This window comes from Capra hircus, chromosome 27, assembly GCF_001704415.2.
Source record: "Capra hircus breed San Clemente chromosome 27, ASM170441v1, whole genome shotgun sequence".
NCBI classification, from domain to species: Eukaryota; Metazoa; Chordata; class Mammalia; order Artiodactyla; family Bovidae; genus Capra; species Capra hircus.
Genome location: NC_030834.1, coordinates 5,045,594 through 5,561,908, shown reverse-complemented (window position 1 = coordinate 5,561,908; position 516,315 = coordinate 5,045,594). Strand labels below are relative to the sequence as shown.

Below are 516,315 nucleotides of genomic sequence, written 5' to 3'. Positions count from 1 at the left end.
TTCCATCTGATGGGAGTTTTAGTATAAGACAGCTCACAGGAAACGGCGTAGAAAATTTATCTGTCGCCCTTCGTGTTGGTATGTTAGTCGCTCAGTTGTGTTTGACTCTTTGGGAACCTATGGACTGTAGCCTGCCAGGCTCTTGTGTCCATGGGATTCTCCAGGCAAGTATACTGGAGTGGGTTGCCATCTCCTCCTCCAGGGGTTCTCCCCTCCCCAGGGATTGAACCCCGGTCTCCCGAATTACAGGCAGATTCTTTACCGTCTGAGCCACCAGAAAAGACCCTTGGACTGCTTGTTCTGGAGGAAGATCATTGCTGTGCTAGGAGGCCTCTCAAGCAGGTGTGGAGAGGAACCAAGGACTCCCTCCAGCCCCCTCCAGACTTCAGGGACGCCTCAGGAGAAGGCGTCACACAGTTAGACCTGCCCAGCTGAACCACTGCTGAATTCTTAATACACAGAAACCAGATCTAGTGAGTGGTTTTTTTAAAACGTGTGTTTATAAAGCTTGAGGTTGCTGTCATGGACTGAATGTTTGTGTACCCTCCCCCAAACTCATGCATTGAAATCCTAACCCCCAAGTGTGATGGTGTTAGGAGGTGGGGCCTTTGGGAGAGAATTAGGTGGGACCTTCTTGAATGGGTTTCTTGCCCTTAGGAGAAGAGAGGAGAGAACCTCAAGAGAGGCCATCCGGAAACCAGGAAGAGGGGAGGGCGTGCAGCAGGGACTCGGCCCGATCTCAGAGCTCCCAGCGCTGTGAGAGACGCGTGCTTGCTGTTGAAGCCCCCAGTCTATGTGATTTGTTACTGCAGCCCAAAGTAGACCAGTTAATTAAAACAGCATTGCTCTTTTTGCCAATCTGATGGGTGAAAAATACCTAGTTTTAACTTCCATTTCCTTGATTACTGTGAGATTTCAATTTTACTGTTCATGAGCCAGTTTGGCTCCTTCTTTAAATGTTACCTATGTACAGTCGTCCCTCAGTATCCACAGGGATTGGTCTAGGACTGTCTACAGGTACCAAACGCAAGGATACTCCTCAGTTCCCTTAGATAATATGCCATGGTATTTGTACACAACTTACACACATCCTCCTGTATACTTTTAAGTCATCTCTAGATTGCTTATAATGCCTAATACAATATAAACATGCTATGCAAATAGTTTCTGGTATGAGGCAGATTCGAGCTTTGTTTTTTGGCACTTCCTGGAATTTTTTCAGAATTTGAAGAGGTTTTTTTTTGTTGTTTTTTTTTTTTTACTGTTTTTATTGAATGAAAGATTCTTTACATTTATGGTACTTTAAAATTTTCCAAAGTTTCACACAATGATTTCATAGAATGCCATAGTAACCCTTCTTTCATTCCCTACCTCTGTATTGCCCCTACCTGCTTCTCTCCCCGCTGGTAGCCACTAGTTTGTCCGCTGTATCTGTGAGTCTGTTTCTTTTTTTTGTTTTATTCACTAGTTTGCTGTATTTTTTATATTCTCCTTAGACGTGATATGTGATACATCTGTCTTGCTCTTTCTGACTTGCTTCACTTGGTATGATCATCTCTGGCCGCGTCTGTGTCGCTGCAGATGACACTGTTTCATTCCTTTCTGCGGCTAACACGCCACTGTGTGTAGGTACTGCATCTTCTCCGCCCATCCCTCTGCTGGTGGGCGTTCAGGTTGCTTCCCTGCCCTGGCTGTTGTGCACAGTGTTGCTGTGGACACTGGGGTGCCTGTATCTTTTTGAATTATCCTTTTGTCTGAATATATGCTGGCGAATGAGACTGCCAGATCATCTGGTAGTTCCATTTTTCGTTTTTTAAGAGACCTCCATGTTGTCCTCCATGATGACTGCACCAGCCTCCATTCCCACCAACTAAACTTTGTGATTTTTGCCGTTACGGCCTGTGTGAGACAGTACTCTGCCGCTTCACTTTGTGTTTTTCTGCTGACTGGTGGCTGGAGCGCCTTTTTACATTTATTGATCGTTTGAGCTCCCTGCTCTGCGGTTGCCTGTTTGGATAGCTTGCCCCCTTTCCTATTGGATTCTTTGTCCTTTTCTTACTGATGCTTAGTTCTTTATATATTGGGACAAGAGTCTTCTGCTTGCTTTATATCTGTCTCCATCCGTGATCCATCTTTTAAATAAATATGTTGATGATCCTTGTCCAGACGGAAACAACAGAGGGCCCTCTTCTCTGCAGGATCTATTTAGGAAGATAACAACCTTTGACTGTATACCCTTTTATAAGCCCTCAAGCCAGTCATGCTAGAAAAAGGGCTTTGTGGGAAGAACAGGAACAAAGCTATATCTGGTGACAATAAAGAATGGTGTGTTGAATTCCTGATGTTCTTGAAACATAACACTGAATGAAATTCCATGTGTGATGGCAGTATGCTTACAATCGGAGAACATTTAGAGAGCTTAGAGAAAAATGCTTGAAGGCATTCTCATGCTAAATTCTTTGGTGGAAAGGAAAACTGTCATCTGAAATGTAACGGTATCCCTTGCAGATGTGTAAAAACTAAAAAAAAAAAAGCAAAGAAGACTTTTGATCTTCACTTAATAAATATGGAACCATCAAACGTTTGTAGTCCTCGTAAGCTTAAATTTGAAACAGATTAAATGCCAAGGGAGAAGGATGGCAGGGAAGAATCACAAAGTAGTTGAATTAAAAAAGAGGCCAGCTGAGGAAATGTATACTGTAATTTCAACTGGATTCAAATCATTTCTCAGGATAAGGAGTGTCCGTACCAAATGGTCACACAATCAAGTCACGCATCTTTGCCACTAAAGGGAAATTAAGGTAATTTTTCATTAATAAAATACTATTATTCTGAAAATGCTGGGTGACAGAGGAGTTGCCCAAAGAGGGTGGTGCAGACCTGAGTACCATTTTTCCTTGTCCAGGCCTGGTGGGAAGGGGCGGCTCCACTGAGGTGTCACTAGGTAGCTGTGCTCTCCAGCCCACCAGCCAGCAGCGGCAGGCACTGCCCCTCCCGCCCTCCTCCCCCTGGTCCGTAGGGCACTCCCACCCAGCCCTACACCCCCAGGAGCCGCAGGACTGGCTTGCTAACCAACAGGCAATCAACTTGCTAACCAGCCTGCTTGCTAACCAACAGGAAACCATCACTAATTTTAATACACATGCTCAGTAAGAGAATGGAATAGCCTACATTAGATTTCTCATTCTCCACATCATAATTCATAAATCAATATTTGAGGGAAACTTTTCATTTTGCTTGGAGAATACAAGTTAAAAAGTTTTCTTAGTGGGAATGCAGTGTTGCCTTGCAGCCTCGTCTTCTGAAAATATAATTTTGATTTCACTGAAGAAGGAATTACATACAGATTAAATTATACTGTTTATGAAATAATTCCTGTTTTAAACTGTTTGTGATGTATTACAATGGGAACATATAAATGGAAGCAGAGAGAAAAGAAATGGCAAGTTGCATATTTAATACTTCTGTTATTTCCCTTTTGTACGGTGATACACGGCACACAGGATCTTTCAGGCAGTGTTTCCCAGAGTGAGGGATATCTTCCACCATCTGAGGGCCCCCCTTAAATGCAGACTCCTGGGCCTTGTGCAAGAGATATTAAGTCAAAACCCTGGGGTTAAGCCTAGAGAATTTGGCTTATTAACAAGTCCCTGATTTTTTTTTTAATTAAACTTATTTGAACTGGAGGATAATTACAATATTGTGATGGTTTTTGCCACACATCAACATGAATTGGCCACCACATACATGTGTCCCCCCATCCTGAACCCCCTTCCTCCCCACCCCACCCCTCTGGGTTGTCCCAGAGCACCGGCTTTGGGTGCCCCACCTCATGCATTGAACTGGCACTGGTCGTGTATTTCACAGATGGTAATGGTTTCTCTAAGTCATCCCACCCTCGTCTTCTCCCACTGAGTCCGAAAGTCTGTTCTTTACATCTGTGTCTCCTTCATGTAGGATCGTCAGTACCATCTTTCTAAATTCCATATATATGCATTAATGCACAGTATTTGTCTCTCTTTCTGACTTACTTCACTCTGTATAATAGGCTCCAGTTTCATCTACCTCATTTGAACTGACTCAAATGTGTTCCTTTTTATAGTTGAGTAATATTCCATTGTGTATATATACCACACTTTCCTTATCCATTCATCTGCCAATGGACAGCTGGGTTGCTTCCATGTCCTAGCTATTGTAAACAGTGCTGCAATGAACATTGGGGTACACATGCCTCTTTCAATTCTGGTTTCCTTGGGGTGTATGCCCAGCAGTGGGATTGCTGGGTCATTTGGGAGTTCTATTCCCAGTTTTTTAAGGAATCTCCACACTTTCTCCAAAATGGCTGTAATGGTTTGCATTCCCACCAACAGTGTAAGAGTGTTCCCTTTTCTCCACACCCTCTCCAGCATTTATTGTTTGTAGACTTTTTGATGATGGCCATTCTGACTGGCGTGAGATGATAGACACCTCATAGTGGTTTGGATTTGCATTTCTCCAATAATGAGTGATGTTGAGCATCTTTTCATGTGTTTATTAGCCATCTGTATGTCTTTGAAGAAATGTCTGTTTAGGTCTTTTGTCCACTTTTTGATTGGGTTGTTCATTATTCTGGTATTGAGTTACATGAGCTGCTTGTATATTTTTGGAGAATAATTCTTTGTCAGTTGCTTCATTTGCTATTATTTTCTCCCATTCTGAAAGCTGTCTTTTCACCTTGCTTATAGTTTCCTTCATTGTGTAAAAGATTTTGTTTAATTATGTCCCATTTGTTTATTTTTGCTTTTATATCCATTGAAAATAAGACAAGAGTGTTCACTCTCAACTAATATTCAATATAGTTTTGGAAGTCCTAGCCACAGCAATCAGAGAAGAAAAAGAAATAAAAGGAATCCAGATAGGAAAGGAAGAAGTAAAACTCTCACTGTTTGCAGATTACATAATCTTCTACATAAAAAACCCTAAAAATGTCACCAGAAAATTACTAGAGCTAATCAACGAATATAGTAAAGTTGCAGGATATAAAATCAATACATAGAAATCCCTTGCATTCCTATAGACTAACAATGAAAAATCAGAAAGAGAAATTAAGGAAACAATCCCATTCACCATTGCAGTGAAAAGAATAAAATAACTTAGGAATAAATTTACATAAAGAAACAAAAGACCTGTATATAGGAAACTATAAAACACTGATGAAAGACATAAAAGATGACACGAATAGATGGAGAAATATACCATGTTCTTGGATTGGAAGGATCAATATAGTGAAAATGAGTGTACTATCCAAAGCGCTCTATAGATTCAACGCAACCCCTAGCAAACTACCAATGGTATTTTTCACAGAACTAGAACAAATAATTGCACGATTTGTATGGAAACACAAAAGACCTCGAATAGCCAAAGCAATCTTGAGAAAGATTGGAGGAATCAGCCTTCCTAACTTCAGACTATACTACTAAGCTACAGTCATCAAAATAGTATGGTACTGACACAAAGACAAATATAGGTCAATGGAACAAAACAGAAAATCCAGAGATAAATCCATGCACCTATGGATGCCTTATCTTTGACAAAGGAGGCAAAAAAGTCCATGATTGTTAAATGGACAAACATTTGATATCTTCTGTGCTAGCCTAATTCTCTCATTTTTATGAGGAAATTGAAGATCAGGGAGGTTGAAACATTAGTCCAGGACCACATAGTGAGTTAGCAATTCCTTACCCAGTGCCTAGTGTTTGGAAGCTTCAGCTATTGCTAACCTGTCTCATTCTCATTTTTACCAAGATTTTACTGTTGTGAGATTCTTTTGTTCTTTCCCTTGCATTATTATGTACTAGCATCATTATCATTTGCATCGTTATGTTCATTTTTTAAAATTTAATAGAAAATGAATTTTTTTGCTGGTTCTCTCAATTCTTAGAGCAGACCAAGGTTACCTCCAATGGGAGAGAGGAAAAGAGAGAGAAAGAAAAAAAACTGGTGTTCTAGATTAACTGAGGCTACTTCTTTGCATCCTGTTTCACTTTGGACTCAATGAAGTTTGTCCTCTACCTCTCTGCTGTTCGGCAAGCCCCTTAATTCCAGGAACAATGTGCTATTCTTTTTTGTTACTCCAGCACCCAGAAGGGGTGGAGTCAGGCTGCAAAGGATAAGCAGATAAACTCCAGAGTGAAAGGAACCCCAAGTGGGTTGTTCCAGCCTCTCCAGGGAACTGCTACTCTTAGGATATATTTAGCAGTTTTGCCCCAGGACACTCACATGTTTTGCACCCACTGTGCTGTGCACTCACTGAAGCTCTGCTCCTCTGCTTTTCTGGATCTTTACTAGTCTCCACATGGGTATCTTCCCATCCTCCCTTCGTCACCAGGGACTCACTGTCAACCCGCATTCTGGTTCTTTTTCTGTTTGGCTCTATCAGCATAATCCACATTGGTTTTCTGTTACCCTAATCATTTCAACCAGTGCTGGTATTATTGTTATTTAAATTAAAATCTGTGGTTGAAATAATCACTGGGGAGGTTTGGGAGCTAGTGGCACATACCACATCCTAAAACTTTTTTTTTTTTTTGTGGGGGTCAATCCTTATCCATCTTTTAGTCCTCTTTTACCAACAAGATCCTTTACTCAAGCTCCATCTTGAGCCCTCTTTCTAATCCCACTATTCCCCTCTTATTTATTTACTTTTGTCTGTGCTGGGTCTTTGCTTTCGTGTGGGCTTTCTCTAGTTGTGGCTACTAGTGTGACGGCTATTCTATTTGCCGTGCGTGGGCTTCTCATTGCGGTGGCCTCTCTTGTTGTGGAGCCACGGGCCCTAGGGCTTGAGGACTTCAATAGCTGCAGTACATGGGCTCAGTAGTTGCAGTTCCCAGGCCCTAGAGCACAGCCTCAGTAGTCGTGGGGACTGGGCTTAGTTACCCGGCAGCCTGTGGGATCTTCCCAGATCAGGGATCAAACTGATGTCCCCTGCCTTGCAAGGTGGACTCTCTGCTGCTGGACTTCCAGGGAAGCTCTGTTATAGAACAGTGCATATCTCGTGGTCTCACTGATCAGCCTGGACATAGCTGACTCCCATGGTTGGACTTCATGCTGACACCTAGGGAATGTCTGAGCTCCCCACCTCCAGCCACAGAGGTTCCTTTCTGTGCAGCCACACCATTTGCCCTCCTCAGACCCAGCCTAATCTGTACCAGGAATTATTTCAGGTATGGGAAACACAGCAACAAGACAGCACTCTCGGACCTCACGGCATTTGTATTTTGGAGAAGGAGGTCGCTTTTAAGCAAGATACACACACACCTTTAGATAGGGATATGCAGACAAACAGATTTTTAAGTAGTGATAAATTCCAATGAAAAATGATTATGTTACCAATACACAAAGTGAGTGTGATGCACCAAGAGTGACTTGGCTGTAATGAACCGAGCTGCCTCCCCAGCCGCTGAACAGAATGACCGACAGTTGGGTCTGTCTGTCCTGCCTCCCCTCACCTGCACCTGACAGGTGATGGTTACAGAGAGGGTATACTTCCGTCCGTGACCACCGCTCACTGTAAGCAGTGAGCAACTGATTTTGCACAATTCCTTGAGCTGGCCACAAACATCTCCTGCCTCTCTGTGTCCTTGGGATAAGCCCGACACACTTTGTCTTCATACAAGAAACTTCACTCCCCCGTGTATCCTGTGAGTGGTGTTAACCGCGGCCCCCATGTGTGGATGGACTGGCAGTTGGCTGAGTGGTACAGGAGTAAATGTTGATGAGGAAACTGCAGCAAAACAGCCCTTGTCAGCATCTCTCCATCTTTACTTGGGCCAAATCTGCACCTTCGCTTTGGTCACACTGTTTTCCAGTCGTCATGTATGGATGTGAGAGTTGGACCATAAAGAAAGCTGAGCACTGAAAAATTGATACTTTCAAACTGTGGTGTTGGAGAAACTCTTGAGAGTCCCTTGGACTGCAAGGAGATCCTACCAGTCCATCCTAAAGGAGATCAGTCCTGAATGTTCATTGGAAGGGCTGATGCTGAAGCTGAAGCTCCAATACTTTGGCCACCTGATGCGAAGAACTGACTCACTGGAAAAGACCCTAATGCTGGGAAAAATTGAGGGCAGGAGGAGAAGAGGACAACAGAGGATGAGATGGTTGGATGGCATCACCAATGTGATGGACATGAGTTTGAGTGAACTCTGGAAGTTGGTGATGGACAGGGAGGCTTGGCGTGCTGCAATCCATGGGGTTGCAAAGAGTCAGACACGACTGAGCGACTGAACTGAACACTTAATACCTTGTCAGCCCCATGCAGCCACTCGATCACATAGTCATATGGGTTTAAGTAAGTTCCTCCTGAGTCTGTTTTATTGTGTGCCACATAGAGACAATTCCAGCATCTCAAGAATGTGGTGAGAGCTGGAGATATTTCCTGTAAGGTATTAGCACAGCACCTGGGTATACTAGGACCCAGGGCATGCTAGTGGTGAGTGTCATTGGTCTGCCCTCTCCCTAGAGAGCCAGGCCTGGCCAAGCTGTATCTTCTTCCTGAATTTTGGCCTTGGCCCCACCCGCTTACATACCTGTCTCCTCTCCCTCATAATCTGGCTTCATGTTTGTCATCTTTTGTAAATTTTCAGTTCCTGTTTTCAAAAATGTAGCGAGAAAATGAGCAGTATTGAAGATATGTAGTAGAATGCAGTATTATTTAATTGAAAGCAATAAAAATTGGGGATTTTTTCGTAAAAGTTTTTCTTATATGTTCACCACAGGAAAAAAAAACCTAAAATACAGATAAGCAAAAATCACCCATAACCCCATTGCTCAGAGATGATCACTTTTTAGATTTTGATACTTGTCTTTTCATACATAGGGATACATATTTTAAAGTTCATGTTATCTTTTTTTTTTCCAAAAATAGAATTTCACTATACATCCTGTTTTGTAATGTAAATGTGAATCATAATGCGCTTTTCGGTTTATAACCGTTTTATCACGGGCTTTTCTCTGGTTGTGGCAAGAGGTGGCTACTGTCTAGTTGCAGTGCACGGGCTTCTCATTGTGGCGGCTTCTCTTGCTGCAGATGTTGCCAAGTGCAGACTCAGTAGCTGTGGCGCAGGGGCTTAGCTGCTCCACAGCACGTGGGATCTTCCCCGACCAAAGGCTAAACCCGTGTCTCCTGCATCGGCGGGCAGAGTCTTTACCGCTGAGCCACCAAAGAAGCTCTTCTCACTGTGCTTTATGATTGCATAGTAATCAACTATACAAAGTCGTTGTCGTTAGATTTTTAATGGTTTGATTAGTTCGTTGTTCAGTCTTGATTCTTGTCAGGGTTTTTTAAGAGAAAGAGATACATAAAAACGAAAAGATGGCTCTTAGCTAATATTTCCCCCCAAAGATCAAGATCCCTGGAACATGTCCTGAAATGATGCAGATTCAGTCTAGTTTTCCATACTTTTAGTAACATCTTAGTGATGGAACTGGTGCATCGTGACCAACACAAAGCACTGAATTCCCCTCTCCCTCCTATACATGGAGCGTGATAGTGGGAACTGAGGTGGCAGGACAGCGTTCAAGAACCTGCTCGGCTCCTCAGCACAGAACTAATACTTTTGGAGGAGAAAATACTTAAGCCTGGGTTTTATAAAGACCTTTTTGATTTACTCTAATATAAATTAAATCAGCCAGATTTTGTGGTTTGTGTCATTGCTACAGAGATGCTCTTTAAATTCAAATCTCAAATTTATTAATATCTAAACACATGGGACATCAAGCATACCATTTCCCGAACTTCTGGTTTCTGACTTCCTTATCCTGTGCTTAAAAAAAAAAAATTCAATTTCCTTGCTTATTCTCTTGTAATGTAAAGATGGACTGAACGTGCTCACAACTGGAAAGGACTTCCATGATCTGTGGCTGATACAGTTGGCATTACAGGACACCAGTCATTCTGAAGAGGATGTGAGACTGAAACAGAGGATGAGGGATTCCCTGGTGGACCAGTAGTTAGGAATCAACTCTTCCACTGCCAAGGGCATGAGTTCAGTCCCTCGTCAGGAAACTAAGATCCCACGAGACATGTGGCAGAGCCAAAATATTTAATAATAGTTAATTTAAAATGGAAAACATTTCTTCAGGTCAGTTCAGTTCAGCTGCTCAGTCATGTCCGGCTGTTTGCGACCCCATGAATCACAGCACGCCAGGCCTCCCTGTTCATCACCAACTCCCGGAGTTCACTCAGACTCATGTCCATCAAGTCAGTCATGCCATCCAGCCATCTCATCCTCTGTCATCCCCTTCTCCTCCTGCCCCCAATCCCTCCCAGCATCAGAGTCTTTTCCAATGAGTCAACTCTTGGCATGAGGTGGCCAAAGTACTGGAGCTTCAGCTTAGCATCATTCCTTCCAAAGAAATCCCAGGGCTGATCTCCTTTAGAATGGATTGGTTGGATCTCCTTGCAGTCCAAGGGACTCTCAAGAGTCTTCTCCAACACCACAGTTCAAAAGCATCAATTCTTCGGCTCTCAGCCTTCTTCACAGTCCAACTCTCACATCCATACATGACCACTGGAAAAACCATAGCCTTGACTAGACGGACCTTTGTTGGCAAAGTAATGTCTCTGCTTTTGAATATACTTCAGTTTAGTTCAGTTCAGTTCAGTCACTCAGTCATGTCCGACTCTTTGCGACCCCATGAATCACAGCACCCCAGGCCTCCCTGTCCATCACCAACTCCCAGAGTTCACTCAGATTCACATCCATCGAGTCAATGATGCCATCCAGCCGTCTCATCCTCTGTCGGCCCCTTCTCCTCCTGCCCCCAATCCCTCCCAGCATCAAAGGTACTGGAGTTTCAGTTTTAGCATCATTCCTTCCAAAGAAATCCCAGGGTTGATCTCCCTCAGAATGGACTGGTTGGATCTCCTTGCAGTCCAAGGGACTCTCAAGAGTCTTCTCCAACACCACAGTTCAAAAGCATCAATTCTTCAGCACTCAGCCTTCTTCACAGTCCAAATGTCACATCCATACATGACCACAGGAAAAACCATAGCCTTGACTAGATGGACCTTAGTTGGCAAAGTAATGTCTCTGCTTTTGAATATATTATCTAAGTTGGTCATAACTTTTCTTCCAAGGAGTAAGTGTCTTTTAATTTCATGGCTGCAGTCACCATCTGCAGTGATTTTGGAGCCCAAAAAATAAAGTCTGACACTGTTTCCACTGTTTCCCCATCTATTTCCCATGAAGTTATGGGACTGGATGCCACGATCTTCATTTTCTGAATGTTGAGCTTTAAGCCAACCTTTTCACTCTCCTCTTTCACTTTCATCAAGAGGCTTTTTAGTTCCTCTTCACTTTCTGCCATCAGGGTGGTGTCATCTGCATATCTGAGGTTATTGATATTTCTCCGGCAATCTTGATTCCAGCTTGTGTTTCTTCCAGTCCAGCGTTTCTCATGATGTACTCTGCATTTAAGTTAAATCAGCAGGGTGACGATATGCAGCCTCCACGTACTCCTTTTCCTATTTGGAACCATCTCTTCCATGTCCAGTTCTAACTGTTGCTTCCTGACCTGCATACAAACTTAAAAGACCATAAAAACTTAAAAAATAAAAATAAAAAAACCCACCATAACATAAAATGGAGGCTGATGGTTGAGTACAGGCCAGGTGGTCCTGGAGCTGTGGACAATAAAGCATAGACATGGATGTTCCCATTCTTAGAATTCCAAGGTCCACAGTGAGATAAACACACTGGCTTCTGTGATCTACTTTAAAGAGAACAGCAGACTAACTCAGCAGTAGGCAAGAGAGGCGTAGCCCCAGTCTCCTGACAAGCTGCCCACAGGGGCAAAGTTTGACTCTGCCGCTACTGCTGCTGCTAAGTCGCTTCAGTTGTGTCCAACTCTGTGCGACCCTACAGACAGCAGCCCACCAGACTCCCCCATCCCTGGGATTCTCCAGGCAAGAACACTGGAGTGGGTTGCCATTTCCTTCTCCAATGCATGAAAGTGAAGAGTGAAAGTGGAGTCACTCAGAAGTTTGACACTATTGACTGTCAATTGGCAAGATGTAGACAGTATTTTGGAGAAGGCAATGGCACCCCACTCCAGTACTCTTGCCTGGAAAATCCCATGGACGGAGGAGCCTGGCAGGCTGCAGACCATGGGGTCGCTGAGAGTCAAGCACGACTGAGCAACTTCACTTTTGCTTTTCAGATTCTCAGTTAATCAAGTCAGTCCAGCAATCGTTTAGAGCAGCAGTCCCCAGCTTTTTAGGCACCATGGACCAGTCTCACGGAAGAAAAGTTTTCTGCAGACTCGGGTAGAGGGATGGTTTCAGGATGATTCAAACACGTTACTTTTATTGTGCACCTTATTATTCTTACATAGTGGTATATAATAAAATAAGTATATAACTCATCATATTGTGCAGTTCACAGTGGGTTCCTACTCCTATGAGAATCTAATGCTGCCCCTGTTCTGACAGGAGGCAGGGCTCAGGCAGGAATGCCCGCGATGAGGAGCAGCTGTAAGTGTAGCTGAAGATTTGCTGGTCTGCCCACTGCATGCCTCCTGCTGTGCGGCCCGCAGACCAGTACCTGTCCATGACCCAGGGGCTGGGGACCCCTGATTTAGAGCCACTATCATCTTAACCTGAAGGTACTCTGTCTAACCAAAATCCAACTCCTCATCTCTGGGTGGTTCCCTTTCCTTTTTTTCCATTTTCTACCAATAATGCCACTTTATCACGAAACTTTATCAGGTCCTCCTTGCTGATTATTCCTTTAAAATGTCTCTCTCCCACTCATTTCTTTGTCTTCCCACAACAGGACCCAGGCACTTATCCCTTCCTCATTGGTTTTTGTGCCTCTGGTTTCCCTTTTTTAAGATATTCTGTATATCACTGCCTGCTAACACGCTATGTGATCTTTCTAAATTATTCATTTCATCGGGTCAGCCCTTGATGTCCCACAGATTTAGTTCCTGGCACACAGTAAGTTGTTAAGAATTGTTGAGGGAACTCGATGATTGGTGAATATGAGGTTTCAGTTTTGTTGTAGCTTAAACATGTGATTCACTAAACTTGAACTCGTAACTGTAGAACTGTACTTCTTTTAGGTTTATTTTACTTACAACTATTAAGTGGGGCATTGTGAAACCACTGCTGATAGTGAAATAAACTAAGGAGATGAAAGCTTTAAGGACATGTCTACCTTGTGGAGTAATTTGAAGTCACAATCTAACTTTCCACAAAAACTTGGATCATTCACAATGTGTGTCTTAAGTTGAAAACACTGATTTTCATAATCCTCACTTGCAAATCAGCTTCATTATTTTCTCCATCTCTACGTGTGCACAACCGTTCTTCCCATTCTTTTATTTTTAGATCCAGCCAACCTGCCAATTTCCTGTGAGCTGCTCATGAACAAGACCATCCCTAAACAGAATTACAGCATTAGGGGTTTCGGCTTCTGCACAAGTGTTTGTAAATTACCTAAATTCATTGAACAAGTGGAGTTGAATGATTTTACATCAAAAAAAAGTTTTACATGAAGTGTTCGGTGTTTACATTTGGGTTGCAAGTGCTTTCTCTTCTTCTGCATCCCCCCATCTTGGATTTGTAAAAGTTGTGACAATGTAACTTTCAACAAGGTTTCTAAGAACTTCAGATAAATCACAGAGCCCAAAATGATACATGTAATCCAAATTCACAGATTGAACAAAACCAATGAGTTGGTTAAAACAGTTCCTGAGGTGATTCTGGTATATCATCTCTTCTCATTTATCCCAGTTCTTTAGGAGAATTATGTCTTAGAGCCCAAAGTATCAGCTGATAGGAGAGTTTCCTTTTCTCTCTCAGCTTAATTTTTATAAGTACTCCTGAAACTCCACAACTTGCTGATAAGTGACTGAAAATGAGGCAAATGAGGTAGATTCCCTAGGTCTCCTCTGGCAGCTTTGGATGAATGTGGATAATTAGCTCCTGAATGACTGGCTGCAATCTGCATGTTTCTTTGGGTCATAGCTGGAAGGTCTTTTAGCTCCCCTGACTGCACTCTGCACTTTCTAATTGTGCGCTGGGGGTCAAGTTGCCCATGTTCCAAGCAGACTGAGAAGAAATGTGGGAAGTTCTCTTCTGTTTCAGAGTTATTTAAAACCTGTATGGCTCTTCAGCTGTGGTAGGCTTTTCTTGCCAATAAGCTAAATTTAACACTTCTCTCAATGTGCTGCAATGAGGTTGCTACTATAAATTGCTGTTGTGTAAACTGCAACTTCAGAGAGTGATTCTATGTGCCGAGGGCTCCAAGCCGACTTCTTGACAATCTTGCCTGCAGCCAGTGTGATAATACTAGAAATTACTTACTCTTCAGCACAAGACAACACCTGTAGCAGAGTCTGAAAAGAGCCAACAACGACCTACGAGTCAGTCCCAGCTGAAGCGGAAATCAGCAGGAATGAATGACGTAAAAGGTGAAAAATGCAGGCACTTCCTTTGTATGCCTGATGGTGGGCGTTATTTTAAAAACTGAAGGATTATTTTATGCGGGAGCACTGTTTCCTTCTAAGGGCTTTTTGAACATTCAATTTAGTATTATGAAGGTTTTGTTATTTGAATTAGGAAATGTCCAATGAGTATATATTGTAGATTTGATTCAATCTGTACCATATAATGATGAGTCTTAAGTGTGGAAAACTGAGGCACATTTTATAGAGATTTTTTGGGAAAATGCAAGGTTTTTTTTTTTCTTTTATAAAATGAGTTAATGCTTCTGATATTCATAAGCACAGATTTTAGTTTACTGTTGGCTTGTGTTCCATAAGTCTGATTTGAGCAATTAGTTATAGTGAAAATGCCAAGGACTTGTAAAAAAAAAAAGCCAAACCTGGTTAAAATTTGGTCTATTATTTCTTAGCTGGATAAAGTCCCTTAACCTTTCAGAGACTCATTTTACATGTGTGGGGGACGAACAATATCTCCCTGAGTTGTTATAAAGTTTAAAGGGAATATATGTAAAATGCAAAGCATAGCACTTGAGACATAGTAAGTATTCAATTAAGTTCAGTAATAGATTAGCACTAGCAGTTGTCAGAACTTAGAATTAATAGCAGAAAGGTAGGTTACTTCTGCTATGCATTAAAATGAGATTTTGTGGATCAGCCTAAAAATCCCATCTAATTTTAAAACCAAAGTGAACAAGATTTTCTTCTTAAATTAAGGTTCAATTCCAAGATTCAAAGCTGTTTCAGACCAACTTTTAAAAAAATCTCATGAGGGAATTAGCCTTTGGGGGAAGAAGCTTGTAGTTTTACAAGCTAAAGAAACTTGTGGATTAAAAGAAAGCTACTGAAAATACTGGCAGTGTTCTTGACCTGAAAGCCAGACACCTGCCAGTCTTTGAGAAGAAGCAAAACAGAGACAAATTTTACTCCTCTTTTTCTGTCTCCAGAGCTTCTGAGTTCATCAGTGTGTCCTTAGGGGCTCTCTCTGGGGTCAGCCCCACTTCACAGATGCAGAAACTGAAGGTCAACCAGAATCACTTGTCCAAAGTCACACAATGAGTTAACAGCAAAGTGGAAACTAGAATTAGTCCATTCTAGTTACGGAAACACGTGCGGAGTGTGTGCCAATAGTGGGCATATGGCCACAAGGCCTCCTCCCCAGCCCCTCCTCCCACACCACACACCCTCTAAGCCTCCCTCTCCAAGATTGCAACTGTCCCTTCTGTTTGGACCAAGTAGGGCTCCATCCCCGTCTTTGTCCATTTGCCTCTATAATAAAACATCAGTACCATAAAGCGGGTGGCTTGTAAACAAGTTATTGCTCACAGCCCTGGAGGCTGGAAGTTGGTGCAGCTGGGCCAGGAGAAGGCTGGAAGTTGGTGCATCTCTGGGCTGCAGGCGTCTGGTGGTGTCCTCATGGGGAGGAGCTCTCTGGAGCCTCTTTCAGGAGTCCCTAATCCCTGCTATGAGTGCTCCACCCTGGAGACTGAAGCATCTCCCAACGGCCCCGCCCACTGAAACCATCACATCAGACGTTAAGATTTCAACAAATTAACCTGGGGGTGAGGCACAAACCTTCGGAGCATGGCATGCCCTTTACCCAGTGCTCCTGTATCCTGGAAGTCCTCAGAAAACAGGAGCGATTTCTTGTTACAAAGCAGAGAGGTCCTGGGAATTCCAGAGAGTCAGCATCACACAGATTTGAATATTTGTGTTGTTGACTGCATACTAGTTGACAACTAACAAACTGTCAGTTGGGTACCTCTTGAAGCACCAGAAGTTAAAGTGTCTGATTTTCTACAATTCGGTAACATTCTATTGTTCTCTTTAAAAAGGCTTTTTAACTGTTTGTTTGGTTTTGTGGGGGTTTTTTTAACATCTTTTAAAATTGAAGTTTAGTTGATTTACAAGTGTTTCAAACTTATACACACACAAGAAACACTCTCATTCCAGTTTTGGAGAGCTGTAGGGCAAGGCCTAAACAGACACAGACATGTATCTGAACGGATGGTCAGGTTTCAAGAGCAGACATACGGCTTCATTTTTCTCCCTCCTGCAGTGTTCAAAATATTTTAAGAAGAGAATGTCTGATGAAATAAATTGAGGTATTGAAGTTTTCAAGATTCAGATCATGAGTGGGTTTTATTACTTTCCTCCAAAGCATAATATATTGCTGGGTTTCTCAGCTATTAGCTTTGTGGAACTGTGTTCTCTTGCCCAAAGAGGAAATTCTAATTAACTCAAAGCACTTTGATTCAACCTCTAAGCCATTTACAGACTGGGGGTTGTGCTACAGTTAGTTTTTTTTTTTTTTTTTTCCTCAAGTCCTTTGTTAGCTTCATAAAACTTCTATGGATATGAATCTTAATAGATTTCAGTCTTGTTCTATTTTCACATTCCTGCTTGTCCTAGGGGAGTAGTATAGTGTGCTTAGTGTTGGTCTGGCATGCAGCTGGAAAAAGAATGTCAAGTTTATGGGAGAGGGGGGTGGGGTCCCTGCTTGTTTCTGCTGCCAGAAATGTGTGTCTTGCAACTCCTAGCGTTTGTGCAAGACATGATATGAAAGGAAATGAAACAGCAGAGGCTAGAGCCTCGGCGCATGAAATGGGCGAGTTTGGGGAAGGATGTTAGGGGACAGGATCGAGGCTTCACAACTCGTAAGCCCTTTGATGTCTTCCTTTTGTTCAGGCCCCTCAGCCTGCTCCAGGTGTTGCTTCCCTTCCCGCCCGACCGAGCCTCTGGGCCGCAGCATTTTGGCTCCTGCCTCACTCACTCTACCACCCTCATCCTTCGCTCAGTGGTCCAGTGCCCCCCACACCCCTGCATGTGGTGAGTTAGGCAGGTGGCCTGTTCTGCAGCCTCGTCCTGCCTGGCACGCTCTGCCTGGGCCCCTGCTTTGAGGCTGCACCCAGCGAACCTGTGCTGGCGTGCTGCAGAGCTGGGCCTGCGGGCCAGATCTCTGTCCTGACTTCCAGCCCCATCTCCTCCCATTTAGTGCAAATACTCAGATGTCCCAGGCGGAGTTCACCTATGTCTCTCTTAAATCTCCAGCTCTTTTGATGACTGCCAAGACCCTAAGGTCCTTGGGGGGTGGGGGGGGGAGCGGGGGAAGCGAAGAAATCAGAAGCCAAGAACCTGGAGTCTTTCGCCTCCCCTTCTCATCCAAAGCTAATCAGAGCTAGTGCATCAGAAGGCGGGCTCTGTCTGCTTTGCTCTTCAGTAACCTGGTGATCTCAGTCACTCTGTGCAGAAGGTCAAGGCTTCAGGATGGGACATGTTCATTTGTTCATGGTGTCAGCAATGATGCCAGATATGGGCCTGGAATATGAAGATCTCCTTAGATAAATAAAGACAGGTTGTGCTATCGTCTTTACATGCACTGCACGATTGTAAACATTTCCAGAATAACCAGTTTCCCTGGGGAATCCACCTTTCTTCTAAACGTCTGTGCACTGCCCACCCCTCCTTCCATGGGAGGAGTTTGCATTTAGAGCCTTATCTCAATGTATAACTTTCTAAAGGGGCTATAAAGAAGGCCATAGATTTCCTTTGGGTTCAATATAAAGCCAACGTCACATTGCATAGGAAAAAATCATATGCCTCATCTTCCCTGGTGGCTCAGATGGTAAAGAATCTGCGTGCAATGCAAATGTGGGTTTGATCCCTGGGTTGGGAAGATCCCCTGGAGGAGGAAATGGCAAACCACTTCAATACTCTTACCTGGAGAATTCCATGGACACAGGACTCTGGTGGGCTACAGTCCATGGCGTCACAAAGAGTCGGACATGACTGAGCGACTAACATTTTCAACACTTTTTGGCCAGGAGAGAACTACGGGATTAGGAATGATTAAATCTTACCTGCAGGGCTGAGTGTTGGGAAGGACTGAGTTGTGTAGCAGGTTCCAGGGGCCGTTGATGGCTTGGCCCTTGGCTCTCTCAAAAAGGACATGATGATTTGGGTTTTACTTCTTCAACCAACAAAAATCATCAAAAAATTAAGGTGCCCATGTTGAGGTTTGGCTTCTCTGCAGGGATTTGTTCAAGTAGAAAGAGCAAGGAGCCGCGAGAGAGCTTGAGTTCCTCTGAGCCGTGTGATCTGAACCAGGTGACTGTTTCCCCGGCTTCAGTTTCCTCTGCTGTTAATGATTCCTGTATTGCATGTGAAATCATCTTAGACCTCTAGTGAAACACTCAGGAAAGTCATGTTTGGGATAAATATGTTTCTATAGCACAGACAGACCATATCTTTAAGACCCTGTGATTCTGATTCTAAGAATTCCTGTATTGGTGATTTTTTAAAATTTATTTTTTAATTGAAGGATAATTGTTTACAGAATTTTGTTGTTTTCTGTCAGAGGGGGTATATACACACCTATGGCTGATTCATGCTGTATTTTTGTTTTTGAGAGCAATGCTTGGATTTGAAGTACTTTTATTGTTGGATGTGAAAAATTAATTTTAAATGAATAACTTCAGGATTATTGGCTGTGAGCTCCTAGTTGCCAGGCCCCCTTACACAGAATAATGGTATATGTGAAACTGGAGTGTTGTATCCTGGGGGCCTACGAACCCTAAGGAGAGGAGGGGTGTGTCAGAGTCAGGACGAGGGACGGGCCTTTCCTGGAGACGGAACGGGTGGCGGGGCAGCTGGGGAGGGTGGCCGGGCTGGAGGCCCGTCAAGTCAGAGCAAGCCACTGGCGCTGAGACTCAGGCGGCTCCACCCCGGGGCGGACCTGCGGCGCCCCCGCAGCGTGCAGGACCCGCGCGCCGGCCGCGCCGCTTCTCCAGACCCGGCGCCACCCTCCCGCCGCCGCCTCCCCGCAGTCGGCAGTTGTCCTCCCAGCGCTCACGGCCTCGCTTTCTTCAGGCTTCTACCCAAATGCTGGCTTATGGGGGGACCTTCCCTAGCCACTGCAGCGTCAAGAGCACTCCTGCTCCCGCTTCCTTGGCTCCTGGTCCCTTCCTTTCCCTTACCTGCCTTTCTGGTTCTCAAGCCCCTGCATGTATGCGAGCGAAGTCGCTTCAGTCGCATCCAACTCTGTGAGACCCCATGGACTGCAGCCCACCGGGCTCCTCTGTCCACGGGATTCTCCAGGCAAGAAGACTGCAGTGGGTTGCCCTGCTCTCCTCCAGGAGATCTTCCCGGCCCAGGGATCGAACCTGCGTCTCCTACGTCTCCTGCTTTAGCAGGCAGGGTCTTTACCACCAACACCTCCTGGGGAGCCCTCTCATGCCCCTGCCACCACCTCAGGTCTGACTGTTTATCAATCTGTCTGTCCTCCTCAGATGAACATCGAATGCAGGGGAGAGGGGATACATAACCATTATGGTATCCTCAGCACCTAGAAATGGCCCATGGCAGATGCTCAATAGACCATTTTTTCCTTTTATTTTATTTCTTAATTTTTAGTGGAGTATAGTTGATTTATAACGTTATGTTGGTTTCAGGTGTATAGAAAAGTGAGTCAGTTATACATACACGTATCTGCTCTTTTCTAGACTCTTTTTCCATATAGGTCGGTACTGTGTAGGCTCCCCTGGCGGCTCGGCGCAAGAATCCACCTGACATTGCAGGAGACGCGGGTTTGATACCTGGGTCGGGAAGATCCCCTGGAGAAGGAAATGGCAACCCACTCCAGCCTTCTTGCCTGGAGAATCCCATGGATGGAGGAACCTGGCGGGCTACAGTCCACGGGTCGCAGAGTCAGACCCGACTGAGTGACTAAGCAACAGCATTACAGAGTACTGAGACGAGGTCCCTGTGCTGCGCACTGAGTCCTTATCAGTTCTGTCTTTTATATTCAGTACTGGGTGTGTCGGTCCCAACCCCTCAGTTCCCTCCCCCGCCCCTGGCCCAATAAGCCATTATTGAATGAAGAAAAGCAATGCCTCTGAGACTTGCGGAAACAGAGGTGTCTGGGTTCCATCAAAGAGGAACCACACGGAAGGAGCTGAGCACCGCAGGTCCCACGGGGAGGCCTGGGGGCAGACGGGGTCTTTGGCATTTGGGGGGAGCGGGTGAGGAGTGAGAGGAGGCAGAGCCAGGCCTGGGTCCCGGGGACACCAGCCCTGAGGCGCGGGGGACGGGGACAGACCCGTGAAGGGGACTGAGGAGGGGCAGTGACTGAGGGCAGAACAGCCCGGCTGGGCGAGGGCAGCGCTGGGAGCAGGGCGGGCCGCGGCGCCGGGCGGTGCGGCGGGGTCCTCGGCGGGCTCCCTCGTGCCCAGAAGGCAGAAGCCGGCGGCGGCGGGCTGAGGAGCCTGAGACCAGAGAAGCAGCCGGTGGTGCAGGACTGCGCCGAGGCAGGAACAGCGGCCTTCTTCAGTGAGAGGGGAGGTGAAAGGACGGAGCGAGAGCCGGAGGTGGGTGCAGACCCGGGGGCACAGCCCGTGTGGGCAAGCCGCGCGGTCTGAGGTTGGCACAGGGCGGGGGCAGGGGCAGAGGTGAGCCGGGCCCGACGGGACCTAGGCCGGGGCGGCGGCGGAGGACCGGCGCCTTCGGTCCCCCCGCCCGGCATCACCAGCAAATCAAGGCAGAAGGGGTGCTCTCGGGCTGGCGAAGTGGGAGAAGCCAGGGATGGACTTGCAAACAGAAGGTCAGCTTTGGGGAAGGGGATGGCATGGGTGCCCAGCGGTGGCCAAGACGACCTGGGACTGGAGACCGCGTTTCTTTCTTTCTTTTTTTAACTTATTTATTTTATACAGAACACTTCAGCAATCTGTGTGTCATCCTTGCCGGGCGGCCGGGGACCGGCTAGTCTTCTCTGCATCGGTCCGCGGTGAGTGCGTTTGCTGCTGCCGAAGCGAGCCGAGACCGCGAGTCTCGAGCAGCCCCGGTGTTCCGTGTCTGGCCGGCCAATTTTCCGGGGCGGGGGGATCACCTGGGGATCTTGCTAAAAACCGTGAATTCGGACTCTGCGGGCCCAGGAGCTCCGCGGGAGGCCGAGGCGGCGGGCTTCCCGTGGAAGGCGCTGGGGGATGTTCTTCGCCCGCATCCAGCGGCCCGTCCTGCGTCAGAGCGCGGGGCGCGGGGGTCTGGGGGTCGCCAGGTGGGTTCCGACAGAAGGGAGGGGAAGGGAGGCTGAGGCGGCTGGAAGGCCAGGCCGAGGCGAGGCGCTTCGGCCTGGAGACGCTGGAGATGGACGCGAGCACCACGGAAGCAGGCGCCTGAAGGGTGAGCGCGGCGGACCCAGAATCGGAGGTGAGTGCGCACCCGGCCTGCGCTCGCTGGACCGGACCGGGTCCTGGGCGCCGGGGTGTAAGTGCATCCCCCCGGGGCCGGTACACGCGAAACGGGAAAGGAAAAATGCCAGCAGTTTACAGTGCCTTCTAAGCACACACGAGTTAAGCCAAGGGCGTTAAAGTTCTTACCCTCTTTCTTCGTAATTAAACTTCTCTTCTTTTTCCTGTTATTCTTGTTCCGGATTTTAAATGTCAGCTGAGATTTTCCTTTCAGGTTAACACGTATACCCTGATGCTGGGAAAGATTGAGGGCAGGAGAAAGGGATGACAGAGGATGAGATGGTTGGATGGCATCACCGACTCAATGGACATAGGTTTGGGTGGACTCCAGCAGTTGGTGATGGACAGGGAGGCCTGGCGTGCTGCGGTCCATGGGGTCGCAAAGAGCCGGACACGACTGAGCAACTGAACTGAACTAACAGGTGTACAGCCCTACATGGCACAGGGAGCTGGCTGGTCAACATGCTGAGGGAATTCCCTGGCCGTCCAGTGGATGGGACTCGGGGCTATCTCTGCGGTGGCTGATTTCAATCTCTGGTTTGGGAGCTAAGATGCCGCAAGCCCTGGGGAGGCCAACAATAAAAACGAACCAACAAACAAAAAACCCAAGTGCTGAAATACTTTTCTTCTGGGCAAGCACATGGACTCAAATGATCCATGACTGTGATCATTCTTTATCAGGAAAATCTGTTACCATCATCCTCACATTATTTCACAGTTATTTTTCTTTGGAATAGGGCATCCCTCACATGCCTAGAAACACAACTCCGGTGAAACATTGCAATATGTGGCAAGCCCATGAGTCTTAAGAATTACACTGACCAATTATACTGTGTTTTAAATTACTTTTTGTTGACATACAGTTGATTTACAATGTCTTAGATTTCTGCTGTACAGCAAAGTGACTTAGTTATACACATATATATGTTCTTTATTTTCCGTTATGATTTATCCCAGGAGATTGAACATCGTTCCCAGTGTTACACAATAGGACCTGGCTCTTGATCCATTCTCTATAGTAGTTTGCATCTGCTAATCCTAACCTCCCTCCCCTCCCCTCCCACAGTCACCAGTCTGTGACAGGTTCGTTTGTGTCGTATTGTAGATTCCATGTAAAAGTGATATCATATGGTGTCTGTCTTTCTCTGGCTGACTTCACTTAGTGTCATCATCTCTTGGTCCATCCATGTTGCTGCACATGGCCTTATTTTATTCTCTTGTGGTTGAGTAATATTTCATTATCTATACACGCCTTCTTTATGCATTTCTCTGTCCATGCACACTTAGGCTGGCTCCATGTCTTGACTGCTGTGCATAGTGTTGCTGTGAATATAGGGGTGCATGTCTTCTAATGATACTTTTTTTTTTTCCCCGGTTATATGCCCAGAAGTGGGACTGCTGGAACATAGGGCAACTCTGCTTTTAGTTAGTTTTCTGAGGGACCTCCATACTGCTTTCCATAGTGGCTGTGCAGATTTACATTCCCAGTTATACTGTTTTATACCAAGATCTCTTATATTTGAAGGATTCATTATTGACAATCTTTAGGACATGGTAGTGCATGATGGGAATACAGAGGCCTAAAGTAGGGCCCCTCCCCTCAGCTCTAATCAGAAACTAAGATGCACATGTATGTGGGGGTGTCTTGCAAGCAGCATCAGGCTGTATGGTTAATTAAGTACTAGGATGAAAAAACTTAAGAACTTGTACTAAAGGCACCTTGAAAGGAAAGGTGCTTGCTTAGCCGCTCAGTCAGGTCCAGCTCTTTGCAACCCCATGGATTGTAGTCCACCAGGTTCCTCTGTCCATGGGGATTCTCCAGGCAGAATACTGGAGTGGATTACCATGCCCTTCTCCAGGGGATCTTCCCAGCTCAGGGATTGAACCCAGGTCTCCCACATTGCAGGCATATTCTTTACCTTCTGAGTCAAGTCCAAGTAATTCAAAACAGAAAGCAGTTACCAGATTTTTCTGCTTTCGGATCAATTTGAAGGTATGATTTCCAATTAGCATTAATCCTAACTCCGCCTTGATTGCTAGGTATTTTTCAAAAGCTGAAACCAATATTGGCAGTTGTTACCAACCAAACTAAAACTGAACGATTTTAATTATACTCCTTTAAAAGCATAAACTCTTTCAAGCATACACAAAAGCATAAAGAACAATATACAAAATAACTATTCTCTCATACTCGCCAATCTTTATCCTGATAGGTACTCAGTAAATGTTTGTTGAATGAATAAAGGATTCTCATTTATTATTAAATACCTTGTCTCCATATTTATTGCATCCTTGGAACCAAGGACAATGTTTTACATTTGTTTTCTTTTCCATAGTGCCGTTCAATGATGCTTACGTGGTTGTTCAGTCAGTACTTGTAGACAGGCTGATTATTTAAGGTCTAGGCTCCCTATGTTTGTAACTGCTTTTACACTTGAGCCCTAACTGGTAGCTTTTTTTTTTTTTCCCCACTCTAAGCCAATTTTAACTTAATTGAAATGATTTCAATTCTAACACATTATTGATGAAGTACACCTCTAAAACTTGAAAGTGAGAGAAGCTGAAAATCATTTAAGCTATAGCTTTTACTGAATTTTATTATAACATCCTAACATCTTTTATTGCTACCTTCTATTTTTAATGTTCGAATTAGCAATTTGTTTAAAGCCCTGAGTTTTAATTAGAGTAAGAATAACTCAAAAGCTGATATTGCAAAATGCTTAAACACAGGTTTCTCTTGTAAGGGGAAGAGGAAGACTTGGTTTTTTCAGGGTCCTCTTGTGACTACTACAGATGCCACAAAATCCCAGAAATTATTTCTACGCTGCCACACGCATTTATTTTCGGCTTCTTTCTCTGTCTGGTTCACTGTTTCAGCGTGGCTGGAAATCTCTGGGGCCCTTGTGGTACAGGTCCCCGACTCTCACCTCAGTCGTCCTGTGTCCCAAGCAGGACGAGGGGTAGCAGGCTGGCGCCAGCATCTTTAAAGGTTCCCTGTGCTTCTTCAAGGTGCTAAACTTGGATGAAGTGTTAACTGCTGCTATCTTAGCTCGGCTTTCTTGTTTGACTTTCCCTCTCACAGTAGCTCTCCGTTTCTGTTCCCATTTCCCCCTTTCTGCTGATCCTTCCATACCCCATCCCTGCCCCCACTCCGGCCCCTCCCTCAAGGGTCTCTTCCCTCCTCCAAGGCCCCCATGATCCACCCCCCAGTTCAGAAACTTTGCGGTAACCTGGCTAACAGAATCACTACCCCGCCTCACCTAAGTCTCAGGGGATGTAGTCACCAAAGACACTGGAAATCATTGTTCTGTTTCAAGTGTGATGGGCTGTAGATCAGAGCTATTCAAAGGAGCCTGTTCAGGAGATAACCTCAGGCTTAGATAATCAATGCACACTTTCCTTTTGAGGAAAGTCTTGCTACAATCTCATATTTTGGTGCAAGCTCAACTCTTCATGGACTAACAAAAGACAGCTCATGGAAAGCACAGTTCCACTAACCACATCTGGAGTATTTGTGCTATAGATTATTTTTTGGGAAAAGCTCTACTGAGATATAGTCATATACCATAGGACTTCCCTGGTGGCTCAGACAGTGAAGGATCCACCTGCAATGCGGGACACCTGGGTTTGATCCCTGGGTTAGGAAGATCCCCTGGAGGAGGGCAGGGCAACCCACTCCAGTATTCTTGCCTGGAGAATCTCACGAACAGGAGACACTGGTAGGCTACAGCCCATGGGGTTGCAAAGCGTCAGACGTGACTGAGCAACTAAGGACACCACAGTCATGTACCGTGAAGCTCATTTCAGTACATAAAAAGTGACTCTCAGAGTTCGCAACTTTCACCACAATCAACTTTGGAACATTTTCATCTTCACTGGGAACTTCAGAAAGAAACGTGATGCTCCTTTAGCTGTCGACCACCTGCCCTTCCATCTCTTTCCCCAGCTAATCACTAATCGACTTTCTATCACGGTATCCTTTTCTGGATATTTCACTTAAAGGGAGTCACAGAATATGTGACCTTCTGTGACTGGCTTCTTGCACTTAGCATAATATCTTAAAAGTTCCTTCATGTTGCAGCATGCATTAGTAGTTGATCCCTTTCACGGTCGAATTCCAATGTCTAGATATAATTTGATTATTCATTTATCAATTGATGGACATAGTTTCCACCTTTTGGGTATTATAAACAACACCACTGTGAACATTCATATGCAAGCTTTTGTGTGGATGTACATTTTCAGTTCTCTTGGGTATATAATTAGGAGTGGAATTGAGAAGTCAAATGATAATTCTGTTTAAATATTGGGAAGCTGTCAGATGGCTTTCCAAAAAGTGACTGAACTGCTTTATGTTCCTATAGCTGAGTATGAGGATTCTGATTTCTCAATATTCTGCAAGCACTTCAGTGACTTTTACGGTCATCTTCCTGGATGTGAAGTGGTACTGTGGTTTTGGTTTGTCTTTCCCTAATGACTGATAATGAGTATCTTTTCATGTACTTATTGGCCATGTGTCTATATTCTTCAGAAAAATGGTAATCCAGATTTTTTTTTTTTGCCCTCCTTAAAATTGGCTTATCCTTTTTATTGGAATTATAAAAGTTCTTTATTCTGACAACAAGCCCCTTATTAGCTCTGATTCGCAATTTTTCCCCCTCTTCTGTGGCTTTTCTTTTCACTGTCTTGATAGTGTCTTGTTGCACAAGAGTTGTTAATTTTGATGAAGTCTGCTGCTGCTGCTGCTGCTAAGTCACTTCAGTCATGTCCGACTCTGTGCGACCCCATAGACGGCAGCCCACCAGGCTCCCCCACCCCTGGGATTCTCCAAGCAAGAGCACTGGAGTGGGTTGGCATTTCCTTCTCCAATGCATGAAAGTGAAGAGTGAAAGTGAAGTCGCTCAGTCGTGTCCGACTCTTCATGACCCCATGGACTGCAGCCCACCAGGCTCCTCCGTCCATGGGATTTTCCAGGCAAGAGTACTGGAGTGGGGTGCCATTGCCTTCTCCGTTGATGAAGTCTAATTTTGTCTTTTTTTGTTAATGCTCAAGCTTTTGGTATTTCAGAATTCATTCCAAATTCAAGGCCATGAATATCTACCCTTGTGTTTTTCTCTAATAGTTTATAGTTTTGACTCTGCATGTAGCTCGTTGATCCACTCTTTAATTTTGCACATGGTGTGAAGTAAGGGTCCACCTCCAGTCTTTTGCACGTGGCTATCCAGTGTTCCAGCACCATTTGTTGACTAGGCTACTCTTTCCCTATTAAATGATCTCGGTACCCTTGTTGAAAAATCTACTGACTATAGATACAGGATTTACTTCTGGATTTTCAAGTGTATTCCACTGACCAATATGTTTATCTTTATGCCAGTTCCTCATTGTCTTGATGAGTGTTGCTTTTGTAATAAGTTTTAAAATTGGGAATTTGGGGGTCTTCCAACTTTGTTCTTCTATTTCAAGATCGTTTTAGCTGTTTTAAGTCCTTTGAGTCTCCTGTGAATTTTAGGATCAGCTTGTCAGTTTCTACAAAGAAGCTGGCTGGGATCCTGCTAAGGATGGCATTAAACCTGTAGATCAATTTGTGGATTATTGTCATTTTAACCTATTGTTTTCTAATCCTTGAATATGAGATGACTTTCCATTTATTTAGATCTTATTTGATTTCTTTCAACAATGTCTTCTAGTTTTCAGAGTATGGTTGGTACTTCTTTGGTTAAATTTATTCCAAAATATTTTATTTTTGATGCTATTGTAAATAGAATTGTTAATTTCATTTTTGGATCATTCATTGTAGTTCTTACTCATTAGGGACACATAGAGGAAAAAATCAGCTATTGCAGGGAAAACTTGGCTAGTCTTCTGTGAACTAACATTTCCTAAAAGAAATTGCTTGAGATTCTATGTAGAGAAAAAGTATTCCATCTCAAGTAGTCTTGGAAGATGTTTCCTGTCTGAAAGCTTCATGATCTCTGTGAACATATAGAATAATCTGAGAAATCAGGCAGAAGTTTTAAATCCTAAGGAAGCAAAGTCTTTTGTCTGTTTTGAAGTACTTAATCCTGAATGATTTTCAGACCCTTCTTAGGATGTGATGAGACAAGAATTTATGTGGCCAGTGTCTTGAAAGACAAAGTTCAGTTCAGTCACTCAGTCATGTCTGACTCTTTGTGACCCCATGAATCGCAGCACGCCAGGCCTCCCTGTCCATCACCAACTCCCGGAGTTTACTCACACTCTCGTCCATCGAGTCAGTGATGCCATCCAGCCATCTCATCCTCTGTCGTCCCCTTCTCCTCCTGTTCCCAATCCCTCCCAGCATCAGAGTCTTTTCCAATGAATCAACTCTTCACATGAGGTGGCCAAAGTACTGGAGTTTCAGCTTTAGCATCATTCCTTCCAAAGAAATCCCAGGGCTGATCTCCTTCAGAATGGACTGGTTGGATCTCCTTGCAGTCCAAGGGACTCTCAAGAGTCTTCTCCAACACCACAGTTCAAAAGCATCAATTCTTCAGCACTCGGCTTTCTTCCCAGTCCAACTCTCACATCCATACATGACCCCTGGAAAAACCATAGCCTTGACTAGATGGACCTTTGTTGGCAAAGTAATATCTCTGCTTTTGAATATGCTATCTAGGTTGGTCATAGCTTTCCTTCCAAGGAGTAAGCGTCTTTTAATTTCATGGCTGCAGTCACCATCTGCAGTGATTTTGGAGCCCTCCAAAAGTAAAGTCTGACACTGCTTCCACTGTTTCCGCATCTACTTCCCATGAAGTAATGGGACCAGATGCCATGATCTTCGTTTTCTGAATGTTGTTATGCTATTCCATAATTTTGCCTAGAGTAGACATTGTCATGGTTGGTCATAATATTCTAAAATGTACTGTTAATGCTCACGAAAATAGTTCTTTTTGAAAGTGACATTTAAATTCACCCAGTAATATACTGTCTTTTGTTGAATTGTTTCCCCCTTGGATTAAGTATCATAAATGTTCATAATCAATACTGTATAATGATAAGGATAGAGTATTCAAGACTGAAGAAAGGGGCCTTGGGGAACTATTAGATGAGTAAGCTTTGGGGAGCTATTAGATGATTAAGCATACACAGTTTGGAGTTTAGGAAGGTAAGGAGAAAAGACAACGTGGCCTGGGAGTTGGACATGCTTGTATTAGACTCTCAACTCTGTGTGTGTGACCTGAGTGATAGTGAACATGTGTAAAACTGAATCTCAGTTTTATCACTTAAAAAAATGGCCTTAAGAGCTGTATCACTTTATAAAATGTATAGTACGGTATGTACATAACTCAAACATAAAATGGCTTTGTTCTCTAAAGTGGGGCTATAAACATTTATATCCCATTTTGCATATGCTTTACCTATAACCTTCAGATTTGTGTCTGATTTGAAAGAATGCTGGGGACTGAATTCCTGGAACAAGTTTAGGGCCTTGCTTCAAGACAGTGGACCCAAGCACTCCATCGACGTGAACTACACTCCAAGCTGGCTGCAGGCCAGCTTTGTTACTGTTGTTGCTTTAAAATTGTCTGTCTTTCTTTTGGCTGTGCTGGGTCTTTTTTGGTGCGCAGGCTTCTCGATGCGGTGGCCTCTCTTCTTGTGGAGCACAGGCTCTGAGCCCGTGGACTCCGGAGCTGTGGCTCACAGGCTCAGCAGTTGTGATGCCCACACAGGCTTAGTTGCTCTGAGTATGTGGGATCTTCCTGGATCAGGGATTGAACCCGTGTCTCCTGCATTGGCAGGCAGATTCTCTACCACTGAGCCCCTAGGAAAGCCCTGCAGGCCAGCTTTGAATCAGGCAACCTACCTGGAGTGTTCCACCAACATTTTTTTCCATCTTCTTTCCCTCCAATTCATTCCCTCCTCTCTGAAATATGTCTGTCCTGACAAAACCAACTTTCTGGAAAAGTAATGTCTTTGTCTGAGCTGCTGTAACAAAATGCCGGACTAATAAACAAACATTGGTCTCTTAATTCTGCAAGCTGGGAAGTCCAGTATGATGGGACTGCCAGACTTAGCATCAAGCTAAGCCTCTTCTGGGTTCCTGTGTCTTCGTGTGGTCGAAAGGGCCAGGGAGACCTCTGTGTCAGGCCTCCCATTGCCCTCCCCCTCCCTGATGCCTTCATCTCCCTTAGCATCTAGCTTATTTCTGAGCAGCATCAAGTCACCTTGGAAACAACTGCTCAGTCTCAGTTTCCTTGTACTTACTGTTTTCTTCCATAATTTCAAATGCCTAATATACTGCACCAATGGATGATACAGGAAAACTTGTACATTTTCTTTTATTGATAAACATATGATTTTAACACTATAACTAGTGTTACAGATTGTTCTCCCCTGATTTGTGATTTCTTCAAGGGCAAGGCTCTACCGTATTCATGTTTCTCAGCCCTTTTTAAAATAAGGGCATTAATCTCTGAGAGTAGACCCTTAGGCTAAAAACTTCCACAAGGCCCCACCTCCTAATACCATCACATTGGGCATTAGGATTTTAGTATGATGTTTGGGAGGAACACAAACATTCCAACAAAAATATGTAAAGTATCATCTAGTTAAGTTGCTGGTAGCAGTGATATTTGGTAACTTTTCTGTCTTCTCTAAATATGACCGAAAGGCATGGTTTCCCATTAAATATTGCAACTTTGTCATGGAGGGCGGTGAGAAAGTACGGAATTCTGTTTTGAACAGATGACCCTTTCCTGATGCTTCTGGTTTTATTATGTTTGCCTGATGACTAATTCCATTATACTTCTTCTACTGGGCTCTGAATCACCAGTTAACTTCCTGGGGAAGGAAAGCACCAAATTTGGGGTTTTGATGCTTTTTTGGATTTAGATCTGGTCCTATAGGAAGTTGGTGTGGAAAAGGAGAGAATAGCTAGTTACAAGAGATGGAGTAGAGAGAGAGAAAATATCAACAGAATTCATGTCCGACACCAAAGCATAACAGTGCAGGGGCTAGACTTGGTTTTTACTTTCTCCAAAACAATTTTTTTGTGCTGGAGATAACAACTCTCTAAGCATAACTGTTGACAGGATGATTGAATGATAGCAAGTTACCAGGGGCCATAATAGTGCTTTTGTTTTTTATTCTTGAGTTTGTTACAATTTAAGTTTATTAGCAAATGATTTGGGGACTTGTTTTGAGCTGATTAAAATTAAATGTAAAAAATCAGTCAAGGGGTAGAACAAGGGAATTCTGGAAATAAAAACAACTCAATTCAATAGAACTTCACCCAGTGCATGTAGAGGCCATTGAGGGTTTGGAGAAATCTAGGTGGATCTTCCTCAGTAGAAGTGAATGAAGAGTGAGCTCATTTAGGGTCTGAACAGCCTGAGCAAAAGTTTCTGTCTCGTTGTGTTCCACTCTCTCCAGTGGAAGAGGCTGGCTGATGACATGACGTGAACCTATCATTTCCAGAAGCATAGCTTCTTCCTCCATGGTCTTTGAAGAGGACATTTTAATGAAAGGAAAATATACCAAAATAACATTTTAATAGCAAAGCACAATTTTAAAAAATGCTATTGGGCTTCCAGATGGCTCAGATGGTAAAGAATCTGCCTGCCATGCAGGAGACCAAGGTTTGATCCCTGGGTCAGGAAGATCCACTGGAGAAGGGGATGGCAGCCCACTCCAGTATTCGTGCCTGGAGAATCCCATGGACAGAAGAGCCTGGAGGGCTACAGTCCACGGGGTTGCAAAGAGTAGGACATGACTGAAAAACTGTCACTTAGACTTGTAGTTGATTTACAATGTTATGTTAGTTTCAGGTTACAGCAAAGCAAATCAGTTATACATACACACACACACTATTTTTCGGATTCTTTTCCCATTTAGGTTACTACAAAATATTGAGTGGAGTTCCCTGTGCTATACTGGAGGTCTTTATTTTACATATAGTGATATGTACATGTTAATCCCAAACTCCTAATTTAACCCTTCCCCTTACAATTCCCCTTGGGTAACCTCAAGTTTGTTTTCCAAGACTGTGAGTCTGTTTTGTAAATAAGTTCATTTGTATCGTCTTTTTAGATTCCACATGTAAGTGTTACATGTGATACTTGTCTTTGTCTGACTTACTTCACTGAGTTTGAGAATCTCTAGATTCGTCCATGTTGCTGCAAATGGCATTATTTCATTATTTTTTTATGGCTGAGTATGTATTATGTACGTGTATGTTGTTGCTGTTCATTTGCTAAGTCGCATGTGACTCTTTGCAATCCCATGGACTGCAGCACGCCAGGATCTCCTGTCCTTCACTATCTGCTGGAGTTTGCTCAGATTCATGTCCATTGAGTCAGTGATACTATCTAACTGTCTCATCCTCTGCCACCCTCTTCTCCTTTTCCCTTCAATCTTTTCCAGCATCAGAGTCTTTTCCAATGAGTTGGTTCTTCCCATCAGGTGGCCAAATATTGGAGCTTCAGTTTCAGCATCAGTCCTTCCACTGAGTATTCAGGGTTGATTCCCTTTAGGATTGACTGGTTTGATCTCCTTGCAGTCCAAGGGACTCTCGAGTCTTCTCCAACACCACAATTCAGAAGCATCAATTCTTCGGTGCTCAGCCTTTTTTTAAGATCCAACTCTTATATCCATGCATAACTACTGGAAAAACCATAGCTTTGACTATACAGACCTTTGTCAGCAAAGTGATGTTTTTGCTTTTTAACGTGCTGTCTAGGATTGTCATAGCTTTCCTTCCAAGGAGCAAGCATCTTCCAATTTCATGACTGCTGTCAATATTCAAGGTGATTTTGGAGCCCAAGAAAATAAAATCTGTCACTGTTTCTACTTTTTTCCCTATTTGCCATGAAGTGATAGGACCAGATGCCATGACCTTAGTTTTTTGAATGTTGTGTTTTAAGCCAGGTTTTCACTCTCCTCTTTCACTTTCATCAAGAGGCTTTTTAGTTCCTCTTCACTTTCTGTCATTAGAGTGGTATCATCTTCATATCTGTGGTTGTTGATATTTCTCCTGCCAATCTTGATTCCAGCTGGTGGGTCATCCAGCCCAGCGTTTCTCATGATGTACTCTGCATATAAGTTAAATACGCAGGGTGACAATGTACAGCCTTGATGTACTCCTTAACCTGTCAGTTGCTCCATGTCTGGTTCGAACTGTTGCTTCCTGACCTGTATACATGTTTCTCAGACAGGTTAAGTGGTCTGGTATTCCCTCTCTTTAAGAATTTTCCATAGTTTGTTGTGATCCACACAGTCAAAGGCTTTAGGGTAGTCAGTAAAGCAGAAGTAAATGTTTTCCTGGAATTTCCTTGTTTTTCCTATGAGCCAACAAATGTTGGCAATTTGATCTCTGGTTCCTCTGCCTTTTCTAAATCCAGCTTGTACATCTGGAAGTTCTGGGTTCACTGAGAACCTATATTATCTAAAGCCTAGCTTGGAGGATTTTGAGCCTTACCTTGCTAGCATGTGAAATAAGCACGATTACATGACAGCTTGTATGTTCTTTGGCATTGGAATGAAAACTGACCTTTATCAGTCCTGCGGTCACTGCTGAGTTTTCCAAATTTGCTGACATTTTGAGTGTGGCACTTAATAGCATCATCCTTTAGGATTTTAAATAGCTTTGCTGAATTCATCACCTCCACTACCTTTGTTTGTAGTAATGCTTCCTAAGGCCCACTTGACTTCAGACTCCAAGATGTTAGGCTCTAGGTGAGTGATCACCATTGTGGTTATCTGAATCATTAAGACCTTTTTTGTGTAAGTGAGTGAAGTCGCTCAGTCGTGTCTGACTCTTTGTGACCCTATGTACTGTAGCCTACCAGGCTCCTCTGTTCATTGGATTTTTTAGGCAAGAGTACTGGAGTGGATTGCCATTTCCTTCTCCAGGGCATCTTCCCAATCCAGGGGTCAAACCTGGTTCTCCTGCATTGTAGGCAGATGCTTAACTGTCTGAGCCATGAGGAGTTGGAGGTTAGATTTCAGAGACCTGAAGCTTTTTGAATAGTTCTGTGTAATCATGCCGCCTCTTCTTAATCTCTTCTGTTTCTCTTAGGTCTTTATTGTGTCCATCCTTGCATGAAATGTTCCCTTGGTAGCTCCAGTTTTCATGACATCATTTCTAGTCTTTCCCATTCTATTTTTTTTCCTCTACTTCTTGGCACTACTCATTTAAGAAGGCCGCCTTATCTCTCCTTTCTGTTTTCTGGAACTCTCATTCAGTTAGGGATATCTTTCCTTTTCTCCCTTGCTTTTTGCTTCTCTTCTTTCCTCAGCTGCGTAAAGACTCCTCAGACAACCACTTTGCCTTCTTGAATTTCTTTTCCTTTGGGATGGTTTTGGTCACTGCTTCCTGTACAATGTAATGAACCTCTGTCCATAGTTCATAAGGCACTCTGTCTACCAGATCTAATCCCTTGAATCTATTTGTCAGCTCCACTGTATGTATAATCATACGGAATTTGATTTAGGTCATACCTAAATGGACTAGTGGCTTTCCCTACTTTCTTCAATTTAAGCCTGAATTTTGCAATAAAAGCTGATGATTTGAGCCACAGTCGGCTCCAGGTCTTATTTTTGCTGACTGTATAGAGCTTCTCCATCTTTGGCTGCAAAGAATATGATCAATGTGATTTTAGTATTGACCATGTGGTGATGTCAATGTATAAAGTCAGTCTCTTGTGCTGTTGGAAAAGGGTGTTTGCTATGATCAGTGCATTCTCTTGGCAGAATGCTGTTAGCCTTTGACCTGCTTCATTTTGTACTCCAAGACCAAACTTGTGTGTTATTTGGGGTATCTCTTGACTTCCTACTTTTGCATTCCAAACTCCTATGATGAAAAGGAATCTTTTTTTTTTTTTTTGGTGTTAGTTCTAGAAGGTCTTGTAGGTCTTAATAGAAATGTTCAACTTCAGCTTATTTAGCATTCGTAGTTGGGGCATAGACTTGGACTGTTGTGATGCTGAGTGATTTGCCTTGGAAACAAACAGCAATTATTCCATTTTTGAGACTGCATCAAGGTACTGCATTTCAAACTCTCTTGACTGTGAGGGCTACTCCATTTCTTCTAAGAGATTCTTGCCCGCAGTAGTAGATATAATGGTCATCTGAATTAAAATTTCCGGTTCCCATCCATTTTAGTTCACTGAATCCTAAGATGTCAGTGTTCACTCTTGCCATCTGCTTGTTGTTCAGTCGCCCAGTCGTGTCCAACTCTTTGCGACTCCATGAATTGCAGCATGACAGGCCTCTCTGTTCCTCACCATCTCCTGAAGTTTGCCCAAGTTCATGTCCATTGCATCGGTGATGCCATCCAGCCATCTCATCCTCTGATGCCCTCTTCTCCTTCTGCCTTCAGTCTTTTCCAGCATCAGGGACTTTTTCATTGAGTCAGTTGTTCACATCAGATGACCAAAATACTGGAGTTTCAGTTTTAGCATCAGTCCTTCCAGTGAATATTCAGGATTGATTTCCCTTAAGGTTGACTGGTTGGATCTCCTTGCAGTCCGGAGAACTCTCAGTCTTCTCCAATGCCACAGTTCGAAGGCATCAATTCTTAAGCTCTCTGCCTTCTTTATGGTCCAGCTCTCACATCCATACATGACTACTGGGAAGACCATAACACTGGCTATACAGACCTTTGTTGGCATGGTTTGTTGGACCTTTGTTTGCTTTTCAATGCACTGTCTAGGTTTGTCATAGCTTTCCTGCCAAGATGCGAACGTCTTCTGATTTCATGGCTGCAGTCACCATCTGCAGCGACTTTAGAGACAAGAAGAGGAAACCTGTCACTACTTCCACCTTCCCCCTCTATTTGCCATGAAGTAATGGGGTCGGACAGCATGCTGCTGCTGCTGCTAAGTCGCTTCAGTTGTGTCCGACTCTGTGCGACCCCATAGACCATAGCCCGCCAGACTCCCCGTCCCTGGGATTCTCCAGGCCAGAACACTGGAGTGGGTTGCCATTTCCTTCTCCAATGCAGGAAAGTGAAAAGTGAAAGTGAAGTCACTCAGTCGTATCTGACTCTTAGCGACCCCAAAGACTGCAGCCTACCAGGCTCCTCCACCCATGGGATTTTCCAGGCAAGAGTACTGGAGTGGGGTGCCATTGCGTTTTCTCAGACAGCATGATCTTAGTTTTTCTTTTTAATATTTAGTTTTAAGCTGGCTCTTTCACTCTCCTCCTTCTCTGTCATCAAGAAGCAACGTTCCTCTTCGCTTTTAGAGTGGTATCATCTGCCTATCTGAGGTGGTCGATGTTTCTCCTGCTTGTAACTCACCCAGCCCAGCATTTCTCATGTGCTCAGCGTATAGATTAAACAAACAGGGTGACAGCAGACAGCCCTGTCGTACTTCTTTCTCAGTCTTGAACCAATCAGTTGTTCCATATAGGGTTCTTAACGGTGGCTTCTTCACCCACATGCAACTTTCTGAGGAGACTGGTAAGATGGTCTGGTATTCCCATCTCTTTAAGAGCTTTCCACAGTTTATTATGATCCACAAAATCAGAGGCTTTGAGGTAGTCAATAAACAGAGGTAGATGTTTTTCTGGAATTCCCTAGCTTTGTCTATGACCCAGTGAATCCTGGCAATTTGATCTCTAGTTCCTTTTCCTTTTCTAAATGCAGCGTGCGCATCTGAAGTTCTTGGTTTGCATAATGCTGAAGCCTAGCATGCAAGATTTTAAACATGACCTTATAGCATGAGAGGTGAGTGTAACTGTCCGATGGTTAGCACGTTCTTTAGCACTACCCTTCTTGGGAATTGGGATACGGATTGACCCTTTCCAGTCCTGTGGCCACTGCTGGCTCTTCCAGATTTGCTGACATAGTCAATGCAACACCTCGATGGCATCACCCTTTAGGGATCTGAATAGTTCTACTGGAATTCCATAGCATCCACTAGCTTTATTAACAGCAGTGCTTCCTAAGGCCCACTTGACTTCACTCTCCAGAATGTCTGGCTCTGGGTGGCGGAGCATACCGTTGTAGTCATCCGGTTCATTTGGATCTTTTTTGTGCAGTTCTTTCCAGCTTTCCTTGATCTCTTCAGCATCTACTAGGTCTCTCCTGTTTATGTCCTTTATTGTTCCCATCTTTGGGCAAAATGTTCCCTTGATATCTCCAATTTTCCTGAAGAGATCTCTAGTCTCTCCCCTTCGGTCGTTTTCTCCTAGTCTTATACACTGTTCGTGTTAGCAGGGCTTCTCTTCTCTCCAGGCCATTCTTTGGAACTCTGCACTTAGTTGGATATACCTTTCCCTCTGTCCCTTGCTTTTTGCTTCTCTTCTTTCTTCAGCTGTTCGTAAGCCCTCCTCAGATCACCTGCTTTGCCTTCTTGCTTCTTTTTTCCTTTGGGATGGTTTTGTTTGCTGCCTCCTATACAATGTTACAGACCTCTGTCCATAGTTCTTCAGGCACACTGTCTACAAGTTCTAATCCCTTGAATCTACTTGTTACCTCCATCTCATATGGGATTTAAGTCGCACCTGGCTGGCCTAGTGGTTTTCCCCGCTTTCTTTAGTTTAAGCCTGAATTTTGCTACAAGAAGCTGATGATCTGAGCCACAGTCAGCTCCAGGTCTTTTTTTTTTTTTTTTTTTTTTGGCTGATTGTATAGAGCTTCCATCTCTGGCTGCAAAGAATGTAATCAATATGATTTCAGTATTGGCCATTTGGTGATGTCCATGTGTAAAGCCATCTCTTGTGTTGTTGCAAAAGGCACATTCTCTTGGCAGAATTCAGTTAGCCTTTGCCCTGCTTCATTTTGTTTTCCAAAGCCAAACTTGGCTGCTACTCCAGGTATCTCTTGACTTCCTACTTGAGCATTGCAATCCCCAGTGATGAACAGAACATCCTTTTTTTTTTGGTGTTAGTTTTAGGAGGCCTTCTAGGTCTTCATGGTCTTCTGTGTGACCATGTCCAGTTTACCTTGATTCATGGACCTCACATTCCAGGTTCCTATGCAATGCTGGTCTTTACCGCATTAGACTTTAGTTTCACCACCAGACACACCCACAACTGGGCATCGTTTCTGCTTAGGCCCAGCTGCTTCACTCTCTCTGGAGCTGTTAGTAAGTGCCCTCTGCACGCTGGACGCCTTCCAGCCTGGGGGCGGGCACTCATCTCCCAGCGTCATCTCTTTGCCTTATCACACTGTTCCTGGGGTCTTGCGGCAAGAACACTGGCGTGGTTTGCCATTCCTTCCTCCAGTGGACCATGTCTTGTCAGAATTCTCCACTATGACCCATCCATCTTGGGTAGCCCTGCATGGCATGGTTCTTCGCTTCATTGAGTTGTACAAGCCCCTCCAGCACGACAAGGCTGAGATCCATGACGTGTGTGTGTGTGTGTGTATCACGTCTTCTGTGTCCGTTTCTCTGTGGATGGGCATTTAGGTTGCTCCCTTGTCTTGTCTCTTGTAAATAGTGCTGCAGTGAACATTAGGTGCACGCGCCTTTTCAGATCACACTTCTGTCCAGACACACGCCCAGGAGTGGGGTCATACGGTGGCTCTTCATTTAGTTTTTAACAAATCTCTGTACTGTTCCTGATAGTGATTGTACCAATTTACAGTCCCACCAACAGTGTAGGACTTTTGTCCACACATGCCCTCTACAGCATTTGTCAAACTCATCTTTGACATTACCAAAACCAAGCACAAAATGGAGAGAGTCACACGTCTCTCTCCCGTTTAACTAGAATATTTGATTTTTGAGCCCTACTCCAAACAATGGATGCTCTCATTCAGTGCTGCTGAAAGAAGCCTGGTTGTATTCATTTTCTCAAAAACCAACAGTGTGGGCAAAGTATGCAACGTTTGGTATCAAGTTACAGAAAAGAAGGTTCTGTAAAATCATGAAGGGGTAAATGCAACTCACTGGTCCTATTTCTCAAATTATTCCTACATTTGAATAATGAGAGAACTAAAGGAAATGATGGAAACACTCAGGAGTATCAAATCCAAATTCTTTACATTTTACAGGGGAAGAAACCAGGCACCCCGAGAAATTACGCTTTGAAACAAATGACTTAACCAACAAAACCTGTAAAATTGAGGCCAGGGAATTAAAAACAGCTGTGAAAAACATTCTTCACGGTTAGTTCCTGCAGCTCATTGAACAAACGAGATGTAACATGACCAAGTGAAGATGAGAGATAACTTAATTAAAGAGCAAGAAATGTGTGATAAGTTTCTGAGAGAAATGTACAACCAGGGTAACGGGCAAAACATTTCGGGTTCTCACTCCTCTGTATTATCAGGTGAAGCAGTCATCCTGTGGTTGTCAGACGACAGTCTGATGTCTAGGTTGCTTCCCTGTCTTGGCTATTGCAAATAACGTTGCAATGAACATTAGGGTGCATGTGTCTTTTGTGATTTATAATTTTGTCCTGATATATGCCCAGGCTTCCCAGGTGGTGCTAGTGGTAAAGAACCTGCCTGCCAATGCAGGAGACATGAAATGTGGGTTCAGTTCCTGGGAAGATCCCTTGGAGGATGAATTGGCAGCCTACTCCAGTGTTCCTGCCTGGAAAATCCCATGGACAGGAGTCTGCTCGGCTAGTCTATGGGGACACGAAGAGTCGGACACGACTGAAGTGACTTAGCACAGATACATGCCCAGGAGTGGGATTGCTGGATCAGATGGTAGCTCTGTATTTAGTCTTTTAAGAATTTGAATGTTGACCCTCTGGAAAGGGTCAGCTCAGATGCTGTGGAGACTACTTCATCACCAGTGAAATAAGAAAGCAGTGACTTTCCGGATGGTGTCTTTAGGAGGGCAGATTTTAAAATGACGTCTCATACCTGGTGCTTGCCTGGACTTAGAATCACTGAGATTTTTTTTCTTCTTAGAACTTTTAATAGCAATCAATATTTATTCATATTATTCTCCCACCAGGTAATTCATTAGAAGGAATATTTTCAGTTTACAGGTATGAAAAGTAAACAAACCAGAAGCAGAGAATCAATAGCAGCACATCATCCGTTAAGCTTTTGAGGACTTGGTTCATTGTTTCGCCAGAGGTCCGAAAATCCCCAGTAAGGGGGAAATTTTAAGGTCACTGCTGTGAAGGAGCCATTACTTGTTAAAAAGAGGAGAACAACAACCCTGACCCGCTTTATCTTATTTTTCTCGGGGGGAGAGAATTTGTTATAGTAGGCAAGTTAGCCTAATCTTAGAGATTAGATTTGGGCTCTGATTTGACAGGAAGGCCTGGCATGCTGCGATTCATGGGGTCGCAAAGAGTCAGACACGACTGAGCGGCTGAACTGAACTTCCTTTTCTGTAAGAGTAAGATAACTGTAATAATATTCAAACAAAAAGACTTAGGAAACTCCAAATGTAATCGTGAGACTCCACTGCTCACAAAACCGCCATTGATTCCCCCCCACCTTGGACTGTGTCGGAGCAGAGAGTAAAATCTGTGACGTGACCGCATGTGCCCTGTTTTGCCTAACCCTGGCGCTGTTCACCTTCTCTCATTTCCCCAGCTACCTCATGAGCCAGCATCAAGACAGGCCCACTCGTGCCGTGGCCAGTCTTGAGTGTTCACTCATACTTCATTCTCAGAGCTCAACATGTGTCTGAAGCTTTTTATTTTGTACTGGTGTACAGTTGGTTGGCAGTGTTGTGTTTCGGGTGTGCAGCAAAGTGATTCAGTTCTGGATGTATCGATTCTTTCTCAAATTCTTCCCCCATTTAGGTGGTTTTCTAATATTGAGAAGAGTCAACATGTTTTTAAGGGAGCCTCTCCCGTCTGCCTACCTTGCCATGTTCACCACTGATTGGTTATTTAAGCAACTAGTTATCAAATGTGTCTCACATGCTTAACCCAAGGCAGGCTTCATGCCGCTGGTTTGCTCCTGTAGCACCTGGTGCCCCATCTGATACCTAGGAGAGGCTTAAGTATGTGTGGAATGGAAGGCAAGAACAGCTGATTGCAATATGCAGTCGACATTGACAGCTGTTAGTTAACAGATTGAGTCTGAATTTGTGTCTCACTCCCTCTGCTGCTTGATCCGCCTGGTTCGCAGCTGCTCAGGGTTCTGAGACGTCGGCCCAGCTCTGGGGACTAGCGGTTTGCTGCTGTGTGCTGTAGGAACTTTGTATATGTCTGCGCTTACTGCTATGAGGACAGGTCTAGGATCCTGACCTTGGATCTGCTACCGGCATAAACTTGCTTAGCTTTCAGGGCACTTCATCATCGTTGGATATATTAACTGTGGTGATACTACCTCAGCTCTCGCTTTATAAAATTCATGAGGTTTCCTGTTCAAATGTTTATTGCAGATGACTTGTTCTGCTACGGGCACGTTTTAGAAAGCAGAAAGAATTTTAACTCCTGGTTCTGTCTGAAAAAACTGAAAGATGTCTGTGAGAACTGCTTTTCTATTTATTTCACTCTCAGCAGTTAGTGATACTGTTCAGACAGTCTCCTTTAGAGTGGCTTCTAAAACAACCTCTGGATGTCAACTTAAGTAGAGCTAAAGATTAAAATCACAAACTCTGGTGACAGGAACAGGCTGGGTTCCTATCTCCCCTTTGCTACTTAGAGCAGTGGGACTTCAGGCCACCAACCTTCCTAGCCTTGGGTTTTCTATCCTGTAAAAAGTAGTGTATAATCACACCAAGTTGTTAGGTGAATCCCTTTCGCATCGTCGAAAATAACCATGTGAATATCCTATGCCAGCGGCTCTCACTGGTGGTGGGAGGGAAGGAGTTTTGTCTCCCAGCAGACAATATGTCTGGAGATGTTTTTTCGTTTGTCATGATGTGGGTGGGTGGGTGGGGGAGAGGTGGTTTGTTACTGGCTTCCAATGGGTGGAGGCTGGGAATGCTGGTAAACATGCCACGATGCATGGGGCAGCTCTTTTGTTTTTTTCAATTTATTTTTATATTTTTATTTATTGGTGAAGGAAAGTGCAGTGTTTGTTTTCTGGCCATACAAGTAATCTGGGACAGCTGGTGTTCAAAAAGCCCACTCTCCCATGGGTTTCAGGGAAGGGTTTTTACTTACCAGCTCTATGACCTTGATTCTTTTACTTAATCTCACTGTATCTCAGTTACTTAATAAAATGATGGCAGCCTGTATGGGAGAGAAGTTTGGGGGAAGAATGGATACATGTATATGCATGGCTGAATCCCTTTGCTGTGCACTTGAAACTCTTCCAACATTGTCAATAGGCTGTGCTGTGCTTAGCTGCTTCAGTCATGTCTGACTCTTTATGACCCCATGGACTGTAGCCCACCAGGCTCCTCTGCCGATGGGGCTACTCCTGGCGGGAATACTGGAGTGGGTTACCATGCCCTTCTCCAGGGGATCTTCCCAACTCAGAGATCAAACTCAGGTCTCCTGTGCTGCAGGTGGATTCTTTACCTTCTGAACTGGTGGCAGGGGGCAGGGGAGGCAGTTAATAGGCTATACTCCAGTATAAAATAAAAAGAAAAAGGATGGAGGTGAGGGAAGGGGGTCACAGGGGTTAACATCATCAGTCCTCAGACTATAGGAGACCTGGGGGCTGTGTGCTTGTGGTCATCAAGTAATTAAACATCTTCCACCTGATGGGAGTTTCAGCATCTGTAAAACAACTCAGGAATGGGCATCAGATGGTGTTATCCAGGTTCTTCAGGGAGGAGCTACAGCAGAGCACAGAGGGGAGGGGTCTGTCCCGGGAAGACCCCGTAGGGTCCGCTCGGTTATAGAAGGACTGTTGAAATCCATGCCTCTGCCATCCCCTCTCTGGGCCCCTCTGGGCACTCCAGAGTATGGGGAGTCACCTCCAAAGTGAGGCAGTGCTGGGAGGGAGCTTGTTGTGAAGGCAGCATCAGGAGGCCGTCTCTAGGGTGGAGCTGAAACCGCACGGCTCAGATGGGGACTTGAACCCTCTGTCTTTTTAACTAAAATCACACACCTGGTCTCAGGTCTTAATGCAGCTCAGGCGCCGTGTGTCTCATCGCAGAAAGAATGCAGTGAAAAGCAAAAGTGATGGGGAAGAGGTGGGTTTATTTAGAGAGGTACACGTTCCATAGACTGCCGGGAGCCAGCGTGAGGAATCCCGCCCATGGCAAAGGTCATGAGGAAGGAAGCCCGACAAAACGCAAAGGCATGATCTGGCTTCAGGGGTTCCTCCTGGGTTTTCCTGAACATCTACCCCCCAAAACCAGAGTCTGCCTGCCTTATTGTACTGTGCTTTCCACACACCACCACCTTTCTCTGGAAAACGTTAACTTAGAGCTCCAGTTAGTCTTCTGCATACGAAAAGAACGTTTCAGCTCAAACCCCTTTGATGGCTCTCTAACTTGCCTGACAGGTTCCCCTGGACTTTTTGCAGCTTGTGAACTGCTTACAGCCCTACAACCGCGAGAGGCACAAAGCTTAAAGCATCTTAGAGATACAGAGCCTTTTCTAAAGAGCTAAAAATCATGTTGGTGATGGGTTTCACTGTTGAGTCAATGACTGCTGCCAGGCCTCCATATTCTTTATCTTTTAGGCACCTGAAAGATATTAATCAATGTAATTGGGATATAGGAATAGGAATATAGTAGTTTTGATGTTAGCAACACTAGACTTTTGAGTTAATTACTTTTCTTTGTTATATATCACTGCACTCCTCTTGTGTCCTTGCTATGTAAGAATGTAACTTTATTTAGTGCTTTCTGAGAGTGGCACCAGACTTTGGGAAGAGCAACATAAATAAGTCTTCTGGTTGACAAACTCTTACCAGAAAAGGGCAGTAAAATGCTAATTGGCCTTCTGGCCAGAAGATGATGTAAATCACCTAAGACTTGTATATACGACTAAGTATGCAGAGAGAAAGCCTGGTCTCAATAAGAGTCAGGGCTGCTGACGCGGCATAATTTTATATTATCCATTGATCTCTATGTACAAAAAAGGTATAAAAGACCTTTCTGAACAATAGAGGAGGGGCCAGTTATTGGAAAGACTGGTTTCCCCTATGTCGTCTTTTCTTACTCTATTTTCTGGCTGAATTCCCATCTGGGGCGTGGAGGCTCACCATGTCTACTTACTTTCCCTGGCTTCTAAGATCCATGAGAGAGGGAGCCCAATGCGGGGCACCCCCCGCTATTCAAGAGGACACTGGTGGCCTAACATAGATGGTGCAAGTTCCTTGTCTTGGAACTTTATTGGTTTTCCATGTAAACCAAATTATTCAGCCTCTTTTCTCCACTAAATTTTCCTACTACACTATTTCTTCCTAATCTCTCTTTATATTTCTAATTAAATAAATAAGTTTTCCTCGCCTACACCGTCTCCCCTTTGAATTCCCTGGATCCACTGGGACAGGACCCCGGCAGTAGACAGATTGCAGTCTGACTCAAACGGTGAGAGCACCCCCAGGGCGTGGGGTCATCTGGGAAGTGAGAGTGACCCTGGGAGAAACACCCCCAGACAGTGTGGACTGGCTCAGAAAGTGGGGGGCAGGATGAGCCTGTAAAGAATCCTCCAGTCCAGGGGCCTCGCTAGTGGTCCAGTGGTTAAGACTCCATGCTTCCAATGCAGGGGGTGTGGGGTTGAGCCCTGTTTCAGGGAACTAAGGGGCTTCCCTGGTGGCTCAGCTGGTAAAGAATCAGCCTGCAATGTGGGAGACCTGGGTTTGATCCCTGGGTTGGGAAGATCCCCGGAGAAGGGAAAGGCTTCCCACTCCAGTATTCTGGCCTGGAGAATTCCATGGACTGTATAGTCCATGGGGTTGCAAAGAGTCGGACATGACTGAGCAACTTTCAGGGAACTAAGATCCAATATGTTTTGTGATGCAGTAAAAAAAAATTTTTTTTAATCACCCTATCCAAAAAGTCCATAGTACTCCTGGTTGAGTGCCTGCTTAGTGTGAATGGTTAAATAATTTCTGCAGCTATTAAAAAAAAAATGAGGTCTATGCACAGACAGACATAGAAGAATTTCCAGGGGTCACCAAGTAAGTAAAGCCAGTCAAAGGCATGTATTTATACTATGATCTCTTAATCACGGCCTCTCTTCCATGCACACGTGTGTTTCCACATACATACGAAAGATCTGGAAGGGCAAACACCAATGTGTTAATCACGGATATCTATGGGGGAAAGACATGTTAAGGAGTGTCTGTATTTCTTACTGGACACACTTTTTACTGGATTTTTATAGCCAGAAGCTACTACCTTTATAATTTGGAAAATTCCTAGCTCATACTGTTCCTGTAAGAATTAAAGTAGATAATGAAAGTAAAATGTTGGTACTGTGCCAATATATAGTAAGCCAATAATAGTTAAAATTGTTTATTAGGACAATTCTATATTTCTTGAAAACTGAGGGAGTTTAAGAAGTGAATATGGTAGTTAAAAGATTTATTATTGATTTTTCCAGAGCTTCACATGTGGCAGCAAATTCATTTTTTTTATCACAGAAATTTCCTTTTCTGCTTCCTGAAAGAGCTGTTCAACCTTACATCATTTTGGGGGGCACACATAATAAAGGAAACCATGAAGTAAGTTAGTGAGGGTACTCATGCTCAGGATACGAAGCTTCTAAATCAGTGATCAACCCAGAGGCATCAGTGAGCCTGTCTTCCCCATATACTCTCATCCTTGTTTCTTTCAAGTGTTGGTGATACAGTATTTGTAAATTTTATCTATTCTTTTGTGGTGCACTTGAAGGATCTTAGTTCCTTGACCAGGAATTGAACCAAGCCCTTAGCCATGGAGGTGCCAAGTCCTAACAACTGGGCCGCCAGGGAATTCCCCAAAGTAAACTTTTTAATTAACATTCATTTAGCAAGGTACAAAATTAAAATCTGCACACTGGGATGAACTTTCAAAATGAACATAATCATGCGCTCACCTTCTAGTTGAAAAGATAGAAATTACCAGCACCTAGCCTCCTCCTACAGGCAGCCGCATCCTGACTTCTAACAGCACAGGTTAGTGTTGCCTGTTAAAGGGAATCACGCAGTATGTACTCTTTGTTTGGCTTCTTTAGCTCACCATCCGTTTGTGACACATTTCTGGTGGGTGAAGCGGTGGTCATTATTATTGCTGGGCTGTTTCCCACTATGCGCACATATGACCCAATATACCATTGGTTGTGTCTGGTTCGGGGCTCATACAGAGTGTTGCTTTGTACATTCTTGTCTGTGTATGCATTTCAATTTGTGGATAACCAGGACTAGAATTTTCCATTCATATTCTATATAAGTGTTTAGCTTTGGTAGATACAGTTTGGTAGTCAACTTTTCCAAAGCAGCTTTGCTAAGCTATACACTACTCACAATATATGAGACTTTTTGTTGTTCCATATCCTCACCAACAGTTGATATTTTAATGTTAGCCCGTCTGATAGGATGGAACTTCTTTTTAAATTTTAAAGAACTCACTAGCACTATTGTTGTCCCCTTAAAAAAATATGAAAGTATGTTTTTGAGTATTCACAAAAGGAATGAATGATTGTCACCAAATTGTTAATAGTGATGGAATTGTGGGGTCGTTTTGTTGTTTGCTTTAATACTTATACTTTCTAAACTTGTAAAATAAACATGTTACAATAACAGAAATAATATCAAAAGTAGTTGCATTTCTGAAAGTATTTCCATTGAAACAAAAATTCAGCAATGTTACTAGATATCTCTGTAAATAGGTTCAAGGCTAAATAAGTTTGCCTTTGTTCCCAACAGGGTTGCTCAGAGACCTACAGGGCTCGTGTATCCGATGGATCTCTTATGCATGGGTACTACGCAGCAGTGTGTGTGGTTTCTGGGAGTTACAATTTCCAAAATATCCGTGAATGATTCAAGGAGCTAGTATATGACAAACATTTGAAAAATGCTGGAATGGGAGATGAAAAAAATGTAATACCTAAGAATTATTTGCCTTAAAAAAAAAAAAGTTTTTGGTTGAGCTGGATCTTCATTGCCATGCATGGGCTTCCCTACCTGGGTAGGTGGCTACTCTCTAGTTTATGGCGCGTGGTGGTGGGTTTCTCGTGGTGGTGGGCTTCTCGTGGTGGCCAGCTTCTCGTGGTGGCAGACTTCTTGTGGTGGAGCACGGGCTCAAGGCATGCAGGCTTTAGTAGTTGCAGTACTTGGTCTCAGTAGTTGTGGCTCGTGAGCTTAGTTGCTCCAAGGCATGTGGAATCTTCTGGACCAGGGATCAAACTTGTGTCCCCTGCATTGGCAGGTGGATTCTTATCCACTGGACCACCAGGGAAATCCAGTTTGCCTTTTTGTAATTTACTCTTATCATAGATGGAGTGTCCATAAGCAAGTCTTCCCTGGATGACTGAACACTCTTGAGGATTTTTAATGCTGCTTAAAGTATCTTTTACTAAATGAATTTGAAGTTCTCCAGACTGTGAATCCGAGTCCAGCCCCTTTGTACTTCTATATTTCCCTCCTTACATCTGAAAGTTAACTATTTGAGAGGCTTCTATGATTACAAGACTGGATTTCTATTATAAGGTTTAAAATCATGTAGATGGAGAGATGTCCCAGGACTCACAGGTCCAAGATCTCAGGTGTTGATGCTTTGGACTGATTCCAAAAAGCAACTTATTTTGTAACAAGGTAGGATAAAGCAGAATCAGGCTAGTTTCCAAAAGCGCTCATCAGTCACACAAATTGTGGATGCTTGTCACCGTAGTTCAACAATAAAATGTAACAACGGAAGGGTTTTACCAAGGGCCAGATTTGTTCACCAGTATTGCCAGCTCCCTAACACTCTGCCAAGTGGGCTCTCTTGCCAAGTATGTTAGCCAGCTTGGCAGTGTGACCAAAGGGTGTGGTTTGGACCAAGACAGACTTGGGTTTGAATTTCAGTTCCATCATTTATTCAGCTCTGTGGCTTTCTATGACATTTAATTTCCTCGACCGTGAAATAGGAATGCTAATAATTCTCTTAGGGTTGTTGAAAGTTAACTAATATGTGTGAAAGTGCCTGCCCAGTACTGTCCTAAACAGATAACAGGGTTCACGATAGATGGGGTCTTCCTTCTTCATAGGATCAAGCATGAGCATCGGCTGGGCTGCAGCTGAGCTTCCATAAGCGGAACATAGTCACTTTCTCCACTCAAGTTTCAGTCAGTCTTCTGCCCCCACCCCCCAGTTCTTTTTTCTGGTTCCATAATCTCACTTCTTTCCCTCTTTGTACCATCCTGTTCTTCATTCCTAAAGAAGAGCAATGCTTTAATCAATATTTTTAGAAAACATTTCTGTTTATTTATTTGGCTGCAGTGGGTCTTAGCTGTGGCTCCTGGAATCCTCAGTTTTTGCTGTGGCATGTGAGATCTCTAAGTTGCATCCTGTGAACTCAAGAGTTGCTACATGTGGGGTCTAGTTCCCAGACCAGGGATGGGACCCAGGCCCCTAACTGATAAAGTGTAAGCAACTTTCTCCTCTCTGGCATTCAACCAAGAACACTTAAAGAAACAAGACTTCAGGATCCAGGCTAAGTGTCAGCATCATCGTAAGGTGGGTGAGATGTTCTGCTTTGAGGAACTTTTTGATATGCCTCAAATTCATTCTTTGAGAAGTTGTTTATTGAATACCTACAATGTGCTAGGCTTTGTAGGATTGGGTAGCTCTGTGTAATGTACCATTTACTGATCAGACTGGTCTTTCAGTTTTTCCAAACAACGTTTAACCCAGAATATATTCCTTAAAGAGTTAGCATCCTTAAAGAGTTAGCATTCTTGGGTTTGCTTTGGGATTTTTCCACATTCAAACAGCACTCTCAAAGTGAGGAAGAAAGCTATTAGACAAAGGTATCAGTTACATAAGATATCTGGGTTAATCTGGGCTTAATTGTTTCAGAAATAGGGAACAGTTGCTTTTTGTTAACTGGTACACTAAACGGTGGAATGTTTTCAAAGTTCTGACTTTTAATTATCACCTTAGGTAACCTATGGGTATCTTTATTGTTCTGTTCCAGAAACCCCTCTAACTTTTGACAGTTTTCCATCTTAGATTCTTTTGGTGTAGAAATTTCTCACATTTCCTTGCCCTGACCCCCGGCTGCCCGTGCTACTTCCATTACATTAAAAAAATATACTATAGGATATTTTAAAATATATCCTATACATTAAAAAATATACTTTAGAACTTGACAACTCCAGCTTTAGAGTTCCTAGCTCTTCTGAAATGCAAATAGTTGATTTAGGAAAGCCACTGCTATCTCATTTCTTTAGATCTGAATCTTAGAAGCTTACTAAGTCACTGACTTTGATTCTCCAGAGATTTCTAGTGTCAATACAACATAGTGATACACACGTTAGGATCACATCATGTTCTGTGGGTGAAGGTCAGGTGAATGATGGTTTCCCCAAGACAGAGTTTGGGCTTCCCTGGTGGCTCAGTGGTAAAGAATCTGCCTGCCAAGCAGGAGATGTGGGTTCAGTCCCTGGGTTGGGAAGATCCTCCAGAGAAGGAAATGGTAACTCACTCCAGAATTCTTGCCGGGGAAATCCTATGGACAGAGAAACCTGGTAGGCTATAGTCTATGGGGTCGCAAAAGAGTTGGACATGATTTAGCAACTGAATAACAACATAGATGGAGTTTGCTCAGAACAAAATGCTGTTTTGAAAGCTTGAACCTAATGTTATTCCCTTTCAAAGCCCAAGTACAGTCTTTTAAATGATATACTAATCACATGCTAATTAGATTTTTCATATTACACAATTTAGTAGAGTATTTAAGAGGTCTCATCTATACCATCTGAAATAAGTGAAAATGTCCATTCTGTCTGTTCAAGTAATTAAAGATGTCTGTCACCAGAGGATCAGCATAGTTTGGCTTGGCCAAAACCAATCAAAATAAACTTCTTCAAAGCAAAATGTCAGACAAAAACGAACCTCCCAGAATTATTATAGGTAGAAATCAAAGACCATTAGCCTTTATCTGTCTTCCCAGTGGTGGTAATACTCAGGAATGTGGTGGTCATTAATGTTTTCCACCATCAATAAACACCTGTTATCTTTGGTGCATAAGTATCTTTTTAAAAATAAAAATATGCTTAGGAAATACTTGGAGCAATTGGTCTCAGAATTAATAATCATTATAATATTTAGGATAGAAATGCTAAAATACAAACGGCTACACTGATGGTAGCTTTCTTCTTTAACATGAGCATATCCTTAAGAAATACAACAAAGTAAATTGCATTGAAAACAACAGTCATTATCTAGAAAATCATTTATTGGGTTTACTGAATTGTTCTTATTCTTTGCCCAGCAACTTTGTATATGTTATTGGTCTATAAAAGCTAATATGATGAGAGGAAGGGAGCGGTAACGTTGCAGATGCTGAATTTTGAGTCAAATATTAACTTCTTTAAATGTGACTGAGTGAAAGCTTAGCACCTCTCCCCTCACCTCCCAACTGAACCTCAGTGTTGGAACCAGATATGATTTGAGTGGAAACTTTTGAAATTTTGCCACGTATCTCAAAGTATAGTTTTGAGTTACTCTCTTAGTAAAACTATTGTATTTACTGACTAACAAACCTGATGAAAGGTTTGAAACATCAGGTCAACTGTCTACTGACAAGCAAATGAATACATATAAGTTTTTTTTTTAAAGTTTCTCTCAAAACTATCAATATATTACAAAAGGTGTAAACTCAAGGCCAAGACTACATCCTCATAACCTTTTTGAATTATGAGGTCCTGAGTACCTAACATATAGTAGGCATTAATTTTTTGTATTGCTATAATAGGGGAGCATAAGATCTAAGACTAAAAATTCTAAAGTAGTTAGATTACGGAAGCTACTCAGAAAGCTTGATTAAATAAAGGACTTTATTTTGACAGTTAATGGTTTTGATTTGTACAGTTTTTCATTTTGTCTAGTGCTAGCTATGAGGTGGAACGTAAGTCTTTAAATGTAATAAACACATGAATAAAAAGCAGTATTACAAATGAGACAAACCTTGACCCAGAAGCTTTTTAAATTGAAATGTTGTTGATTTACAATGTTGTTAATTTCTGCTGTACAGCAGTGATATACATATATACATTCTTTTAAATATTCTTTACATTATGGTTTATCATAGGATACTGAATATAGTTCTGTGCTATACAGTAGGACCTTGTTTATCCATTCTCTATATAACAGCTTATATCTACTAATCCAACCTCCCATCCCATCACTCGCCCAAACCCCTTCCCCTTGGCAACCACAAGTCTGTTCTCTGTGAGTCTGTTTCTATTTCACAGATAAGCTCATTTGTGTCATTTTAGATTCCACACATAAATGATACATGATATTTCTCTTTCTCGGTCTGACTTCACTCAATATGACAAGGACCATCAATGTTGCTGTAAATGGCATTATTTCAATCTTTTTTATGGCTGAGCAATATTCCACTGTATATGTGTACCACATCTTCGGTGGCTCAGATGGTAAAGAATTTGCAGGCAATGTAGGAGACCCAGGTTTGATCTCTGGATTGGGAAGATGCCCTGGAGAATGAAATGGCTACCCACTCCTGTATTCTTCCCTGGAGAATTCCACAGACAGAGGGGACTGGTGGGTTCTGTGACCACAGTCCATGGTGTCACAAACAGAAGGACACAACTGCGCAACTAACACTTTCATTTTTTCACCACGTCTTTATCCATTCCTTTGTCAATGGACATTTAGGGTGTTTCCACGTCTTGGCTACTGTAAATAGTGCTGCTTGGAAATAGGGATGCATGTATCTTTTTGAATTAGTTTTGTCTGGATATATGCCCATGAGTGGGCTTCACTGTGGCTCAGCTGGTAAAGAATCTGCCTGTAATGCGGGAGACCTGGGTTCGATCCTTGGATTGGGAATGTCCCCTGGAGAAGGGAAAGGTGTACCACTCCAGTATTCTGGCCTAGAGAATTCCATGGACTGTATAGTCCATGGGGTCACAAAGAGTCAGACTTTCACATGCCCAACAGTGGGATTGCTAAGTCATATGGTCATTCTATTTTTAGTTTTTTAAGGAATCGCCATACTGTCCTCCCTAGTGGTTGTACGAATTTACATTCCCACCAACAATGTAAGAGGATTTCCTTTTCTCCACATCTTCTTCAGCATTTGTTATTTGTAGAGTTTTTAACGATGGCCATTCTGACCTGTGTGAAGTGGTAGCTCCTTGCAGTTTTGATCTGCACTTTTCTAATAATTAGCAATGTTGAGCACTTTTTCATGTGCTTATTGGCCAGTTTTATTTCTTCTTTGGAGAAATGTCTACTGAGGTCTTTTGTCCATTTTTAGACTGAGTTTTTTGTTGAGGAATTTGAGCTGTTTTTATATTTTGGAAATTTAAGCCCTTGTCAGTTGCTTTGTTTGCAAATATTTTCTTCCATTTTGTAGGTTGTCTCTTTGGTTTTGTTTTTTTTTTAATTATTGTTTTTATGGTTTCCTTTGCTGTGCAAAATCTTGTAAGTTTGATTGGGTCTCATTTGCTTATTTTCATTTCTATTGCCTTGGGAGTCTGACCTAAGAAAACATTGGTACGATTTATGTCAGATAATGTTTTGCCTATGATCTCTCATGGAAGCTTTTTAATACGGCAATTATTGCTATGATTACTCAGTAAATGGAAGTTATTTGACAAAGTCCCAGAAGGGAATGCTGTACTGAAGTTCAATACAATCACTTTTATCATAAATACATGTTGTTGGCTGCTTGAGGTTAAACAGGTCATTGTGTCTTCAGGAGCTGAGAAGCTTGTGATCTAGGTACTTTTTCCCATTTATTGTGAAGCTCTGCTTTAAACTGTTGATTTGCATTTCTATTCAACAGCTCCTTTATTTGTGATTTTTTTTTTTTAGGTAAGTCAGTATTTTCAAGAGAATAATCTTGCTACATTTACTAGAGGGTCAAGCTACATTTATTATAGGGTCTTCATGCTTAGAAGGCTAAAGACCTCAGTACCTCACATATGAAGCAAGTGAAAAGATGAATATGAATTTCCATTAAGCCATCTGGCTTTTGAATATATGATTTTATTCATTTTAAAATTTGCAATTGAAGAGCTTTGAAAACTGAGGCTTAAGAAAAAGATATGGGTATAAATTTTATAGCTTGGCTTCTATTTAATGCATATATCTTTATTAACCTCAGGGCCCTTATTTACCCCTTTTCAAACCTGTAGAATATATGTGTACTTTGAAGAAGTAAGGACACAGTAAATACAAGGGCAAAAATCCTCAATTTAAGGAGGTGCAAGCAGAGAGGTCCATGAAGGTAAAATAACAAGGCAGGTATACTTAGCTGATCTGGCTCAGCCCAGACTAGACCCTGGTCTGATTTACAAGCTGGCACCTCAAATTCAAGGTAAAGAAAGGCTTCACTGTTCTGGACTAAAGTCCCAGATATGCCAAACTTACATGGTCGCTAGAGAGCTAATTAAGAACAACTATGTTTAAATTATTTCCACCTTTCCGAGTTCTCCACCTCTTCAGATTCTGAAGTCAGTTGAAAGCTGTGACCCGAGACATTTTTGTTTCCCCTCGAGGGGAAACACACAGTTGGAAGTTCACAAAACACACCGTTTCGCCAGGCAGCAATAAGGTTTTCACCTTCTCAAAAAGCTCTCTTGTCCCAGCTATTTGGTGGCACATCGCGCCCTCAAGTACTCATGCTGGATGATAGCTCCCTTTAGCCTGTCTTTCGAGCCAGGTTATAAACGACTTGAAACCAAGGCCCGGGTTTTATCTTGAGCCCTTGGCACAGCCTGGCACAGGGTGGCATGGATTTCTCCCCAAGAGCAGGACCCGAAGTCAAGCCATTTTCGTCGGCCAGGCTGAGGTGCAAGCCATGTGTGGGTGATCTTCTTAGAAAGCTTAAAGGTCAGTGACACGGTTCCTCGGAGGTGCGCTGGGACACTGAGAGGTTAAACGTGCTCCCTCTTAAAGACAGGAGGCGGCGCGGCTGTGGACCGAAGAGGCTCAGAAGTGACAGATACATGCTCTCATTGTTTGGAGGAGAGGGAAGGTCACCGACGAGGCGAACCCTCACGCCGCCCGGCCTCCTTCCCCTGGAACGTTCTCGGCGCGCCCCTTTATCAGCTACGTTCCTTCGGAGCGGGTTTTTTTCTCCAGACGGACCGGGTGTCTTTCGGGGAGAGAGAGAGAGGAGGTGGAGGAGGGGCAGGTCTGAGCGGAGGCGCCTCTCACCGCGGCGCTCCCCCGGGGCCTCGGGGCCCCTCCTCGCACCAGCGCTCTGCAACGTCCTGCCGGCGGTCACAAGCGCTCTTTAAAAAATACTTTCCCTCCGGGACGCCCCCGGCTTCTTCCGGCCCCCACCCGCGGTCCCGGGCCGAGGAGCACCCCGCTTCGCCCGCCGGTCTAGAGGAAACGGCAAGCTTGGCGGATTCAAAACCGAGCCGAGGCCAAGTCGACCCTAATCCTCCGCCGCCCTCAGGTGACCCCTGACAGCAGCCCCTGTGCAGCCTTCAAACCGAAAACCCCCTCAGAGACACCACACCACACACACACACTCACACACGCACACACAACAAAAACCCCAAGTCTTCCCTTCGGTTGCTACCCGCAATGACGTTTCCCCCCCTCGGGTCCCGCCCCTCCGGGGGGGCTTGGAATTTTGGGATAGGGCCCCGATTGGGCGCCGCGGCGTGAGTGACAGCGGGGCAGGCCGCTCGCCCGCCCTCTCCCCGCCGGCCTTCCCCAGCCCTCCCTGGGTGCGAGTGTGTGTGCGGTGTTATGCCGGACAGGAGGGAGGCGACCGCGGCCGCGGCGGCTCCGCTTATTGTCCGTCTCGGCGAGGGGCTGTGAGGAAGTCGGGCTGCTACGCGGCCGACATACGCAGCTTCGGCTTCAGCGGCGACCTCGCTCCAGCTCCCCGAGGGGCGGCCTCCGCGGAGCCCGAGGAGAGACAGGGCGCCGCCGCCGCCGCGTCCCCGGCGCCGCCGCGTCCGGACGCCCGACTGCCGGCCGCGCTCGCCGCCCGCACTCGGGGCCTCGGCCCGGCGGGGAGGAGGCCGCGCCGCCGCCCACCGCCGGCTTCGGCGCTTCCTGCTCCGGCGCCGCCTCCTCAGGGCCGCGCTAGGCCCGGGCGCGGCGGCCGCGCGCCTCGAGTTTGAGGGCGGCGGGCGGCGCGGCCTCCTCAGCGGGCTCGGCCGGGCGTCCGCCCCGGGCTTGGCGATGGGGCGCGGGGGGCGGCGCCGCTAGGAGCGCGGCGAGCGCGCGGTCGGTGCGGAGCGGAGCGGGGGGCCGGCGGGCGGCGGAGCGGCGGCCTCGGGCCCGGAGCGGAGGAGGCGCGCCATGGCCAAGGCGGGCGGCGGCGGCGGCGGCGGCGTGGGAGCCGGCGGCCACGGGGCGCTGACCTGGGTGGTGAGTGGGGCGGCGGGGCGGCGGGGCGGGCGGGGGTCCGGGCCGCGGCATTGTTCCCCGCCCGCGGCGCCGGGGGTGGCGGGGAGAAGGGTCCCCGCCCGGCCGGAGGAGGGCGGGAGGACAGGGAAACCCGGCCTCCCGGACGCGCGCCCCGTCGGGGCGGCTGCCAGCCGAACCCCCGCCCGCCCCTTTCTTTCTTCTCTGCCTCGGCGGAGGTTCGAGCGTGCAACGCGCACCTGAAACTTGGGGCGACTAGCTGTCCGTCAGCAGCGCCCGGGGCTCCGGGCCTGGGGGCGAGGGGCGGCAGTGGTGCGTGTGTGTCCGTGTCCTGAGATGTGTCCTGAGAGCCACCGGAGAGGCGCCTGGCCGCGAATGTGTGTGCGCGCGCGCGCGCGCGCGGGTGTCTGTGTTGTAAATGCTGGACCGCGTCTGACGCCCTCCTCTCGGAGGAGAAAGGGTTTGGCCGGGGCACTCGGCTCGGGCCAGTTTCCTTCGGTCCCGAGAGGCTCGCCGGGTGGAAAGCGCGTTCAGGATGCCGTCCGCCGCAGTGAATGTTACACTGTAGGGCGTCCATCTGTCACAGCGGGATTATTAAAAGAAGCGCTTACCTGTGTCAGCATAGCAGGCCAGACGGGTGGGGGCTGCGCGGGGAGTGTTGGAGAGGTGACCCGAGTGGTTCGACCTGGAGTTGAAGGCTTGAGGCGGCGCTCAGTTCCTGCTGGCAAAGTAGTAGAGCAGGGAAGACCTTAGAGGGTTCCGATTCCCACGGCAGATCGATAATTCACCCGCATTTCACTTGCTCAGCACAGAGTTCAGACCAGGGTCACTTCCTATACACACAGCCCAGCTCAGCCAACTGGCTGTGTATCCAGGAGAAAAATAAAAAGCGTTCCGTTTTCCCAGGGACTTTTTCGATGGACCTTCCCTTTTGCAAAACACCTAAGGAAACTTTCGTATTGGCGGTTTTTTTTTTTTTTTTTGAAAGTTCTTCATTGGTTTTTTTTTTTTTTTTTTTTTGATTGGGTGAGGGTTAGGTGAGGTGAATAGCATTTTTGCTATATTGACAAGCATTCCTTGTAAAAAGGATGTTACTGATAACAGGAAACTATATATTTATGTTTGCATGCCAACGTGCAGACTGTTATTGCTGGATCTCACCAAACTTTGCATGTTTTACTTCAGTAATGTATAGTATGCATGAATAGACTAGAGCCAGGAAAGAGAAAGTGTTGATAATAAAATAAGTTAGCCATCCCTGTGAACATAGGGGTTGGGGGCCTTTTGCCCTTGTTACTAAAATCAAACAACTTCTGAAAATAACAACACTTCTATGTTGGCCAGATGGTTCTCATTCCTTGTTTGGAACTGTTGAGGCCCGATCAGTGTTTCCTCTTAGAACTGCTGATTCTCTGTAATGGTAAATATTTTGCTCCAAGATTGAATTGGTTAGCTCTAACAGTTAAAAGCAGCATTTTGTTTACTGTTAGTTAATTTTGTAGATGTTTAAATGACCACTTTTTCATTCACGCTCAATGGAAAAATTTCTTTTCATTCATATAAAAAGTTTGATGAAACTTAGAGGATATCATTCAAAATCAGAAAAATTCATTAAAACTAAAGTTGACTTACTGATTAAATATTTTCTCATTATAAAAAGTATTAAGGGAAATAGAGTAAAATTAAAGTAAAAATCACTTACTCTTTTATTTATAAATTATTTCTTCCTGTTGAATTAGAACTTTATTAAAAAGGTGATCACTCCATAAGTTCACTTTAAGATTTGATGCTTGCTCTAAATTTAAGTTGGATTATGTGGGCATCTTTATGTCCATAATACACCATTGACCATAGGCCATAGTGGTCATAGTTAAATTTTATCGGGGGCAGTATAGGGAAGTGGTTGTGAGCATGGACTTTGTCAGATTGAGGTAGATTTGGAACTCATGTCTTTAACTGTCACTGAGACTTTGCAGAAAGGGGCCTAATCTTTCTAAACCTATTTCTTCATCTGTAAAATAAGGTTGCATTGATAATTAAATGAGACAGTATATGTAGCACATTGCTGAGCTTAATAAATGTTTGCCTTTGTCATTGAAGCTCAAGAAGCACACATTAAGAAATGTAAAGTTGCTTTCACACAGAGTATCTTTGAGCCAGAGTGAAAGCATTTTATTTCTTTGCAAGAGTTCAGGGATTTGTTGTGGAGGTCATCTATTTCTGAAGATGGTTAATTTTGCTTGCTTTATTGAAACATGTTATGTTGCTACCTCTTTGTGGGTAACAGGAAGAAATAAAATGGAATCAGTCCCTGATACTGTGGTTCTTTTCAGGGAGCTGGGGGTGTGGCAACGCCAAGGGTTGGGATGTGTGCTGCCAGGCAGTGTGAACATGGTCAAACTTCACCGAAGTTTACATTTCAGTATCTGAAACCACAAAGCACAGTGGTTGAACATTATTAATTTCTTTTAATAGTGTGCTGGGTTTACGTTTGATTTACAGTATCTTAAGATTTTTTTAAAAATTAATAAGTGACAAATATAAGTACTATAGTAGAACTATTTTGAGTAAAAATTGACAACAGCTGTGAAGGCTTCTCTGAAGCAAACAGAATTTCTTGAATTAATTTTTAGTTTGTAAAGTTTGATTTGTAGACTAATCTATTTCATTCAGTCTTTGATCATGTTTAAGTGGTTGCAAAAAATAAATGTATGGAAATATTAGAATACAGTTAATCTCTTTATGAATATTCATCTTTTCCCAGTACTAGTCTAATTTGGTAGGTTAAAAAGAACATTATCATGGAAAATATTAGGCCTATACAATTATGATGGCCAGAATGATGCAGAGGCTCATCAAGCTTCAGTGGTCATCAGCTCAAGGCCACTCGCCTTTCCCTTTCTCATAATTTGAAGCAAAGCAAATCTACTTTATTTGTAAATATTTCAGTATTTCTAAAATGTAAGTTTCTTAAGTATAAAATTACTGTTAACCATGGAGTTTATAAAAAGTAAAATTGAAATATAAAACTTTTTTGACCAAGAATATTTCTAGTTTAGGAAACATGACTGTGTATATAAATAGTTTAAATATTTGTATTAAAAATTTTGCTTTCGTGGCTTATTTTTTAAGTCTAAACTTCTCAACCAGACTTTCAAGTCAATTTTTTATAAACTATGTTCCAATTGACATTTATTCCATATTGTCATGGACGGAGGAGCCTGGCAGGCTTCAGTCCATGGGGTCGCTAAGAGTCCAACACGACTGAGCGACTTCACTTTCAATTTTCACTTTTGTGCATTGGAGAAAGAAATGGCAACCCACTCCAGTGTTCTTGCCTAGAGAATCCCAGGGACAGGGGAGCCTGGTGGACTGCCGTCTATGGGGTCGCACAGAGTCAGACACGACTGAGGCGACTTAGCAGCAGCAGCAGTCCTCATAGTTAGATTTAGCTCTTCACTTGTACCCTGGGCATCACGCTTGTTTTTGTCACTTTGTGTTCTTGTCTTCCAATAGGACTGCCTCTTGCTCTTCTCTTTACCAGGCTAAATAACACTTCAAGGCTAGCTCAAAGTCTCATCAAAGTTTTGTTACCCTTATGGATCATAAAACATAAATGTTCTTCTTTTTAATGTAACTTTCACAGTGTGATACTTTTGTTTTAACAATTAGATTATCAGCTCTTAAAGTCAGAGACCATGTATCCTTTATAGTTTTTAGCAATAAGCTGGATACTTAGTCCAAACTTAGTTATTGTTAACCAATTAGATAGTTACATTCTAACTTCTGAAAAGTCTTCTGCCCCTAGGACAAGTGATGAGGTTGCAATGTTCTTTAGATACATTCTCAAGTAACTAATTGCAGTATTTAGAAACAGTTTTTATAGACTGTTCTAACTTTTCTGAATACAAGTGTGTTTACCAGTAGTTTCAGATACATTAAATACTGGTAGCAACAGTTGCATTTTACTAAGTATGTTAAAAAAAAAGACACCTCTTCTGTATTTTAAAAAATCTTAATGTAAATAGGACCCAGTTTTAAAGAAGAGGGGAGATCAGTAAAATTATAGCCATTTCCAGAGATGGAAACAAGCTTACAGATTAGGTAATAAAATGTGCATTACATGGCTAAGGTAAAGGTGGTATTTAAACCATCCCTATGGGCTTCCCTCATAGTTCAGTTGGTCCTTCATAGCTCACTTGGTAAAGAATCTGCCTGCAATGCAGGAGGCCCTGGTTCAATTCCTGGGTCAGGAAGATCTGCTGGAGAAAGGGACAGGCTACCCACTCCAGTATTCTTGGGCTTCCCTGGTGGCTCAGCTGATAAAAAATCTGCCCGCCATGCGGGAGACCTGGGTTTGATCCCTGGGTTGGGAAGATCCCCTGGAGAAGGGAAAGGCTACCCACTCCAGTATTCTGGCCTGGAGAATTCCATGGACTATACAGTCCATGGGGTTGCAAAGAATCAGACACGACTGAGCAACTTTCACTTCACTTTCACTATTTTCTTAACCATCCTTTACACATTCCCCTGCTTAAAAAGTTACAACCAAAGCAATTTGTCTTTGATATGATGATATCACAAGGTAAAAACAGAAAAGCCTCCTGAGGAATATGTGTATACCTCTTTCTAATAACCTTTCTTTTACTTTCACATGAAAGACTAGGGAGTACACTTCCTTTTCAAGGTATATGTATTTTGAATAATATTGTAAGCATGATGCCTTTTAAGAATATGGGCTACAAAATCATACTACCTGGTTTCATAACTCAGCTTTTTCCATACTAACTTTGTTAGCTTAAACTCTTCAAACCTCAGTTTCCTTGCATAAAAAGGGAATAATTATTAGTAGTGTCTACTTCCTGGAACTTTTATGAGGCTTGAGAGTATTCATTTAATTCCTGCAATACTTTGCATACAGTAAACTCTTAGATGAGTGCCCATGTGTGTGCATATGTGTGTGTGCACACACATACACACACACTTGTATTCCCCTTCTTTATATTAAAAAAAAATCCAGTGAGTAGTATTTTCATTTTTGAGTCAGAGAAAATTTTTGTATTGTGAAATGATCGTCACAATGAGTCTAGTTAATATCACCTTACATAGTTACATATTTTTTTCCTTGTGATGAAAATTTTTAAACCTACTCTTAACAACACAGTATTATTAACTATACAACATGGTGCTGTTAACTATAGTTGCCTTTCTGTACATTACATCCCAGGACTTAGTTATTTTATAACTGCAAGTTTGTACTTTTTGACCACCTTCACCTATTCCCCTCCCCGCCCTCAACTCTGGCAACCACTAATTTGTTCTCTGTATCTATGAATAAATAGATACAGATTGGTTTTTTGTTTTGCTTTAGATTCCAAATATAAGTAAGATTGTACAGTATTTTTGTCTTTCTCTGACTTATTTCACTAAATGCGAATCCTCTTTAAATCTACCCATGTTGGTCCAAATGCCAAGATTTCATTCTTTTTTATGACTGAGTAATATTCCACTGTATGTAAACACCACATTTTCTTTATCCATGCATTCACTGATGGACATTTATGTTGCTTCCTTGTCTTAGCTTTTGTAAACAATGCTGCAGTGAACCTGGGGGTGCATATATCTTTTCAAATTAGTGTTTTCATTTTCCTTATGTAAATACCCAGGAGTGGAGTTGCTGGATCGTATGGTAATTCTATTTTAAATTTTCTCAGGGACTTTCATGTTATTTTAGATAGTGACTACAGCAGTGTACAGAATGTACACCAATGTACACAAGGGTTCCTTTTCTCCACATTCTGCCAATACTCGTTATTTCAATAATAAGCATTCTAACAGGTATGAAGTAGTGTTTCACTGTGGTTTTGATTTGCATTTCCCTGAGATTAGTGGTGTTGAGCACCTTTCATATACCTGTTGGCCATGTGTCATCTTTGGAAAAATGTCTATATCTGCTGCCCAGTTTTTAATGAATCTATTTTTTGCTCTTGAGTTGTGTGAATTCTTTATCTATATTGAATATTAACTCTCTATCAGGTACATGGTTTACAGGTACTTTTTCCCAGTCAGTGGTTTGCCTTTTAAGTTTGATGGTTTTCCTGTGCTGTGTAGAGCTTTCTAGTTTGTTGTGTTCTTACATGTTTGTTTTTGCTTTGGGGGTCAAGTAAAAAAACCATCGCCTAGACTGGTGTCACAGCGTGTACTCCTGGCTTTCTTCCAGGACTTTTATGGTTTCAGGTCTTACATTCAAGTCTTTAATCATCTTGTGTTATTTTTTTGTATGGTGTAAGATAGGGGTCCAGTTTCATTTTTTTGCATGTGGCTGTCCTTTTTTTTTCAACACCACTTATTTGCAATTTTATTTTTGGCTGCGCTGGGTCTTCGTTGCTGTGAGCGGAGGCTCCTGTCGTTGCTGTGTGGCTTCTCCTTGTGGTGGCCTCTCTTGTTGTGGAGCATGGGCTCTGGGGTGCCTTGGGCTTCAGCAGCTGTGGGTCCCGGGCTCTAGAGCGCAGGCTCAGTAGTTGTGGCTAATGGGCTTACTTGTTCTGTGGCATGTGGGATCTTCCCAGATCAGGGATCAAACCCTTGTCTCCTGCGCTGGCAGGCAGATTCCTTACCACTGAGCCACCAGGGAAGTCCCTCAACACCACTTCTTGAAGAGACTGTCCTTTTCCCAGTGTACATTCTTGCCAACTTTGTCGTAAAGTAATTGCCCATATAGGCGTGTGTTTATTTCTGGGGTCTGTTCTGTTCCACTGATTTGTCTTTTTTTTTTTTTAATGCTATTACCACACTGTATTGATTACTATATTACTTTGTAAATAAGTAATACAGTTAGTTTTTGTTTCTTTTTTTGCCTGAGCCATGGGGTATGTGGCAGCTTAGTTCCCCTGTGCTGGGAGTGCAGAGTCATAACCACTGGGCTGCCAGGCAGAAGTAAAAGTTAGTCACTTGGTCAAGTCCAGCTCTTTGCGGCCCCATGGACTACAGCCCACCCGCCTTCTCTGTCCATGGGATTCTCCAGGCAAGAACGCTGGAGTGGGTTGCCATTTCCTTCTCCAGGGGATCTTCCCGACCCAGGGATCGAACCTGGGTCTCCTGCACTGCAGGCAGATGCTTTACCAGCTGAGCCACCGGGGAAGCCCCCAGGAAGTCCCTATAATAGAGTTTTGAATCTGGGTGTGTGGTGCTCCAGCTTTGTCCCTTTTCAAGATTACTTGGGCAGTTCAGTTATGTGGTTCCATATGTATTTTAAGATTCTTTATTCTATTTCTGTGAAAAGTGTTGGAATGTTGATGAGTTACATTGAATCTGCAAGATTGCCTTGGGAAATTGGACATTTTAGCAATATTAATTCTTCTATTCCATGAACATAGAATTTCTTTCCATTTATTTTTGTCTTCAATTTCTTTAATCAGTGTCTTACAGTTTTCAATATTGAGGTCTTTTTCCTCCTTGTTTAAATTTATTCCTCGGGAGGGACTTACCTGGCCCTCCAGCGGTTACGACTCCAGAGTCCCACTGCAGGGGGTGTGGGTTCAGTCCCTGGTTGGGAAACTAAGGTCCTGCACGTGCTGCACAGAGTATGCGTGATATATATGCATACCATATTATCATATGTTATATAGATTATTATAGATTATGTATAACATAGATATATTCCTGGTATTTTAATTTTTGTTGTTGCCATTATAAGTGGGATTGTTTTCTCAATTCCTGACAGTTCACTGTTAGTTTACAGAAACAGAGTGGATTTTTGATTTTGTATCTAACAGCTTTCCTAAATTTGTTAGTTCTAATAATTTTACAGTGGAGTCTTTAGGGTTTTCTCTACATAATATCATTTCCTCTTCAATTAGTGACAATTTTACTTCTTTCTGATTTGGATTCTTTTTAGAGAAAGTATGTTTTATTTTCACTGTGGACATTTCAGCATTTCTTATGATATTAAAGTATCCCTCATCTTCTAACTTCTGTCCTGTCCCTTGGTTTGGGAGGGCATTTCTGGAGACACATTGTGATTTTTGTTTTTATTAATGGTGGGTAGATAGCATGGCCCTCTCCATGGTTATATGGGTGAGGGTTATATGGGTGATAAAATGAATTATCAAAGCCTGGCAGCCTTGAGGGAGAGAAGAGGAGATGCTGTTATTAAGTTGTGATATGGATGCTGAGGGAGTCTGTAGAAGATATAGGAGGCTTGTTGCTAAGCTTTTGCTGGTCCACCTCCTGTTGGCTTGGTGATGGTGAGATTTCTCTGCCTCTAACCGACTCTAGTGTTCTTGCCTGGAGAATCCCAGGGATGGGGGAGCCTGGTGGGCTGCCGTCTGTGGGGTCGCACAGAGTCGGACACGACTGAAGCGGCTTAGCAGCAGCAGCAGTGTGAAGGAGTGGTTCAATTCCTTTTTTTTTGCACCAACTGGCAAACCATCTCCTTTCCCCTCTTTGGCAGCAGTTGTTTCTCCCACAGAAAAACAAACTATGAGTGACTGCCCCAAATTGCTGTGTATCAGGTGACCACTCTGTAAATGGAAGAATCTTTCTTTTTACAGAATGATCTTGGTACATACTTTCTGAAATTAAGAGTTTGTTTTATTGAAAATTTTTCCTTGCTAGTACTTGAGAAATATTCTTGATAAAGGTTGTATCTTTGATAATTATTAAATCTATATTGTTTTATTAGAAGTTAGCAATGTTGCAAAAATGCTATAAATATATTAATATTTTAAAATAGATTTTTATATATTTTGACATTTTCATTATAATTTAAAAATTCTGAATGCATTAGTGCATTGTTTAACAAGGCAGTCAGCTTTTGAACTTTAGAAAAAGTCAGTTATGGCATCATCATGTATAAATCACAAATGATTAATCACAAATCAAAATTGTAGATATATGGAGAATGTTTTAACATGGGTTTTCTTTGCACTTTCATTGTCTTTAGCTATATGTGGGAGTGAAAATGTTGCCCTCAGTGCTTAGGTTCCATTATTTACTGCTATACTGCTGCTGCTAAGTCGCTTCAGTTGTGTCCGACTCTGTGCGACCCCATAGACAGGGTCCCACTGTCTCTGGGATTCTCCAGGCAAGAACACTGGAGTGGGTTGCCATTTCCTTCTCCAGTGCATGAAAGTGAAAAGCGAAAGTGAAGTCGCTCAGTTGTGCCCGACTCTTAGCGACCCCATGGACTGCAGCCTACCAGGCTCCTCCGTCCATGGGATTTTCCAGGCAAGAGTACTGGAGTGGGGTGCCATTGCCTTCTCTGATTTACTGCTATAAATAGTTTTATTTGTCCACACAAAGACAATAAAATAAATTGCAGATAAACTTAACTCCTAACATTTCAATTTTATCAAACCCTAAAGAAAATTTATTCAGAATGCTCTCAGTTGTTGATTATTTTCGAGGGCATACTGTTAGTTTTTATTCAATGTGAAATACTTAGTGTAGTTACTATAGTATAAGATATTATAAAACAATACTTTACATAGTACAAATACTGTGAGCATACAGGATAAGAAAAGGTTGAATCATTTTTTAATCTGAAGACCCCTTGTTTTCAGTGTTGAAAATAAGCCTAATTCTCTTAGCCTATAGGTATTGAAGGGGCTTCCCAGGCGGCACAGTGGTAAAGAACCTGCCCGCCAATGCAGGAGATGTAAGAAACACAGGTTTGATCCCTGGGTCTGGAAGATCCCCTGGAGTAGGAAATGGCAACCCACTCGAGTATTCTTGTCTGGAGAATTCCATGGACAGAGGAGCCCGGTGGGCTTCAGTCCGTGGGGTTGCAGAGAGTCGGAAATGACTGAAGTGACTCTGCATGCATAGGTATCGAATATGTATCATTCTCCTTTTCATGTGTGGATTGAGAGTACTTTTTATAAATGTAGGTGTGAGCTTGCTGGACTATTTTTGTTGAAGCTAATTTCTTGATCTTTTTTCTGAATATTATCAGCAACAGTGTTTAAACTGAATTTCTACTCAGAGTGACTTTCTTTTTAAGAGCTTGAGATAGTGGTAATAATTACTGTGGGGAAAGTGATCAATGAACTTTTTTCATTTAATTTCTCTGTTCTCAGGCTAAGGATGTTGTATTTACATCTGTTTGTTCAAGGGATCAGGTCATCCCATTAGAGTGTATAGAGTTGCCCTCTCTTCCCTTCTCCTCAGATTTTGATTTTTAGTGTCTTGGACAATATTCAAGGGGCAACTTTCTAATAATAAACAGGAGCTGCTAGAGACCATTAATCCAGGCTTCTCTCAGAAAAGCTGACAGACCACACAGGGGAGAGCCTCCTGGGTTTACTGCCTGGAGTCAGTGAGCAGTGCAAGCTGCTGTTTGTGGAGGGTAGGAAGGTACAGATAGGTCCGACAGCGGTGTGGACCCCATTGCCGGGACCCCTGGGCTTGCTTGTTCTGGCTTCTCTTACCTTTTTGCCAAGATCCTGGTGAGAAAGTGGGGGCTGCAGAAGCAGTGAGTAGGACAGACAGTGCCTCTAGAAGAAAAGGACACCTTCAGCATTGCTCTCGCTTAACTGTGTCTCCATATACATGGATTAATAAGCTTTGAAGGCTGTAATATATGCTCACTGTACATTAGAAAATGTCTACCAGGAGAGAAAATGAAAAGCTATTCTACTTCTCACTAGTAATTTTTGTGGATATTCTGTTGGGTATATTTCATATTTTCCCTAGACATGTATATATTGTGTACGATTTTTTTCTGATGAAAAAAAATTTTTAAATTTTTTTTTGTACTTTTATTCTCTAAACACTATAGTTTTATAAAAAAGCAATTTGTTTATGGCTGTGCAGGATTTTCTCTAGTTGCTACGAGCAGGGCTACTCTCTAGCTATGGTGTGCGAGCTTCTGATTGTGATAGCTTCTGTGGTTGCAGAGCACACCCTCTAGGGCATAAGGGCTCAGGAGTTGTGGCTCGCAGGCTTAGCTGTATTCCATGGCCTGAGGGAGCTTCCCAGACCAGGGATCAAACCCATGTCTCATGCACTGGCAGGCGAATTCTTTACCACTGAGCCATCAGGGGTGCCCTAAACAGTATAGTTTTAATAAGCTACTGACTTAAAAATACTTGATCATGTACAATTTCATATAAAAGTTATAGTAAGAGAAATTTATAATTAACATACTTATTTTTTGGTATAAGCAATTAAGTATTTACTCAATGAAATAGTCAGGTTTAAAGGTTTGCATGAAGTTTTGAAATTATTTAAAATCTTCATTGTGAATTGATTTGAAATATCTACAAGCCATCTGTTTTATTGTGATATTCTATAGATGTGTATTTCTTAATGCTTTTCACTACTTTAGATAGAATGATACCTTTTTTCCTTTCCTCAACATCTGTTGTATGATATTTAGGAAGAAATATTTTGGCATAAAATGCTTTAAGTATATCATCACACTTATTTTTTAATATTTATGTATTATTCCTCTGGAAAATTGCAAATAATAATCTGACAAAGGTGACTGCTTTTTGCATAGTCTCTGACTTTTGAGAGTTTATTCTAGCAAAAATGACAACTTTTTGAAATTGATAGGGATCTGGTAGGTGCAAACCAAACATTCCCTATTCTCATGCACCCACTCGGGTGGACGAGTGAGGTAGGTTTCACCCTGTTTTCCATACCTGTGTGCCGCTTTGCGTGTCTGTGTACATGCTAAGTTGCTTCAGTCAGGTCTGACTCTTTGTGATCCTCTGGGCTGTATCTCAGTGTTATCAGGGCCAAATGCAGAGCCCAGATTAGGTAACCCTGGGCCTTTGTGAGAGTCTAATCTTACAAATGTTTTCTTTGTGGTGGGATTTGTTTTGGAAGAGTAGCCTGAAATAGGAAAGCCTTACTTGCATGGTTATTATAAGTTCCATATAACTTTATGCCAAAATTGCAAACAGTTCTAAGTTAATGGTAAGAGGTTACTGTTATCCACCTTTGAATGCATGGTATTTATTATTCTTAAGCACTTAAAGAATGTGATCTTAGTAATTATGATATTCTAACTATTCTGAGGATCCATTAATATAATCAGTTATGTTTTTATTGTTAAATTAATTGCTATGAATTATCTAAAAATGCGAGGAAATCTCATTGAGATTTGGAGATTGACATTTTAAAAATATAGTTCATTTTTCTGGCCCGCTAGTTCATCATCCAACTAACTTGACATAAACAGAATATGAAGACTATGAAATAATTATTTTCTTATGTCCAAAGCTATTTTTAATTGACTCTGAGCAGTGTTAATGGGTAACCATATAAATCAAAGAATATGTAAGAAAATCTCTTTAATTTTATGTAAAATTTATGGCAATCAAAGATTATAATTGATGCTTGGATTTCCATAGGTTTTGTTTGTTAAAAGCTTGCAAAGGTTAGGTCTACTCAGAGGTCATGTATTTTGATTTTTAAATGTACATTTGCCGTGCTTTTAAAAATAATAACTTTAAAGATGATGGTATGGATATGTTTAAGTCTCAAATTGAAGTGGTGTGTTGCTTGCTTGTTGAAATGCACAGAATCTCTCCATCTCCCGTTGTTTGTTTTCTGTTTCATTTCTACTAAAATTCAAAGACCTATGAAAACTCATTGTGTCTTGAGTTACTTTGGGACTCAAAAAGATAGGCCATCATAATAACTCTCTCTTAGTGAGATATCTAATTTGTCAGCATTAGGGAGTTCTAGAAGTAGAAAGATGTTTTCCTTGCTGGTATTAAAAAAAAAAAGGGAAATCTGCAGCCTGCAGAAATTTTTTTTTTTAATCCCTATCTGCTGTAAGTGTTAGAATTACAACTTCTACCTCCATGGAATTGGCAAAGAAGAGAATTACATACATAGGCTACTATTTCTGGCCCCCCTTTACTGTAGTCTTCAGTGGCTTAATGGGGGGGGAACTTGTATCTGTGAGCTTTTGGGACCCCTGCTGTCAGCCAGCTTCAGTCCTTGCCAGCCTATAACCTGATAAGAATGGACATTCCTTGGAAAGTTTTTAAAAACTAATTACTGAGCTGACTTTGGGCAGTGCTGGGTCATCGCAGCAGCGTGGAGGGCCTGTGCTGCTCTCTAGCTGCAGCGGGTGGCTCCGCACCGCACGGGCTTCTCTTCTGCAGCACTGGGATTAGCTGCTCTGCGGGATGTGGGATCTTCTGGACCAGGGATCGAACCCGTGTCCCCTGCATTGGCAAGTGAATTCTTAACCTGGGACTACCCGGGAAGTCCTTCCCAGGGAAAGTTTTGAGGACTGCAACATTAATCTGGTATCTTATAGAATTGGGAAATATTTATTTCTTGATTGAACAGTTGTTGGCTGTTCTAGCAGCTCTGGTGTCTATGTAGACCTACTTTCTGGGTTCGGTCAAAACTGCAGTTTCACACTATATTACAAAATAACTAAACTGTCAGTGAATAGACCTGTGTTCTTTCTGTTGTTTAGTTGCTAAGTCATGTCCAACTCTTGGCGACCCCATGGACTGCAGCGTGCCAGGCTTCCCTGTCCTTCACTGTCTCCCAGAGCTTGCTCAAACTCACGTCCATTGAGTCAGTGATTCTATCCAACCATCTCATTCTTTGTCGTCCCCTTCTCCTCCGGCCCTCAATCTTTCCCAGCATCAGCGTCTTTTCCAGTGAGTCGACTCTTTGCATCAGATGGCTAAGTATTAGGGCATCACCATCAGTCCTTCTAATGAATATTCAGGGTTGATTTTTTTAAAATAACTTAATAAAAATGAGCCTGAAGGATAGGTTTTCTCTTTAACAACAAAATAATGTCATGTGTCCATATACATTTTATTTACCCTTTGGTAGGTTATTTAAATTTGATTTTTTGGTTAATTTTAGACTCTTTTTGATCAGAACAATGCTACAAAAAAGGAAGAGTCAGAAACTGCAAACAAAAATGATTCTTCAAAGAAGTTGTCTGTCGAGAGAGTGTATCAGAAAAAGACACAACTCGAACATATTCTCCTTCGTCCTGATACGTACATTGGGTCAGTGGAGCCATTGACACAGGTAGTTATTAAATTTTACTGAAATTAGATGTATATCTGTATCTACTGAATACCACTTTTGTGATTATATGGCTTGTGAATACATAATTTCATGTCTCTGGTAATAACACAAAGCAGGGAGAGCGATCTGAGAAGCAGAAATGTCTCCATTTCCTTCTAGAGGGTATAAAACTAGAGGTAAAAACAGAAGTGTAGAGTGTGGGGATGTGTATAGTAAAGTGGTGCTGTATGAACTTCTTAAAAGTTCTTAAGTTCTGGCTGTGGTTTATTTTAAATTATAGAATTTGTATGTACACATTGACTATTGTTTAATACTTACTTGGCTTACAGTTAATATCTTATTTGATTCTAGCAATTTTGGAAAGCAGGCACTGTTTTCTCCATTCTATAAGACACTGAAGTTTAAATAGATTTCTGTCTTTTTTATTTAAGTGACTTGCTCAGATCCCTCAACTAGTGAGAGCTGGGATTCATAGCTAGGTATCTTTGACTCTAACATCATGCTGCATTCATGTTGTTTTACTCCATGCTGCTTATTTATTAGAAAATATAAAACGGGAAGCAAAAGTATAAAGTAAATATGATTTGGTTTTTTACCTGTTTTATTGGCCAAAAAGTTCGTTTAGGTTTCATAACACCTTGGGGAAAAACCTGAATGAACTTTCTGGCTAGTTCCATATTTAAATACTTATTAATAATTTTTGGTGCCTTACATTAAAGCTGACTTTATGAGTAAGAAGACAGACTTGATATAAAACAAACGATTTCTCAATTTATAGGCTATTTAAATTGAATATGGATTCAGTAAGGTTGCTTGTGACTGAAGTAATATGTTTTTCTACTTTGAAGACCTAAGTATTTACAGTGTAAATGACAAATACAGGTTTATGTTTTGTAAAATTTTACTCCATAAATTCTTTTGAATGTCTTTCTCAATGCAGCTCATGTGGGTATATGATGAAGATGTAGGAATGAATTGCAGAGAGGTTACCTTTGTGCCAGGGTTATATAAGATCTTTGATGAAATTTTGGGTGAGTATTTGTTTAAGATTTAATGAATTTGTTTCTATTGATATCATTTATAATGTTCCTATGTATGTAAAGCCAAACTTATAAATTTTAGAGGCATATCTCAGGTTTTTATGTTGAGTATAAATATTCTTCAGAAAATCTGTTACCTGCTGTAATATGTTCATATTTCTGGACATTATGTCTTTGTGTTTGGTCTGTTCATCTGTGAAATGCGTGTATTGTACTTGGTCAGTAACCCCAAGGTTAGTGTGTGGTCCTGTCTGTGCAGTTGTCTTGGGGTTGAATGCATCCCAGTCACCAGGGAGGGGATGTTAAAGATAGATTCCAGGGCCTGATCTTTGCAGATTCAGTTAGTTTTGGGTGAGACACATAAAATCGTGTTTCTAAACAGCACATTAGGTATTTATTTCTGTTGGGCAACCAGGTTTAACAACCCTTGTTCCAAATACCTCTGTGCTTTCCAAATCACACAGTTAATTCAGTCACAATGAAATGTTGATGTGAAATTGACTCCTGGGGAGTACTCAGACTTTGGGAATGTTTTTAGCCTCACAGATGCATCAGTGCCACTGGGTTTCCTGCCAGGGTTGTGTGGGTCTCTCGAAGCTGCTTTTCATCTTCGGGAAAAAGACAGGAGAGTAAAACTGGTTACTTAGTTTTGTAAGTTTTGTACTTTTGCTCATCTCACAACTATCTGCCAGTTTTACTTTTAGGTTATACAGTGTTTATCAGGAACATATTCCTTCTGTGATTGAAGTTCAGTTTTACAGCTAGCTTGTGTTCAAATTTTACTGAAGCCATGATTAATGTATGCAAATATTATCAGTTATAGTTCATAGCATTTAGTATTTTGATTTCTGTGGATGCTAAAGAGTGCCTTTCTAATTCAAAAACAACTGGTTTCAGCTCATTCTATCTATAAAATCAGTAGTTTATTGAAGGAGATCAAGAGAAAGTAGTTATTTGTTACCAAGATAAAATATAATTAAACCCGATTTTTAACTTTTAGGCCTGGATAGGGGATTGTAAACTGCAAATGTTTGTTTTTATATATCACAAAATCGTTCCCCCACCTACCCCACACCTTGTTTTGTAGAAGACATAATAGTAATTTAGTGTGACATAAAAAAATTTAAGAATATTATTTGGAAAATAAGGTTTTGTAATAGAAGTTACCAGTAGTTATTTTCTTTAACTATTACCATATGTAAATATTTATATTCAGTAGTGATGCACTTGCAACCATATGTTTATTTATGTCATGTGTGTCTGTTTATTATGACTTTTTATATATTACTTACCAAAATATTTATTTTTGTAGTTAATGCAGCTGATAATAAACAGAGGGATAAGAACATGACCTGTATTAAAGTTTCTATTGATCCGTAAGTATATTTCAAGTTTAATTTTTTATGCTAAGCTGTTTTATTCAGATAGTCCCAGTTTACGAACATGTCTCAAATGAATAATTCATATAGTTAGTTTCCTATTGCTCGAGACCCTGTTATTCTTACCTCTTTTAGCCAGAATGCTGTCCTCTTAGATTCCTCTGTTGTTCAGAGTCTTTTTCTCCAAAGTACTTTCTGATGGGAGCTCTCGGAGACCATTTTTCTCCTTCTCTGGTGCTATGGATGCTGTTTCAGCTGCTAGAATAATCACTGGGTATTTTTTCCTTTTGCTTTGGTACTCAAGGTCAAGTGCACTATCGTTAGTACTATTCCAGTTACATTATGGATTAAATGTATTCTTTCACAACCAACATTTAGGCTTTTCCATTATTTATAACATCATTTGTAAATTGGGAACTGCTGGTAGTATAGAATATGTACTGGGTATTCAGCTAATCACTATGGTGACTTTTTTCTTTTTGGAGGACTGAGGGACGTGTGAAAATAATAAAGTTCTAAGTTCAAAATACAGTTTTTATGTTTATGCTAGTTTCACCAGTATGCCTTTTGTAAGATATTATATTTATCCCTTGTAATTTCATTAGTAGGTTAGCATGATTTTAAGATTTTTTTCCTTAATATGAAAGTTTAATAATTCAGTTACAACTTTATTGTCAATAATCTAATTTCAGAGGGCATGGTTAAGATAAATGATATAATAAAAATATAATTTATATTTGGTTATACAATGAAGTTGACTATATCTTATATGAAAATATTACTACATAACTATACTATTAAAGTTCTTGATTTTCTTTTTCTTCCTTTCTTATTTTTTACTTTCATCATTTCTATAATGAATACACTATACTGAGAATTTATATGGTAAGATGCATACTTAAAAGTAAGTGGTATGGTATGATGGACACTTAAAATTTACAACTTATGCAGACATTTAAGATAGTTTTAAGGAAGTTTTAGCTGTCAAGATTTCTTTTCTTCCATAGTTAGGAAATTGTCAGTTAAAAATGATTATATTTTAGGAGGGTAGTATGGAGTAATAGATGTTTAATGTTTAATATCTTCATGCTTTTTTAAAAATCAGAACTGACTGAAAACTAAGGAAGTCCTTTTTAAAAATACATTCTTGATGAACATGGTTACAGTTATTTGATTCTTTTATCTTAATTGTTTTGGCCACATTGATCCAGCAATGTGCAGTTAAAAAACAGCTTAGACAGAATCCCATTATAGCGAAGTGATTAAGAAGTGAGCTATAAAATAGTTATGTAGACCAAATAGTGGCTCATAGTGACAAGCTTTACTTTATTCCAGATTCTGGATAAAGTAATTCTGGGTAACTAGTGCTCTTTCTCTTTTGCATTCTTTTATGTAGCAGATTTTATTTTTCTTTGTGCATGTGTGTTCATGAACTCTTTGTGTAAAAGAAAGGTTACATTTTAATAGTGAATGGGTCAAATGTAGAGTATACCCCGTCTAGGTTAGCTCTTACTATTCCTCTTTCAATAGTACTCTGTGACGTGGAGATAAAGTTTAAGTACAAAGCCATAGTTGTAAAAGACACAGGAATAGGTCAGCAAGGGATGCTGTACAGGATTTGGACTGCAGTTCTAAGAAGCTAGAGAATTTGAAGCAACTTCTCACAGGGGAGTTTAAAACCCATTAAATAGTATAGTGTGATGGTTAGTATTGAAACAGCTTACTTGATGGCATCAATTTGATTAAAAACTAACACATGTGAAAAGCACAGTAACCAGAGTTCTAATTATTTCTCTAGCTTAGGTATTCTTATTTATTTAGGGTTGAAATTCTTAAAGCTGTAGCTTTCCAAAAAATGTACACTCATAGAGAATATACAGTATGTATACATTTTAAAAATTGCTTTCTATATACTATTTTGTACCTTTCTATTTTACATACTGAGGACAGCCTTCCTTATTAACTTACATAAATCTACTTAATTCTTTTAACTATCCTTAAGTATTATGTCAGTATATCATAATTAACCTCTTTCCAGTTGATGAATATTGGATATTCAGCTTGTTTCCCAAGTTTCTTTTTAGCTTTAATTATTCTGGAATTTTATTTGTAGCTTATTCAAGCACATCATTCTTTTAATACTTCTGTGAAGATTATTGATGGAGCGAAAAATGCAGTTATATAATTCTGAATCATTGTTTAGAGATTATAGAAATAAGTTCCAGACCTCAGAAGTTAAATAAACTGAAATTTTTTAATAGAGAGGTGACTTTGATAGAAAGTTTTAGTTTCATACTCATATAGGCTTATAGAATGTATGAGGTATCGTCTTATTTTTTTGAAACTGTGAAGATAATGAATTTACAAAGTGCCTTATTTTAATTATAGTACTATATATACTAAGGATGAAAAGATTTTAAGGATTTTTTTCATGAGTATATTGACTTTAGTGTCATTCTGAGATGTTTAAGATCTATAATTTTCCATCCATTATCTTTCTTTGTTTCCTTCAGAATTGTTCTCTATTAGTTTTAAACTCCATGAAGTGTCTTGTGTAAAAAAAAAAATTAATAAGTTACAGGTTTTAAACTCAAGCTAGGAACTATTTCGATATTTAAAAAAATAATGCAATACAGGGCCCTTGTTTTCAAGACTTCACTCTTGACCTTAGGATATGGGACATGCAAGGTAAAGTACAGTAGCTCATTTGAACTGTTACATATTTAAATATTTAGCTGTATATTCTGTAAAGAGTGTATACCCACACATTAGATAACCTAATTATGTCCTGAGGTCCCTAGTAAATAATTTAGATTTTTTTATTGGCCAGTTTCAATATAAGGAATGTTGGAAAACATTTTAGCCTGGGAGGACAGAAGTCGTAAATTGATTATTGAAGTTAAAGTAAAATTTGGCTAGACAGAGAAGAAAAGGATTTTATAGGCAAAGGAAAGACGATGAAGAAATGAAAGAATTGAGACTGAGTAAAACTGTAATAAAGTAATAAAACTGTATTGAAGGAAAACTGACTTGAAGGAAAATATGATGCATGTTGGAGAACAGTAGTTCAGTTTGACTGCAAGTAGGGATATGCATAAGGGCCTTAAACATGCAATAGAGGACTGCTAAGCTTGATTTCATAGAAAACATGGAGCTACTGCTGTGTCCTGGTGCAAAAAATAGTGTTATGAAAGCTGTGGTAAGTCCATCATTGTTATGAAGAATGTATTTAAAGGGAGTGGCTAGTTCTGTTCTTAGCTGTGTTGCAGTAATCAGTATTTAAGGTGATAACTAATTTAGACTCATACAATGGCATTTGGAATGAAGGAAGATTGGATAGTGATGAAACAAATCTAATAGGACAAACTAAGTTTAAAACATTAAACTCATCTCTTAATGATCAGGAGATATGAATAAAAATAACAAAATCTGAGTCCACATGATTCGGAGAGTTGAACCCATATTGTTAAAAGTGAGGGAAAGAAAAGTTGAGTCTCTGTGATTCAGAGAGTTGAACCTGTATTGTGAAAAGTGAGGGAAAGAAGAGTTGGTTTGCTGATTTTGGGAAAGAAAATGATGTGCTTTTTAGTCTAACAGTGATTGCTACAGTATAAGGACCCTCTAACATTTAGATGGAGAGTGGGACATATTCTAGGCTGCTTTCCTTTGCTGTCTGCACTCCTCAGCAGTCTGGTGGGAGGTGAAAGTGGCTGTGGCTGCTAGCCCCGTAGAGCCTGTGGTCACAGGGGGTCGACTGGCGGGAAGAAGCATAAAGGTCATGGCTCCTATGTATGAAGAGAAAGTGGAATTGATAGCTGGCTTCTTATACAAGCTTCTCTGCTTTTACTGTTGAGAAGAGTTTTGTTTTCTTGGGAGACTTTTGCAGTATCACCTGCAGAACTTATTGACCCTAGTTAGACTTACGACTCAGGGATGGTAACGTGTGTCCTCAGCAAGGGTTTTCTTGAAAGATGAGTGAGTGTCTTCCAATTGGTAATGGCTGGCCTTTTGCTTGTAATCATTCATGTTTATTCTGGGTCACTTTAATTTGATGGAAATTAATTGATTTATCTTTAAACTATTTTAAGCTCCAAACTCTGCTTGTTTATTTACAGTGAATCTAACATTATAAGCATTTGGAATAATGGGAAAGGCATTCCAGTAGTAGAACACAAAGTAGAGAAAGTTTATGTTCCTGCATTAATTTTTGGACAGCTTTTAACATCCAGTAACTATGACGATGATGAGAAAAAAGTAACAGGTAAAGTCTGAATGGCTGATCGGAATTTTTATTGAAAAATACTGCTCTCTTAACGTAGAAGTCTGTTACTATTTCTATATGATATTACAGAAAAGGGAGCTTTTCTAGTTTTGTTGTGAGAAAATCCTTTTTAGAATTAATATCTATAAAAACTATCATGTATTACTGTTGTCTTGATTATAGACGCTTACCTGGTAGTACATTGACTTCTGCTAGAACTCCTGGAACTCTGTCTAACCTGGCTGATAGTTTGGGTTTTGAATTAGAGTACTGATGAGAGTAAGATGCATATGATTCCTGTATGTGTGAATTTGTTTTTACATAAGCACCGTGTCATCAATCAAATTACTTTTGAACCGTTTTCTTTGAGTCAAGATTGAAAGTCTAGACTCTATAGAGTTGAAAGTGCTTTGATCATAGCCAGTTGTTTTGCAACTTACTTAAATTTCCCCGAAGATGATTTTTTTCCAAAACCAAAGTTCTAGAAAGTTCATAGATTAGAGTTTTGTAATAGAAGTGACTGTGATAGAAAGCTCAGATTCACACTCACGTAGACTTACTGGATTGTTTGAAGATACAGTGCTTAATTTTTTTTAAATTGTTATGAAGATAATCTACAAAATGTGTATTTTTATTATATTACTGTATGTGCTAATCTTAATTGTATGTTTCTTTAAATGAAAAATCTAAATATGCTTTGAAATATTCAATCAGTGATTAAAAAGTGGAAACTGTTTTGCAACAGACGTGCCCTATGGTACGTGAGTTAACAAAGTCCCTTTAAAATTGTTTTCATTAAACCTTTCACATTTAATTGTTCTTACAGGTGGTCGCAATGGTTATGGTGCAAAACTTTGTAATATTTTCAGTACAAAGTTTACAGTAGAAACTGCTTGCAAAGAATACAAACATAGTTTTAAGCAGGTATGATAGAAGTGTGACCAATTCTTTCTTAAGAATAATCATGTTTGTTGCTTTGCCAAGGTAATACCTGTATAATACCTTAGATACCTATATAAATTATTATTTTAAGTTAAGCAAGTCATCAGAGTAAAAAGGCTACAGAATGCTTGGGAGATTTTACGTAAATCCATTTTCCTCCCATTCCTTTAAGACAAAATGCTTTATTTGACAGACTTCTTTTTAACGTGTTTAACCAATAGGGAAAATGTCTTGAACCTTACAGTCTAATTGAAATGCACCCACTTAGCATGTTTGAAAATTTCCTTGTTGATTAATCATTATATTTCAAATTTTTATATTTCACTTTTGTAGACCTTTGAAAATTTTACATAAGCTAAAATAATTTTGTGAGAAAAGCATTGTACCTTTTTATTTTTGTATAATTCTGTGTATGGTCATTTGCAGATTTTGAAAGATTTAATTAACAATATATAAAGCTGTTCAGTTGATTTTGCTTATTTTCAGCATGAGGTTGTTATAATAGTTTTATCTAAAATTTCTTCATTTATAGTATAGTTTTAAGGATTGGTTTGTTGTGAAAGTTGGAAAATTATTCTAGTTGTGGTAAATGAATGTATTTCATTAGCTGAGTCTTTATGTATTATCTAATATAGAAGCACAATAGAAATATTTAAATATTTTTTCTTTTAAAAGACATGGATGAATAATATGATGAAGACTTCTGAAGCCAAAATTAAACATTTTGATGGTGAAGATTACACATGTATAACATTCCAACCAGATCTGTCCAAATTTAAGATGGAGAAACTTGACAGGGATATCGTAGCTCTCATGACCAGAAGAGCTTATGATTTGGCTGGCTCCTGCAAGGGGGTCAAGGTCATGTTCAATGGGAAGAAATTGCCCGTAAGTGTCTTCCAAAATAACTCGTGCTTTGTTAATTTGTAGACAGCCTATAGTTAGATCTTCCTTTTTAAATTGTTAGTCTCTTTTAACAAGCGTGTTTAGAGATGATTGACATTTAAAGTAATTATTGATACATTTGGATTAAAGCTTACCATCTTGTTATATGTTGATTTATTGTATTTGTTCTTGGTTGCTTATGTCCTTGTATCCTGCCTTCTTTGGTTTTAATTCAGCATTTTTAAAAAATGATTTCATTTTATCTTCTCTATTTACTTATCATGTGTGTGCGCATGTTCTCCGTTGCTCACGTATCTGACTCTTTGAGGCCCCGTGGACTGTAGCCTGCCAGGCTCCTCTGTCCATGGGATTTCTCAGGCAAGAATACTGGAGTGGCTTGCCATTTCCTTCTCTAGGGGGTCTTCCCAACCAGGGATTGAATCCATGTCTCCTGCATTGATTGGCAGGCAAATTTTTACCACTGTGCCCCCTAAGAATCCTCTTTACTTATTATTCTTATTTTTAAAACTTCTTTAGTGATTGTCTTAGGGTTTATAATACTCGTTTGTAAATAATTTGAGTCCACCTTGATTTGTCACTTGGTGTGTAGAGCGAAAACTTTATGACAGTGTATCCCCAGGTCCTCCTCTCTGTCCCTGTGCCCTCTTCATCATACATTTCGCTTTGGCATATTCTCTAAACAACAGAAGAAGAGAGAGAATGAGGAGGAAGAAATATTTGAAAAAGTTATGGCAGAAATATTTCCATAGTCAAGTTCATTGATTTTTTTTTTTTAAACTGCGTCAAGTTTCTGACTTGATGATGTCGCTACTGCTTTAAGCAGTCAGTTATACTTTAGAGCAATAAAAAAAATAGTTTACCTTCTTTTATTCCATTTCCACTGCTCTTAATTTCTTGTTGTAGGCCTAAGTTTCTGATCTATTTCATATTCCTTCTGGCTGGAGATTTTTCTTTAACATTTATTTCCTGTGGATACCTTTGCTGATAATAGTTTCCCTCAGTTTATGATTGTCTAAGAGAATTTTTTCCTTCACTTGAAAGGATGCAGAGTTTCACTGAGTATAGAATCACAGTCAACAGCTGTTTTTTTTTAGCACTTAAAAATGCCACTCTGTTGTCTTCTTGCTTGCATGGTGTCCGCTGTGACCCCTATCCTTCCTCTGTTGGTAAGGTTTCTTTTTCCTCCCCCTGCCTTGAAGATTTTCTATTTGTCTTTCGAGTATGATATACTCAGTTGTATATATAGGTTTTGTTGTTGTTGTTTTGGGGTTTTTTTTTTTTTTTTGGTACTTAATTCTGTTTGGCGTCTCCTGAGCTTATTGGATCTGTTGTTTGGTGTCTGTCACTAATTTTGGGAAAATTTTGGCTGTTATTTCTGAATGTGCTGCTCTTCCTTCTCCTTCTGGGAGTCTAATTATGCATGAATTGTAGGACCCATGCTCCTGGATGCTTTACTCCGCTTTACTCACTCTGTTTTCTCTTTGAGTTTCAGTTTGTTTGATTTCTATTGCTATATTTTCAAGTTCATTGACTTTTTCCTCTACTGTGTCAAGTTTACTTCTGAGCCTGCCAAAGGCATTCTTTGTGTCTTCTGCTTTTCTTAATTTCTAGCATTTGCATTTGATTCATTCTTAAAGGTTCTCTCTGCTGAAGTTGCATATTAGACAATATATATTAGACAATATGCAACTTCCACAAGAGCCTTTAACCTGTTAGGCATTGTTGTTGTTCAGCTGCTAAGTTGTGTCTGACTCTTCGTGAGTCTATGCGCTGCAGCATGCCAGGCTTCCCTGCCCTTCACTCTCTCCCGCACTTTGCTCAGACTTGTGTCCATTGAGTCAGATGCCATCCAGCCATCTCGTCCTCTGTCCCCTTCCTTCTCCTCTTGCCCTTTTAGTCTTTCCCCACATCAGGGTCTTTTCTAATGATTTGGCTCTTTGCATCAGGTAGCCAAAAGCCCTATCTGATAGCTAAAACATCTGCGACATATCTAAGTTCTGATGATTGATTTGTCTTTTCAGACTGTGTTTTCCCCTTGCTTTTTGGGATACCTTTTGAGATTCTGTTGAACACCAGCTATGTCGCATAGCATAGTAAATATGGTGTGAATAGGCTTTAGTAGGAGGATTTATGTTAATCTGTACAGGGAGCGGGCCGTGTTTGCAGGCTGTTGTTGCTGCAGTTACTAGTGGTGAGGTCTGTTGTTGCTGTGGGCACCAGATACTTCAGATTCTATCTTGTCCTTTCTCTATGCTTTCGGGCTTGCCTTGGAGCTGCTGGTCTTCCAGCTGGAAACCGCTGTTACAGTTGGAGGCCTGCTGGCCTGGGTATAGGTTGTGAGAGACCCCCATGTCTGATTAGTCTCAGGCTTTGGACTGCTCAGGGCCTGTGTCTCGGGGTTTAGCCTTCTCAGGAGTGTCTATGCCTCCGCTTGAGGTGGAGACGTTCCCTTTGTCCTCTGTTTTCCTCTGGTTGCATCAGGTCACACCAGTGCTCTCCTCCTGTGCCCTGCAGGATAAGCCTTTTTAAGATGTAAATAAGATGGGCATAGGAGGTGTGGGGCTGGGCAGAAGTACTTTATCCCAGCTCTGGTGGTATTTCACCACTGCTTTCCAACAGTGTCCTTCCCCCTGTGAAGTAAGCCATTCTTTTTTTTTTTTTTTTTTCTGATAAGGGTGAAGGGTCTGGGTTGAATTCCTAGTGGCTGCTGTTCTCCACCTGGCCCCATGAGGGTCACTTTTTCTAAATTCTTTCTGATCTACTCTGTGAGGAAAGACCTGCAAAAGACTAGGAACCCCTTCTGACCACAGACTTCAGGTGCTTCACACACACACACTAGTCCACACTTGTCTATAGAAAGAAATTCATCAGAAGCTCTGGTTCCAGGTTCCTATGGGCTTATAGCACACCAAGCAGCTTCTGCCCAGATAAGCAAACGATTTAGGTTCTGTGTCTCCTTACAAACACCTGTCTCTCTTCAGACTTTGGATGCTCAGCTGTCCTGTGATCTCAAGTTTTTGCAGATGCATAGAAAATTTGTTGTTTAACCAACTTTTCTTATAAAGGAGAAGAAAACTTCTTTGAGCCTTCCCTTCTACATGTCTAAACTGGCTGGCGTTCACCTAGTTCAGCTGCCAGTGCAAGAGGAATTGTTCATTGTTTTTGTTTTCCAAATTTTAGGTAAACGGATTTCGCAGTTACGTAGATCTTTATGTGAAAGACAAATTGGATGAAACTGGAGTGGCCCTAAAAGTTATTCATGAACTTGCAAATGAAAGATGGGACGTTTGTCTCACATTGAGTGAAAAAGGATTCCAGCAGATCAGCTTTGTAAATAGCATTGCAACAACAAAAGTAAGTACACTAATTCTTTGTTTCCAAGTCAGTTGTAGAACAGTCTTCATTAAAAACAAGATAAAACAACAAAGAATACCCCTCCACCCTGCTTTTGCGAAATCAAAATTGACTTATGAAAATAAAAGTGTATTTTCTATGAAATATCTGTCTTACAATTTATTTAAGCGTCCACTGAGAAATAAATTTACATGATTAGAACTTATAGTTGAATACATTTGTATTTTATGGAATTTAGAATGATAACAAATTCCTTGTTCTGTGTTCTGAATTTTGAGTGTAAAAGAACAAATAATAAGAGATGAGTCTGTTTTGAGATCACATCGTGAAATTCCTTATCTGTGGTTCTAAGGAGTTTGAACCTTTTTTGTAGGCTTTTAAATTTCCAAATCAAATGAAATTCTTCTCATCTATATGCGTTTATCCATTGACCATAATGAAATATTGGGCAATATAAGTGTGTATTTTAGAATAAAGCCATGAGCTATCACTTTGTCACTCTTGTTCAAGTTTGAGCTTATTTTTTATCATCTAGCATCACTTTTTCTAGTCAACAGAAATCCTGTATCAGATTTGATTGCATTTTATTATGTGTAATAGAAACCTAGTATCCAGTGGTTTGTAGACATGTGAAGGTTTTCCTTTTCCTCTTCTGGGGACTGATGGCATGCAGTCTTAGTCTGGTTCTGTGACTTTACAGTGTCAACAGGGTCCTGTTCTCTTCCTGGCTTGCTTTCTTTTCTGCCTCTCTTAGCATGTGGCTTTCATTTTCATGCCTTTAATATGTCTGCTGCACCTTTCCAAGTCCTAAGGAGAGAATGAAGTTGGGCAAATGCATATGTGAATTATATCTCTCTGCTTTTATCAGGAATTCAGTATTGTTCCTGGAAACCTGATCCAGTGGACCTCTGCTAGCTTCTCTGGCTAAAACTGGGTCAAGGGTCCCTTTACCTGCAAGGGAGTCTAGATTGGTAAATCTTTGTAACTGGACATGTTGCCAGTTAAAAACACAGTTGGATTTGCCCATAATATGAAAGGGAAGACGCTGTTGATGGCTACCATGGTCCCTAAGTGGCAGTCTTGTGAGCGTCATTGCTACCACCAGGCCAGTGTTCATCCTCACCTCCGTGTCTCTTTTTCGTTGTTTTCACTTGGTGGGGAGTTATATAGAGTTGCTAATTAGCTAGCTCTGTGGCCAAAAGGACTATGTTTTAAATCCCAGCTCTTTCCTTCTGAGACTTATCATATTACCTCTGATATATAGGGTGAGTAATATAGTCATACTAACTTAAAAAAGTTGTGTTGAAGATTAAATGCTCACTCTAGAAAAATGTGAATGTTACTGTTCTGCTGCCTTAATTATAGAAGATTTTGTATTCTTTTTTTTTTTTTTTTCCTCTTTAGGGTGGACGGCATGTGGATTATGTAGTAGACCAAGTTGTTGGTAAACTGATTGAAGTGGTTAAGAAAAAGAACAAAGCTGGTGTGTCAGTGAAACCATTTCAAGTAAGTGATGTTTTATATGTTCTGTTGAATTGTTAAGTAATAATCAATTCTGATATTGACCTTTCTTTTGATATGTTTTCAACAGGTAAAAAATCATATATGGGTTTTTATTAACTGCCTTATTGAAAATCCAACTTTTGATTCTCAGACTAAGGAAAACATGACTTTGCAGCCCAAAAGTTTTGGATCCAAATGCCAACTATCAGAAAAATTTTTTAAAGCAGTGAGTAAAACGTATATTACTTTTCAGTGTTTTTTGTTTAATTTAGAGTTGATTAAGTAGTTTTCTTGATTTATTTATTCTGATTAGTTTGTTATTTTAACTGCAGATACAGGCATACTTATCCTAAAAACCAAAATGCTTGATTCTGAAAACTTCAAAGGTTAGATAGACACTGTTTCATAAAACAGTTGATTATTTTGCCAAGCTTTAAAGTAGGGAATCATGTAACTAATTATGTTTTCAGTTTGCATTGGTCTTTAAAAAGCCAGTTTTGCCTCTAAAAAATGTACAGGTCCTCACAGGGCTCCTGTCTTCATCTTTTCCATTCCTTTCAAATTCATCTACTGATTTTGTAGATGTAACTTAAAAAATTATGGTAACATATGTCTAACATAAAATTTACCATATTCTACATATTTTTTTTTCATTTTACTTAGCACATATTTATTTAGGCTGCCTTAACCTTTCTGAAACAAGATGAAAATATAAATAATAAATCTTAGATTTATAACTGAGCCTTGTGGCTGCTCTATACAGTCAACAAAAACAAGACCAGGAGCTGACTGGCTCAGATCATGAACTCCTTATTGCCAAATTCAGACTTAAATTGAAGAAAGTAGGGAAAACCACTAGACCATTCAGGTATGACCTAAATCAAATCCCTTATGATTATACAGTGGAAGTGAGAAATAGATTTAAGGGACTAGATCTGATAGAGTGCCTGATGAACTATGGACAGAGGTTCGTGACATTGTACAGGAGACAGGGATCAAGACCATCCCCGTGGAAAAGAAATGCAAAAAATGCAAAATGGCTGTCTGAGGAGGCCTTACAAATAGCTGTGAAAAGAAGAGAAGCAAAAAGCAAAGGAGAAAAGGAAAGAGATAAGCATCTGAATGCAGAGTTCCAAAGAATAGCAAGGAGAGATGAGAAAGCCTTCTTCAGTGATCAATGCAAAGAAATAGAGGAAAACAGAATGGGAAAGACGAGAGATCTCTTCAAGAAAATTAGAGATACCAAGGGAACATTTCATGCAAAGATGGGCTCGATAAAGGACAGAAATGGTATGGACCTAACAGAAGCAGAAGGTATTAAGAAGAGGTGGCAAGAATTCACAGAAGAACTGTACAAAAAAGATCTTTACAACCCGGACAATCACGATGGTATGATCACTCACCTAGAGCCGACATCCTGGAATGTGAAGTCAAGTGGGCCTTAGGAAGCGTCGCTAAGAATAAAGCTAGTGGAGGTGATGGAATTCCAGTTGAACTATTTCAGATCCTGAAAGATAATGCTGTGAAAGTGCTGCACTCAATCTGCCAGCAAATTTGGAAAACTCATCAGTGGCCACAGGACTGGAAAAGGTCAGTTTTCATTCCAATCCCAAAGAAAGGCAATGCCAAAGAATGCTCAAACTACCACACAGTTGCACTCATTTCACACGCTAGTAATGCTCAAAATTCTCCAAGCCAAGCTTCAGCAGTATGTGAACTGTAAACTTCCAGATGTTCAAGCTGGTTTTAGAAAAGGCAGAGGAACCAGAGATCAAATTGCCAACATCTGCTGGATCATGGAAAAAGCAAGAGAGTTCCAGAAAAACATCTCTTTCTGCTTTATTGACTATGCCAAAGCCTTTGACTGTGTGGATCACAATAAACTGTAGAAAATTCTGAAAGAGATGGGAATACCAGACCACCTGACCTACCTCTTAAGAAACCTATATGCAGGTCAGGAAGCAACAGTCAGAACTGGACATGGAACAACAGACTGGTTCCAGATAGGAAAAGGAGTACATCAAGGCTGTATATTGTCACCCTGATTATTTAACTTCTATGCAGAGTACATCATGAGAAATGCTGGGCTGGAAGAAGCACAAGCTGGGATCAAGACTGCCAGAATAAATATCGCTAACCTCAGATATGCAGATGACACCACCCTTATGGCAGAAAGTGAAGAGAAACTAAAAAGCCTCTTGATGAAAGTGAAAGAGGAGAGTGAAAAAGTTGGCTTAAAGCTCAACAATCAGAAAACGAAGATCATGGCATCCGGTCCCATCACTTCATGGGAAACAGTGGAAACAGTGTCAGACTTTATTGTTTTGGGCTCCAAAATCACTGCAGATGGTGACTGCAGCCATGAAATTAAAAGACACTTACTCCTTGGAAGAAAATTTATGACCAACCTGGATAGCATATTGAAAAGCAGAGACATTACTTTGCCAACAAAGGTCCATCTAGTCAAGGCTATGGTTTTTCCAGTGGTCATGTATGGATGTGAGAGTTGGACTATGAAGAAAGCTGAGCGCCAAAGAATTGATGCTTTTGAACTGTGGTGTTGGAGAAGACTCTTGAGAGTCCCTTGGACTGCAAGGAGATCCAACCAGTCCATTCTGAAGGAGATCAACCCTGGGATTTCTTTGGAAGGAATGATGCTAAAATGATGCTGTACTTTGGCCACCTGATGTGAAGAGCTGACTCATTGGAAAAGACTCTGATGCTGGGAGGGATTGGGGGCAGGAGGAGAAGGGGATAAGATGGGTGGATGGCATCACCAACTCGATGGACGTGAGTCTGAGTGAACTCCGGGAGTTGGTGATGGACAGGAAGACTGGGCATGCTGCAATTCATGGAGTCGCAGAGTCGGACATGACTGAGCAACTGAACTGAACTTGTGGCTGCTAATAATTTTTTATAGTTTTTTCTGAATAAGCTTTGCCTCGTTTCTCTTGTTCACCAGTGCCACCAAACATATATATATATTAAGTGCCTTTATGTTTGCCCTGGGAATGTAGAGATAAATATATTACAGCCCCTCCTCTTTGAAAGTTTTAAGTTTTTTTGGAGGAATATTGTGTAATATTTCAATAGAAATAACATTTTTATCAAATTTTGGTATTGGAATTTCAAAGGTAGGGTCTCATGAACAAAAACAAAAGTTGATTTTTAGGTTTAGCTAAAAGCCTATAGAATAGTACTTTTGGGTCTGATTGTAATAAATTCTGAATACTGCTGACCTGATGCTAATCATTTCCCAAATTTCTCCCCTCTTCACAGTTGTTCTTTTTATAAAGTAATTTGATTTTAATTTTTATGCTTTTTCATTTTTGGGAAAGGAGGTTTAGATTTGATAACATAGTTCACTTCTTTTTTTATTTGAAATGTTCCAGAAAACTTATTTCATACACCTATAATCAAACTACCCAGGTTGATGAAAAATAAATAACTCAAACTTGGAGACGCTTTACTTTTTCAGGGAGTAGAGTTTGACATCGTATCACCCGTTAACTCACTGCAGAATGACACACATGTATAATGTTAGAATCCTTATCACCAAGCTCTTTAAAGAATAAGGACTATTCATAAGTTCTTAAGTTTATCTTGATACTCCCTTCATGTTAATATTTTTTTGTCATAGTGAATTCCAGATTCATGTTTTTGTGTTGAAGGATATCAGAAATGTCAGTGTCTATAATTGCCCAGGTAGTAAATTCATAGGTGGATCAGCCTTTACTGTGTTCATTTTAACAAAATTAACTTGTAACAAAAGCTGTGTATATTTCTTATGGAGTTTATTCTAATAAAATTTTTTTCACATGTGGTAAAGTTGCCTTTTTCTCATGTGTTTACATTTCCATATAATAGGTTATGGTGATTAGCTGCCTCAATTAATTTACTGTAATTAGAATAATTTGCCGTCATATATTATTATCATTTTGCATTACAACTGCCCAGATTCCAGGTATTACATTAGGTGTGAACTTCTTGCTTGCTTCTTTGATTTTTAGGCCTCTAACTGTGGCATTGTAGAAAGTATCCTGAACTGGGTGAAATTTAAGGCTCAGACACAGCTGAACAAGAAGTGTTCATCAGTAAAGTACAGTAAAATCAAAGGTATTCCCAAATTGGACGATGCTAATGATGCTGGTAAGGTTCAGTTTTTGTTTGGTTTTTAGATTTTAAGTTTTTATTCAGTTATAGATGGTTTTAATTTTCCACATATATAGGATTTTATTTTCAGAGGATAATTTCACTAAAATTGTCACATATAACACATATTACAATTTTGGGGGGATAAAACTTCAATAAAATGTGCCTCATTTTTACATTATACTGAGCATAATATAAGATGACTCTTTACAATGTTTTACTATCATTGTGATTGTTAATTTTTTGGTTTCATGCTTTTCATTGGTAAGATTAGGAGATTTGGAGTATGTATCGTTGCTCATCTCTCTTAGGTGGCAAACATTCCCTGGAGTGCACGCTGATCCTGACAGAAGGAGACTCTGCCAAGTCCCTGGCCGTGTCTGGATTAGGTGTGATCGGGAGGGACAGATATGGCGTCTTTCCCCTCAGGGGAAAGATTCTTAACGTGCGGGAAGCTTCTCACAAACAGGTGTGTATCTACATATGTACCCACATGTGTATATGACAATTTATTACTTTAACTAAAATTGTGTTTTTATGTGTCAATTCTGACTCATCTTTTGTATATTTTGACACTTTAAAATACTTGCAATTCTTTTCATTTTTGCACAGATCATGGAAAATGCAGAAATAAACAATATTATTAAAATAGTTGGTCTACAATATAAGAAAAGTTATGATGATGCAGAATCTCTGAAAACTTTGCGCTATGGAAAGATTATGATTATGACTGATCAGGTTGGTTAAAAGTTGCCACATAATAAAACATCTCTTTTTCAGAATGTCCTTTGGATATTTGTTTCATGAGATTTGTTCCAAGATAGTAAATTGAAAATGATTATACTTCAAGGGGAATAATATTATTTAATGGCAGGGTTTGTGTGAAGTATATTTTACATTATCTAATTTATGGTAGCGACCTTTTTGGTTAGTTATTTTAAACTGTTTTTAAATTCAGTAAATCTGGAAAGAGTGGAACACACTGCAGTATTATGACGTTGAAGCTTGCCTGTAAACAGGAAGGAAATGGTGAAATTTAGGAAGATGTCTAATATTTGTTTATGATAGCATAATTGGGGGTTCACAAAAAACTAGGAGGGTTTGAATAGTAAAATGGCAATAATTAGGCAAGAACTAGAAAACTGAAGAGTTTCATATGCTTCCCTGGTGGCTCTGATGGTAAAGAAGCCGCCTGCAGTGTGGGAGACCTGAGTTCAGTCCCTGGGTTGGGAAGATCCCCTGGGAGATCTTCCAGTTTTCCATTCCAGCATTCTTGCCTGGAGAATACCCATGGCAGAGGAGCCTGGTGGGCTACAGTTCAGGGGGTCGCAGAGTTGGACATGACTGAGTTACTGAGCATACACATAAAATTGAATAGTTTCATATCCATCCAACTGCTTGTGTCTCATGTACTCTAACTGAAAGCATTTGTAGGAAAATCTTCAACTGAGAAGCTGCTGTGTAGTTTTAAGCAGAAATTTATCAGTTTTTATGTTAAGAGAAGACTTGTGAATACTTGTATTCCATAGATTTCTCCTTTCAGTGAAGTGGCATTATAACTGTGTTTCTTGTATTTCTGTCTTCTAGTGAAATCTGGGGAAACTATAAAAAAGATAATGGTAGTATGTCTTATAGTGACAGAAAGATTCAGTTTATCACATAGCTATATTCTTTATTTGAATTTTAAGAAAGAAATTCTTTAATCATCCAAAGAATAATCTGTTTTGTACAATGCAGTTCTAAAATGTGAACGGAATTTTGCCTCATTGCTGCATTCATATGTTTAAAAATTTGATTATATAAGTAATTATATTTCATAAAATTATCATGACATTCTTTACTGATACTTATTTAGGATCAAGATGGTTCTCACATAAAAGGCCTGCTTATTAATTTCATCCATCACAATTGGCCATCACTTTTGAAGCATGGTTTTCTTGAAGAGTTCATTACCCCTATTGTAAAGGTACTATTTACATTAATATACTTTTATACTATGGTCTTAAATGGTAGCAGAAAAACTAATTTTTTTTATTATTCATTTAAGGCTAGCAAAAATAAGCAGGAACTTTCCTTCTACAGTATTCCTGAGTTTGATGAGTGGAAAAAACATATAGAAAACCAGAAAGCCTGGAAAATAAAATACTACAAAGGTCTGTATTCTAAAACACTTAAATTTTGTGAACTTAACTATTGACATAAATTTCCTGTTAAGAGAGCGTTATAAAATATTTTGAAAGTTTATCTCTTTTAGCTTTCAAAAACAACTATTGCTGATTTTTAAAGAGTTATGGAAAATTTTATGTAAGTAGAATAGGTTAATGGGCTTCCCATGTACTTAAGTGTCGTCATTTCATGAACAATCTTGTGTCATCTGAACTCTTCTCATCGCCTTCCCATTAGTTTGAAATATTACGTTGGTGCAAAAGTAATTGCAGTTTTCCTTTGTTGAACTTTGTCATTTGATATTGGAGTACATTCTTAAATAAATGTGGTTATATTATACATCATTTTACTGTGCATTTCTTGCTATATGTTCTTTTCGTTAATGACTTGTTACTTGTTATTTATTATATATTGATTTTGGACTGTGGAAATGATGTTAGACAAAAAGCAAATTTGAGCAGTTTTCTTATTCAAGTTCAAATGGGTTGTAAAGCAGTGGCGACAACTTGTAACATCAATAACACATTTGGCCCAGGAACTACTAACAAACGTACAGTGCAGCTGTGGTTCAAGAAGTTTTGCAAAGGAGACGAGAGCCGTGACGATGAGCACAGTGGCCGGCCGTCAGAAGGTGACAGTGACCAGTTGAGAGTCATCTCTTAAGCTGATTTTCTTACAACTACATAAGAAGTTGCTGAAGAACTCAACAATGACCATTCTATGGTCATTTGGCATTAGAAGCAAATTGGAAAGGTGAACAAAGCTCGATAAGTGGGTGCCCATGAGCTGAACAAAAATTTTAAAAATCATCATTTTGAAGTTGTCTTCTCTTGTGCTGTGCAATAAGAACTAACCATTTCTTGATCGGGTTGTGACGTGTGATGAAAAATGGATTTTATATGACAACTAGCGACGATCAGCTCAGTGGCTGGTCTGAGAAGAAGTTTCAAAGCACTTCTCAAAGCCAGACTTGCACCAAAAAAAAAATGTTCACTGTTTGGTGGTCTACTGTCCATCTGATTCATTACAGCTTTCTGAATCCTGGCAAAACCATTACATCTGAGAAGTATGCTCAGCAAATCGATAAGCTGCATCAGAAACTGCGATGCTAGCGGCTGGTATTGGTCAGCAGAACGGGCCCGGTTGTCCACAACAGTGCTCAACCGTTGTCACACAACCAGCGCTTCAAAAGTTGAACAATTTGAGCTATGAAGTTTTACCTCACCCACCATATTCACCTGACTTCTCACTAATTAACTACCACTTCTTCAAGCATCTCAACAACTTTTTTGCAGGGAAACTGCTTCCACAACAAGCAGGAGGCAGAAAATGCTTCCTAAGAGCTTGTTGATTCCTGAAGCACCAATTTTTACGCTACAAGAATAAACAAGCATTTCTTGTTGGCAAAACTGTGTTGATTGTACTGGTTCCTATTTTGATTAATAAAGATGTGTTTGAGCCTAATTACAATGATTTAAAATTCATGGTCTAAAACCTCAATTACTTTTGTACCAACCTAATAAATTCCAGGCATTAATAATATAATTAATTTCTATAGTACTTTGGTATGTATTTCTAAACGAATTTTTTGTTGCCCATCATACCATTATCATACCTTTCTTTAATAACCTTAAATATTCAATCTGTTAAAATTCTCCTGACTATATTAAAAATGTTCATTTACATATATATATATATATATATATATATATATATATATATATTTTAAATCAGGATCCAAACAGAGCCCACACAGTGAATTTGGTTGATAGGTCTATTAAATCTTATTATATTGTTTTTCTGTTTTCCGTGTAATTTATTTGTTTAAAAAGTTGGATAGTTTGTCCTATATCATTTCCCACATTCTTGATTTTGTTAATCATTTCTATAGCTTTTTTTTTTTTTGAGAGAACATTTAATGTCTATTCTAAGTAATTTTCATATATGCAGTATGGTGTTATTAACTATAGGCATTATGCTGTAATTAGATTCTCCAGAATTTATTCATTTCATAACTGAAAGTTTGTACTTTTGACTGACATCTCTCTATTTCCCTCTTCCCTCAGCCCCTGGTAACCACTATTCTACTCTGTGTTACTATGAGTTTGACTTTTTGTTTTTTTAGATTCCACATACTAGTGAGATCATACAGTATTTGTCTTTTTCTTTCTGTCTGGCTTATTTTTACTTTCATTTTAAAAATTGTGCAGGGTTGGGTACCAGTACAGCTAAGGAAGCCAAGGAATATTTTGCTGATATGGAAAGGCACCGTATCTTATTTAGATATGCTGGTCCTGAAGATGATGCTGCCATTACCTTGGTAACAAAGTTAATTAAGAAATCTCTCTAGACAGAGGGGTGGGGAATGCATTGAGAGAGAGTCACATTGACTTGCATGTACTACCACGCGTAAGGTAGCTCACTGCTATAGAGCACAGGGAGCCCAGTTCGATGCTCTGTGAAGGGGGAGGGAGGGAGGGAGGCTTCAGAGGGAGGGCATACCTGTATACTTATGGCGGACTCATGTTGTACAGCAGAAACCGACAAAGCATTGTAAAGCAACTAAACTCCAATTAAAAATTAAAAAAGAAATCTCTCCCAGTATCCTTTTCCTCTGTCTGCCATCCTCCCCCTCCCAGTCTTGGCTTGCTGTGGTATGTCTCTTTTTAATTCTAAGCCCAGCCTAGTTAATCTTAGTGTCATTCCCCATCACCTCAGATTATGCTCTGCTTTCATAGTTCTTTAATTCAGAGACCTCTATTCAAATGTATTTTTGATAGAAGTGTATTGGAAAAGACTGTATAATTTCCCAGAAATTAATAATTAATTATTTGCTTTTATAAATTTTAATTCTATAGTGAAATTAATTTTTTTTAATGTATTAAATTATCTGGAATGTTTCAGGCATTCAGTAAGAAGAAGATCGATGACAGAAAAGAATGGTTAACGAACTTTATGGAAGATCGGAGACAGCGTAGGTTACATGGCTTACCAGAGGTTAGTCATAAAGAGCTGTGATCTGGGGAAAGAAAGAGAAAGGCTAAAAATCCATGTAGTAATAATGACATAATTGCTATGTGACTTTTCCCTTAGCAATTCTTATATGGTACAGCAACCAAGCATTTGACTTATAATGATTTCATCAACAAGGAATTGATTCTTTTCTCAAACTCAGACAATGAAAGATCTATACCATCTCTTGTTGATGGTAAGTAGCTTTTGTTTAAGAAGCTTTTTCATTTTTGAATGTTATTGAGTGTATTTTAATTTCATGTATTTTAACCCATCCTTATAATAATTTTTAAAATTCTAAAGTTGCTTTTGAGATGTTTTAGAAGTTTTGAAATATTTTATAGTCTTTAATTTGAATCTTAAGCCCTTTTTGAGTTTCTAAATAAATTATTAATAGCTTGCAAATTTTTAAAGTTTTAGCTCCAACTTATTGGAGACTTTTTAAAATAAAAAGTAAAATGTGATTTTGATAAGTTCTAGAGTATTTATCAGACCAAATTTTAAAAGTACCTTTACTCCTCAGTACCCGGAACCTCCCATCCAACTACTAACCAGGCCCAACCCTACTTAGTTTTCAAGATCAGACAAGATAAATCTCATTCAGGGTGGTATGGCCATAGACCTCAGTTCCCCAAATTTAATGCTTTAGCTTATCTAACGTGACAAAAAAATTAGACTGCTACCGAGTAGTTGGAGCAGATTTTAGTCTTTTATCTAGAGTGTTTTGATTTTATAACTTTTAAAAAATTAGTTTATCTTTATGTCCCTTGGTTTTTCAGCTAAAACAGATGGTTCTGTAATCTATCTAATTCTAGCTTTCGGTCACATCCAGTCTCTGAAGTCTTCGTTAGAAGTTGCAGTCGAAATTGGTCTCAGGTGCTGTCAACTTCTATGCCAGTAGTTGTGTGCCTCTTACTTTACTTATGCTAGTTTTGCCTCCTCAACTAGATTATAAAATTCTCAAGAAAAGTGGCCATGTTTTATTATCCTTTTGCTTTTGCTATGCTCTGGGCCCATGGTAATGACGACAGCTGGGATCCACTGGAAAGTTCACCACTGTGCTCCTTGGTCTACAGCAGGAAGAGTGATCAGGAAGCAGAGTGCTTTGCTTACATTATCTCTTGTAATCTATGGTCACCCTATTAAGAGGGTAATTATTTATGTTACACTGAAGAGACACTGAGACTTAATGGTTTAGTAAGGTGTAGAAAGTCATGGCTAAGTTGAGAAGAGTATCCAGATTAGTGAGATTCTAAAGCCTGCATTCTTAATTACCAGAACATATCTCTACTTTATAAGAGCATTCCAGATTTAGGGTATTCTAATAATAGTTTTTAGGCTATTTGATGACTCGCTGATACTTTCATCACAACTGGCATTTTGGGAATATGAGTGTTGTGAAAGCTCCTGTGAAAGGAATTTGGTGCCACCCGGCAGTTCTTTAAGACTAGAAGGGGTTTTTCAATTGGTTCTTCACTTTCAGAATAGCTTAAGATGATATAAAAATATGTTAGTAGGTACTCATTTTGTTAGAGTCTCAGCAATTTTAGTGATTTTTAATAAGCAGACTATATCTTTGCTTTTTTCTCTTGAATATATAGAACATTATTGTCACTAAAAGAAACATTGCAACTCAATCTTGAGTAATATTTTTAAAAGAGGGTTTTTCTTTTTAAAATCAGGTTTTAAACCAGGTCAACGAAAAGTTTTATTTACCTGTTTCAAGAGGAATGATAAGCGTGAAGTAAAAGTCGCACAGTTGGCTGGGTCTGTTGCCGAGATGTCTGCTTATCACCATGGAGAAGTAAGCAAGCATGGAGACTGGGATTAATTGAGAGCTATACTTATTGGCATGAAGAATGATAATAGGAGGATAATTCAGCATAATCAAGTGTTTTTCCTTTTATGAGGTCTTTGGAAATGTTAAAGAATTGAGGATTTGTGTTTTAATAAGAATGAGGTTCATGGAGGAGCTTTGTGAATGTACTCTGTGTCTGTCCTGCAGCAAGCGTTGATGATGACTATTGTGAACTTGGCTCAGAACTTTGTGGGGAGCAACAACATCAACTTGCTTCAGCCTATCGGTCAGTTTGGAACTCGACTTCACGGGGGCAAAGATGCTGCAAGCCCTCGTTATATTTTCACAATGTTGAGGTAATAATTTGCAGATATAATGGCATAAATACTATTTGAAGGTTATTGGAACTAACAAAATGTGTAATAGAAGTGTAGCTATGGAGAGAGAGCCATATTCCCTGGTGGCTCAGACGGTAAAAGCATCTGCCTATAATGTTGAGACCTGGGTTCATTCCCTGGGTTGGGAAGATCCCCCTGGAGAAGGAAATGGCAGCGCACTCCAGTATTCTTGCCTAGAAAATCCCATGGATGGACAGAGTAGCCTGATAGGCTACAGTCTATGAGGTTGCAAAGAATTGGACACGACTGAGCATCTTAACTAACTTAACTATGGAGAGAGAAGCTTGAGTGTCATGTTCAGGGTCAGTGTTCCAAAGTATTTGATAACATACAGAATGAAATTTGTTGATCTCGGTTTTTATGAATTATTGGTGAAGCCAGTCCTAATGAATGTAAGGATTTTTCTGATCTAACTATTTAGGCTGAAAGTGGGTTTTGTGGTTTAGTCAGAATAAGAGGAAATCCTTATCAGGTTATATATCAATATGAAGAATTTAGGCAGGTTAGTCAGTAAGTAATATAAGTAAAACAGGGCTGTTTTATTCTGGCTTTGTGCCTGAGAGAAACACATTTGGTAATAAAGTTAAGTAAATTTTATTAAGTTTAAGGACTTGTAACCAAAATTTTTAATTGCATTCTTTTAAAAGATTTCTGACATGTAATTACGTATAAAGTTTTTTTTTTCTCAAACTGTGACATTGCTGCATGTTTCTCTTTTTCCTTTTATTAGCACTTTAGCAAGACTGCTTTTTCCTGCTGTGGATGACAACCTGCTTAAATTCCTTTATGATGATAATCAGCGTGTGGAGCCTGAGTGGTATATTCCCATAATTCCCATGGTTTTAATAAACGGTGCTGAGGGCATTGGCACAGGATGGGCCTGTAAGCTGCCCAACTATGATGCCAGAGAGATTGTGAACAATGTCAGGCGAATGCTTGATGGCCTGGATCCTCATCCCATGGTAATGATGCAGAATTTACTGCTTATATTGGTTTTATTTGTATGTAACAAATGATATTGTGTGAACTACAAAGTCAGTAATTTTAGAAAAGTAATGGAACCATTTTCATATTAGAACGTATTTTAGACAGTAAGGACCTTGTTAGTATAGAACTTGATGTGTGCTTACAGTAAAAGATAAAGTTTGCAAAACCTGCAGATAACGCTTATGGGGAGAAACTTTATTAAAATTTTAATGTAAAAGTATTTCAGACTTTCAAATGTTTAAATTATATAAAGAATAAGGCTTATATGATAAAGTTATATGCAACTTTTTATTGTTCTTCAACAACTAAATCAGGTTATAGAGTCATGAGGATACTTAAAAACACACTGCAGGTGTTTTAATATGTCTCCATATTTACTTTTCCCCTTTCCTACATCATTGATTGTTCAGCCCCAACTCCCTCTAAGGGAAACCTTTCGACATGGTTTACCCTCTTCTACATGGTTTAAAATCATCTAGATTCATAAGCAAAGAGGAAAACATACTCCATGTATATAGAAACTTAATATTTTTATGTATTTCACTCCAAATTTTATTTCACTTTTGTATTTAAAAAAATTAGATTGAGTGTGATTTAAAATCTGTTTCTCCCCTAAATAAAGTACTTTAAAATATTTCTAACAGGAGTATCAAATTACTTATAATGATTATAGCATTTTATTTTAATTATTTCAGATACATTGAGTATTAAGTTAATATGTTTCTTACATATACATATGTGTATATGTATATATACACAGATATATATAATCTTCTATATATGATACTGTGCTAAGTGGTGAGATAAAATATTATCCCTATCTTCAAAAAGTTAATCTTTTGTCAAGGCAAGACATCTGGGCTTGTAGTTTACAGTGACAGAAGATAGTAATAGTTGCTCAGTGTGCCAGAAGAAATGTCCTGTGCTGTGTACCTAACTGCTTAGTGATAATAACAAATAGGAATTAGAGAAGCGGGGGGTGGCTTGTCGTTTGGCTGAGGGGCTGAGTGAGATTCATACAGGTATATAGGGTGTGAGGGCATGCTGGGTAGAGGAAAGTGAGAATATTCAAAATATTCAAGACGTATAAGTAGTGACCTGGAAGGCAGATCATTGGCTCTGGACTGCAGAGCTAACATAACATCTGAGGAATCTGAATTTAGAGAATTTTTTAATCTACAGGAGAAGGAAGGATTTAGGTAATACACTGGGGAGAGAAAAAAGGTAATATTCTTGGAAGACTAGGAAAGATGATGCCAAGGTTTCGAGGTTAGGGAATGCTGGGCCTTTGAGAACAGAAGCTGTGAATTCAAGCCCGAGTGATTGTATGGAGAAGGCCTGCTGTGGACGAGAGGAATTTTGGTTCAGTCGTGTGAACCTGAGCTAGCAAGAGCTCCTGACTGGGGGCGCTCAGAGGTGATGCTGGCACTCGGTGAGGAGTTGGGCTCTTAAGGGATTTTTATTTGTCTCTTCAGCTTCCAAACTACAAAAACTTTAAAGGAACGATCCAAGAACTTGGTCAAAACCAGTATGCAGTCAGTGGTGAAATATTTGTGGTGGATAGAAACACAGTGGAGATTACTGAGCTCCCTGTCAGAACTTGGACACAGGTTGGTACAAGATGCAAGCTGCCCGTGAGGAGGGCGGTTGCATCAGGCAGCGTGTTCTGGTTTGAATGGGACCCCATCTCTGTCTGCCTGAGTCTGTAGAGTGTTTGAACATTCCTGCATGCATTTTTGGCACATTCATGTGAATATTCAAATTGTGATAAAATGTTTTTTAACTTGTCTAAATGTAGAATGACTGAAGCTAACTTTTAAAAAGACTGTTATCTTGTTTACACTGAAGTGAGTAGAATATGAAATGAGTAAGGAATAACGTTTGGAACCCTTGCAAGTGTGGTCAGTAAATTCACGTCAGTCAGTGTAGGTGGGTGTCAAGCTGTCAGCTCTAGCTGATGCCATCCTGTTTGTACTCTCAGCCCCTTTCCACCCTTCGAGCAGGTCAGAACCGTGCCCTTGTCTTCTTTCTCCATTAAGATCCCTGTATGTTGTTGACTGCAGTGGCTGGGCTGGAGATGGTGAAGCTGGAGGTTTCCCCTTTTTCTTCCGACTGGAACTGAGAATTTTTAGAAGAGTGTGACTTGTAGTTTAAGAACATGAGTGTGTGTCATGAAAGAATTACTTATTTTTTAATCTTTTGTAGGTATACAAAGAACAAGTTTTAGAACCTATGCTAAATGGAACAGATAAAACACCAGCATTAATTTCTGATTATAAAGAATATCATACTGATACAACTGTGAAATTTGTGGTGAAAATGAGTGAAGAGAAGCTAGCACAAGCAGAAGCTGCTGGATTGCACAAAGTTTTTAAACTTCAAACTACTCTCACTTGTAATTCCATGGTACGTGAACTAGATTTACTGTGAATTTAACCTTTTATTATGTAAGTGGGGTTTTTGCAGCTGGCTTCGTGACACCAGTGAATGTAATGAGTCTGAATGCTTCTCCCCTTGGATGTTTGCTAAGGAATCCAGAGGTACTTTCCGTTTCCTCTAGTATTATCCTCTGCTCTTAATCCCAGCTCTGCATTTTGAGTGTGGGGTTGAACACACAGGGTACACATACTTTCACACACACTGACTTGAAGTTCTGGGAGGGATTATTGCAGGATTTCTGTGTGCCTTATTGTCTGTCTCTATTAGCACTTTAATTGTGAAGTACTTATCTTCTTGTAACTATAATTTGCTTTATTAAGCTTATAAATAATTGAGGAGGAAAATAAAAGTGAGTATGTATGATTATTCTCGTTCCATTCCAAGTTAGCTTTTAAACTTAAAAAAGAAAAATCCAGCAATAGCACAGTGACTGAGAAAAAGTGCCATCATTGATAGAAAAAGGATACAAAGGATAGAGAAGTAAGATTTCTCTGTAAATTGAGGTTTGAGTGAATTATAGCACATTTCAAAAAACCAAAAGCGAGGCAAATGCACACCCACTGAATATATGGGAAAGAGAGAACCTTAAATTTAACATTTAAAGACTTACAGAGAGAATGCATTTCTTTTTGGTTTGAAAAAAATATTAGGTGGTTTTATAGCCATAGTTTATATAGTTTTAAATAAGAACCTTATTTTAAGGTCCTATCTTAAAAATTTATTCCAACTTAACATATTTTCATAGTTCTGAGAATTGAATTTTATCCATTCTCAAAGTTACCAAAGGAATATTCACAGAAATGTGCTGAATTTTGGTTCTGGCTTTTAGGAATGGTATGTATTCATGTAAGTGTATTATGGTTATTTTAAATACTGTAGGACATAATTCAAGCTAAAAATACCAACACAGATTTATATAATCTTTGAAAATTTTGTGTTTTGCATAGGTACTCTTTGATCATATGGGATGTCTGAAGAAGTATGAAACTGTGCAAGATATTTTGAAAGAATTCTTTGATTTACGATTAAGCTATTATGGTTTACGAAAGGAGTGGCTTGTAGGAATGTTGGGAGCAGAATCTACTAAGCTTAATAATCAAGCCCGTTTCATTTTAGAGAAGATACAAGGGAAAATCACTATAGGTAAGATGCAACCTTTAAAAATTTGAACATTAGTTAAAATGGAAAAAAAAAAAACTTTATTAATAGAAGACATTTTTATCAGTAGAATATAAACAAATACAAATTGAATCTCTTTTCTTGATCCTAACTTTATTTTTCCCTCACATAGAGAATAGGTCAAAGAAAGATTTGATTCAAATGTTAGTCCAGAGAGGTTATGAATCTGACCCAGTGAAAGCCTGGAAAGAAGCACAAGAAAAGGTAATCATTTGCAGAATGAGACATTCAGAGAAGCTTTTAAAAGCAACTTCCAAAGCGAACCAAAAACCCAACCCCTGAATTTTGAATTTAGTACTGCTAACGGTGCTGAGTGGTGTGTTTGGAGACTGAAGTCTTCTGTTTATCCACGAAACGGATATGGTACAGGAATTTGCAGTGACACCCGCCGCAAAGCACGTGGCCAGTGTGGCTCTGCCTGGGCCTGGGCTGTGACTCCAGGTCTGAGGAGGTAGCTAGTCTCCTCGGCCTTCTTTTTGTGAGCTGCTGTTAATGGACGGTGGTGGTGTGTGGTGCAGGTCACTCTGGGAACTGCTCTGGTCGTGCGTAAATGATTCCCCCCGGGCAGTCTGCAGTCATAGTGTGGAGTCACCACTCCCTCGATCTGGTTTTGCTGTACTCTGGGGATATGAGAGATGGAATGGTTCATACTTACCAGTATTTATTGAGCCCCATGGTGTGCTCTGACCTTGGCTTTAGATCTTTGGCTGGAAATTTAAACCCTGGGACTTCAGATTAAAAGTCTGGTGTTTTGTTAATTGTCCATTTTAGATCATAGAGTACTAACACTAATTCAGTGAGTGGAATATTGAAACTGTGAGAGTTCTCTCAAAAATTAGCTTCTTGCTGTTGTGGATAATTTAAAGAGGTGATACCACATTGTGATTGAGAACACAAATGTACAAAAAAGAAGAAACTTGGAAATGATTAGTTTTCAGATACTTAATTGAATATTGTATACATATATAATACTGATAATGTTTGCATTAAAAAATAGTTATGATTATGTGATATAACTTGCACTGAAACATTAAACTTCCCAGCATTTGAGTTCTCAACCATAATGTTTTTCATATATTTCAAACTACATATAAATACTGCTTTCATTTACATTTAAGTTTTTTTCAATTTTGAACTGTCCTTAGAATGACATATACTAGAATGAGTAGAACTAAAATGAATTATGTATCAATTTACATATTGAGATAATAGGTTGATTCATTGAGGGAAGTGGGTAGGACAAAGTAGGAGAGTATTCAAAATTAAGATGCCTTAAGCACTTGCTTTCCTTTCAGTGTGTTTTAGTGCATTCTTAAACCCCAAGTTATGGTTTATACACTACTTGCCCATCTGCATCACTGTTGGTTTAAATTATATCTTAAAAAATTTTGCTAGTAAGCTAATAAATTTAATGTTTAATTTTTAAAAATAAAAGTGTTTAGGGTTTGAGAATGCCCTTCTGGTGGAAATAGACCTCATGGGTAAAAGCTCATGCTTGCTTCAGTACTTTCATTGTTACCCTCAAAAATCTCTCAGCATCTTGACCATGCGTTGTTCACTTTGGGGATTTCAGAAACAGAAGGAGCTGCTCTTACAAGAGTGTCTTGTTATGTAGAGTTGGAGGAGATAAAATTATAAAGCAGATAATTAGAAGCTCGAAAGCATGGTAGAATTGTCACTGGAACTTGAAAAGCGGTGTTTTTTTTTCTTTTTTCCCCTGAAAGTATCCTTAGTCATCTTCATGTTAACAGTGATAGATACACACATTTATGGAGCACTCATTAACAATACTTGGTGTGTTATTAAAACCTAGAGCAAATAGACTTCTAAAGTGTGGGTCTAAATAGGATTTTATGACACCTGATGCCCTAATAGGATTTTAATAGTAGTGTAAGAAATTCCATAGCAGCACACTATTTCATGAAGAAATTTTAAAAGCTGTAGACTGTATTAATTTGTCCTAAACTATCTAGGTACTTATATAATCTATCAACTGAACAACAGCATTCCTTACTTGGATAATGTTACTTAACTGAGTTTATACTTTGAATGCAATGAAGCACCTTTCTTTGTAATTTTTATTTTTGTCTCTTCTAAAATAAACTTAAACTTTAATTTTTGTATATATACATTATTTTATTGAAAAGTTAAAATTGTAAAACTTTTTTTAAATTGTAAGGCTTTTTTTCTTTTCTTTTTTGATTACTGGAAGTGAACTTTTTGTTTTATGGAGTGTCATGGTTAACTCAGTCATTTTTAATGATCTGAGTGCCTTTAACAATTGAGATTCAATTTTATTTTAACAGCTGTTGTTATTTAAAAAATTTTAAAGATGATGTCACTTATAATAAATTCATTGGATTTTGAAATTTAGTATTAGTGTAAGAAGATTGTTTTAATTGTAACTATTTCTGTGAAAAAAAGACCTTATGAATACAATTTTTGAATAGCCCTTACAATTCTTACTCTAACCTACCAGCTCTTCAACTCTTAAGTGAATTTTTCTTAGTCCTTACTTGAGTGTTCTTGCTTGAGAAAAGAATTTACCCTTAGTGACTGACTATCTTAGCATATTTATTATAACTGTAAAACATTTTTTTACATTTGAAATTGTTCATTCACTCTCCAGTGCAAAGATCTGACAATCACATGATAGAATATTGCTTCTGCTCTGTTACATTTAGGATGTGGGGTCTTCTCAAGCAGTTAATTTTTCACCAGATTCCTGAATAGAGGCTGAATATACTGTTCCTTTGGATGACATTATTTTGCATTTTTAGAAAATTTAAACTTTTTATAGGAAATATATTTTCATAGATAATCTTGTAGATAATCTAAAATCCACCACCCTGAAGATATAGCTTTAAGAGTGTAGCATGTGTGGAATTTTAAACTTAGTATTCAGTAAAATTCAATGTTGATTTCATATTATACAGGACTTTAATATAAAGTTTATTATTTTTTGCAGGCAGCAGAAGAGGAAGAATCACAAAACCAGCATGATGATAGTTCCTCTGATTCAGGAACTCCGTCAGGCCCTGATTTTAATTATATTTTAAATATGTCTCTATGGTCTCTAACTAAAGAAAAGGTTGAAGAGCTGATTAAACAGAGAGATGCAAAAGTATGAACTTCTGTGGGTTAAATAATTTGAAATTATTTCAGTGTTTTCCATATATTTATTTTTCTTTTCCAAAAATAATTTTATATATCCTTTATCCATTTTAAAATTATATGTTTATAATTGAATGTTTAAATCACACTACCTTTTTATTATAGGGGCGAGAGGTCAGTGATCTTAAAAGGAAATCTCCTTCAGATCTTTGGAAAGAAGATTTAGCAGCTTTTGTTGAAGAACTGGATGTAGGTTAAGTCTCCATTAAAATATATTTGAAAGAGTAATGTTTGTCAAACAAAATGAAAGTTTTTAAAATTAAATTATCTCAGGATTTCTTTTAGCTCTACAGAGGTTAATGTGTTTATAAGCTGCAGAGGATTAAGCTTCTAGCTATATGAAGTCATAGAAAAGTTATGTCTGATGTAGATGAATAAAAGCTATGGAGTGGGATTTTAGAATGAGTTGAGTTCTAATACTCTCTACTAGTTAAATTTGCTTAACTGACTTCAAATTAGCTTATTGCTTCAATTTTAATGTTTTCCCCCAAAAGAGGAAACCATATATATATGTGATTGAATATAGGTATTTGATTTTTAAAAAGTAGAATGATAGTCTCTTTAGACTTTCAATAGAAAAATTTTAAATTTTTTAAAATTTAGTTTTCTCCAAGTAGAATTCCATTTTAAAAAATAAAAGAAAAAATGTAGAGAAAGATATAAAATACAAACTTTTCCTAAAATTGCCTAATTTATTTTTAAGCAATTAACTCACTTAAAATTTCACGGTAGCAATATGATCGTCTAATTTTGAGTAGTACAAGGTAAATTGCTATTTATTATTAATCATGATATTACTTATATTTATTGGTTTTAGTTGTTTCATTGATTTATTGTCCACATGCTCTAGTTTTATAACCTAAGTCAGAATTCGAACTCTCAGGAATGAGTGTGGTATATTAGTTGCCTAATAAAATTTCTGGAATTTTAATGATCTCTCAAGTATCACAGTATCACGTGTTGCCTTGATTTATACTTTTCTTCTGTTGTTATGAATTAGATTTTTTAAAAATTTGAGACTTTTCCCTGCTGACTTATACATTTGAAAATTAATATCCATTAAGATTGAAGCAAGGTAAAGCAAGAGTAAAGAATGGCTTCATATTTGTTACCAGAACTGGCTTTTTGTATGATTTGCTAGGCATCTGATGATACCAGGTCATCAACAGTCCTGATGCCATAATATGTCATAGGGTTCTAGAGGTGGAAGGGACCATGTAGGTCATTTAGATACAACCCCCTTGTCTTACAAATGAGAAGCTTGTTAGATAGAACTGGGACTACAACCCAGGCCTTCTGATTTAGAATTGTTTTTCCCTTAGGTTAGATCACCTGAGTGAATAAAATGAGATTTGACTTCTTCTGAAGTCCCAATTGTCTTTTCTGATGAGTTGTTTATGCCCCACCCTCCTCCCCATCCTTAATGATTCCCCTCCAGAAAGTGGAAGCGCAGGAACGAGAAGATGTTCTGGCTGGGATGGCCGGAAAAGCAATCAAGGGGAAGGTTGGCAAACCTAAGGTGAAGAAGCTTCAGCTAGAAGAGACGATGCCCTCCCCTTACGGCAGGAGAGTGGTTCCTGAGATCACTGCCATGAAGGCAGATGCCAGCAAGAAGCTGCTGAAGAAGAGAAAGGTAGAACACTGCCCGTGGGTGGGCTCCACCTCAGTGATGGCGTTTGTAGGAATCGAAATTTTACTGTTATGAAATCATGCTGTATTTTTGTTTCAAATGCATCTCTATTTCACTGTGATAGGAAGTCATTTGTTCATGAAAGCAGTTGATCCATACATAGGATGAAGACATATTAGTCAAGGACCCACATATATGTAAAGAGTGACTTAACTTGGTCCCATTTCTAAAAAGAGAGAAATATTCTACTCAGTATTCTAAATTAAAATCATGGAACAATAGCAACAAGAAGTATAAACCATAAACTTTAGATTTGTATCATGACCAGTTAAGGAAGTCTTACAGTAGAAAAGGGTCTGTTTGGCTTTTGAAGTAAACTGTCATCTTTTACTATTTGTTTTTACCTTTAGTTAAAAGATCATTAGACACAGCCTATATCATTGGGTTGATTGATGTTATAGTGGATTTAAAAGCCTCCCGGAGAATGGGGGTCAGTTAGCCAGAGGAAGGAAACATCTCAGAGGTGAGGAAGCAGGAGCCTGATGGTCACAAGGAGAAAGGCCGACTTTTCTCGGCAGGCTGAGTTTAGAAGCAGAGCGTGCCAGGTGGACCTGGGAACTCGGGAGACAAGCCTGGGCGCTGGGTGAGGCTGGAGGGTTCTCTGTGCAGAGAGAGAGTGGAGCCCCAGGTGGGACACTGGGGTGCAGGGGAGCCCTCTTCTGCTGTGCTGAGGACCAGGGTCTCACACGTTCACCTACACACAGAGCTTTCTCTTCTCAGAGATGGCTTCTCGTCTCTCCATTTCCCATGGTGTTAGTCAGGATCTGTTTTCAGCACATTTCTCTGAGCCTTTTGTACTCCTTGAGTGACTGCGTTTGTGCCCAGAGAGTTCATCACTTGACTCTTGAATCGATGTCCTGAAGCGGTCATGGTTCCAGGAGAGCTGGACTAACACAGCCATCAGAACACTCCCAAGCCCCATACACTCAGCATGCTTGAATTAATTCCTGGTTTTAAAACTCCCCTCCTGCCTCTGCCTGATCTAGCTTCTGGCATGATCAGCCATCACTAACACAGGCCAGAAGCTGGCAGGTATCTCATTTAATCAGTAACTTAGTCCTACTGACTGACTATAAAAGAGTCCCAAAATCCACGCTGTTATCTTGGTCCCCACTGACTCTGTTTTAGGATTCAGTCTATTTTCTCTGAGGCAGTTTAAGGTCAGCCATGTGGCTCCAGCAGTCCTGTCTGTAGTCAGCCAGTCCTGACTCTACCTATTCACTTCATTCCTCTGTCTTATCTCTTTCCACCAGGGTGATGTTTCCAAAATACAAGACTGGTTATTACACAGTGACCCCTTGTGTGCAGTGATTGAGCTTCCACCTGGCTGCCCTCACGCTTCCCAGGTGGCGCTAGTGGTAAAGAACCCGCCTGCCAATGCAGGGAGACATAAGAGACGCCCGTTCTATCTGTGGGTCGGGAAGCTCCCTTCGAGGAGGGCATAGCAGCCCCCTCCAGTACTCTTGCCTGGAGAATCCCACGGACAGAGGAGCCTGGTGGGCTGCTGTCCATGGGGTCACAGAGAGTCAGGCATGATGGACCTTTCCTCTCAGCTGTCCTCGAGTCCCAGCAGACTGAGGCATCATCTTTTCCCTCGTCACTGCTCACTTGGTGGATGTACCCGAGTCACTCTGCTCACTTGGTGGATGTACCCGTCTTCAGTACCCAGCAGAAAGGGCTCCTTTTCCCTGTTGTCTGTCCTGCCCTGGGCAGGATTGCTCACTTCTCCTCACGGGTCACTGTTCTTTCTCCGTTTCAGGGTCAGGGGACTTTGTCTTATGCTTAGCAGTATATGACATGTCATGTTTTATTCTCATAATAATAAAGATTATTTTTATTATCGTCAATAATCTGAAGGATTTTTCCTAGTGGATAGAGGCCTGAGCTATAGCAGTGAAATTTTTTCAGGTGCCTTTTGGTACCTTGTCCTTAGCTTTGAGTCTGAAAGTCCCTTGGATAATCAGAAGCTGCCGCCTTATTTCTTACAGTTGGTTTTAAGTAGCTATCATCTCACAGAATGCACTAATAGATTAGAGTGGTAAGCAAGATCATTTTCCATAGCTACATAAAAAGCTTGGTCTGATCAATGTCATCTCTTAGGGCCTCAGTAGACCCATGCATTCTTTTTATTCATCTGATACAGAAAATCTATCTATTGACTGGAAATGTACCTCTAAAGCACATATGATATTAGTTCAGCTTGTATTTTTCCTGATGGTTTGGCTTTCTTTTGAATGTGTAGGGTGATCTGGATACCTCAGCAGTGAAAGCGGACTTCGATGAAGAGTTCAGTGGAGCAGTGATGGAAGGCGGAGAAGAAGCATTGACCCCACCAGCTCCTGCAAACAAAGGTCCCAGACCCAAGAGGGAGAAAAAGGAGCCTGGTGAGTAATCATTACACAGTGTTTTGTTTGTGAGAAAATGTGTATGTTCAGGGCATTAGTAGATTCTTTGTGCTTTTTTTCTGGTAGGTGAAGTGATATCTTCAGTTCTCACAAACATTATAATGAACTTTTAGTTATAATAGTTTTATTTTTACTGATGATATTTAGATGAGTATTGATACATACCTTATTGTTACTCATTTGTTTTTAGGCACCAGGGTGAGAAAAACACCTACGTCGTCTGGCAAACCCAGCGCAAAGAAAGTGAAGAAACGGAACCCTTGGTCAGACGATGACTCCAAGTCAGAAAGTGACTTGGAAGAATCAGAACCTGTGGTTATTCCAAGAGACTCTTTACTTAGGAGAGCGGCTGGTATTCTGATATATTTTATACTTATTTTATCATTTTTTTGTGGTTTGACAAAGTTAGTATTACTTATAAGTTGGTATTGTTAGTATCATCAATATTACTGAAGTAGTAAACCATTAGTATTTCAGAAGTTAGTTCACAAAGACCAAAAAGCCTTCTTTATAGAATGATCTTTTCTAGCAAAGTTGGACATACATTTCTCCAAAGTGAAATCTGGAGAAAGTGTTTTCTTACTGACTTTTACGATAAAGTTTGGGTTACATTCTGTCGATAGTTTGGAGATGTTTGCTAGAAAATGTACCTTGATATGGGCTCAGTGGTAAAGAATCCACCTGCCAATGCAAGGAGATGCGGGAGACGTGGGTTTGATCCCTGTGTCGGGAAGATCCCCTGGAGGAGGGCATGGCATCCTACTCCAGTATTCTTGCCTGGAGAATCCCACGGACAGAGGAGCCTGCTGGGTTACAGCCCAAGGGAGTTGCAAAGAGTTGGATGCAACTGAGTGAGTGAGCTCACACGTGTGTACCTTGGTGTAGGGCACTAGCAGCGGGGGGTCCACAGGCAGCGCGGGGTCCACAGGCCGTGCTGGGTCCATAGGCCGTGCTGCGTTGGTTTCCTTTTGGTGTGTTGTCTGTCATATCATGAGAAACCCCCCACTTTATCGGCTGGTTCATATGCACACAGCATTATTTAGATAATTGCAGTGCCAGAGCTCAGGTTGTAGAAGCCCATTTGCTAGTGTATATTAGTGTTAAGCATGTGATTTGATCCTCTTTGAATATTTATTAATTTGAAGTCTTCAAATACTTAAAAACTGATGAGTGTCCTATTTTATAGTTTCTTCTCAAATTTTAAGTCCTAATTTACATAAAATGAAAAAACATTCTGATTGTTTTCTTTGGGAGATACTTTTATATTTCAGGCCTTCAGTCACTAAGTAATTGAATTTCTTTCCCTAAAGTACATAGGTAGTATAACAGGGGTAAAATTTTTTTTTGTTATAGTTGATTTACAATGTTGCATTAGTTCAGAGGTGAGTTTTAATACTGTATCAAGTTACATGAAAATTAATTTATTAACAGCTTTAAAATTGTATTTAGGCTTTCCCCATACATTTAAAATGAAGTATAAAGTTGCATAGCATCCAAATGAGTTTAAAATTTTATTCCATAGTATATGCTAGAAATTATAGTAAAGCTTATTTGCATTATACCAGTGTGCCCTTCTCCATAGTGGGTGCTTTTTTATGTGTTATATTATTTTGCTAATATATTGAGATCTTAACTCTGTTTCTCCTCATTCATCTGAAAAATTACTATTTCTATTATTTCATGGTAAAACTACTGTGAAGAGAGATGAGAAGTTTTTATGTAAGAAGTTAAGAGAAAGCACTTTCTAAAGATATACAGGTTGTCTTTTGTAATTGCAGAAATGGGGGAGTCGCATATTAGTAGTCACTTTTACAGTGGCCATGTCCCCTTTCCTCACTGTTTGGAGTAACGTTTAAGTGTGAAAAGCAGCATCCTGATGCTCTCATCAGGATCATGTCGTGTTCTCTGACAGCTGAGCAGGACCCCAGAGCCTCCTGGGAGTGCAGGCTAGACGTTAAGACCATCCGAGTAACTGAGGCCAAACTTGGGCACTTTTATTCTCTAATGCTTGTCTTTTTCTCTTGCATGTGTTCAGAGACTGCTGGATTATTTTTCAAGTGTATGGTTTGGAATAATATTTCACTTTGATAAAGCTGGGTTTAAAGTCATTTTTATTTTTGTCCTAGCTGAACGGCCAAAGTATACATTTGATTTCTCAGAAGAAGAGGATGAAGACGCCGATGATGATGATGACAATAATGATTTAGAGGAATTGAAAGTTAAAGCATCTCCCATAACAAATGATGGAGAAGATGAATTTGTCCCTTCAGATGGCCTAGATAAAGATGAATACACGTTCTCACCAGGCAAATCGAAGGCTACCCCAGAGTAAGTAACACAGCAACAGCTCTTCAGTGACACGGCGCAGTCAGGTATCTTGGCATCACAGGAAGCACCAAGAAACTGTTACTGTTCTGGGGAAGGCCCTCCCCATGAAGGAATAAATCTGGTTAATATTGTAGCTGTTTCCATAACTGTCCTTATAGTTGAGAGCATAGGGTGGCAAATGTTTTCCATACAAATTTGAAATAGTAAACATTTTAGGCTTTGCAGGCCGTATGGTCTCTTGACTACTCAATACTGCCACTGTAGCAAAAAAGCAGCCATAAATGATATGTGAATGGATGCGTGTATTTGTGTTCCAGTAAAATTCCATTTAAAAAGTTATGCAGCAGGTGTATGGGACATCCCTTGACAACCCTGGTTCGAGGAAAGTTAGGGTGTCGCTAGAATCGGGAGGTCACTTTGCCTCCTTTGCTTTGGTCGTGGTTGACTTTTCTTGCTCTGCTGTGTGGCAGCAGGGACATGTAGGATATGAAGTTTGCAACTATTTCAGATTTTTAAGGAAGTATTTTACCACACGCAGTAAAGTATGAGAAATCAGATTATTGCCTCCTCTGATGGAGATGGACTTTCTTCTTGGATTTTTGCCAATTTACTGGTGTTAAATTCTGAAGTGGTTCTGTCAACCACAAAACTTAGTGGTATTTTGATTAACTTGGAACTTTTGCTTTTCTGTTAAGTAATTGCTTTTTCTGGTGTCTGTGTATGCGCACTAATGCTTATGAGAGAGCAAAAAGGAGTATGGTTGCCCTGGTTTTACAAGAGAAACACGAGAGGGCTAGACTGTTCTGTAGTTATAACCTTGCAGTACATATATTATATATAAACTCAAGGTTGAGATAGCGACTGATAGGTGATTGATTTCTTTTTCTTTAATAGAAAGTCTTCCCACGACAAGAAGAGCCAGGATTTTGGCACCCTCTTCTCTTTTCCTTCATACTCTCAGAAGTCAGAAGATGGTATGCTCATTTCATCTTTTCACTGTCTATTTACATATTATTGCTATGGCTTTTTTTGAGTAGTAAACTTACTTTCTCTTTACATTTTCTTCAATGTAATAAGGTTTATTTTTTCCTGATGTGATTTCTAACTGAATGGTCAGTATTGGCATTATGGAAGCACTCAGGTGGAGAGGCAGGTGCTGACATGGATGTGTGGGTGAGGGGTAAGGAGTGTGAGTGTTTTAAGGAGACGAAAGTATAGACAGAAACATTGGAAGGCTGAAAATTTTCACGGCAATGAGAGTAGGTTTATGACAGGATTTTTAAAGCTACAGGCCTACCGATATGCCAGTTCGTTTTACTAAATTCTAGTAGCTATAAGACAAAACCTTCATAGAAGCAAATTTAATCAATGTGCATACTTTTAAAAATTGCCTACATTTGTGTGTAGAATTTCTAAGGTCAAAACAAATCTAGTTATATTTGAGTTACTATTTTCCATTTTTTAAATACACATCCATGTAGCTAGACAGACACGTAGGCTGTCATCGTTCCGTTGCTGAGTGTGTCTGACTCTTTGTGACCCCAAGGACTGCAGTGCGCCAGACTTCCCTGTCCTTCACTAGGTCCCAGAGCTTGCTCAAACTCATGTCCACTGAGTCAGTGATGCCATCCAACCATCTCATCCTCTCTTGCCCCCTTCTCCTCCTGCCCTCAGTCTTTCCCAGCATCAGGGTCTTTTCCAACGAGTTAGCTCTTCACATCATGTAGCCAAAGTATTGGCGCTTCAGCTTCAGCCCTTCCAATGAATTCCTTTAGGATTGACTGATTTGATCTCCTTGCTGTCCAAGGGACTCTCAAGAGTCTTCTCCAGCACAAGTTGAAAGCATCAATTCTGCAGTGCTCAGCTTTCTTTATGGTCCAAGTCTTACATCCATACATGACCATTGGAAAAACCATAGTTTGACTATATAGACCTTTGTTGGCAAAGTAAGGTCTCTGCTTTTTGATATGCTGCCTAGGTTTGTCATAGCTTTCCTTCCAAGGAGCAAGTGCCTTTTAATTTCATGGCTGCAGCCACCATCCACAGTGATTTTGGAGCCCAAGAAAATAAAATGTCTGTTTCCACTTTTCCCCATCTATTTGCCATGAAGTGATGGGACCGGATGCCATGATGTAAATTTTTTGAGAGTTGTTTCATGCCAACTTTTCCCATCTCCTCTTTCACCCTCATCAAAAGGCTCTTTAGCTCCACTTCACTCTGTCATTAGAGTGGTATCATCTGCATATCTGAGGTTATTGGTATTTCTCCAGCAATCTTGATTCCAGCTTGTGCTTCATCCACCCCAGCATTTCACATGATGTACTCTGCATGTAAGTTTAAGCAGGGTAACAATATACAGGATTGACGTACTCCTTTCCCAATTTTGAACCAGTTCATTGTTCCATGTCTGGTGCTGACTGTTACTTCTTAACCTGCATACCTGTTTCTCAGGAGACAGGAAAGGTGGTCTGATATTCCCATCTCTTTAAGAATTTTCCAGAGTTTGTTGTGATCCACACAGTCAGAAAGATTTAGTATAGTTAGTGAAACTGAAGACATTTTTCTGGAATTCCCTTGCTTTCTCTTATGAGCCGACGAACATTGGCAGTTTGATCCCTGGCTCCTCTGCCTTTTCTAAATCCAGCTTGTATATCTGGAAGTTCTTGGTTCATACACTGCTGCCGCCTAACTTGAAGGATTTTGAGCATAACCTTGCTAGCGTGTGAAACGAGTGCAGTTGTGCAGCAGTCTGAACTTTCTTTGGCGCTGCCCTTCTTTGGCATTGAAATGAAAACTGGCCTTTTCCAGTTCTGTGGCCACTGCTGAGTTTCCCAAACTCGCTGACATACTGAGTGCAGCACTTGCACGGCATTATCACTTAGGGTTTTAAGTAGCGCAGCTGGGGTTCCATCACCTCTACTAGCTTTGTTTATAGTGATGCTTTCTAAGGGGCACTTGACTTCACATTGCAGGATGCCTGGTCCTAGGTGAGAGACCACACACCATGGCAGTTATCTGGGTCATTAAGGGTCATTTTTTGTATAGTTCTTCTGTGTATTCTTGCCACCTCTTCTTAGTCTGTTCTGTTAGATCCTTACCGTTTCTGTCCTTTATCATGCCCATCCTTGTATGGAATGTTCCCTTGATATCTCCAGTTTTCTTGAAGAGATCCCTAGTCTTTCCCATTCTCTGGTTTTCCTCTATGTCTTTGCACTGTTCACTTAAGCCTTTCTTAGCTGTCTTTGCTGTTCTCTGGAACTCTTCACTCAGCCGGGTGTCTTTCCCTTTCCCCCTTGCCTTTTGCTTCTCACATTCTCTCCGCTGTTTGTAAGGCCTCCTCAGACAGCCACACTGCTGTCTTGCATTTTCCTTTTGGATGCTTTTGACCACTGCCTCCTGTACAGGGTCACGAGCCCCCATAGTTCTTTAGGCGCTCTACCAGGTCCAAGCCCTTATATGTTTGTCACCTCCACTGTATAATCCTAAGAGATTAGATTCAGGTCCTACTTGAATGGCCTAGTGGTTTTCCCTGCTTTCTTCAGTTTGAGCCTGAATTTTGCGATCAGGAGCTGATGATCTGAGCCACAGTCAGCTCCCGCTCTTCTTTTTCTGGATGCAGAGCTGCTGCTTCGGTTGCAGAGCATCATCAGTCTGATTCCAGTGTGACCATCTGGTGATGTCATATGCGTAGACAGACATACACAGATCTGGTACATGTTCTAAGGTGTATGTAGAGAAAGCCTGTCAGAACAGCCATATAAAAGTCTCACATCCAAGTTGCCATTTTAAGAGTACCTTTTTGGTTTGAGGAAAGGAAGGATGGAGGGAAAAACTGATTAAATTGAGTGTAAAAGTAAACTGAAGGTACCTACTTGCCTTTTAAGTTAACCTTTAAGGATGTAAGATTGTTGAATGTTGTTACTGATATTCATGAAATAGTTAATTAGCTGTGTATATACTAAAATAATCACAGTGAGAACTTTTATTAAATACCTCATTTTAAAATCAGTATTTTTGAATTGACCAGTTTAAAATGATTAGCATTTGGGAGTATTAAGAATTTTTATTACTCTGTGCATTTCTATGTGGTTTTACAGAGTTAACATTTTTGAAATACAACACTGTAATATTTTTATTTCTGCTGTTTGTATATTGTGGACTATATGATCACAAAATAGAAACATATATTATCTAGCTAGAGATGTCATCAGTAAAAATAAAGTTTAACTACTTAGTGGTCCTTACAGAATCTCTTTACTTAAAAAAATGACTAATTTTTAGATTCAGCTAAATTTGACAGTAATGAAGAAGATTCTGCTTCTGTATTTTCACCATCATTTGGTCTGAAGCAAACAGAAAAAGTTCCAAGTAAAACAGTAGCTGCTAAAAAGGGTATGTACTTATTTTTGTTAAGCATCGCATAAACCGTATATAGTTGATTTCAAAGGAAATTTAATACAATTTGAAACTAATTGCACTAGTATTTCAATAGAAAATAGCTATAAAGTATAAATGTATATACAGAAAATCCCTCTGGTTTTCTTAACTATTGAGGTAATTATTAAAATGTCTGTAAGATCTCATTTTAAAGCTCTTATAGAATAATCCCATGTACTGATATCAAAAGACAGCTTTCTAGTGCAGGTGTCCTGTAGTGCGAGTTCGTCCCTAGCGCAGCCGGTCGTGTCGTGTGGGGCCTGCCTTCACTCATCCGGGGAGCCACTGGTCAGTCCCTGGGGTCCTTTTTTGAGTCAGGTAGCTTCTTTCTTTTCCATAACCTTAGGTTGTTTATCAACAGGCTGAGTTGAGTCATGAATCTGTTACTAGCACTAAGGCACACCCCTCAGAGGAGGCCAGTGTTAGTGCTCCGGGTCTACTCACCCAGCAAGTCAGTAAACAGTCTGGAATGTCCCTTTAGCATCTGAGAAAGGCGGCACACAGACCACCACGGTAGATACACGTGTTAGAGGGGCAGACAAGCAAGAGGAGGCCCTGCTTCCTCTGCACACACCAGGGCCGTGGTGAGAAATCGTTTGGCTCACGGGCTCTCGCCCGCACGCCCTCGTCCCTCTCTTCATGGGCGGACTCTCCTCCGCGGGGCTGTACCTGCCCCTTCACCAGTGACTGAGGGAAGCTGGTTTGCCTCAGGGCTCTTGCCCTCAGGCTAGCTCACTCTGGTTTCATCCCGGCTCTCAGTCTTGTGCGGTGAAGCGTTCAGAGTGATGCCAGGCTCCACACCCCACCCATTCCCAGCTGCCCTCACACATCACCTCCCAGACAGCCCTAACTGCAGTGTGTGTGAGGGTCAGGGTGGCTTCTGGGGCGCTCAGACTTCCCTGCAAGCATCTTACCTTGATGGCAACACCTGAGAGCCATCCTGAACACTTGGAGCCAGTGCCTCTTCCAGTGATGAGCCTGTTTCCTTCATCAAGCCGTTCACTCCTAACAGGTTAAGAGTTCAGTGTCAAGGCCAGCACAGCTGGCACTCGCCTGCCCTGAGGCTCCGGCTCAGGAGAATCAGGGGTGACCTACTCTTGCCCTTACTCACTTTAATGGCCCTTGTTTAAAATGTCACTTGAATCATCAAAAGGCAAGTTACATATAATAAAAAAGCATTTTGTCACCAATCAGCAGTTATTTGCCTTACGCTGGCACCAGATGAGACCATTTTACTATGCAAGGCCACTCATCTCCATGTCAGCAGTAAGAAACCCTGTCATTACGGGATTCAGCTTGGGTTGTTGTTAAGTATATTACATTGATCTGTGAAATGGACATTTGCTTAATAGGAAAACCGTCTTTAGATACAGCCCCTAAGCCCAAGAGGGCCCCCAAACAGAAGAAAGTAGAGACTGTGAACTCTGACTCGGATTCTGAATTCGGTGTTCCAAAGAAAACAGCACCAAAAGGTGAGCGATTACCTTTGTGTGACTATCTCAGCACATTCCATGTGCAAAGCATTTGTTTCTTCTACTCATTGAGGCTAGAGAGACTGGGTACCTGTTTTAAGTCTCTTTACTCTTCAATAAACAATGTTCTAAGAATCAGTGCTCAATTAGAATCCTAAGGAAGTGTACAGCAGTTTGGCCCAGTCAGTGAGTCTCAATTTCTTGATTTGTGAAACAAAGATCTCTCTTGCAACCAGAGAATGGGTCAAAGACCCCCTGCAGGGGACTCACTGGAAGTCATTCCTTAAAAGGCAGCAAGGGCTCCTCTTAAAGTGTGGGACTCCTTGCAGGAGGCTGGAGGGCTGGCAGGCAGAGCCTCGTCCTGTCTCGGGGTGGAAACAGCTGCCCTCGGGGCCCCTCCTGGCACAGCACCAGCTCCTCTCCCCGTGGCCTGTGGGTCTCAGGGGTGCTTTCAGCGGAATCCATGGCTTCTCTAAGGGTAGCGGTTCTGTATTTCACCACCTGATAAGATACTGGCGTCAGTGTGTCTATTTCTTAAAATGGTGGTTGGGGTAAGGAGATAGACCTACGTGGCCCCAAGGGAGAATGGGGGCAGACGAGAAACAGGGACTTGGGAGGTGGACCTGTTCACGTGCATGGCTTAAAACAGTGCCATCTTACTGATTCATCTGATCAGACGTGACATCCCAAGGCCACATAGCTATCTTTTCTTACCATACAATCTAGCCATAGCTCCTGAACTTTAACACAGTTAGAGTTGCCATTTACTTCCATTTTCTGTCTCCGGCTTCACTGTAGGAACATTTGGTAACCATTCATGTTTTACCTCTCACTTTCTTCCCGTGAGAATGAGGTAGAGGAAAAAACTAGGCTTACAGGGGGGTGATTCTAATCTGAGAAGGAATATGGAGATTTGACAGATGCTCTCATGACTAATGCTGGGGTGACTTACTTTAGGATTGTGCTGCTTAAAATGGGACATGCAACTGGTTATTAGTGTGATAAGTAAAATTTAGAGTAGGCATTTAAACCATATATTACTTTCCTAGTGATTCATATTATATTTTTAAAAGTACTAGTCTGTGGCAAATAGGAACTAATTTTTAGTACCGCATACTCTTTTGGATTTTTGCTTCAGGCCCAAGCACCACGGGATGTGCAGATGTTTTATGCATTAGGGGCTTGGTCATTAGAATGTGCCACGAGGACATCCCCACTGGTTTAAATGTAGTTGTGAACTACCTTGTGCTCTGGGGTTGGCGTGACTAGTGCTGCTGACGGACTTTTTCCACATCAGTCACGCTAAGAGATTAGGGCTCCCAAGAAGCAAAGTGGGTTCTGGTATCTATCTTTTTATCCTGCACTTAACTTTGGGAGAAAAAACTGCTTTGTATCATTTTAAGGTAAAGGCCGAGGGGCAAAGAAGAGGAAAGCATCTGGTTCTGAAAATGAAGGTGATTACAATCCTGGCAGGAAAACCTCCAAACCACCAAGCAAGGTAATAGGAGCATCTTTTAATGTATGGTTTTAATTTGCTTATTACTATCATGTCTTGATACAGCTTTAACCCAGCATCTCTTATCCATAGGGGGCTTGTTTATGGTTAAAAAGTTATCCAGGTATAAAATTTATATAATCAGGACCATCTCTTGGATACAAGTGTCGCATAAATTAGCCTACTTAAGAGTACTCCACTTCTTCCAGTGGCAGAAGTTACATGCTTCCTTAACTGAAATATTAATTTTCAGATCAAATAAAAGCTATTTCTTTTTTGCAAATTGATTTGACAAGGACCAATTAGATTTTCTAACTTGAACTCATTTGACTGTGGATAATTTTCCCAATTAGCCTGATGCTTCTCCAGAAGTACACTCTCTCTTTTAGGTAAATTAATAACATCACATGCCCCCCTTTTCTCTGTCTTCCTTTTAAAACTTAAAAATACGAACAGATGCCGTTAGCTGTGTGGTGTTCTTTACATTGACCCTTTCCACCCAGTCGTCTGCTGGGACTGGGGCCCTTCCTGGTGGCCTCTCTGCATGTTTATAAACACTCACCTTGTGTGCACCTACTGCGCACCGTCTTGTTCTCTTCTCATGAGCTGATAGGTACTTAGCAGTAAGTTGAATTTTTATTTTTCTGTGCGTAGTTGCTGGGTAACATAAGGTTAGAAAGAAGTAATGGTGTAAGTATTATTATCATAGAGAATTAGGTAATGGGCCTCACACTTAAGTTACTTAGCATTATAGCTCTGATCTTACAAGAACCATTATTTTTCAGTATGTCCCAAAATAAGTGAAGGAATAACTAGTCCTTTAACTTTGGTGTTTTAACTTTTTTTTTTTTTTTTAAACCCCAGAAGCCGAAGAAAACCTCTTTTGATGAGGACTCAGATGTGGACCTCTTCCCCTCAGACCTCACCACTGAGCCACCATCGCTGCCGCGGACTGGCCGGGCGAGGAAAGAAGTAAAATATTTTGCAGACTCTGATGAGGAAGATGTCGATTTTGCAATGTTTAATTAAGTGCCCACCGAGCACAGAAACAGTTCTCAGAAGATAACTTGTGTTGTCCTTTTTGTCTTTTCTGTCTCAGACTTTTGTACATCTGGCTTATTTTAATGTGATGTAATTGATGGTTTTTTATTATTGTGGTAGGCCTTTTAACATTTTGTTCTTACATACAGTTTTATGCTCTTTTTTACTCATTGAAATGTCATGTACTGTCTGATTGGCTTGTAGAATTGTTATAGACTTGTGCATTAGCACAGATTTTAATTGTCATGATTGCAGACTACAGACCTGCTTTTTGAAATGAAATTTAAACATTAAAAATGGAACTGTGTTCTCCGTCTCTTTAACTAAAGATGAACGTGCAGTAAGAGCTCCCATACACCTTTAAAATAAATATACTTTATTCTTTGCCAGGAGACTCCATGGAAAAAGGTAAACAGCATATGAACATAGAAAGCACTGTTAAACGATCTCAATGTACAAACAGCCAGTGAAAGCACATCACAGACTTGCTAATATATCAAAAAAAATCCACTAGTGCTTAAATGAGAACTAAGAAACTGACACTTGTATCTGTTAACCACTCCATCCCACTTCATAGTGACTGAACCGGGCCCGAGGATGCAGACTCTCTGCCCATGACTTTGTGGGGGTGGGGGGGGCTGGGGTGGGGGGGTCAGCCCCTACCTCTCAGGACACAGAGTTACCTGGTACAGGTGGCAGACCAGCCCATCGTCATCCCATGAAACCTCCGTAATGGCTTGTGAACAGGTAAACAAAAACGTATTAACACTGAACAGTGTTGCTGCCTTGGAGGCTATCATCACTGTAAAAATGTCTCTTTAAAAAAAATTGTGTAGTTATGTCATTAAACAAGTAATAAACCATTTTTAATTTAAAGTGACATCAACAACTGAACAAATGGCGTTTGATAACTGAGCTGGCAGTTACACTGATAGAGAACGCTCTCCTGCCAGCGCAGTGGACCTGTATACATTTACTGGGCGACAGGAAATAAAAGCCGCGGTTCGAGAGCATCCGAAGAGCAAGGACAAGCGCCTACACTAACTGAATTAGAGCATCTTTAGCCTTATCTCGTCACACTCCAATACTCCGCTTCCTTACCTGGATGTCTTGACTGTTCTGTGAAAGCAAAATACGCATCCTTTCGACCCTCTCTCAACCGGACACGCACAGCAATCTGCTCCGCGACCGCGGTCTCGGTGACCTGGAGTGTGGACATGAAAGAGCCGCGGACGCACGGGAGCGCAGAGCCGCACTGCTGTATGTACAGAGTCTCCGGAAACGCGACCAGGGTGAACCGAGCTGGCTGGGTCTTTGCCATGCAATCTTGAGTGTTCAAACGGGAAAATAGAGGCCTTTAACTAGCTTGGGGTTGCATGAAATGGCTGATTTTTAGAATTTAGAAAGTTTGTACTTCTAGGTAAGTTAGACAGCGAGGGGTATATATTGATACATACGAAAACTTCTTGGTCCTTCTTGAGTTTTAATATATTTTCAGTCCAAAAACTAAGCAGCAGTAAAAATGTTTCTTGCATTTTAAATCCCAGGAGTGAAGGTTCTGGGGAATGTTGGAGTAGCCAGAAAGTGTCTCACTGCAGCAGTGGGGACTGGCCGACGCCGCTGTGCTCCACGGAGCTGGGGGAGACGCTGGGGCTGGGCTCCGCCGTGTGCCCGCTGGAGCTGGGGGTCAAGGGCTCGTGCCCTTCAGAGTTCTCCAGCATTTCCTGAATGAGTGGTGGCATCGAGCCAGGGATTTCCATCTTCAAGGTAATTACACGCTCTGCACCTTTTAAAAAGAGAGAATAGAATCTAGTAGACAGGGATACCCGGGTCTGCTCTCACCCCCTCACGGTGGGGGAGCTCAGGGCGCCCGGGCCTGCGCGTGGGACGGCGCCCAGACACCCCCGCTCCCTCTGTGGGCAGCAGCGGAGACGGGAGGATGGGAGATGTGATCAACTCCACCACTCGGCCAGTTCTGGGAAACAGTCCTGGTGTGTGTTTACTCAGCATCATTGACAGAGAAGCTCCTGGTGCGAGACCAGGAAGTGTCTCTGAGAACAGCGAAAGGACGGCAGCGCCCAGGAGAGGCGGCAGGACCCGAGGGCCCAGGGGGGCGCCGGCAGCCCCGCCGCTCGCTACCTGTGGCTCTTCAACACTGAAGGGCTTCGCTCGGGGCTCAGGCGGCAAAGAATCTGCCTGCAACACCGGAGACCCAGGTAAAATCCGTCACAGCGCCTCAGGGGCACCAACACACTGCAAGCGCCCGAGTCCCCCGTGTGGACGAGGCGGGTCACAGGACTCGCATCCCGTGAGCATTGCCGGACGAGCGCGGGCCCAGCAGCGTCACTGCTGTGCGGCCAAAGCCCTCACGCCGCCAGTGGTCGGCACTACACATCCTCCCAGGCCTCTGAGAAGGGGCTCGGGGGCCGGAACTGCCTGTCAGACGTGACTGCTGTGCGTCTAAGCACACTTTCTGAAACGTGACCTGCCCCCTGCTCAGCGGTCCTCAGGGAAGGGGAAGCGGCAGGTCCGCCCAGGGACGCGGCCCGGCCTGCTCTTTGGCAGGAGAGCTCTGCTCTCGCCCGCAGCCGGCCTGTGGCTCCACGCACTTCTGTAACCGCCCCAGTGGCCGTGCAAACCGGAAACCACTAGGCAAGAACAGGAGCACCTCTCCAGGAGGAAAAGTCCCCTTTCTCAGAGGTGCACAAGCAAACCTGCGTGTGCCCAGGGTGGTGGGCAGCCTGCAGGGAGGGGATTGCAACGGGCAGCCTGCGGAGAGAGGGGACCACAACGGGCGCCTCAAGCACCGCTGACCTTCTCGTGAGGTTTGGGTGATCAGGAAAACCTGGGATTAAGTGCACACAAACCAGAGAGTGTGTGGAAAGCTGGAATGAAACGTACGCAGCGAGAGAGTGACAGAGCCAGTCACCCGGCATGCAGCATGTTCTCCTGGAAACGCTTTTTCTAATCACTTAAGTCACATGAAACTGTAAAGCCCTTCTCATAATCTGCTAAGATCACTGCGTGGGCTAAGGTATGAGGTTTAAGAGGAGGCACCCTACTTCTTTTTGTGAATGAGAAATGAATTCCAAAATGATAACAGAAAGGTACCTATGGTCAAACGCCCTGCATTAAAACCCTTCTATAAAGGCCACGTGTGGCGGTCAGGGCAGCCAGCCCACCTGGCGGGGGGGTGCGGCGGGCGGGACGCACCTTTCGCGCTGATGCTGCGGAGGTCTGTGATCTTCATCAGGATCTTTGGGAACATGTGAGGCTTGCTGGGCCGTCTCTTTCTGATGTAAATCTTCAGGGCTTCCAGCAGTGGTTCTTGTAGCTTATCTACTTTTGTTGGTTCTTCAAGGTCCTGACGGTCTGGATTCCAGAAACAAGGTATTAAATAATTGAGGTCAGGACAGAATGAGCTCTGTACTCTGGCGAGTCCCTGCCCATGCCCCCACCTCCTCACATTAATTAATCTTGCGATTCAATCCTATAAGCACATTTGAAGGTGTGTGCGGCTGTTCTGGGCTTTCCAGGTGGCTCAGTGGTAAAGCACCCGCCTGCCACTGAAGGAAACACGGGTTCCATCCCTGGGTGGGGAAGATCCCTTGGAGGAAATGGCAACCCACTCCAGGGTTCTTGCCTGGAGAATCCCATGCATGGAGGAGCCTGGCGGCATAGAGTTCAAGGGGTCATAAAAGAGTTGGACATGACTGAGCATACAGACGCCACTGTTTTAAGCTGTGATACTTGAAAATGACTGCCCTTGTTGGTCAAACCACATTTGGAAGGCTGGTGGCCTTTATCCCAAGCAGAGAATTACTTCGCTTGACCAGGAGGTGTCACTACTGAACTGAATTAGAGGAGCCCTCACCCAGATGGTTAAAATGCAGGTAAACCAGCCCCCAATTAAAGGCAGTGGCTCCTGGTGGGCCAGTGAGGGTGTCACCACCAAACAGAACCTGGCTTCACACCACCCCTCTCGAGGTGGGGGGGGCCAATGCCGAGACTACACTTCCTAGCCCCCGCCTTGGCAAACAGCATCAGCAGGCTCCCGGACTCATCCTAAGAATGTCCCCAGGCAATTCACTTTACGATGGTCTGATCCTACCTTTAAAACAGCAGCTGTGCAATGCAGAAGTAGCATTTTGTTATTTCAGAGCAGGAAAACCCCAAATGCCTTTAACTTATAATAATACAGAAAAATGCAACAAACTCTAAGCACGCATGCCTGGTTTCATCCACATGTCCTTTCCATGCAAAATAACTCCAAAGTGGAGATGAAGAGTCTCCCATAATTTACAAGTGTGAGCTGCTCTCCACGGACTCTCACGAGGGTGTTCTGGGCGGTGGTACCTCCACAGATCAGGCAGATGGCGCTGAGAAGGCCTGTCTCCGCGTCGTCCATCTCCAGCGGCAGGAGCTGGCCGGCGAAGGTGAACACCAGGTCGGTCAGAGGGCCAAAGCCGGCGTTGTGCATCTGGGTTCGATTCAGGGTCAGGCCATCCGAAAACGTCATGGTGTCTTGCTCTGGGGTGTACCTGGTGCAGATTCTGAGAATCTGGGAGGAAACCACCACAGCTGGATCATCAACACGGGCCTGGCCTGACAGCCTCTCCGGGGACCCAGGGAGGGAATCCCAGGAAGGTTCCAAGGGCTCTGGGGCGGATGGGCTCCCCCACCCCACCGGCCTTGGGTGCCAACGCTGCTCCAGCTCTTCCTCCAAAAGACCACACACGTCAAAACAAGGGCGAAACCTTATTTAGGGAATAATAAATAGGACACAAGAAATTTTGAGAAATATCTGTTTATGCTAAAAGTGATTCATTTGACTCAAGTAAACATTCATTGAGTACCTACTTATATCCCAGGCACTGCGCCAGGTGCTGGGGATGAAAGAGGAAGAGTCTTTTTTTTTTTTGAAGAGCTCAGTCCACCAAAAAAAAGGCCAACATTTACACTGTAAGCACCCAGTGCAAAGCCAGTGCTCCGCGTGCTCTCTGTTATGATAGCCGAGGAGCTGGCGGGCTGACGACGCTTTTTACAGACCAGGGGCTCCGGGCTCAGGAAGGCTGGGCTGAGCTGGGGCTGGCCCCCGACCTGGGGGACACCCCGAACACCCCCGTCCCGAGACCGTGACCCCAGGGGACAGGCTGAGCCAGCGAGGGGCTGGGCGCAGCGGGGGGCAGCAGGGTAGCCCCACGGTGGGGAGGGGGCTCAGCCCGGAGGCCTGGCTTCTCCTGCAGAAGCAGCCCTACTGGCCAAGGTCACCCCACCGCCGGTCAGGGCACCTCTAAAGGCCCGAACTGCAGTATCCGCCGGAGGCAGACACCACCGGCACCCCAGCCTGCAGCCACCAGCCTGTCCTGGGGCACATGGGTCCTGGGCACTCAGCCTCCGCCCCCAGACCCCGGCCGCCTCTCAGGGAGCTGGCCTCCCGCCCCGTGAGGGTCTGCCACCCCCAGCCAGTGTGGCCCTCGCGGGGACCTCCCCACCGGGAGTGGCGGCCCCATCACACCACCGGAGGGGCTCAGGCGGCGTTCCCATGGAGGCCCGCAGCTGCCCTGCTGTCAGAGCGTGGAGGGGCCCGGACATCACGGGCCGAGGTCACAGCCAGGCGGTGCCCGGCGGGAGGGGACCCGCGTCCTGGAGTCCACAGAGGCTCACGGCGCGGGGCCTCTACCCTCGCTTCCGGTGGGGCCAAGAGGCACCAGACGAGCCTCTGCAGCTTCCCGCGCATAAGAGCCCCCCGGGGTCTGCAAGGCGCCCAAGGCTCCCCGGAAACCCGTTCCACCCTGCGGGGCCTCGCTCCTCAGGCCAGACGACAAGCGGTTCTGATGCAGCGATTCCACCGCCGACCAAGGAGAGCGGGCGTCGGGAGGGGAGAACGCGGGGCCGGGGGAGGGCGTGGGCCCCGGAGACATAGCCCGGAGCCCCGGCTCGTCCCAAGACAGCCCCGGCGGCAGACCCAGCCCTTCTCGGGGTGGGCGCCCCTCGTCGGAGAGCCGGGCTGCGGACGAGTGGCTGGCGGGGGCGCAGCGCTCACAGGCGGGCCGCCCGTCCCTGGGGCAGGCGCCCTCCTCCCGCCGCGGGCGGGCAGGGCAGAGCCGCGTGCACGGCCGTCACACGCCGGCCGCAGTCGTCCCAGCGCCGCGGGCCCCCAGACCCCGGCCTCCACCTTCCCCGGCACCAGCTGGGCCTGCGACCCTCCACGCGGGTCTGCGGGCGGCCGATCCTCCACCTGGGGCTCAGCGCGCCGTCACCTCCTCGGGAGCAGGGAACACTAGTCCTAAAAACTACTTCATATCACTTCACCCATTTTTTTTTTTAACCATGAAATAAAACTGTTTAAGAGCTGAGGTGTAACACACGGGGCGGTTTGAAACCACTCTGTGCGGCCCCTCCTCCGGGGAGTGGAACTTCAGCCCACCTGCAAAGGGGCACAGCCCGCGACCTGGCCCTGAGACGGGCGCAGGGGCCGGCCGGGCCGTGACAAGGCCACGGGAGGTGGCCGCCGCGTCCCCAGCAGCCCAGCCCTCTGCTCAGCAGCAGCTGCAGCCTCCGGGCAAGTGTGATGAGCCGGCCTGGAAGCATCGGCCGCCCCGGTCAGGCCTGCAGCCCCCCGAGTACCCACGGCCACCCCCCTAGAGCCCCGCCGTGAGCTCCCGACAGCGGGGGCTGCGGGACGAGACTGTCCTCGGGGGCTCAGTCTGGGCAGCGTCTCGGGGTCACAGACCACGGACAGCGCACACCCGGGGAACAGAGCGGGACGCACCCGGCCCTCCCGGCCACACCCCCCCCACCCGCGGCCTGCACCCGCGCCCCGCAGCTCCCCCTGCGCGCCCTGAGCCACGGATGCGGCCCGGCTGGCTGGCTCGGGGCTGTCACTGCCGCGCAGCAGTGCGAACCCTTAGACGGGGACGCCCTGCTGTCCCCTCAGCACCGAGCGAGGTGGCCACACAGCAGTGACGAGCGAACAGGCACCCACTTACTGAGGAACCTCTCCCACCTGCTAACCCCCTGCAAGGGGCGTATGGAATCCGGCAATTTCTAAGTGCTTTGGGAGAGAAAACACCTGTTCACCATCTCGTTCTCTGCACTGACTGTCTGGCCATCGGGGCAGGTCCTGATCGGAGCGTGTAACCCCGGGGGCTGCGGTGTGACGAGGCCGCCCCACGGGACAGCGGCCGCCCGGAGACCTGCGGCACGGGGCTGCCCGAGAAGGAAACGCAGGGCGGTGAGCCCGGCCCTCCCTGCCCAGCCTGAGGTCAGGCTCGGGGAGGCACGCCAGGCGAGATGAACAGGCCACCGCGGGCCCTGGTGTCGTGGCCACCGGCTCGGCCCGCGGCCCCCAGCCCGGCAGGTGCTGAGGGTCAGCTGGCTGTAGACACGTCTGCAGAGCGGAAGGGGCCCGGGCTCACCAGCTAACTGTGAACCACCATCGGCTGGAGGCCTGGAACCTACTGACACACACACTCCACTTCCAAAGACAACGCAGCGCCAGTGACTGGGAGGAGGGGCACTTCCACAGAACAAACGAATCCCACACCTGCTGCGGGAGGGGCACAGACCCACACGCTGGACAGCGATGCCACCGAGATTCTCTCACAACCACCAGAGCCCCATGGCCACTGCCCCACCCGGGGTCCTGGCGCTGGGAGGAGGAGCCCGGAGCATCTGGCTGTGGAGGCCAGCGGGGCCTGACTGCAAGGATTCCACAGGACTCGGGGCACCAGGGCCTCCACTCGGGAGGCACACGAGGCTCACGCGCACTGAGACCCAGCAAAAGCAGACTCCACGGGAGCGTGGCCCAGACCACAGACTGCTCGAGAGGGCCTCAGGGGCACAAGGACACTGGGGGAGAGGGGCCGTGGACGCCCCCAGAGGCTGCCGTCTGCACTGAGGCCTGGCCTGGCCAGCGGGTTCCAGCACGGGGACACCTCAGGCCGAATGACGGGCGAGAGGACAGCCCCGCCGGCGGCAGGCCGGCTGAGCCCACAGCTGCCTCAAGCGCACCCCTTGACACGGTCCTCCCAGCACAGGGCCAAGACCCAGCTGCGGCTCCTAGCGGGCGGGCTCCAGCCCTTCCCACCAGCAGAGCCGCACAAGTCCCAGAACCAACCTCACCCTCCACCGGGCAGACACCAGAACCCAAAAGAATCACGGTTCTGCCTTGAAGAACGGAGACCACAAACCCAGAGAGTTGGGCAAAAATAAGATGGCAGAGAAATATGTCTCAGACAAAGGAAGAAGATGAAACCCCAGAAAAATAACTAAGTGGGGTAGAGAGAGGCAATCGAAAAAAGAATTCAGAGTAATGGTCCTCAAGATGGTCCAAGATCTCAGAAAAGGAACACAGAATAGACCAATAAAATACACAACATGTTTAACAGAGACCCAGAAAATTTAACCAACAGAAAGCTGTGCAACACAGCAACTGAAATGAAAAACACACTAGAAGGTCAGACAAAGACAACACAAAAAAAGCTACGGGCCAGTATCACTGATGAACACAGACGCAAACATCCTCACCAAATTCTACCGAACAGATTCCAACAACACATTAAAAACCTCATACACCATGATCAATTTGGGTTTATCTGAAGGATGTAAGGATTCTTCAGTATATGCAAAATTGGTGTGATATATCATAATAACAAATTGAAAGATATGATAATCTCAATAGATGCAGAAAAAGCCTTTGACAAAATTCAGCACCCATTTATGATAAAAACTCTTCAAAAAATGGCCACAGAAGGAACCTGCCTCGATGTAGTTAAGGCCATACATGATAAGCCCATAGCAAACATTATTCTCAACGGTGAAAAAATGAAAGCATTCCCTCTAAGATCAGAACAATGCAAGGGTGACAAGCTCACCACTATTATTCTACATACTTTTGGGAAGTCCTAGCTTCAGCAATCAGAGAAGAAAATGAAATAAAAGGAATCCAGGTTGGAAAAGAAGAATTAAACCTCTCTCTGTTTGCAGATGACATGATACTGTGCAGAGAAAACCCTAAAGACGGTATCAGAAAGTTACTAGAGCTCTTCAGCGAATTTAGCAAAGGTGCAGGACACAAAATCAACACCCAGAAATCACTTGCATTTCTATATACTAACAATGGAAAATCAGAGAAGTTAAGGAATCAATCCCATTCACCAATGCAACAAAAAGAATTAAATATCTAGGAATAAACTTACCTATGGAGACAGAAGAACTGTACACAGAAAATTATGACACTGACTGAAGAAATCTAAGATGACACACACAGATGGAGAGGCAGTCCACATTTCTGGGCTGGAAGAATCAATACTCTGAAAATGACTGTACTACCAAATGCAATCTACATATTCAATGTGATGCCTATCAAATTACCAATGGTATTTTTCACAGAACCAGAACAAAAATATTTCACAATTTACATGGAAACACAAAAGACCCCGAACAGCCGAACCAATCTTGAGAAAGAAGAATGGAGCTGGAGGAATCAACCTCCCTGAAGTCAGGGACTGACTATACTACAAAGCTACAGTCATCAAGACAGTGTGGTACTGGCACAAGAACAGAAATGTAGACCAATGGAACAAGACAGAAACCCATAAATGAACCCATGCACCTATGGGCACCTTATTTTTGACAAAGGAGGAGGCAAGACTAGACAATATACAAGAGGCCAAGACAGCCTCTTCTATCAGTGGTGGTGGGAAAACTGGACGGCTACACGTAAAAGAATGAAATTAGAACACTTCCTAACACCATCAACTCAGTTCAGTTCGGTCACTCAGTCATGTCCAACTCTTTGCGACCCTATGAATTGCAGCACGCCAGGCCTCCCTGTCCATCACCAACTCCCAGAGTCCACCCAAACCCATGTCCATCGAGTCGGTGATGCCATCCAGCCATCTCATCCTCTGTCGTCCCCTTCTCCTCCTGCCCCCAATCCCTCCCAGCATCAGAGTCTTTTCCAATGAGTTAACTCTTCGCATGAGGTGGCCAAACACAAAGATAAACTCAAAATGGATTAAAGACCTAAATGTAAGACCAGAAACTATGAAACTCTGAGGAAAACACAGGCAGAACACTTGATGACATAAATCAAAGCAAGATCCTCTATGACCCACCTCCTAGAGTAATAAAAACAAAAGTAAACAAGTGGGGCCTCACTAAACTTAAAAAGTTTTTGCACAGCAAAGGAAACTATTAACAAGGTGAACGACAACCCTCAGAATAGGAAAAATAATAGCAAAGGAAACAACTGACAAAGGATTAATTTCCAAAGTATATAAGCAGCTGATACAACTCAATGCCAGAAAAACCAACCACCCAGTCAAAAAGTGGAAAAAAGACCTCAATACACATTTCTCCAAAGATGACATCCAGAGGGCTAACAAACACATGAAAAGCTGCTCAACATCGCTCGTTATTAGAGAAATGCACATTAAAACTGCAATGAGATATCACCTCACACCGGTCAGAATGGCCATTATCAAAAAGTCTACAAACAATAAGTGCTGAAGAGGGTGTGGAGGAGAGGGAACCCTCCTGCACTGTTGGTGGGAATGTGAACTGATACAGCCTCTATGGAAGACAGTATGGAGATTCCTTAAAAAAAAAACTAAGAATAAAGCTACCATATGACCCAGCAATCCCACTCCTAGGCATATACCCTGAGCAAACCAAAACTGGAAAAGACACACGTGCCCCAGTGTTCACTGCAGCGTGAGTTGCAATACCAAGAGCATGGAAGCGAGCGAGACGTCCATCGACAGATGAACGGATGAAGAAGCTGCGATACGTTTATATGAGAAAATGTTACTCAGCCTTAAAAAGTAATGCACTTGAGTCAGTTCTGATGAGGTGGATGAACCCAGAGTCTGTTATACAGAAAGAAGTCAGTCAGAAAGGCAAAAACAAGTATCATATACTAATGCAAATATATGGGATCTAGAAAGATTATACTGACGAAATAATCTGCAGGGCAGCAATGGAAACACAGACATAAAGAGACTTATGGACATGGTGGGGGGCAGGAAGGAGGGGGGATGTATGGAGAGAGCAACATGGAAACTTAATTACCATATGCAAAACAGACAGCCAATGGGGATGTGCTGGATGACTCGGGGATCGCAAACGGCCTCTGTATCAACCCAGAGGGGTGGGGTGGGGAGGGGCGTGGCAGGGACGTTCAGTGGGGAGGGGACACGTGCACACCTGTGGCGGATTCGTGTCGATGTTTGGCAGAAACCAACACAATTCTATAAAGCAACTAACCTTCAATTAAATAAAATGCACCAGAAGGAATAAGCAGCAGGATAGCTGAGCAGAATGAAGAGATAAACTGAGGACTAAATGCTCAGAATCACTGCCATGGAAGAAAGAAAAAGGAATGAAACAAGGACAATCTAAGAGGCCCCCAGGACAACACGAAATCCACCAACATTCTCATTACGCAGGGGAAGAGAGGAAGGGCCTGAGAAAATATCTGAAGAGGTGATAGCTGAAAAGTTTCCTAACACTGGAAAGGAAACAGTCACCCAAGCCCAGGAAGTGCAGAGTCTCAGGCAGGACAAACTCAAGGAGCAACATGCCAAGACACACGGTAATCAAACTGAAAAATGAAAAGACAGAGAAAATATTGAAAGCGAGAAGGGAAAAGCAATAACGTAACATACTAGGAAATCTCCACAAGGTTCTCAGTTTATCTTCCAGGAGAAACTGTGGGGACCAGAAGGGAGTGGATGAGGTGTTTAAGGTCATGAAAAGCAAGAAGCTGCAACCCAAAATACTCTACCCAGCAAGACTCTCATTCAGATTTGGCAGAGAAATGAAAAGCTCTGCAGACAAGCAAGAGGCTAAGAGCATCCAGCACTATCAAACCAGCTTTGGAACAAACGCTAAAGGAACTTCTCCCAGCAGAAAATTAAACACTGCAGCTAGAAACACAAAAATCATGAATGGGAAAACTCACTGGTAAAGGCAAGCATACAGTACAGGTAGGAAATCACCCCCACAGAACATGACCTCAAAACCAGCAACTGTGAGAGGAGGAGAGCGCACATGCCGGATACCGGAGATGCACCGGAAATTAAACGACCAGCAGCTTAAAACAGCTTGCTTATGTATAGACTTCAGCATCAAAACTTCGTGGTAACCATAAACCAAAACTGTACAATAGACAGACACACAGAAGAGAAAGCAATCCAAACACAACAATAAAGGCAGTCATCAAATCACAAAAGAAGGGAACCAAAGAGGGAGGGAGGAAAAAGGCATACAAAAACAGCCTTGCTCCAGATGGCAGAGTATGAGGGCTTGAGCTCATTCCCTTCTCACACCACCACCAAAATCACAACTGATGAAAAATCATCATCATCAAAAAACAAAAACCACACTGGAATCTACTAAAAAGATACTCCACGCCCAAAGACAAAGAAGCCACAGTGAAATGGCAGGAAGGAGGAGTCACAATAAACCGAACTCCATAGCCTCCGGGTGGGCAACGCAGAAACTGGGAAACAGTCTCAGCAGAGAAACTCTGCCCAGGCGTCCCAGCCTGGGGCTCTGGCGATGGGAGGCGGAGCCCCCAGAGAACCCGGCTTTGAGGGCAAGCAGGTGCGACTGCAGGAATTCCAGGCAAGCTGGGGAGACAGAGACTCTACTCCTGAAGGGCACACACGAAGATCTGTGCATCCCAGGGCCTGGGGGAAGAAGCAGTGGCCTCGTGGGAGACTGGCACTGCACGGCCTCCTGCGGAGGCTGGGGGGGGAGCGGTGTGTGGAGAGCACGTGTCTGAGGCTCACTGTGGGGACAAAGGCAGCGGCAGCAGCAAGTCTGGGAAGTGCCCACTGGTGTGAGCCCCCTGAAGGCCGCCATCAGCCCCATCAAACATCCTGTAGGAGCCTGTGCTGCCGAGCAACACGGCACGGGGACACGGCCTGCTCCATCAGCAGACAAGCTTCAGGTCTCCCTGAGCACAGGCCTGCGCCCCAGAGGGACAAGACCCAACTCTACCTGCTGCGGAGTCCCATCAGGGAGCCCGGACAAGCCTCCCAGCCTCAGCCACCAGGGAACAGACAACAGGAGCAACAACGACAATTCTGCAGCCCGTGGAACAGGAAAGGCAATCACGGAAAGTTAAGACAAAATGAGACATCAGAGGAATCGTCCCAAATGAAGGAAGGAGATGGAACCCCAGAACAACGACGAAGTGAAGAGGCGACAGGCAACCTGCTGTGAAAAGAACTCAGAATAACGACAGTGAAGAGGACCCACAAGTTCAGAAGAATGGAGGAAACACAGAAAAGGCGCAAGAAGTGTTTAACAAACACCTGGAAGAACGAAAGAAAAAACCAACAGATAAACAATAACTGAAACGAAAAGTACATTAGAAGGGATCAAACCAGAGTGAGGAAGAAGACCAGATAAGCTGAGCTGGAACACAGAACGCTGGAGATCTCTGCCATGGAGCAGAACAGAGAGAAGAGAAGGGAGGAGGAGGCCTCTGGAACAACGCTGAACGTGCCAACATGCGCGTGGAGGAGAGAGCACGGACCCGAGAAAGCATCTGAAGACGTGACAGCTGAAAACATCCATAACACAAGAAAGGAAAGACTCAAGTCCAGGAAGCACAGAGAGTCCCAGGCAGGATAAACCCAAGGAGAAAGACCCGTAGTAATCACATCAGCAAAAATCAAAGGCAAAGAAAGAATATTAGAAGCAACAAAGGAACAGTCACAAATAACACACAAAAGAACTCCCTAGGGTATCAGCAGATTTCTCAACAGAAACTCTGCAGGCCAGAGGGGCGTGGCACATTTTTAAAGTGATAAAAGGGAAGAACTACAACCAAGAATGAGCCACCCAGCAAGGCGCTGACTCACACCTAAGAGAAAAATCGACAGATTCACAGATAAGCGAAAGCTAAGAGAATTCCGCATTACCAAACCAGCTTTGTAACAGATACTAGGGGAACTTCTCTAAGTGGAAAAGAAAAGGCCAAAACTAGAAACATGGAAATTATGAACGGAAAAGCTTACCAGTGAAAGCAAACGGACAGTCAAGGTAGGAAATCACCCCACATGAAATGACATCAACCCAGGCAGCGAGACGCCAGGGGGGCAGACACAGACCGCAAGCGCATCTGAAATGAAAGGGCCAGCAGCTTCAGAAGCACACGAACCTTGTTCACACAGAAGATGCCACGTCAAAACCTCACGGCAAGGCTTCCCTGGTGTCCGCTGGCTAGCAATCCATCTCGCAAGGCAGGGGACACAGGTCTGATCCCTGGCAGTGGCCACCCACCCCAGGGTTCTTGCCTGGAGAATCCCACGGACAGAGGAGCCTGGCGGGATGCAGTCCATGGGGTCACAGACTGGGTCATGGGGCCGTGACTGAGGGACTCAGCGCAGCACCGGGGAACCAAGAGCTCCTACGCTGCGGAGCTGCCAAGCCCACGCGATGCAACCACCGAGCACCTGTGCCGAGAGTACTGAGCCCAAACACCACAGCGAGTCTGTGGGCCACGGGAGGGAGCCCCGCGGGCGCAATGCACAGTCCACGTGCGGCAGCCAAACGACTCCGTTTTTTTTTTTTTTTTTAAAGAGAAACTCGTGGTAATTGCAAACAGAAAAATCTACAACAGATACACCAAACAGAAAAGGGAATCCAAACACAACGCTAAAGTCAATCATCAAGTCAGGAGAAGGGGTTTCCCTGGGGGTAGAGGGGGTAAACACTGCCTGCCAAGGCAGGCTCCAGAAGACTCCACTCGCTGCGGCCAACTAAGCCCGTGCGCCACACTGCGGAGTCCACGCTCTGGGGCCTGCAAGCCACAACTGCTGAAGCCGGTGAGCGCCAGCGACTGAAGCCCGCCTGCCCGAGAGCCTGCGCTCGGCAGCAAGAGACGCCCGTGCACGGCCACTACAGAGGGTCCTCACATGCCTGAACGCAGCAGCAAAGACTGAGTGCTGTTCAGCTCAGTCACTCAGTCGTGTCCAACTCTGCGACCCCATGAATCGCAGCACGCCTGGCCTCCCTGTCCATCACCAACTCTCGCAGTTTACCCAAACTCAGGTCCATTGAGTCGGTGATGCCATCTAACCGTCTCATCCTCAGTCGTCCCCTTCTCCTCCTGCCCCCAATCCCTCCCAGCATCAGGGTCTTTTCCAGTGAGTCAGCTCTTAGCATCAGGTGGCCAAAGGATTGGAGCTTCAGCTTCAGCATCAGTCCTTCCAGTGAATATTCAGGACTGATTTCCTTTTGATCCATTTCAGCCAGTCTATGTCTTTTGGTTGGAGCATTTACTCTACAACAGACCCACTTCAAATATAGGAAAAAGTATTCCATGCAAAGAGAAATCAGAAGAAAGCTCAAAGAGCAATACTCATATCAGACAAACAGACTTTCTTTTTTCAAATGTGCTTCTCTGGCTGCCCCAGGAGGCAGTGTGGTGTGCAGGCCCGGCAGCTGTGGCCGCAGGCTCAGGAGCTCTGCAGCATGTGGGATCTTAGTTCCCCAACCAGGGAGCGGATGGTGTCCCCTGCCCTGCAAGGTGGATTCCTAACCACTGGACTGCCAGGGAAATCCTACGAACAGACTTTAAAATAAAGACTTGTAAGAGCCAAAAAGAGACACTACATAAAGATCACAAGGATCACCAAGAAAATGTCACTGTGAATCTGTATATCCACCACAGGAGCACACTGATATATGATGCAAATGCTGAGAGCCATAAAAGGGAAAACCGACAGTAACACAGCAGCCGTGGGGACTTTAACACTTTTCATCAATGGGCAGAGCATCTAACACCAAAATCAACAACGAAACACAGGCTTTAAAGGACACATTACACCAGATGGACTTAATCGATGTTCATAGAGCATTTAATCCAGAATCAGCAAATACACATTCTTCTCAAGTGTACAGGGAACATTCTCCAGAACAGATCTTATGCTGGGCAACAAAGCAAACCTATGCAAATTCAAGAAAACTGAAAGCATATCAAGCATCTTCTCTGACCACAACTCTATGAGATCAGAAATCAACTGCAAGAAAAAAATTCCAGAAAACACAAAAACCTGGAAGCTAAACAATGTAACTAAACAAACAACGGATTGCTGAAGAAATCAAAGAGGAAACCAAAAAGTTCCTAGAGATGAGTGAAAATGAAAACATCACAACCCAAAAACCTACGAGATTCAGCAAAAGCAGTTCTAAGAGGGAAATTTACAGCAATACAAATGTAGCTCAAGAAACAAACAAAACCCCCCTCAAACAACCCAATCTTATACCTAGAGCAGTTAGACAAAGAACAACAACAAAACCTCAAAGTTTGAAAAAATCATAGAGCAAGGCAGAAAAAATAGAAATGAACAACAGCAACAAAAAAAAACAGCAAAGGTCAATGAAGCCAAAGCCATTTCTTTGAGAAGATAAAGAAAATTGATAAACCTTTAGCCACATTCATCCAAAAAAAAAAGAAATGAAATCAGAAATGAAAAAAGAGAAGGTACAGTGCAAAGAAACAGAATCGTACGAGATTATTATCACAAGCAACTATACGCCGATAAAACTGAGAACCCAGAAGAAACGGACAAACTCCAAGAAGAAAGGAAGACAGACGGAGGCAGGAAGAGAGAGAAAATGTGAACAGACCAGTCAGTCAGACGTCCTGAAACTGAAACTGTGATTTAAAAACTTTCGACAAACAAGAGTCTAGGACCAGATGGCTTCGCAGGCAAATTCTATCAAACATTAAGAGGAAAGCTAATGCCTATCCTTCTGAAACTCTTCCCAAAAGTTTCAAAGGACAGAACGCTGCCCAACTCACTCTCCAAGGCCACCATCACCTTGATACCAAAACCAGGTATGATATCACAGAAAAGGAAAATTACAGGCTGAGTGTCCTGATGAACACAAGATACAAAAATCCTCAACAAAATACCAGCAAACCGAATCCAACAATACACTGAAAGATCATACACCACGGCAACAGGGATTTATCAGAGATGTGCGGATTTTTCAGTATCTGCAAATCAACGTCATTACATTAACCACCTGAAGAATAAAAACCGTATGATCATCTCAACAGATGCAGAGAAAAGCGTTAGACAAATCCAACCCCATTTATGATCGAAAACTCTGCATAAAATGGACATAGAGGGAATCTTCAACATAATAAAGACCATATACAACAGACACATAACTATCGTCATAAGCAACGGTGAAGAGCCGAAAGCCTCTCCTCTGAGACTGCGAGCAAGAGAAGGGCGCCCGCTCTTATCCAACATGTATGGGAGTCCCAGCCATGGCGATCAGAGAAGAAAAATAAAAGGAATCCGCACTGGAAAGGAAGCCAGCCCGCGTCACTGCCGATGGCACGCCACTGCACGCAGAAGTCCTGCGGCGGCTGCAGAAACCTCCTGGGGCCCGGCAGTAAGCGCAGTGCGGTGCACGCACAAAAGATACACAGAAACCCCTTGCGTATTTACACGCTAATAATGAAAGACCAGGAAGACAAATTAGGGCAACAATCTCTCTTAGCTCTGCAACAAAAATAATAAAAATACCTAGGAATAAACCTAGTATCTAAGGAGGCCAAAGACCCGTACCCTGATACCTGTAAGACGCTGATGAACAAAACTGATATTGATACACGGATGGAAAGACATACCACATGCTTGGATTGGAAGAATCAAAATTGTCAAGATGAAATGTACTATTCATGGCAATCCACAGATTCAATACAATCCCTATTAAATTACCAATAGTATTTTTCACAGAACTAGAATAAAAAAAAAAAAATCCCTAAAAATCTGTACAGAAACACACAAAACCCAGAAGCCAAAGCAATCTTGCAAAAGAGAAATGGAGCAAATGGAGCAGGGAGGATCGAGCCCCAGCTTCAGACACACTACAGAGCTGCAGGCAGCAAAGGAAGCATTTTCTGGCACAAAACAGAAACAAACATGAGTGGGACAATACAAAGCCCAGAGATAAACCATGCCCATCATCAATCCATCGATGACAAAGGAGACAAGGCTACACAGTGTCAGAAAAACAGTCTCTTCAACAAACGGTGCAGAGAAACCCGAACAGTTACATACAAAAAAAAAAAAAAACAGATCATTCTTTAACACTACACACAAAAATAAGCTCAAAACGGATTAGAGACCTAAATCTGAGACTGGACACTTAAATCTCCTAAAGGAAAACACAGACAGAACTCTCTCTGATATAAAATTGGAACAGTATCTTTTTTGATCCATCTCCCAGAATAATGGAAATAAAAATGAAAATAAACAAATAGCATCTACTCAAAAGCTTCTGCACAGCAAAGGAAACAATAAACAAAATGAAAAGACAGCCCACAGACTGGGAGAAAATATTTACAAATGATGTGACTGACAAGGGAATAGTCCCCCGAATTTAGCAACAGTTCAAGATGCTTAATAGCTTCAAAACGAACAACCCACTTAACAGACACTTCTCCAAAGAAGACGTACAGACAGGCACGTGAAAAGATGTTTGACATTGCTAATTATTGAAAAATTCAAATCAAAACCACAATCAGATATTAAGATCACCTCACATCAACCAGAATGGCTATCATCAAAAAAATCCACAAACAATAAATGCTGGAGAGGGTGCAGAGAGAAGGGAACCCTCCTCCGCTGTTGGTGGGAGTGTAAACTGGTGCACCCAACCTGCAGTAATAGCGCGGAGGGTCCTTAAGAAACTAAAAATAGACCCACCATCCAATCGAGCCAACCCCATTCCTGAACGTATATCCAGAGAAAACCGTAATTCAAAAAGATACATGCACCCTTATGTTCAAAGCAGCACTGTAACAGCCAAGACATGGAAGCAACCTGTATCCGTTGACAGATGAATGGATAAAGATGCGGTATGCATGTCTACAATGGAATACCATTCAGCCATCTGAAAAAATGAAATAATGCCATTTGCAGGAACGTGGATGGACCTAGAGATGATCACACTAAACGAAGTGAGACAGAGAATGAAAAATGTCACAGGCTATCAGTTAAAAGTGGAATCTAAACTATGATACAAAGGAACTTATTTACAGAACAGAACCAGACTTTGGGGGAGAAAACCTTGCAGTTACCATGGGGGAAAGCGGAGGAGAGCGATGAATTAGGAGTCTGTGTGAATACGTGCTCACTAGTGTGTATGATCAACACGGATCTCCCGTGTAGCAGAGGGAAGCCTGCTCAGAGTGCTGGATAGCCCACGTGGAAGGCCTCTGGGAGAAGAGCAGGGATACACGCGTAGCTGAACTGCTTCCCTGTGCGCCTGAAGCAAGCACAGCGTCGCCAGTCAACTGCTGTTGCTCACCCACCAAGTCGTGCCCAACTGCGACCCGCGGACGGCAGACCCCCGGCTCCTCTGCCCTTCACTGTCTCCTGGCGTTGCTCACACTCACGCCCACTGAGTCAGTGATGCCATCCAACCATCTATGCTCCATTATAAAATATGTTTAAAAATCTAATAATATGTTTTAGTTAACCCAATAGATCCAACATACTGTTTTAACATGTTATCAACTTAAAGAATCATAAAGGAAATACTTCAGGTTACCAGGCGTTAAGTCTGAAACCAAGCTTCCTTTACAATCGCAGCTCTCAGACCGGCCGCCTCCACGCAGTCCTGGCAGCACAGCTCGAGACAATGTGTGTGGACGTCTGTGCACACACACGTCTGTGAGTGGCTCACACAGACACTGGGCTTGCAGGCGACGGTGCTGGTGAGGAGGGCCCGATGGCCAAAGGGAAGAGAGTACTAAGTGCGGGCGCTGAGCCAAGGGTTTGCAGACAAGGACCCTCGGTTCTCCCGACAGCCTCACTGCAGAGGAGTCTCTAAGGACCAGAGTTTGAGCGGCGCCAGGAGAGTGGGGGACAGAGGAGCCTGGGGTCTGCCGTCCATGGGGTCGCCGGGTCGGACGACTCGGCAACTGAGCAACAACAGAGCACAGAGCGTCCCTCCTCTCCACTCCCAGGCCGGCAGGCTGAGGCCTTTCTCCCAGGGAGCCGGGCCTCCACGCACAGAGCTGCTCCTCGCGGGCCGGGACCGTCTCCACCGAGGCCCCGCGGCAGGGGGCCAGGGTCACGCAGGAGCGCCTCCCTGGATGGACCCCGAGCCCCGAACGGCGCCGGGCATCGCGGGGGCAGTCCCCACCGGAGGGCGCGCGGCCTCGGACCGTGAGCATCCCGTCTGCCCGTCTCCTTCGGCCCTGCTAGAGCTTACCCCCCGCCTGCCGCCCCCCAGCGCCACGCCGCCCCCGAGAGGCCCGCAGAGCGCCATGGAAGACAGCCTGCCTCCGGCCCAGAGCCTGTAGCCGCCCGCAGGCCTCGCAGCCTCGCCGCCGCTGGCCGAGCCCCGGGCCGGTCCACCCTCTGCCCAGGACCCCGTGAAGGCCCTTCCCGGGTGACCTCATGCCTGCCCTACACGTGGGTAAACTGAGGCCAGGTCACAGAAAGCGTTTCCCCTCCCTCCTGACTCCAAGGAGAAGGGCTGACGCGTGGGCCCCCAGGCAGACGGAGGGAGCGGCCCCTGGACAAAGGGAGACTCGGTAGCCGGAGACCGAAGCCTGGAGGCGCCGGGCCCACGGGGGGGCGCAGGGTCAGGACCCCGGTCCCGGGCCGCCTGGCTGGGACTCAGCCTCACTGCGAAGTGGGACCCCACGAGGGCGTGCGGGGCCGGGTGACGGTCTCCGAGCGCGGCACGTTCAGCGCCGGGGTCAGTCCTCCGGACCAGCCCCCAGCACCGGGACCCAGGGGCCCGCGGGGCTCCATCCTCCCGTCCACACTAGAACGCCCCGCTCGCGCCCCGGAGCCTCACCGCACTGCCGCGCACCCGCACCCTCGGAGGCACCGGGAGCTCCGCACCCACCCCCGGCCGGAAGACGCCGGTCTCCGCCCACCGGGTCAGGCGAGCTGAGCTTTACCAAGGACAGGCGTGGGCACGAGACAGGCAGCCCAGCTCAGACATTTCATTGTCCTGAACGTTTCCAGGGCCATCCAAGACCCTCTGATTTCACAAGAAACATCACACACACTCAAAGGATCCCTGGCAGCTGCAGCTTCCAGAGTAACCATTACCACTCTTGGAGAGATCCAGCTCCCCGAGGAAGTCACACACACACTCCTGTGTCCTGCATGACTGGACTGAGTCCTCCTCCTCCTCCTGAGAAGGGCTGTGTGGGTGTGTCTAATTACAGTCACTGGATTTGCTCTGCAGAACTGTTTATACTCGAAGCCAGCAAAGGTGTAACACAAAGAAAAATTGATGCTTTCAAAGCACCTTGAAAGCTCACATCACTCTCCCTGTATTCGACTTCCTCCAGAGACCCTGCACACTCCGCACCAGGTGGGACACGCCCCTGCCACCTCCACCGCTTCCCTGCTCAAGGGTGCCAGCCTGGCCAGCGCTGGGCAAAGGACGGGCGTGACAGGCCTGCACGCCTCCAAGGCCTGGAAGCCACACTGCGGGGTTGCGGGCCCTTTCCCAGGCCACCCAGAGGGGCCCCCATCCCAGGGGGAGTAGGTGGTGCTGCCCAGCTCTGGGGGAGCCTGTGGCTGTCAGGCAGCAAACCCAGAGCTCCCGGGGGTCCCCTGGGCACCCTGGCCCCTCCTCCCCACTCACCCCAACGGCGGGTGCAGAGCCCACGTACCAGGATGTCGAGGCAGGCAGCCTTCAGCAGGGTGATCTGGTCTGCGATGGTCAGGCCGGTGAAACCTGGCAGGCGTTTGGCAAACTCCACGATCTTAATAATGCACTTGGTGGCCAGTTCACTGAATTTGTCCCAGAGGCCCAGGTCCAGCCGGACTCGATGGTCAGCGCTGGAATTCTAGGGGGGAGAGAAAACTCGGTCAGGGCTAGCTGTGGGAAGCTGGCGGAAGGCAAGGGACTGAACCCGGCTCCTTCTGAACATACGGACGATTCACTCTTCACCAGGGAGCCTTGGGGCTGGGGGCAGGGGGGTTGTTGGTAGTTGACTTTTTAGCTTAGATTCATCTTTTTTAAATGATCAGAGTCTCATCCCCCAGAACAGTGGATAACCGAGTAGTGGAGAAGCTCTATTTAGCAAATACTCCAGCCAATGAAGGAAGGGATGGGAGGCGGCGGTGTCATCGCTTTGTAATCTGATGAACCATCGGCTCCACTCAACCCAGGACAACCACAGGCAGAGAGGGCCCTTCCTGGGGACACCGAGCTGCCGCATCCAGCCTCACCTGACCACACCAGGGTTTTATTGTTCAGTCTAAGTCGATTTGCATTTAGTTTCTATCACCTGCGACAGGAAGACATCTAACTGATGCCAAGTTATGGGTTAAGATGGACTAGGGGTGAGAGTTTCACATTCCCCTCGCAGAGAGGTGTCAGAACCTGGAGAAGGGGGTCCCGCCCCGCGGCCCCCATCACCTCCTGCCTGGACTTTCCTCTCTGCCCTGGCCTCCTCACAGCGCATTCTTTAACCAAAGGAATGTGGGTATCCTTTTAAAGCCTAAGTCACAGCGAGTCATGGTGTTGCTCAAAGATGTCCCATCTCACTCAGGCTAGAAGGCCAAGTTCTCCCCGTGGCCTGCAAGGCTGTCCAGCTGACTTGCCTCTCCCAGATCCCTCTGTCCAGGGAAAGACGCCCAGTGGGGCCTGGCCTCAGGCTCTCTGCCCAGGCCGCCCCTCCTGTTGGCCTGCCCTGCTCTGGGGTGCACCCCTCAGCCCCCAGTCTGGGAAGAGCTGGGCTCCTCCAGCCATTCCGAGACAACCCCCGCAGGCCCGCCTGCATTCCGGGCCTGCGCTCCCAGCCCTCAGCCCTGACACACCGCCCTATCCCCAGGGGCCACACCGGCCCGGCACTCAGCAGGGGTGCTCAAACATCTGGGAGTGAGTGCATCGATGAGTGAGGAGCTTCCCGATGTCGATGTGGACGTGAGCATGAGGCTGGCCTGGGTAGTGGGGGCGGGGCGGGGGGGGGTAGGATCTGGCAGGCAGGGAGAGGCAAGGTCGAGGCTGGGGCTTGGGCCCCAGGTGCCCTGGGACACACCGCCAACTCAGAGTGCTGGCCCCTCAGCTCACCGAGTCTATACCCGGGGCTCTGCTTGTGAAGGTTGGTTCGGAGCTGCAAGGGAGCCGTGTGTGAGGGATGCTCAGAGGCCTGATGCAGGCGGAGGCTGTGGTCCCACTCACCGTCCCCTGTTCCTGCGGACCTGGGGACACGGCGCACCCGGGCAGCGGGAGGCCTCCGCGCCTGTCCCTCGGTGCGGTCCGCGCTCTGTCTGGCCGTGGGAAGGTGACACGAGGGCGGGCCCTCCTCTGGGCTTCCCTGGAGCCAGGCCCTTTCCCAGCGCTGGACGAGGAATTCCTCTCTCAGGAGCTCTCCCCTGGTGGGCGGATCGCCACCCACCTGCAGAGCTAAGGCCCAGTCAAGTGAGCTGCGCTCTGCGGCCCCGGGCCTGTCTCTCGGGGCCCCGCAGAGCCTGGACTTTGTCTCCAGGAGCCTGTCTCCTGGCTGGAAACCCTGGAGACTGGAAGATACCGGGCCTCCCCATGGTGAGGGCGTGACACGCTGCAGCTCCCTGCGGTCCAGAGACTCAGTGAAGAGCAGCCAGCACGTCCGTCCGCAGGAGGACAGGGCACAGAGACCCCAACACACATGCTGTGTGGTCCTCAGACCTGGGTGCTTCTGCCAGCCCCGCCACTCCGGGAGGCGGGGGAGGGCCCCCCAAGACGGCTGGCGAGAAGCAAGGGAGACGGGGCAGGATCACCCTGAAGGCGATGTTTCAGGGGTGCTCCCAGACCCCCTTCTAAGATGCCTGGGCTGGGACAGGAGCCTGGAGGCACCCCTCTGGCCGGCCTGGTGGTCTCAGCGATCAGGGGCCCTGCTGGAGGGCAGGGCATGGCCTCGGGGCATCAGCTGCCGGATGGAGTGTGTCCACCGCTCCTCCCGGAGATCCAGGCTGATCTGTGACCCGCGCTCCTTCTCCGAGGGCGCCTCACGGAGCCACGGCGACCCCCTCCCCACCCCCCGAGGCCTGGGAGGGCAGCCTGCACCCCCAGGGCCTGCGAGGTGGGAAAAGCCAGGAACAGCAGAGAGTGGGCCCAGGCCGGCCCGCACCTCCTGGAGATCACCTCTGTCAGGCGGAGTCAGGCCCGGGTGAGGCCACACAGGTCCGGAGGGGGAGCCCTGCCCACCTGGTCTCTGCACTGCAAAGTCACGTACGTGTCCCTCCTTTAACCTCCTTGGCAGCCCCACAAGGCAGTCCTCGCTCCAAGGTCAAGGAGCCCCCAAGCAACCCAGGCAAGGCTTGAACCTGGGCCTCAGAGGCCCTAAGACCTGGATGCCACAGTGATGCTCCGTAAGGAAGCAGAGCAAACGCCCTGGTGCCGGGCTGTTTCCTCTTTGGAGGGTGGGTCATCCGCCGCTCTGCCGCCATAAGGACTTCCTCCTCGCTTTGTTTTTGGGGAGGGGTCAGAAGTCTCCCCAAGGAATGCAGCACCTGCCCAGGCCTCAGCGTAGAGAGTGGGGGCCAGGTTCCTGCGCTTCCCTTCCATAGCCTCCTGGGCCCTGACTAGGGTCCCAAATCTTCCTGAGTTAGGGAAGAGAAGGAGCCACTCTTTCAGGGATCTGGAGATGGGCAGCTAGCTGCCTTTTTAACTCCTCTCCACCCACTTCTGCCACAGGCGTCTGATGGGGGTGCCAGCTTGGCGAAGGTGCACGAAGTCCCCTCGCAGCGGGAGCTGTTGCCAGTAGGAAAGTTCTTATAGAAAGACCTCATCTCAGAACCAAGAGGCTGCAAGGGATGCATCGTGCCTGCTGTTCTTTACTTACTCCTGCACGCATGTCCCAAGAAGACTGGAAGCCACTTACAGTAAAAATGGAACTAGACCCTGTGCTCTGGGGCGGCTTCGGCAAGGGATCAGGCCACCCCGAGGTCAGGGGCACCCCCTGGAGATGGGACTTAACAGCCGCATTCCCTGCTAGATCCAAAGAGGCACAAAAAGGGGTGCTGGAGGCTCTCGGGGAAGCCCCTGTCCAGGGCTGAGAGCAGACCCTGAGACTAGGAATCGAACACAAGCCGCTCCTTTGAGCGGAAATTCCGGGGAGCATGGGGCAGGGAGAGGGCGGTGGGAGGGGGCTCCACCCTGCTGGGGAGCTCAGGGAGCTGGTCATTCTCTGCCATCAGGCGGAGGTTGCTCCCAGGAGTGTCCATCACCTCCCCTCCAACCCTCTGTGTGTACCACACTCACCCTGCAGCCGCACAAAGCCTTGAGGCGGGTGGTGGGCCTGCTGCGTGAGCCACTGTGACGGGGGGCGGGCTGGATCAGACCTCAAGCCCAAAAAGAATCCCAAAGGAGAGGCTCCCCAGGAGGAGGGAGGTAGGGAAGGGCTCAGAGAGGCCCACCCGAGTCCTGGTATGCCAACCACAGACGGGACCGTCCTGCGGGGAGGTCTGGTCCCAGGCCACGTGCTCTAGAGGGGCAAGTGCCATCCACACGTTTGCCTCGCCCTCCAGACCCGAGTGCCGCCACTTTACCCGATGATCAGGTGAGTCAGGGGCTGCAAGACGGACATGGCCACCCTAAGACAGCCCTGCCAGCAGAAGAGGGCTGGGGCCCCGACTGCACAGCAAGTGACCCCTCAACTCTCTCACTGCTGGACCTGGCTCAGAAGCTTCCACCTCCAGGAAGCTCTCCCTGCTGTGACTGTTCGTCTTCTGGAGCGAAAGGTCTGATTTAAGGATAACAGCCCCTCCTCCTACAGAGATGCCCAGGGGCTCCTGCCTCCATCCTGCCTGGTCACCCACCCTCCTGAGGTGCAGGGTACTGTCTGGGGTTAAAAGAGCTGCCTTCAGACTGCCCGTGTCTAAGGCCACTTGGTATCTATGGGACGTGGGGAAAGACTTACTCCTCTGAGACACGGGGCCCTTGTGCCGGCCTCAAGGAGGCCTTGGAAGGAACCAAAGAATCCACAAGGCAAGAGACTTGGTATGGCCCTTGGCACAGAGTAAATGCTGAGTATCAGCTGTAACAACGATGATGATGACCCCTAATCACAAACTAAGGACTTCTCTCCACTGCTTACAGACTGAAACCCAAAAGCGAGGCTGAGGGAAGCCAAGAAATGAGCACAAGGTCGCACCGCTGCCAAGTGGTTAAGCGGGATTTAAACCATACACACCTGGCACCTGGTTCCTGATTCAGAGCATCACCCAGGTCTCTGGCCCCGCTTCCCCTCCCGGGCTGTCCTCAAAGCTCCCAACGCTACCTGTCCTGCATGTGTTCTGGGCCGGATGGAACCCTGAGCTCAAGGGGACTTGTTTACTAGGTCAGTAGTAGGTCAGGCCAGGTCAGCGCCTTTTCATACGGGCCAGCATCTCTTCTCCCTGACACCAGGGCATGGGGCGCTGGGCCCAGAACGTCATGCTGGGTCTCACTACTCGAAGCCCATCTGTGGCCTTTGCTACTCAGGAGTGTGGTCTGCAGACCAGCGGCACCTGGGAGCCACACCTGCTGAATTAGAACCTGCACTTGAAGGGCCACCAGGTGCTCTGTGAGCTGGCCGAGGGGGAAGCAAGCTCTCGGTTCCTCCTCCGTTGGCAGGTCCGCCAGAGGACCTGTGTCCAAGTCCAGGGCCAGCTCTTCAGAAGCTGGTGCCACTGACCACACAGCCTGCGGGTGCCTCACTCCCTCTTTTTCTGGCTCCATTATGGCCTCTTATCTCTATAACCTTTCACCCAATTCTGTTTCTAGTGCCATCAGTCACTGAACCAGCAAAACTCTGCAACATTTGGAGTTTTTACAAAAGAACCCACATCTTAGGTGGGCAACGTGAACTTAAGAGCCCAGAACGACTTTCGAATTACACTCACTCATTTTTGAGGGCTTATTACCTTCTACTCACTAGAAATACATTTACACATCAGCGAACACAACACGTGTAAACAGTTTGAAAACATCCAAATACCTGAAGCCATCTCCCCCGGCAGAGCCAGACCAGCCAACACAGGCCCCCTGCCCCGTCTCCCCGCCTCCCCTTTCTCTTGTTTCTGGCCCAGCGAGGCCAATGCCCGGGGTCCGGGAAGGGCAGGGGAGGGCCCCTCAGGGCAGCCCCCCTTTGCTTTCCCAGGGCCCCTCCACCCTCGTCCTTCGTCCTTCAGAGGCCTTGCTCCCCTGGGCGGGCTCTCCCAGTTGGAGAGCCCTGCGCTTCGCGCCGCCGTCTGCTGAGACCCCCGACTCCTCCCTGGCTCCCCTCGACCACTCCCCCCGGGGGAAGGTCCCCGTGAGCAGGAGCCTCGTCTCCATCACCTGGTCCCGGAACCGTGCACGGGTCCCACCTGTGCGTTGTGACTGCGAGGGAGGAAGCGCCCACTCGACGCAACCACAGCTGAAACCCCTAGACTAAACGGGGTGGTGAAGAGACCCCCTTACCAAGCCGGGTCCCTGCAGCCCAGGGTCGGCCGGCGGGCGCGCGTGTCTGCTAGTCCGTGCTAGTGCACCTGCGCAGCAGGGCGCGGGCGCATGCGTATATGAGCATATGCGGGAGTCTGTGCGTGCGTGCGTCTGTGCGTGCGTGCGTGGCGGCGCGGGGTGGGCGGGGCCTCTCACCGTGGTGTACTTGCCCAGCTGGCAGAGCGAGGGGAAGGTTTCTTGGTGAGCCTTGCGGATCTTCTCGGTGAGGTCGTCCAGCTCTGCCGTCATCTCGTAGCTCTCCGTGCACTCCTGCTTCGAAGGCTCCTTCTTCTTCTTGTTTCTGTCATTCCTGACCGCTGCGGATGAGAGAGCAGACAGACGGAGCAGGGTCACCAGAGGCCGGGCTGCGCCGCCGCGTGCGGCCCGGTGCGGGGCCGGGGAAGGTGGTCGGCACAGCACAGCGTCCCCGGTAAACAGGCGGCGGCTGGCGGACAGCGGCGCGCCGGCTCCTGAGGAGAGCTCAGCTCACCCACAGGGAGGGCCTGTTTGTTTGGAGGGAACCTCCCGTGTGCACTGGTTCCTCGAAGACTTTCCGGGCACGTCCCCCCCAGTTCCGGAGGGGGTGGCCCGAGGGGCGTGCCAAGAAAACCCCTCTTGCCTGGGACACACATCCCGGAATGGAGCCAGGGATTCCTAGCTAGGCCTTTCGGTTCACTTTTTTTGCTTTTCAGTTTTCTTAATTAACGGGCAGTTTTGAAGAGACTCATTTTCAAGAGGATGGGATATGGGGTTTTTGTCCCTTCATGTGTTTCTGCTTCGTTAACGTTCTGTGTTAATCACAGTCTTTTCTGTGAAGTTTTAAAAAGTAATAATCCACGTGTCAGGAGCCGTCGGCCTGGGAAGCTGTCCGTTCCTTCATCCCTTTCCTGCCCTGAAACCCTTGTCCCCACGCCCTGTCTGGCAGCGGGCCTCAGGCAGCACAGCCTTGGCCTCTGCTCTGGGCGTGAGCACAGCCTCTCTGACGGCTCAGAGCCGAGGGCCACTCAGAGCTCTGGCGAGGGTCTCCTGGGGAAGAAAACTGTGACCCAGGGAGGGAGACAGCGGAAACTAGACCATGCAACTCCCCCCGTGCTGCCGAGGGACCCAGGGGTGCCAGGCTGGACACCACCTGCTAGAGCTCCCGCCGCCCTGACCTGGGAGTCTGTGCTGCAAACGACCCAGGGCATAATCTGATCCTTCCTGAGAGGATTCAGCCTGGCCCCCCTTGAAAGCCCCCAGGCGATCTGACAGCCAGCAGCTCCCCAGGTCGGGGTCTACACTGTGAGGACCCCCAAAGCCGTCTGGGAGCTGAGGGCAGAGTGAAAGCAAGGCACCAGCATAGGGGGAGGAGAGAAGGTGGAAGGAGAGAAATGGGAAGGGGGGCGGGGAGACAGGGAAAAGGCAGGTGTGGTGGTGCCGAAAACCTCAGCTCTGTAAGAGCACCTCATGCCTGCAGTCGGGGGAGTACTTGTGAGTGCCTTCAGATCCTACTGGGAGCCGTGTCCACAGTATGCCACTTGATCCCCTTGCCAGGTAGGCAATTTTAAACCCATTTTACAGATGAGGAAACAGAGCCTCAGTGAGATTAAGGTATGTGCCCATGACTACGAAGCTGGCAAGTCCCTTCCTCTCCACTTGCTTGTTCCTAACAAAATAAACACATTTGAAAAAACTTCTCCAGGCGATTTTCTTTTCCAGGACTCTGAAATGTCACTGTTCTTTGGCTCAGAATGTTTCCAGGTCTAGGACAAGTAAGTAAAGACAGTTGGGGTATCTAAGCCTCACAGGAAGGCAGACTGTGCCCAGGCCACTCCCACAGGTTGCAGACACAGGGGAGGAGAGCATGGTTTAAAGCAGGGAGAGTGCAAAAGTGAAAAGCCAATTTGTTTTAAAGTTGCATTGAAAAACAACAACAACAACAACAACAAACCAACCCTTAGGAATAAACCTGACCAAGTTGGCAAGACTTAGGTGCTAAGAACTATAAAACATAAATAAAGGAAACGGAAGATGATTCAAAGAAATGGAAGATATCCCATGCTCCTGGGTCAGAAGAATTAATATTGTTAAAATGGCTATACTACCCACAGAAATCCAGAGACTTAATGTGATCCCCATCAAGTCACCCATGACATTTTTCACAGAATGAGAACAAATAATCCTAAATTTATATGGAACCATAGAAGACCCAGAATTGCCAAAGCAACCCTGAGGAAAAAGAACAAAGCAGGAGGCACAGCCCTCCCAGACTGCAGACAGCACTGCGAAGCTAGAGCAATCAAAATGGCATGGTACTGGCACAGGAAGAGATACAGATCATCAGAACAGAATAGCCAGCACAGAAAGAAACACACTCACCTAAACACCACTTGACTCTCCAACAAAGAAGGCAAGAATATACAATGGGGAGAAGACAATCTCTTTTGCAACTCATACTGGAAAAGTTTAGACAGCTGCATGTAAATCAGTGAAGTCAGAACACATCCTCACACCACACACACAAAGAAACTCAACACGGCTTAAAGGCTTAAATGTAAGACAGGACACCATAAAGCCAGAAGAGAACATAACAAAACATTCTCTGACATAAATCACACCTGTGTTTCCTTAGGTCAGTCTCCCAAAGCAATAGAAATAAAAGCAAAAATAAATGGGATCTAATCAAATTTACAAGCTTTTATACAGCAAAGGGAACCATAAACAAAATGAAAAGACAGTCTATGGACTGGGAGAAAATATTTGCAAATGATATGACTGACCGACAAGGGCTTAATTTCTAGAATATACAAGCATCTCATATAACTCAATAACAAGGACAATCCAATCAGAAAATGGGCAGAAGACCTACAGAGACACTTCTTCAAAGAAGAAATACGAATGGCCAACAGGAACAACGAAAAAGTGCTCAACATCGCGAATTAGAGAAAGCTACCGTGAGGTGCCCCTCACACCGGTTAGAATGCCCATTGTCTAAAAGTCTACAAATCACAAATGGGGGAGAGGGTGTGGAGAAAAGGGAACCCCGCTACACTGTTGGTGGGAATACAGACTGGTGTAGCCACGATGAAAAACAGCATGGAGGTTCTTCAAAAAACTAAAAATAGAATTGCCAATGATCCAGCAATCCCACTCCTGGGCATACAGCTGAAGAAAACTCGGCTTCAGAAAGATGAATGCACTCCTATGTTCGCTCTTGTTCGTTGTTCTAATTCCTAAGTTGTGTTCAACTCTTTTGGGACCCCATGGGCTTGTAGCCTGCCAGGCTCGTCTGTCCATGGGATTTCCCAAGCAAGAATACTGGAATGGGCTGCCATTTCCTTCTTCCCTGCCCAGGATCAAACCCACATCTCCTGCATCGGCAGGGGGTTCTTTACCACTGAGACACTTGGGAAGCCCTACGTTCAGAGCAGCACTATTTATCATAGCCAAGACATGGGCTTCCCTTGTGGCTCAGCTGGTAAAGAATCTGCCTGCGATGCGGGAGACCTGGTTTTGATCCCTGGGTTGGAAAGATCCCCTGGAGAAGGGAAAGGCTACCCACTCCAGTATTCTGGCTGGAGAATTCCATGGACTGTACAGTCCATGGGGTCACAAGGAGTTGGACACGACTGAGCGACCTTCACTTTCCCCTTTCAAGACATGGAATCAACCTGAATGACTAACAACAGATGGATGGATAAAGGTGTGGAACATACATAAAGTGGATTACTGCTCAGCCATAAAACGGAACGAAAGGGGTCATTTGTAGAGAGGCGGATGGACCAAGAGATTATCATACTAAGTGGAGGAAGTCAGGCGGAGAAAGACAAACACCATGGGGTATCACTTACAGGTGGAATCTAACATATGACTCAAGTGACCTTATCTGTGCAGCAGAAACGGACCCACAGACATAGAAACAGGTCTCTGGTTGCCATGGGGGAAAGGAGGTGGGAGAGGGAAGGATCAGGAGTTTGGGGTCAGTAGATGCAAACTATAATATATAGGATGGATAAACACAAGGTCTTACTGTATAGCACAGGGAACTCTTTCAACATCCTACGATAAAGTATATGGAAAAGAAAGCGTATAGATATATGTACACCCAAATCACCTTGCTGTACAGCAGAAATTAACACCACATTATAAATTAACTATACTTCAATAAATTAGGGAGAATGCAGAGAAAAGAGTCGACATGGGAGCCAAGTGGTCACCTGGGTTTGGGGGACCGTGGCCTGAGGTGCTACATGAACACTGGGCTCTGCGGGCAGGTTGTTGGCACGTGCCCCCTGCCCCCTCCTGGCCCTGCTGAGAACTCTGTCCTTCAGCTAACATGAAAGTCCTACCTAAGCAAGATGGTCTTCTGACAGAACAGTTTGGCATGAGAAAAACAGTTTGGTAGGTCCTCAAAAAAACACATCCAGCAACTCTATTGCTTGGTGGACATGCCAGAAAACAGAAAATACACGTCTGTGCAAACCTACAGCCAAACGTTCACAGGCGCGTGATTCCTAACAGCCCAGAAGTGGAAATCACCCACCTGCCCATCCACTGACGAATGGATAAACAAAACCGGTCTGTAAACAGTGGAATCTTAATAGGCACAAAAAAGCACAGGATTCAGACACGTGACAACACGGATGAACGTTGGCAACATGATGCTCAGTGGAAGAAGCAAGCCTTCTTTTCTATTCCTGTGGTTCTAATGCTGTGGGTGGGGTGAGGGTGGGGGGAATGGGAAGTGACTGCAGGTGGGCCCAGGGTTTCTTCTGGGGAGATGAAGATACTCCAGAATTAAACAGTGGTAATGGCTCTGCATGCCAAAGAATGTTCAAACTATGCCACTCAACTCACACGCTCGCAAAGTGATGCTTAAAATTCCCCAAGCCAGGCTTCAACAGTACATGAACTGTGAACTTCCAGATGTTTAAGCTGGATTTAGAAAAGGCAGAGGAACCAGAGATCAAATTGCCAACACCCACTGGATCATCAAAAAAGCAAGAGTTCCAGGAAAACATCTATATTTGCTTTATTGACTATGCCAAAGCCTTTGACTGTGTGGATCACAACAGACTGTGGAAAGTTCTTCAAGAGATGGGAATACCAGACCATCTGACCTGCCTCCTGAGAAGTCTGTATGCAGGCCAAGAAGCAACAGCTAGAACTAGACATGGAACAACGACTGGTTCCAAATAGGAAAAGGAGTACGTCAAGGCTGCATATTGTCACCCTACTTATTTAACTTGTATGCAGAGTACATCATGCAAAATGCAGGACTGGATGAAGCACAAGCTGGAATCAAGATCGCTGGGAGAAATATCAATAACCTCAGATCGCAGATGACACCACCCTTATGGTAGAAAGTGAAGAAGAACTAAAGAGCCTCTTGATGAAAGTGAAAGAGGAGAGTGAAAAAACTGGGTTAAAACTCAACATTCAGAAAACTAAGATCATGGCATCTGGTCCCATCACTTCATGGCAAATAAATGGGGAAAAAATGGAAACAGTGAGAGACTATTTTTTTTTTTTTTTGGGCTCCAAAATCACTGCAGATGGTGAACCTGCAGCCATGAAATTGAAAGACACTTGCTCCTTGGAAGAAAATCTATGACCGACCTGCTGCTGCTGCTGCTGCTTAGTCACTTCAGTTGTGTCCGACTCTGTGCGACCCCATAGACGGCAGCCAACCAGGCTCCCCCGTCCCTGGGATTCTCCAGGCAAGAACACTAGAGTGGGTTGCCATTTCCTTCTCCAATGCATGAAAGTGAAAAGTGAAAGGGAAGTCACTCAGTCGTGTCCGCCTCTTCGAGACCCCATGGACTGCAGCCTACCAGGCTCCTCCATCCATGGGATTTTCCAGGCAAGAGTACTGGAGTGGGGTGCCATTGCCTTCTCCGATGACCAACCTAGACAGCATATTAAAAAGCAGAGACATTACTTTGCCAACAAAGGTCTGTCTAGTCAAGGCTATTGTTTTTCTGGTAATCATGTATAGATGTGAGAATTGGACTATAAAGAAAGCTGAGTGCTGAAGAATTGATGGTTTTGAACTGTGGTGTTGGAGAAGACTCTTGAGAGTCCCTTGTACTGCAAGGAGATCCAACCAGTCCATCCTAAAGGAAATCAGTCCTGAATATTCATTGGAAGGACTGATGCTGAAGCTGAAACTCCAATCCTTTAGGCCACCTGATGTGAAGAACTGACTCACTGGAAAAAACCCTGATGCTGGAAAGATTGAAGGCGGGAGAAGGGGATGACAGAGGATGAGATGGGTGGATGGCATCACTGACTCAATGGACATGAGTTTGAGTAAGCTCTGGGAGTTGAAGATGGACAGCGAGGCCTGGCGTGCTGTGCTTCCCGAGGTCACAGAGTCAGACACGCCTGAGCGACTGAACTGAATGGCTGCGCAACCATGTGAAGTGTTACAGATCCCTGGACTGTATACTTTAAAGCAGGGGTCCCCAACCTCCAGGATCCAATGTCTGATGATCTGAGGTGGAGCTGATGTAATAATAATATAATAAAGTGCACAATAAACATAACGTGCTTGAATTCCAAAATCATCCCACCCCGCTCTGGTCCATGAAAAAATCGTCTTCCACAAAACAGGTCCCTGGTGCTAAAAAGGCTGGGGACCGCTGCTTCAAAATGATGAGTATTACGTGACTTATATCTTAAAACGACAAGAGCCAACAACAAAAGCCCAAAGCCCGTGGGTGGGCTCAGTCACCCAGCACTCAGGCCTGCTCTGGCCACGACGGCACCTGGACCGCCTGACTTAGCCACGGCAGCAACATTGCTCACTGACGGCTTAGCGAGGGCCAGACCCTGCCTCAAGGGACTCAGTAAATTCCACAGCGAACCGGGGTGGTGGACGTTCTGATTCCGTGTCTACAATCTAAAAACCGGAGGCCCCGGGTCACCCTGTATGCAAGTCATCAGGATGTGAGCGGATCATACGGAGAAGTAAAGAGGGGCCACGTGCACTGCCCACAGCCCCGAGGCACAAGCACCATCCACCGCCTCTCCACCCGCGGCCCCCGGAACGTGAAGCTCCGAGGAGCAGTCACAGCGCTGGAGGTCACCTGGGGGGAGGGGCCAGCTCTGAGCGCCCGCTCCCCGCCAGGAAGCAGAGGTGAGGTGGGAAGGGGTACCCGTGAGCCAGGCAGGGAGGCGGTGTTGCTCATTTCGAGGCCAGAGCTCCGCCTGCTGTGCTCGGGGTCCAGCCCTGGGCGCTCTCAGTGGCTGTCTGGTGGCCAAGGGACCACAACTTGACCTCTATTCCCTTCCAGATGGCTCGTGCCCTCCCCAAGCAAAGTCCCCCCCTCCCCCATATGTCCATTGCCAGAGGACTCCTGGGACTACCGCAGACTCCTCTGCAGCTGCACCACGCAGCACCTCCGCCCTGGTGACAATGCCCCGATTACCGAGAGGCTCCTACGGTGATGGACGGGTTTTCTAAACACTGGCTCCAGCCGCTCGCTCTGCTCAATGGTTCTGAAGTGCTGTGGAACACAGACGTGGTGTCTGGGCCAGGCGTGTGGATGGCTGCCAAAACCACCAGCAGCGGGGGATGAGGTAGTGCAGAGCTGGGGGCGCTGGCTCCATCCCCCCTTGGGCTCATGTCTGCGGTGGCCGGGCTGGAGCAGAAGCTCTCTCCGCACAGGGCACTGGTAAGGTGTGAGGTGCTGCAGGGCTGGGATGTGACCGCATCCCCTCCTGGAGTGGCCGGCCCCCCTCACAGCCTCTCTCCTCTGCGGTCACTGGGCGGGAAGGGCGGGTCCCCTACTCACACAAGAAGAAGGATGGGAGCCCTTCCGTGTGGCCAAGGGTGAACCTGAGCACCCTGAGCCTGTGGGCAGCATCGTGGGTCGGTGGCTGCAAGAGGCAGTCAGGCTTTTGAAGAAGCCGGCGGTTAGCAGCACCACGTGAGCAGGTGGACCATTGCTTTGTCCATCCATTCATTCATTCGCCAAATACTATGTGAGTACCCACCCTGTGCCATCTGCTGGGGGCAATGAGGTGGGAAGCACACAAAGCCTCCTGCTCCTATGGCACTCACTCGTGGTGGGAAACGCACGGTCATCTGATAAGTGACAGCGACAGAGAACTGTTGGCATCACTGTTATTACACGTCCTGTCACTCTAGCCAGAGTTATTATAAGACTGGAATGATAGTACAACGTCCACAGCAGCTATGGGGCACTTGCTGAAGCCCTCTACTCATATTAGATCACTCAGTTCCCATGGCCACCTGACAGGGAAGTATCACCATCACACCCATTTTGCAGATGAGAAAACCAAGGCACAGAAATGTAAATAACCTGTCCCTTCCTATAACTGATGTAGAGGGGGTTTGGAATTCAGAAATCCTGGCTCCTGGGCCCTCAGCTGTGTGTGTCACACTCATACGTGATGCTACGATATGGTGAGTGTCATGAAGGAGTCTGCGGGACCACTGAGTGTTACTGGGGGTATGTGGGTGTGTGTGTTAAGGGGGGAGTGGGTGTGTGTGTGTGTGTGTGTGTGTGTGTATGGGGGGGAGTGGTATATATGTGTGTGTGTGTGTGTGTGTGTGGCAGGGGGTAGGGTGTGTGTGTGTATGGGGGGTAGTGGGGGGTGTGTGTATGCGTGTATGTGTGTATGGGAGGGAGTGGTGTGTGTGTATATGTGTGTGTCTGTGGGGGGAGTGGTGTGTGTGTGTGTATGGGGGGACTGGTGTGTATGTGTGTGTGTGTATGGGGGGAGTGGCATGTGTGTGTGCATGTGTGTGTGTATGGGGGGAGTGGGGTGTGTGTGTATGTGTGTGTGTGTGTATGGGGGAGTGGTGTGTGTGTGTGTGTGTGTGTGTGTGTGTGTAGGGGGCAGTGTGTATGTGTGTGTGTAGGGGGGCAGTGTGTTTGTGTGCATGTGTGTGTATGCATGGGTGTGTGTATGAGGGGAGTGGTGTGTATGTGTGTGCATGTGTGTGTATGCATGTGTGTATATGGGGGGAGGAGTGGGGTGTGTGTGTGTATGTGTGTGTGTGTCTGTATGGGGGAGTGGTGTGTGTGTGTGTATGGGGGGAGTGGTGTGTATGTGTGTGTGTGTATGGGGGGAGTGGTGTGTATGTGTGTGTGTGAATGGGGGGGAGTGGGGTGTGTGTGTGTGTGTACGGGAGGGAGTGATATGTGTGTGTGTGTGTGTCTGTATGGAGGAGTGGTGTGTGTGTGTGTATGGGGGGAGTGGTGTGTATGTGTGTGTGTGAATGGGGGGAGTGGTGTGTATGTGTGTGTGTGAATGGGGGGGAGTGGGGTGTGTGTGTGTGTATGGGAGGGAGTGGTGTGTGTGTGTGTGTGTGTGTCTGTATGGGGGAGTGGTGTGTGTGTGTGTATGGGGGGAGTGGTGTGTATGTGTGTGTGTGAATGGGGGGGAGTGGGGTGTGTGTGTGTGTATGGGAGGGAGTGGTGTGTGTGTATGTGTGTGTGTGTCTGTATGCGGGAGTGGTGTACGTGTGTGTGTATGGGGGGAGTGGGGTGTGTGTGTGTGTGTGTGTGTGTGTATGGGGGGAGTGGGGTGTGTGTGTGTGTATGGGAGGGAGTGGTGTGTGTGTATGTGTGTGTGTGTCTGTATGGGGGAGTGGTGTGTGTGTGTGTGTATGGGGGGAGTGGGGTGTGTGTGTGTGTGTATGGGGGGCAGTGGTGTGTGTGTGTGTATAGGGGGAGTGGGTGTGTGTGTGTGTGTGCACGCGTGCACAGGGAGCTGTTGGGGAGGAGGTCCCGGATCAGCACTGATGCTGGAGAAAGGGGAGGACGAGAGGAGGGCAGACCGGGCTGGTGGGGGAGGCCCATGAGTCTCTGCTCTCCAGGTCTGGGGGGGGCTCAGGCCCGCGGGGAGCCTGCGGCGTGTGACGTTCGGTCTCTTCTTTCACTCCCGCTGCAACTGGCTGGCACGTGCGTCAGCTGTGATGCGCCAGGGACCAGGCGTGGTGCAGCCGTCAGAGGGCTGGGGGTGGGGGGCCCCTATCGTCGCCTCTGCCTCAGTGCCTCCATCCCGTGGGGGGACAGGAGGTCTCCCACACGGCGCCCCTGCCCAGGCTGTGAGCCTCTGGAAGGCGAGGGCTGGCATTTACCTGTCTGTGTGTCTACAGGGCTCGATGCCTGCTGTGGTCCACGGTGAAGGGTGAGCATGGGGTGGACATGGGCTGTCGGCTGTCAGGACCCAACGGCGGCACACAGAGCCCACCTGAGCCTGCTTCTTCCCCAAATTCAAGGTCTCACCCTCACGCGCAGGGGAGTCACGGCCATCCTCGGCCCCAACAGTGCAGCTGATAGACCAGTGGACGTGCAGAGGGTTGCGAGCGTGATTTACATGCCAGGCAGAGCCTGGCCCCGTGTGGCAAAACGCTTCTTGGACGAAAGGCGCTCCATAAAATATCAAGTATTCTCCTTGTGAGGGCTAAGTGCCACAAATCAGATTTGGTGGCATAAAAGTAACATATTTATGATCCACTATCATATTGCAAATGAAATGAATGTAATAAAAATGTCACTTATACAAATACCTCTGATGTACGGATCTCGACCTATGAATATGAAAACAGACACCCAAGCACTTTTATTTGAATGTCTAATCATGAAAATAAATGAAGTCGTGTTCATTTCAATGTGTGCACTTGTGCATGTATCTGGAATATTGATTCCTAGGCGCACAATAAAAATGTAACCCAGGAAACACGCGAAAGGGAAGAGATTTCACTGGGACTCAGGAGAAGATGAAACAACACTTCGCTAGAAACTCTTTCACATCAAAAATAAAATAGGAAAGGAAAATACAATCAACAGTGTTTCTGTCCTTTAAAATCCTCTAGATTCAGTCCAGTGAAGGAGGCATAATGGTCTGTTTATTCTTGTTTGAATACTAAAGTCTGGAGTCCCTTCATCCTGACTCTTCACCTCCTTAACTAAATGCACAAATAACGGGCCTCAGCCGGTGATGACAGCTGTCTTGGCCATGAGCAGGGGAGGGTCTGTAACTAACAGACCGCTGTACTTGAAAGAAAACCACAAAAACATAGTTTCATCTTAGTTTAAAAACCATTTGCTGAGCTAATTATGTAGATGAACCACCCATGGACTTGAAGGCAGGTGGATTGTAACTAACAGGAAATACTCGGAAATACTTCCCCATGACTTCAGGATTTGGGATTCTTTCTCAAGCAATTAACAGAGCAGGTCCCAGTGTGGCCTTGGGCGGGGCTGGGGTGAGGGCGACACACAGCCCCAGGGTCAGGACCCCCTGGGCGGTGGGGACTGCGCCTTTCTCCCAATATTGCAGTCGCCATGGAGGCACGCGTAGAAACTGGAACAAATACACAAAGAAAGGAGGTTAGAGGATGAGGCTTGCGGCTACATTGTCTGCCACCAACACGACACGTGCTCTTCGGATCAGTCTGAGGACAGGACACCTGAGAGTGTCTGTTAAATGAGTGCAGCCCTGGCGGCCTCCCTGGTGCTCTGTGGTAAGAGCTCAGGCCTCGCATGTGCTTAATTGAGTCCGACTCTTCGCAATCCCAGGGACTGCAGCCCACCAGGTTCCTCTGCCGGTGGGATTTTCCAGGCAAAGAAGACTGGAGTGGGTTGCCGTTTCCTTCTCCACGGGATCTCCCCGACCCAGTGATTGAACCTGCTCTTCTTTCATCTCCTGCCTTGGCAAGTGGATTCTTCATCGGCTGAACCACCAGAAACGTACGTGTCAATTCAGGAGACACGGGTTCGATCCCTGTGCAGGGAAGATCCCACGCGCCTCGGGCAACTACACCTGCGTGTGCAGCGCAGCCACGGGGCCTGCTCTCTAGAGCCTTTGCTCCGCAACCAGAGAAGGCGCCGCAATGAGACGTTCACGTCGCAACTAGGGAGGAGCCCCCGCTCTCCGCCAGCTGGAGACAGCCCGCCCAGCAATGAAGACCCCGCGCAGCCAGACTTGACAACAACAAAATGAATACAGCCCTGTGCTTGGACCTTGCTTTGGGGGTTTCGAAACGGAGATCAAAACAGCATCCTCCAGGGGCCGTTCCAGTGAGTCACGAGGCAGCATCTGAGGGCGTTGCAGGCCCTGCACAAGGGCAAAGCCTTAGGAACGGCCAGCGCTCACGGTGACCGCGCTCACAGCATACTTAGAATTTTTGGAGAATATTAAATATGCAGGTCTTGGTGGGGAGGGAGAATAGTCTGGACATAGCATTCGGAGAGTTTAACTGGGATCTACCAGCCTCTCTCAGCTTCTTCAAATTATCCCAAGGACTTACAGAAAATCCTCCAATAGCAGAATAACAGAAGGTCCAAATACTTCTGTTAAAGTGGTACGTTCTCCTAATAAAACTCCAAGCGATTGTAAACACACTTCCCTCTCCCTGGCTGCTTGCAGTCATGCCGCGCTGACCTCTTAAGGGAGCCGTGCTCCTCCCCCCTCACACCCCCAAGCCCTTTCCTGCCGTGTCTGGGCCGGCAGGCGGGCAGCGGAGTGCGGCCGCCTGTCTCCGGTGGGCCCAGTGCGGCGGGCACCCTTGCGCGGCAGGAGATTGGAGCTTACTGGCTCTGCTGGAAGGGACAAACCCTTTCCTCTGGAGAAGAATCTTGGATGAACTATAGCAAATACCCTACATTTAACTCCGGAGACAGACCCTCCTGCCTGACGCATGAAAGGCAGCACTCGGCCAGGAGCACAGGCGGCCTCTCGGGGGCGCCACTGGGGCCCTCCTCTGCCCCCGCCTCTGGCAGCAAGGGCCTCTCTGGCCAGGGTGGCCCCCGAAGCCCTCTCCACTGGAGGCGCTGTGTCCCCTGAGCGCCATCCAGCATCATCAGGGCTGAGATGGAGGATTTTACTGATGCTATTAAATTGGATGCTAGGACCGCCCTGCTGGTGCCGCGGCTGAGGTTCACTCTCTGGTGGGGGAAGACTCCACATGCGGCGGAACAACTAAGTCCACGCGCGACACCTACTGAGTTCATGCCCACAACTTCCGAAGGCCACGCTCTTAGGTCGGGTGCTTTGCAACAGGAGAAGCCGCTGCGCTGAGAAGCCTGAGTACTCCAAGGAGAGAGCAGTCCCCGCTTGCTGCAACGAGGGAAAAACCCACACGGCAGTGAAGACCCAGCACGGCCAAAATAAACAAGTAAAGAAAATTATAATAAAAAATGGGACGCTAAAAAGTGGACATTAAAGACACTGTGCCTGGCCATCTGCCTTTAAATCAGGAGTAAACTCACACCCACTGCATGATCAACACACCTCATCTGTTAAAACCTCCAGTTTAGGAAGGACAGTTCAGTGTCCACGTCCAGGAGCCAGTTTCACGGGCACGACATGCCTTGCTATATAAGCAGAAGTTAGCTCTGCCGAGCTCAACCTGCCCTCGTCTGTCTGAAAGGCTGCTAAGAGGGTTTTTCTGACTCAGTAAAACTGCAGGGAGTTTGAGAGTCAGGAATCCAGAGTCTTAAAATAAGGACCATGTATCCAGAGTGACAGGGCTGAGCAGAAGCGCTGGTACTTCCCTTTAGATTTGTTTTCACGTGAAGACTTTGTTTAAGGTAGTATCTGATGCTGGGGTGGGGTGGGGTCTTCAAATAACAAGAAGAAATTTCCCAGCAGGCTGTTTCAGAGAAGCCTGCATCCTGCTCTGTCCTATTCATCCCTCACAGCAAGTTACAGGCTGTCAAATATGAAACAACACTCTCCATCAAGATTTGTATGGAAATAGAAAAGACCCCAAATAGCCAAAGCAATCTTGAGAAAGAAGAATGAAGCTGGAAGAATCAACCTGCCTGGCCTCAGACGGTACTACAAAGCTACAGTAATCAAGACAGTGTGGTACTGGGACAAAAATAGGAATATACATCAGTGGAACAGGGTAGAAAGCTGAGAGGTAAACCCATGAACTATGGTCACTTATTCTGCGACAAAGGGGGTAAGACTATGCAATGGAGGAAAGAAAGTCTCTTCACTAAGTGCTGCTGGGAAAACTGGACAGCTACATATAAGAGAATGAAACTAGAACACTCCCTAACACCATACACGAAAACAAACTCAAAATGGATTAAAGGCCTAAACGTAAGGCTGCGCACTGTAAAATTCTTAGGGGAAAACATAGAACAGCATATGACACAAATCACAGCAAGATCTTTTTTGAAGCACCTCCTAGAATATGAAAATAAAACCGAAAATAAACAAATGGGATCTGATTAAACTTAAGAGCTTTTGTACAGCAAAGTAAACCATAAACAAAACAAAAACACAACCCTCAGAATGGGAGAAAGCATTTGCAAATGAAGCAATCAACAAGGGATTAATCTCTAAAATATACAAACAGCTGCTGCTGCTGCTAAGTTACTTTAGTCGTGTCCAGCTCTGTGCGACCCCATAGACGGCAGCCCGCCAGGCTCCCCTGTCCCTGGGATTCTTCAGGCAAGGGTACTGGAGTGGGGTGCCATCACCTTCTCCAACGCATGAAAGTGAAAAGTGAAAGTGAATTCACTCAGTCGTGTCCGACTCCTTGAGACCCCATGGACTGCAGCCTACCAGGCTCCTCCATCCATGGGATTTTCCAGGCAAGAGTACTGGAGTGGGGCGCCATCACCTACTCCTATACAAACAGCTGAGGCAGCTCCATATCAGAAAACACAACTGAATCCAAAAGATGGGCAGAAGACCTAAACAGACGTTTCTTCAAAGAAACCAAGATGGCCAAAAGGTAACATGAAAAGATGCTCAACATCACTAATTACTGAAGAGATGCAAATTGAAACCACAATGAGGTACCCCCTCACACCAGTCAGAACGACCATCATCAAAACGTCTATAGACAATAAAGGCTGGAGAGGGTGTGGAGAGAAGGGAAGCCTCCTACCCTGTGGGTGGGAATATAAATTGGTGCAGCTACTGTGGAGAACAACACGGAGGGTCCCTAAAAAACTAAAAATAGAGCTGCCTCATGACCCAGCAATCCCACTCCTGGGCATGTATCCAGAGAAAAGTCTATTTAGAAAAGATACATGCACGCCAATGTTCATCTATTTAGAAAAGATACATGCACGCCAATGTTCACACTACTTACAACAGCCAAGACGTGAAGCCTCCATTTCCATAGGCAGAGGAAAGGATAAAGAAGATGTGGATATAGTAATAGTAATGGAATACTATTCAGCCATAAAAAGAACAAAACAATGCCATTTGCAGCAACATGGATGAGCCCAGAGACTGTCATGCTGAGTGAGGCCAGACACACAAAGATAAATTTCATATGACATCGCCCCTATGTGCCGGAATCTTTTATGTTTTTTAAAAAAGTACAAATGAGCTTATTCACAAACCAGAAGTAGAGTCATAGCCACAGAAAACAAACTTACGGTTATTGATGTGGATGGAGAAGGGAGGGATAAATCAGGAGATTAGGGCTGACATATACACACTATGATGTGTAAGATAGGTAACTACCAAGAACCTGTCGTTCCGCACAGGGAGCTCTAGTGAATGCCCTGGTAGTGGCCTACATGGAAAAATACGTATATGCGTAACTGAACCAGGGCTTCCCTGCTGGCTCACTGGTAAACAGTCTGCCTGCCAAGTAGGAGACACGAGTTCGACCCCTGCGTCAGGAAGATCCCCTGGAGAAGGAAGTGGCAGCCCACTGCAGGATTCTTGCCTGGGAAATCCCATGGACAGAGGACCTGATGGGCTAGAGTTCGTGGGGTTGCAAAAGAGCTGGACACGACTAGGAGACTAAACAGGGACAATAACAATGGAATCACTTTGCTGGGCAGTGAAATTAACGCAACATTGTAAGTCAACTCTACCGCAATAAATTATTTTTTAAAAAGATGAGTTCCAACAACCAAAAATTTCATTCCTCTGGGCCCCTAAACCCAATTCATTTTCAGAAAATGAATTTCCATTCTCGTTGACATTCTCCTGTTTTCCCTCCTAAAACATTTTATAAAACAGAAACCAGGTCCTTTGCTTGGGGAAAGTCCTGAGATGCAGCCTCAGGGACTGCCCTACGGGCACGGGACCCCCGACAAGCCCTCAGGGCCAGGGCGGGGGTGCAGCGTGGGAAGGGCAGCGGCCCCATCCTTTGGCTCTCCCCCTGCAGACCCCCTCTGCACCCCGACGCCCCAGCACCTCCATCCAGAGGTGGAGGCTGTTCCCAGCCCCTGTATCTGGGCTGGCCCATGATGAACTCTGACCAGAGCCCAGCTGGAGTCGACCTGCGCCAGCCTCAGCATGGAGAGCGCCATTACTGCGGGAACAGGCCAGGGCAGCCTGCTGGAGGAGGAGGGACAACAGCCCAGGCAGGACGTTCCCTGATCAACCGAGAGCCCTGAACCTGGGAGGGTGCTCTGGCAAGACTGGGGGCAGGGGTAAGCTGGGAGACTGGGCTTAACGTATATACAAACTATTATACATAAAATAAATAACGGGTAAGAACCTACTGCATAGCACTGTTTATAAAGCCAGGACATGGAAGCAACCTAGATGTCCATCAGCAGACAAATGGATAAGCAAGCTGTGGTACATATACACAACGGAATATTACTCAGCCATTAAAAAGAATACATTTGAATCAGTTCTAATGAGGTGGATGAAACTGGAGCCTATTATACAGAGTACGTCAGAAAGAAAAACACCAATACAGTATATTAACGCATATATATGGAATTTAGAAAGACGGTAATGATGACCCTGTATGCAAGACAGCAAAAGAGACACAGATGTATAGAACAGACTTTTGGACTCTGTGAGAGAGGGAGACAGTGGGATGATTTGGGAGAACGGCATTGAAACATGTATATTATCATATGTGAAACAGATCGCCAGTCCAGGTTCGATGCATGAGACAGGGTGCTCAGGGCTGGTGCACTGGGATGACCCAGAGGGATGGGATGGGGAGGGAGGAGGGAGGGGGGTTCAGGATGGGGAACACATGTACACCCATGGCGGATTCATGTCAATGCATGGCAAAAACCACTACAGTATTGTAAAGTAATTAGCCTCCAATTAAAATAAATTAATTTACAAAAAAAAAAACCCTCCCATATAGCACAGGGAACTCTCCTCAGTACTCTGTGACAGCCTATATGGGAAAAGAATTTAAAAAGAACGGATATGTGTGTGCGTAATCTGAATCATTTTGCTGAACCAACTAGTGTTAGTTTCAACTAACAATGTTGAAACACAACACTGTAAATCAACTAGATTCCAACATAAAACAAAAGTTAAAGAAACAAACAAAAAAAAACCTTCTTTCCCAAAGGACTTTCTTCCCAAAACACACTGTGGGGGGATCCGGCCCACAGGCTGAAGTTGGCAGAACCATGCTCTGAAAACATGTCCTTCATTTTTAAGAAGTTGGTTGCACAATAAATCCAAATTAGGGAAGAAAGTATTTTTAACAAACAGAAAGCGCTTAACTCCCACTCTCCCACGTTTGTCCTTCCCTTTGATTTCGGTAATCAAGCCACAGGGTGGACGTCAACTGCTTTTTCTGCCCGGCACCACAGACTTTCTTCTGGAGACCCTCCTTCCCATCTCCCCGCCGCCCCTGACTGTGACCCACAGTACACCCTGGCCCTGGCTGAGAGCTAGAAGTGGGCTCTTCCCCTCACCACACACAGAATAAGAAGTTGTCACTCCGTGAGAGCAGGACTTCAGCACAGTAGTATAGAATCTACCTATCAGTGCAGGAGATATGGGTTCAATCCCTGGGTCCAGAAGATCCCCTGGAGAAGGGCAGGGCATGGCTACCCACTCCAGTGTTCTTGCCTGGAAAACCCCATGGACAGAGGAGCCTGGCGTGCTGTAGTCCATGGGGTCGCAGAGTCAGACATGACTGAAGCGATGGAGCAGGCACATATACCCCTTCCTCCCCGGAGAGCATCGGGGACCGTGGAGCAGGAGGTGGGGGGCGGGGCAGCCAGGGGAAACCCTCCCGGGGAGGGAACACCTGAGCTGACAGCAGTGAAGTCAGTGGAGAACCTCCCAGGCCTTGGGGAAGGGTGAGCACCCCGGAAGCAGAGAGACTCGGGGGTCTGAAGTCCTGGTGCTCTGGGACATGTTCTAAGGGTGTGAGGGGGTTCCAACTCTCACAAGGCCTCTGAACAAAGCTTGCAAACCCACCCGGTGCAGTGACGCCCAACACCGATGCCTAGTGCATCCGGCAGACATGCGCCAAAGGCCTCCGGGCACAGCCCTTGCTGGGGGAGGGAGCCTAGATACACGAGACGCCATCAGTGCAGCGCGCTCACTGCTCCACAGTCTCGTGAAGCAACACCTCAGATGGTCTGGTGCGGGGGGTGTCTCCTTCCCAAATCCTTATTCTTTAATTTCTATTCAGAGCGTCTCCAAAGTTGTTGCATTCCCCTCTGCCCTTTTGCAAGATGGCCTATTCAAAAAGGAAAGTGAAGTCACTCAGTTGTGTCCGACTCTCTGTGACCCCATGGACTGTAGCCTACCAGGCTCCTCCGTCCATGGGATTCTCCAGGCAATAGTACTGGAGTGGATTGCCATTTCCTTCTCAAAAAGGGAGTCTCACAAACAGTGAAACCTAATTCACATGGAGAAGAAGAGGAAAGATGTAAAGACTCCGGAGATTCTCTAAAGAGAACTGACCTGCACCCTGCCCACCCTTCCTCCAGGGGTGCTGAAGAGCACCTCCGGGCACCTTCCACAAGGAGGGACGGTGAGACTTGCCAGCCAGAAAGGTCAACAGACAGCAGCCAGTAGGGTTCTGTTTTATTCACCCAAGTCTTTCCAGAAAAACAAACAAACAAAAATCTGCACAAGATGGCCAAAAATATCCTCTCCCCAGAACTGAAATTTTAAGACATTTAAGCACCATTACTTTTCATCACCGACTCAATGGACACGAATTAGAGCAAACTCTGGGAGACAGCGGAGGACAGAGGAGCCTGGGTGCCACGGTCCGTGGGGTTGCAGAGTCGGGCTTGACTTAAGAGGCTGAGCAACAACACTGTTCACATATTTCATAAAATTCACCAAGTAAACGATACTTTGTACATCTTCCTTCCTAAGATTTCTGTTTTCATTTCAAAGCTTCAAAACATGAAATTATACCTTAATGGACATGTCATTAATTTTTCCTGTCTTGACAACATGTATTTATATTTAAGTGTATCTATTATGGAAAGTTTCAAGCATGCTACAAGTAGAGAAAATGGTACCACAAGCCCCTAAGCCACTCAACGGCCGGCTTCAATGATCAACTTCTGGCCAATCTCCTTTGCTCCCCGACTCCTCCCTTCAGAGGATTTTGAAGAAACCCCAAGAGGTCAAGATGTTGCGTGCTTTCCTCTGAAATATTTCCAGCTCCTTTTTTTAAATAACTTTTTCCATACCCTTGCTTCATTTTAGCGGAGTGAGGTTTCATCTTTTTCTTACAGATTTTAAAAGGGAGAGAGGCCAAGGGGGGGACTCGACCTGAATACTGGACCACAAGTGCAAGACGGTGACCTTCCTGTACTCAGAGCAGAGCCAGCTGCCCTGGAAACGTCCAGAACGTGAGGAGCAGTCACGCCGCCCTCACCAGCCACCGAGACGAGGATGTCTACCACCTCCTCTCCGCGTCCCTTCTGACCAAAGCCAGCAGCACTCCCAGCTCAGCATGCCCTGTGTCTTGAGACGCACACAGAACTCTGCAGGCAGTTAAGGGTGGCCGGACCTTCAGCTGGAGAGGAACGCTGGACTCTGTAGTGATAATTCTCATTAATTCCACCGGGCCCCCTGTCCGGCCTGTTCCCCCACTCACCCTGGAATCTTCTGACTAAATTCGGGACACTGCACAATGATAGGGCCGCTCCAGCAAGTGCCATCTTTAATCACACAGACGTTCTGCTACCAGGCATCCTGACTGCAGAGGGGCCCATGGTCAACCGTGAGGGTCAACCTGACCCTCCCAGCCAGGGCTCTCGCTGATAGCCACCTTATTTCCAAACTGGGAAAGGTCAGTAAGTTGGACTTCCTTAGGATGCATCTGGACTTTTAAAAAAATAGCAAGAATCATGAAACAGTAAAAAGTTCCTCAAGCTAACTTCAAAAAGAGCAATACTGGGACGTCCCTGGGGGTCCAGCGGGTGAGACTCCGAGCTCCCAGTGCAGGGGATTCAGGTTCCATCCCCGGTCGGGGAACTAGGTCCCACGTGCCACAGCTCAGAGTTCACATGCCACAGCTAAAGAGCCCACGTGCTACAACGAAGACCGCAGATGAAGGATCCCATGTGCAGCAGCGAAGGCCCAGGGCAGCCAAACACACACATTCACATGCAAATACAAGTAAGAGACTTGTAATATTCGTAACAGACTTCCCTGCTGGCTCAGACGGTAAAGCGTCTGCCTGCCATGCAGGAGACCTGGGTTCCATCTCTGGGTTGGGAAGATTCCCTGGAGAAGGGAATGGCAACTCACTCCAGCATGCTTGCCTGGAGAATTCCATGGACAGAGGAGCCTGGTGGGCTACAGCCCATGGGGTTGCAAAGAGTCGGACAAGACTGAGCAACTTCACTTCACTTCAATAGATTTATATATAAATATATTTATATTTAAATATATATATATTTATACTTAAATATATACATATATTTAAAGAGGAATGCTAATGAACGTGGACCGGACTTCTCGTCTCCGAGAGCTCTTGCTGATCCCCAGATTCATAAGGAGGTGATGCAGGGCCCTTTTGAGAAAGCTAACAAGAAACACTGCAGCTGAGACAGCCATATCCTGGGACCCCCACGAGGCCTCCCTGCAGCTCATTTAAAGGACTCTCTACCCCGGGAGCACCCGGAGCCTTCCTCTCCCCCTTCATGAGTCCTGAGATCGTGCCCAAGTTGTCCGGAAGGCACATGCCCCACCTCTGCCCCTGACCCCCCCCTCCCCGCCCAGTGTCAGATGTGCGCCTACCACCCCTGGACATCGCTCAGCCCCGCCCACCGACCCCCTCCTAAGGGTGCCCCCGATGCCCTCACCCAACCCTGCCCTGGGGTGCTGTCAGCTCAGTGACTCCAGAACTTCCGCCTGGCCTGGGCCCCAGTGGGTCCCCCTCTTCCCGTGGGCCCGCTGAGGTTGGCTCCGTCTGCCTGCATCCTCTCTGTGAGTGACATTTGCAGACAACAGCCCAGCTGTGAACGCTGGGCAAAGTAATAATAAAATAGAAGTAAAAGTGTTGGAGGTAGAACAGGCCGTTTCCACAGAGCTGTCCTGACTCACTCCCTCTCGTGGGGCCCCGTAAAGCGTCCAGGGGAGTGCTCAGGTGACCAAGGTCCTCACTGCGGCACTTCATTGGAGGGAGTGACTTGCTGCTCCCCGCACCCTGCTAAGACCCTGTCCCTGCAGGCTTCATGACGATCTTATTTTGCAGGTCATGCATGACCTTCTCAACCCCTGAGACAGACACAGATACACACGCTCACACTCACACGCTCACACTCACTGATTCCTTTTCCAGAGGCTCCAGGAAAGTAGAGATGGTGAACTGGCCACTGCCAACCATGCAGACGGCTTTGACTCCCCAGGACCTTAACTGCAAAGGGGCCCCTGGTCTCAACCCACTGTGTTTAAGGGGCATGTGTTCTCAGGCTAACCTCACCTTTTGTAGGTACTGTGACAGAAGACTCCCTCCCTGTGCCTGGAATGTTTCAAACATCAGGAAGGGACTTTGAACATGTGTCCTGAATGGAGACCTGGGTGGGTTACAGCTGCCAGGGATCCCCTTACTGATCCCTGGAGTCCCTCTCTGGATGTCTCAGTTATGACAAGGCGGCAAGCGCTGGGTCCAAGAGCTGGTTTATGTCTTGACCCTGGCCCCGGAGCTGAGCGAATCTCAGCAAGGTACCTGGCTTTTCTCCGTGGTAGCTGCCCCGACCAGGAGGGCAAGGCACTAATCCAACACAGGCACTGAAAAGATCCAGAGCGCGAAAACAGTCGCCAGCTTTGCGACTCTCCTAAGAGGCCCCTCATAACGGTTCAGAGCAAGCATCTCCTCCCTGCGGCTGATCTCCCAGCCCCTGAATTCCCAGCGTGCTCCGTTGTGTCTCCCAGCGGACAGCTGGGTCCCAGGATGTCCTGCTCCAGCTGCCGTGGATGATGTTCTGAGAATGAGGTGCGCAGAGCAAAACCCGTCAGTGCTCCAAAACACGCTCTGCCCAGCTGCAGAGAGCCCCGCGGGCCTCCAGGGTCTGATCCGCCCAAGATCGTAGGAGCAGACAGGCTGGTCCGCGGGGAGCCTATGGCCTCGGTCTCTCAGGCCGGCCGCCCAGGGCATCCTGTGGTGCTGCATCCGGACACCTCATCTCCGCAAAGGGCGTCTCCGCTGGACCCGCCCGTCATCTGTCTCTCTCGAGATCTAGTCTTCCATGCTCTTCTCCGGGACCAGCTGTAGGTTGGAGGTCTCTCCCTTGAGTCTATCTGTCTATCTGCGGGCCTGACAGCCCCACGCGGCCTCCTCCCCCCTGTCCAGGACCCCTCGGCGCCTCAAGGGGGCCCAGCAGGCAGGGGGACCCTCAGAGGGGCCGCTGCTTGCCGGGGGCCCGGGTGACGGCGCAGCACTTGCAGCGGACGGATTCGCCACTCCCAACCCGGACGCCAGTGAGACTTCAACCCGGAGAGGCCACAGACGGGAAGAGCCCAGCCTCCCTCCTAAAGAGGCGGGCAGGCCTTCCACCAGAGTCAACAGTCAGATGCCTATGAGGCTCCAAATGCAGAGGCAAACCTCCTCGAAATGAGATCCCCCGGGGCTCGCCCTGAAACATCCGTAATGTCAGCTGTCGCTTCAGTGGGTATTGGAAAAATATTTAGAACTAAAATATGGTATTTCTCCAGGGGGCGTATATCAAAAACGGGGGGAGAGCAGCAATTACTAGAGGAACTCAATAAATCTCCTGGCTCCCTGTCCGTCTTCTCCAGGTGCGCCAGTAACAGGCACTAGAAGGACTCACATCTTGCTGTTTCCTCCCCCAATTTTTTTTATGTTTGTTTGTTTGTTCAAGTCTCGTGAAGCTCCATTCAGATCATGGGCAGGAAAAAAACACACCCTATAAAATGCAGTCAGTGACTTAGAGCGTGCACCACATTTAAAGGAATGGGCTTCAGAAATGTAGAAAACAAACTTAAGGTTAGCAGGTGGAAAGGGGGCGGGATAAGTGAGGAGACTGAGATACACACACTACTACATATAAAACAGATAACCAGTGAAGACTACTGTATAGCACAGGGAACTCTACCCAGTGCCCTGGAATGACCTATATGAGAAGAATCTAAAAGAAAGCGGATACACGCATACGTGTAACAGATGCACTTTGCTATACACCTGAAACTAACACATTGTAAATCCACTATATTCCAATAAAAATTAATTTTTAAAAAGCACATTTACAATTCAGAAATGTTGTCCTACTAAATTTAAACAATTAACACCAGAAGAATGGACTTAGCTAAGACTTTCCCTCAGTGCTGCTTACAATCCAGGGAATCCAAAGCCAGTCTTCCTGTATTATTCATTCCATAATTGCTGGGTTTTATTAGAAATATGATCTATTATAACCTTGAATAGAGTACATTAAATGACATTGAAAATTAGATTATTCTGATTATTAGAGAAGTGAGAAATGTGCTAAACATTTGTAAGACTGATAATCAATCAGGGTCTCCATCTGAGTGTAATAAAAATCAATCTGGAGCCAGCGCGTTTAAATCTAATTTTTTAAGCATGACATTTTCCTCCGAGTTTCTCTCTAAAATGTCACCATCTTCTACAACGGTGATTGATTCTGTCTCTAGGGAGAAGCACTCACTCCAATTACTTCATCCACTGCACACAAACCACAGTCCACTTACAAAAAGGCCGAATGAATCACAGCAAGAACGATATATTTTGGGGGGCGGGGCACAGATAGATTTATGTCACTCAGGCTGGAAAATCACCAGTCTTCCTTCCCCAGCTCAGACAGAGAAAATATGCTACTTAGATCTCATGCGGCTCTTTAGTATCTTCTAACAGAAACTAAGAATTTCCATAATGGGTTTTTATTTCAACTGAGATTAAAAAAAAAAAAAGAGGAAAACACCGTGGCTTATGTAAAAAGCATGCTTCTGTTCATGTCTTCTTCAGAGAAAGAAAAAAAGGTATGACTGTTGATTCAGCCTTCCTTCCCCACAAACTTCCATCCATCTCTTAATCCATTCACCCACCAGTAGACGGTTACTGAACTTCAACTGAGGTTACCAGGAGACTGGCCAGCTGGGGACTCTTTCTCTTGAGGATATTTACCTGGTGGAGGAAGGTTAATGAAGTGACTTCCAAGGGGGACCTCCTGAGCTGACCCCACATTCTGTGGAGGGACCACTAGCTTGACACTCCCTACCACTAACTCAGCTTGGCCCCCAAGAATGGCACATGAGAATACTGACTTTAGAGAATGTTGGTATTTTCCTGGCAATGGTAGGAGAAAGGGGAAGATGACATTTATGGAAACTTTGCCATGACCAAGAACTTGACATCCATCATTCACTAAATCCTCAGGGGTGGGGCCCTGGGGCTCCTGGCCCTGGGTTTGCTGAGCCGGTGATCGGCAGTGAGCCTTGGCTTTCTCCCTGCCTCCCGTCTCGCTTTCCCAGGAGCAACGACTTGTCTTAGTGAGTCCGAGGGAAGGCACTGGATGTTCTCAGCGGCAGCCCTTTCAGGCCTTCTCTGCCTCTGCCCTCCTCCCCCTAGAAAAGGGCATCTGGCCTGTTCTCGGTGCTGTGGAAGCTCCCAGGGGCGGGCTCTGCCTGGGGGAGGCCTTTGGGTATCAGTGCTGCCCAGGATAGGGCAAGGAAGCTCACTTGACTCAGGGGTGAAGTCCAGGAAGCCATGAGCCACTGGGGCTGCACATGGCAAGCTGCATCTTCCAATAAGCAAATGACTCTATAAGTTAACTCACACCCATTGAAAGGAACATTACACTGCTATCAAAACTCATCTTTTCAAAGGCGATTTAATGACATGGCTAAATATCCACAATGCTGAATTTAGTATCTCCTTTGAAAAAAAAAAGGAGATCAGAAAAAAATGGAATACACACACATATGCATTGAAAAAAGCAGAATAAAAAAAGTCAAAATATTCATAGGTCTTATATCTGGGACATAAGATTCACTGTGATTTATCTCTTCTTTGTTGATAAATTTCAGTACTTTCCAAATCATCTGCAGTGAGCTAATGTTGCTTCAATTGTTATTTTTTAGGTTCTCATTAATTATCTATTTTATTCAAAGTACCAGTAGAGTACAGAGGTCCATCCCAGTCTCCCAGTTCACCCCACCTTCCTGCCCTTGGTGTCCATACATTGTTCTCTAGGTCCGTGTCTCTGTTTCTACCTTGCACATAAGATCATCTGTACCATTTTTCTAGAGTCCACATGTAAGCGTTAATATACAATATCTGCTTTCCTCTGTTTTTCGTTCTGAATGACAGTCTCTAGGTCCATTCATGTCTCCACCAATGACCTAAACAATGTAATTCCTTTCAATGGCTGAGTAATATTCCATTATACACAAGGACCACATCTTCTTTATCCATTCATCTGTCCATGGACATTTAGGCCGCTTCCATGTCCTGGCTACTGTAAACAGTGTTGCAACGAACGCTGGGGTGCATGTATCTTTTTGAATCGTGGCCATCAACGTGGCAAACAACAAATGCTGGAGAGGGTGTGGAGAAAAGGGCACTCTCCTACACTGTCAGTGAAAGTCGCTCAGTCACGTCTGCCTCTTTGCGACCCCGTGGACTATATAGTCCATAGAATTCTCCAGGCCAGAATACTGGAGTGGGTAGCTGTTCCCTTTTCCAGGGGATCTTGCCAATCCAGGGATTGAACCCAGGTCTCCCACATTGCAGGCAGATTCTTTACCAGCTGAGCCACCAGGGAAGCCCAGGAATACTGGAGTGGGTAGCCTATCCCTTCTCCAGCAGATCTTCCCAACCCAGGAAGCAAATGGGGGTCTCCTGTGTTGCAGGCAGAGTCTTTACCAGCTGAGTCACAGTGGGCATGTAGATTGGTGCAGCCATCATGGAGAACAGTATGGAGGTTCCTTAAAAAACTAGAAATAGAGCTACCATATGATCCAGCAATCCCACTCCTGGGTATACTCTGGAGAAGACCATAATTCAAAAAGACACATGCTTTGAGTATTTTTTTTTTAATGTAGAGTTTTTTGTTTGGTTTTGCCCTTCAAAGGAAAGGGGCTTTTCTCTAACAGGAGGAAGGCTGTAATGTGAGTCTCAGAAACGAGCTGCCGACATGGTGATTCCTGCAGTTACTTCTCAACTAACTCCTGAAGACTCCCACTGCCAGCATCGCCTCGCTGCTCTCACAATCCCTTCTGCGGCCCCGAGGTGCTCCCTGCGCCTGCCCTGACCTCTTGATGATATACAGTCTCAATATAACAGCCATCTTGGACTTACAGAAACCCAACTTCCGCCCTAAACACCCGACACCTTCCCATCAGACCTGCAGTAAGAGCAGGGGCCTGGACAGATCCCCTGGGCCTCTCTCATTCTTTGCCCTGTCTTATGCCTTTTGTTCAAAACTGGCTTCCTCCTGCGTCCTCAAACATACTGGGGAATGCCCTACCACAGGGCCTTTGCACCAGCGCTTCCTTCTGCCTGGAGCCTCTCCTTCCTGCATTTCTTTATTCAGATGTCACCGTGTAAAGCCTGAAGCCTGCCCTGACTACTTCATCACAAAATGCAACCCCCCACCCCGTAGCCCCCCCCCCCCACCGTCCTATTCCCTTTCGCCGGTTCTGTCTCCTTATTTGTCCTTTTAATTATCTTTCTCCCCCATAAGAAGGTAAATCCCCGGAGGGCAGGGATTTTAGGAATTCTTCACCCCAAACAGCATCCTAAACAAGTCTCTGTTGCTGATGGAGGCTCTGAGAGGGAGGCTGAGTGCTGGGGTGGGCAGGCTCTGCTCCTGGTGGGAGACCTGTGTCAGCGTTGTGCTGGGGTGAAGGGCTGAGGGGGTGAGGGCACCTGGCCAGCAGGAAGACCCCGGACACGGGGACAAATCGGGCAGGGAAGAGGCGCGGTCCCATCAGAGGTTGGGCCTCTCGGGCCTCTTTAAGAAGACGAAAGGAAGCTCCCTCTGCAGGAAAGTGCAGATGCATGCCCGCCGGGAGATGGAGAAAAAGAAAAGTTCCCTAAATGCTCAGACCCTAGTTCAGGTGAACTTAATACAAGTGTGACGGCCGCAGATTCTGCCACAGACTGCCGCTCAGTTAGGACAAAATCTAAATATTCTAGAGGCCATAAAGGAAAGCGTTTGGCAGGAGAGCAGCTCCTTGGAGACACGCCAAGCAATGTCCATCCTTCACCGGAGCAGCACCTTGGGGATGGTCATGTCAAACAAGCCAGGCAACTTCCTCTGTTTTCTAAGTTCCAGCTAGAGCAGCTTACGGGAGGGGGAGATGGGAAGGAGGGAAGGGGGGAGGAGAGGAGGGAGGGGGCAGATGTTTTCGTTTTCAACTAGACATCTTAGGAGTGCAGCGCGACCAACCACACGAACTAACTTCCTCTGTCTTCCAGGTAACGACTGGGTTTTTGGTTAAACTAGGTCTGGGACAACTAGTTTCCTAGAGTCTCCGTACAATATGAGAACCGTCACAAAAAGTTACCTTCTCTGGAAAGAAAAGAAAGAGTAGATTTTTAAAAACAGCAACATACATTCACTGCACACATTTGGAAAGTTATCAAATCTGCAAAGAAGAAAATACAAATTATAATTAGTCCATGTCCCAGAGATACACCCTGTTAAGGTTTTTTCTCTTCCTTTTTATGCATTTATATGTATATTTTTATTACAGATCATAGACCATCTCAATTTTCTCATCTTGTTTTTCATTTAAACTTAACATTGTGGATATTTCCCCATATCATGAAAAAATCGCTTTCCCTGTGGCATAATGTTCCTTTCTGTGGAACTAAAGAACCTCTTGAAGGTGAGAGAAGACAGTGAAAGAGCTGGCTTAAAGCTCAACGTTCAGAAAACTAAGATCATGGCATCCGGTCCCATCACTTCATAGCAAACAGATGGGGGAACAATGGAAACAGTGTCAGACTTTATTTTCTTGGGCTCCAAAATCACTGCAGATGGTGACTGCAGCCATGAAATTAAAAGACGCTTACTCCTCGGAAGAAAAGCCATCACACACCTAGACAGAGCATTTAGAAACAGAAACATCACTTTGCCAACAAAGGTCCGTCTAGTCAAAGCTATGGTTTTTCCAGTGGTCATGTAGGGGTGCGAGAGCTGGACCATAAAGAAGGCTGAGTGCCAAAGAATGGATGCTTTTGAACTGTGGTGTTGGAGAAGAATCTTGAGAGTCCCTTGGACGGCAACAAGATCCAACCAGTCCATCCTAAAGGAAATCAACTCTGAATATTCACTGGAAGGACTGATGCTGAAGCTGAAGCTCCAATCCTTTGGCCACCTGATGAGAAGAGCCGACTCATTGGAAAAGACCCTGATGCTGGGAAAGATTGAAGGCGGGAGAAGAGGATGACAGAGGACGAGATGGTTGGATGGCATCACTGACTCGATGGTCATGAGTTTGAGCGAGCTGCGGGAGATGGTGAAGGACAGGGAAGCGTGGCGTGCTGCAGCCCACGGGGTTGCAAAGAGTCGGACACGACTGAGCAACTGAACAACAATTACTCAGCCACAAAAAGGAATGACATTGGATCGTTTGTAGAGAGGCATGCATGGACCTAGAGACTTCCTTCATAGAGTGAAGTCAGTCAGAAAGAGAAAAACAAATATCATATACTAACGCATCCATGTGGAATCTAGAAAGAGTGGTCCAGATGGACTTAAGAGCAGGGCAGGAACAGAGGCACAGGCATAGAGACGGGCATGTAGGCACGGAGGGGGTGGAGAGGGTGTACAGTGACCTATACACTCCCGTGTGTAAACAGACGGCTCGTGGGAAGGCGCTGTGTAACACGGGGAGCTCAGCTCGGTGCTCTGTGATGGCTGAGGGGGGGGGCGGGGGCGGGGGCGAGGGCGGGCCAAGAGGGAGGGGATTTGTGCACACATACAGCTGATCCACTCCAGCAGCAGAAACCAACACAACACTGTGAAGCAACTGTACCCCAACAAAAATCAAAAGCCTGGCGGAGAAACCGCCACCTTCCCCCAGGGACACGGCAGAGCCCCTTTCTGGTGCCCAGCGCTGGACACAGAGGGGCTAAGTGTCTGTGAGGGAAGGGGCCAGGCAGCCGTTTGGTGGCTGTTCCCCACTCTCTCCGTGACCTCACCGGGTCTCAGCCGCTGTCCCGGGCCAGACTGGATGAACAGAAGGAGGTTTACAGAAGGACCACTACCTTCAATCACTGTAGCCATAATAAGTCAGAACAAGGCCACACTTGGGGCCAACGAAATGGAAAACAACTGCCTAAAAGGTCCCGGTCTTGGCTGTGTAAGGGGACACGTTCGTGATTCCAGGCGGAGCTCTCCCACATGACTACCTCTGGGGTCCACCTGTTCACCTGCGAGGTCAAACAGGACTCTCCAGCAAGGTGAGCTCTGGTTGGCCCCCAGGCAGAGCTAACTCGCTCACGTGTGCCAGGCACTGTTCAGGCAGGGGGAGACCGCACTGACCCAAATGCCTGAAACCTACACCCCACGCAAGTTTCCGCTGAAACGAGGTCAGCATGGAGATGGAAGAAGCATGGCCAGAGAGAGCAGAGAGGACAGTGAGGTTCGCTGCACCACGGGGGTGAGAGAAGGCACAGCCGTGAAGCATGCTCGCAAGAGGGGAGGAGCCGGGGCAGGGCTTCAGGACCACCAGAGGCCAGATTCACGGACCTGTTGACACAGGACAGAGGCCAGCAGGCTGATCTCTGCGGAGAACCGAGAGCAAGTATTTCGCGCTTTGGGGGCCACCCAGCCTCTGTCACAGCGACCCACATCTGTGGTTGAGTTCAGAAAACGGCCACAGATCATCAGCAGAAACAAATGGGTGTGGCTGTTCCAATAAAACTTTATTTGTACGTCCAGGTGACCCACTGGGGCTGGCCCACCCGGCTGCAGCTTGCTGACCTCTAAATCAGGTCATTCATCAGCCTGAACAAAGTGGTTTTGCTTCCGTCTGCAGGGGGCCTGGGGGAGAGGCTTCTGGAAGTGAGTGGGGCGTGAGTAAGCCAGGTGGCCCCAGGGAGGCGGCTTCCACTAGGCAGGCTGACTGCCTTCTTCCCTCTTTAATCTTCTCTATTATTCCTGTTAATTACAGATGTCAGACGCACTCATTATCACCTGTGAAACACCGTGGTAATGACTCCCTCCCACTCCCCTTCCAGCCCGGCCCCCTGAGGCTACTACCCACATAGGATGTCTGGCGGGGTTCAAGGACGCGGGGGCCACAGGGTCAGAGGCTGGGGTGCTGGGGGTGGTCAGATGTCATGAAGGTCACAGCAAAGAGGCCTCCTTGACCGACAGCCCTGAAAGGGAAGGAGGACAAGGGAGGCGGCTAAAACCAACGCACTGCCCCCCTGGGGACGCCTGGGGACGCTGCCCCCGTGGGGACGCCGCCTACCTGGGGACGCCTGGGGACGCTGCCCACCTGGGGAGCTGGCCGAGAAACGCCGGTTCTGGAGTCACAGCTGGCCAGGGCTTTGTTAACAGGCTGACCTTACCCTGGAGTGGCCTGATGAGAATCACACTACGTGGACTGAGAGAGGTGGGCATTTTCCTGTGCCCTGGGCAGACCGCGCTGGGAACGCCAGGGTCGTCTTGGGGGGACTCACCCATTGCAGGACGGACACTGACTCAACAGAACTCGGGGAGTGGGGACCAGCAGGGCAGGAAGACTGAGGATGGGGTGCGGAAGGAGATTCAGAAGCAGCACAGAGTCTAGAACCAAATCCTAGGACGGAGTCTCTGTATCCTGGGGAGGCAGAGCTAAGCCCACCAGTGAGCGGCAGACACGTGGGCCTGGCGGGAAGAAGGACTTTCTAGCCATCCCTGCTATCCCCCTCCAAGAGGATGCCACCTGCCATGATGCGGCCCTTCCACGGAAGACGGGCTGCCCGTGGGCAGGTCAACACCAAGGGCAGCACAGCCCCCAGAGTCTCTCCCAAACCTTGAGCTTCTGTGCAGCTGTGATCTTTCAACTGCTTTGGAAAACAGGGAACGGCCCATCTGTTGAGGGTCAAAATGATTTTCTGAATGGAGAGAACTCAGACGTTACCAAAGGTTGTCTGTTCATAGGTCACCAGGGTTGACGGTCCACAGAGATCCCTCCATCTCTCAGGCACGGGCGTCCCTGGTTGTCCAGCGGTTAGGAGTCCGCCTTGTAGTGCAGGGCACACGGGTTCGATCCCTGGTCGGGGAAGATCCCCTGTGCCATGGAGCAAGTAAGCCCGTGCACCACAACTACTAAGCCTGTGGCTCTGGAGCCCGGGAACCCCAGGTCCTGAGCCCACCCGCCCCAGAGCCGTGGTCCACAGCAAGAGAAACCCCCGCAGCGAGCAGCCTGAGCCTCACAACTCGAGAGCAGCCCCACTCTCCGCAACTAGAGACAGTGGATGCGCAACAGGGAAGAACCGGCACAGCCAGAAATCCAGAAAAACCTCAGGCAAGAGCTCCTGCACCTCGGCTGGCTCGGCTGTGTCTGTGATTAGCAGCATAGGGTTATCGCAGAGAGCCGCTGGCTTCAGGTGTGAAGCTAGATGGAGACAGCCCACAGGTGACAGCCAGCTGTCTTTCCCCTCTCCCAGCCTGGATGTGTTTATCTGTAAAAGGCAATCCCTGGGTCCCTCACAAAACTGGAAGCAGCAGCACGTGGGGCGATGCATGCTGTAACAAGCCATTCCTGACCTATCTGCAGGAAAACACCAGCCGTTTGTTTTGCCCACTTGTAACCCACAATAGGCAAATATCTGTATAAAATACAAGACAGATGAGTCGCTAGGAAAATGACACGCCCCTTGGATGTTACAGCAGCATCACACTGCTCAGAGTTTCTCAGTTCTGTGCCTCCCTTTTCAAAACACATTTTACTGAAGGAGAGTCGATTTACAACGTTTCGTTAATTTCCGCGGCACAGCACAGCGATGCAGTTAACACATGCACGCCTTTGTTTCCACCTTCTCGCTCCTCGTGGTTTATCACAGGATACTGAGTGTGGCTTCCTGTGCTACATGGTCCGTTCCTCACTTCCGTACACACCTGTCGTTCCCGTCGGGTAGCAGCTCATTGCCTGGCTCTGGTCCACGAACCACATTGTGTGTAATTCTACTCTAAGATATTGAAAAGTATTATTCTAAAGCAGCATCCCTGTGGCGTGAAAACATTAAAAAAGTCACAGTGATAAGACACCTACAACCTCGATGAGAAGATACTGGTGTTTAGCGACTGAAAGGACCCCTTTCTCTTCTGATAACCACTCTGGGTTCAATGATCATTACTGGGTCAGCTGATGGAAATACCAAGGAAACTGCAATTATGAGGGGGGGGGTCTGGGGTTCGGTCAGGGGCACGCCAGTCTTCCTGGACGTTGATATGGCACCATTGCAACCTCACTTCAAATCCTTTCACAATCAAAGAGCCTGCATAAATTGAGTGTCCGACAAAACAGTTAAAAAGACACCCACATTACCAGGAACCACCATTTCTTAGGGGAAAAAAAGGATTTCCCTTGTTGATTTTCAATCTAACTGATAACCTAGAAGCCTCTGAAAACTGCCTGAGAACATGCCCAGACACAAGGGACTTTGTTTCTATAAAGCATTAAGGCAGCAGTTTGCACAGAGTTAACTCAATAAAATAACACTTTCTACTTGGATAAACTGACCTAGATTCTCTGACTTTCATGCAGAAACGAAACCGGCGGGCTGCCATCTTGGGAGCCACCCGTGAGAGCAGAGGGGTGGGAGACCCAGGGCTGGGGGCGAGTCCTGTGGGAAGAACGGCAAGAGGTTTCCTCCCGGTCCTGGTTGTGACTTTCATCCCTACTTTGTGAGTGGAAGGGATCTGTTGCTCTAAGCTTCGAGGAAGGGCTTTGTAAGCTGAATGCCATCACTGTTGGAGGCTGGGCTGATAGAAGAGGCCCTCTTCTTTAGAATGATTTTATTTACTTATTACTTTGTTTTTGGCTGTGCTGCACCTTCGTTGCTGCGTGCAGGCTTTGTCTGGTTTCAGAGACTGGAGACTCCTCTCCGGTTGTGGTGTGCAGGTTTCTCCCTGCTGAGACTTCTCTTTTTGTCCAGGAGCTCGAGCTTCAGGAGTCGAGGCTACCTGCTCCAGAGCACGGGCTCAGTATTGTGGTGCACGGGCGTAGGTGCCCCACGGCCGGGATCCTCCTGGATCAGGGATTAAACTCATGTCCCCTGCATTGAGAGGCGGATTCTTAACCACCGCCCCATCAGGGAAGTCCAGGAAAGGCCCTCTTGATAAAGGAGCTCAGAAACACACACGCATCCCGACGGGCCTCATTCAGGGGCATCTTTGTGGTTTGGCAGCACAAATGAGTGAATGGATGAAGAGCACTACAGCCAAACAGCCCCCAAAGAGCCGCGGCGTCTACATCTGTGATACGGGATTATGCACCTGCCACATACGGGAACAAACTGGCCGTCAAATCGGTCCGTGTGCAGTGGTGGGAATGCAGACTCTGACCAAGAGACTCTGGTCACTCTGCACACTCAGGTACACACACACAGACACAGCTCCAGCCCACTCAGGGCCTCATCAAACACACGACAAATCCTGACCTACAGGGGCAGGCGATCTCAGGGGAAGAAGTACACACAGCTGTGATAATTGATGCAAGCCCACGCTCACATGACTCAGCTTGGCGTGCGTGTAAAGCACTCGATGGTGCCTTCCAGATGCTCCTTCCTTTCAGCCGTGCTCCTTCGCAGGCCTCTCTCCTTTCCACCGGGCCAAGCCACATACTCAACGCCCTCTGCCCCTGAGGATTTGGGGTCTCTTCCTGACTGGGATCCAGGCTGCCCCTCCCGGCAGGCTGCAGAGTCAGCGCTTCCCTCTGGGGGCTCCTTGGGGAAGGCTTTGAGGAGTTTTCCTCGGGAGTTTGGGAATGCAGTCTCTTTCTCAGCTTCTCCAAACTGGATCTACCATCGTGTTCAGGATAGTGTGGGTTTATTTTCTTTCTCAATCCAACATGTCACTGGAAAACTCCCCAGCTTTCTTTCTCTAGGGCTCCTGAAGTTCTCGTTTTATGTTAACGCTCTTTCTCTCCCAGCAGCCCCCCAAACCGTTACCTCCCAAACACCCGCCTCATGCCTCCATGCACCCATCGGTTTCTGAGACATCGTTTCTTCCCGAAACACCCAGCCATATTTGCTGAGAAGAGCAAGGTGTCTGCATTTTATTTTTCACTAACCAAGGAAGCCTGACAGTTCAGAGGGTAAAGAATCCACCTGCCATGCGGGGGACACGGGAGATGTGGGTTTGGTCCCCGGGTCGGGAAGATCCCCTGGAAATGGAGGAAATGGCCACCCCCTCCAGTCTCCTGGCCTGAAAACACCCGTGGGCAGAGAAGCCTGGTGCGCGACAGAGCTTTGGGTCTCCAAAGGGCTGGACATGACTAAACGTACGCATTGAACTAAATTCCCCACACTGGCCAGAGCCCCAAGATTGAAAACAACAACAACAACAACCAGACTTTGACTGTTTTTGTTTTGAAATCTCAAACATTATTTAGCTTTGCACCCTGCTTTGTGCGGAAGGGCTTGACTTGAAACATTTTTTCGTCCTGTAGATGTCTCGGTTCCATTCTGTCTTTTCCCTGGGCTGTGCAATCAGCTGGCTGTGTGGCTGGAACGAAGTGGTGTCACCTCTCATCGGAGCTCAGGGGTGGACGAGGCTGGGCCTGTGAGTGCCCTGGGCATTTACACTGCAGGATTCCTTATTCCGGGAACGCGCTCGCGGGCGTCCTGTCCAAGGCCCGGCCTCCAAAGTCACGGCCGCGGGCCTGCAGAAAAGCCACGGATGCTCTGAAGGGAGAGGGGATGCTTCTCTGCATCTCTGCCCACCCTAACACTCGGGTGAAAGAGCAGGTAGGAAAGAAAGGACGCCTGTGTGCGGTGGGCAGAGGCTGGACGGGGGCCCAGGCCTGGGCCCCCACCACCCTCCCCAGGAGCCTCCTGCCTTAAGTGACCCCGGGCAGGCTTCCCCAGCGCCCTGCACGCCTGAAGCGCTTGTATATACGGTGCGTTTCCTTGCCTGGCAACCCAGCGAGCGCAGAACTCCTACCCTCTCCCCTTACAACCGGGACGCTGACACACGGGGGCTTGCAGGCTCGAAGTCCAGCCATGCTGCCCTCAGTGGACGGGGGACCCCTCTGGCGTCGCCCCAAGTGCCCACAGCCAAGCCCACACTCGGCCATTTCTTCCACGCACCTGGCCGGCACACAGAAGAGGTTTAGGCTTCTGAGGGATAGCGGGGCCTCCTGAAGGGGGTGGTCTTTGCAGGACTAACTGGGCACACCCCCCTCAACCCTGGACCCTGCCCCAGGGCAGAAGCAGGAATTGCTCCAAGTTTCCGCGCACCGGCTGGCCCTGCGTTCATCTGTCCGTTTAGTTAAAACGACCATCTCTTGGGTGCTAATCCCAAAGCCAACATGGAAGGACTCTACATAAATCGAAGCACAGGAAATGTGTTTGTTTACATTTATTTAATATTTTTTGGTCATGCCACACAGCTTGTCGAGTTTCAGTTCGAACCTGGGCCCTCGGCACTGAGACAGCAGAGTGCTAACCACTGGACTGCCAGGGAATTCCCCGGTAATGATTTATTTGAAAAGAAATACGGTCTCTGGGCTTCCCTGGTGGCGCAGTGGTGAAGAACCCGCCTGCCAGCGCAGGAGACGCAGGTTCTACCCCTGGTCCGGGAAGATCCCACAAGCCGTGGAGTGACAAAGCCCGTGTGGCCACAGCTGCTGAAGCCTCACGCTCTAGAGCCCATGCTCGGCAGCAAGAGAAGCCGCCACTGCGAGAAGCCCACGCCCCACAACTAGCCCCTGCTCTCTGCAGCTGGAGAAACCCCTGCACAGTAAAAAAAAAAAAAAAAAAAAACAGCCTCTGGCAAGAAAACGTCATCACCCAAGCCGGTGTGTTCCACAAACAGCGCGCCAGGTGGACCCAGGGAAGCCGCCACTAAGGGCCCTGGGGGTTGCTGACACCCAGACACTGAGTGGAAGGCCAAGGGTGGCGTTTCCGCAGGAGCTGTGAAGCAGGGACCTTCTCTGCTTTTACTTCTGGTGTGAATATAAAAGTAAGCTTAGTTCAGTTCAGTTCAGTCACGCAGTCATGTCGGACTCTTTGTGACCCCATGGACTACAGCACGCCAGGCTTCCCTGTCCATCACCAACTCCCAGAGCTTGCTCAAACTCAGGTTGATCAAGTCACTTAAGTAAGCTTAAGACCCTTAAACAAAAACTAGAGTCAGCGTACGATCCAGCAGTCCCACTCCTGGGCAGTATCCAGAAAAGACAACACCTCTACTAAGAACAGACGCACACACCGCGGCATTCACAGCGGCACTGCTCACAACAGCCAGAGCTCGAGAACCACCTGGATGCCCGCCGACGGGTGAGCGGGTGAAGATGGTGGCACACAGACAACGGGCTACTCCTCAGCCATTAAAAAGCATGAAACACGGTAATCCACAGCAACCTGGATGGACCTGCAGAGTATTGTACTAAGTGAAGAAGGTCACGCAGAGACATATCATAAGATACTGCTTGTATGTGGATTCTTAAGAATGATGCAAATAAACTTATTTACAAAACAGAAACAGACTCACAGAAACAGAACACAGGCTTACAGTTACCAAAGGAAACGTAGGGAGGGATAAATTGGAAATCTGGGATTAAAATATACACATTACACTACTGTCTATAAATTAGATACACAACATGGATCTGCTGTATAACACAGGGAACTATCTGCCATATCTTATAGTAACCTGCAAAGAAATGAATATATATATGTATATACATTTATAAGTGAATCACTTTGCTGTACCTAAAACACTATAGATCAACTATACTTCAATTTCAAAAAGAAGAGAGGAAAAAAACCCAAGTTTAAGAATCCTGAGTCTTCCTCGGATTCAGAAAAGATAACTGAAGATCCAGCATCAATAACAGTACTACCGATAAAGACTAACATTTTTGAGTTGGGTACTTAGGATGAACCCAGTGCGCAGAGCCAGAACACGGCACACAGGTTCCCTTTCAACCTTCTCAATCTTCAAGGTAAGTATTATTTTACTCTAATTTTGCACATGCTCAGATTTCATGGCCAGCAGACAGTGAAGCTGGGTTTCCACTTCACGTGGACCGAATCTAGCTTTCTGATGACTGGTTATGAAAGGGTACACTGAATCATGAATGCTGTAAGAAGTTAGAGCTGAGCTGCATGAAACATAATCTGGGGGTTTCTTCAAGTGGCACATGGTGAAAGCATTTTTTCAATTAGGATCAATGGGAGACATGAGGAAGGACCTAACTTCTCTTCCATGGAGAAGGCCCAGAAGAGCCCTGAAGACTCAGTGCATCCATGACACCGCTGGGAGAGAGGAAGCCAGGGCTTAATTTAAGATCGATTCAGGAGAGATGAAGTGCTAGGAAGTAGGCGTTTCATTTTGCCCAGGAGTTTGCATTTCTTTAAATCATGCTCTCAATTACATAACTTAATAAATTTCAAATTAGTTTCTGCTTTTAACTCAAACTTTGTCAACGGTTTTCTTATTCATTTAGAAGTGTCTACTAGAGTCCGACGGGTTACCTTTTGCTCCTTCTATCAGATTATTTTATGATTTCTATCAATGATTGAGCAGAATTGAACCAACAAAGTGGAAACCTAGATATATCATTTGCAAAGGAAGTGCTTGCTTTATTTGCTGGCATATAAAATGCAATCACCCTTCTTCTGGTTCACCAGTAAAACATATCCAAACACTACCCTGCATTCCATGTCCCTCTACTTACAGAAAATCAAAAGCACAAGATGTTTAACAAGAAAGTATTCTACCCTCTTGTGAAATCACAAGCCTCAAGCCAGGCAGCACATTAGGGATTGAGTTTGGTCCGTTATCTTCATGTTTTAGAGGTACTTTCGTACTATTAAACCCTTTCAGTTATTTCCTGATATCAGTGTAACTATTTAAACTTGAAGGATTTCTTATTTAAGGTTAGTAACTGCAGCCATGAAATTAAAAGACGCTTGCTCCTTGGACAAAAAGTTATGACCAACCTAGATAGCATATTAAGAAGCAGAGACATTATTTTGTCAACAAAGGTCCATCTAGTCAAAGCTATGGTTTTTCCAGTAGTCATGTATGAATGGGAGAGTTGGACTATAAAGAAAGCTGAGCGCCAAAGAATTGATGCTTTTGAACTGTGGTGTTGGAGAAGACTCTTGAGAGTCCCTTGGACTGCAAGGAGATCCAACCAGTCCATTCTGAAGATCAACCCTGGGATTTCTTTGGAGGGAATGATGCTAAAGCTGAAACTCCAGTACTTTGGCCACCTCATGCGAAGAGTTGACTCATTGGAAAAGACTCTGATACTGGGAGGGATTGGGGGCAGGAGGAGAAGGGGAAGACAGAGGATGAGCTGGCTGGATGGCATCATCGACTCGATGGACGTGAGTCTGAGTGAACTCCGGGAGTTGGTGATGGACAGGGAGGCCTGGCGTGCTGCGGTTCATGGGGTCACACAGTTGGACACGACTGAGTGACTGAACTGAACTGAACTGATATATCTAGAACTTGATATATTTGTTGAGTTGTGGTCTAGGGCATATTATTTTTACATAAACACAATAATGTTCCCCCTATAAAACTACAATTATGTTCAATATAAATATATACAGAGCTTTTTGTGAGTGTACACTGACATGGCCTTTACAATCAGTGCATTAGATTTAAAAGTGGAGGTAACCTTGGTAGCACTCTCAGCAAGTGTTATGCTTTCATAAAGGATCTCTTTGAATCCTCTAACACCGGTCAACTTGTTAGCGGCACTGATGGGAATGCCGGTCGGATATGATACGTGGTTGCCATGACCTGAGTACTGCCTGCCACCTAGTGTCAGCATGCCGAAATTGCAAGCACAGACCTCTGGCAGGCCCAGGGCTAGACACGGAGACGCTGGCCTTGGAAGTGAACTCTAAATGTCCTGGCGAGTGAAGCCTCTCTTTCCAAAATACTTAATCACTTTCCCCGGGAGGAATTCCCTCATCTTCTGCGGCTCAGTGCCTTGGCCACTTGCCACCAGGAATGAAGGTAAATTCTCACTCTGGAGACAGTTATGGGAAGCCTCTTCGGGCTCCAGCCATTTGGACCGTGTTCTTAATTATCTGAGAGCTGGATCTTCAGCTCTTCTTCCTGGATCTTAGCCCAGCAGCATCTACTAACCAAATCAGTTGGTCAAGTGCATTCACATAATATATGGCTGTTTTCAAACATACATTGCTCTTGGGAGGCAAAGTGCTACAAACATAAAATAAATTGTCACCACAGCAACTACCAAAAGCCTCTAAGTACTCTTGCCTCTTTCGCTTTAGGGAAACAGTATCATAAATAGAAGACGCTTCTTTTAAAATAAAAAATACTGTTTGTTTTTAAACAGCACCTCTCTCCTCATCACTCACCCCACTTCCCCGCCTCTGCTGTTAACGACATCTGATCTCACATTTAACCAGGAAGAAAATGTAGCCGCATGATTTAAAAAGCATGTGTTTATGACTTGCCATGTTTAAGCACTGCTGAATAAATGTATATTGAAAACATATTTCAAGTGAGAAGCCATAATAAGGGGTTCGGAGATATTCAATATTACTCTACTAATTCATAGCACACCATAATTATGGAATATGTAGACTTTCTGGATGTAAATTACAATCCATGACTCGGTAAGAGTCCTTTGCTGCTCTCCCCCCATATGACTTTATACTCTTCAGGCAAATTGACACAAAATAGAATAAATTATGTCAAAAAGCTATATAGAACCATTACTTCAGCCTTAAACATTTCATTAAACCTAAACAGCTCAAAATCTCCCCTTCCCCACTCCTACCTCCCAGTCTGTGTTGAATTTAAGCCTAAAGATCTTGAACAACGTAGCTTTTCACATATCTCTGGATGGGAAGATTATTTTTAACAACAGAACCAAATCCAGATTTTGCTTTGGTCCCTTCAGCAAGACCCTGGGCCAAATGACACCGAGCTCGTCTCTGCTTTCCCGAAATGCTACCTGGCAGAACTGATTCCTCACATGCAATTTTTAAAATCCATGGGTTAAGAAAGTGGTTTTCTGTTTTTAAAGTGTCTGTATCTTTTCCTTTTCTTATAAAAGTCTATAAAAACAGAAAACAGACCGCTGAGTGCCTCTGGTTGAATTAGGGATAGATGGGGGACTTTCCTACAAGGAGCCTTGGGGCTTCTCTGTAAAATCCTTCAGAAAACACGGTGGAAAGTTCCTGAACTATCGTTAAAGGGCTCTGTGCAGCGACTCAGGACCATGATGTCACGGTGTTGAGGTTTCTAGATTCCAGCGGGAGATGGAGCAGGCAACTGTTGGTCCTCCACGTATATTTCACACATACCCCCTAGGTTTCGACTTCTCCAGTGCATTCTGACCAGAATTCCAACCACCAACACTTGCATCTCTGCTTGTCAGCTCTCCCTGGCCCTGGAGTGCATGTGTACACAGCTCCCGGGAGTTAAGTTCCCTCGGGGCAGCCCTCGACCGCAACCCCACCTTGCTAGGGGCGCCCTCTGAGGCCCAGGTGTCCAACCACAGCCCCCAGACTGCATCCCGCAGGCACCCGGGGCCGCACCCTGAAGACACGCTCGATGCTGTCTCCCTCTTCCCCACCTCCCTCCACTTCCCACCAGTGTTTCCAGGGATTGTCTAAGAAAACCAAACAGAAAACCTATAAGCTCTCAAATCAGGGTCTGCCCCTCAAGTGACTCACATCAGGATCTCCGCACAAACTAAAACTGAACAAAAGTCCGGTGAGATCCCAAATCCAGGAGGAAGCGCTTGCTGTCACTCAAATTCCACCCATCAGCTCCTTACTGTGTGTGGCGGCGTCAGTGACAAGCTGTCACTTGCCACCTACCTCTGCGAGGATTAAATCGTTAGCCGCTGCAGTCGCTGACCTTTGACACTCCCTGAAAGGGATTTAGGGTGGAGATCAGAAATGAGGCACTCTGCTGGGGTGTCGGGGGGAATGGCAGCACAGGTCTTCAGAGGGCTGGGTATTTTCAGGGGAAGACTTTATGAGCCCCATTCTTGTATCCCTTCCTATCTACAAAAGCACTAACGGCCTTCATGGTGACGACGGCTCCTGTGACTAGCAGAAATCTGCAAAAAAACTTGTGTTTCACTGCATGCCCTCCCCCCTTCACCAAAATCACAAGTACCCTGACCTCCCCTCCCCACCCCACAGGTCCCCCGCCTCTTTGGAGCAGCTTCTCAGAGCCATCTGAATGCTGTCTCCTAGGCTGCAGGCCTCATTTGGGCCCCAAACAAAACTGAACTCACACCTCTGAGCTTGTGCTTTTTTTTTTTAAGTTGGCAGTAGGAAGAAGAATGCTCCGACCTCATCTCCCCTAAATGTCTCCGTGCCAATCCCTGGAATGTGTGAAGATGTTCAGTTACGTGGGTTGGGGGGGAATCAAGGCTGCATGTCAGCAGACCTTCGAACCCCGAGGCTAGCCTGGGTGGTCCGGGGGCACCGCTGTGTGCCCCAAGGCCCTTAGAAGGAGGGAGACAGGGCAGAAGAGCCAGGACCACAGGGATGATGTGAGAAAGACACGGCCTGCCCCTGCTGGCTTTGAAGACGGACAAGGGCCAGAATTCGGGGTGCAGGCAGCCTCCGGGGCTGGGAGAGACCAGGAAAGGCACTTCCCCCAGACCTGCAGAAGAGGCACGGCCTGACTGCAGCCCGGCGAGACCCCCTCCAGATGTCAGGCCTCGGGACCTTATCTGAGGGGCCTTCTGCCCTGGTCCACGCCTCCCCCTTCCTCTTCCTCCTACAAAACCAGAGAGGATGCCCGCATCTCCACAAACTCGCCCCAATCTTTGCGGAACTTCTTTAGGTGCGAGACCACGTGTTGGAACTTAGGCAACTTTCAGTCCAGGGGGAGCCAGAGACGGCCACAGATGCCCACGATTCTGCAAGGCCAGCGCAGGAGGAAGAGAATGCAGGAGTGGGACCAGGGCCGAGGACAGGAGAGGTGGGCGGGGCAGGGCCCGGGGGCGCTGCCATCCACACTGACAGCCTGACTCTTGTAGCAGTGCCTGCGTGATCTGTGCAGGCCGACTCTGCGAGCCCAGAGAGGCTCTGTAGCCCGCCAGGCTCCTCTGTCCACGGGATTCTCCAGGCAAGAACCCTAGAGTGAGTGGCCATGCCCTCCTCCAGGGGATCTTCCCGACCTGGGGATCGAACCCAGGTCTCCTGTGTCTCCTGCACTGCAGGTGTTTCTTTACCCCTTGAGCCACCTGGAAGCCCAGGTGAACTCTTATCCAAGGAGAATGGCAAACCACTGAGGGGTTTTAAAAACACTTTTTTTTTTTTTAGTAGATGGAGGAGCTAAAAAAATAAAACAATTACATATAAAGGATGAAGAAATCACAGTTTAATAAACACACCTGTATGCCTATCACAGCAAGACCCCTACATGCAAACGCAAGAGTGTGTTCCTAAGTCCAATTTTTCTGTAAGTCTACCAAAGTCAGCCTCGGTACGCAACTAACCATCGGCTGCACTGTACCGGCCACACCGCGGCTGGTTTACGCTTGCCTCCAGGCATCCTGAGCCTGAAATAGAGACACTGCACCACCGTCCTCTGTACATCACTGCAGGGCAGACAAAAGCACAGCCACTTGCAGAGGATGCTCTCAGCGCGCCAGACACGTGAACCATCCTATGCGACTGGACGTGTGAACGCATCGCATCCTCTCAGCTTTGAAAGCTGGCAACTCGAAGGTTCGTAAGTGGGGGCTTACTATATATATATATACACACACACTCTTCTCTAACAAGCGCTTTTACAGTTGAGCTATAATTTCCATACTACAGATTTCACCCTTTAGCTGTTTATAGTTCTATGAGCTTTGACAAACTCGCAGTCATATAAACACCTTCAAGATCATGATACAGAATAGTTACGCCCCCTCCCGCAAGTTTCCATCATGTACTTGTAAGTTCAAGGACATCTTGTCCATCTGGGAGCCTCCGGGGCGCCCCTCCCCATCTCCTCATCCTTCAGAAATAGCTCTCCTCTAAATTTCACGTTTATCATTTTTCTTGATTTCCTTGCTAACATTACTATGTTTCCACCCATAGAGAAAAGGTGGTTTGTCTTGAATGTTTTGAAATGTATAAAAAAGGAAACATTCATATTTTTGGTGAGTGAGTGGGGATAGAAACTGACAGGCATCCATGTTCTCAGCTGGACAATTTCATCCTCGTGGAGGACTTCAGGGTTTGGATTTCTGCCTTCTACTGCTGCTGAAATTTGAATTCTTTCCAGCATTTTGCTATTACTTTTTGACTGAAGAACAATTGACTTATAATATCATGCTAGTTCCAGGTATACTGCAAAATGATCTAGCCATCATATATAAATGCATTTCCTCAGCTTGTCTTCCCTTAAAGAGTATTATAAAATACTGAGGCGAGTTCCCTGTCCTGTACAGCAGGACCTTGTTGTTTATCTGTTTTATATATAGCAGTGTGTGCAGAGCAGCTTCCCTGTTGCTCACTTGGTAAAGAATCCGCCTGCCATGCAGGAGACTCCAGTTCGATCCCTGGGTCGGGAAGTTCCGCTGGAGAAGGGATAGGGATAAGGATAGGCCAGTATTCTTGGCCTTCCCTGGTGAGTCAGATGATAAAGAATCCGCCTGTGATGCTGGAGACCCCAGTTCGATCCCTGGGTCGGGAAGTTCCGCTGGAGAACGGAAAGGATACCCACTCCAGTATTCTGGCCTGGAGAATTCCACAGACTGTACAATCTGTGGGGGTCGCCAGGAGTCGGACACGACTGAGCGACTTTTCACTTTCAGTGTGTGCAGGGTGCGTATGGTAATCCTAACCTCTTAAATTATACCCCCTTTTGCTGTTTTGAATGTTAAGAATATTCTTGTACACATTTTTGTAGTAGAAAAGTATATATATGTATATATATATTTTCTCTCTCTACACACACACACACACACACACACACACATATATATGCACACTGCTGCTGTTCCTGCTGCTGCTGCTAAGTCACTTCAGTCGTGTCCGACTCTGTGCGACCCCACAGCCGGCAGCCCACCAGGCTCCCCCGTCCCTGGGCTTCTCCAGGCAAGAACACTGGAGTGGGTTGCCATTTTCTTCTTCAATGCAGGAAAGTGAAAAGTGAAAGTGAAGTCGCTCAGTCGTGTCCGATTCTTAGTGACGCCATGGACTGCAGCCACCAGGCTCCTCCGTCCATGGGATCCTCCAGGCAAGAGTACCGGAGTGGGGTGCCATTGCCTTCTCCGATATGCACACTAGCTATTTATAATCACAGAGAGAAGGGGGTAATTGTTGCTCTCAGGTACGCCATCTGCCATTTAACTAAATACTGCTAAATTCATTTGTAAATGTGTTTACAGCCAATCTCTCTCCAATCAGCTGTGAATAATATTCCAATTACTCCACATTGAATTGTCCTGTACAACCATGTTCAGCAGGAGAGTCATGACTGACTTTCTTTTTGGCTTCAGAAAGACCACCATGACCAAGAAGATATGGGGAGAAGGACAGGGCCGATGAACATGAAAGGGCAGAAAACTGCACCGTGAGGGATCAGATCATTCCTAGCGAGGCGGGCCTTCACTCCAGAAGGAAGTCTACCTTCTAAGGGTGGCGGGCTCCTTAGGGAAGGGTCGGGCCAGGTATTCTGTGTGGAAAGACCCCCGCTTCCCCTGCAGTGGGGAGATGAAGGCCCAGGGGTGGAGGGCTCTCCTGGAGGAGGGAGGGGAGATAGGTCTCTGTGATGGACCCGGGTGGCCAGCGTGCAACCACAGGGCAGGGGCCAGCCCTCCACTCCCCTGCTCCCTCTGCAGACAAACCCAGGCTGGAAGGGGCCTGCCCTGCAGTCCAAACACCTGGCTGACTCTGGGCCCGACCCCCGGATGGCAATGCGGTGCAGAGCACTCTGACAGGCTCCCTGAGATCCTCGTCTGCCAGGCTCCTCCCCCAGGGCCTCCTCACCTGGCTCCACCCCGTCCCTCTTCCTTCGTCCCCATGATCAGCCTCTTCACTTCCTTTCCTCCTGGTGCCAGCTCCCCAGCAGGACCAGCAAGTCAGACATCAGCATTTGGCAAGTACCCTCCTGAAGCTCCTGACTCAGCCTGTGGGCCCCGCACCTGCAGACCTTGCAGGGGCAGCCCCGGCAGGGAGCGCCCCGGCGGCTTCGAGCCGGGAAGACGGAGGGAAGGAAACGACCGTGAGAAATCGGGGAAAGGCTTTCCTTCTGCGGCTCACAAAGCAAGCTATTTGCTTTTTCTCTTTAGTTCTGTGGAGGCAAAGCTAATGCCCTAGCGTTATCTTTAACTCACTCAGGGAGCACTCATCACATTTTGGTTTGTTCACAGAATGCCAAGAACATCTAGTTACCCTCAAAAAAGCACCCCGTGCCTTGGGACATAAGGGTCTCAAGAGACAGACTGGGACCCTTTGCTGCAGAGCTGGCACCTGGACAAATATCTCCTCCAGCGACAAAACACCAAGAATCTCTAAAGGACCAAAAATAACTGTGTGAATGAGCAGTTGGGGCAGATTCTGGACAAGATACAGAAAGACCAAAACCCCAGCTGCCACTTCTGAAGAGTCGGGAACAAAATCAGGGGACTGCGCCTGCCCCCTGCACTCAGCACCACCGAAGGGGTGGGCAGACCCCCGAAGACAGCCCCAGCCCGACCCCTGGATCCGCCCATATCCTCATCTTCTATAAGGAACCAGCTCGCTCTCTCAGGGAACAAGTGAGCAAGGGAACCTCTTGCTTGTGTTCACTCCTTCCTGCTGCAGCAGTGGCCTCAGTAAAGTCTTGTCTGAATTTCTCGCCTGGCCTCTGATCAATTTCAATTGATTGGGGAAGGCCCAGAACCCTGGTCGGTAACAGTATAAGCATTGCCCTTTGTTCCACTTACCTGCGCTTGGAAGGTGCTGGACTAAATGCTTCCTGTACAGCCTAACCTCTCTCAACACACTACGGAGCTTGCCTGAGCCCATTGATCGCCTGGAGCTGGGGTTGAGCCCACAGCTGACCAACTTCGAAGCCCGGCTTCCTTGACCTCCATCCTAAAGGGAGGTGGTTCACCTGTAACACAGTCATCTTTCACGATCATTTTCAAGGCTTGTCAATCGAAGTCTTCCCAGCAGGTCTTCCTGGGAGGAAGTCAAGTCACAGACAAGGGCCTGCCCCTGGGTTTGCACAGGCAGGTGCCTTCCGGGGACTCTCCAGAGCCTTTGCCTCACACAGGGCTGACGCTCGTACAGTCAGTGTTTAGCGCTGAGGTGCACAACTGCCACCACAGAGGCCCGGATTTGGGGGTGCTGGCCGCTTAGAACAGGCTTCGGATGTTCTTAACTGCACATCTGCGTCTGGAGGAAATCACTCCTTCTCCACTGACCTGCAGTGACCTCGAGCAAGTGACCTGCCCTCCCTAAGCTTTAGGTTCCCAATCTGTCTGTACGAGGGGCTGGGCAGCGTCTCCCTCACAGGGCACTCCTCAGGACGAACTGAAATAGCCTATGAGAACACCGCTTCCCAGGTCGCGCTAGTGGGAAAGAATCTGTTTGCCAATGGAGGAGGTGCAGGAGACGTGGGTTCGATCCCTGGGTGGGGAAGATCCCCTGGAGAAGGAAACGGCACCCCACCCAGTCTTCTTGCCTGGAGAATCCCATGGGCAGAGGAGCCTGGCGGGCTACAGTCCATGGGGCCGAGAAGAGTCGGACGCAACCGAGTGACTTAGTGCAGCGCACCTGAGAACGTCGGCACACAGCCTGGCCCAGGCGAGCCTCCGCACCCTGCTTCCAGGGAAGCACACAGAGACCACCACCAGCTGTCTGTCCACCACAACAGCTTTCTGCTGAGATCACTGGTAAATGACGTAATCCCTCACAGCAGTGCTCCATCACTAAAGCACAGGTGAGGAATCACAGGAGACTGGGGACCCACCTGAAGAAGGAGAGCGTTTCTAGGAATCAGCTCAGCTATCATCCTGTTAAACGCCGAGACTGGTCCACCAGAACCATACTGAAGACCAGAGAACCGGCTGCCAACCATCCAGCCCCAACCAGCCTTCCACGTGCCCATGTGCCTACCTGTCTGCCCATCTGTCTGTCCACGCATCTGTCCACCCCGCCCCTTCCGCCCCCACACCCAGCCGCCCACCCGCCCCCCTGCTCAGCCTCTGAGCTCCTCGGAGCTCCCCACTGCCTTGCGTGTGCTGCCAGGCTGGTTCTGTATGGAATGCACTGATCGAAACCCAGGCCCTTCTCCACCGTACCCTCCACTGTTGTCTCCACTGCCACCGTCTCATGCCAGCAGCCTCTCACGCCTGTGCCTGGCCAGTCCTCCACCCACTCCCCACCCAGTAGGCCAAGCAGTGTGTACTTTAAAACTGGAAATGTGATCACGCCATTTAATGTTGATCGAGTATCAGTGGGACCTCAGAGCATGGAGAACAAAACCACACTCCTTCGGGGGCGCTGCAAGAGCCTGCCAGTCTGTCTCCAGCTTCCTCTCCAATGACGTGCTAGACCACTTCTCCCGTTAATGACTATGCACAGCCCCAGCGGTCATCGGGCCCCCAGCGGACAGCCGTATCCCAGCCTGAAGACCTTCCCCTGTGCTGCCGCCACGGCCTGCACCCCACCCCCCAGCACACACCACCCGCCATATGCAAGGTCAGCTCCGTCTCAGACATCACGCTTCTCACTGCGGTCTTTTCTCATCAACCGATTCGCAGTCCCTCCCAAGTCCCTCCTCCCATTTATCTTCTATCACAGTTTGATATTCAACTATGCGTGTAGTTTTTGCCACCTAAAGTCCACCTGACCTGTAGATGGAAAGCTCAAAGTACACGGACCAGGACTGTGTCCCTTTCGTCCACCACTCAACTCTCAGCACGCAGCGCAGAGCTTGGCACCTGCGGTTCCCCTGCGTGGAACCTCCTCGCCCTGACCCCTCCCTGCCTCACCCTTCACTTCCCTCACATCCCTGCCCAGATGTTCTCTGGCCAGAAGGATGTTCCCCAACCGTCCTTTATCAAAGAGCCCCCACCAGCCCTACAACGCTCTGCTTTATATCTGTCTTTATACTTCAAGTGCTCAGCAGACATCCGTGTCCTGCGACACAGTCCTAAACAGCGGACCTGCTCCTCAATTACGCCTGTCTGCCCTCTCCCCCACCCCAAAGAATGCTCCATGGTGTCGGGGACCATCCTCAGGGCGGCACTGGGCGCCTGAAACAGCATCTGTCAGATAGGAGGCATGCAATAAGTATCTGTTGCTGGAAGACCAAATGGTAGGACTTCCCTGGCGGTACAGTGGGTAAGAGTCTTCCTGTCAACGCAGGGGACGTGGGTTCGATCCCTGATCCCAGACGATCCCACGTGCAGCAGGGCAACTGAACCTGCGCACCACAACTGCTGGGCCTGTGCGCTGGAGTCCACGAGCCACGACGACGGGGCCCACTGCTGCAACTACTGAGGCCACGCCCTAGGACCCGGGCTCTGCAGGGAGAGCGGCCGCCACGCCGAGAAGGCCACGCCCTAGGACCCAGGGAGAGCGGCCGCCACGCCGAGAAGGCCACGCCCTAGGACCTGAGCTCTGCAGAGAGCGGCCGCCACGCCGAGAAGGCCACGCCCTAGGACCTGAGCTCTGCAGAGAGCGGCCGCCACGCTGAGGAGCCCCTGCACTGCAACCAGCAGTGGCCCCTGCTCGCCGCAATGAGAGGGAGCCCATGCGCAGCAACGAAGACCAGCACAGCCAAATAAATGAATGAAGAAGAGTGTAACAGGCCAGACGGTAAACGCTCAGGAAATACGTGACTATTTCCACGAAGCTTCACTTACTTCATGAGTGACCTCCTGAAGGCATGAATCAGAAACTGCAGTTACTGAGGGGTCTATGAAATCAGTGAGGGTAAAATGCGGACCTCAAGGAGCTTGCTACCGAGGACAGGGGATACAGCAGCCTGGCTCACTTAGCACTCCAATCTGCAACCCTCCTCTCTCCCATGCCAGCTCTCCACCCCTTCTGTCCTCTGCCTCTCACCTCAAGATGAAGCCAGACTTCAATTTTGCTGATCTTGCTTTAGCCTTTAAGTGGACATTGGGCGTTTTGCGCCCAGATGAACAGGAGAACTCGGCATCCTGGGAATTTTATTATCAGCATAGAAAGATCTGTAAGTGTTATTTTTCCCCCGTTATTTCCCCATCCATTTAGCGCTGCATGTATGTGTGCAAAATTTTGAATATTTGTCAGAACACTTTAGGAAATTGTGATATAAACTGAAAATTAAAAAAAAAAAAAAGACCTTCTACATCACATATCATTTCTGATTGTATTCCCGGAGTCATAAAAGCAAGTCTTTCCAAAACGGAGAAAGGGACCAAGAGTGGGGGAGAAAAGCCTTCTTTTGAAGGTGTTTGTTAGAGGTTTTAATCCTTACTTTTATGAGATGAAAAAGACTTGCACCGCATTCCTTAGGAACCTCCTCTTTATTCCAACCAAGATGAAGATGACGGTGGAAACTGCAGGCCCACTGGCATGTTTCAGATCTAACCGTAATTCCTTTGGGAACAAGGTTCTAATTGTCCTTTGATCTTTTCCTGGCCAACACCTCCACTAAAGACGTATTAAAAACTACTGATGCGGTTTACCTTCTGAACAATCTGCTTTTTCAGGGAGCTTGTGTAAAACGAGCGTTGACGCTGGGTGCCGTGGTAACAGAAGTAGGTCACCCTGCCTTGGCCGTGCGTCTGGCTCCAGGAGCGCTGTCAGGCGAGCACCCCGGCTCACACTCCTCTAAAAGCCACGTGCAGGTCAGCTGCACAGAGCGTGGCGGGGAAGGCAGCGGCCAGCTTAGCTGCGACGGCAAGATGCTGCTCAGATGCCTCAAGACTTCCCTTGACTTTTTAAACACATTCCCTCCTAGCTTTGACGAGCAGCCTCTTCTGTATTGAGGGCACAGCAGCGGAACCCCACAGAAAATTAAATGGGCATCAGCTTTAGGCATTGCCCGTAGGACGGACTGCTAGAACTTTTTAAGAGGCAGTTTTCAAACTGTATTTTATATGGGAATAGGAATGAGAGATTGAGAGATTTCCCCGCTAACTTCTATTGCTACAAACGGCTTGTTTTAAAAATTAGGCCATGTCACTAATAGGTCCTGTGGAAGATAAAAAGAGTTTAAAAAAATCGCTGCAGAAGTTTGATGGTTGTTCTTCCCCCTTTTAATTCTGAAAGCGTGAGTGAGGGCTGACGCTTCATTCAAACAGGGAAGTGATAGGTAAGCTATTTTCTTATCATTTTCCAAAAAGCGCGTGTTAAGCATTTCTTGAGGGACCTGGACAACATGTTGGGGTAGACCCTGACTTCTAGAAGCTCCTAATCTGTCGTTTGTTCAGCTCAGCTGGTGAGAATGCTAAGGAAACAAGGGCCCTCCGCTCAGAACCAGGATGCCTGAGTGCTATTTCTGACACAACTGTGATTAGCCACCAACACTGGACAAGTCATTTCAGTTCTATGAATCTTAAATTCCTCAGTCTTTAAATAGGCGCTTTTGGTCTCTCCCTTACTGTTTCACATGGAACTTGCCAAGATCCAACTACCTGAAGGGGACTGCTCCTGTTATAAAAGGATCATTCACTTTACAAAAAACTTACCTAACACCCCATGGACACAGTGATCGCCCCACTCTGTACCTGGAAAAAAAGTCTTCTTATGTATAGGGACTCGATTCATTCTGCAGGAGGCCAGAAATCCAGTAGAAACAAGGGCGGAGAACCGTGTCCTGAGGCAGACATCAACTTCTCCTACGTAGAGAGGCAACACTCTGACTGGTCTGCAGAACCTACCAGAAACCGTTATCAGTACCTGTGTGTTACATGCTGGGAAAGCTGTCAGCAACCGAAACATTTCCTTGTCTTAGAGATGAGATCTGGTGAACGCGAGAACTTTCTAGACGCCACCAGGAACATGCAGAGCATCTGAATAGAATTCTGATCACATGTTCACGGATTCCTTCCTGAACTTTCTGGAAAGAAGAAAATAGCTTACCTGTCACTTCCCTGTCTGAATGGAGCATCAGCCCTCACGCCTGCTTTCAGAATTAAAAGCAAAGGTGATTTTCAACGACAGGGTCTCACTGGCGCTAATGAAAGGGACGTTGTGACAAGTCTGCTGTCTCAGATCCTGCGATGTCTCGCCATCCACTGCCACCGCCATGCCCTGAATGGGAACTTGGAGGACAGCCAGCCTGGGTCCCCTGCTCTATGGACAGAGGCTGAGCCAAGAACCCAGGGCCGCACCCCGTAACAGTCAACACATCTGAGTCCACCACATGCGTGGTCCTCGGGGGCAGGACAGGGCCCCTCCCGACGCAGATGCAGGGGGCGGGGGCCCTGGGAGGACCACAGACCTCCCACGCCCCAGGCTGAGCTTCCAGATGGGACGGCCAGGCCTCTCCCCCTCCGCTCCATCCCCCAAAGCGCCCACACTTCCCCGACAGCTTCTCCTCCTCTCTTCCCTCTGCCAAGTGATAGGGGCCAACCCACATCACTCTGCAGGATCAGACAGGGACGCAACCTGCCGCCTCTCCCTGGGGACCGCCCTGTGCTCATGGGTTATGAAGACAAGCTGACTGCGAAGGGAAGATCCCTTTACAGGTGAGGATGGCACGTCAGTGAGGAGGGGGCGGAGCTTGGGACTCGGGGTGCGGGGATGGGTGTGTCACAGCAACGATGTGCCGGGAACCCTGTGCTCCCCGAATGCTGGTTTCTCCCCTGCCACCCACAGCCCGGGGTCGTCGGTCTAGGGGCAGAGCGCACACAAGTCTTGTGGATTTTTACATCTACACACTCCAGGCGCCTGGAGATGGAAGAGTGCGTAATTACAACCTCACTTCGCTCGCCTCCCGCGCCAAGCAGACAGCTCCTCCCCTCGGCCACGTCTGCTTGGAATATTTTGTACATTTGTTTTGGACAAGGCCATTAACCCCCTTTGTGTCTGTGTGTCTCACCTCTCCCACGAGCATGCCATGATGGGAATGTTCAGAGCGTCCCCTGCCAAAAGTGACAGACGAAGCAGAAGCAGAGAGAAAAGTCCATCCCGAAACAGCATTACTTTCCCAAACCACTTTCGCAAGAATTTTCTGTCTGCTCAGTCAGGAGCAGAGCGCGGTCCGAATCCGGCTTCACTGTAATCATGTCCTGGAAGCAAACATGACCTTCAGTGACGGGGGTCTCACTGATGCTAATGAAAGGGACATTGTGGCAAGTCTCCTGTCTCAGATCCTACAATGTCTCTGTGGCAGACATGTGACACCCAGAGAGAGCATGTCAGTTGTGCAGGTCAACCCCCTGGTAAGGGCCACGCCCAGCCCCCAGGTCTCACTGTTGGGATTCTGGGTGTGTGAATAGACAGCTACACTACTCCATTAGGGAGCCCAGAGGATGCAGACCGCAGGCTCTCTTCCGCACTCGTTCACGAATCACCGTCCAGCAGGACCAAAGTCCCTGTAGGTCTCTTTTCTTATTTTATCCCCAGACGTCCTAGAAGCCATCAGAGGCACCAGGAATAACAGGGAAGCAGCCATCAGCTCCCTCCAGCAGCGAATAACACAGATCCGCCCCAGAGGCAGAAAGCTCTGTGATGAGTTTACCTGGGGGTGAGGTTTGGCACACCCCTGGTTTGGTAGAATTAGATTCCAGGAGGAAACACTAAGAAAGCTGGTAGTTATCTTTCAGAGGAGCGAAGTCTGCAAGCTGTTAATAAGCCCGTCAGGGAAGTCCCACTGGGACGGGAATATGCACACAGGGCATTTCTCCACGGGGGGTGGGCTCTGAACTGTGCGGGTCGGGGGGTGTCCTGGGTGCTGTGATCCCGGAGAACAGTAACGCCCTGGCCTGGTCTGATGGGCAGAGTCCCAGACAAAGGTTCTTCTGCAGCCTCGGGCTCACAACACTGCCCACAATTATATCTCCTCTGTCTCTCCAGCTCTGTGATTTCACCACGTTCACAGCTTTTTTGTCCTCTTGCCATTTTGTTCACAGAAAGGTCAGGAATGAACATCTTCACGTTGAGTTCAGTCACTCTTCATGTTACAAGATGCAAAAACAGCGACACACAAGTCTTCCTGTTGCCAGATGAGGAAAATAGAGGCAGCGCTGTTCTTCTGCCTTGAATCTGCCTGTAAAATGGTCCAGGACACCACGCTAGTCTACTGGCGTGTATTTGCTTTAAGTTCCTCTTTGGTAGTTTATAAAAGGTGAAGGAAGGGTGATAAGTTCATCATGAGTTGAAATAAATGTTAAAGCGTTTCATTCTTGATAATGTATGGGGTTTAACAGAACGTGTATGGATGGGGCTCAGTGGTTAAGAATCAGCCTGCCAATGCAGGAGACACGGGTTCGATCCCTGGCCTGGGAGGATCCCACGTGCTGCGGAGCAACTAAGGCTCGTGCATCCCCACTGCTCGGCCTGTGCTCCAGAGCTGGTGCTCTGCGACAAGAGGAGCCATCACAAGGAGAAGCCACGCAGCACAACTCAAGAGTGGCCCCCACTCCCCGCACCTGGAGAAAAGCCCCCGCAGCAACGGAGGCCCAGTGCGCCCCCAAATACATACACACGTACGTAAAACAGAAGACCATTCAGACCAAGGGCCATCATCCTGCGATGCTACCCGTTCCGACTTTGGTGCCACTGCTTACGACAAATTCCCCTCTCTCCTTCTAGAACTGCTTTCAAAGCCAATTTCTAGCTAAGAAAACCAAGCTGCTTTATTAGTCACACTCACTACACTTCCTTTATCTAAAAGAGTTGCCAGTTGGATGCTAAAGTTATCTGTGTGTGTTTAAAAAAGTTACATGACTTTAGAAGTTTAGCTGCATTTCAGTCCAGAACAAAACACTTTCATTTTTCCTGCACATAACGTGAAAGGATTTGAGGATACTGTTGGGGAAGGGTTTGTTTATGAATTTTCAATCCGAAGTTGAAATTAGATGTAGTTCTTATTGAACTGTCAAGACACGATTGTAAGACACGTAACTGGTGAGTGGCTTATACGAATCGGGTAGAAATGTAGGTGTGGTTACAAACTGCACGTACGTCTGGCACAGAACTAAGCTCTCGTAACCACTGCTTGAATTAAAATAGAAACTTTAAGGAGACGGAATGGATTATGGTAAGGGCTGGCAAACTCCTGCCATAAAGGGCCAGGCAGTAAATATTTCAGGCTTCGTGGGCTCCACAGTCTCTGTCACAAGTACTCAGCTCTGCTGTAACAGCAAGGGAGCAGCCGTGGATGATATGCAAATGAATAGATGTGGCCGTGCTCCAGGAAAATTTTATTGATAAAAACAAGCAGTGGGCCAGACCTGTCTCATAGGCCTAGGTCTGCTGACCTCCAGACTGTAGCCTATTAAACTGAGGGAAATAGGGATGCAGTCCTTAGGTATCAAGGTGTCTGAATATATAGGAATAGATTTGCTTCTCCCTGGGTGGGCAGACAGATGCGAAACTGAATTAATATCTATGTTCTCAACCACTGCTCTCTAAAGCACCATCAATACCTGATGTTACTTGGCCTAAAGTGTTAAGACAGTTAGGAAAATGAAAGTTCTACCTTGATCAATTAAGGAATTAACCTCTTCTTTTTTTTTCCCTAATTTTTCTAATTTTATCACATGGCTAACAAAAGTATACTGAGGTTAAATAATAAAACTATAGACGAGTTCACACAAGAATATAACAAGAGCTTTTAACATTTTCAGCACTAACTTCCAAACTTGTTTTTACGAACATGAGATCAAAATGCGCATGAGTTCAGTTCAGTCGCTCAGTTGTGTCCGACTCTCTGCGACCCCATGAAAATGCAAACTAAAACCACAGTAAGATTATCACCTCATACCCAGGAGATGTCTACAATTAAAAACACTGAAATATCACAAGTTCATTTTCTTTGCTGAGGGATGAGGTGGGGGGGATAGTTAAGGACTTTGGGGAGGTCATGTCCACACCGCTAGGTTTAAAATGGAAACCCAACAAAAACCTACTGGGCAGCACAAGCTGGAGCGAATGGGGAAGCAAAACCGAGCAGGTCTCCAGAAAGGAGATTTGACAGAGTTTTAAATGATGTAACTTGAAGTGGATCAAGGAGGCGAGTCAGCCCTTGTTTGGTGTGAGTCTTTATTGGTGTTCCCTTCAATTTCCAGCCCAGCTGTTTCTTCAGGGATCTAGCATCATGAAGACCCCCTTGCTTTTCTGATGCCTTTTTAATTCCAATTTGGAAAAGAGATGAGATTGAACTACATGAAGGGATGTCCCAAGGAACAGCAATGAGAAATGTCAAGGACGTCCTAGAGACGCCTCCCAGGACTCCCTTTAGAAAGACTCCTGGGAGACGTTCCTCTCCAAGTCACTGGAGATTCGGCTGTTTCCACCTCGTGGACGCTGAGGACCCTGCCCCTGACAGCTTCCTTTTGCACTCCACCGGGGTGACCGGAAGCCTTGTCTAGGTTGCATGAACCTCAGTGTGCTAATCTGACTCCAAGGTTTCTCCTCCTACTTCCCCCTAAGTCAGCTAGCCTAGCATTTAAAATATTCATTTAAAAAACGGATATATTATTCACAAACCATACAATCGACCTTTTAGGGAGTGTGATTCGGTGGGCTTTGAGATATTCACAAAGTTGTCACACCACCAGCCCTAAGAAGAGACCCGCTGGCTGCCACTCCTCATTCTTCAATCACTCGTGCCTCTGGTCACTCCCACCTTCCGTCTCCGTGTCTCAATTTCTAACTAAAAATGTGTTTTAATTCGCATATAGTTGATCGACAGTGCTGAATTAGTTTCAGGTGGACAGCGAGTGATTCAGTTATGCGTACATCTTTGCTTCTATCTTTATGGATTTGCCTATTCTGGACATTTTGATAGGTGAATTCACACATCATGGAGGCTTTGTGTCTTTCTTCTTTCACGTAATATAACATTTTCAAGGGTCAGCATGCTGTACCATGTATCGATACTTCATTCCTTTTTACGGCTGAATAACATTCCATTGCATGGGGAGACCGCTTTTTTTTGGGGGGGGTTTCTTCATCAGTGAGCGGACATTCGTGTTGCTTTCCTGTTGGCTGTTTTTAGGAATAATGCTGCAATGAACAATTCTGTCGAGTTTCTGTGGGGCACATTTTTCATTTCTCCTGAGTACACATCTGGAACAGAACTCTGATGGGTGATCCAGTATCGCTATCTTTAACTTTTCGACAATCGCCAGATTATTTTCCCAAGCGGCTGCCCCACTTGACAGCCCCACCTGCAGTGTGAGATGGCTCACGTTTTTGCATAACTTCACCAGCACTTGCTGCCGTGGGTGTTAGGTGAGAACTCAGTGACGTTGATTTGCCTTTCCCTGATGACTAATAAACTTGCAGAGTGTCATCTTGTGTGCTGATTGGCCATTTATTTGTATGTCCTCTTTGGTGAAATGTCTGTTCAAATCCATTGCCTACTTTCTTTCTTCGTTTTTGGCTGTGCTGGCTCTCTGTCGCTGGGCGGGCTTTTCTCTGGCTGCAGAGACAGGGGCCACCCTTCGTTGCAGAGCGTGGCTCCTCCTGTTGGAGCTCGGGCTCAATGGGCGTGGCTCATGGGCTTAGCTGCCCCGCAGCATGTGGGGTCTTCCTGGACGAGGGACAGACCCCTGTCTCCTGTGTGGGCAGGCGGACTCTTTACCACTGAGCCATCAGGGAAGCCCCGTTGCTTTCTTTTTAATTAGGTTGTCTTTTTACTCTTAAATTGCAATCATTTTTAAAACAATGTTTTTGTAAACTCCCTTGCATTCTTGAAGATGGCACTGAGAAATACATCTCTATAAAAAGGGTTGGGGTTTGTTTATATTTGTCTCTTTTGCTGAAATGAAGCTTCATTAGTTTTGATATGCTTAAAAGTGATATTCTATATCCTAAACCAAATGCTTAATACACCAATATACTAAATCACAAATGCTATCTCTTTATAATTAAATTTCAGAAGCTGAATTAATTGCTCCTATTCTCCCAACTGGTATTAGGAAAGGATTTACCATTTTTACTATTTCTCCTTTGTCATCAACATATGGTAAACATTTTTTAAAACTAATAAAAAGGACAAAGAAATTAATATGGACTTTCTGTAAACTTAGAAGTTCTTTAAATGTAAATAGCCTCACAAAGAAATGACTCAATAGCTATGAAAAAAAAATGTAGGTTGTCTATTCTATCAGCCATATCTTCTTGTTAACTTTTCTAAACCACTCTCAGTTAAAGTCCCATTTGCCTCTAATGGATGATTCAAAATGAAAAGACATCTTTTTTTCAATTATGGAAAAAAGGGATAGTAACTTATTAACCTAGAATCTAAACTGGCTCATAAATCCCATTCTGATCACATTACATATCTGAGAGAAATGTACGGACACTATCAGGTGGTAAAGAACCTGCCTATCAACGCAGGAGACGCAGGAGGCATGGGTCTGACCAGTCAGCCAGGAAGATCCCCTGGAGGAGGAAAAGGAAACCCATTCCAGTGCTCTTGCCTGGAAAATTTCATGGACAGAGGAGCCTGGTGGGCTACAGGTGTGTGCGCACACACACACACACACACACACACTGATAATTTAACACTAAAAAATAACAATTCTTCTTGCGCTGAAGAAGAATTATTATTTGATGGCTGAAATAAGTTTTCTAAAACACAACAAGCTGTTAATGGATCCGTGGGCTATTAATTTGCAGTGCATGGCACCAAAGGGAAAAGCCAGTTAGTTGAGTTGATGAGATTAGAGGTGTGATATGGCCATCCTCAGAGAACTAAGAGCAAGTCAGGGGTAACACCCCGTGTCCGGTGCTCCCGAAGAGTTCAGAGCTGCAACTGAGAAAGGTCTCCAGTTAGAGGAGGAGATAAAAGGCAGAGAGGGCAAACAGCTCGGGAAGAGATGGCGCTGTGTTGAAGGGAGGAGGAGTCTTCTTCCTTTTTAAGCTGAATTGGAGGATAACTTATTTCCAGGATTGGCTTTGTGTCAGGTGGACAGCAAAGTGATTCAGGAACACGTATACACACGTTCATGGTCTGCAGAGCCTTTCCACGTACAGGATATCACTGAACACTGAGTAGGGTTCCCTGTGCTGGGTCCTTCCTGACCACCTGCCCTACATCCCATGCTGTGCATACGTGGATCCCAAGCTCCTGACTGACTCCTCACACTCATGCTTCCCCTCTGGTAACCAAGAGTTGGTTTTCAAAATTTGCGAGTCTGTTTATGTTTTGAAAATAAGTTCACTTATTTAACTTTTAGAAGTCTAGATTCTACATACGAGTAATGTCATAGGATATTTGTCCCTCACTTAGCATGACCGTCTCTAGGCCTATCATGTTGTGGCAAATGGCATTATCTCATTCTAACGGCTGCGCAGCGTCCCACTGTACAAATGTACTACATCTTCACCACTCCCCTGTTGAGGGACATACAGGCTGTTTCCATGTCTCGGCTATTGTGAATAATACTTCAATGAACATTAGGGTGTAAGCCTTTCTGGTCGGTTCAGTTGCTCAGTTGTGTCCGACTCTTCGCAACCCCATGAATCACAGCACGCCAGGCCTCCCTGTCCATCACCAACTCCCGGAGTTCACTCAGACTCACATGCATCAAATCAGTGATGCCATCCAGCCATCTCATCCTCTGTCGTCCCCTTCTCCTCCTGCCCCCAATCCCTCCCAGCATCAGAGTCTTTTCCAATGAGTCAACTCTTTGCATGAGGTGGTTAAAGTACTGGAGCTTCAGCTTCAGCATCATTCCTTCCAAAGAAATCCCAGGGTTGATCTCCTTCAGAATGGACTGGTTGGATCTCCTTGCAGTCTTAGGGACTCTCAAGAGTCTTCTCCAACACCACAGTTCAAAAGCATCAATTCTTCGGCGCTCAGCCTTCTTCACAGTCCAACTCTCACATCCATACACGACTACTGGAAAAACCATAGCCTTGACTAGACGGACCCTAGTCGGCAAAGTAATGTCTCTGCTTTTGAATGTGCTATCTAGGTTGGTCATAACTTTTCTTCTAAGGAGTAAGCGTCTTTTAATTTCATGGCTACAGTCACCATCTGCAGTGATTTTGGAGCCCCCCAAAATAAAGTCTGACACTGTTTCCACTGTTTCCCCATCTATTTCCCATAAAGTGATGGGACTGGATGCCATGATCTTCGTTTTCTGAATGTTGAGCTTTAAGCCAACTTTTTCACTCTCCTCTTTCACTTTCATCAAGAGGCCTTTCTGGTAAAGGACCACATTTCCATTTGATGGACATAAAATAAAGGAACTCAGAGAGCCACACAAAAGGCACTATTTGCAGAAACAAACTGGGCGTTGCGTCCTGTGGCCCCAGAGCCCGTGATCATCCGGGAGACATAGGCACGGTCACCTCCAAGTGTTGGTTGGGCTCCACGAGGTCATGACGTCTCCCTCCCCTGCTCAGGAGCCCACTTGGAGCTGTGTGTTTTCACATCTCTGAGAGCTCCAAGTCCGGGGGGGCCACAGCCAAGCTTCCATCCAAAGTTGCTCAAGGGCTGTGTCCCCACACTTTCAGGACACAAAGCGGGAACCTTCATGCGTTATAGTTCACACTTGATTCTCTGTCCTCATTAAGTCCCAGAGTGGACAGAGTTTGCTCAAAGCAAGTTTTATCTTCTCCTTGGAAGTTGCTGTATCATGACCGCCTCCTAGGTGGGTCCATTTTGAAACACCAGCAAAAGCCCTCTGTTCTATTTTAAGATTCAAACAATGTTGCCCAACCAAAACACTGTTTATAAGTCTGACTCAGTGATGCTATCAAACACCACCAGAAGAAACAAGCCAAGAAAGGGGGTGGGACTTACATCCTTCAACGACGAAACAGAACATTTCTGTCCGAAAATCATTTTGAAAACAGAACCATCAGACTTTTCAATCACGGAGGGACACTGTATGTGTGAAATGAAGCGTTGAAACAAGTGTGAACTTGGGACAGAAATAGTACTTGTCTTGAGGAAGCGGCGTTCTCTCCTTGGTCTCAGCACTGAAAAGACACCTGTCTTCATTAATCGCGTTCACCAGCTCAAAGCAACCCTCTGTTTTCCAGTATCAGAGGGAGAAGGATGGGAGGGGATAACCTGACTGTGATAGTTAATGTTCTGCGATCGCAGACTGGTGTGAGTGCGCAGTCCCGCTGCAGGAAGGGCAGATTCCAGACTGAGCGGTGTGCGTGGATTTATGGAGCAATTTCGGGAGCCACCCTCCAGAGAACCGCTGCCACTGAGAAGGCACTTAAAGAGGGCCCCGCTCGGCCGGAACACAGGGGCTGAGCCGGAGAATCTCGGGTTGCTATTTTCAGGGACACATTTGTTTCCAAACAAAGGGCTCTCCGCCAGCTATTTCAGAAGTCCTTGTATATTTACTCAGCAACTCTCTGCGCTGGGGACTGTCTTTGGGCACTGAGGTTTTATCATCGGTGTCTATTTAAAGCAGGATGAAAAACAGCTCCAGATGAAAACAGAGCATGTTTCCAGCCTCAAATGTGAGATGCTTGCTTTTCTCACAGGGCTGAGATCTGGCTCCCCTCCCTCTCTCTCTGAAACTGCCACCTGTCTTAACAAGCTTCGCTGTGTCTTAGTTTAATTGGGGCTGTTTTCTTTTTAGCAGTACATAAAATTATAGTGCGCCTTAACAAATCACAGATTGGATGAAATATGGCGTCTACGTTGCACGGTTTTGAGAGAAAGCGAATCTCCATTAGGACCCACTGACAATCTCTATCTGGTTACACCCACCATGGAACACATCACATCAAGATTTCATGTCATGAAAGGGCCAACAGGCCAGTATTCACAGGGTGCGAATTAGGGGAGGGAGAGAAATGAAGAGAGAACAGCAGGCTCAGTACAGCAATATGCTGATTCCAATCTCTTGGGAAGATCAAAGGTCCTGACTCGGGATCCCCACTTCTGAAACACCCTTTGCCTGCAATCCATTCCAGAACTAGCTGTTCAATACAAGGCACTGGGGACCCAAACAGGAAAGAGACTGCGCCTGCCCTCAGGGTGCTCAGAGCCCATGCAGGGAACACCTGCCGCCTGTCTCTCACACATCCCCTACCTTCTGAACTCAGAACAAGTCTGACTTTGAAAGTCACTGAACTCAAGTGTCCGTGGCATGTCACACTGCGGGGAGGTGAGCGTGCCCAGCTGCCTCTGCTGTTGGAGGAGCCTGGGGGCTCGCTTAGGAGGGTGGTGGGTTAGGACGAGGGAGAGGAAGGCGGGGGGCAGCACAGCCTGAGGCAGATCACTCGGGGGTCTTTGGGGAGCAGGACGAGAACCGGCGTGGGGCAGGCTGCAGGCTGGGCTGCTGTGTGGACAGTCCCACTGATTCACATGGGGGGACTCCACAGGTGGCGCAGGGCGGTGGTTCCTGGCATGGGGGCCCCCAGCTCAGTGCCGGCTCTCTGCTTGTGGGGGCTGGGTCTGAGCCCCCAAAGACAGATGTCCCATTGAGGGTTCCTCTGTTTTGGGTAAATGGACTGCTGGACTGGGAGCACCAGCTGTACAGTCACTGAGGACCATGCTGAGGATCACATGGGCCATGCTCTAGGGGCCAGGCAGGGCCTTCATCATAGCAGGGGCAGCAGTAACAGGGGCTAAGACTTAGCAGGAAATGTCTTTAGCCCCTGCCGCAGGTTAATCCACCTGTTCCTCACAGTAGCTGTGAGAGGGAGACGCCATGGTTATTTCTCTGTTATAGGCAAAGCAGCAGAAGCAGAGGAACCACCTGCCTGAGTGGTGCAGAGCCAAGCAGGAAGGGGCTGAGACCCGAACCCCAGCTGCCTCGGGTCTGCACCTCCAACCCCATGACACGGCTCTTCGGAAGCGGGGACACAGGGCTTCCCCGGTGGCGTGGGGGGTAAGGACCCACCTGCCGATGCAAGGGACTCGGGTTTGGTCCCTGGCGCGGGAAGATCCCACGTGTTGAGGAGCAGCTAAGCCCGCGCTCCACAGCTACTGAAAACCAGGTGCCCCCAAAGCCCTGCTCCACCGCAAGAGAGGCCACCAGCCTGAGACGCTGCGCACCGCACCTGGAGATGCCCCAGAGAAGAGCCCACGCAGCAGCAAAGACCCAGCTCAGCCAGAAACAGGTAAACAAACACGAAGCGGGGACTCAAGCAAGCCGCCCTGGAGGCCTGCCTGGCCTCTCCCGCTCCCGCGGCAGGCGGTCCGGATGTTTGAAAGTCCTCCCCACAGATCCAGGGGTGACCCACCCTTCATGGCACCAGGACAGGACGAACCCAGGAGGCAAGCAGAGCAGGACCCATACCCTCCATGTGCAGGCAGCTCGGGGTGGGGAGAGGGCTGGGCGGGGGCAGGCCAGAGGCAGGCCGGGGGGGGGGCAGTCCAGACCCCGAGGTGAGGCCCCCGGCTCTGGAGAAATGCTGCTCTATTCCTGTCCAGCAAAACCTGACCGCTTGGCCCAGAAAACCAGGCTTTCTCCAGCTGCAGTCCTGACCACCTTCACGGTTTTTCACATGCTCGCAGGCCAGCAGGCTCTGATGACTTCCATCCAAACTAATTTTCTGGTGAGACAAATGTTAGAGAATTTGATTTTACTACTGTTAATATAAAGGGGAAAGTAGTAGCAATGGCCATAAGTAGGAGGTAAGAGTTAAAAAAATAAGTAAACAGCATTTTCAGGTCAGCGGCCTTTGCTTGTAATCAAGTTTTACTAAATAAAGTTTAACTGGAACAAAGCCAAGCTCCTTCATGAAACTTTCACAGGGCAACAGGAAAGCAGGAGCAATGATACCCAGTGGCCTGCAAAGCCTAAAGTAAGTGTTATCTGGCCACCTAGGAAGGTTCGCACACCTCTGAAACAAATATGGTTTCTAACTAAGGGCAGTAACCTGTCCTCTCTGTTAAAAAGAGGGAACATTGAAGGTTCATGAGGAGTTGATCAAGGATATATCAGCATCAACCTGAGACCTTCTCACTGGCAATGAGAAGGCTGAATGAATATTGATGGAAAAAGAAATAACGTCACCACTGTATGATCTGATCCTATTCAGTATTCCCTAAATTATGTTTCACATCACCGTGGGCAGAGTTTACACCAGGGGACATACGCATTGAACCAGTGCATACAGCAAATCAAATCTTATATGTAAATGATAGAATGTGTGACTTGGCAGCAAAGATGGGTGAGGACACTGAAAACCTGGTAACATTAAACTCGCAAAAGAACTTGACTGTTGGCGGCTTAGCTGGTAAAGAATCCGCCTGCAATGCAGGAGATCGAAGTTCGATCCCTGGCTTGGGAAGATGCTCTGGAGAAGGAAATGGCAACCCACTCCAGTATTCTCACCTGGAGAATCCCAAGGACAAAGGAGCCTGGAGGCCTGTAGTCCCTGGGGTCGCAAGCGTCAGACAGGACTGAGCAACTAAGCCACTACTGCCGAGCAAAGAGAAGCTTGAGAGGATCTGTGGGACTGGAATGGGACCCGTGGGTTGAAGCTGGCACTGTGAGCTGGGCTGATCCAGGGGGTGACCCTAAGTCTTGGGAAGCTCTTGGTAAAGCACTTTGTGCCCATATCACCCGCATGGCTGATGGCAAAAAGCCGTGCTGATAAACAGCCCGAAGGGCGATAAGATCTAGTTGGGAAAAAGGAGATAATGGGTCCAGGGGAAAGGCAGGCACGGAGACCCAAATGACGGATTCGGAGAGATGGAAGGAGCCATGTGGGTGGAAAAGGGGGGATGCCGAGAAGGAGGGGGCCCTGCCTCCCCGGGGACTCGGCTCCGTTCGCACCGCCCGGGCCAGCATCTGCACCTTGAGCTGATGAGCAGGGAGGCCTCCTTTCTAACACTTCAGCTTCCCCCATGGAGCAGGGCTCCGTGATGCCAGCAGGACCGTGTCTCATTCTCTGCCCTCAAACATCTCCAGGCGGATGAGCTACCTGCCTCCAAGTTCTCAGCAGCCAAGGAAGGCGGACTTTTATTCTAGAAACTTCGTCGGCAAGCTTTGTTCCCTTAACGCTGCGACATGACGTGTGGGCCTTCCATCTGCACTGCCACGCCATGCAAACGCCTCCACACAGTCCCCAACCTTCACTTTTGTCCTGAAGGAGAACCAAGGCTGTGGCTATCCAAATCAAACCCAGGGCTTCCCTGGTGGCTCGGGGAAGTGGTTAAATCATCCAAAAGGTTGGTGTTAACGTCGGTCTAACCCTAAAGAGGTAATGATGGTGAAGAACCCACCTACCAATGCAGGAGACAGGGCTTCCATCCCTGGTCCGGGAAGATCCCACACATCACGGAGCAATTAAGCCCGTGCGCTACTGAGCCTGCGCTCTGGAGCCACAGCGACTGAGGCCACGAGCCACACCTACCGAAGCCGGGACACCCCAGAGCCCTGCTCCGCCCCAGGGAAGCCACCGCAATGGGAAGCCCGCGGACCACGACTAGAGAAGCCCCTGGGGCCACAACTAGCGAAAAGCCCGCGCACGCACGGCCATGAAGACGCAGCGCCGCCAAAAATAAAGAGGTTTATTTAAAAAAAAAAAAAAAAAGCAGGTGTGGCAGCGACAGCAACTGCACAGGACAGAGCCAGTGTCAGCGGCGGAGGGAGACCCCGAGGAACGGGCAGCACCGCCCCGGAACCTGCCGTGCGGCGGGCAGGGTCCCCCAGGCACGAGACCCAGCCCCTGCAAGGCCGCGCACGCCGGGGGCCAGCCCGGCCCCGCCCCAGACAGGAGGGCTTGCGGGCCCAGCTCAGCCCCCATCGCTGCTCCGCGCGCTGAGTGATGCGAGTTCCTCCTTCGTCTAAGGATCCGCTGTGGTTTTCAGGGTCCTGGGCAGACGCAGGGAAACAGAAGCCTGTGGCCAGTGGAATTGGGGAGCAGGTTTTTACCTCCCAGCTTCCGTGACATTTTTAGATATAAAAAAGTTTCAGTCTTTCCTTAACTTCCCCGGGGAGGTGCTTTGAGGGGATTTGTGTGCGGCGGGGGTGAAGCGAGAAGGGGGGTGGTTAGAGCTCCGTCTCCGCTGAACAGAGCAGAAGATATCAGTGAACCTCGGAAACGCAGTAACAGGCTAGGGCTCGGGAACAGAGGAACAAATAAACTGAAATTAGAAGGATGTTTGCGTGCCCTGATGATGATTTTTACGTAATTTTCCATGTACATGGGGCAACCTACAATATGAATTTCTTCGTAATTAAGCCAGTAAAATTCAGCCGTAGAACCAATGAGCATATCCATATAATTTGTGCACCAAGAAAAGTGATTTTAACCAAGGTTAAGAGCCTTTCATCCAAAAGGTTTGTTTTAACCTAGGTTTAACACTGAAGCGGAAATGATGGAAACAAAACAACCAGAGCCTCTCCAGGAAGTGTCTTAAGTGTCCGTACAAAGTCCACTTATTGCATCCAATCCACCCACAGGGACATTCACATCTAAAGTGTAAATTGGAATTTAGAGACTTTATAAAAAGCTGTTTTTAATCTCAATGGGCCCCAAATGAGAAGCTGTCAATGAGTGGTTAGGGACTCTTAAATTCAATCGTTCTCTTTTACAAAAACACTTATGAAACTGTCACAGGGAAAAAAAGTTGTAAAATAAACACTGAATGGCATTCTCACACAAAATCAAAGATGCCTGCCCCTCAAAGGCATGGACTACATAAATATAAACTCAAAGAAAATGTAAACAGGTTCCTTTGAAAATTACCAGCCAGTGGTTTAAAGAAAGGAAAGAAGAAACAGAGGGGGTGGTGGCCTCAGGACCTTCCATAACGCTGTTGTGGAGGGCGCCCATCCTAGAGGCCAGAGGCCCACGGAACCTGCCACACATTAGAGGCACCAGGGCCAGAAATCTCCCCTTATCACAGCTCACCAGTCTTCATCCAGGCTGATTCTCATCTTCCATTTCTACCCCCAAGTCCAGCCTGTCCCTGGATCCCCGCCTTTTGTCTGTGAGCAGTTTCACTACCAATGAGACAGTTAAAACTCAACATTCAGAAAACTAAGATCATGGCATCCGGTCCCATCACTTCATGGCAAATAGATGGGGAAACAGTGGAAACAGTAACAGACTTTATTTTGGGGGGCTCTAAAATCACTGCAGATGGTGACTGCAGCCATGAAATTAAAAGACATTTATTCCTTGGAAGGAAAGTTATGACCAACCTAGACAGCATATTAAAAAGCAGAGACATCACTTTGCCAACAAAGGTCCGTCTAGTCAAAGATATGGTTTTTCCAGTAGTCATGTATGGATGTGAGAGTTGGACTATAAAGAAAGCTGAGTGCCGAAGAATGGATGCTTTTGAAGTGTGGTATTGAAGAAGATTCTTGAGAGTCCCTTGGACTGCAAGGAGATCCAACCAGTCCATCCTAAAGGAAATCTGTCCTGAATATTCATTGGAAGGACTAATGTTGAAGCTGAAACTCTAATACTTTGGCCACCTGATGCAAAGAGCTGATTCATTTGAAAAGACCCTGATGCTGAGAAAGACTGAAGGTCAGAGGAGAAGGGGATGACAGAGGAGGAGGTGGTTGGATGGCATCACTGTCTCAATGAATGTGAGTATGAGTAAGCTCCAGCAGTTGGTGATGGAAGGGAGGTCTGGCGTGCTGCAGTCCATGGGGTCGCAAAGAGTCAGACGTGACTGAACTGAACTGAGACGGCCTGGGACCTGGGACCCTTTGCTGCTGTGCTTGCACCTGGACAAACGTCTCTCCCAGCAACAAAGAAACTAGCAGGGACTAAAAACAACTGCACAAATGTGAGCAGTTGGGGCAAATTATGGACAACAAGATATACAGAGAGACCAAAAAACGCAACTGCCACTTCTGCAGAGTCGGGAACAAAAGCAGGGAACTGCGCATGCCCCCTGCACTCAACACCACCAAAGGGGCGGGCGGACCCTAAGACACCCCTCCAGCCTGACCCCTGGACACACACCACCCCCCACCCCTCTCTAGTTGCTCTTTTGCGTCTGACTCTCTGTGACCCCATGGACTGTAGCCCGCCAGGCTCCTCTGTCCATGGGATTCTCCAGGCCAGAATACTGGAGTGGGTTGCCATGCCCTCCTCCAGGGGGTCTTCCTGACTCAGGGACTGAATCTGGGTCTCGTGCACTGCAGGCGGGTTCTTTATGGCTGAGCCACCAGGGAAGCCCAGGACACATCCCCATCCCTCATGTAAGGAACCAGCTGCCCCATCTTGCTCAGGGAGTGAGCAAGGGAGCCCGTTACTTGTTTTCACTCCCCCTTATGAAGCAGGGACCCCAATAAAGCCTTGCCTGAATTTCTTGTCTGGCCTCTAATCAATGTCTATTGAGAGAGGAGGCCAAGAACCCTGGCCAGCATTACCAAGGTTTGGCAAAACAGAGCCACAGCTCGCCCCCCGCCCATCCATCCCAGTTCCTCCCACCCTCCCTGCGTTTTTCACGCACAGTCACACGCTATGCCTGCTCGGCTCGACGGTCTCCCCAGTGAACACGCTAGAAGAGCTTAAGTCTGCCAGGGAAGGCGACCAGCCAGAGGAAGCTGACGGCAGCAACACCGGCCTCCAAACAGGAGGAAAAGCATCCCTTCTCAGACCATGCCCAGGTGGTCAGTCAGCAGCAAGGCTACGCTCATCCAGGTAGAGAACACAGCCCTGGAGAAGGTGTGTGTCTTGTTCTGGGCCCGGGGCAGAGGAGTGAGTGAGTTGACAGTTGAATAGTTTCATCCAGAAAGGCTCTGTGGTTAACAGCTTGCAGAGGCCGGGGTGTCTCTCAGCACAGCCACAGTTAAGCACCTTGACCAACCTGACTTCACTGTGCAAGCATCATGCTAGCTTCTGGGGCTACAAGGTGAGGAGCAGACGACGCTTGCCTCTCAGGGGTTTATAATCAAGCTGGGAAGCCTCACGGGATAACAATAGCCTGTGGTTCCTAGAGGGATGTACAGAGCCTCCCCTCTGGAGCACAGGGGAGAGAGCGGAGTGTGCGGAGGGCTTCAGGGAGGAAGCGGCATTTCAGCAGGCTTCTGGGGTTCCTCGGATGGGGAAGGGGGTGAAAACCCAACCCCAGGGCACAGGCTTTGCAGGAGCTCGGAGTTCTGAGAGGCTCAAGGGCCAGAAGCTCTAGGGCAGCTGGAAGCTGAGTGATTACCTGTCACAGGAGAAAAGCAGGTGGCGATGGGGGGGAAGCTGGGGGTGAGGTCACAGAGCAGCCGGCAAGGTGACCGCTGGGGATGCCAGGAAGGCAGGAGTACTTCTGGGCCAAACCCACCCGACACCTAATAAAGCTGCACTGGGACACAACCACACCTTTCTGCTCATATATTTTCTGTAGCTGTGATTGGGCTTCTCCGGTGGTCAGTGGTGGAGAGTCCGCCCACCAGTGCCGGAGACAGGGCCTCGATCCCCGGGTCGGGAAGATCCCCTGGAGGAGGAAATGACAACCCACTCCAGTATCCTTGCCTGGGAGATCCCGTGGACAGAGGAGCCTGGCGGGCTACAGTCCATGGGGTCCCAAAGAGTTGGACACGACTGGGCGACTAACCAACAGCAATAGCTGGGTTTGTGCTCCAGCGGCAGAGCTGAGGGGCTGGGACAGAGGTCGCGCGGCCCGCAGAGTCAAAGCATTTTCTATCCAACCCTTTTTTAGTTTTGCTGATCAATGGTTGAAAACTGTGAACTATCACGGGGCTTTCTGCCACTGGCCAGAATGCACGTTGTCCGTTTCCCTCCTGTCGTCTCTAAGCAGCATGGCTTCAACCTGCTCCCTCCCCACCACAGACACAAGCTTGTCTGGACCCAGTGTCTCATTCTCAATCCCAAAATTTCTGTCTTCATTTGCTGCTGAGCCTTTTTTTTCTCCCCCCTGGTTTTCACTTTAGGGCTTTGCTGCACACTTTCCTTGCCTGACGTGGGCACCAGCCTCCCACCCACCTGCAGAAGCTCATCACTCAAGCTGGAGTCATGTTACTTCCTTTCCCTCTTCACCAAGTTCTTCATAAATTTTTGTACTACTTTTCAAATGCGGCTGAAAATCGATTTTTCCCCCCCTTGCTGTTACCACTTTCAAATCCCATGCTCTGACAAATAGCTACTCTTCTGCAAAAACAAAACAAAACAAAACAGGTTCCCCTCTTGTACAAAGCTCTTGGAAAATAGAAGGTATGCCTACCAGCAAGCTCTTGGAAAATAGAACGTATGCCTACCAGCATTCAGGGAACAGGAAAATAAACCACCTTGCTTTTCTGATGGGACACACAGTAAAGGCTTTATGTGTACATCCCCATATACTTTTAAAACCAAATTTGATCTACAAAAATTAAATTTGCACAGGATTTTCTAGGGGGGAGATCTTTAACATACAGCAAAGAGTGTGACTGCTGTTTTATTAACCACTGGCAATAAAACCCAGAGTTTTCAAAGCTGCTTTTTAGGGCACACAGTGTCACTCCCTGGGCCCTAAGCCCAGGGCTGCCTCTTACCCACTGTGTTACGGTGAGTAAATTAATCACTCTGTGTCTCAAAGTCCATATCTTCCTATAACAGGGGGAGAGAGGAATTGAAACTAACCCATCTTACAGGGTTGCTCCGAGGATCAAATGGGATGACATATTATGAGCAGTTTACATCGTGTCTGGTACACAGAAAACACCTTGTCTGTGTTAGCGAGCACTATAATTCTGAGGTGTCTTCCCCCGCCCCCCACAGATTCAAGAATAAGAACATACTGGGGACAGTGCCGTAAGACTTGATGCTTCATGGTGAACATGAAGTCGTTTCTGCCCCCATCTTTCTGGTTTCCCGTACTCTTGGCTCAGGGGGGGCGGGGTCCAGGGATGGACACGGATCAGAACTAGCCAATCACACTATTCAGCCCCCACCCCACCCCCAAGTCCTGCCTTCACCGAGGATCTGGGTCCCTGTGTTTCTGCTGGGTGGGCTATTGGCTGGAGCTATTGGTTGGCCATCTTTATCAGCCACTTGGAAAAGCTTCCCAGAAACAAAACCAACACAGTAAAATAACAAAACAAAACAAAACCCAGCTGGGAGAGATGAAGGGGACAATGAAAATGCCCCTAAAACAAACAGGAGCCTTTGGATCTAGTCATGGTATCCGGAAAGTCCCGTTCCATGTGCTGATTTCTGAGCTTATGGCAAGCTTCAGCTGGGTTTTCTGTCCCTTGCACCCAAAGAGTTCTGCAGCATCCTAGTGAACTGACACGAGCTGCGACTAGACCCGAAGGCACACCTTGCTCGTCTTGGTGCTGCGGAGAAAGCGTGGCAAGGAGAGGTGGCAGCCGTGAACTCTAGGCCTGGCTCTGTCTGCAGCCAGCAGGGGACGGCTGGGAGGACCGTTTCGTCTTTCTGGGTCCTGGTGTACTTGTGTGTCAAGGGAGAGAGGTGAATGAAAACCAATCTCTGAGATCCATTTTCAGCTCGACCATCCCAAGAGTCTCTATGATCTCTGGGTTTATTTCAGTTGCGGATACTGTGGTCTAATTGGTTACCGATTCTCTTATTTTCCTGCTTCCTTCTGTTTCAACTTTTTAAATTTTCTATTAGACTCTCAGTCACTATACTCCAAGTGTTTATTGTCTTCGCCTTCGATTTCCTTCTAAAGAAAATACATTTATTTTTGTATACTCGGGCATAACGATCCCATTTTCTTCCCATTCCTATATTTTTCAAACTAATTAGAGTGATAAGTTCCTTGAGGGTTGAAACTAGAGTTTTCCTGTGGGTGTGAACATTGTTATTATTTTTTTTAAATTGGCAACAGATCTGCCAGTTTTTACATAGCAGCAGGGTATGGGTTTTAAGTAATGTAAGCAGGAAATGGGTCTCTAGCCTACACAAAATAAAGGCGAAAGTACCGATTTACCCTGAGTCCACAGCTGCCTTCCTCTTTTATAATTGCAGTCTGAACCAAAATTCCCCCACAGAACTGCAGTGTAACATCCACATCTAAAGAACGTCAGACCAAAAAAGGGAGTTAAGGGCACAGCCTGTGGGTCTTGCACACACATAAAAATGATCTGCTGCTTTCAGGGCAATATCACTCTTTTCTCATCAGTGGTAGGGTTTAGGGCCTGAACTAAGTAAAGAATACTTTCGTATCATAACATTCGTTGATTTTTCTTTTATTTGATAGCTCTGAAGCCCAGAGAGGATCAGAGGAACTGGCTGAAATGTGGACTCATCACCTGTAGTCAGAACCCCCGGAGGATGCCGCCTGCCGGATGCTTCCCTGTCTGGTACCCATGGGGCTGGTGACCCCACGCTTGCTCATTGGGAGCTTAATTATGAATGAGAGCCCAGCCCAGGGGCCTTCATGATGACTTCTTGGCAGATACCACCAAATGACCTGGAGGCAGAGGTTCCGGGGCGGTTGGTTCAGCAACTCAGGGATGCTGTCAGGGCCCGAGTTTGTCTGTCTGTCCACTCCTCCATCCGCACAGCCTGCTCTGACCTGTCACTGACCTCCTTTAGGGCTGAGAGGACCTGTGGGGAGGCACTTGCCTCCCCGAGCACCTGCGGCAGAAGGTGGGACACTTCTAAGCATGAGTCTTTCGTTTTAGTAATTTTACTTTGATAAAATTTCAAATTTGCTGAAGAGTTGCAAGAATGGTACACGGAGCTCCTTCACGGGGTATCCCTTCACTCAGACGCATAAGGTTTGATATTTTCCACCTCTCTCTTCTTTCTCTCTCATTTCTCTGTCTCTGTCTCACACACACACATCTACACACCCACACACCCACACACACCCACACACACACACCCTTGTCTTTTGAACCATGGAGAGCTAGTTGCAGATACTGAGAATAAGAGCATTCTCTTTCTCATATAACAAAAGCGCAATGATCAAAGTCGGGAAATTTAAAGTGGACTCAATCCTAACCTATGGTCTATACTCAAATCTCAATAACCGTCCCAATAATGTCCTTTATGGACAGTTTCCTGCTCCAGCATCTTCAGGATCACTTAGCTGTCATGTCTCAGCCATTCTGTCTTTCAGAATCTTCGCGTTTTTGAAGAGCACTAGTTTTGTTTTTTTTTAATTGGGTTATTTGCTTTCTTATCATTGAGTTTTCGAAGGTTTTCTATCTCTGCATTTAAGTCCTTATCAGATATGTGATTTATAAATATTTTCTCCTCACCTGTGGCTTATCTTGTCGTTAATTTCACAGTGTCTTTGGAACAGCAGACATTTCTGATTTTAATGAAGTCTACTTAACCATTTTTTTTCTTTTACGGATCATGAGTGTGAGTCTTGAACTCTTTCTCACTGGACCAGCCTAGGTTACAAGTTCACCATGAGCCAATGATAGTGCCTGGAACAGAATATACTGATGGCTTGAGCCCAGTGAATTGATCCAACCCTGATGTCTTCCCTGAAGTGTAGAAACCCAAGAGGTGGAAAAGCCCATTTAAACCCTGGGCACAGTTAGGAAGACGCTGGGCAGGCCACCAAGAAAGAGCCCCGAGTCACAGCTCCCAGGGGAGAGCCAGGCGGCCAGCTACACACCCTCAGTGTGGGCCCGCCTGGCTCCAAGGATCTTCTCCACTGGCACTGAGCCGCATGTCCCAGTTCCAAAATCTAAGACCCTCTGAACAACATGAGCGTTCAAACCCCACTGCCAAACTGTGGCTATCTGCCCCACACTTGTAGACGATGGTGTGCGCGGCTCAGCATCTCCAGAGCCGCTTAGGCCACCCCGCCCAGGGCCCCACGAGACCCCCACGGGATGCAGGGCAGGTGGGCAGCGATTCCGCCAACTGTTCCCCTGGCACACACACCCGCCTCTTCCTCACATCCGCCCAAGCCAGGGCATTGGTCTGGCATGTTCTTGCTCTCTTCATTTGAAAGCACAGAGGAGAACCCACAGGCAGCGATTTTCTGGTGCTGTATTCCCTCTGCCTGTGTTAGAGCATGTCTACTTCAAAGCCCCATAAGCCGATGATTATGGACCACTCATTTTTAATCTATTCACATGTTCTCTTCTGAATTAATCAAGTGTATAATTGGAGGAAGGGGTGGTGGGAAGGAGAAAAGCTGAATCAAGTTTGGAAAAGTGTCAACGTGCCAAATTTCTAAATGTTTCTTCGACAGCAAAAGTTTGGTGCTCCCTCCCCTCTGAGAGAGGGTGCATTATTTCCACATGCCTCTGCCTCGTTTTATTCTCATCAATACAGGCAGAGCTCTTTATTCCTCCTGTCAAGACGGGGGAATGGTCTCCGTGTGGTTCTAGGATACGCTTGGGTTACCAGCAGAGACGAACTGCTCTGGAATACAAGCACGACACCCAGCTCCTCCCCTTTCACCAAATGCCACTCAAATTTTATCTGAAAATCCCCAGTTTTCTGTTTCCACGCCATCTCTGTTGACACCTAACCGTGGCAATGTATCATTAGTGTCATGCCTGAATTCCACATGCTGATGTCCTCCACAACTTGATTTTGGAGGCTGAGTAATCATATTTATAGATAAAGCAAAGAGAAAAAGAATTTCTGAAGCTCCACTTACATTCTTTGGACATCCCCACTTCAAAGCACTTCTGGAGCCGACAGTACTGGCATCGATTCCTGGTGACTTTATTAATAACACAATTCTTATCTCGGTGACAAGTGTAAATCATGTTCTTCTGAATACTTCTGCGGAAAAAGCCCTGCGGGCAAGTGAAAAGAGGAGGAAATTAGGCAAAACTACCGAGCTTCATGCGAAATCAAAGTCAACCTTATCAATGCATTGACTGCTCGTCCTGAGTAATGAAGTGATGGCAGCAGAAAGGTTAGCTCATTTAAGCCTTAAAATCCTCGTATCCTTGTGAAAGATGATACTCATATTCATAGTCTCTCCCTTTCCTGCAAAGCAGAAAGTTCCTTTTAATCAAAACTGGACATGACTGTTATTATCTTGCTAAAAGAAAATGAATGCCTTGGGAAATACAACGCAGAGTTGACTTCCCTCCAGACAGGCTTAACTTCCTAAGTGGTTCCCACGTTGGCCAGAGTGATTTCAGGTGAGTCTACTGTCAAGAAACCCAACAGAAGCAGCATTCAACTTGCAGAAGAAATTATATGCTTCATGAAGGAATTAGGTCTTTTCAAAGGTGTCCTCTCCAATTCCTTTTACATATTTAGCTCATGTAACCGTATTTAAAACATAATTTACATAGTGTTTAAGAAAAATATTTGCCACGGTTGTAAACAAGGCAGAAAAATGACTGCTTGGTCATTTAATGGCATATTAGAGTTATGTTGTGCAAAACGGTACCTGCTAATCACGTGTGGTCATTTAAGTCAAAATCAATGAAAATTAAATAAAATTAGTATGATAGTCTCCACGTCCATCCAAGTTGTGGCAAAGGCCACGATTCCACTCTTTGCAGTGGCTGAGTAGTATTCCACTGTACTCATGCACCGCAACGTCTTTATCCGTTCATCTGTCAGCGGACACCCGGGCTGCCTCCGCGCCCTGGCTATTGTAAACGGCGCTACAATGAACATGGGGTGGGGTGTATCCTTTTGAACCATGGTTTTCTCCAGATATATGCCCAGGGGTGGGACTGCAGGGCCCTGTGGTAGCTCTGTTTTTAGTTTAAGGAGCCTCCAGCTGTTCTCCAGAGTGGCTGCACGGGTCTACATTCCCACCAGCGCTGGGAGGGCTCCGCCTTCCCTCCACGCCCTCTCTGGCATTTCTTGTGTGTAGACTTTTTGATGACGGCCATTATGGCTCTTGTGAGGTGATACCTCATTGCAGCTTTGATTTGAATTTCTCTAATAATTAGCGATGCTGAGAGTCCTTATTCATGTGCCTCTTGGCCATCGGTATGGTTTCTTTGGAGAAATGTCGACTTAGATCTTTTACCTATTTTTGATTGGTGTTTTTTTTTTTTCATATTAAGCGGCACAACCTCTTTGTAAATTCTGGAGATTAACTCCTTGTGGTTGCTTTGCTTGCAAATATTTTCTCCCATCCTGTGTGTTAAAAATTAAACAACAAAAAAAATTGCCTCCTCACTTGTACTAGCCACATTTCAAACGCTCAGCAGCCACGTATGCGCAGTGTCTGGACAGCACGTGGCCAGAATGCTGCCGTTTTCGCAGTCTGCCTGCGCGGCGCTGACTCATAAACTCACCCGGGTCGTCTAACGGTCTCAGGAGACGTAACGAATTGTGACTTACTGTTTATTATTGACTGCACCCTGACTCTGTAAAGACTGTGGAGGACTGGTAACTTAAGAATCATATTGGTCTATTACAGATGCAAAGATTCCTGCCCAGCTGAGATATGACCCAAGATGACTGTTCTGTTGCCTTGCAGGGCATCAATCAGGTGTGTCTAACTTTGCCGTCTTACTCCAGCATTCTTTTTTCCCATCACTGTATCGGGTACACTGTGTGCCTGTGCACCTACCTAGGCATTTGCTCATATCCTTCTTTGAACCAATTTGTCTTCCTTCTCTTTTCCTCATTAATGAATTCAGTAAATCCTCAATATGTGTTTACTGCATATTTGAATAAGTTACTGCTTATTAGGGCTTCCCTGGTAGCTCAGAGGGTAAAGCGTCTGCCTGCAATGCTGGAGACCCGGGTTCGATCCCTGGGTTGGGAATATCCCCTGGAGAAGGAAATGGCAACCCATTCCAGTATTCTTGCCTGGAGAATCCCATGGACAGAGGAGCCTGGCTACAGCCCATGGGGTCGCAAAGAGTTGGACACGACTGAGCAACTTCACTTTCACTGTTTATTAACTTTTGGATGTTACAATTTGACCAAAGAAGCAATTTATCTTGATTTTTGTGATACTCAGATGAAACAAATCAAACTTTAGGCTCCAGGAGCACAGGGTCCCCACCTTCTCCTCTGCTTACCCATCTCCCCACACAGCTCTGCAGAGAATGGGAGATTGAGTGACGCTTGTTAACACACAGATGAATGAATGGTTACTGACGAGGAAACCGGCTGTCTTTTTCTTCCTCCAGTCGCCGGTCAGTAACCTCTCTGCTGCCAGGGGCAATAAAAGCAAGGAGTTTGACCTTACATTTGTGATGCGACTTTTACCTACATCAGACACAACTCTCCTGAACATAAGAAACACACCACCCAGTGTGCTGAACCGCAAATAAGACTCACCATTTGAGTTCACCTTTCCCTGCAGGACATTAACAACACTCCAGGAGCCAGAACTAAAAACCTTCAAAGCTAAAGCACGGTAGCCAAGAAAGCTCATGTAATACACTTCATTTAGGATATGGACGTGGGCACCCTAGGATTTTAATGTCTAAATAACATATTTTCACTGGCATCATTCAACCGTAAATGCCTAGAAATCTTGTTTAAGGTTTCAACTCCTGTCACATCCCAGATACACACATTTTTCCAAGAAAACATAGTTTATTTTTGTACCTCTGGAGCTACAAATATGCTCAGAATCTAAAAATAACAGGTTATAAATACCCTGCAACTCTAAGAGAGTCTGTGCCCTATGGTCACTTCAAACGTATCTTTTCCTGCAGAAAATATTCATACATACAGGACACTTTTGGCCGCCAGATGTACAAACTCTACTTACAAACACTTCACTGCTCTACTGCCAGGAAACACTGGCATTTGGAAGATCCAGTTTCTGCAGGTGTTGAGGCCAGTGAGGTGTGGACAAAGGTGGCCTCCTTCGCTTATTAAAAACCGAATACTCAGTTCGGCACATTCTTGGTAAGGGAGCACAGAGGAGAGGAAACCAATCTCATGACACCGAGATGGAAGAAGAGAGGCTTAAGAACGTTATACGTCACTAATTATCTAGGGAGTGAGGTTCAGTAACAGTGATAGCAGAAACTAAATAGGACTTCTTAGTTTTCCAAATCAGAGTGTAGGCCGGATTTCAGAAGGAGAATCTGAGTTTCACTAAATTATTTCCACCAGGGCTTGCTGGCTAAGTCGGATGCCGTCAGTTACTTTTGCACACAGGCTGGGTGAACGGAAATGCCCTTGGAAGCCACAGAGGGGCCTGTCTTGTCCAAACCTCCCTCCCCTGCAGTAGATACTGTGAGCTGTTTGGTAAACCTCATTCCCACTGCTTGGAGAATCTCGTGTGTGCATGCGTGTGGGTGGCACCATAGCCCCGTGCCACCAACATTTTAACCTACTTAATGCTTTTATCTAGGTTGAGTCTTCTTTTATTTCTAGCATTATTTAAAATGAAAACCTTTAACCTCTGGCTCAATTCAAAAGCTAGCACTGTCATTAAATAATGAGAGGGCACCCACACAATAAACAGAATGAAGTCCAGCAAAACAGAAGTCACGACTTCCCTGGTGGCACAGTGGATAAGATTCCGCCTGCCAATGCAGGGGACACGGGTTCGATCCCTGCTCTGGGAAGATCCCACGTTCTGCAGAGCAAATAAGCCCATGGACCACAGCTACTGAGCCTGTGCCAAGAGCCTGTGCTCCGTAACAACAGCAGCCACTGCAGTGAGAAGCCAGCGCTTAGCACTGAAGAGTAGCTCCCTGCTTTCCACGAGAGAAGAGCCCACGTATCAACGAAGACCCAGCACAGCCAAAAATTAAATACATTAATAATAATAATAAATAAATAAAACAATAATCAGAAGTGATTTCACTCTTGCTGGATCCGGGTTGTGCTAAAGACTTGGGAGTCCAGCCTCCTCTCTTCTGGCAGAAAAGGGACAGAGCAAGACTGAGGACGAGATCAGCCCTACCTTGAGACTTCCCTTCAAGGGACTGCGAGATAATAAACACGTTTCTCACTGTGTGACTCAATGAGGTTTAAAGCCAGGAATCTGTCCCACCTAAAATTGAGAGCCTGGTAATTTGGGAATCAAAAAACTGTAGCCTCTCCCACAAAAAAACAAAACAAAAAAACTGTAGCTGAAATTCGTCTTATGTAAAATGTGCTTTAGAAGTATTGAGTTTAAACAGAAACAGACTCATAGACTTTTAAAATAAGCTTATGGTTACCAAAGGGGAAGGGAGGGACAAATGAGGGGTTTGGGATTAACATACACACACACATGTATAAAACAGATAATCAACAAGGACCTACCATACAGCACAGAAAACTTGACTCAATAGTCTGCAGTGACCAGTATGGGAAAAGAATCTGAAAAGGAGTGGACACACGTGTGCGTGTAACTTTACCACTTTGCTATACAGCAGAAACCAACACAACACTGTGAATCAACTAGATTCCAATATAAAAGTTAAATTTAAAAATTCTTTAAAAAGTCAAAAAACAAATTTCCATAAAATAGTACCAAATTCAAGTGTGCTAGTCCTTGCAGTTGGTAGATGGGTGGAGATACACCTGGAGGAGAAGAGGCGGAAAAGCTGAGCAGGTCCAGGTGAAGGGCTCGGTCCTCCTCCTCGGAGGTGCAGGGGAGAGGGGAGGCGGGCAGGGCCCTGGTGGGGAAGCTGAGGGGTGGCCTGGGGAGTCCCTGCGGGGAGCTGGGCCCACCCATCCCCTGAGGGAGGGGCTGGTGGCTGAGTACCCTTCCCAGAAGTACATTTCTGAGATCCCAGGTGGGTCATCACAGCAGGGAGGGGCACGTTGAGACAGCCTGAGGGCGAGGACGAGGGGGCTTCCGCGGGGGCAGCAAACAGTGAGGAGGCGGGGCGGGGACAGACAGACCTGCCACCTGCAGGGCAACAGCCGTGGCTTCTTCAGACTCACGGACACAGGGGACAGCTCTGCAGCGGCCGAGGCGGAGGAGGGGTGGAGAAGGGATGGCCCCAGAGTCCCGGATCAGCAGCTGCAAACTGTTACATGCAAGATGGATAAACAACAGGAGCCTACAGGATAGCACAGGGAACTATATGGAATATCCTGTGATAAGCCATCCCGGAGAAGCGTATGAAGAAGAAAGCAAGTATGCGTATAACTGAGTCACTTTGTTGTGCAGAAATTAACACAACACTGTACATCAAATATACCTCAATAAAATGAATGAAAAAAGCAAAGCCAGAAACAACTATGATTTCTTGGGACTGGCCTTGGGTTTAAAAGCTAATCAACCAGAGAGCTTTCAGATGGCCTCAGCTTTCTCTTGGAGTGGAGACCTCAGCTCACCTCTGTGGGGACCCAGGGCGGGTGTCTGTGGCCAGACTGAGGCTGCAGTGCCAACCCCAGGAACTGGCTCACAGTCGCTGGGTGCCAACCCCAGGAACTGGCTCACAGTCGCCGGGCACCAGTTAGTCTGAGGACCTGGCTTTCTGCCACAAGGTCAAGAAGACAGACCTGCATCACAAACTGAGCCAAGTGTTTCCTAATCATGGATTTTTCAGCCTTTCTTACTTCACGCTCTTCTACTTTTGCTATCAAAGAACTAGAGTTCAACCAAAAAAAAAAAAAAACAAAACCCCTCATATGGTAGAGAAGGCCACATAGGCCTTAGAACCATTTGTGAGCCACCTGCTTCATATCTTAGCAATAACCACGGAACACCCACATCCTACTCAGAATTCGTTTGTCTTCCCTTGGGGATACAAGGTGCCCTTGTACTAACTGACCTACTATCTACAGGACATAAACAATCAGAAATCAGAAGGAAAGGCAACTGTCTCTTGCAAACCTAAGTATTTTCCTATACCTAAATACTTAAGATTCCCAGTTCCCTCGACGAGCTAGTCAAATGCTCCAAACCTACACAGGTCATGGAAAACAGTGACCCACCTCACTCTCTCCTTTATGGCAGTGGTCTAGTTGCTAAGTCGTGTCTGACTCTTGTGACCCTGTGAACTGTGTAGTCTACCAGGCTCCTCTGTCCATGGGATTCTCCAGGCAAGAATACTGGAGTGGGTTGCCATTTCCTCCTCCAGAGGATCTTCCCGACCCAGGAATCGAACCCAGGTCTCCTGCATTGCAGGCAGGTTCTTTACTAACTAAGCTACAAAGGAAGTGGTTAAGAATTAGGCTTTACATATAATTAATATAATTATATATAATGCCTTCTTCCAAAAAACTATTAGAACTCTTCAATGAATTTGGTAATGTTGCAGGTTACAAAATTAATATACAGATATCTGCTGAATATCTATACATTAACAAAAGACCAGAAAGAGAAATTCAAGAAACAATTCTATTTACCATTGCATTAAAAAGAATAAAATACTGAGGAACAACCCTAAGGAAACAAAACTTGTGCTCTAAAAACTATAAGATGCTGATGAGAGAAATCAAAGCAGACACAAGAACATGGAAAGACATACATGTTTGTGGGTCGGAAGAATCAATATTGTTAAAGTGACTATACTACCCAAGGCAATCTATAGATTCAATGCAATCCCTATTATATTACCAAGGGCTTTATTAACAGAATTAGAACTAAAAAAATCTTAAAATTTATATGGAGTCCCTAAAGACCCAAATAGCCAAAGCAGTCTTGAGAAAGAAAAATGGAGCTGGAGGAATCAGGCTCCCTGACTTCAGACTACACTACAAAGCTGTAGTCATCAAAACAGTATGGTACTGGCACAAAAATAGAAATCAATGGAACAGGATAGAAAACTCAGAATTAAAAACCATGCACCTATGATCAATTAATCTATGACAAAGGAGACAAGACTACACAATGTTGGAAAGAGAGTCTCTTCAACAAATGGTGCTGGGATACTGACAGCTACATGTAAAAAAATGGAATTAGATCCTTCTTTAACACCAAACACAAAAATAAGCTCAAAATAAACTAAAGACCTAAATCTGAGACTGGACACTACAAACTCCTAAGGGAAAACAGGCAGAACACTCTGACATAAATTGCAGCAATATCTTTTTCATCTCCCAGAATAATGGAAATAAAAACAAAAATAAACAAATGGGACCTGTTTAAACTCAAAGCTTCTGCACAGCAGAGGATACAATAAACAATAAACCAAAAAGACAACCCACAGATTGGGAGAAAATATTTGCAAATGATGTGACTGACAAGGAATTAGTCTCCAAAATTTACAAACAGCTCATGATGTTTAACAGCACAAAAACCAACAGTTCAATCAACAAGTGGGCAGGAGACCTAAATAGACATTTCCCCAAAGAAGACATACAAATGGCCAAGAGGCACATGAAAAGATGTTCAACACCACTAATTATAAGAGAAATTCAAATCAAAACCACAATGAGATATCACCTCATGCCAGCCAGAGTGGCTACTATCAAAAAATACACAAACAGTAAATGCTGGAGAGGGTGTGGAGAGAAGGGAATCTTCCTACACTGGGAATGTACATTGGTGCAGCCACCACGGAGAACAGTATGGAAGTCCTTTAAAAAACTAAAAACAGAGCTACCATATGACCCTGCAATCCCACCCCTGGGCATACATCTGGGAAAAAAACATGATCCGGAAGGATAACTGCACCCCAATGTTCATCGCAGCACTGTTTATCATAGCCAAGACATGGAAGCAACCTGGACGTCCATCAACAGAGGAAAGGATAAGGAAGACGTGGTACATATAGACAATGGAATCTTACTCAGCCTCTAAAAAGAATGAAATAATGCCACTTGCAGCAACATGGATGGACCTAGAGACAGTCAGACAGAGTGCAGTGAGTCAGACAGTGCAGGAGAAATATCGCATGACATCCCTGATATGTGGAATCTAAAAATACATGATACTATGAACTTGCTTACAAAACAGAAGGAGACTCATAGATTAGAGAATGAACTTATGGCTGCCAGGGGAAGGGATAGTTAGGGAGTCTGGGATGGACGTGTACACACTGCTCTATCTAAAATGGATAACCAGCATAGACCTACTGTATGTACAGCATGTGGAACTCACCTGGCAGCCTGGATGGGAGGGGAGTTTGGAGGAGAATGGATACATGTATATGTATGGCTGAGTCCCTCCACTGTTCACCTGAAACTATCAAAGCATTGTTAATTGACTAAGCTTCAAAACAAAATAAAACGTTTTTTAAAAAAAGAATTAGACTTTACAATATTTTTGCAAAAAACAATGGCCCATACTTTGTGTAATGAATGATTATATATAATGTCTTACCTTACAGAATGGTTCCCAGTGGGAGCAGGGCTGTGATTTTTGACCCCTAAGCTGAAACTCCAGTACTTTGGTCACCTCATGTGAAGAGTTGACTCATTGGAAAAGACTCTGATGCTTGGAGGGATTGGGGGCAGGAGGAGAAGGGGACGACAGAGGATGAGATGGCTGGATGGCATCACGGACTCGATGGACATGAGTTTGAGTGAACTCCAGGAGTTGGTGATGGACAGGGAGGCCTGGCGTGCTGTGATCATGGGATCACAAAGAGTCGGACATGACTGAGCGACTGAACTGAAATGAACTGAAGGGATGTTTTTGTTGTCATAGTGTACATGGCTGGCAACTAGTAAATAGAAGCTAGAGATGGTGCCACACACCCTGTGATGCCCAGGACCCTCTCTGACGATCCCCCTGCTGAAGACTGAATGTATCCCCCGGTTATTCTTTCACTGAAGTCTACCACTCAATGTGATGGCATCGGGAGGTGGGGCATTTGGGAAGCACTTTGGCCATAAGGGTTTGTTGTTGTTGTTAAGTCACTAAGTTGTGTCTGACTTTGTGAACCCATGGACTGCAGCACGCCAGGCTCCTCTGTCCTCTACTATCTTCCGGAGTTTGCTCAAATTCATGTCAATTCAGTTAGTGATGCTATCTAACCATCTCATTTTCTGCCGCCCACTTCTCCTTTTGCCTTCAGGCTGAGCACTGAAAAATTGATGCTTTCCAATAGTGGTGCTGGAGAAGACTCCTGAGAGTCCCTTGGACAGCAAGGAGATCAAACCAGTCCATGCTAAAGGAGATCAACCCTGAACACTCACTGGAAGGCCATAACGGTAGACCCTTTAAGACCCCAGAGAGCTAGCCTGCCCTTCCCTCCCCCATGTGAAGGTAAAGGGAAGAGACATTCGTCCAGGAAGCAGGACTTCACAAAACTCTGAGTCTGCCAAGAGCCTTGATTTTGGATTTCCCAGCCTCCAGAACTGTGAGAAATAAATGTTTGTTGCTTATAAAACAAAACAAAATAAGCAAACAAAACTCTGACTTGGTCACTTACTATCTGTGTGACATTGCACAAGTTATACCAAGGCCTCAGTTTACCCCTCTGTAAAATGGAGATACTGAAAGTGCCTACTTCATAGGCCCACTCGGTACATCCAATCAGGAAACGGATGTAAAGTGTTGGTACAACGCCCAGCACATAGCAAGGGCCTAATGAATGGCAGCTCTTGTTCCTGGCAAAACCTCTTTTTCCAAAGCTTTCTTCTGGACAGTTTCCAATATACATCTTGTGTTCAAAATAACGATATCCAAATAGGATAGAACAGCGCTGTGAATCTCTGGACAAAACGGGCTACTGTGGGCAGGCAGCCTCGTGACTCCTAAGACCCATTCACGATCCACTCACTCAGGGCCATTTAACTGGGGTAGAGGTGGTGGGCTCTCCCGGGGCACACCAAGACGGAAAAGATGGATATGGACTGCCCTTCTCCAACCTACCAGGAGTGAGAAGTCAAGTGAACTGAGCAGTGCAGAAGCAGAAGAAGAGCCCAATACGGGCCTGGCACATAGCGGGCACACACAAATTGAGGGTTTGAGATTGACATACACACACCACCGTGTATAAAATAGTAACTAATAGGGAGCTACTGTAGAGCACAGGGGACTCTGCTCAATACTCTGTAATGACCTATATGGGAAAACTCATTAAAAGAGTGGATACACGTATATGTTTAACTGAATCACTTTGCCAGACACCTGAAGCTAACACGACCTTGAAAATCAGCTCTAGTCCAATAAGGTGAAAACACGGTGGGTGAGCAGAGGTCGGGGTGAGGAAGGACAGGGAAGGGCCAGCGGTGCAAACTGGCAGAGAGGTGAGTGATGGACGTGTGTGTGCAGGCATGGCGGGGACAGGGAGCTGATGGGCAGACAGGGTCAGGTCAGGAAGGCCATGCCAGGCACTTGCTGGAAAGGAACTCCCTCTTCTGTGCACGTGAGGACCAAGGTCAGCAGCGTATTCTGCCAAGCTGGACACTGATTTCATCCTGCATTAATTTAACACAGAAAGACAGCTGAGTGCCGAAGAATTGATGCTTTTGAACTATGGTGTTGGAGAAGACTCTTAAGAGTCCCTTGAACTGCAAGGAGATCCAACCAGTCCATTCTAAAGGAGATCAGTCCTAGGTGTTCATTGGAAGGACTGGTGCTGAAGCTGAAACTCCAAGACTTTGGCTACCTGATGTGAAGAACTGACTCAATGGAAAAGACCCTGATGCTGGGAGAGATTGAGGGCAGGAGGAGAAGGGGACGACAGAGGATGAGGTGGTTGGATGGCATCACCGACTCAATGGACATGAGTTTGAGTGAACTCCGGGAGTTGGTGATGGACAGGGAGGCCTGGAGTGCTGCAGCCCATGGGGTCGCAAAGAGTCAGACACGACTGAGCGACTGAACTGAACTGAAGCAGACTGTCGAGCTCTGGGTATCAAGGGGCCAGGGAATGGGAGGGAGTAGGGATGGGGGAGGGGGTTAGTGTTTGGTGGGGGCAGAGTTTCAACCTGGGACAGCAAAAAATTCAGAAGATGGATGATGGTGTGAATGTACTTAGTGCAGCTGAACTGAACAATTAAATATGGTTAAAACAGTATGTTTTATATGACATGACTTTTACCACAATAAAAAAAAATCATTATTAAAAAATACAAATACCTAAAGCCCTTAGGTTTGAGCAGGAATGTAGGCCAAGAATCTCTGATTTCCGAAATGACAGCACAAGCAGCTGCCTCCTGCTTAATCCTCAAGATGATTTTGAGAATTCACAATGCAGTGTTTTGGATGGAAGCTGCTTTTTCTGTTTTAGAGCCCCTTTCGTCAGGTTTAACAAGTGTAGAAAGTGTCATGATCTCTGGAAGAAAGGCACGAAATTAAACCTTTTTTGTTTTGCTAAAAAAAAAAAAAAGGCAACTTGGCCCCAAATTCACCATAAAACACATTGGGTCAGGAGAAATTCATCCCAAAGATAGCATGGGCGTCACACGTGTTTGCACTGGGCTTCGGCAGAGTTGATTTCTATCCCGTGCAAAGTTCAAAAGGGTGCTTTCTCCTTCCAGAAGAGAGGAGAGAGAGCAGTGAGGAGTGTTAGTCATCGCTCCACGCTCATTAAAAGGAGTCGACCGCGATCCCAGCTCGATCCAAGAGTAGCAAGCAGGTGGCTGCCCCAGGTGGGCATCCCCTGGGCCAGCGGGCCTGGCATGGAGACTCGGGCTGGGCAAGCACAGACCTGCAATTCCCATCTCCAGCCAGAAGCAGAGGCGCTGCCAGTGGGAGGTGAGGGTGGAATACTCCCATCGCAGCTACTTTGGGAAATGCGGCTTTCAGACCAGGAAACACGTTGCCTTAAACAAACAAAAAACACCCTGCGGACTGAGTAGAAGTCTGTGCGTGACAACGTCTGAGAAGTTATTAATAGCCAGATTTGGGGGAAGAAAGAGAAAAGTGAAGACCTTTTCACCCCACTGAAAGACAATGGTGAGAGGGAGGGAGAAAGTAGAAAAACAGCCCACTGTTTTGATGACAAGCAGAGCGCTTCCTCCCCCGCAGGGAGGCTGGGCACGCATGGGACTGAGAACGCTGGCCGGCCAGCCCGTGGGCCGCTCTGCGCCACCCAAGGAAAACGCCGTGGGAGCCACACTCCACACAAGAACGTCGTGTCATCCCAAGGGGCACGGGCATAGAGCCATTCGTTTTTTGTTAAAAAAAAAAAAAAAGCCTCTGCCAGGGCAAGACGCCACTGTTGTGAAAGGTGAACAGGTGTCCACATGGAGGTGGACAGCCTAGCTCCTAGGAGGCTCCGAACTCCACAGCGCCACTTGCCTGCTCCTGGGAAGGTGGCCTCTGAGTCCTTCCCCTTGACCACGTGTTTCAGCCCCAACACTCTCCTGCCAACTCCCTCAGACCGGAAGTCTCCTGAGCATACTGACTCTTGTGCAGGTTAGAAAGACAAGCCTTTATTTTGAGGGTGATGGGCAGATAGGGTCAGGTCAGGAAAGCAGACAGGTAGCCCAAATGGTAAGGAATCTGCCTACAGGGCAGGAGATCTGGGTTCGATCCCTGAGTCAGGAAGATCCCCTGGAGCAGGGCCTGGCAACCCACTCCAGATTCTTGCCTGGAAAATCCCAAGGACAGAGGAGCCTGGTGGGCTATACAGTCCATGGGGTTGCAGAGAGTCAGACACAGCTGAGTGACTAACACTTGCTTTATTTTGGGAGATGCCTAGAAAGATGGTTCTTAAGGCGGCAAAGATCACAGATTTAGCAAAAACCTCATGTCTGTGGGAGCCAGTCTTTCCAGAAGAGGGTGATTATGGTCTTTTCCTGGACTTTGTCAGGCGAGCACGAGAGCTCAACCCCTGTTAGAGCCAGCGGCCAACACTCTCGATCCTTCTAATCCCCTATTAATTAGAACTCCCCAGGAATACCAAGTTTGCAAAGGCAGCCTGGGTTCCTAACTGCGAACCTGAACTCACAACACCTGAGATTAAGGCTTCCCCTTCTGGAGTCTTCCACGTCCCAGGACGGGCACAGAGCCAGGGCATTCAATCCACAATGTTCTTTATTTTAGAGGAACATATCTGGGGAAGAAATGCCACTGGGTAAAATGAACCGGGACTAACAAGTAAAAAGAGTTTAATTGACTGGACAAAACGTCTTTCAATTTAGGTGAAAAAAAAAAAGCTTTTTCTATTTCCAAAGCATGATCTTGGATAAGAGTTTTTTAAAGCGCTCACCTGCCATATAGTCTGGTTGATTATTATAAACCCATGCTATGAGTAGGCAATCTATCTGGTTTGGGGACTAACAATTACACACAAGATTTGAGGAGGAGAGTTTCACAAGACAAGTAAACACTACCGGTTAAACCAGCAGTTAAGTGTAGGGCTCTGCCCTGGGCAGGGCCAGCTTCCCACGCGTGTCCGGGGCGGCCACACAGAGCCCAGCCCTGGAAGGGTCTTGCCTTTGGTTTACTGCTCTGCTGCCACTGTCTGGAACTTCTGGACCGTTTTTGAACGGGAGGTGAGCAGTTTCATTTTGCCTGGGTCCTGCAAATCAAACAGCCAGTCCTGGCCCTAGAGTACCATCTCCAGCAAAGGTCTCTGACTTTCTTCCTTCGTGAGGACCTGAAACTCTTCTCCTCTGGATGACCTCAAGGCTAGCTGTAAGACTGCAGATGAGAGAATTAAGCAAGTCCACCACCAGGATGCTTCAGATCTCCTCGGGATGCTTCTGGGCAATTCAATGGCTCCAGAAAGAGCCAGAAGGGAAAACCATTCAGGAGGTATTTGATGTTCTACTTTGGGCTTTATTCCCCGCTTGGATAAGGGACTTTGGGAGGGAGCTGGGAGGGGTAGAAAGAAGATGGAGAACTTTCTCAGAACTGGATAAAATTTCCTTCCAGATAGCACATATGTTTAGGTGCAGTCTCAGGAGGGAATCTAGAAGCTCATTCATACACCTCCTGAATGTGCCAACTCCTCCTTGGGAGCCAGCAAGAGAAAGAGTAAAGCGGAAAGAAGCTGAAGAATATGAGGCCCAACAGTTACTCTGTTATCTAAAGGATTTCTGTACAGCAGGTTAAGTATTACAAATACAGTATCTTGAGGACCACTTCCCCACTTTGCAAGAATCTGAGTTGAGACAGAGTAGAAAAAAAAAAAAACAACTGTAAGAGAATTAAAAAAAAAAAAATTCCTCTAAAATGGATGATTTCACTGGGCTGCACATAGCTTTCTTTAAATCTGGTCTTGAGAATTTACTTTAAACCAACCAAAGACATCTGTTTTCTAGATTACTTGGGTCAGTTATTTTGTGCCCTTCCACCGTGAAACCCATAGTTACCGATTTATCATCAGGATTACTCAAAATATAACAGGGCAAGAAGCCAGTGCATTTTAAGTTTTAAAAATCTCAATTCTTTCACTGAGAAAAACTGCACCAAAATAGGTCCTCGGCCACGGCCCAGGAGTTAGCAGACCCCAGCTGCTTTGCACATTAATTACTAAATCTCCTCTGGACCCAAGTTCAAGATCTTCATCTGTCCCGAAGATGGGGGAAAGGTAAGCAGGAGGAGACACAGCCAAAATGTGCTTGAAAATACATAAATTCTTTGCAGAGGAGGATGAATTTTTAAATCTCTTTTAGAAATGTGGTATGCAACAAGTCACCATCAGCAAAGCCAGGACTTGCTCTGCCAGGACATGTGGGCTGGTGACAAGGTGCAGCTCCGTGTATCACATACTTCTAAGGCCTCTCACAGACGCCCATAACTAGGATGTGCTGGTATTGTTTTGTGTTGTGAAGAGGGACCTAAATTAGAAAAGAAAAAATAAACACCTTTGACCAAAATTTCTTGTACTTTTTCCAAGTTAATTTTCGGGGCCGGTCAGGGATCCTTTTGCTGGAAGTTTTCCATGCTCATCATTGTGTGTGTGGTTATGTCCTGGATCTGGCATGAAAGGGCAGAAGTCATACAGCATGTGTGGGCAGGAGGGGAAGCAGGCCAGGTCTTCCCACTGAAGTCGGTGAGAGTCCGACGGCTGCGAGATAACGGGCATTTACTGGGCGTGACCGTCGGCTTCTCCGCACCACAGATGTGGCCCTGTCACTGCAACGGTCTCGCCAACAGGTTGCTTAAGCCCCAGCTCTCAAAATGGATTCTGTCCTGGTGTGGAACAGCCACGGTGACTCCAGGCTGAGGCCTGCTACGGCACCGCATCCCTAATCCACGCCCTCTGAATGTCCAGGTCATCACTGAAATGGTCTAGACCCCTGCCTGTCCCCCAAAGCTGCCCAAGTCCTTTGTCCGGGCCCCCACCCTGAGTGCACGCCTGCTCTCCTCTGAGCCTTCACGGTGCTGTTCCCCGCAACTCAAGAGCCCTTCCCTGCCCTTTAGTTCATGACACGGCCCCCCAGAGGGTCAGGCGCCGGGGAAGCCCCTACAGCCACAGCGGCACACCCTCCTGTGACCTCCGCTCCGCAACACTGCAGCGACGGGTCCTCACGGCGTTCCTCCTCAAGGCAGGAAGCCTTTCAGGTGGCATCTTAACCATCTTTGTGACTCAGCATGTGCAGCTGCTCGAATCAAAAAGTAACGCAGTGCACCCCGTGCTCAGAGCAGTCGAGACGTGGAGCAGGAATACCCGTGGGCAGAGGGATGCGGCACACGCAGCGGAAGATCGCTCAGCCACGAAAGAGGACCAAGTAATGCCAGCTGCAGCCACACCGGCGGTCCTAGAGATTAGGATGCTAACTGAAAAGTCAGACAGAGAAGACAAATACCGTATGATGTCACATGTATATGGAATCTAAAATAGGACACAAACGAACCCGTCTGTGAAACAGAATCAGGGACACAGAGCAGATGGGTGGCTGCCAAGCGGGAGCGGGTGGGGAGGGGTGGAGTGAGCGTTTGGGGTTAGTGGATGTCAACTTTTACATACAGGATGGACACTCAGCAGTCCTGCTGTATAGTGCTATATCCAATACCCTGAGATAAACCACATGGCAAAGAATGGTAAGAAGAGTGCGTGTATGTGTATAACTGAATCACTTTGCTGTACAGCAGAAATTAGCACAACACTGCAAATCAACCAATATATACTTCAGCAGGAAGAGAGCATGGTGGCAAGTTACTTCGCTTTTTAAATATCATATGGAGATTCCACGTAGAAGCAAACGGAAGACAAGAAAGATCGGCATGGAAACTTAAATTCAATAAATATAACCACCGACCAAAATTTTCAGGATTGAGGAAAAAGAGAAAGGAAGTTATACTTTCAGTGTTACTGTTGTTAGTTGCTCAGTGGTGTTCACCTCTTTGCGACCCCGCGGACTGTAGCCCACCAGGCTCCTCTGTCCACAGGATTTCCCAGGCAAGAATACTAGAGTGGGTTGCCGTTTCCTTCTCCAGGGGATCTTCTCGATTCAGGGATCAAACCCGGGTCTCCCGCATTGCAGTGAAATTCTAGTATTAGAAATTCAGACAGCAATACCAACTTCGTGATTTATCCCAAACTCCTTTCTTCCTTATTCCAAATTAGTCAGAAATCGGCTCAAATTTCACCCTCGCTCCTCTTTCTTGATCTTTAAAATTAAAGTTGCAATATTATGTCAGCACAGCGCCAAGACCTGAGACTGAACAGGTCCCCAGCGCAAAAGGTAAAGTTCTTTGAACAGCATGAACTCGTCTGCAATTAGCACATTACAGCTCCCACCCAAGCACCTCGAGTTATAAAAGGCGCTTCTGGAGCTGCGGCTCTTGGAGCCCGTGACTCCTGTGCTTTCTGCGCCTGTTTTATAAGAGAAGATTTGGCAGAATGCACACAGCGCACGTTTTAAGTGTTACCCTTCTCGGCTTCTCCATTTCATCCTGGCTTTCCGATGATAAAAGGAGGAGCAGCCTTTTGACTACACGGGAGAGAGCGGGAAAACCGGTCCCATCATAAAGGAGGCACCTGCCAGTTCTCAAGTGCTCTCCAGTTTTCAATTAAAGGCGGCTAATGAACGCAGGGAGACACATTTTATTTTTCCTAACAGAGCCCTTATTTTTAAAGACGTAGCTTCATTTTCCAAAACTGCTGGCTTTAGACAGAAGAAACACACATCCTGAATGAAAAACTTCTGTTCTCCTGTTTCCTGTATCAAAGGGACATTTTTCTCCTCCGCGGCTACATCCCACTGTGGCTGGGATGGGGGTGTGGCATCGTCCCTGCGGTCGGAGCCCGCGTCCCCGCCAGCAGGGCACCCCAGGGCGCTCCAGGGCGCTTCACTCACATCTGCCCTTTTCAGATGACCATTCCATGGAAATTCGTTTACCCTTCCAGGCTTTTTTTTTTTTCCTTCCCAGGACAAAGTAGATAACTTGGAAGGGTGTGTTTATTTGGAACTCATCTGAAAGAACTTTTCCTCTCTCTTAAGCAGCTGCCTGGACACAGAATTTGGGGAATTATTTTCCTTAGATCAAACAGGACTGAACACTTTCTTGGCCACAGCTGACCTTCTTCTTTGGAACATACACGCTTTCAGGATTAGTATTTTTATCCAGAGTTTTCTCCAATGAATAATTAGGAGATGTCCACAGGCAGGTGTAGGAAAAAAAAAAGAGCTTGGGCCCCTTAGCTGGTCCAGCCGACCTGGGACCACCACTGAGCGACTTTCCATGAGCAGTCGAGCAGATCTCTGGGACCACCCCTGTCACTGGACTTGGGGGATCTGGCCTGGGGCGGGGTGAGGGGCAACAGGGGTCAGAGCTGTGGGAGAAATCCTCCAAGGCTGGAGAAGCTGCTGTGAGTCACGTGACTCTGGTCGACTGAGATTTAACGTGTCAGTGGAGGCAAGGAGACAAGACAACGTGTAGAAATCCCTATTTGTTTTAACGTCACCTTAAGCTTGCTGGGTGCACCCAAAGCTGGCTGTGAGAGACGCATTAGGACTGAGCCTCATACCTCGGTGGGCACGAGAACGGGTCTTGTGAAGACACCAGGCAGGGACCCGAAAGAGGTGATGCTGAATTCGTCTGTAATTTCAGGTTTCCAAGTGGCTTTTATGAGGTTGCTTATGCCAGGCATTTTGGAGCACCAGCTCTTTGAATTTTTAATGTTCATCTGCGCGATGCTCCACCAACACCCGGACCCCAATCATGGTATTCATCTTGTTATCTTAATGGGCTGGGGCGGGGCTGGGGGAGATAGGGTGTCCTGCCACCTGTCTGCATTCGGTATCCTCATTTACAGATTGCAGAAGAAAGTGCCGACCGTGAATTATTTAAAGTCTATTGTATCAGTGTGTGTTCTGTAAGCATTCACTACCGGCAAAGCCGCCCGATCAGTTTTCACTTTTAATTGTGCTGATACCTTATCTGCCTGGTTGAAAGTGGAGAGTGGTACGTGACACCGCCTCACACGGTGAGCACTGGGGAGGCCACGAGGTCTAGCTTTGAAAGCCACACTCACCCACTTAGTGAAGGTACCTTCAGCATGCAGCAAGGATGAGCCATCCCGAGTCACTATTTTCATCTTGTTGTTCTTTAGTCCTAAAGTCACGTCCGACTGTCTGCGACCCCGTGGACGGTAGCCCACCAGGCTCCTCTGTCCATGGGATTCTCCAAGCAAGAATACTGGGGTGGGCTTCCACTTCCTTCTCCAGGGGATCTTCCCCAGCCAGGATCAAACCCACCTCTTCTGTTATTGGTTAAGCAGATTCTTTACCATGGCGCCACAGAGGAAGCCCCATTTTTATCGGTAATGTGTGTCCATTACTCTATCAAACACAAATCAGGGCAGGACAGAGCCTCGTTGCTTAAGAAAAGCTCTCAGCTGAGGAAACCAGTGAGGCACCAACCGCACAAAGGCAAGGAGGAAACCACCAGCACCCCCCCACTCCGCCACCAAATCTCAGGTGTGTCTTAAGACGAGAAGCATCAGAAGACATGGCTGGGTATGCTTGCAGACTTTGTCCTAATCTGAAAAAAATATTTAGAGCAACGAAAATATCTTTAGATGATAAACTTACAAACCTGTGGCTGGAACCTGACTGAAATAAGACTATTCACAAGGCGCAAGGATTTATTACTCAGAAATTCAAAACTAGAGACCTCCCTGGTGGTCCAGCGGTAAGACTCTGGGGCGAGGACTCAATCCCTGGTCAGGGAACTAAGATCTCACGTGGCACAGCCGAATAAAAAAAAAGAAATTCAAAATGAGCCCTAATCCCTCCCCTCAAATGCCCACAGGTGCTGCGTATGCCGGTATGTGGTCCAAAAGTGTCTCACCGTTATCTAAATTTAAAACGTTCCCTCCAGACACAGCAACTCAGGAATTCATTTGGGGGAATCCACGGCTACAGAGTGGTTCTGATGTGCCCTTATGTCCTCAGCACCACATCCAGTGCCTGGGCTGGCTTTTGGGAAATCTGTGTTCATCTGGATGGGTGGAGGGTCGTGTGGGGGAAAGACTCACTCAACCCTCAAGTTTGCCAAACTGAGACTGGCTGGGGCCTGGGACCCTTGGCTGCGGTGCTCGCACCTGGACACACCTCTCCTCCACCCACAAAATACAAAGAAACCATCAGGGCCTAAAAATAACCAAGCACATGGGCAATGGGGGCAAATTCTGGATAAAAAGATACAAAAAGACCAAAAACCCAAATGCCACTTGTGCAGACCTGGAGCAAAAGCAGGGTAGGCCCCCTGCACCCAAAACCACCATGGGGTGAGCAGACCACCTTAGCCACCCCTCCAGCCTGACCCCGGCCACGCCCCAACTCTCACCCCATATAAGGAGCAAGTGGGCGAGGGCGCCCGCCACGTGTTCTCACCACCCCCCTCTGCAACAGGGGCCCCAGTAAAGCTTAGCCTGACTTTCCTGTTCTGGCCTGGAGTCAGCTTCTACTGACCAAGGAGGACAAGAACCCCGGGCCGTCACTCTGCCAGAGCAGGGGGCTGGCGAGAGAAAAAGGAGGAAGGCCGTGGGGGGTCTCGGATCCGCCCCGCATGGACGCCAGGAATCCTGGCAGACCGCCGAGCAACTCTTGCGGTTCCGGCACACACATCTGAAATCACCTCGCCCTGCCCTCCAGCTCTGATGTCTGAGATTTCTGGGAGTCTGAAAGAAAACACAGGGTCCCCCCACATCTCCAGCCTGAGCTCAGGTCTCTGCCTTTTGTGGGATGGCTCTGCTTTGCTCGAGAGAGAGCTCAAGTCTCTCAGACATAACCGACAACTCCCAGCAAAACAGCCAAGTCCAGAGCAGGATGCAGAGATGAGCTGCGTCACGCGGGGCATCTGTGAGCTTCCTTTGCACGCTGTCAAAGGGCATCTGTGGCAACCACTCGGGTGAGAGCCCTAAGTCAGCCCCTGACACGGTTGGTACGCTCCCAGCCTGGCACTCCGACTGGGCATGAGCTTCGGAATGAACTCTTGCCCTTCCCAGCAGCTTCCCGGTCATCACCTCGAGTCAGCCAGCTCGCGAGGGGAGCGGCAGGCAGGAATGTTCTGCCTCCGCCCCGAAAGGGAACCGGAGAGGGAGAGGCTCCTGCCTTCCTTTCCATCTGGTTTCTCCAATAAAAGGGAAAAAAAATAAATGGAAATGAAAAGTAGACAATTAAAAAAAATTACACTTAACTTCCTTTTGCTAATGTCTGTAAGATGATTTTTTTTTTTTTTTTTGGCCTGGCAGGAGATTCCAGATGGGCCGTATAATGACTATAATTTAATACAAAAAACTAGAGTTCAAAGCAACAGATTTTTCCAAGTCAGAAGGTAGTGGGTTGTCTCACACTGTGTAATGCAGAACACCGGGACGAGTCGTGGCATTTCTGTTCTTATTGCACATTGGCCTTTAAACCTAATCTCAGGGCGGCCAGACCCCAAGCCATCAAACCAGAAGCTGTCGCCCTCCGACATGGGCCGGCACTGGTGCGTGCTTGCCGGAAGGGCCGGAGACCACTCACCACGAAATGTGTTTTCCTCCGGGCTCTCAGGATTTATACCACCAATTAAGGCCATAATGAGTGCCCCAAGTTGACCTCCTAGGAGCAAGAATTAATTAAGCACAGTATTTCTTAGTAAAGAATGACATTTCTCCCAACAAGGAATAGAAGGGAGCCATATTTTCTGATATTACCACGCGACCATGCACCATCCTTCACAAAAACAGAACAATCCTGGAACATGGCTGAGTTTATGCTTTTAATTTGGTAATAAAAGAAAACAATCTTTACTTTTATCCTTATTTGTGGCGGGGGGGGGGGCAAAGAGAATGTTTTGGGCATAGTGCGTGTACACGAAGCATAAAATTATTTACATTAGTAGTATAAGGTCACTTCTTTTAATTACCAACATCAAGACAAAAGAAGGAAGCCAGGGCTCACATTTCGAATCTCCTTTCCAGCTTTCAAACATGAAGAGTTGTGTGTTGAAACTATTTGCTCCCTGAAGTTCTTACACTTCCATAAATTCTGTAATCGAGTTTGTTTTGTTTTAAAAAAAAGGTTAAGGCTTTATTTTAGAAACTAACTCTTAGATGGTCTAATCTAGGGGTTGGCAGACTCCTTCCATAAAGCACCAGATGTAAACCTTTTAGGCTGCGAACCACAGTGTCGGTTGTAAAGGCTCAAGCCGGCCGTGGCTGAGTGGAGGCCACGCAGACAATTCGTAAACGAGGGAGCGTGGCTGTGTTCCGAGAAAACTTATCCATGCACACCGCATCTGAATTTCCTATCATTTTCATGTGTCATGAACTATTCTTTTATAACTTTTCTTTTTTTCCAAGCTTTTCAAATGCAAAAACTATTCTTAGCTCTGGGCTGTAGGAAAAAAAAGCAGCCAACCAGATTTAGCCTGTGGGCTGTAGCTTGACAACCTCTGGTCTGAAACGAACGTCTATTTTTAAGTCATCAGTGAGGCTGGAGAAAACATGATCTCTGTCTCTCTCACACACAGACACACATGAATACAGAGTCGTACACAAATCCACCTAACCTATCAACATCAGGGTTCCTGAAACCACTGACGTGGTACACAGAAAATGTGATTTCAAGCACGTGTCTTTAGTGCCCTGAACCAGACGCCAAAACAAAAATCTCAGCCTTGAAGAAATATTATGAGGGTGGTAGGAAAAAGACACCTCCTTCCTCCCATCCTTTCTCATGAAGAAAATCACCACTCTCAACTATGAACCATGCCCTCTACTCCTGTAAGGAGTTAAACGCAGCCCATAGGAATCTGGAAATCCCTGAAGTCTACTTGCTAATTAATGTATTTAACTCTAAAGAGCAGGATTTTTTTTTTTTTAATTTAGCCCATCCATCACTAACAGAACATTTTGGTTGAAAATATTAGGATTTTCAAATAACTTTATGGCTCTGTAAATTGCCAACATACCTGCAATTGAATTAACATTTACAACCAAACTGAAATAATAAATAAAGCAAATTATGCTGCAAATATTCGTGAGTGCCCAATACGCACTCGAGAACAATAATTAGCATTTTATAATCACGCTTCATTATCTTTATCCAACTCCCTGTTGCATTAATGATAAAATATTTTAAACTGTGCTCTCTCAGCAAATGGCAGCACATTCTCTAGATCAGCCATTAACTAATATGGAGACTGGAAACAGTTTGTGCTGCCGGCATGGTGCATCCAGAGAACTTTTACCCGTAAGCAGCCTCTCTGGCTCTTCTTATCTCTGGGCTCCGCTGTGTCTTTTTCTCCCCATTGCTACCAAAACAAGCCTCAGAAAGGCAACGCTTCCTCTGCACCATCCAAACCTCTGTGAGAGCGGAAGGCACGCTCTTTTGCTAGGAGGAAAGAAAGAAAACAGGATTTAAAAAATTTATTCTGCTCCTCTGATCTAGACCACTGAAAGGGGTCCAGAGGTCAAGAAGCTCTAAGTCATTCAGATGGAATAACTCTGGTCCTCACATCGCTGTTTCCAAAGTTCTCTCTCTTCAGGATCTGACATCCTCAGCTGCGGTACGGGCAATTTTTTTCCTAGCTCCAAATAAAAATGAACTTCTTTAAATAAACCAGTAAAGAGAAACTATATATGCATATTTTTTCCCCAACCAGACTTTCTACCAATTAGTAAAATTTCCCCAAAGTTTCCCATTTTCTTCCTCCAAAATCACTTCTTTAAAATAACTGCGTCCACATGCTTTCTTGACTCTCTGCTGCCCTGCACCCCTCCGTCCCCCGGACCAGGTGCTGCGGGGATTTCTCACGGGCTTGCCGGCTCTGGGTGCGGCTCCCGCGCCTCTCCGCTCCACTGCTGTGCCATCCACTGGCCAAATGTGGCTGCGGAGTCCTTGAAATGGGGCTGGTCCAAACTGGGGTTGTTTTAAGTGTGACCATAACCTCATGTTTGGAGGACTTCAGTATGAAAAATAATGTAAAGTGTCTCAATGGTTCTATTGAAATATTTTGGATCCAGAATAAGACAGCACGCATTATTGACAGTAACTTCATAGATGCTTTTTACTTTTTAAAAAACGAGGCTGCCAATACACCTCACATGACACATTTAACTCAAGCAGCGGCCAGCACTGTGTTCTGATCCAATGGCGCTGGTCCAGTCAGTCCTGAATACAACGGTGCCTGGAATCTGAGTACATGCTCTGCTAAGAACAAAATGATGATTATTAAAATACCTTATCGAATGCTTGTGATCTAAGAAATCCTGCATGAGGCCCAGCAGGCAACGCCAGACATTTCAAAGAGCCGTAAACCTGGCCTCTGCCATGCAGAATCATATCTGCACTGAGATAAAGGTGTGATGAGCCACATGTCACACGGAGATCTGGGGCAGGTGGAAGTCACTCTGGGTTGTAGACTCAGTCTCCCCACCGGCCCAAGCCCTACAGGGAAGACGAGGGCTTAGCACCCTTAGTGGAGAGTCAGTCTGGTGGCCGTGGGCTTGGGTCCTGTTGCAGGCAGGCCTGGGTTCAAGTCCCACCTCTGCCTGTGATTAACTGTGTGGTTGATTTTGCACACGTAATAACCTTCGTGTTCCATGTTTTCTTACCTTACAATGGGGACAGTGACATTTCCCATCTCGTGGTGTTGTTATGAAAAGGAATGAGCTAAGTTATGTTGAAAGTGAAAGTGTTAATCGCTCAGTTGTGTCCCACTCTTTGTGACCCCCATGGGCTGTAGCCCGCCAGGCTCCCCTGTCCCTGGGGATTCTCCAGGCCAGAACACTGGAGTGGGTAGCCATTCCCTTCTCCAGGGGATTGTCCCGACCCAGGGATTGAACTCGGGTCTCCTGCATTTCAGGCAGATACTTTACCACCTGAGCCAGAACACGGTCACTATGTGAGAAGCTTAAAAATATGTGTTAAGAGATTAAAAACATTAGGTGCTAGCACTACCATCTCAGAACACAACTGTAAGCGGCAAGAGGTGCGAGTGAAGCTGAAACAAAAAGTGAGGCAAAGTGAGGGAGAACGCAAGCTGGATGTGGGCAGAGAGGGGTGAGGGGAGCCTGAGCAGGACCTCAGGAGTGGCAACTCGAGGCTGGGAGCAGCACTGCCCCAGCCAGGACCTTTCCTGGCAGCCAGGTCTGCCCCTGGCTGCCAGGCCTCAGCAGGGACCGCGGCTCACAGGATGCCTCTGCTGAACCCAGGGACCTATCTGATCCTTTTCACAGCTGATGGATTCCCACTTCTGGTTACAAAAGCACATGCTGTGGCTTTTGGGACTAGCTTTTCTTTTTTCTTTTTTCCTGCTGTAAAGTTTTTCATGAGACTTTTAATTGCAGAGCAGACATTTAAAAAAACTGAATTCTTGTATTCTCGTCCACCTTATCTTCTTAGCATCTAAAGCAGAAGTTGCAAATGACTAATCTGTACGCTGAACTGAGCCAACAGATATGTTTATTTTGGCTCAGCGGCGGCCAGCACAGTCGCTTAAAAATGTTTAAATGCGTTGGCAACATTTAAAAAGTGGGAGATTTCAATCACAAAAGAGACTGATGTTTCTGCCTAATATTTTCTTGCCTAATCCTCGTCTGATTTGAGTGGGTTTTTTTTTTCCCTTTCCAGTAGCAAAATGTCAGGAGAACCAGAAAAGACCCTGAAAAAGCCACAATCCTCAAGGAACAGAGAGGTTCACTTGAAATACTAGACAACCTGACAATGCTAGTCCCACATTCCACAGGGCAGTGACTCTTAAATATGGTCCAAGCCCCCTTACAGGATCCAGAAGTGTGTTGGAAGTGCAGAGTCTCAGGGCCACCAAGACCTCCTGAACCTGGGACTTTGGGGGTACAACCCTGCAATCTATGGCTTAACAAGCTGTCCTAGTGAGTCGGATCCACACTAAAGCTTAAACACCACTGACAGAGGCTAGGGATCAATGGGAACATAACCAGTATCTTGATCACACTTCCATTACTCTCTACTGCATGAAATCAGCCCACATGACTCACCTGCCTGGCTCTCTGCTACGCACCCAGATTCTCAACTCCAGTAGTAAAACTCACTCCAGTAAGAAAAAGTACACACGACTTCTTAACGGGGTGCATTTTTGCAGAAAATAATCTAGCATCCTTTTTCCTAAAAACTCAAACAGACTAGACTACGTAGTGACTTTTACCTTTAGAATGATGTGCAACACAGCCAAAGTGCCTCCTTGCCTTTCAAGGAATAGTGAGTCAGAAAATATTAAAGATGAAAGGTAGTGACCTCAGTTCCCACCTGAATCTAACCTGGGGCCTGGCACAGGTGGAGAACGAGAGGAAAGAGAAAGGAAAACCAGCTGGGGTCTCCCCTGCAACTGTGAGCAGTGGTAGCTTCTTCACAAAGCCATGGTGAGGGTGGACCGAGTTGAAATGTGTGTCCAGCACAGGGTACGTGCTACATAAGTGCTTTCCTCCCTAAAGAAACACTGGGGGCACACGACAGGGCATGTTTCTCAAATAACCCTAACACTCAGCGGTAATTATCCTTTTCTAGGAAAGATGAAACTGGGTTTCCGTGGCTCTGCCCCAGAGAGTGGGCGATATGACTTCCGGGGCCAGAGAAAAGCACCAGCTCAGGTTGAGGGGACGCAGGAGCCACAGGCCTGCCACCTTCCATCTCATCAAGACTGAGCTTGCTGGGGAGGGGACAGCTCGCTCTTTTCCAAAGAATACAACCAGCCTTTCATGCTTCGGGAATATGGTCAGTATGTGGGTCCTTAAAGCTCTTTCCCAGCTCCCTGGTCACTGCACAGCAGGTAATGCGTGAAGGGGGATGGAAGAGGAAGCCAGATCGGCCTGTGTCACTTCCATGTGGCTTACTGAAAATGTCTGGTGGCGGAGGGCTAGAAACGTATGGTGCAATTAACACGGCCTGTGCATTCTGCAGTCGGGGAAGGTCCCACCTCCGTTATAGAGACGGCTCAGGTGGTGAGCTCATGAAGCCAAGGAAGGAACCTGAAGACTCCCAATGCCTCACGACTCTGCTTCACCGAGTCACAATCAAAACCACAAAACCACTTCAGCATTCTACACGTTTCCTTAAACCCATGACGTGTGTTAGCTGCTCAGGCATGTCCAACTCTGAGACCCCATTGATGGCAGCCCGCCAGGCTCCTCTGCCCATGGGATTCTCCAGGCAAGAATACTGGAGTGGGTAGCCATGCCCATTACCAGGGGATCTTCCTGACCCCGGGATCGAACCCAGATTGCAGGCGGATTCTTCACCAGCTGAGCCACCAGGGAGGCCTAAGATGTCTGAAACTTTAAAAAGTCACTGCAAGTACTAGCTTATAAGGACTTGAACAAAATTCAATACATTTCATGGTTTCGTGTTTTAATTTTAAATAGGAACAAAGTAATGAACAGTTTTGGAGGGTTTAATCTAACAGGAAATGTACAAAAGGAAAATAAAATGTGTCATCAGAGAGGGCTATGGATCACATAAGACCGTGTGCAGCAAAGTTGAGATTTTTAAAAGGAGCCATTTAAAACAAAGTCCAACACCGCGCATCCCAGAACACAGTGTCTACCACACTAAAACCCATGAGTGCACCATGACGGATGCACTGAGTAATTTTAAGTAAATACCCCTGCCTGTTTTCTCACTGCCCTTCCCTTGACATGCTGTACTTTACAAAAATTCATGTCCGAGTTCAAAGAGAGAGAGAAAAAAAAACAAAGACAGACAGCATTTTTTAACCAGCCCAACCTTGGAAATATGTACAGAATTTACGCATGTTTCAAGTGCTCTTTCTCCTTTGCCAGAGGGTGTAATTAAAGGCCCACAGACAACTTCCAGGCTGAGGCCAAGAGAATCTCGGGGCCGAAGTCAGTGGGAGTTCAGCACCCTGACCACGCACGGGAATAGCGTGCCCGAAAAGGAATAAATAACTCTGTTGGCAGGGAGCTCAGGGAAGCATGGGAACATCTCACGTTAGAGCCCTCATTTATAAAAATACAATTCATTCAGTGGCCTGGAATCAATAAGACAATCATCGTGCAACCGACACAGCCTGAGGGGGGCACGGGGCTGAGCGGGCAATCTTCTTCCAGGAAGCGGGGCTCCCCTGCCTCTGGTTCACTGTTTCCTCCTCCGTCAACAAAGGCACGACGCACAGCCTCAGTGCGCTTCATTTTCCCCGGTTACCTGTGAACTGAGAGCCCGCCCACAGCAGCTTAGAGGCGGGTGGGAGCCGAGCGCCAAGCTGCCCCCGAGCTCAGGAAGTGTCCCCTTCAGTGCAAGGCCGGCGATGGGGCCCTCGCGGCTCCCTGGTGGTCTTCCCAGCCCACGAAGACCCGGCCTTCCCTATGACAGGCTCCGGAGAACACGCCACCTGCTCCCCTGGCGTCCAACTGGAGAGAGAGCTGTGGTTCAAACCAGAGCCCCACGGCAGCAGGCTGGACCTCCCGAGGACGACCACAGGGTTTCACCCGCCCCCGCCCCCGAGATGCTCTTCTCAGCCCACCTGGCTCTGTCCCAATGGGAGGAGGCTCTGCGCCCCTGCTCCTGAATCTGGGGCGGGGGTCTGTGACCGGGGTGAGCTGCAGACATTCGACCGCAGGGACACTCGGGGCTTCCGGGACTAGGAAATAAAAGGCCACGTCTCTCGTCTGTAAAATGGCCTCCCTCGTCTCCCGCAGCCCTCACTTGTGGGCCTCCGAGCCCACGGTGTAATACGTCTGCAGGCTCCACGATCACCATCCTGTGAGGAAGCACAAGCCGCACGGAGAAGTCCCAGTCGGTTCTCTGCCCCAGAGGCCGGCTGAGGCCCCGGTTACCAAGCAGCGTCAACCACCAGATACAGAACTGAAGCCGCCTGCGAGGGCTGCCACCTCCCAGACCTCAGGCACTGAAGACGCTGTCTTCTCAGCGGAGGCCCAGACAAACCACCCCCACCATGTCCCGTCTACACTCCTGACCCACAGAACCCAGGAGGCAAGATAATAAATAAGTAAAATGTTGCTTCACGTCTTTAACATTTGTGACAGGTTGCTATGCAGCACTGGTAACCTGGAACACACTGTCTGGATGACGGAAGGTCATTTTAATCCTGTGACAATTTTTTCTACCACACGCACTTATTTCAGAAACTAAACCCTAAGAAGGAGGGACTCTACTCTCTGCCTCACCTAGACACAATAAATGTGTTATACAAAGCAAGGGCACCAGTGGGAAAGAACCTGCCCACCAACGTAGAAGACTAATAGACACGGGTTTGATCCCTGGGTCAGGAAGATCCCCTGGAGGAGGGCATGACAACCCACTCCTGTATTCTTGCCTGGAGAATCCCAAGGAGAGAGGGCCCTGGCAAGCTATGGTCCATGGGGTTGCAAAGAGTCAGACATGACTGAAGCGACTTAGCACACACAAAGCAAGGAGGTACTGTATTCACTGGAAGTCCTGAATATTCATTGGAAGGACTGATGCTGAAGCTCCAGTACTTTGGCCACCTGATGCAAAGAACTAGCTCATTGGAAAAGGCCCTGATGCTGGGAAAGATTGAAGGTGGGAAGAGAAGGGGATAACAGAAGATGAGATGATTGGATGGCATTACTGACTCGACGGACATGAGTTTGAGCAAGCTCCAGGAGGTGGTGATGGACAGGGAAGCCTGGCGTGCTGCAGTCCATGGGGTCACAAAGAGTCGGACATGACTGAGTGACTGAACTGACTGTATTCGTGGATTCTCACTGTGCTCCGTACTTGTGAGTAATCAGAGGATTTTTCATAATGAAAGGAAGGCATCTGTTATTTCACTGGTGTATATGATGAATGGGAAATGACCAATATTTGAAATTCAAAACCAGTTCAATGTGAGGCCAAGAAGTGACCTTAATAATTGATAAGAAAACAGTCGCCCTCGGCAGACAGCAACACGCCATCTATCTCATCAGGTGGCAAGATGAGCCCAGTGCTGTTCTTACATCACCGGTTCCATGCCAAGAGCAGCGTGGCAGCGGGTGGAGGGGAGAGACAGCGGGACCGTGCGCTGGACGCCCCTGTCGAGTCCAGAGCGCTCAGAGCAGAATGCTCCTCCTGAAGACGAAAGCAGAACAGGTCAGGGTGCCTGCTGAAGCTGTCCGTCTTCCCCTCCTGTCTGCTAGGACACACCCAGCCAATCCTGCCTGAAACATCTTTTCCTCCTTCTGCCCCTTTGGCCCAAGTTATTACAGGGTGGGGGCTAACACAACCATAGGGTAAACACTAGCAATTCTCCCAGACACACAGTAGGACTGCGTTTCATTCCCCTGGATGAGGCAGGGCCACACGAACCGCTTTGGGCAATGAATCGTGCTGTGGGTGGGAGCAGAGAGGTGGCCTGCGCCCCGCAGGGCCTTAGAACCATGTGGACCCACACTTTCTCCTGCTCCTAGGAGGCTTGAGGAAGAGGAAACAGGAGTTGCGAAGGTACAAAGTTTCCAAAGTGTATGTTAATCTTTTTTTTCCATCTTATTTACATTACTTTTATATTCCTTTGTAGGAACTTCCGCCTTGATATCCTAAAATAAGGTGCTAAAATCCTTATAGGTCACTTGCGGTCAGTTTCCCCCTCTGATGCGGGGGTGCCCCTCGAGTCACTGACGCAGCCCACCCCCTGGGGCCTGAGAGCCGCACAGTGAGCTCCTTGGAGGCCACCACTCTCATCTCCCCCCCAGAGCTCTCATTTCTAACAGTGTGTGCCTTGCGGACAGCAGGAACATTTCCTTTCTTTTCTCTTTTTAATTTGCTGTACCAAGTGGCGCGCGGGATCTTAGTTTCCTGAGCAGCAGCAATGGAGCCTGTGATGCTGTGTCGGGGGCTGACAGTGCTAACCCCTGGGCCACCAGGGGAGCCCCAGGAACACATTTCTCAGGCCCAGGGCTGATGAAGAATAGAATGGATGGAAAAGAACCAAGCAGAAAAGAAATATCTGCCTAGATTTATTAACTAAAGAACACTCTTTAAGGCTTCTTAAACCACTGGGTCCGTGACGTTAATCCGCTGCAAACATCCCACACACGGGTGTAGGGAGAGCACGACATGACTTCATTATTTGGGTTCAAATCCGAATGTATCCAGTGGTGGCAATCTGCCCTTTTAGGCTTTGACATAATTCATAATTCTGTGTAGAACCTACAGGCCACAGATATTTACAGAAATAAATACTATATCTATACTATCTACTATAATAGATCCATGAGGCTCAAATTTGTGGTCAAGAGAATTAGCACCAAAAACTCATTTAAACAGAACATAGTTCTCACCTAACTCTTATTGATTCAGGGAATAATTTAAGACCAAAAATACCAATGGGTGAGGAAGTTTACATTGAATTCCATTTCAGGGAAAAATAACCGGAAGCAGTGGATCAATCTCTCACGCCCTTTCCCATAATCTCTGGCATTGCACTAATGCCTGCCACACTTTTTCTGTTGCCATTCAATGAACAGGACTGAAAGCTGTTCAAGCATTTTAGCATAGTGTTTTTGATGAGAGCGTAAACTTGATATACTTGCGTTCAAATGGAAGAGAAGCCATCAAGCGCTATCTTGTGGGGTCCTGGGTCCATACGTGGTCTCATTTAGGGGACCAACCAGCTAAAGGAGCATCGAACACAGCAGGACACGCCCCTGAAACTGATAAATGTCCCAAATGCCCCCCTCAAAACTCTAAGATTCTGAGACTCATTCTCGAGGCTAATGAGGAGTAATGTAAACAAGGACAGCAGCTTTCAAAAGCATTTCTTGGCTGAAAGTGTGTTCGCGTTGCCCGAGACCCCAGATACAGGAGACGAATCAGAGTATGAAATACAGAAGCGGGATCCACACTGAGATTCTCATTTCCCTCAGGAGCAGTCAGATGACCCCTGTGGGGTTTGACTAATCAGGATAATTTTCATGATTTGGGGGACTTTCCAGCCCATATGAATGGCGGTGCTGTGTTACAGAGAATGCTGCTATTTTCAGACTCAAAAGCATGGAGGAGAATTCGCGTTGTTTGATCATTCTAGTTTCTCCAAATTTGTTTACCCATGAAAATCCTTTGTAAGACCAAAGTTTTCCCTCCCTTGCTGACCTACCTCAGAGTTTTTCCATCGTTCATTATTTTAAGGCTCACAGACCCTAAGAAGTACATGTAACATGTTCCACTTCAGACCTGCAGCCAGTATAAAGGATTTCCACCCCACCCCTCCCCAGGCTTTTTCTGTAAAAAGTCTCCATAGAAACAGAATGGATAGGGTCACTGAAGATTTTGCTTTTTTTGATTGGAATATTTACTTTGCAAATCCACTGATCTCTGTTATAAAGGGAGCATTACGTGAAATCCTGAGAGGGAGGAGGGGGCCCGCGATAAAGCCCCGAGGGCTGCCGCAGCAACACTTGAAAACAAGCTAATGAGTTAAATTCATTGTACGCGCCTTCTCGCCTTCTGACACCAGTGGACGGGAAGCAGCCGCGCTGGCAGGCGGGCCACCTTGACCGTGCAGACGCGCCTGACAACCAGCTCTGCAGAAACAGCTCTACCTTGGACGCTCACGCAGCCTGCACTGCGCTGCTTCGGGAATAAAACAAAACCAACCCAAACAAAAATGCCCCAGGCGACAGTGCCGGCCACAGAACTGGTGCCAGACACCCGGGCAGGCCGCTGCGAGCAGAGGAATGTCATCTTTTCAACGTGGAACAAGGAACAAGGCTCTGATGGGGCCAGGCTGCCAGAACCCAGCCTTCCGTCCTCCCCAGACAATGCGAGCCTTGTGTGGCGGGGATGCACGAAGACCTTCATTCCCATTTCCAGATATTTTTCAGGGATGAGCTTAGGGTCCAGAGAACAAACCTCTCCCCATCCTGGCAGAGCTAAGCCACTGGACACAGCTAGCCACCTTTCTGAAGTGGAAAAATACTGAACTAAAAATAAAAGAAAGAAAAAAAAAAGATACAGCTCGTAAAAGGCACAGGAGAAATGCCAGTTCCAAGGAAACTACTGTCATGAAAGAAACTCAGAGACAAGGAGATATCTAGAAAGATGTGTGATTTTCAGGACACGAGTGTTGTGTTGCACTCGTATAATTCCTGTGCTTAAGGACACGTATTTTTGGTACAACATGAAAACGGAAAACAGCTATCTCGTCTGTGGCTCTGCGGAAGGGCTAGCGATCTGCTTCCAGAGCTGCAGGAAGAGGTGGCTTTGTCGTCTTAATGGGAGACATATGTCAGTCTCCAGCCGTCTGCCTGCCGGAGGGATTTTCGGGGGTCATTCTGGCTACGTGTGATTTCTGTCTTGTGGGTTGATGCTGGGCTAGAGCCCCTGATAAAGGCCTTCCCAGCCTCTCTGTATGTCAAAACAGAAGATACCAGGAAATGAAGATGTTCAGAATCGCAGACTGTGAAAAGACTTTGACACCATCAGGGAGAATTAAGTGAACAACTGTACAATGTATCCACACTGGTTTCCACAGTAACCATGTCAGGAGCAGCATCAAATTCTAAATCCGGGACGTGCATTGTAGAACCTGCTGTATTTTCTCACCTGTGAAATGGAAGGAAAAAAAAAACCTCCTCCACCTACTCCTCTAATTTTTATGAGGAGCAAATAAAACCTCAGGCAGGGACTCTCAGCTCTCTGCTAAATTCACTATTGCTTTCCTATTGCTGGAGGCTCAGACGGTAAAGAATCTGCCTGCAGTGCAGGAGATCCGGGTTCGATTCTTGGGTCAGGAAGATCCCCTGGAGAAGGGAACGGCTACCCACTTGCTTGGAGAACCCCATGGACAGAGGAGCCTGATGGGCTACAGTCCATGGGGTCACAGAGTCGGACGTGACCGAGTGACTAACACCTTCACACCTTCCTATTGCGGACAGCCGGTCGGATCCCAATCTCACGGCCAGGCTCCACCTCCCACAGCTGCTCTGATGCTAACACTGGGACCTGGCCTGCTCCGTGCCCCCCCGGCCTGGCTTTGCCCACCTCTGTGCTCTCCCTCTCAGTCTCTGGTTAGAACCAGAGGCAGCAAAGGGCCTGGTGGATGCCACACAGGAAGCGGCCTGCCTTCCTAATCTTTGTGCACAAGAGCAGGGACCAGCCGGGACACACGCCCCGAACAGCTACTTGACAAGGGAATTCTGTACCAGAGAGGACACATTTTGGAGGGTTGTTTCTCCCCTCCCCTACTCCCACCCTCTCCCAGCGGCAGCAAAGCTCAGCTGAATTTAATTGCATAAAGTGGAAGTGCTTTAGAAAAACTTAGAGGCAATACAAATATAAGATAGTTTTCCTGTTTCTGTAACTTAACACAGGTATGCAGGTGAGGAGAAAGGCAACTGTCTGGAGAGAGAAGACCAGGGATGTACAGCCCTGCCCTCGGGAAGAGCGTCCAGGGGCTGGCAACACAGGCACACCCTCGTTACCAAAGGGAAGCAGGGGCAGAGAAATCAGGAGTTTGGGATTGACACGTACACACTCTTCTCTGTACAAAGCAGCAACCAACAGGGACCTACTGCAGAGCACAGGGGCCTCTGCCCAACATTCTAGAATAACCTATGTGGGAAATGAGTCTGAAAAAGAACGGATGCAGGCACAAATAGAACCGAATCCCTTCGCTGCACACCAGAAACTAACGCAAAACTGTAACTAACCGCACTCCAACATAGAATAAACTCTAAAGAGCGAACCAGGAGTGCCCTTCCAGGTGATTCCGTTCCTCATGCTCCTTGGAGTCCATGCAGGAGCAGCAAACACAGAATTGGAAGCTCCCTACTCAACCGCTCCAGTGAAATGTTTGGGGAGACAGCTGAACGACTCATCTCCCCCAGAGTCACTAAAATCATAACCTCTGATGGTATAAAAATCTATTTCAACAGAAGTGATGTTCGGTCATAATTTCTATCACCTCTCAGGAAACCCCAGACGTATGCTTTCATTTCTCTGACAAAAATACAGTCTCCATGTCGTTCGGTGAAACTGTAATATGTTGTCACAATTCATTTTGGATAACGGTCTCTAGGAATTTTGAATAAGTAACTTAGTTAACCACCCCCTCCCTGGGGTCCCACACTTGGTTTAAGTCAAAAATGGTATTGATTTTTTGCTATTTTTTTAAATTGACAAACTTCTTGAAACACATACACTTGTAACATCACTTGGGGAGCAAGGCATCCCCAAGTCAACAGGTTAACTACAAACACAGGAGCTTCCTTCTCTGCTGTATGACAAGCGGAGCAAGCTTTACCAAGAACTAGACTTGAGGCTTATTTAACAAAAACAGCAAATGAGAGTGTTCTAGATATTTTTAAACAACAGACAAGCAAAGTAATTTAAACAAGCATTTATGAACTTGGTAACCATTAAAAAACTTACAAACCACTTAAAACTACCAAATGAAATAAACTATTCTCACTCAGCTGACCTGACAAAAAAACAATATAGGATTGTAGGCGAATTCAGAATTCACCCTCCACTTCCTGTTTATTCCTACATCAGACGTGGAAAAAGAAAGACAGGCTTTTCCTGCTTTTTCAATCCAAAATGATTTCTCAATTTAGAACAACATTTGCCCAGCAGAAGAGAAGAAGAAAAGTGTTTTCTCCTGTAGGAACTAAAGCTAGCAATAGCCAGATTGTCATTTCATCTGTCAAGATGTTTCTAGATAGAGGTAGATTCTAGATGTCGAGATTTTTATTTTCTTTAAAGCACTAAGAGCTCACAGTGTTTTTAAGTTCCAGTTGCTAATTCTTAAGAGTTTGCTTAAAGATATCAAAAAGAATGTATCTTTTTCAGTGAAGTATGAACCTTGAAGTGAAAGGCAGCAAATAAGCTGGATTTTGGCCACTCAAGGCTTCATCCTGTTAATAAATTTTGTAAAAATGTTTATGAATATATCATCACAAACCCAATATGTTCCGATGCAATTTGTTATATAATTAGAATACATATAATGATACCACTTATGGGCATTACCATGCCATTTAATCTGATTTATTACCTGTCACTTATTACTATCTTCATTACTATACAGTTATATCTGATTCCTGATTTAAAACACTTCTTCCTTTGGGCCCCACTGTGTGCAGGGCCCTACGCGATGCCCTGGTAGTAATGTTCAGATGCAACACCAGGCCTGGCCTTCCTGAGGCTTATGGTGAGACAGAAGAGCCGGGCAGCAAACACACAAGGTTAACTACATCCCTGGGCCACGAAAAAGATGGAAACAATGCCATCTGCAGCAACATGGACGGACCTAGAGGTGATCAGAGTAAGTGAAGCAGGTCAGACAGAGCAGGACAAATACCATATGATACCACTTCCGTGTGGAAGCTACAATGTGGTCCAAGTGAGCGTATTTATGAAACAGAGACAGAGTCGCAGGTCTAGAAAACTGACTAATGGGCATCAAGCGGGAGGAGGGGCGGGGAGTCTGGGACTGACATATACCGACTACTATGTGCAAAACAAGGAAGTAATAAGAGCCTACTGTGTAGCGCAGGGAACTGTACCCAACATTCTGTAGTAACCTACATGGGGGAGAATCTAAGAAAGAGTGGACATTAGTATACGCACAACTGATTCACTTCACTGCACGCCTGAAGCTAACATATCATCGTAAATCAACTATGCCCCAACAAGAATTAATTAAAAGAAATTAAGTTAGTTACAACGGGGTTAAGCGCTACAAAGGAGAACCACAGAACATGTGACCGAGAAGGGCAGGGCTATCCTGAGGAGACAGACCGTGGGCCCTTCTGAGCCCCTTTAACATCTGCTGACCCTGGGATGCCTGCACAGGGCTGTGCAGGACCAACCAGACCCGAAGGGTTATGTGTGTGCTAAGTTGCTTCAGCCACGTCCGGCTCCTTGTGACCCTATGGACAGTGGCCCACCAGGCTCCTCTGTCCATGCGGTTCTCCAGGCAAGAAGACTGCAGTGGGTTGCCAGGCCCTCCTCCAGGGGATCTTCCCGACCCAGGGATCGAACCCGCGTCTCTTATGTCTCCTGCCTGGCAGGCAGGTTCTTTACTGCTAGCACCATGCGGAAGCCCTAACAGAATGGATGCATTTCCACTTTTCCACGTAATTCTCCACAGGCTATTCCAGGTTCCCTTGCTTTCGCACTAGTCTTCAGCTTCTGCCTGGAACACCACTGCCCCTGTCCTCATCTGGAAAGTGCTCACACAGCCTGTGGTCACGCCATCTCTTCTCTGAAGCCCTCCTGGGAAGTGCTGGAGGGACATGGGTCTCCTCTGCACCCAGCAAGCCCCGAGCCCACACGTGTCACAGCCCAGAAAACACCCAGTTCCTTCCTTGCTGGCGCACTCATTATCTCGGTCAGGAAATATCTACTCTATGCCTAGTACTGAACTGCCCCGTTCCAGATATGCGCTGAACACTGGGAACAAAACCCATAAAACCTTTCACTTTTCTACCTAGAGCCTGTCTCACGGAAGGTGTTTAAGTAAATGACTGATCAGTGAGAGAATAAATTCTCCATTCTTGACCAGTTTTATAAAGAAAAGTTCTTTGGATCTATGAGGGGACCTAGTTAGTGGCTCAAGGACTGAAATAACGAACTTGACGGTAGCTTCATAATGCAGTTTTAGCCGCGACAGCATGCAGACGTTGTTCCGTCTCTCATTATCGCTTTGAGTGCGTTACACTGTTCTTGGGACCGGACCCTTGCAACAAACCCTTCAGCAGAAGCAACTGTGAAGGACAGGCAAAGCCTGGAACGGTTTCCAAACAGAGCATAATGCTCATGTTTATCGATGTCGATTAAAAACAACAACAACAAACCAATGTCATCTTAAATGGCCCTGGTCAAATAAAATAACTAAGTGTGTTTATAATATTTAATAGAAGTTCTAAAATTAAGTGCAGACATCCATCTTCCTGATTGCAAAACTCTCTGTGACTGCATACACTACTTGCTGTCTGCCAGGAAAAAAAAAAACAAAAAAACCCAAACCGGTGGAGTGGCCGAAGGCCATTCTGGAGATGAGAGCCTCCTTCTTCAGAGGCGAGGAAAACAAAGGCAGATGAGAAAATGGATGAAACGAGCCCCGAGGGACCCAGGGGGCTAGCGGAGTTTACCCTCTTCAAGGCTGCTTTAAATAGCAGGCGGCCGGCGTGACCACGATCAGACATGGCTCTGGGCCTCCTGGAAGCCTCACCCCCGCTCTGGTGGGGCTGGGCGCTGGCTCAGGGATGGGAAGTTTCCACCCATCGAGGGCGAAGCGGAGGGAACATGGACTGAACACCACTTGGGAGGCTGCCCAGGGAGGGGCCCGTCTGTTCACCGCCCCTCCTTGGAGAAGACTGCCTCGTAAGCCCTTTCTTCTTTTACTTCTTAATGTAAAAGTGTCATTTCTTTTATGAGATGACCAAGATGACAGGGTTGCTGCTCTTTTGACGTACGCACCCACCTGTTTTTTTAATTTGTTGCCCCCACGAAACCCCACACTCTGGAACAGAACACACCACGGCTTCCTATCCTCTGGTTCACTGTGGCCGAAGCGGTCGGCTATTTTCCATGCAGGCGGGGGCTGAGATCCAGCTGTGTGACCTTGGCCATGTTCCTTAACCTCTCTGAGCCTCAGTTTTCCCCTCTGTTACCACGGTGGTCACAGAGCCTACCCGCCGCAGGGCTGTCGTGAGAATTAACTGAAACAGGAGTACAAGATGCTCCCAGGCCTGCTAAAGAGAAGGAATCCAGCGAGCGCAGTTTCTTCCCTGCCCGCTACTCACCTTGGACTTGTAGACACCAGGGACCCCCACACCACACAAGCTACGCCTAACAAGAAATCAGTGCACCAACTGGGGCGTAGGTTGGGGTTCAAACGTGGGGATTTCACACACCTTTTGAAGCCGAGACAGGTTAGGGGGCACCAGAAAGCAAGGAAGAAATGACCCTAGAGTCCAAGTTCAGTTTCTGACCTAAAACACTGTCCCCATTACACAGAAGACTCCTTCTCAGCCCTGAGCTCTCACCCACGTGCTGAGTCGCTTCAGTTGTGTCCGACTCTTTGCGACCCCATGGACTGCAGCCCACCAGGCTCCTCTGTCCGTGGGATTTTCCAGGCAAGAGTACTGGAGTGAGTTACCATTGCCTTCTCTGGGGGATCTTCCCGACCCAGGGATCGAACCCGTGTTTCTCACGTCTCCTGCACTGGCTGGCACATTCCTGACCACTCGGGCCACCTGGGAAGCCCCGATCTCCCATCGACCCAGGTTCCACTCCACTCGTCTTCACCAGACCATCATTTCTTCCAACTCCAAACTGTTCGCCTGTGTCCTCCTGTTCCAGGAGGAGCCCGTCTGTCACGCTCACTCTGTATCCATGGGGCCCAGCACAGCGACCCTGGAATAGAGTTTTGGGGGACTAATTCCACATGACACCAGGGCACAATAGAAGGAGGTGTGTGATCACACATCAGCTGCGGCATCCTCACCTTTTGCTGAGTGAGTGACTTGGCCACGTGTCCCCATAAGGGGTGATGTCCATTTCTCCGTCCATTGAATGATGGCATAACCACAGCTGGGCAGTGGGAGGGACAAGAGCAAATGTGATGTAGCCAGAGGTGTGCACACTGGTGCTGTCCTCTTACTGACGGGAGCCTGTCCACACCACACGAAGGAGGGCAGGCTGGGCTCACAGGGGAGCAGCCAGTCACACTGTCAAGGTCCTGACTGTGTAGCATCAGCTGGCCCAAGCCAAGCCAGCCCAGACAAGACCTGCAGAGAATCGTAACCAATCGGAAATGTCTTTTGTTTTAAGGCAAAAGCATTAAGGCTTTTTGTTAGGCAGGAAAAGTTAACTGATACAAAAGATCAAGGGATTAGATCTAGCAGACAGAACGCCTACCTGAACAACTACGGATGGAGGTTCGTAACACTGTACGGGAGGCGGTCACCAAACCTATCCACAGAAAGAGAAATGCAAGAAGGCGAAGTGGCTGTCTGAGGAGGCCTTACAAATAGCTGAGAAAGAAGAGAAGCGAAAGGCAAAGGAGAAGGGAAAGATCCACCCAACTGAATGCAGAGTTCCAGACAATAGCAAGGAGAGATAAGGAAGCCTTCCTCAGTGAATGATGCAAAAAAAAATTGAGGAAAACGATAGAATGGGAGAGACTAGAGCTCTGTTCAAGAAAACTGGAAATAACAAGGGAACATTTCACGCAAAGATGGGCTCAATACAGGACAGGAATGGCAAGGACCTAACAGAAGCAGAAGAAGAGGGAGCAAGAATACACAGAAGAACTACACAAAAAAGGATCTTAAAGACCCGGATAACCACAGCAGTGTAGTCACTCACCTAGAGTCATACATCCTGGAGTGTGAAGTCAAGTGGGCCTTAGGAAGCACCACTAGGAACAAATATGGTGGAGGGGATGGAATTCCAGTTGAGCTATTTCAAATCCTAAAAGATGATGCTGTGAAAGTGCTGCACTCAATATGCCATCAAATTAGGAAAACTCAGCAGTGGCCACAGGACTAGAAAAGGTCAGTTTTCATTCCAATCCCAAAGAAGGGCAATGCCAAAGAATGTTCAAACTACCGCACAATTGCACTCATTTCACATGCTAGCAAAGTAATGCTCAAAAACCTTCAACCTACGCTTCAACGCTATGTGAACTAAGAACTTCCAGATGTACAAGCTGGATTTAGATCAGGCAGAGGAACCACAGATCAAACTGCCAACATCTGCTGGATCATCGAAAAAGCCAGAGAATTCCAGAAAAACATCTAATTCTGCTTCACTGACTATGTTAAAGCCTTTAACTGTGTAGATCACAATAAACTGTGGAAAATTCTTTAAGAGATGGGAATACCAGACCAACTTACCTGTTTCCCGAGAAACCTGTATGCAGGTCAAGAACCAGTCCTGTTCTTGGACTGGTTCACAATTGGGAAAGGAGTACATCAAAGTTGCATATTGTCACTCAGCTTCTTCAACGTCCCTGCAGAGCGCAACATGTGAAATGCCAGACTGGATGAAGCACTAGCTGCAATCAAGACTGCTGGGAGAAACATCAGTGACCTCAGATACGTAGATGACACCAGCCTAATGGCAGAGAGTGAGGAGGAGCTAAAGAGCCTCTTGATGAAGCTGAAAGAGGAGAGTGAAAAGGCTCGTTTAAAACTCAGCATTTAATAAATTAGATTATGGCACCTGTTCCTATCCCTTCATGGCAAATAGATAACAGTGGCAGACTTTATTTTATTGGGCTCCATAATCACTGTGGATAGTGAGTGCAGCCACGAAATTCAGACACTTACTCCTTGAAGAAAAGTTATGACAAACCTAGACAGCATATTAAAAAGCAGAGACATTACTTTGCCAACAAAGGTCTGTATAATCAAAGCTACGGTTTTTCCAGGAGTCATGTACAGATGCTGAGAGCTGGACCATAAGGAAGGCTGAACGCGGAAGAATTGATGCTTTCTAACTGTGGTGCTAGAGAAGACTCTTGAGAGTCCCTTGAGACGAGACCAAACCAGTTAATCCCAAAGGAAATCAGCACTGAATATGCACTGGAAGAACTGATATTGAAGCTGAATCTCTAATACTTTGATGCACTGATGTGAAGAGCCAACTCATTGGAAAAGACCCCGATGCTGGGAAAGATTGAGGGGAGGAGGAGAAGGGGGAGACAGAGGATGAGATGGTTGGATGGCATCACCCACTTAATGGACATGACTTTGAGCAAACTCCGAAACATAGTGAAGGACAGGCAAGCCCGCCGTGCTGCAGTCCATGGGGTCGTAAAGAGCTGGAGACGACTGAGTGACTGGGCAACAACAGATTATAAAATATATCCCATAAGCGTCTCCAAAGTAAACCAGGTGTTTCTGGAAGTAGCTGACTTATACGGAAACTGCTCATCTCTGGCTCTGGGTGATAAGGAGGTGGAGGAACAGATAGGGAGAGTGGTCCTGAAGCTGTTGCCATCGACACTGGGCAGGCAGGAGAGGGACGCAGCTGTCCTAGGCCCACAGTCCACCAGAAAGAGCTGATGCCGCCTTTGGCATGAATGCTTTGGGCATCAGCTCCTGAGTTTTAGAAACTGGATGGGCTTCCCAAGCGGTGCTAGTGGTAAAGAACCTGCCTGCCAATGCAGGAGACATAAGAAACAGGGATTCAGTCCCTGGGGTGGGAAGATCCCTTGGAGGAGGGCATGGCAACCCACTCCAGTATTGTTGCCTACAGAATCCCACGGGCAGAGGAGCCTGGCGGGCTGCAGTCCACAAAGTCAGACACGACTGAGCGACTAGGCACACACTCAAGATATGATGTATCACCGTCTACTTTTGAAGGGATCAGGAAACTAGGCCCAGGGGCCAAACATGGTCTACTGCCTGTTTCTGTAAATAAAGTTTTATTGGAACATAGCCAAGCCCATTCATTTACATATTGTCTGTGGGTCCTTTCATGCAACAGTGGCCGAGCTGAGCAGCTGTAACAGAAAGCATTTGGCCTCTGAAGCCCAAAATATTTACTGTCTCGTCTTTACAGAATCAGTGTGCCGACTCCTGTCCTAGCGTAATCAGCGGAGGTGCCCAGTACTGGCTAGGTCTTAAGCTACGTCTTGAAGGAAAGAGGCAGTGTCTCCTTGCGTACAAGGGAACAGGGAGTTTCTGAAAGAACATTACAAGAAAGAACACTAAAATGTTAACCGATGTTACAGTACTGTGTGCTAAAGTCACCATAATACGTTAATGGCGCTGCGAACAATAACTAAGCATATAAACCACTTACGATGTGCCAAGCACATGCTTCACAGTAACTCACGTTATATTCACAACAGTATTACAAGGTGGTGATCTTATTAGCTCTGTGTTTCCAACTGAGAAAAGGGAGAGACAGAGAACTAAAGATGCTTGCCCAAGGTCAGAAAACTAGGAAGCAGCCTAGCTAGGAGTCGAATCCTGGTATTCTCACTGTAGATGCCACACCCTTTGAAAGCTACAAATATGGAAATATAAAATATAATAAAGGTCAAAGCTTTACACAAATTCTAGCTATGCGCAATGCAACTGTTTCTCAAAGACACCTGAAAATCAGCTTTACAGCTTTATACTGTTACACCTTCTCAGCTAACTACCCCACATGTTCATTTTATGTACTCTTGGTCCCCTGTAAAAATTTTATGCACCCTTTGTCCCCTGTAAAAATTTGCCAACACTTAGCTGGAAATCCCCTAAACGGGACATCCCTGTGGGATAGCTAGTGGTTATGTTGCCATGGTGATGCCGTGTCAACACACAGCTGCTGACTGTTCCCAGAGGTAGTCCACGGCCCGTTCATCAGCTTCTGAGGCCGACACTGCCACCTGGTCCCTAGGGAGACAGCGGTTCTCTCCCTGAAACAACAGTCAATAAGGTCACTCTGGTCACGACAGGCCGGAGTCACTGTGGATATTCCTTCTTAAAGATGCAAATTGAGTTCTGTTTGGGAATCCTACTTTAGAGCAAGGGCTTCCAGTCCAGAGGTGCGATCTTTGATCTCCAGGCAAAGGGTGGGCCCACTCTTACAGGTCAGTGGGGGGCCATGGTGTCGATCTGCTGGTAGCCAGAGGCGGCACCAGGCATGGGACCCATTATAAACAACCAGATTGTGGTTTGAGAAGTTGTTTCTTAACTCATTACCTTATTATTACAAGGGAGAGAGTCCTAATAGTCTTCAATAATATTAACTCTATCAGCCCAACAGAGCTTACACCGATAAACGTCTTTTAGAAGGCATTTTGGCAATTTGTTTAAGCCTTAAAAATCTCCAGAGCCATTGACCTAGAAATTCCATCTCTACTAATTTATCCTAAGTAAGTTATCAGAGATAAACAAGAAGGCTACTTACCAAAGCATTATTTATAGTAGAGAAACACTGGGAACACCTCAGTTGTACAATAGGGGATTCATTAAATAAACTGTGATGTACCATAAACCACTACATTAATGATACAGCCTTATAAACTATGCAGTTGCTTACGTTTGGATCATGAAAGATCATTAAATTTAAAAAGAAAGTCAAAACCAGTGTACAATATAAAATTATATTCCGGGAAAAACAACAACAACAAAAATAACAGCGTGCATATAACAGGTTTAACAGGGGTTTCTCTCCCAGAGTAGAACATTGGTTATTTTACTGTTCTATTTTTTTTTAATACAATTAAGTCTGCACTGTACTGGTCATTTTTAAAATGGAAACAAAAGTTCTATTTCATTTTTTAAAGTTATATATTTTTTCCTTTGGTGATTACATCATACTTTTGGCTTCATAAACTTTTCAGTTCTATGAATTTTGTCATTATATCTTCCCAGCAAGCCAAAATGCAGACCAGTCTTTCTCAACAATCAGGGGGCAAGGCGGCCCACGCTTTCAGAGACCCACCCATAGTCCAAAGCTATGGTGGGCTTAATCCTTAAGCTGGAAAACTGGCTGGCCAGCTCACCTGACCTTAGTGGGCTTACTGTTCTTTCCTGAAAAGATACACCTCAGCAGGACTCTGAACAGCTTTTCCAAGCTCATCAAAGTTGCTTGTACTGGTCCAGGTCTTGTTTTTGTTGGGGTTTTTCCTAAAAAGAGTCAGAATCCTGTGCAGGAGGTCAGAGAACTAGCTGACTAAGAGCTGATTAAAACAGCTTGTTCTTCGGAGATTGTGAAATAGCTTAACACGTGGGCAGGGCCTGGGATCTGGCAGGAGCCGACACGCTGGCTCTTTTCTTTTCCCAGGGCAGAAAGGGAGCAGGTGAGTGGAGTTACAACAGCCCCTATGAAGGTTTCCGGACCTCAGATGACAAAGTTTTTTGAAATAAAGGAGTGTCCTTTCATTTAACTTTCAAATGAGCACTAGAAAATGATGTATTTATGCACTGCACAACACATGGACAGAAGGAACTGGGGTTCTCTGAACCCTTCCCAAATCTCAGGGTAAATTCAGTAGGTTCAGCGAGGGGTTACCGATATTGAGTAGTACTTCGAGGGCACGAAAGCTTCACTTTACACCCAGCTGCCAGCTGGCCGCCATGCTCACCACCTTGCCCAATCTATCTAAGGCTACAGGAGGAAGTGGCCTTCCTTTCACGCCAACATGATCCCAGAGAAAGAGATGTCCCTCAGGTTATAATGAATTTCCCCAAGCAGGCCTCACCCTTTAAAGGAATACATGCTTATTCAAATGACTCGAGAAGGAAGGAAAAGTCACCTAATCTCTTTGCGGGGCTGACGCTTGGGTGCTTGCTCACACGGCTCTTCTGGTGGCCGGCTGTGGGTGAGTCACAGCTGCGGTGAGGGTCTCGGGTTCCCCACCACGTGTTCCCAGGCCAGCAGACACACAGTGTGGCGGACGCAGTGCACGAGGACCCCATCGGTCCTGCCCCTGCGCTCCCGCCTCTCATCTTCTGTCTTGGCCGTTCCTTGGGCTGAGAGGCAGTTTATGTTCCCACCTCTTGCGATAACAGGCTGGGCTTCTGACCTGCTCTGGCCAACACCAGAACGTGTCAGGAGCCAGAGCCTGCCACCTCTGGGCCTCCGGAGGCCTTGAGCGGCCTGGTGCCCTCCTCTGGAACCCTGCCCGTGGGAATAACCGGGGCCAGCCCATCGGGAAGAGAGGCCCTCACCCCCTAACAGACAGCACCCTCAGAAGCAGAGCCAGCCGGCTAACCTGCAGCTGATCCTGTCCATGTGGAACACAGCCAGGACCACGCGGACCCCCCCAAGAACTTGGCCGAGAGCACTGGCCCATGAGTTGCAAACCAAAGAAAAAGCTGTGGTCTCAAAGCCACGCCATTTCAGGATGGTTTGTCACAGACCCCAAGCACACAGTAAGTACCCACCGTCATCAGCCAAAGATAAAATGCCCTGGAGCACCTGGGGGGCTGTGGGGTGGGGAGTGGGGGGCTGGGAGGCTGTAATTTTCCACATTAAACAACACACCTGAACTGCCACCGGTGAGAACAGAAATTAAGCCGTGTATCTAGCGAAGGGCTTCAAGACAGACACAAAGCCTTTGAAAGACTGTCTGTGGGTGAGTTGGATCTGCCTATGAAGTCACTCTTTGTTTCTCTTCTCTCTTTAAAAAAGAGTAAGACGCTCTTTCACTCAGTTAAGCCTGTTGGACTCAATTACGACTGTCTAGTTTGATTCAAAGCAGCCATAGAGTCTCTGACACATGTTCAGCCTCCACGACTCCATAGCCTGGAATTTTAAATCCAGCTCCCCTGAATTTATGACCCATACACAGTAGCGAGTCCCTACAGGCTGAAAATCAAACTGTAATTCAAAGGCCACAGGGCTGAGGAAACAGCCAGAAGATAAATCCCAATTTCAACCTTGGATTCTCTGCAAGTTGATTCAGGGGACTGTCAGTCATATTTAAAAATAAAATAAAACTACAAAGACACCAGACGGCATGTTCTAAAGAGAAATAGGGTGATGCTTTTCAGGACGCCTTCAAAAGGCTCTTGTTACCTGAAAAGAACTGCTACGGGTTATTTTAAGGGCCCTGGAACATTTGGCTTCCATCAGTCATCTGGAGAAGTTTCTGCATTTTTAACTAATGAGCTATATAAGGAAGAAATGAAACCATCAAACACAGCCCAGACCACCAGACTGATTGGAGAGGCCGGGACAGATGTCAAGGTGTCCCAGACCTGGAGCTGGCACTCACCTTACACCCCTCGCAGGCGCTGACCCCATAGTGGTAGCCGGACGACTTGTCCTGGCAGACGAAGCAGGGCTTGTACACGCGGGGCGGCGGAAGCGGAGATGGGGGGCTTGGGACCAGTTCCTCGGAGCTGGTGCTCTGGGTCTCAATCGCTGTGGCAGAGATGCAGAGGGGAAGAAAAGGGAGAAAAGATGTTTCAGTTCATGACTTTCCCCCCAGTGGGTTCACAGGCCTCCGCCCCCAGTTCAGCTACAACATCGCCAGGACAGGCCCACAAGGCCAGCTGTCAGGGTGGGCACTGCAGGGGGAGCTACCTCTAACGTGGGTCTTTGCAGTTCACAAAGCAATCCTGCATGTCTCTCATTGGCAGAACGCTTCCGCACCGGGAGGGAGGTCATGTTATCACCGTTGACCGTCAAGAGAAACAGGAACTCAGAGGAGCGCAGTGATTCATCCAAAACCAACAGGGCCGTGGTGGAGCCAGGACACAGAGTCAGATGCTCACACCGCACACCCAGGGCTCTTTCGACTCCGGTTCCGCCAGCTTCCAGTGTATTTAAGGGTCTCAGGGATGACCTGCTTGACCCTGCAGTGACTTAACCAAAAGTCAGTCTCCTTAGGGCAAAGGGAGAAAATGCCCCCTGCAGCCATCCAACAATGGGGAGGGTCTTCAGCACGGGGTCAGAGCTGAACATGACAAAGAGCAATGGGGGTGAGATCTTTGCTATTCAGGGTCCCCCTTAGACCAGCAGATCAGCACTGCATCAGAGCTGATTAGAAACTGTGGTCATCAGGGTCCAGCTCAAGCCCGTGGAGTCAGTGTGTGCTCAGCTGTGCCTGGCTCTTTGCAACCCCTGGACTGCAGCCCGCCAGGCTCCTCTGCCCATGGGGTCTCCCAGGCAAGAATACGGGAGTGGGTCACCATTTCCTCCTCCAGGGGATATTCCCAGCCCAGGGATCAAACCTGTATCTCCTGTCTCACGCACTGGCAGGTGGATTCTTGACCACTGAGCCACCGTGGAGCCAGATTTGCGTCTGAACCAAACCGCCGGGTGACTGAATGGACAAGTAATGCTTGAAGAGCACGGCACTGCATCAATAACGGCTCAGACGGATGCTGCTCTTATTCTAGATTAACCAACAGGGGACCCCCATCTCATTATCTAACCATCCCAAATCCGTGAGAAATACAAACTTGACAGAACTTCAACCCCCAATATTCTCCCATCCCCACCCCCCAGATTTATGCTCCAAATCAAAGCAAGATGTGGTTCTGTTTCTATTACAGGCAAAACTGCTTATAAATGATGATGGAAGTAGGGGAGAGAGTGACTGAAAGTGGTCAAATAATGTTCCAGAATCTTCCAGGGTCCAACCACTTCACAATATTCAGTATATTTCTCCAAGTACTAAACTCCCAGTTGTTTCACCGTTCGTCATCTCCCAGGCCAGCTATTCTACTGACTGGATTGTCTTGTAGCCCAACTTTCAGCAAGTCGGCTCTCCTCCCTACACATACTGCTCACCCATTGCTGTCCGGGATCCTGCCGTCAGGCTAGCCTAGCGACTGCCAGCATCTCCCACCTCAGCTGCTGCAGAAGCCTCTGCACCGGCCTCCCGGCCCGCTCTCTTCTAGCCTCAGGCCCATTCTGCAAACACCCAGTCAGATAGCTGCTCCAGAGTTAAAACCAACCCTCTGCCGAACCTGCCCGAAGCCCTCCAGCAGTCACCGAGGACAGCAAACTCCTTGCTAGGTGTTCAGAAGGCTCCTCCTGACATGGGGCCTTAGCGATGTCATCGGATGCAATGAGTTTCCTCCCTGACTGACCTCTGAACACGTGGTGTCTGTTCTGTCCCTTGAGCAGGCCAAGCTCCGGTGTCAGTGTTACGGGCATCACGCTAAGCGTTCTCCGTTTCTGGAACTTCCGAGACCTTCATACGTCTCGCGCCTCTTCTCTCCTACATCTTACAGCAGATGTCAGCTCCTCACAGATGGGTTTTCTGAATAAAAGGCCCCATTCCCACTCCTGGTCACTGTATCTCATTTTATTTTCTATAAAACCCAACTAGTGTCTAAATTTAGGATGTCCGTGCACACCATTTTATTTTCTGCTTGTGCGACCCCACAAGTATGGGTCTCGGGAAACCAAGGAACTTAGATGGAATGTTTATAACTCTGCTCCAGGCCCAGAAGAGGTTCTGGCACATCACAGGTGGGTAATCGATAAATATTCAATGAGTTAATACACGAGCTTTTCCAATTTTTCTTCTTTGTCTTCATTCCAAGCCCCAAATGCCCCTCTAAGTTGTTAAATGGTAAAATTAGAAACCAAATAGCTTTCAAATACTCATTTGCTTCCTTTAAAAGTAATTAATTATCCCTTTGGAAGAGAATCAACTATAATTATAGTATTTTCATAATTCAGAAGAATCTTGGAATGAATTCATTAGAGCTGCGCAGGTCTAGTAGATAAATCTAGTATCGTCTTTCCTGGGTAGCTTGGCACAATCGCAGCACAATCCACATTTAAGATGTCACAAAAGCTCATCAGATCAGCTATCAAACTACAGATACAAAAGGATGCCTCACACTAAGCTCATCAGCTTCATCAAAAGCAAATGAGTCATAATAGCATCAACAAGAAACCAGTACAAAATGATATATCACTGTTTGCTAAACATCTAGGGGAACAATACCAAATAAGCTGCAAGGATACAAGGAGCTTCCCTGGTGGCTCAGGGGTAAAGAATCAACCTGCAACTCAGGAGACGCAGGTCTGATCTCAGGATTAGGAAAGATCCCCTGGAGAAGGAAACGGCAACCCACTCCAGGATTCTTGCCTGGGAAATCCCATGAACAGGGGACTCTGGAGGGGTACAGTCCATGGGGTCACAAAGAATCACACGTCTTAGCAACTGAACAACAAGGACTAAAAACAACAACAATGAGGATACAACATGGGGAACAGAGCCAATATTTTATGGAACATAAACTTTAAAAATTGTGAATCACTGCAGTGTACATCTGTAACTTACACAGTATTGGAGATGAACTATATTTCAATTTAAAAAAAACCCAAGATACTGCTACTGCTGTTGTTATCCTGAGTTACCCTTGATTATAAAATGCATAGTTATTCTACATTATCATTTAAGAAAGAGTACTGCCAATTAAATTATGATCCATGAGTGCTTGTGAGACACAGCCTGATTTCAGAGAAGTTAAAAAATTAAAAGCTTCTGGAGCCCCGAAAAAAAAAAAAAAAACTAAGAAAACAAACCCATACAGAATTACCCACAATCCTTTCACTCAGAGAAAATTACTGTTATCTCGGCATCTGTCCTTCAAAACATTTTACCGTGAATGTAAATGTTTTTCGTTTATTTTAAAAAGTGGAATTATAGTGTAGATTCTGTTTGCAACTTTGTTTAACTTACTGTGTCATGAGTTTGTTTCCTTGTCAATAAATATTCTTTCCCATAAAACATTCCATCATGATGAGTATCTTTGTAGCTAATCTCAGCACATCTCTGAGTATGTCCTTAGGATAAAATCTCAGAAGTAGAATCATTAATTCGAAAGGTATAGTTATTTTGTTATTTCCAGAGCGGCTGTGTCAACTTACACTTGTAGGTATCAATGTGAGTCTGCCCCTAAATGCCTCCTAGAACTTTCTGATTGGTTTTATCTGTGTGTCTTTAGTTCCCCTCCAGGGCCCAAGCTGGGTCATCATCACCACGGTTGGTCCTGAGTTGCGTGCAGGGTGGGGAGAGTGTATTTTAACGTCCCACTGGCTCATGTAGAACAGCTAATCTGGCTGGTTTAGCAAAGTTGTAAATAGAGTCCTGTTAGGGCTGGACTCAGCTGTCAGAGCTGCCTCCTAAATTTTAGAAGTGGGTGTAATTTCCATAAATACGCCGCTTCGAATTCATGTGTTGAGAGTGTCCAGCATCCCTCCTTCCCAAAGAGAGGAAACAGAACTGCAGGCAATCTAATCCCAAGCAACTTTGGCAAAGCATCTGAAAGGGGAGAGGCCTCAAAATCCTGAGACATGTTATAAAAGGCCAGTAAAAGCCTTTCCAGTGGAGGAGAGTCACTTATAACCAAAGACGGAATCAGAAGACTTTTTCTGAACAGTTGTACAGATGAAAATGTTCTATTTGGAAGCAATCAATAGTGAACGCTGTGGACTTCTCCTAAGGCTGTGGTGATTTCACCAGCAGTGCTATGAACTTTCCCATATTTGTACAACGGATGCTCATGTGTTTAATTGTTTAAATCCCTGAGCGGCTGTAACATGCCAAGCGTATGTTATATGCTACGGACGGTACATGGTGTAATCCCTTAGCCCGGACAAGTTTGGCCCAATATAGAGTAAACTAACAATTAGAAATAGAATACAGTGGTTCTCAAACTTGGCTGTCTATTAGAATTACCTGGGGAGCTTTAAAACTTCCTAATGCTTAGGCTGTATCTATGACCGATTACGCCAGAATGCCTGGGAGTGGGAGCCAGGGATCAGCGCTTTTAAAAAAATATTCCCAGGTGAATCCAAATTGCAGCAGTTTGGGAACCACGGAGAAATGACATATCAGAGAGGGCTGCTGCTGCAGCTAAGTCGCTTCAGTCGTGTCCGACTCTGTGCGACCCCATAGACAGCAGCCCACCAGGCTCCCCCCGTCCCTGAGATTCTCCAGGCAAGAACACTGGAGTGGGCAGAGAGGGCTATATAAGCCTTATGCAGCGCAGAAAAATCGTGGGAGTCTTCCCAGAGGTGACCAGGCTGTTTTGAAGAATGAATTGATTCTGCTGCGGTTTTGCCATGTGAATCTTACTCGTGCCATGCGTGCATCCCACACAAACATAAATAGAAAAGACTCAATACGTCACAAGCAACAATGATCTCTGGAAAAAATTTCCCATTGGTGGTAAAGAATTAACTGACTGTATGTAGTCAAACTTCCCCCCCAACTGGATAATCGCTGGTCTCTCACTTCTTCCGTGTGGCCCACGACACTGAGAACAATGCAAAGCAAAAAAAGAAAAATCTCAGTGGTGCCGTGAGACTGCCCAAGCCGGCTTTTAGCAAACAAGCCAACACGAGCTCCAGAATTACAACGAGGATATGGCATCAATATAAAAGCGGATGTGAACTTCAAGGCAATCTCTGGCCTTTTCCGTAACAGCAAAAACATAACTTTGGCCAAGTTTTATTAGTGCTCCTCCTCCCCGTGTCCCCCGTTTATTTCCACCCCAATGAAGACAGCGGGGAACAGGCCAGGTGGGCAGCCCACAGCTCCCTTCAGTTCTGGTGTTTAAGACAGCTACAGAGTGCCTGGCCATTGATCTGCTCCCTGTCATCCTGCTTAAATCAATAATCTATTAGTCCCTTTAAATGAGAGTTAGATTCATCAAATGCCCTTGAGAGGCCTCAAACATTCTGTTCCTTATTCCGAGCAAGCACAATCAGTCTATGGAATGATAAAATTTTTGCTCAAAAACTCTGCAGGCTCAGCAGACAACGTGTCCTGTATTACCTCATTCAGCGATGTCAGGCAGGCCGAAGAATGCAGTTTTTAGACTTCCCCGGGGGGGAAAAAGAGGCTGGTGTCATCCAATAAAACAACAGCACTCCAGCCATCCTGTGGCAACTTCAGTTTGGGGAAAAGCAGCCTTTGAGGACTCATCTTGACCTGCTTTTTCTTTATTTCCCTGCTTACCTAGTGTCCTGTTCAGTTTTGGCTGGTGGCTGCCTCCCCGACAACAGCAGCCTCCAGGGCCGCATCCAAACTGCACACCAGCCCGGCTGTCAGGGAACCGCCAAGGCAGGAACTTCTGTGCTCGGGCGAGGTGGATGTTTGGCTCCACGGGCCCCTGCCCAGAGCAGAGTCAGCACCAGAGGTGCCCAGGGGCCTTCTCCAGGCTGCCAAAGGAGACAGCCAGTCCACACCTGCATTAACAGAAGCTTCTAGCCCATATTCTAAATCTCTCTGTTCCCTCCATGCAGAGGAGGCTGTCACTCGGGCAAACAAAGCTAGAGGCACCTTCCTTGCAGAAAAGCCTTCACAAGTCTTGATTGCCTTCATACTAACTCTCCTCCAGGTGTGTCTGGACCATGATCAGCAGCAGCCTTCTTGGGGGCGGGGCGGGGGTGTGTGTGTGTGAGGAATTCTTTTGCTTTAAATGAGTGATTTTCAGACTATCTATGGTAAAGGACGATTTCTTTTTTTGTTGTTTTCATCATAGATTGATACTAATAAAAGCAAATCTCGAGGGGGAAAAAGATACAAAATGAAATCTCCAAGAAAAAAGGAATTTCAGAAAAGATGCTCAAAACACAAGCTACAAGTTAAAAAGAGGAAAAAACCCGATTTTTTTCTAGACATAAAATTACTCTGTCAAATTGCTGGACAAATTTCTAAACATCTGCTCTCGCTGCCCCATTCTTCCAGGACTGGCAAGGGGCTGAAGCTGGCACTGCGAGAAGCACAGCTCTGAAGGACTCCAAACTCTGAGGTTGTTTGCAGACAAAACGAAAACAAACTACACGAAGTCTCCACTGATCAGACTCTGCACAAAAGCAGAATGCCAGCACTCCCAAGTGTCACAGCTTTTTAAAACACTGTCACAACTCTGGAGGTTTAATTCACTCCAAAATAAAAAAAATAATAATAATGCTATTGCATGTTAGGAGGACTTGGTGCTTATAACTTAATTCACCTGAGAAAACAGTATAAGTGTCCTTGTTGTTACAACACACCTGAGTGTCATTTAAACACACAGAAAGCTTCTAACAATAGCTCCCTTCACAATTCCTAACATGCTTGGCATTCTTCTAAAGGTTAGATTAAGCAGCAGATAACTTTTTTAAGAGAAGGCCCCGTATACTGTTTTTCTTTTCTTTTTTTTTTTCTTTGTGAGAATTAATTTACAGCTGGGTAAGCCATGTTGACAGACTTCAGGGTTTTACTTTGGGCCTGATTAGACGCGGGCGGGGCAGGCATCCCGCGTCACGAAAGTCTTGCCTTTTTTACTAGAACCTTCGATGATTAAGACAGTATTTTAATGCACTCTCTGGGCAGCCGAGCCTTAAAAGAAAAAGAAAGGAATTGTAAAGCAAAAGGCATTTCCTGCATGGCCCCCGGGGAATTTCGAGCCCTGAGCTCCGGGACCCTGTGGGAGGGAGTCATTTCAGCTAATTAAGGGAGAAGCGCAAAGTGTTGCATTTGGTCAAAACATTCAGTTGGGTTTCATTTTTGTTGGCACCGAAGAGAGCCGGTCTGGATTTCCCCCCCTCCTTTTTCTGTGGATGCACTGCAGGATCGCAAGGCCCACAGCTCCCATACATTAGGGAGAAAGTCAAAGGAAACGCCAAAGTTCAACCAAAGTACAAGTAATTAGAACCAGATTCTGCGCTGCGGGCGCGTACGCATGCGCGCGCGCGCACGCGGCCCTCTATTAAAATATGTTTTACACTTGAGAGCGGGGGGCCTCAGTGCGGCCGCTCATTTAATTTTCCAGTGGGGATGGGGGCGGGGTCTGCTTTTAATCATCTTTCAGGAAAAGCGGTTTGTTTCCACACTCGGGGGATTTTTCAAATCTGTGAATCGCATTTTGAAAATTAGGTGATTGCCAAAGAAGAAAAACTCGGGTTTGGAACGGTCTCGCCTCGCTCCGCTGCTGGCTTTGTTATCCCTAAGCAGCTCCGAGATCAGTCCCGGGTCTGGGGAAGCGGAGGGGAGGGGGACGCCGGGGCGGGCTCCGGCAGTCTTGACTCAGTAACCTGCCCGTGACCCTGAAGGAGTGTGTGCTTGCCCGGGTCGCCCGGGATGCTGGCCCAGGGCTGGGGCTGGCGCTCTGAGAACCTCTGCTATTCTCACCGCGCGGGCAACAGGTGCTGAGCACAGGCAGGGGACCAGAGCGGCGGGGAGGACTTTGATTTTCAAGCCCTTAAAGAAAGGCTGGCCTTCCAAGCTGCGGCCCCTGCCTCGGCACCACTGGGAGCCCGGTGGAAGGCGAGACTCCCGCGCGCCCCGCCAGCCCCGCCCCAGAAGGGCCTGCCGAATCCAAACAGGCATGTTAACAAAAGCCCCAGATAATTCCCAGGCCCAGCAGCAACATCGGAGACACCCGGACATAAAAATGCCTTGTTACTGTCCTAACCTCTCCGGAATCCCAAACAATCTGCTGAGTCAATTTGGCACGGGGACCGTGCCGGCTTCCCCTTTGCTCAGGTCCGCCCCGAACCCGCCCCTCCTTGGGCAGTTAGTACACCATTCAGATCCCTAGGCTGCCAGTGTGTTTACGCTCACCAGAAGCCTGCATCTTCTCCCACGGAATTTTGGCAGTGGGTTTTAGTTGGCGGAGGGGGCGGTCAGAGTTGGAGGGCTGAACTAACAGCACCCACCATTTACTGAGCACCTACTGAGCGCCCAGGACTGCCTCAGTGTCTGAAACTAAGGCAGAACCGCATTGACTCCGCCTCCAGCCCCTGGGGGAAGGGAGGGGAGGGCCCCCGAAGTAGGCTCCTTAGCATCCCAGAAATTTAAACACAAGACTATTAGTTTTACAAGAGATTTAACTGGCTGAATAGATACTCTTTTTTAAGATTTTTTTTTTAATGTGGACCATGTTTAAAGTCTTTATTGAATTTGTTACAATATTGCTTCTGGTCTATGTTTTGGTGTTTTTGACCAGGAGGCACGTGGGATCTTAGCTCGGGGAGCAGGGATGGAACCCACAGGCCCTGCATTGGTAGGCGAGGTCTTCACCACTGGACCTCGAGGGAAGTCTCCATATTACTCTTGTTTCACTCAAACCCACAGCTTTTAAAGCTTTTTAACCCACCTCCTTTATCTCCTTCCTCTGCTAGGAACATCACTAGGTGTGGTCCGCTAAGGCCTATTTACTGACATTGGAGAACTCCAGGGTTGGGTACCTCCCTTGCTTACAATTGATGGTTATAATTTTCCAAACACTGACCTGAATCAAGACAGGGTTAAATTTGACAAGATAGTTTAGGCCTTATCAAGAGAGACGGGCTGAGGATCCACTGACCTTCCTGTACCGCAGCTACACCTGCCTGGGCTCTTGGCCAGCAGCAGAAATTATTCCTGGGACTGACTTTTACCATGGGAAGCGCTGTCATATTTTCCTAAGGGACTATGACACATTCAACACCTACATTTCATTTTTATAATATGCTTTCTTGCTTCAAGGAACATAGTCGAAAATTATCTCCTAGGTTGTTTTAGGTGACGTTTGTAACAGCCGAGGCTTTAGATCACTATTTTCTAGGACAGACTAAGATAGCTTGTGACAGGTTAAAATAAATTCTCTCTTAAAATCACTTAACGGCCTGACACATCTAACTACTTATTAATGATGTGAGCAGAGAGGCATCAGAAATGGAAGGCGTTAACGCAACAAACGCTAGACCCAGTCTCTGGAGTCAAGTACAGATGAAGCTAATTGCATCGCAATAGGCAGGTCCCTGAAGAGTTAATCTCCACACCAAATGATTCAGTCTCATATTCTACTTCCAATCAGGATTCCCATATTTCTTAAAAAGCAATTTTTGCACTAACAAACGACATTCTATTATCTGCTCAAATTTCTTATACCCACAGTGAATTAAAACAAGAGCATTAAAATGTATATCATCTTAGATATACAATTCTTTGCTTATATCCTATAAATATATTTGAAAATCACACTGATACCAGCCTTACAGAAAAGTAATGAGAGGAGGATACTTTGGGGGAATAGAGGACATTTTGTCACGTGGAAATTTTTGCCACTCTTCCCAGCTCTGAGTAAGTTCAAGGATGCTACCAAACATCCCACCGTGTACCCCAGTGTTCACAGAAGCTCTCTCCACGATAACCAAGAAACGGAAGCAACCTACATGCCCACAGAGGAATGGATAAAGACGTGGCGCACATATATATATAACGGAATATTAGTCGGCCACAACAGAATAGAGGACATTTTGTCACGTGGCAATTTTTGCCACTCGTCCCAGCTCTGAGTAAGTTCAAGGGTAAAGACCCCAGAATGCAGCCAACCCCTCTCTTGCAACAAAGTAATGCTGTACTTCCTGGGTCACTGTTGGCTGCAAAGAAGTGTTGTTTTTGTTATATTTTGTTGTTATTTTACAGGTACACACTCAAATTAGCGGTTTCAAAATAACTTGGAAACCAATTCAATCCTCATCATCTGGGTTTTCTTGTTTCCTAAAAAGAACTAAAATGCCCTGAACCTGCAGAAAGCCGTGTGAGGAATGATGGGAAGGTCATGGGCTTTGCTGCCAGAACCACCTGGCTGGGATGCCTCTTCTGCCCCTGATTACTTTAGTGGCCAGAAAGTCTTCTTTCCTTCTCTGCACCCCAGTGTCCTCTTGGACACTGCAGATAATCCTAAAATTCCTGCTGGTGAAACAGAGAGCATGTTTGCAACTTGCCTGGCACAGTGTTCAGTAAGAGACGGTCAACCCAGACCTCCCCATCCGTCCTCTTTTCCCTCCAACTTTTTTAACACTGAACAGTGGCTCTTAACTAACACTGATTTTTGCCTCCTAAGACATGGTTGGCAAGGTCTGGAAAGGTTCTGGCTATCATAACTGGGGGCAACTACAGGCATTTATCATGTTAAATAACTACAGGTTATTTATCAACAACCTCAGATATGCAGATGACACCACCCTCATGGCAGAAAGCAAAGAGGAACTAGAAAGCCTCTTGATGAAAGTGAAAGAGGAGAGTGAAAAAGTTGGCTTAAAGCTCAACATTCAGAAAACGAAGATCATGGCATCTGGTCCCATCACCTCATGGGAAATAGATGGGGAAACAGTGGAAACAGTGTCAGACTTTATGTTTTGGGCTCCAAAATCACCGCAGATGGTGACTGCAGCCATAAAATTAAAAGACGCTTACTCCTTGGAAGGAAAGTTATGACCAACCTATACAGCATATTCAAAAGCAGAGACATTACTTTGCCAACAAAGGTCCGTCTAGTCAAGGCTATGGTTTTTTCAGTAATCATGTATGGATGTGAGAGTTGGACTGTGAAGAAGGCTGAGTGCCGAAGAATTGATGCTTTTGAACTGTGGTGTTGGAGAAGACTCTTGAGAGTCCCTTGGACTGAGAGGAGATCCAACCAGTCCATTCTAAAGGAGATCAGCCCTGGGTGTTCTTTGGAAGGACTGATGCTAAAGCTGAAACTCTAGTACTTTGGCCAGCTCATGTGAAGAGTTGACTCATTGGAAAAGACTCTGATGTTGGGAAGGATTAGGGGCAGGAGGAGAAGGGGACGACAGAGGATGAGATGGCTGGATGGCATCACTGACTCAATGGACATGAGTTTGAGTTGGTGATGTTGGTTGAACTCTGGGAGTTGGTGATGGACAGGGAGGCCTGGCGTGCTGCAATTCATGGGGTCACAAAGAGTCAGACATGACTGAGCGACTGACCTGACTGACTGACTGACAGGCATTTATTGATTACAGGCCAAGGATGCTACCAAACATCCCACAGTGTACCCCAGTGTTCACAGAAGCACTCTCTATGATAACCAAGAAACGGAAGCAACCTAAATGCCCACAGAGGAGTGGATGAAGACGTGGCGCACATATATGTAAAGGAATATTAGTTGGCCACAAAAAATGAAATAATGCTCTTTGCAGCAGGTGGTGCTAGCGGTAAAGAATCCACCTGCCGATGAAGGAGATATAGGAGATGAGGGTTCAGTCCTAGGGCTGGGAAGATCCCCTGGAGCAAGGAATGGCTGCCCACTTCAGCGTCCTTGCCTGGAGAATCCCGTGGAGAGAAGAGCCTGGTGGGCCACACTCTATGGGGTCGCGAAGAGCTGGACACAACTGAAGTGACTCAGTAGGCACACTAGCAGCAATATGATGGGCCTTGAGATTATCATACGTGAGTGAGGTAAGTCAGAGAAAGACAAATACCAGACAGTGCTGTGGGACCTAAAAACAGTGGTATAAAGGACTCTATTTACAAAACAGAATCTCAAATGTAGAAAACAAAACTTACTGGTTACCAAGGAGGAAAGGAGGGAGCTGGGATAAACTGGGAGACTGGGGTGGCATGTACACACCACTGTATATAAAACAGATAACCAATAGGAACCTGTTGTTAGCACAGGTCACTTCTATGCAAAACTCCATAATGATCTACATGGGAAAAGTCTAAAATACACATATCCACTTTATATATATATATATGTATATATATGAAACTGACTCACTTTGCTGTATACCTGAAACTAACACAAGAGTGTAAGTCAACCACACAAGGCTTTCCTGGTGGTCCAGCGGCTGAGACTCCAAGCTCCCAATGCAGGGGGCCGGGGTTCCATCCCTGGTCAGAGAACTAGATCCCGCATGTGTCAGCAAAGATCCTATGTGCTGCTGCTAAGACCCAGAGCAGTCAAATAAATAAAAGCAAATGACAAACATCCCACGGCGCACAGGACAGCCCTCCCCCCGCCTCCCCCGGCAAACAGCGACGAACTGTCTGGCCCAGATGAGAAATCATGCTGAGGTTGAAGAACCCTGCTCAAGGGTAAGGAAACTACTTGTGGGACGAACTTTAGGACAAAAATAATAATTTCCCGCAGCTGGGGAGACAGAGGCAGGGGCCCAGTTCCTGACGCTGCCTCTGAGCAGTGTTTACATGTGGAATCTAAAAGAAAAAAAAAAAAGGGAAAAAAATGGTACAAATGAAGGTCAGGTCAGCTTCCTGGGCCTCAGTTTCCTAATCTGGGAAATGGGGATGACAAGCGTGTATAGCACGCTGCCGGGCTCACATCGGGTAAACCACAGAACTCTACATTTGAGTCTTCATTAGAGTATCTGGGAGCAGGTAGGCGAGCAATGTCTTAATGTGACCAACACCTTAGACGACAGGAAACTCATCCAGGCAAACAAATACAATAGGACGATATTAGCAGCAACACTCACAGAGCACGTACGGGGGGCTGGCCACCACCCCCATTCTGTTCTGAGCGTTTGACGTGTATTGATTCCTTTGACCCCTGTAATGCCTCTATGAGAGAGCTCCTCTTTATTTCTAAAAATTACTTCCTGGCAAGACACTGGAGGTGCGGACTGGTGCGGGAACTTGCTTGAGGTCCTACAGTGGGGAGCGGACAAGCAGGAATTGGCAGGCGCATGATTTGGGTTCAAGAGAACCGGTGTGACCCCGGTGCTGGGCAAGGACGGGACACTGACATCCTGTGTTGTCCTGCAGAGCTTCTTTGGCCGGAGGCTGGCAGAGACCCTGGCAGCAAGTTTGAGAAAATATAGACTGTGTCAAGCAGACCCATGCCTAAGGACCAAAAGTAAAACTGGAAAACTAAAACGGAAAGACGCCGAAGGGACAGCAAGAATGCGCTTGCTTCTTTCCAATCAAAGCAGTGCGGTAGGAAAGTCCCCTAAGGCAAACCCCGGGGTCCGGAGGCACGCACAGGGCAGGCTGCAACACCTGCCTCACCTTCCCTGCCGAGAAGCAAGAAGTGGGGCAGGGTGGAGCAGCTCAGATGAGGGTCTGAGGGCGGGCGACTCCGCGTGCAACTCAGGCCTCACATGGCTTGCCCACCCCCAGCTTGGGGGCTCTGCTGGGGAGGGGAGAGGAGGGCTCCCGCCCCCTCCCTGGGCGGTTGCTCCCTTTCTTGCCAGTGGACCACTTCCATTTCCTTAGCCAGGACGTATCTGGCGCAAGAAGGAAACCCGAGGCTGTGTGATGGCTCTGCTGTCCCTGTCTGCAGGTTCGGGATGCCTTCAGGAAGGCGTGGGTCTCCCGGGAGGACCAGGGCGTTGGGGGGCAACCGGAAACACCCACAAAGCCTCTAGTGGAGGAACGCGACGACTGAGCTAGTGAGAGACACGGTGACACACACCCGCTCCAAGGGACGCACTGGGGGATATTTCATTTTCAAAGATTCTTATGTTTCTACACGGAGTGTTCAGATTAGAGAGATGCTCTAACATGGCTGATTTTTCTTCTTCCATAACCGTGATTTCTGTTTCTTCATGTGAGAAGGACAAGGGAGCCAAAGCGCTTTCGTTTGAGTTCTTAGAAAATTGCTGGGGCTTCCCTGGTGGTTCCGGGGTTGAGAATCCGCCTTGCAACGGAGGCAGCATGGGCTCGATCCCTGGTCCAGGAAGACTCCATGTGCCGAGGAGCAAGTAAGCCCACACAGCGCAACTGCTGAGCCGGTGCGCTCTGGAACCTCCTGCACCCTGGAGCCTCCGCGCTCTGGAACCCCTGCGCCGCATGCTGAAACCCATGCCCTGGAGCCCCCGTGCTCTGGAACCCCCCACGCTCTGGAACCCCTTCGCCACACTCTGGAACCCCTGTGCTCTGGAACCCACGCGCCACAGAGAGAGTGCTGTGCCATAAGGAAAGACACGGCAAGATGTCACATAGATCCTGACAGCTGAATAAACAAACAGTAAAAAAAAAAAAAGAAAGAAAGAAATTGCTAAACAAACTTACGGTTACCAAGGTGGGAAATGTGTGGAGAGATGAATCAGAAGTTTGGGATTAACACACAAACTCTGCTGTATGCTTCCCAGGTGGTGCTAGTGGTAAAGAATCCACCTACCAGTGCAGGAGACACGCGAGACCCGGGTTCAGTCCCTGGGTTGGGAAGCTCCCCTGGAGGAGGGCCCTGCCACCCACCCCAGTATTCCTGTCTGGATAATCTCATGGACAGAGGAGCCTGGAGGGCTACAGTCCATAGGAGTGCAAACAGTCAGACATGACTGAAATGAGCTGGCACGCGATCACTGTATGTTAAATAGATTACCAACAAGGACCTACTGTAGAGCACAAGGAATTCTGCTCAATATTCTTTAACGACCTATATGGGGAAAGAATCTGAAAAAGAATGGATATATGTATAACTGAATCACTTTGCTGTCCACGTGAAACTAACACAACATTGTAAATCAACTACACTCCCATATAAAATAAAAAAACAAAGAGAGACAAAAAACAAACCACCTTCACAGAAACACTCAGAATAATGTTTGACCGAGTATCTGGGCACCCCACGGCACCCCAGGCAAGCTGACACGTAAAATGAACCACTGTGATTTTCTTTTCAAGATGATGAAAGTGTTCTAAAATTAGATAGTGGTGGTAGTTGCACAACTCTGTGAATATATTACAACCCACTAATTGCACACTTTAAAAGGCTGAACTGAATGGGATGGAAATTTAATCTCAGTAAAGCTTTTTAAAAAAAGAAGGAGAGACTGCTAAGGAAAACTTGAAAAAATAATTCAAAGAAACTTTTACCACCTGTGAGAAGGCCTCAAGGCTCAGGTCTTTGGGGATATTCCTTTCTTCAGGGAGCTTTCCATCTTCACAGACAAGCTGAGGCACGTGGTTAGAAACATGAACTTTGAAGCCTGCTGGTCTGGGTTCAAATCCTAATTCTAGCTGTGTGACTTTGGGCAAGTTCCTTAATGTCTTTGAGTCTTACTTCTTGTAAAAACTGACAGCAGAGCCCTCACCGGATCACCACGCCCATTCAATGATGAGTCACGGTGAAGTACGGGGCCCAGCGCCTGTCCACAGGCCCTTCAAGCAGAGTTACCATCATTCTGGGATCAGGGGCTCGTGCCTGTGCTGATCAGCCTCAACAGTCTTTACCTCCCATCGCCCTTCTTCACATCAGTCGCAAGTCTTGATATGCTAAGAACAGATAGGGCGTATTAACATGTATCTATGGAATCCAGGAAAATGGTATAGATGGACGAATCTGCAGGGCAGGAGAGAGACGCAGACATCGAAAATGGGCTTGCGGATGCATCGAGGGCAGGAGAGGGTGGGACGGATTCGGAGAACAGCATCCACATACACACAGTTCAGTCAGTTCAGTCGCTCAGTCGTGTCCAACTCTGCAACCCCATGAATGGCAGCACGCCAGGCCTCCCTGCCCATCACCAACTCCCGGAGTTCACTCAGACTCACATCCATCGAGTCGGTGATGCCATCCAGCCATCTCATCCTCTGTCATCCCCTTCTCCTCCTGCCCCCAATCCCTCCCAGCATTAGTCTTTTCCAATGAGTCAACTCTTCGCATGAGGTGGCCAAAGTACTGGAGTTTCAGCTTTACCATCAGTCCATCCAGTGAACACCCAGGGCTGATCTCCTTTAGAATGGACTGGTTGGATCTCCTCTCAGTCCAAGGGACTCTCAAGAGTCTCCTCCAACACCACAGTTCAAAAGCATCAATTCTTTGGTGCTCAGCTTTCTTCACAGTCCGACTCTCACATCCATACTTGACCCCTGGAAAAACCATAGCCTTGACGCGACGGACCTTTGTGGGCAAAGTAATGTCTCCGCTTTTCAGTATGTCACATATACACAGCCAGGTGTAAAAGAGCTGGCGGGAAGCCGCTGTAGAGCAAGGGAGGCTCAGCCCGGTGCGCTGTGACTGTCTGGGGGCGGGATGGGGGAGCACGGGGAGAAGAGGCGTGTATCTGTAGAAGTATGTATTTGCTGGCCCTGATGCTGGCAAAGATTGAAGGCAAAAGGAGAAGAGGGTGGCAGAGGACGAGATGGCTGGCTGGCATCACCAACGCCATGGACATGAGTCTGAGCAAGCTCCGGGAGAAAGTGAAGGACAGGAGAGAGCTGGTGTGCTGCCGTCCACGGGGTTGCAAAGAGTCTGACAACGACGGAGCTACTGAACAGCCACAATGATAATTACAGCTGATTCATGCTGTTGTACAGCTGAAACCAACACAAAGCTGTAAAGCAATTGCTCTCCAATTAAAACATCAAAAGAAGTCTTGATGCTGCCCCTTCCTTCCATCGTCCTGCTCAGAACACTCATCCCTCCTCATGCGGTCCTCCCTAGGCTAAGAGGAGCGGAGCACCATGCCAGCCCGACCTCCTCACCCTCCCACTCAGGTGTGGCTTCCACCCAGCTCTGCGCATCACCCCAATCCGTGTGCACAGACCCCAGAGCAGCCTCCCCAAACGCCTCCTTGCCACGGCAATCTCTATCAGCTTGAGAGCCTTCCACGACTGCTTGAACCGAAAGTTCTAGCACTTTGGATGGGCCGCCGGGGGTGGGGGTGTGCAGACAGATGGGACCGTGATTAAGAGCCAGCAACATCCAGGTGCTGACATGTATTTATTGAGCAACCGGCAAGACCAGACACCGTGCTAAATGCCGAATTAAAAAGAAGTTAGGAGACACTGTTCTTGGCCCACGCAGACGGACAACTAAAAATACCAGACAGCAAAGATGGTTCCCGAGGCTGCCATGGCTGGGCTCGTCACCAGCACACAGAGGCTGCAGCTGCCTTGCCTTTGAATGCTCAGTGACTAAAAGCACACAGCGGGGGCCCAATAAAAGTTGGTGGAAACGTGAGTGTAAGAATGAAGTCTGCGTAGACATGCTTGCCGAGATATCCTGTGCACTATGGAATACGTAATGGCCTTTTCGGCCACTGTCAGCAGCCAGCATCACACATGGTGACGCAGGACCCAGGGGTTTTCATCATATCGCCTCCTTGCTCCCTCGTGGCAAAAGTGTGCAGAAGAGCAGAGATCAGTATCATTATCAGATTTTTAACCTCCATTATTCACAGAAGGGGGCTTCCCTGAGAGCTCAGTTGGTACAGAATCCGCCTGCAATGCAGGAGACCCTGGTGCGATTCCTGGGTCGCGAAGATCTGGAAATGGCACCCACTCCAGTCTTCTTGCCTGGACAATCCCATGGACGGAGGAGCGTGATGGGCTACAGTCCATGGGGCCGCACAGAGTCGGACACGACTGAGCGGCTTCACTTTCACTTTCATTCACAGAAGGAAACTGAAGCTTCCAGAAGTTAAATGACTTGGCCAAGATCATGGAGCTGGGGACCAGCTTGGTCCAGAACTGGCTTCCAGAATCCACCTAACATGATTATAACTGAGAAACAAGGCACTCATTTCTAGTCTAACTGCCCTACTAATTTTTTTTTCAACGTTTTAAGACAAGATTAGCAAACTCTTTCTGTGAAAGACTAGACAGTAAATATCTCAGGCTCTGCAGGACACATGGTCTCTGTCGCGGCCACTCAGCTCCGTGGCTTGCAGGAGGCAGCCGCAGGCAAGTGGGTAAATGAGTGGGTGGGGCATGTACCAATAAAACTTTATTTACAAAATAGGTTGCCGGCCAGATTTGGCTCCTGCTTTAAAATAAATAAAATTATTCCTTCCTAGAGTAAATGCACATGAAAATAAAATATATAAAATCCATGCTTTTCTTTGCTTCTAGGGTAAAGACAGAAAATGATCGCCATATGTCACAGGGATGTGGGAAATATTTTAAGGATTCTAGCACGAGAGTATATATTTATATACACTATAAATGTGTAAGGTCTGCACATTTCCTTCAAAACTAACCTCATGTATACATTTTTATTAGTTAGGGAGGTCAATATGTCTATCGTAAATACATTCGAAAATTCCTTCCTACATATTCTGTCTATTGGGATTATTTATCATGCCCTGTTCTCTGGCCTAGAGCCAGGAGGAATATGGGAGTTTTAATACCTTTAATCCATTACATGGATTTTTTTAGAGCTCCATAAGACAAAATAAAAAGCAGTCTCATGGTCATATATGCAATAAACCTGATATGCCACTTACTATTTCATGTTCCATTTTATATTTCACCTGTGACGGTTTCCAGCTCTGAACGTACAAAATGACATAGTTTCAGCCATCTTTTTGCTCCAGCCTTTTGCTGTTGTTGTTTAGAGAATCCATATACAATAAATTTCACTCTGGACTTTGAGGCGTGATTACTATTTTTCCCCAACACTCTGAATAAGTCCTGAAATAAATGGTCGCTGACATATGTCTTCCAGTATATGGCACTGTGGATGTATTAGGCCACATGACTGTGTATTGAAAGCGGTGTGCATTTCTTTCTAGTTGGTATGTACGTGGCCTCCAAGGAGGGCCTGCCCGGGGACCCACACCTCCAGGGAGCATCACATCACTGGGTGGGCCCTTCCCTTCATCTGGGCTGCCACTTTGATTTCTTTTTGATCAAAGGGATACGGCAAGAGTAACACTGTGACACAGGAGGCGAGATCCCGAGAGGCTGTCTGCATCCCCCGGAATGCTCATTCTGGGAGAAGCCACATGAAGAGCTTAGGGACCCCACCCTGTGAGGAAGCCCACGTCACAGGAGGCAGTGTGAAGAGAAAGGCTTGGGCAGCCTCCAGCTGCTCCAGAAGCCTCAGCGGAGGACCTGGACAGGACATGGAGAAGCCCACTGCGAGCATCCGGCCTCCTGCGGCCGCAAGAGGGGTCCAGCTCAGCACCGCCCGCCTGCAGCCACGGGAAAGCTCCTAAGGGAGGCAGAGCCTTGGAAGGGAGTAAGGCGCTGGGCTTTAAGGCACACCTACCTGAAACTCATTCTACAGTTATCTTTAACTAACGGTGACTACGTGGAGCTACGAAGGGCCTGTGGAAAGAGCCCACCTCACTCTTTCAGAATCTGGGAGACAGTAATCTGACATCACGCTCACTGATGCACGTCCACTTTCCAGCCAGTTACAACAGCGATGGAGCAATTCCATCTAAAAAAAAAGGAATTAGGGAGTTCCCTGGCGGTCCAGTGGTTAGGACTCTGAGGTCGCTGCTGGGGCCCTGGGCTCATTCCTGGTTGGGGAACTGAGACCATACAAGTTACGCGGTGCAGCCAAAAAAAAAATTTTTTTTTAAATAAAAATAATTATCCAGAATTTCTCAGTTAAGAAAGAGCACGATAATTGCTCAGCTATGAATTCAAAGACTGTGGTGATTAAGATAGAATAAGGCTCTTAAAAAGTAAAGAAAAAAAAATCTACTGTAATGCAATGGGTCTGTTCTCCTCCAACTGCTTGTAAAGCTCATTCCTATCCACCTGAGCCCGCCTGTGAATACTGCCTGCCAGTCACCTGCACACACCCTCTTTTATTTTGAGATGCAGTTGTCTGCTTCTTGGGTCTTTATGTTCTTATTTGTTCCTCCAGGGGACAGACTGAATTCTCCTCCCTGTGCTGGACACTGCAGCTCAAACTAATAGCAGAGAACCCTGCAGGTGACAGGCCAGAATACTCACTTGATACTCACTAAAGGAGGGTTTAGAGCACTTGCTCTCGGTTACCTTTCGTGAAACATCTGTTTCATATAAGCCTGTTAAAAGTGCATACATCTGTAAATGACAAGCCCGTGTGTGCACATAATTTAATGAATTAGGACATAAAAAGGAATTGAACAGTAGGGCACAGCAATTAGAGTAACTGCCCATTTTGTTAAAAATACGTATTGTTTCCAGCTTTCACTTGAAAACCCTTTCATTATCCTGTGGGTTCGGAGACTTGCAACCGCGCTCCATCCCTCTCCCTGCAAAGACAATGGGGGTTTACTTCGCAGAGTTGGCAGAGGGAAGCAGCCCCGACATCACACAAAGCTGAGAGGGGGGCCGCGCCCCACTCTTTCCGGCCTCACAGATCCGGGCGCCCGAACCCCTCTGTCTGAGGAGTCTCATCTGGAGAATGGAGCCACAGCAGCGCCCTTCTCTTCGGGCTGTTGTGAGGATGAGAGGACAGAGCTCATTTTACGCTCTTGGCATAATACGCAGGTAACACACACTTCACAAATATGAACCATGACGATGGCGGTTGTTCAATAAAATCAGTCACAACCTGAAACCATTCGAGGGGGAAAAAAACCTTAGTTCAGAAATTTATCTTGGCGGGACAGACTTGAGTTACCAAGGGCGAGGGGTGTGGCGAAGAGAAGGATATGGGGAGTTTGGAATTAGCAGATGCGAACCACTGTGTATATTAATAGAATGGATTAAAAAGCAAGGACCTGCTGTACAGTACAGGGAACGGCATCCAATATCCTGAGATACCGTAATGGAAGAGAATAGCAAAAAAGATATACACACACACACACACACACGCACACACGCTTCCCGGGTTCCTGAGATACCGTAATGGAAGAGAATAGCAAAAAAGATACGCACGCACACACACACACACACACACACACACAGACACAGACACACACACACCCGCTTCCCAGGTGGCACAGTGGTAAAGAATCCGCCTGCCAATGCAGGTAGATTCAGGAGACACAGGTTTGATCCCTGGGTCTAGAAGATCCCCTGGAGGAGGAAATGGCAGCCCACTCCAGTATGCTTGCCTGGAGAATCCCACGGACAGAGGAGCCTGGTGGGCTACAGTCCAAGGGGTCCCAAAGAGTCGGACACGACTGAGCAACTGAGCACACACGCACACACACACACACACACACACGTCACTTTGCTGTACAGCAGAAATTAATCCAACTTTGTAAATCCAACTATATTTCAATAAAAGAAAAATTTTAAACAGCTTTTCTTGATGGTTGACTTGGTCTTACTTCTATGTAACTTCTTCACCCCCTTTCTAGGGATGAACAGAAAAAGGAAGGGTGGCAGGACTGACAAGGTGAATGGGAAAGACGAACAGAAATTCTGTTCCAGAGACAGCGCAGTGAGTGCCAGAGCCCCACGGAAACACCCCCCTCTCATATTTGCGGCCAGTTTTCCAGCTGACGTGTTTATGAGGGCTTGCCATCACCGCCAACATGGCCCTCCCAAGTTCTAGACACCCCCTCAAGTCTGCTTCAGGTGTTTTGAGTGACCCTCAAATTTACAAATAAACGAAAGCAGAGGCCACCTGAGATGTTCTGAGTTTCCAGTTCGTCTTCCCTGAACCGTATTCAGATACCTCCCAAGGACGTCCTGTGCGCCCGGCAATGGCTTGCTGAGCAGCGCAGACACGGGCAGGAGGCGCTGTTGAGAGAGAAAGCACGCACTGTCTAGAACACACACCGAGGCTTCCACAGAGCACAGCCTACTATTCCTCTCTGCCTCCCTGCAGTTCAACATGCTTAAGCAGAATTAAAACCGGCTGGAAAAGGCTGGAAGAGACGGCGTCCATTTGAAACCCATGCAGGCGTGCAGTGCGGGACTAGAACTCGTCCTCTCCCTCACAAGGAGCAGCATTCAAGCCCAGTCCACAGGGATTCTGGGCAAGTCTTGGTTGAGCTCTGCAAAATGCGCATTAGCAAAGTAAGTGCTAAGTCTTTGGCAAGCCCCAGGAAAAACAGTGCCACCCAGAAGGAAAACAAGTTAAACACTGACTGAAATCACAGCCCTCCAGTATTCTGTTTACATTCTCCTGCAGCCTATTTACGGGCTACATAAAGAGATAATTGGAGCTATTTGAACAGCAATAGAAGAGGTGAATAAAGGCTGAAGGAAAAGGGAAATAAAGAGAATGTACAAATATTGAAAAAATATTAATAGCTGAGTTTATACGGCTGTGTCGTTCAATGCAGTAGCCACGAGCCACATATGGCTACTGGAAGTTAATTTAACCAAAATTAAATACAATAAAAAATTCAGTTCCTCAGACACATTGGCCACATTTCAGGTGCTCAACAGCCTCATGTGGCCAGCCATCACTGTGTCAGAAACAGAATTACGGGTGGCTCCCATCCTCGCAAAAAATCTTACCGGAGAGACCAGGTAACTGGGACCTTAAGGGGTGATGTGCCTAAACACCTATATCTGCAGACTTAACCATGGTTAACTGATCAGGTACCACACTAGCTGTGCTGACAGACTGCTATTGTACTGGGAAGACAGAAGTAGAGGACACCGTAGCTGACCTCAAAGACTTCCCAGGTTGCTAAGGGGACACAATCCAGGTGGCTCAGTGGTAAAGCAGTCCAGGAGATCTAGGGTCAAGCCTTGGGTCAGGGAGATCCCCTGGAGAAGGAAAGGGCAACCCACTCCAGTGCTCTTGCCTGGGAAATCCCATGAACAGAGAAGCCTGGTGGGTTACAGCCCATAGGGCTGAAAAAAGAGCTGGGCACGACTTACTACTAAACAGGAACAATGACAGAGTTTGCAAGGTAAGCATTATCGACCCATAGTACAGACGAAAACCATCAAGGCAATGGCGGAAGCTGTGCAGGAAGAGTGCCCAGCTTCACTGCACCACGGGGTCCACACAGGAACGCAGGCAGCATCTACCCAGAACACTCTACATGACGCATGGATAGTCACGTCAGTTCCCCCATCTGCCTCCTCAAAATCTGTAATTCAACAATTAGATTTCAAACAAAAGAAACAGGTAGAACATGGTGTATAAAAATCCCCAATACAGAACAATACACTGCACTTGAAACATACAGTCAGTCCTTCACATCTGCGGGACCCTGCTTCCAGGATCCCTGTGGACACCAAAATCTGTGGGTGTTCACGTCCCTTATATAAAATGGAATAGAATTTGCATACAACACCCACATCCTCGGTATACTTTAAATCGTCTCTACTTATAGTGCCTAATACAACAAAAGCCCGAAGCACATAGTTACAAACGCAATGTAAATACTGTGCAAATAGTTGCCAGCTGTGCAGCAAAATCAAGTTTTGCTTTTTGGAACTTTCCGGAACTTTTTGCCCTGAATATTTTCCATCTGAGATTGGCCCAATCAGTCAATGTGGAACCTGTGGATATGAAGAGTGAACTATTTGAAACCACAGAAATAAGGGCATTATGTGAGGCAAACCACCATCAGGATGATTAATGTAAACTTCGTTAAACAGTCACAGTTTTCTCAGGCTTGTTGTTGCTGTTTACTCACTAAGTTGTGTCTGACTTTTTGTGACCCCATGGACTATAGCACGACAGGCCTCCCTGTCCGCTATCTCCCAGAGTTGGCTCAAACTCATGTCCATTGAGTGGAAGATGCCATCCAATCATTTCATCCTCTGTCGCCCCCTTCTCCTCCTGCCCTTAATCTTTCCCAGCATCAGGATTGTTTCCATAGAATCAGTTCTTCGCATCAGGTGGCCAAAGTATTGGAGCTTTAGCTTCCATAGGTTTGGGACCCTAAAAACAAGCAGATACTGAAAGCAGGTGACAAAGACCAAAATATAAGTTTTTCAGTGTTTCCTAGAAGTTTTTCTTTTCTCTTCAGTAATGGAAGATACAGTAGTGCTCTTTAAGAGGTACCACCGCTGCTGTCCATCTCCAGACGAGCGCTCTGAGCAAGCTGGAAGAACAAGAAAATCTTCTTTCTCATCTCTCAGTTCAGTTCAGTTCAGTTCAGTTCAGTCGCTCAGTCGTGTCCGACTCTTTGCGACCCCATGAATCGCAGCACGCCAGGCCTCCCTGTCCATCACCAACTCCCGGAGTTCACTCAGACTCACGTCCATCGAGTCGGTGATGCCATCCAGCCATCTCATCCTGGGTCGTCCCCTTCTCCTCCTGCCCCCAATCCCTCCCAGCATCAGAGTCTTTTCCAATGAGTCAACTCTTCGCATGAGGTGGCCAAAGTACTGGAGTTTCAGCTTTCACCTCCTTTCAAATCCTCAGTCCTGACTCAGGCTCCTGTGAGCCACAGAGGGACCAGGTCAGCGCAGACTCTGACAACAAACAGGATGGAAGACAGAAGGATGAAGGAACAAACATCATCCCAGCTTCTTCTACAGTTTAAAAGGCTGTGTCTTTTATGAGAGAAATGATGGAATCAGAGGAAATTCTGTGGTCCAGTCCTTCACCTCTCGCCCACCTTTCTCCAAAACCGAAGCACTCCGTGGTCCACACGTGGTGTTATTAGGGCATAAACATTCTGCAGGAATTCCTCACTCCGCTGTCACACTGCTATCAAACTCCCTTTCTCTGAGCCTCAATTTTCTTTTCTGTGAAAAGAGGCAAATCATACCTGCCTCACATGACTGTCTGTGATAATAACGTAGGGACAATGATTAGAGTAGGGTCTCGTCAAGTGTTTAACCCGCCTAAAGAAGGAACCAAGAACCCTACCGCAGCTCCTCAAGTTCTCTAAACCAGAAGACGGTCGCTTCCCTCGGGTTCTAAGGCACGGTGTGATGGCTGCGGTGTAGCCTGGACACGGCACGTGCTCTTGGACCACCCCCCCCCCGAGAGGTGGCCCCACGGGAGCCGGGCACGCCCAGCTGCTCCCCTACCAGCAGGCAGGCCCAGTGACCACGTGCCAGCTTTGCTCCAGCCTTTCCGAGGCCCAGGAGCTTCTAGGCCCCTCTCTCGGCTTACTGCCGCCATGCAGAGAGGCGCAGGAGGGACACGCGGTGATAGCCCAGCTGAGCTCTCTGCCGACAGCCAGCGTCCACTGCCAGCCCCGGGCGCCCAGCCCATACTAGCCCTGCGCAGTGCAGCCTCAGCGGACATCACCTGGAGCAGAAGTTCTGCCCGGCGGAGCCCAGTCCATCCACAAAATACTGAGATAATATCCATTAGATCACTAAGTTTGGGGGGCACTTTGTTATACAGCAAGAAAGTCTCAAAAACAATCAGAAATAAAAAGTGACACAATAGCCCACACGTGGAAACAGCCTGAACGTCCATCAGCAGATGCGTGGATAAAGAAGACGTGGTCTGTATACACAAAGGAATCGTCTCAGCCATAAAAGAGAGTGAAACGATGCCATTTGCAGCAATATGAATGGTCCCAGAAATTATCATACTGACTGAAGTTAAGTCAGAGAAGGACAAATATCATACGATATTACTTATACGTGGATCATTAATTTTTTTAAATGACGTAAATGAACTTATTTACAAAATAGAAAACAGGTTCACAGATTTCAAACACAAGACTTATAGTTACCAAAGGGGAAATTGGGGAGGGGATAAACTCGATCAATTGGGAGTTTGGGATTAACAAACGCACATTATTATACATTAAATAGATAATCAACAAGGACCTACTGTAGAGCACAGCGAACTCTACTCAATATTCTGTAACAACCTATATGGGAAAAAGAGTCTGAGAAGGAATGGATGCACGTATGTGTATAACTGATTCACTGTATACCTGATTTCCCATACATCTGAAACTAACACAGCACGGTGAATGAACTATACTCCAAGAAAACTTTTTCAGAAAGAAGTGATTTTTAAAAGAAATATCTAATCAGACCCAACCCCCTAAAAACATTATTTAACAAACACTCCAGAAACATCCTGTGAGTCTTCAAGAAGCAGGTTCAGAAGGTATGCCCTTATTCCATTGCAGAGGTTAAAACTCTGCTTTGTAAACTGCAGTTACAACGTACCTACGGTGGCTACACCCAGAAAAACCTCTTGCCTGCCTCTTGTGACAAAAATGTGTAACCCGCGTGATCCTCTCCTTAGGCACGAGCTCTGGTTCTCAGTGGGTTTAGCTCTGTCTGTAATCAAACCCACTTCCAAAGCCCCAAGGACATCCTTGCGTTTGTGTCACCGTGGGGCCCTGTCACGGTGGCGTGTGTACACAAGTGTCTCCTTTACATGCAGAGTCCAAAGAGCAAGGGAGGCGTGGACTTCACCTTGGGGGTCCCTCCTCTGCCACCGGGACATGTCGGGGGGAGCCTGGCATATGGCACACACCCAAGAGCTGTTTGATGAACAGGCCTTGGCAAGACCTAACCCATCCCTGAATGACAGAGCCCTGGGTGAGGCGTACAGTGACAGCTTCGAGGGTGACCACGCTCAGGAGTAAAAGTCAACTGTCTGCACTTGTTCAGGGGCTTGGTGAATAGATGCTACGGCATCGAGACCACAGCGCTATCCCACTGACATGGGAAGTACTGTCCCCTCGGCGACAGGCCCCAGACAGAGGAACCATCTCCCTCAGGAAAGAGATACCAGCTCGGCTGGCACCGTGGCTGTTGGCGAAGGCAGGCGAGTCACAGCCTTGTGCTGAAAGCAGAGGACGACGACTCAGGGACCTCCGTGTGTCTTCAGGGCAGGGAAGAAGCCTCCTTGACGTTATCTCTGATCTTGCTACAAATCCTGCGATGTCCCATTCCGTGGCTATAGAAATTGATCCTGTGTCCAGACAGGCTATTCCTCCGGCTAGGCGCAGCGCGGGGACCGCAGGTGGAGAGGTGCTCAGAGTTCTATACGTGCCGGGCAGGCGGAGAGGCCGCTGTAAAATTCTCGGAGTAACGACCCCACAGCCCCAGGGCTGAGAGCCAGGAAGTCCCTCAGCCCACCTCTCCAGAGCGATCCCCACGTACAGGTGGCAGTGGAACTCCTGGGAGGCTACTTACAACCTGTGCCTTTAGAAACCCGTGGCCCACGCAGCAAAAGATGACTTTTGCATCCTGCAGCTTTCCCAGCACATCCAAACTGGCTCGCCGTGTCTCTGCTTCCTATTGTTCCCTCTTATAAGCAGGGCCCCAGTGAACAATTAGAGCTTTCAATAAATAATCTCTAAGCACATTCATTTGATTGACTGTTATTTGATACAGCAGTTAGTTTCAATGGGGCAGTTAATATTGATCACATAAAGTACTCCAGACAAACATGAAACAGTTCCAGAACTCCATGGATTATTACCCTTTATCTGCCAGTCATCTGGGTTACTTGTAATGGTCACGGAATTTAAAATCAATAATAACAATTAGTGTTCTGTACACCAAACGGATGGATCATGGGAAATGGGTTTTCCTAGAAGATCAGAGGTAAAATGGGCCTGTCCCTTGGAAGGCGGCTCTCTGGATTTCCAGTCCACACTTGGCAAGGTACATCCAGCCAAGTCTTCAGCACAGGCAGCAAGCAAGAGAGCACTGGATTTAGGAGACGTGATCATAAAAACGCAGGTGAGACCCCTGACAGTCTTAATCCAAAAGGATGAATCGTAAAAGATAAAAGTGATCAAAATGAGTGCTAACAAACGCAGTAAAATTAATGGGACCGGCAATATTCTTCCTCTGAGAGACGCTTCTAGCTACCTTTCCCCACTTCCGATTCATAGGCATTGATCATGATTTTTTTTTTTTAATAAAATGGCAACAACAGTATTTTAGCTCCATGGCCCCACTACTGTAATGTCTGGATAATTAAAAAGCAGCAGAGAAATGTTTCATCGTTAAACTGTAACCAGCACACTATGTGAAATCATCCATCCCAAAGACTTGTTTTTCATCAATTATTTGTTATTTATCTGATGTAAATATAAGAAGGACTAATTAAAATGTATGCCTTTTTATACAGCTTCTTGTCATTAAAGCCAATGAAAGCATTCTGAGGACCATAATGAAATAATTATGTTTGCCTTTAAGAATTCTCTTCAATAACACATGGCAGTACTGAGCTAAATTAAAACATCAGGAACTAAATTTCGCTTGCCTCCATTTCCATTTTAGTTAATTATACCCTCAAGCTTTCCAATAGGCCAGACCCTAAAAAATCTTTTGAAGCTGAAACAGCCTTTTTGTAATCAAGAACTTAAATGACAAGACAGAGGTACTGTAGCCCCTAAAGCTTTAACATTTTTGAGACAAGGGATTTACTACCGAAGTCTTCATTTGCTCTGAAAATTAGAGAAGTATTAGGATAAATGTGATTCAAATCTTCATTTTCCAGTTAGCTGATGCACTCGTCTCAGCTGGTCTTATCTGCATCATTTCTACCACAGTATTCTAAATTTAGCTATTTTTTGATAATTTAATCTGTGACCAATATTAACTGATCAATATCAACAACCACAACAAAAACATTTCACTATATCTGAGTCAAATTAGGAGAATAACTCCTTATTCAATACTAAAACCTTAAAAAAAAAAAAGCATAATCTTTAACAGTAGACTATGATGGCATGAACTGGAAACAATCAACTAGGATCCTTTCATTAGAATTTGACCTTCTCCAAACTTCAAATTGCAGACACTAATAAAGGCAAAAAACAGTAAAAAAAAAAAAAAATTTCCCCTTAAATCGAGTTTAGGAGAAAAGGACGAAGGAAAGAGGAAAGGAAAACTGCCAGGCGGTGTCCTGGCTTTAACTGCTGTCAGGTGCTGCTGATGGGGGTGGGAACTTGGAGTTTAGAAAAGTAAACAGGAGTCCCAGGGATTAACTCTGACAGTGTGAATTCCCGCCCATTTGGTTCTACGTGGGGAGTTGGCAGGATTCACGGGGGATAATATTTTGGTGCCTGCTGGATAGACCGTCTTAGGCGACATCAGAGGGAGGCTGTTCACAGCTGGGAAACGAATATCCAGTGCATGACAACCTAAAATTGCGATTATAATCGAGAGTCTGCTCTTACTAAACCCCCGCCCCGGCAAGCTATTCTTTGTTCTGTTCGGAGAAACCTCCTTTGGGGAAGGAGGGACACCGTCACCCAGGATCGGCCCTGTTCAATTAGCTCCCCGCCCCCCCCCAAGCTGGCCCGGCTTCACTCCATCAGCCGGGGAGCCTGTGCCCCGCCAGAGGAAACGCTCCTCTGGGCGGGGTCACCGCCTGACGTCAGTTCCTGTTATCCCGCCTTATCGTGCTGGGGACCAGGAGTCTTATCTTACTGAAAGGCCCCCCCCTCCCGGCTCCCAACCCTGCCAGGCCAGAGAAAAAGCAAGTCAGCGGTTCCATTGCCTGCTTGAATTCCCACCTAAGCAGCTCTGGGAGCTCCAGACAAATAACAGAATACATGCAAACACATACTCTACTGCTGCCTGGGTGGAGAGAACTTTTTGCAACTTTTATTTTTTATTCCTTAGAAGGGGTTCAGGGGTTTGGAGAGGGCGGGAATCGTGCGTCTTAATGATGAAGGAAGGAGGCAGGAAGGAAAAGAGGAGCGTCCCGGGCAACATACTGAGTGATGAGGCTGTTATTAGATCTTACAGATGGGCAGGCTATCTCATCTCCTATTTAACAAGAGGTGCTTAGGCCAAGCCACTCACAGACAGGATGCTGATAAATCTGAAACTGGAGTTAACTCTCCTCTCTCCATCGCCTCCACCGTCAACTTTTTAAGAAGAAGCTGGCTAAGAACTGTTACAGCTTTGTACACAGGGATTTAGTGTGTAATTCCACTCCTCCAGTACTCCCAATACACAGACTTGAGGCATCAGAACCTTGGTCATAGTACTTAAATCCATATTGCAAGGGACGCCTTCTAGTTACAGATCTGCGCTTTGCCACAGAAGGAACTCACGTTCAGAAGCACGACCCAGCAGCGTGGGCGATCTGCCGTGATAATGGAAAAATTAAGCTGTGAGTGAAAGTGCAGTTACCCGACCATAGGATCCAAACAAAGGCTTTCTGTGCGGCTCCTGGGTTCAAGGGGCAGCGCTGGGAGATGTCGTAATGCTGGGGTATCTGGCATAGTTCTGTGACTTCTGTGGGAATTGTGGCAAGCATATTTGAAAGTGGCTTATCCTAGAAAAGCTGAGATGTATGATAGCCATAACTACCCTGTAATTTGAAAGGCAAGATTCCACATTAATACCTTTTAGAAAGATTTTCAGCCAAGATTTTTCTGATTAACTTTCATCAAAAAAACTCCCATTCCTGAAATAACTATTTAATTGATAGTTAACTGAATTTATATGAGAACATTTAAAGTATAAAACTGTCATTTAAGGATAAATTTATTGGCACTTATACATAACTCAAACCCTATGGAAGATTCTTTTTAAGATGCCCTAAAATGAACATGGCATTTACTATTTTGTAAATCCTATTGGACTCGAAGGGTTTTCTGTTTTGCAATGTGCTTTTACATCTTCATCTTCCTCTCAGTAATTTCTTAGTTTAAAAAATCCCCAGCCTTTAAAAAACTTTTCATTTTATAAAGATTACAGACTCCTTGAGTGCAGAATTTATAATCTTCATCTACTATGTATTTCTCTTCTGAGATCGTCTATTGATTACATTCCACAAGAATGTACAAAGGAGAAAACAGTAAGATTCTCTTTCCTACTTAGCCATCTCAGGGGCTTAACATGTTGACGGGAAATTATAAGAACCTGATATCCAGAAGAACTTTCTTTTCTGCTTTAAAGCAAAGTTCATGATGATACTGACTGGTTCTATACACATGGTCAGAGCCAGGCCTCAAAAATGAGGAGAAAAACTTCTGATTCAGGTCACCTAACCTATCAGAAATTGCCATTCTGATCATTTATCGACTAAGAAAAAAAAAAAAAAACCACAGGAAGGCCTGTGTGGGTGTGAGGGCTTTGCATTTGGGCTGCAAAATCCAATGCTCCCCGGCGTTTTCCCATCCATTCCACAGCCCAGGTTTAAGGACACTCACGTCTCCTTCTGGTGTTTCCACCTACTTTTTAGAATCTCCCCTTTTCTGGTAATAACATTTACTAATTCATTTTTTTCCAAGTTGCACATCAGTGCCTCCCTACCAGAAGTGCCGACTTATCTGCATACTGACAAAATTGTAGTGTTGTTTTCTTCCTACGGGGAAGGAAAACTTAGTGAGTCTTCCACTTGCTTTCCAACAGACCTATCGTGCACTCCCTGAGATGTAAGCAGAATTCCCCTTTCTTCTCTTTTTTCTGATGCTGTTGGTAACCACTGTCATGCGGCAGAGAAGCAGAAAATTATGTCCTACTTTAGAAAAACAATTAAGCCTTTTCACTGAAATATTTATTCAAAACCCCATTCAATTCATACGGTGGCTGTCAGGCTTTATTTAGTCTCTCTTTCAGAGGGTATCTTTGATTCTGCCACTTTGACCCCAATTTATATCTCACTAGGAGAGGATTTAGATACTGTTTAGTACCGAAAATTCAGGTCCCGGCACTTTGGGAAGGGTACTTCTTTCCTTCTTTCATTGTACATTGATAGTTTGTTTTTAAAAACAGATGATTTCTCCTTGTTGGGGAAAAAAAAATCTTTTCTCCTTTGTTTTTTGATGTGTTGAGTAGGGAGAAGACAGGGAAAGGGGCCAAGAAGTTGTCACACTCATGATTTCACTGAAAGCAACTGCTATATTTAGACCACAAATATTAGGATTTATCCTATGCCCACTGAGCAATTAATGCTGAAAACATCTGGAGCAGCCTAAACCCAAGATAATCCAGGAGGCATCTGAATAGAAACTTAGTGACTCCCAACACCTCCAGGGGCAGTCTTAAATCGTATTATTCATACCACATGCCCTCAGTAACTCGCTACTCCTGACTTTGAATTTTTAGAAGCAATTCACAGGCCGTACTCCAACCGACAGCTGGTTGACATATCACTTTTCTGTCTTTAGAATTAAAAAGGAAAATAAAAAGAATATTCTAACACCTTTTAAGGAATGCTTCTGGTATGGTTTACATTCAAAGGGTTTACTCCAATTACTACACATACACAGACACACACTCACACCATAAAAAAAAAAATAATAATAAAAAGTAGGGATCTCAGAGTAGAAAATAGTTTGGGTTAGAATTTCGTACTATTTTTTCCCCTTCTTGCCCACTGCTTCCTCTCTGTTAAGAGCACAAACAGATCTGCTTCTTGTCAAAACAGTCATTAAGTAAAATGGAAAAGGCTGCGGGGTTTTTTTGTTGTTTGTACTTACACAAACGGAGCCCTAATATGCTTTTACTTCAAAAGCCCTAACTGGCTGCGCCACCCTGAGCCAAACACCGCATGGCAGAGCTTTGTTAGAACTTTTATTTATGCCTAAAAAATGCAATCACTTGAACAACTAAACTGACCCATCAAAAGCCCTCCAACTCTGCAGGGGCATAAGTGATATTTACATTCTATTCGTGTAACCTGGAGTGGGGGGTGGGGGTTGAAACCCTTGTGAAACTGACCACAGCAAGCACTAATTGCCCTGCTTACAAAAATAAAGACACTGGAATTTTTGAAATCCCTTTGTCAGATGCCTTTATTTACTTTTTTGAAGGCAAGTTTCTTTGATTAGCTGGACTTTGCTGTTATCAACACTTCTTGCTTATCGGCTGGCCCTAGGTGAATGACACATTCACCACCCGCTCTCCCCAGATAAGGCAAATCCCTTGTTTAACTTGTTCAAGAACAAACAAAGCTTCTCCCCCAACTCCTGCAACTTAATAGGCACTTTTGGAGGGTTAATTACAAAAGGAAGAATGTCTACTTGTAAAACCTCTATTAGGTCTAATAGCTTGACGCCAGGATCCCAGCATTCTTTTTTCCTTCCTTAAAAAACCTTTCATTGAAACTTTCTCTCACAAGAAAAAAGTTTGAGACCGCTCTAGTTCCCTGAGATTCCAAATGAAACTGTTCATACTGTGTTAATTGCTACAGAGGGATTAAAAGATCCCTTAGTAAATTGGAAAATTATTTTGTAACAATTTATTTGAGCTCTTCAGAAAGAAAACAGGCACCAGGAAAGTAAAGCCATTTCAAGAGCAGCTAACTGAGGGCACCTTCTGAAAAGATATATATATATATATATATATATTTTTTTTTTTTTTCCTACCCTGGTTATGGCTCTACGAAATACTAATTCAGACAGCTAGACTGTTGGCATCAAATGGTTATCGATTTTTCAGCTACAAACCTGTTGATTTCCTGGCCCTGGAAGCAAGTCTTTATTCTTAAGAAAAAGTTTCAGAAGAGGGCGGTTTAAATCTTGTCATTGTCCTCTCTTCCTCTCCTTTTTCTTCCCTTTCTTTAGATAAGCCATCATGTTATTAGGAAAACTCAATTTCTTCCAGTTAAACTTTGACCTCTTTGAAAACAAAGATTTAAAATGTCATTTTCAGGCTAATGCTCCAATGAATTGTCAAATAAAGTACTAAAAACATTTTGATAGATAGCGGGGCCATTTATCTACATCACTGTCAGGGCGGCAATGCTTCCCGCAGGCTCCCACTGCAGACACCCGGAGGTGGGGTTTTCTGGGACTGCTGCTCATTTCCCAAGCCTGCAGCCAGGCTACTGTTGACCAGTGCGGGCCTCGGCACCCCGTCAGCATCAGATAACCAAATAGTCAATATTTTTTAAAAAAACTGGGCTACCCCACTTATGTTTCCCTTCCTTTAACCAACGTCCAGGTTCCCGGCTGAATTGCAAGATATGGAAATAATGGATGGCTCAGCCCAAGGGGTGTTCATTGCCAGTAGTTTTCTAGCAAAACAGCAACTTCTTAGAGCAACAAAGTGACTTGGAAAGGTGGCAGCGGGGTCAATGCTAAGAAATATTGCCTTTCCTCTGCAAGGAAAACATTGGAGGCAGCAGCTTTAACTGGTGGTTTGTGAACTTCAGGAGCAGCAGCCACCTCAATTAGGCCAAATTCCTTGCGAGGAAGATGTCATATTTTAATTACTTTGGATTGTTGAAACACACAAGGGGGAATATATATATATATATATATATACACACACACACAGCCAGCAGTCAATCCAAAGAACAGCAAAGTGAAATTCCCCTCTGCATACATCTCAGTAAAAACTGTACAAATGTGTCAAACTGCCTCACTTGAAGAATGTTTCAAAGTCCTGTGGTCACCCTCTACTTTTCCCTTCTCCGTGCCCACATTTTTTTTTTAAACACTATTTTCAAGGCACGGTAGGGTTGGTAAGGAGAGGAGCAGGAGTCTGGAGGGGTTGTTTGGGAAGAAAACATCTAACAGGAAATTTTCAGCAGAGGGAATCGATATGCACACCAGCATAGCACACCCTTTCAGCATTAAATCATTAAATCCTTTGTCTGGCTAGCACTGCAGTTTGTTTCCAGTGTCTTTATTGCATGCAAGAGAGACAATTTTTTTTTTTTTTTCTGGGTAGAAGAAGGGAAAAAATAAACCTACATTGAGCAGTGTGCCGATGCTGCCATTCGGTTTGGGTCAATCCACTGAAGCATGCTTTGAGAGCCTTCTCCTGGAGCATGCAGGAAGACGGGCTCGCAGTGTAGAAATCCAGGATTCGCCCAGGACTCACTGACAGGACATCCATACAGTCAAACATGATCTCCCCTGCACCGAATGTCTGCAAAAGTGCTTATCCTCTAGGTGTGGAGGCAAATGGCATAGAAAAGTCCACCCAACTCCATCAAACTCTGCCCCCTTTTTGGCACGTAGGCTGTTGGTCTTTTTCCCAGCCTCGAATCATGAATTATGACAGACAAGCCAGCTAAAAGCCTGTAATTGATCCAAATGATCATTTACCATTTTCCAGGCTTGCTCGGCCAATCCAGCCGGGGCGGGGGGTTCCCAGAAAGATCCCAAGTTCTCCTTCCAAGCGGACGCCTGCAAAAAGCCTTCGGAATGCGGTGCAGCTCCTACCCGGACGGTGCCCAGACCAGCCCTGCCCGGCTCGCGCGCGTCCTCGGCATCCGCGTCCTCGGGCGGCTCGCGCGGGGACTCTGGTCCCCCCTTTGGCAAAGAATAGACCCTCCTGCCTCTGAACAGCTCACTTCCTACTACTTCTGTCACACAGAATGAAAGATTGAATTGCCTAATATATGCGAGTGAACTTTCGGTGAACCCTTCCCGGGCTGCTAACCTTCAAATGACCCAGCGAGTCTGACATCACCAGCTCCCAGGATTCTCACAGAGCCGAGCACTCCCAGCAGCCCCGCCGCGCGGGCGGCCCGCGGCCCGGGCGCGCGCTCCTCCCGCCCCGCGCCTCCGCTCCGAGCGCGCGGGGCCGGGGCCGGGGCCGCTGGGAGGAGCGCGCGGGGCCCGGGCGGCCCCCGGGAGCGCGCGGGGTCGGCGCCCCCGGGAGGAGCGCGCGGAGCCGGAGCCGCGGGGAGGAGCGCGCGCGGAGCGGGAGACACCGGGAGCACGCGGGGCCGCGAGCAGCCGCGGAACCGGGACGCGGCTCCGGGCCCGCCGCCCGCCGGCTCCCGCCCTTCGCGCCCCGGTTGTCGGGGGCTCCGCTTGGCTTCGCGCCCCCCCTCGCCCGCCCCCCGACCCAGCCCTGACATTCCTCGGTGCGCCTGTCCGTCTGGTAAATGCCTCGTAACGTGAGTGTTTTTCCACTCCTGCAAAACCACCGCAAGCCCTAAACTGGAGCACGGAGAGGAGCCGCCCCTCGGGGAAGCCCGGCTCCAGAAACTTTCCATTTGACAGTCTTTTTCTCTCTGTCCCTTGCGGGCCAAAGGGGACTATATTGGCTCGGAAGTAAAATTCCGGCTTTCTGGACTCGTTTCGTAAAAACTGTCCTGAGTCTACACGCAGCATATGAAGGAGCCGAGAAGGAGTTCCTCCCGCCCCAAACACGCGCAATCACGCAGATATGCAGGGTTTCATAAAACACTGTGATCAAGAGTGTGCGTGCGGGAGTCAGACTGAACAAGGTTCCAATCCAGCTCAACCTCTGAGCAGCTGTGTGACCTGGGACAAAGATCTCACCTTCCGGGGCCTCAGCTTGCTCATCTGTAAAATGGGAATATAGGACTGTCGACACCAGTGGGTTGCTGTGAGGACGAAGAGCAACGGCGCTTGCGCGGCCTACAGCACACATCTCAGGACAGTCAGCTGTGACTCTTCTCAGGGAGGCTCAGGGCTGCCCGAGGCCCACTGCTCAGAATCAGAACTAGAACCCAGCTCCCCGGAACCCCAGGCCTGAATGAAAATCACTTTTCTGTTCTGGAATAGCGGGTGGGTGACCCCTCTCACCACACCCGCCACTCCTGTACCCCTTCCCCGACTCCCACCACCGCATAACTCAATGCAGATTTTGAGAACTGATTGTGTCAAAGTTTTCTATTTCCAAGGGCCACTTTTCACCGCTCCTAGCCCCTCCGAACTTGGCTATTTATTAGAAGATAGTCATTTTAAGAAAAAGGATTTTTTTTTGGGGGGGGGTACATCTCCCACACCGACCGGGGGGAGGAAAAGCTTTTCAGCCATCGCTGAGGACGACAGACACGGTGTTTACAAATACACCCAGGCAGAGAGCTGTTAAAGGGAGAGCCAGTCCACCCTGCAGCCATTTTGCACAACTTGCTTAAAGGATGCAAGGGGACGTCAAAGGAAAGCAGCTCCGGGAGGGATTGAAACACCCTTCGTGATCCAGTGCCCCTCCACTCCGGCCCGCGGGTTCTCTCACAAAGCAGGGAGGGCAAGTGGGCGGGCAGGGGGCCGGCTTCCTCGCCCCTCCCGGGGAAGGGCGGCTGCCGGCTCCTTTCTGTGCGCGGGCTGGAATGCGCACTGGCATCCAGGCCTTTAAACAGCCTGCCGGGTACCCACCCCGTGCTGCTTGGCTAGCACAGTTGTTAAGTGGCACTCATGGCGTAACATGAAATCTATGCCTTGCGCACACTTACCAAGTCAAAGACCCTTTTAGGAAGGTACGTTTGAACAGTGTTCAGCCCAGCAAGCTCAGCTCCTGCAACTGAAAAGTCTCGGGTGTTAACGATTTTGCTGAAACTCCATGCTTGTTACTCTCTCTTTTTTATATGGTCATCATTTTGTAACAGACCTTTATTATAAGAAATCCTTTAACTACAAAGAAAACACCCATTTTAAGCAAGGAGGAGCACAGAGGAATTTACGAAACATTTGGTAACACTCCTGTCATGAAGAAGGTTGTAAAGATACACCAAGCACCACGTCCTGTGCCAGTTGTGCCAAGGTGGGCCACGACTTGGTGACTAAACCACCACCACCATGAGACTTACAGCCCCAAATGCTGATTTAAGGTCCTTAGAATTCCTTGGAAACTGGACTTATTTTGTACAAGATGGGTGAAAAGTCCTTGGCGGTGGGGGGGGGGGGGTGTCCGTGCGCAGCTATATCTAAAGTGTAGCTGAAAGAGCCAGGTTAGAAAGAAGAACCCGCCCTGTCCAGGTTTCTGCACGGGTTGCCTATGGCACTTAGAACTTGCTCAGCATCCTTCCAAAGGGTCGGGTGCACTGTTCTCAAGGTAGTGAACTTGGGGACAGGGCCTCCCCAAATTCTGTTTACTCTCATTCCTTAAGCTACAGTTTCAGCCTCATCCAGGAAGGGAGGCAACTGTTCCCACATTTCTTTCCTCAATACTCTGTCACGGCACAAAAACAATAACAGGGGTGTGTGTGTGTGTGTATGTGTGTGATTTGGAGATTGGTATTTTCTTAACGGTGTGTGTGTGTGTGATTAAGAAAACTATGTTTCTATTCACCTTGGAACCCAGTGTTCTTAACTGTAGAGAAATAAACTTAAGGCTTGAAATGAATGATCAGTGCTTAAATCCTTGTGCATAGGATATTATGGGTTTTTTTTTTAATATAGTGCAACAGTATTCACTAATCTATCATTTCTCATCCTGAAGTGACTAGGTGGATAGCAACTCTTAGAGTTATTATTTAATCCAAGTATAATTGAAAAAGCAGCCCCTAAATTGAACCATGCATTTCTTATCATTTCTTTGTCAGTAAATAGAATTCTTATACTTGTTGGAAATCTGACTTTTCCTTCACATTCTTCTCCTTAAGTAAAATTAAGGAAAGATACACAAATAGCCACAGTTCTTTAAATATATATCTGTGCACCATAAAGATTAATGAACAGGTAGAAGGTGAAAAATGGCCTAGTTAATTTGTGGATAATGAAATTTAACTTACTGACACCTATTTTAAACATTAACCAAACAGTTACTTGGGAAGAACCCTTTCCCAAATATGCTCTTAGTGAGGCATAAAATAACATTCGGATACGTGTCACGGCCTCTGTGTTCTTTGTGTTTGATCAATGATGAAAGGAACGCTAATAAAAGTATTCCCAACCACAAACAAACAGAAAAGCAAAGTTTGAGCCCTAAATTCATTTTGTTTCAGAGTAACTGCATATTTGTCAGTGTGACACAGCACATTTGAAACCCATAATCATAAAACAAAAATTTATAGCCAGGGTTCAGGGTCTACATCTGTTTCTCTGGTTTCTGTACAGCGATTACCCACTGGACAATCCAGAAAGCAACACCATGAATCACGCCGGGCAAACATGTTCGAACTGGAGAGCCTGGTGAAGAGCGAGGAGGCGTCTCTGCGCACCGGTACTGCAGCCGCCGGGCTCAAAACCGGCCCTGTGCCTCTGATGTCTAAATGGACGGCTTCCCACGGACGCGGGCGTCCGCCCGGCCACGAGGCACGCAGAGTGCAGGCGGGCGTGGGGCGGAGCGAGGGCCCGGGACCCATTACTGGAAAGACGCACCTGCCTCCTCCCTGCGTTTCTCTATTGATTTTTACTTTAATTTTTTTTTTAACTGTTCATCTCATGTAAACCTCTCTTGCCATAATTCTGTCCCCCAGATAAACGACCAGCACGGAGTGGAGTGGGGGTTCCAGCAGGGAGGCCGGGGCAGGGGTGTGTGTGGCTGGCACAGGGCACGTGCTGAGCCGGTTCTTGGGGCTCCTGCACCCGCAGGCTTAGCGGCTTTCCGAGCTGGGCGCTGGGGCAGCCCTAACACCGATCAGCAGAGGAACCCGCCCCGGCCTGTCCCTCTGGACCCCGGCTCGGGCACCAGGTCTGGCTGTGTCCACGGATCTGAGCCCGGCAGACGCAGGGTACACGCATCCCCAAGACGAACCCCCTCCCCGCAGACATTGGGTCTGCTCGGGGCCCGGGAAACAAGTGGTCTTGCTCAGAAATGTCTCTCCGCCTCCAGGGCTGGCCGCTGCGTCCTCCGTGCGTTTGGCGCCTCTCTCCGCAGGCTCCGCTTTGTCCAGTCTCCCACCGGCCACGTACAGACACTGTCCCCAGGACAGGGGCGCCCCTTCCCTTCCCACCCCCGAGTGGCCTGCTTGGCGCTTCCTGCGTTTGCTGTGGGTGCTGGTGCCCTCCAGTTCCTGCAGGTCCGGCCTGGAGACCAAGGTCTGGCCCGGTGAGCGCGCAGGGCCAGCATTGGGCTCAGCCAGTCCTCGGCTCCGGCCACCCCTGCTGGCAATGGCTCATGTCCGGGGGAACCTACCTGTGGCTATTTCCCCTAGTTTATTGCTTCCCCCTTTTTCATTTGGACCTTTAAAAAAGTAATGCGTTTTCATAAACACTCAGGGTCTAGTCCAGGAGATAAAAAGGGACAACGATGTGTCCACCCTCCATGTCTGCACTCATCACATGCCGAGCCCTGTGCCAGGGGCTGGGCACCTGTCCCTATACCTTTGGGGGCATCATTTGCTGCTTTTCTATAACTGTATTCAAACAACATACAACGTTCTGTGACATTGTTCTGTTTAGTAATAAGCAGTATACCTAGAACTAGCTCATTAGAAACAACAAATAGCTCAATTTAAAAAAAGTCTATTAAAAGAATGGGAAGAAGACCTTAATGAACAGTTTTGTTTTGTTTTTCCAAAGAAGACATACAGACGGCAAACAGGCACATGTAAATGTGTTTAACATCACGAATTATTAGAGAAATGTAAATCAAAATCACACGATTGCCTGCACAGGGTGATCATCAAAAAGACTGCAGGTGACAAAGGTTGGTGACGATGTGGAGGAAAGGGACCCCTCCTACACTGTTGGTGGGAAACCAGTGTGGAGGTTCCTCGAAAAAATAAAACCAGAAATACCAAATGATCCAGCAATTTCACTCCTGAGTATATATCCAGAAAAAATGAAAATACAAATTTGAAAAGGAAACATGTGCCCCGATTTTCATAGCAGCTTTATTATGATCGCCAAGACGTGGAAGCGACCCAAGCGACAGGCTAACGGGTAAAGAAGCCGTGGCGCCAGTGAGAGAGCGTCTCACCGGTCAGCACGGCCGTCCTCAAAGAGTCTACAAACAGTAAGTGCTGGAGAGGGTGTGGAGGAAAGGGAACCCTCTTGCACTCTTGGTAGGAATGCAAATTGGTACAGCCACTATGGAAAGCAGTATGAGAGTCCTTTAAAAACTGGGAATAGAACTGCCATATGACCCAGCAGCCCTACTGCTGGGCAAACACCCTGAGGAAACCAGAACTGAAAGAGAAACACATGCACCCCAATGGTTATTGCAGCACTGTTTACAATAGCTAGGACACGGAAGCAACCTAGATGTCCAGCGGCAGATGAATGGGTAAGGAAGCTGTGGTACATATACGCAATGGAATATTACTCAGCTATTAAAAAGGAACACATTTGAGTCAGTTCTAATGAGGTGGATGAACCTGGAGCCTATAATGCAGAGTGAAGTAAGTCAGAGAGAGAAAGTATATTGACACATATATATGGAATTTAGAAAGATGGTACCGACATCATTTAGAAAGATGATTCTACATGAAGGGCAGCAAAGGGGACACAGATGTAAAGAACAGACTTTCGGACTCAGTGGGAGAAGACGAGGGTGGGATGACTTAGAGAAACCATTACCATCTGTGAAATACATGACCAGTGCCAGTTCAGTGCATGAGGCGGGGCACCCAAAGCCGGTGCTCTGGGACAACCCAGAGGGGTGGGGTGGGGAGGGAGGTGGGGGGGGGTTCATGATGGGGGGACGCATGTACCTGTGGCCGATTCATGTTGATGTGTGGAAAAAACCATCACAATATTGTAATTGTCCTCCAATGAAAACAATTAATTAAAAAAAAAGATGTCGTACATATATACAATGGAATATTACTCAGCCATAAAAAAGAATGTAATTCTGCCATTTGCAACAATTTGAGTGGACCTAGAGAGTATTATGCTTAGTGAAATGAGTCAAACAGAGAAAGATCAATACTCGATGTTACCACTTATTTATGGATTCTAAAAATAAAACAAACAAGTGTAGACAACAAGACTCACAAATACAGAGAACAAATTAGTGGTTACAGGGAGCAGGGACAAGCTAGGGGCTGGAGATTAAGAGATATAAACTACTATGTATAAAATAGATAAACAACAAGGATATATTGAACAGCATAGGGATGTTACTTTCTAATAACTTTCAATGGAGAATACAGAAATTCTGAATTACTCTGCTGTACACTTAAAACTAGCATAAGATCGTGTATTCTTTTACACGAATGCACTGGAATTCATTTAACAGTGCTCAGCGAGTGGCTATTTGTGTTGTTTCCAGTTTTCCAGGGTTACAAGAAAACCCTGTGGGTATGTGGACCAAACCACCTGCTGAAAAAAGTCTAGTAACAGTGTTGACAGGTTAAATGTGCATTTTAAAATCTGCTGGGCACACAAAATAGTACTCCAAAATGGTTATGCTAATATATGGCCCCTCCCTCCCCTTCATGTTCTAAAACGGAGGTCAGTAGGCTTTTTTCTGTATAGTGCTACTACTGCTGCTAAGTCGCTTCAGTCGTGTCCGGCTCTGTGTGACCCCACAGACGGCAGCCCACCAGGCTCCTTCGTCCCTGGGATTCTCCAGGCAAGAACACTGGAGTGGGTTGCCATTTCCTTCAATGCATGAGAGTGAAAAGTGAGAGAGAAGTTGCTCAGTTGTGTCCAGATCCTAGCGACCCCATGGACTACAGCCCACCAGGCTCTTCCGTCCATGGGATTTTCCAGGCAAGAGTACTGGAGAGGGGTGTCACTGCCTTCTCCAAGGGCCTTAGAAGGTGTTCGAGGCTTTGCAGGCTATACAGTATTGGTTGCAACTGCTCAGTTCTGCCACTGTAATGTTAAAGGCACCGTGGACCACATGTAAATGAATCAACATGTGTGTGCTTAATAAATTTTATTCGCAAAACCCAGCATTCCCCTGGGTTGATCCCTACGCTGCAGTTTGTCTGGAAGTGACAGTGAAAGTCGCTCAGTCGTGTCCAGCTCTCTGCGACCCCATGGAATATACAGTCCATGGAATTCTTCAGGCCAGAATACTGAAGTGGGTAGCCGTTCCCTTCTCCAGGGGATCTTCTAAGCCCAGGATTGAACCCAGGTCTCCTGCTTTGAGGGCGGATTCTTTACCCGCTGAGCCACAAGGGAAGCCTGCAATCTGTCTACCTCTGTTCTAAACCAATATTCAATTATTTCATCCAATTCTACATTGCTTTGTCTCTATCCCATAAAACCTAACCATACACATGTGAGTTTTCTTGACACTTTAACTTTCCATCTCCTTTAAAAGCTTCACCCAGTTTCAACTTGTGTATCATACAAAGAATAATATGACTCTTTTATTACAGCATTTCATCCAAGGTCATCTTTATTTCTCTCTTGGCTTATCATTTTCCCCTTTCCTAGTTCTTCACCTCCTTCTGTAAAGAGTGAGGGATTACATCTCTCCTTCAATGAGCCCAGATGCCACTGTACTTCCTTTTTTCCACACTGAACCCTGCTTTAAAGTTAGTGATTTCCATCAACTCCCTCTTCCCCTAACATACGGTGGCAAGTATTCGGAAGATGGAAAATGTAACAGTGATTCCTGAGAATAAGCGCCAATGGCCCCACCATGCTACAACCTGCCTGTATTATTCTTCCCGAGCTATCTGTTCTATCTCTTTGCAACACATCCTCCAAGGAGCTACAGGGAGCTGTCCACCCAGTGGGCAGAGCACTTAGAAAAATTGAGAGGCTCTTTTGGGGATGGGAAGAATCACAAAGGAATCTCAGAGTGCTTTGGGACTAGAGGATATCAATAGCTGAGATGTCTTCCTTTTGCCTAGTTCAGCAGTTAATAATTTTTTTTAGATCACCTGTATGAAAAGAGGCTATCAGTTGGCTCTTAAACTGCTGTTTAAAGTAGTGAAAAATCAATACAATTAAAACTTAGTTCCTCAGTCATATTGGCCTAATTTCACGTGGCTAGTGGTTATTCTGTCAACCGGACCACGCAGACAGAGAACAGTTTCGTCATCACAGAAAGTTCTGTTGGGCCAGGGTGCTTCAAAAGTGAGCTGAGGGACTTCCCTGGGGGTCCAGTGGCTAAGACTGCGCTCCTAGTGCGGGGGACCCAGGTTCGAGCCCTGGCCGAGGAACTGCGTCCTGCATACAAGTAAAAGACCCTGCGAGCTGCAACTGAGACCCAGGTCAGCCAAATGAATATATATTCAAAGAGTGATCAGGGTCAGCCAAATGAACACATATTCAAAGAGTGATCAGGGTCAGCCAAATGAACACATATTCAAAGAGTGATCAGAGAGGTTGTACAGCATGGGGGGTGGGGCTGTGGAGTCTGGACGTGGACTGAGTTTCAACTCCAGCTTCACTTCTTCCCAGCTGTGCGACCCTGACAAGCTATTTCACCCCTCTGTGCCTGGATTCCCTCACCTGTAAAATGCAGATATTAATGGCACCTACCTTCAAGAGTTGTGGTAAAGACTGAATGAGGTGATACAAGCAAAAAGCACTTAGAATATGGCCTGAGATATATAATAAATACTTTGAAAAATGTTAGTGGCGTGTCTATAAGAAGAATGCGAGGTCAGGAACACAGAGCTCAAACCCCGTTTAGCTGCCTCTGGTGTCAGGGACACAGCATCTCCTGTCAGCCTGGGAATTTTCAGCCAGGATGCACAGTTCAGGCTGTGGGGTCCAGGCACATGCGATTAGGGCAAATGCCCCAGGGGATTTTGCTACATAGATGTGTGGTTTAAGTTCCTCAGCACTGAAGCATTATTATATACATTACAAAAGGATGCTTTCTTTTCGCCTCCAAAGCAGACACTGAGTCAGGATGGCAATGAAATATTTGACAAGCCCCACCCTGCTGCTCCTTGTGGGAGGCAGAAAATAGATCCCGTGGCATGCTGTTTTCTGCAAAGTGGTAGTTAGCCTCAGGAACATAAGGCCAATTATGGTTAATTAAATGGCAAGGATATTGTTCAAAATGGAAGATTTGCATTGTCTATCTCATCTTCCCATCCATCCATCCATCCTATCCACCTACTCACTCTTCTGCCGTACCAGCCATCCACCCACCATTACCCATCCACCATCCACCCTCCTTTCTAGTTATCTGTCTCCCACTTGTCCATCTACCCATCTACTCGTCCACCTCTCCAACTGTCTCTGAGTCATCCTCTCTACCCAGGATCCAACTACCGACGGAGATGAAGGGCGTGTGGCTTTTCGGCAGCAACGTCTAGAGTACAGAGAGGGATAAAAGTAAAGCTTCTCAGATTACGCTTGCATCTTTCTCTAGAATCCCTGAACAGGGTTTCTCAGTGACAAGTGCTGGTAGAAATAGGACCAAGGCACCGGCCACTGCTGATTTCCATTAAGGAGGTCTGGTAAATCAGGTTGCCGATGGGGAGCCCTCATCCCTGAGAACGTCGAGGAATTTGAAATGCTAATGGAGCCAAGTTCTATTAGCAACACAAAAGTTTCTGACTCAAAGGCCCCAAAGGAATTTCCATCGGATTCTACAGGGAAAGGGAACGCAAAAGTTGCAAATCCATCAGAGAGGCCATTGGGCAGGGAGAGGGGTTTAAATTCATCCTGATGTCTGACCGAGAAAAAGGCAAGTAAAAAGCTCAATGCAATTGACTGGGAATTGAGGTTAACATAAAGCCACAGAGAAGTCTCTGGGAAATTAGCTACAGGATATAACGCTACCCCCTCAACCAGGGACTTAGAAAATTTCTGTTTGAGAGGCTATATGTTGGCTTCCAAAATTCATTTTTGACATTTTATCATTGTTTGATTTTTTTTGTTTTTGTTTTATTGAGTTAGAGATGCGTCAAAAGAAATTAGCTGGGATTTTTCAGAAGGCAAGAGTTTCAACATTTAGCATGAAAGTATAGGAAGGCCAAAAGGGAAAGAGTAGACAGAAATATGAAATATCTCCCCTCTCTGTTTAAGCAAAACACAATAATACAATGTAAAGTCACTGCAGTGATTCCAGTGGCATGACCATTCCAGGGCTTCCCACCAAGGCCCTGTCGTGCAGACTTCTAGGGCTGGGCTAAGGGAATCAGGCACTTTGCACACTAACATGTCAGAGCCTCTGCTCTGCTGGGACATCCTACTTGCTAAACACCAAGACACAGGCCTTGAGAGGATTAGATATTAAGAGAGATGAGTTTCTAGGAGAGCAAATGGTAAAGCTCTGAGCCTAGAGTAAGGTCTGGGCTCTGTGTGGAGCAGCTATATGGCTTTGGTAAACTCATACTTTTCTTTTTTTTTTTTTTAAGCTTTTTAATTTAGAAAGTTGTTTTAATTGAAATATAGTGGATTTTAATGCTGTGTTCATTTCTTCTCTACAGCAAAGTGATTCCGTTATGCATGTATACATTCTCGTTTAAACACTCTTTTCCGTGATGGTGTGTCATAGGGTACTGAACAGAGCTCTCTGTGCTGTGCAGAGATAGAGCCTGTGGTCTCTCCATTCCACACACCTGCTAACCCCGACCTCCCACTCCATACCCTCTTCCCCCTCCGTCTTGGCCCCCACCCATCTAGGCTCTGTGTCCTTCACACTCCTTTTATTTATTTTGGCTGCACTGAGTCTTTGCCGTGTGGGCTGTTCTCTAGCTGTGAGTGGAGGCTACTCGCCCGTTGCTATCACGGGCTTCTCGTTGCCGTGGCCTCTCTCGTTGTAGAAGGGCTTGAGCAGCTGTGGCATATGGAGTCAGTCATTGTCCCGCATGGGCCTATTTGCCTCACAGCCTGTGGAATCTTCCTGGACCAGGGATCAAACCCTGGTTTGATCCTGCATTGGCAGGTGGCTTCTTCACCGCTGGGCCACGAGGGAAGTCCTGTTGTACTCCTGAGCATTATTTAATCTTCAACTACAAGAAGATAATATGTACTTCCAATGGTAGTGTGTATTTCAAGGGAATATAGTGTTGAAGAATTAAAAACTAATGTATGAGAAAGACTTTTCTAAATTTCTGAAGTATTATGCAACGGTATTCATTGCTGTTCACATATTAGGTAAAAACAGACAATTTTTTTTTTTTTTTCACCATCTCTTATAAATTCTGTGGCAAACTGAGAGGCAAATTAAGAGGCAGCTTAATTCTGGCAAATTAAGAGGCAGCCTCCCTCTTAATTTAAGTTCCCTTTAAAAATCCACGATAATAGAGTTTTAGTCGAGCACAGGGCTCCCAGACAGAGAGCGCATTTCCTCTCTGCAGCCAGGTGCGGCGACGTGATCGTGTTCTCATCGATCAGACGCGCTGTGTGCAGCTTTCACAGCACATCCTAAAAAGGCAATTTCTCTCTTCCCCCTTTCCTGCCAGCTGAACTGCTCTGGGACCCAGCCCAGTCCACGGGGATTAGGGTGGCAGTGCAGGGAGGGTAAATGCTTATGATGGAGGGACCCCAAGGCCCTGAATGTCCATGGGGGACAGAGCTACTCAGACAGCTTGCACCACTAGACAATCACATGAGGGAAACTAATTACATCTTTTGTGTCTGTTTGAAATATGCAGGTAAGACTGCCTAACACCATACTAGCCCAGAGGCTGGCATGGTTCAAGGGCCAAGCCTAGCCTACCAGTGAAACAAAGGCCATCTAAATCCTGCTCATTCAGCAAAATAAAGTTTTATGAGAGCTTAGAATGTTCGCCTTTATTTGCTTACATAGTGTCTTTGGGTGCTTTCAACCAATGACAGAGTTGAGTGACTACAACAGAAACAGTATGTCCCACTAAGCTGAAAATATTTATGATCTGAACCTTGAGAGAAAAAACTTACTGCCGCGGGCTGCAGGCGTTCACCACCACTTCACCTGAACTGGCCTTGAAGATGAAGTCAACCTGGAGAAGGAGACGGCAACCCACTCCAGTATTCTTGCCTGGGAAATCCCACGGACAGGGGAGCCTGGCCGGCTACAGTTGCGGAACTGTTGCAAAAGAGTCGGACACGACTTAGCGGCTAAACGGCCACCGCATGAAATCTACCAGCAGTCTTGGAACTGCATAATATCGAGAGTTTCTTCAAGATCTAAAATTCTCATTTCAATGACCCCAAGGACGCTCTGCAGCTATTTTTTTTTTTAAAGCAAACACACTCCTTCAGCATCTTTGAGTTTATTTTGGCTCTGCCAGGATACCCTTTGCTTGGATATCGACAAGACTTATCCCGTCCCTTTCTTCACGTCTTTATGAATATAGTGCCTTAATAGAGATGTAGTGATCCTGTTTAAAACAGGACTCTAGGTCATGTCCATCACTATCTGTTCCTTGAGCCTACCTTTTACAATTTACGGACACATCACTGCCTGGCATACATTTATCCTTTACTCTGTGTAACCTAGAGTGGAAAGTAATCTCCTTGAGGGCAGCGAGGCCATCCAGTTCACTGTGATGACCCCAGTAACCACAGTGCGAGGCACACAGTAGTCCTTCAATGAATATTTGTTGAGTAAATTGAAACAGAGCACTTTTGGGAAGAAATCGTGGTGTACAAATTAGCAGAAATTTAAAATGGGCAGAAAACACAATCCACTGTCTCCAGGCAATTTGAATGGCCTCACTATATGTAAAATAAGCCTAGGGCTAGTTACTGAAACACATCATTTTAAAATCGAAACCTATGGCATAAACTTCACGCTTTTAATTCACTGATAAGGGAGTACAACCTATATGCAGACCAGGAGAAAGGACAGTCTCTCCGAAAACAGCACAGGGCCAACGAGATATCCACTCCAGAAAGAAACTAACAACAATCCATACCTGACACCACAAATAAAAGCTAACTCAAAACGGGCCAGGGGCCGAAACGTAAAACATAAAGCTATAGGCTGTTAGATGAAAACGAAAAGGAGCTCTCATGACCTTGGGTTGGGCATGGATTTTTTTAATTGGAATATAATTGCTTTACAATGTTGTGTCAGTTTCTCTACACAATGAAGTGACTCAGCCACACGCATACACGTGTCCCCTCCCTCTGGGACCTCCCTCCCTGCCCCCATCCCACCCACCCAGGTCATCACCGAGCACGAGCTGGGCTCCCTGTGTTTCACAGCAGCCTCCCGCTAGCTGCTGTACACATGATAGGGTGTGCATGTCAATCCCGACCTCCCGACTTGTCCCGCCCTCTCCTTCCCACCCTGCGTTCATGTCTGTTCTCTACATCTGCATCTCAATTCCTGCTCTGGAAATAGGTCCAGCTGTTCCATTTTTCTAGATTCCACATATATGCATTAATATATGATGCTTGTTTTTCTCTTTCTGACTTAGATGGGACACCAACGTATGACACAAAAATGCAAACTGATAAGTTAGGTTTCATCACAACTAAAAGCTTTTCTTTGAAAGATTCTACTAAAAGAATGAGAAGGTAAACAACACACTAAGGGAAAAAGCATATAACTGAAAATGAATGTGTATCCACATACAGAGACGTCAACATTCAAAACCAACAAAGCAAGCACCTGATCCTCACCCCCAGTGGGTAAAGCGCTTGAAAAGAAATGCCACCAAAGGCAAAATATCTTGGCAAACAAACACATGAAAAGATACACAGATACAAAACATGAAAACATAATAAGATATCCACAAAAAAATAAAAAACAAAAGATACACAGCAACATTAGTTATCAGGGAGATGTAAATTAAAGCCACAATGAGAAACCATGATGCACCACCTACAAGACCCTCTACAATTAAACAAACAAAACACCACCAAAGCAAGTGTTTCTGTGGCCAAGGAGAAGCTGGAACTCTACACAATGGCCAGAAGTGCCACACCATACAACCACTTGGAAGGGGGTTTGGAAATTTCTTGAAAAGTTAATCGTGTACCTACAAAATGATCTAGCTATTCTACTCATAGGTCTTTACTCATTTAATTCAAGAAACATTAAAGTATAGTTTTACCCAATAGCATGAATGCTCAAAGCAGTTTTATTTGTAATAGCCAAAAGTGAAGATAATTCAACCGGTGAACTGATAAACTCCAGTATTTCTATACAATGGAAAGCTCTTGGGAATGAAAAGGAATGAACTCCTGATACGTGACAGGACAGAAATGAACCTCACAATAGCTACGCTGTGAAAGAAGACAAACCCCAGGTGGTATTTAGAGATGGTTCCATTTATGTAAGGAAGTTCTAGGAAATGCAAGCTGGCACCCAGCAGAGGACGCAGATCCATGGTTGCCCACAGACAAGACCTGGAGGCAGAGGGAGGGGCAAGAAGACGAGATTACACCGCACGTAGAGAAACACATCTGGGGGTGGTGGGGGTGTGCTGGGCTTAGTCACTCAGTCATGTCCAGCTCTTTTCAACCCCATGGACTGTAGCCCACCAGGCTCCTCTGCCCATGGGATTCTCCAGGCAAGAAGACTGGAGTGGGTTGCCATTTCCTTCTCCAGGAGATCTTCCCAAACCGGGGATGGAACCCAGGTCTCCTGCACTGCAGGCGGATTCTTTACCATCTGAGACACGGGGGAAGCCCAAGTGTGGCATATGTTGCATATGTGTTCATTGTTATTCTTTCTGTTTTTTATTGAGATATACTTGGCCTATGTGTGCATGCCTGCTAAGTCGCTTCAGTCGTATCCGACTCTCTGTGACCCTGTGGACTGTAGCCCGCCGGGCTCCTCTGTCCATGGGATTCTCCAGGCAAGAATACTGGAGAGGGTTGCCATGCCCTCCTCCAGGGGATCTTCCCAACCCAGGGATCAAACCTGTGTCTCATTATGTCTCCTGCATCGGGCAGGCGGGTTCTTTACCTCTAGAGCCACCTGAGAAGCCCACAATCGACCTATATTTTATATTAATCCCAGGGCTATAACAATGATTCAGAATTTATATCTATTGCAAAATGATCGTTACAGTGAGTCTGGTTAATAGTCATTATTGGTTGTAGTTTTTTTCTGGTGATGAGAACTTTTAAAGCTTACCTTTCCATGACCTTCGCTCATTCCGTCTGCAACTCACCGTGCCCCCCACCCCCACCCCCCGGCAACCACCAGTCTGTCGTCTGTATCTTTGAGTCCGGGGTTGTTAGTTTTAGATTCCACGCATAAGTGACATCGTACGGTATGTGTCTTTGTCTGCATGACTTGTTTCACTAAGCAGAGCACCCTCAAGGTGCATCCATGGTGTGGAAAACGGTGGGATTTCCTTCTTTTTTTGTGGCTAAGTAATGAATATATATCACAGTTTAAAAATCAATTCATCTATTGATAGACACTGATTGTTTTCCTATCTTAGCTATTGTATATAATTATGCTTTGAACATGGGATGCAGCTATCTTTTCAAGTTAGAGTTTTCATTTTCTTTGAATAATTACCAAGAAGTAGGATTTCTGGGTCGTGTGGCGGTTTTATTCTTAATTCTTTGAGGAACCTCTATACTGTTTTCCATAGTGGCTGTGCCAATTGACATTCCTGTCAACAGTGCGAAAGTGTTCCCTCTTCTCCTCAGCCTCACCAACACTTGCTATTTCTTATCTTTTTGATGACAGCTGTTCTAATGGGTGTGAGGTGATGTCATTGTGGTTTTGATTTGTAAGCTCTCTGATGACTAGTGACTTTGAGTTCTTTTTCACGTACCTGTTGGCTATTTATCTCTACGTCATCTTTGGAAAAATATCTATTTAGATCCTCTGTCGACTTTTCAATCAGAATTTTTTTTTTCTGCTGTTGAGTTAAATGTAGTTTAAAAATATATTTTGGAATCTAACCCCTTATCAGATTTGCAAGTATTTTCTCCCCTTCCATAGGTTGCCTTTTCAGGTTATTAGCAGTTTCCTTTGCTGGGCACATTATATTACCTGTGGTGATGACATCCCAGGTGTTTACATACGTCACAACTTATCCCAACTCACAGTCTATGTGCAGCTTACTGTATGTCACTTATACCTCAATAGAGCTGTCCTGGAAAACAGCACCTAATGACATAGTTGACACTCAGCACAGCACAGGCACGGACCCCGAGGATAAATGCTGGCCATGCCAATGTGTTACAGCTGAATGCCCAACCAGCCTTGGCGGCAAAGGTGCTCAACGCCATTGGTTTTCTGGGAATGAAATTTAAGACCACAGGACAATAGCACCTCATGCCTAGCAACATAGCTAAATTAAGCAAACAAGGAATGATACGAAGGGTGTGCAAAGATGTGGAGAAACCTGAATTTTTGTTCACTGCTGGTGGAAACTGACATTTGTACAACTATCTCGGAAAAGTATTTGTCAGTATCTACTGAGGTCTGATATACTTCAACCTCTAGTACAAGGGGATTGTATTCCTATGGACATACTCAATAAATGTTCACATAAAAGACACGCGGAAAAAAGGCCATAGCAGCACTAATCATAATAGCCCCACATTTAAATCTAACCAAACATCCATCTGTCGTAGAAGGAATAAATAAAACACGATGCCGTCTACCATTAACTACTATTCAGCAGTGAGAGTGAATGGACTTTAACCACAGGCAATGGCATGGATGAATACCACAAACCTGATAGTGAGGGAAAGAGGCCAGAAACACCCACAACAGTACAGCTGCATGATTCTGTTTTTATAAAGTTCAAAAATAGACCTAATTCATCTATGCTGTTGCGAGTTAGGATACCTGTTATCCTCGGGTCAGGATTAGTGAATAAAAGGAGGCAGTAAGGGCTTCTGATGTTCTCTTTCCTGATCTGCCTGCTGGTGACCCGTGTGTGGTCAGTTGCAGGAGAATTCCAAATTGTATATTTATGGTTTGCATTCTTATTTCTATGTGTATTTCAATCATGTTTACTTAAAAATAAAGAATAGATGGAACAGATGACTTGACAGATTTTTAAAAAACTCGTCTCAGTTGGTCTTTGGGTTGAAAAAGTTTGAGAGCAACTACGGTGGTCAACAATCTTGAGAAGGTGCGGTATTCTCAAGCACTGGGGGGGAAAGAGGGGTGAGAGTCTGGGAGTCACTGAAGAACCAGCTTTGGATATTTAACTCTAAAATACAAAGAGCGTCTTGATGAAACCTCATGTCAGCATCCACACCTCCAGGTCTCTTATTTAATAGCAACATCCGGTGAAGAAACACCAAAGCCTCTATATATCGGGATATCGTTTTTACCTTTTAAATAAATATCTAAGAAACTAAACGTAGGAGAAAGAAGAGAATGAGGGGCAGAGGACAAAAGAAAAATAAAATAGCCACTTTCCTCTAGATAATAATTTGCTATCAATTCCCACCAAGAAGCACCTTGACCACCAATGGTGATTAGACAGCTTAGAGGCGCATTTCCAGGGGTTCCCAGCTCTGCAAGGCCCCATGCTGACTGTCCCTCATGCTGCCTACAGTTCCCGGATGACAAGGTTTTAAGCAGGATGACAATTCACTTGCAGTTGGCCTTTCCCCACAGTCAGGGGCTTCCACCCTGTCCTCACCCAGCCCCCAGTTCTGGGACCCCTGCTGCCCTGCCCCTGCTGGCCAGGAGTCTCTCCTGCACTGTCCCTCTTCCCGAGTCACCCGCTGCCTCTCCAGACGTCCCTGCATCTTTTGGACTTGCTAAGGGCTTGGGTTGCTTGGTATTTCCTCTCTGGATGCCGGGGGTTACCATCTTGGTTACCAGTCAATTCTCCTGTTGGATACTAGCTCATCAGGACACAGGGGTGCAGGCCAGGCTCCGAAGGATATTCTTGGCATTGATTTAGAGTACTGGGAGGTAATTCCTAGGCTGCCTTGTGAGTCTTTAAGACATACTTTGGTTGCCTCTCTGACTGAGGTCACTCCTGGCATTTAGTGGGTGGTGCTACAGACGTCTGTGGTTCTGCACAATGAAGAACTACTCACGTCTCACGTGACTCTGGACAGCAGGTAATCCACGTAGGAATGTAACCTAAACCTAGAAACAAATTCCTTCCTGACAAACATACAATCTATTTTTTTTTGCATGGTTTTAATATGCAAAAAAATATCCTGGGTCTTCCAAGGTGCAACAGTCCTGTGGATTGAGGGAAGAGGGTGTTTTATGCTGTGAGGAATTTTACTAAGAGTTGCTTCAGAACGTCACATTGATTATCAAAGCCTCACCTTCAGTCTGCACTGTAGCTGCTGCTTTCTTTGTGGTTCTACATAAAGGTATGAACATTATCTTGTTTTTTCTTCCAGTGAGACACGCCCAAATATTTACATATTAAAATATAGTCATCTATTATAAATAGTTTCCATTTTTTAAATATTATCATTGGGATATTATGTTGATTTTTAAAAAAAAACGTTGCACACATTATACACATATATACACACGTGTTTATATGCACATATGCTGCTAAGTCGCTTCAGTCGCGTCCGACTCTGTGCGACCCCATAGACGGCAGCCCACCAGGCCCCTCCGTCCCTGGGATTCTCCAGGCAAGAGTACTGGAGTGGGCTGCCATTGCCTTCTCCAATGCACGAAAGTGAAAAGTGAAAGTGAACTCACTGAGTCGTGTCCAACTCTCAGCGACCCCATGGACTACAGCCTACCAGGCTCCTCCGTCCATGGGGTTTTCCAGGCAAGAGTACTGGAATGGGGTGTCATTTATATATATGTATATCGGAGAAGGCAATGGCACCCCACTCCAGTACTCTTGCCTGGAAAATCCCATGGACAGAGGGGCCTGGTGGGCTGCCGTCTATGCGGTCGCAAAGAGTCAGACATGACTGAGTGACTTCACTTTCACGTTTCACTTCCATGCACTGGAGAAGGAAATGGCAACCCACTCCAGTGTTCTTGCCTGGAGAATCCCAGGGACGGGGGAGCCTGGTGGGCTGCCATCTCTGGGGTCGCACAGAGTCGGACACGACTGAAGCGACTCAGCAGCAGCAGCAGCAGCGTATATGTATATACACACATATATGTGCGTGCATGCTGTCCCTTCAGTCATGTCCGACTCTGTGTGACACCATGGACTGTAGCCCGCCAGGCTCCTCTGACCTTGGGATTCTCCGGGCAGGAATATTGGAGTGGGTTGCCACGCCCTCCTCCAGGGGATCTTCCCGACCCAGGGATCGAAACTGTGTCTCCTGCTTTGCAGGCGGACTCTTTACTGCTGCACCACCAGGGAGGGCACACGGAGTCGCTTTGCAGTACACTTGAAAGTAACACAATATTGTAAATTAACTATACTTCCGTAAAAAGTAAATATAAGTAAAAACAAACAAACAAACATTTTTTAAAAGTGCTGCACAGGTAGATGCTATCTATGGGTTTCATTCCAGAAGGGAATAGGATGTTTTCTAAACTACCTAGTATATAATGGAGATACTGAGTCTCGGAAGGCTGGGATCCACTGATTTATAAAAACAGCTCCAGTTCCTCTGAGAATTTTTCAAATGCTTTTTGTAAGATCTCGACTTTTTATGCCAAATATCATTGACCTTTGCCCGGTGTCATGTTGGTAAATATTTAACAAGTGGGTCTCCATGGGGGAGAAGTCCTGGTTCACAGTATTTGCCGATTTCCTTGCTGTAAACACTCTGTGGGCAAGTTCAAGAGTCATTTAACGTGGCATCACTGAGCCTGGAGCTGGGCAGAGATGACAAACACTAGCTCCCCTAACTCACACAGGTCAGGGGACCCGAGGTCATCAGTTTCCAGCTTAGACATTGTCCCAAGTTTTTCTAGGTTTTCTCTGCCATGACTCAGGGGAGCAAAAAGTAAATCAAGCAAAGAATAAATAAATGAATAAGTCACAACTTTATATGGGTAACAAAGATACCACAAGGCTCAGGTTCAAAGGAAATGCAGACAAGCATGAATGAAAGAGCGCTCTATATGGTCAGCTGATGTCAATTAAGATTCTAGGATAAAAGAACTGCCTTGTTCGGAGGAGAGCCAGAGGATGTGGCAATATGTTTCCAGTCCTTATTCTGCCGCTGCTTGGAGAGGAACTCGAAGGACAGATTTGTGAAACTGTTTTGGGCAAGCCTGGGGTAGGACCTTTTGCTTAGCCAGCCTGTGGAACTCCATAGGCTGCAGACTGGCCCTCCTTGGTGGTATCTTAGCTTAGAGTGTCAGGTAACCCATGGTCAGCTGCTCTGTTATCAGTCATTTTCAGGACTGGGGGATCCACATGGTGTGTTTGGCCAGAGTACAAAATCTCATCAAGAGGAATGGTGGATGAATTATCAGCTGAGAGGAAGGGTGAAACAGGGACTGGATTGGTATAAATGACGCTCAAGCAGGAAAACATCATCAAGATCTGTAGCAATGGGAATCTGTCTGATGTAAATACACACATCTGATTTTCACTTTGTCTAGGACCAAAAGTAGCCATATTTTCTTTCTCTTCTTTTTTTTTTGGCCGCACCAAGTGGCTTGTGGGATCACAGTTCCCCAACCAGGGATCAAACCTGGGCTCCCTGCAAGTAAAATTGCCTAGTCCTAACCACTGAATCGCCAGGGAGGTCCCCAAATTAACCATATTTTCATTGTTTCTGCAAATCCCCTATAAAGAACACTGAAGGACTCCTGGGATGTGAATGCAAGGCCCTGCTGTAAAAAAAGGCACGAAAAGACCTGCCATACCCCCAGGGATATTAACAATGGGATTTCTGGAGAGCAGATGGGAGGGAATTGCTGAGCTGGCTTGGATGGACCCCAGGTTCTGCCGGTCACTTTAAATTTTGCATATGATTTGAGGGGACACCACTAGGATCCTTTGTAATAAAGAGAGCCAAGTTTGATACAGCTGACTCTCTGCACCCCCCTTCAGTGTCTTCAGATCTTCAGAAATGTGAGTATAGTCCCACACCTGGAGATGCCAGTGACCAGTGTTACTCTGCGACTTTGCATTCCCTGTGAACCCCTAATATTCCAGTTGTTCAGAGAAGATCCTTCTATCCCAAGACACTGCGGAGTTAACACAATGAATAAAGTCTTGAGTTTATGATGAATGTGTTCCAGACACACAAAAGTTTACGGTGACTGTCAACCAGGAAAATGTGCAACCCCAGCAGATAACGGCATATGGTGTGTGATCTGACGAGGCGGAGCAGGTTCCGAGCAGATGCTTAATGACAAAGGCAAACTCAGTTGTACAGTCTCTTGGGAAAACAACCAGAAAATAAAGGTGAAAGAAGTTTTTTTGGCGTGTCAGTAGAAGAAATTCATGAGCTATACATTTTCTTCCGGTGTCAAGGAACAGGGACAGACAGCTCACGGCAGTGGGCTTAGGCCGCTGCGGTCAGAGGTCCCACGTCGTCAGACAGCATCACCAAGGCCCTGCAGCTTTGAGGTCCGTCTGTGCAAACTGGGAGTGTCAAAAATTAAACCGTCCTCAATAAGAGCCAGTGGGAAGTCGGTGGATGAGTCCAATTTAAGGGCAGAGCTGCGGTTGCTGCTGTTGTAATGCTTTATATGCTGTGATGGCATTTGCTTTGCTTGCTGCCTGGGGCCGGGCGGATCACCCCTTAACAGTTCTTTAGTGGAAACGCTGGCAGTGCTGGAGATACTGCAAGAGCCCTAACGCCAGCTTGCTGTGGCAGGTGTAGGGGGCGTAGGACACCAGCTGGGTCCTGCCCATCCGGTCACGTGTTGCCAAGGGGTCAAGGCGGGAGTGATGGAGCGAGTCCTGTGAAGTTGGTGGAAGATGCCGCGTGCTGCGCTGGCATCTTACGTTGGGTTCCCACAGGAGAGAAGGTTCTGAGCACGCGGGTGTGGGGGGCGTCTCAGGAAGCAGCGTGGCAGGTGGGCAGTGAGGGACAGGCTTGGAGGCCGCTCACCAAGACAGGCCGCCGCGAGCAGGCGGAGGTCAGTCCTTCCGCGGCTCTGGGGCGGGGAGTGCTGAGCGCGCCTGAGAGTTACTCATCCTCCTCCCCAAAGCACACGGAGGCTCAGGGATTAATCTCCCAGCTTCCCACTGGCTCTTATTGGGGGCTGTTTAAACTTTTTTTTGACACTTCCAGTTTGCAAGGCTTGAGAGCGGAGGATGTTCCCAGGCCAGGAAACAAGCCTCCAGGCAGAGAGCTGCAGGTATTCACACAAGCGCCTTCAGTTCTTACAGAGCGCGGTGAAGGGTATGAGCGGGGCAGACAGTCTCCTGTAAGCGTGCATGTGTGTGTGTGTGTGCGTACGTGTGTGTGTGTGCGTACGTGTGTGTGTGTGGTGCACATGCACGCAAGCACGGACAGAAAATAAGAGGGACCTTGAGGAAAGGGACTAAGATGGGCATAAAGAGGGCAGGGTCCCTGCCAGCTGGTGGCGGAGTGTCAAAGGCTCAGAAAGAGTAAAAGCAGAGCAGAGTCAGGGATGCTCACGCTGACTGCGCCTTTCACCCAGGACACGCTATCCTCACACAGCCCATGGACACATTATAAATGGTCTCTCCAGTGACATTCAGGTTAAGCATCATTACTCTCCTATGACAGATCCCAGGAGACTGAATTTCAGTTAACGTGTCTCAGAGGCCGGTGAGCAGTTCTTATCTGAATCTGCATCGCAGGCCTAGAGAGTTCCACACACACGTGCTGGCCTCATCCTGCTCTGCTCTGGATGAAGGCATTTCTGCACGTGCCCCAGGTCTCCGTCCACGCAGGAGGTCAGGCCGGAGCAGGGCTTCTGTCTTAAGCATCTTTGTATCCCCACATCACCAAGCCTGGTGCCTGGTACACAGCCAGTCTTTTTGTTTTTAATTGGATTATAGTTGCTTTGAATGTTGTGCTAGTTTCTGCTGTATAACAATGTGACTCAGCTAAATATATATATATATATATATATATTTATACATCTTGCCTCCCTCTTGAGCCTCCCTCCCCATCCCGCCCTCTAGGGCATCGCAGAGCACCAGGCTGAGCCGCCTGTGTCATAGAGCAGCTTGGCTGTCTGTTTCACACCGGCTAGTGTATTTACGTCAGACCTCATCTCCCAGTCCATCCCACCCTCCTCTCTCCTCTGTGTCCACACATCCTCCCCCTACATCTGCGTCTCCATTTCTGCCCTGCAAACAGGTTCATCTGTACCGTGTTTACAGACTCCGCATACATACGTTAGTGTATGATACTCCTTCTTCTGTTTCTGACCTACTTCACTCTGTATGACAGACGCTAGGCCTGCTCACATCTCCACAAATGACCCAGTTCTGCTCCTTTTAACGACTGAATAATATTCCCTTGCATGTATGCACATCTTCTTTATCCATCCCTCTGTTGATGGACATTGAGGTTGCTGAACAGTATGGAGGTTCTTTGAAAAACTAAAAGTAGACTCAGCAATGACCGTAATGACCCAGCAATCCTGCTGCTGAGTGTATACCCTGAGCTGCTAAGTCGCTTCAGTCGTGTTCGACTCTGTGTGACCCCATAGATGGCAGCCCACCAGGCTCCCCCATCCCTGGGATTCTCCAGGCAAGGACACTGGAGTGGGTTGCCATTACCTTCTCCAGTATACCCTGAGAAAAACCACAATTCTAAAAGACACAGGAACCCCGATGTTCACGGCAGCACTGCTTACAATAGCCAGGACAGCGATTCTTAGAACACATTTGTGAACATAATGTGGTTGCCACTTCATCTCAGATCACTGATGAAGTAGATTACTGGCCAATCTTGTGGCTCAAAAGGAAAACCCTTAAATGACTTTCGTGAGTTTGACCAGGTGCCAGGTCTCTGCTCCAGCCTCGGGAGCGACGGATGGTTAAAGTACAGCCGTGGCCCCTGAGGGCTCAGGGCTCATGGAAAAGGCAGAGAAGCAAATCTAGGCTCACCACTCAGACGAGCAAGTGCCTTTCGGGTAGGTCTGCAGTCTACCTTAGGAGATTTAGGATGATGATTCTTGCACTTTTTCCTCCAGTCCTATAGAATCACTTTTCTTTCCTCAGATGGAAAAAATGCAATAAATGCTGGCAGGGCATGAGACCAGTTGGGATCCCTGACAAACTGTTGGCAGTAAATTATGTCTTTGTTCAGAAGCAATCACCAGCGGGAGGGGTGAAGCAGACCAGGAGAGGGTGAAGGTCTTCCAGGCCAGAGACACTGAGAACTTCCCTTGTTTCATGTCACTGCCCCAATGCTCTTGTTAAGCCGTGTCCGACTCTTTGCGAGCCCACGGACTGTGGCCCACCAGGCTCCTCTGCCCATGGGACTCTCCAGGCAAGAACACCGGAGTGGGTTGCCGTGCCCTCCTCCAGGGCATCTTCCCACCCCAGGGATCGAACCAGAGTCTCCTGCATTGGCAGACGGACTCTTTACCCCTGAGCCACCACGGAAGCGCCAACTATCACAGGGATCTGCCATCAGAGAAGGTCTTTCTCTAGACAGCGCTGGAAGTTCAGAGGCCACGCCTAACTGGTGACGTCCACTTCCCCATGCCATCTCTGCCCCCTACTCTGGGGACCTTGTCAACAGTAGGTGCTCAGAAAATGCCTGCTGAGAATGAACGGGAGAGCCTGTGAAGAGTATTTATGCTTCCTTGCTCTCCACGGGGCCAAATCGCCAATCCTTAGAACCATATCCTTCCAAACACTGGAGGGTAGCAAGGCGGTTGCCTGGTCTTCCTTTGGTCTCATAGGCAGTAGTAACTCTTGGGAAAAAAAACAAACTAAGCTCCTGGTTCATATTTTTACTAGAAAGCAATCTTTTTTTTCTTTTTAATCTTACTTCTTAATGTATTGTAATAAGACAGTGAATTTGCCTGGCATGTGGAGGAGATATTGAAAAGCACTCATTTTTCTTTGATTTTGCAAGACCTGGTTTAATTCATATCTAGGGCGGGTAGGGAGCAAGTTGTGAAAGTACTTCTGCACAGGAGCCTAACCTGTGATAGACAGATAATGTATTCGTTTACAATATAATGGGATAACCAGAGATTCGAAGGCTCTGATTGAGTCCGTCAGTGGTGATGCTGTTTTATATTTGGCTCAAGTGACTGTTGAATATCAAGTGGTGCTGAGTTCCTCCTAAGCCCTTCATGACCCCTTGGAAGGAGTTTCACCACAGTCTCAGAAGAAATCCAAGTCGTGAAAAGCACTCATTCTTTAAGAGCATGCAAATAAACCAACAGTGAAGAGGAAACAAACAAACAAACCCCACAGAGCTCCATGAACTTAGAAGGGGATAAGCGTTTACAAGACAACTTTCTACCAAGGAGCACAGAGGAAGAAGTCGCAAGGACTGCTCGGGAGGGCGGAAAACACCCTGAGAATCCAACGACACGTGGCCAAATATCACTCCTGCCTGCTTTCCTCAAATCAGAATCAAGCAGTGGAAACACTTTCCCAATGAGGTTTTGACAGTTCAGGACTGGGCTCTTCCCTGTCTTGTCAGCAGTCTCTGACAGGCTCCAGGTGGGTCCTGTCCTGGGGGCTGGGGAGCGGAAAAAAAGAGGAAAGTCCTGAAATATTCAGTACAGAGTGATTAGGGAGGTTTTGCCCTTCAACCATAAGCTTCTGGGGAAGAACTATTTAGAGCTGTTTTTTTTTTTTTTTTTTTTTTTTTTTTTTAGAAAAAGGAATTCACAGCTTGTAAAACGTGGCATCTTAAAAAAAAAAGATGATGACTAATTTCATAAAAGAAATGGAAACAAAAGTGCTAAATACCAGCACTCAAATGTCAAGACAGGATTTTCCAGGAAAATATCAGACTGCTCAAAAGGCTAAAAAAGTTATTAGGATGGCAGTATTGTTTGGGACACAGTCTCTCCTTACTTCAGCGCAAATTTTAAAAAATAATAAAATCACAGAGCTGGTGTTTTCATTTTTGTTCTGGTTCTAAAGTTAAGCCAGGGTAACTTGATCTAGCCTGATCTGCCTAGGTTTGCTCCGGTTTAAAGGCAAAGTTGAGGTCAAGTTGAACAACAGTGCCTCATTCTCCAGCCTCAATCACATGAACGCAATGATGCTCCACATGGTTTTACTTCTAAACCATGAACAAATCAAGTGTTGAATGAAACTGGCTTTGAGTAGTTGGGTTTTAGCCAACTTGGGATCCAAATTATGTTCTTCAAACTGTAGTGATGTCTTCCATCGATTTGGAAAATTCATGGCTTTTTTTTTTTTTTGTCTTTAAAATTTCTTCTGTTCTGTTCTCTTCTCTCCCACTGGGAGTCCAAACACACACATTAAAGCTTTTCAGTACGTCTCCTATGCCTTTTTTCTATTTTCTACCCAATGAAGTCTTTTTCCTGTTTTAGTCTGAATATTTTCCCTGACCTATCTGATAGTCACTTATCCTTTCTTTAGTCATGCCCAGGCTGCTATTCAACTTATCTGATGAGATTTTCATCTTTTTCTTTTTTAAAAAAATTATTGGTGTATAGTTATTGGTGGATTTATAGTATTGTAGATCTTCATTTCAGCTAGTATATTTTTCATTGCAAAATTTTTGATTCTTTTTTAATAGAGTCGAGTTTTCTGGTGAAATTCTCCTACCATTTATTTCTTGACTATGCTAATGACACTTTTTAAAAAGATAAAGATTGTATTTATCTTTAGAGATAAGCACAGGGACATCACTGGGGGCCCAGTGGCTAAGGCTTCATGCTGCCAGTGGAGGGGGCCTAGGTTTGATCCCTGGTGGGGGAACTAGATCCCACATGTTTAAAAGGTCCTATGTGCTACAACTGAGACCCAGCACAGCCAAAATAAATAAAGAAATAAAAGTGAATTTCAAAACAGAAGGTGAGTCAATATCTGGACTGTCTGTGGGTCTGTTTCTATTGTCCGTTTCTTCTTGGTTCTATTTCTTAGTTCTTTATTAAGCATTGATGGGGTGAAGACCATTGTGTACGAAAATTTTAGAGGCTCTGGATGGGGTTATCTTCCTTTACCAAGTCAGTCCTCTCTGAAGGTCAAAGTAAATCCCGATATCTAGAGCAGGGGGTGTTACCTCAGGCTAACCACAGGCTCAGTTGAGCTGAGAGCAAGTTTTATCTTGCTCAGGCTGGGTCTACTTTGGATTCATCCACCCCTAGGTGGTTACTTTCTAGAAGTTCCAAGAAGAGCTTGGGATGTTTATAAGGGCCCCTTCCCAGTATTCTCATTTTTGCTTTTCCAGCACCATGAGATTCTGAAAACCACACTCTGCTTTTGAGCAGTTTTCCTTTGCTTGGGGCCTTAACCTCTTGATTTATGCAGCTAAGACCGAAAAACTGTGTTGTTGTTGTTGTTCAGTTGCCAAGGCACATCCAACTCTTGGGATCCCATGGACTACAGGTTTCCCTGTTCTTAACTGTCTCCGAGAGCTTGCTCAAACTCATGTCCATTGAGTTGGTGATGTTATCCAACCATCTCATCCTCTGTTACCCTCTTCTCCTCCTGCCTTCAATCTCTCCCAGTATCGGGGTCTTTTCCAATGAGTCGCTCTTTGCATCAGGTGGGCAAAATATTGGAGCTTCAGCCTTAGCATCAGTCTTTCCAGTGAATATTCAAGGTTGATTTCCTTTAGGATTGACTGGTTTGATCTCCAGCAGTCCAAGGGACTCTCAAAAGTTTTCTCCGATACCACATCATGTTCAGAAACATCAATTCTTTGGTGCTCAGACTTCTTAATGGTTCAACTCTCACATCCATACATGATTACTGGAAAAACCATAGCTTTGACTAGATGGATCTTTGTCGGCAAAGTGACGTTTCTGCTTTTTAATATACTGTCTAGATTGGTCATAACTTTTCTTCCAAGGAGCAAGTGTCTTTTAATTTCATGGTTGCAGTCACCATCCACAGTGATTTTGGAGCCCAAGAAAATAAAATCTCTCACTGTTTCCACTTTTTCCCCATTTATTTGCCATGAAGTGATGGGACCAGATGCCATGATCTTAGTTTTTGAATGTTGAGCTTTAAGTCAGCTTTTTCACTCTCATCTTTCACCCTCATCAAGAGTCTCTTTAGTCCCTCCTCACCTTCTGCCATCAGAGTGAAATATCTGATGTAGCTTTGCCATATAGATGTTATCTGCATATCTGAGCAAGAATTAAAATTTACTGAAGGAGAAAGAGCTTGGGGCCTTCCTTTCACAGAGGGCCTGACCCCTCAAGTCTTAGTTGCCTTGGCAGCTCTCTGATGCCTTCAGATAAATTTTAATTTTAATTTTCTCTGGCCTTTCTACTTGTTCATCCTGGGATCATTGGTCTGGCTAAAAACTGCTTTCTTAGAGCCAGGAGTAGAAGTAATGAATAGCTATGGTTTTGCAAAAGCAAAATCCCAGAAACAGAAAGCTATAAAAAACTCAACTGGGAAAATTCATTCCATGTACCATGAAATATTCCTGGACTGGGCTTTTTAAACGAATAAGACAATATCCTGATCCTGGGGGGCATTCACATCCTATCAGGATTTTTCTAAGGCGAACTTGATTCCATTCTGTTTTGCTCTTTTTCACTTGTTAGTATTTAGCTCAAGGCGTCTAATAAATATTGGCTAAAGACTCAGGCAAATATGAAGCTCTTCTTTCTCTGAGACCTTGGGCTACTTTTCAGCACCTCTCAGATCCTGAGGAGGTTAATAATGGGGCCCTTTACTCCCTGCCTGCACCAGACTGGGAACTCCCTTGAAGAGAAGAACTAGGTTTGATACTTAGGCTAGAACCTCCATATCACCCAGCATATATTTTTGGCTTTTTTCACTGTAATTGCTCACTCCTGTATTTCCAGAGTGTGTCTTGGGATTTTGATTGTGTGTGTGTGTGTGTTTTGACTGTGCCTCTTGGCTTACAGGATCTTAGTTCCCCGACCAGGAATTGAATCCAGGCTCCCAGTCCTAATCTCTGGACCGCCAGGGAATTCTCGCTTCCAACGTATTTTGTATGGGAAAGAATGGGATAAGGCAGTGACCCTCTTTCATGATGGGGAAAGCGCAGAAGCTGTACTCTAGCTCTCGTCTGGGCAGGATCAGCAATGATTTCAGCCCATCTCCATGAGTAGCACTTATTAACGGCTTCCCAGGATGCTTGGCATTATTTTAAGCATGTTATACGTATCATCTCATTAAATCTTCTGGACAATCCTAAGAGTTTTTATTATTATGCCTGTTTTGCAAACTAAGAAACAGAGGCAAAGACTGGCCAAGTTACAAACTCAACCCTAAGGCTCACTCGTCTGCAAATGGCAGCTGAGACCTTAACTCGAGACCTGTTCATGGTGGTGGACCCTTGTCCAAACCTGAGGAATTCCTGGTGATGGACCTCAGCTGGTGGCGGAGGGTTGATGGGGAATTTGCTGATTATATACAACAGTCTCTGCCTGAGACACAAACCTTGCATTTCCTTGTGGTTCCATTTACCGTCTTTCTTCATCCCATGTCTAGCTTGTTTCACTCGTTCATTTAGAACGGAGTGTCGTTACAGCAGCTACACTGGCGTAGCCAGCCAGGGGCCTCTGTTTTTCCTGGCACGAGTGGTCTGGAGGTGGACAGTCGCGTTCCACACAGTGGCTCCCTAATGCCCTGAGGGTTCTGGCGCTTTTGTGCGTCTATTCTGTTAATGAAATATGTAACTTTCATTCTCATGCTGGCAAGCTTGCTACTCCCACTTCAGCACTGTGTGTATTTCAGACAGGAAGGGGAAGGATAAAGGGATCAGATAAAGAGTCAAGCTAACAATTCTGTTCCTAATTAAATAGCTTTCCCAACCCTCCTACACTGTTGGTGGGAATGGATACTGTGGTTCAGCCACTGTAGAAAACTGTGAAGCTTCCCCAGAAAACTAAAAAAAAAAAAAAAAAAAAGCAACTACCATAGGACCCAGCAATGCCCCTCCTGGGCATATATGCAGACAAATGCTAATTTAAAAAGATAGACACACCCCATGTTCATAGCAGCACTATTCACAACAGCCAAAACGCAGAAACAATCTAAACGTCCGTCGACAGCTAAATGGATACAGATGCGGTGCACAGACAATGCAATACGGCCCAGCCCTGATGAAGAAGGGACTAAGCCATTCGCCATTCGTAGCCACAGGCCGCAACTAGATTATCACACCGTGAAGTCAGTCAGACGAAGGCAAACACCGCATGACGTCACTTATACGTGGAATCTACGATATGACGCAGATGAACTTATCCATGACACAGAAACAGACTCATGCGCAGAGAGAACAGACGGGGTCGCCAAGGGGGAGGGGCTGGGGAGGGATGGAGTGAGGTTGGGGTCCGCAGATGTGAGCTTTTGTATATCAAATGCATAAACAACAAGGACCTACAGTGTAGCCCAGGGAACTAGTATTCAATCTCCGGGGATAAACCATAATGGAAACGGATATAAAAAGGAACGCGTGTGTGTGCATAACTGAGTCACCTCTGGGGCTTCCCAGGTGGTCCAGTGGTAAAGAATCTGCCTGCTAATGCAGGAGACACAAGAGGTGTGGGTTCGGTCCGTGGGTCAGGAAGATCCCTTGCAGTAGGAAAAGGCAACCCACTCCAATATTCCTGCCTGGAAAATTCCACAGACAGAGCAGCCTGGTCGGCTACAGCCCACGGAGTCGCAAAGCGTCGGACACGACTCAGCAACTGAGCACACATGAGTCACTTTGCTGTACTGCAGAGAAGGGCACAGTCCTGTAAATCAATACTTTAATTAAAAAAAAAAAAAAAAAACCAGCTGTCCCAGAAGCCCTATAAGGGATTCTCTTTACAACCAGCTGACCAGGACCTGGCCCCATGGCCACCCCTAGTGTAAGGAGTGTGGACGGTGGGTACGTTGTTACAATGAAGAACATCAAGATCCTTTCAGTAAGGAAGAAAGAACAAGAGCAACCTACAATACCCGTGCTAGTTATGAAAGTTTTAACTGAGGGCAGAGGAGAGAACTCCATTGAGGACTGGCAAGCCCAGGAGGCCAGATTTCTCAGTGAGCATCACAGTGACACGTGGAGCTCGAGAAAGACACCAACATCCTCCTGGGCCAGACCCTGGAGCTACCTTCAGGTAAGTGATCTGTTGTTCAACCACGAGGCTATGCTGAGATGAGCACTGCATTTAGGCACAGAGGAACACCCTGCGTTGCCACATATGATCTGGGGGAGCCTGGGCAACATATTTTCACAGTCCTTATCAGTAAAATGGTCCTACCCACTCCACAAAATTGGGAAGGTCAGAATAACCAACATGGAAAGTTTTATCATCTACTGAGCCACATGTTTCACTTGCATTTAAATGACATTGGTATTTCCAAAAAAAACAGAAAAGACATTGGTATTTCCAGTAGTCACGTATGGATGTGAGAGCTGGACCATAAAGAAGGCTGAGCATTGAAAATTTGACCCTTTTGAATTATGGTGTTTGAGAGACTCTTGAGAGTCCCTTGGACTGCAAGGAGATCCAACCAGTCCATCCTAAAGGAAATCAGTCCTGAATATTCATTGGAAGGACTGATGCTGAAGCTGAAGCGCCAATACTTTGGCCACCTGATGCGAAGAACTGACTCATTGGAAAAGACCCTGATGCTGGGAAAGACTGAAGGCGGGAGGAGATGAGATGAGACAGAGGATGAGATGGTTGGATGGCATCACCGACTCAATGGACATGAGTTTGAGCAAGCTCTGGGAGTTGGTGATGGACCGGGAGGCCTGGCGTGCTGCATTCCACAAGGTAGCAGAGTTGGACACGACTGAGGGACTGAACAGCAGCAATAGCAACTTAGGACATTTAAAAATTAGAAATGGAGAAGTTTAAAAGGGAACTAGCTGATTATTTTCATAAGTGTTTAAGAAAGTGAAAGTGAAGTCGCCCAGTTGTGTCCAACTCTTTGCAACCCTATGGACTATAGGCTACCAGGCTCCTCCGTCCATGGGATTTTCCAGGCAAGAGTACTGGAGTGGGTTGCCATTTCCTTCTTCAGGGGATCAGATCTTCTTGGCCCAGGGATTGAACCCGGGTCCCCCACATTGTAGGCAGATGCTTTACCTTCTGAGTCACCAGGGATGTCATAAATGTTTAAAAGTCCATCTAAAATTACTTAGGTGTATAAATTTATAACACTTTAACATTTTGTAAATATAAAGAATATACTGATATAAATAATTCTATAACATTATAACATATACATACACATATGTATGCAGTTGTTAATGAGATTTTGTGATATCCTTGTAATGGAATGTGGCGAATTTACAACATTCAGTCTTAGTACTTAGGCATCTAGAAGCTCCCCAGTTGCTTAATCTACTTTTTGAATTTATCCCATAGTGGGGAGAAAAGAGGGCTTGGAATTATCAGTGTATCTCAACATTAAAACTGTCATCTCTTCCCCGGAAATATGGGAACAGTGCTGTGGTCTCCAAGATCTTTGCCAGCAATATTTCAAAATATGATTAACAGTGCCAATACCTTGAGAAGTCAGGCGCATCTTTCCTTGTTTTGTCATAGCGGTGCCGTCTATCTCTGTGAAAGCTGATGTATTAAATAGCTTTTTAAAAGCCTTATTGCGGCCTTTCTCTCCCCTTGGTATAGGAGTGTAACTTTTATAGATAATAATGGGAGTTATGCTGGAGCATCTGGGGGTTATGTGGCTTCTGTAGTTAATGGTGATGGGCCAGGACTGGAAGCCACGGCTCGGAGTTCAGGATCCCATCTCATTTATTTCAGCTTTTGGGGGATGGCTGTGTCCTTTCAGCTGGCCCCCAAACTTGGAACTTCTCTACCTTTTATTCTGGCAGAAACCCAGTACATGGACATATAAATTAAGTGAGATGGAATGGCATCAAATTTCATAGAAAACTGTATGACATCCAAAATCTAGTGTTAGGAGAATTTTTCACCCCACAGATTTACCTTGATAGAAACCTGAATTTCAGTTAACTCAAACTGGGGCTCTGTAACAACCTAGAGGGGTGGGAAGGGGTGGGAAGTGGGAGGGAGGCTCAAGAGGGAGGGGATACATATATGCCTGTGGCTGAGCCATACTGATATATAGCAGAAACCAATACAATATTGCAAAGCAATTATCCTACAATCAAAAATAAATAATTTTTAAAAAGAGTATATGAAAACTACAACATTCAGTTAAAGGTTATATAAATCAGCTGTTGAGAACTAGATAGGAAATAGATTTATCCTAATTTTAAAAAAGCCTGCTTAATTTTTTTATAGGGTATTATTTTATTTTTTTAATTATTTTAATTGGAGGCTAATTACTTTACAATACTGTGGTGGTTTTCACCATATACTGACATGAATCACCCACCGGTGTACGTGTGTCCCCTGGTCCCAAACCCCCCTCCCACCTCCCTCTCCATCCGATCATCCCTCTGAGTTGTTCCAGTATACCGATGCCTGCTTATTTTTAAAAATCACACAACTTGTGAGCTGGAAAAGCGCTATGTAACGGACTCATTTTATAGATGCGAAAAGTGAGGTCCAATGAGGTTAGACTGTTCACCCAAAGTCAGTTAATCTTAACCCCTGACCGTGGATACAGAAAATATTAAGATAATGAGACATTTGATTGCTCAACAAATTTAAATGCCTCTTTGGGACAGAATGGATATTCAATAGATACTTTTAGAATAAATTCAACACTGAAGGGTCATTACAAAGAATGGAGCTAACTTAAAACAGTTATTGAAATTATTCATATTGTACTGTACTAGGAAAAGTCAAACTCAGGCAGTCAATAGGGTTAGTGGGATGTCCACCCAGCACATAATAAGAATTGAACAAACATTTGGTGACGGAAGGGAGTGTGTTAAACGTTTACCATACGTGTCATGAATAAAAAGAATTGAATAAACTTTTGTCAGCTGAAGGAGGTGTGTTAAAAGTTTACCACACCTGTAATGAAACGTCCCCAAACAGTCATTTTTCACCTAGGTTATTTTCCCCTTTGATGCTGACTTTTATTATTCTGGAGCCCAAACCTGATACATATGATATGGTTATTCTGTTTGGAATAGACTTCCACTCCATGTTGAAAACCTGGGCTAGTTTTTGAAGAGGAAAAACGAATGTATCTGCTAATAGTCACACTGGGACTGCTGGTGTGTTCACACTCCCAGGCTGTCTTTTCCCCAACACACAAGCCTGGACCACCTGAAGCCATCTCCCCTCCCCAGCCTCGCTCCCGCTCGTAGGACACAAGCAGCGAAGTCTCTCCCGCGTAGCCCCTTCGCGTCTGTCCTGGCGCCTCTGGGCATGCTTCCCTACCCCCTCCACTCCCCTTCCCACCCGCTTTGCCTTCTTTCAACACTCAGGTGCTGCTGCTCAGCACAGAGAACTATAGTCAATATCCTACGATAGAGGCTTCCCTAGCGGTCCAGTGGTTAAGAATCCACCTGCCAAGCCAGGGACCATGGCTCTGATCCCTGGTCCAGGAAGATCCCACATGCCGCAGAGCAACAAAGCTTCTGTGCCACAACTACTCAGCCAGCACTCTGGAGCCGGCTACCTGCAGCCACTGAGCCCGCATGCCAGAGCCAGGCTCTGCAGCAGGAGGAGCCGCTGCCGTGAGAAGCCCTCCAAGGGTGGCGAGGAGCAGCCCCTGCTCGCCGCAACTAGAGAAAGCCGGCGCACAGCAAGAGAGACCCAGCGCAGCCCAAAGTGCACAATCGTGAACAAATAAAAACATTCTGCCAAAAGAATGCTCTGTGATAAACCACAAGGGAGAATAACATGAAAAAGAATGCATATACACATATATATGTGTGTAACAATGACTGCTGGATAGCAGATATTAATACAGCATTGTAAATCAATAAAAATATATATTGACATATATCTACCCAACTATATCCCCTATCTATACCTCAATAAAAAATATATATTGATAAAAATTTAATTGCACACATGATAAAAATTGTACAGTCGATAAAAAAATTGTATAATCATACAATTGATAAAAACTTGCACAACTGATAAAAATTTTAACTGTACAATTTAAATGGGTGAATTATTTGGTATATGAATTATATCTCAATAAAGATTTTATTTTAAGCAGAAAAAAAAAAGAAAGAAAGTCAAATACTTAGCATCTTCTCTTTCAGGTCTTTACAGCCTCCCCAAGGCTCCTCTCCCGGCCCCATGCCACCCACACATCACTACCATTGATCAAGTTAATGCAGACAGCAGGACCTACAGAATGGGGGCCGCCCCTGCGGACCGGCCCACGTCACGAATCTAAACCTAAGTCGGCCTGTGCTCAGGGGAAACACCTGCCAAACGACCCCAGCACACCCCAGTCACAGCTCAGCGTTAGGTGGCTCACCTCATCCTAGAAGGCAAGACCTAGCAGCCTGCCAGGCAGAGCCCAACCTACTTGCACACTGCGTCTCTAAGTCCGGACAAAACTTCTTGCCCCAGACCCCTTGGGAATGATGCTACGCCGCTCATGAGGCCAGAACCTGAACCCCCTCTCCCCTGCCCCAATCCTGTTTTCCTTTTAACAGATGACATCACATCTGTTCCTAAATCTTATTATTTTTGTCACTAGGCACTATTATTTCAATTATTTCTATAGGGACCATCTTCTCCATTAAACTGTGAGTTCTGAGAGAGCAGATGCCTTGCATTCTATTTATTCCTTTGCCCACAGCAAGGAAGCCCTCCTGAAGACAGTGGGTGGACGGTAGACATCTGTGAGAGGAATGAACGAGAACCGTTACCTCCTCGCCCTGCGCCCTGGTCCTCTGTCTCTGCGCAAGCAGGGCAGGGCTGGCAGGCGTCACCCCCACGCCCCGGGGCACCCTTTTACTGAAGGGGGAACCGACACTTAGGAGATGTTTACTGACTTTCTCCAAGTTACACAGCGAGGTTGGATGGTTGTGCGGTGGAAACCCTCGGGCAAGAAATTGAAGCAAGTGGCAGAAGCCATGGGGGTTAACAGAAGCAATCTGAGCCGAGGACACCACTGAAGAAGCCACAACGAAGGGTGCGAGGGCATCACCATGTGAAACAGGAAGGCAGGGCGGCCAGGCTTGAGCCGGCGCCTGGGCAGCTCTGAAAGCTGGGGCTTCATCGGGCGGATGTCTGGATGAAGGATTTCTGCCAGCCCCACCAGGGGCCTTTCCAGGGGCGCTCCACGGGCAAGTGGGTCCTTCTGCTAACCTGAGTCTGGCAGGCTGCACCCCACCCGCCAGTGCCTGGCTCCCCACATTCTATGAAGATATTTCACGCCCTTCCCTTCCCTTTCTTGCAACATGTTCCTGTCCCCCAGTTTACTCCAAAGCCTCGTGTGTTTCCATTCGCCGAAATACATCAGTAGCATTTTCTACCGCTAAATCAAAGATCTTTCTCCTCTTCCACCTTCAAAGAGAAACCTGCTAATATTCAAAACATTCCCTAGATTTTTTTTTTAATGCTAGAAATTCACATGACAAAGGAAGTAGGAAAAAAAACCGCTCCCCACCTATCTCCTGCGTTTGTGAATATTTACAGCGCCATCATTGTTTATGTTGAGTTCCATTCATTTTCGTCAGCTGGCTTCCTTTGTACAGTTTAACTACTTTCTCATCTTGCCAAGCTCTCTGAGAACTGTCACAACGGTTAATGGGAAATTCTGTATCAAATACTACTTAATTTTAAGGCATTTCTGCCTGTTAATTTATTACCAGCTGCAAATTTCATTTTGCCAGGGCAAAAAACAAAACAAAACAATTTGTTTATGTTGAAAATGGTTTTTCAAATAAAATCTGATGGTATACTTACCAAGCCCTCTTATCTTTCATTAAACTAATGCTTTTGAGCATAATTAAGAAGGGGCTAGAAAACTAAGTATATTGTAATGCTCTGATATTAAGGAAGACATATCAAAATAAATTTGCAATTGTATCATTACATCAATCTCTACTCTGACTGCAGTAGTATTATAACCATAATTAATTAGCTATGGTACAAATTACTAATAAATCTTTAGAAATTAAATGCCTAATTTTTCAAAACCATATGTCTTTGTAAATTGATTATTTAGAATTTAGAGGCTTTTTAATTAGGAAGAAATTTATGCAATGCTGTATGTAATAATTAGGAATCAGCTTTTCTGCAATACTCTTGAACATCAGCAAAAAATTAAATCTTGGGAAAATAGTCTGGGTTAATTATAGTATTTCACTGTCAAAAATCAACATGGAGGAAAAATTTAGAGGTTAATGTGGCCTTTCCATTTCTTTAACTTCCACCTAGCCTTCTGTTCTCAGTGCTGGAATCATTAACGGAATCCAAAAATCAATGAGGGGGGGGAATCTCCTCCAGTGATTTATGCCTCTAAGAAAGTTTTCATTTTATCCAATAGTTTCAGCAAACCTCATCAATCCAGGTTAAACATTTAACACTCTTTTTCTCGATTCCCTACGGATAAAGCAGGGCTATTTCTGCGCCTGGCCATCATTTTGGGTAAGTGATTATTTTGACAAAAGACACAAAAGCTGCTTTGTCAGGAGGGTGGGGACAGCGTTGGGGTCTAACAAAGGCATTGCTGAAGTGTGACCTCATTAAGTGTATGGGCAAGAGACCCACGGGCCAGGAGGAAGACCCAGCAGTGAGCCCCTGCCCTCCCTGGGCTGCTGTGGTGGGCGGTGGGCATCAAAGCCACAGCCTTCCTGTGTCCAGGAGGCTGGCTTGGGGGGTGCCTGGGGCCACGCCTGGTTCCTGCCACATGGGGCCCTGGGGGGGGGGCGGCGCAGATCTAGGAGGTGCCATGACGAGAGGGCAATCCTCCAAAAACCAGATGGTTGCCTACACCACCCAGAAACCAGTGGTTCTTCCCTTCTGGAGTCACCTCCTGCCTCTCCAGCTCTGGGTACAGTCCAGCCGATGCGTTTCCTATCCGTGGGTGCCACAGGGATGAGGCCACCCGGAGCGGGAGGCGATTTTGCTCATCAAAGCACTTTTCCTTGCATCTTCCTTTTGAATCCATCTTCCTCAATAAAGAGTTGGAGCCCGAGTTCTCCCAAAGCCAGTGTCTCCTCGTCTGCCCAGGAAACAGAATTATCCTTCCCCACAGGCTCCCAAAGGAGGGACGCTACAGTTCTCTGCCATGGGGGACATGCGGGGGTTCTGTTGTGTGTCCCCAGGCCCCTTCTGCTCCGGAAGGTCTCCCGGCAAATCTCTCACAGCTCCTGAGCACGTGACTCCAGGGTGACGGTCACTCACGGCGGCATTTGTGGGAACTGGCCTCTAACGGTCGCTCGTCGGAGAAAGGGAGGAGCATCAGCCCCTCGGATCGCTGTTGCTGGCGGATCCAGACGAAGCCTCATGTGCGGGGGGGGAGCTGCTGACGCCTACAGGACGAGATCTCAGACTCTGACAGCTGCTGGGTAAGTAAGTGACAACCATTGTATCCTGGGTAAACGCAGCGCAGCTTGCCCATCTCGCAGGAGGAGTGGGGGGCCCGCGGGCGGGGACATCTCCGGGGTCGTCAGAAGGGCGTTCGGAAGGGCTCCCTGTGAGGAGGGGGCGCGGGCAGCCCCTCGGGGGTCCCCTCACCACAGCCCGGCTCCACGTGGGTGCACGCGGAGGGCGCGAGCCCCCGCCAAAGAGACGGAGGAAAGGGCTCTGCGTTCCCAGTTCAGCAGGAAGATACCGCACGTGGGCTCTGAGAAAGCCCCACGTGAAAGGCCGGGTAAAAGTGAAAGCGCTCGTCGCTCAGTCGTGTCTGACTCCCTGACCGCGTGGACTGCAGCCCGCCAGGCTCCTCTGTCGGAGGGATTCTCCAGGCAAGAACACTGCATCGGGCTGCCGTTTCCTCCTCCAGGGGATTCTTCCTGACTCCGGGATTGAACTCGCATCTGTCTCCTGCATTGGCAGCAGATTCTTTGCCACTAGCGCCACCTGGGAAGTCCAGACTGTGCCCGGTCCAGACCACAGTCAGGCTCTCGGGTGGAGGGAGGAGCGGGCAGAGGACAGGAGAGGGGAGGGCTGGGCCCGACACAAGGGTCCGGTACTGCTGGGACACCCATGGGCACAGAACCTCGGTGGGGAGGTTCAGGAAACGTGCATCCTCTGTGTCACGGCGGGCTGGCTGCAGGCTGACCAAGGCAGCTGATGGTCTGGTCTGCGCTGCTGGCAGGCTGAGCCCGGCTCCCCGTGGTGGGTGAACTCCAGGCCTGTTCTGCCTCATTCTGGACTCCAGGCCCAAGGGGCAGCTCTTCCCAGGGCAGTGACAGAGGTCCAAGGGGACACACGCTGAATTTTAGACTGTTCCACCTGGCCAAGCGTGAAGTCCAGGGCTGGGCGAGGGTCCCTGCCTCTGGTGGGAAGGGTGGCCAACAGGCGTGGGTACAGGGCGAGGGGTGAGGACCAGGCCAACGATCCCAACAACGCCCCCCACTTCTGTCCTCTGCCCAGCTCTTCTTTCCAGCCCACGACCCCAGTGATTTTTCAGGGAGGGCGAGGTCACCTATCCTGAAGAAAGGATAGCGGCTATGCAGGTAAAACCAGTCACGCCCACCCATTCTCCTGGTTATGCGGTGCCGTCCTCGCGCGCAGCAGACGGGGCTTACTGACCTGACTCTGGGGGCCCAGTCTAACATGGCGCTGATGAGGCAGACGACGGTTGAAAATGATCTGTTGAATCGAATCCAAGTGATCTGGGGGTTGGAGAGAGGGCAGACATCCAAACCACCTCCTCTAGGAACTTGAAATCTCATTAGGGAGCCCGCGGGTCACATGAGTAACTAGCAGGAAGCAGAAGGGAGTTTGGGCTCCTCTGGTTCAGACCACGTGCTCTGGGCACGGTGCAGGGAGGGGAGTCCCAGCGGGGTGTGCTCAGGACGTGTCCCTGGGGCAGGTGGGATGTGGGCAGAGCTGACGGGCAGGAAGCAGGGTGGTGAGCCGCTGCAGGCCAGCCTGTGTGTGCCCAGGCTAACGGCTAGTGCCCGGTTCCTGCAGCGTCCATCTCAGGGGGAGGCGGCAGCCTGCGGCCCCCAGTGTGAGGCTGATGAACCCCCAAAGGTATCCAGCTGGAAGGCAACCGATTCGGATGCAGGAACCTCATCTGCCAGCTTTCCGCTGTCTTCCTCAGTGACTGACGCTTCATACAGCGGCTCTGTGAATGTGAATCTATTAGTACAGAGGTGGAGGAGCCTGGCTCTCCACCTTCACATCTTTGGCAAATGGAGAAGTCGGGACAAGGATTCCGATATAAAGGGACCCGTCTGCACCGATGTCAGAGAGGGCACATCCTAGGAAGGCCCGGGATTTCTGTGTGCCCAGGGCAGCGTGTGTATGGGGTGCCTGGCAAACCACAGAGCTAAGGAGGGGACACGCATGGGGGGCAGGGAGTATGTCTTAATCCATCTCCAAGAATCCATGCGGGTCACAGGTGCCATACGTGACCTGTGTTAGTCACTCAGTCATGTCTGAGTCTTTGCAACCCCATGGACTGTAGCCCACCAGGCTCCTCTGTCCATGGGGTTCTCCAGGGAAGAATACTGCAGTGGGCAGCCTGTCTCTCCTCCAGGCACATGCCCTCCTAGTAGAGGTTTATGATGCATAAGACATCACGGAGCATAGCTGCTGTGCAGCGTGTCACAATCTGCATCACGGGCGCCTCACAGTCTTTATTTATTTATTTTTTATTATCAGCAGATGCAGGGAAGGGGTGCACTTAAGTGGGGAAACTATTTATCCATCACCCCTTCTGAGCTTCCTGAATGAAAGGATCTCGCTGGTCGGTCTTCTGCCCTTGAAGGCACAGTGGCAGCTCCCTTAGGGGCTCCGCGGTAGGGAATTAACCTGCTGGTGCAGGAGACACAGGTCCGACCCCTCATCCAGAAACAGCCCGTGTGGCTGCAGGGCTACTGAGCCTGTGCTCTAGAGCCAGGGGGTCCCAACCTCGGAAGCCCCCACGCCTAGGGCCTGTGCTTTGCAATGAGCAGCCTGCTTGCTGCACCTGGAGGAAAGCCCACGCAGCAACGGAGACCCAGCACAGCCAATACGTCAACAAACAGGTAAAACGCAAGGGGAGAGGAGGCTGTGCTTTCGGGAGGTGCTCCTTTCTGGAGAGGATGCAGACAGGTGACGTCAGGTGAGACACACTGGTGTGAGCACGTCAGGCACCAGCCCCTCCTGCGGGGTGAGCTCCCGGCAACGAGAGAATCATCTCAGGGGAGGAGGAACGTTAGCCTCGTCCTGGAGAGAGGGGAGCCAGCCCTGTGCGGAGACTGTGATTGCAGGGCCAGGGGTCTGAGGCTTTAAAGAAAAAAAGCCACCTGCAGAGCAGGTTCCTCCCCCCGATCTCTAGCACGTCGTCCTAGACAACCGTGGGGGACCCTCCCCACCCCTGCCTTCTTGCCCCACCAACAGGAGCTGAGATTCAGCTTGAAGTTCTTCACACAAGGCTCTGCCCACACAGAAGACAGAAACGTTCCATTGTTGGTCCATCCTCTGACTCTCACCCCACCCAGTTGGTTCACAGGAAATAACAACAATAAATAAAGCTTGCGCTCGGAGAGTGAGACCCTGTGCTGACTTTTCAAAACACAATCAGACAATTTAACAACTGCCGGGCGGTGATGGGAGTGTACAAACCCCCAGTCCTTCTAGCTAGACATGGTGCATGTTTGGGGGGAAACTGGATTCTGCTCGTTTGTTTTGAGAGGTGGCAGGGACGGAGATTTTGCTCTTGTTTTGTTTTAAACAATTTATGATGCATTTTATTTATTATTATTATTATTTTAGGTTCTCACTAGATATCTATTTTATATAGTAGTGTCTACATGTCCAGCGCAATCTCCCAATTCATCCCACTCTTTGCTTCCCCGCTTGGCGGCCATAAGTTTGTCCTCTACATCTGTGTCTGTATTTCTGCTTTGCCAAGAAGTTCATCTGGACCATTAAATAATGTTTTTGGAGAATCTGTCCTAACAGCCAACCAAAAAATGATCCTATAAACCTGTGTGGTCTAATATGGCAGCAACCACTAGAGGTGATTTTAAACGTTTATATTAATAAAGACAAAATAAAATTAAACATTTAGTGCCTCCTCTACCATATCAGGTAGTACAGACACAAGACATTTCCATCAGCTCAAGGTGGTTGGAGCCGTGGGAACAAGCTGCCGTTAGCTAGCGGCTGTCACCCTCTCGGGTGGCCGAGCTCCGGGTCCTCCCCAGTTGAGGTCTGGGAAAATCAATGGCGATTCATGGGGTCGCAAAAAGTCGGACACGACTGAGCGACTGAACTGAACTGAACTGAACTGAACTGAAAATCAATGGAGCAGGGCAGTGGCAATCAGCTCAGGTGCTGTCAAATCTAGTGATCAAATCACCTTTCCATTTCGCAGGGCCTGTGGAGGTCCCACGTCCTCCCCACGCTGAAGACCCCCTGTCTATGCCATGTCGGGAGTTGGTGGAGAGGAACCACGTGCGGAAGGAGGAAATGCCTGGATGCGATCAGAGGACTTGGGCTCTCATCTCAGCTCGAAGACTAATTTTGTGCCTTTCATTTTGCTGTTTTCCTCTCTGAACCTCAGTTTCGTCATCTCTGAGACAGAGACGACCAAACCGGTGTGGTTGGTTAGGTGAGTACGAAGACATAACCTCCTCCCTTAACACAGACGTTGGTACTTGCAAGGCGACCACATCGGGGCACGCCTTCTGGAATGACGGCTCTGAGGTCCTCATGGACAGCAAGGCTTCTACCTGGGCATTCTCTCTCTGGCTCTTCTCTTTTGGAAAGTGCCTGTGGGAGAAGGTGCTTGCCTCTGCTGTCTGGGGCTGCCTCCAGCAGCAGTGGTCGGCGGTGCTTTCCTTTTTGCAATCAACAAGAGGGGTGTGCCTGCCCTCTCCCATGTGCAACAGAGAGGCTCACAGGTCCAGGCGCGTCCCCTGGGGCTTGACAGGACCGTGAACACGGGGGTCACGCTAGGGGCGTGGCCGTCTGGTCCACATCCCCGCAGTGCTCCTTTGCCAGCCACCGGGGAGCTGCAGAAGGGAAACATGGGACATGCCCTAAGGTAGCAACGTCAGAAGGTCCCAGGCACACCTACAGACCACAACTTAAACATCCAGCCGAGGTCACTGTCTGCGAATTGCCCGGTGTCTTGGTTGTTTCAAGAGGCGAAGGGCACTAGCACTGAAGACTGAGAGAAGAGGCTGGAGCTGCAGCCGGGAAACCTGCCAGACTCAGCAGTCACCAACTAGCACCCCCCATGAATGGAGGATGTGCGTGTTCTTCATTTCAGTGAAGACCACCCAAGACCGGTAAAGGAACCAGAGGAACTCATCAGGATTAGGAGACCCCCTGAGACCAGAGTACAGGAGTGCAAGCCCTGCACACACCCCAGTCCTTACCAGCAGCCCCACCCATAAACCAGTCTATGAATTCACCCATTCCCCCAGGATGGGACCACGGGCAGGAGCCCGCCGTGTCTCCCCATTTGCCTAGCAAAGCAATAAATCTATCCTTTTCTACTTAAAAAAAAAAAAAAGTCTGGACCAACCAGTCTTGCTTCCCTGTGACAGTGAAGGACTTCTCTTTCTTTTTATCTGTCTTCATCTACTATACACTCTTGGATTCTTACTCTGAACCAAAAGAAACAAGCAATTCCGCACCACCCCCCACCCCCGCCCCACCCCGCCCCTGGGGCCCATGGAAGAGGTGATGCTGATATTCCTTAGGTAGAGTATTGCTACCCTGCAGCCATAGCTTGCTCCCCACTTGGCTTGCTCCAAAGAGCATGACCGTGAACTGTACAGAGGTTCACCGTGTTGCTGGTGGGGGTGGGGGCAGGGGGTTGCTATGGTAGAGGCAGTTCTCTTCTGTTTTCTGGACACAACTTTCAAGTAGAGAGTGTATCCACTGTAGGGTCATGGTTGTCGAGCTTCAGCATCACCAGCATCACTCGAAGGGCTTGTTAACTAACACCTGAACGGCCTGGCCCCACTCGTAGAGACTCTGATGAGTCGGCCAGGGTGGGTCCGAGGTGGGGTGGGTTGGATCTGCAGCCCTGACTGGTTCCTAGGTGCTGCTGCTGCTTCTGGTCCAAAGGGCTCAACTCTGATAAACACGACTTCCAAGGCTTCTCAAACTGGAGCACAGAGGGACTCAGGCTAGAGGAGGCGTATTTCCCCAAATGCATGTTTTCTTGTGTCTGATACCAACTCACATGACAGGCAAACCATAACAGTTAACACTTGGCTAATAGTTAATCCATAGCTGCTCTGTGTTACAGGCACAATTCTAAGTGCTTAACTGTATTGAAAGTGAAAGCTGCACAGTCGTGTCCGACTCTTCGTGGCCCCGTGGACTGTAGCTGCCAGGCTCCTCTGTCCATGGGGATTCTCCAGGCAAGAGTACTGGAGTGGGTTGCCATTCCCTTCTCCAGGGGATCCCGATCTCCGGATTGAACCCAGGTCTCCTACATTGCAGGCAGATTTTTACCAACTGACCTATTAGGGAAGCCCTGTTAAATGAGTTAACCATATTAATCACTTAATTCTCATGAAAATTATATAAGAGGGTAGTATATGATCGTATCTCTTCGGCAAATGTAGCCCAGAGAAGTCACTTTCCTAAGGTCCCACAGCTAAGCGGAGATGTAGAACTGGGGTCTGAACACAGGAATCCCAACCGCATCTCCCTCCCACCATCTCCCTTAAATGGCAACGTTCCTTTAAGAGGGGGCTTGGGATGATCCCTGCATGCAAAGAACCCAACCTCAAGACTGTCAGACAGTAGCCTCCGTCAAGTTTATTTTTATACCTTGTAACTGCAAAAGAGCACAGCTTCTCATTTGCTGATACCCTGACATTTTGGGAGCATCCTTGATGCAATAATTAGTTCACAAGTGATGGAGAATGATTTGACGAATAGAAAAATGAAATCTTGGGTGAAGGAAGAGAAGTAATAAAGAGGAAAGAGAAAATAATAAAGCAAGAGGAAGAAGGTAAAAATAACCAGATGGAAAAGTTGAGGGAGAGCAAACATGGGAGATCGGGATTCTATAGGAGAAACCGTCTTGCGAATTAAACACGCATGATAGAAAAGCTAAAGGGTGCAGCCGTCACACTGAGTGGAGAGAAGTTTAGAAGCTCAGAGCAAATCCTGTCAGGACAGGACACACGAAAGAAGGAGGAGGGGAGGTTCGGAGGGTGAGGAGGGGACAAGCGAGGCCATAAAGTGGGCTTTGAGCTCCTGTTATAATTGGGCATTTAAGCTATGTCAACATTCTTCCTCATCCTCGGTGTATTTTGCAATCTTTTTAAACACAGGAAACGCCATTTGATTTTGTCCCCACGCTGGGCCACTCAAGTCCTGGTTGCTTGCTTATTTTTTCTTGTGCAAAAGAAGTTTCACGAAAGGTTGGCATATGGAATAAATCTTTTAGAGGAAAGAGAAGGGAAAATAATTCAGCGGGAAGGAAGGATTCATTATGACAGGGTCCAGGTCAGGGAAATGACCACATAGCTGCATTCCTGAGAGCAAAGGCCTGCGAGAGACTAAACCTGCATGGAGGCTGTTTGCTCTGCCTGGGATCGAGCTGGGGTCGCTCCAGAGGCCAGTCTCAGAGCCTGAGACTCTGAATGTTCTGTTTTAAATTAGAGCTGGGTTCACCCAAGGGGTACAGCTTGGGGAAGGGTATGGACGAGGTCAGCTCTCGTCTGAGGCCTCATCCTGCACGGGAACATCCTCACCCTAGAGGCGGTCTAGAAGGTGGTGGTTCCATTCCATGGGCAAAGACGGGGGTTGGGAGGGGAGAGGAGGAGTGTTGCCTTCTGATTCACCTTTTGCCCATCAGTTGTCAGATTCTTCTCTCTACGTTTATCTTTTGGTGTAACAGGAAACTCTTGAATTTTAAAATGGAATGCTTGCAAAATTTATCTTTCCTCCAAAACTAGCTCCTATCCAGTTCAAGGTTAATTTTCCAGCCCTGCAACTCACAAAGTCACTTTTCCTGTGAAGTCTTTCAGCATCTGCCCTCCGGGAATCCACCTTCCTTCTCCCCAGCTCCCTCCATCTTGGAGGAGGGTTGTCTGTCAGGCCATAGCACTATACTTCCTTGAATCCAAGACACAAGTATGAGAACCAGGCTTCGTTATTTCATGTGCCACTAAAGGAAAAGAGTGCCGTGTATGCTGCACCGCTGGCTGTGGGACGTCCCTCTAACCCAGAGATGTTACCAGGCTAAATAAACACTCTGGCCACGGGAGGGGCATTGCGTCTGTAGATGGCGAGCTCTCGGCCAGCAGCCACTGTGCCTCGTTTCCATCCTAAGGCAGAGCACAGCTCTGTGTATTTCCCAGGCTAGCTTGCTAACAACTGTGACTGAACTGAGAGGGAGAGAGAGAGACAGAGAAGAGAGAGTTTGACCATGTGTCTGCACAGCTACCATCTTTATGCTGCTGCTGCTGCTGCTGCTAAGTCGTTTCAGTCGTGTCCGACTCTGTGCGACCCCAGAGATGGCAGCCCACTAGGCTCCCCTGTCCCTGGGATTCTCCAGGCAACAATACTGGAGTGGGTTGCCATTTCCTTCTCCAATGCATGAAAGGGAAAAGTGAAAGTGAAGTCGCTCAGTCGTGCCCGACTCTTAGCGACTCCATGGACTACAGCCTACCAGGCTCCTCCGTCCATGGGATTTTCCGGGCAAGAGTACTGGAGTGGGTTGGCATTGCCTTTTCCGACCATCTTTATGCTTTACTATAAAATTGCATACCCTTTCCATCCTTAAGTCTTCCCAAGAAATTCAAGAACGAGGCAGGTACTGCATTTTCCCTGTCTTACCACTGACCTGCCTGAAGCGCAGGGATGCGATCTTTCAGACCCCTGGCCACATCATCAGGAAGGGTGGAAACTAGGACCGTGATCTAGGCCTGAGTCGAGCCTTTGCTAGGCTTTTCATGTTCAGGAAACTGTAGAGAGTACAGCCATCCCTCATGTCCCAACCCGGCTCCCGAGAAAAACCCTGTCTTTGCTCAGAGATGGAGGGCTGCTCTGTGGCCCTGCAGGTTCTGGGGTGAGGAGTCTATTTTATCTCCGTGGCAGCTCCCTGTCAATGTCTGGTGCTGGCAGCTGCTGGGGGAGTTTGCACACACGGGGACCATCCAAACAGACCGTTAAATGGGAGTGAAGTACCACGGGAGCGACAGGTCAGTAAATCCCCGACAACTTGTGTTGCCTGCGAGGGCCAGGCTATGCTGAGTATTGTGTTTACACAAAATCAATTTTACAAGCCGTCTTAAATAATTAGGGAAGACACCGTCATACAGCGGACACTCTACATTCAGGTAATAACCACGGCATTCATCTCATTGATCGCTTTTGTCTGATAGCACGTGTGGACCGCTTTCTCCCGAGCAGCTATCTCCTCTGATAGCTTCTTTATGAGATGCTGAAAAGCTACCTTGTGAAGAACCAAGACACACATTCTTATCAGTATTTTACAGAGTAAAGACACTGAAGTTATCTATTAGCAGTTAAGTTACCTATTCTTGGGCTTCCCTGGTGGCTCAGATAGTAACGCGTCTGCCTGCAATGAGGGAGACCCGGGTTTGACCCCTGGGTTGGGAAGATCCCCTGGAGAAGGAAATGGCAACCCACTCCAGTATTCTGGCCTGGAGAATTCCATGGACAGAGGAGCCTGTTAGGCTACAGTCCATGTGATTGCAAAGAGTCGGACATGACTGAGCAATTTCTTTCTTTCCTTTAATTCTCTGATCTCAAGAACTTAAAATATTTGGGGGGTGGACACATAAATCAGATGGGGTATCATAAACACTAATCATAGAAGTTGGAAGGAAAATAAAAACTGTCTACATCGGGTTCATGACAACAGCAGAGAAAGAACATTTGGATTAATGTGTATTTTCCATTAATCTTCTAGCTTTCCGGGACGTAAGCATGTTTCCTTCATACAAAATGGATCTTTAGTGAAAGTCGCTCAGTGTGTCCGATTCTTTGCCACCCCATGGACTGTTCAGCCCATGGAATTCTCCAGGCAAGAATACTAGAGTGGGTAGCCTATCCCTTCTCCAGCAGATTGTCCCGACCCAGGAATTGAACTGGGGTCTCCTGCATTGCAGATGGAGTCTTTACCAACTGAGGCACCAGGGAAGCCCAAGAATACTGGAGTGGGCAGCCTTTCCCTTCTCCAGCAGATCTTCCCGACCCAGGAATCAAAACGGGGTCTCTTGTATTGCAGCCAGATTCTTTACCAACTGAGCTATCAGGGAAGCCCAAACGAAAATGAAAAGCCCAAATGAAATGGATCTTTGGTTGACATCAAATAACCACTAACTGTGCTTTGCAGGGGTTCAGCGGGGACAGCTTTCTTTAGGGACTCAAGTCCAGAGACACTGCATGGCTTCCCACAGGTAGGCGAAGGAGGAGGCGCTGTAAACCCGCATCTGCCCTGGGACGCCACGGGTCCCAGCTATTCCCACAAGTGCCTCCATAAACGCAGCCCCTGCAAGCTGTCCGCACAGGGCCCTGTGCGTGCGTGCCGGCATCTTGTGCTCATGGAACGTGGTGGTTTTGCAACTTCCAATAAGGTTCATTCTCATTGTCACTGTTAAGATCACATTCTTTGCAGCTGTCTCTCTTCTGCAAAGATGAAAAGCATAACTTTGATGGCTGACACAAAGGCTGACACGTTCTTGCTTCTCACCTGAACTGCCACGTTTCGCTCCCTATGTCTAGTGTGTGTTTAACAACAGCAGCAAACCTGTGACCACAGAGATGCGGATGGACCTGGAGAGAGTGTCACCAAGAGTGAAGTCACAAAGAGAAAAAGAAATACCATATTTTAACGCATAGATGTGGGATCTAGAGAAGTGGTACAGATGAACCTATTTGCACAGCAGAAGCAGAAACAAAGACGTAGTGAACACATGGATGGATGCTAAGGGGAAGGGGGAGGGGCAGGTGTTGGGAGACTGGGATTGACCTATGCACACTGTTGACTGGTGGTGTTCGGTTGCTAAGTCGTGTCCGACTCTTTGTGACCCCATGGACTGACTGTAGCCCGCCAGGCTCCTCCATGGGGTTTTCCAGGCAGGAACACTGGAGTGGGTTGCTATTTCCTCCTCCAGGGGATCTTCTCAATCGCAGGGATCGAACCCATGGTCTCCTGTGTCTCCTGCATTAGCAGGTGAATTATTTACCACTGAGCCACTATGTATGAAAGAGACAACTAGCGAGAACCTCTGAACCTGGGTCTCCTGCACTGCGGGCGGGTTCTTTGCCATCCGAGCCCCCAGGGAAGCCCTTCGGTGAGACCCTGCTGCGCGGCACAAGGAGGCCTGCCACGTGCTCTCTGCTGAACGAAGAAGCAGGAAGCTCAGAAAGGAGGGGGTGTAGGTATATGTGCGGCGGGTTCACTCTGCTGTGCAGCAGAGATCAACACAACAGTGTGAAGCATCTATATTCCAATAAAAGGTAATTTAAAAAAACCCCGTGCCCAGGAAGAGGTGGCGGGAGAAAGACAACAACCTCAGATTAAGGCGTGGGCTCTGGCCGACACTCGGCCAGGAAGACCGTGAGCCTGAACCCCTGGGTGGCTCCTGCCCACGTGTAACTGGCATGCCGAGAAAGTGAAAAGGTCCCTGCTGGTCCTACCATGTGGGTCCTAAATTTAGCCACACTCCTCTCACAGGTGATTCTGACCGTGCTGGAATTTTCTTTTCTAGGGAACGTGACCCAATTTGGAAATTCTGTCTCCTCCCTTTCCCTTTACAATCCCAACTAAAACCCTTAAAGAAACCAGCCCAGCGAGTTTCAGTTATCATTAATCACCTATTTTAATGAAACTACATACTATATAAAAGATGACTTAATTAACTCTGGCTGGCAATTTTTATCTGCTTAAACAACCTTATTTCCTATTACCATACTGTAAGTAAAAAATAGAAAAGCGATTTCTATTAAGAGAGCTCTGTCCTACACAAGGCCATCACACGCCTAGCAGGTAAGAATGCTTCTGTTCTGTTGGGACTGTTTATCTGACCCCACACAAGCCCATCCGCACCTTTCTCCCGTCTGCCTCGCAGAGGATAAAGCAGTACCCCGCTCTGAACACTCCTGTGCCCAGTCCCCTTTCCAGCATGGTTGGTATTTAGTCTAACGAGGAAAGCAAAGAAAGACCATTAAAGTCCAGGAATACCTGTGCTTTTAGGGCCGATAAGCTCAATTGCACGGGGCGTGTCTGAGCGGAATCTTTCCTTCACACAATGTACTATTTGTCCAAACATCTGTAGGTCACATTATTTCTCTTCAAGCCAGGGAGCGCAAAAGCCAAAGCCAGACGGGCTATTCATCACTTAGTATTTCTCAAGCAACACTGAAAAAAAAAAGAGCTAACATAACGGATTGAAAGAAGATTACACAGAAGAAACACGAGGCATTTTTTGTGATTGTGAAATGAGCCCACCGGGGTACTACAGGGTATGCTGGGTGGGCTCTGGGGGCCATGAGCAGTTGGAAACAGGACCCATGTCTAAGGAATTACACCCTGGTAGCTCCCATTTCTTCTGGAAGGAAATGGAAGTTCAGATGTGCACGTCTTCAGTATCTGTGTTGGAGTCGCTTCCACCAGGGGTGTGGGAACCCACGGGGATACAATGAGTCCAGCAGTCCTTGGGACAGACGGACGTCATCACACACAGGCAGACCTGGGTGGGGTAGGGGAAATCTGTGTCTGTTAATGTCGAGTGGAAAGAAAGGCAGTGGTTTGTGGCTGTCCCCAGCTGTTGAGGTGATGGGGATAGCACAGGCAGGTGCAGTTTCACGCATCTGTCAGCAAAAGCCTGTCCAGAGGAGAACCCACTACTCAGGAACAGCAGGTGCCTTGTTGAGCCTCCCGGGAGGACTTCTGTGTCAGGGCAAGAGGATCACAAGGTGATACAAAGACATGGTTATAGATTCTGCATCTAAAAAATGATACAAATGAATGCATTTACAAAATAGAAACAGGCTCATAGGTTTAGACAAGAAATTTATGGTTACCAAAGTGGAAAGTTGGAGGGGGATAGGATAAATTAGGAGTTTGGGACTAACATATACACATGACTATATATAAAGTAAAATACATTTTAAAATGGGGCTTTCCTGATGGCTCAGATGGTGGAGTATCTGCCTGCAATGCAGGAGACCCAGGTTCAATCCCTGGGTCAGGAAGATGCCTTGGAGAAGAGAATGGATACCCACTCCAGTATTCATGCCTGGAGAATTCCATAGACAGAGCAGCCTGGCGGGCTACACAGTCCGTGGAGTTGCAGAAAGTCAGATACAACTGAGCGACTAACACTTTCACTCATAAAATAATCCATAAGGACCTATCGTTTAGCACAGGGGACTCTACTCGATATTCTGCAATAACCTAAATGGGAAAAGAATCTGAAGAACAGATACATGCGTATGTGTAACGGAATCCCTTGGCCATACACTTGAAACTAACTCAACGTTGTAAATCACCTGCTGCTGCTGCTGCTAAGTCACTTCAGTCCTGTCTGACTCTGTGTGACCCCAGAGACGAATCACATAGACTTCAACCAAAGAAAAGAGAAAGACATGGTTGTGTCTGGGGCCATAAGGGTTGGTGATTACTCACAGAGGCAAAATTTCTTGTTCTTCAGTATCTTTCTACACTAACAAAAGGTAACATTTTGAGACAAATTGGAGTCGTGTCTTGTTGGACTAGACGCAGCCCACAAGCTTTCATGGAGCCCCTACCACGATTCTGGGTGGTCGACGGGGAGATATCAACAGGTAAGACCTCCAAAGTGAGGTGAGAAAAATGTGATCTGATGTGGTTGATTCTACACAAGTAAATCATAATAGCTTGTCTTGGTGGTTTTCTTAAACAGACCAATACATTAGATCTGCTGTAAAATAAAGGTGTGGTTTTCAGGGCTTTGCATGGATTAACTCCCTTGCTCCCCATTCATCCCGGAGAGGCAGAGATAACACCTGCATTCCACAGGGGAGGAAACAGCACCCCGGGGAAGCTCTGTGATGCTCCTCAGGGCCATGTGGCTGGTAAATGGTTGTGGATACTGAACCCTGGGAGTCTAAGTGGGGAGCCATTCTTTCAATCAGTGTCACTCCAAACAACCCACCCTCTGCCCCGCCCCTGACGGAATGGCTAATGATTGAGGCTGATCACAAGCAGGACGTCAATTTTGATCATGGCACATGTGTCCCAGCACACGCATGTGTGTTCATGCGGTCAGACTTTGGAGGCAGCTATAACGTGGCTCAGCAGTAAAGACTCATCCTGCCAGCGCAGGTGACAAGAAGCCTGGGTTCCATCCCTGGGTCGGGGAGACCCCCTGGAGGAGGAAATGACAACCCACTCCAGTATTCTTGCCCGGAAGGCTCCGTGGACAGAGGAACCTGGTGGGCCACAGGCCGTGGGGTCGCAAACACACGACTTAGTGACTGAGCATGCACGCATGCAGGAGGGACTGTACAGATTCTCAGATTCGCTCACCCAGTAGGTGGTGATCCCCTGTAACTGGGGGGTAACAGAAGGTAGGCCTCCACAGGATCCAAGTTTGTGTCCAACAAACGGATTCATCAATAACTCAAAAGTGTAAGACGGTGCTTCTTGAGACCTAAACAATAGTCATAAGACTCAAAGGACCCAAGTAACTGATCACCTTGCCTGACTCAATAATGAGCATATTTCAGACTAAGGGGGTCATCATTGGTATAAATACAACAAGAGCCTTTAGGACAGGAAACCTCACAGTTAAGGATCAAAGGCTGTGATGTTGCCCACAACACCCATGGTTCTCTAGACGGAAAATATCATCATTATGAGCTAATTCAACTCCAGCAACAGGGGCGCAGAAATACCTCCTGATTACTGAGAAGGCGTTGGTTCACCTACTATGCGTGGGGCCCTATATTTACTGTCGTGTTTGAAGCTAATGACTTTTTTTTCTGAGGTGGAATATGCTGATGGAGGCTCATTTTCCAGCCTTATTTCCTTTTTGGCAGATACCCTGTAACAGTTTTGGTGCCTAGCACCCTGGAGTAAGGATTCTTCATTGTTTTTTTGACAACTTGGTTTATGTCTCTCTTGCTTTAAGTTTTCAGGCAAGTCTATTCTCAGCCTGGAAGACCATCAGTTCTTCAGGCCCGAAATCAAAAGTATGGGTTTCAGGAAAGATACGGGGGGGTGGGGTGGGGGGAAGCAGCAGCATAAAGTATCTTTGAGTCTTCCCTGTGAGCCTTTTTCTGGGTTCTTTCCCAGGCAAATCAAGGTTAGAAGGGCTCCATCGAGCTCAATTTCTGCTAAAGTCACTGATATCCGCGGGGTGATATCTTGTGCAAACTAAAGAAAGGACAGGTCCTACCCATCAGGCTGGACCCATCCAGGCCAGAGACGGGTCTGGGGGCTGGGCTCCAGCCGTCCCTGTAGACGTGCTCCCCACTCTTCTGCTCACCGCAGAAGCCTGCCCTGGCTTCCCTCTGGAGACTGATGAGCAGGTGGGAGGGGCTCCCCTGCCCACCCTGCCCCAGCCCCGCGCCCGAACCTTGGGGTCACCGCGCTCCGCTAGGGAGGCCCCGCCTGCTGCGGGCTTCGCTGCCTCAGGATGCTTTTTCATCTCTGCCAGACCTCTCCTTCCCCTGCCCACACCCTGAGAGTCTCCACACCTAGACAGACTCATCCCTGCTGGGAACTCCATGCAGTGCCCAGGCCTGTCCTGGGAGCCCCGCCCCTGAGACTCGCCCACCTGTTCCCAGGCCTCAGAATTAGCTTCCTGTTTCCAGCTGGGCCTTGGGGCTCCGGATGCGCCCAGCACGTGGGAGGCTGGGCTCTGCAGGTGCTCCTGGGCCCCCAGCCTTCCTCTGCCCAGGGGGGTCTGAAGGTTTTAGCAGGATCCCCATGTGAACTGAACTTTGCCAGAGGCTCCAAACTTCAAAACGGTACCTAAGGCCTTAATGTAATCATTTGTGACTTGAGTGATAGGAGGAGAGGAAAGAGCTAGGGTCTCTCAGCACTAATAAGACTGTTTATTCGGGCCTCTGGGAGCTGCTTTGCACTCTGTGTGTCTCTAGCATAACCAGAGCAGGGTCTTTCCTGCGCCTTGTAACGTCCTTCGCTGTTTTTCTGGGCCCTCCTTCCTCACCGGGCACTCTTTCTGCGTCTCTTGGGTTGCCTTCTCTTCTGGGAGCCCCCCAGCGTGTGGACCCCATGCTCGGCCCAGGCCCCCTCCTGCCCTCCGTGCTCCTGTTCCTTCCCCTCAGCTCCTGCTTTCTCCAGCCCGGCTCCCCCTCCCCTTCCCTCCCTCAGTAATCTCATCTTGACCGTGGCTCTCAAAAACACCTAGATGCCCACAACTCAAAAGCAGTGCCTCCAGTGTGACCTCTGTCCTGGGCTCCAGACTTGCACCGCTGATGGCCTGCCTGCCTTCTTCCCTTCATGGAGATCTTCGAGAGGTTTCAGCGGACACCCAGAACACACGCTCCCCTCCCCACTCTGCCCCCTACCCACTCCTGCTCCTGCATCTTTCTCTGCGTCAGTAAAAGATGCCATGAGTCACCAGTTGTCCAGGCCACAGAGAAAGACATGGCAACCCACTCCAGTGTTCTTGCCTGGAGAATTCCAGGGATATGGAGGAGCTGGTGGGCTGCCATCTATGGGGTCGCACAGGGTCGGGCACGACTGAAGTGACTTAGCAGCAGCAGGCCACAGGCCTTCTCTGATTCTTCTCTTTCCCCTGCATGCTCACTTCTGATGCGTCAGTAACTTCTATGATTCCACCTCTGACACACATTCCAGGTTCACTCACGTCTCCCTCTCTCTGCTCTTACAGACAGCCGTGTGCTCTGGCCTGGAGCACAGCACAGCCCTCCCACCGGCCTCCTGCCCTCCACTACTAACTCTCCTACCAAGTGTTCCCCTCATAGTAGCCAGAGAGGGGTCCGTTGCTATTTAGCCCAGTGCTCCCCATCCGGGGGTGATTTCGTGCCCCAGGGGACAGCTGGCAATGTCTGAAGACAGTTTTGGTGTCACAGCTGAGGAGAGTGAGTTCCAGTCGGGAATGCGGCTAAACCTCTTCCTAGCCCCCAGACAAGGAGGGGCCAGCCCCCAATGCCAACAGTGCTCAGGTCGAGAAGCCCTGATTTAAACGCACAGGAATCAAGCAGGAGCCTGCCTATATTCGCAATTCACACTCAAAGGTACTTTGTTGGCGTGTAGTCGGTTCGCAATGCTGCGCTAGCTTCAGGCACACTGCCAAGGGATTCCGTTCTACACACAGTCATTCTTTTCCAGACTTTTTTCTCAAATAGGTTATCACAGAATACCGTGTAGAGTTCTCTGTGCTGAACGAGTACGTCCTTGTTGGTAATCTATCTTTTTTCCTTTACATTTTTAAACTGACGTGGAGTTGATTTGCAATGATGTGTTAATTGCTGCTGTATAGCAGTGACTCAGTTACACATATATCCTTTCTCGTTTTCTCTCTCGTTACAGTTCATCACAGGGTATCGAACGTGGTTCCATGTGCGATACAGCAGGTCCTGGCTGTCTGTCTATTTCCTATATAAGAGTTTGCATCCGCTGAGTCCAGACTCCCAATCCTTCCCTCCCCCACTGCCCTCGCCCTTGACAACCTCCACTCTGATCTCCGGGCCTGTGAGCCTCTTCCTGTTTGGTAGATAGGTCCATTTGGTAATAACACTTGTAACTGCTATCATACGGCATTTGCCTTTCTCTTTCTGCCTTGCTTCACTTAGCATGGCAACCTCTGGGCCCGCCCCCACTGCTGAAGTGGCATCACCCCCTTCTCTCTCCTGGCCGAGTAGCGCTCCACTGTGTGCACGTGTGCCCCTTGCTCTTCATCCGTCCACCTGTCAGTGGACACTGAGGCTGTCTCCACGTCTTGGCTATAATGACTAGTGCTGCTATGGACACGGGGGTGCGTGTGTCTGTTTGAATTAGGAGTCTGTCTGGATGTACGCCCAGGAGTGGGACTGCTGGACCATGTGGCAGCGCTATTTTCAGTTTTTTGAGGCCCCTCCATCTGGCTCTCTACGGTGGCTGCACCAATCTACAGTCCCACCAGCACGAGGAGGGTTCTTCCCCCCACATGCTCTCTAGCATCAGATCCACACATTTTGCCTCAACCTCTAAGGCCTGAATAGGAGGGTTCTTCCCCCCACATGCTCTCTAGCATCAGATCCACACATTTTGCCTCAACCTCTAAGGCCTGAAGTGATGGTTCCTCTAAGCTCTTTGGGTCTCAGCCGGCCCCCTTGTCCCCTTTCTCACCATCCCTCAGACACGCCAGGCCTGTTCCTCATGTTACCGACAGTAGCTGTGGGCCCGAAGTGCCTGTCACTCAGCATCTCCCAAGGCTCAGTGTCAAACGCCACCCCCTCAGTGAAGGCCTTCCCTGACCACCCAGCTTCACGTGCCCCTGGCAGGCCTTCTTCCACACTGTCGCGTTTTGCTTTCGTTTTGTGTTGTTGCCTTGCTCATGCGAGCCGGGAGCATTTTCCCCCTTTATCTGCAAGGCCACAGTAAATGTTCAATAAATAACTGGTGAATGAGTTAGCTTTACAGGAAGGGTTCACTGGCTTTGTTTTTGAGTGGCCTAATAAGGAATGCTTTCTCGCAAGAATGATTTTTGTTCTAGGACCAACATTTGTTCCAAAACCACTTCATGAGCACCTCCCATAGGATAGAGCACCTCCCCTCTGCCTGCCGTCTTTTCTCTACATTTTAGCAGATGTATTCATTTGTCCATCATTTCAATAGGCAGCATGTCAGAAACCAAGGATGGTGCCTTGCTCTTAACCGTGACCAAGGAATGTCTCTAATCCTTGAGGAATCTTCAGACGTGACTTGTCAGCACTGCCTTCCAAAAAACCAAATATGACGCCCTTCCTTTTCTATGATGTGCCCGTCAGCATGCGGGCGGGTTAGATGGTGTCCTTCCAACCGCAACGCACCTTCCAAAAAAGGATTTGTGTACATCCCAACCCTAAGAAGCCGTGAACGTGACCTCACAGTGAGTCCCCTGCATACAAATGAGTCCTGTTCTGAGAGCATGTTCGAAAGTCCAATTTGTTCCTAAGTCCAACAAAGTCAGCCCACACACGCAACTAACACGATCTATAGAGTGCTATACCGTAACAGGTTATGATATTTTTCACACAAATAATACACAAAAAACAAACACAAGACAGAAAAGAAACATTCCCAATCTTACAGCACAGTATCTTGAAAAGGACAGGAGTAAGTGCGAAGGCCGGCACTTCTTAGCAACAGCAGCTGCATTCATCGCTGCTTTTACGTTTGCTTCCAGGCATCTGGGCTTGGGATAAACGTACTGCACACAAAAGCACAGGCACTTGCAAAGGAGGCAAGCATGTGACAATGTATGCCAGACACACAAACTGACTTAGGGAATTCAACACACGTTCGCACCTTTGAAAGATCACCACTTGAAGGTCCATATGTAGGGGACTCACTGTACTCGGGAAAAGGAGGCTTTATAGATGCCATTAAGTGAAGGATCTCCAGATGTGATCGTCCTGGACTAGCCATCTGGGCCCTAATTCCAGGGACTCTGTGTCCTTACGAGAGGCATGCAGAGGAGAGGAGCAGCCGGGGAAGATGGGGCAGAGGTGGGAATTGGGTGGCTACAAGCCATGAAGCGCCTGGAGCATCAGCAAATGGAAGAGGCAAGGACGGGTCCTCCCCAGGGCGCCCAGAGGGACCACGGCCCTGCTGGCCTTCAGGTCTGGGAGGGAATACATTTCTGCTGCTTCAAGCCACTAAACTGCGGGTAAAATACTGTGGCGGGCACAGGAAACTGACTCGAGTGCCCGTGTGGTCCACAGCGAGCTCCTCCCTGTGCCAGCCGGGCCCTCCTGGCGTTGGCGTTGGCCTTGGCCTGCCTTCCCGTCCCATCTCTGGGATCCGTACCTGCTTTCTGCATGCCACACTTCCCACACAGCCGCCCGAGTACAGGGACTATCTGTCTTCTCCGAAAGCTCACTCCTCTTTGATGCCTCCACTGCTCCTCCATCCACTTCCTGTCCCAGCGAAGCTGAAACCTCCTGCCTGTCCTTTGAGGCCTGATTTCTAGGTCCCTGGTTTCTTACCCCCACTTAAGGCACCTCTGCAGGCACATCCCCACTTCATGATGTCAGTTACTCCCTATGGAATCGTCGTAGGTTGTAGTATGTTTCTTTATCATTTAACACTTTTACACTGCTGTGTTTTGATGATAAGGAATTTTCACTATAAAGTACTTCGTGAATCTAGTGCATTGAAAAAGAGCACTGTTGGGCTTCCCTGCTGGTTCAGTGGTAAAGGATTCACCTGCCGACACAGGGGATGTGGGTTCAATCCCTGGTCTGGAAAGATCCCATATGCTGTGGAGCAACGAAGCCTGTGCGCCACAGCTGCTGAGTCTGTGCTCCAGAGCCCAGGGGCCTCAGCTATTGAGCCCCCTGGGCTCTAGAGCCCGTGCTCCGTGACAAGAGAAGCCCTGCACCTCAACTAGAGAAAGTCCCTGTAGCAATGAAGACCCAGCACAGCCAAAGACAGATAACCAAAAATCACACTAACAAGAGCACGTCGACAGCACTAACGCGCCGCTCTGGCCACCCCTTGCAGCGGCGGTCAGCAGGACTGCTGGGCCGGAGCCCATATTCAATTTCACAGAAACACTGTCTCTCACCACAGGGTTCGCTGGCTGTGCCTGCTTTACCCCTTTGAACTGAGCTGTCCATGGAATGAAAACACCATGAGGACCAGCACCTCTTCTGTTCTGGTTTCCCACCCAGGCTCCTGGAACAGTGCCTGGTACGCAGTGGGCATTCAACAAACACCTGTAGAATGGCTGTCAGTTTCCCCCGTTTCATAGAGTGCCAGCTCCTCTGGGCAGAATTAGCTAATTCCTTCCTCCATCCCTGATCCCTACAAGGACCTCACACAAATCAGATGCTCAAAAGTTCTTGCTTGTTGTTGAGTTAATGAGAGTGCATTCTCAGCACAATGCCTCCATGCCCTGCACTTCCATTCTCGGAGATGACCGTCAGTGTCCTAAGTGTTGATACCTAAAAAGCGGGCACTGTCTTCTTGATCTCCTCCCCTGCCCAACTGAAAATGTCACCGTTGGTGATTTCACAACCTAGTAATTGTGTAATTACATGCTTCCTGTAGAGGACAAAACCAAGAGTGTGATGTGGCCCAGTTTCCCCACCTGTATTTCCACAGCCATGCTGAAGATAGTCACTGGTACAGCGGGGAGTTTCGCAAAGAGGTTGGAGTGATCTGTTATAATCTATAGGTAGGAACAGAGGGCCGAGTGATCTGCTATAGTCTGTAGGTAGGGACAGAGGTCCAGGCATGGAAAGGAGTGAGGGGACTCCTGACAGACCCCTGGGCTGGCATCCTGTAACAGTAGGCAGATTTCATTTAAAATGTCATGAACACACTTTGGAAATCTGCTAGCAATTAGAAAGAGATAATGCACTGTGTGTATCTAGGCCAGGTTTGTTTGTCAGCTGCTCATTGCCACCTCTTGCGTTTGTGTGGAGACATTTTTTGTTCTTGAACAACACAAAAGAGAGTGTGTATGTATATTTAAATAATGTATTCCACGAACATCTTTGATCTTGTCTATGTAAGTGTGTATTATGTATGCATAATTTACACCCTAATAATGTCACATATGAATGATAAATACTAAATTTAAAATAAGGTGGTAGAACTATTCATTACCAATTTTGTTGCCAAATGTGTGGTTTAAAGAATTCTTTAGTTTCTCTAAAAGGCCAGAGAAAATTTCTCAGCTGCTAGTCTAGAAGTTCCCAGATCTTCACATTTCAAAGAATGATTAAAAGAGCAAGCCTATAAACAAATTTAGGGTCTGCTACAGCTTGCCAACTGCTCGTCTCTGCCAAGGAAGGCCATTCAGAAAGATAAACAACTACTATTTACTGCCATCGCGTCAGAAAAGGAAAGATCTTTATGGCCTCCCCAGCCCCCAAAAGGTCAGAAGATTATTCTCGAGAATAAGGGGAAGTCTTTTAGATGGCAGAAAGTAGATTTATAAAAAAAATTTAGGTTTACAAAAAGATTTCCTTATATTTTCTCATTTCACAGAGGAACACTGAAAACTTGATCGCCTACGAGCCCCAGTGCAGGAGCCCGTGTTGGGAAACCACCTTTCCAGCCTGGCTTCTTCAAGACTCCCTTGATTCTTCTGGAATTTTCCTATGAAATCCAAGAGAGCCACAGTTCAACTGCGCGTGGAGGGTAACACAATTCCAGCAGCATTTACCAAGAGCTGACTGTGTGCTCAGCCTTGAGGGAGGTGCGTTGCCAAAGGACACAGAAAGCAAATGCTGTCCTGTGAGTAAATGTGCATTCAGGGGAGGATTTACAGGCAAAAACCAGAACATGAGGAAGAAATTCTTTTGACAACGTTGACTGATGCCATTACACCGGGTGTCAAAGGAGACTGCACAAATGCTACCAGAGCTGGAAACTTCTGCTCAAATAGTGCTCTCTGCCAATGTTGAAAACCCAATTTTCAAGTCAACGTTAATACATATGTCTATTGCTTGCTTTTCCAGTTGGTTATTCCAGTTTGAGGAAATGTTGGAGAGTTCTTAGAGCTTTAGTTTCACATGTTTACAATGGAATACTATTCAGTTATAAGCAGTAACAATGTTGGATCACGTGTAGAGGCGTGGATGGACCTAGAGCCTGTCACACAGAGCGATGCAAGTCAGGAAGAGGAGCACAAGTGATCTGTGTTGTCACTTGGTCACCAAGCCGTGTCCAGCTCTGTGACCCCATGGGCTGCCGCACACCAGGCCTCCTCGTCCTTCACTGTCTCCCAGAATTTGCTCAAACTCATGTCCACTGAGTGTGCGATGCCATCTAACCATCTCGTCCTCTGTCGTCCCCTCTCTTCTTGCCCTCAATCTTTCCCATCATCAGGGTCTTTTCCAATGAAATGGTTCTTCACATCAAGTGGCTAAAGTATTGGAGCTTCAGCTTCAGTATCAGTCCTTCCAATGAGTACTCAGGATTGATTTCCTTTAGGATGGACTGGCTTGATCTCTTTGCTGTCCAAGGGACTCTCAAGTCTTCTCCAGAATCATATTTCAGAAGCATCAATTCTTTGGCACTCAGACTTCTTTATGGTCCAACTCTCATATCTCACTGGGAAAACCATAGCTTTGACTAGACGGACCTTTGTTGGCAAAGTGAAGTCTCTGCTTTTCAATAAGCTGTCTGGGTTGGTCATAGTTTTTCTTCCAAGGAGTAAGTGTCTTTTACTTTCATGGCTGCAGTCACCATCTGCAGTGATTTTGGAGCCCAAGAAAAGACAATCTGTCACTGTTTCCACCTCATGCATACACGTGGAATCTAGAAATATGTCCCAGATGAACCTGTTTGTAGGACAGGAATGGAGACGCAGACCTAGAGGACGGATGTGGGGCTACGGAGGAGGCGGGGAATAGGCATGGGGTGAACTGGAAGGTTAGGGTCACACATATACTCCACCAGGTGTGAAACAGCTAGCGGGAAGCTGCTGTGTAGCACGGGGAGCCCAGCTTGGCATTCTGTGATGCCCTATTGGGGTGGGGGGCGGGAGACCCCAGAAGGAGGAGGCGTATGTGTACATTTATTCATTCACTGTATAGCAAAAACCAACACAACATTATAAAGCAACCATATTCCAATAAAAAAAAAGTAGAAACAACCCCACTCTGGCGATCCAGGCCGACACAACACAGCCCATACTCATCTCCCATGAGTCTTCTGCTTTATTATCCACCTAAGATACGTGGCTCCCAGGGAGCCTCTAACACAGGCCACCCATTCCCGCCTCTGAGCCTTCGTCTATGCTCTTCTTTCGGCCTGAGACACGGCTCCTCCAGCTCGGCCTCTTGGGTGGGTCTCAGGACGCGTGTGGGCCTCCTGGAAGTGAGGGCAGAACTTTGTGTACATTTGCAGGTGCGTCTCATTCTGGGAAGAGGGTCACAAGATTCAGCAGGGTTAGTGAGGGGGCTGGGAGTCGAGGTTGCTTAAAAACCACTCACTCTCTCCTGCTCCCCTGGAATAACCCTAGGTTCCCTGTGAATCCACTTATCCGCTTATTGACACATGTTTATGAAGTGACCATTATGTGCCAGGCACTGTTTTGGGCACTTGGGGAACAGCAGTGAGTAAAACAAATAGGGGTGCCACCCCTTGGAACTCTGGGAACTGGGCCATCCAGCACAAGGGCAGAGACATTAAACCACACAAGCAGCAAAAACTAGCAACGCGAAATATACAGCATGCTACAAGACCAGCCCTATGCAAAAGTCGCGCCTGTGAGGACAATCTGAGGTGCTGCAGGGACAGCACCATCGCACTCTCTTTTTGTGAAACTGCCCAACTTTCCTGGGCTGCCTGGTCTATGCCACCACTGTGCCCTCACCACGCTGTTCCCTTATCCCGATTAACTGTTGACCCTTCCTTCACCGAGCTGTAAAAGCTGACACTCTTCCCTGGTGGTCTGGTGGTTAAGAATCCACCAGCCAGTGCAGGAGACCTGGGGTCGATCCCTGGTCCGGGAAGATGCCACATGCCTCGGAGCAACGTAAGCCCGTGCGCACAGCTACCAGGCCTGGGCTCTAGATCTGGGAGCTGCAACTACTGAGCCCACGCTCCACAACCGCTGAAGCCCGAGCAGCCCAGAGCCTGTGCTCCTCGACAAGGGAACCCACTGCAGTGAGAAGCCTGAGCACCGCAACCCAGACGAGGCCCTGCTCGCTGCAACTAGAGAGAAGCCTGCGCAGCAGCAGAGACCCAGGGCGGCCAAAGGGAGTGAAACGCACCGAGGACTTGACGCAATGCAAGGCGCTTTCTGTCTCGCTCAGTTCTGGCCACTCTAATTCTTTCTCTCAGTCCTCATCCACCTCACAGTTTCTTATGTGACATGTACTGCATTGTCCTAAATAATTTACATAAAGTAATAAACCAGCCCCGGAGTTACAGAAAGCAAAGGAGCCAGTAGGGAGAAACTCAGTTTTAAATTGTTGTTGTTTAGTCGCTAAGTTGTGTCCAACCCTTTGTGACCCCACGGCCTGCAGCACGCCAGGCTCCTCTGTCCTCCATTGTCTCCTGGAGTTTTGCTCAAATCCATGTCCATTGAGTTGGTGATGCCATCCAACCATCTCATCCTCTGTCGTCTCCTTCTCCTCCCACCTTCAATCTTTCCCAGCATCAGGGTCTTTTCAAACGAGTCAGCTCTTCGCATTAGGTGGCCAAACTATTGGAGTTTCAGCTTCAACATCAGTCCTTCCAATGAACACCCAGGACTGATCTCTTTTAGCAGGGACTGGTTGGATCTCCTTGCAGTCCAAGGGACTCTCAAGAGTCTTCTCCAACACCACAGTTCAAAAGCATCAAGTCTTGGGTGCTCAGCTTTCTTTATAGTCCAACTCACATCCATACATGACTACTGGAAAAACCATAGCCTTGACTAGACGGACCTTTGATGGCAAAGTGACTACATGGATCTTTGTAGGCATTTTTAACTAAAATGGTCAAATAGGCTGTGTTAGGAAGATGACACTTGAGCCAGCTGTTGAAGATGGTTAAGGAGCGATCTACGTGGATGCCTGGGAGAAAAGCCTTCCAGATTGAGGGAAAGACTCAACAAAGGCCCTGACGTGAGAGTCCGCCCTGCAGAAAAGAGCAACAGCAAGGGGCCGAGGAGGGCTGAAGCAAAGTCACGGAATGAGAGGAATGGGCGAGGAGGCTGGGGGGCTTTGCCCACTGCGTGGACTCTGAGAGATGTGGGCACAGAGGAGGATTCTCAGGACGGCATGGTGGGCTCTGGAGTGTGTCCTGTTGGGAACAGTGCATGGTGTGGGGAGGATGGGGCGAGGCCAGCAGTCCAAGTGCACAGCTCAAGACGGGGTGGGGAAGCGTCCCACTCTGGGCGGACCGGAGGCGCAGCTGATAGGCTTACCTCTCGGAGCAGAGGTGGTGTGAGAGAGAAAGACAAGAGGCAGGGACGATACCACGACCTGTGGCCGGGACGACTGAACGGTTGTCACACCAGGATGGGGAAGGCTGGGGGGCAGGAGGCCTTGAGGGCAGGCTGGGAATTTGGCTTTGGCCACGCTGATTTAGATTCCAAGTGGAGCTGTCTAGCTGGCAGCTGCAGGAGTCAGGAGCTCCAGGGGCAAGTTCAGCTGGGGATAAGCGTCTGGGAGCCATCAATTACAGATCCCCAGGCAAGCCGTCCCACCAGCCCTCAGGCCTTCCAGGTCCCCTGAACCATTCTGCCCTACTTCCCTAGTGACAAGTTTTCCACTGCTCATCACACTGTAGTTTTCTGCACACTTTCCTCATTCTCTTTACTGGACAATAAAGAGAGTCCTATCTAACACGTATCTATTGTTTCACCTTGAAAAAACATTGGTTTAAGCCCCTCTTCATTAGGTTTTCATATTTTAACAGTCAAGACCTTGCAGATGGATTGAGCACAGTCATTCTGACTTCTTTTTCTCCTACTCATCAATATTTGCCACCAAATCCAGGTTCTATTTTCATTACCTTGTGAATGTAAATTACATCAAACCAGTTTTCTCTTTAGAATGGATTATTTTTAAAAACAGACATAGGAAAAGATGCCCAGCATCACGAATCATCAGGGAAATGAAAATCAACTCCACAACGAGACATCACCTCACCCCTGTCCGAAATGGCCATCGTTAAAAAGACAAGAAATATCAAATGCTGGCGAGGATGAGGAGAAAGGAAACTCTTGGGCGCCAACAGTGCGATGTAAACGGGTGCAACGGGAATGTAAGTTGGTGAAGCCACTGCGGAAGACGGGATGGAGATTTTTCAAAAAATTAAAACAAGGGCTAGCATATGCTCCAGTTTTTCCACTCCTGTGTGTTTACCCAAAGAAAATGAGACTACCAATTAAAAAGATTGACTCCTTTGTCTAGCACGTGATTTGTAATGATGACGATAGAGAAATAGCCTGAGCCCGTACAGGTGGGTGAGAGGCTGAGGGAGACGCAGCATAGACACACAGAATGGAGCGTCACTCGGCCGTTGGAAAGAATGAAAGCTTCTACCATTTGTAACAATACGGGTGGCACAGTGGCAAAGAATCTACCTGCCAATGCAGGAGACACGGGTTCAATCCCTGGGTTGGAAAGATCCCCTGGACTAGGAAATGGCAACCTGCTCCAGTACTCTTGCCTGCAAAATCCCACGGACAGAGGAGCCTGGGGGCTACAGTTCATGGGGTCGCAAAGAGTCGGACACCACTGGACACACACACACAACAATATGGATAGACCTTTAAGTGAAATAAGTCAGAAAATGACAAACAGTGTATGATTTTACTTCTATGTGGGATCTGAAAAAACACATCTAAAAAAATGAAAAACTAAACCAAACCAAAACTCACAGATACAAAGAACAGGTTGGTGCTTGCCAGAGGGGAAGTGGGGTGGGTGGGCGAAATGGGTAAAGGGGCTCAAGAGGTAAAAACCTACGCTTATAAAATGAAAACGCTTATAAGACAGGGACGGAACTCACAGCTTAATGGCTACAGTAGATAATATTGTAGCAGACACTTGAAAGCTGCCGGGAGAGGAAATCCCGAAAGGTCACTTCGCATGGTGACAGAGAGCAGCTAGACTTACTGTGGCGATCACTGCACAGTGTATATCAACATCGATCATTACACTGCCCACCTGAAACCAATGTCATATCATACATGTCAATTAGAGCCCAATAAAAAACTCACTGTGAATATTCACTGGGAACAAAGCAGAAAAAAATGTCAAAAGGCAAAATGTACACTTAAAAACGTCTCCTCTTATAGTTTCCCTGGAAATTAGCTTTCGTGTTCTGCTTAGCTCAGAGAAGGCGATGGCAACCCACTCCAGTACTCTTGCCTGGAAAATCCCGTGGATGGAGGAACCTGGTGGGCTGCCACCTATGGGGTCGCACAGAGTCAGACACGACGGAAGCGACTTAGCAGCAGCAGCAGGAGCATTCTGCTTAGCTGGATGCAGTTATTAACAGGAAGCTCTGAGAGTCTCATTAACAGGAAGCTCTGAGAGTCTCAAGTTTTTCAAGCAAAAGATAAAGAAACTGGGTTAAACAGTTCTAAAATTCTTCAAATGCTTCCTTTTGAAAGACTCGGAATGGCTTTGTTTAATCATGAACATTTCTGGAGACCCAGCATCTGTTCTGCTTAAAACTACATGTGATCAGAATAAATATTAAGGAGAAATAAATCTTGCAGTCAGTAATCTTTACTACAACTCCTTTCTATTAAATTGCAAATAGATAATATATGTATATATTTCAAATTAGAGGACATTTCCAAGAATGATCTTGACCATTTTCTATGTCAGGATTGATTAAAAGGAGTCTTTTTCTGAGTTCCTGCTTACCATTTTTTCCTAATTGATATTAGCTAAGTCGGTTATAGATGCATTCCATAAAAAAGAGACCTAATCACAAGGCAAGCGAAAGCACTCTCTGTGTTCTGGCGCAAGTGTGTTTCATGAGGCTCTAGGATACAATCTGCATGACTAAACTGAATCTTGTGATTCCTACATTAGAACTATTTTAGTTACTTATGAGGTTGAAACGTATCGCGTCCACAATATCTTGCTTTCTCTTTTGTTCACGTCTACTGACAGAGACTTATTTTTCATCATGAGCATTAATGGGGACTCATGAGTTCTACCTGTGGAAATCATGGTAGTTGCAATAAAAAGGTCAGATCAGGCTCAGGGTTTGGAAGTCAACCACAGGTGGAGGGGGATTAAAAAAAAAAACAAACAAAACCCCGGCCAGCCAAAGAAACCCCTGTCAACAAGAGGCTAAGTGGCTTTGATTGACTTGACTCATTGTGTGACTAAGGGATTAAAACACAGAGATTCCATCAGATTATCTCAGATCTGAAAGCCCTTGGAGCATGAGGAGGCCAGCTAAGGAAAACCTTGCTCTCAGAAGAGATAGATGGAAAAGATAGAAAACTCCAAAACCCAAGAAGCAGAGAAAAAAAGCCCACCACCACCAACTGGTCCAATGGCAGCTATCAGCTGTTCAGGCTCCATCCTAGTTGGATACAACCGTATGAACTCCAATATCACCCTTCTTACACAGGTTTGCTTGAAGAATACATATGTAGCAATTTGTCCCTGTCAGGCGGTCTTCTAAAAGCTTTCATGTTCCTATAAACCCCGTGAGGGTTGGTATTTCCAACTCTCTAGGTGCGGACCGTAGACACAGGGGCTCTATAATTTGCCCAAAGTTGAACAGCTTGTGAGAGGCAGAGCTGGGGTTCAAACTCAGAGCTTCTGTAACCGGAATGTATGCTCTTGGTCACTGTGCTGTTTTGGAAGGAGATGGGGGAAAAAAGGCACTGCAGATGAATTTATGTGATTCAAAACGCCTACTTTTCTCATTTCATGAAACTCTAGGGAGCATCCTTCACCCTGCTATAGCTGGGTAACAGCAAGGCACAGGCTGTCTTTTTAAGTATTAAAAAGTATTTTAAGCATCTCCACTTTCCCTAAGTGTATGCAACTCTGTTACCAAATAAATCACACCCAACAAAGGCAAAACAAAATACCTTGGCCATTTAACTTGGAAAAAGGCAGCTGGGATGGATGGTTGAGTTTGTACTCAGTGTCTGAGAGGCAGGCATTCAGGAGAAACCAGCAGGGTTAGTTACCAGGTCTACAGTACCCGGGGAGGACTAATAATCTGGTCCTGCTTGGACCCCGAAAAGGTTTTCCATGGCTTATGATGAGCCCTTTTCTCCTTCGTACAAAATGCTATAAAATAAAATAAATTAATAGCTTACACTTCCAGGTCCAAGAGGATGTTGATATAAGTTTTAGAAATGCGAGGCACAGACCACCCCCAAGAGGAAATTCCAGAGAGGAAAAACAGACGATCAGGGTCCACATGATCATAACCTGATTTAGCATCCTTTAAAACCACAGTCTCCTCCAGGATTTTCCTGATTACTGTCTTCAGAAGCATGAAACAGTTCCACGGGATTTTCCTGATTACTGAATGCCAAAGCATGAGAAAGTTCCATGAGTCACACGATAGACTTGTCTAACTTGAAGTCGACTGCCAGGCAGTTTGGAGGGTTACATTTTTATGACTGCTACATAGCAGTTCTGGGAAAAGTAAAATATGTTAGTCATAAGAAGCACATTCTTTAAGTAGGCTAGAATCTTCCTGATGCTGCTCTTAACTTTTTTGGGGGAGGGTAGAAGTGGGAAGGATCATGGATTCCTTTGAGAATATTTGGGGAAAGCCGGGGAGCATGGATAATGCACAGGCACATTGTCATAGTATATACTGCATTTTATTTCAGAGAGGGTATAAACCTCCTATCTCCCTCTCCTTAGCAACCATGCTATACATTCGGGTCCTAATGGAATTTCACAGACAGCTTACGATGCTAGCTTAAGACGCTGCTTGAGGTTAGAATAGAACTGCTTGAAGGCTGGGCTTACTGCTGCAACTGGGTCAAGACCAATGTGCTTAGCTCTGGTGACTCTCTGCTCTCCCCAAAGCCGCCTGGGACAGGAAACAAGGACACACCCAGCTCCGTGGCTAAGAGTTATCAGACAGGCAAGGGATAATCCGAGTTTTGGTTTCAATCATTTTTTTCCTCACAAACACCACTGAATCTGTTTGGGGTAAGACAAAAAAAATAAAAAAAAATCTCAGCAGCCATTTTAATGAGTTAAGGAGAAATCAGTTTCCAGTGAAAACAAATCGGAATCAGGTAAAATGGGACAAAAAGAAAAGAAAGGACTTCACAGGCATCTCCATCGATAGAGCCAAGCACAGGAAGCAGATGTAAAGTGTCCAGGGCAATGTTTCACCCTCCGCCCACTCATTCTTGATTTATTCATAAATCAACTGAAGTATGTTTCCACTGAGACTCTGCAGTGTGGCAGAGTCCACGGAATGGGGGTGCTCCACTGACCGGACAGCTCCTCCTGGCAGGGACAGTGATGCGCTGCGGGAGCTCAGAGTCAGGCGTCTCTGCGGCTTGTATCACCTCTGTCCTCGTGGGTCAGGGAAGGAGGCGCGTGATCCCAAGAGCTCCACGCTCCCCGGGTCTGTGTGATGATGAGAGTGTCGGGGACGGGCCACCCCCAAAGGGCAGGAGGGGTCTCCACGTTAACATCTGTGTTCTGTTGCTGAATATGAGAGAGATCACAGCTGCAACGTGGTACCACCTCACCCCAATCAGAATGGCCACCACCGAACAGTCTCCAGGTAACAGATGCTGAAGAAGGTGAGGAGAGAAGGGAACCCTCCTACACAGCTGGTGGGAAAGGAATTTTGTGCCCCTGCAATGGAGAACAGTACGGAGTTTCCTCCAAAAACTAAACACAGAACTACCGTATGAGGCAAGAATCCCACTCCTGGGCATCTAGGAAACTGGGCACAGAGACAGAATCCTAACTCAAAAAGATACACGCACCCCTATGTTCACAGCAGCACTAGTTGTACCAGCCAAGACATGGGGACAATGCAAGCGTCCGTGGACAGACGACTGGATAGAGAGATGTGGTGAGTATACAAAGGAATACTACTCAGCCACAGTGAAGAGTGAGACAGTGCCGTCCGCAGCAACACGGATGGGCCTAGAGATCGCCGTACTGAGTGAGCCGGGAGGAGAAAGACAAACGTCATATGATGTCACTTCTGTGCGGACTCTAAACTATGACACAGATGAGCTTGTCTGTGAGACAGAAACAGCCTCCCCCAGACACAGGGAGCAGGCTTGCGGCTGCAAAGGGGATGGGTTTGGGGGAGGGAAGGACTGGGGGTCTGGGATTAGATGATGCAAACTGGTATAAATAGGATGGATAAACAACAAAGTCCTACTGTATAGCACAGGGAACGATATTCAATATCCTGAGATAAACCATGAAAGAAAAGTACATAAAAAGAATGTATAGCACATATATGGTAATGGAATCACTTTTCTGTGCAGCAGTAATGAGCATAGCACTGTGAACCAACTGTAGCTCAACAGAACAAATCTGAGCTCTGCTGGCCTCGTGTAACGTGGAACTGGGTGAGCGCGTAGTTAGCTCTGCGCTGCGCGGAGGCAAGCGCTGCTCCTCACTTGGTTCCTCAGTGGCTCCATAACAGGCAAGGTGATCGCGATCATTCCTATTAGGCAGGTGGAAAAGCTCAGTCTCAAAGAAGGTAACTGAATGTCCAAAGGTAGCACAGTTCACCCCTGCAGATGCTTGTCTAGGATCCAAGATTTCTCAGCCCTCAGTCCAGTTTTCTTCCCACAACAGGCCAACAGGGAGGTGGGACGTGATGAGTGATTCTTATAGATGTCTGAGATGGATCCAGTGAACCACAGAAGATGAGATTCTAAAGCTGAACTTTGTTCTGTTTGAGAGTTGCTTAATAATCTTGTCCTGACATTAAATGAGCAGTAAGCTAAATCGTTACTGAACTGGAACTGGGTGGGAGAGAAAGAAAATGATAGTAAAGGACAACATTGTTCCTTAGAAACTGGGACAGGTTAAACCTTCGGACAGGTTAAATTGGGACAGGTTAAATCTGCCTGCAATGCAGGAGACCCCAGTTTGATTCCTGGGTCAGGAAGATCTGCTGGAGAAGGGATAGGCTCCCCACTCCAGCATTCTTGGGCTTCCCTTGTGGCTCAGCTGGTAAAGAATTCATCTGCAATGCAGGAGACCTGGGTTCAATCCCTGGGTTGGGAAGATCCCCTGGAGGAGGGAAAGGCTACCCACTCCAGTATTCTGGCCTGGAGAATTCCATGGACTGTATAGTTCCTGAGGATGCAAAGAGTCAGACACAACTGAGAGACTCACTTTCTCGCCTTCAGAAATCAGATGCGATCAATGCTATAGACATATTTGCTCACCTAAGGTGAGTCGAGAAGATACTTATAACAGTAGAGTTCCGTTGTCAAGGCTTTACAACCGTTGCCAAATTTAGGAGACTCTGGGACTATTCTAGTTTCAGAGAGCCAGGGACATGTTCACACCTGGAGACAGAGATTCAGACACAGAGAGAGAGAAAGGTGGCTGGTTCCCAAGGGGACAGGGGCTCACAGTATCTTACCCTGAGGTCCTGCCACGCCCATGGCCTTGCCTTGGTTTGCTTCTAGGAGCACGACTGGAGCGCTGCATCACCAAATGCCAGCTTTACAAACTCCAGGCTGTTTCTGGATAAGGGTGTGGAGGGGTGTTTGCAAACAGGGTGTAGACTCTAGAGGATTCCATTGTTCTCTTATTTGCATTTAAAACACACACTGCATTCTAGGAACTCAAGGCCTAGAATCTAAATGGCCTCGGGAAACTGATCTTGCTATAGCAGATCCGAGGAACTTGGTTAAAGTCATCACAGTCAGAAACAACTCTCACAGTGGTGCTTGAAGAACTTAAGAACATCTCAGCCAGAGGCACCCCCTTTGCAGCCAGACTGGGCTGAGGCCCCTGTGGAGAGAGGCATCACAGGGGCAGGGTCTGGTGGGGGCCAGAACGAGAGAAAGCAAAAAGACGGGCAGGAAAACCCCCAGGACGTGGCCCAAGAGGAACACTTACAGTGCTTTTTCAAAGAGATTTCTTAACCTTGTTGGAAAGCACACAGGTGCCTCTGGGTTGAAAAAAGGGCTGCAAAGTTCCGTGCTCCTGAGTGCTCCTGCTGCAGCACTCCACGCAGGCAGGCACGTGAGGCTGGGAGAAGGGATTCAGAAGAAGAGCCTTCGGGGGTGAGAACTAGCCAGGGCATCCAGATGGCAGGCCACCGAACGACAGGTCTAGGTGACCTGTAACCAAGTCTGATGCAAGCACAGAAAATTCATTAAGGAAATCGGATTTTTTCCCCCCTCTGGTCGATAAACAATCCAAAGAGCAGATATACAGGAGGATGAACACCAGTTAGGATTCTAATCTCTAGGACTACGTTTTCAAGGTGATACTTGAGGAAAAAAAGCCAAGAAAGGAAAAAATATACAGATTGGTAGAAAGCAAAAAATGGAGGGAGAAAAGAAGAAAGAAAAATAAGACAGCAAGCACTTCCCGACATCCCAGTGAAAGGCAGAACGGAATGAAAAGCTATCTGGCTAAGCCTCTATTTAGGAATGAATAGCTCATGCTCACTAACCAGTTCCAGCAAGGGGGAGAGGCTATCTGAGGCTTATTTGGAAATAGTCTAGCATTGCACCAGAAGCTGGTCCTTAAAACGAAGGCATCTGATAAAGCCAAGTTCGTGTTACTCCCACCTCTGTATTTGGAAACAGGAGCACAAAGCCTAATTGGCCAAATAAAGGAGCCGAAGGCTCCACAGAAAACCCTCTAAGCCTGGGATTGATGTCCACCGACACCCTTGACAATGACACCATGGGAACCAGCAGAGGAGAAGCAGCAATTATGACAAAGAGGTGCCCGGCCCAGGCCCTGCAGAGGAGACCCCAACACAGCCACAGCCCTGCGTCAGGACGATGTACGTGGGAGTTGCCATGCCTGCCTCGGAGAAACAGTCTCAACATGACATTTCTATTTTCATCTCCTTCGGTAAGCATTTTTGCAGAACGTCTCTGTGCCAGGCTTTACTGCTAGTGCTGGGCATGCAGCAGAGAGCACGGGAGCTGAGTGACGTCTCCTGTGCGTTTTACACTCGATGAACATCTGCCTTGCGGGGGGACAGGCCATCAACAGGGAAACGCTACTTAACACAGTGTCAGGGAGTGGGGAGTGCTTGGAAGGAGGAAAAACAGAGCAGGGTCGGGGAGAGCGTGAACAGAGGAATGCTTCGGCAGGAAGGGAAGCAGAGGTGCCAGTACGGAGGTTCCTTAAAAAACACCACCGCCAAAAAAAACACAGCACTACCATGGGATCCAGCAATCCCACTACAGGGATCCAGAGAAAACTGCAATGCAAAAGGATACATCCCCAGTGTTCCTTGCGGCACTATTTACAATAGCCAAGGACGTGGAAACCATCTAAATTTTGGCCATCGACAGATGAATGACTGAAGAAGATGTGGTGTGTAGAGGAACATCACTCAGCCACAAGAAAGAAAGCAACAGAGCCATTGGCAGTGACGTGGGTGGGACTGGAGATTATCACACTAAGCGAATTCACACAGAGACAGAGATCATGCTCTATCACTTATATGCAGAATCTAAAAAAGATACAAATGAACTCATTTACAAAACAGGAACACAGGAGAACAAACTCCTGGTTATTAAAGCGGGATGGGAGGGGGAGGGGATTTGGGACGGACAGATAGACACTGCCTCATACAAAATAACTGACAAGGACCTACTGCGCGGCACAAGGGGCTCTGCTCAACATTCTGTGACAACCTAAACGTGAAAAGAACCTGAGAAAGAATAGGTGTGTATATGTGTTACGGGGTCACTCTGCTGCACCTGGAGCTAGCCCGACATTGCTAATCATCATAATCCAGTGTAAAATGCAGAATTAAAAGGAAAGAAAACCGCTGCCCTGCAGCAGATACGCATGATGACGTTCTGAAAATTCTGGGTCAGATACAGCCATAGCCGTTGCTGTGTGTCGGGAGGCTCCGAGTCCTTCCTGAGACTGACCTGGTGCCCCAGTGATCAGCCTCACCGTGGTGTGGGTGCTCTCAAGCAGTGGGGCTGTGACTGAGGTGCCCTCTGGCTTTGGTGGCCCCGCACTTGCTGGGGTTGATGCCCCATGTAGACGGTCCTCTGGAGTGTGGGCTAGGCCTGGGACTCCGTTTAACCTGAGTACTTTTTTAAAAAAGATACTTACTCATTGGTCTGCATGAGGTCTTCATTGCACATGAGGGATCTTCACTCTAGGTGTGGCTCATGGGCTTTGTGGCACTCACTAGAGGCATATGGGATCTTAGTTCTCCAACCAGGGATTGAACTCTCATCCCCTGCATTGGAAGGCAGATTCTTAACCTCTGGACCACCAGGGAGGGCCCTAACCTAAACCCTTGAAGGCCTGGGAGTTTCTGGTTTTACACATTTTGGCCCTATATCCTGAGCCAACCTGCTGTGAGAAGCTCAATCTAGCCTCATGGGGAGATTCAGAGAGGAAAACCCAGGCCCCCAAGCACACTTTGCTTCTTCAGCCTGGGAAGCCCAGCTGAGCTCCTGCAGAGCAGGGCAAGCCGCTCTGAGGTGGGAGGTAAACGGGCTCCAGGCTGAGCAGCTGGAGTCTGTTCCCTGTGGGCAGACATTCCAAGATGAGACAATTCAGTTCAGTCGCGCAGTCATAACTGACTCTGCGACCCCGTGGACTGCAGCACGCCAGGCCTCCCTGTCCATCACCAACTCCCGGAGTCCACCCAAACTCATGTCCATTGAGTTGGTGATGCCATCGAACCATCTCATCCTCTGTCGTCCCCTTCTCCTCCTGCCCTCAATCTTTCCCAGCATCAGGGTCTTTTCAAATGAGTCAGCTCTTTGTATCAGACAGCCAAAGTACTGGGGTGTCAGCTTCAGCATCAGTCCCTCCAATGAATAATCAGGACTGATTTCCAGAGGGGGATAATAGGAAGAGCTGAGTCCTGCTTGGATAAAAGATCAAGAATCCACGGAATTCTCATTGTTGAGGTCAAGGAGACTGCCCCAACTACACATGCGCAGAAAGGCTCCTTGGGGGTCAAAAGGGAGGGGGCACCATCCCATAATGGGTGCTGTCAACCTTCCCATAGCCCTCTGCACTGGAATCCATCTTGGCTAAAATATCCACATGCCAGCTGGAGAGGGACCTAGGACAGGCCAGGTGTGGAAAAAGAAGTGAGACAACTGGCCAAAGGTAAGCAAAGACCAGAAGAACTGTCCTGTGTAAGAGATTTAAATCACCTCTTTACCGCCTTCCTCTCCATTAGGGAAGGTGCCCACACCCTCTCTCACCGGTGGCGGGGGGGGCATCCCTGCCGCCTTTCCGGTCTTAAATAAATGACATGCTTCTTTCTGTGTGCTCTCCCATGTGTGCTGTGTCTACTAATTACCTTTGTACCTGTTTTTATAGTAGTAGGAGTGTCTGCCTCTTGGAAACATTCTTGATTTCGAACGGAGGTAAGAGCCAGTCCACTCTGCTTCTAGCCTCTAGCCCCTGGTGGTCTGGAGGCTAGGACTCTTGGTTTTCATCCAGGCTGCCCAATCCCTAGGCAGGAGCCTCAGATCCTGCTTCAGGACCCACAGTTTCACCCATATCAGTTCCACCCAAAGCTGCGCTCGGTGTAGAATTAGGGGTAGAGAAATAAACCAGTTGATGCTTTAAGCCACTAAACTTTGAGGGCGGGTTCGTTATTCAGCAATAGTTAACTAGAACACTGACTTCCAATTTTAGATCCTAACATGATAACATCTGAAGCACAATTTTGGTTGGAGAATTTGTGGCCGGGTGACGATTTTAGATTTTTCTTGGTTTTGCTGTCCATCCCTTTGATTTTTAAAATACCTCCTCATTTGAGAATATGAATTATTGGATCTCAAACAGGGGAAAAATATGTTCTGACCTAAGGCTTAAAAATAGAGATGTCTGCTATTAGGAAGACAAGAGTACGTTTCTGCTGACCTATTCATCTCACGAGGGCCAAACGTAACGTCCTGCCATAATTCTGTAGGTAGGAAGCTGAACTGGAGTTGACCTCAGTTAGCATTTCCCAACTCGAGGGACAATACCCCGCCCTGGAATTCCTGACAACACTATCAGCGTCAGACAGCGGCCAGTTTCTGGCTGTCTGAGGAGAGTGCTGGCAACAAAGTCTTGTCCAAACAGGGGACAAATCAGCCTAGCTTTATGCAAAGGAAAAGGAAAAGCAAAGCCATTAATTCAGCCTGGGGAAACGTGCAGGGGCCCTGCATTTACCAGGTGGCGACTGTCAGCTTCATCCTCAGGGAGGACGTGCTGTCCTTGCCCCGCTCCTGGGCCCTTTCCGCTGCGGTCGTGGGGCTGGCCAGGGGCAGACAGGGTGTGGGTGGGTGGAGACTGAGGGTGTGAACGGGTGCTATAAACCAGAGCGGAGCGGGGGCATCGCTTCTTGGAGGCGCTGACTTTACCTGCCCTGGTGTCACGCATATCAAAGGTCACGAGAGGATACCACCAAAGGGTCACCGGGGTGACTGATGGCAGGGGTTCTCACAGCATGGTCCCGAGACCACAGCGTCTGCACCAAGGGGGGCGTGGTAGAGATGCCATCTTCGGCTGCACCCCCGATCAGCCTAATCGGAGCCTCTGGGAGGGGGCCCGGTATGTAGCAAGACTGCCAGCTGATTTTTGATGCACCCTCAGGGACTGAAATTCTGGAAGAAAATCTAAAACTTCTGTTTATATCTGTTTGTAATTTAAAGACGAAATACACAGAGTCCTATTAAAATTTATACGCAATAGAGCCTCCTGATCTCATTTGATTCTAAAGTCTTGTGTCCTATGTGATAAGAGATTTTCCACAACCCAAAGGCTTTGTGATTATTATCTCTGATCCTTCATTAACTGTTAACTTCATTAACAGGTATGTTAACATTCGCCTAACATAACATTAACGGTTATGTTAACTTCATTAACATAACTTCATCAACATCATTCTGATCCCTCAGTTTATTTAAAAATATTACTCTTTACTTATGCCATTGGTGCATTTACAAATTATATTGCTGTTGTTGTTCACTCGCTAAGTCTTATCTCTTTTTGTGACCCCATGGACTGTAGCCTGCCAGGCTCCTCTGTCCATGGGACTTTCCAGGCAAGAAGACTGGAGTGGGGTGCCATTCCCTTCTCCAGGGGAGCTTCCCGACTGAGGGGTTGAGGCCGGATCTCCTGCATTCCTGCACTAGCGGGCAGATGCTTTGCCACTGGGCCCTCTGGGAAGTCCAGCAAGTGCACAGGTCGACACCACAAGTTCTGGATACAGTCTAGCCAAGTCATGTCTTTTATCCAAGGTAAGCAGGAAACAGCAAGTGGAACAGAAACAGTTTGGGAGTGGTGACACAGGAGCAGCACCCTCGGCCCACGACCTTCTCCCAAATGCCAGGGAGCCTTGTGAGGCGAAGTGAAAGTCACTCGGTCGTGTCTGTTTGCGACCCCACGGACTCTACAGTCCATGGCATTCTCCAGGCCAGAATACTGGAGTGGGTAGCCTTTCCCTTCTCCAGGGGATCTTCCCAACCCAGGGATTGAACCCAGGTCTCCAGCATTGCGGGCGGATTCTCTACCAGTTGAGCCCCTAGGGAAGCCCTGTAGGGGGCCTCCAACAGCCTTGTCCAAACAGCTGTGTCAAAACTTCCTGTTGCTGGAGCTGCAGCCAGTCACTTCGAGTTTCCTGCCGGGCTGGTGGGGGACAATGGGGGACAATCTGCAGTGGCTGTGGAGGTGGGGAGCAGCGTCCACACTGGCCAAGGGATAAAGTCTCAGGGTGAAACTGCCAGAGACTGGTGAGCCTCTCTGAGACATACAGGAAACAGCAAGTAGAGATTAAAGGCAGTAAATTCAATAAAAATGCTAATTCATTTAGCCATCAATTTTTAATCATCTGACCATCTCATTAATGAATCAATTAGTTTTGTTTGGACTGTGGCTCCTTCCTGAAAGCATTTGGGGCTGACGACAACAGAAGATGCAAATAGTCCTAAGAGTTATTAAAAATCAGTCAGAAGAAACGTTGGCTTTCTCTCCGCTCCGTCTCAAGAGCATCCAGGCAACCCGGAGAGGATGAGGCCCTTAGGAACGGTCTAATGTGACACACGTGAAAGAAATCACAAAAGGAATTTAGCGACAAGGCCATATTAAAAAATAAATGGAAATGGTATGGAAGTTTCATCCAAGCAAGGGATCAGCTGAGAGGCCTGGTGGAAAGAGGCCTCGGGTGCCCTTGCTTTGGCCGCCCAGTGATCAGACTGTCCCTGACTGACCTAGCAGCTGACCACCGAGGGACGGGGGAATTCCACTGAGATCAGAGGGAACACTCCTCAGAGCCCATCCCAAAGGGCCAGCGCATAGAGTCGTGAGCTAGCTGAATGGTGGTTAGTTCTGGAGAAGTTCGTTACACACCAAACGCTAACCGATACATCTTAACTCTTGAACAGCACAGGTCTGAGCTACACGGGTCCACGTACACAGATTTCTTTCAATGAATGCGTACTCCAGGGCTGCAGGTCTGCAGCTGGTTGAATCCCCAGATGCAGATGGGTGGCTGCAGAGAGTGCTGGCTGTAAAGTTATACGTGGATTTTCAACTATTCAGGGCTTGGCACCCCTAGCCCCTGGCATTGCTCAAACGTCAACTGTACTTCATTTCACACATAATCACCTCTTGAGCAACAAATACTTATTTGCTCCAATCTGTAGCTTGGCCACATGGAAAAATCTTTTTAAGCTTTCCCTGAGTCTGTTTAAATTTCGTCCTTGATGAATTTCATGTAGCTTAACGCCATCAGCCATTGTATGTAACATCCATGGGGGAAAATAAAATACGACAAATTTCCGCTTAGCCTTCTCAGCTGCTTCTTTTTCACGACAAAACCAAAACCAAAATATACTCCAGAGTCCAGTAAACTGGGCTCCTACAGCTCTGGACAAAGAGCTTTGGTGAGTTGTGTGGGTTTTTTTTTTTTTTTTTAATGCTTCTGGGGGTATTAATACTATTGAGCTTGGGTTGAGAACATTTTTTTTTTTTCCCCCTCTCTTTGGAAGCTTGAGTCAGGAGCAAACATTGCTGATCAACACAGATACTTTTTACAAGGTGGTGAATCAAACAATCCAAGTTCAGTGTGTCTGCTCTCCCATACAAAGATGTTTATAAACCCAAAGAACAAGCACAAAGGGAGAAAGACAGAACCTGCTTAAGAACACAAACGCACACTCTAACCTACAAACACAAGCACGCCAGATATTTTTAAGAGAGCATGCAGGAGAATGACAAGCAATTTCAGTTTAAGCCCTAAAAGCTTTCTCCTCTCTCTGGCTCCCACATGTATATAAAAGGTTTAAATGAACAAGAAAAACATGTTGGGATTAGGATTTGATTCCAAAGAGCTTTTATAGTCATATAGAATGACCAGGAGTTACACTAGCTTCAAAAGACACACCAAACAAAAACTGATTTTTATCAAATGGCATTAATACTTTACGGACCAAAGTTGTTTTCACAATGTATTTACATAATAAGGCGCTTGCCAAGCTGTGTAAATGTTTATGGCGTTAGGATTCCCATCTTAAAGCTTTCAAATTCAGTCAAAGCAAAAACCGCGTACTTGTTTATTTGAACTGTAAAATTCGTAACTAGATATCACCCCAAACACTTCTGAAACGCGAATGGTGGGCCCAGTTCTGATTCAGTTTGCTCCTTTGCCGGTCACGCGCCCCATGCTGGGTACAGCAGACCCGTTTTGATAAAGTTACTTCATCCCTTTGTTAATCGACCCAATCACATGTAAGTCTCGATGACATAAACACTATTCAGAAATTAATTGTTCTTGATTCGTTAATGCGAACGCTTGCCTGAGATGCTCAGAGCCTCAGGCTGAAATTAAGAAGCATAACTGCTTTTTTTTTTTTTCCACAAAGTGCCAAGTCTTTTCATAAATGTTATCTCACTCTTCTTGAAATAAAAGTTCTCTACCAACTTGAGCTTCTAGCTCACTTTGGATGTAATTTTATGAAAGAAAGAAGGGTTCACTTCTCCCGTTACCTCTGAGGCAATTGGTTTTGAAAAGTGATCCGAGTTGGTCAGAGGAAGTTTCTGGAATATAATACCAGGCTCCTGATTCTTAGCTTTAAGTTGAGAAGTTTTAAACTCTGCCAGCCTGCAGTCTTTGGTCTCCAGGCTAAGCCACACGTTTAGAGACTGTCGTGGCGGGTGTGAAACCCAAGCCTTCCTCTCGTAACTGCTGTCTCTCTCTCTCCACTTGTTTTCCGTTTTATGAATCACCTTCTTCTGTCTTTTCAGCCCTTCCTCACTGTATGTTCCCTTTGTAAGCCTTATCACGTGAAGCAGCAGTCCCCAGACTTTGCCATGAGAGAGAAGACAACTGGGTAAACATCACCCCACGAGTCTTCCCTCCCTGGAACCCGTTTTGGCGTGTGTCGTTCAGTGGAGTTGTGAGGAGCGGCAGACCAGGTACCGCTCAGAAGAGGCAGCAGCACCAAGCGGCGACCGCTCAGCCCAGGGCCTCCTAAGCTCCTTATGCAAAGAGCTGGGCTCTGGGTGTCTGCCTGAAACTAGGAGTGTTGCAATCAATTAGACTTTAAAAAACAGAAAACTGCTGGAGTGGGAACATTTCTTTTTCAAAGCTCAAAATATTCCTTTCTTGAATACAAGTTTTCTTCAGAATGTTTCCTAACTCACTTTTGTCTTCTATTCAAACTGTAGGAACTGACGCTCGGGATGAAAAAGCAGAGATGAGGGGGAACAGGGAATGAATCTCCTCTCCCGGAGTTTCATTACCTGCTCCGACCCCCACCGTACCCCCACCCCTGCCCCGTCTCTCTGTCTCTTTCACAATTACACGTACTTTAGAGACTGGAGAGGAGAAGGCGGTGCGTGCTCGGCTGGGAAGGTGTTGACTGAGAACGCCCTGCACACAGGGCCCTCTGCTGGGCCAGGGCATCTGACCGCAAGGAAACGTGGGTCTCACCCCCAAGTCTGTCACAGCCCAGCAGCGGAAAACTGGGTGGAGAGAAGGAGGTCGGCGTGGACAGTTTGCAGGAGAGTCTTTGCCTTCACGCAGGACCTTCTAATCTGTATCTGAAATTCTCCCTTCGTAGTCAGCCCCTCATTCCAAGACGCAACCTGTAAATGGGAGGTCTCTAGGCACCCTTGGTGCCATCCCAAGCTGTAAACGGGAGGTCGCCAGGCACCCTTGGTACCATCCCAATCTGTAAACGGGAGGTCGCCAGGCACCCTTGGTACCATCCCAAGCTGTAAATGGGAGATCGCTAGGCACCCTTGGTGCCATCCCAGCTGTAAACGGGAGGTCGCCAGTCACCCTTTGTGCTATGAAGGTGGGTCTTCCCTCCTCTTAAATCACGAGCCCTCTTCGTTGCCCTTGCTGCAACATGGACAGGACTCCCCGTCAACCTTTCAGTGCTGCGGTCTCTACCTCCTCAGATTCGTTTACTTACTTGGGACTTCAGAGGCCCAACTGTGGTAGCCAGTGTGTCCTTTTCTGCCCTCACTTCATCAGAACAGAGAAAGGTTCGCCACCAGGGCAGAAGCCTGCATCCTCAGGAAGGACGAGGTCGCCAGCAGGGAAGACAGACCCCGGTACAGAGACCGGCTCCTCTGCTCATCGCTGAGTCTGCGTGCAGGCGTTCTGCTCGTGTTGGATTCAGCCGGGGGAAGGACGCCTGGGCCCTGCTGCCTCTCCCTCTCACGGTGAAAGCAAAGCTCTTCCAGAACCCCCATCTTAGCAGATCTCGCTCCACCCCACTGACAGAGACGTGCCGTGTGGCCGCGACACAGACTGAGAAAGCAAGGCCCAGCGGCTCTGGCGGGAGTCTGTGAGCAGTCGCTGCTTCAGCATCACCCCTAGTTCAGCCTCCAGAGACGTTCTGACTCGGCTGAGACCCAAGTTCCTTTGCTGGTAAAGAGCTAAGGTGCTGAGGTCCTGCAGGAAGTCTGCATCACACACGTGCCCACCGGACAGACTCTCCCATCCCTCCTCTTCCTGCTGCAGCTGATCTCATCATTTTCTTTTTTTCTTTGGCTGCACCACGTGGCTCGCAGGATCTTAGTTGCCCAACCAGGGACTGAACCCATGGCCCCTCCTGTGGAAGCACCAAGTCCTAACCTCTGGACCGCCAGGGAAGCCCCCGCCCCTTTTTTTCCCCAGGCTTCACTTTCTTGAACTGAAACACAGAAGCAACCCGAGACCACCTGAAAAACATCTGATGCTCGTGGAAACGACAACTCTCCTTGATTATCTACTTTGCTTAGTACCTGATAATAGCCATGGGCTGATTCATTCATTCATTCAGCAGATATTTACTGAGGTTCTACGACGTGCCAGGCTTTGTAGCAGGTGCTAGGATACAGCGGTGAGTGAGATACACACGGTTTCTTTTTCTGGGAGGTTTGGTTTTCGGTGGAAGATGAATACCACACATTTAGTTGTAACTGTGATAAATACTATGGAGGGAAGGCACACAGGGAGACGAGGATGTTATAGGGTGGCTGTGTGGTGTGAGGAGCAGTGAGGAGCTTCCCCAAGCTACACTGAAACCACGGCTTCTACGCTCTGGCACTGCGGCATCTGGGTTAGAGAGCTCTGCTCTGGGGGTTGCCCTGTGCAGTGCAGGGGCCATTGTGCAGAACCTCTAGCCTCTTCCCACTAAATGCCGAGAGCCCTCCCCTCCCAGTTGTGACAACCAAAAATAGCTCTAGACATTGACAAATATTCCCTGGGGGGCAAAACTGCCCCCAGTTCAGAAGCACTGACTTAAACAAAGACTTGAAAGATGAACAGGCGATTCCGTCACACCCAAAGGGAGAGGTTCATCTTTCACCACAGGCCTTGGTAAGTTTTTAAAGCCCTCTTGTTACTTCAAAAGCCTATAAAAATCACTTCTTCTAGAAGTGTTTGTTGAATAATTGCAGAATAGGTGCTCAATTCCCTCTGGTTAGTACCCTGAATAAACGGTACGCCTCGTGCCTTCTTTATCTTTTTCTACAAAAAATTTTATATTGGAGCTTAGTTGATTGACAATGTTGTGTTAGTTTCGGGTATACAGAAAAGTGATTCAGTTATACATATACACATATCCATTCTTTTTCAGATTCTTTTCCCATGTATGTTATCACAGAATATCGAGCAGAGCTCCCTGAGCCAGGTGCTTGCTGGTTATCTACCTTATACATGCTGCTGTTGTCTAGTCTCTAGGTCGTGTCTGACTCTTTTGTGACCCCATGGACTGTAGCCCGCCAGGCTCCTCTGTCCGTGGGATTCTTCATGGCAAGAATACCAGAGTGGGTAACCATTTCCTTCTCCAGGGGATCTCCCCAACCCAGGGATGCAACCTGCGTCTCTTTCATTGGCAGGCAGGTTCCTTACCACTGAACCGCTGGAGAGTAGTGTGTATATATCAACCCCAAACTCCCGCACAGTCCCTTCCTCCTATGTTTTCCTCTTGGTCACAAGTTTATTATCTCAGTTATATCTTTTCTGGGCTTCCCTCATAGCTCAGTCGGTAAAGAATCCACCTGCAATGCAGGAAAGCCCGGTTCGATTCCTGGGTTGGGAAGATCTGCTGGAGAAGGGATAGGCTACCCACTCCAGTATTCTTGGGCTTCCCTGGTGGCTCAGCTGGTAAAGAATCCACCTGCAATACGGGAGACCTGGGTTCGATCCCAGTGTTGGGAATATCCCCTGGAGAAGGGAAAGGTTACCCACTCCAGGATTCTGGCCTGGAGAATTCCACGGACTCGATAGGCCATGGGGTCGCCAAGAGTTGGACGTGACTGAGCAACGTTCACTTCACTTCACTTTGTGACCTTTTCTACTCACTGTCTCATCACCTGCAGGGTGCCACGGGGTCTGGAAGCCCAGATGGCAATACTTCACTCTTCTGCAGGCTGAAGGTGGCCTGGGGGATTTCGTGGACGTCCGCCTCCACGTCCTGGCTGCACGGTGCCCTGTGCACCGCCTCCCTCCCCATGACGTGCCCACATGCCGGTGTCGGGGGCCTGCTTCGTGCGGGGCTCTGTCCTGGAGGCTGCAGCGGGGATGCGGATGCAGCTGTGCTCCCCAGGAACTCTGCTGCTCGCTCAGGGGCAGCAGCAGCCGAGCTGCAGAGGCAGCCCACCAGCGTGCACGCGGCACTTTCTGTGAGAGAAGGCGGACTGAGGAGCCAGGGCAAGGCCCATCTGGCTCGCGATTCAGCGCCGATGATGGCGCAGGGAGAACATGAGCAGACTGGCCGCTGGTCCCTCTGATAGTGAATGATGAAGACGGTGACTCCGCACTCACTCGGACAACCTGTCGCTGAAGCGGCCACCCCACTGAGGCTCCGATCTCCCTAATTATTTGCTGAATCCACTGAAACGTGGTTTTCACTTGCGTCAAGCTCTGCTGATGGCTTCCCCAAAGTGAGATCTCTCCTCAAATCCTCTTCTAGGCTGTGACCTACTGCTTCCTTCTTGTCGCTTCTCTGGAAGACAGAGCTTGCCCCTAAAATCCTCTTGTCCATCGTCTGTCTGGCTAAGTCATCTGCCAATGACACCAAAACTGAACGGAGGGAAAGCATGTCTTTCCTACTTTGTGGAGCCAGATACTTTAGGTGGAAAACAGAGTGCTTGCTAAGAAAACCCTTGGGCTCGCTAAGTCCTGTCTGCTTTGGCCAGAACCACAAAAGGACTCACATGTCCAGGCTGCATATAAATAAAAGCCAGAGGCATAAAAACTAATAACATATATTTCTATTTTTTTTTTCTCTAAGAGAGGGAGCTTGATGGTGATGGCTCCTTTCTCATGTGCGGAAAATGAAACTGAGATTTTAAAGAAAACAGGGCTTCGTTATCAACGTCAGTAAATGCTGAATAAATATGTGGCTATAACCTATTGTTCTTATCCCAAGTTTGTCGGTTGACCCGATAATATCCTTGATAGCATTACAAAAATTGAAGTATAGTTGACTTGCAATGTTGTGTTGGTTTGCGTGTGCAGAAAGTGATTAAGTATATATATATATACTTATATACTTTTTTCAGATTCTTTTCCCTTATACGCTAAGACAGTGATCCTTTACAGAATTTTAAAACTTCTGTTATGGAACCCAAAAGTCAAAACTAAATAAAAAGTTACACTTAGAGGGGTGTCTCTCCCTCACCTCTTCCCCTCCCTGCTTCCTTACCCCTGTAGCTATCCTACTTAATTCTTTTCTTCTTTATTCTTTTCTTTTTTTGTGGGGAGGAGAGAGAAGTAAACAGACAATTGTATGCTTCCTTATTTCCCCTTTTATGTTACATAAAAACTAGCGTACTGTATATGTTAAAATTAAAAAAAATATAAGAAAACGGGGCTCAGCATGGAGAGGTGGTTAGCTCTAGAATTTGGGTAACTGGGAGATGAAACTTATCCTGTGGAGGTGAGCACTCCCCAGGAGAGGCCGCTCAGGGGACGCAGGTCAGTGGAGCGGCAATGCGGGGAAGACGGCAGCGCCCCGAGTCTCCTCTGAGCCCTTCAGGAGCCCCCGGGGCCCGCCTGGCATTGCACTAGGAGGGATGCACAACCCCCTCATTTTCAGAGGACGGAAAAGGGTAGCAAGTGTCTGAGCGTCCGGGGCCCTTTGTCCCAAGTGTTCCTTCTCTTGAGGCCTCCACTGCCGATGGTTAACGGGCCGAAGGTCTTCTTCACCAGCCGGTGCAGGGCCCTGAAACGCACGCGCAAGCCTTATAAGCTCACGGTCATCAACACTGTGGGGCGCTGAACAGTTTGCTTCTGACAAAGTGTCTAAATCACAGCGCAGAAACCGCAGCCAGAGTTAGGAGACTCGTGCGGGTTGCGTTGTGTGGAAACTGCCGCGGCCGAAGATGAGCGGGCTGCGCAGCGCCGCAGCGCGTCTTCTTAGCTGGACCGTCCCGGGAGCGCCTGCAAGAGCGGCGCCGTGGAGCCCGGGGCTGCAGGGCGGCGGACTCACGTCGCAGCCGTCGGCCGTGCGGAGCGGGGCAGCCCCCCGCCCTTGTGGGTGTGCGCGTTCAAACCAGAACTCCCTTTTTTTTTTTTGGGAAAAGCTCTCAGATTAGGCAAAGGGTGTGAGGCTTTTTTTGGCTGGGCAAGGCAGTGGAAATAGATCCTGGGGGCCTTCTCCTTTAGGAAGCTTCAAGAGAGTGTGATACGTTCACCTTATGTGAGTTCCATTTCAGCTATGAAAGTCCGTGGAAATTTCAAATCAAAGTTTCAGTCTCAGGCAGCCTGCTATTTAAGAATACATCATATGGAAGGTAAGGGCGCTGTTTCTCGGAACGGACCCGTTTTGGAAGACTCCCTGCGGGGTCAGAAGGACTGTGCAGTGTCGTGATCTTGGGAAGGGCTGGTGAGGGGTTCTGGGGGGACAACCCAGACGACCCTGGGGTGATGGGGAGGCGCTCAGGATACTGGACTCTTGAAGGATGTGGTTCAGGTCCACGTACACATGGCTTTTTCTCAATAGCAAATACTACAGAATTATGTGGTCTGCAGTTAGTGAATCCACAGATGTGGAACCTTGGATACTAAATTAGATGATGATTTTCAACTGCACGGAGTAAAAGGCCCTAAGCTCCCCATTGTTCCAAGGTCAACTGTATTTCACCATTTTAATAACCAGTGTAGCAGGACAGGAACAAACTGCTGAATACCAGCTTTACTTTTATAAATAAAATTAAATGAATGAAAAGATGAGTGACTTATTTACAACGAAGAATCAGGCTGTCCTGAGTTCTCCAGAAATCCACAAAAACTTCTTTAGGTGAACCCTGTCTTTTCCTAAGAAGTTTTCTCTGGATAAAAGGTTGCTGAAAAACTCAGAGACCAGCAGCTGCCTTCTGGCCGTATGTCAAAGTAACCGGAGAGGGTAAATGATTCCAGCCAAAGACATCAATAATTGACAGCAGGTAATTCAGGACATCGATTCCCCAACCGCCTGTCTACAAAGGTGGTGAAGAGAATGTCTCTCTGTTTTTCTTCACCCATTCAATTTAGACACGAGCCCACCTCCAAATAGTCCCGTACATTCCAATCACAAAAAACAAACAGTGTGACAATTGCCAGGGGCCCTCAGACCAGAGCATCTCTTCGGTAAACAGCCTCCAGAGACCATCTCCAGCTCTCCCAGGGAGTGCCAGCTGCAAAAAAGGCTGAAACTCAAAGTTGGGTGGGTTTAGAAATTACGGGTTATATCATCTCTGTGACCCAAATGCAGCACCCGGGCCCTATAAAAGAAAACGTTCATATTTCGATACATGCATTCCTTAATTCTGTGTGTATGTGTGTGTGCACGCTCAGTAATAGCGATTTCATTCTAAGGCCAATGATTCAGTGAAATATATGGCATTAATTATTTTTAGAGGTAACTTACAATTTTCAGATGTAATTTTCTTGAACTTTCAATTATTATCTCTAGGTAAACCCGACTACATTAAATTCTTTCATTTATTTATTCAACTGATATTTACTGAGTCTCCACGCTGCACCATCTATGCTTTTAGGCTCTGGGGATGTAGAAGGAAAGAGAGCAAATAAGAAATTTCTACTCATGGAAGTTATCTTCTAGAGGAAAAAAAAACCAGATAAATAAATAAACATTAAATATTTGTCTTACAATTTCAGGGAATAGTAAGTACTCTAAAGAAAAATTAAGCAGGATAAGTGGTGGGTAGGTGGTCAGGGAATGCCTTTGTAAGGAGATGACCTCCAAGCAAGTGAGGGGAGAGACATGTAAATATTTGACAGAAGACCATTCCAGGCAGAGAGGGCAATCAAAGCAAGAGCTTTGGGGTGGGCACGATCCTGGTGTGTGCATGTCGCATCAAGATGCCCAGGGAGAAAATACTTGCCAATGATGCAGCTGACAAAGAGTTAATCTGCAAAGTTTACAAATAGGTCCTGCAGCTCAATATCAAGAAAGCAAACAACCCAATTAAAAATGGGCAGAAGACCTAAATAGATATTGCTCAAAAAAAAAGAAACATACAAATGGTCAACAGGCATATGAAAAGATGCTCGTAACTAATTGTTCAGTTCAGTTGCTCAGTCGTGTCCGACTCTTTGCGACCCCACAGACTGCAGCATGCCAGGCCTCCCTGTCCATCATCAGCTCCCAGAGCTTACTCAAACTCATGTCCATCAAGTCAGTGATGCCATCCAACCATCTCATCCTCTGTTGTCCCCTTCTCCTCCCGCCTTCAGTCTTTCCCAGCATCAGTCTTTTCCAAGGAGTCAGTTCCTCGCATCAGGTGGCCAAAGTATTGGAGTTTCAGCTTAGACATCAGTCCTTCCCATGAATATTCAGGACTGATTTCCTTTAGGATGGACTGGTTGGATCTCCTTGCAGTCTGAGGGACTCTCAAGAGTCTTCTCCAACACCACAGTTCAAAAGCATCAATTCTTCGGGGCTCAGCTTTCTTTATAGTCCATACATGACTACTGAAAAAACCATAGCTTTGACTAGATGGACCTTTGTTGGCAAAGTAATATCTCTGGTTTTTAATATGCTATCTACGTTGGTCATAGCTTTTCTTCCAAGAAGCAAGCGTCTTTTAATTTCATGGCTGCAGTCACCATCTGCAGTGAGTTTGGAGCTCAAGAAAGTAAGGTCTCTCACTGTTTCCACTGTTTCCCCATCTATTTGCCATGAAGCGATGGGACCGGATGCCATGATCTTTGTTTTCTGAATGTTGAGTTTTAAGCCAAAATTTTCACTCTCCTCTTTTACTTTCATCAAGAGGCTATTTAATTCTTTTTTGCTTTCTGCCATAAGGGTGGTGTCATCTGTGTATCTGAGGTTATTGATATTTCTCCCAGCAATCTTGACTCCAGCTTGTGCTTCATCCAGCCCAGTGTTTCTCATGATGTACTCTGCATATAAGTTAAATAAGTGGGGTGACAATATACAGCCTTGACGTACTCCTTTTCCCATTTGGGACCAGTCTGTTGTTTCATGTCCAGTTCTAACTGTTGCTTCTTGACCTGCATACAGATTTCTCAGGAGGGAGGTCAGGTGGTCTGGTGTTCCCATGTCTTGAAGAATGTTCCACAGTTTGTTGTGATCCACACAGTCAAAGGCTTTGGCATAGTCAATAAAATAGAAATAGAGGTTTTCTGGAACTCTCTTGCTTTTTCCATGATCCAGCAGATGTTGGCAATTTGATCTCTGGTTCCTCTGCCTTTTCTAAAACCAGCTTGAACATCTGGAAGTTCACGGTTCATGTACTGGTGAAGCCTGGCTTGGAGAATATGAAGATTACTTGGCTAGTGTGTGAAGTGAGTGCAACTGTGCAGTAGTTTGAGCATTCTTTGGCATTGCCTTTCTTTGGGATTGGAATGAAAACTGACCTTTTCCAGTCCTGTGGCCACTGCTGAGTTTTCCAAATTTACTGACATATTGAGTGCAGCACTTTCACAGCGTCATCTTTTAGGGTTTGAAATAGCTCAACTGGAACTTCATCACCTCCACTAACTTTGTTCATAGTGATGCTTCCTAAGACCCACATTCTAGGATGTATGGCTCTAGGTGAGTGATTACACCATTGTGGTTATCTGGGTCATGAAGATCTGTTTTGTATCATTCTTTTGTGTATTCTTGCCTCCTCTTCTTAATATCTTCTGCTTCTATTAGGTCCATACCAGTTCTGTCCTTTATTGTGCCCATCTATGCATGAAATATTCCCTTGGTATCTCTTATTTTCTTGAAGAGCTCTCTAGTCTTTCCCATCCTATTATTTTCTTCTATTTCTTTGCACCGATCACTGAAGAAGGCTTTCTTGTCTCTCCTTGCTATTCTTTGGAACTCTAATCATTAGAGACATGCAATCAAAACTATTATGAGGTATCATTGCACACCAATCAGAATGGCCATCACCAAAAATGTCTACAATGCTGGAGAAGATGTGGGGAAAAGGGAACCCTCCTACGCTATTGATAGGAATATAAATTGGTGCAGCCAATCCGGAGAACAGTATGGAGATCCTTCAAAAACTTAAAAACAGAGCTACCGTATGATCCAGCAGTCCCATTCCTGGGTACATATCCAGGGAAAAGCATGGTGTGAAGAGGTTCATGCACCTCCGTGTTCACTGCGGCCCTGTTTACAACAGCCAAGGCGCAGAAGGAGCCTCAACGCCATCGAGAGACGAATGGGTCAAGATGTGGTTCATGCGCACAGTGGGATGTCGCTCAGCCGTCAAAAAGAAAGACGCAGTGCCGTCTGCAGCAACAGGCATGGACCTGGAGATTATTATCCTAAGGGAAATAAGCCAGACATCACTTACATGTGGGCTAAAAAAGGATGATACAAATGAACTTACTTGCCAAACAGAAATAGACTCACAGATATAGAAACTAAACTTATGGTTGCCAAAGGGAAAGGTGAGAAGGAGGGATAAATAAGGAGTCTGAGACTATGATACTACGTACAAGATAGATGACCGACTAGTTAAACCCTATAGCACAAGGAACTCTACTCAATATTCTGTAATAATCTAAATGGGAAAAGAATTAGAAAAAGAATGGATGTATGTATATGTATAACTGAATCACTTTGCGGTACACTTTAACACAATGTTGTAAATCAACTCTATTTCAATATAAAATAAAAAGCAAAAAATTTAAAGGTGCCCAGTGTCTGGAGTGGCCTTAATGAGTGTGTAGTATAGGAGAGGAGGCTAATGTCATTCCCGATAAAGCCCCTCAAGGCTCAGCCTTCTGACAGATGGAAGGAACTTTTCAAATCAATGCTGTAAGTTCTCTCTGAAGAACTGAATGCTTCCTAAAATAGCTACAGTGGTGGTGATGAGGAGACTGAATCAGACAGTCAGGTTCAAAAAAAAAAATTATTATTGTTGGTACCTGGAATGGTTTCCCATGTGATTCTACAGCAATCATCTCATTTTTCACTTTCTTTGCGGGGGAAAGGAGGGGCAGGATGGTGGCTAGTGGCTGGCATACCTAGACTAAGGCTAAATACAAAATAGCAGAAAGTGTGCATTTCTAATGTTTTTTATTATTTAGCAAACGGCCCCAGGGCTCCCTCTTTTCACGCACTCTCACCATTCAGGGACACCCACTGCAAAACACTGGGGCCTGACAGAGTTTCTCCAGCAGAGCTCAGTTCCCACAAGGGCAGAGGTTTGCTCACGGCATTGATGCTGCTTTGCCAATGGTCCCTGAATACCTGGACACGCTTCAGCCAGGCTCCTCGGCCTCCCTGTCCTTGCTGTTTCCTCCCTTAGTCACAGGGCAGGATAGCAGGCAGAGACGAGCACCGCAGCGCACTCTGATCTCCCAGTCCGGCCCCTCATCCTGAACTCAGCGTGCCTCGGGCTGTTCCATGGGAAGCCCCCTCCTCCTGGTATTGCTCAGCCCCTCTACCTTTCAGGTAATGGCATTAAACTGACGAGCAGTTCAGGGGAGCTCTAGGGATGAGAGGGGGGTCTTGTTTGTCCAAATGGTTCCTGTCGTTGTGGAGGATTTGTTCTAAGGATCCCAAACTGGTGGGAGCATCACTCCTCCCGTCTTCAAAGCTGGGCTGCTCATGAGCACTTAACATCAGAAAAGAGCCGGGCCAGGCGCTAGTTTTGAGGCAGGCTGGTACCTGGGACCCTTTGCCGCGGTGCTTGCACCTGGACTCACTTCTCCTCCAGCAACAAAATGCAAAGAAACCACAAGGGACTAAAAGTAACTGCACGCGCAGGGGCAGATTCTGGACGAATCCGCCAGAACTGCCACTTCTGAAGAGCCAGGAGCAAAAGCAGGGGGCTGTGCCTGCCCCCTGCACTCAGTACCCCCAAAGGGGCGGGCAGGCCGCCTGAGACCCTCCAGCCTGAGCCCTGGACACACCCCACTCTCACTCTATACAGGGACTGAGCTTGCTCCCCTTGGGGAGTGACCAAGAGGACCTGTTGCTCCCCCCACCCTGGGGCTCCACCGGGCAGAGCAGAGGCCCCAATAAAGCCTTGCTTGAGTTTCTTGCCTGGCCTCTGATCAATTTCTATTGATTAAGGAGGTCAAGTATCCTGGTCAGTAACAGTGTTACAGAGAGGTCTAATGGCTGGTTCTTTCCTACAAGAGGTTTAAAATCTACTGAGGAAAATGGTAACAATAGCATACTATTAAACTAAATTCTAAATGAATAAAATAAACTTCATTACCAAAGTGCAGCGCATGTACAATGATATTGGAAAATAAGTACTCACATGTTTTTGGAATCAAATTTGTGTTATTTATCTTGAGGTTATTACTACTTATTTTTAAATCACATATACTTTTTTTCATGATAAAATAATAGACTTCCTAAAAAAAAAATAAAAAGAGGAGAGAAGGAGTAAGGAAGGAAATGAAAACTACTCATAATCATTGAACCCAGAAAGACCTCTGTTAACATCTTGGTTTATTTCCTTCCAGTTGTCCTTTTTCTTTTTTTTCTTCTTACATAGATAAGATCATATGGAATGTGTAATTTTATTTCCTATTTTCCTCTTAAGATCAAAGCATGCTTTGCATTTTTTAAAGACCTTTGGTGATTGGCTAAATAATCATCAAACAAATGGCTTATTAATTAGACCGATTATGTGTAGCGTATTCCTACACACTCCAACAAGATTTCCACATGTGGGTGCTTCACAGTGTCTGTCGTGCCTTGCTTGGCTCTGTTATTTGGTCTGATAGGTGACAAAGCACCCGCTCAAGGAGAGGACACAGCAGAGCGCGCAGAGGGGCGCCTTCAGAGGCAGAAGGCCAGATGCGCCTGCTCGCCCTTGCAGAAAGTGCCCGCGCGCACTCCTGGCTGGCTGGCCGAGTTCTCTGTTGTCCAGCGGGGCTCTCCCCAGGAAGTAAACTCTCAGTGGCCTTTCGCTCGACAGCCTCAAGATGGGTGAATACGGTCAGCAGTTCCCCTGGAACAGAGACCTCAAGAGGCGACCGCACAGACAGAACCAGTGGGGCCAAGAGAAGGTAATGCGACGCCAAGCCCGGCCCATGTGCAGAAGGCGGGAAGAAGCCAAGCAGAGACTCGGCACACGCTGCTCTCGGGGAGTCTGCCAAACGGCGGGCCCCTTCTGCAAAGCTCTTCTGTCCAAAATCAGGGCCCTGTAACGAATTATAGCTCACAGTTGTTTTATCGGGGATTTTTGTTTTTAATCCATGGCTTTGTTCCCTAAGCATTTCGGACACCTCTTTAGCAGGCCCGCTGACTGCTTCATGACCTGTGTGTCATCAGCTGAAATACAGCGGTGGTTGCTTCATCCTTAGTCGTGTCCAACTCTGTGACCCCATGGACTGTAGCCCACCAGGCTCCTCTGTCCATGGGATTCTCCAGGCAAGAGCACTGGAGTGGGTTGCCATTCCCTCCTCTAGGGGATCTTTCTGACCCAGGGATTGAACCCGTGTCTCTTTGGCAGGCGGATTCTTTACCACTGAGCCGCCAGGGAAGCCCCCCAGTACAGTGGTAACTGCTGCTTATGGAATAGTGAATGCGTGCGCGGCACCCACCCGGCTTACGCCTCCCAGCACAGCTATACTGCGTGTTTGTTCTAATGCCGTCCCCACGCCATGGCACGAGAGGCTGCCCAGGCCCAGCCACTCGCCCGGGCGGAGGGCGCCCCTCCCCACTCTGCTCTCACAGCACCAGGGCCCTGTCCTGCTCCATTGCTAAGGAACTCCTCAAGGAACACGGCCGTGTCTTCTCGTCACACCCCCCGCCACTCACACTGATTTGAACAGAGAAGGTGAGCAGCAAATAACGTTGACTTGAATGGAGTCAACCCGTGTGGGCGACCCTCCTTTCTGTTTCCTTTTAATTCCTTTGCCAAAGTAGTACACACCATCAGGAAAAATAAAATAGTGACAAAAGACCCCTAACAATTAAGCACTGCTCCCCAGTGCATGCCCTAACCTCCACCTCCTTCTTTTAAATCTCCTTTAGCAATTCATTCTGGACTCTAGTTTCCCAAATTTCCAGGATTTCTCAGTGTATTTATTTTCTGTTTTGCACGTGGACTTCCTTTATGAGGTATGAGGATCTAGCTTTTACATCATTCTCTTTTTCACTCCACTGAAGAATATCTATCTCTAATGCTATATGAGGGATATCTATAATTCTTAATAAGATTTTGTTAAATCAACAGTCTTTTAAGTATGGTCTATTATTTACTAAAGAGCCAAACAGTATACTTTATTTTTCATTTCTTATACAAATGACCTCATAATTGCTTCTTTTATTAAGTTTGCTTCATTTTCCATGTGTCTATCATTAATTTTCTTTCCACTGCTGCATTATAAGTTCCAGTAGTCAACTAGAACAGATAATATATCAATTCTCCCCTCCAACTCCTGGAGAACTCCTTCCCAGAGCCCTTCATTTCCTTGCTTTAATTTGAACTCCTCTCTCTCCAGACTCGTGGCTGTGCAGTTTGCCATCTGGGACTTTACCTTTGTGATCGGCTGGCTAGTGCCTTACACCTCTGATTCCCTGCGTTGGATCCTCTATTTCATGGGTCCTTTCTACTTCAGAGCAGGATCAGATCAGGAAAGCAGGCAGAAAAAAAGAGAAATATTCTGAGACTATATCTGAAGATGCTTTATTCTGTGTTCATAAGGGATTAAAAGTTTAGGCAAGTGTCAAATTCTAGGTTGAAAACCTTTTCCTCTCAGAATTATAAAAATACTGCTTTTACGTTTCTCTCTCTTCTAACTGTGAGTATTAAAAAGTCTGACACCGCTTCGATTCCAGTTACTTGAGTATGACTTGCTTCCCTGTTTGGAATGCTTCCTGAGTCTGTATCTGTTATTGTGAAGCATCCCAGTACTGTTCCTTGACGTGGATCTTCTGCTTACTGATTTTTCGGTAACCGTATCTAAGCGTGTGTTGTGCCCTTTCATTCTGGAACTTTGGGTCCTGCAGATCCCGGAAACTTTTCTTTATTTTGGAATTTACACAAGTTCCTCCTACCCACTTTGTCTTTTCTCTTTTTCCAGAATTATGGATAGTCAGATATTAAACTTCTGTGTTGATCTAAATCTTTTTTTTCTCCCTCTCATTTAACAACCCCTTTGTCTTTTTATTCTACATTTTGGGCAAGTTTCTTGATATTATCATTTAGTTGCCTATTAAATATTTTCATTCCTATAAAAAGATGTTAATTGCCACTTTTCAGATTGTCTCAGAGTATCAGGAGAGGCTCAGGGATTGACAACATAAGCTACAGACCTACTAAGGAGATGCTGAAAGAAGATTAAGCTCACAAATGGAGCTGGTCTGTTGAAAAATAGTTGGACTTGTCAGGCTGAAGTCAGGAAATCATTTTTTTTTTAATGCCATAGTCTGTCAACCATATTATCTTGAATATTTTCTTCCTCCCCTTGAAAGAAACTTGGACCACTTCCAGGTATTAAAAATAGTCTCATTAGACAATTGTCTCAAGAGACAATCGGGGACATCTTGTCCGTCTGAGGGTCCCTTCCAGGATGATGCAATTCCTGGTCCTTGCCATGGTTTCCACATGTGACCACGGGAAGCACAAAGGTTTGTTCAGCCACCAGTGGGATGTGGCGGGCTCTCACTGCAGCCTTTTCAGCCTGCTCTCCTGCGAGGGGAGTTAGGTACCAATCATTCTGTCCCCTTGAATTTCATGGAGACATACGGCAACATCTTTCAGTGTTTTTTCAAAAGTGAATTTCCTTTCTCTGGGGGAAATGAGCAGTGAAGAAGCACTGGTACCTCCTTTAAAAGCAGCTCTCAGCACTGCGCTCCCTCCAGAAAGCTCACCTTCTTTCACGTATGCTTAAGGTGGGTGATGACAAGGGGTGAAAAGTCCATCTCGTGTTCTTGTGCGGACCAAACAGGTTACTGGCATCTGTTCTTGGAACTAGGTCAAAACTGAGACCACAAGAAAATCTGCATGTAACATCTTGTTTCACCTTAGCAATTTTATTCTTACTTCCAAGAGTTCCTTTTGCTCCTTATTTTCAGTTCTATGCCCTTTGTTAACATACCACTTCTTCAGATTTATCTGAGACCACAAATTAGTCATTTTCTTCCATTTCCTTTATTATCTCTGTTTTCTTTAGGTCCCTCTTTTCATTGTTTACTTTTGCTTTCTTTTAAATTTCACATCAGAAGCATTGTTTCCTATGCTTGGTAATTTTTGATAGTGGACTGACATTTAAGAGTTAGGGACTAGGGTCTGAGTAGTGTTTTAGAACAGAGATAAACGTATAGTTAAATTTATATTTAACTGAAATTTCTCTTAAGCTTTGGGATCATACACTAACTTTAATTTTAAAATCTTATCATCACACTTTTGGTCATATCGTGTGTGTGTGTGTGTGTGTGTGTGTTTTCTGTAGTTTTCTTCTTAGTGTGGGCCTGGAGGTCCAGCATCTTTATGTGTGACCCTTCATTTTCCAGGACAGTGGGTGTTCTGAAGAGTTTCCAGAATAGAGCTCTCCAGTTTGGGGCAAAAGGTTTTATTTAAAAATGCACGAAATACAATGTATCAGCCAAAGTTACAGCCTCTACTTTCCCCATATACCCCTTGCAAACACACACAATCATAGTTCTTATTTGGGGGGATATTGAATATGTTGGGAAAAAATCTTGGGTATTTACAGAGCAGATAACTAGCAGAGCTGACAGTCACTCCTACATTACTTATGCTGAACACGAACGTGAGGACACAAATGGCCTGATTCATCTGTCGGGTAAAGGTGGCGCATTTTCCAAGTCACACCGTGACTGACGGCTGTCAAGGAGGCAATCCCCTCCTGTCGCCCCGTCCTGAGCCGTCCTGCGCACCGGAAGTCTGCCTCCCCTCCCCCTGGTGCTGGACCGGCCCAGGGATGCTCTGATGAGCGGCAGGTGGTGACGGTGGGGGTGGGAGGTCGCCGGGTCCAGGCCTCCAGGGCCCGAGTGTCTGCTGCACCGCCCGCCCGCAGCCTGGGGAGCCTGTGCGCCCTGCTGGGAGAGGCTGCACACGGCGCCCCAGGGGCCGAGCCCCCAGAGGCGGAGGGGAGGACCCCCGCGCAACTCTAGTCACGGCAACGCCCGCACCGGAAGCAGGGACAAGCTGTACCTGCCGAGTTGCCCCTGAATGTCTGACCCACAGCATGGTGAACAACATAATGGTTCGCGTTTTAAGCCACTGCATTTGGGGGTGGTTCTGTATCTCGGGAAACCTGGGACTCACTTCAGGAGAACCGTTCAGAGCAGGAGTTCTTAACTCACGCAGCATTTTGGTGTTTCCTTTCGTGTGTTTGTCAAAGGACAGAGTCCACAGCTTTCACCTGATTCTTGAAAGCGTCTCTGTCTCCATAATGACCAAGAACCATTGATCTATGAGTTAGACACAGGACCAACACAGCTTTTAGTTTTTGTTTATAAAAATAATACATGCTTTTACTATTATAACAAATAAGATATAAGATTAAGTAAAAGATTGTCCCAAAGGCATGGGGAGAATTTTGGTGTGTACCTCCCGGAGCACACAAATATTAAGAATCTATCTGGAGAAAATTAAAATGGTGTATGTATGCTTCTATATGTGTGTATCTTGAGGTGTGTGCATATTCATATATGAATGAATTACTTTGCTCAGTTAAAAACTCAGAACTTTGAAATATGTATTGTTTGTCCTTTGACTTTTGATGAGAGCCTAGTTCTGTTTTGCAGTCAGATATATCAATATCTTACATTTTAAGATATCCTGCCTTTCATGTTACTCCTAGAAAGGTCCTCCCTTCTTTAGCATACAACACACTCAGGATTTCTCTTACAACTTTGCAGTAGTAACTCCCCAAACCTCCCATTGCAATCATTTATTCCTCTGTCCTTCTCAGAAGTTTCAAAATTTTTGGTGGAAGAAGTAGGAGGAAGCATGCTTTATTTTCTCCCCAACATTTATTAAACGGTACACCTGGACATCCCCGGTGGTCCAGTGGAGAAGAATCCACCTGCCAATGCAGGGGACACAGGTCCCACCCCTGGTTCAGGAACCTTCCATATGCCAGGGAGCACCTGAGCCCCTGCAGCACAAACACGGATGCCCCCTGGCCCTAGAGCCCACGCTCTGCAAGGAGAGAGGCCACCACAATGAGATGCCTGCGCGCGAACTAGAGAGTAGCCTCTGCTCGTTGCAGCTAGAGAGAAGCCTACCTCGGCCAAAACTGAATGAATAACTGAAAAACAAAAACCAACAAAAAAGCACACCTTTCCACCACTCACGTGAAGGCCACTGTATCTGCCCTTCCCTGGGTACGCTGGTCGCCCTCTGGACCAAATGCTGCCCCGCCCGTCTTGCTACTCCTCTCTCTCTGTTATCACTGCTGATGCTTATAAAGAATTTTATTATAGGGAAAGGAGGTCTTCTCTTCCTTGTCTCCTTTTTCAAACATCTTTCCCCCTTTGAATTTTTTGGGATGAACTTAAGAATCCCATCAAGTTCACATTCCTCCTCCGACAGCCTGCTTCCAGAAATCCCTCAAAGATCTTCTTTTACTTCGAAAGTCATCCCATTGAACTCATAGCTCATCCTGCGAGGAAGTTATAACTTCGTAACACTGCTCTCTCCTACCCTCAAATGAGGTATCTTTGCGGTTGTTCAAGAAGCACAGTGCCTGATGGGCACATTTAAATATTTTTCTTTACTTGTCTCTGTTGCGCTTATCTCTAGATATTATTGCTTTTTTGGTTAAAAAGATAGTATAAAGTACAAATAGTTGGTTAACCCTGGCTTGTAGGAAGCAAATACATGACTGCAGTATGCAAGTAAACTCTTGATTTTCCTCAAGATATTTCAAAGTCACCTTAGTCAAGTTCTCAAGGTCTCAGTGTCACACACACAACGTCAGACCCGTCCTGTCTGGCTCAGGGATAACTGCCCTTGACCACCGTGGTGGTTTCCCAACTCATCCCAGTTTTGAAGCGCCCAGCATGGGAAGGTCTGCCTGCTAAACTGAGGCTGATTTCCACAAAGAGGGCAACACTCAGAACACAGCTCCTACAGAGAAACCCCAGGCTCCTTTGTTGGGCTTATACAGCTTATAATTTTAAGGAGGATATAGAGAAAAAATACTTTTAACATATCAATGCTAGTGAATGCCTCAGAATTTCCCAGGTACAAGTCTCTGTTCTGTGAATCAAAGTGTTTTGAAGGGATTAAGTGATGAATATTGAGGCTTTACATAGGATTTTACTAGATGCTTCAAGATTGAAAGAAGAAACAGTTGGATGAATTCACTGGGAAAGAAGCCAAATAATATCTCTCATAAAAATATGTATGTAAATCCTAGGTTTCAGAAAAAGCCCCTTTAAGCACTTTTTTTTTTGAGAGACATGCTAACATCAGCAATCCCACCTGTGGCCCCATATGCATGAAAGCCTGGATTCTAAATACTGCTTTGGTGCTAGAAGTAAGACCTAAAAATCTAGAATAAATCAGGTAGGTATTTGACATAATGGACAATTAGAGACACAAGGAGAGGGGGGTGCCACGGTGGGGAGAAGGCAGAAGGGGAGCTGTGCTGAGACCCTGGGTAGGGGCTTGAATGGGCGAGGGAGTCAGAGCCAGAACGCCCTTCAGTGGCCAAGCTTTAGACTGTGTGTTTGGGCCCTTGGGAAGCTTCTCTTCTGTCGTCATAACACTGTGGGGATCAGTTTCTAGGGATTCAAACTGAAGCTGCTCTGAGACCATAATGTAAAGAAAACAAGGTCTCATGGGGCAATGGTAAGACCTTACGAACCATCTCTTTTTAAGGATTTTTTTTTTTGATAGGGACCATTTTTAAAGTCTTTGTTGAATTCGTCACAATATTGCTTCTGCTTTATGTTTCGGTTTTTTTGGCCACGAGGCAGGTGGGATCTTAGGTCCCCAATCAGGGACCGAACCTGCACCCCTTGCGTTGGCAGGCAAAGTCTTAACCATTGGAACACCAGGGAGTCCCCAACTTCAATAATTTACTACAATATTTTGAGGGAAAATAGGGAAGTCATGAAGAAAACAGAAGATACCCTAATATTCTTTATGAAAACATCCTGACCATCTTTGACAGCTGCATAGAATTTACTGTGCAAAGGAATTCTAAATTTTAGGAGCTGGGAGGGGGAGCAGGTTATAGAGGTCAGGGAACCTCTGAGGGTCAGCACCCCTTGCCTTTGTCTCTTCCAGATTGATGTATCAAGAGGTCCAAAAGCAACATACCCATTAGCAAAAAGTGATGGTCCTTATCACTTTCATTTCTAGTTGCTGATTACAGAGAAAATTTCCACACTGTTCCAGAAATAGTCTGATATTTTTTCCAACAAATCTTTGACCTCCCAAATTAAGTTAGGATATCAAGATATCTCTAGTGACTTTAGGCAGTGAATAATTCCAAGCTATGTCACCTTTTCAAAACAACAATAATTTTTAAAACATGGCCCAAGAGTGTATCCTGCATAAATAAGTGTCTGAAATGCACACAGTGTGGAATCTACTGTAAACATGAGTTTTCTGTCCTGGAATGTACGTCTCCTCCCCTCCACCAACACAGCGTTCACTTGGTCGTCAGATAACTTTCTCATCACGACCCATGCCTTTCAGGCAGCAGTGAGATCTGCTGCTGAGGAGAAAGAAAACCAAACCACCACGTACGCATGGAGTGATGTCGAACTGGGTTCTCAGGTCTGCAGGGAAAACGCCTCCAGTCGCGGGCTTGCGGGGAATGTGCCCACGCCTCAGTCTGGATGGCCATCGCGTTTGCCTGGGCTGACGGCTGGAGAACAGGTGTACATGCAGATGTGCAGAGGGGATACAGGGTGACGAGTTCTCGAGAGTCCCGCACTAACCGTGTGATGCATAATTCAGGTCCCCTCTCCCCTAAGGATGGCAGGGGCCCTCCACAGGAGAAAAACCAGTTATCCTCCCTGCGAATGGGACGGATGCTATTAAGATAATTCCATAGGCTTTAGTGACGAGGTGGGAATTACTTATGTCATCAAACCGTATCCCAGGAGGACCGTGGATCACAGGACTGCAGGTGTGAGAGGGTCAGAAAACACTCATGTCAAGTCCCTATTCCTCAGGGAAAGGCTTTTGGAAGACAGGATGGCAGCATTAATACAAACCTGTCATCTGTCACAGAAGACTCTCCCTTCATCTTCCAGACCTGAGAACTCAAGTATGTTGACCCAATAGATCATTAGAAACTTTCATATTGTAGTTCATAAAAATTAACAGCTAAACCAGACCTTCTTAATTCTACTTTGTTATTCGGTAATCAACACAGACACAGAAGCAACTATACTCCAATAAAAATAGACAAACAAAAAAACCCCACAATGATAACATCCAAAGCAGGATTAGGTAAAAAAAAAAAAATTAGATATTTGTATCATTGCCTGTATAACATAATTGATGTGATTTCTAAGGAGAAATATCAATAACCTCAGATATGCAGATGACACCACCCTTATGGCAGAAAGTGAAGAAGAAATAAAGAGCCTCTTGATGAAAGTGAAAGAGGACAGTGAAAAAGTTGGCTTAAAGCTCAACATTCAGAAAACTAAGACTATGGCATCTGGTCCCATCACTGCATGGCAAATAGATGGGGAAACAGTGGAAACAATGGCTGACTTTATTTTTCTGGGCTCCAAAATCACTGCAGATGGTGATTGCAGCCATGAAATTAAAAGACACTAACTCCTTGGAAGGAAAGTTATGCCAAACCTAGACAGCATATTCAGAGAAGGCAATGGCACCCCACTCCAGTACTCTTGCCTGGAAAATCCCATGGATGGAGGAGCCTGGTAGGCGGCAGTCCATGGGGTTGCAAAGAGTCGGACGCGACTGAGTGATTTCACTTTCACTTTTCACTTTCATGCATTGGAGAAGGAAATGGCAACCCACTCCAGTACTCTTGCCTGGAGAATCCCAGGGATGGGGGAGCCTGGTGGGCTGCTGTCTATGGGGTTGCACAGAGTCAGACACGACTAAAGTGACTCAGCAGCAGCAGCAGCAGTGGCAGACAGCATATTCAAAAGCAGAGACATTATTTTGCCAACAAAGGTCTGTCTAGTCAAGGCTATGGTTTTTCCAGTGGTCATGTATGGATGTGAGAGTTGGATAAAGAAAGCTGAGCACCAAAGAATTGATGCTTTTGAACTGTGGTGTTGGAGAAGACTCTTGAGAGTCCCTTGGACTGCAAGGAGATCCAACCAGTCCATTCTGAAGGTGATCAGTCCTGGGTGTTCACTGGAAGGACTGATGTTGAAGCTGAAACTCCAATAGTTTGGCCACCTGATGCGAAGAGTTGACTCATTTGAAAAGACCCTGATGCTGGGAAAGACTGAGGGCAGGAGTAGAAGGGGACGACAGAGGATGAGATGGTTGGATGGCATCACCGACTCGATGGACATGGGTTTGGGTGGGCTCCGGGAGTTGGTGATGGACAGGGAGGCCTGGCATGCTGTGGTTCATGGGGTCGCAAAGAGTCAGACATGACTGAGTGACTGAACTGAACTGAGCACAATATAGTAATATATATCGTAAGTTTAAAAATACCATGTTTTATGATCCAGGAATTTTTTACTATAGAGAACTATCTTAAAGAAAAAAATAAAGATTAGGACAAGTGTGTGTGTGTGTGTGTGTGTGTGTGTGTGTGTGTGTGTGTGTGTGTATAAACAAAGACAGACACAGAGTTCAGGGCAAAGACCCATTGTGAGTTACTGCAAGTGCTGGGCCCTGAGAGAGTTAAAACATTGCTGGCTAGTGGACACAGAGAGAAAGGACATCATGGACATTGCCTGAGGATGCTGCTGGAAAAAAAATAAAAACCTTCCTGAAATTCCCATGTCTAGTAGGTCATGAGCGTCTCCAGGTGATAATGTTGAAAAGTGGGGGCCACTTAACAGTTCTGCTAAGCGCTGTAAGAGTTGCCACGTGCTTGGATGGAAATCACCCTTTCAGGAAGATCGGAGATCTCTGCATTGTCTCCTAAAAAGCCCCTTCTTTCATAAGGACTTGAGCAGGCCCCTGTCATCCTTCTAGATAATGGATTACCTATACATACATTTTCAAGTGTAATGACACTCTTGCTTATTAAAGACCTCTCAGCTGAAGGGGCAGAATATTATGAACTGGCCGAGCCATTCATTTTCCTGAATATGTTATTCAGTATTTTATGCTAAACCAGCAATACACCATCCATTTCAGTACAATGATCCTTATGTTCAATAAAACTGAAGTGTTGCATCATAAATCATTAGAGTCATTTATTTTACATTAGACACATTAGCCACTATATTCCATAATCTATTACAATAAGGTGGATTTAAATGTACCCCAAGGAACTGCAATAATAACTCGGGAACCAAATATAGCAATTTATGGATAAAATATGCTTAACCTAAAACTGCACTAGCTATTGTGAAGCCTGTGAACTCAGAACAGAATTGAGCGCTGATGGGGACTGAACCCAGCGGCACATAAAGAGGCCAGAGACGGGCAAAGAAATAGCAGACTTTGCTCGAATTTTCTGTTCATTAGGTTAAAAAATGTTTAAGACTGATAACGTCATGATCTGGAGAGGGAAACTTTGCTGTGGGAAGGTGCGCGCACGTGAAACCTTTTCTCGGAGACGCGTGTTCCAGACCTCAGGATGGCCATTCAACAGGGCGCCTCCTGCTCCCCACGCATGGTGCCTGAAAAGCCCCATCAGTTCAGACTTCTTCTAACTACAAAGTTGTGAAAATGCAGACAGAGGTTGGGCAGGGCGAAGAAAAAGTGTCAGAGAAGTGCCAGAAGAATGTGCTTTCTTTGTTTGACGTTTTGGCCTTGCCATGCTGCAGGTGGGATGTTAGTGCCCCAAGCAGGGATTGAACCTGTGCCCCCGCAGTGGGAGCAGGGAGTCTTAACCACTGGACCACCGGGGAAGTGCTAGGAGAATGTCTGTGCATCAGAGAACCGTCTAAAACCATCCTGAAGTTGGCAGGAGGCATCCTCTTACTTACAACTGAGAGGATGATTACACATTCTTATCGATGAATGAAAAGCTCCCCTCACTGATCTCTTCTAGATAAAGGTTCCTTGGCCTGCTCCGTTTCCTGGGGGGCATCTAAAAGCAGGACAGTTGTGTTCTGCAGTTCAGACTCTTTGCTCACTTGGTGGCCCTCCATTCAGTCACTGATAGTGAGGTCTTGTTGGTGATCACCGGCGACTGATTACTAGCCCTGCTACGGGACACTTCTCATGGCAATCTCGTCTACTGACCAAGAAAAGGAGGTGGCGTCTTCGTATTACCTGAAACGAAGTCGTTGCTGTGTTCAATCCAAGACAGCACGGCTCGGAATCGCCAAGGTCAGTTCGTCCTCAGGCAGGTGGAGAACAGACCAAGCTTCTCCTGAGCACTCAGTCACCTCTGTTTTCACCCCACCCTCTTCCCTTCCTCTCAGTCTTCCTCCCCACTTCCATCATCCAGCCACCCACTCACCAGCCAGTGACCCAGCATCCCCATGTTGGACCCGAGGGGAGCCCCGAGGACAAGCCAGAGCAGCTGCCCTTGTAACAAGTTAGGTTCTGTGACGACCTTATTCCTTTTACCTAGGCAAACAGCTTGTGATTCGTACACCATTTCTAATCGTCAAACTGGAGAAGGAAGTGACGACGCACTCCAGTATTCCTGCCTGGAAAATCCCATGGACAGAGGAGCCTGTGGGCTCCAGTCCATGGAATCACAAAAGAGCGGGACACCACTTAGTGAGTAAGCGAGCAACAGTCATCAAACACTTACGGGTGGCTTTGTGTTTTCCCTCAGCCAGTATTGATGGAGTTGTAAATTGATACATCAGGAAGATTCTGAGGGGAGCGAGAGGACCTTGCTTACCTAAATCATTTGACGTGAATTATTTAGGCTCTCATTTCTTCATCTGAACAAGGAGGGGGTAACCAGGCAGTTTTTAGGGTCCCTTCAATGAATCTGGACTTCCCTGGTGGCTCAGACAGGAAAGCGTCTGCCAGCAATTGCAGTGCAGGAGGCCTGGGTTCGATCCCTGGGTCAGGAAGATCCCCGGAGAAGGCAGTGGCGCCCCACTCCAGTACTCTTGCCTGGAAAATCCCATGGGTGGAGGAGCCTGGTAGGCTACAGTCCATGGGGTCGGAAAGAGTTGGACACGACTGAGCGACTTCACTTTCACTTTCACTCCGAATCTAGGATTTGGTAATTTTTGCGGTTCTTTATTGTAACCTGTTTTATTTATGAAAATGTCTCCAATGTACAAAACACCAAAATAAAGCATCATTGTCCCCTTTGTCAGTCCTCTCTGTTGTGCCAAACGTCATCACTGTCCTAGTTGTCGGTCCTCCGCGATGCCCTTGATACTTTTTGGTCTTTCTTTTTACCGTTTATACTAACACATTTGCTGTTCTCCCCTCAACCTGCAGTCCAGTTTATGGTCTTAACGAGTTAACACCGTCTGATTCCCAGATCGCTGTCAGCACTGTGTCAGTCCTCTCCCAGCCTCCGAGCCGTCTTGGTTTTTCTCTTCTCTTGGTAGATCTGAACTATACATGCTCTCCCCCAGGCAAGTTACTCCAAACGAAATAGAATTTCACTTCCTGTTCTATACATGCTCTCCCCCAGGCAAGTTATTCCAAATGAAATAGAATTTCACTTCCTGTTCCTAGTTCTAATCCCACTGGATGTTCTGGCATTTTTATAACTATTACATACATTATATAACGTACTTCAAGGGCATTCTGGATGATGTGCACCCATAATTAAGGCTTTCTCTTAATAGAATGAGTCACCCTCCATGTGTCTGCAATTGTAGAGAAGAAAAAGTGACATTCTAAGTAGACAGGATAGAAATTATGTAAATAAGTAAAAAAGACATATGGATATAATGACCCTTAAATTAACCTGTGGGCTCAGCCTGGTGCCATGTATAAAAAGTTTACTGAAGACAATAGGGATCTTTGATACAAAACCTTCCGGCTAAATTCAGAAAAATATCTAAGGATATTTTTCAGAGCAGAAAAAGAGATGGTTCAGGGTCCAGTTAGAAAAAACAACCTCATTTTCGGTGACCCAGTAGAATGCATTTAATACAGCAACTAGTCACGAATGTCTTGTAAGAGCTGCAAATTGAAGATGATGCTGTGGGACTTCCCTAGTGGTCCAGTGGCTAAGACTCTGCGTGCCCAGTGTGGGCGGTGCAGGTTTGACCCCTGGTGGGGGAACTAAGATTCAATCTGCCACTCAGTGTGGCCAAAAAATAAATGAAATTTAAAAATAATGGACAGTAAAAGAAAGAAGCAAGAAAGGGATGTTGACGGAACTTAACACACACAGGAAGCTGGAAGGATAAAGGGAAGAGATGGGGGGGAACAAAGGCTAAGAGGCCCCCCACCCCCACTCCCTTGATAGTGTCTCCTTTTGAGCAAACCAGGCTGGAAGAAGTGGGTTGAGAGGGAAGACAGTGAGGCCGAGGCTGAGGGGCCTCTCACCATGAAGACCCCTGACAAGGCCCTAGTACCTTGTGTACAATGGTCCTGTGTAAGCAATTTGAAAACCGTATGGTTATGACTGCTGTATTCTGTACGTATATCTTCGGTGTCACACTTCCTCAGCGGCATTCCAATGGCCTGGGGCTTATTCAGGGGCTGGCTAGGGGAAGGTGATTTAGTTGGCACCTAGTGGGGTGGACGTGGTTCACATTTATTTCTGAGATAAATGAATGAAGAGTCTGCTTGTTGCCATGGGATTGAGGGTTGCCAACACTACTTAGTCCGTAGACATCCCACAGACGTCAGACTGTCCCACGCCCCTAAGAATTTCCCACACCTGACTAGTCAGACATCCAGATTGGGGGAAACAGCGCTTCCTGGCGTCAGAAGAGCCTGACACGACTGCCCACTGTGCCATTTCACCTGCTTTCACCTCAGATGCCTTAACATGAGGACATGATGCCAAACTGTCTTGTTCCAACATAAGAAATGCAAATTACCTTAAAAATCTCACGGCTCTGCTATGAAAGCAAGTTGCTAGAGGCTGGTCCACTGTTGGCAATGATCCAAAAATTCTACATAAAAATTTTAACATTAACAGTGAGTTGATAATGGAAATCAATAATTGTCAATAATAAAAAAGTGAATTCCAGTCAGCATCCTGAGGAAAGACTGAATGGTAGTTCTGCTTTTCCCTACAGAAAATTACTGTTATAGGGAGAGGCGATCTGAGAGCATAAACTCAAAAATTCTAGAGAACAGTAGGAGAGACATCTGCCACAGTCCAATAAAATACCATCTTACGTTTCCAGCTTGTATTTTTTATTTGTCCTTTCATTTTTTCACTCTAGGTAAGATTTTTAAGGTTTGTAATTTGCTGAGGTTTTTCTCATTAAATACTTCCTTTTTATGATTTGAATTCTATTTTGTAAAGGAGGGCCCCCAGTTGCATGAATGGTGGACTACCTTGCTGACGCAGCAGGTGGGAAGGGTGCACGGTGGAGGCGGCCGGGGCAGCACAGGGTGGACGGGAAAGGTGGGCCGGGGAGTGGAGGCTCAAGCAAAGGACTAGCACTGCAGGGTCTAAAGCACATCAGGGTTCTTCTGGGAGGGCCTGAGAACAGGGCTTGGAAGTTAGGCAGCCAGTGACGATGGCTCACACTGTGCGAGGGGCTGGGAGAACCCAGATGCTTCCTCTCTGGGCACAGACGCCGCCGACATGCTGACTCCTTCCTCTGCCGTGGCTGCGCCCACAGGTGCAGTGTCCAAGGTGCAGCACAGCTCTCGCAAGGCGAACCGTGCACACGCGTGCTCCTGTGGGTGACTAGCTGTCAAACCTAAGCCCGCTGCATCCCCCTCTCACCCCCTGAGGAGCCAGGGTCACTCAGCGGTGCCCTGGGTGCTAGGGAGGCTTGGAAAACATGTGAATCCCCATAAGATGGGCCCTTCCAAAGAAAGAAAGAATAGTGAAAGAAAAAATAAAAGTCACAAATATCCAATGTTCATAGCAGCACTATTTATAATTGCCAGGAAATGGAAACAGCCTAAATGTCCACAGGCAGAGATGAAAGGATAAAGATGTGGTGTACATATACACAATGGAATATCACTCAGCCATAAAAAGGAGGAAATTATGCCCTTTACAGTAACATGGATGGACCTAGAGATTATCATTCTAAGTAAAGCCAGACAGAGAAGGACAAATATCACATGGTATCACCTGTACCTGGAGTCCAGAAAAATGATATGAATGAACTTATTTATAAAACAGAAACAGACTTACAGACATTGAAAACAAACTTACGGTCACCAAGGGGAAGAGTGGGGGGGGCGTAAATTAGGAGTTTGGGGCTAGCAGATACACACCACTACACATAAAAAAAACAGCAGGGACCTACTGTAGAGCAAAGGGAACTATGTGCAATATCTTGTGATAACCTACAACGCAAAAGAATCTGGAAAAGAATACAGGAATACTCTGTATACCAAAAAAAGAATAAAAATCTAAAAAAAGAGAAAAAAGTCTTAAGAAAAGGAAAGAAAACACCCCAAATACTCACTACAGAGCCACCAGTATCATCCCTATTTTAGAGAATGCAACTGGAAATGGAAGCCTTGAGAGTGAACGTGAAATAGCCTGAAACTGATAGAGCCCAGGGCCCACCTCCAGACCTTATGGTACATGGTCAAATGCCTGCAGAATCCAACGGCTGATGTAGGTGAGCAGGAAAAAGACAACAGCACAGGTGCGGAAACGTCAACTGGCTCCTGGTCTTCAGGGCTGGGGACAAATGGGAGTGGCAAGGACTGTAGCAAACTAGAGAGCTCATGCCTATCAAAGGGGGTCATTGCTCCAAAGCTCCTGTAGGTTGCGGCCATGCGGGCATACTGGTCAGCGGAACTAGATACACTGATTTTAAGAGAGATGAGAAATGTAGGCTTCATTGTGAACTGTTTTGATTTTGATTTATCCAAAAATGGATACAGCTTTGCTAGCATTTTTGGAGCCACAACTGTGCAAAGCCATCCGCTAGCAGGTTATGATCTTATTTGCAATTTTTGTTCTAAAGTGAACCCGTGCCCACTAAACCACACAGCCACACCTGTCATAAGTGGATTGCATTTTATAAACCTGCTGTTAATTCTTAGGCTTTGCTTCTTGACCAGACCAGAATTCGGACAGAGTTTCTAAAGGGACGACTTTATTGCTTATTAGCTGTGTAATCTTGAGTGAACCCTCTAGCTTCTCATCTGTCAAATGAACATTAAAAACAAAACAAAACACCCTGCCTGCCTCTCAGGGTTGTTGTGGGAATCAAATAAAATGCTGGATCTGGATATGTTTTGAAAACTATCAAGATCTACAGAAAAGTCAGTGCATTATTTTTAATGATAACCTTAACTTCCCGAAAGGTAATTAGCCCAAATTCCTCCTTTCCATTTATAGAAATAACACACTAATTTTTCTTCCATCTCTGACTCCCCGCCGCCCTCCTTGGCATTTCAAAATGATTGCCCGGTTTTCGGTATGTTCATTAACCACTTCCCCTTGTACCACAGGAAACGACTCATCTGCCCCCAAATACCTTCCATTTGGAACACAGCATTTATTTTTTTCCTCCCATCTTCATACTTTTTTCTTTTTAACCAAGTATAACATTAAGGGGTTTGTTTTCACATGAATTTTTCTGCAGAGACTCACTTGAACAAGGAGACGGAGTCACTTAGGAGGTCAGCTGGGAGGCAAAGCAGGGGCGGCCTGAGTGTGTGTCTACATCCCCCACTGTCAGTCCCTGTGGTTTCCGAGAGTTTATGTCTTGAGCCTGAACTGTCTATGTACCATATGTGCCCTGGGGAAAGCCATTCTCACTGAAACGCAAAATAAACCCATCACTTAGATGAAGGATGGAGCCCATTTGGCAATGGTGTTCCTTTCCATACTTTGTTTCTCCAAATGGCATTTTTTTTTTTTTTAATGGAAAGGCATTTTATTTTACATACAGCAATGTGTACATGTCAATCCCAAACTCCCAATCTATCCCACCCCTCAACTCTTCCGCTTTTGGTAACCATAAGTTAGTTCTCTAAATCAGTGAGTCTGTTTCTGTTTTTTAAATAAGTATGTTTGCACCATTTTTCTTTAGTTCCTGTATGTAAGTGATACCATATGAGATTTGTCTTTGTCTGACTTACTGCACTTAGTATGATAATCACCAGATCCATCCATGTTGTTGCAAATGGCATTCTTTCATTCTGGTTTGATGGCTGAGTGATATTCCGTCGCATGTATGTGCTGCATCTTCACACATTCGTCATGGACATTGAGATTGTGTCTGTGCCTTGGCTACTGTAAACAGCGCTGCTATGGACACTGGGGTGCATGTATACTTTTGAAACATGATTTTCTCCAGATATATGTCCATGGGACTGCTGGATCATATGGCAACTATGGAAAAGGCCAGTTTTCATTCCAATCCCAAAGAAAGGCAATGACAAAGAATGTTCAAACAGTTGCACTCATTTCACTCAATCTTTTGAGCAAGATTATGCTCAAAATCCTTCAAGCTAGACTTTAGCAGTATGTGAACTAAGAACATCCAGATGTACAAGCTGGGTTTAGAAAAGGCAGAGAGAGAAACCAAAGATCAAATTGCCAGCATCTGCTGGATCATAGAAAAAGCAGGAGAACTCTAGGAAAACATCTACCGCTGCTTCATTGCCTATTCTAAAGCCGCTGACTGTCTGAATCACAACAAACTGTAGAAAACTCTGAAAGAGATGGGGGTGCCAGACCACCTTACCTGTCTCCTGAGAAACCTGATGTGGGTCAAGAGGCAACAGTTAGAACCAGACATGAAACAAATGATTGGTCCAAATTGGGAAGGAGTACAAGGCTGTATATTGTCACCCTGCTAATTTCACTTATACACAGAATGCTTCACGCAAAATGCCAGGCTGGATGAATCACAAGCTGGAATCAAGATTGCCAGGAGAAATATGAACCACCTCAGTTATGCAGATGATGCCACTCTAATGGCAGAAGGTTCAGAGGAACTAAAGAGCCTCTTGAGGAAGGCGAAAGAGAAGAGTGAAAATGCTGGCTTAAAACTCAACATTCAAAAAAGTAAGATCATGACATTCAGTATCAACACTTGAAATAGAGGAGAAAAAGTGGAAGCAATGACAGATTTTACTTTCTTGGGCTCCAAAATCACTGTGGACAGCGACTGCAGCCATGAAATTAAAAGACTCTTGCTCCTGGGACAGAAAACTATGACAAATCTAGACAACATATTAAAAAGCAAAGACACCACTTTGCTGACAAAGATCCATCTGGTCAAACCTATGGTTTTTCCAGCAGTCATGTATGGATAGGAGAGTTGGATCTTAAAGAAGGCTGAGCACCAAAGAATTGATGCTTTCAAACTGTGGTGCTGGAGAAGACTCTTGAGAGTCCCTTGGACAGCTAAGAGATCAAACCAGTCAGTCTTAAAGGAAATCAACCCTGAATATTCATTGGAAGGACTGATGCTAAAGCTGAACCTCCAGTACTCTGGCCACCTGCTGCGAAGAGCTGACTCACTGGAAAAGACCCTGATGCTGGGAAAGATTGAAGGCAAAAGGAGAAAGGATCAGGAGAGGATGAGATGTCTAGATAGCATCACCAACTCAATGGACATGAATTTGAGCAAAGTCTGTAAGACAGTGGAGGACAGAGGGGCCTGGCGTGTTGCAGTCCATGGGGTTGCAAAGAGTTGAACAAGACTTAGTGACTGAACAATAACAACAACAACAACGGCAACTATATTTTTAGTTTTTTTTTTTTTTAAAGGATGCTTCATACTGTTCTCCACAGTGGCTGCACCAAAATACATTCTCACCATGTCTTGTTACAGCGTGGGGACAGGCTAACGCCTCCGCCTGTCTCCCTGTGGATGCCTTCAAATGACCCACTTACAGTGATGTGCAACGTCTGCCATCAACACGAGGAGTGTCCCGGGAGGAGCACGGACATCTGTAATTTGAAAATTTTGTATCTGTTGTTAATTACATGAAAATTAAATGAATGGAATGTCTGTGATAAAAGGAAAGATCCCTGAGAGGCAAAGCTCTTTTTCTTAGCTATGAAAGACCTTTTTGATTGAAAAGAAAATGAAAAAAATCTTTTACTGCACATCTAGACAGTCTGGATGGCTGGTATACCGTCTTTCGAAATCCTATCAGTGGACTCTTCTACTCACGGCCCACACGACGCTGGTCGGAATGTGGCCCTCACCCTCGTCCTCTGCTCTAGTCCAGCGGGACCCCAGCCTGCCGCCACAGTCCATCACACCCTCTCTCCTTGCCTTCCCGGAGGTGGGTCTCTCTGAATGACAGGTCTCTCCCTGACACCATCCACTTACCTGGAATCTACAGTCCTTCCAAGTTGGACCTAAGTTAGTGCCCTCCATGAAGCCCTCCTTGATTACCCTCAACCCCTCCCCCCTTCCCCTGAGTCTGACCTACACTTTAGTACAGTAAATCCGTCACATAGACGTACTGTGTCTAGGTGTGGGCCCTCCGCCGACCTGTCCCCTGCCCCGACCCACCCCCGCCCCTTGTTTTTTGCCCTCACTGTGATTATTTCCTTCAGTGGACTTTTTGTTTTTGCTTTTTAACACAAAAGCCACATAACACATAACCAGCATTTTTTCCCCATTCTGGGTTAGTCTCTCAGAACACCGGGGAGGGAGCCTTGGGGCTGACTGCACCCTGACATGAGCCATCCAGACACGTGTGGGGCCTCTCTGACTCTCAGAGTAACAGATTAAATATCAATGCAAAGCAAATTAGAGGGGTTTAAAGAGAAAAAGAGGTTAAAAGAAAAATAACATAACATGTGTTAGCATTAATGAGAGCATTACCTATGTTTATTAAACGTTTATTAACTCTGCTCTAGACATTTTGAACATTTCACTCGCACAACTCTCCAATGAAACCGTCGCTATCATCATGTCCATTTAAAGAATGCCTACCTGCTACTCTTCTTGTCTGTCTACCTGAACCTGCAATTCAGGGCCATTTTGTATGCTTCTCCTCTAAGCTCCAGAGTGTCCGGTTGAAGGCAGCACTTGGCTCAAAATAGGAACTCAGCAAAAAATTGATTTACCTACAAACTCTCGCCTTGTGGGGTGGAGTTTCACCACAAAATGTAATTGGTTGCATCGCCAGGCTTCTGGAGCTTTAGAGTTCCAGAGGAAAATCTTTCAAGGAGACACAGGTGCTCAGAAATGGAACACTGCCTTGGGAAGTGATGAGGAGTCTGTTTCCTGAAGTTTTCAAGTAGAGAATGGACGACCATTGGTATGAATGGCATGGAATGGAGTTAAGCATGAGTGGAGAGCGGGAAGGTAAATAGAGACACAGACAGAGTGGTCAGCCCAGAGACACACAGCAGGAAAGGCAGCAAAGCTAACACTCGAATCCTGGCACTCCTCCACCACCTGGACGACCTCTGATGTTCTCACGGGTCATCACACATCTCAAGACACTCAGCCTGAACGTGTAACCCTCTGTCTGCCACAGCGTATTTGGAGGAGTCCAGGCCTGGGGTGGCCGATACTTGAAGTATCAAAGCCTCTATTTTCATGAGGGCAGAGACTTTTGTTCTGTTCACTGTGACAGCCCAAGGGCTTTCACAAAGTGGGTACTAAATGAAGATCTGACTGAGCTGGAGTGAATAAGCACCTAAAATACGTAATTCAATGGACATGAACTTGGGAACACTCCGGGAGGTGATGAGGGACAGGGAGGCCTGGCATGCTGCTGTCCACGGGATCACGGACAGTCAGACATGACTTGGCGACTGAACAACAACAAGTCAGACAGGCCAGGCTGTGTGGCAAAAGCAACCCCCAAATCTCAGCCACTTGTAGAAACAAAGGACTGTTTCTCACCCAGACTCCATGTCCACCCCAACTTAGCAGGGAATCTGCTCCCTGTTCTGGGACCCAGATTCGTACAACAGCCACCAATGTGAATGCTTCTGATCAGCATGCCAGAGAGAAAGAGACCCCCAGCCTTTTGAATCGGCAGTTACAAGCGTGGTCTGGAAGTGGCACACATCATTTGCGTGTTCACGATTCACTGGCCAGATTTCATCCTATGCTGTGCCTGGCCATAGGAAGCTGTTGAGGTGTGGTGTTTTTGGTATTGGCCACTTTCCTTCCATTAGAAGTAGACAAAGTATTGATAGGTGGGAGAAGAGTAAATAGTTTAGAAGAAGTCATGTTTCACAGGGATGGTTGAAGGGATAAAGAATTCGACATTTACTTGTTTTATTGTCCCAGTTCAGAAGCCACTATCAGAGGTTAAGGAATCAGTTTCCATTGTAAAACCAGACACACAGTTCAGGCAGGTATGATTGGACAGTGGGTGGGAGAAAGAGGACAAAGGTAGGAAAAACAGCCAGATAAGCTCCTCTGTGTCAGGAAAGGGGTTTTAGTTGACACTATGGACTGGATGTTTGTGTCCCCCCCAAATTCACAGTGTAGAGTGCTAACTCCCAAAGTGAGAGCATTTAGAGGTGAGGCCTTTGGGAAATAATTAGGTTTAGATGAAGCCATTGAGGGCTGGACCTCATGATGGGATTAGTGTCCTCATAAGAAGAGGATTAAGACCCCTCTCTTTACATGCACACACCCAAGGAGAGGCCATGCAGGAACACGGTGAGAAGGTGGCCATCTACAAACTAGGAAGCAGGCTTTCACAGAAGTCAAAGATGCTGGCGCCTTGATCTTCTCGTTTCCAGTTTCCAGAACCATGAGAAACGCATGTCTACTGTTTGAGCCACCTAGTCAATGGCAGTTTGTCACAGCAGCTAGAGCTGACTGAGACAGGCGATTTTATGCACAGTCTTTATCAACAGTGAGATGCCGTTTCCCCAAAGGCAAATTAAATCTTAGTTTTACAGCAATAGGTATATTAACTCTACAATAACGGAGATAATGGCTCTGCCTAACTCCATATTGGTGGAACCACACCTAAAATGTTGCGTTAGTGCTTGGGGATGGATTCATGCATCCAGGGGACCATGACTGCATTGGTAACGGTCTCAGGACTTGAAGATAAAAGGAAACAAGGAAGGAAATTAGAATATCTAACTGGGAGAAGAAAACACTCAGGGAGAAAAGAGTGAAAATTTTCAATACCAGAATGATCACTGCATTGAGAAAGGGTCATGTTTGCCGTATACCTGCAAAGCAGACAGACATGTACATGGAAGGAACCAACAAGAAGATGGACTTTTAAAAGATGTATTTATTTTAAATTGGAGCATAATTGCTCCAATTATTGCTCCAATAATTGCTCCAACACAATAATGTGTTGGTTTCCGTCACATATCAACATGAATCAGCCATAGGTATAATATGTCCCCTACCTTTTGAATGTCCCTCCTGCCACCTACCCTAATCAGATTCAATGCAATCCCTATCAAACTACCAATTGTATTTTTCATAGAATTGGAATAAAAAATTTCACAATTTGTATGGAAACACAAAAGACCTCAAATAGCCAAAACAATCTTGAGAAAGAAGAATGGAACTGGAGGAATCAACCTTCCTAACTTTAGAATATACTACAAAGCTACGGCCATCAAGACAGTATGGAACTGGCACAAAAACAGAAATATATACCAATAGAACAAGATAGAAAACCCAGAGATAAACCCAGGCCCCAGTGGGCACCTGATGTTTGACAAAGGAGGCAAAAGTATACGACGGAGAAAAGATTATCTCTTCAATAAGTGGTGCTGGGAAAATTGGACAGCTATGTGTAAAAGAAATTATAATTCTTCCTAACATCATATACAAAAATAAACTGAAAATGAATTAAAGACCTAAATATAAGACCAGAAACTATAAAATTCTTAGAGGAAAACGTAGGCAGACCACACTTTGACATAAATCACAGCAAGATCTTCTATGACTCACCACCCAGAGTAATGGAAATAAAACCAAAAATAAACAAATGGGACCTAATTAAACTTGAAAACTTTTGTCCAGTGAAGAAAACTATAAAGGTGAAAAGAGAGCTCTCAGAATGGGAGAAAGTAATAGCAAATGAAACAAATGACAAAGGATTAATCTCCAAATTATATAGGGAGTTGGATTTTCACTCAATACAAAGAAGGATTCCTAATAAAACTATCAAAATACAAAACAGCATGTCTGGGGACTTGAGAGTTTTCCCAAGACTGGAAATGGTTTTGAGGGTAATCAAATATCAGTCAGACGGGATGTAGGATGAGGTGATCTCAAAAATCCCACCTCATGCAAGAAGCCATGATTTTAAATCCGTGATTTAACCTACTCTTCTGTTCACTGCACATAGCGCAGCTTTGACGAGCAACTGTACCTAGTCTTGGCCACCCAGTGGAGAAGATTTTAGAGAAACACAGTTCCACAGGCCAGGGATTAACAGTGTTTTCTTTTTCCTGGGAAGGACGTGATAGCAAATACTTCAAGGCTTTGCTGGCCATGTGGTCTGTATGGCAACTAAACTCTGCTGTTGTAAGAGCCATAGACAGTATGTAAACATATGGACATGGTTATGTTACAATAAAACTTTATTTAGAAAAGCAGGCATCAGGTTGGAGTTGGTTTGTGGAACTTGCTGATGCCCTGCTGTGGATGCTAAGCAGGATTCTAGTTAGAGGAGCTGCTTGTCCAAGAAATCTACACTCTGTGAATGTCTCAGCCTCCTGCTAGCAATAAAGACTAAAAAGTTAGAGAATGAGCTTATCTTTGTCCAAAGGCAAGGAAACCCAATAGTCCACTGCTTAACAAGAGGTAGAGAGCTCTGAGGAAGGTACGTGTGTTTGTGATAATGGCTTGAAATCACAGAATACAGAAAAAGGAGATGGGTTTTTAGATGTTTAAGATGTTTAAATGGGTTTTTAGAGGCAAAAAGATGGTTTTGCTTGACTTTGGAACCTGGCTCATGGTGCATCATAAGAAAACAAAATTGCAACCAGAGATGCTGTGCAGGCTTTGGCGTGTTGGCCCAGGAACTTCTGAGATCAGCGGTAACTGTGCAACAAAACTGGGACTGTGCCAGGAACTTTGTGTTGCTTAGTCTCTAGGTCAGGAGAAGGCAATGGCACCCCACTCCAGTCCTCTCGCCTGGAAAACCCCATGGACGGAGGAGCCTGGTAACCTGCAGTCCATGGGGTCGCTAAGAGTCGGACACCACTGAGCGACTTCACTTTCACTTTTCACTTTCATGCATTGGAGAAGGAAATGGCAACCCACTCCAGCGTTCTTGCCTGGAGAATCCCAGGGACGAGGGAGCCTGGTGGGCTGCCGTCTATGGGGTCTCACAGAGTCGGACACGACTGAAGCAACTTAGCAGCAGCAGCAGCAGCAGTCTCTAAGTCGTGTCCGACTCTTTTGTGAACCCATGGACTGCAGCCTGCCAGGCTTGTCCATCCATGGCATTTCCCAGGCAAGAATACTGGGTTGCCATCTCCTTCTCCAGTGCCAGGAATTTATGTAGCTATATTTTAATTCTTAACAATGAATAGGTACCATAGGTGTTTTCTAGACCATGATGAGGTCAGATGTTGGTCTCTGGCCTCACAGGACATGAAGGAATGTGTCTTACCGTGGTGCAGCCACCCTGAATGGTTGCCCATTGAGTGATCCATCCACGGCCCTCACTCAGGATGAGGCCAAGCCAGGCAGACAATTAACACAGACACATGGTTTTACATGTGAACTAACAAAAATGTTCAACCCATCCTACTCTCAGCCTGCTTAAGCAGGCATTATTAAAATGGTATGCAAATTGTAGAAACGGCAGACATTCTCTCCAACTATGTTTTCATTAAAGATTCAGCTTTTTTTTTCCCCCAGCAGAATAATAGTAAATGACATGCGAACTTCATATGAACTATGGGTCATGAAAGGATTTAGTATTGGCATTTTTAATCTAAAAAGTCTGGTGCCAGAAAATCAATATGTTTCAGTTGCAGCATTCGAATGCAATTTTCCTCACGTAACAGGGTTTCTTTCTTCCCTTCTTTCTTTTTCTCCGTCTTTTTTTTTTTTTAAAGAATGAATAATTCCTGGTTTTTCTATGAAACAAGCTGCCGTCTTATAAGGTAATGACATCAATAACACATTACATGTAAACAGAAAATGAACAAAAAATCATTCAAGGCCCTTTTGAAACTGGAGCGCTTTTCATCAGCACTATTACAGGTTCCATTCACATTATCGGATTGAACCGTCCTGCATAACCGAGGTGCTGACAAGTCCTGATTACCCAATAAGTCCTGGATCCCTTTCAGGCAGGTTCACGCAGAGGACAGGGATACCGGGCCTCGCTGGGGGGCAGCCGCCTCGCCACAGAGACCCGATCAGGAAACCCAATGCCTGCTCGCTCGCTCCCCCTTGCCAAAACCCGGGGGCTGCACCTCCTGGAGGGTTCCAGTGGTCTCAGATAACAACCGAGCAACACAGCAGGGAGTGGCCCGGCTGAGCCTCCTAACCCCCTTCCCCAAATGCAGCCACGCTCCAGGCAGGCTACCCAGGTGTTACTCAAGTAGCAGGATAGACAGAAGAGCTTGCGCTCTTGGGACAAGATGGGGACTGGGGGTGGTGGGGGGGTGGTGGGTGGGGTAAGTCACCTGAAACACGGAACTATTTCAAAAGAACCACCACCAGCCTTCCGTTTCCAGCTCTGCGGTGACCCTGCTCCTGAAATGCCCAAGACCCTTCCCTGTCCGTGCTGGTCACATCCCTGGGGGACATCGTCCTTTTTCTGAGTGAATGCTGGTTGAAGCCCAAGCTGTCTGTGCTATGCAATGAGCAGGACTTCTTGCTCCTGATGGGGTAGGGAGCATGTGGACACTTCTGACCAGCCGGAGCCATGACACAAGCCAGTGGCCTGCCAGCCTGCCTGGTGTCTGCGGTCCAGGGCACCCCTTTCCAAAGGCCCAGAGTCACCAGGCGGGCAGGACTCTGGCGCCTCTTCTCCAGATGACTGTTCAGCCCTTGCCTAGAAACTGAAGCCCGTGGCTTGGGGTGCAGCTCTGAGAAGCTGCCAAGCCAACCTAAAACAGCTTTTATACAAACAAACTGTGGCTTTGCCTTCGGGTGGTATATCACCATATATTTGACGTAATCTTCGGCTTGGGAGAGATCATATTTTTAAAACAAATTTCTTGGCTCCCAACTTGGCTCAAGGGCATTGCTGTCTGAAGGATTGGGCTTCTCTAATTAAATCAGGCTCCAGTCTTTTTCTCCTTCCTTAAAACTTTTCCACCTACAGTTAAAGTCACTCACTGATGCATGAAAACATAAGAAAACAAGCAGCGCTGGGCTCCTCACAGAAACAGCTGAAACGACAGTGAGGAACTGACAGTGTGGCTGCAGCTCATCTCAGCATGGCCTCTGTCTCGAGTGGGAGCTGTGGTCCAGAGTGGGGCTGGGTTCAAACCCCAGCTGGTGTTTCACAGGAGCATCTCCTGACCTCTTTGTGCCTCTGCTTCTTGACATGTAAACCACGGAAAAGGCTTAGAGCAGTGCCCCACGTAAACACTGCTACTATTAGCATGAACAGCTGAACTCCATGAAGAAAGTCTGAATCACTCGCGTATATTGGTAGATCTTGGGGAACTTTGAATTTCACCCTAAGTGTGATGGGAGTCATTGGAGGGCTCTGAATAGGGGAGGAACGTGCCTGGCATTACAGTCTCAAGGGATCACTCAGGAAACCAGCCTGTAAGGGCAAGAGTGGAAGCAGGAAGACTCATTGGGTGATTATTACAAAGCCAGTGGTGTCTTGTGCTTGAGCAGATGGGAAGCAGTGGGGAGACTGCGGAGGACTTCCAAGATGGAGCCCATAGCTGCAAATCAAAACTACAATGAGGCATCACTGCTTTCAGAATGGCCACCATAAAAAGTCCACAAATAATAGATGCTAGCGACAATGTGGAGAGAGGGGGACCCTCACACACTACTGGTGGGAACGTAAATGGATGAACCACTGTGGAAACCAGTATGGAGGCCCCCCAAAACCCTAAAGACAGAACCACCACAGGATTCAGTAATCTCACTTCCGGACATGTATTCAAAGAACACAGAGACGCTAACTCGAAAACATAAATGCACCCCAGTGTTCACAATGTTATTAACAATAGCCAAGGTATGGAAGCAACGTAAGTGTCCATCAGCAGATAAATAAAGAAGACGCGCCACATAGATGCAATGGGATATTACTCAGCCACAAGGAAGAGCGAAGTTTTGCCATCTGCAGTAACATGGATGGACCCAAATATCGTTGTGCTTAATGTGATAAATTAGGAAAAAAACAAATCCTAGACGTTACGACTTACATGTGGGATCTTAAAAGTAAAACAAATGAATATAACGAAACAGAAATAGGCTAACACATATAGAGATCAAACCAGTAATAACTAATGGGGAGAATACAGTGGGGTGGGGCAAGACAGAAGCATGGGATTAGGAGAGATAAACTACTGTGTACAAAATAGATGAGGAACAAGGATATATTGTACAGCACAGGAAAAAGCCAATATTTTATAATAACTTAAAAGGAATATAATCTACACAAATACTGAATCACTGTTATACACCTAAAACTAAAATAATATTGTAAATCAACTATACTTCAATTATATATATATACATATATCTTCTTAGAACAATCAAAACAAGCTTAAAGTTCTCAAAGCCTGCTGCATATTAGAATCACCCCAGGAGAGGAAAACACAAAAACTGAAACTAGCTGCTGAACACTCATCCACAGGAGGACGCTGGAAGCCACTGAAAAAAGCCAGCCCACATCCAAAGATGAAGAAGCCACAGTGTGATGATGGAGGGGCTCAGTCACGATGAAATCAAGCCCCACACCTGCCAGGTGGGCGACTCACAGACCGGGGAGCAACAATCCCAAAGAAGCTCTCCCACTGCCGTGAAGGTTCTAAACCCCACACCAGGCTTCCCAGCCTGGGATCTGACATGGGAATCCCCAGGGAATCAGACCTTCCACAGGACTGGCGGAACAGAGATTCCAGTCTTGGAGGGCACAAACCCCTGCACACGCTAAGACCCAAAGGAAAGGAGCAGCGATCCCTACTGATGACTGAACCAAAAGCCCCTGCTAGTGTTGGAGGGCCTCCTGTGGAGGCGCAGGTCGGCAGGGGCTCACCACAGGGATGAGAGCGCTGGAAGGTCCTTCTTGGTGCAAACCCTCTTAGAGGTAGCCATTAACCCCACCATAGAGCCCGCAGACCCCAGGGCTGGGTTGCCGCAGGCCAAATGACTAGCAGGGAGGGGGCGCAACCCCACTCATCAGCAGAAAAGTGTATTGAAGCTTTACTGAGCAAGGTCCTACTCACCAGAGCAAGACCCAGTTTTTCCCACCATCAGTCCCTCCCACCAGAAAGCTTACTCAAGACTCTTAGCCTCCTCCATCAGAGGGCAGAAAGGAGAAGCAAGAAGAATCACAGTGCCACAGCAGCTAGAAGAAAGGCCACATTAACAGAATGCTAATTAGCACTCTTGCCTGGAGAAACCCATGGGCGGAGGAGCCTGGTGGGCTGCAGTCCATGGGGTCGCTGAGTCAGACATGACTGAGCGACTTCACTTTCACTTTTCACTTTCATGCACTGGAGAAGGAAATGGCAACCCACTCCAGTGTTCTTGCCTTGAGAATCCCAGGGATGGGGGAGCCTGGTGGATTGCTGTCTATGGGGTCGCACAGAGTCGGACACGAGTGAAGCGACTTAGCAGCAGCAGCAGCAATCAGGATGAAAAAGCAGAAAGTTATGTCCCAGATGAAGGGACAAGGTAAAACCCCAGAAAAACAACTAAATAAAGTGGAGACAGGCAACCTTCCAGAAAAGAATTCAGAATAATGACAGTGAATATGAAGCAGGATCTCAGAAAAAGAATGGAGACGACGCAAGAGACGTTGACCAAAGACCTAGAAGAACTTAAGAACAAACAGAGATGAACGATACACTAGAAGGAATCAGTAGCAGGATAACTGAGGGGGGAGAACAGGCAAGTGACCTGGAAGACAGACTGGTGGAAATCATTGCCGCAAAACAGAATATAGAAAAAAGAATGAAAACAAATGAAGATAGCCAAAGAGACCCCTAGGACAACATTAAATGCACTGACATTCACACGATACAGCTCTCAGAAGGAGGAGAGAGAAAGGACCCGAGAAGATATTTGAATAGATAGTAGCTGGAAAATTCCCTGACACGGGAAAGGAAATAGTCAACCAAGTCGAGGAGGTGCAGAGAGTCTCAGGCAGGACAAACCCAAGGAGGAACATACTGGGACACATGGTAAACAAACTGACAAAAATGAAAGACAAAGATAAAATACTAAAAGCAACAAGAGAAACAGACAAATAACATCCAAGGGAACTCCCATCAGGCTATCAGCTGATTTCTCAACAGAAGCTCTGCAAGCCAGAAGGAAGGGCACAATATCTTTAAAGTAATGAAAGGGAAGAACCTACAACCAACAGTACTCTACCCAGACTCTACCCAAGACTCTCATGCAGATTTGGTGGAGAAATCAAAAGCTTTCCGGACAAACAAAAGTTAAGAGAATTCAGCACCACCAACCGGCTTTACAACAAATGCTAAAGGAACTTCTCTAGGCAGGAGACAAAGAGAAGGAAAAGACCTATAGACTCACCCCAGGAGAGTTGAATGATCCTGACACCCAAGCCTCATCCCAGATCAATGAAGTCAAGATCTCTGGGGGAAGGATTCAGGCATCACTAGTTTTTAAAGCTTCCTGGTAATTCCAGCGTGCAGCTAAGACTGTGAACCAGTGCTTGAAGCAGACTTGCATCTTACTCAATGCTTAAATTCTATATGTGAGGAAAAAATTGAACAGAAAAAATTACTCTTGATACATCCTTTAATTGCTCATGAAGGTAAAGTGGCTTTGTGTCTGCATCTCTGAATGGTCGATAGTAAGTGTAGATGCTGGTGCACTGAGAGACATAGAGCATATAGTAAGTGGCACAAATGCAAAGCAGAGTTTCGCTGTATGAGTCATACAACCAAAAGCACACACTGAGTTGCGGCCAGATTACTGACATGTACAGAAACTGAGCCCCGCCATCTTCAGGTGGAGTTAGAGCAGGATTCCTGGAAACGATCACCCTTTACATTTTGGATGGTTCAATGCTAACTTTGAGATCTGAGAGTTTTCATAACATATATCTGGTAGTATTTTTACAACTTCCCTGATGTTCAAAATGGAGAAGGCAATGGCACCCCACTCCAGTACTCTTGCCTGGCAAATCCCATGGACGGAGGAGCCTGGTAGGCTGTAGTCCATGGGGTCGCTAAGAGTCGGAGGAAGTGGCCTCTTAAGTGATGCCCAGATTGTGGCTGAACCTAGAAGCCAGGTGTCCAGACTCTGAGAGTATTATGGGGCAGGAATAATCGTGGCAGGTCACCAGGGCCTCCCAAACCCTGGCCACACATGAGTTTCCCCCCTCACTTTCACCGCTTCCTAGCAAAGCTGCCTCATCCACTTCCACTGGTCTCCTCTTCCCTGACATCCAGTGTCCGTTCCATGCTCACACCTTCGTTTACGCTTTTCCTCATGCTTGAACGTCGTCTACATCCTCTCTACTTGATCCCAAAGCAGTCACCTCTGTGCTCCGCCTGTCCTAACCACAGCGCTCTAGTACTGCCCCCTTAGACTGCCTGCAACCATCTCTTGCTTCCTTACTCAGCCTAGCGCTCATCTTTGTTCTTCAGGATGTTTTCTTTAGCTTGATCAATCCCAGCTGATGAGTCCATCTTTGGAATAATCTTAGCCTCTTTCTTTCCTTTTCTCATTCCCGACATCTAATTCTTCCACAAGTCCAATGGGTGCCATCCTTTTTTTTTTTTTCTTTTAAATTGAAGTATAGGTGATTTACAATGTTGTATTAGTTTCAGTAGGGATTCAACATTTTTATGGATTATACTCCATTTAAAGCCATTGTGAAATATTGGCTATATTCCCTGGGCTGCACAATACAGTAAGTGGCTTATTTATTTTATCCTTAATAGTAGGCACCTCTTAATTTCATACATCTATCTTGCCCCTCCCCGACTCCCTCTCCCTACTAGTAACCACTAGTTTGTTCTCTGTATCTGTGAGTCGGTTTCTGCTCTGTTATATTCATTCATTTCATTTTTAAGGTTTCACATATAAATAATAACATTCAGTATTTTTCTTTCTCTGTCTGATGTATTTTACTAAACATAATACTTTGGGGTCTATTCATGTTGCTGCAAATGGCATAATTTCATTCTTTCTTATGGCTGAGTGACAATCCTATATACACACACACACACATACATACACACCACATCTTTCGGGTTCGTTCCTCTGCTGATGGACACCGAGGTTGCGCCCACGTCTCGGTGGTTGTGAATAATGCTGCTGTGCACGTTAGGGCACACGTGTCTTTTTGTGCTAGCGTTTTTGTGTTCTTCACATATATACCCAGGAGAGGGCTTGCTGGATATATGGTCGCTCTGTTTTTAGTTTTTCTGAGAAACCTCCATACTGTTCTCCACAGTAGCTGCACCAGTTTCTATTCCCAGTACAGGAGGATTCCTTTTTCTCCATTTCCACAACAATATTTGTTATTTGTTGTTTTTTTGATGATTGACAGGTAGGAGGTGATGTTACTGTGCATTTGATTTGCGTTTCTCTGACGATCAGTGACAGAGAGGCCTCTTTTCATACGCCTGTTGGCCATCTGCATGTGCTCTTTGGGAAAACGTCCATTCAGGACTTCTGCTCACTGTTTTAATTGGGTTGTTTGTCTTTTAAAATATTGAGTTGTATGGACTGTTTATATATTTTTTATATTAACTAAACCCTTATCAGTCATATCATTTACAACTATTTTCTCCTAGTCAGTAGGTTGTCTTTTTGTTTCTTTGATGATTTCCTTTGCTGTGCAAAAGCTTTTCAGTTTAACTAGGCCCTATTTGTTTATTTTTGCTTTTATTTCCTTTTCTTTAGGAGACAGGGCCAAAAAATATTGCAAAAAAGGGTATTTTGTCTTTAATGTTGGCAAAGGGAAGGTGTGCTTGTACCGATATTATTGCTGTCAGAGGAGTTAAATGTGTCTTCTGTAGGGTCTCTAGGTGCCTGTGGTGGAGGAGAGATGGACAGGGAGGAATCACCATGTTTCCAGTTTTTCTAAACTTTGGAGCTGCTCTGTGTCCTTTTCCATACCAGGGACCCCCGAGCCTCAGGACTGTCTTGGCTATGACCTGGCAGTAGACATAAGTGTTCTTAAACCAGTGGGCCACCCACAGTCACAATTTATCCTTGAATCCTGGACACTGAAGTCTGCAATCAAGGAAAAACCAAGACCAAACAAAACAAAATAAAAACATTCTGCCAGCCTGGCAGTGGCTCTATAGGGCTCAAAAGTAGCTCTACTGAAATTCTGCCAGTGATTGCAGTAAGTTGTTAGTGTATCTGGGTTTCACAAAGAGGGAAACCTGAGCATCCAAACAACTGTTTACCGGGGGGAGAGACGATGAGTGCCATCATCTGTACTTGATGAAGTTTCAGCCGTGTGGTGGGAGCCTGTGATGTCTGCCCAGTTGAGGTCGTGGGGGATGAGAGAGAAAACCAGAAGTCAGGACTCTGGCCTTCCTGGGGGCGCCCACTTGTCCGGGGCTTTGGTTTACTTACTGTTTGGTTCAGCACAAAAAATTAATGGGAATTCAGCTTTGCCATCACTGTCAACGATCATATTTTAGCTCAGTTGTAGTTATTTCTGAACAGAAAGGTCTGTGACAAATTTAGTCTGCAAGGGCTTACTGTAATTTTTTCATTAAAAATTTTATTGAAGTATGATTGATTTACAATATTGTGTTAATTTCTTCTGTATAGCAAAGTGACTCCATTATACATGCATTCTTTTTCATATTCTTTTCCATGATGGTTTATCACGGGATATTGAATATAGGTCCCTGTGCTGTACAGCAGGACCTTGTTGTTTATCCATTTCATATACAACAGTTTGGATCTGCTAACCCCAAACTCCTGATCTGTGTCTCTCTGACCTCCACTCCCCTACATAGACACAGATCTGTTCTCTGTCTCTGTGAGTCTGTTTCTGCTTCATAGATAAGCTCATTTGTGTCATATGTTACATTCCACACATCAGTGATATCATTTGGTATCTGTCTTTCTCTGACTTACTTCACTTAGTATGACCATCTCTAGGTCCCTCCCTCCATGTTGCTGCAAATGGCATTATTTCATTCTTTTTAATGCCTGAGTATTAAGAGCACTTTGAAGAAGGTTGGCAAACTCTTGAGGATAAAATCAGTGTCAGTGGTTTTTGCTTCTTGAGCCAGCATCTCTCTGAGCTGTTTTTCTCATGTGCAATAGCTCCCAAGGTTCTTTCGTGTGTACTAGGCTCTGGGGACGGAATGCTGTGTGGCAGGGGGCTGCATGTGGAAGGGACCAAGGGAAAGAACACGTGCTCTGATGGGTGTGGAGGTTGGAGACATCCTAAGGAGGACATCCAGCCTGCTGTTCAGATTATCTTTCAGGCCAGCCTCCTAGAACCTGAGGATGCAGGATGCAAAAAATAAATACATATATACATGCTGAACAAGCTATTAATATTTGTCTCTCTCTCACACATACATACACTTTGTGACTAGAGAACAGTGCCTTAAATCCAATCCACACAAGTGGGGGATGAGAGGAATTATTCTCACAGGACCTGGTGTGACCTCTGCCCAGCCGTGGTGACGGCTCATTTTTTTTGTTGTTGTTGTTGTTCTAATAGTTTAATTGAGATACAATTCACATAACATAGAGCTCACCCTTTTAAGGTATACAATTCAGTGCTTGTCAGTATCTCACAAGCTTGTGAAGCTATCACAATGATCTAATTTTGGACTTTATCCCCACCCCCTAAAGAAACTCAGATCCATTAACGGCAACTCCCTCCTCTGCCTGGAGACAGCCCCTGGCAGTCGCTCATCTACTTTCTGTCACATCAGCGTATTTTGGGCACGTCATCTAAATGGGATCATACAACACGTGGCCTTCTGGGCCTGGCTACTTCCCCTTGATGTTTTTGAGGTTCTTCTGTTGTACCATGTGTCAGGACTTTGTTTTGCTATGGGGGAATAACTTTCCATTTGTTCATAGTCATTTATCCATCTGCAAGTGATAAACATTTGGGTGGTTTCCACTTTTCGGCGATCATGGATAAAGCTCCGTGGACTTGCATGCTCAAGCTTTTATGTGAACGTAATTTCAATTCTCTCAACCATGTCTTAGGAGTGGAATTCCTGGTTCCTACACTTTCTCTAGGCTTAACCTTGTGAGAACTGCTGGACTATTTTCCCCAAAACTACTTCAACCATCTAAAATTCCCACTGGAATATGGAAGAGTCTCAGTGTCTCCGCATCTTTGCTCACACTGGTTATTGTCTCAGTTTCTGGTTTTAGCCAACTTAGTGAGTGTGGAGTAGTATCTCATTGTGATTATGACTCATTGCTATTTATTCAGTTTGGCTTTTCTGTGAACTTCATCTGAGAACCCATGTCCTAAAGAATTCATGGCTACTACTTCTTTTCTTTATCGTGCTATTTTCTCTTTTTGTGCCCTTTATCAGATGGATGTTGGAAGTTCTGGATCCGTCCTTAGATTAACTTTTTAAAGTTAACTTAAAAAAAAAAACTCATTATTTGTCTTCCATTTCATGGATTTAGTCTTCACCTGAGTCCAGTATCCTCTTCAGCTTCTTTGTTGTTTTTAACTTTCGTAATGATACAGTTCATTTCTAAGATCTCTGAGTTTTAAAACCTCTGTTCTTTTTAAAATATAACCTATTCCGATTTTAGTGATGGGATTTCCTCCTTTGGCTCTCTGAGGCTATTGTTTTTTTTTTAACTTTTAAAATTATTTGATCATTTCTATGTCATCTGGTATCAGTTCCTTCACTTTCTGGGCATGAAGTTTCCTTCCTGTGAAGCTGGTCTTGCTGAGGTACTGGGGGGGCTCCTAGTTTTGTGCTCAACTTCCACAAGGGACTCTGCTAGCAGGTCCTGCTCTTAGGATCTGGTGGTCAGGAGGCCTTGCTGGTTTTTAGGAGGTGCTGAGCTACTTCCAGCTTCATGCAGGTGGTGCAAATATGCCCACCTTTTGCTAAAAACAGGAGGTCTTGTCTGCTTCATCGACTTCGGTTTGGTGGAAAACACACCCTCTTCATATTTTGTTGTGCGCATGGATATGTAGCTGTTATTTACAGCTCTTGTTTCTTCATTTTGAGTAGGAGTGTGTCAGGAGTTGTCATTTGCACATGTTACGACTACCATCTAGAACAGAAATGCAGCAAAGCTTGAGAAACTTCAGGATTCAGAATCTTAGCAGGACTTAAGGCCCTGAGGAGGAAAATGATGCTCAAGCTCCTGTCCCCAGGAGGCTCTTGCAGTGGCCACCACCATTGTCCCTTCTGCCAATGGCCTCAACCACGGTGGAGGTGGCACCAATACCAGATCAGAGAAGATATCTTCAGCACAGATGCTGGCACCATGGGCATCAGCACTGGGATCAGGGAGGTGGAGAAACACTCCATGGAGGTGGAGCCCCAGAAACAGAAGAGGCCTAAGGGGTCAGGCAGAAAAGAAGGAAAACGACCCTCACGGGCAAAGTTGGGGAATGTGACACACCCATGGGAGATACCGAGAAACTCATGTGTGTGAAGCTGGAGACTTCTTAAAATAGTTGGCATTAAAGAGGAGGACTAGAATCCTATAAAGGAGATTGACATCAGAGAAACCTTGGTAGGTGGAGCCTGTGGAAATCTGAGGATTAAGAGATGCTGTACATAAAAATTGCCTAATGTATATACCAAGGGGAAAGTGTGGGGAGGGGCAAATTAGGAGTCAGGGATTAAGATACACATTCAGTTCAGTTCAGTTCAGTTCAATCGCTCAGTCGCGTCCGACTCTTTGCGACCCCATGAATCGCCGCAGGCCAGGCCTCCCTGTCCATCACCAACTCCCGGAGTTCACTCAGACTCACGTCCATCGAGTCTGTGATGCCATCCAGCCATCTCATCCTCTGCCGTCCCCTTCTCCTCCTGCCCCCAATCCCTCCCAGCATCAGTCTTTTCCAATGAGTCAACTCTTGGCATGAGGTGGCCAAAGTATTGGATTGCTAGGCATAAACAGGTGGACACTAAGCCCTGCTGCATAGCCCCGGGAACCCCGTTCCATGTTCTGTAACTTCCTAGTGGGTAAAGAATCTGAAGAGAGATGAATATATGTATGCGCATAACGGAACCACTTTGCTGTAACCTGAAACTAACACAGCACTGTAAATCAGCTATGCATCAGTTAACAAAAACTGCCGAACACAGTCACCATGTAAAAGGCCGTCCTATGTCCCTTGAATACATCTGTGAAAATATGAAGACCGGCTAGCATGGTCTTCATGCCCAGGTCTCTGCACCCGTCACCAAGGCGACATCCAGTCACCAAGGGGACGTCATGTCCACCCTCACTGGCCAGGGGCTTCCCCAGGAATCATTGTGTTCTCTCTTTTTTAAAGCTTTCATGACCCTGTTGCAGAAAACTTAGCTCCCCTGATTCTTCTGAGATCTGCCCTCCACCTACAGGATGTTTGTATCACAAGGCTTCCTGAGCGAGCCCGGAAGGACCTCAGACTCAGCAGTCACAGTCCTTCTAGAACCTGGAGCTCTGAGACGCGGGCGGCTCTGCTAACGGTCGACCACGAGGCCGGGTCGGAGGAGGCGCCTGTCTGCATAGGCCGCTTCCTGCGCCGGGTGGAAAGCGGCGCGTCTCTCCGCGCATGCGCGCCTCTCCGCGCATGCGCGCCCTCGCCGCCTCAAAAGCAGAGAAGTCTGGGAGTTGGGCCCTGCTGACAGCACCCGAGTCCCTTTTCCACACGGAGAGGCACGTGTTTGTGCTGACCAAATGATCATGCAAGGACATTTCCTAGACAACATCTGTGGTCACGTGACGGTGTTTACCAGACGGCCCTCGGCAGTGCTGACGGGAGCACGGCTTAAATTTGGAGCCACGCTTGACTTCAGGCACCCGCCTTTCCTCCTCAGCCACGTCTCACCAAGGCAGAAGCTCTGACTCTACGAAGCCTGCTGAAATGAACGGAGTTTGGTGTTGAAATCGAAGCAAATGAACTAAAAATCGATTTGATGTATATGTAATGCCATGCGTAGTTGTAATTATGTTGCACGGCAATTAGACACAGAGGCAAACTCTTCAGGGGGATTCGCTCAATTATTATGACTTTCCACAGTCAGTTGGAGCTGGGGGCAAATGATTCTCAAAAACGAGAGAGAAAGGAATGAATATTTCCTAGTCTTGCAGATGCTAAACAAAGTGTCTTAACATGATTCTTGTGCCACGAGCCCTGCAGTTGGCTTGAAGGCTTGGGAACCACTTCTCAGATTAGGGTTTCAAAAGATAAACTACACAGTATTTAAACCACATAGTATTATAATGGAAACCAGTTTTATTAAAAGGCAGTCAAAACAGATATTTAAAAATGTGTGATATAACTGTTATATATCACATATATAATTGTGATATAATGTTCCTCTTTACGAAGTCATTAAATAGCATATTACTAGTAGGCCTTAACAGTTAGCATCACTTTGAAATAGTGATGAGCATAAGTGATATTTTGAGGTACTACAATAATTTAAATGTGATACGAAAAAAATTACACGTGCTGCTGGTACTGTTGTGCTTGGCTACCTCCATTAGTAATCCCAAATTTCAGTTAGGAATGAGTGATAATGAAGATACCATTCTTCCCCCCTACCGATGGGCGCTGTGGATCTGTGTTGAGCAGACTTGGGCTTCCCCGGTGGTCCGGTGCTTGAGTCTGCCTGCCAATGCAGGGGACATGGGTTTGATTCCTGGTCCAGGAGGATTCCACACGCCATGGAGCAACCAGGCTGCTGAGCCACAACTACTGAGCTCACAGCCAAGGGCCTGTGCTCCGCTCCAAGAGAAGCCACTGCGATGAGAAGCCGCGCATGCACACTGCAACTAGGGAAACACCCGCTCAGCAAGGAGGGCCCAGCACAGCCAAACATAAAACTACAAAAATAAAAATGAAGTCTCTCCTGAAGGGAGAGGTCAAAAGCAATTAAGCATCATTCTCCAGGAGAGGCTTATAAATGTTAATTATTTGTTATAAAAACAAAAGTTGCAGGAATAATGACAACTGTTCTCATGTCACCTAAAACTGAGCTAATACAGTAATTATGTTAGAACAAGTCACTCAATGCCATCCTCCAGAAACCCGTTTTATAACTGCACGAGTCCACGGTGTCCCTGATGTGACTGGCGCTGCTCTTGTGCAGCCTCACAGGGCTGCAACATCGGTCCTCATTCAGATGCTCAAGCTCCCTCCTGACATGTGGAATCAAGACTGTTCTCTTTTGTCTGAATAAACCTCTGGCAGTTCTTGGATGATTTGGGGAGGGTTGAAGAGGCATGCAAAGAGTTGACTCATTGAAAAAGACTCTGATGCTGGGAGGGATTAGGGGCAGGAGGAGAAGGGGATGACAGAGGATGAGATGGCTGGATGGCATCACAGACTCGATGGACGTGAGTCTGAGTGAACTCCGGGAGTTGGTGATGGACAGGGAGGCCTGGTGCGCTGCGATTCATGGGGTCACAAAGAGTCAGACACGACTGAGCAACTGAACTGGACTGAATTGAAGAGGTCCCTGAATGAGGATGTCCACAGCAGTTATTGGAAAGCCCAATAGAATTCTCTAGTTTTCATGCCCGAGCCCTCCCAGGGAAGCTGGGAAGTTCTGTTCCTCCTTGGAATCTGCAGACCCCAGGCATCCAGCCTCCTGGGCCACCCACGTCTGAGACAGGTGAGGAAGGTTGTGGATACTCCCAGTGTGGTGTCACACCTGCGACAGGAAATTAGAGACCAGTCTAAACTCACCCCTGACCACATCACTGGCTTGAGATCTGATTCTCAGACATACAACGAGTTGTTGAGTTAAAAGCTAGGTCTTAATCACTGTGTCTAAGCCGAGTTTATAAGCATCCACTAGAGGGAAAGATGTGGTAGCAATTCTTAATAAAATTATATGAATGTTTACATAATCAAATTGTCCTCTTGTAAGCTGGACAAATAAATACTACTGCCGCCTCCGTTCAAGCCTCTGCTTTGAAGAAAGAGCACGTGCTTAGCTGTCCTTCGTCCTCTATTACAAAAGAAAAGCCCCTTTCTCTGGAATATCTGAATCATCCACTGGCAGTTGCTCAAGGTAAACAGAGTAAATTAAAAATTAATGTTTCACATATGTACATATACACAACACATAAGCAAACGCTTGCCTCACCGGGCATTAAAGCAGTTGAACCCATCCATCATAATAAAAAGCCACTAAAGAAGTGGAAATGCTAGAACAACATCAAAAAATTCTGAAAACAATCTCCTGGATAAAGACAAATGTTCTTTCAGTGATTCGTCTTATCTAATTAATCCCATGCATGAGACTAGACTGAGGGATGAGGAGAAAAAAAACTGGATCAACTCTTGCCTTTAAAAGGGACAAAACAAGAAGAAAAAGATAATACTTTATAGTCCTGATATCTTAAAGGAAAGGAAAAAAAACTCACAAAGGTCTGCTTTTTCCTGCACACGATTATCTTCTCCTCATGAATTAGTTTTTTGATAAAAGCTGCTTCAGATTACAAGAAAACAAACAAACCATGATTCTTGTGAGTTCATATTGTATTACATCTCTGCAGAGGAGGCAGGAAAGCCTTTGACCAGTCTAAATCCAAAATAAAATTAAAAGTAAACTGCAAGTTGGGAAAAAGAAAGGTGGCTTCTGGATTCTCTGTTTTTTTTTCAGCTCTGTGATGTCAGGGGTAGGAAGGTTTGGGGGGTTACATGAATTGATTATTAACTCCTTTCTTTCTCTAGGACATTATGTTTCCGCTATTGGTCTGATTATTCTGCTGGTGGGGAACCTAGGCCTTAATTCCCCTACTTTACCCTAAGCTGCTAAGTTGCTTCAGTCGTATCTGACTCTGTGCGACCCCATAGACAGCAGCCCACCAGGCTCCCCCATCCCTGGGATTCTCCAGGCAAGAACACTGGAGTGGGTTGCCATTGCCTCCTCCAACTTTACCCTAAACCAGTTATTATTTTTAACTATTTGAGAATATGCAGAAAGCAATGAACTCTCTCCTAAGACAGATGCACCCAGACAGGGACCGTTGTGCCTGCCATCACAGGGGGCACAGGTGTCCTATAGTCTCCATACACAGAGCACTTAGAGGTCCAGAGCAGTCAGAGGAAAGGCCTGGGTCTTTAGCTACATACTTTACCATCCACTTCACTCTTTCTGTAGACCACAGACACTTGGGGAAGGAGAGCCTTGAACCAAATGCGAAATCTCCAAGAATCATCCTGGTCCACAGCCTTAGGGACCTTCCATGCTATTGAAGGAACGTCTCCTAGTCCCCGTGAAACTTCCTCTCCAGATCAGCTGGGAAGTAAAGCATGCTGTGGAAGCTATACTGAGATTGGTGGCTCCTTTGACCAACTCTGGACTGAGGCAAAAAAAAAAGTCTTAGGACTTCCAAGTTACAACCAGTAATAACAACATGGACCAGTTCATGGGGTCAGGCAGGAGATCCATCCAGAAGATCCTCGAATTAAGCAGCAAAACAATTTGGACAGGAAACAGTTTACACCCCAGGTAGAAAAAGGTTTCCCTGCCCCAGTGATCCTGATCATTCCTATCATTCTCTTCCTTGAATAATTTACTAAACCTTGACCACCAAATAGTTAAAATAATTGAACTAAGAATTTTGGTTATTTACTACCTGCCAGATACCATGCTAAGCACTTTCACACACAAACTCAACTCATTTTAAAAACTCATTTTCAAATTGTTTAGTCGCTTCAGCCGTGTCTGACTCTTTTGCAACCCCATGGATTGTGGCCCGCCAGGTTCCTCTGTCCACGGGATTTCCCAGGCAAGAATACTCGAGTGGGTTGTCATTTCCTCCTCCAGGGGATCTTCCTGACCCAGGGATTGAACTTGTGTCTCCTGCATTGGCAGACAGGTTCTGTACCACTGAGCCAGCAGGGAAACCCATTAACATCAAGAGGGAGGTGCAATTAAAGTCAGAATTTTGTAGATGATGACACAGAGAGATAGCGGCATAATTTGCCTGAGGTCTCCAAGCTAGAAGATTGTAAAGTTACCTGCCGTCTGCCTTTTTTCATGGATATGGTGATCTCAATTTTCCTTGAAGCAGTAGCTTTCAGCAAAACCCTCATTCCCAGCTTCCTTGGGACAGAAAGAGTGTTTCTGGAATAATCCAGGACTGCTTGCCCTTCAGTTTTTCTGCTGTGGGTGAGAGGATTTTTATTTATGGACATTTCATGATGTGTTTATCTTCTAATATTTTCCTAAGTATCTTCTTTCAAGGTTCAACTTGAGTTTTGCCTCTTCTGGTATCTGACTGTGCCAGCATTTATTATATTATGTTAGATTATACATCCTTGAATGTACTTTTTTTGGACAGTCAATAGTCATGGATTCAGTTCTCCAAAAAAGACATACAGATGGCCAAAAGGCACGCTAAAAGATGCTCAATATCATTAATTATTAAGAGAGGCAAATCAAAACTACAATGAGGTATCACTTCACACTGGTCAGAATGGCCATCATCAAAACGTCTACAAACAATAAATGCTGGAGAGAAGGGAGCCCTCCTACACTGTTGTTTAGAATGTAAACTGGTGCAGCCATGATGGAGAACAATATGGAGGTTCCTTAAAAACTTAAAAAGAGAGTTACCATATGATCCAGCAATCCCACTCCTGGGCATACATCCAGATGAAACTCTAATGAGAAAAGATACATTTACCCCAATATTCGTTGTGGCTCTATTTAGAATAGCCAAGACATGAAAGCAACCTGAGCGTCCATCTATAGAAGAATGAAAAAGCTGTGGTACAAGTGCGTAACGGAATGTTACACAGTCATCACAGGTATGAAATAATGCCATTTGAAGCAACACGGATAGACCTAGAGATTGTCACACCAAGTGACACCAAGTCCAAAAGAGAAAGTAAAATATCATATGATATCACTTACACGTGGAATGTAAAATATACAAATGAACTCATTTACAAAACAGAAAGTGACTCACAGATGTAGAAAACAAACTTATGGTTACCAAAGGGGAAAAGGGAGGGAAGGATAAATTAGGAGGTTAGGCTTGACATATACGCACTACTATACAGCATAGATAACCAACAAGGACCTGTTGTATAGCAGAGGGAGGTCTACTCAACATTTTGTAATTATCTTTAAGGGAAAAGAATTGGGAAAAGAATATACATATAAACACATGTCTATATCTGTATCATGTATCTCTATGTGCCTGTGTGCATTCTCAGTTGTGCCTGACTCATTGCGACCTCATGGACTGCAGCCTGCCAGGCTTCACTGTCTATGGAATCTTCAGGGAAGAATACCGGAGTTCAGTTTAGTTCACTCAGTCATGTCCGACTCCTTGCGATCCCATGAATCGCAGCACGCCAGGCCTCCCTATCCATCACCAACTCCCGGAGTTCACTCAGACTCACGTCCATCGAGTCAGTGATGCCATCCAGCCATCTCATCCTCTGTCGGCCCCTTCTCCTCCTGCCCCCAATCCCTCCCAGCATCAGAGTCTTTTCCAATGAGTCAACTCTTTGCATGAGGTGGCCAAAATACTGGAGTTTCAGCTTCAGCATCATTCCTTCCAAAGAAATCCCAGGGCTGATCTCCTTCAGAATGGACTGGTTGGATCTCCCTACAGTCCAAGAGACTCTCAAGAGTCTTCTCCAACACCACAGTTCAAAAGCATCAATTCTGCGGCACTCAGCCTTTTTCACAGTCCAACTCTCACATCCATACATGACCACTGGAAAAACCATAGCCTTGACTAGACAGACCTTAGTCGGCAAAGTAATGTCTCTGCTTTTCAATATGCTATCTAGGTTGGTCATAACTTTCCTTCCAAGGAGTAAGTGTCTTTTAATTTCATGGCTGCAATCACCATCTGCAGTGATTTTGGAGCCCCCAAAAATAAAGTCTGACACTGTTTTCACTGTTTCCCCATCTATTTCCCATGAAGTGATGGGACTGGATGCCATGATCTTCGTTTTCTGAATGTTGAGCTTTAAGCCAACTTTTTTGCTCTCCTCTTTCACTTTCATCAAGAGCCTCTTTAGTTCTTCTTCACTTTCTGCCATAAGGGTGGTGTCATCTGCATATCTGAGGTGATTGATATTTCTCCCGGCAATCTTGATTCCAGCTTGTGCTTCCTCCAGCTCAGCGACCCCACGCCCAGGGTTAGGGATGGCGGCCGAGAGGAGCAGCCCCACGTCCAAGAAGCGGCGGCTGCACGGGCGCTACTCCACGTTCAAGGTTAGGAGGGGCAGCCGTGAGGAGATACCCCTTGTCCAATGTAAGGAGCAGCGGCTGCGCTTTGCTGGAGCAGCCATGAAGAGATACCCCACATCCAAGGTAAGAGAAACCCAAGTAAGATGGTAGGTGTTGCGAGAGTGCATCAGAGGGTAGACACACTGAAACCATAATCACAGAAAACTAGTCAATCTGATCACACAGACCACAGCCTTGTCTAACTCAATGAAACTAAGCCATGCCGTGTGGGGCCACCCAAGATGGGCAGGTCATGGTGGAGAGGTCTGACAGAATGTGGTCCACTGGAGAAGGGAATGGCAAACCACTTCAGTATTCTTGCCTTGAGAACCCCATGAAAAGTATGAAAAGGCAAAATGATAGGACACCGAAAGAGGAACTCCCCAGGTCAGTAGGTGCCCAATATGCTACTGGAGATCAGTGGAGAAATAACTCCAGAAAGAATGAAGGGATGGAGCCAAAGCAAAAACAATACCCAGTCGTGGATGCGACTGGTGATAGAAGCAAGGTCCGATGTTGTAAAGAATACTGGAGTGGGTTGCCATTTCCTACTCCAGGGGATCTTCCCAATCCAAGGACTGAACCCATGTCTCCTGCAATGGCAGGAGGATTCTCTACCACTGCGCCACCTGGGAAGACTTATGTATCAATATATCTGAGTCATTTTGCTATACACCTGAAACTAACATGATATTATAAATCAGCTATACTTCAATACAAAAATGTGCTGGGTCAAGAAAAATAAAAACAGCTATGGACATTTATTGAATTGGCCAACAAGACAGTCTTTTAAGAAGCACCTAAGATATGAGACAAAGTGCCCCTTTCCAGATCCTCCACACACGCCTGCTCTGCCTCCTGATACGTTTGAATCCTCCAGTACTGCTGGGGAGGATGGAAAGTAGAGTCACGGAAGTTGTTCTCAGCGAGCCCCTTCCTGCTTCTGATGGTCCTCCTCACAGATAGCGTGGATCTGACATCAGCAGTGATAACTCAGTCAACATGGAAGCAGAAGAAGTCCCATTTTTATAATCCTGCTCTAGCAATACAAGCTGGAGAAGGCAATGGCACCCCACTCCCGTACTCTTGCCTGGAAAATCCCATGGACGGAGGAGCCTGGTAGGCTGCAGTCTATGGGGTTTCAAGGAGTTGGACACAACTGAAGTGACTTAGCAGCAGCAACAATACAAGCAGGCCACTGAGATGTCAAAACTTTAGGTAGGGCCCGAGAAAATGAACCAATTATAACTTAGGAGAACATAGCCCTAAATGGAAATTAAAATGAAAAGTTCTGTAAGATTGGAACTCTCCTCAATCCTACTTCACAATGAGAAGAGTGAGGAATAGAGAGAAGCTAAATTGCCCAACACCACATAGCAAGTATAGCCAGGATTTGAATCCATGGGTTTCAGAGCTCTGGGTCCTAACCACCACATTGGCCATGCTGCCTCTAGCATAAGAGTTACATGGTCAGTGGTAACATAGATCTGCTTAGGGTTACATATGGTCCTTTAGGGAAAATGAGCAGATTAAGAAGGTCTTTGGAGGAAAACACACAGCAATGCTTTCCGGTGTCCCGTGAGGTTACTGCAGGGGACTGGTGCCGCAGCGCTGGGTGGGCTGGGCCTTGGTTACCGACCTCTATGCCCTGGAAGCCTGTGATAAACAGCAGAGCAAGGTCAGGGTGCGGGCTGAATCTGGCAGATACTCTGCAAAGATTGTGAATTTTTTTTTTCTCTTTTTATAGGTGCAAGAGGGACAATATTGGGGAAGGCAGAATACATGGCCAACTGGCTTCCGGAAGCTTCTGCCAGCAGGGGCAGGTGTGGGGAGAACCCTCTGCCTTAGAGCCTTCTCCTGGGTGACTGAGCCTCCTCTGGGGTTTGGCTTCCGCCATCTGCCTCAGGCCCAAGGCTTTGCAGCAGCCCCCTACGTTCCCCCCCCCCCCGCCCCACCCTCAGGTGTTCCTTTAGCTTCCTGTGGAAGCTGACATCTGAGTTGCACTACCTCTAAGATTCCTCTTTCAGCTTTTCCATCAGCTACACAACCAAATCCCTATATTAAATTGCTTCTGTGAGAATAACTGGATTGGTGTGTGTTTGTCTTTACTCGATGCCAGCTGATGGATAGATGGAGTGAATTCAAGACTAACACTCGGGACTTCTCTGGTGGACCAGTGGTTAAGAGGCCCTGCTCCCAGTGCATGGGGCGTGGGTTTGATCTTGATCCCTGGCCAGGGAACTAAGATCTCACATGCTACATGGTGCAGCAAAAAAAAAAAAAAAAAAAAAAAAAAGGACTAGCACTTGCTTAAGGCCATGTAGGAAGTGGCCGAAACCTAAACCTTTGGCATTAGAGATGTTCCTCTTCAGTGAGGATGCAAAGTTTAAAATTTAACTCTTAACTAATGACAAAATGAGCAAAATATAGTTTTAGAAAGATCTCAGTCTTCTTCAGTTTTTTACTGATTTTATTTACATTGAAATCATCTTTATTAGTTTGGCCTTTTAAATATGCTTATCATTGTACCTAAGTTTAAAGCATTTCTGTATTCAGACTCAGCAGTGCACGCCTTTCTGGCTGCTGTGTCTCACCGCACGCTTACAGGGTTTAGATTCTACTGATCCTTCCAGCAGTCTCCATTCGCTCATGAAGCTCTCACAGACGCAGGGCTCTTAGGCAGGCTGGCTGCGTTTTCCACGGTGGACTCTTTGGTCAGTGTCTCTTCTTACCTCCTCTGAATTCGCTGTCACTTGACCCTTGTGCCAAAGCCGAGGAGACTCACTGCACAGGACAGAGTTCTTTGAACAAATGATGGGCATCAGCACAAAGCCCTGGTTGCCACTCCTGGCTCTGCCACCTGTGGAACTGGGGCCCGAGTTCTGGCCTAAGTTGCAAAAATCACGTCCAGGCTGTGGTCTTGCGTGACTGACAAGGGTAGTGGGGGGAACCAGTTCTTCCCTTTGGTAGTGGGGAACAGATTGGAGGACACGGAGAGCACATGAGTGCACACCCACACCCACACATACACTTCAGCCAGAACTCCTGAGTCTGAGATGTTTCCATCAAATAGGACTGTGAACAGAGATGAACATACCAGGTGATGATGGCTTTAGGCTAATGGGATGAGTTGCTGCCACAGATACAAGCTGGTGTCTATCTCTGATTTTCTTAATGGAATTAACTCCAGCCTTGGGAAGTGACGGTCTTTTTGTCCAGAGCTCTGCAAAGTGTCATCTAACTTGGAAAATGTGTCGCTGTGTGTTGGGTAACATGCACTTCTGCTGCTGCCAACAGTACCCATACAGTGACATGAATCACAGAAGAAACATTAGAAATGGTGAGGCCTTACGACAGGGCCGACTCTGTTTCATGTGGTTTATTATGACACACTGATCCTCTCAGCAGCATGATGATGTGGGTACTCGACAGTGTCATTTTCCGGTGGGGAAACTGGCAGGAGGGGGAAGTCACGGGTCTGGAGCGCCGGAGCGAGTGAGAGGCAGAGCTAGCGTTTGCGCCCTGACGGATTGCTGCCTTTGCAAAAACGCCCTGAAGGATCGCTGCCTTTGCGCACCAGTCTGGCTACTGTGCTGGGTCTCCGACGTTTGTCTCGACTTGGATAGAGACATGCGGTGGAGAATCACACGCGGCCATCTGACCGGTCAGTGGGGGTCATCAATACCTTTTGGTCCCATGTGACTCTCAGGCCAAGTCCCTTGACTGACTGTGTAGCATCTTTTTCTGTTCTTGGGGCCTCTCACACACTGTGCTTACTTTGCCTTACATTGTGGGGGCCTTTCAGGCTCACGGACCCTGAAGGTATTTTTATGCCAGTGCTGAGGCAAAAGCTATTTCTCAGTGACCTGCCCTGAGTGCCAGGAGACAACTTCTCACAACCCAGCACTACCACTTAAAAAAAGGGACATGTTCAGACACCACATTTTGAAATCAACCCTTTATCCGCCTCTTGCCCGTGGGGACAGCTGACCATATCAAAGGGAAGTGAGTGTCTGTAGAGAGTCTGGTTTCTGAGGACTTTGGTTTCTCAGGATTTGAGAAAGCTAAGGAGAGAGAGATTAGTCTCAATCTTCTCCTGCCTGACTCCATCTGTGATGTGAAGCTTTTCAGAGCAATGCCAGCTCACTCTTGTTTAGAAGGGCTTTTTCATCTCATAATCTACTATAAAAACTACAAAGGTTTGTGTCTTTTGGATTTTCCTCATCTCCTCTCCCTCCCTCGCACCAAGGAAGACAGGGCCTGGAGTTTGGCTGCTCTCTTAAGAGAACGTGTTCACGGACTTGGTGAAGTGACCTAGTCCTCAGTGGGGAGGGCTTGGTGTGTCCCTACTTTGCCTTTATACTCCATGACACTGGGGGCACTGACCCAAGGTGGACATTCCTGGGATCTACTTCCAAATTCCACTTTGGTGGGATGGAGTGTGTGATGGCTAACTCTCTAGCTGGTAGCCCTTGTCTAACTTCACGAAGAAGGGTGAAGACCATCTCATTCATTAACCAAATTCTCCTATGAAGGACAAGAGCACCAACTTCCCTCATCAGCCATTCCTGAGGCTGAATATTCCATAGGCAAAGAGTAGGGAATCGGAGAAATGATTAATCTCTATCAAGGTTTGGTAAAACAGCGGGAGGATGGCTTGTTCCTGCCTTCTCACGTATGAGAAACAAAGTTGTATCAAATTGGTAAAATTTTAATGAGAGGAACTTCATAAGAGGGGGAAAGTTAAACTCCCAGGTTAAAGATTAATATTCCAAGTTCAGAACAAAAGGATGCTCTTCTGTGGCTCTATGCTTACGCCTCTGAATGTAGACATTGTTCTGAGAGCCATTTTTCCTTTGCCAGATCTTTAAAGGGTAATAAATTAGCCTGTGGACAGCCATACAAGCTGCTACTAGATGTGAATGTGAATGCGTCTGAAGAAAAGGCTGACTTTCAATCAAAGTCCATTGAAAGAATGGTTGGATTTTCTAAAGAAGCATGTTGTGCCTATTAACCAACTTACAAAAGGGGCCATTTCCTTGATTTATGTTTGGTTGCTATAGCGATCCTGCAGCCCAAACTGGCAGGTGAAGCTCCTCTCCAACAATCTCAGAGGTTTTTCTTAGTCACCCTCGGAGGCCCAACGCAGCCCTGTGGGTAAGAGGCAGTGCGCAAACAAGCTGCGTGTGTTAAAAAAAAAAAAAATCAAACATCTGGCTCAAGCGTTTTCACACATCTCTCTTAAATGATGACTTCTCTGCAAGACTTGGGGGGCAAGCCTCTTTACAGCCCTTACAAAAGTGAGGACAAAGGAAAGTTCATTGTCTTATTGGGGACCCTTGAGGGCTGGTTTCTGAAAGTGCAGCTTGCTGCTTTACAGAATTCACAGTGTTCGGTGTTGACACTACATCTTCAAAGATGGCTGTGCCTTCATGGTGCCATGGCCGAGACACAGGTGCTTCTCCGCGTGTGCAGCTCTTTGCTGAGCAGGTGGACCAGCATCACTGCATGCTCATTCTGGAGGGATCTTAAGGCTAACCATGCCTCAACTGTTTCTCAGCGGGGAAAGGAGAGGTGGTCAAGGGTGATCTGGGCCACAGCAGAGCTGTCTCGGCCAAGTCTCTCACCATCATCCGCGACCTCATGAGTGAGCCGTAGGAAATCCCCAAGTCAGAGAGGGGAGAGGCCTTGGATACTGATGCCTGGTAACGTCACACGTAATTCTCAAGGAAAACATTATCGCTGGGTCAAAGACAGAACAGGGTTTATGTCATGGGGGAGAGAGAGAGAAGAGGGTAAGGCGAGGAGAAACAGCACTGAGCAGGAAGCAGGGGACACGTTTCACTGTCGGCGGCCCTTAAAGATGGATCAGCTTCCTAGAGAGAGGTCAGTGCAGCCTGAGAGGCTGGTATCGGCTGATAATGCACTGCCTCTTCCAAGGAGGCAAACCGCATGGGTCGGGCACATCTGACCCTGAACCTAAACCATGTGCCTACTTGCAGCCCCCTGGGTCAGACAGTTGGTTGTGAAGTCTTCCAAGTGTCTGGAGGAGCCCGGGACGGAACCTTCTTCCCTGGTCTCCAGGTGTGTGGCCTGCATCCTTTGACACAGTGTAAGTCAGCTCAGGCTGCTAACAAAATGCACAGACTGGGTGGCTCAAACAGCTGGGAGTCCAAGATCGAGGTGCTGGCATGCCATTTCTAAGGCCTGTCCCCTTGGTTCATCGATGGCCTCTTCTCTGGGTATACTGACGTGGCCACCTCCGTGAGTGTGTGTGTGTGTGAGTGTGTGTGTGTGTGTGAGTGTGTGTGTGTGTGAGAGAGTGTGTGTGAGTGTGAGTGTGTGTGTGTGTGAGTGTGTGTGTGTGTGAGTGTGTGTGTGTTCTAATCAATCTCATCGAGGACACCAGGCCCACTCCCTGTGACTTCACCTCTCTCTCTCTCCCTCTCTTTTTAAAAAGATGTACTTATTTCCGGCTGTGCCGGGCCTCCGTGGCTATGCGGGCTTCTTCTCCAGCTGCGGTGAGTGGGGGCTGCTCTCTGGCTGTGGGGCGCGGGCTGCTCACTGCAGGGGCTTCTCCTGGTGTGGAGCACAGGCTCTGGGTGCAGGGACTTCACTAGCTGTAGTGTGCAGGATCAGCTGCCCCACGGCACGTGGGATCTTCCCAGCCCAGGGATCGAACTGGTGTCCCTCGCATTGCAAGGTGAATTCTTAACCACTGGACCACCAGGGAAGCCCAGCCTTGCTGATCTCTTTAAAGGCCCTCTGTCCAAAGACAGCCCCACGTCTAGGTCCTTGGGTATTCGACTTCGACACCTGAGTCGTGAGCAGACACGATCCAGCACATAACACTCACAGGTCAGGAGGTTTGTACTGGAACAGTCCACCCCTCCAGCAGCCTGAAAAAGAAGGGCCTGCTCTGCAGAAGGCTCTCTCCAATCCCTCAAACCCAAGCCCTGGAGGGAATTTCCACAGGCCCCACCAGTACCTGCCAGAGTCTTTTCCTGACTTCCAGTAAAGCCAGGGTTTCGTCATAGCTCAGAGCTGTGGTGACAGCCTTCCAGCCAGGAATTCCTGGTAGTCTCATTCCCCACAAGGTCTTGGAGTCGTTTGGCTAAGAACTGTTTGCTAGTGGCTGAAAAATGAATCCTCTGGTTCCATTCCAAAAATAATTTATGGCTTATTCCATCGCTCTCTGTACTTCCAAGAAACTGAAGGGAATGGCCCAGAGAGGAAAAAAAAAAAAATCCTGTTCCTCTCTCCTACTCCTTTATTATGCTATAAACATTTGTTAATAGAGCAATTATCTTTTGAGCTGTAAAGGCTAAGTAAGTCTGAGGAAGAGGGGGTGAAGGAGAGGTGCAATTCTTCAAGCTTAATGAAGTCAAGTGAGATTATTTCAAGTGGATGTGAGTTATGGTGAACAGAGTCCCCCCCTCCCCTTTTTTTTTTTCGCTGAAGTTCAGTAAATGATGACATACCATCCTGTTGATCTAAACCTCCCTGCAGCTCAGCTTGGCCAGCCTGCACACACAAATACACAGTAAGGACATCTGTGGCCAGCCCTGGGCTTTCACCAAGGTAACTCTTTGTGGTTGAGAGGTGTCTGTGGCCATGAGGACGTGGATCTGCTGTCTCTGATAATCCGTAGTTCATAGAGCTATCTTCATTGAGCATTTGCCAAAGGTCCTCTGTTGTGTCCACTACTTTATATGCTTATTTCAACCTCACAGTATCCTTGTGAGAAAAGTCTTACTTGTCATTTTTGGCGAATAAAGAAGTAGGCTCAGACACGTGGAGGAACCTCACTAGGATCCCACGGTGAGGGGAAGATGGAGCTGGTATTTGAATTTAGCCTCTGCTCTGAGCCTGGGTTCTGACCTACACTGGGTACGTCTGAGCAGGCTTCCCTGCTGGTTCAGGTGACGCATGCGCTTGGACACCATGCAGCGCGGCCTTAGCGGTGGAACTGAGTTAGCAGTTTGGCTAATGAGATTATTATTCCAGGACTTCAGGCCTCTGATTCTAGGTGAAGTTCCCCTGGTGGCTCAGTGGTGAAGAATCTGCCTGCAGTGCAGGAAATTCAGGTTTGATCCCTGGGTTGAGAAGATCCCCTGGAGAAGGAAATGGCAACCTCCTCCAGTATTCTTGCCTGGGAAATCCCACGGACGAGGAGCCTGGCAGGCTACAGTCCATGGGGTTGCAAAAGAGTCAGACATGACTGAGTGACTAAATGACCACACACAACCAAGAATGAAGAATAACAGAGTCTGGTCCTCTGCCTGTTGAAAAATGGTCATCCAATGGGACCTTGAGCGAAAGGGGACAGGTGGGCTAAAGTTCAATGGCCCAAATTTCTACAGTGACTGTTGAAAGCATAAGTTTAATCTTTAGGATCTTTAGGAGAGAAGGCACAGCTCCCAAGCAGGACAAATTCTGTGTAAAGATGGAGGCTCTGGATGACTGTCTTTCACTGTCTCTGTTGAGGGCTTCCTGCTGACGGTCCAGAATGGAAGCACCTCCAGGGGAGAAGGGCAGGCTGTGGGTAATCATTGACCGAATGGGTGCCACCTGGGGTGGAGGCCCTCACACATACAAACTGGCCCAGTCCTTCCCTGGGCTCCCGAGTTGAATGAACAGAACTGGGACTTGATGTCAAGTGGCTGCAGAAATATTGAGAATATTTTGCACCAAAGAAAACAGCACAGCAACTATGTCTTGTCTGCTTCCATTAGCTTAGAGAGTCCTCCGGGAATCCCCACCACCAGTTCAACGAGACTAGGCTGAGAAGTACCGACTGGCTGCTCCAGAGTCTGTTGGAACTCAGATCTGCAGTCTCTCTAGATCATTTATTTTGCTGCTAGTTATTTATTTTTATATCCCAGAACATCTAAACTGTTTCCCTTCTTCCTTTCCAAGTTGGAGCTACAGTAAAAACATAACTGATGGCTAGATACAGTCCCTTATGGGACTCTTCCCTCTAACTGTGTTAGAGTATTTGCAGCTTGCATTTCCTTGACAATGTTTTACTATATTTTGCCACTTACCTTTATCATTAAGTTTGCTACTGTGAGCTGGATAAACACACTATTTAATTTTTATTAAATATGGATCTTATGTTTTAAAAGCCACTAGCTTTGTGGCCAATTTGTGAAAAGTTCCTTCCCCTTTCCTACACGTTGAGTGTATGAATCTGTGAGCCTACAGGTGCTGCCTGAATGTTTGGGGTCACAGCTGATCGCTTTCATTGAGCTCTAAGCGAAGATGGGGAAGAACAAACGGAAGGGAAACAGCTTCTCCACGAACTGCAGGCATTCCTCACAATGTCTGTTTGCATCCTTCCTGAATTCAGGTTTCAAAAGAAACTGAAGAGTAAAAACATGAAACCCAGAGGGGATTATACATGCACGCAACACCCTGCTATGTACAAACTGCTTTCCATGCATTTCATCAGTTGACAAAGGGGAAGATCCTTTATAAATTGTGAACTCATGTAGAAGGAGCTGGGATTTGCTAACTGACTCCTGATGCTGGGGAGGGCTGCTGGCCTGATACTAAGAGAAGCTGAGGGGTCTATCTGTGTGTGCACCAGGATGGATGAAAGCATTTCCCATCCACGCTTCCCTTTTCTGCCCTGCTAATGACCTCAGCCCTGGCCTGAGGGACCAACATCCCTTAGAATGAGAGGTTATTTAGCTTTGATATGAGTGCAACATTGGGAATCTCTGCAGAGAAATTGCTTACTCTAAAAATTTAGCTTTCTTTTTCTTGTAAGTGGAAACATAGGAAGAAATGTGGTTTGGAGAAAAGGGTATATGGAAAAAATGAAGCCGTGCCAGGAATGAGCTTTGGGTGGAAGAAAGAAGATGGATTTTGTATTGGCTGGAAGAGAAGAAGGTCAGGATCTATAGGAAAGAAACTTGGGTGCCCAACTTTGCTCAAGGTGATGTGCGTTTCGACAGCGCATTTCTGCCCAAGCTGTGAGACCTGTGTCACTGGCAGGAGGTGACTGGATTTAGGAGGGACACAAGCACGAATGGTTTTGAAAAGGGTCACACAGTGAGAAACAGAGAGCCTCTTAGTCTAGTGCTCTGAGTCCGGCGGGAAGAAAGTCTTCATCGTCCCAGTGTGTCTTTACTTCTCTGATCTCTCCTCAACCAAGAGAGAAAGTGTCACAAGTGACAGGATTTTTTCCTTGGGTGGCCATTATATATAGTTTCTTATAAATACATTTAAGTCACTGCAGATGGTGACTGCAGCCATGAAATTAAAAGACACTTACTCCTTAGAAGAAAAGTTATGACCAACCTAGATAGCATATTGAAAAGCAGAGACATTACTTTGCCAACAAAGGTCCGTCTAGTAAAGGCTATGGTTTTTCCAGTGGTCATGTATGGATGTGAGAGTTGGACTGTGAAGAAGGCTGAGTGCCAAAGAATTGATGCTTTTGAACTGTGGTGTTGGAGAAGACTCTTGAGAGTCCCTTGGACTGCAAGGAGATCCAACCAGTCCATTCTGAAGGAGATCAGCCCTGGGATTTCTTTGGAAGGAATGATGCTAAAGCTGAAACTCCAGTACTTTGGCCACCTCATGCAAAGAGTTGACTCATTGGAAAAGACTGTGATGCTGGGAGGGATTGGGGGCAGGAGGAGAAGGGGAAGATGGAGGATGAGATGGCTGGATGGCATCACCGACTTGATGGATGTGAGTCTGAGTGAACTCTGGGAGTTGGTGATGGACAGGGAGGCCTGGTGTGCTGCGATTCATGGGGTTGCAAAGAGTCAGACACGACTGAGCGACTGAACTAAAGGCGTAGGTGTATTTAAAGAGACACAGTGGAAGAGTAACATTCTAGGTTCCTTTGAGTCTCAGTTCACTCCCCTGTGCAACGTGGAAACATTGTTATGTAGGGCTGTTATGAACACGAAAGAGCTCTGTCCATTCTCAGGTGCGACTACAGCCTTCAGTTAGGTGTGAGTGAAGACGAAGCAAACTGCAGGGAGCTAAGAATCATAGAGAAAGCTTGTTAGGGAGTTGGGTTTGGAGGGTGAAAGGGACAGAGTGAGGCGGTGTGGCTTTCAGTAGTGGGGGCGCTTGAAGCTTCTGAATGGGGTGAGTCACTGTGAAAGAGATGGTTGTGGAAAATCAGTCCTGCGACGGGGTACAGGACACATGGGGGAGGAAAGAGGCTGGAGAGGAGAAAGATGAAACCATCACTGTGAAAGTGCTGGAGGGCTGGCAGTAGAGAAGCAACAGAGAATCCAGTGCTGTGCTCCAGAAAGATCGCAAGAGAGAGTCAGGAGTTCACGAGTTGAATGGTGATGGGCAGCTGGAGAAGGGCACTTGGTGGAGACAGGGTTAAAGGAACAAACGTAGGGAGGGTTTTAAACATACTTTTCAGCTTGTGTGTGTGTGGACACCGTGTCATGGAGTCTGGCCAAGCGTGTGCAGAGACGCTTGTACGTGTGGATGGGTGATAAGACATGGCTGGAGAAGGAAGGAAGGGGGAGACTAGTCTTGAGCTCCATTGTTTAAGACAGACTTTGGAATCTATAATCTTGCTGCTGTCTTTGGTTCTGCCACTGACTCCAGGCAAGTCGTCACCCTCTTTAAGCCTCAAGGCATCATCTGCAAGATGGAGAGAGTCACGATCCCTTCTCCACATTGCCTCCAAACTTCATCGCATCACCTGAGACGTGTCCCTAAATGCGGCCCTCCGCACCTCCCGGGAGCACAGCGCCATCCGCTCCCCTCTGGGTGAGGCAGGAGCGTCTTACTTAGTCTCCCAGGGCCAGCTCAGGGTCCCCTCCAGTTTTCCACTCTGTAGCCAGAGCGACATTTCCACAGTGCCCATCCGATCCTGTTGCCGTCAAATGCCCTCCTGAAATGGCTTCTGGCATGGTTTTCACAAACCCCTCCACAGCCTGGTCCTCGGGGCCGTGGCCCACCACCCTTTCCTCCTGGCTCCGGAGGCATCAACCACGGGCCTCCCCAGCACACGCCTCCCTTCACCCTGTTCGCTCTGTGGGAACCCTTCCCCTGGCCCCGTTTGTTGCTCAGCCCACCCCTCAGTATTCACCGTGCAGCTTCCTCCGGGAAAGCCGCTCTGACCACACCCTGATGCAGGTCAAGCGCCTTTGTCAGGATTATTCACATCCCTTGGGAGACATCTCAGCTTCTAAGCAGAGCTTCATGGCTGTGGTCCCTGGGGTTCTGTCACTTTTAACCTGGCAGTGCCCCGCCCCTGATGCTGAGCTCAGAGAAGCACAGTCAGCACCTCAGGGATCAGGAGGGGACCGTGATGAAGGCAGGACTCTGTGGGCACGGGGCCCCTATCTCGCAGAGAGGCTCTAAGGACGTCGGTAAATGTAATTTGTGAGTGAAGGTGTGAGTCATCATTCTGAATATCACTGAAGGCTCCCTACATGGTTTTATTAAGCATCTTGAGGGACTTCCCAGGTGGCTCAGTGGTAAAAAAAAAAATATTTGCCGGCCAATGCAGGAGACACAGGAGATGCAGGTTTGATCCCTGGGTCGGAAGATCCCCTGGAGAAGGAAATGGCAAGTCCCTCCAGTATTCTGGCCTGGAGAATCCCATGGACAAGAGGAGCCTGATGGGCTACAGTCCATGGGTTGCAAGGAGACTCATGGTGTCGGAACTGAACAACAACAACAACAACAACAAAAAGGATCTTGAGACCCTCCTCAACCTTCCACCTTCCAGGGATCAGCAGAGCGCTGAGCATCCGTATTTTAGAATTCTGCCTCCCTTGTTCTATTATCTATTGTTGGGTAAAAAATTCCTCCCAGCTTAACGGCTTAAAGGAACAACACCTAAAAATCTCCCGGCTTCTTCTGGGCAGGAAGCTGGGCACTGCTTAGCTGGGTGTTCTGCTTCCGGGTCTCTGGCTGCAACCAAGGCATTGGCTGGGCTCCAGTCATCTTAGGCCCGGCTGGGGCGAGGTCCACCTCCAATTCCATGTCTCTTTTCTGCAGCATTCAGTTCCTCCGGAACTGTCAGAAGGAAGACCTCAGTTCCTAAACGAATACCGGATGAAGAGCACCCTCAGTGTGCTGCCACGTAGGGCCTGCCCGTGTCGGGGCTTGCTTTGTTGAAACAAGCATGACGACGAGGAAGAAGGGAGAGACAGAGGGATGGCCAGGAAGAGAGCGCGAGCCAGGTCCTCCATAACTTTATCTGGGAAATGACCTCATGTCCCTTTGGCCATGTGCTGTTTAGAAGGAAGGACCACTGGGCACGCACAAGAGGAGGAGGTAAAGAAGAGAGTGAAGACCAGGAGGTAGGGGTCATCAAGAGTCATTTAGGGTGCTGGGGCCCCCCTCATATGAATGCCCAGAGCTGTTCCTTTGCAACCACACGCCATCCTGTCCAACTGGACCCAATGCATACACCGGAAATGCTTGTGTTGCTCCCGATGATGGACCAATCCTGCTCGGAAGAGCAGCCACCCCACCCTCCCACCCTGCAGATGACCCTATTGATCCACAGCTTAAAATTTCTCTCTTTCTTCACTAGGTATGTCAGGGAGAGAAACAGTCAGTTTGACCCAGCAGGGTCACACTTAATCCATTTCCATTAAATAAATATTCACAGACTCCAGCAAGCCACCTCGAAGGTGTCAGGTATTACGCTTTAATTTCAGCAATTATGTGGCCTCCTGTCAGATGGATATGACACCAGGGATACAGCAGGGCCTAGGAATTTCTACCTGGGGTCAGGCCCCAAACAGAGGGAAGTCACTCAGTGCTGGCTGGAGGCTTGTAACAAAGAACCTGCCATTCTCTGGCTCTGATGGGTTTCAGAAGGCTAGCTCTGTTTCCTGTCTGGAAGGTGGAAGGGACGCAGAGGCCGACCTCCACTGGCAGGAAGGCTGTCCAAAGATGTGCCCTGTGTGGTGGGTGAGCCTTCCCAGCCCCTCAGCAGCATGGAATCCCGAGCCAGGGGTGCGGCTTCCATGCGGTGCCCCCTTCCCCATCAGGAACCCCTCCAGCTTCCTCTCCACCAGCTCCTCCAGGTGTGCCCCACACACCCAATTCACTCACCAGACACCATCCATATTCCAGGTACCGATGTGGGCCCTGGGGCTCACCAGTGATCAAGAGACTCAGAACCTTGTCCATGGCTTTGATGGTGTAGAGGGAATTGGAAACGCTGGAGCTGAGAGTTTTAAAGTCAGCAGCTGGGATAAGCCTCACAGAAAAAGTGACGTTTGAAGAAGTAGCTGAAGGAAGAGGAGGTTGGCCATGTGGGAGCTGTGTGAAGAACATTCTAGACAGAGGGGCTGGTCAGGGCAGAGCCTGTTGGTGGGTGTGTGACTGGGAGCAGGAAGGAGTCCAGAGCGGCTAAAGATGGCCAAGGACACAGAGGGTCGAGCGAGACGAAGCCGGATCTGGACCCTAATTCCCTGCGTTAAATCCCTTCCTGCTGGAAACCACTGGGATGACCTTCCTGTCCTCTGCTATTAAAGTAATAGATGTGGACCCTTGGCACAATTTTATCCATTCATACTGACATTACATTTGCACCCCCTTCAAAGCTGGGGCCTCATGATCTCTGTACCCCGAACACCTAGCCCGGGCCCTTACCGATCAGGCTCTTCACACAGAATATTGAACACAACACAAACGTGGCTATTTCCGAACCACTGCCTCTTCCAGACAGGTGACCCCTCTGTGGGAAGATGTAGCCTCCCACACGGCTGGACATGTGGAGGAATAAAGCTGTTTCTCATGGAAGGGATACGTTTAGTATTCTAATGAAGTAATTATAAAAGTAAGTAATTACTGAAATAGCCACATCAACTCCCAGTCATTAAAATCCTCCTAAACAGAGCCGGCATGATGGCTGAGGCTATTAGAAACCTTGGCAACCACCCAAGGCCGACAATAGCTTCTAATTAATTGATCTCACCTCTAATCTGCTATTGTGAGCCCAGCGCCATCATCTGTTTGGCCTACAGATCCTATTGCTCCTTCCTTTTGATTGTATTTGTTCCTGCACCCCTTCTATCTCTTTCAATTAAGCACAGGTTAAGTGGTTCACCCGCAAGAGAATACGAGATAATGGTACCAATCAAAGTAATCTCTTTAATTTGCTAAATGGATTACAGGGAAACCCCAGCCAAAGTGAAGTCATAGCCAGTGGCCTTCCCTTGAACTACACATGAAGAGTATCTAATCATTAACCCACCATAAGCCAAACTTGATTGTAGAATAAATGCCTGCAAAGGTAGCAGGTAGAAGCAGTTTTCAACAGAAGAGATGGCTCTCCGAGACTAAACTGTTCCCATGGTGAAACATCCCCGCTGGCTTGTTCCCCAGACTTCTCGCTCCCCTGACCTTACCGTTGCAATGTATATCCTCACATACCAAGCAAAGTACTGCCCCACACTCCAGTCAAGAGACTGGATTTATAATCTCTTTGAGGACATGCTCTGGCTAGAACTCATTTTTCTTATTTGTACTATAAATGCAAATGCAGTTTCACAGGCGTGAGGACTCTGACTTTTGCTGACTCTGAGAAAAAACATGTATTTAAGAGTAAACAAGTTTGTCCCCAAGCTGGTAAGTTTCCCTCTTTTTGTGACCCTGCTTGTTCTCTCTGTTAGAAAACACACACACATACACACCTCAGAGATCCAGGTGGGAAAGAATATAGAAAAATCGCATACCACTAGGATTCTTGGCATTGCGCATGCCTTGGTTTGTCAAGCTAGCAAACAAGCAAGAAAAGAATGCTAAATTTGGTCATTTCCCAGAAGAAGAAGAGCAAGAGGTAACAGTAAGAATAAATGGAAGGTAGAAAAAGTACAAAATAAAACTCTCTAAGATTGAAGTACCCAAATTGTGACGTGAAAAGATCAATCAATATTGATGCAGCCTCTATGTCTTCAAGACTTCCAGCTTTCTGGGGTCATCATTTTTTTCAACATCCAAGTAAAATGACTCAGCCCCCTTAGCCTATGCTCTGCATTAAGTCTCATGGCCTTCCTAACACCTTCATGCATTCCTGAGGAGGCTTATGTCCAGACTATTTCCACTAAGATCCTCTCAACTCATCTCTGAAACTTCTCTTCCTGTCTTGCCTCCTGGGGCACTTGACACCTGCCCCTGCCCCCATCCTTGTCTCCTGTCTTTAGACCAAAGTCTGACCTAACTTCTCTTCCTCCATTTCCTAAAGGACCTCTGACACAGCATGTGTAATCTGATTTTAGTGGACTTCTGGGCAAAATCGTCCAAAGGAGTACTGCAACACAGAGTGGAACAGGGGTGCCTGGTAGTGAACGTCAGCAATCACCAGCACTCCAGTGTTCCCACCCAGAGAGCTGACCACTGGCCGTACTTCCTCATGGGCTTTGTCCATCCACCCTCGTTTCAGAGCCACGCTAGTTTCTCCCATCTCCTCTGTCCCAGTCCCAACCTTCCTCTCAAGGTGCCGAGAAGAAAAGCCTCTTCCATAGGTCAATGATAGTTTGCCTTTTCTCTAGATTTGCTTTGGGATCTATCTTGGTGTGGACAAAAGAGTCTTTCAGGTCTTGTCTCCATCAGGAATGCCTGCCACTGTCCACAAGCAATTCCTAGAGCAGACTACTAAAGCTGCAGCTGGCCTGGAAAGGAAGTCCTTTCAGCACCAGTCTGCATAAGATGCAGGAGGGTGCAGAAGGGAGCCAGGCCACGGGGTGGGGGACATGCTTGGCTTTCAGGGCGTCTGGGGTTGGGCGGGCACGTGAGTGTCCGCGCCCGAGGCGTGCGGGGAACGGGAGGAAGCTGGACAGCAGGAGGCCCAGGTCTGGCTCCCCTACTTGACAACACTGGACACACAGACAGGACAGACAGCCTCTCTGAGTTTCAGTGTTAAGTCAAACAGGGACACAAACACCCCCTTCCCTGCCTCATTCCCAGGGTGGCTGTGAGGACTGAAGGGAATGATGAGCGTAGGAGAGCTGTGGAACATAAAGTGTCACACGAGTGTGCCTTCCCGCTGGAGCACAATCTTTTGGGGTTCAGATGGTAAAAGGCTGGTGTCGAGTTTGGCGGGACTAAAAGAAACTAAATGCTCAGTGAATCAAGGATCATCCCAGTGAAACCCCAGCCACGTCCTGCACACTCCCCCCAACTCTACACAAGCATTCTTAGCTCTCACACACGGTCCCCTTTAGCGTTTCTGATTGAGAACGTCTTTCATGCTCACAAGACCAGGTTCACATATAATCTGCTAAATGCATGCATTTCCCTTGCGGCTGGCCTGAAATTTTGCTCTCTCTCTTTCCCCTAATTCTGAGTAAGCTGTATCTTGGTTTCCACCTTGTTTATCTGACCCACTCAGTATCTCTTTGATACAGGGTGTTATGACCTAGTGGGTTTCAGCTGTGTTAGAAATAAAATCTACAGATCAACAGATAGCAGTGCCGCCAGGTAGAGACACTGGTGTACTTGGGTACACTGGCCTAAAAGTCGACAACTGTTGCTGTAGACCTTACATGAGGATTTGGAAGGCCTGACAGTGGTTAGAGAATGCTCTAAGAAAGATGCTGGACTTTTGCATGGGTACAGCATAAACAGTAGATTGAAGTCTCCCTGGAAGTGGCAACTCTCATATTTGCATCACATTTAAAGTTTGCAAAAGGTTCTTATACATTATCTCACGTAACTGTTACAAGAAACCTGGGAGATTGATACCACTGACTTCGTCTCCTGCTGCTAAGTTGCTTCAGTCGTGTCCGACTCTGTGCGACCCCATAGATGGCAGCCCACCAGGCTCCCCCGTCCCTGGGATTCTCCAGGCAAGAACACTGGAGTGGGCTGTCATTTCCTTCTCCAATGCATGAGAGTGAAAAGTGAAAGTGAAGCCGCTCAGTTGTGTCCGACTCTTAGTGACCCCATGGACTGCAGGCTACCAGGCTCCTCCATCCATGGGATTTTCCAGACAAGAGTACTTCATCTTCTAGCTCTAGTTAAACAGAGACTTGGAAAGGTAACCCCACAGAAATGTGTATACACGTGCCGCCAAAGGCATGGGCAAGATGGGTAGAGCTACAAAGTTCACGATGGCTCTAAAGTGGACACAACCTACATGTCCATCCTCAGGATGAAGAAACACACAGGAAGTAACACTGAATCCTCACAGCAATGAGAACAAACCAACCGCACTAAAAGGACGATTCTGTTAGAGGTCACGAGTGTGAAAGAAGGCAGACACAAGAGAGGGAGTACTGAATGCCTCCACTGGGCTTCCAGGGTGGTGCTAGTGGTAAAGAGCACACCTGTCAGTGCAGGAGACATAAGAGCTGAGGGTTTGATCCCTGGGTTGGGAAGATCCCCTGGAGAAGGAAATGACAACCCACTCCAGTATTCTTGCCTGGAGAACCCCATGGACAGAGGAGCCTGGAGGGCCACAGTCCATAGGGTAGCAAAAGAGGTAGACACAACTGAAGTGACTTAGCATGCATGCAAGCATAAAAAGGCGGTTGTCAGAGGTCAGAGAGTGTATATTCTTGGGGCAGGGTCGGGGCAGAAAAGGAGAATGGAGGGGCCTTTGGAGGCATGTGTTCTGTTTCCTGATCCAGGTTCTGGTTACTCTGGCGGTGAACCCTGACTCATAAACTGTTATTTGAGGGCCGCTGCTTTTGGTGATCTGGAGAAAACCCAGCTTGTCAGGAACTCTCCTTGTGTGTTTCTGATGCATAGATTTCAAACGCATCTTTTCCCTTTACATTTCCTTTCTCCTGCAAGTGAGAAGCTTTTCCTAGTTGTGACCCACTGGGGCTCTCTGAGGAGTGGAGTAGGGTGGCTTTGGGGTGGCTGGGAATGTCCCGGACCCCGTGCCCCAGGCTGCTTTGCCAGATGGCCCAACTGGCTCCAGTCTGCCCACCCTCCACCTACACCAGCCTCCATAGTGCAGTGGTCTGATTCTTTGATACCTGCCTGGAATTCTTCCTCACCAGCTCACCTTGAATTCTGCCTTGTAAGCATTCAGCTAACTTCTGGAAGCAACCTGGGAACACACAGACATAGGCTTTGCTGTTGGTACTATTATTGGCCTTGAATAGATACACCCTTTATCTACTCTTTCAACTATGCAAGTATTCACTGATTCAGTCATTCATTTTTCCCCCTCTCCTTTTTTAAAAGACTTATTTATTTAATTAACAAATTGTATTTTTTGCTGCACTGGGTATTCATTGCTGTGCACGGGCTTTCTCTAGTTGCAGCAAATAGGGGGCTACCCTTCATTGCAATGCAAGGCCTTCTTGCTGTGGTGGCTTGTTTTGTTGCCGGGCATGGGTCCCAGGCATACAGGCTTCAGTAACTGAGGCTCCTGGGCTTAGTTGCTCCATGGCAGGTGGGATCTTCCCAGATCAGGGATTGAACCTGTGTCCCCGGCATTGGCAGTAGATTCTTAACCACTAGACCACCAGGGAAGACCTTTTCCCTCTCTTCTTTTCTCCTTTCCTGTCCAAATTCTTACCAACCAGAAAAGATAACCAGTGCTGGATCTAAGACACAAATGTCCAGTTTATGAAATGTCTATGATACAAACTGCAATTCAGATACACTGTACTGGTCAAGTTCCCTTGACCTTGAGACCTGTCAACCAATCACATGGGGAGAGGAGATTAATGTGATAAAACGGAGTCTTCATGTAGCCATTGGACTGGCTATCAAGGACCCTGTTCTATTCTAGACATCTGCAAGTGGATTTTGAGCTGGCTTTGTTCTCCCTGGGCCTTTTCCACACTAAGTGTGATTCTATCAGTATTTCTCTGATCACTCTTTGAAATTAGAGGCGCAATGACACTGTCTCTTTCGCCCCAAACTTTACAGGTGGCAGCAAATGGTCTGGGAGTTACTTTGACTAGTTCCATACTTGCTAATGCTGGGCTGGATGGAGTGCAAGCTGGAATCAAGATTGCTGGGAGAAATATCAATCACCTCTGTTATGCAGATGACATCACCCTTATGGCAGAAAGTGAAGAACTAAAGAGCCTCTTGATGAAAGTCAAAGAGAAGAGTGAAAAAGTTGGCTTAAAACTCAACATTCAGAAAACTAAGATCATGGCATCTGGTCCCATCACTTCATGGGAAATAGATGGGGAAACAGTGACAGACTTTATTTTTGGGGGCTCCAAAATCACTGCAGATGATGAATGCAGCCATGAAATTAAAAGACACTTGGTCATTGGAAGGAAAGTTATGACCAACCTAGACAGCATATTAAAAAGCAGAGACATTACTTTGTCAACAAAGGTCCATCTAGTCAAAGCTATGGTTTTCCCAATAGTCATGTATGAATGTGAGAGATGGACTATAAAGAAAGCTGAGCACCAAAGAATCGATGCTTTTGAACTATGGTGTTGGAGAAGACTCTTAAAGAGTGCCTTGGACTGCAAGGAAATCCAACCAGTCCATGCTAAGAGAAATCAGTCTTGAATATTCATTGGAAGGACTGATGTTGAAGCTGAAAGTCTAATACTTTGGTCACCTGATGCAAAGAATTGACTCATTTGAAAAGACCCTGATGCTGGGAAAGATTGAAGGTGGGAGGAGAAGGGCACACAGAGGATGAGATGTTTCGATGACATCACTGACTCAATGGACATGAGTCTGAGTAAACTCCAGGAGTTGGTGATGGACAGGGAGGCCTGGCGTGCTGCAGTCCATGGGGTTGCAGAGTCGGACATGACTGCGTGACTGAACTGAATTGACATCTGCTAATACAGGAAAACTGAGGTGTGAAATGAGTCTAATGACATTCCTCCCATTGTATTCCACGTCATTTGGTTTCTTACACTCCTGTTCCAGGCTTCCCAGGTGGTGCTAGTGGTAAAGAACAAATGTAGGAGATGTAAGAGACGTGGTTTTGATCCCTGGGTCAAGAAGATGCCATGGAGGAAGGCATGGCAATCCACTCCAGTACTTTTGTCTGGAGAATCCCAAGGACAGAGGAGCCTGGCGGGCTACAGTCCATGGAGTCGCAGAGAGTCAGACATGACTGAAGTGACTTAGCATGCGCTCTTGTTCCACAGATTACCCATTTACTTATTGAGTTTTTATGAGGTACCTGTATTTTAAGGCTTTTCCATGAATTATCTCATTTAATCTTTACATCAACCCCATGATGTAAACGTCACACCATAATCCTCACTTTATAGAAGGGAAGCTGAATGACCCAGGGATGCCCTAGTTTCACGTGAGACCCTCTATGTGCCTCTGACTTTGTTGCCCAGTTTAGGATAATCTTTTCAATTGAACAAACATGATGATGCAGAGCTTGGCACTGGGAGATTCAGTCATGAACATGAGCTTCATCACCATCCTCCTGGGGCTTCTAGGCAACAAGGCACAAAACTATTGAACAGACATGATCTTATGAAGCAGGCAGAGCACTGGGTCCTCTTGTGGCTGACATATAAGGGTTAGCTTCTGGATGTTACAGGCAATGAGTCAGGTGCTAAAGAATCCAAAACTGAATGCGTTAGGACTCTGAACACTTAAGGGCATGGCATAGAGAGCCTGTGAACACAAAGGTGCAGTTGTTTAAAAGCCTAAAGACCAGGCCTCTCTATGGATCAATATGACCCAGATCTTACTGGGATCCAAGCTTCTCGTTTAGGTGGGAAAGGTGAAGGGCTGTTCAGCTCTCCAGGTGATTCTAGCATGCGTCTGTAGCTGGAGACCATGTTGGACCTAGTCATTCAGTTGCCCGCTGCAGGCAGTGAAGGAGTGCATGAGAGCATGGAACCACAAAAAGCTTTAGTCCTATTTTAAAAAACACATCTAAACTCCCAAGCTAAAGCTGCCACAGCTAATCATCCTTAGATGAAACATGGGGTTGAGTGTTGGCTCTCACGTTCTCCTGCCTCGCCTGCCTGACACAGTCAGTGTGGTGGCAGGACCCTTCCCCAGCCCTGTGTGGGGCTACAGTCCATAGGGTCACATAGAGGGCTGTGTCATGGACCTGCTTTGGCCAATGGAATGTGGGGAGAAGTGACTGTATGCTCATCCCTAAGACTCGGCCTTAGGACACCTCTAATGGTCCTTCTTGTCCCTCCTGTACTTCTGCCACCACCGTGGAAAGAGTGTGTAAAGAGGCAGTTGCTAGTCCATGAGGAGCAAAGAGGGGCCCAACCTGCACCCAGGGCCCAGCCCTGATCCCATCATGCCCTGAGAGGCCCTGCAGAGCTTGGACTGCTACAGAAAGCATCCTGTTGTTTTACACCACTGAGATATGAGGGTCGCTGGTTTCACAGCATCATTATAGCAAATACACAACAGGCTAGGCTTAATTTCCATCTTCAGACAGTTAGGCCCAGAAATTTGTCCTGATTTCCCCATTGTCACAGCATCCCTGGGAAAGAGAAGCCTTCCTTGGTACCCCTGTATGAAGGGGTAGTCCCCTACCAGAAAGTCACTCCTCACTTTTCCTTAGATACAGAGAATCATTTTATATGTGATGTATTTATTTACTCCCTGTCTCTCCCCTGCCTCCCTGAATGTGCTCAGCCAATATTACTTTGTAGGGTGAGTAACGGAGTGACTAGGTCCAGCATGGTCCCCAGCTACAGACACATGCTAGAATCACCTGGAGAGCTGAACACCACCTCACCTTTCCCACCTAAACTGGATCCCAGTAAGATCTGGGTCCTATTGATCCATAGAGAGGCCTGGTCTTTAGGCTTTTTAAAAAAAACTGCCTGGTTAGTTTCCACATGTAGCAAAGGTTGAGAACCCGTGAGCCATGGGGTGTGGAGGCTGAACTCAGAGATAGCTTTCTAAAGGCAATACCTGATCAGAATCTTCCAAGGTGAGCTGGATAAGCCTGGTGATAAGGGTGTGAAGGGGTCCGGTATAGCCATCTGCCACATGTGAGGACTTGAAAGGGGTCTAGCCCAAATGAGGATGTCTTATAAGTGCAAAATACACACTGGATTTTGAAGACTTAGTCTGAAAAAGGGAATGTAGATGATTTCATTCATGATTTTTATATGGCTATGTGTTTAAATAGTATTTCGAGTATGCTGGGTCAAATAAGATATATTGTTGAAATGAACTTTTCCTGCTTCTTACTTTTTAGCGTGGTGATGAGAACGTTGAACCGTACCTGAGTACCACAGGGTCTACCAGGCAGCTCTGGGTTGCAGGGTCTTCCAGACCAAAGCCAAGAGGGAGAAATGTTAGGGTGGGGAGGGTGAGCTGAAACACAAGGCTTGCTGGGGCTCGTGGAGAGGGCAGGGAGGGGATACACCAAGGGTGGCCCAGAGGCAGGAATGCCAGTGCTTAGGCCTCCAGTCACCTCCTGGAAGTGCTTAGAAGGGTCTTTCTTAAAGAAGGACATTCAGAGGCAGAGGGTAAGAGGAGATGGGCAGATACTAAGGAAGTGAAATATTTGTAATAGGGGAGTGAAGAGCCGGCTGGCAACCGCTCTCCTACTCTGAGGCACTTACAGGTTGATTCATGGGCAATTTGAAGCCATGAGCAGTTATGGTGATGAAACATATAGACTGAATGATTGCCCATTCCTTATCTTTGCTGGTGAGCCCACGCTCCCCTCTGCCTGCCGTCACACACACTGTCACCTTGAGAAGTGAGATCCCATCACTGTCTGTGACGGGTGAGCTGAGAGACGTCACTTCTAACAGCCCATGAGAGATGGGCCCATTCAAAGATGCATTAGGCGGCCTCTAAGAAGCAAGCCTGCTTTGGCAAAGAGCAAGAAGGAAGAAACTCAAGTCAGAACCAGATCAGAAAGTCAAATAAATAGAACTTTCACCTCAGGGCCCATTGGGTGATGATTTTAAAGGCCAGTTGTGAAAACTGTTGGGGAAGGAAATGAAATGATTGCACAAATGAGGAGCTGGAAAGACTTGAGGTGTAAAAAGTCATGCACAATCACTGAGACCAACTAGAGCCCTTTGCTAGGTACCCAAACATCAGTGATCATTCTGCAATTGATACAACACATGGATTCACAACCCTCTGCTGGATTCTACACAGCAAATGGGACTGCTCCATGGTGGTGGCCTGTCCCCCCAGTAGCTGAGACCTCAGGGGGTTGTCTGGGTAAATTCAGTGCTACCTGAGGCTTATAAGGCATCAGCTTATAGTGGATATAAAATGCATAGGAACTAATAGGGATGCCAACAGAGAAAAGATTTCTTCCCATGGTTTCAATATGAAGAGCTTTATTTGATTGGATTGAATAGAAACTGGTATTTTAAAGACTGATAAATCTGGGTGTGAAGTAGATCACCCCTCTTACTGAACAGGGGAAGATCCCACGGCCCATCCAGGGCCCACAGCCAGTCAGAAGGGGGCTGGAAGCCGAGCCTGGCCTCCTGTGTCTCTGCTTGGTGCTATCTGTGAATGACCCGGGGGTTGAGATGCCTGGGACTAAAGGTACTTGAGGTGCTAGGAACAGGTCTCAGGGCCATGGTTCTCCACCCCAGTTGTATACTGGAATAGGCAAATCAGAGTCACTGATGCTCTCAGGGGATGGGATGTGCAGATCTAGAAGTTTTCCAGGTGATTCTAACCGTGGTTGAGAACTGCTGCCTGACAGAATATTTGAGTGATCTTAGAGAGAACCCAGTTTTCAAAGGCAGAGCATCACCTGCCAGAGATGACTGCCGTGTCCACCTAGAGGCCTCTCTTATGGAGAAGAAGGAGATTAAATTAGCAACATTATTGTGACCTCAAGACATTTTCGTTAACCAGACAGACACCAGTGAGTTGCAAAGTCACCTTACTGCCCAGTGAAGGAGACCACCGCACACCTTACTTGTCTTAACCAGCTGATGCCAGCTTTGTTTCAGTTGGTGCAACACTGGATTCTCCCGCCAACCTCTCCATGGCACACAAACCAAGACGGACAAGTCTTTGGAGCAAGCCTAGAACTGTCCACGGAATTTTCTGCAAAGATGCAATGTTTCATGTCTGCACTAATACACTGCCACCGGTCATATGTGGCTACTGAGTATTCAAAACATTGCAAATAAAACAAGAAACTGAAATTTAACTCTTATTTCCCTTTATTTTACATTTTGATTTGTCACACACAGCTAGTGACTACTGTACTGAATAATGAAAAGGACTGTACCAACCAGGTAGGTGATGGAAAATTTGTAGATGACAAAGGTAAATATTTGAATTTTAAAATGTTTTGTGGCTTATTTATTCTGTACATGTCATTAGTTTGCTTAGCAAGCTGGGACATTAAAAAAACAACAACCTTAGCAGACAGTGGTTTGCGACAATAAAGCACAGGGAATATTGATTTTAAAAAATGCTTTGTGTATTTGGTATTCCTTTATAAGAAAGATTTACTGAATTGTGTGAGGAAATTCTTGCCTGGGCCTGTTGAAATATATGATGAGAAGAGTTTGAGGAAGAACTAGGATCTCAGAGCAACTGCCTTGCTCTCAGTTGCTTGAAAGAATCATATTGTAGGAATGATGGAGCTATTGCTTCATCTAATGACCACCTTTCTGTGGAAACTCTTCCAAAAGCAAGTCACTTGAATGCCAATATCAACTTATTCTCCCAGAGACACAAAAAGCACCAAATTCTCCTAATACAGAGCAGGCCCCTGGCCAAAGAACATGACTAAACTTTTCCAATCACGTCTTTCAGCTCAGGAAACAGACACTCTCCGAGGCTGTGCATTTGTGATGAGATTCTTGGGATGTTGGTATGCTTATCCTATATGACATTCCAACAGTTAGTTATTTTTGGTTAGCAGTTCAACTTTCATGTGAAAAACCATATCACGCCCATGGAAATGCAAACCCCTGCCATCTTTATCTTGATATTTTATCTCCTTCCTAGATGCTTGACAATGCTCCTCAATTCACCCTGATAAAAATGGAAAGATCATAAACTTAAATCATAGTCCTTCAGCCCTGGTTGCCATATCCCTACTGATTTCACTTTACAAACTGTAGATTAGAGGTTATGAGAGACCCCCTGATTCTTTGCCAGCCCAAGTATGAGCATTACTTTTTTTTTTTTACCCTTTCTACCCCATTTATCCATTTATCTTTTTTAAAAAAATTTATTTTTACTTGGGGGATCACTGCTTCACAATACTGTATTGGTTTCTGCTATACACCAACATGATGTAAAATAGGTAGCTAGTGGGAATTTGTTGTTTGACACAAGGAGCTCAAACCTGTGCTCTGAGGCAACCTGGAATGGTGGGATGGGGTGGGAGGTGGGAGGCAAGTTCAAGAATAGTACTCTTATCTTGCTGAAAAGTGGGATCGGGGATTCATTTGTGGAGGGGAAGAAGATCTTGTCAAGGGGAGGACTGATGTAGAGGTCCTGATGTCGAACTTGCCAGTAATGTAACCTTGGGTACTACCTCATTAACTTCATTGAGATCCACGTTTCTCAGGAATAAGAACAACAGTGCCTCGAGTGGGGCTGCGAGGACATCACAAGGGGTACCTGCTCGTATGCTCTGTAAACTGGAAGGGCCACCCAGGTGTGAAGGACCAGGGAGTGGCAGCACGCTGGCTCTTTCCCAGTGAGGCCTGCGTATACTCCTTTTGTTTCTGTGAGGGACAGTTTGGCCTGTTTCCACCTTTTGGCTGGCGTGAAGAATGCTGCTATGAACATGTGTGTACAGATGTCTGCTTGTGCCCTTGCCTTCAGTCCCTTGGCTTTGTGCTCCGCAGTGGAGTTGCTGATCCTGTGGTAACTCTATTTTTGATGTTTTGGGGTACCGTCGCACTGTTTGCCACAGCAGTTGACCACCTAACAATCCCACTGGCAAGGCGCAAAGACCCCAATTTCTCTACCTCCTTACAAGCGCTGGCTTTCTGTTGTTTGTTTTTGGATAATAGCCATTCTACTGGGTATGAAGGGTATCTCACTTTGGCTTTGTTCTGCATTTCCCTAATGATCTGAGATGTCGAACACATTTTTATATGCTTGTTGCCATTTGTATATTTTCTTTGTAGAAATTTTTATTCTAGTTCTTTGCCCATTTAAACATGACTTTCTTAATGTCAATAAGAACTTACCTATTTTGCTAAGAAATGCATTAGGATCTAACAACAAAGTCATAATACCCTTAAAAGTAACTGTTAAATGACTCTGTATTGTTATCATTATCACTCTCATTTTAATAACTTATCTTTCTTGCTGCTATTTAATTAAAATGATTGAATACTAGCCTTGTTCAGGCACTGTGCTAAATAATGTGCATTTATTGACTCAGCGTGGAGAAGGCAATGGCACCCGACTCCAATACTCTTGCCTGGAAAATCCCATGGGCGGGGGAGCCTGGTGGGCTGCAGTCCATGGGGTCTCAAAGAGTTGGACACAACTGAGTGACTTCACTTTCACTTTTCACTTTCATGCATTGGAGAAGGAAATGGCAACTCACTCCAGTGTTCTTGCCTGGACAATCTCCGGGATGGGGGAGCCTGGTAGGGGGCCGTCTATGGGGTTGCAAAGAGTCGGACATGACTCAAGTGACTTAGCAGCAGCAGCAGCACTGACTGAGTGAATCTTCATACCTACTCTGCAAAGCAGGTCTTGTTAGTGTTCATATTTTACAGCTGGGGAAACTGGGGCTTAATGCTGCTAACTAGCTTGCCCAAGGGCCATGCAATTATTAAGTGATAGAAGTGGGATTTGAACCCAGGAAGTCAGATCCAAAGTCTCTGTTCTCATCAACCTGTGTTACTGACTCTCAGTGATGGTGGCTGGTCAACAACCTGCTGATGAACCTTACAGGACATCCATCTCAGAAGAACCGCAGGAAAGGGCTATTGCTCATGGTCCTTCATTTCAGAACAGATTCGTGGATTCATCTCTGTGACTATGCTGTGTTCTTCTGAAGTGATCCAGCAATATGACTATGGGTGTGCTATTATTTAATAGCCTGAAGATGAGATCTATTTGAATATACCTGGAAAATTATATCCTGCAGCACCATACTGTCTTGGCTTGACAATTTACTCTGAGGGAACAAAACAAGTCATTATCACTTTTGGTGTTCAGCCTCCTTCTATCCTACTGGAGGAGAATATTTGCATCTCACCTATTTACTCCACAAATCTTTACTGAGGGCTTCTCAACTGTGCAGTACCGTTCTAGACTCCAGGTACTATACAAACAGACAAAGATTTTCTCTTACTGGTGGTAAGGTGGGTATGATGGACAGAGAAGATGCAATTACATAAAGATTTCTACATCAAGTGATGGTGGGGACCAGGAAGAAAAATAAAGCAAGTAAGAGCAGAGAGGGGTTCTAAGATGTGAGATGGTTCAACATTTAAGACAGGGATGTCAGGAAAGGCTTCCGTGGTGGGATGATGTTTAAAAGCAACCGGAAGGACATGAGAAAATGAATAATTGGTAAAGAGCATCTCAGACAAAGGGAACAACCAGTGCAAAGGCCCTGAGGCAAGAGCTTCTCTGGAATTTGTGGATATCAATGAGGATGGAAAGATGAGTGGAACAGAAAAAAAGGGTGGCTAAAATTCATTAACTCTGCTGTTCCTTGAATTCTCCATGGTAACACTCCATTGGAATTTATCAAATGGCAATGATCCAGCTGGGGAATATACCACATCTAAGATCTGAGTTAGGAAAATAACACAGAAATGACAGATTTGCTTTTGAAGAGCACATAGTATCTGGTACTCTTCTCTTTCCTGGGGGATCATGAGTCAGAATAAAAAAGAATGCCCCAGGCTATAAAGCACTTCCTAGAGCATTTGCCTGCACAGGTATACATCCAACAGAACATTAAAATTCATCTCTTTTATACCAAATGATGAACCCTTCAATGTTGGACACATTTGCTTTTTCTAAAAACCAATGATGGTCACCAAATCCTCTCTAATGGAAAAGGGGAAAATAAGTCTACAAATGATAAAAGATTAAAAGAGGAGGAGGATTCATGTGTGAGAGCTCACCTGTGTAGACTTTTTTGTTATAAAATTTTGTTAAAAATTTTTACTGTCCAGTTATATGTTCCAAGAAATCTGACATTAGAATCACCAATAATTTAGGAAAAATTAAACCTTTCTAGAATTTGACAAAAACCTTTGAGAAATTATTGAAACTAAGAAAAATATATGTTTCAGCATTATATGTATACATTTCAACATATGTATACAAAAAGTCCAATTTTCTGTATTGGATTTCAATAGTTAATTCTAAACATCTTGACCCACAAACACTGGAAAATGAGAGTACTTAATTCTATGCCATTATTATATATAATAGTCTGATTTTTAATGTATATTTAACCAGATGCTGGAGTAACCACAAATTACAGCTTTTCAGTTCCTACAGAATGAACTCCCACCCACACAACTCCCAAATGTGAATCACAGTATTTCAGAATAATACTCAAACATTAAAAATCTCATTTCAAAAGGAGTTTGTCATGTTTTATACAGAATAAAAATAACCTCAGTCAAGTGAGAAAAAGGTAAGGCTTCTTTTGGAGCCTAGCCTCCAAACTCCACTGTCAAGCACGACATTGTATTCCTCAGAACAAGAGCAAACAGAAGAAGAGGCAGTAAAATAAAGACAGATCAAAGAAGCAGGCAGGAGAGTTAGGAAACAGCTGTGTACACACTATTATATATAAAGGGCTCCCCTGGTGGCTCAGAGGGTAAAGCGTCTGCCCATGATGCGGGAGACCTGGGTTCGATCCCCAGGTTGGGAAGATCCCCTGGAGAAGGAAATGGTAACCCACTCCAATACTCTTGCCTGGAAAATTCTTACCTGGACTGATGCTGAAGCTGAAACTCCAACACTTTGGCCAACTGATGTGAAGAACTGACTTATTGGAAAAGATCCTGATGCTGGGAAACATTGAAGGCAGGAAGAGAAGGGGATGACAGAGGATGAGATGGTTGGATGGCATCACTGACTCAATGGACATGAGTTTGAGTAAGCTCTGGGAGCTGGTGATGGACAGGGAAGCCTGGCGTGCTGCAGTCCAGAGGGTGGCAAAGAGTCGGACATGACTGAATGGCTGAACCGAACTGATTATATAAAACAGATAAATGATAGGGACCTACTGTACAGCAGAGGGAACTCTACTGAATACTCTGTAATGACCTAAACGGGAAAAGAATCTCAAAAACAGTGGGTATGTCACACTGCTCTACAGCAGAAACTAACACAACATTGTAAATCAGTTACACTCCAATGAAAACTCTGAAAAATGAAAATTCTCATATTCTCAGAAAAGAAAAAAACTACTAAATAAAAAATAAAAAGAAGCAAATTACCTCCGAAAACAATGAAGAGCAGCAGTGTGAGGTGGCGGAGAGCAATCGCTGGAAGCCAGGGTGGGCTGACAGCCACTGTTGGCCTCTAAGGAGAGAGTTTCGCCGCTGACCAGCGGGAAGGCCGGGCTGCCACTGTCTCCCCGGCTGCCTAATACACCAGAGCTGCGCAGCATTACTACGATGCACTCTGTCAGTTAAGTCAAATGCAGGTGCTTAACCAACACTGAATCCAGGTCAAACCAGCACTCCGTCTTCAGGTGGGGGAAGGGCAGAAGGCCAGTTTCCACCATAATTATGTGCTTTCTGTGATGCTTAAAATGTATAAGAATTAATACACGTTAGCTTTCCATTAAACAATTTTTTCCCCTTGGATTGCACATAATAAAGCAATATGTAATTTTGGTGAGTTCATCGTGAGTAAGTTACTCAATCGGCTCTCACAGACGGTTTGAGGAGGCCGGCCACGGAAGACCAACATGAAGGCTGACTCCACAAGGCACCGTCCCGGCTTCGGCAAGAAGTCCTGCCTCAGCCGCGCTTCCACGTGAGGGGCCGGAGGGAGGCTCTCACCCGCCACGCCCGCGGAGGCGACGGCTTCACTCTGCCCCAGGGCTCCCCAAGGCGTCCTGAGGCGACGCTGTTCCCGCCAAGCCCTGCACGCTTTCTCCTCCCCTTCCTCAGAGCATGCGGGGCTCCTGTTCCACAAGAGCTCTGAGTTCAATGAAAAAAGTCGTCAGCTTTCTTAACAAAGTCGTTTGCCACAGTACAGAATCAACGACAATACGATCGTACGCAAACCAGCAGATCCACGTGACCGGCGTGCGCTGCCGCTAACCGAACCGCAGGGGTAGCGAGGGGGCTGCCGGGAAACGCAGGGTTCTCTCCTGTCGCAAAACAAGCGCCCGATGCCCCCTGCCTCTGAGGGCTTCTGTAACTTTCTAGGGCTCTAAGAGAAATCGGAGTGTCAGAGCGAAACGCCTTCCAGGGCTCCCCCTTCAGAAGTGCTGAGAAGACAGAACTTGTTGACGAGACAAGGCGACAGCGTGTCCCCCAGAGGCCGCATGAAGAGCGGTCGCTGTGAACAGCCGCAGATTCAGTGTGCGCCTTCTCCCATCTGTCCTCCCCGGCTCTCTGGCCTTCTCCTGGGACAAAACGATCATGCGTGGGCTCACGGTCAGGCCCAAGGATTTCCCCAAAGGTAGTTCTGAAAGATAATACACGGCTGGCTTTTTACACTTGAGGCCCACAGTGTAGAGGTCTGAGAAGTTGCCCGCCTGAAAAATCTCGGATGCAGCCAGCTAATTCATTCAGTGTATTTCTTAAACCCGTGAGGCTAAAGGCTATTGAGTTTCATGAGAAATAAACAAAATTTCACATTAACAATAGCGACCTCCCATTCATGTAGACTGAATCCCACAGAGGGATTGTTTGGGTTGGCAGAATAAAGTGAATAGCCCAGAGTTACTCTATACCAAGCTGGCTGATAACAGGCAAGTTACTTAATGTCTCATGCCTCAGTTTCCACATTCATGAAATGGGCAATAGAAATTGTACCTGTATCAGAGGATCGTTGTAAAAACTAAATGAATTAACAGATGAAAAGCACTAACCACAATGTCTGATATATAATAAACAGTAAATGTTAGTATAGCAGTAAGAGTAATGCATAATGTAATTTTTACTAACATCACATATTGGTTGACCAATTCTCATAGAAATGGAATTATGAACATAAATAACTGGGCACAGGTTAATCCCTCTTCTGTGCTGATCCTTTAAAGGGAATCTAGGTTATCACTAGGTGCTTGAGCCATCCAAAATGTTTACTGAGGGTCTGTTATTTATTCTTAATATAGGGATCAAAAATGAACAGATCTTAAAGACGGTCAAAGTTAAGTCAGGAAGAATGACAAACACACAAATACAACAACAATGTATAAATGTATCAAATCAACACATTGTACACCTTAAATTTACACAATGTTACACGTCAATGACATTTCAAAAACACAAAACCAAAATGTTATGATGGTATTTTCCTGCATGGAACGATCGAGGTAAGCACAGAGTTCTGCAGGAAGATGGACATGGGCGTTGTGGTAGGCAGAATCACAGCCTGTCCACAGAAGTCCATGTTCTAACCCTCAGAACCTATAAATAGGCTTTATATATATATCGAGGAGGAAGTAAAGTTGCTAAACAGCTGACCTTAAAATAGGGAGATTATTTTGAGTCCAAAGTAAACAGAAGGTCCTTAAGCGTGGGAGAGGGAAGCCGCAGCGTGGGTCAGAGAGACATGATGGGAGGAGAAATCAACCAGCCACTACTGGGTTTGAAGCTGGCGGAAGGGACCACGAGCCAAGGAATGCAGCTGCCCTGCAGTGCCTGAAAAAAAGCAAGGAAACAGATCCGATCTGAAGCCTACAGGAACTGACGGGCTCTGTCGAAGCTTTTGACTTAATCCATGAGACCCATGTCAGACTCCAGACCTAAGGAGTCGTAAGAGATTATCCATGCACTGTTTCATAGCACTAGATTTGTGGCACTTTGTTGGAAAACTGATACAGCAGTAGAATCCAACTTGTATGTGAAAAGAGAGGGGGTGATGGACACAGGAAGCTTCTGAGAGGGGTCACGGCTGGGCCGAGTGTTAGAGGGTGACCAGTGGCTACCTATAGGGAGAGCAGTCTGGGCACCTTGGATGAGGCCTAGTTTCATTGAGCCAGTGAGCAAAACCCGAGGAGTGGAATGTTTGAAAATGACACTGGATTGATAGTATAGCTTACATAACAGGGAGTCATCCTTAGTTTATGAGAGAAAGGGGACTCACAGGGGCTTTAATCCAGGGAAGGGTAGTGTTAGCTGCTCAGTCCTGTCCAACTGTTTGCGACCCCATGGACAGTAGCCTGCCAGGCTCCTCTGCTCATGGAATTCTCCAGGCAAGAATACTGGAGTTAGTAGCTATTCTCTTCTCCAGGGGATCTTCTTGACTCAGGGATTGAACTAGCGTTTCCTGTACTGAAGGCATATTCTCTACTGTCTGAGCCACCAGGGAAGCCCAATCTAGGGAATAAGAGGGTCATGTTGTGTTTCAGAAACATTGTTGGCATAGCAAGATGGAGGATGAACTTGAAGAGGGCAGGTCAAGTGAAAGGAGACAAGGCAAGAGGTCCAAGTGAGAAGGGATGGAGTCAGAAGTATGGCAGTGGGAGTCAAAGAGAAAGTACAGATTTGGGAAACATTGGCCAGCAGGTTCGGCGGGCACTGCTGATGGTTTGTATTTGAGGCGTTAGGACAATGATGGAATCCAGAGCTGCCTCTCCATTCCCAGCTTGGGTGACGGGAGAGAAAGGTGCCCTTATGTGGCAGAGGAGCAGAAGGAAGAGGAGCTGATTTAGAGGGAAGATGATGAGATTGTTTTTGAAAGGCCTAGGACCACTAGAAAGCTGAGTGCCGAAGAACTGATGCTTTTGAACTGTGGTGTTGGAGAAGGCTCTTGAGAGTCCCTTGGACTGCAAGGAGATCCAACCAGTCCATCCTCAAGGAGATCAGTCCTGAATGTTCATTGGAAGGACTGATGTTGAAGCTGAAACTCTAATACTTTGGCCACCTGATGCGAAGAGCTGACTTATTGGAAAAGAATGCTTGAAGGTAGGAGGAGAAGGGGACGACAGAGGATGAGATGGTTGGATGGCATCATTGACTCAATGGACATGAGTCTGAGCAAACTCTGGGAGATGGTGATGGACATGGAAGCCTGGTGTGCTGCAGTCCATGGGGTCGCAAAGAGTCGGACACAACTGAGCGACTGAACTGAACTGAACTGAGGACCACTAGATTGAGACACACAGTGGACAGCCAAATGGGTGCACCTACTTGGGGGTGCAGACCACTGAGATGGGCTTGACATCTGGAGTGAGGACTTGGCATCAGCATATCGGGATACTTTGAATAGTATGATTGGATGACATCATGCATGAGAAGAATGAGAAGAACAGTGGGCTGTGGACAAGACCCTGGGGGACCCGAACATGTAAGAGGTCCACGAAAAAGATGGAGGAGAAATGAGCAGGAAGAAGCCTGGAGAACTAGCACACGTGGTGTCCCAGGAGAGCCAAGGGAATAGAGGGTTTCATGAAGGGAAGGTGGCATAGAGTCAAAGGGAGCAGGCTTCAGGAAAGTAATGACTGGATGGTGGTGGTGGTGGTGATGTTCATTAACATCATCAAATCATAAGGACAAGAGCAACCAGCACTTCTTGTGCATCCATTATGAGTCCAGTACAATGATTTATTTAACTAATACATATATGGCAAAAACTTCCTACCAGAAATGTCTCTAAGTGCTTTGTAAGTTTTAACTCATTTAGTTCCTATAACAACCCTATGAGGAAGACACTATTATTAATCCCATTTTACAGATAAAGAATTGATGCTTTTGAACTGTGGTGTTGGAGAAGACTCTTGAAAGTCTCTTGGACTGCAAGGAGATCCAACTAGTCCATCCTAAAGGAGTTAAGTCCTGGGTGTTCATTGGAAGGACTGATGCTGAAGCTGAAACTCCGAAACTTTGGCCACCTGATGTGAAGAGATGACTCATTTGAAAAGACCCTGATGCTGGGAAAGATTGAAGGTGGGAGGAGAAGGGGATGATGGAGGATGAGATGGTTGGATGGCATCACTGACTCAATGAACATGAGTTTGTGTAGGCTCCGGGAGTTGGTAATGAATAGAGAGGCCTGGTGTGCTGCAGTCCATGGGGTCGCAAAGAGTCGGACATGACTGAGCAACTGAACTGAACTGTACAGATAAATAGAAACACAGAGAGGTTACCTTGATCTAAAATTACTCACTAAGTGACAGTCAGGACTCTAAAGCTCTGCTGTCTCCTTCTCACTTGATTTTCACTACTCATCAGCCCCTGTGTGACTGGAAGGTGACGACTCTAGATGACATCTCAGAAGACATAAGCTCCCCTTTCTGCTGGGTGGCAGATGAGGTGAGGGTCTGACCCACGCCAATCAAGGATTAAGCTGGGCTGAGGACAAGGGGCCTTTTTAAAGACTTGGTTCCATTGTGGTCTATTCTTATCCCTTGGATGCGGCCTCCTGGCTTCTGGTTGAGAGCCTGGTGGGTCTCTGTCTCCTATGGAATTGTGGGAGATCCTATCCCACCTTTCAGAAAGCCTGTTCTCTCTCACTGCAAAGGAGTGTGAACAAGTCCAAACACAATAAACTTTGTGGTCTGTTTAATTTAAATGGTAAAAGGTATAAATAGTAGGCAAATATCTGGCACACATCTCCTTTATATTAGGATTCCTTATTGGCTTAGAACACACAGGTTCCAAAAACACATATATATGAGACACACCTCAATGTTGACTGTAGCACCATTCACAATAGCCGAAACATGGAAACAACATACGTGTCCATCAACAGAGGAATGGTCAAGAAGACGCGGTACTCATAAAAAATACTCAGCAATAAAAAGAATGACAGAATGCCATTTTCAGCAACACGAGAGGACCCAGAGATTGTCGTACTAAGCAAGCCAGAAAAAGACAAATGTCATATGACATCATTTACGTGTGGAATTTAAAACATGCCACAAATGAACCTATCTATGAGACAGAAACAGAACTGCAGATACAGAGGAGAGGCTGGGAGTGGCCAGAGGGAGGTGGGGGAATGGAGTGGGAGATTGGGGTTAGCAGACGTGAGCTTTTGTATAAAGAATGGAGAAACAACAAGGTCCTCCTGTGTAGTACAGGACACTATATTCAATATCCTATGACAAATGATAATGACAATAATAGAAAAAAGGATGCATATATATGTGTAGGGTATATATCTATATATCTGAAACATGTCATTGTACAGCAGTAGTTAACACAACATTGTAAATCAATTATACTTCAATTAAAAAAATTAAAAATACAAAACGACATATCTGTGTATTACTTATTCTACACAAAATAATCCTGCAGCTTTCTTCTCTGTGTACCAAGGGTTGAAAAGCCCTGGTGTTCGTGCATTTGCTGTCTTCCACCCAGGCCGGAAAGAACGCAGCTGGAGTCCCCTGTCGCAGGGAACTCTGACCACGGAGTATCAGAGGCTGATCTCAGTCAGTACAAACAGCAAACAAAGCTGCAGCTCGCTGGGCCTCGAGCCCAAGAAAACCAGCCACACACGAACTCGCACCACGGGGGAAGGAGAGAGGGGAAGATGTTCTAAAAACAAACCCAGGAGAGAAGAAGGCAGGCTGAGACGCTGGCTCCACACTGACTGGCTCCCACATGGGTGTGTGAGAGACAAAGCCTGAGAAAGAAAAGCTTCCCTTGACTTGCCAGGAAAGGAGCCCCAATCTCCTGACTTGACTGGAAAACACTGGCAAAGGCCAAGAGCTCTGAGTCTCCTGAGAAGGGACATGGCTTTAGATCACGTAGCAACACAGGTTTTGTTTGAAAGGAAAAAAGTCCGAACTGATTTAACATCCTCTGTATTCTTTATAGGGAGAAGTCATCCTAAATGAAGCATTTACTGGAAAGTGTATGAGTGAGTTAAGATAACAACAGCTGCTGTAACAAGTAAACCTGAAACCTCAATTGGCTCCACATGGAGTGGGAGAGTAATACAAATGAAGAAGGGACCGAATGAGCTTCAAGAACAGACCCTTGAATTGTGCTTTGATGGAAAAGGCTGTTTTCCAAGCTGAGACACTAGGGTCTTAGTGGGGTGGCATTAGGGTAATTACGGTAATTATAATTGGTGTACGGGACTGGGAGATGGAGGGAGCTAAGAGATTTAGGAAGGAAAGAGGGGCCTGGGAAAGATGGAAGGAAGGGATGGATGAAGAGAAGTGGAAGGGAAGGGAGGGTCTGGGAGGACCCCACGCACAGGGGGGAGGCAGCACCTGGGTGAAAGTGGAGGTAGTGAGCGCATCCCTAGCACCAGAGCCTTCAGTTTAAGCATCTCTAGTGAGCAGAACTCCTGATGAAGCTCATTTCCTACCTGAGCAACTTGACAAGTTCTCATGGTCTTCTCAATATTCAGCCAAACATGCCTCACCTTGGTTCCAGCCCTTCTGCCCTGGTTTCTACCCTCTTAGATACACAGATCAAGTATGATCACTTTTCCACAGATCGACCCTTCCAGATCACCACCTCTCGTGGTATCTCTCCTCTTCTCCAGGATAAAAGCCCTCTTCATATGTGTTTTCCTGAGAGGTTGGTTTTAACCACTTCTTAATTGTCATCCTATTCCTTGGGCTGGACACATTCCAGTTTGTGAACTTTTCAGTGGAAATGCGGTCCCCAGACAAAACAGGCTATTCCAAGCATGGTTCCCAGCCCCATCTTTGATCTGCACTGGAGCTTCAGATGAAGTTCCCAAGCAGACATACTTCACGGCTGAGTCACGCTCAGCTTCCTGTTAGCCACAAGAAGGGCTGCTGCTAAGCTCATTCCTAATTCCTCTTAGGGGCAGATGTTTTTTTTGAATGTGAGTGTATAATTTTTCTTTGATCAATTTATGTTTCCCTTGGTAAGATTTGGTCCATTTTTCCAGGCTGTCATGAGCTTTTGGAATAGTTTTATGATGTCTTGGACAATGATTACAAGCATGAAGCCAAAGTCCTCCTCCAAGTTCTTGACCATGGTGTATAATGAGACAAAGTTAAGATAGAACTCCATAAATTGTCACCCAAGACCTCTCAGGATTAGGTTGTGCCACTTTACATCCTAGGATATTCTTAGCATTCTCCACATTTTAACATCTTCCGTGCCAATATCCAGGTCCATCAGAAAACTCCAAAGGAAGCCAAACTGGTTGTTAGAGTTTCCCTTTCTCTTTCCTGCTCCACTGATAATGTATTCAGAATTTTATTTCTGATACACTCCTGTCCTTTTTGTTGTTGTTGGTAAATTTCAACTAATGTTTGCTCAAATATTTAAAGATTCTGAAGTTGTGGTTCTGTGTCATCATGAGCTACTTCGCAGTACGGTGTTTTGTTTTTTTTCTGTGTAAATTTTAAGACAACATGGATCCCCTTGATGGGGTCCACCTCTTTAATCAATTTCTTAATTCCTTTCATTCCTCCTTAATGATTAGACAAGTTTTCTTCATTGCTGGTCTTTCATTCAAGGAGACTGTTTCAATGAGAGTGGAACAACAAAGTGAAACTGATTTTCTCGACTGAGGGAACACTATGAGAAAAGACAGATGAGCAAGGATAACAGCACATTTTGTAGACTGTGCCTGGATGTATGTTCCTTCACATTTCCCAAGTCGACTGGCATTTCCTTGATGGCAGGAAGGACCGTATAGAAAAATTCACCTTTAAGAAATCTCACTGGAAAGTCAGTAAATCTTATGAAAGTGAAAGTTAAAGTCACTCGGTCATCTCCAACTCTTTGTGACACCACGGACTATACAGTCCATAGAATTCTCTAGGCCAGAGAACTGGAGTGGGTAGCCTTTTCCTTCTCCAGGGGATCTTCCCAACCCAGGGATTGAACCCTGGTCTCCTGCATTGCAGGCGGATACTTTACCAGCTGAGCCACCAGGGAAGCCCAAGAATATTGGAGTGAGTAGCCTGTCCCTTGTCCAGGGGATCTTCCCGACCCAAGAATCAAACCAGGGTCTCCTGCTTTGCAGGTGGATTCTTTACCATCTGAGCTATCAAGGAAGCCTTGAATATTATGAAACAAATGTTATAAATTAATTTACAAACAAATGCACAGTGGCCTTTACTTGCCCAGCACACCAAAGGTATAAAATAATCATTTAAAATTTATTTTTGTCAATAGATATATATTTAAAAGACCAGGTTCCAGTTGTCTTTGCACTTTAGCAGCTCAACTAATGAATAAAATTGTGTTGCATGAACCACTCTAGGATTATATAAAATTTATCTGTAATCAGAATTTATAATTACATTTTTTCCACCCATATTATCAGCTCTGTGAGAGCCCTAAATGGCAAGCACTGACTCTTATTCATCAAGATAAAATTTCAGCTTTTAGTTTTTCACTTACAAGGTGCATAATGATTAAGGATTCTGGTTGCCAAGGGTGAAATGCTGCTTCAAACTCGCAGTTCAATTGTTTTGTGAATTTGTAATTGCACCCTTTCTGAGGGATGAGGAAGGCAGAGGAGGAAATGCACAAAAGTGACACAAAGCAGATAATAACAGACCCCATGAAGAATTCATAATGATGTTTAAGGTGTGAGGGAGAGAAGTTGCTTCAGTCACAAAGAATGATCTCGGATCGCCGGCAGCTACCACAGAGATGGCTCTAGATCTCAGGGTGCACACTGCATTCCGACAACAGGTTAAAGTCCAGGTCCCGATCTCCAGAGTAATTCATATTTTTCTTGATCCACTGTGTCTGTGAAGGTGGGGGTGAAGTTGTTTAAGAAAACTCACCAGGCACTCACTTGATGCCATGTCTGGTGACAGAAATCAGAGAGTGTTACCTCAAAGTTAGGTCCAAATTTAAGGTCAGCAAAGTTGACCTCTTGACCAACAGGGATGACAGCCCCTGGTACGATCAAGAGTGAACATAGAAGGGTGCTAGGTTGAGAATGTTGTTGAGAATGTGCTAGTTTTAAGTATGGTGCTGGATATTCCTTGAAAGTTCCAGGTTAACCAACTGAAGTCGTGACTTATAATGTGTCAAATTTATAGACGAGAGCGCCAAGCATGATAGAAACATGCCAACTTCCCGAGGCCAGAGTCAGAAGCTAGAATCTCTCTGAACACCGTCTCGCTGTCTTACACCTCCTTCCATCTCACTTTTTTGCATTTCCCTCCCTTCACCCAGCCATTCAGTGGCCGAGCCACTTGGCCAGCCAGGATCCCCGCCCCCTCCCTCACATACCCTCCTTCACCGAGGTTTTGCCTTGAAAGTAAGCATTTTAAGCACATTTTCAATGCCCCCCTTTCAGGCGATGCATTTCAGGAAAGCTGCCAGAGAAGGAGAATTCAGTTGGCTGCTGACGTTGGTCCTTAGGATGGCGTTATCCCAGGGTGATGATCTCTAATCAGTCTCTCAGCTTTGTGAAGACAGCAGTAGGGTGTCATCAGTTCATTCAGACACGATCAGGCTGTGGGTGACTAACTAACACTCACCAAACTTCCAGAAAAGCAATTACTAACACAGATGCTGCCTGTGTCCAGAGCTGTGAACCCTGTTCTTCACGGAACTGCTTCTCAGTACAGGGCACCAGAGAAACCAAAGGAGGAGGAAGTGCTCCTGAAGTCTATCATCCCGGCTGTAGAAAGGCCTGCAGAAAGTGATGAACTCTCCTCATTGCACCACAACTGTGTATCTTTAGAAAAAAATTAGGTTTGGTACACAATGCCGTGCTAGTTTCAGGGGTATAGCACAGTGAATTACATGCTTTTTAGACTTTCTTCCATTATATGTTATTACAAGATACTGATTATAGTTCCTTGCACTATAGAGTAGGTCCTGTTAGTTTATTATATATATAATAGTATATACCTGCTAATCCTAAACTCCTAATTTATCCCTCCTCCTACTTCACCCTTTTAACCATCAGTTCATTTTCAATGTCTATGAGTCTATTTTGAAAATAAGTACACTTGTATCATTCTTTAGATTCCACATATAAGGGATATCACGTGATATTTGTCTTGATCTAATTTACTTCATTTAGTATCATAACCTGTAGGTCCATCCATGTTGTTGCAAATGGCATTATCTCATTCTTTATATGGCTGAGTAGGATTCCATCGTATACAGGTACCACCTCTTCCTTACCCGTTCATCAGTCGGTGAACAGTTAGGTTGCTTCCATGTCTTGGCTGCTGTGAACAGTGCTGCTAGAAACACAGGAGTGCGTGTATTTTTCTGAATTATGGCTTTCTCTGGCTATGTGCCCAGGAGTAGGATTACTGGATCATATAAATGGTTGTCTGAGGAGGCCCTACAAATAGCTGAGAAAAGAAGAAGAAGGGAAAGGCAAAGGAGAAAAGGAAAGATATACCCATCTGAATGCAGAGTTCCAAAGGATAGCAAGGAGAGGTAAGAAAGCCTTCCTCAGGGGTCACTGCAAAGGAATAGAGGAAAACAACAGAATGGGAAAGATAGAGATCTCTTCAAGAAAATGAGAGGCACCAAGGGAACATTTCATGCAATGGAATAAAGGACACACAATAAGGGACAGAAATGGGATGGACCTGACAGAAGCAGAAGATATTAAGAAGAGGTGGCAAGAATGCACAGAAAAACTGTACAAAAAAGATCTTCACGACCCAGGTAATCATGATGGTTAGATAACCACTTAGAACCAGACATCTTGAAGTGGGAAGTCAAGCGGGCCTTAAGAAGCATCACTGTGAACAAAGCTAGTGGAGGCGACAGAATTCCAGTGGAGCTGTTTCAAATCCTGAAAGATGATGCTGTGAAAGTGCCGCACCCAATATGCTTTCCAAATTTCCACAGGACTGGAAAAGGTCAGTTTTCATTCCAATATCAAAGAAAGGCAATGCCAAAGAATGTTCAAACTACCGCACAATTGCACTCATTTCACTTGCGAGCAAAGTAATCCTCAAAATTCTCCAAGCTAGGCTTCAACAGTACTTGAACCAAGAACTTAAAAGTGTTCAAACTGGATTTAGAAAAGGCAGAGGAACCAGAGATCAAATTGCCAACATCCGTTGGATCATAGAAAAAACAAGAGAATTCCAGGAATACATCTATTTCTGCTTTATTGACTACACTAAAGCCTTTGACTGTGGGGATCACAACAAACCATCATCTTAAAGTGATGGGAATACCAGACCACCTTACCTGCCTCCTGAGAAATCTGTATGCAGGTCAAGAAGCAACAGTTAGAACCAAACATGAAACAACAGACTGGTTCCAAATTAAGAAAGGAGTACGTCAAGGCTGTATATTGCCACCCTGCTTACATAACTTATATGCAAAGTACATCATGAAAAATGCCAGGCTGAATGAAGCACAAACTGGAATCAAGATTGCCAGAGAAATATCAATAACCTCAGATATGCAGATGACACCACCCTTATGGCAGAAAATGAAGAGGGACTAAAGAATCTCTTTATGAAGGTGAGAGAGGAGAGTGAAAAAGCTGGCTTAAAACTCAACATTCCAAAAACTAAGATCATGGCATCCAGTTCCATTACTTCATGGCAAATAGCAGGGGGAAAGGTGGAAACAGCACAGATTTTATTTTCTTGGGCTCCAAAATCACTGCAGACGGTGACTGCAGCCATGAAATTAAAAGACGCTTGCTCCTTAGAAGAAAAGCTATGACCAACCTAGGCAGGGTATTAAAAAGCAGAGACATTACTTTGCCAACAAAGGTCCATGTAGTCAAAGCTATGGTTTTGCCAGTAGTCAGTAGAGATGTGAGAGTTGGACCATACAGAAAGCTGAGTGTTGAAGAATTGATACTTTTGAACTGTGGTGTTGGCGAAGACTCTTGAGAGTCCTTTGGACTGCAAGGAGATCAAACCAGTCCATCCTAAAGGAAATCAGTCCTGAATATTCATAGGAAGGACTGGTGCACCAGAAGAAGTGGAATACAGAGTGACTGCTAATGGGTACCAAGTTTCTTCTGGGATGATGAAAAATGTCCTGCTATTGGTGATGGTTGTGCAACTCTGTGGATACAATAAAACCCACTGTATAGTATACTTTAAAATGTATGTTATGTGAGTTATATCTCAAAAAAGCTATTATTTTATATTTTTGTTCATCTATTTTTTTTGCAGTGCTACATGGCTAGCAGGATCTCAGAATCTTAGTTCCCTGGCCAGGGATTGAATCTGCGCCCTTGACAGTGAAAGCACAGAGTTCTAATCCCTGGACTCTCAGGGAATTCCCAAAGCTGAGAGTTTATCTGAGTTACTGACCAAACAATTATACATGACTGTATTTTTGGAATACAATTTTTAAGCAAAGACTGCCAACCGATGTGAAACAACTGTTTAAACACTTTCCTTGACTGTACTTTAGGAAAATGCCATGTTGTTATTTGAAATGTTGAAGTGGAAAGATGAAAATAACTGACAAAATGGAAATAAACAGAATATTTATTGAGATAATATTCTGGTTACTTTAAAGTAATACTGTTTTTGGAAGCTACCCCGAGAGACTAATAAATTACATCAACTTATTATGAGGTCATTTAAATTCTTTAGTAACCAAATTCTCTAAATGGATTGCCCAAAGTATTGCTGAAGATTGTTCAATTTAGAGTCCTGCTGTTGTGAAGTATTATTTCAGAAAAGCTTTTAACTGTTAAAGGAAATCTTTTCAGATAAAAAGAGAATTTTATTAAATGGAAATATAGCAATTATGATAATAGCTTAAGATAGTCTCTTTCAAGCAATACCAAAAGTACAGAAAAATATCACATGTGGAAAGAGTCTGATTCGTTCAAGAGTAGAAGCCTAATAGATTGTGTTTAGAGGAGCGTTAGGTGAAGAAAAAGAAGGATAAGAGAGCAGACAATTATCAGATAAGTGTTATCTCTGAGGTTTTAAATGAAAATTAGAACATTAAAAAGCATATTAACTATAAGGATTTATAGATCTTCCAGATAAATAACAATATGTAAATTAAAAACACTTTTTTAAACTAAAAAAATTAAATAGCACTTTTTATTTGATATATTATGTGAAGATGAATTCTGGCCTTTCTTATGCCCTCTGCCAAGTACTAAACCCCACATGAAATGCCACTTATGGCAACAGCAGCTAAAGAATGTTGATGGAAGAGGCAGCATTTACTTTCCCTGTTATACATATTTACTGTTAAGAGTTTGTGGCACCAGCTCTTCTGAGTTAACTAAAGCGCCCAGTGAAGGGAAGGTTTTCTCTTGTTCTTCCCTCCCTGTTCCTCCTTTCTTTCTTCCTTCCTTCCCTCCTTCACTGGCTCTAACACCCCACCCTTTCCTTCTGTTCTCTTTTATTAGGAACATACAGTCATTTAGATAATGTTCATGTTTTTTGCTTCAAGGGTTCAGCTTTTAGAAGAAGAAAGTCAGTGAAACAAATATTTGACCAGAGACATGTAAAACAAGCAATTATCCATCTGTTATTTTGAGGTAACAATAAAAAGGATAGCACTGTCTTTGAAATTATCTTGAGCTTAAGCACTGTTGAGTAAAATAAGGCAAGGTGCTCACCTAGCCACCACATTGATTGTTTTTATTTACTGCTGAACTCCATTGTTCCTTGGCACAATTAGTACTTGTTGAATGAGACTAGAGATATCTTCAAGAAAATTAGAGATACCAAGGGAACATTTCATGCAAATATGGGCACAATAAAAGACAGAAATGGTATGGACCTAACAGAAACAGAAGATATTAAGAAGAGGTGGCAAGAATACACAGAAGAACTATATTAAAAAGGTCTTAATGACCCAGGTAACCACCAAGGCCTTGACTGTGTTGATTACAACAAACTGTGGAAAATTCTTAAAGAGATGGGAATACCAGATCACCTGACCTGCCTTCTGCGAAACCTGTATGCAGGTTAAGAAGCAACAGTTAGAACTGGACGTGGAAAAACAGACTGGTTCCAAATCGGGAAAGGAATATGACAAGGCTGTATATTGCCACCCTGCTTATTTAACTTCTATGCAGAGTACATCATGCGAAATGCTGGAGTGGATGAAGCACAAGCTGGAATTAAGATTGCCAAGAGAAGTATCAATAACCTCAGATATGCAGATGATACCACCCTTATGGCAGAAAGCAAAGAAGAACTAAAGAGCCTCTTGAGGAAAGTGAAAGAGAAAAGTGTAAAAGTTGGCTTAAAACTCAACATTCAGAAAACTAAGACCATGGCATCCAGTCCTATCACTTCATGGAAAATAGATAGGGAAACAGTGGAAAAAGTGACAGACTTTATTTTGAGGGGCTCCAAAATCATTGCAGATGGTAACTGCAGCCATGAAATTAAAGGATGGCTGCTCCTTGAAAGGAAAGTTATGACCAACCTAGACAACATATTAGAAAGCAGAGACATTACTTTATCAAAAAAGGTCCATCTAGTCACGGCTTTGGTTTTTCCAGTGGTCATGTATGGATGTGAGAGTTGGACTATAAAGAAAGCTGAGTGTTGAAGAATTGATGCTTTTGAACTGTGGTGTTGGAGAAGACTCTTGAGAGTACCTTGGACAGCAAAGATATCCAACCAGTCCATCCTAAAGGAGATCACTCCTGAATATTCACTGGAAGGACTGATGCTGAAGCTGAAACTCCAATACTTCGGCAACCTGATGTGAAGAACTGACTCATCTGAGAAGACCCTGATGCTGGGAAAGATTGAAGGTGGGAGGAGAAGGGGACGACAGAGGATGAGATGGTTAGATGGCATCACTGACTCAATGGAGATGAGCTTGAGTAAACTCTGGGAGTTGGTAATGGACAGGGAGGCCTGGCGTGCTGCAGTCCATGGGGTCGCAAAGAGTCGGACACGACTGAGTGACTGAACTGAACTGACTGAATGAGTCTAGAAGGGCATAAAGCTACATATATAAGGCCAATCCTTTACACAATTAGATAACTACGTCATGAATGAAAGTCAGAAATGGGATATTTCTGAAGGTAACACAAAGAAGGTATCTAGAAAGGCCAAAGAAGACAGAGTAAAAAACCAAGATCCCCTGAAGAGTTCACATGGACTCTTTTCTCAGGCTACTTGAGGTTGATGATCTTACAGATTATCTAGAGATGCTTAATTCATGACCTCAGAGTTAAACTGACTGTGAAAAACCCAAGTGATGAATGTTTCTTGTATCTGTGTATCAGATCTCTTTTTGGCATTGTTTATTCACATTGTGGGGGCTTCCCAGGTGGTGCTAGTGGTAAAGAACCCACCTGCCCATGCAGGAGACCTAAGAGATGCGGGTTCCATCCCTGGGTCAGGAAGGTTCCCTGGAGAAGGACACGGAAACCCACTCCAGTGTTCTTGCCTGGAGAACCCCATGGGCAGAGGAACCTGGCGGGCTGCACAGAGTCGGACACGACTGAAGTGATTTAACACACGTCCACATTGTGGGGAAAATAATGGAATTTCTATTTCCATCTTCTTGCACAAATAAAAAAGTGAATAACAGTCAAAGAAGAGCTTTTGTAACCAAATATTTCCAGCGGGCATGTATACTGGTGTGTGTGTTTCTTCACTGAGCCCTATTTCTCATAACCTTACCTGAAAGCTATAATAAGTAACAGGAAAGTGGTCAACTGCACGAAATAGCAGATTTGCTTATTACATCTACAGAACATTTTGTCTGCGATCTAAGTGAGTAAAAAGCACGATGACTATTACAGACACAGAAGAAAAAGGCAGTTGAACTTTAATTGTATTGAAGAATGAACGCTCTTCACCTTTGCTGGGGTTCTGAAGACATACTCAGCCTCTTTAGGTGAGGAGAAAGATGCTGCTTTTGGAGCTCAGTGTATTAAATCACTTCAAATGTCTCTATACTTCTGAACTGACGGTCATGCTAAGCCCAACTTCCAGAACCTTCTCTGGTCTATTTGCCCTCAGTCTGCCCGAGACTCTGTTTCTACGTTTCACAATGAGAGAGTCCAGACAGAGCAGAGTGACTATCCTGAGGACCTGAAAAGTACACTCTGTCGGCAGAGAGGGAAGAACACCGAACTCCGAGGAATGACCAGCACCACTGGACCCGCTGACGGGGACTTAACAGCTTAACATTCGCAAAACTAAGCAATAGGCACGAGGATCAAATGTTGACAGACACCCTCTTTCTGACCTGAACAAGGAGCTCATCTGAGCTAGAAGCTGCAGGAAGAATACTTGTGGAGTTTATTTTCCCCTCAGCCAGTCCTGCCCTGCGGACAGTCCCAGCCCCGCAGCTGTACTGATGTTGTGGGGACTTCACAGTGGCCACGGAGGCCTGGGTACACAAGACTTCAAGAAGAAAAACTCTCTCTCTGGCCAGGAGGAACCAGAAAAAGAGGTCCCTGCCAGAGCATGTGGGCAGGATTCCTGTAACTTCTTCCTCCCTCCCTTCTCTTGTGGATTCAGCCCAAGGGCAGATGGAGTCACTCAGAAGTGTGCAAGATTTTAGGGGGAGAAACACATCCTCCTGGTCAGAGGAACCAGAAGAGGTCCTTCTGGAACCAGGAAGTGTCGGAAAATCCCCAGGAAGACAAGACTGGGAAGGAGATTTAATTCTCTACTATAAACAGATGCAGGCCCCAGGCACGTCCCTAAGCCAAGCAGACACGGAACTGGGTACAGAGGACAGGTTAAGAGCATGCTCCTGCCAAATATGGCACCTCACCGTGTTGAGTATTCTAACCTGAAGGAATTTGAGAATTGGGACACGGAAGAAGGACTCTCTGATCTTCTCTTTCTTCCCTGAAGGTCATAGAAGGTGCTTGAAGGACTCTCTGACCCCTTCCTCCCCCCGTGAAGCAGATCATAACACCTTGTTATGAGAGGTGCCCTCTCTACATCTGAAGGGAGGGAACATCCTCATCTCTGGAGATGGAGGGATGCAGAGGACAGTACAAGTGAACAGGCCATGGTAAGTCCCCCCAGTTTACTGTGCTTAGCTCAACCATGTTGCCCTGTCATGCTTTCCCATAACTTTCCTTGATAGCTCACCTGGTAAAGAATCCGCCTGCAATGCAGGCAACCCCGGTTCGATTCCTGGGTTGGGAAGATCGCCTGGAGAAGAGAAAGGCTACCCACCCGCTCCAGTATTCTGGCCTGGAGAATTCCACGGACTGTATAGTCCATGGGGTTGCAAAGAGTCAGACACGAATCACTTCCATTTTTCATGAAACCTAGTACAAAAAGACTCAGATTTAACCATTTATTCAGGGATTACTTTTCTTATGAAGGGCCCTGCGCCGTAAAACTTAATTCAAAATGGATGTTTATGTTTGTCTCTTGTTAAACTGTCTTTGGTCAGTTTAGTCGTCATGGCCCAGCCAGAGAAGCTAGGAGGGTAGGACGAAAAAGGATTTTTTCCTTCCCAACTACACACAGAAAGAGATAGTAAAGATAAGAGCAGAATAGGATGAAATTCAAAATGAAAATCTACAGAGGAAATTAATAAAAACAAAAGCAAGTTCTTTGTAAGGATTAATAAAAGTGATAAGTATCTAGTCAGACTAAGCAACAAAAAGAAGAATCATAACTTACCAGTTAAGAATGAGAGAGGGGCTATCACATGGATCCTATAGACCCACACTCAAAGCTGAGAAGAAGTGTACCAATTCCTTTAAAGACAAATATCAAAACTTACTCAAGAAGAAATATATAGGCTAGATAGCCTACAGATATTTTAAAAATTGAATTTATAATTTAAAAACTTTCTAACAAAGAAAATTCCAAATCCAGATGGTTTCCCTGGTGAATTCTAACAAATATTTAAGAAAGAAATAATAACTTGACAAAATCTCTTCCAGAAGTTGAAGAGGAAGTAACATTTTCCAACTCATATTATAAAACCAGAATTACCCAGATAGCAAAACCAGACAAAGATATTACAAGAAAACTACAGATGGATATCCCTTAAGAACAGGTCTCAAAATCCTCAACAAAATATTAGCAAATTTGATATACAAAAATATAAAAAGAATAATTATCCAGGGAAACAAGGCTGGCTCAGCATTCAAAATCAATCTAATCATGGTATTAACAGGTTTAAGAAGGAAATGTGATTTTCTTAATAGATAAAGAAAAATCATTTGACAAAATTCTGTACCCATTCATAAAAACATTCTCAGCAAATCAGGAACAAAATAATGCCCTTATCCTGAAAAAGGGTACCTTAAAAACTTATGTTATATTTTTATAATATATTTATTTATATTATATTTTAGAATGAAAGACTTAATTCTTTCTTCCTAAAATTGGAACTGGGACAGGTATGTCTGTTTTCACTACTTTCATTCAACATTGTTCTGGAAGTCCTCCTAGTCAATACAATAAAGCAAGAAAAAGAAATAAAGGGCATACAGATTAGAAGGGAAGAACTAAAACTGTCTTTGTTTACAGAAGAAATGCCTGTCTACATGAAAAATCTCACAGATTTTATAAACACACACACACACACCTTCTAGAACTGATAAGTGATCTTAGTACGATCACAGGATACAAGGCCAATACACATAAAATAATCAACTGTATTCCTATATTTAGGAATTAAAATTTTACTAAGTACCATATATGTTAGCATCAATAAATACTTAGACATAAATCTAAAAAATACTGGCAAAATGTTTATGCTGGAAATTATGAGATACTGGTCAAAAAATTCAAAGAAAACCTAAATAAATGAAGAGATATACTATGTTCATGAATGAGAAGACTTGATATTGTCAAGATGCCAATTCTTCCCAAATAAGTTGGATGGAGTCACACTGAGATTAATCCTGTACACACCAAGAAGCTGATTCTAATACTTATTTGGAAATGTCAAAGGCACTAAAACTGCCAAAACAATTTCTGAAAAAGAACAACACTGGAGCAGCCACACTATCAACTTCCCAGATTTACGACAAAGCTATAGAAACAAACACAGTGTGGTATTGGTAAAAGGGTAAGCACACAGATAGGTGGAAAAGAATAGAGTTCAAAACGAGAGCCACGTTAACATGGTCAGTTAATTTTCAAAGTAGTTACATGAAGAATTAACAGTCTCTTTGTGACTCTACAGACTGTGGCCTTCTAGGCTCCTCTGTTCATGGAATTCTCCAGGCAAGAATACTGGAGTGGGTAGCCATTCTCTTCTCCAGGGGATCTTCCTGATCCAGGGATCGAACCCAGGTATTCTGCATTGCAAGCAGATTCTTTACATCTGAGCCACCAGGAAAACCCATAATTTTTTTTTAACAAAGGTGGTTAACTGAAGAATTGACAGTCTTTACAACAAATCATTCATGGGAACACTGTCATCAATATGCAAAAGAAAAATAAATCTCAAACAGTTACGCATAGATTTAAGATTTAAGAAAGCTGTTAACTTTTAGAAATTATAGAAGAAAATCTATGAAACCATTGTTGGGAAATGAGACTTTGGGTATGGTACCAAAAAGGAAAAAAATTGGATAAACTGGGCTTCATCAAAATTAAGATTTTTTTCTCTGTGAAAGACAGTGTTAAGAGAGATAAAAGAACCAGTCAAAGACTGGAAGGAAATATTTGCAAATCATATCTCCAACAAAGGCCTTATAAGCAGAATACACAAAGAACTTTTAAAATTCAACAGTAAGAGAGCAAGCAACCCAATTAAAAAGTGCACGAAAAGCTGAAATAATCCTTCAAAGAAGATATATGGATGATAAGTAAATGCATGAAAAGATGCTCAATTTCCCTAGTCATTTGGGAAATGCAAATTTAGACCGCAACTGATAATCTTACATGCTGGATAGCTAACACATTTTTTTAAGAGACATTACCAAGTGTTGATAAAATATAGGGCATACAGAAGTCTCACATATTGATAGCTACCATTATAGCTTTGACTTCTCAGAGGAACAACCCAAAAGGTCTAGGGCACTGACTGCCTTCTAAGTGCTGCTTGGTCGATAGGAGGCAAGACTAAAGATCTACAAGGACTTTTGGGTTTGACCTCAGATGAGCTGGAAGAGACTCAGGACTTCAAAAGACCTTGTCGGTGATTCTGAACTGTAAGGATCTATGTGCGTGTCAGTCAAACAAGCTAACTTTAACAGTCTTCTATTTTCTGACAAAAGGAGGCATTGTTTTGCTCTCCTATATACTGATGAACTGTCTTTCAGTTCAGCACGTGGCAAGTACTGAGCTCTTACTTTCCAATGTCTCCCTGGAATGACCCCTAAAATGTTAACAGCAAAGTGTCAATATTTTCTTGGATACTGGGTGTTAAATACTTGATCGTATGAGTGGGTATCGCTAGGAGCTGAGAGCAGCTTCTGTATTTATATAAGACTTTCTCACTTTAGGGGTTTAGATGCAAGGGTTTTAGAGACAGCATAGTTCCTGTTCAGTGCGGTGACTGCCTACTGTGGTATAACAGAAAAAACCAGAGAGTCTTATAGAAGACAGCTAGATCGGTATCGTCTAATACACTAGCTCCATGTGGCTACTTTGGAGAAGGAAATGGCAACCCACTCCAGTGTTCTTCCCTGGAGAATTCCATGGGCAGAGGGCCTGGCGGGCTACAGTCCATGGGGTTGCAAAGAGTCGGACACGACTGAGCAACTCACACACACAATGTGGCTACTTAAATTTAAGTAAAAGTTAAAATTCATTTTCTTATCACATTAATGATAACCTGTAATGATAATTATTGCTAGACTCTAACCACAAGGCAAAAATAACTTAACTAAGGAATTAAATTTTTCTTTGAAATAGCCTACTCCAGGATAGAATAACTATTTATTTTGGTGAAGAGGGCATTATTTTGACTTCTTCCTATCAGCCTATCTCCCTGAGATTTGGGGCTTACTGGGAGAAGGGAAAGTGTCCCATTTTTATTTATAATTCCATGGAATGGGAAGGAGAACTGGAACACCATTTCTCTTCCTTTCTATGTATTTGTGTGTTCTCAGTGTATGAAAAGGCACGCAGTGTGTTGGGTCTTGGGAAAAATAAAGTGCTATAAGCTTACTGTTCTTGATAATTATAAAATCACTCTTCTTCAAATACTTACTAGGAAACTAAAGCATTTTAAGGCGACTGCTTGTATGTAAGAGAAAACGGCAGTGGAAATGCAGAAGTGGAGGGGGTGTTATCAGGGGCTCCGAGGCTTCAGGGTAAGCACACTTTATTCATTATTTGTTTTTATTCCTTTGGTGTCACTAGGCACCATCATTCATAATATATTTACTCAAGATCCTTCCCTACTCCAGAAATACAGTTTACAATGCAAGTCTTTGATGATCTGAAAAACTATAGTCCACTTCATTACAGACCATACTTAAAGAGAGGATGAACTTCAGTTGGGGTGACCTGTCACACCCGACTCATCCATTACAGCTCTTGTCACAACTGTTTACTTTTTCACACTGTGCCGGAGCCGGTAAGGAGGAGCCCTAAGGTAGGACTGCTACATGCAGCTCTCCTCTTGACCTGCCAGAGAATTAATCTTGAATGCTCAATTTAATGCTTTCCAACAATGACTGCTGGGAGGGGGCGGGGAACGTCTGTTGCCTTTTTTTTTTAACGCACCCATTTAAAACACAGGACTTAATTTCACTGACACATACATCCATCACTTTATCTTTGATAGGAAAATAGTAGCTAAAGGCCCACGCATCTCTTTACCATTATGCAATATAGCTGGTGACTACTGGGGTAGGAGCTTGTTTACATATTAAGGTGGACACGTTTCAGTAAAAGACGTTAATTTGTAGACAGTCATTGCAAATAATGGTAATTTATGGGGAATTATAATTTTCTATGGGTTTGAGATTTGAGAGGATTTTAAAACTTTATCACATTTATCAATATCAGTTTAGGAGTCTTTGCATTTTGTACACTTTTAAGAAGTCACATGAAACTCCTGTCGAAAAAATGAAGTAAAGATATGCGTATCCTTTTTCCTGAAATTCATGGAAATGAACAAAAGGAATAAAAACAACAGGGTACAAATTAGAGCTCATAATTAAATTAGAAAATGATTACAACCACAAACCACAGACCATGAAGATAGTTTGCCTAACACAGTGACATTTGTTCCAAATTAAGTAAAAAAATAAAGCTAACAGATCCTTGCAAACTTCTATAGCAGGACATGCATTTTTCTGAAGGTGATTTAATGGTAATAGTTCCTTCCCTAGAAGAGTGAGGACTGAGTTAGTAGACAGGGCAACAAGGGCCAAGAAACCTTCGTGCAGACTTCTGGGTCATCTGTAATACTCGGATACTTATTGGAGGTGAGGCGAACAGAGAAGCCAGGGGGGAAAATGGAGAGAAACAAATTGGAATTTGGTGAGGAAACATCACTGTGAATCACCCTAAAGCCTGCCTCAGTGATTTGCTCTTGTTGAAGAGAAACATTCTTCTAGAGCAGAAGGGGCGTTAATGAGAGAGTGTTCTTGCTACCCTCACTCCCTACACGTGTGCTTTCCTTACACTAGTGGTGAGCACACACTGACACACAGATGACAGGCACCCAACAAGCACCCAGCGCGCGGCATCTGCACGTGGACACCGTGACACTCCCCTGTCTCCCCCACAAAAAGGCCAAGAAGGTACGTGAGAAGCATGTGCAATACACTTCAGGGCTTTGACAACAAGGAGGCCTATGAATAGTTCTAGATACTCTTAAAAAAAAAAGGAAGGATCCATGGAATCTTCAGCAGGTGGTGAGAACACCAAAGGATCAATACAAGAGATGAAAAAAGAGATAATTAAAGAGATAAAAGGCAATCTGGCCAAGCTTTGGAAAGAAACTGAAGTAAGCAATGAACCACTAATAAGTAAAAGGAAACCACATCAGAAGAAGCTAGCAGTACTTAGGTGTCTTGTATAAGTAGAATCAAACTGTATTTGTCTCCACTGCTTTTGAACTGTGGTGTTGGAGAAGACTCGTGAGAGACCCTTGGATTGCAAGGAGATCCAACCAGTCCATTCTGAAGGAGATCAGCCCTGGGATTTCTTTGGAAGGAATGATGCTGAAGCTGAAACTCCAGTACTTTGGCCACCTCCTGTGAAGAGCTGACTCATTGGAAAAGACTCTGATGCTGGGAGGGATTGGGGGCAGGAGGAGAAGGGGACGACAGAGGATGAGATGGCTGGATGGCATCACTGACTCGATGGACGTTGAGTCTGAGTGAACTCTGGGAGTTGGTGATGGACATGGAGGCCTGGCGTGCTGCAGTTCACGGGGTTGCAGAGAGTCGGACATGACTGAGTGACTGAACTGTCATGTGTACTGAAATGTGTACTGGAAAGCGTTTTTAAGGTTAACTTGGCATGTGTCCCACAAACAGATGGTGCCTCCTTTCTCCACCCCTCAATGTGCTGCACAACAGCCTCTCACTAGTTATGTGTTTTATACATAGTAGTGTATTTATGCCAATCCCAGTCTTCTAACTTATCCCACCCTCTACCCTCTTCCCCTCTTGTTCTCTACATCCATGTCTCTATTTCTGCTTTGCAACTAGGTTAATTCACACTTTAGAAAATATTAATATTAATTATAACAATATTACATTAATTAATATTAATTAACACACATTAATATATGCATTAATATACGTAGAGTCAGAATGCACATTGGCAGCTGCCAGGGGGTTGGGCATCAGTGTTTAATGGGGACAGGGTCTCAGTCGAGGAAGGTGAAAAATTCCGGAGACGGATGATGGTGAGAGTTGCACGACAAGGTGACTGTACTTGTTGCCTGTGGTTAACATAGTATGTTGTTACACTATGTGACTTTTACCACAATAGGGAAAAAAAAAAAGGCTAGAAGTAGAATGGACACTGCTAAACACAGAGGCAGTCGCCTGGCGGGGAACCATAAGAAGATAACAAACAGGTGCTCTTTGAACGTGTGGGGCTGAGGACACAGACCCCCCTGCACAGTGAAAAGTTTACATGTAGCTTCTGACTCCCTCGAAACCTAGCTACCAATAGTATACTCTTGACTGGAAGCCTTGCCGATAACATAAACAGTTGATCAGCACATATTTTGTATGCTGCATGTATTATATACTATATTTTTCTAATAAAGTAAGCTGGAGGAAAGGCAGTATTAAGAAAACCATAAGGAAGAGAAAATACATTCACAGAACTGTACTGTATTTATTGATACCTTAAATTTAAGTCATCTGTTTACCAGATGAATCATCTGCCTGTTATTATCTATATCAATATTGTCTTATATGATACAAAACACCATGGGTGCTATATGCATTACTAACACCAGACATCAAAAATGAAAAGATAATGTGAAAAACAAATTCATATTCTTTATGGTATACTGATTCATACATTAACAAAGAAGCAGCCATATAGTCTTTATAGTAGCTTTGGGCAATGGATAAGCTTGCTTCATGATAGCCTAGTCTGTACACTATGAATGAACCATTATAAAATTTTTATGGCACACAGTATTGTAGTCATAATACAGCATTGGAAACATTGTTACACTGAAAAAAAATCCAGTTCCCTGTGATGAGAAGCTGGTACACAGTTTCTCCAGTTACAAAAGCGAGCCTCTGTATACTAACACTCTATGGTAGTGTAATTCTTTGAAAGTAAAGATATAAGAGAGTAAGAAAGCAAACATGCTATTAATCTTATATTAAATATCACTCACCATAAGCCTATGTGAAGTGAAAGTGGAAGTCACTCAGTCGTGTCCGACTCTTTGTGACCCCATGGACTATGGAATTCTCCAGGCCAGAATACTGGAGTGGGTAGTCTTTCCCTTCTCCAGGGGATCTTCCCAACCCAGGGACTGAACCCAGGTCTCCCACACTGCAGGCAGATTCTTTACCAGCTGAGCCACAAGGACAGACTATTCACTTCAACAAAAGCCTTGCACATGAAACTCTATGCCTTGAACGCTTAGGTGATGATGATGATGGCACAAGGATGCCGCATCTAGTTTTGTCCTACAGTTAATAGATTTCACACGAAGATACTTACACACGTACACAACAGGTAACTTTATTAACCGTCGGGCATGATGACTACTGACTATTCATTCCATGGAGCTGATCACCATCAAGTTCTTCATCCTTGTGTTCATGTTGAGGAGGCTGAGGAAGAGGAGAGCTGGTCTTGCTCTCGGAAGTGGCAGACACAGAAGGGCAAAGAAGAAAGAGAGGAAGAGAGCAGGCACCCTCAGTGGACTTTACAGAGAGTCAGAGCCATTTCTCTCTGACTCCTTTTGCTTTTTCATTTCTCTAAAAATGTTTCTGCATGGTGCCCATCCTTCTTCCACCGTTTGCTGTAGTTTCACGGCTTATATCTTAGAAGGGTCCATGTTGTAAAAAAAGCCACAAGCAGTCTTGAATAATCAGAGCCCTTCTGCAGACTGTCTGGTGTCGTCTGGCTCCCTGGTACTGCTTCTTCCTTATCGTCTGGTGCTGGGCAGGAAGCACTCCTCTCTGTCAGGTTATCTGCTGTTAATTCCTCTGCTGTGGTGTCTGTCGGCTCTTGAATTTCTCCAAGATCCATACCTTGAAACTCTAGCCATTCCCTCCCTGCCAACCTCCGCTCCCACCCGGTCCCACCTTCTTTGCCGTATCCACAATCTCTTTCATGATTTCCTTGATGGGCTCTGTCGTAAATCCTGTGAAGTCATGCACAGCATCTGGACACAGTTTTCTCCAGCAGGAATTTACTGTTTTGGGCTTGATGGCTTTCACAGCTTTTATTAGAACAACAGTAGCATCTTCGATGATGTAACTCTCCCAGACTTTCACAAGATTCTCTTTATTGGGTTCTCTTGAGTAGAGTTGACAAGCCTTTCCGTAGAATACAGCGTGTAATGAGCCTGAACGGTCCTTCTGATCTGCTGACCTGGAGGCTGAATTAGAGGCCCTGTATCTGGGGGCAAGCAGACCACTTTGATGCCTTCAGCGTCGAACTCCCAGTGTTGTGGGTGGCCAGAGAGACTGTCCAATATAAAAGAACCTTAAAAGGCAGTTGTCTATGGGTAATGTACTTTCTGACTTCAGGGACAATGCCTCAATGGATCTAATCCTGGAAAAGTGTCCTTGTTGTCTAGGCCTTCTTGTTGAGCAGCTCAAAGACCAGCAGTTGTGGTTTATTTTTCCCTTCATGTCTTGGGTCATTAGAGATGAAGGCAGTACCAGTCATAATCTCAAATGCCTTTGCACAACAGAATAGAGCTAGCTGATCCCTCCAGCCTTAAACCCTGGTGCTCAGTTCTCTTCCTTACTAGCGAATATCCTATGTGGCCTCCCCACCCCATTCCAGAATAGCACACTTAGATTTCCATTAAAAACCCGTTCAGACAGCTATCCTTCACCTTAGTGATTTTCCTGCTGGAGACTGGGGCCTGCCTCCTCTTGGTGGGCAGAAACTGCTTCTCCTGTTATCTTGACAGTTTTACTGCCAAATCCCTTTCTAAAATTATTAAACCATCCTGTGCTGGGTTTCCATTCTCCAGCTTTAGAGCTTTCTTTTTGCTGTAGGTTGCCATATGATCTGGTTTTTCTTGAAATCATAGTAGAATCTAAGGTTATGTCTTACTTATAGCAATCCTGCACCCACATACAAGCTGCACTTTCAACATGAGATCAAAAAGTATTTCACAGGAAGTATGAGGTTTTCGTGCCTGCTGGTGTATCCATGGTGATGGCTTCACAAATTTCCTTTTTTTTTTTTTTTTTTTTTTTTACAGTGGTTCTTCTGCTGGATTCATTTATTTTGAAATGGTGGCAACCGCAGCTGCAACCCTCAACTACAGTACACATCAAACTCTTCAGTATTTTCTTGTTATGTCGTGACTTTTCTCTGCTTCCTGGGAGTACTTCCAGCATCACTTGTGGCACTTTGTGGGCCTTGTGGTGTTATTTATGGTTTACAGTATTGCACTGAAAAAATATGGGAGGACCACGAGAGATCACTTTTGCTTCAAGAGATAAGCACTTTCCGAGAGAGATGAGCCTCTCACATGGAGAGGATGAACGTTACATGGACACCGGCAGTGCCGGGCTCACCACAATAGCAGCAGGCGGTGGCTCTGAAGCTATTACAGTGGTAGAGGATGTACCACAGTTAATTCTACGCAGTTTGCTTTAATATTGCATCTTTACATCTGTTTACATTTTTCTTAACTGTGAATGGCATCATACATGTGCATACGTTTTGATAAATTTTTTTGTGATAGATTTGTATATATTCTATGGTAACAGATAATCATAATAAAAAAAGATTAGTAATCTAAATAGTGGGTTGGCCAAAAAGGTCATTTGGGTTTCTCTATAGGATATTGCCCAACCTAATACATTTCATGTATTCATGACATAGCCTAACTTTTTCTTAATTTTTTGGCTAATTCTAGGCGATGCAGTTGGCCTGCAAGTTCTTTTCAAATTGTCACAAGTGTCCAAAAAATATTTCACTGTATTTATTGAAAAAAAATCATATATAAGTGGACCCATGCAGTTCAAACCTGTGCTACCCAAGGGTCAACTCTAAATGCAAAGGAAAATGAAAAATCAATGAAAGTTATCTTAGATATGGAACACTAGAGTATCCTTAAAATTGAGAATGAACTGAAAAAATGAGCAATCAAAGAAACCCAAGAAACAAAAAACAGCTCTCAAAGACATAATAGAAGAAAAATTTCCCACGAGAAAGGAAGCTCTAGATCCAGGGGCATAGCAGTTTTTCACAAAAACAATTATGGAAAACTCAGTAACATGACATGTTCTGGTGAGGTTTTCAAACCTCGAGGACAGAGAAGCAAACCTGGGGGTGTTGAGACAACGGATTAAATCACCTACAAGACATAAAACCAGGCAGCCGCAGACCTGTCCAAACAGACGCTCCCAGAGCTCACGGAAGCAGTCTGCTGAGGTTTAAAAGAAAAACGCAACTAACATACCCGTCCTAGAATTCAGTCACTTGTAAAGACACAGGAAGTCATTCTAAACCAAAAAGAGCTACAGGAGGAGTCCGGTTGGTGAAAGAGTGTCGTCCACCAATAAAGGCATGAGGAGGACGTGCAGCTCAAGAGGAGGAAGGGAGAGACCGAGGGGCGGTCTGCCAGGGCGGACGCCACGCGAAGGTAGAAGAAGCGTGAGGGCAAGCCGTGTGGGCATTATGATTACGAACGTGATCATAGAGAGGCGATTAATGATGTGATCACAGAGAGAAGGCGGATGCTGCAAACACTTACCATGCAAATCCAACAATACGGTAAACAAAACATGTTGTGATGGGAATGGGAGGAAGCGTAAGTGAGCCACTTTCTTCATCTTCCACTCGTGGTTCAAAGATGACTTCCCGAGCGTATAAGAGCCTGGGGGGCAGAGCTGGACCTCAAACATTATTTACAGTCAGCCCTCATACCCACAGCTCCTCTGCAGGCACAGATTCAACCAGCTGCAGGCTCTGCGGTACTGTAGTGTTTACTGTTGAAGAACACCCACCTGTAAGTGGACCTTGCGGCCCAAGCCCAGGCTGTTGAAAGGCCAGCAGTATTTGCATATGTGAAGTGAGAGAAACAGTCATAACAGCGTGTATGAAATATGACCCTAATTGTTAACTTTGGTGGGTGGGGAGTAGGACTGACAAGAAAAGGAACTTTTGCTTATCCCTTGTGAACACTATGAAATTTCTGTAGTGCTTTTACAATTAATACCAAATAAATTCTGCTTTTGAGTGGATAAATGTTATATCTTCCATGCTCAGTGAAACTGTCAAGCTGACGATCTGAGCTATTTTATCGCATAACTTACTCTTCTGAAAACATTTCCTCTGTTTAAATTCAAGGTGAAACATGCAGACTTGTATTTATTTTTCTCAATTCTTTAATTTTTATAGTTTCAGCACATATGTATTCCTGACCAGTGAGCTCATGAACCGAGCAAATGACCACCTTTTTAAAGTCACACACGTGCTAAGTTCCATGACTCTTTAAGCAATATCTTTACAGTGTGCAAACATCAGCTTCTGGAATAAAAGCAAAAGCTTGAAAAAGTTAAGTAGACTATTTGGACTCATCAAGGAAAGCAAAGCACCAAATCAAATCAATCAGGAATAATCCCCCTAACGCTGAATAGGGGTGTTCACACACAGGTCTCTTACAGTGTGACAGGTCTGACTCGTGAGAGACAGCATGGAGTTTAGTCTTCCTGAAGGGCAATTAGGGATAACTGTGGGTCCTTCCAAAACTCCTACGTTCGGCCTTCCTGACCCTGTCACATCCTTATCAGTTTCAAACCTGTCCCTTTGTGTTTGACTCACAGAGCAGCGTGACAAGCAGGGGCATGGAGCTCGGGGTAACCTGCCAGAGAAGTGAAGGGAGACGCAGTGTTTGATTGGATACCACCAGCAATTCAGACAGCAGCCAAGCTGCCTGGAGACAAGCTGAATGAGAAATCAAATCCGCTTCCCTCAGCAGATGTTGCCGCTGTTTGCCTGTCATATACGCAGTCTAGATAATATGGAAACATAAGGATTGGCAGGTTTTCAGGTTTTCTCTCAAGAAAACAAGAACACTTGTGTAGAGAGCTCCATATATGCTTGGGAAATTCATCATAAAGCTGATTTTATTTCCCTTTCAAAAGAGACTGACCATAGTACTTCTTTTCCTAAGAGAAATATTGTAATGGGACTATTTGGGGGAAAAACTAAATTATCCTGAACCCAGAGCAACTTTACTGCTATTTAAAAGTCATTGTGGTCCAGTTCCATTGTTTAATAAAGGCTCTTGTACTTCCATCACCTAAAGTAAACTTTGATAATGCAATAGAAGTGCCTAATTTTTATAAAGCAAACATGAAGCTTAATTGAAGATATCTGTATACTGATTACCTAAGTGAACTGGGAAAAATACATTTTAAAAACAAATCTGATGGCAAAACTTTTAGAAAAGTGAACATCCTTCCCTTGTGCATCGTATAAAATTGATGATCCTATGGGCCATTTCCCCAAAAAGGCTATAGCTGTCTTGATTGATTAAATTATCCTTCAAACATTTAAACTGCAAGGGAATTAAATAGTATTCTCATTACATATTTCCTGGTTTTATGGCTAATAAGTGAACCTTCTTTTGGAAGATGACCAAAGAAATTTGTGCCACAAAAATCTGTGTCAGGTGCTGGGTTGTTAAAATCTTTTTTTTTTTTTTCCAAGCCCAGTAAAAACTATCATCACACTATTGAACAAATTAAGATCATCTGCTGACTAGAAACGACAGTTTAGCGTGGCTGTCCTCATCACAAGTCTGTATGTTTCTACGCTGATGTCACCCATGTTGAACTGTCCTGCTGCGTGTAAAATTGTTATTTTTATTTGAACACTATAACATAAAGTTCCAGGTATTTTTTTTTTATGTCAAATCATGACATTCTGTAGTACCAATGTCCCATTTTGACAGACTTCAATGTTTTTGTTATGGCATATTAGTTACTGGAAATTTAAGGATTCCAGAAAGTATGGCATCTTAAATGATGCTGACTTCCACCTGTTTGGTGCTGAAATATGACTGAGCCATTTTGGCCTAGGAATGTATATCTCCTTTTGGAAGGATTTATGTCCTTCTAAAATGGGCTCACAGAGAAGACACTCTGCTTATTGCCCTTTTCACACAGTTCCTTTGCAGTTTCAGGAATTATTTTCATCTTGGTAACCTACTAACATGCTTCTTCTCACATAAAATCTAACACTCAAGCCTCCTTCTCTTGAAGTCTTAATTCCCTCCCCATACTGAGATCCTCTATTCTTCCCCTTTCCATACAGAGTATTTACTCATCCCTGTGTTAAAAAACTTAAGTGCTTAGCAAGCACTTGATAAATAATTTTTGCATTAGTGGATATGGATAAACAGAGCAGGCAGAGTTTTATCCAGTTGCAAGCGGACGTCTAAAGGTTTAGGTAACACTTTGCTGGATTTATAAAACCAACACAATTCTGTTGTATCTTAACGGTTCATTAGATCTGTAAAATTCAGGATATTTCAGAGGCCTGCATCTGAACATTTTTTGATCAGCCGAATCTAAATCCTTTTGAATGTTAAAGTTTCTAGATAAGGTATATGACAAGAGCCAAAATTAATCTATTACAATTTCAGATGAACATTCTACCTGAAAACCAAATTTCTGGAATATTTAGTGATTTGACATGGAGAATAAATCTTAAAGACCAAGTAAACATTTAGTTTAAGGCATATAGTTAATAGATTCTGCTTCCTGCCAAGAACTCTGGTTAAGTTGAGGTTCAGTCTGCTCCAGTATAGAATTTTGCCTTTTGCTTTATTTGCTTTGATATAAATTCTAATCTAAGCTATGTAGTTTCTCCTTGTGAAAGTTTTGCCCTTAATATGCTCCAATACCACTCAATATAATAAAGGCTGCAAACTACCAATTCTCCTGAGTAAAGTTTGAATATGAACAAGTAAGCAAATGGAACGATCTCTCTATTGCTTTCAGTTCTATTCTGGAAACTAATTGCTTGCTGATTGGAATTAATAGGCTATTAACACATTTATCTTCAAATGTACAACACTTGCCACCAAATGCTGTGTAAATTGGGGCAACTCATTTTAGAGAGTCAGTTTTAATGAGGACATTAGACTAAATCACCTTTAAGTGTTAACCTTCTATGGTGTTCTGTTTTTAGGTGTATCATTCCTTGGTTATACTTCACATGATTAGGAAAATTCTCAGAACTGAAGAGTCTGCACGCTTCAGAAAATTACTAAATATTCAGAAATACTTTAAGGGCAAATAAAAGGACAGGGCATAGTCAATGCATTCAACTGATTATCTCAGAGCCGGGAGTTCAGGATAAAATATATAGGATGACAAATGTTTTTAGAATGCACAGGTGATAGGACCAAAAATGAGTCCATAAAGAAATGGAAATATGTCCAGAACACCCAGTTACTTTAAAAGCATTTCTATGAGAGTGAATATAACTTTCTCCTTTGTGTTTGATGGTTTGTGGTCTTGAGGGACTGCTCTCTTCACATGAATGCTGGGGTTGGATAAGCATCTACTAATGTCTTCATCTTCTTATCTAACAGTGATTTATGAAGTGGCCAGGAAAGCAGGCTCGGGGCTGGATCCTGCAGAGAGAACTGGGGAACATGGCGCTAAGACTTGGTTTCCAAGCTCCCCACTGTAAAGTATTAAAGCACATGTTGGAATTGAACACATTTGGCTCTCTCTTCAGTCAAGACAACACATCGCCACCTCTAAGCGTCTTATTAAGTTCATATGAATATTCTTTCTTGCAACTGCTTTTAATATCCCTCAATTTTTTTAATGAAAATAAATCCTAATGAAATAGTACTCAGTAGTAAAAATGAAAAAACAAAAATCACGATACATACAACAGCACAGAGGTGCAAGAAAAGAAGTCAGAGACGAAAGACAGAACACATATTTGATGTGTATGGAATTCTAGCAAAGGGGACTTAACAGTGAAAGAAGGCTCAGCGGCTGCCCACGTGGGGTGCTGGGAGAGGGGGCCCACTGCACGAGAACATGGGAGACTTTCAGCAGAAGAGAACTTCTCAGGGGCTTCCCTGCTGGCCCAGGGGCTGAGGCTCTCCGTTTCCACTGCAGAGAGCATGTGTTCCGTCCCTGGTCACAGAACTAAGATCCCGGATGCCACATGTTGTAGCCAAGACAAAACCAAAAAAACACAACCAAACCCCAAGCCCTTCAATGTCTTGATTGTAGTGGCAGCCACATTGATTGTTCACAGACACAAAAATACATCACAATGTATACTTAAAAAGGGCAAATTTTATTGATTGCAAATTTTATCCCTCATGAAACTAAAAAAAAATCATAAATTGTTACCCAACTCTTTAAAAAATGTTCAGAGGAGAGAAGTGATTTTAGAGGAAAATAGAGAGAAATGCTCCCATCCATTCCCATAGGTTTTCTAACTCTATTCCCAAAGAAAATGACACACCTGTACCACATTAGCTTTCACAGAAAATGCCTTAAATGGACATATTTTAATTATAATACATCCTTGACTTTATCAAAGGATGAGAACAAGAAATCACTATGAAGAATTTTCAGTGATATTGCCATTAAAGGCAAAGTTGATTATGTTCTTTAACATTCTTTAGGTATGTATACAAATTAAAAATTTTTTAATTTAATATTATAAAGTTTTGAAACAAAATGTTTTTCATTCTTTCAAACCATCATTACTTTTTGATTTTGCTGCCAGTTCACCCAGAGATAAATATAAAACTCAACTGCACTGGGTATGCTAGCCTTCTCCTTCATGGATCACAGCCTTGTCATGGCGAAAGGGCTTGTATAACTCAATAAAGTTATGAACCAAGCTGTGCAGGGCTACCCACGATGGACGGGTCACAGTGAAGAGTGCCGACAAAATGTGGTCTACTAGAGGAGGATACAGTAGCCTACCCCCGAATTCTTGCCTTGAGAACCCCATGAACAGTATGAAAAGGCAAAAAGATATGACACCAGAAGATGGGTTCCCCAGGTCGCTTGGTGTCCAATATGCTACTGGGGGAGGGAGAGGCAATTACTAACAGCTCCAGAAAGAATGAAGAGGTTAGGCCAAGCAGAAACGGCACTCAACTGTGGATGTGTCTGGTGGTGAAAGTAAAGCCTGATGCTGCAAAGAACAATACTGCATAAGAACCTGGAATGTTAGGTCCATGAATCAAGGTAAATTGGAAGGGGGTCAAGCAGGAGATGGTAAGAGTGAACACCAACATCTTAGGAATCAGTGAACTAAAATGAACAAGAATGGGTGAATTTAATTCAGATGACAAATATATCTACTACTGTGAGAAAGAATCCCTTAAAAGAAATGGAGTACCCCTCATAGTCAACAAAAGAGTCAGAAATGCAGTACTTGGGTGCAGTCTCAAAAACAATAGAATGATCTTGGTTTGTTTCCAAGGCAAACCATTCAACATCACAGTAATTCAACTCTACGCCCCAACCACTGATGCCGAAGAAGCTGAAGTTGACCTTCTATGAAAACCTACAATACCTTCTAGAACCAACTGAAAAAGACGTCCTTTTCATTATAGGGGACTGGAATGCAAAAGTAGGAAGTCAAGAGATACTTGGAATAACAAGCAAGTTTGGCCTTGGAGTGAAAATGAAGCAGGGAAAAGGCCAACAGAATTTTGTCAAAAGAACAAGCTGGTCATAGAAAACACCCTTTCCCAAAAACACAAGAGACGACTCCACATAAGGACATCACCAGATGTCAATACAGAAATCAAGTTGATTATATTCTTTGCAGCCAAAGATGCTGCTGCTGCTGCTGCTGCTAAGTTGCTTCAGCCATGTTCGACTCTGTGCGACCCCATAGACGGCAGCCCACCAGGCTCCCCTGTCCCTGGGATTCTCCAGGCAAGAACACTGGAGTGGGTTGCCATTTCCTTCTCCAATGCATGAAAGTGGAAAGTGAAAGTAACTCGCTCAGTTGTGTCCAACTCTTTGCGACCCCATGGACTGCAGCCCACCAGGCTCCTCTGTCCATGGGATTTTCCAGGCAAGAGTACTGGAGTGGGGTGCCATTGCAGAGGAGCTCTATAGAGCCAGTTAAAACAAGACTAGAAGCTGACTGTGCTCAGATTATGAGCTCCTTATTGTAAAATTCAGCCTTAAATTGAAGAACGTGGAAAACCACTAGACCATTCAGGTACGACCTAAGTCAAATCCCTTACAATTATACAGTGGAGGTGACAGACAGATTAAAGGGATTAGATCTGGTAGACAGAGTGCTGGAAGAACTATGGACAGAGGTTCATGACATTCGACAGGAGGCAGTGACCAAAACCAGCCCAAGAAAAAAGAAATGCAAGAAGGCAACGTAGTTGTCTGAGGAGGCTTTACAAATAGCAGAGGAAAGAAGAGAAATGAAAGGAAAAGGGATACCCAGTTGAATGCAGGGTTCCAAAGGATATTAAGGAGAGATAAGAAAGCCTTCTTAAATGAACAGTGCAAAAAAGTAGAGAAAAACAATAGAATGGGAAAGAGTAGAGATCTCTTGAAGAAAATTGGAGAGATCAAGGGAACATTTCATGCAAGGATGGGCAAGACAAAGGATAGAAAGGTGTAGATCTAACAGAAGCGAAAGAGATTAAGATGAGGTGGCAAGAATACACAGGAGAACTGTGCAAGAAAATTCTAATGACTCAGATAAGCACAATGCTTTGGTCACTCATCTAGAGCTAGACATCCTGGAGTGTGAGGTCAAGTGGACCTTAGGAAGCATTACTATGAATAAAGCTAGTGGAAGTGATGAAATTCCAGCTGAGCTATTTCAAATCCTAAAAGATGATGCTGCGAAAGTGCTGTACTCAATAGGTCAGCAAATTTGAAAACTCAGTAGTGGCAACTGTACTGGAAAAGGTCAGTTTTCATTCCAATTCCAAAGAAGGGCAACACAAAGAATGTTCAAACTAACATACAGTCACACTCATTTCACTTGCCAGCAAGGTTATCCTCAAAATCCTAGGCTTCAACAGTATGCGAACTGTGAACTTCCAGATGTTCAAGATGGATTTAGAAAAGGCAGAGGAACCAGAGATCAAATTGCCAGCATTCACTGGATCATGGAGAAAGCATGGGATTTTCACAAAAACATCTACTTCTGCTTCACTGACTATAATAAAGCCTTTGACTGTATGGATCATAACAACCTGTGAAAAATTCTTAGAGAGGGGAGTACCAGACCACTTTACACGTCTCCTGACAAACCTTTATTTGGGTCAAGACACAACAGTTAGAACTAGACATGGAACAATGGACTGGTTCAAAATTGGGAAAGGAGTTCAACAAGGCTGTATATTGTCACCCTGCTTATTTAACTTACATGCAGAGTATATCATGTGACATGCTGGGCTGGATGAATCACAAGCTGGAATCAAGACTGTTGGGAGAAGTATCAACAGCCTCACATATGCAGAAAACACCACTCTACTGGCAGAAAGTGAAGAGGGACTAAAGAACCTCTTGATGAGGTGAAAGAGCAGACTGAAAAAATTGGCTTGAAATTCACCAATCATAAAACAAAGTCATGGCATCCAGTCCCATCACTTCATGGCAAATAGAAGGGGAAAAATTGGAAGCAGTGGGGATTTTATTTTCTTGGCTCCAAAATCACTGCAGATGGTGACTGCAGTCATGAAATTAAAAGATACTTGCATTTTGGGAGGAAAGCTATGACAAACCTAGACAGTGTATTAAGAAGCAGAGATATCACTTTGCCGACAAAAGTCCATTTAGTCAAACCTATCATCTTTCTAGTAGTCATGTATGGATGTGAGAGTTGGACCATAACAAAGGTTGAGCGCCAAAGAACTGATGCTTTCAAATTGTGGTGCTGGAGAAGACTCTTGAGAGTCCCTTGGACTGCAAGGAGGTCAAACCGTCAGTCCTAAAGAAAACCAATCCTGATATTCATTGGAAGGAATGTTGATGAAGTTGAACCTCCAAAACTTTGGCCACCGATGTGAAGAGCCAATTCACTGGAAAAGACCATTTCCTGGGAAGGACTGAAGGCAACTGAAGGAGGAGGCAGAGGATGAGATGGTTAGATAGCATCATTGACTCAACGGACATGAATTTGTGCAAACTCTGGGAGATAGTGGAGAACAGAGGAGCCTGGAGTGCTGCAGTCCATGGGATCAGAGAGTCAGACATGGCTTATTGACTAAACAACAACAAACGTTAGCCTTGATGTTGGTTTAGTTTTTTTTTTTTTTTTTTTGGTAGAGAATCTTTTACTTTCTTTATGGAGGTATGATGGGCATTATATAAGTTTAAGGTGAAAATATACTGATTTCATAAATTATACTGCAGTGTGATTGCCTTATAGCAATAGTTGACAGCTCTCTTTCATCACATAATTATCATTTCTTCTAGTGGTAAAAACAATTAAGACTTAGTCTCTTAGCAGCTTTAAAGTTTATAGTACATTTTGTTGTCTGTAGTTCCTATGCTGAGTATCAGGTCTTCCTGACTTACCTCCTACTTGCAAAACCTTGATTTTTAGTATCATTATCTCTTACTTTTTTAAAACAACTGAAGTGGCATCATTGAATGAGTCTTTAAAAGAAACGTATCCAGGGCTCCCACAGTGGCTCAGTGGGAAAGAATCCATCTGCTAATGCGGAAGACACGGATTTGATCCCTGCTCCGGGAAAATGGCACATGCTGCAGGGCAGCGAAGCCCGTGTCCACAGCCACCGAGCCTGCACTCTAGCCTGGGGGCCCCAACTGCTGAGCCCACGAGCCGCAACACGGAAGCCTGCAGGCCCTGGAGCCCCTGCTCTGCAGCAAGAGGCCACAGCGCTGATGATGCTCACACCGCAGCTAGGGAGTAGCCCCCACTGGCCACAGCTGGAGCAAAACCCAGGCAGCAAAGACCCAGCACAGCCTAAAACAAACAAATAAATAAGTAAGTAAATAAAAATACTTTGAAAAGTATCCACTTGACAACTATGTAGGGCATGAGTCATATAGAAACTCAGAAGTTTTGACAACATCAGCTATGGAACTAAAGGTTGTTGAGGGGTTCCTCTTCAGGAAAGAACCAAGTGGGTCAATTATACACTCAAAGGAATGAAAGTCAGATATCTGTGGGCAGGTAAAGGACTCTGAGTGAGTCAGAGAGGAAAAAGCAGAACAGCCTGGGGACAGATGGGCATTGGTTTGGATAACTTAAATGCAGCTCAACTTCAAAGGGAAAAAATGAAAAATAAAAAGGTAGGGAGATCCCATTCCATAGAACTTCTTGGGGCCTGGACTGCAGTCAGCCTCCATCTGCCCCGGGATGCTTTCTGCATGGGCAGGCCTGCCTGTGGAGTAAGAACACACTAGTGGGATTCACCCTGTTGATGAATGGCACTAATGCATCATCAGAATGACAGGCCCCACTGGCGATGTATTGCCAAGGAACTTAATGAGAGCAATAGCTCATTCTGATTATTCTCCCATGAAAGGAAGGCTCTGTCTTCAGAAGAACTCATCTACAAGTCAACTCTGTTTAATTACAGGATACAACACACACTAATAGTAATGTTAAGATGTTCTTTGGCACCAAGGTTTTGGCACTGATAAAACTGAAATTTATGACTCGACTCTGCACACTTGGAAACACTCACACAGTGTGCATAGCCTTGAAATGAGAAGCGAGATACCCTGGAATCCACTTGGTTTCTCGCTAGGCTGGAAAACGGAATTTCTACTGTAGATCTCTCAATAGATGCTTCAAAGATGCAGATTTATGTCAGTCAAGCTGTCCCAGAAGTTGCCTTTGATTCAAAAGAGATGAGGGAGGGAGGAGAAGTACTGTGACTTCCCTGGTAAGAGGCAGAAACTGTTTATTATGCAAATTGAGTCTTCACAATGACATCACTTTCACGTGGCCTGCACCTAACAATAACCCCACCGATGTCTTAAGCTTGTGTGGAATTTTGATGACCAGTGTCAGCCTAAGAAAGCAATAAAACATGATAAAGAAGAGGAGGAGGATTATTTATTAAACTTTTAATAATAACCACTACCATTTCTAACCTGCCTATTTTGTGTCAGGTAAGCTGTTGGATGTTTCTCAGGTGTTAACCTTTAATCTTCGTAGCAAGGAAGGTCACAGCATCACCTCCACTTTACAGATAAAGAGACTGAGGGTCTGAGAGTTTATATATCTCACCTAAGGTCTAGTAAATAGATGACTCAGAATCTGACTGGGTCTGAACCATCCACTGTACAAAACCTCAGTCCCTGTGAAGATACTGTTTAGGGCCAGAAAAGATGAGTTGCTTATACACAGTTGGAAATGGTTTTTAAGACAAACACCATGATACTTCTAACCTCAGATCACACTTGTTAAGTGGAAAACACAAAATAAATGGAAGAGGCGTAGAAATGGGTCAGCTAATGGCTGGCTAGAGGAAATGGGTTTGTTTGCCTGTATAAACGACGACTTAAGAAAGAGAACAACACTGTTCAAACACATGAGAAGCGGTCACCTGGAAGGGCTAGCTGGTTTATCCTCTGTCCTCTCAGCGCTAAGGGACAGGGACAAGTAGAAGAGTGGACAGGGAGCAGATTTCAGTGTGAGAAGGACTTTCTGGTGGTCAGATCCATCAGATGGGAACCCATCTACACCCAAGTGTCAACCTCCCACCAACCCAAAGAGCTCAGGGCAAATCCTGCAGACCCTGGGAGGTTACTGTGAGTATGGGATGCAGCTAATGAGATTTCCCTTTTCAGTCCAGACACCATGGTCCAGATTTCGTGGTCTAGACATCACGGAAATTTAAAACCCCAGTGACAGAATAGTCATCAATCCCTTAAATAAAAGCACTGGGGCTGGATGTGTTCGAAAAGTCAGAATTATTCAGAGTTGAGAAAGGCAATTTAGAGCATCTGCCCTTTGTGATGCAAGGTCCCCAATGTTGTCTGGGGCCGCACTCCATAACCAAATGCATAAATAGTCCTCCTTTTGCTCCAAAATTCCACTGAACAGTCAGAAGACTCGAGCCTCACATCAGTTTGGTCAGGCTATGTTTGAGTTTTAAGTAAGGGTTTGCTGTCAAATGAATTATGAAAAATGTTTTAGATTCTGGAAATCTGGGGGTTTGGAACTGGTAGATAAGGGGTGGAACTATAATAACTGCTGTGTGTTGAGTGCCGCCTAGATGGCAGGTATTGTACCTCTAACAGCACAGCAGCTCTGCAAGAGGGATTTGGTGGACTTGTATTTTGTAGATGGAGAAAGTAAGGATCAGATACACCAAGTGACCTTGCTAAGGTCACCCAATAAATGCAGAGCTTGGAAATAAACTTCTGCCTATGTGACGAGAAAGCAGGGCTGAAGGATGCAGCCTTTAAGACTTCATGGGTCTAGGCAGCAAGCTCCTGCTCAACTTGAACCCTAGCATATACTTGAATTTGGTGAAATTCTAATTTATTTCCCCATTTTCTCTATCACTTCTGAGGTCTAAATATCACTAAAGGATCCAAGAAAAAAGTTTTACATCTGGTCCTATCACTCCGTGGTAAATACATGGAGAACAGATGGAAACAGTGGCAGACTTTATTTTCTTGGGCTCCAAAATCACTGCAGATGGTGACTACGGCCATGAAATTAAAAGACGCTTGCTTGCTCCTTGGAAGAAAAGCTATGACCAATCTAGACAGTATATTAAAAAGCAGAGACATTACTTTGTCAACAAAGGTCCATCTAGTCAAAGCTATGGTTTTTTCAGTAATCATGTATGAATGTGAGAGTTGGACTATAAAGGAAGCTGAGCGCTGAAGAATTGATGCTTTTGAATTGTGGTGTTGGAGAAGACTCTTGAGAGTCCCTTGGACTGCAAGGAGATCCAGCCAGTTCATCCTAAAGGAAATCAGTCCTGAACATTCATTGGAAGGACTGATCCTGAAGCTGAAGCTCCAATACTTTGGCCACCTGATGCGAAGAACTGACTCATTGGAAAAGACCCTGATGCTGGGAAAGATTGAAGGCAGGAGGAGAAGGAGATGACAGAGGACGAGATGGTTGGATGGCATCACCGACTTGATGGACATGAGTTTGAGCAAGCTCTGGGAGATAGTGAAGGACAGGGAGACCTGGCGTGCTGCAGTCCATGGGTCGCAGAGAGCTGGACATGAGTGAGCGACTGAACTGAACAGGTAGGGTGATTCCTGGATATACAAGTTATGATGTTATGAAAACATAGGACTGGAACCCTAAGAACATTTCCCATGCATTCAACATGTGGACGGAGCACTAGAAAGGTGCTTTTAACAATATTCTGAAATAGGTTTGAGTGAGACTGATTCACAAAGAATTCATCAGCTTTATGTGCAGCATAATGAGCCAGGCGTGCCTGTAAGCGTGGCACCCACTCCAGTACTCCTGCCTGGAAAATCCTAAGGATGGCAGAGCCCGGTAGGCTACAGTCCACAGGGTTGCAAAGAGTCGGACTCGACTGAGTGACTTCACTTTCACTTTTCACTTTCATGCATTGGAGAAGGAAATGGCAACCCACTCCAGCATTCCTGCCTGGAAAATCCCAAGGATGGCGGAGCCCGGTAGGCTACAGTCCATGGGGTTTGCAAAGAGTTGGACTCGACTGAGCGACTTCACTTCGCTTCAGTGGAGGTGTGAGTCGACAGTGGCCTGCTGAGGGGTCAGGGGCGCTGGCAGCAGCAGATCTGGGAGGCTTGGCCTGTCGGGTGAGTCACTTGAAGGAGTTACCATTAGCCCTACCATAGAGACTGCAGGCCTGGGCTGCCTGAGGCCAAAACACCTACAGGGCAGGAGCACAGCCCTGCCCATCAGCAGAAAATTGGATTAAAGATTTACTGAGCATGGTCCTGCCACCAGAACAAGACCCAGTTTTCCCCACAGCCAGTCCCTCCCATCAGGAAGCTTGCACAAGACTCTAAGGTATAGCAACAACACTTTAAGTGTGGCACTTTGATAACTAAGATCCTGGTTTCCTAAAAAAGCATTTGGCAATGATCTACGAAGGGGCTTCCCAGATGGCTCAGTGGTAAAGAATCCTCCTGCCAAAGTAGGAGACGCGGGTTCAATCTCTGTGTTGGGAGATCCCTTGGAGGAGTGAATGGCAACCCACTCCAGTATTCTTGCCTGAAAAATACCCCAGGAGCAGAGGAGCCTGGTGGGCTACAGTCCATGGGTCGCAGAGAGTTGGACAGGAGTAAGCACGAGCGGTGAGCGATGCTCTGCAAATCCTGTTTTAAGCAAGGTACAGCCTACTGCAAGGACGGAGAGAGTTTCCTCAGTCAGACTGCACAAGCCCGGCGAGTCACGTGGCTCCCTTTTGTCTTGACCGCTAGGAAGCTTAGGGGATTTTCATGCTTGCAGTTCCTTCCAATTTTTCTTGCCTTCATTATCTGGTTGCTGTTCATGTGTCCCTGTTTGTTTGATTCTATTATATCTGTGTCTTGTATCATACAGACACTTCAAAAATTTGTGGTGGCGGGGAGTGGAGTATAAACCACAACAAAAAGAGTAGAAGTGCAAAGCTGTTGAGAGTTTGCGTATTTCTGTGTCTATGAAGTGTAAAAACAAAACCTAAAGAATGATAATGTCTCACACCAGTCATTGTTGTATACTCTTGCAAGGGCTGTTTATTCATCTCACTTGACTTCCATCCATGATCCCATTAGATAGTCAAGACTATGAATGACCATCTCCACTTAAGAGATGACTGTCCAACATCACATATGGAATAAATGGCAGAGTAAGCTTTTGAAACTGGGCCTTTTAACCTCAAGATGAGTTTTCTTTCTCATATACAGTGCTTTCTTTAAAAAGAATCACAACAGTGATCAAAAGACTTTTGATAACTGTTACATATCGGTTAGAAATAGAGTGGCTCAGCTATTGCAAAATGAATTCTCCTATACAGAGAAATTGCCCTGTTTCTCTAAAGAGAAGACAACTGTCTATTAGTTGGTGCCTGCTGAACCGTGCAGTTAGGGAAATACAGCTGTCAGGCTGACGGGTCGAACCAGAGTTACTGTGCAGGAATCCAAAGGCAGTTTAATTACAATATTTAATCAATGACTGCACATTGAGAGTTTTATGAAACATGCTAAATGGTGGATTCCTTGTTATGTAAGATGATATAGATGCCTTCTTTAAGAAAATCCTATATCCCTATTCAAAATTGTTTATAGAAAAAAAATGAATTCAAGTCAACATGTTTTCAAAAGTCTTACTCTAAGCATCATAACTATAGTTTTAAGATGAGGTCTATGTGCTACATTACATAGGTTTACTTCTATTTTGATCCTAGATTATTTTTTTTCCCCATTTCAAGGCTCACACTCGACTCTCTTTGTATGAACCTAAAAGCCTTGGATGAGCAGGTTGGAGTCTGCATTTCAGAATCACTCAGGAGTACAGCTTTGATAAGACTTCCTGAATCCTTGAAGTTGTGGGTTATCATCCAACTGTCCAGATAATACTGTTTCCAAGAACAAAAACATGCTTTATTTAAAGATTCTGATAAGATGGGTTTTGGGTGTGTGTGAGGGGAGGGCAACATGCCACTGATGGGCAAGTGTGACGCAGCAACCAAGCAGTGAGCCCTTGCAGACCCTTGTCTGGGCACCAAGAGACGCATTAGGTCTTGTGGAGCAAATTGTTGATTTTATATCCCAAGCAACACATTAGTGTTACTTTGTTAAGACAAATTGCAAGGACAAAACGGCTCAGGCCCAACAGCCCAGAGCTGTTAAATGCTACACTCTCCAACTCTGTGCCTGGACCCTTTCTTCTTTCTTCTTAGAATAGAAGGTGAATGTGAGAAGAAGGTGGCTTGAGACCTCCTCAGTTTTTACTACAATGCGATGCATGGACACATATTGATTTTTTTAACCTAGAGGCCATTGTTTTATTCATTTCCTTTCAGGAGAGAGGATCATCAAAAGTTGATCTTAACAGTAAACATCAGACATAAACATTACACGTACGTGTGTGTGCGTGCATATATGTATAAATTATTCTCCCACTTGACTGCAAGTACCTTGAGGGCGTTTTGTTTCCTACAGCCGGGGCGCAGTGCTTAACGCATGGTGGATGCTGACAAAGCACTGAGATGAATGAGCAGAGTACATGATGGGTTGGCTGAAAGGGAAAGTGATAGGATGCAAGTGCCTGCATCAGTGGGGGTTCACGGGCAGAGGCCAGGGGCCTTCCACAAGGGAAGCAAGGTGCATGTGAAGGCAGGGACTCATCGTCCCGGGGAAAGAGTGGAGGCCTGGGCTGGGGTGGCAGGAGGACCACTGGGTGAGGGGTGAGGCCAGCTGAGTGGTAGTTCTGCCCCAGCAGCCCTGTGAGCTCAGGTGTGTATTTTATCAAATGCGAGTAGAAGTGTGTCTCCAGCCTTCCTTCAGGTCAGAGGCAAGTGTGCACTTGACCGTCTCTGTGCAGATGCAGTCAAACCGAGTGCAACATCAGGCCTTTGCGAACGACTTCCCACATCTCTTATGATCAAACATCTAAGTGTTGATGAAGTTTTCCATCTCTGTGGGAGAACGTCCCAGAATTCTCCTTTCTTGCAGGTGGGCAGAGGTCCTCCAGCCTGGCCACACCACTGGTGGATCTACCTAACTGCATCTGGTGTTGGCTCCAGCTTTCACAGAGAGCGTTTCTTTCTCTGAAAATGAATGATGATTTTGGAGCTGTCTAAGCTACACGGGTGAAAAGAAACAATTGGGGGGAAATGGAGAATAGCATCCTGGGTATTTACACAGATCTTGTGGGGTAACAAAAAAGCAACATGAGAGGTGGTGTGTGTGTGTGTGTGTGTGTGTGGTGTGGTGTGTGTGTTGGAGCAGTGTAGGCAGGGCTCACAACTGTCACACCATTTCTGAAATGAAACCAGAGAAAACTGCCCTCCCTAAAGATTGGAGTCCTTCCCGCTAGATAAAAGTGGCGGTGTCTGTTTTATTCCAGGGGAGCCCACCATGCTGTAGCTAAGACCATCCTTTTCAAAAGCTGGAGAAGCTGGTTTGTGTGTTAATAAAAAACTTCTAGGAGTGACCAGTTAACTTTTCTTAGAAACACAAACGGGACTTCTCTGGCGGCACAGTGGGTAAGAACCCGCCTGCCCATGCAGGAGACATGGGTTTGCTCCCTGATCTGAGAAGATCCCACGTGCTGCAGGATAACTAAGCCTGTGCCCCTCAACAAGAGGGGCCACCATACCGCGGAGCCCTCAGATCACAACCAGAGAGAAGCCCCCACTCAGCACAGTGAGGGGAAGCTCGCAGGCAGCGATGAGGACCCAGAGCAGCCACAAATAAATAATTAAAAAAATATATATATATATACATAGGCACTGAGAATCGTGGCTCTTTCCAAGACAAGAAGAGAGAAGATGAGACAGGATACGTCTCTTGATGGAGAACGCATCACCACCTGAGAGGACGTCTGTCTGCAAACAATCGCATCTGAATGTGATTACGCCTCTGGATCCAACACCCAGTTTGCTGGACACACAGAGACCAAACTCAGGATGCACATGGTGGGGTGCACCAGCCGAACACAGCCTGAGGCAAACTCAGTAAGAGATGACCTGCTTTTTCCAGCAAAAAATATCAGTGGAGTAACAGAGATGAAGGGACAAAATTATGGAGGAAAAGAGATCTCAGTGATATTAAAGATAAAAACAGACAATGGTAATGCTAGTGTTTGGGTGAGAAAACTATACAGAAAAATAAAAGTTGGTTACTATAAAAGTCAGGGTGGTGGTTCCTCCTGTGGGGAGGGGGACAGGGCTGTGTGGGAAGAGAAAGATGGAGGGCTTCCAGGTGCTCAGAAAGTCTGCCTTCTTTCATGGGTGGTGGTTACAAGGGGGTCCACCTTTATTAACTAAGCTATATGTTTATGTTATCAAATCTTTCACAGTTATAGGCTTTTATATAACTGTATGTGAATATGTAAATGTATGTATATGCATGTAAATGTATATATATGTGTTGGTGTATATGTATGTATATGTGTGTATATGTATGTAAGTGTACATATACGTGTAGGTGTATATGTGTGTGCATGTATGTATGTGGGTGTGTATATATGTCTATGCATGTTCGTTGCATACATGCATTTATATGCATGTGCATGTCCATACATGTGTGTGTTTATCTGCATGCACGTGTTTATGTGTATCTGTATGCATGTTGCATACCTGCATGTGTACATACGTGTGTGCACTTGTATATGTACGTATATGTGTATATGTTTGTTGCACATATGCATTTATATGCACGTGTATGTATATATCCATACATGTGTGTATATATGTATGTGTATTTGCATGCATGTTGGGTGTGTGTGTGTGTGCATGCATATGTGTGTCTGTGATTGCTCCTCTCCCACTTGCTTCAAGCACACATTCTCATGTGGTCTATTAGGGCTCTGAGCTCTGAGAGAGGCCCTGTCTCTGAATGTGAAATGCACTTCCGGGAAGAATTCCTTTAAAAACCTGGCTTATTGAAAATGAAAATGCCAAGGTTCTGTCCTCTTTATAAACTGCAAATTCCAGTTTGGTTTGATAAATACTGGAGTCGCATACAAAAGTATGTTGGGAATTACTCCCTTAAATCGTGGAACGATTTCATGAGCAGCACAGTCCATAGTCCAGGGAAGGGCCTGGTTCTTCTGACTCCGGGACCCAGGCAGCCTGTTACGTCCCCACCTTTATTTCCTGCTGGCCTCTTTTCACGCAGAATTTCCTTTCCAGAGCCTGGAAGTCAGAGGTAATGTGATGAACCAGAGACGGGAAGCACTGGCTTCAAATCCCAGCCCAAGAAACCATTCGCCTTAGGGCCCTTCAGCATGCCCTGTCTCCCCCTCCACGCCTCCTCCGGCCCCAGCAGACCGGGTGTCCACTTACGCTACTAAATTATGTTCTTCTCCATTCATCTCTTCATTAGAGTGCTGTATGCAGAACAGTCAGCAGTCTGTCAATCCCTTTCATATATAAGCTTTCATTTTCATGCTTTCTTTAAAAATTACACTCATGACTTAGATTTAATTGCTTAGTCTACAAAAGCATTTAATCTCAATCTGTGGTTTTCAACCTTGGCTGCAGAACCCTTTCAAATACACTGCGGCTGGGACTCCTAAACCAAACGAAACAGGCAGGCGGGTACGGGAGCCTGGGTCACTGGTGACCCCATGTGCGTCTGAGTCTCTACGAGCTCAGGTGGGAGCGATCAGCCCCACTGGCTGGGTTTCCCTTTGCAGATTCCCACTGGGTGTTCACTGCACCCAGTTCTGACCACCATTCTCGCCCTCCCCACTCACTCCTTCTGTACTTGTGTGTGGTTTACATGTAACCCAGGGGGAAGCCCCACCCACCTCCCTGAGTGAAAAGCAGGTAAGGAAAGGGAACTGGTGAAAGTCGGAGCTCGACCATGTGCAGCCCACTTCCCGGCACTAGGACAGGTGCTTTTAGCCTCTGTGTGGCTCAGCTGGTAAAGAATCCGCCTGCAATGCCGGAGACCTGGGTTGGGAAGATCCCCTGGAGAAGGGAAAGGCTCCCCACTCCAGTATTCTGGCCTGGAGAATTCCATGGACTGTATAGCCCATGGGGTTGCAAAGAGATGGACATGACTGAGCGACTTTCACTTTGCATACAGAAAATGAGAAGAATGACGTGACCCTTTCAAAGTCACTGTGCAGATTCTCGGCACAGAGACCGAGGCGGAACCTGGCCTGTGGCTGGCGCACAGAACCTGGGACTCTGACTCCCGCGGCCCCTCCGGAGCTGGTGACTGTGGGCAGACCCGCGGGGCTCTGCAGGGCTGTCAGGGGCACGTCTTACACCATCCACGTGCTCAGGAGTCTTCTACCATGCGCGTCTTCAGAAGCCACATCGTTCAGAAACATACACAGCTTACACAAAGATTTGCACCACCTGAATGCATTTAAATTCACATCTAGTTACACAGTATTTTAAATGGGAAAAGAACAGAAGCCACTGAATTCCATCACCTCAGTTAGACTCTCCCTCTGTGTGACCGATGCAGATGTCATCAGTGCCCGTCCTGTTTCGAGTTAGCAAGGAGCTCGCGTTAGCAAGGGCCCCTCCTGGCAGGAGATGCTTCAGCACAGCCTGTTTGCGCCTCTCCATCAACCACTCGAGGAGCCCTCCTTTTGCCTGGCCTGGGCTCTGTCCCTGAAGTCGACTAGAGCTCTGCCAGTACAAAGAGCAAGAAGGCAAAGAAGCGAGGCTCGGGCCTCGTCAGAGAGCTTCCCCCCAGGTCACAGCCCGAGCCTCCAGGCCTGAGCTCCAGACTTCTGTACTTCTGCTATCCTGGGAGAACTCACACTTGGCATTTAACTTCAAAGTCTTCTGTCCTGACTAGGAAAATTATATCTGAAACAGTGCAACTTCGGGCTTCCCTGGTGCCTCACACGGTAAAGAATCTGCCTGCAATGCAGGAGATCGGCTTTGATCCCTGGGTGGAGAAGATCCTCAGGAGAAAGGAATGGCTACCCACACCAGTATTCTTGTCTGGAGAATCCCATGGACAGAGGAGTCTGGTGGGCTACAGTCCATGTGATCGCAAAGAGTCCAACATGGCTGAGTAACTAATACTTTCACCATTCACTGCAACATCAAAGAAATACACGAATATATGCGCAGTTTTGGTGAACTGGTGCCTCCGAATTATTCAACAGCCACAATTTTTGCTACTATTTCTATGGTCTGATAACCCAACAGTCTTGAAACAGCACACAAGTCATTAATATATTCACCAAAGAATGAATCATATAGGGCAAGGAGGAGTTGGAAAAAGGACTTTTTTCTAAACGAGAAGTTTATCAGTATGGAGGAGGAGACTTGAAAAGTGCTGGTGTCGTTACCCAAGGTGTCCTCCTTCTGCGTTTTAAACAGCAGTGACTGACCGTGGTCTGACAGTCTTGGTGAGTCAAGGTCTCAGGATTTAAAATTCCTCAGCGCTGCTCTGCTCTGTCCGTCCCTCCCATGCAGACGAGACTCCGGTCTAACGTTGTGTTCTTAAATGCTATGCCAGCGCTCATCACGGCTGCCATGTGCCTGCCCGTCTTTAGCGGGACTGACTTTTAATCTGCTGTTTAAAAACTGCTGTGAGCTTCAGGAAACTGTTTGGTAGACAGTGTTGAAGCTGAGAGTCCTGAGACCCTGTGACCCAGTGTTCTCACTTGTGGGGCACACTCAGTGGAAATGTGCAAGTAAGGCCCCCAAAACACACACACCAGGGAGTTGACAGCCACCAATGTGCAAAAGTCCCAAACTGGAGGCTTTCCAAAGGCCCGTGGACACTGCGCTGTGCTGAGTCGATTAGTGTGCTTGACTCCTGGAGACCCCCTGGACTGGAGCCCACCAGGCTCCTCTGTCCATGGGGATTCTCCAGGCAGGAATACTGGAGCAGATCAATGAAATGCGGCTTATATTGACAAACCGAGCTATCAGGGAGCCCTTGGAACGCCACACGGAAATGCAGAAGAGCCGCCCGCAGCTCCAGGGGACCATATGGGTGACCCACAAGCACACTGAGTCAGGCAGCCAGGCACGAAGAGCCCGGACTGTGTGCCGAAGCATGCAGAGTGCAAGAACAGCCTCGCACACCTCCTCCAGGGGAACTCAGGACGGCGTGGCCCTTGCAGGGCAGCGATGGAGGCGGGAAGGAGAGAGGGTCCGGGTGCAGGTCACCCGGCTCTCACCTGGGTTCTGGGAATTCACTGAACGTCTACTTAGAGAATAGATAACTTTCTGTTTGTGTATCATGCTTCCATAGAAAGTTAGAAATAAAAAGCTGCTGCGTGCAAGGAAAAGCAAAGCATTCAACTTAAAGTAAGATTATGTGAACTGTGGGGAAAGCCTGTGAGGTTCGCTTATGAGCCGAGAACAAGAGGATGAGCTGTTATGATGCTTGGGGATCTCCCTTAACTCCTTCCAGTGCGTTAGTCCGGGCTTCCCAGGAAACAATCTCTGGTGATTGAGACTTTACAGAGTTCTGCCTGGAGTTTCCCTACTTATATGGTTTTGATGATTCAGTTCATATGAACATGGATTTC

General features: G+C 45.9%; 2 protein-coding genes and 1 non-coding gene across 6 annotated transcripts; 1 reads left to right on the top strand and 2 right to left on the bottom strand.

Moving 5' to 3' along the window:
• Positions 54,903–116,923, top strand: TOP2B (topoisomerase (DNA) II beta). 3 transcript variants are annotated; one of them, XM_018041906.1, is made up of 36 exons: positions 54,903–55,023; positions 68,887–69,042; positions 69,983–70,073; positions 71,395–71,458; positions 75,577–75,722; positions 76,549–76,646; positions 77,340–77,552; positions 80,751–80,924; positions 82,329–82,430; positions 82,516–82,653; positions 86,438–86,576; positions 86,891–87,048; positions 87,192–87,317; positions 88,435–88,545; positions 88,627–88,732; positions 90,956–91,065; positions 91,650–91,742; positions 91,839–91,953; positions 93,440–93,561; positions 93,763–93,911; positions 94,684–94,915; positions 96,416–96,550; positions 97,146–97,346; positions 98,327–98,522; positions 98,671–98,762; positions 101,527–101,682; positions 101,838–101,921; positions 103,171–103,365; positions 105,665–105,806; positions 106,018–106,179; positions 107,954–108,155; positions 109,050–109,129; positions 112,437–112,547; positions 113,945–114,064; positions 115,468–115,562; positions 116,424–116,923. In XM_018041906.1, exons 1-36 carry the CDS (start codon positions 54,955–54,957, stop codon positions 116,586–116,588), a joined length of 4,848 nt encoding a protein of 1,615 aa, XP_017897395.1. In that variant the 5' UTR covers positions 54,903–54,954; the 3' UTR covers positions 116,589–116,923. The 3 variants fall into 3 exon arrangements, with proteins under 3 accessions (XP_017897395.1, XP_017897396.1, XP_017897394.1); XM_018041907.1 differs by having other exon boundaries at positions 54,919–55,023; positions 68,872–69,042; positions 113,960–114,064; positions 116,424–116,907; XM_018041905.1 differs by having other exon boundaries at positions 54,919–55,023; positions 68,872–69,042; positions 116,424–116,907.
• On the bottom strand, positions 62,089–62,160 carry TRNAC-GCA. Its single transcript has one exon. It is a non-coding gene; the product is annotated as a tRNA-Cys (tRNA).
• RARB (retinoic acid receptor beta) lies at positions 116,956–299,529 on the bottom strand. Of its 2 annotated transcripts, none has more exons than XM_013975483.2 (8): positions 299,122–299,529; positions 264,125–264,273; positions 217,967–218,108; positions 144,231–144,391; positions 138,295–138,471; positions 120,957–121,161; positions 119,814–119,972; positions 116,956–118,386 (listed from the first exon to the last, which is right to left on the bottom strand). In XM_013975483.2, exons 3-8 carry the CDS (start codon positions 218,076–218,078, stop codon positions 118,190–118,192), a joined length of 1,011 nt encoding a protein of 336 aa, XP_013830937.1. In that variant the 5' UTR covers positions 218,079–218,108; positions 264,125–264,273; positions 299,122–299,529; the 3' UTR covers positions 116,956–118,189. The 2 variants fall into 2 exon arrangements, with proteins under 2 accessions (XP_013830937.1, XP_005698983.1); XM_005698926.3 differs by having other exon boundaries at positions 298,765–299,261.

Excerpts from the sequence above, each read along its gene's own strand:
- TOP2B (XM_018041905.1), top strand. The coding sequence starts at position 54,955 with ATGGCCAAGGCGGGCGGCGGCGGCGGCGGCGGCGTGGGAGCCGGCGGC. Across the intron at positions 88,733-90,955 it reads GAAAATAAAATACTACAAAG|GGTTGGGTACCAGTACAGCT; the intron begins GTCTGTATTCTA and ends AAAATTGTGCAG. Across the intron at positions 115,563-116,423 it reads CCTCCAAACCACCAAGCAAG|AAGCCGAAGAAAACCTCTTT; the intron begins GTAATAGGAGCA and ends TTTAAACCCCAG.
- RARB (XM_005698926.3), bottom strand. The coding sequence starts at position 298,921 with ATGTTTGACTGTATGGATGTCCTGTCAGTGAGTCCTGGGCGAATCCTG. Across the intron at positions 144,392-217,966 it reads AGTGGGGATGTCCAAAGAAT|CGGTCAGGAATGACAGAAAC; the intron begins GTAAGTGGAGCT and ends TCTCATCCGCAG. Across the intron at positions 119,973-120,956 it reads CATCTGCCTGATCTGTGGAG|ACCGTCAGGACCTTGAAGAA; the intron begins GTACCACCGCCC and ends TCTGGAATCCAG.